This window comes from Mastigoproctus giganteus, chromosome 10 (genome assembly GCF_048544385.1).
Source record: "Mastigoproctus giganteus isolate SK-2022 chromosome 10, ASM4854438v1, whole genome shotgun sequence".
In the NCBI taxonomy this organism is placed as follows: Eukaryota; Metazoa; Arthropoda; class Arachnida; order Uropygi; family Thelyphonidae; genus Mastigoproctus; species Mastigoproctus giganteus.
Window position 1 is genome coordinate 72,997,931 of NC_143584.1, and position 467,090 is coordinate 73,465,020.

The window sequence follows — 467,090 nt, forward strand, 5'->3', positions numbered from 1 at the left end:
AGGGTCCAATCTGATTTGTCCTTCAGTTCTTTGCATTTATATATGTGAAGAATTCCTTAACTGCACTCTTTGCTCTCTTCTTTATTCTTTAACCCCACTCTTTACTCTCTCCCAGACTCACTCAAGATACTATAGTGAAAATTGTGCTTCGCTTAATAAAACGTCTTTCTCCTTCAGAAAATGATGAACATAATTCAACCATGGAAGACCAACGTGGAACAGAACATCAGTGTTCCGCAAATTCTTTCCAAAATAAGAAATTGCCTGACTCCAATGAGATTTTAAAAGATGAACTTGAGTCAGAAATTAATGAAATACTTTTAACTATTTTTGCTAAAAAAAGTTCAAAGCCAAGAAAATATGGACTGAGATCGTCTACAATTATCTCAGTACAATAGTACCAGAATAGAATCCAAAAGGGCATTTTCTGCTACTAATCAAATACTGTATGTACCAAGATTAGATCCATTTTAAACGATCATACTATTGATTGCTTATGTTTCTTAAGAGCTCACTTTATTCGGACAAGTAGTGTGGAGCCGACCGGGCTAGCCGAGTGGGTAAAGTACCTGCCCGGCAACCCAAAGGTCGCGGGTTCGATCCCCGCCTCGGGCTTGGATCAAAGTACTGCAAAAACCTTGAGAGGTGCAATATGGCCACAGAAGCCGATGCGCCAACAACTACCAAATCAAAATCAAAAAAAAAAAAAGTAGTGTGGATGCTTAAAATAACTAAACTTTGCAGTAACAATATGTATTTCGTTGTTTTTATTATAACTGTATTTTAATGATTTTTTCCAGAATATTATTGCAATAAAAGTTTATTTAAAACATGAATTCAAGTAATTACAGTACTTCTTTTTTCCTTACTTTATTGCATCTAATTGTCATCAAAATTTATTGCGAAAAACGTTTGTTTTTGGAATACCGGTATTAATACCAGTATCCCGGTTTCATAAATTAAAAATAAACAAACACCGGTATTGTAAGTCCTACCTGAGTGTAACACCACCCATTTGGTATTTCTCTGGGGTTACTGCTGCCCATATGCAGTACTTTTCATATGTCACTGTTAATCTTCAGTTGCCACTTCTCAGCCCATTAGCCCAACTTTTCCAGATCTTGTTGCAGCAGCATACTGTCATTGCTGTTATTAACAACCCTGCCAACCTTTGTATCATTTGCAAACTTTGACATTAAGCTTGATAGACCATCAATAACATTGATAAATATACAAAACAACAATGACCCAACACCGAACCCTGAGGGACACTGCTAATAATGTTAGTCCACATTGAGCAGTATCCATTGATTACCACACTGTCTTCTCGCACTCAACCACCCTTTTATCCATTGTAGCAACTTACCCTTAATACCATACTGCTCCAATTTGTTAGTAGTTTTCCATGGGCAACAGTATCAAAAGCTTTTCTGAAATTGAAGTATATGATATCAAAATTATTTTTTGCATCCAGTTCCTTTGTGACCATATCATAGTATCCATTGAAATTGGTCAGACAAGACTTTCCCTTAACAAACCCATGCTGTGTCATAATTATTACTGCAGTCTTGTCTAGATTATCCTGCAATGCTTCTTTAACCAGTGACTCCATTATTTCCCCCAGAACAGAAGTTAAGCTAACAGATCTGTAATTACTCATGTCACCCTTTGATCCCCCTTTGTGAATTGGAGATACATTTTTGCATATCTCCAGTCCGTGGGGACTTCCCCTGAGTCCAAGGAAGCTCTCATAATTATGGCTGTTTGCTTACTTCCTTTGCTGCCTCCTTTAATATAATTGGATAGATCCCGTCCACCGCAGGTGCCTTTCTTATGTTTAACTTGAACAATTTCTCCTCCACTTTAGTTTGATAAACATCTGGCCCTCTCCTCCTTGAATAACTCCTCATTTGTGAATGTAGATGCCAAATACTCATTTAGTTTGGCAACTGTTATTTGTTTGTTATTTGGTTTTTAGGAGCGTTAGCAACTAAGGCCATATTGCTTCGGGGATATGCGGTGGTTATTCTCTGACCTTGCCGCATCCTCCATATTTGGTGGGTACGAGCTTGAACCCCGGTCTAATCAAGAAGTGTGTGCTACGCACTGCTGCTCCTGCCCACCTCGCTACAGAGGCGAGTTTGGCAACTATCTGAGAAAGATCATTTACAGTCAAACCATTGATGGACCAATCTGATTCATCCTCTTCCATTTAGAGTTTATATAAGTAAAGAAATCTTTGCATCCTTTGCCAAAGATTTCTCATAATCTGCATTTTCTTGCCTAACCTCCTTTGCAACTTGATTACAGACTAGGGCCTAAACCTAGAACAGTATTTATTAGTTGGAATAAAAAGCCTAGTAGCTTCCAAAATTACTTACTTGAATACTTCTCATTTAGAATTTGCTGTTGGTAATATAGCTGGTCCCACTGTATAGAACTTAAAAATTTTCTGAGACCACTGTAGTCACCTTTACGAAAGCAAAAACCCTTCCCTTTACCACTGTTGGATAGTTACATCTTTAAGTGATCACTGCCACCTAGTGGTTCCTTTATCTGTAAATTCTTAATGCATGAATAATCACAGCTGATAATCAGATCAAGTGTTACTCCCTCTTGTTGCCTCTCTAACATGCTGCTGTAGAAAACAATCATTCAATAAACCACAAAAGCCTTGCTAGTGAGCGTGTGACCAATCCACAAGTTCCAGTCTATATCTGGGAAGTTAAAATACCCCATTATAATACACTCTGATTTACTCGCCCACTCTATTTCTCTGTATAATTGTTCATTGTACTCATCAGAGTCATTAAGCCTATAACAACTCCTATTCTTATTTTTGCTTTCCCAGTGCTTATGTCATACCAAACTGACTCAACATTGCTCTGTCCTTGATTTTACGTGTTTCTTAACTAACAGCGTAACCCCTCCTCCCTTCCTATCCTTTCTGTACACATTGTACTCCTCAAATTCTAATTCTGCATCCCTTATATCTGAGTGACACCATGGTGTCACTCAGTTTAGATGACAATGCACATCCTCAAAAATTTCTTCACTATCATTGGACTGTTCTTCATGATGAAGCATGCAGAGCTTCATTTGTTGCATCATTCAAGGCAACAAATCCAACACATTTGAAGCAGTTGGCTATCACTATTATCAATCTGATTCCATCCTAAAACACATAAATACATTGCCTGCAGCACGTATATTTTATATTGTGTTTTACTCTCGAGGCACGGCATAATTTTGTTTAATAGCATTCTTTGATAGTTTACTTCAAAGCACTGGATTACACCTTGATCAAGTGGCTGAGCAACTGATATCATATTAGATGGCAGGTGGGCCATTCACTTGGCAACGAGAGGTTATCCACAAACAGCAAAATTTTTCTATTCTCCGTGCTCCTCTTGTAATCTAAGTCTCTGTTCCATTCTTCATAGAATTTTGAAGGCATCCAAGAGCTATTTGGCATCATACGTAGTCAGCAATGTCATCAAACCTTTAAAGAATCAGGGCTTCCTGATTTTCCCAATGATTAGAGAGGAAGTTTCTGCTAGGAGAATGGTCATCAGTTATTTTGCTTTTTTGCTTTCCACTGTTACGTTTCTCACTTTAAGTGTTAGCATTTTATCTGGTGGAAATTTTAAAAAAGAAGCGGGAGAGGTGTCACCGTTGAAGATTTCGTTTTGTTATAACGAATGAAGTAAAACATTTTTGATATGATTCTCCTTCCATTCCCTCACAGCTCGTGACAAGTCTCAGATTTCTGGAGCCATTTATTGGAAGACTTAATTTTTAATATTCATCTGATGTGCAAATGATTCAGCATTAATTTTTAAAAGATTTCAGTGTACTGGGATGCCTTTTGCATGGATCATCAAGATCTTGTTGCTTCACCTTTTGTGCTCTGATCCTACCCGGTGCAACAAATTTCTCTAAGCTTTTAATCATTTAGAAATGCTGAACTGTTTAACTATGCTGGTCTTAGAACACACACCCACCATGATCTACAGCTTATAAAACCTTAATTTTATTAGCAATTAGGATATAGATAAACACACAGTCTATACATACTATATAATGAAATGAACTTCTAATGGAAGTTAATTTCATTATGCCAATAAGCACAGGAAATAGATAGCTGACTCAGTGATTTCTCAGTCAGTTTGCAAGCATGTCATTAGCTTCAGTATATTAGTGTTATTTCATTTTAAAATGTGATTACTGTAATAAAACGTAAAAAATAAGATAGAGTGGTGGAAATTTTAGGTCTTTATAAAGAATTTTTTTGTCTTTAAAGGTTGTTATAATGAATGTAAAATAGCATTAGGTTTATGGGAAATTGACTGGGAACTACCAAGTAGGCATTATAATGTGCTGGGAGGTTTATATAAAGAGCTTCGATTGTATATACAAACAAAACATATACAACATGAATTTTCATGAATTTTGAAACTTGCCGATCCAGTAGGTGCAAAATTTGGATAAATTAGATACTTATGTAAATGAATATACGTTACATTATAATTATTTATTATTGGTAATAGTTATTATATAAAAATTTACTTTAGTTTTGTGCATCTACACACAATACACAACACTCACAAAGTATACAATATGATAATAAAAAATGATGAATATTTATTTATTAATTATACAAATAATATATTTGGATATAAAAATACAAATAAATCAAGGTTATTGCATATTTCATTTTCTATAGATATTATTACTAAATTTGATAACCTATTTTGGGACATTGTGAGATAAAAATATAATTAAATATAATAAAAGGAAGGTAAAAATTAAATATAACATTTAATTTTTACCTTCCTTTCACCATTATCCTATGATAATAGTGAAAGGAAGACTAAACAATTCATTAATAAGCAATTGTGATATTTGGAAAAATATTTAGCAAATGATTTTGAAATAAATAATTTATATTGTTATATACTGTCATTTCTACATTTATATGTGTATTTCTAATTTGTCTTTGCAGTCGAATGCTGCAGTGACAAATGCTATACCTGAAATTATTAGATGTATTTTTTTGTATTACGATAAAATTTAATATTGTACATAAAATATGTAAATATATTTGATATTGTATTTAAAAACGAAATTTTGTGTTTTTCTAAAAGGTAAATCTGTTATTCGCTGAATTTATCATTATATCTGAAATGGCCCTTTGGGATCACTTCAGAATTCATAATTTCTTTTTTACTTTGTGAGTTTGCATGGCAAAAACAGATGGGAATTCTGTTTTTTTTTTTTTTTTTTTTTTTTTCCCACTACAGTTTCCACATTTCTTTTGCATCCATTAAGACAGAACTGAGTCTTGCATCTTAACAAAACTTAGTTAAATATTCATGTATTTTTTTAAATTCACCTAAGTAGTTTTGATTATTCAAATCAGATTTTTGTAAAATTTTGCTTATAAATGTTATACCAAATTATAATTGAGCATATAAATTTAAATGAAGTTACTTTTGATGTTAATATTCTTGATGTTTAGTGTTTGTTTTGATTCATATCTGATACCATATTGTTGTATAAGGAATTGTAAATACAGTATTTCCTCAGAAAAAGTGCAAAGGTTTAATAGCTTCAACACAACTGCCCATTGTTCATCTGACAGTGGCTTTAATGCAAGTTGAGGTATGCATTTTCATAAAACTTGTCAATGTTGTGAAGAAGAAAAAAAAAAGTTGAGAGACCTTGAATGATCACAAGAGACATCGATGGTTGCATGTGAAGCCTCAAGGCACCATTTATTACTAAATTAAGGTTGTGGGCTGTACAAGGTGTAAAATGCTCATTACAAAACAAATTATTATAATAAAAAAATTACAAAAATGTTTATTTTGGTTCTTAACTTTTTCAGTTGTATAAACATCAATGGTACAGTGATTGTTAGCAAATCTTTGTTGAAAATTACAATTCTACAGATTGCATATATAATTGGCCCTCATTTAACAGCAGCATACTGAAATCAAATAAATCGTCACTATTGTGTACCATTGATGTGGTGCCCTCTGAATCTGGCACCTGTGGGCAGTGCACACATTGTGCATTCCTTGGCACAGCCCTGCTAATGATACATTGGACCGTCTTTACAAGTTCCAACTGTGAATTACAAGCTCCAAAAAAGCATAAATGTTTTTCTGTTTTATTTACTTAATTGTCATATTATATTGTAATTTATAAGAAGTTTTATAGTTCTAGTTATGCTCGTTATTTTTATTTTTAATTTAGATAAGAATTTTTATAGGTTACTTAAATTATACGTAAAACCGTTGTTTCGATCGAATCTTGCAGCCATTATTTTCGTATAGAGTAAATGGTAGGGAATTCAAATTTTTAATTGTGGAAAAACTAGATAGCGTAATACTATCACTGGGTTTAGGAATCTATTAGATAGTGTAGTATTGTTAATTCATTAATTAAATTTATTAATCTTATTCATTTTCATTGTTAATTTCAATATCATGCCCCAGACTACAGTAGCAGAACAACAGGCACAAAGTAGCAAAGTTCTGTGATTCGGGGGAGAACCGAAGGGGGGGGGGCAATTCCCCAACCCATCACAGCCTAAAAAAATGTGCAACTTGTGAAATGTTTGCAGACCTTCTGGAACAGAACATGATCTAGCCAAAGAGGATGTCTGTGTATGCTGTGCAGAGAGTGCAAGAAATTAAGTGCCAACTCAGCATTCTAATGAAGTTTGAGGTTTGAAGAGTCGGGTAGATGCCCTTGAAGGTATTAAAATGGGGGACCCATCAAGCTCTCAGCTGCCCAACTCAATGCCAGAGCTCACCCTTGTGCATCAGGCAACACAGCAGCAATCTCCAGGGCAGAATGCGCTGGTTCCACAGGAGTTAGTTATTGTCAGTGACTCTATTGTCAGGGAGACGGGTAATATATCGTGTACAAAGGATATGTGGAATAGGACCAGGGTCAAACCCTGGTCCTATTCCATTTTTAAGGGCACAAAGAGTGATATTGTTATACGTTGGTACTAATGACATTAAGAGTAGGAGATCTGCAGATTTACCTTACAAGTATAGATCAGTGCTGAAAAAAAGTCACAAGTTAGGGTTAAATTTAAAAGTGTGTGCAATTCTGCCCAGACCCGATAGGAGGGAGTATTTAATGAGAGCCTTGTCAATCAATTCGACCCTGGAGGGATTGTGCAAGGCTCGTGGGGTAGAATTTTTCTCAGCGTGGTCTGTTCTTGTTAACAGGAGAGACTGCTTCTCTAGGGATGGGATACACTTAAATAGAAGGGGTGCAAGAGTTTTGCTGATGCTATCAAGGCAGTGTTAGGTGGGTCAGAAAACTGCTAGCTTGGGAGGGGGATTCACAGACTAAAAGGTTAAAAGTAGCATCAGGCAGAGGTGAAAGTGAGTCTTGCACTGCTTCTATTAGAATGAGCAGCGTCCTGGAGGGTTGGGTGTTGGCAGTTTCAGGGACTGGTGGAGTCATCATGAAACAAATAAATACATGGGCTGTGTTAGGGTAACTAAGAATAACAATAGGTGCATGTATACTTGCATGTACACCAATGCTAGAAGTATAGTAAATAAATTTGATGAATTTGAAGTGCTGGTCAATATAATTATAAAAATTGTTTGCAAGCATAAGCAGCAATTGATTACCAAGATATTGTTATTCATAATCAGCTTCGCTCTTTCACCTGTCCCAATGATACTCTACAGCAGGGGTGGGAAACCCATGGCCACGTGTGCCGTAAGTGGCACACGGAATTCAGAGCATTCCAAATAAATTTTGTAAGCTAAAAGTTACATCTTTTTTTATGATGGATTTTATTTTAATACCTTTATTAAAGGATCTTTGAAATAATATCTTTTATTTCATTCTCTTTTTTATTATTATTTTTTTTTTTTTTTCTGTTACGCTTTTGTCAAGCAAAATGTGTATGAGAAAAATTATGATATAATGTACAAAATTCTGAGGGGCACAAGAGGGTTGTTTTTTAAAAGATTTAGCCAATTTTGGCACGAACCCTTAAAAAGGTTCACCACCCCTGCTCTACACCTTGAAACCATCTTATATAATGAATCACTTCTTTGGTTATTTTTAGTGAAATCCTTTGAGTTGGATATATATCCACCATTTGTGAATTGTTAGAATTTCAATCCATCAGATGGGTGTTGTATCCAACAACACAGGATTGTAATAATCCCTCACACGGGATTGTATTGTAATGATCACTTAGGCTCCTAACGTGAATTCATGTTAGGAGCCTAGATCCTCAAGGCCATATGCTTTTATCTGGTCAAGTTTTTTATCAAATTTTGCAGCAAGGTGGGCTGGTTAAAATATTTTTTAAGCCTATATGAGTAGCTTACATGAAGTGGAAGGATGCACTGATTCAACATACAGGTATTTGTATGCTGTTTCGGTTGCTGTTTAAGTATATGATCATACACATTTCTATATCAGACATTTACATATTTACATTATATACAGAAAAATATTAGAATAATCTGTATTTGGTAGCGCATCAATCCCACTTTGTGGAGGTACTTCACCATGAGTTGCCTCAATACTACATTTTGCTAGATAAAAAGTACTGCTGTAATGGAGAATTATACTGTTGTTTATTTAAAGTGTACACCACTACCCAGACCTTGGTTTCAACCCTGAAACCATGATACCTTAACCATGTCTACTTCATTTATTGTATACTATGGAAACCCCTGTCTGGATACCTACTGTCCGAAGTTTCAAAAACCTGCTATCGAGACCAAGGGTAATATACCTTATTTCTCCGAAAATAAGACCGGGTCATATATTAATTTTTGCTCCAAAAGACGCATTAGGGTTTATTTTCAGGGGATGTCTTATTTTTTCATGCACAACAATCTACATTTATTCATGTACGAGAATCTACATTTATTCATATATTCATGTACAAAAATTTGCATTTATTCAAGTACAATCATGTCATCTTCTTCTGGAACATCGTCATAAAGCTCCAAACCCCGGATTGCAGCCTGAATTTCTTGCGACTCCATTTCCTGTAGAACCATTGGCCGTATTCTCTCATGTCTAGCAATAGAGCTCTCCTTAGATGGGCACTTCTTGTCCATGTAGCCTACTCGTAGTGCATTGGCAACACAGCTGTCAGTGATTTTATCCCATGAATTCTTCACCCAAGTCACGACCTCTTGCAGGCTAGGCTTCACAGTTTCCACGCTGATTTCTCTCCATTCTGTTTTCAATGTAGTCACATGTGCAAATGGTCCTTGAATGACTTGTTTATTAGGCACCTCCGTGGACAGGAGCAGCAGTGCGTAGCACACGCTTCTTGATCAGACCGGGGTTCGAGTCCGTGACCACTAAATACGGAGGATGCGGAAAGGTCAGGAAATGACCACCGCATATTCCCGGAGCAATATGGCCTTAGTTGCTAATGCTCCTAAAAACCAAATAACAACAACAACTTGTTTATTGTAATATCAAGAGTCTGGAGATAAGCAGTCATTCCTGCAGGAATCATTATTTGATCTATTCTTCTTTCTGCAAGGAAGTTCTTCATGTCTTTAGTGCGGTGAGTGCTGGCTGAATCTCAGACTAGCAGACCTCTTTGGCCACCTCGCAAAACAAGTGGTAGCATTAAATCGACCCACTTCCTTATAGCTGCTTATGTGCACCAGGCTTTTTCAGTTTCAAGAACATAAATCCCTGAAACACGTTCAATCTTATCTTTCTTGCCCTTAGTGATGATTAGAGGCGGGGCTTTCTTTCCATCCAGACGAATTGCCAAAATACAGATAACATGTACACTTTCGTAACCAGCGGAGTGAATGTAAATTGACGAGGCACCCCTCTGATCAATTGTCATTTGAGATCCTTGACCCATAAACACTGCAGTTTCATCCAAAGCAATCATGTTGAGAGTTGGTATTTAGAAAAGTCGATTCCATCAACAAAATACTTGAATGCAAGTGCACGTTTAATAACTTCAGTATCTTCCAGCTTGAACAGTGTTGTTGATCTTCTTAGAGACAGTTCATATCACTGAAGGAAGCTATCCATCCAGTGTTGTGATGCTTTGAATTCTTCTGGGGTTATGTCTAACTGTGGTGCCATTGCAAGGGCAAATGCTTGAATATCAGCCCTGCAAACAACCAAAACCTTTGCTCTTCTGTCAGCAATCCATTCACAGATGATGTCTTCCAACTCAGGAAATAATGGTTGCCGACCTGATCCACACTTGCACTTCTTAGCATTTCCCTCGTCCACCTGTTGACTGAGGTTATCGTACTCTGATTGCCATTTTCGGACCATTCAGAGATCCAACTTCTCTTCGTAGAAAGCTGTAAGATTCTTGCCCCAGGAGTCCTCCACGATTCCTTTCTTGTATTCAACAGAATAGCTTTCTTTTTGCACTCATCTTGTTTGGGGATCAAAATATTATTCCCTTTAAATCTATTATTAAATCAAGTGTTAATTGAAGATTTACGAGACAGGAGTGCCAACAAAAACTGTTAAGAATGATGGACCACACAAAAGCAACGAAAAATTGCAGGCACAAAATTCAAAAAACGTTTCTTTATTTCACATGAGTGCATTAAGTACGTCCGTTACAACACACGACATATTGAATTATGAAGATTCTAATTAGTCATAACCACATCCGTTCCTTATCAAGTGCCCATGTGTAATAAGTCTGGCATCCGTCTGGCTGACAATCTTAACTGGGGCTTATTTTTAGAGTAGGGCTTATATTACGAGCATCCTGAAAAATCATGCTAGGGCTTACTTTCCGATTAGATCTTATTTTTGGGGAAATTAGGGTATTTAACTTTCATACAAGCCAGTAAAATTCTAGAACATAGCACGAAATGAATTTTACTTGCCTACCAGTAAAACCATTATTTTTATTTATTTTTTTTGTTGTTGTTATGTATGAGAATATTCATAAACATATTACTAAAATGAAAGTCCTAATTTAAAAATATTTCAATATATCACCACAAAAAAATCACCATGTAATTATTTCATCCAGTTATGTATCATTTATTTTGTAAAAGTTTCTGTTTCTTTAATAAAAATGACATCGTGTTTTGTGAAATTTTCTAATTGGTCCATTTTGTTTATGATGGCAAATATTTAACACCATTTTTAGTGTCTTTTTCAGCAGTCCTGATCTTGCATATCCATAGTCATCATGTTAAAGAAATTTTCAGGACAACCTATTGGTAGCAAAACTGTCAGAAAGAAGCATATATATCTCTTGTTATTAAAGAGAAAGTAGAAATGCTAAAATGTCTAGACATAGGTGCATTGGTGAAGTTATTATGTGATGAGTATGGTGTGGGTACATCTACTATCTATGATTTGAAGAAACAAAAGGAAAAACTGCTAAAATATTATGGTGATAGTGATTTACCCAAGTAAATGGAACACAGGACAACATTACACCGGACGAAGAATACAGAAATACAGGATGTTAATGAAATGGATATGACAGCATCAAAGCAAAGGATACCCACTTACACGTTCTCTCATCATGGCCTAGGCAAAAATTTTTCATAATCAATTAGGCCTAATAACACCATGTGATATACCATCAGGCTGGTATGAACAATATAAAAAATTCAATGGTCTTTGTATCTTAGTAATTGCTGGTGAAAAAGCATCAGCTGATTATGAAATGGCTGAAGCATATTTGAGTGAATTTGGAAAATTAATTGATGAGGCCAAGTTGACTGCAGAGCAGGTGTATAATGCTGGTGAGAATTCTTTATATGGGAGGTATATACCTAGAAAAACTTGTTGCACCAAAAGAATCAGCACCCACTGTGTTTAAGGAACCCAACAGGTTAATAGTGCGAATGTTGCAAATCACTTAAAACCAAATTGCTTGTTATTGGAAAAAACAAAAATCTAAGAGCTGTCAAAGGAGTTAGTCTTCCCAGTTATTTACAGGGCAAACAAACAAGCATGGATAACCAAAGAAATCTTCCTTGACTGGTGTGAGAACTATTTTTTTCCAGAAGCTATGTACACTGTATGTCTGCCGGGCTTCCCAGTAACAGCAAAATGACATTACTGTTAATTCTTGATAATTGTTTACCACACCCTCCCTGCTGCTGAGCTCTTTATCAGAGTTAATGTATTTGCTACCTAACTGTTCATGTCTGATTCAGTCAGTGGATCAAGGAATAGTGAGGTCATTCAAGTGCATCTATAAGGATGAATTCATGCATAAAATTCTCACAGAATGTAATAAATGTTTTTTTATAATGAAATTTTAAAGAGATTTTAATAACAAAGATGCAATTTGGATTGCTAAAGACACTTGGAAACATGTTTGGCCTTATCTGTTGATAGCATCAGTGGTCTCTGATGAAGGTGTTGCTGACTTAATGAATTATGCTTCAGATTTGTCATTCCCTGAAGCTCAGCTGTTAGATGTAGTGGAAGAGTGCCTCTATATTGATGATCATGTTCCAGTTACCCTTCACCTAACAGACAGTGAAATTTATGATGTGGTAAAAAGCGAAAATATAGAAAATGAGAGTGATGATGATAACGAGAACGGTGCCTCTGTTGAAGAAAGAATCTCTATTGATAGAATGATAAGCCTTACAGAAGAACTGATTTAGAGAATGGAGCAGAGTAGTTTTTCTACAGAGCATCATATAATGTCTCTCTATAAAATTCAATAATTGCTTATGAAAGAAAGACCAAAACATCTAAAACTTAACTTACGAGAAATGTTTCAGAAACTGGCTTTGAAGCAAACCCCTATAGGTACATGTACAGCACTTATCCCTGAGCCCCCAGCCATCAACGTCTGGTGTGTCTATCCCATCAACTACATCTTTCTCAATCAGTCAAGATATTTCTGAAAATATTCCCTCTCATGATGATGCCATATAACTGAGTGGATCAACTAAGAATACATTCATTTTGGAAGCAGAGCAATGGTATAAAGATATGTTAGTTATAAATATTTATTTTTTATTTACCTGAATTTTTTTTCTTGTTTTTTGTGCATTTTAAGCTTGGCTATCCAAAAATCGGAAAAGCCCTATAATTAGCAGCCTTCAGATCCCAAGGATACTGTTTAAAAGGGTCTATAGTATGCTATCTTGCATCTCGCATATTGTAGATATATCTTGTCACTGGGTTGTTAGATGCTAACAGGACCCACATACCCACCCCACAGTGGAGATCTCAATCAAGGGGGAACCCTTGATCTGGGTAATGACATGCACTTCAAATAATAGCAGAATATTTCTCCATTGGAGGAGTGCTTTTTATTTATTAATAAAATACCAAGGTGAAGTGCCTTCACAATATGAGATTGATGCACTAAGTAGCAAACCGAGTTTGCTGAAAGCTCTGTACAGAAAGAGGCTTTTGCCGTGTCATAACAGAATAATTAACTCAGTTGTACTTTGATTATATATAAGCATGTAAATAACTATTCATAACAAATATGCTTTCTTTGTACTAGGTTTCAGAGCTTTCCTGGCACATACGATATGGTTTTGCTTCGGTTATTGAACCTTGCCTTGGAAGCTAGTTCTGTTGATATACGTTACTATTTCAAAGCACTTTCTATACCAGATGGTGGTGTGCATATTGTTGGTGGTAAGGAAGGTAGTGCTTTTATCACATTTAGTACAGATGAAGATGCTAGGCAAGCTATGGAAAGAAATGGTGGGAAAATAAAGGGTTTGAATATTAAATTATTTTTAAGTAGTAAAACAGAACTGGACAAATACCTACAAAAGATAAAAAACCAGGCAGTTGTACTTTATTCATCATGCACTGAAAACAAGAGATGCAGTCACAACCGAAGCCCACTCTCATATAACAAAGAAAATTATTTTTCAGTCAACAAAGGTACTATCCAAAATCATGCAAAATATGAAGGCAATGAGAGCCCAGAATCTAAACTAACTGCAGAAGATTACAAGCATCACTCAGGTCAACCTACAGTCCAGACAGTGTCATCTGAAAAAAATTCAGATGCTTCACATAAAATTGGCAACCTTATTGATTCCGCTTCTCTTAAAAGCCTACAAGAATCAAAAGTGTATGAGATGTCAAGAGAGTGTTTGACTGTTACTAAAGGTGAAGCAGTCTGGAAAGAAAGACAGCAAATACCAATGTGTCATTCTCATATTTCTTCAAACAATCAAAAGTTGACCTCACTACCCACAAGTGCACTTAGTTCAGTTCAGGACACCAATGCATTATTTCCATCATGGAATGGAATACCACAATGGCACTACTCGGTATCGGGAAGGAATGACAGCATGCACCAATATATGAACAGTAAACAGAATAACAGGCAATTTAGAAATCAGAGTATTTCAACACCAAGACAATTTAATCATAATAATGCACATCAAAGTGAAATTTCAGAAAATGTTCAAAGAGAATGTAATGGTATACCTGTACCACTGGTTGATGTGAGCTACCCATCACCATCTCTGCCACCACAATCCTTCTGTCCATCCATGAAAAGTTATTCACCACAACATTGTTGGCCACAAATAGCAAACTGTCCACCTTTTCTTTTACCTCAACTTTCTTGGCCACTTCTATCAAGCTGTCCACCACAACAACCCCTCCCAGCACCTCCTCCTTTTGATGAAAAATATCTTCCACCCAGCAGTCTTCCTAGATTATTACCATTATGTATTAAGCTGAAATGTCTTTCTGCAAATATTTCCTATACTGACATCAAAAGATTTTTACATGGTATCGAAATAGAGCCTTCTGCTATAAAAATAACGTATGATACTAATCACGGAACATGTACAGTGTATCTTAAGCTTGCAAATGAAAAAGATGTGAGCATAGCTTTGGGAAGAAATGGACTTTATATTGAAGGGAGATGTGTAGAAATTAGCTGTTGCTCATTATCAGTTTTTGAAGAAGCTGCAAAATCAAGTAGCACTCAGGCATTTACTTCCAGTAAACCAGTGAAACTTTCAACACAGGATTCAAATATTGGCAAAATAGATCCACTTTACTCTTTTAAATGTAATTTTACAGAATCGAATGCATCTCAGAACTTAGCTCTCTCAGGAAACATGGCTCCTAAAGAAACTGCTTACCATCCTAATGAATCTGATGTCAGTAAAAATGTAATGAAAAGAACTTTTCCTTTAACACAAAGCCATTTGTTAGTCAATAAACGTAGATATTCCTGTCCACAAGGGAATAGGCCATTTTGTATTCATATGAAAGGACTTCCCCCAAAAATTAATAAACAAGACATATCCCATTTTTTTAATTATGCTAGCATTAAACCAGAATCAGTTTATATCATAGAAACCCCAAGTAACAGGATGCCAGGTGAAGCATTTGTGACAATTTATAATTCTAAAGATTTGAACAAGTTCATTTGTTCTGCAAAAAATATACCAGATTTAGAAATGGTTGCATTACCTACAAATGTGATGATACAACCCTTTGGCAGAGCAATTATGGAAACTAATACACTTCAAAATACATTTAAAGATCCTACTTATGCATGCAAATCAAATTATTTTTCATCTTTAGGAGTAATGGATGAAACTTCAAATAAGCATCATACATATCCTGTTAATGAGCACTCATTAACTTATTCAGTGCAAAATATGGAACACAATCCATCATATTCTCAAGAGAAAGACCATCCTTGTAATTTGGGACATGTAAGTCAAACACATTCTTATGCTTATCCATTTAATAACTTGAATAAGAATATCTTCAAACCACAAAGTATTCATCATTTTCAACATAATAACAGACGAGGTAAAAGCTCACAACACAGGTTAAAAGTAAACAAAGCTGCTACTTCTGATAACATAAATTCACATTTAACTACTCTGAAAACTGAATCTCATATTGCCATATTTTCTCATCAGATTTCTCAGAAGAAAAAAGTAAAACCACTCCAGAGTCTTGGACAAACAGTTAGATCTGAAAATAAAAAAAGAGCCTGGGAGACAACTTCCCCAACTTTTCTCACTAAAGAAGAATCAAAAAAACAGAATAACATTCTTAAAATATCGAAACAGCTGGAGGACAAACACTTACTTCCAGAGACTTTTGAAGAGGGTCAGTTATATGCTGAATCATACTTTTCACTGACACCCCTCATTGCTAAAACAGGAACAGATTTATCCATATCTTCTAATAAGAAGCCATTGAAAGAGATTACTGTCAAGACATCAGTGGAAGCAGATTATTCTCTGAAACTTGCAACAAATTCCCAAGAAGAATTAAAGAAAGAAATTTGTGTTGAAGAAGCAAAAAATAAAATCAAAGATTGTTCTCATTCAGAAGAAGAAATTAATATTTCCGAAATGAATATAGAACCCCAATCTTTACCACTAAAGCAAACATCACACATTGAACGAAACAGTAGTAGTTCATTTGTGCAATCCTTACAGGAAGTACCATCACCACTAACACTAAATGAATTTGTGAACAGATGCCAGCAAAGAACAGGAGTTTTAAATTCGTGCATTGTTCAGGCATGTAATGTACCCTACAATGCTAAAATTGATGATATTCTAAATTTTTTCAGGAACTTTAGCTTGGTACCAGAAAATATTTTTTTTCATTTAAAATCAAATGGCTTACCTTCTGGAAGAGTTAACATAATTTTTAATTCTCCACATGATGCTATAAAAGCTATTTGTGAATTAAGTCAACTTCCACTGGGTGCCAGACTCATATCATTATCATTAATGTAAGTTTGCATTTCTATTTCCTAATACTATTTAAATATAAAGGAGACAAAATTATATAGTTATATAATTAAATAAAACCGGGAAAAAAAAAAATGCAGAATTATATAATATTGCTTAATTTTCAAATAGCAATATACTTAACTTTTTTCATAATTTGAATTGATGTTTTATAAAATGTAAAAAAAAAAAAATGAATTTCCATTTACTGTATACAGTGAAATGGCATAGGTTGAATAACACAAGTAATGATGATTTCTTATTGTTATGGGTAGTAGTTCTTGGTAATCTTTCATTATTAAATAAAATTGTGATATGGTATTTGGTTTGACAGATGAAAATGATAGCAAAACTGTAAAATAAAACTTGTTCTGTTCACTGTGCCATTTTTGTGATAGCATACAGATGCACTATCATAATGTGTTTACCAGTGTTCACATATGTTTTCTCAGGACTACAGCCAACTATTTCTATGAATAAACTTAAAGTAAATTACATTTAAAAAAACTCTAAAAGGGGGGTAAAAATTCAGGGGTTCAAAGGCTCAACATTTCCCCAATCGGGTAAATGGCTGAAATTTCCAAAAAAAAAAAAAAAAAAACAAGTCAGAGTAAAATACTGAAATAAATAAAAGTAATAATGAAATTATTATTATTATTAGCCATATGGTGCAAGGAAGCCTGAGGCTTTTGAGAGAGAAGGGAATCAGAGCAAGAAAAAGAAAAATGATCATATCCAGCTCAGGACCCTGGGTGGACAATAAGCAAGTTAAAAATAAAAATACAGACTATTCTTTCTATGGAAAAATAATAAAAATGTCAGATATAAACTGAACAGAAAAAAAAAAAAAAAGTGAAAACAAAATAGTTTTGAATTCAATTATAGAGCTAAAATATATTCAAGATGTGAAATGCATTCCTTCCACAAGCCAGGTCAATAAAAAGGTGGAGGAATGATTCCTCTTTGTCAGTGTCATTATATCATTTATCATAATGATTAGGTCTGCATGTAAATTGGGTGACCAGATAAATGCACGCATGAAAAACCCCACTGTCATAAATGCTCACATGAAAAATAGCCACACGGATAAATGCTCATATTATTTTTAGTTTACAAAAAAACAAATTATTTTAAAACGTAACAAAATGTTAAATTTATATATTTTATTTCAACTTCTATACGATATATTTTAATATAACTTTTGATATAAAACTTTTATTTTAACATAAAATAGAATATTTGGATATAAATGTTTGTAAGGGAAATTACAGAAAATGCTCTGGTTTTTTATTGCAACTAAAGCCTTTATTTTCATTTTTATAAATAAAATAAATTCCTCCTGTCTTACATCCTAAGCAGATTTCTTTCAGTGATTCTCATCAATCAGCTGAATCTATAGATCATGTCACGTCATTATCATTGCATTTGGTTGGTAAAGCTACTTCCAATCAAATTGCTTACCTGTCTTTGGATGCTGCCCAGTTGCCTAGTCCTCTGTCTGACAGTGTTAAGTTCTCCACTACGCCTTCAAATATATTTCTCAATTCTACTTGCTCTTCTTGAGTACTCATGCTGAATAATGTGAATGGCCCTATAAAAGCACCTCAGCCTGTCGCTTTGACAGGTCACCTATTCTTATTTTTAGTTACACTAACACATCCCATATATTTATTTGTTTCATGATGACTGCCATCAGTCTCTGAAACCCCCAGCACCCCTCACTCCAGGAAACTGCTTATGCTAATAGAAGTAGTGCAAGAATCACGTTCACCTCTGCCTATGGCTACTATTAACCTTTTAGTCTGTGAACCCCCCCTCCCCCCAAGCTAGCAGTTTTCTGACCTAGCTAACACTGCCTCGATAGCATCAGCAAATATTCCTGCAACCTTTCTATTTAAGTGTATTGCAGTACAAGTAAACACATGGGCTGTGTTAGGGTAGCGTCCTCAGCGCCTGTGACCAGTCTTCACCCGACCAATTATAATCAGCTTCTATCTAATAAACAGTTCACAATATCAGCTGACGTATCTTATTCTTCATCTAACGGAAGTAGAGTGCCCCTATTTGCCTTCAGAACTAATAAGAACTCAAGATTTTAAGCTGTTGATTGCCAAGCTCAGTAAGTCGGCTTGCTCCTTCCACAGATCATTATGATATTGAGGATTTTCTGAACATTGTGTTAGGTCTTCACACCTCTGTGAGGAAGTTATCCACCCATTATCCAGATTATGCATCGTTTCTAATCTTAAGTAATTCATCTCAGCAGGCACGTATATTAAATACTGATATTTGGCCAGTTGATGCTATTATTAAACTGTACAGGTCCTCTTCTGGCACTGCTGCCCATCTTGTCAGACCTACTCATACTAGCTAGCAGTTAGGTTCTTGATGGTTATCAAGGTCGTCGTCATTATCATTACTATTTCTAGTTGCCCTCTAGATTGCAGAGTATCTAAGTAACACTTTATCAGTTTCATCAGTTAGTAAATTAATATTAAAATCTCCTACTAGTATGGTCTTATCAGCCTGTATGTCATCCCATAGCAGAATTGTGTTATCTAATTCAATTAGGAAACTGTTTATAGAATCTGATGGTGGCCTATAAAAAGCACAAATCATTGTGTTTTCTGGATCCTCTCCTAATAATTTGACACAGCAGTTTTCACAAGATTGAGTTAAGTGGTAAACCTGTACTGCCTTAAAGCATATTCTATAGCAGGGGTGGGCAACAGCCGGCCCGCGACGATGTTGAATCCGGCCCCCCTCGGTAAATGCATAAATATAGAAAATCCATACCTGACTACACTCGCCGTAAACATTCGGTTCAATCGGGAATCGTGGCCAGTACAACAATAACCAGGTGATTCTATGCAGCGTCAAAGAGTTATTTCCTAGTTATTATTGTAGCATCGATCGAACAAAGTTCCTTTGGGTTTGACTTCTTATTGAAAAAAATAATATTGGTGCGAGATATTTTGTTTTATGCCTTTTCTAATTAGTACAATTTTTAATTTAATATAATTTATAGCCCATAAAATGAGCCAATTAAAAAAAAAAGAAAAATTGATGCCGAATGCCGCATTTTCAATGATAATTGGACATTCAGATATTTTTTTTAAAAATACATTAATAATTTGGTAATTCAAGTAATATAACATTTTTTAGGTTCTGATTTTTTTTATTAAATCGTTCAATCTATTCCGGCCCACATCATGATACGAAAATTTCATTTGGCCCGCTGACGAAAAAAGTTTCCCACCCCTGTTCTATAATATATTATTATTCCTCCACCCCTTCTCAAATCTCTCAACATACAGACCTTGTCATAACCTTGTATATTATAATTAGAAATTTCATCACTTTTTATGTTAACGTCTGTTAAAACTATACATGAAATAAATTCTTTCATTGCATTTATATGTTGCAATAAATTAAACCAATTTTTTCTTAATGACCTGATATTTAGTGCTACCAGAAAGAACTGATTTTTATAAATTATAAGAGCTTGAATATTCAGATTATTTAAAAAATGTAATGGTGAATTAAAAACCTGTGATTCCTCAAAAAGCATACCTGATGTCTTAATTTTACCTTAGCTCTAGATTTCAAGAAATTTCAATTATGCACAATAAAAGAGTATTTTATATACTGCAGATCTTTTGAGCTCAAAATTCTTATGGCTCTTGATGATTCATTCTTCTTCACATAAATCCTTCCATGTTTCAACCATAAAAATTTGTAACTGAGTTTTTACTAATCGTTTTGTTTCCCAAAACAACTGCTTGAGGTGAGTTGTTAAGTGGTCATTTATGTAGATTGGAATATTGCTATTGTTCTGATAGACATCATTTGCTGTCAGTCGGATCTCCTTTGCCTTTCTAATCCATTTATCCTTTACCACATGATTTGAAAATTTCACAATTAGTGTAGGCTTGTCATTTTTTTTTCTTATTGTTAGGTATATAATAGTGTACTACTTTTTTATTGTGCTGTAGCTTCAATGCAAGCCCTAGCTGCTGTATAACAAACTCTACATCTTGGCCTGCTAATCCAGTTAAACCTACATTATTTGCTAACAATTGTTCTATTGAGTCAATCCTTAAGTTAAGTAAGTTGGAATTTTCCTCATTTTGCATGAATGAATCTTCCAGTTCAACAATTCTTTTGCTGATTGCAGCATTGGAGTCCTGCAGTTTACTTATGATTTTTTGCATTTTGTCAAAATAATCTGAGACAAATGAAATTGATTTCTTGATATCTTCTGCTACTGTCTTTAGGTCTTCCATTTGTTTCTTTACTGGTACAATTTCTATTAGTAAATCCAGCAAATGGATTTTACTGGGTAGCTTCCTTAGTATGTCCTCTATATTTAGGGTGTTCGCCTACTTTTGTGTAACCTCTAAGTCTTCGTTTACTACAGTTGATGAATGCAGAAAATCTTGATATTCTTTTGCCGAGTAGAAAATTTCACTTTCTTCCTTCTCTTCTTTCCTGCACAATACACACCTCCACTGCTGTTTCTTTTGTTTCGCCATCCCTTTATAGGTTGCTTCTTTCAACGAGCATCGATAATGATACCCACTGTTGCAGCTATGACATACCACCTCTAGCACATGCAGCGATAGGTTACACTTTTTGCTTATATTGTGATTCATGTTTGCAAATCTTTGGAGTAGAGTTAGTTTTAACACAAGACGTTTCAGATAATTCACTTGCACGAAATAAACAAATAAACAAAAGAAAGAATTTAACAACTTGCAAATGGCAAAGATTTCCAATTTACTCTAGGAGCGCTAATACAGTATACATGCTTACTCTTAGCCCTCTAGTGGTGGAAAAAAAATAAAGTACCAAAGACTACATAGCAGCAATAGGTCTCTCAGAGAACACCTACAAGGAACTCCAGAAAGTAGCAATCCTGAACACCTGTAGGGCAGTCAGATTTTCTCGACCGACAGTAACACCAAACATTACAACCACCCTGTGTACTTGGTAGCAGTACCTATCACGGAGTGGAATGACCCAATCAGGGAGAAATAATATAAGAGCAACAATAATAAAGGGGGCGCAATGGCCCAGTCGTTAAGACACTGGACTACAAGCCTGATGGACCCAGACTCGAATCCCACATTGGTGGAAGCGAACGCGGCTCTGTTACACTGGGAGACCGATATAATATTAAATGATTAAAAAAAACCCCATGAAAGTTACCCCATTGGACTTGCCCAATGTCGGAGTGACAGCTGAAGCAGATAGTGGCGGCATCTGATGTCACTAGCGAGAACTAAATAAATAAACCACGACATAAGCCGAAGCTAAACAAGTCCACCTCCGTAGATGGATGATGTTGCAGATAAATATTCATACTGCATCGAGGGTGGTGCACGATAAAGTCACTCGCATTCAGTCCTTAGGCAGAGCGGTCGGTTCCAAAAAGTTAGTCTCCTGAGCAGGACAGTGGAGCAAGTGGTGTTGTCCCCCGTAAGGCTACCACAAAGAAGGGTAAGACCATCCAGCCTCACCAACTGGAAGTGTTTCCTGTGCTAGTGACCACCCAGGAAGGAAGGAAAAAAATGCCAATGCATGAAGTGGAGCATTGAAATGAATACATACATCATGCAGGAAATAACCAGGCTAGAAATCGAATGACAATTTACAGATCACGACTACATACCAAGTGGTTGGAACGATACCTGGATAGGACCATTATCACAAAGAACCTAAGCTCCTGCCATCTTGAAAAGAATCAAGTAGGATGTCAGTGATCTACAAAGCACAGAATATGGTCAATATGGAACCAGAGGAGGAACAGCAAGAGGAAATACAACCCAGAGTAGCTGAAGTGGAAAGAGAGGACGTCATGCTATCCAGAATATAAGATGAGCGGAAGAAGGCCCTAACAATTCAAAGGAATGGATCCTACAAGAACCCTCGTGAGACCTAAGCAGAGGCCAAATAAAATCCCGTGGAGAGTAACAGACCATCTCAATTGGCAAATAATGCCGCATTACGTTGACAACAATGGTGCAACACTGGAGGCTATCCACACAGCTGTATACTGTGCCATAGCAGCCACTAGGATTACTGGAAAAGAAACGAGAGACCAGCAGTGGAAGAACTGAAAACGGAACCGCCAGCTTGGGAAAGAAGACCAGCAGAAGATAGAAGAATTAAGAGCCAAGATAGGTCAGTTGACCCAGTACCAACAGGGTAATAGAAGTCAGAAATTGATTGGAAAGGTGAAGAGCATCCTTAAGAGAAACAGCAAACATGAGATCAGAATAGGAGAATACTTGGACACACTGAAGCAGAACTTCCTTGCACTCAGCAAGAGACCACTGATACAAAGAGCTCCCAGAGGAATATAAACAATCTAATCTTCGATGAGGACCAACGAGCCTTCTACTGGAAACTGGGTGAATATTGAGAAAGCAGGAAACGGACCACTCGAGAATAAGATGATCGAAGAGTTCTGGGGAAATATATGGAGCACTGAAGTAAGACATAAGAGCAGAGTACCCTGGATAGAAGTAGAACCGAAGAAAATGAAGGACATACAAGAGATGAGAAAGTGGGAGATTCGAGAAGAAATAAAACAGTTGATCGGGAACACCCACAACTGGTGAACCCCGGGAATTGATGACATCCACAATTACGGGGTACAAGAAGCTCACCTGCACACAAAAGCAACCTAGCAGAGCAGTTCACTCGAATGATAAGCAAGCCGGAGATAATCCCGAAGTTTCTCACTGAAAGAGACATCTGAAGCCTACAGATCAAGATACAAGAAACCCAGCAAAATACAGGCCAATCACATGCCTCCCAATAATGTACAAGATCCTGACCAGCTGCATAACTAAGAAGATATCAGACCACTTAGAGTCAGAACATAATGGCCGAACAGCAGAAAGGATGCAAGCGGAGGAGCAATTAACCATAGCTGCCACAGTTATGGAGCAAGCCTACAAGAAGCACCACAACCTATACACGGCCTACATCGATTACCACAAGGCCTTCGACTCCGTACCTCATAGCTGGCTAATAGAGACCCTGAAGTTCAAGGTCAATCCGATAGTGACAAACTTCCTAGGAGCAACAATGGTGAATTGGAGTACCACCATTAAGGTCGAGAACACAACCACCAGGCCAATCCCCATTAGAAGAATCTTTCAGGGAGTTGCTCTGAGCCCACTATGGTTCTGTCTAGCACTCAACCTGCTATCCACCATGCTCAACAGCAGCAGGTATGGATATAACCTCAAAGAAGGAAGAAAGAACCTGTACACCCTCACCCACCTGAGGTACATGGATGACATTAAGCTCTGTGCGGTAACCGAGAAGCAACTACTGTGGATCATCAAAGAATTCAGCAAGGACATCAGGATGGAATTTGGTGTAGAAAAATGCAAGACCACACACTGCACCAGAAAAAATTAGGTGGCCAAAACTACCAGCTGCTGACTGGTAAAGAGATCGAAACTATGACAGAAGGAGAGACCTACAAATACCTAGGGATGATTCAGGCTGAGCAGTTAGAGTACAAGGAAATCAAGAAGTGCCTGACTGAAAAATATCATGAGAGACTCAGAAGCCTGGTGAAAGCAAAATTAGAAAGAGGGAACACAAAGCCATAAACACCTATGCAGCTCCAGTACTAACATACACATTCGGGGTCCTAGGTTGGACTGACACTGTGCTAGAAGATATGAAAAAGAAAGGGACAATGAAGACCAAAGTCAGCAGTGGAGAGTAGCAATACCTCGGAAAGAGGGAGGAAGGAGTCTGATAGAATAGAAAACAGTGATAGTTAACTTGAAGGATTACTTCGAGAACAGCACAGCAGGCCATAAGGCAGATAGATAAGTTGTATACCTCAAACTAAGCGAGGAAACCCCTCCCGCCCAGAAGGTACAAGAAAGATGGGCGAAGAAGACACTCCATAGCAGACACTACAATAACCATCAAGGTCACATAGACACCATTGCTTCCAATGCATGGCTATGCGGGATGCTCTTCTCGAGACTGAAGGATTCATGCTGGCCATCCAAGTATAGAAAATACATCTCAAAGGAGCCTGGAATGTCAGATGACATGACCATGCCACCTGGCCTCAGAAGCGATCCAACACATCACCGCAGGTTGTAAGATGATCACCCAGACTGAGTACACTGTGATAACGGAATAAATCCTAAAAAGAAGTATCACTGACGATCGTTTTGAAGCAAGTTTCATATCGGACATACAGATTGAACAGCTGTATGTGATTCGTTATTGTGTCAGACAGGGCTTAAATACATCGGAAACAGTTAAAGCGATAAATGAAGCGTATGATAATGAGTGTCTTGGTAGGATGGCCATATTCTGGTGTGACCGAACTTTCTGGGGTGAAGTGCTTTCTCCATCAAGACAATGCCCCATACGGCTGGTATTGTGCAGTCAGTGATCACTGCCATAGGTGCCGAGGTTCTGCCACACCTCTCATTCACTGGAGTTAGCCCCGTGTGATTTATTATTATTATTATTAGCCATATGGTGCAAGGAAGCCTGAGGCTTATGCTGCACCAGCCAAAAAAAATTTTGAGTTACCCTCAGAGGGAGAGAGAGAGAGAAAGGGTAAAAAGTAAAAGGAAATCACCAAGAAGGAGAAAAATGATGACATCCAGTTCAGGACCCTAGGTGTGCCAAGCCCATACCAGATGTAAGCCTCTGGGGTTTTTCTTATTGTTTCCACGTCTGAAGAAAGCTCTGAAAGGTAAGCGTTTCGCGTTCTACACAACGATGTTCGCGCAGCCTTAACGGAAGTACTTCGCAGCCTTTCGAAAAATGGCTTGCAAGAAGCATTTAATGCGTGGATACGACGGCAAAAGTGTGTAAAGTTCAAAGGAGAGTATTTCGAGAAGAAATCCACAGAAGATTCAGATTATGACAATTAAGATAAGATCTTGCACCAGTCCGCCAATTAAATGATCACCCCTCGTATATACAGCGCAATATTGCCTAAGTCGCTGATGCGCTTAACCCTACAACAAACTCACATTTGTAGTAATTTTAGGTTAACTGCTGGTGTTGTCGGGACGAGCGGCACTACTGGACTTTCCCTTTACAAGTTTTCTACGTTCCCTTTACAAGTTTCTTTATTTGCAAATATTCAATAACTGGGTGAATATATTCTTCGAGATACGCTCTCCTGCCATCTACCGGAAGTTCTCCAAACTTGAGTAACACTGGCATTGGACTGTGTGGGTGTGAACTTAATTAGAATCAAAATTTCAATAATTCTTAATATTCCGATGAGATATTTATAATTTTTTTTGAACGCATGCACGACAATCAGTTGTTCAGCCGCATGTATCATTCTGTTCCACACAGTTGCCTACCTGTTTCGTATGCTATGGTGCAGTTTTGTGAAGAAGAAAGGTTCGTTTTCACTGAACGAAACAGTGGCGTGAAGCAATAAGCTAGTCGTTTTGCCCTGAGTGAAGTAACTTTTCTGAAGAAAGGTTAACTTTTTGAACTGGTGCAAATATGGATTAGGGCCTAGCCACTGAAATCTCAGGCAATTAGGTGGCAGGACCTGCCAGAGTAAATATCTAAATACTAGTGTACCTAGTCTGCCTCCAATAGGAGGCAGACTAGGTACACTAGTATCTAGTCTATCTAGTATCTAGTCTACCTAGTACACTAGTATCTAGTGTACCTAGTCTGCCTCCAATAGGAGGCAGACTAGGTACAACGTTGAGCCCCAGCAGAGGTCTAGCGGCTAAATGGCCAGAAGAACAACGATATACAACACTGCACTTACAAAATCCATACACTTTTAAATCTCTGGCCTTTACAGTGAACTGTCACACACACACACTGAAAGAAACGCGGAGATGGGGGAAATCCTGGTGCTGTTAAACACGAACACACTATACACTATACGTCAAGTGCGGTTAGGAAATCTGCTGATCTAAAATTGAGAAAAAACAGTTTTATAGTTTTTAATTTTATTCAATTTGTATTCTTATAATGAAGATAAAACAATTATATATTTTATGTTGCATTAACCCTATATCCCACTCACCTACTCGTTCCGCAACCAGTCAGCATCCTTTTACTGTCCAACTTCAAACTCACAGAACCAACGTTTCTTCTTCTTCCTCATTTATTCCTTCAACTTCCTTTTTCTGAATAAACCTCCCTTTACACGTATTTCCTAAAAACTACAATCTGCATAAATTAAACTATAATGTCAACAAGTATCTCCTTTCAGCTTTTCAACGTTCAACCCACGCACGGCACTAAATACCATAGGTTCTAATACCTTTCGTGTTTGGGGGTTTCATAAAAAAACCTGATACCAATTAAAATGGTAGGGGTGCTGAAGTAGACTTCACCCGGGGAGCAGTTTTACCTCGAGCCAGCTTCAAAAATAAATTTGTATTCAACACAATTCTGGGAAGTGTTCTAAGGGTTTAATATTTATAACTTTAATATTATCTATTACTCATCGATAGTGATCGTCTACTGGAGCACTTTTGATTTTGAAAACGACGATTCAGTGGTGTTAGCTTCTACTTCTCAAAGTTTACAATATTTTTGAACGGTATTGCAATGCGCACTTTATTTAGAAAATTTCATGAAACACGATTTACTCTTCCGTGTGCTACATTTTAAACAAAAACACAGTTCAATATACACGTAAGTTAGTTAGAAACCAGTTATACAAATAGATTAACAAAAATCAGTAGCTTTCGGGACGCGTGTCCCTTTGTCAACTGACAAATTAAATACAATACAACAGCTGAGTGAGGCACGTTAATCATGCGTCATTGTTGTTGCGCGGACGTGCTGCTTTCTACGCCACTGATCATCCATCAATAAAACGGTTGTCTCTAGGATGGGATGTAGACGTATGCCTTTCTGGCGATTTAATGCCTTTGGATTGTTTACTATGTTGAGTGATTCTAGCCATAGGCGGTGGCGAAAGTGTCGTGAGTGGTTTAGTATTTCAAAGTCGCGTTTGGGATCAAGATCGTGGTTGGTGGCCCAAAAATGTTCCGCGACCGCGGACTGGTCAGTTTCGGCCAGCCGGATTGCTCTGTCGTGTTCCGTGAGGCGATCCTGGAGACGCCTTGATGTTTCTCCTATGTAGCAACTGTTACAGTCTCTACAGGTGATGCGATATACCACATTGCTGCGTAAGACAGGTGTGACAGGGGTCTTCACGCTGGAGACAAATGAACGTAGGTTCCTGCAGGGTAATTGTACACATTTGATGTTGTAACTTCTAAGGACCTTCGAGATCCGTCCTGACACGCCTGGATAATAGGGAATGTAGGCGGACGATATACCGACTTGGTTCGGTGGTCTTGGGTTGGATGTGAGTTCTTCTGCCTGTAATAGGCATCTGCTTAGTACATGGGATGGATAACCACATTTGGTTAGGTCCGCCTTCACCCGGGAGATCTCGTTACGCCTAATTGTGTCGGTGCTGGAATGGCTCCAAGCCCTGGAGAATAGGGTGCGGGCAGTGCTATTGAGATGGCTTGGTGCGTGGCCGGACCTGTAGTTAGTGAACTGACCGCACCACATGGGTTTGCGGTATACTGAGGTCTCTAGATGTGGGCCTACGCGATGCACTAGGACGTCCAGAAACGGGAGCGTACCGTTCACCTCTGATTCTATGGTAAACTTGATGAAATTAGATAGGGAGTTGAGGTATTCCAGCAGTGCAGTTTCAGAACCACGTGGTATTACGGTAAAAATATCGTCAACGTATCTACACCATGTTGTAATAGGTGTAGGTGGGTTCTGGTGTATCTGCTCCTCCAGATCTTCCATGGCGATGTTAGCTACTACGGAACTGACAGGGGCACCCATAGCAGTGCCATGTACCTGTTGGTAGAGTGAATCCTCAAAAATGAAGATGCTGCTTGATAAGCATAGGTTGAGGGCGGTACAGATGTCATCAGTGGACAGTGATGTCCTGGATTGGAGGCTTAAGTCGTTCTCGAGGAGCCTTCTGGCGCAGTGCACGGCCTGTTGGACGGGAATTGAAGTGAATAAAGAAACCACATCAAATGATGCCATGACAGTGTTGTCAGGGATTGAAAGGTCCTTAATGAGGTGGTTGAATTCACTGCTATTTTTAACGGTGTGCGATGTATTAACCTATAAGAGGTGAGAGGAGGCGCGCGATATGTTTGGACAGTTCATACGTTGGGGCACTGCAGCACGACACTATAGGTCTGAGGGGAATACCCGGTTTGTGGATCTTTGGTAATCCTTAGAATTGCGGTAGTTGGCAGCCAGTAGCACGTAGAAGACGCTGAGTTGTGGTCGAGATCTTCTTATCTTTAAACCATGGGTGGACGAGTTTATTGACATGTGTCTCTAGACGTTTCAAGATCTTAATGGGTGGATCAGATAGAGATTCATATACGTTTGGGTCTAGTAGTAGGGTCAGGGCTTTCTCTCGGTAGGTTGATTGGTCCAACACAACGGTCCTGCGCCCTTTATCCGCAGGAAGTACGACTATGGAGTTGTCTTTTCTTATAGATGATAGGGCGGCACGCTGACGATGGTTAAGGTTTGAGTAAGTTTTTCGAGTGCTGCGGAGGATTGCGGCAGTCCTGAAACGGATCTCGTTGGCAGTTTCTTCGGGAAGGTTGGTAATACTGGCTTCTATACCCATAGCGAGCTGTGTGAATGGAGGTTTGGATGGTATAACGGCGAATTTCATGCCATTGGATAAAACATTCAGCTGCTCGCTGGATAGTTGTTTGCTGCTTAGATTCAAGATGAAGGAAGTTGTGTCATTTGTTCGCCTTTAAGGAGTTAGCTTCTATGCTTAAGTTTATGAATTTGCGCTGTTGGCGTAAACGGTAGGTATCAGAGATATGATTAGCCCGACGGCAGATGGTATGTATAAGGTTCGTAAATACGATAGGCGAGACCTTACCTTGTAGATGTTGTAACAGTTCAACTTTTCTTTGGGGCTCATACAAGTGGGCTGGCAATTCATTGAGAAAGGATATCTTTCATCTCTCCCCAGGTAAACATTACTATATAACGTGGGAAAGAAGTATTGCTATTGGTCATTTAGCTCAAGAGAAATTTCTTTTTCTTTTAATTATTTGCTACTGGGTAGAAAGAAACATAGTTTTATGATCTTTATAATTTTATTAGATTTTTATTCTTATAATAAAGAGTAAAACAATTATATATATATATATATATATATTTTTTTTTTTTTTATGTTGGATTTAAGAGCAGAAGACTTTAGTTTCAGTTAGCTCCTCTCTTGGGAGGTCCCAGGATAGGAGTTAGAGATAATGCGGAGTTTTACTACTGTATTATGATTAAAGTTTAATTCCCTGTAACGTTGCTTGCCCCCTTCCTTTTTCAGAAAGTCTTGGGACTGCCCTTCGCTCCTCTGTATGCAATCAGATTTATTATACTTGTGCTGTCATTGCATTTGATAACAGACCGGGCTAGCCGCGTGGGTAAAAGTGCCTGCCTGGCAACCCAAACCTCGCGGGTTCGAATCCCACCTCGGGCTTGGATATCACGATGGTACCGCACTATCCGGTTGGATCTCACGGCCGCGATACACGGATGAAGCAGGAAAAAACTGGTTCCTTTGTATTCGCTCATATCATACGATAAAAAAAAATTGCATCTGTTAGGTATTTGAAAACGTCATAGTGCCGTTTTCAAATACCTATAATGTGATAAAATGTTTCAAATACTATGACTTTTTTCAGTGTGCATTTTACTAGACAAAAATTTTAATCCCGCAATATTACAAAAAAAAAGGTTAGTCTAGTCATTCTACAGAGTAAGTTACATCTCAGGCGCATTACTAAATAAATAAATATATATATATATATACAGGGTGATTCACTACCAGTGCGACAAACTTTCAGGAGGTTTAGGGGGCACAAAGACGAATCGGAATCACATAGCCTTGCAGAGTCCGAGATGCCTTCGTCATGAGGTAGAGGATGTTAAACGGGAGGTCGTGTGAACAGCGATCCGGCTGGATGTCAGCATTTGCGAACCGGTTCCCGAGGCAGTAGGATGGAAGAGTATTCAAACGTTGAACTGGCCGACAGGTACCTCGCGTATGGAGCTGCGGACTGTAACGGGTGCGCTGCGCTGCACTTGTACCGGGAACGCTTCCCGCACAGGCGTGCTCCTCGTCATATGATTATCGCACGTGTGCACAGAAGGTTACGTGAGACTGGTTGTTTCACGAGAGGTTCCATGAATCGAGAGCGAACAACGAGGACGCCAGACAATGAGGAGAATGTCCCATGTCTTGCAGAAGGCAATCCGAGTAAGAATACTCGAGCGATAGGGCCAACGATTGGGTATTTCCCAATCCACTGTATGGAGGATACTGTCAACAAACCAAATGAGTTCATACCATCTGCAACGTGTCCAATCATTGGAGCCTGCGGATTATCCACTCTGGAGGACTTCTGCTACTTGGTTTCTTCAACAGAAACGGTTCGCAAATGCTGACTTCCAGCGGGATCGCTGGTCACGCGACCTCCCGTTCAACGTCCCGTACCGCATGACGAAGGCATTTCGGACCCTGCAATGCTATGTGATTCCGATTCGTCTTTGTGCCCCCTACACCTGCACGTTTGTCGCACTGGTAGTGAATCACCCTGTATATATATATATATATATATATATATATATATATATATATATATATATATATATATATATACACAGGGTGTCTCAAAAATATTGGTACAAACGTTTAGGAGAGGTACGTAACATCTAAAGGAATGTGAATCGCATAGAAACCCATAACCGGAAACGTCACCGTAAGTCAGTAGACGGTGCGGTAGTCGCCGCACGAAGAGCATGCATCGATGGCACGGTAGTCGCCGCACAAAGAGCATGTCCTTTGCTAATCCATACACTGTATGGATTAGCAAAGAACAATGGACGAGCGGCTCAACAAATTTATGCAGAAAGCTTCCCAGGCAGACATGTACCGTTTGCGCGTGCGCATCAAAATTTGTGCGATTATGGGTTATTTAGAGGTAACAAGAGTAGTGCGGGCAGACCGCGTTCGACGCGAACTCCCGCCGTGGAAGAAAGTGTGTTGAATGCCGTCCAGAATAATCCTAATACCAGCACACGTGCCGTTGCCTCTGCCTTAGAAGTGTCTCGTTGCAGTGTACAGCGTGTCTGGCACGACGATTCCTTACAACCCTTTCATCTCCAAAGGGTTCAGTTACTGCTCCCCCAAGATCATCCTGCACATGTGGCTTGTGTGCAGTGGTTTCTCCAGAAAAGTGTTCAAGACTTGAATTTTCCAGCCTATGTTTTGTTCGCGGATGAGGCTTATTTCACTTGGGAAGGCTTATTCAATCAGCACAATGCTCATGTGTGGGCTCACGACAACCCACACGGTATGCGCCCCCATGCGGCACAACATCGCTTCGCAATAAATGTGTGGGCAGGTATGATTAGTGAATGCTTAGTCGGCCCATACCTGTTACCATTCCGCATGAACTCCGCTAAATATCGGATCTTTCTTGAACAACTTCCACCAGGGTTACTTGACGATGTTCCAGCAACATTTAGTTTCAACATGACGGGGCGCCTGCCCATTATGGAAGGTGTGTTTGTGACCATTTGAACAGGCGTTTTGGGCGTTGATGGATTGGTCGGGGTGGACCCGTTGCCCGGTCCGCACGCTCACCTGATTTATCGAGCCTTGATTTCTTTCTGTGGGGGGGGGGGGCCTCAAATCTATCGTGTATGAATCGCCTGTGGAGACGGAAATGGATCTCGTGGCGAGACTCGTCAGCGCTGCTGCTACTGTCAAAGAAACTCCAGGTGTGTTCAACCGTGTCTGCCAATCCATGCTGCGTCGGTGTCACGCATGCATCGCGTCTCATGGTGGAACCTTCGAACATCTGTTGTAACATCATGAAATGCATCCATCTCGTACTCCATTGTTAATATTATGTCAAATAAATGTTTGCCACTAATTACTGTCTTGTGTCATTTCTGCTTCTTGTGCCTCTGCTACTATTTTCCCGTGACGTTTCCGGTTATGGGTTACTATGCGATTCACATTCCTTTAGATGTTACCTACCTCCCCTAAACGTTTGTACTAATATTTGAGACACCCTGTATACAGGGTTGTTAAAATTCAAGTATCTCTCTCTACGTAGACGAGTTTTAAGGCTCATACTGAAGAGAAATTTGAAAAACAGGTAAAAAAAGAATGCACTCGCCATTTATTGGAAAAAAAATTAGTTACAAAATTTGTCACTATATGGCGCTGTGCCAATAAAAATCACTTGAACAGCACTACTATTGTCCAATGTGTTCTCCATTTTGGTCAACAACAGTTTCCATTCGGAGAACAGCATTTTCTACAGCAGAATGTCAACTGGAATAGCCAGCAAATGACGTCTACTGCTGTCCTTCAGATGTGACAAAGTTTGATATCCTTCCCGATACACCTGGTTTTTCAAAAAACCCCACAATCAGAAGTCGCATGTGGTGAGGTCTTGTGATTGGGATGGCCAAGATGTCTGGAAACAACGGCTGATGACCCATTCGTCTTTAAAATGTTGCCTTAGCAATCTTTGGACACAGCGGTGGCGGTGGGATGGCACACCATCTTGCATGAATATGGTATAATAAAGGCACCCATGTTGCAACTCTGGTATTGCGAAATTTGCCAACATTTCATAATATCGCTGTCTAGTGACGGAACAGATGCGGGATCCAGTCGGTGTTACCTGTTCAAAAAAATATGACCCAATCACGAATGTGGCCGTAAATCCACACCACACTGTCACTTTTGGAGAATGCAACGGGACTTCTTGAATAACTCGAGGGTTTTCTATTGCCTAAATGCGACAGTTGTGCGTATTCACTTGTCCATTTAAGCAGAAGTGGGCTTCATCACTCCAAAGGATGTTCCATGGCCAAGTGATATCCACTGTCATTCGCGCCAGAAACTGAAGTGGTATGTGAAACGAATATCTGCATTACCATGCTTTAGCTGCTGTAGCACGTGCATCTTATAAGGATAGTACCGCAACACCTGACGCATTACTAGCCTTACAGCGGAATACGGCATGTCCACTTCACGAGAAACTGTTGGCACACAGGCGCTACCACATGAAGATTGACTTGATAAATCCACGACAGCCATAGCCACATTTCAACACGAGAGGAGTCCACTCGTTTTCGACCTCCACATGGTTGAACACTAAGATGCCCTGTCTCTTAAAATTTCGCAATCATTTTGCGGACAGCACAAACAGTCATAGGTTCACGCCTTATGCGCTTCTGACGCCGGAATTCTCTGATAGTCGCAGCTGCATTGTTGCTGTTCTGATAGTACAGCTTCACTAATAGCGCCTTTTCCTGCAAAGTTGTTGGTATTGCTGCTGTAGTGCAGGCAAACATCTACTGTATGATTTTGAAGGGACTGCTTTGCTTTTATACAGTACAGTAGAGCTGAGTAGTGGCGCTATGGCTGTAACTTACGATTATGCAAATAATTATTCCAGGGGCTCACATCTGGTATGCGCTTGGCATACCCAGGGTCCTGGGCTGGATATCATCATTTTTCTCTTTCTTGGTGATTCCCTTCTACTTCTAACTCTTGTTTGCTCACTCTCTCTCTGGGTAATTCAGAATTTTTTTTTTTTTTTTATAGCTGGTGCAGCATAAGCCTCAGGCTTTCTTGCACCATATGGCTAATAATCGTAACTAAGATAGTTACGCCACATACAGGGACACAGCGCCATACAGTGACAAATTTTGTAACTAATTTTTTTTTCCCAATAAATGGCAAGCACATTCTTCATTGTACCGTTCTTCAAATTTCTCTTCAGTACGAACCTTAGAACTCGCTCTAGAGCGCTTTATACAGGGATACTTTAATTTTAACAATCCTGTATATATATATATATATATATATATATATATATAGGGTTGCCTTTTTTCCTTTTTCTGCTTATTTTATATATATATATATATATAAAATAACAGAAGTTATCATATGTCTAATGCTCCAAAACGCGCAATGCAGCAGTAAAGGAAGCCACAAAAATAATTTTATACCAATAAATAAAAAATAATAAATAACAAATAAATAAATAACACCGTACAGTGTATTCAGATATGGGAGAGCAATTTTAGCAAGAGGTCGAATCAAGGGATGGCAAATATGCAAAATCTGAATACAGTAAAGGAAAAGATGATACATAGCCAGGAATACAGCGTTATTTATTTATTATTTTTATTTATTTGTATAAAATTATTTTTATACAAATAAATTTGTATATTGTTTGCTTCCTCAGTCCCAGTGCATTTTTTACTAGGTTTTTCAAATACTTTCACTTTTTCGCTACTACTTCACTTACAGTTTCTACTGTCCCTTAAACTTCTCTTAGTTCAGGCACTTTGTGTATTTTTCATTTCCATTTTCACAGACACTTTATTTATGTTACAAACCACACATTATATATATATATATATATATATATATATATATATAATGTGTGGCTATCCGGTCTGGCATTAATTCAACAAGCTGCCGGAGCGTTCGGGAGGTATGGCCAACGAAGCTGTGTGTAATGAGATCAGCAATGCAGGTATGGAGATGATTAGTGTATCAGACGCCTGATATGCCTTTCCATAGTGTCCCACAAGTGCTCTTTAGGATTGATATCCGGGGAATTTGGAGGCCAACGATATGCTGGAATTGAGAACTGTATTCCTCAAACCATTGCTGCACAAGTGCCTGATGGATCGATGCATTGTCATCTTCGATTACACCATCGCCATTCGGGAAAGAATGAAATATAGCGGGCTGTACACAGTCAGCAAACAGTTTATGATAGCGGAGACCACTGATACATTGTTCCACATGCATCAGGGGTTCAAGTTCCTGCCAGTGAAACATGCCCCACACCATACAACTGCCTCCTCCCGCCTGCACTTTTGATATCATGCATGATGGATGAAGAGCCTCATGTTGTTGATGCCAAATCCGTACACGACCATCCACTGTGTGGAGTAAATAACGTGGCTCATCCGACCAGCACACCTTCTTCCAGCCTTCTAACGTCCAACTTGCATGCTCTTTGCACCAGGCGAGTCTTTTGCACCGATGAATCTTCGTTAGGAAAGGATGCCATAGGAGTCGTCTGCTGGTATAGCCATTACGTGCGACACATGGTCATGCCAGATATTGTTCCGGGTCGGCCCGTTTCGTTTTATTGTATTGTTGTATTGTGTAATCAACTCTTCAACAGTGCTGCACCTGTTCTAGTCGTCGGACCCGGTGCTCATCTCTAACATCAACCTTTCGCTGACCTTTGCTGTTTTGCCGTCGGTTTGCTGATTGACCATTTTGACCCCAGTCCTGGTACAATTTAACAACGGCGGCTCTCGAACACCCCGCCAGTTCAGCCGTTTGAGAAATCGAAGCACCAGCTCGTCGAGCACCCATAATCTGTCCTTTATCAAAGTCCTATAAATCCATTCTTTTACCCATCACGCTCGGAATTTCACTACCTACTGAACCACTAATACCTTATCTATGCTACGTAGAGTCGACTAACTCCGCACTCTCATCCCTCAATCACGTGGCCAACGGGTCGCATTCAGTATTCATAGGGGTGGTCATAATTCAGTGATCACTCAGTATATATATATATATATATATATGTAATAAAAATAAGAGAGAGAGAGAGAGAGATGAAACATGAAAGGAAAGAATGATCCTTGAGGGTGTCGCAGACATTCTCTCAGATAGGTCAGACAAGCTATACTTGCTACTTGGGAGTCTAAAACCCCTGCTTGCACTTTCACGATGGTGGGACTGTTAGTAATCCTGAGTATAACCCCCATGCACAAGCACACTATGGGTGACCACCCAGATGCAAACCAACGTAAGCAGGGGTCGAGGTGTGGCGCGCACACCACAAGGAGGAATGCAGCCACCTTATGTTACTAGGCAATACTAGGCGGTAGATGACTCTCACCAACCAGTACAATAACACCACTTTGATTATTGGAGGCTCGAATTGGTAGAACCGATGTATAGTCTCCAGAGCTAAGTTCCGGTCAACCCTTCCCAACTCTTCCATTATGCAGTATGACGGTTGACTTTTCAGGTTATGATGGACATCATGGCAAGTTCCAATCTTCTTTACATTTCAAGGGTACAACTCTAAAATAGTGTTCGCAAGCCGGCCGCTAGTTAGTACACCGGACCGAACCTATTAGAACTCTCTAGGTGGTCTTCCGGATCAGCTAGTGTATAATCCTGCAAACTCTACTCTGCCAGATAATGATTGGAGGGAGTCCCAGTAGTGTGTATATGGGGGGGGTCATTGTCGAGGCCCCGTTATATCAAGGATCTGGGTATTTTTGTTACCATGTGTGCACCATATCCAAAAATTTCATTACTTCATATAGCATGTCCCCCCTCCCTTTTCCTTACTATTGAATACAGCATCAGTTGTCAAGCTAATAGAGTAACCTTATCTGCGAAAATATCTAAACCTCCCAATTACTTCCTAGTTCATTTAACAAATATATGTGGTCTCAGTTCTGATCTCAATGATGTCCATTTCCACTTGCAGTCTGCCAAACCACATGTACTTTTTCTGACAGAATCTCAGTTATCGGTTGATTCAACTACTGCTCATCTCAGTTGCCCAAATTATTCGCTGTATGATTCCTTTTGCCTCAAAGGTGGTACTTGTGCATATGTCCGTTCCGATATACCCTGTCAGAGACTTGGTAATTTGGAATCTTCTCTGGCTTAAAATCTCTCTACCTCATTGTGTCAAATTCATCTGTTGTCTCTACCGTTCTCCCAACTCCACTAATCACTTGGAACTCTTTGACTTCCTCTCTTTGCAACTTGACTTCCTTCAGTCCAACTTTCCTAACAGTGAGGTAATTTTTCTTGGTGATTGTAATGTTCAGAACTCCAGCTGGCTTCCGTTTTCTAGTCACACCGACCCAGCTAGTCGAGATGGTGAGGCTTTTGCAATTACTAATGACCTCGCACAGATTGTTCATTTACCTACAAAAATACCGGATAATCCTAATCATGCAGCAAACACGCTTGATCTTTTTCTCACAAACAACTATTCTAAGTACACGGTCGAAGTAAAAGATCCTTTAGGCACTTCACATCAGAACTTGGTAATTATCTCTTATCCAATGGAGCCTTTATCTCACGGCTATTCCCAACCTCGTGTTGTTTGGCATTACAAGAATGCAAAATGGGATAACCTGCGAGATTTTTTTTCTTTTCCTTGGTCAGATTACTGGTTCAAAACTTCTGATGTCAACGTTTGCTCAGATCGTGTCAGTGAAATTATTCTTGGAAGAATAATAAACTGAAGAATTGTTTCCAATTCTTCAGTTTCATTTCCTGCCTACACCAAAGCTCGCAACAATTGTAAAGCAGTTATTAATCAGTCCAAACTAGAGTTTGAACAGGCTAAGAGTAGAAAACGTGCTTCTTGCTCTAATGGTAGCCAAGCATTTTGGTCTCTTCCCAAAGCTAATGGCCGCAACTTTTGCCCATCTCTGCTCCCACCTCTGTCCAAACCACATGGTTCTGTTGTCACTTCAGCCAAGAATAAAGCTGACCTGCTAGCATCCCATTTTTCTTCCAACTCATCTATTAATGATCTTTGTAAAACACCTCCCACCATTCCCAACACACTCCATTCAATGCCTCCTGTGGTCTTCCGTCAAAAGGAGGGCTTCAAAATCCTTTTGTCAAAATCCTTCAAAAGGAGAAGGATTTTGACGAAACTTGATGCTAAGAAAGCTCCAGGTCCCGATGATAATTCTCCACTTGTTCTCAAAACCTGTGCTCCTGAACTTACTCCTATTCTTTGCCGCATTTTTTCCGTTTCTTATTCCAAAGGTGTTTTTCCTTCTGCTTGGAAATTTTCTCATGTCTAGCCAGTTCCTAAAAAGCGTGACAAATCCCTCCCATCCAATTATCATCCCATTGCAATTACTTTTACTCTTTCTAAAGTAATGGAGAAATCAATTAATCGCCAACTCTTAAACTACCTAGAAACCTTCCGTCTGATCAACGATTGCTAGTATGTATTCCGTCAGTGTCGATCCACTGGTGATATTCTGGCTTGTGTTATACATTTATGGACTAATTCAATGGAAAAAGTTCAGTGAAACACAAGTAGTTGCTCTTGACGTCTCAAAGGCTTTTGATCGTGTTTGGCATAAAGGTCTTCTGAACAAGCTTCCATCTTATGGTTTGCCAACTGTTTTTTGTAATTGATTATCCAGTTTGCTCACTGAGGGTAATGGTACATGGCTCTCTGTCTTCTAACTTCTCCACTAATGCTGGTATCCCCCAAGATTCAGTTCTTTCCTCCACTCTTTTCCTCTTGTATATTAATGACCTTCTTCCATTGACTGGAAATCCTATCCATAGTTTTGCCGATGATAGCACATTGCATACTACTTTCCATTTTGAGGAACCTTGCCCTGCTCAATCAGCTTCAACTTCTCGAAAATCTGCTACCAATTCCTTAAATGCCGATCTTCAGGTAATTCTCCCTTGGGGCAAAGATAACTTAGTTGATTTCAATCCTTCTAAAACTCAGTCTTGTCTTATATCTCGCAAAAAGCATTCTTCTGCTCCTATGCTTATCTGTAGTGACACTCCGATTTCCAAGCAAAATGATATAACTCTTTTGGGGATTACCCTGACTTCTGATCTCTCTTGGCACAAGCACATTACAAATATTGCTTCCTCTGCATCTAAAAAACTTGGTTTTCTCTTTCGCTCTCGGCGTTACTTTTCTTCCAAACAGCTGCTCACTCTGTATAAATCGCAAATCCGCCCTGCCATGGAATATTGTTCCCACATCTGGGGTGGTGCCCCCAAAACCTCTCTCGGACTTCTAGATTCCATTCAGACGAGGACGATTAGGTTAATTAATGACTCCTCTCTAATAGAGTCTCTCCCCTCTCTGTCTCATAGACGTACCCTTTCTGCTGCATGCCTTTTCTGTTGATACTTCCATGGGCACTGTTCTTCTGAATTGGCTTCTATAATTCCCGCCCTCTCTTTCAAAACAGTCCGAACACGTGCCGCCACCTGCCAACACCCATTTACTGTCCAACTTCAAACTCACAGAACCAACTTGTCATCTTCCTCGTTTATTCATTCAATTGCCGTTTTCTGGAACAACCTTCCTTCATATGTATTTCCTGAAAATTACAGTCTACAGAAATTCAAGTCCAATGTCAACAAATATCTTTTTTCGTCTTCTCAACTTCCAACCCAAGCACGGTCCTAAGTACTATAGGTGCTAACACCTCTCGTGTTTGGGGTTTACATAAAAAAAAAAAAATATATATATATATATATATATTCCTCTCGTATTATGGAACCTGAAGCAAAAGGCCTTTTTCTAAGTGACCTATGTAAACGCAGGTAAATAATTACATTGGCTGAAGTCCAGTTTAGTATACACTGCAGGATTTCGATGAAAGCGAGGAAGACGGCGATAATTGACAGATGAAAGTACCTCCCCTTTCTGATTGTTTTGTTTCGTTGAGAAGGAGGAGGAGGAGGAGGAGGGGCTTATCTTAGGTAGGATGTTTATCCCTCCATCCCGCTATTTTAAAATGGTAAAACGAGTTCCCGATTTAACAACAGCAGCAAATGTGGGGAAAATCACCCTAGGCATATCCACCTAGGAGGACAGTGGGCGGGGAAAGCACTGGCATCTGCCAATCACTGCTTTGTTCCTGTCTGTTTGTCGAAATTTGGGGGTCGCAACTTGTCAGTCACTAGTTTCCCACTGTTTTGCTTGCCGCCATGTTGGAGGATGTACACCGTTTTTTTACCGTGATATTTATTCGACCTTGAGAATGTCGCGCACTACAAATGCACAGGTAAATAATTTTATGGGTAATTTCCTTATTAGATATCGACTAGTGCGTTTCGACAGGTGTCTTTTATGTAGAAAAGTTTTATTTGCTTGGTATGCCTCTACATTTTACGTAGAAAAGCGTGCCCGGGGGTTGGCGAGCAAAGCGAGCAGGGGGCGAAGTCCCCCTAGTATATATTAAAAAATATATATATATAGTTTTAATGTGAAAGATATAAAGAGGAATCTTTATAAATTTCAGTGTAATCACTATATATTTAATCACTGATATGGGACGAAACGGAAAAGTTATTCTTGCTTTTTTTTTGTTGTCGTCGTTTTGATATACTTTATGTCTCACGACGTTCACAATTTTTAACAAATTAGTTAATGAACGTAATGTACGTTTCAGTCGCGTTAGTAAATAATAATAATTCATGATTTATAATAATAATAAAAAAAAAAAAAAAAATACACAATTGTTATGCGCAAAACGATGAAAATTTCTTGGTTCGCTCTTTATTTCAACAGCAACAAACGTAACATCCAGTGTAACATATATAGTATGTATTTTGTAGAAGAATAGGAGAAATTATCTCAATATGATACGCAGAATGCTTATATATGATACTCTCCAGAAATTAAAACAAATAAAAGATTAACGCAAAATGATTACAGTAGAAAATCAATAGAACACAATTCAAAGGAACGATTTTCCTTTCTTAAGGAAGGAAAATCGTTTTTCAAAATTTACGTTTAACTTTAATTAATTTTTTAAAACTGTTTTTCGAATTTTAATTAATTTTTTGAATTGTGTTCAATTGATTTTTTACTGTAATCATTTTGCTTGATCTTTTATTCGTTTTAATTTCTGGAGAGTATCATACGGAAGTGTTCTACGTATCATATTGAGGTAAATTTCTTTTATTCTTCTACAAAATCCCCAGGGGCTCACATCTGGTGAGTATGGGCTTGGAACACCCAGGGTCCTGAGCTGGATATCATCATTCTTCTTTCTTGGTGATTTCCTTCTACTTCTCTCTCGAGGCGCCTCCGTAGCCAGGCGGGAAGGAGCAGAAGTGCGTAGCATACGCTTTTTGATTAGATCGGCGTTCGAGTCCATCACCACCAAATACGGAGGATGCGGAAAGGTCAGGGAATGACTACCGCATATCCCGGAGCAATATTGCCTTAGTTGCTAATGCTCCTAAAAACCAAATAACAAAACTTCTCTCTCTTAGAAATTTATTTTAGCTGTTGCAGTACAAGCCTCGGGCTTCCCTGCACTACATGGCTAATAATAATACAATACAATACAATTTATTTTTATCAAGAGAATTTGTTTACAATAAATGATAATTAATAATAATAATAAAAAAGTACACGAACCGAGACATGAGATCAAGGAGATGTGGCATATGCAAGAAGTACACCTACAAGGAACTCCAGAAAGTCGCAATTCTGTACACCTGTAGGTTAGTCGGAGATTTCCTCGACCGACAGTAACACCAGACATTACAACCACCCTGTGTACTTGGTAGCAGTACCCGTCACGGAGTGGACTCCCCCAATCATGGAGAAATAAATAAGAGCAACAACAATAATAATATTGATATCAACTTAGAACGTATTGAGTAACATGGCTCTGATATATACTATAAATACATATATATAGTCTTATATATTTTTTATTACACCTGATAGGTCAACTCCCCTATCATATACACAAATATACTGATATTTACCTCTTTGTCTATATATATATATATATATAATTTCAGTAATAAATATATATATTACTGAAATTAAGCATTGAAAAATTAATACAAATGCCCATAGAATGGCAAAACAGTAGAACGAAAATTTAACAACAACTAACAACTAATCGTAATAGGGAGGGCAAAGAAGTGGTAACAAGACAGGAACTGTAGCCGAAAGCCTCAAAATATATATCTATATATATATATATATATATAATTATATCCAAATTATATAAGTTATAGTGTAATGTAAGTAAATCCATAATTTGAAAATCGATGTAACCACAGGCCAACCATACCTCCAGTATACATGAAAAATTACATGAAAAATTATTATATGAAAATTATAATATTAGGTTAATCATCATAATAAGCCTTACATGGGAACACATTTTGCAAGAGACTTTGTCGAGGGCTAAACCCCTACAAAATAAAAACCCATGTTAGACTGAGCCATCGGTTTCTGTTATCATCTGCCTGTATACCAAATCCAATATCCATAATAATGGATAATTCAACTAATTTAAAATTAGGTTATAGTGCTTACATAAATAAGTATAAATATTGCCGTACAGAAAGGGAAATGTCTAACCAAAATTTTGTAATAATACAGGCTGGATGATATTCCATAAGTAACACTTAATAAGTAACACTTAATAAGTTTATATTTGGTAACACAGTAAAAGGTTTTAGATATATATATTTTGCAATTTAACTCTGGAATATTTGGATGCTATATATATAATTATACATATATTTGAATAACGTTTAAAATAGTTGGAAACGGAATCTTTCATAATAAAAATAAAATAAAAAAAGGTACAGCATACATCACAGGCAGCAAAAAGCATATTCCTCTACATGATGCTTGTACATAACTATACAAATAAATTAGAATGAGAGTTAAAATAAAAAATAAAATAATGCCAGCAGTATGGCAAGACAAGAGCGAAAATAGTCGAAATTAATCCTAAATTAAATGAAACCCAACAGGAAGGGAATAAAGGGATAACAAGAGTAAAAATCTCTGCTGGTGATATTTCACATAAATTTGGACTTGGTGCCCGTCAGAGGGGACGCCGTTAAATTTCTATTTAATTGGCTTTCAAAATTCAAAGAATTATTATTCTTACATTTAGATTTTCTAAATTATTTTAGAGAGTTTCTGCTGCAATATTTTTACTCTTGTTACCCCTCTCTTCCCTCCCTGTTTGGTTTCATTTAATTATTATTATTATTATTATTATTATTATTATTATTATTATTATTATTATTAACAGCTACAAAAACAGCAAATAAACGTGCCTGAGGGTGCAGCTACAAGGCATTATTACACAGCTTCAAAGCAGAAGCTTGGAGTATACATTTCCCAAAGTAAAGAGAAAAGGAAATGTACATAAGAAGACTAGTGAATTGAAATGTACAGATAAAATAAAACTAAATAAATAAAAGTAGGACTCATCCGTCCTATTTAAGTGAACAGGTAGGAGTAAGGCAGAGCACTGGTATTTCTTCACACACATTACACAATCAGAGTCTTAGAACTTGCAAAAAGAGTCCATTTTAAGTCAGGTAACGGATGAGGTTAGCAATTTCAGTTGCCTCTTGAAGTGTCCGGGGGTGTCAAATATCTCCACATTTGCTTTGTTCATTGATCTTGCAGTCCTGTTGTAGAAGTTGTAATATCCATAATTTGTTCTCGCATAGGATGGTTTCAGCAGTGGATGGTTTCTTAACGCTCTTGTTGTAGCGTTGAAATTTATTTGTGAGACGAGATGAGGGCAATTCAGGGTACCATTTAACAGCTGGTTAAGAAGGAGTAAGTCTGCTTTATCTCTTCTTTTTTCCAGCGTTTCGAGTCCAAAGAATATACACTACTCTTGGTAGGATTTCTCATTGTATTCAAGGCCACTTTTAAAGCAAACGTCCTGGATTGCTCTTTTTTGAATATTTTCAATTTCTAATTTTTGGTAAGCAACATGTGGGGACCAGACCTGTGAGGCAAATTCTAGGGCAAACCTAACATAGATTTTGTAAAGAAAGATGAAAAGTGCCAACTGATTGAAGTCTCGGTTAATTCTTTTCAGGAAACTTAGTTTTTTGCTAGCTGCCTTCACAATGTTAGAGACATGGACATCAAAGGAAAATGATTCTTTAATAGAGATACCTAAATTTTTGGCTGTACTGACTTTTTTGATTGCCTTGTTGTTGATACAATAAGAAAAATTAAGATTATTTTTCTTGTGTGCATTAGCAAAGCTCATCAGCTCACACTTGTTTTCATTGACTGCCATTTTGTTCTCCTTCAGCCACTGAATTACTCGTTGAAGAGCTTCGTTTAGGATGATGCAGTCATTGGTACTGCGAATTGCTTTATAGATTTTTATGTCGTCTGCAAATACGTTGATTTTGATTTGATAGTCTCCAAGGGTGCTTGGCAGGTCGTTGATGTAGATAAGAAATAATAGCGGGCCTAAGGATGAACCCTGTGGGACACCAATTTCAGGACTGAAAGGATATGAGGTTTTACCTTTAAATGTCACAGACATTTCTCTACCTTCCAAGTAGTTTTGAATCCAGTTTAGTGCTTGTCCTCTGAGACCATAGTGATGCAGTTTGTTGATTAGTCTCTGATGGACTACCTTGTCGAAGGCTTTGCTTAAATCAAGGAAGATGGAGTCGACTTTTTTTCCTTAGTCAAGCTCCTGGGATATATTCGAAACAAACGAAATCATATCTGTGCAGGTGGAACGACCCTTGATAAATCCGTGAGAGTAATCTGACAAATTAAGTTTCATAAAGTTAAATAGCTGCTTCATTACAATGGATTCAATTATCTTTGAGAGTGTATTCAATTGACAAACTGATCTGTAATTTAGGTTTAATTTCGACTACTTTCGCTCTTGTCTTGCCATACTGCTGGCATTATTTTATTTTAACTATCATTCTAATTTATTTGTACGGTTATATATATAGTATGTGGATAGTCTATGTGATATGTAAGAAAAATAAATAAAATAATAATAATTGGAGGATTTCGATTGGTCTGATTTTAACGAAATTTGGAAAGGGTTCACAAATCGTTTTAAAAGGACCAAATGTAAAATTTCATGGAATTCCGTCTATTCGGAGTCGAGTTGTTACATGCGACCGACGGCCATGGCGAAGACAATAAGTACATCTGTATATGCTAACGCGCTTAAAAATGTTGCTTCAATCACGCAGTATGCGATCCATACTGCGTGTATCATATTTCTTGTGTCGTACTACTTGCTTACATTTATGCCAAATTTTTCTCCAGTTAATACGAGTTTGTGGAGCTGCGTGGTGTAATATAAATAGTAATTAGGTTAACTGAATAGCGATACTGTAATTCTGGACACCCGCGCGAGATTCACGAAGCGCCCCTCCCCCGTGCTCTTTAATAACCAATCCAAACCAACTGTCCAGTCTTCCAATTCTTCGGCCTCCTCTCTGGTGGCAGGCCAGGAGGTATGTAGGCCAGTGGCGAATTTAGGAGGGGGAAATCGCACTTCTCCTTTAAGTCTGAGTAAATTGGAACAAATACTTTGTGTTTTATGATATTAAGTTGTATTGTTTGTATGTTTATATAAAGACTGGTTAAAAATTCGAGATAAATGAAGCATATGCTCACCCATGGGAGCGCTTGGGGAAAGGAATAGATCTCCCCAGTGCTGTAGCCGTACAATTAGTAGAAGGTATACTCTATGCACATAGTAGTACTCTGTGCCTCTATGAATGTTACTAAAAACAGATTATGTATTGTGAATCGAATTCGCTTCGGTCACATGAATAAAACAAGCGATTTTTCAACATAATATTTTGGTAATCAGCAGGGTGAAAGTGCACAATTTTTACACATTATTCCTATTTCATTCCAATGAAGATATTTCGTGCTGTTTTCTTTCTCACGCTGCCCGAATGCGCACGCAGTCTGCGCAGTACTTTCTCCCACCGATCATGAAACGTTGGCGCGGTTGTACATGTGAATCAGACAAACTTTACTTAATTAGGCTATTGCATGTATTCAAAAATTTGGTGAACAAAAAATTTATTCCCACATGCACCACCTTGCAAAATATCCTGCAGGCATCCATGGTAATCAGCATATGAAAAACTTCTCATAGTCAATGAAATTACATTTTTATAATATTTTTTTCTTCAAGTCTTTCAAAAACCAGAAGGTATACACTATTTACCTAAAAAAAATGCAGAGGATATACAGCGTATGCCCTCCACTACAGCCCTGGATCTCCCTCAAGAATATCAATTTTTACCCCCCGGGGGGCTCACATCTGGTGAGTATGGGCTTGGCACACCCAGGGTTCTGAGCTGGATATCATCATTCTTCTCTTTCTTGGTGATTCCCTTCTTCTTTTGACTCTCTCTCTCTCTCTCTCTCTCTCAGGGTAACTCGGAAACTTTTTTTTTTTTCCTGGTGCAGCATAAGCCTCAGGCTTCCTTGCACCATATGGCTATTATTATTAATAATAATATACATCATCGTGTTACCACATACAAGTATATATCATCATTGTCATATAGCTTCATATAGCTAAAACTTGTGTCAATATAAAAGTTTATATGAATACCACAATAATTTGACTATAAAGTTTGACGTATAAATTATTATTATTATTATTATTATTATTATTAATGGCCATATGGTACAAGGAAGCCTGAGGCTTATGCTGCACCAGCCAAAAAAAAAAAAAAAAAAAAAAAAAATTCCCAAGTTACCCCCTGAGAGAGAGAGAGAGAATGTTTATACTTTAAATATATTCTTATCAATTAGAAATATTATGCTTTATTACATTCGTATTACTGTTTTTTTTTTTATATGTCATGTTTTTTAAATGTCTCCTTCCAAAATATAATAAAGGAAACAAAAAATGCCCTGCCAGAAGGGTCTGCCATTTCACGTAGCTCGAAATAATCGACATTTATCTATCAGTCAGTCCGAGACGTGATATTCGGTTCCAGGACCCACCGAACAGAAGACTGAGACACGCTGTCGTACACACGCATGACGATCAAACGCTGTACTGTAATGTGAACCGTTACGATTGTTCCCTGACATTTGGCAACTATTATAGGATTTAAAATCCGCTTCATCGATTTACAAGCAAATTAGTTGGAGAAGTTTAAGAAATATAATGAATGATAAGATTATAGGAATATAATTTCTCGATTAAAATTTAAATATATTGACCAAATGAATGGTTAAATTTCAGTGGCGAAACTACCATACCGCCAAGTTCGTCACCGCGGGGGACCGACAGTTGAGGGAACTCGGTCGTTGGTTTGGGCCGGTTCGTGAATCTCTAACTCATATATGTTGTGCGATTTTTCCCCACATTGTTTCCAAACCGTGTTATTAGAATACCTAATTGCTCCTGAAACTAGCCTGCTTCGCAACAACTGAAACCCGACGCTATGCAACAACGAAGACAAGAGATCTACGTGAAGAACATGCTTCTCCGGCGAAACTTTAAAGTGGTTTTAACTGGCGCCACCTGTTGGCATGGCAAATACGCATGCGTCTCTATACACTGCTGCTGGAAATCCAATGAGATGTTTTGAAGCTATCCGTGTATCGGGATTTTAGAAGTTTTATCCGAACCACTTTCGAGTTCGGGTGTATTGCTTATTTTCTTTGATTTATTATTATTGGTGTTTTTTTTTTTTTCCCCCCTGTACTTTCATTCGTATAATATTTTCATCGTTATAAAATTCGTGTTTTGAGTTTGGTTGCAATTGTGATTTATTTTCTTCAAGCTAACAGAATAGTTTAACGAAACAGCATCTTGTAGGAACAAGTTGTTCGACCTGCCAATGTGTTAACATAAGACATCATCCCTACTTTGAGTAAGACAGCATCCGGAACTGAACTTGAGAAGTTATGCAAGGTGGTGTTACAATTGATATGTAAGTACCGCAATTATATTTTTATAAAGTAGAACCACAGGCGTGTTATATGGTGATGGTATTATTTAGTTATTTCTAATTCTGTTACTTATAATTTTCGAATCAAATCGAAGAAGATATAACTAGTCTTTTTTTTATTTTTGTTTATTTGATAACTGTGTAAGAGGATGCCTGCTTTTATACACACTTCATTGATTTGTGAGTTATATTTATTAGTTTTATGGATAAATTTTTTAAAAAATGTTATTCGTGAAAATGCAGCCTAGTGTAGTGTACTGTGACATGGTATGCTCAAACAAAATTATATATCGATAGGAAATTAAAACACACTTCCCGAAGGGACCGGTGGCATATCAGCATGAGCTTGGGCTATGGTGCCACTTAATTTAGTTACTTTTTTCTATGTAATTTTCCCATTTCCTCTTTTCCCTTTGTGTCCTGAGCTCAGGATCCTGATGCAGTGACACCTCCAATACCATAGAATGATACATAAGTGCTGCAAACATGGAAGAAATAGCAAATGCCACTTTCATAGAACAGTGAGATGAATAATTTATTCAAAGACAAGTAATAACGGAGCAATATGGCCTTAGTTGCTAATGCTCCTAAAAACCAAATAACAAACAAACAAGTAATAAGTGGCCGTTTTTCTTTTGGCATAAATAGAAGTGTTCAGAGGAAAAGGAAAGCCTTGAGGCAGCCATAATACTCAATGTAAATGCTGACAGGTAGAATATTTCAAATAATGCAGAATGTATTGAATGCCACTGCAGTGATATGACTAGATATATTCAAGATGTTTCACATGTGGGCCATATTTCCTGGATTGATTCAGGAAGTGAACAATTGAAAAAAGTTTATATAAATGTGTATAATTCTGAATGGTTATAGCTATGGCAGCATGAAATTTAAAAAAATAGCTCTGGAGTTTTCAGTGGTAAAAAATAATAAATAAGAATAAGCAGCACATACCTAGTAAAATTTCTCTTCATATGAGTTGCATGTTTATTTTTTCATCATTGAAAATTTTATAATTTTTTAAAAATCAAACAGCTATAGCTCTGTAACTGTTCAGCCTCCAGAATCAGGGTTACCATTCTTATTTAAAAAAAAAATTTTTTAATATTTTACCATTGAAAATGCCATTGTCAGTTTTTGAAATTCATACAACTATAGCTCAATATCCATTTGGAATTGGACACATGTGAATGAATGTATTTTATCCTTGATTTCAGATCCTGAATCAAGCCTAAAAGTGCAGCTGCCCCCACGTATCAAACTCAAAGTGCTTGTTTGCTGCAAAAATGGTTCTGGGGTGCAAGCAAACTAGTGTGTGTGCACACAACAAACCAGTTGCGTTACTGAGAGATATATATGAAATATTTTTATTTATTTCTCCTTGTGCAAAAATATGTGATCTCATGACCATCAACAACATTTTTTAAGGTTCATATAAGTTATTAATTTTCTTCAAGTTTTATATAGTGATCTCCTTTATTCTCCTTATCACCATTTACCATTATTTTCATATAGATTTAACCCTATTAACCTGTGAAAATTGACAACATTTAGGGGGTTGCACAACAAATCACTGAGGCTTGCCACTTTGACATGGTTGTCAAAAATTGAGATGAGTGTAATGTATAGCTATGTGGAAAATTAAGGGTGGGATAGGTAGTGCTCTGTGAATTTTTGGATATAGGTGACTATTCTCAATTTAGCATGAATTCTAATTATAATTTACTCTGAATAACTTAGTGTTGTATGACTTTGTAACAGATTTTTTAAACTGCTTTAAACCTGAATTTTTAACTGTTTTACACCCTCCATCATAATATTATGTAAGGAACTGCTCCAGTTGCATCATTTTTTTAATGAGAAACTCCATATGTGACATTTTTACACCCACCCATAATGTGTTGTAAGATTTTATCTGACCACTTCCCCTCCTTGTATTGTACCCATTTGTTTAAAGGACCAATTAAGGGCCCTACCAATTGCAATCCCTTGTTTGTTTGGTTTTTTTTTTTTAGGAGCATTAGCAACTAAGGCCATATTGCTCCGGGATATGCGGTGGTCATTCCCTGACCTTTCCGCATTCTCCGTATTTGGTGGTGACGGGCTCGAACTCCGGTCTAATCAAGAAGCCTGTGCTACCCACTGCTGCTCCTTCCCACCTGGCTACGGAGGCGCTGCAATCCCTTGATTAACAGCTTAATTGTTTGGTATGCAGTGGAGTGTCAAGTTATTATATGCCCCTTTGATTCATATACTGAGTGGCCAGTTTATTAGGTACACCTACCTTTATATGAAATGGAGTATTCCTTCATTTCATGAAAAAGGTGTGTGCGCAATTCACTGTGAGAATGGACAAGATGAAAGATGTGATTTTGAATGTGGCATGGTAATTGGTGCCAGATATGCCTGCATGAAATCCCAGAAATGGAAGCCCTACTGGTATTTTCATGTATGGCTGTTTATCAAGATTGGTCCTTTTAACTGCATAACTTCCAGCCAACATCTGTGGTCAGAAACAGGGAGAGGCCAGTGGATGATGATGACATGTGGAAAACATTTAAGGGAGAGGCCAGTGGATGATGACATGTGGACGTGTTTGTATAGGTAGGGTGGCTCCCAGAGCATCTGTTTAAATCCACCTCGTTTCTTTGTAAGTTGAACAGACTCTGCAAAACAGGCCAGCGTGTAATAATGTAATGTTCGTGTAGTTAATGCATGTTGTGTTATGCTGACCTCTTGGCTATCTAGAAGCAGCTATCACCAGGAAGGCTGCTTCTAGATACTTGTCCAGATCACAGGGAGGTGGGCCAGTTCCAGTAGATGGGATGCATAAGGTCTCAGGTTATGAGACAACAACAAAAAAAAAAAAAAAAAAAAAAACCACCTCTGGGGGCCCAATCCAGAGTTAAAAAAAAAAAAAAAAATACAGTATATATATATATTAAAAATAAAATATAAATAAAATGAAATATAAAAAAATAAATTAAAAATAAAATGAAATATAAAAAAATAAATTAAAAATAAAATAAATAAAAAGTAAAATAAAAATAAATAAATAAAATAATAAAAATAAAAATTAAATAAAGAAATAATAATAATAAAAAAATCCTCCTCATCTCTACTATTAGTCTCTTGAGCATTATAGACAAAATCTTTTCAACACACTATTCTGGTTCTACTGTTTAACAGACGTTTCCTCAATTCAAAGGCTCCCTTTGCAAAATCCTGGAATAATTGAAATACACTCCTATTAGATAAGAACATCTCTTCCCGACCTAACTCATTCTCAGCAATGATTTCTCTGATTATTTCCTTAACACTATCATAAATTGTACACACATATAATATATGGGACCAACTTTCAACCTCGCCTCAAAACCAGAGATCTGTATCTGAAAGTCCCAACTGAAATAATTTCGCTTTCATCAAGCCGTGACCTGTTATTTAAAAATGATGTTTGTAAACTTGGTGTAAACCAGCTTCAAACTGTTTTGTCACTTAAAAAGGTAACATCTGGAATAAATTTCTTAGTCACTCGACCAGAAGATACATTGTCCCATCTTTTTTGCCATAAGTTAACAGTCTCATTTAAACATCTTCTCTTCTCCCTCTTAATGTCAAAATTTATATCAACTTCTATGCCAACAAATCTAGTAGGTATTTTCTTCTTAATGCCATAGCACAGCCCTCAAAAAGCCACGAACAAATCCAAAGGGACTGCCCTAGCCATCATTTGAAGTGCAGTTGTAGCTACAGTTCTACATACCCTTAATATACTGAGAAGCATAGTTCTTAGCAGTGAGTTTAATTTAGCCTAAAATCTAACAAGAGCCACTCTGTGAGACCAAACTCCCGCTGCATACGTAACCATAGGCAGAAACACCATCTTATAATAGAGAAACAAAGTTTTATTGGACACACCCCAATCTGTTCTTGATACTCTTATAATATAACTGACAAATTTCCTGATCTTGTTATGTAGATGGTTTATGTGCGCATAATAAGACAACTTGTGATCAATAATGAACCTCAAGTATTTAGTTTCAGAAACTATAGTCATCTGTTTCCCATTTAATTTTATTTGTGTGAACAAAACTTGATCCCAAATCAAGTTTTGTTTTAAAAAGCATCATTTTAGTCTTTTGGGGACTAATGGTAAGCTTAAATCCTTGTGCCCAGGTATTAGGCCGCATCTTGAGTACTGTATACAGGTCTGGAGGCCTCATTTCAAGAAGGATGTAGAGCTGCTGGAACGGGTACAGAGAAGGGCAACAAGATTAGTAAATGGAACAAAGGGTTGCTCTTACGAAGAAAGGCTTAAGTTTTGCAAATTACAGAGTCTGGAGACTAGGCACCGGCGAGGTGATCTGATAGAGGTGTATAAGGCTTTGAATGGTTTGAGCATGCTCAATGCCAATGGGATTCTTCATCTTTCTCAGAATAATCACCTCAGAGGGCATAAATTCAAATTGAGGAAGGACGGATGTCGGATAGATGTGCGGAAATTTGCCTTTGGCCAGCGGGTGGTTGGTTGGTGGAACCGACTTCCATCACTTGTTGTTGAAGTTGATAGCCTAAACAAATTTAAAGCTCAACTGGACAGGTATTTCGAACAAACGGAGGGGTGAAATGGGAGAGGGTTTTTTTTTTTTTTTTTTGGCTGATGCTGAATAAGCTTGCTTTCTTGCGTCATATGCCTCTACTAATGCTAATGCTAAATTATTATTATTTATTACACGGTTTGCATTTTGCTTAAATTTTGCCGTGATCGACCTGCCACAATTAATGTGACATCATCAGCAAAAGCTATCACATGACAATTTACTTGTGGTCGAACCAGCCAGTTCTGTAGCACCAGATTCCAAATGGAAGGACCTAATACAGAGCCCCGAGGGCAACCTCACGTAATATGTCTTTGAAGGTGAAAATGTTTAGACCTTACAGTCACATATCTCTCAGAAAAATAACTCCTAAACAGACTGTATAACTGCTTAGAACACTCAGCATGACATAGTTGGGAAAGAGCTGCCTCCCACTATACTGAGTCGAATGCACCTTCAAAGTCTATATACAGGGTGTCTCAAAAATATTGGTACAAACGTTTAGGGGAGGTAGGTAACATCTAAAGGAATGTGAATCGCATAGGATCCCATAACCGGAAATGTCACGGGAAAGTAGTAGCAGAGGCACAAGAAGCAGAAATGACACAAGACCATAATTAGTGGCAAACATTTATTTGACATAAAATTAACAATGTAGTACAACAGATGCTTGAAGGTTCCACCATGAGACGCAATGCATGCACGACACTGACGCAGCATGGATTGGCGGACACGGTCGAACACACCCGGAGTTTCTTTGACAGTAGCAGCAGCGCAGACGAGTCTCGCCACGAGATCCATTTCCGTCTCCACAGGCGATTCATACACGATAGATTTGAGGGCCCCCTCCCCACAGAAAGAAATCAAGGCTCGATAAATCAGGTGAGCGTGGGGGCCAGGCAATGGGTCCACCATGGCCAATCGATCAACTCCCAAAACGCCTGTTCAAATGGTCACGAACACACCTTCCATAATGGGCAGGCGTCCCGTCATGTTGAAACCAAATGTTGCATCTCGCATTTGCTGGAACATCGTCAAGTAACCCTAGTAGAAATTGTTCAAGAAAGATCCGATATTTAGCGGAGTTCATGTGGGATGGTTACAGGTATGGGCCGACTAAGCAGTCACCGACCATACCTGCCCACACATTTATTGCAAAGCGATGTTGTGCCACATGGGGGCGCACACCATTTGGGTTGTCGTGAGCCCACACATGAGCATTGTGCTGATTGAATAAGTCTTCCCGAGTGAAATAAGCATCATCCGTGAACAAAACATAGGCTGGAAAATTCAAGTCTTGAACACTTTCTTGGAGAAACCACTGCACAAAAGCCACACGTGCAGGATGATCTTGGGGGAGCAGTAACTGAACCCTTTGGAGATGAAAGGGGTGTAAGGAATTGTAGTGCCAGGCACGCTGCAACGAGACACTCCTAAGGCAGAGGCAACAGCATGTGTGCTGGTAGTAGGATTATTCTGGACGGCATTCAACACACTTTCTTTCATGGCGGGAGTTCGCGTCGAACATGGTCTGCTCGTACTAGTCTTGTTACCTCTAAATGACCCATAATCGCACAAATTTTAATGCACACATGAAAACAAACGATGGTCCGGTACATGTCTGTCTGGGAAGCGTTCTCCATAAATTCGTTGAGTGGCTCGTCCATTGCCCTCTGCTAATCTATATACTAGGTGCATGTCTACTAGCTCACAGTTTGTATATCGATGCATGCTCTTCATGCTCCGACTACTGCTTGAATGAGCCGACCGGGCTAGTCGGGTGGGTAAAGCGCCTGCCTGGCAACCCAAAGGTCGCGGGTTCGATTCCCGCCTCGGGCTTGGATCAAAGTACTACAAAAACTTTGGGAGGTGCATTATGGCCACAGAAGCCTATGTGCCAACAACTCCCAAAAAAAAAAAAAAAAAAACTGCTTGAATGAGTAAACCAGAAATTTTCCCTCTCGCGAACTGATGAACAGCGCCATGTACCAACTTACGGTGACGTTTCCAGTTATGGGTTCCTATGTGATTCACATTCCTTTAGATGTTACCTACCTCCCCTAAACGTTTGTACCAATATTTTTGAGACACCCTGTATATAGCAAGTTCATATTTTGGAGTTTGAAATGTATGTTTGAAAATCCAAAAGAGCATCGTCGCACGATTTTCCTGGTATAAAACCATACTGATTAGGTGAAATCATGTCATGGCATTCTAACAATTCGTGTAAACGTATTGCCATTAACCTCTCTAACACTTTCCCCAGATTAGCCAACAAAGCAATTGGACGGGACGACTTAGACTCAAATAAAGGTTTCCCCCGGCTTCCTAATTAGCCTCAATAAAGCAATCTTCCATTTCAGTGGGAACAGTCTTTCCTCTAAACACTTATTATATAACAGAAGCAACATGTTAGGTATCAACTTGAAAAACCTCACTATAAGTGCATTCTCAATCAAATCTATTCCTGGAATTTCGCAAAATTTAGGTTCTTTAATACCCCTGCCAGTTCATCTATTGTAAACGCCATGGTATTGTCTCTAGCTACATAAAACTGATTTTTTCTCCTCAGTTTGGATTGGCACTGTGAGTCCAAGATGGAATCGTCATCCGGGAACAGCCCGGTTAATATTGCCTCTACTGAATCCTCACAGCCAATAGTCTCAGTAGAATCTTCTTGAATTGTATTAAATACTTCCAAACTTCTCAGTTTATCTCTTGACAACTTGTACAACAAACCCCAGGGATCATTCCTCCCCAATTCTTTTACAAACAATCGCCAGGTTTCTCTCTTCTGAGTTGCCATGGTTCTCTTGTAATTATTTTTAAGAGATATGTAATTGTCATACAATATAGCTACCTCAGAAAGACCCCAATTCCGATGCCGCTGATACTGTCTCCTAGCCCGATATACAGCTCGTTGTAAGACAGTCAGTTCGTTTGTCCACCATAGGTAGGGTTTTAGTTTAATAGCCTTCTTTCTACCTGACTTATATGCCGCTCTTACTATTGAATCCTCTATAGTATTAGCTAAATATATTGCAGATTCGCAGACTGTCTGTTGTTGTTTATTCGAGGGAAAGTCCCGAAGAACAGAAGCTTGATACACGGACCAATCAAACGATTTCAAGGAAACCCCAACAATGTGCGGTATCCGATCTTGAGTACCAGTTAAATCCAGCACATTCTTCACGTAAAACAATATGGCTTGATGATCACTTGATGTCCGATCAGGCATTATCTGCCAGTTACAAATACAATGTCTAATACCAGAAGTTGTTATAATTAAATCAATATTAGATTCACCCATTGGACCACAGAATGTAGACAGTTGATTTGACTTGTTCATTACAAATAAGTTATTACTCAATATAAACTCTTTCAGCAATAAACCTCTCATATCAGATGTTGCACTATACCGCAATGGAGATTTTGCATTAGCGTCTGTCGAAATAATCACTTGTTTAGGTCTTAAAATGAGCAACACCTACTCTAAATAATCCACGCAATTGTTAAAGTCCATTTTGAAGGAGCATAATACAGAGATATAAGATAGAATTGAATCTCTGCCAAGGCTACCATAGCACACGTAACAAACTGGTTGCATAACCTATGAACAACCACTATGTCTAGATCTCTATTATTGACCACAATTCCAGTTTTAGGCTCTTCCTGCACCGGTTGTATTATTCGTGATGTTACAGGATAACCAAGTATTCTAGATGTTTGCTCACCTGGGACTCTAGCCCAATACAGTTCTTGTATTGCCACCAAATCAATTTGAAAATCCTCACTAATCTTCCTAATCTCGTCCGCTACCAATCTCGATCATTGTCCATTAATCTGCATTATTTTAATTCCTGTAGCATAAAAAACTTCATTTAACTCAGGATCCTCTTCCAACCCCCTCTCTCTTCGTTCATTACAACTATTCATTAGCAGTCCGAGTTTGTACCATTTCTAGTGCTCTTTGATATTCTGGACATCTAACATCCCTTACTGAATGGCAAAAATCCCGCTTACGGCACTTGCCGTTAGCACAGTTTGGGCATTCAGCGTATACATGCCCTCCCGTTGCACAATGACCACAAGTAGGGGAGCTGTGAGTACAATATTTCATAACGTGTCCATAACCAAGACATAAAATGCATCTGGAGACTATAGTAAAGGGTCGGTGCCTATGCAAACTTACTGCCAAGTATAAACGATCCAATGTGAATATAAGCTTATATAACCTTGGGGAGAGAGTAATAACTCAATGTACAAATGCTGTACAGCAGGCCCCCGTTATAACGCGGTTCGCTTTAAGCTGATTCACTATAATGCTGTTCTTATATTATAACCCGTATCTGACTATAACACTATCACAGATCACTATAACGCTCTTTTACAGATTGCATTTTTGGCATATTTAACGAAATCGTTTCATTTGATGGAGTCTATAGCTTAAAAATGAATAGCAAAACAGAATTAAAACGTTTTCCACGCAGACTTGAGAAATTTTCCCGCACTCAGTGAAATTTTCTTGCACGCTAATTTAATTGCAGTACAGTGACTTGTTACGTAGTTCCGTGATCAACATTTTAAAAAATGATCAAGTATATTGCTTGAAATATTTGCGTTATATGCATTTATCCAAAGTCTAGTCATCACTCGGTACCGTATTAGACATCGTGCAAATTGGACAGTTTACTTGAACATTGTATAATAACTAATGCAACCAACGCAGTTACATTTCGAAGAGTTAATAATGGCTGATAAGAATGAAAAAGCAACAACGTCTGAGCACAGTACGAAGACTATAAATGTAAGAAAAAGACTGAATTTGAAAATTAAATTAGTTGTTTTGAAGTGAGTCAATTCCGGTCAAAGACAAGCGGATGTGTGCCATAATTTAGGACTTGCAAGTTTAACTGTAAGAACAATTATAAAAAAATAATAAATAATTAATTTTAGCAATGGGAAAGATAGCTGTTCCACTGCAAGCAACTAGGACTAGGCCGGCTATTAGGATTGAAATGGAAAGACTTTAACTAATTTTATTGAAGATAATATCCAATGCAGAATTCAGTTAAGTTAAATATTATTAAAAAAAAAAAAAAAAAAACAGAGAGAGAGAGAGATTAGCCAATATGATGATCTGAAGAAAACTCATCTAAAAAAAAAAAAAAAATGTGGAACCATTTAAAACTAGTAAGGGCTGGTTGAATAAATTTAAAATCCAGGGAGAAGCTTCAAGTGCAGAAGGAGCCGAAACTTTCAAAAAAGAACTTGTTAAAATTATTGAAGAGGGATATTATGTGTTATACTTCTCAACAAGTTTTTAACATAGATGAAGCAGGACTTTTGTGGAAACAAATGCCTAAAAGAATTTCATATTGAAAGAAGAAAAAAACATGCCAGGTTTCAAAGCCGCGAAGGATCGGTTGACTTTATTGTAGGGTGGTAATGCTGCGGGGGATTTAAAATTAATACCCCTTTTAGTTTATTTGGAAGAGGGCCAAAGTTCAACCCAAAATTGACACATTTTTCCTGATTAAATTCATTAATTAAATTAAATCAATTTAAATCAATTAAATTCATGATTTTAATTGGAATTTTAAGTTTAATTTTGATACGTAAGTAGTTACCACATAATTATATACATATGTAATGCAGAATATTTTATATGTACAAATATTTGAATATTAAATATTTTGACCGACATTTGTGCATCTTTTCACTACCGTTTATTATTGATTGGGAAATATCCTATGGCACAGACCACAACTCACAAATACATATGTTACCTTATGGGAATGTGGCGCTCGCTTAGTGCAGATTCACTTAGCGCTCTGTTTTTACAGAACAAATTATCAGCATTAAGCGGGGGTCACCTGTACTTCTAGACTTGGTCGTAAACCTAAAACTTATGTCTTTCTTAACTTCCTCGAACGTCATCCCGTGCTCTTCCAAATTCTTACAGTATAATTCTTCAATGATATCTTCCTGACTTTACTCTTTAGGAATATCATATATAATCACAGATGGGTTTCCCTTTTTGGGAACACCGTTGTTATTCCAACAGACACCAAAGAATCCGATGCAGCTATATTCACCAAATCCATCTTTATAGCTGTTTCTAACAATACACCTTTATTTCGCACCAAACGTAGCGCTTCAACTTTCACCGATTTAAATTAATTTTTTAAAGAATTTGCCACAGCATTTTTCACTTCAGAACTCGATTTAAGCTCACTACTATTAGAAGCTCGAAGAATCATAAGATTTTCCCCAGACCTAGGTATTCCTTCCTTGGGATGAGTACCACTTGCTATCTCTGCCTAAGTACGCTTTACTTCCACCCCCTGCACATGATCTTGACTACCTATTATACCCTCCTCTTCACTCACTACTTCTTTGTGGGCCTCAGTCTTACTATAAGGCTCAGACGAAAATTTTGAATTAAATATTCTAGTAAATTCGCCCGTTTACTGATCTCAGCATTTAAAGCTCCAAGTTTTTCATTTTCTATTAATACAGCCTTAGTCGCTGTTTCTAACATAGCCCATTTGTCCATAATTATGTTTCCTGCCTTCTTTGTAACCTTATTAACTTCTGCCAGAAGGAAGCTCCTAATGTCTTTCCTCATTTTAGAGATCCCCTCACACATTGACGATACATCTTGTACATTGTATAGCTCATCAGTCATAGTTTCAACATCCTGATTAGATATATGTTCCACCTCAGTATTCGCAGCTACCTGTTCACTAACTTCCTCTTCATGCGCTAACTGAATAGCTGTGTTCCCATAAGCTCTATACTGATCCTGACTACGTCCTTAGAGTATACAAACTTCCCATATTTTATGAACTCTTCCTGTGACTGCGGCATTTTAGGTGGAAGTAGGGGGGAACCCTCCTCCCCTGTATCAGATCCCACTGTATGCTTCCTAACTGTTCCACTTAATCCTTCCATAATTCTTATTAATTTCAAATATCTGTCTACACCACAAACAAGTGTTACAATTACCATACACTAAAAATCAAATCGCTGAATCGATCAGTTCAGCTTGACTGAACTGCAACCTTCCTAACCACCAGTTAGTAATAATTAATCTGCAACTTCAACTACAATATTAATACCAACTAAACTCAAACTGATTATTTAGCAATGAAAACTAATCAACTGCTAGATTACCAAAAAACTACTGCAGAACAATAAACCAGTAGACTATTCCTTTCTATTGATCCCTATTGATAAAAATAAATATTAGTTCCAGAAATAAATAAATAAATAGTTTTCAGACAAAACAGTAATTCTGACTATGAATAATCAGACTACTCCTCCCACCTCATAACGGCTGCCATTTTGGCACCATTATTATCGTTAGAACTCCACAATCACTGATATCACCAGTTATTAAATATACTTTTAACTTATATTAATACCTGACAATTCAGGAAGTATCCGAATTCACTCCAAACTCTTAATACGCTTCTTCACTCACAAAAACTATCAATACACTTTGTACATCAACTTCAACAATCCATAAGTGTAACTGCACAGAAGTCACTTCGTACACTCTCCAGTGGATGATGACAAGAGAAATTGTTGAAACTTAACATAAAAAAGGTGCCAGGATATATGGGATTTATCCAATTATATTAAAGAGGTAAGCAAACCCTTAGCCATATTATGAGAGCATATCTTTCCTGAACCCATTCCTTGCATTCAGAAAAGATCCCTATTTGCTGGAGACGTGTAAATGTATCCCTGTTTCACAAAGGTGACATGAATAATTACAGACCTGTTAGCTTAACTTCTGTTCCAGGGAAAATAATGGAGTTGCTGGTTAAAGAAGTAATGAGAGATCATCTAAACAGGAATGCACTTATACTGCAGTCACAGCATGGATTTGCTAAGGGGCAGTCTTGTCTGACAAATCTGATTAGATATTATGATGCTATATAACAAATGAACTGGATGTAAAAAAATAATTTTGATATCATATACTTGGATTTCAGGAAAGCTTTTGATACTATTGCATACAAAAGACTGTTGTACAAGTTGGAGTGAGGCATTAAGGGCAAGTTAGCACTCTGGATAATAGATGAGTGGGAAGAAGACAAGAGTGATTATCAGTGGACACTGCTCTTCATGGACTAATGTTATTAGTGGTACAATGCTGGATCCATTGTTGCTTTCTGTATTTATTAATGATATTAATGAAGGTACATCAGGCTTAATGTCTAAGTTTGTGGATGGTACGAAGGGTGGTTAGTGACAGGTGGTTAATGCTACTGCAACAAGAAATTCAGATATATTAGGTTGCAATATGAGTGTTATGGTACATTTCTTGCACTCTCATCTCAACTATTCCCCAGAAAATTTAGGTAGTTTAAGTGAAGAGCAGGGGGAAGATTCCATCCAGATATAAAAGAAATAGAAAAAAAAGTACCAAGGGTGATGGAATGTCAGTGTGATGGCTGACTACTCTGGATGTTAAAAAGAGGAATAGCCACCGAAACTACCCGACTAAGAAAGTAAAAGAAGGGAAAGTTTAACCCAGTCTAGTATATAAGAAATGTAGTTTGTGGCCCTCATTGCTTGACAGGAGGATGAAGCCTTTGATATTTCTGTTCTCACACATTTTTATTTAAAAATAAGCTGTTTCTAAAATCTGTAAGAATAAAAAATAAACCAAAGCATCTCCACCAATAGATTCTTTTTTTTTTTTTTTTTATTTATAAAAATTTTGACATGATAGAGGCAAATTTCAAGTAACTTTTTTAAATTTCCAGTAAAAATCTAGTTCAGATTTCTTGTTAGAAGTAAAACATTAGAGAACTTTTCATAAAATGCAGATTAAATACCTACCTTTATTCAGTCCTAATTTAGCTTTGTAATAACTTTTACTTTTATAGTTTAGCTCTGATTTTCCTCCATTCATAAATACTTCTGTTTGTTCTAGCTTTGTTATCCAACAATAGGTCCAATGACTTACTCAGTTGTTTTAAAATGTTGATGTTAATTAGTATTGTGGTAGTTATTTAGTTTTTTTTTGTAACTGTTTCAGTAAACATACTTGACATTTTTCTGGCTTGTAATACCGTCTTTCTTCATATTAATATGCATTAATTAGTCACTATTAATTTGGAAGAAAAGTCTGGGAAATCTATTTAGATGGTACTGCAATGCAATTTCAGAGTATTATGACCAGAGCCTATTGAAAGTTTCCTGTTTTACAATTTCTGCAATTTGGAAGGTATATATATATCACCAAAAAAAAGTTAATGATATTGTATAATTATTATCTTTTAAGGAAACAAAATGGGATACTGTTGGTACTGAAGATATTGTGGACAATGAGGCTTTACTGAACAGATATATGTTTAGAAGAAAAGCTGTGAGTTAGGACTAAATTTGAAAAATTCCAAACATATGCATGTCTGGAATTTTTCCAAGGTATAATGACTGGTTCGGCCAGAACTGTGAGAAAATCCTGGAAGAATGAAACCAAGCCAGGCAGAAAATGTTACTGAGAGGAACTAGAAAGAACACTGGTTTAAAAGAGCTGAAGAAAAGTCAGTATGTAGACAAAAGAGAATGGGAAAAGGAAAAAATAGAAAAAATGCAAGAAGAATACGAAGAGGGTGAATCAGGAAATTAGGAAATTCTATAAAGAAGTAGGAAATGTAAAAAAAGGTTTCTAACCGGGTCTTCTTAACCTGTGCAGAAATAAGAAAGGAGAAATAGTGGGGGGGGGGGGGTTGCAGAGATCACAGAAGTTTGGATGGAGCATTTTAATTCCTTACTTAATAAAGAACAGGCACATCCAATGGAAATTATAGAAGAGAAAGAAGAAACAGATAATGTTGAAGGTATCTTGGGCCCAACAATAGAAGAGCAATGGGATGCAGTCCAAAGGGCTAAAAATAAAAGCACCTGAAGAAGATAACATACTAGCAGAACTCATAAAGGCAGGCAGTGAGAAACTGATCCAAAAATTACATCAGTTTATGGGAAAGAGAAGAATTGCCAAATTACTGGAAGACAGCGGTAATCATCAAGAAAGGAGATAAACTAATTTGTGGGAATTATAGAGGAGCTGCCCTATTTAGTGCAACATATAAGTTTTTATCCTTCATTCTGACTAGAAGAATATCGAGACTAGCAGAAGGAATAGTTGGTGAATATCAAAGTGGGTTCCATGCAGGGAGGGTGACCGTTGACCATATTTCCACCATCTAAAAGATCTTGGAGTAGTGCTACAAATATAATGTAGATTTGCACCATCTCTTTATTGATTTCATCACGGCATATGATATTGGAGCTATCGAAAATGATGAGAAGCCTGGGCATACCAAAGAAGCTTGTAAGGCTGACGAAGATCATGCTGGATGGAAGCAAGTGCAAGGTTAAGGGGCAGAGGAATCTCTCTGAGTCTTTCGAAGTGAGGAGAGGGCTGAGACAAGGGGACCCTTCATTGCCGGTCCTTTTTAACTTGGTATTGGAGAGGGTTATGAGAAAAGTATCGGCCACCACCACCACCTCCAATAGGATCGTATATAACAGACTCTACCAGCACTTATTAGCCTATGCAGTTGATGTAATGAAGACTGCAAGAAACCTACATATTCTGAGGACAGCTTTCTTTTGGGGAGTTGGAGAAAGAAGCAGAAAGGGTTGGGTTGAAGGTAAATGAAAATAAAACGAAGTTTATGATTACAGGTGGGAGGGAGAGACAAAGTACACAACAGATCTGGCAAACAGTGAAGCATAGATTCAATAGAACAGAATCCTTCAAATATCTGGGAGCTATGATTCAACATGATAGTAGTAACACCCCAGAAATTCAGGCTCGTCGTAATGCTGCTAATAGATGCTATTTTTCCCCTGCAGAAACACTTTTGATCAAAACTGCTCTCTAGAAGAATGAAATTAGTGTTATACAAAACAGTGGCATGAAAAAGGGCTTCTTTAGTTATATAAATTCTAGAAAGAAGGGGACGAATCAGATTGGTCCACTTGATATCAATGATTTAACTGTTTATGATCCTGCTCAGATAGCTGATAATCTGAATGAGTATTTTACATCTAAATTCACACATGATGAGTTATTAAGGGAGGAAAATACCAGAAGTTTATCAAACTGTAACAGGGTGCTTAATGATTTTGTAAATAACTGAGAGCAAAGTGGAGGAGGAATTGTTGAAGTTAAACATAAGAAAGGCACCTGGTGTGGGTGGGATCTATCCAGTTATATTAAAGGAGGAGGCCAAGGAAGTAAGCAAACCCTTAGCCATAATTATGAGAGCATCCTTGGACTTGGGAGTAGTCCCCATGGACTGGAGATGTTCAAATGTATTCACAACCCAGAAAGCAGGATCGAAGGGGGATCACGAGTAATTACAGACCAGTTAGGGTGCCTCCGTAGCCAGGTGGGCAAGAGCAGCAGTGCGTAGCACATGCTTCTTGATTAGACCGGGGTTCTAGCCTGTGACCACCAAATACGGAGGATGCGGAAAGGTCAGGGAATGACCACCACATATCCCCGGAGCAATATGGCCTTAGTTGCTAATGCTCCTAAAAACCAAATAACAATAACAGGATCATCTAGACAAGAATTCAGTTATAGCTCGGACACAGCATGGTTTTGTGAAGGGAAAGCCTTGCCTGACCAGTTTGATTACTATGATGAATACTATTTGAATACTATGATGTGGTTACAAAGGAACTGGATGCAAAAAATAATTTTGATATCATATACTTAGATTTCAGGAAAGGTTTTGACACTATTGCACATGGAAGACTACTGTACAAATTGGAGCAGTATGGTATTAAGGGTAAGTTTCTACAATGGATAAAAGGGTGTTTGAGTGGGAGAAGACAGAGAGTGGTAATTGTAGTGGTAATAGTGGAATCCCCCAGAGTTCAGTGTTGGGCCCACTGTTGTTTTGTATATTTATCAATGATATTGATGAAAGTATATCAGGCTGAATGTCGAAGTTTGCAGATGATACAAAGGTTGGCAGGGTGGTTAATGACAGTAACCGCAGTGTACTACTACAACAGGATCTAGAAAATTTTTTGCAGATGGGCTGACACATGGCAACTGAAGTTTAATATTGACAAATGCAAAGTACTGCATATGGGTAGAAGTAACCATAGAGAAACGTACCAACTGTGTGGTACTACACTTAGGGTTGTAGAAAATGAAAAAGACCTGGAAGTAATTGTGCAGACAGATATGAAATTTTCTGAGCAGTGCAGAGCTGCCAAAGCAGATCATGTGGTATTGTCAATGATATACAGGAATTTTGCTAGTAGTGAAAAGGAGCTGATTATTATTTTTATTTATTATTTTATTATTATTATTAGCTATATGGTGTAAGAAAGCCTGAGACTTATGCTGCAATAGCCAAAAAAAAAAAAAAAAAAAAATCCCTAGTTTACCCTGAGAGAGAGAAAATTAGAAGGTAATCACCAAAAAAGAGAAAAATGATGATATCCAGCTCAGACCCTGGGTGTGCCAAGCCCATACTCACCAGATGTGAGCCCCTGGGGTTGTTCCTTTGTATAAGGCAATGGTCGGGCCATGCCTTGAGTACTGTGTACAGGTCTGGAGGCCTCATTTTAGGAAGGATGTAGAGTTGCTTGAGTGGGTACAGAGAGGGGCAACAAGATTGGTAAGGGAAACAAAGGGTTGCTCTTACCTTGAAAGGCTTAAGTTCTGAAAATTGCAGCATATGGAGACTAGGCACCTGCAAGGTGATCTGATTGAAGTGTATAAGGCTTTGAATGGGTTGAACAGGCTCAATTCTAATTGGAATTCTTCCTCTTGCCCAGATTACAGACCTGACGGGGCATAAATTCAAATTGAGGAAGGGACAGTTGTAGAATAGATGTGTGGGAATTTTACTTTAGCTAGCGGGTAGTTGGTTGCATCTGTAGTTGTGAAAGTTGATAGCTTAAATAAATTCAAGGTGGAAATGGACAAATGTTTAGAGGGAATGGATGTGTGAAATTGTTTTTTTTTTTTTTTTTGCTGATGCTGCATCACATGCATCTACGACTATCTGTGGTGACTTGCACTAGTGAAACATGTGTGCTTAAGAAGGACGAAAAATCTTTAAATGTGTGGGAAAGGAAGATATTAAGGAAAATTTTTGGTCCTGTAAAAGTCGGGAAAGAGTGGAAAATAAGGACAAACCAAAAGCTGAATGAACTGTATGGAGAACTGGATATAGTAGGAGCAATAAAGTGCCCAAGACTTAGATAGGCAGGCCATGTGATATGAATGGAGAACAATATATGGCCAAGGAAAGCAATTGAAGGGCACCCAGGAGGAAGACCGAGAAGGAGGTGGGTGGATGACATAGGTCGTTCTCTATGACAGCTTAGATTGAGATGATGGAGAACAATGGCCTGGGAAAGAGACAGCTGGAGGAAAATCATTGAGGAGGCCAAGGTTCTACAAGGAGGTAGTGCCGTGGAGTAAGTAAGTATAATGGTGGAGTTTGTGAGGAGTGCCTTGTGAATCAGTTGCTGTAGAGATTGTGCAAGGATTGTTGGGTAGAATTGAAGCATACAAGAGGCATAAATTTAAATTGGAAATTGATAGCTGCAGAATACATGTGTGGAAATTTGCATCCAGCCAAGTGTAATAAATAGTTGAAATAAACTTCTACCCAGCATTTTTGGAGGTGGATAGTTTGAATAAGTTTAAGGAAGGTTTGGACAAATTATTATTTATTTTTTTTTGTTGGTGCTGTATAATCCTTGAATCATATTGTCATTACTTATACTAATTTTCTCAGCTTGGTCTGTCATTATTAACAGAAGGGAACTGTTTTTGTAGAGATGGGATACCATTGAATAGAAAGGGAGCAAAAATATTCATCAGTGCTATCAAGGCAGTGTTCGGTAGTAAACTGTTGGTTTTTTTAGGGGAGGGATACTTAGAATAATAATGTTATTAGCATTAGTAGAGGCACATTGATGCAAGAAAGCAAGCTTATATAGCATCAACCAAAAAAAAAAAAAACAAAAAACCCTTCCCATTTCACTGATCCATTTGTTCCAAATGTTTTTCTAGTTCTGTCTTGAATTTATTTAAGCTATCAACTTCCACAACAACAGATGGAAGTTTGTTCCTGCAATCAACTACCCACTGGTGACAGCTGTAAGTAGAGGTAGAGTTGATTCTTGAATTGCAGTAGCCTGGTAAGCTTTGGAAAGGGGGAGGGTAAAAGGGTTGATGGGTGGTGCACATGTGATTAGCAATTATATGAGCTGTGGAGAGTTACTTACTAAGGGTGCAAACAGCTACACATATATTTGTGTTATATACTAATTCTGTGAGTATAGTAAATTATAACATTGGGCTATCTGAAACATGGTGTCAATTTGAGTGGTTTCAGAGTTTGAATATGGTGAGTAAAATGTCTACAGAAGGACAGACATAATGGGGTGGGGTGGGGTGTATGGGCTTGGCACACCCAGGGTCCTGAGCTGGATATCATCATTCTTCTCTTTCTTGGTGATTCCTTTCTACTTTTGTTTCTCTCTCTCTCTCTCTCTCTCTGGGTAACTTGGAAATTTTTTTTTCGCTGCTGCAGTATAAGCCTCAGGCTTCCTTGCACCATATGGCTAATAATAATAATAATAATAATAATTGGGTTTACCAAATGTTTCTGCAAGATAGGCCCGCAGCTTCTGACATTTGATCAAAAATGTGATTGGTGCAAAACTTCGTCAGAATTGTTAATCATTATGAAGTAGATCTGGAAAATGCTTTGACAAGGTTTGTAATCATGGGCTAGACCTGTGTCCACCACTATCAGTCTTGAGTCACAGCAGTCCAAACAATGGACTCCTGTTTACTTTGATTTGGAAACATCCAAGTTTGCTGCCTCTGATTAAGACAAAAATAGTTCGAACAGGTAGAAGGTGATGCTGGCAATCTTAAGGGATTCCAAAGGAATAATTATGGTGGACTATGTTCCAACAGGGTCAGACTGTAACAGTTTGACCTATTGAATTCTGTTAAAGAATCACAAGATGCTGTCAGTTTACAAGAAAAGGAATACTGAAAAATGGTCTTATATAGTTGGAGAACTTACGTGGTGGTTTTCCATGGAATCTAGATTTCTGTAATGACCACTCTTATACCCTGTGAATATTAAGATAACTGGATGGGTTCTGGCAAAGTTCCTGAAATGTTACCTTAATGTATAGTGATTTAGTTAATAGCTAAATAAACTAACTTAATATTCTTGTGGTATAAGAGTGGTCAAATCTAGATTGCACGAAAACAGTCTTGTTTCACAAAATGTGACTGCTTACACATCAAACCATGCTTACATTACTCTTGGCCTTTTATATTCTAGTGTTAACCCCCTTTTTATTTTTTTATTTATTTATTATTATTATTTATTTTTTTTTTTAACTAGGCCCTTGCCACTGAAATTTTTGGAAACTAGGTGGTAGGCCCTGCCAGAGTACAGAAATCTACTGGGTACTTCACCTGCCTCCCCAGGGCCAAGTGCGGTAATGGTGGGTCCCAACAGGGGCCCAATGGCTAAATGGTCAGAAGAACTATGGTACACAACACTACACATCCGTCCACTCCCCACACACTTTTTAAATCTCTGTCCTTCACGGAGTTCTGTGCTACACAAACAGAGTACACAATGCAGAGATGGGGGAAACCCTTGGTGCCATCAGACAACTAACACACTTTGCTTACACATCATCAATCACAATGACTAAAGTGTATCAGCAGAGGCATAAATCGGAGTTTTATTGGAATCAAATATCAGAAGTGCATCTTTCATTTACTTTAATATTCATGTCATATATTTTTTAATAGTATAGTTTAATAGGTCTGGAGGCCTCATTTCAAGAAGGATGTAGAGCTGCTGGAACGAGTACAGAGAAGGGCAACAAGATTAGTGAATGGAACAAAGGGTTGCTCTTACGAAGAAAGGCTTAAGTTTTGAAAATTACAGTCTGGAGACTAGGCACAGGCGAGGTGATCTGATAGAGGTGTATAAAGCCTTGAATGGTTTGAGCATGCTCAATGCTGATGGGATTCTTCCTCTTGCTCAGAATAATCACCTGAGAGGGCATAAATTCAAATTGAGGAAAGACAGATGTAGGATTGATGTGTGGAAATTTGCCTTTAGCGGTATTTCGAACAAATGGGGGGGGGGAAGTTTTTTTTTTTTTTTTTATTTTGGCTGATGCTGCATAAGCTTGCTTTCTTGCATCATATTCTTCTACTAATGCTAATATGCATTTTTGCAAGGCCTCTGTAGCTGAGTGTTAAGTCTGAGAGTGCAGTAGCACATGCTCTTTGACTAGACCGGGGTTCAAGCCCCTGATTGCTAAATATGGTCGACCTGCCAACCCGCACTGGCCCAACATGGCTAATTATGGTCCATTTCCCTCAACTTGAATTGTTGAGGAGGCCTCTATCCTGCAGTGGATTGATAATGGTTGCAGATTTATTTTTTTAATTTTATGCATTTGTGTCTACTATGTTACAGTTGCTTTAAAGTTATTATTTGCCTATATTCTCCCTCCCACCAGTGCTATATCCAGAAATTTGAGTACTCTGTCCAATATTTTCTATTGGACTATCTAAAAATACATACAAAAAAAATAATTTATTAATAAAAAAATATTACTGTGCATATGTGTATTGCATAATGACCACATGTTAAAATACCAGAAAATGGTATTAGGTGTATTAATAGGTAATTGGCAATACAAGAAGTGTACATCATAAATTCCCTCCTCTTCATTGTGTATGTGCATTACTTACTGATCTGCCCTTGTACCTTTTTTTTAATAACACATTATGGCTTGTGTCTCTTGAAGCCTCAGCCATCAGAACTAATATTGCAACAACTCTCCAGCTTTATTTTCTGCTTACCATGACTGGCTATAGAGTTTGTGATGGTGCAAAATAACTGCATGCGACTAATGATTAGTATTTGAAAGATCTTTTATAAAATATAATAATAAAAATAATGGAATAAATTCATATGTTGTTATAATCATATATATCATGGCTGATGCTGCATAAGCTTGCTTTCTTGCATCATATGCCTCTACTAATGCTAATGCTAATATATATTCACAATTTGTGTTTTGTTGACAGTAATGCCAAATTAGACAGCCTTTGTTGAGTCAGTGTAGTTCTAGATAGTTTTTTATTAACTTCAATTTGGAGAAACTTCGCTCTGCTGAGGCAGTAGCAGCCGAAATTGTCAATAAAATTCTTAAAATAATACTTAGATTTGGAATTGAACCATGAATTTTTCATATTGTGTTCAAACATTGTAATGGGATCACATATGATAAATTAACGTTATTGCAGAAAATATTACAAAATATTTTAATTTCATCATATAAACCACTATCACTCATATCGTGATTTTCATCATCTCTTAAAGCAATATCTAGATCCAGAAATACCAGTCTGTTGCTCAATTTGTTGAAATATCTCTCTCCAATCAAGACAATACTTTGATCTATAATGCATTTAGCATTAGCATTAGTAGAGGCATTTGATGCAAGAAAGCAAGCTTATGCAGCATCAGCCAAAAAAAAATAAATAAATAAAATAAATAAATAAAAAATAACCACTTCCACTTCACCCCTCTGTTCGTTCGAAATACCTGCCCAGCTGAGCCTTAAACTTATTTAGGCTATCGATTTCCACGACAAGGGATGGAAGTCTGTTCCACCAACCAACCACCCGCTGGCTAAAGGCAAATTTCCGCACGTTTATCCTACATCTGTCTTTCCTCAATTTAAATTCCCTTATACAAGGGAATAATCACCTCCTTATCCCTGCTAGAAAAATTCCTATATATCATTGACAATACACCATGAGCTACTCTTGCAGCCTGCCTGCACTACTCAGAGAACTTCATATCTGCCTGCACAACCACCCCCAGGTCCCTTTCATTCTCTACTACTGTCAGTGTAGTACCTGTAGTGCTCTGGGGTTGCTGTTTCCCATATGTAGTACTTTACATTGGTCAATGTTAAACTTCATTTGCCACCTCTCAGCTCATCTGCTCAACCATTCCAGATCCTGTTGCAGCAGCATAGTGTCAGTAGTGTCCTTGACAACCCTGCCAACCTTCTTATCATCTGCAAACTTGGACATTAAGCCCGATATACCATCATCAATATCATTTATAAATACAGAAAACAATAATGGACCCAATACTTAACCCTGAGGGACTCCACTAATAACATTAGTCCACGATGAGCAGTGTCCATTGATTACCACTCTCTGTCTCCTCCCCCTCAACCACCCCTTTATCCATAGCAGCAGTTTGCCTCCAATGCCACACTGCTCCAATTTGTGCAGCAGTCTTCCATGTGCAACAGTATCAAAAGCCTTTCTAAGATCCAAGTATATAATATCAAAGTTATTCCCTGCATCCAGTTGTTTTGTGACTGCATCATAGTATCCAATCAAATTGGTTAGGCAAGACTTCCCCTTAACAAAACCATTCTGTGTCCGAGCTATAACTGAAGTCTCGTCTAGATGATCCTGCAGTGCTTCTTTAACCAGTGCCTCCATTAATTTTCCGGAAACAGAAGTTAAACTCACAGGTCTCTAATTACTTGTGTCACCCTTTGATCCTCCTTTGTGAATTGGGGTCACATTTGCACATCTCCAGTCCATGGGTACTTTATGAGAGCTTCCTGAGTCCAAGGAAGCTCTCATAATTATGGCTAAGGATTTGCTTACTTCCTTTGCTGCCTCCTTTAATATAACTGGATAGATTCCATCCACCCCAGGTGCCTTTCTTGTGTTTATCTCTAACAATTTCTCCTCCACTTTACTCTCAGTTATTACGAGATTCTCTAGCTTACTTATAGAGTTGAATACACCTCTGGCATTCCCCTCGCTGAATAACTCCTCATGTGTGAATGTCGATGCAAAATATTCATTTAGTTTGTTAGCTGCCTGATCAGGATCATCAACAGTTGACCCATCAATATCAAGTGGACCAATCTGATTCATCCCCTTCCTTCTAGAGTTTACATAAGTAAAGAACTCTTTGCTGTTTTTCTTTGCATTTCTTGCCAAAGATATCTCGTAATCTGCCTTCGCCTGCCTAACCTCCTTTGTAACTTGGTTACAGATCAACTTGTATCTATCATAGGCTTCTATGTCACGTGTTACTTTGTATGTATCCCATGCATTTTTCTTCCCTGCCATATGTCTCATTAGTTCATCTGACATCCACTTAGGCCTAAACTTTGAACAATATTTCTTAGTTGGTATGTAAAGCCTAGTAGCTTCCAAGATAAGTTCTTTGAATGCTTCCCATTTTGAATTTGCTGTTGGTAACATCATCAGTTGGTCCCACTGTATAGAATTTAAATACTGTCTCAGTCCATCGTAGTCGTCTTTACGAAAGCAGTAACCCTTCCCTTTATCCCTAATGGTAGTTACCTCTTTGAGTAAATCCCACTTCAGCACACTGTGATTATTATTATTATTATTATTATTATTAATGGCCATATGGTACAAGGAAGCCTGAGGCTTATGCTGCACCAGCCAAAAAAAAAAAAAAAAAAATTCCCAAGTTACCCCCCTGTGTGAGAGAGAGAGAGAGAGAGAGAGAGAGAGAGAGAGAGAGAGAGAGAGAGAGAGAGAGAGAGAGAGAGAGAGAGAGAGAGAGAGAGAGAGAGAGAGAGAAGTAGAAAGGAATCACCAAGAAAGAGAAGAATGATGATATCCAGCTCAGGACCCTGGGTTTGCCAAGCCCATACTCACCAGATGTGAGCCCCCGGGGTGAATCACTGCCATCTAGTGGTTCATTTATCTGCAGATTCTTAATGCATGAAGAATCACTACTGATAATCAAATCAAGAGTATTACTCCCTCTAGTTGCCTCCCAAACATGCTGATGTAGAAAACAATCATCCAATAAATCCACAAAAGCCTTGCTAGTGTGTGAGTGAACAGCCCCCAAATTCCAGTCAATATCTGGGAAATTAAAATCCCCCATTATAAGACTCTCTGATTTACTGGCCCACTCTATTTCCCTGTGCAGTTTCTTATTATACTCATCAGAGTCATTAGGCCTATAGCACACTCCTACTCTCAATTTTGATCTCCCAATGCTTATGTCACACCAAACTGACTCGACACTGCACTGTCCAGCGATGTCGACTGGCTTCACTTCTTTGGATTTTATGTATTTCTTAACTAATAGCATAACCCCTCCTCCCTTCCTATCCTGTCTATCCTTTCTGTAGACATTGTACTCCCCAAATTCCAGTTCTGCATTCCTTATATCTGTGCGACACCACGTCTCTGAAATCCCAACAATATCTGCCTTTGATGTTTTGAACAATACCTCAAATTCATCAAATTTATTTATTAAACTCCTAGCATTGGTGTACACGCAAGTATACATGCACCTGTTCTTTTTCTTAGCTACCCTAACACAACCCATGTGTTTACTTGTACCCCAATGATTCCCAGCAGTCTCTGAAATATCCTGCATCTTATTTTCCAGGCTGCTACTCATTCCAATAGAAGCAGTGCAAGAATCACTTTCACCTCTGCCAGTGGCTACTGTTAATCTATTAGTCCTTGTATCCCCCCAATCTAGCAGTTTTCCGACCCACCTAACACTGCCTCGATAGCATCAGCAAACATTCTTGCACCCTTTCTATTTAAGTGTATTCCATCCCTGTAGAAGCAGTCTCTCCTCTTAACAAGTACAGACCAGGCCGAAAAAAATTCTACCCCTTGAGCCTTGCACAATCTTTCCAGGGCCGAATTGATTGACAGGGCTCTCATCGTATACTCCCTCCTATCGTGTCTGGGCAGAATTGCAGACACTTTCAAATTCAACCCTAATTCACGGCTTTTTTTCAACAGTGACCTGTACTTGTTAAGTAATTCCGCCGGTCTCCTACTCTTAATATCATTAGTGCCAACATGTACAATTATATCACCTTTTGTGCCCTTAAAAGATGATATTCGCTCTACAACGTCATCAACCTTGCCCCTGGCAGACATACCCTATCCTTTCCTTTTTACAATCCTTTTTTTCACCTATCTTTTTTACAAAGCATGTTTCCCGTTTCCCTGACAATAGAGTCATCCACAACTACTAGTTCCTTTGGGACCAGTGCATTCTGCCTTGGGGGCTGCCTCTGTGTTGCGTGATGACCAAGTGCAAGCTCTGGCATTGGTGTGGGCAGCTGAGAGCTTGATAGGCCTCCTCACTTTTAATCCTTTGAGGGCATCCACCCTGTCCTTCAAGCTCTCATATAGGCCCATAACAACGCTGAGTTGTCGCCTGATTTCCTTACACTCCTTGCATCGCGCACACACAAAGACATCCCCCATGGCAGTATCATGTCCCCTACCCTACTGCTCCACAAACATCAAGCAAGTAGTGCATTTTAAAAGGCTGTGATTCAAAGGGCAACTGTCTCCCTCAGTTCTCCCCTGAGCCACAGCACTCCCATTAGCTTGAGCCTTTTGCTTTGCTGCTCTGGTCTGACTCATGATTTCGATTTAATTTCAATAAAATTTCAATTTCACTACAAAATTAAAACCTTAAACTTGTATCCCAACACAGTTATAATGCTATATTTATGTTTCAGTATCGAGTGTTAACTACAAAATCCCTTTATATAACTTATGTATCAAGTTAAGTATTAATTATTTGTTTTTACAATAGTGAAATTATAGTAACCTTATAATACCGTGATAAATCTGACTAAAAAATGAATAGCAAATGCTTAGAAAACGGTACTCACCTTGTATAAATCTGCAATAAAATTTTTTTGGTAGATGGTGGTTAAATTTTGGTTGGAAGAAGCATTAAAAAGAACTAAGGCGGGGATTGGGGTGAAAATATTTTAAACAGATTTTAAAATGAGCGCAAGGAAGTAGAAATGCAGATCTCCAATCCTTGGTTGTCATGAAGAGGTTAAAAAACGTAAATGAAAAAATGAGAGAAGACCGATGGTGCCAATAGTCGTTACGAGGGACTTTCGTGAGTAAACCGTCATCAGTTGGCAAATGGAAGAGAAGTGAGCGCGTGTTGTATTTAAAGTTTATCTAAACTCCCATGATGCTCTTTTTGACACGTGGGAACTTTAGCCGCGAGAGGTTCCAAGCCGGTGAAAGGTTGAAGGGAAGTTTAGTGTTAATAACGTTGAGATCAGAATGGTGTCGGTACCATTCGATGGTGAGGGCTTCATATTGAAGAATTCTGTAGCTCGATCTAAGTTTAATAATAGTGATGGCAGAGTCAACAAGGGGGGTGTGGTTGTGGGTTTGAGCATGGGTTGTTAACTCAGTGCAGGATTGACTTGTCTTGAAACTGTTGAAGTGGGTAGTATGCTCGGATATTGGAAGTTGTGGAGGAACCGAATTTGGTGGTAGTGCTGCCGATGTAACAGGTGTCGCAGTTCGGTTGGCATTTTATGAGATATATTAAGTTATTGAGATCATTGATGGGATATTTGTGTGTATCTTTGTAAGAATTAAAAACGGAACCTAGTTTATTGTAAGTGGAGAAGGTGAGGGAGATGTCGGTATCTTTGAATGTACGTTGGAATTGTGCTGCAAGTTCACTATGGTAAGGGAGAACTATGCGAGTATTTGTCTTGTGACTGTGTTTGGTGGGGTTATTAATACTGTTTTTAACGGTGGATATTGTGTGTTGGATGAGTTGAGGGGGATAGCTCCTGGCTATGAATTTATCAGTAAGGTATTGAAGTTCATTGTGTAGATCATTTTGTGAAGAGGTGAATTTGATAGCATTGTAGATTTGGTTGTCTAGGAAAGCTTTTTTGGTACTAAGGGGATGATGTGAAGTGAAATGTAGATATTTACCGGTGTGCGTATTTTTTCTGAAAATCTTGGTATTTAAATTTGTGTCTGTTGTATAAATAGTAAGATTAAGAAAATTAATCTGGTTGTCCGTTGCGATTTCGAGGGTAAGGTTTAGCCTGTCATGTATTGTATTGAATTTTAAAAAAAGATTGTCTATGGTTGTTCTGTTGCCTGTTATTAGGATATCATCGGCGTAGCGGATGTATAATTTAATTTCAGAGGGGAAAGGTTGTAAAATTTGGTTTTCAATAGTGGCGAGATAAATTTCAGAAAGTGGGGCAGAAATGCCTAAACCCATTGGTAAACCAAATGTTTGTCGATAAATTTTATTGTTGAATCTAAAATATCTAGCGTCTAGTAAAAGAGTGGCAAGTTCAAGGATGTGGTCAACTGAAAGAGAGGTACGTTTCGTTAAAGTGTCATCAGCTGTTAGAAGTACGCGTAATGCTTGTAGGGTGAAAGGGATATGCACATTAGTGTATAGGGATATGACGTCAAAAGAAGCTAATACGTCTTCGTCGGATATGGTGGTGTTGCTGATTTTTTGGAATGCTTGGTTGGTATTATTAATTTTGAATGTAGAGAATCGAGTGAGTGGGGATATAATTTTGACAAGGAAGGTGGATAAATTAGCAAAAGCTGATTTACTAAAAGAAACGATAGGTCTTAGTGGGTGGCCAGGTTTGTGTAACTTGGTTATTCCGAACATGTGGGGCAGAATGTTGTTGCGAATACCTATCTGTTGTAATGTAAAGAGGTTGATTTCTTTGTTCTGTCTGAGTTTTCTGAGAATTGTATCAAGCTTATTTTTAAGTTTTGTAATGTTGTGGTTGCTGTCATTTGTATATGTATCTTGGTCGGCTAAAATTAACTCCATTTTTTCTGTGTAGGTGTTCTTGTCCAGGATAACGATTGTGTCTCCTTTGTCAGCTTTTTGGATGATGATATTTGGGGTTTTGCTTAGTCTTTGTAAATCCGAGAGTTGTTGTTTTTTTATGTTAGGGAGAGATGTGAGTTTAGAATTTATTATCCTATTAGACTGGTGTATAAGTCGCCACTTATCGGGATGTTAATCAAGTTTAGACTGGAGTTCGATAATACAATCTTTTATTGGATAGTGTTGTTCTTTAATGGCAAAATTGAAGCCAAATTCTAGGCCAGAGAGTTTGGAAGGGGTGAAGGATTTTGAGGAGAGGTTAATAGTGGAGATTTTTGGGGGGGTTTTGGATGTGTGTGTGTTCCATTTTTTGGTGTGTTTTTGTGATATGTGTTGGATGGTGGCGTTGATATGTATATTGTTGTGGTTAATATATTCAATCCAGGCATCCGGCGGCATGTTTCTTTTGAGAAAGAATCGTAATTGGTGTATACAGTTTAAAAGTTGGTGTTTTTTGTTAAATCTTTTCTTAAGTTCTTCACGTATGATTGCGATAGACATGTGGTGTATGATATGTGGGTATTTTTTACAGTTATTTTTGGGAAAAATGAATGCGAATTTGGGGATGACGTTGTGATATAAGCATTTTTGTAGGAAAGCTATGTGTAATTTGTTGGAGAAATATTTGATAAGGACTTTGGAGAGTTGTATTTTCCTATCAGGCATGTCTAAGGAATATATTAACCACAACAATATACATATCAATGCCACCATCCAACACATAGCACAAAAACACATCAAAAAATGGAACACACTCACATCCAAAACCCCCCAAAAATCTCCACTGTTAACCTCTCCTCAAAATCCTTCACCCCTTCCGAACTCTCCGCCCTAGAATTTGGTTTCAATTTTGCCATTAAAGAACAACACTATCCAATAAAAGATTGTATAATCGAACTCTAGTCTAAACTCGATCAACATCCCTATAAGTGGCGACTTATACACCAGTCTAATAGGATAATAAATTCTAAACTCACATCTCTCCCTAACATAAAAAAAACAACAACTCTCGGATTTACAAAGACTAAGCAAAATCCCAAATATCATCATCCAAAAATCTGACAAAGGAGACAATCGTTATCCTGGACAAGAACACCTACACAGAAAAAATGGAGTTAATTTTAGCCGACCAAGATACATATACAAATGACAGCAACCACAACATTACAAAATTTAAAAATAAGCTTGATACAATTCTCAGAAAACTGAGACAGAACAAAGAAATCAACCTCTTTACATTACAACAGATAGGTATTCGCAACAACATTCTGCCCCACATGTTTGGAATAACCAAGTTACACAAACCTGGCCGCCCACTAAGACCTATCGTTTCTTTTAGTAAATCAGCTTTTGCTAATTTATCCACCTTCCTTGTCAAAATTATATCCCCACTCACTCAATTCTCTACATTCAAAATTAATAATACCAACCAAGCATTCCAAAAAATCAGCAACACCACCATATCCGACGAAGACGTATTAGCTTCTTTTGACGTCATATCCCTATACACTAATGTGCATATCCCTTTCACCCTACAAGCATTATGCGTACTTCTAACAGCTGATGACACTTTAACGAAACGTACCTCTCTTTCAGTTGACCACATCCTTGAACTTGCCACTCTTTTACTAGACGCTAGATATTTTAGATTCAACAATAAAATTTATCGACAAACATTTGGTTTACCAATGGGTTTAGGCATTTCTGTCCCCCTTTCTGAAATTTATCTCGCCACTATTGAAAACCAAATTTTACAACCTTTCCCCTCTGAAATTAAATTATACATCCGCTAATATGTATAATAATTATACATTATACATAGCACTACCACGCCGATGATATCCTAATAACAGGCAACAGAACAACCATAGACAATCTTTTTTTAAAATTCAGTACAATACATGACAGGCTAAACCTTACCCTCGAAATTGCAACGGACAACCAGATTAATTTTCTTAATCTTACTATTTATACAACAGACACAAATTTAAATACCAAGATTTTCAGAAAAAATACGCACACCAGTAAATATCTACATTTCACTTCACATCATCCCCTTAGTACCAAAAAAGCTGTCCTACACAACCAAATCTACAACGCTATCAAATTCACCTCTTCACAAAACGATCTACACAATGAACTTCAGTACCTTACTGATAAATTCATAGCCAGGAGCTATCCCCCTCAACTCATCCAACACACAATATCCACTGTTAAAAACAGTATTAATAACCCCACCAGACACAGTCACAAGACAAATACTCGCATAGTTCTCCCTTACCATAGTGAACTCGCAGTACAATTCCGACGTACATTCAAAGATACCGACATCTCCCTCACCTTCTCCACTTACAATAAACTAGGTTCCCTATTTAATTCTTACAAAGATACACACAAATATCCCATCAATGATCTCAATAACTTAATATATCTCATAAAATGCCAACCGAACTGCGACACCTGTTACATCGGCAGCACTACCACCAAATTCGGTTCCTCCACAACTTCCAATACCCGCGCATACTACCACTTCAACAGTTTCAAGACAAGTCAATCCTGCACTGAGTTAACAACCCATGCTCAAACCCACAACCACACTCCCCTTGTTGACTCTGCCATCACTATTATTAAACTTAGATCGAGGTACAGAATTCTTCAATATGAAGCCCTCACCATCGAATGGTACCGACACCATTCTGATCTCAACATTATTAACGCTAAACTTCCCTTCAACCTTTAACCAGCTTGGAACGTCTTGCGGCTAAAGTTCCCATGTGTCAAAAAGAACATCATGGGAGTTTAGATAAACTTTAAATACAACACGCGCTCAATTCTCTTCCATTTGCCAACTGATGACGGTTTACTCACGAAAGTCCCTCGTAACGACTATTGGCACCACCGGTCTTCTCTCATTTTTTCATTTACGTTTTTTAACCTCGTCATGACAACCAAGGATTGGAGATCTGCATTTCTACTTCCTTGCGCTCATTTTAAAATCTGTTTTAAATATTTTCACCCCATTCCCCGCCTTAGTTCTTTTTAATGCTTCTTCCAACCTAAATTTAACCACCATCTACCAAAAAAATTTTATTGCAGATTTATACAAGGTGAGTACCGTTTTCTAAGCATTTGCTATTCATTTTTTATTTGTTTTTACTAATTATTTATGTTACGTAACCTAAGTCGTTATATGTATAGTTAAAAGTACAATTTAATTGACAATGAAGTTCAACAAGATTAATAGATTTTACTGATTAATTGACAATATTATGTACTATACTATGAACAGAAAATAGTCTCAATAGAAATTAGTTTCGGGGTTATTTGTATATGAATCTTCTCCTTCATAAGTACTGCATATGGGTAGCAATAACCCAAGAGAAATGTACCAGTTGTTCCTATACAACATTCAGCGAAGTGCAAAGTGAAAAATACCTGGGGGTAATTGTGCAGTCAAATATGAAGTTCACTGAGGAGTGAACTTCATATTTGACTGCATATTTGACTGCATATTTGAGATAAAATGCCAACCGAACTGCGACACCTGTTACATCGGCAGCACTACCACCAAATTCGGTTCCTCCACAACTTCCAATACCCGCGCATACTACCACTTCAACAGTTTCAAGACAAGTCAATCCTGCACTGAGTTAACAACCCATGCTCAAACCCACAACCACACTCCCCTTGTTGACTCTGCCATCACTATTATTAAACTTAGATCGAGGTACAGAATTCTTCAATATGCAGATGGGCTGCCAGGGCAGGTTATGGAGTCTTGTCAATGATATATAGGAATTTTGCTAGCAGGGAGGTGATTATCCCGTTATACAAAAAAAGCAGTCGTCAGACCACACCTCAAGTACTGTGTACAGGCCTCGAGACCTCATTATAGAAAGGATGTAGCGTTGCTAGAACGAGTACAAAGAAGGGCAACGAGATTGGGAACAAAGGGGTGTTCTTACCAAGAAAGGCTAAAGTTCTGCAAATTGCAGTGCCTGGTGAGTAGACACCTGCGAGGTGATCTGATTGAGGTGTACAAGGCCTTGAACAGGATGAGCAAACTGAATGCTGATGGGATTCTTCCTCTTGCTCAGATTAAGAACTTGAGGGGGCATAGATTCAAATTGAGGAAAGACAGTTGTAGAACAGATGTGTGGAAATTTGCCTTTAGTCAGCGGGTAGTTGATTGGTGGAACAGACTTCCATCTTTTGTTGTGGAGGTTGATAGCCTAAATAAATTTAAGGCTGAGCTGGACAGGCATTTGGAATGAATGGAGGGGTGAAACGAGAGGGTTTTTTTTTTTTTTTTTTTGGCTGATGCTCCATAAGCTTGCATTCTTGCAACTTATGCCTCTACTAAAACTAATGCTAATAATCATGCAAATGTTTTCATTTCCTTATATTTTATTGGAGTGTCACTTTTGTTGTATGTTCCACATACAATTTCTTTTGATTTAGAAAAACCATTTACTCAAAAAAATTTTTAATCCTTTTAAAAGTGAAATAGCCACACTTAGATCTCTTTGCATTTTTTTAAGCTTTTGCTAACATTATTAAGAGCAAGCAATGGTTCATACCAAATTGTGGATAGCTCGAATTCAAAATTAATTTCATTTTCTGTGATAGACCATGATTTGCTCTTTGTTTGAGAATTTACTCCTGTATACTTTTGTCTTTACCAACCATGTTAGTGCTATTATCATAGGCTTGCACTCAACAATCTTTTAAATCAGTGCCTAAAATCGAAAGTTTTTTTCTGTTATTCACTTAAGTCAAAATCTGTACTTTTACAACAGGTGTAAAACCAATGAAATACTCATTAATTTCGACGACTTTGTTTTCTTGTTCTGGTAGTTCAGCAATATGTATAATAAATGTTAGTTGTTCAATATGACTTTTGTCCTTGGTACAATCTAGATGAACTGAGTAATATTTACTTTTCTTCTCTCACTTTGTTACCCATTAAATTAATAATCTCACCTTGATTTCTCCATCCTAGATAGTGATCATTTGTTTCATTATTTTTTTATCCATCTTTCATGTTCGGCCATTCTAGCATTAAATTTCAAAATCATTTCTACTAAACCTAGAAATTTTGCATTGTTTTCTGTAAATATTGTGCTATTAGTGCCATGAAAAGCATCATTATGCTTGGCTAAATATTGGAATCTTTACATGCAGATGGAATGGACAAGCAAGTGTGAATGTCTTATTATGGGTGATTTTAATCTGCTCCAGATTGATTGGTGTAAGTGGGTGGGAAACTGATGATGGGGAAAAACTTTTTTAAATAAACTAGATGATTATTATTTGTACCAGCATGTTACAGAAAGTACTAGGGATGAGAATATTCTTGACCTCATCATTAGTAATGATTCTGAGACATCACAGGACTTAAAGTATGGGAACCATTGTCAGGAAGTGATCATGTAATTGTCAGCTAGAAGATGAAGAAAGATGTTGCAGTAGTTAAAGGTAGAGGCATAAGCTTTAACTTCATTATAGGGGACTTTGACAGTTTAAGGCACTATATAGCATTTGTGAACTGGGTGGATTTCCAAGGAATAGCAAATACATTTGAATTATGGAATACTTTTAATGCAAAAATCACAAAAGCCATGAATGCATATATACCTGTAGGAAAATATGGATGACTGTGGGAGCTGGCTGGTCAAATAGAACAGAAAAAGATAGCATGGGACAGTTACAGAGCAATGAAAAGTACTGAAGCCTATAACAGGTACAAGTTGATCTGAAATAGTACCTCAAATAAGGTCATGGATGCCAAAGCTGCATATGAGAAAGCATTGGCTTTTTTTTTTTTTTTTTATGTGAACCCCAAACACGAGAGGTATTAGAACCTATAGTACTTAGTACTGTGCTTGGGTTGGAGGTTGAGAAGATGAAAGAAGATATTTGTTGACATTGGACTTGAACTTCTGTAGATTGTAATTTTCAGGAAATACGTATGAAGGAAGGTTGTTCAAGAAAACGGCAGTTGAATGAATAAATGAGGAAGATGAAAAGTTGGTTCTGTGTGTTTGAAGTTGGACAGTAAATAGATGTTGGCTGGTGGCGGCACGTGTTCGGACTGTTTTGAAAGAGAGAGCGGGAATTATAGAAGCCAATTCAGAAGAACAGTGCCCATGGAAGTATCTGCAGAAGAGGCATGCAGCAGAAACAGTACGTCTATGAGAAAGCGAGTGGAGAGACTCTGTTAGAGATGAATCATTAATTAACCTAACTGCCCTCTTCTGAATGAAATCAAGAAGCCTGAGAGAGGTTTTGGGGGTACCACCCCAGATGTGGGAACAATATTCCATGGCAGGGCGGATTTGCGATTTATACAGAGTGAGCAGCTGTTTGGAAGAAAAGTAACGGCGAGAGCGAAAGAGAAAACCAAATTTTTTAGATGCAGAGGAACCAATATTTGTTTTGTGCTTGTGCCAAGAGAGATTAGAAGTCAGGGTAATCCCCAAAAGAGATATATATCATTTTGCCTAGAAATTGGAGTGTCACTAAAGATAAGCATAGGAGCAGAAGAATGCTTTTTGCGAGATATAAGACAAGACTGAGTTTTAGAAGGGTTGAAATCAACTAAGTTGTCTTTGCCCCACTGGAGAATTACCTGGAGATCAGCATTTAAGGAATTGGTAGCAGATTTTCGAGAAGTTGAAGCTGAAGCTGATTGAGGACAAGGTTTCTCAATCAGCTTCAGCTTCAACTCTCTCAATTTTCTCAAGTTTTGCCGATGTGCTATCATCGGCAAAACTATGGATAGGATTTCCTGTCAATGGAAGAAGGTCATTAATATACAAGAGGAAAAGAGTGGGGGAAAGAACTGAACCTTGGGCGGACACCGGCATTAGTTGTTGTTGTTATTTGGTTTTTTAGGAGCATTAGCAACTAAAGCCATATTGCTCCGGGGATATGCGGTGGTCATTTCCTGACCTTTCCGCATCCTCCGTATTTGGTGGACATGGGCTCGAACCCCGGTCTAATCAACAAGCGTGTGCTACGCACTGCTGCTCCTGCCCACCTGGCTACGGAGACGCACCGGCATTAGTGGAGAAGTTAGAAGACCGAGCGCCATCTACCATCACCCTCAGTGAGCGATCAGAGAGAGAGAGAGAGAAAACTGGATAGATAGCCAATTACTAAAAACAGTTGGCAAACCATAAGATGGAAGCTTGTTTAGAAGACCTTTATGCCAAACACGATCAAAAGCCTTTGAGATGTCAAGAGCAACTACTTGTGTTTCACCGAACCTTTCCATTGAATTAGTCTATAAATGGGTAATATAAGCCAGAGTATCACCAGCGGATTGACACTGACGGAATCCATACTGGTGATCGTTGATCAGACGGAAGGTTTCTGGGTAGTTTAAGAGTTGGCAGTTAATTGATTTCTCCATTACTTTAGAAAGAATAGAAGTAATTGCAATGGGACTATAATTGGATGGGAGGGATTTGTCACCCTTTTTAGGAACTGGCTGGATATGAGCAAATTTCCAAGCAGAAGGAAAAACACCTTTGGAATAAGAAAGTGGAAAAAGGCGGCAAAGAATAGGAGTAAGTTCAGGAGCACAGGTTTTGAGAACAAGTGTAGAAATACCATCAGGACCTGGAGCTTTCTTAGCATCAAGATTCATCAAAATCCTTCTGATATCCTTTTGAGGGAAGACCACAGGAGGCATTGAATGGGAATGGTGGGAGGTGTTTTACCAATATCATTAATACATGAGCTGGAAGAAAAATGGGATGCTAGCAGGTCAGCTTTATCCTTGGCTGAAGTGACAACAGAACCATCTGGTTTGGACAGAGGTGGGAGCAGAGATGGGCAAAAGTTGTGGCCAGTAGCTTTGGCAAGAGACCAGAATGCTCGGCTACCATTAGGGCAAGAAGCAAGTTTTCTACTCTTAGCCTGTTCAAACTCTAGTTTGGACTGATTAATAACTGCTTTACAATTGTTGCAAGCTTTGGTGTACGCAGAAAATGAAACTGAAGAATTAGAAACAAGCCAATTACGATATGCAACATTCTTATCTTGAACAGCCTTAGCACATTTATTGGAAAACCAAGGTTTATATAAAGGATGAGATTTTAAAGTGGATTGTTGGATAAAGGATTCCATTCCTGCAAGAATAATTTCACTGACACGATCTGAGCAAACGTTGACATCAGAAGTTTTGAAACAGTAATCTGACCAAGGAAAAGGAGAAAAGAAGTCTCGCAGGTCATCCCATTTTGCATTCTTGTAATGCCAAACAACACGAGGTTGGGAATAGCCATGAGATAAAGGTTCCATTGGAGAAGAGACAATCGCCAAGTTGTGATCTGAAGTGCCTAAAGGACCTCTCACTTTGACTGTGTACTTAGAAGGGTTGTGCCGACCGGGCTAGCCAAGTGGGTAAAGTACCTGCCCGGCAACCCAAAGGTCGCGGGTTCGATTCCCGCCTCAGGCTTGGATCAAAGTACTGCAAAAACCTTGGGAGGTGCAATATGGCCACAGAAGCCGATGCGCCAACAACTACCAAATCAAAAAAAAAAAAAAAGAAGGGTTGTTTGTGAGAAAAAGAACAAGTGCATTGGCTGTATGATTAAGATTGTCCGATATTCTTGTAGGTAAATGAACAATCTGTGCTAGGTCATTAGTAATTGCAAAAGCCTCAGCATTTCGACCTGCTGGGTCGGTGTGACTAGAAAACGGAAGCCAGCTGGAGTTGCGAACATTAAAATCACCAAGGAAAATTACCTCACTGTTAGGAAAGTTGGACTGGAGAAAGTGAAGTTGCAAAGAGCTCCAAGTGATTAGTGGATTTGGGAGAACGTTAGAGACAACAGATAAATTTGACACAATGAGGTAGAGAGATTTTAAGCCAACGAAGATCAAAGAGAGGAGATTCCAAATTGCCAAGTCTCTGACAGGGAATATCAGAATGGACATATGCACAAGTACCACCTTTGAGGCGAAAGGAATCATACAGCGAATAATTTGGGCATCTGAGATGAGCAGTAGTGGAATTAACCGATAACTGAGATTCTGTCAGAAAAAGTACATGAGGTTTGGCAGACTGCAAGTGGAAATGGACATCGTTGAGATTAGAATTGAGACCACGTATATTTGCGAAATGAATTAGGAAGTGCTTGGGAGGTTTAGATCTTTTCTCAGATAAGCTTGCTCTATTAGTTTGACAATTCATAGTGTATTTAATAGTAAGAAAAAGTGGGTGGGATATGCTGTATGAAGTAATGAAATTTTTGGACATGGCATACACGTGGTAAGAATATACCCAGATCCTTGACATAATTGGCCTCGACAATGCTCCCCACATACACACTACTCGGACTCCCTCTAGTCACTATCTGGCAGAGTAGAGGTAGCAAGATTATACACTAGCTTATCCGGAATCCTCCTGGAGAGTTACCAATAGGTTCAGTCCGGTGTACTAACTAGCGGCCGGCCTGCGAACACTGTTTTAGAGCTGTACCCTCGAAATGTAAGGAATATTGGATCTCGCCACAATGTTCATCATAACCTCAAAAGTCATCAATCATACTGCATGATGGAAGAGATAGGGAAGGGTTGACCGGAACTTAGCTCTAGAGACTAAACATGGGTTCCACCACTTCAAGCCTCCAATAAGCAAAGTGGTGGTATTTCACCGGTTGATGAGAGTCATCTATCACCTAGTACTGCCTGGTAACATAGAGGGGTGGCGTTCCTCCATGTGGTGTGGGCGCCACTCCTTGACCCCTGCTTACGTTGATTCACACCTGGGTGGTCACCCACCATGTGCTTGTGCATGGAGGTTATACCCAGGATTACTAACAGTCCCACCATAGCAGAGGATTTGGCTGTCACAGACCGTCCAGACTTGGCCGAAATTGAGTCCACTTGACTTGAGTGTCACCTGAATATCAGTTCCATCAGCGTTTTAGACTCTCAGGTAGCAAGTACAGCTTGTTTGGCATATCTGAGAGAATGTCTGTGACAACGTCAAGGCTTGGAAAGCAAAGAATGGAGACAAGGAATTTTTATATAGTAATAGTAATAGAGGCATTTGATGTGAGAAAGCAAGCGTCTGAGCTTATGTAGCATCAACCAAAAAATTAAAAAAAAAAAACAAATTCACACAACCATTCCCCCTAAAAGTTTGTCCAGTTCCTCCTTGAATTTATTTAAGCTATCAACTTCCACAACAACAAATGGAAGTTTGTTCCAAGAATTAACCACTCACTGGCTAAAGGCACATTTCTGCACATTTATTCAACAACTGTCTTTCCTCAATTTGAATTTATGGCCCCTTAGGTTTGTAATCTGAGCAAGTGGAAGAATTGAATTAGAATTCAGTGTGCTGAACCCATTCAGGGCCTTATACACCTCAATCAGATCACCTCACAGGTGCCTAGTCTCTAGCTGCTGCAGTTTTCAGAACTTAAGCTTCTCTTGGTAAGAGGATCCCTTCATTCCCCTCACCAATCTTGTTGCCCTTCTCTGTACATGCTCAAGCAAATCTACATCCTTCCTAAAATGAGGGCTCCACACCTGTATGTACTCAAGGCATGGCCTGACCATTGCTTTATACAAAGGGTTAATCACTTCCTTTTCTCTGCTAGCAAAATTCCTATATATCATTGACAAAACCCCATGACCTGCTCTTGAAGCCTGTCTGCATTACTCAGAAAACTTTATATCTGGCTGCACAATTACTCCCAGGTCTTTTTCATTTTGTTCCCCCCTAAGTGTAGTACCACACAGTATTAGCATTAGCATTAGTAGAGGCATTTGATGCAAGAAAGCAAGCTTATGCAGCATCAGCCAAAAAAAAAAAAAAAATAAATAAATAAAAAATAAAATAAATAAAATAAATAAATAAAAAATAACCACACAGTTGGTACATTCCTTTCGAGTTCCATCTACCCAAATTTTCTAGATATTGTTGCAGTAGCACACTGCCATTACTGTCATTAACAACGGTGCCAACCTTCGTATCATCTGCAGACTTCAACGCTAAGCCTGATATACCGTCATCAATATCATTGATAAATATTCAAAACAACAGTGGGCCCAACACCAAACCCAGTGGCACTTCACTAATAACATCAGTCCACGAAGAGCAGCATCCATTGATTACCCCTCTCTGTCTTCTCCCACTCAACCACTCTTTTATCCATTGTAGCAACTTGCCCTTAATACCATTCTGTTCCAATTTGTGCAGTAGTCTGCCATGCGCAACAGTGTCAAAAGCTTTCCTTAAATCCAAGTATATTAGTTATTAGTATTAGTAATGGCCATATGGTGAAAGGAAGCCTAAGGCTTATGCTGCACCAGCCAAAAAAAAAAAAAATTCTGAGTCTCCCTCAGAGAGAGAGAGAGAGAGAGAGAGAGAGAGAGAGAGAGAGAAGTAAAAGGGAATCACCAAGAAGAAGAAGAAGAAGAATGATGATATCCAGCTCAGGACCCTGGGTGCGCCAAGCCCATACTCACCAGATGTGAGCCCCTATATGAACGATATCAAAATTATTTTTTGCATCCAGTTTCTTTGGAACCACACATTGTATCCAATCAGATTTGTCAGACAAGACTTTCCCTTAAATCCATGCAATGTCTGAATTATTGCTGCAGTCGTGTCTAGATGATCCTGCAAAACATCTTTAACCAGTGACTCCATTATTTTACCAAGAACAGAAGTTAAACCAACTGGTCTGTAATAACTTGTGTCACCTTCTGTAATTACTCATGTCACCCTTTTGTGAATTGGGGATACATTTGCACATCTCCAGTCTGTGGGGACTTCCTGTGAGTCCAAGGATGCTCTCATAATTATGGCTAAGGGTTTGCTTAGTTCCTTTGCTGCCTCCTTTAATATAACTGGATAGATCCCATCCACCCCAGGTGCCTTTCTTATGTTTAACTTCAACAATTTCTCCTCCGCTTTGCTCTCAGTTATTGCAAAATCATTAAGCACCCTGTTACAATTTTATAAACTTCTGGAATTTTCCTTCTTTAATTACTCCTCGTGTGAATGTTGATGCAAATACTCATTCAGTTTGTTTTCTATCTGAGCAGGATCATCAACAATCAAACCATTGATATCAAGTGGACCAATCTGATTCTTCCCCTTCCTTTTAGAGGTTTATATAAGAAATGATACCCTTGATGTTTTCTTAGCATCTTTTGCCAATGATTTCTCGTAATCTCCTTTGTGAGTTGATTATAGAGTAGCTTATAGCTGCCATAGGCTTCTGTGTCGCCTGATAATTTATATGCATCCCATGCATTTTTCTTCTCTACCACAAGTCTCATTAGTTCATTTGACAACCATTTAGGCCTAAACCTTGAACAATATTTCTTAATAGGTATGAAAAGTCTAATAGTTTTCACAATTAATTAGCATTAGCATTAGTAGAGGCATTTGATGCAAGAAAGCAAGCTTATGCAGCATCAGCCAAAAAAAAAAAAAAAAGTAACATAAATAAATAAAAATAACCACTTCCACTTCACCCCTCTGTTCGTTCGAAATACCTGTCCAGCTGAGCCTTAAACTTATTTAGGCTATCAACTTCCACGACAAGGGATGGAAGTCTGTTCCACCCACCAACCACCCGCTGGCTAAAGGCAAATTTCCGCACATCTATCCTACATCTGTCTTTCCTCAATTTGAATTTATGCCCTCTCAGGTGATTTTTCTGAGCTAGAGGAAGAATCCCATCAGCATTTAGCATGCTCAAACCATTCAAGGCTTTGTACACCTCTATCAGATCACCCCGCTGGTGCCTAGTTTCCAGACACTGTAATTTGCAAAACTTAAGCCTTTCTTCGTAAGAGAACCCCTTTATCCCATTCACCAATCTAGTTGCCCTTCTCTGTACTCGTTCCAGCAGCTCTACATCCTTCCTGAAATGAGGCCTCCAGGCCTGTATACAGTACTCTAGGTGTGGCCTGACCATTGCCTTATACAAGGGAATAATCACCTCCTTATCCCTGCTAGAAAAATTCCTATATATCATTGACAATACACCATGAGCTACTCTTGCAGCTCGTCTGCACTGCTCAGAGAACTTCATATCTGCCTGCACCACCACCCCCAGGTCCCTTTCATTCTCTACCACTGTCAGTGTAGTACCACAGAGTTGATACGTTGCTCTGGGGTTGCTGTTTCCCATATGTAGTACTTTACATTTGTCAATGTTAAACTTCATTTGCCACCTCGAAGCCCATCTGCTCAACCTTTCCAAATCCTGTTGCAGCAGCATAGTGTCAGTAGTGTCCTTGACAACCCTGCCAACCTTCGTATCGTCTGCAAACTTGGACATTAAGCCTGATATACCATCATCAATATCATTTATAAATACAGAAAACAATAAAGGCCCCAATACTGAACCCTGAGGGACTCCACTAATAACATTAGTCCACGATGAGCAGTGTCCATTGATTACCACTCTCTGTCTTCTCCCCCTCAACCACCCCTTTATCCATAGCAGCAACTTGCCTCCAATGCCACACTGCTCCAATTTGTGCAGCAGTCTTCCATGTGCAACAGTATCAAAAGCCTTTCTAAGATCCAAGTATATAATATCAAAGTTATTCCCTGCATCCAGTTCTTTTGTGACTGCATCATAGTATCCAATCAAATTGGTCAGGCAAGACTTCCCCTTAACAAAACCATGCTGTGTCCTAGCTATAACTGAAGTCTTGTCTAGATGATCCTGCAGTGCTTCTTTCACCAGTGCCTCCATTAATTTTCCGGGAACAGAAGTTAAACTCACAGGTCTATAATTACTTGTGTCAGCCTTTGATCCCCCTTTGTGAATTGGGGTCACATTTGCACATCTCCAGTCAATGGGTACCTCCCCTGAGTCCAAGGAAGCTCTCATAATTATGGCTAAGGGTTTGCTTACCTCCTTTGCTGCCTCCTTTAATATAACTGGATAGATCCCATCCACCCCAGGTGCCTTTCTTGTGTTTATCTTCAACAATTTCTCCTCCACTTTGCTCTCAGTTATTACAAGATTCTCTAGCTTACTGCTAGAGTTGAATACACCTCTGGCATTCCCCTCGCTGAATAACTCCTCATGTGTGAATGTCGATGCAAAATATTCATTTAGTTTGTTAGCTACCCGAGCAGGGTCATCAACAGTTGACCCATCGATCTCAAGTGGACCAATCTGATTCATCCCCTTCCTTCTAGAGTTTACATAAGTAAAGAACTCTTTGCTGTTTTTCTTCGCATCCCTTGCCAAGGATCTCTCGTAATCTGCCTTCGCCTGCCTAACCCCCTTTGTAACTTGGTTACAGATCAACTTGTATCTATCATAGGCGTCCGTGTCACGTGTTAATTTGTATGTATCCCATGCATTTTTCTTCTCTGTCATATGCCTCATTAGTTCATCTGACAACCATTTAGGCCTAAACCTTGAACAATATTTCTTAGTTGGTATGTAAAGCCTAGTAGCTTCCACGATAAGTTCTTTGAATGCTTCCCATTTTGAATTTGCTGTTGGCAATATCATCCTTGAATTCAAGGAACTCAATTCCTTGAATGCTTCCCACTTAGAATTTGCTGTTGGTAACATCATCAATTGGTCCCACTATACAGAATTTGAAAACTGTCTGAGACACTGTAGCCACCTTTACGGAAGCAAAAGCCCTTTCCTTTACCCTTGATGGTAATTATATCTTTAAGTAAATCCCACATCAGTACACTGTGATCACTGCCACCTAGTGGTTCCTTTATCTGCAAATTCTTGATACACGAATGATCACTGCTAATAACCAGATCAAGAGTATTACCCTCTCTGGTTGCCTCACTAACATGCTACTGCAGAAAACAATCATCCAATAAATCCACAAAATTCTTGTGTGTGAGTGACCAACCCACAAGTTCCAGTCAATATCTGGGAAGTTAAAATTGCCCATTCAATTATAAGACATTCTGATATGTCTTATAATGGGGGATTCATTGGGTGTGGGAAAGTCTTGGACAATCCAGCTGATGTTGTGGATGAATAGAACAGGTACTTGACATCTGTTTTTACTGATGAAAGATCCTTCATGCTGAGAAGAGGCTGTGCGAGTGAGGCTGTTATATGAAATTAGTGATGTTATAATTGCAGACGATGGTTTATTAGAGAAACTTTGAGCATAAAGGCACATTAAGTTTCTGGAGTTAGTATTAGTAATGGTCCATATGTGCAAGGAAGTTTAAGGCTTATGCTGCACCAGCCAAAAAAAAAAAAAAAAGAGGTAAAATAATAATAATAATCAACGTGGGGAACAAAATTTTTAAATCAACTAGATGATTGTTATTTGTATCAACATGTCAGGGAAAGTACTAGCGAAAAGAATATTTTAGACAATCATTTCCCAAAGACATAATAGGGTTGACAATACAGGAACCAGTAGCAGGAAGTGATCATGGAGTTCTATGGCAGACAATGAAGAGAGAGGTTGCAATAGTTATAAGGCAAAGGAATGGGTTATAATTCAGAAAAGGAAATTACGGCAGCTATGTGGCCTCTGTTAAGTGGATAGATATCTCACAGAAAGCAAATACAATTGAATTATGATATATCTTTAAAACATTAATCACAGAAGCCTTAAATGCATATATACCATAAAAACAATACTCCAAGAGGAAGATTCCAAGTTGGATGAATAAGGAAGTTGCCAGATTACTTGAGTAGAAAAAGACAGCATAAAAAAGTTACAGAGCAATAAAAAGTACCGAAGTCTATAACAGCTACAAAGTGATCTGTAATGGTGCCACAGAAAAGGTTATACTGGCAAAAGCAGATTAAGAGAAATTGCTGCAAAGAGAGCAAAGTGTGGGGATAAAGAATTCTTTGCATATATAAATGCAAAGAAGTGAAGTACAAACCAGATCGTTCCTTTATGTAAAGGACCTGGGATAGTATTAGGTAATATCACAGCTAATGGAGAAAGAAAATGAATATAAAACACCATTATGCCTGGCATTTGTGGACTATGAAAAGGCATTTGACTCCATACAGCATACTGCAATGTTTCGAGCACTGGAAAGACAAGGCATAGATACCCCATATATTATGATTTTGAAGAAAATATATGAGAGTGCTACCTCCTTTATTAGACTAGACAAAGACAGCAGGAAATTTAAAATTGAGAAAGGAGTTCGACAGGGAGACACAATATCTCCGAAGCCGTTTACTGCTGCCCTTGAGAAAGCTTTCAGAAGATTAGACTGGTCGCAGAAAGGAGTCAATGTGAACGGAGAGTACCTAAACATTTACGATTTGCAGATGACATTGTGGTCATAAGCCACGATCCCAAAGAATTAGAGGAAATTCTTAATCAGTTATGCACAGTTAGTAAGGATTTTGGACTAAAGATGAATATGGCTAAAACAAAAGTAATGATGAACAAGTATGCCACAGAAAGGGAAATAATGATTGAAGGAGAAGTAATTGAAAAGGTGGAGTCATATACTTATCTGGGACAAGTTATTAGCTGTAATAATGATAAATGGCTGGAAGTCAAGAGAAGAATAAATTTTGGATGGATAGCATTCAGGAAATATAGTCACATACTGAAGAGCAATATCCCAGTTTGTCTGAAACGTAAAATAATGAACTAATGTATACTCCCCACCATAACTTATGGAAGTGAAACTTGGGCACTCACCAAAAGAATGGAAGAGAAGCTGAGAACTACACAGCGAAGAATGGAACGAATTATATTGGGAATCAGACTGTTAGATAAGAAAAGAAACACATGGATTAGGCAGGAAACTCAAGTAAAGGACATTCTTATCAAAACTAAAGAACTAAAATGGTCTTGGGCAGGACACATAGCTCGAAGAGATGATGACAGATGGACTAAGAAAATAACAGAATGGTACCCAAGAGGAGCTAGAAGAAAACCTGGAAGACAAAGGCGGAGGTGGATAGATGAAATTCACGAGTTTGTGGGTAGTAAATGGATGGCCAGTGCTCAAAACAGAAAGAACTGGACAGTTGCTGGAGAGGCCTTCATCCTGCAGTGGATTGAAAATGGCTGATGATGATGACCCCAGCTGATGTTGAAGATGAACTCAACAGTTACTTTGCATTGATATTTACAGAAGAAAAACTCTTTACGTCAATGAGAAATTATGGGAGTGAAGTTTAAAAATATGTAATTAATGATATTGAAATTTCACGTGATTATTTACTGAAAAAGCTTTCAAGCCTACAGACGAGTAAGGCTTCTGCGATTGATGGCATATACCCTTTAATTTTTAGGGAGGTGGCAAGTGAGTGCATTGAACCATTGAAGCTAATTATGAGAGCATCACTCGACTCAGGAGATATTCCGTTGGATCGGAAAAGTGACAATGTATCTCCAATATGTAAGGACAGTTCTAAGAGTGTAGTGAGAAATTACCGACCAGTCAGTCTAACTTCAATAGTAGGGAAAATCGTGGAGGTAATGATCAAGGGTGAAATTCAGGGTCATTTGGATAGAAATGGAATTCTGAAGGATACACAGCATGGTTTTGTAAAAGGAAAATCGCATTTAACAAATTTGGTTAGCTGTTTTGACAGGGTCACTGGTGAGCTGTATTTAGGGAATAATTTTGACATTGTTAAATTGGATTTCAGCAAAGCATTTGACTCAGTCCCAAATGAGTGGTTACTTTATAAGCTGGAACAGCTTGGAATCACAGAGAAAATCCTTAGATGGATAGCAGGATGGCTTCAGGACAGGAGACAGGGTTGTGATAAATAGTTATACCTCAGATTGGGTTAATGTAAGAAGTGATGTTCCCCAAGGATCAGTATTGGGACCACTGTTGTTTTTGATTTTCTTAAATGACATTGATGAAGGGATAGAGGGCGTGATGTCGAAATTTGCAGATGATGTAAAAATTGGTAGAGTAGTTAATGATCATTGCCAAGCAGAGCTTCTTCAGAGTGACCTAGATATACTTCAGCTATGATCAGAAAAGTAGCAGCTATGCTTTAATCCAGCCAAGTGCAAGGTCTTACACCTGGGAATAGTAACCCCCAAAATAACTTATACACTTGGTGGAGTTTAACTAAAGTCATTAGTGGAAGAAAGGTACTTGGGAATTATGGGGGAGAGGAGATGTTGAGACTGGATTGTAGGAAGTTTTATTTTAGGAAGCGGGTTATGAATTACTAGATTAAGTTGCCTACGTGGGTGGTAGAGGCTGACAGTTTGGGGGAATTCAGAGGTGGGCTGGATAGTAATCTATGGGAGGAGAGAAATGCATAGGTTGTCTGTTTCCTTCCTCTTCTTATTATTTATTTAATTTTAGTATTATTTTTAAATTTTTATTTATTTATTTTTTTGGCTGGCGCAGCATAAGCCTGAGGCTTCCTTGCACCATAAGGCTAATACTATATGCATTTCCCTCCTCCCATAGGTAACTATCCAGCTGACCTTTGAATTTCCCCAAACTGTCTGCCTCTATCACCCATGTAGGTAACGTATTCCAGTAATCTATTACTCACTGGCTAAAATAAAACTTCCTGCGATCCGGTCTAAACATCTCTCCCCCATAACTTGAATTTATGGCTCACTAAAAAGGCCTCTGTGGTCAGGAAATCTATCCATAATTAATGCCGCCAACTCTGACCAATTATAACTTTAACCATAGATAAAATTAAATTGCAAATAAAATAAATAAAATACACAAAATCAACCGTAAAATATAATTTAACATACAATAAATCATATGAATATATTAAAATAATAAAAATATACATTAAAAGCGTTAAATCCGTACTACTCTAAAACTGAAGCTTTCAGCAGCATCTGCTGCCTTTCTCAACACTTGTTAATCTTCCTCTTGGATGTTGAGAAAGGCAGCAGATGCTGCCGAAAGCTTCAGTTTTAGAGTAGTACGGATTTAACACTTTTAATGTATAATATTTTTATTATTTTAATATATTCATATGATTTATTGTATTTTAAATTATATTTTACAGTCGATTTTATGTATTTTATTTATTTTATTTGTAATTTAATTTTATCTATGGTTAAAGTTATAATTGGTCAGAGTTGGCGGCATTAATTATGGATTGAATTTATGGCACCTATTTCTAGAATCATTTTTAACCATGAAAATTTCATCCTCATTCATTTTACTTTTACCTCTCAGAGCCTTAAACACCTCAATCAAGTCTTCTCTAAGGTGCCTAGTTTAGCTGTGAAACACACATATTCTAAGTCTTTCCTCATGTAGTGCCCTTTTGCCTATCTCACCAGTTTAGTTACCCATCTTTGAACCCTTTCATGAAGCTCAATGTCTTTTTTTTCGGTGGGATTTCCATACTAGAACACAGTATTCCAAGTGTGGGTTAACAATAGCTCTAACAAATGAATAATTGGATTATGATGTCCTTATCTCTACTAACAAATGTTCGGTAAATCATTGATAGGACACCATGGCCTTCCTTGCAACCTGTCTACAATTCCCAGAGAACTTCATGTCTTACTGTATCATAACTACAAGTCCCTTTCTTCCATTACTGATTTTAGTTCAACTCCACCAAATATATAAGTTGTTTTGTTGTTATTGTTCTCCAGGTGTAAGACCTTGCACTTCGCTGGATTGAAGCATAGCTGCCACTTTTCTGACCATCCGTAAAGTCTATCTGAGGCACTCTGAAGTAGCTCTGCTTGGCGGTGATCATTAACTACTCTACCGATCTTTACATTATCTGCAAATTTAGACATCACGCCCTCTATTCCTTCATCAGTGTCATTTAAGAAAATCAAAAACAAGTGATCCCAATAATGATCCTTTGGGAACCCCACTTTTTACATTAACCCAAACTGAGGAATAACTATTTATCACAACCCTCTGCCTCCTGCCCCGAAGCCATCCTACTGTCCATCTAAGGATGTTCCCTGTGATTCTAACATGTTTCAGCTTACAAAGTAACCAACCAATCATGTGGGACTGAGTCAAAATGCTTTGCTGAAATCTAAATAAACAAGGTCGAAATTATTTCCTAAATCCAGCTTGTGAGTGACCCTGTCAAAATAGCTAACCAGATTTGTTAGATATGATTTTCCCTTTACAAAACCATGCTGCATATCCTTGATTCCGTTAAGTATAATTTACTTAACAATGAACTTCTTGGATGGATCTCCTTGACACTGTATATACAAAATCCAACATTCCTCAAAATTCTGGAAGCAATTCTACTAGGTTTCTTTTGGAATTGCTGATATTTCCTGTTGAATTTCTAATAATTTAGCATTAGCATTAGTAGAGGCACATGATGGAAGAAAGGAAGCTCATACAATACAGCATCAGCCAAAAAAAAAACATTGCCATTTTACTGATCCATTCATTCCAAATGTTTGTCTAGTTTTGCCTTGAATTTATTTAAGCTATCAACTTCCACAACAACAGATGGAAGTTTGTTCCAGCAATCAACTAACCGCTGGCTAAAGGCAAACTTCCACACATCTATTCTACAATTAATTTTTCCTCAGTTTGAATCTATGCCCCCTCGGGTTTGTAATCTGAGCAAGAGGAAGAATCCCATCAGCATTGAGCCTGCTCAATCCATTCAAGGCCTTATTCACCTCAATCAGATCGCCTCACTGGTGCCTGGTCTCCAGAAGCTGCAATTTGCAGAACTTAAGCCTTTCTTCAAAAGGACCCATTTGTTCCCTTCACCAGTCTTGTTGCCCTTCTCTGTACTCGTTCTAGCAACTCTATATCCTTTCTAAAATGTGGTTTCCAGATCTGTAGTCAGTACTCAAGGTGTGGCCTGACCATTGCCTTATACAAGGGGATAATCACCTCTTTATCCCTGTTCACAAAATTCTAAATATCATTGACAAGGCTGCATGATCTCTGGCAGCCTGTCTGCATTGATCTGAAAACTTCATATCTGACTGCACAATTACCCCCAAGTCTCTTTCATTCTCTACTACTCTGAGTGTAACACCACATAGTTCATACATTTCTCTGGGGTTACTGCTACCCATATGCTGTATGCATTTTTCAATATTCTTCAAACTTCGGTTGCCACATCTCAGCCCATCTACCAAACTTTTCCAGATCCTGTTGCAGCAGTGAACTGTCACTGCTGTTATTAACAACCCTGCCAACCTTTGTATTGTATCATCTGCAAACTTTGACATTAAACTTGATATACCTTCATCAATATAATTGATAAATATACAAAACAACAATGGGCTGAACTCTGAGGGACACCACTAATAACATTAGTCCACGTAGAGCATTACCCGTTTATCACCACTCTCTCTCTCTTCTCCCGCTCAACCATCCTTTTATCCATTGTAGCAACTTGTCCTTAATGCCATACTGCTCCAATTTGTACAGTAGTCTTCCATGTCAACAGTATCAAAAGCTTTCCTGAAATCCAAGTATATGATATTAAAATTATTTTTTGCATCTAGTTCCTTTGTAACCATACCATAATATCCAATCAAATTTGTCAGACAAGACTTTCCTTTAACAAACCCATGCTGTGTCTGAATTATGGCTGCAGTCTTGTCTAGATGATCCTGCAATGCTTTGTTAACCAGTGACTCCATTATTTTACCTGGAACAGAAGTCAAACTAACTGGTCTGTAATTACTCGTGTCACCCTTTGATGCACCTTTGTGAATTGGAGATACATTTACACATCTCCAGTCTTTGGGGACTTCCCCCGAGTCCAACGATGCTCTCATAATTATGGCTTAGGGTTTGCTTACTTCCTTTGCTTCCTCCTTTAATATGTGTGGATAGATCCCATCCACCCCAGGTGCCTTTCTTATGTTTAACTTGAACTATTTCTCCTCCACTTTTATTACGGAATCTTTTAACTCAGTTATTACGGAATCTTTTAACTCTCTGTTAGAGTTTGATAAACATCTGGCCCTTTCCTCCTTGAGTAACTCCTCGTGTGAATGTAGATGACTCATTTAGTATGGCAGCTATCTGAGAATGATCATCTACAGTCAAGCCATTGACATCAAGTGGACCAATCTAATTCATCCCATTCCTTTTAGAGTTTATATAATTAAGAATTCTTTGCTGTTTTTCTTTGCACCATTTGCCAAAGATTTTTCCTAATCTGGCTTTGCTTGCCTAATCTCCTTTGTGACTTGATTACAGACTAGCTTGTATCTACCATAGGTTTCTGTGTCACCTGACAATTTATGTGCATCCCATGCATTTTTCTTCTCTGCCACGAGTCTGATTAATTCATCTGACATCCATTTAGACGTGAACCTAGAGCAATATTTCTTAGTTAGAACAAAAAGTCTAGTAGCTTCCGAAATTACTTCCTTGAATGCTTCCCATTTAGAATTTGCTGTTGGTAACATCATCAGTTGGTCCCATTGTACAGAACCTTAAAAAAATCACTGAGATTTTGTAAAGTCGCCTTTACAAAAGCAAAAACTGTTCCTTTTACACCTGATGGTAGTTACATCTTTAAGTAAATCCCACATCAGTACATTGTGATCACTGCCACCTTGTGGTTCCTTTATCTGTAAATTCTTAATCCATGAATAATCACTGCTGATTATCAGATCAGGAGTGCTATTCCTTCTTGTTCCCCCCTCTAACATGCTGCTGTAGAAAACAATCATTGAATAAATCCACAAAAGTGTTGCTAGTGTGCAAGTGACAGACCCACAAGTTCCAATCTATATCTGGGAAGTTAAAATCCCCCATTATAAGACACTCTGATTTACTGGTCCACTCTATTTCCCTGTATAATTGTTCATTGTACTCATCAGAGTCATTAGGCCTATAACGAACTCCTATCCTCATTTTTGCTTTCCCAGTGCTTATGTCACACCAAACTGACTCAACATTGTACTGTCCATCTGTGTCAACTGGATGCACTTCCTTAGATTTTGTGCATTTCTTAACTAACAGCATAACCCCTCCTCCCTTCTATACTGTTTATCCTTTCTGTACACATTGTACTCCCCAAATTCCAATTCTGAATCCCTTATATCTGAGTGGCACCACATCTCTGATATCCCAACAATATCTGCTTTGGATATCTTAAACAGCACTTCAAATTCATCAGTCATTGCAAATCTGTGACATTTCAAGGGGGCTTTAAGCTTAATGGGGGGAAGAAAGAAAAAATCATAGTGAGCTAAATCTGGTGAGTATTGTAGATGGCAGACCATAGTGATTAAGTGCTTTGCAAGAAATTCTTGAATGAAAAGTGCTAAGTGTGCACGGACATTGTCATGTATGAGCACCAATTTACTGAAGCCCACTTCTCCATACTATTTTCTCCAAATGGTATTGAGCAATTGCTGTAGAACTGTTTTGTAGTATTCTTGGTTCGTTGCTTGACCATGTTGGATGTGACAAACATAATCTTCATATTTGATCGATTTGTGTTGTGTGTTTTGCTGTGGAGAAGACAGAGTCCTTCATTGAGAGGAAGAAACAAAGGATGATGGAGGAAACAAAGAGTGGGGTCAACAGCAGCACATTTATTATTATTATTATTTATTATTATTTTTTTTATATTGCTCTCATATTATTTCTCCCTAATTGTGGGTTTCATCTCATGACGGGTATTGCTACCAAGTACACAGGGTGGTTGTTGTTATGTCTGGTGTTACTGTTGGTTGAGGAACTCTGACTATCCTACACGTGTTCAGGATTGCAACTTTCTGGAGTTCCTTGTAGGTGTTCACTTGGACCTATTGCTGCTAGGCCGTTATGTAGTGTCTTTGGCACCATACCGGTGGTTGACATGATGATTGGGATGGTCATTACTTGTTGCATATGCCACGTGTCTTTGATCTCTTGTCTTAGGTTCATGTACTTCCTGATTTTTTCCTCATGGGTTTTCTGGAGGTTGCCAGTGTTGGGTACCGCTATGTCAATCATTTAGGTAGCCTTTTCCGTCTTGTCCACAAGGGTTATATGTGGTCTGTTGTGCAGGATTGTCTTATCTGTTATTATGGCACGGTCCCTGTACAGGTCATGGGTTGGGGTTTCTAGTACTGCCTGGGGTTCGTACTTGTACATTTGGTATACTTTATTTGATCAACTGGTATTTCCTCACTAGCTTCTGATGGCTACCTGGCTATCTGGTCGTGTCCTGGCTACTTGGTCGTGTCTATGAGTGTACTCAGTCTGGGTGATCACCTTGCATACCGCGGTGATGTGTTGGATTATTTCTGAGGCCAGGTGGCATCGTCGACATGTATCATCAGACACTCTGGCCTCCTTGGTGATGTATTTTCTGTAGTTTCTGGTGTTGATTACCTGGTCTTGGATGGTGAGAACGAATCTTTCAATCTCGGGGAAGAGGGTCCCACTTGTGACTAGGCATTGGAAGCAATTTTATCTATGTGATCTTGAAGGAGGTTATTATAGTATCTTCTTTGTCCATCTTTCTAGTTTCATTTCTGCCTTCTGAATGGGAGGGGGCTCCTTGCTTAGGTTGAGGGAGTATACCGCTTGTTTATCTTCCTTATAGCCTGGTGAAGTGCTACTGTGTTTTTCTGGAAGTAATCCTTCAGGTTAGCAATCACTGTTTTCTATTGCTCAATGAGGTCTATCAGGTCCCTTCTTACTTCTTTCCAAGCAATTTTCAGTCTTTCCATGGCTGACTTCGGGTGGTGTTGGCAGCTCTTTGTCATCAATTTGGCCCTGGAGGAAATGTTCAAGGCTCAAGGGGTAAAATTTTTTTCAGCCTGGTCTGTGCTTGTTAACAGGAGAGACTGCTTCTACAGGGATGGGATACACTTAAATAGAAAGGGTGCAAAAATTTGGGGAGTACAATGTGTACAGAAAGGATAGACAAGATAGGAAGGGAGGAGGTGTTATGCTGTTAATTAAGAAAAACATAAAATCAAAAGAAGTGCATCCAGTTGATATAGATGAACAGTGCACTGTTGAGTCAGTTTGGTGTGACATAAGCACTGCAAAAGCAAAAATAAGAGTAGGAGTGTGTTATAGGCCTAATGACTCGAATGAGTACAGTGAACAATTGCACAGAGAAATAGAGTGGGCTAGTAAATTAGAATGTCTTATAATGGGGGATTTTAACTTCCCAGATATAGACTGGAACTTATTGGTAGGTCACTCGCACACTAGTAAGACTTTTGTGGATTTATTGGATGATTGTTTTCTGCAGCAGCATGTTCGAGAGGCATACTCTTGATCTTGTCAGCAGTGACCATTCGTGTATTAAGAATTTGCGGATAAAGGAACCATTAGGTGGCAGTGATCACAGTGTATTGATGTGGGATTTACTTCAAGATATAATTACCATCAGGGGTAAAGGAAGGGGTTTTTGCTTCCGTAAAGGTGACTATGGTGGTCTCAGACAGTTTTTAAATTCTGTACAGTGGAACCAACTGATGATGTTACCAACAGCAAATTCTAAGTGGGAAGCATTCAAGGAATTAATAGTGGAAGCTACTAGACGTTTCATACCTATTAAGAAATATTGTTCAAGGTTGAGACCTAAATGGTTCTCAAATGAACTAATGAAACTCGTAGTAGAGAAGAAAAATGCATGGGATGCATATAAATTATCAGAAGCCTATGATATATAGGCTTCTGTGTCGGATGGGCTGGATGGGTTCTATCCAGCCCATCCAAGGTGTATAAGGCCTTGAATGGGTTGAGCATGCTGAATTCTGATAGGATTCTTCCACTTGTTCATATTACGAACCTATTGAGGAAGGACAGATGTAGAATAGATGTGCGGAAATTTGCCTTTAGCCAACGGGTGGTTAATTCGTGGAACAAACTTCCATCTGTTGTTGTGGAAGTTGATAGGTTAAATAAATTTAAGGAGGAACTGGACAAATATTTAGAGGGGGTTGTTTTGTAATTTTTTTTTTTTTTTTGGTTGATGCTACATAAGCTCATACGCTTGCTTTCTTCCATCACATGCCACTATTACTACTATCATTGTCCTTTTTTTTCTCATAATAACCTCCAGCTCGCTGTTACTGCAATCTATGAACCCGAAGGAGTCTTTTAGCACTGGGACTGCATAGGTGTTTATGGTTTTAACTGTGTTCCCTCTATTCAGCTTTGCTTTCACCAGGCTTCTGAGTCTCTGATAGTATTTTTCGCTCAGGCAGGCCTTAATTTCCTTGTGATATAACTGCTGAGTCTGCATCATCCCCAAGTATTTGTAGGCCTCTCTCTCTCTGCCATGGCTTCGATCTCTTTATCAGTCTGCAGCTGGTAGTTTCGGTTTACTAATTTTCCCTGATGCAATCCGTGGGTCTTGCATTTGTCTAGACCAAATTCCATCCTACTATCATTGCTAAATTCTTCGGTGATCCGGAGTAGTTGCTGGAATTGCTTCTCGGTTGCCGCGTAGAGCTTGATTTCATCCATGTACATCAGGTGGGTGAGGGTGTACAGGTACTTCCTTCCTTATTTGAGGTTATCCGTACTTATTGCTGTTAAGCATGGTGGATTGCTGGTCAAGTGTTAGACAGAACCATAGTGGGCTCAGGGCATCTATCTGAAAGATTCCTCTCCTGATGGGGATTGGTCTGGTTGTGGTATTCTCGACCTTAATGGTGGTACTCCATTTCGCCATCGTTTCTCCTAGGAAGTTTGTCACTATGGGATTGACTTCGTAGATGTTCTGCACCTCTGTTAACTAGCTATGAGGTATAGAGTCGAGGCCTTGCGCTAATCGATGTAGGCTGTGTACTTGTTGCAGAACTTCTTGTAGGCTTCCTCTATAACTGCGGCATCTATGGTTAATTGCTCCTTGCATCCTTTGCACAGCCACTTGCATCCTTTCTGCTGTTCGGCGTTATGTTCTGGCATTATGTTAGATATCTTCCTGGTTATGCAGCTGGTCAGGATCTTGTACGTTGTTGGAAGGCAGGTGATTGGCCTGTATTTCACCTGGCATTTTGTTTCTTCAATAATTCATTTTTAATATCAGTAACCACTGACTCAAAACTGCATATGTAACTTTATTTACAGTAAAACATACTATAAAAATAAAATCTTCAAAACTGCATTATACTGTTTTTAAGACAAGACCGAGCTAAAATAAAATAAAATAAAAGCATATATTACAATAATATAAAATCACTGATTTAAAATTAAATTTAATGGTTGAAACACTTAAAACCACTATACAATAGCTTTTGGCAGCAACAGCTGCCTTTGTCAGCTGAGATGGTTACAAGTTATCCACAATATATATATATATATACCTACATATATCTCAGCAGGTCTGTGACGGCCACTATGACACATGAGCATTACTAACTTCCCGTACATTGGAAACGGCTCGGGTACACATCATTCTAAATTGCTTGTCCCTCCCTAAAATGAGGGGCTCAAAAAATGGATGAATGCAACAACACTTGTCCCTATTAATACTATAGCGTCTGAACGAACATATCTGTAAGCTCTCTAGCTACATCCGGTTCAAGAAACCACTAGCTCTGTCGACAGCCAAAGCTCCTTTGGCTGAAATATTATGCCCCGTTTCCCGAACGTAGTCGGCTATGGCTGAGCTTCCATAATCAGCCATCTTTTTGAAGGCTCTATCATGTTCACCCAGGAAATCGCGCAATCTATGCTTTGTTTCTCCCACATAACACTGTCCACATTCTGGGCATTCAATTTGGTATATGATCCCGCTAGCGTTACCAGTATCAATGGAATCTTTAACCATGGACATCACTGTGTGAAGTCTCTGACCAGGAAGCTGTACACAGTGCATCTGACACGAGCTTAGAATATGTGTAATGGGTTTCGAGATACTCGGATAGTAGGGAATGTATGCAGTAGCCCTAGGCATAAAAACACCCCCTATGCTCACTATTCATATCCTTAAGACAACCATCAATAACACTCTTGGAATAGCTACATAACTTGACGTCATCTGTAACCCATCTAATTTCGTCATCTTTCTCCTCAGAGGAGGAACAATGTGACCTCACCCTTCCCATCAAAGCCTTGACCACACTTTTCTTGTTGCCACCGGCCTGAGCTTTTTGTATCTTCATCTTTAGGCTTCAGATATGTGATTCATTGAGTGAGAAACTTTGCGATTGTGTCTGTGTGCCTTATCATTCAGGTGAACTGCTCTGCCAGATGCGTGTGTGCAAGTGAGCTTCTTGTACCAGTAGTTGTGGACGTTATCTATTTCTGGAGTTCGTAGTTGTGAGAGTTCTTGATCATCTGTTTTACTTCTTCCCGAATCTCTCACTCTCTCATCTCTTGTATGTCTTTGGTTTTCTTCCGTTCTACTTCTATCCAGGGTGCTCTACTGTTATGTCTTACTTCACTGCTCCAGATATTTCCCCAGAACTCCTCGATCGTCTTCTTTTCAGATGGTCCGTTTCCTGCTTTCTCATCTTCACCCAGTTTCCTGTAGAAGGCTCTTTGGTCCTCATCGAAGATTCAGTTGTTTATATTCTTCTGGGAGCTCTTTTTGTATCGGTGTAGTCTCTTGCTGAGACTACACCTATCTATTCCTGGAGTTCATAGTTGTGAGATTTCTTGATTGTTTGTTTTACTTCTTCCGGAATCTCCCACTCTCTCACCTCTTGTACGTCCTTGATTTTCTTGTGTTCTAGTTCTATCCAGGAGGTTCTGCTGTTATGTCTTACTTCCTTGCCCCATATGTTGCCCCAGAACTCCTCAATCGTCTTCTGCTCGGATCCCATCTTCTCCAAGACTCCTGTAGAAGCCTCTTTGGTCCTCATCAAAGATTCGGTTGTTTATTTTTCTTTGGGAGCTCTCTTTGTATCAGCGTAGTCTCTTGCAAGAAGGTTCTGCTTCAGTGTGTCCAATTTTTGTCTCGTTTGCTGTGGATGCTGCTCTCTTGAGAATGCTTTTCACTTTTCCAGTCAATTTCTTACTCCTATTACCCCATTGGTACTGGTTCAATTCACCTATTTTGAAGTGGTGGAATACATGTTTAGTCTCTAGAGCTAAGTTCCGGTCAACCCTTCCCCATCTCTTCCATCATGTTACCCCAATTTATGCAAAATGTCTTGCACCACAGAACGTTTCAGTTCCCCATCTCTTCCATCATGCAGTATAACTGATGACTTTTGAGGTTATGATGAACATCATGTTAAGATCCAATCTTCCTTACATTTTGAGAGTACAGCTCTAAAATGGTATTTGCAGGCCGGCCACTAGTTTGTACACCACACCGAACCTGTTGGCAACTCTTTGGGGGCTTCCAGATCGGCTAGTATATAATCTTGCTACTTCTACTCTGACAGATAGTGACTGGAAGGAGTCTGAGTAGTGTGTATGCACGAGGGCATTGTTGAGGCCACGTTATGTCAAGGATCTGGGTATATTTTATTTTATTTTTATTTTTATTTTATTTTATTAATAGCAAGATACACAACAGGTAACCATTAACAGAGTATCTGAGATCAGATCAATAAACATAATAACAATAATATGAAATCCAACAGGACGATAAACATTGATATAGATTCAAACTAAAAGCATATGTACAAAAGAGAATTGTATTAAGTTAAGTTACCGGTAAAACAAGTAATAATTAATCCGTTAGAGAATAGAAAAATAATATAACAAATAATAAGCTACAATAATTAGATGTGAGCTAGTCACTTTGCAGTTTAACAGAAGAGGCAAACTTGTGGATGGAGTTCATCAGTGATTGGGAGTTGTCAAAGAAGTCAATGAGAGAGTTATTTGCTGATTTGCTGATTCTGTTCAGTGGACTGAACTTCATAAAGTCCGTGTTGGCAGAGTCAAGGCGAAACGGTGTAAGGTTCCTGACTTGTCTACAGGGAGCATTGAAGTTTATTTTACTCAGGATATCAGATGCTTCATAAATTCCAGTGATTACTTTGGCTAGAAGGGCGATGTCAGCAGTAACTCTTCTAGTGCACAGAGGCCTCAGATGAAAGTAATCACACAGCGATTCATAATACACTGAGTGATAGAATAAGGATTGCGGTACGTAAGGTAACGGACAAATTTTTTTGGACTGCTTCAATTTTGTTAGTTAAAGTCTTTGTGTGAGGATTCCAGATGGGTGAACAGAATTCAAGGATTGGCAGAACAATAGTTTTATAAAGGATAACCATGTACCATCACTGAGGGTAATGGTACATGGCTCTCTGTCTTCTAACTTCTCCACTAATGCTGGTATCCCCCAAGATTCAGTTCTTTCCTCCACTCTTTTCCTCTTGTATATTAATGACCTTCTTCCATTGACTGGAAATCCTATCCATAGTTTTGCCGATGATAGCACATTGCATACTACTTTCCATTTTGAGGAACCTTGCCCTGCTCAATCAGCTTCAACTTCTCGAAAATCTGCTACCAATTCCTTAAATGCCGATCTTCAGGTAATTCTCCCTTGGGGCAAAGATAACTTAGTTGATTTCAATCCTTCTAAAACTCAGTCTTGTCTTATATCTCGCAAAAAGCATTCTTCTGCTCCTATGCTTATCTGTAGTGACACTCCGATTTCCAAGCAAAATGATATAACTCTTTTGGGGATTACCCTGACTTCTGATCTCTCTTGGCACAAGCACATTACAAATATTGCTTCCTCTGCATCTAAAAAACTTGGTTTTCTCTTTCACTCTCGGCGTTACTTTTCTTCCAAACAGCTACTCACTCTGTATAAATCGCAAATCCGCCCTGCCATGGAATATTGTTCCCACATCTGGGGTGGTGCCCCCAAAACCTCTCTCGGACTTCTAGATTCCATTCAGACGAGGGCGATTAGGTTAATTAATGACTGCTCTCTAACAGAGTCTCTCCCCTCTCTGTCTCATAGATGTGCTCTTTCTGCTGCATGCCTTTTGTATAGATACTTCCATGGGCACTGATCTTCTGAATTGGCTTCTATAATTCCCGCTCTCTCTTTCAAAACAATTCGAACACGTGCCGCCACCATCCAATGTCCGATTACTATCCAACTTCAAACTTACAGAACCAACTTTTCATCTTCTTCGTTTATTCATTTAACTGCCGTTTGCTGGAATAATCTTTCTTCTTACGTATTTCCTGAAAATTACAGTCTACAGAAGTTCAAGCCTAATGTCAACAAATATCTCCTTTTGTCTTCTCAACCTCCAACCCGAGCGCGGTACTAAGTGCTATAGGTTCTAATATCTCTCGTGTTTGGGGTTTTCATAAAAAAAAAAAAAAAAAAAAACAACTCCTGTCTTGACTCTTAATTCTTCTACCTTCTTCTGAAGTCTTCTTTCTCAAGCTGGCAGTTCCTTCAGTTTTTGGTTCTTCTGCTGCTGGTCTCTCGTTTCTCTTCTGTTAATCCTAGAGGCTGCTATGGCAGCACAATACATGGCAGTGTGGGTGGTCTCTGACTCCACACAAGTTTCTCTTGGACCTCTGCTTCGGTATCACATGGGTCTTTGTGGGATCCATTCTTTCAGAGTGTTAGGGCCTTCTTCCACTTGTCCTCTATTCTGGATATCAAGACCTCGTTTCTTTCCACTTCAACTGCTGTCGGATGTATTTCTTGTTGCTTTTCCTCCTCTGGTTCAGTGGTGGTATGTTTTTCCTCCGTATTAACCATATTCTTTATCCTTTGTAGTTGATTGCTCGTATCCTGCTTGATTTTTTCCAAGATTGCAGGAGCTATCAGGTTCTTTGTGACGATGGCCCTTCTCTGGTCTGCTATCCGCTGTTCAATGACCTAAATATCCGGGAATTATTCCAGCCACTTGGTATGTAGTCTTGCCCTGTACATTATCATATTGGTTTCCATCTTCGTTTTTTCGTACTTTGCTTGCATGATGTACGTATTCATTTCAATGCTCCATTTCATGCATTGCCATTTTCTTCCTTCCTGGGTGGTCACTAGCACAGTTGCACAGGAAGCACTTCCAGTTGGTGGGGCTGGATGGTCTTGCCCTTCTCTTGTAGTAGTTATATAGGGGACAGTGGCACTTTCTCCACTGTCATCCTTGCGAGACCATCTCTGATTTTTAAAACCGCCCCCCTCTGCCTAAGGCCTGAATGCAAGTGACTTTATCCTGCACCGCACTCAGTGCAGTAGGATTAATATTTCTCTGTGATGTCATCCATCTATGGAGGTGGACCTGTTTAGTTTTTGGCTAATGTTCAGTGGTATCACTCCAGTTCTCTGGAGTGATACCACTGAACATTAGCCAAAAAAGCCACTCCAGTTCTCTGGAGTGATACCAGATGGCATAAGAATCTGCCTTAGCTGCCACTCCAACCTTGTGGTAGGTAGGTCCATTGGAGCAACTTTCATGATGTTTATTTATTTATTAATTTTTTATTACTAATAATAAAAAAATTAATTAATAAATAATAAAATTATTATTATTATTATTAGCCATATGGTGCAAGGAATCCTGAGGCTTATGCTGCACCAGGCAAAAAACATTCTCAAGTTACCGTGAGAGAGAGTGAGAGAGAGAGAGAGAGAGAGAGAGAGAGAGAGAGAGAGAGAGAGAGAGAATAAAGGAGTCACCAAGAAAGAGAAGAATGATGATATTCAGCTCAGGACCTTGGATGTGCCAAGCCCCTACTCACCAGATGTGAGCCCCTGGTGTTTCATTATGACTCATGTCAGAAATTGCTGGATTATTATTGAGGTAGGGAGGCAGTGGCTGAAATGCATCGTATTTCCAAATCTGTTAAAATTGATTAATGTGCCCATAAAAAATACTAATTTCACCAACTTCATTGATAGTTAAATGTTGATGACCTCCTGATCAGATCACAAACAAGAGTGATTGGATCATTAGGCTTGTTGAAGAGTGGCCTAAGTAAGGATTATCTTTGCTGGGACAACAGATCTCTTTAAACTTTGTGAACCACTGAAAAGGCTTTGAATGACACATAGCAATCTCTCCAAAAGCTGTTTTTAACATTTTTGTTTATCTGTACCACTTTGATTAATTTTATGCAAATTCCTAAATTTAATGCAGAGTCATTTCTTCGTAAAATCACTCATTTTAAAATCTGACAAACCATATAAAACACAATTCAGTGTGTGCTAATTCTGACTACAATTAAACTGCGGATTCATTCATTCATTCATTCATTACTACATCTGCTGAGTCACTCAGTGAACAAAAAATTGCATTAGCAAAGGCACATGATGCAAGAAAGCAAGCTTATATAGCAGCCAAAAAAAAAAAATCCCTTATTTCACCCATCCATCACATGGTGCAAGAAAGCATCACTGAATAAGAGCTACTCCATTTATATGGCTGCGGCAGGTTTAGTAGATCGGCAGCTTAAATCCCAAGCCCGGATAAATGGCGAGGGTTGATGTCAGGAAGGGCATCCGGTCGTAAAAACTATGTCAAAACCAATAGATGTGTTCCGGTTAAGAAGTTAATCCAACTAGAGGAGAAGAAGAGGATGTAAAGTGTGAATTGGGAACATTGACTGCCGACCCCATATAACGTGGGAAAAGGCGAAGACAAAGAAGAATAAGAAGAAGAAAGGCACATGAAGCAAGAAATTAGTGCACTATTAAAATTAATTAATAAAGAAGGTTTTTGGGAGTGTTGCTCAAAAAGAAGTTATATTTTGGATAAAATAAGTGTGGGTGAGTGATAGGTTAAGATTTGGGACCTAAAGGTGGTTTTATTTTTCAGACTGTGAACTTTTTTAAAATGGCTATCATTATTATGTTCGGACTTAGGAAAACATAGGAAATTTCAAGGTCATTAAATTTTTAAGGAACTATAATCAGTCACTGGGAATTCTTAGTAGAATAGTTGTGTTACCTGATAGCTTTGATGTAGAAGTTTTCAGGATACCAAATTGAATTTAAAAATACTCACGTGTTGCTGAGTTACACATTATTGGTATTTTCAAGGTCACAGTAATTCTACCGAGTCAGCCATTTGGATGTTTCCAGGAGATAAAAGAACTACAGCAGTGCCACCTGCTTGTTCAGTGGTGACTAGAAATTCGGCATAAATTGCGTAAAATTATTAAATTGTGACATCACAAGGAAGCTTCATCACTGAATAAGAGCTACTCCATTTATATGGCTGTGGCAAGTTTAGTAGATCGGCAGCTTAAATCCCAAGCCCGGATAAATGGTAAGGGTTGACGTCAGGAAGGGCATCTGGTCGTAAAAACTATGGAAAAACCAATAGATGTGTTCCGGTTAAGAAATTAATCCAACTAGAGGAGAAGAAGAGGATGTAAAGTGTGAATTGGGAACATTGAATGCTGACCCCATATAATGTGGGAAAAGACAAAGAAGAATAAGAAGAAAGGCACATGATGCAAGAAAGCAAGCTTATATAGCAGCCAAAAAAAAAAAAAAAACCCCTTATTTCACCCATCCATTCGCTCCAAATGTTTGTCAAGTTCTGCTTTGAATCTATTTAAGCTATCGACTTCTACAACGATAGATGGAAGTTTGTTCCACCAGTCAACCACCCGCTGGCTAAAGGCAAACTTCTGCACATCTATCCTACACCCGTCTTTCCTCAATTTGAATTTATGCCCTCTCAGGCGATTATTCTGAGCAAGAGGAAGAATCCCATCCACATTGAGCATGCTCAAACCATTCAAGGCTTTATACACCTCAATCAGATCACCTCGCAGGTGCCTAGTCTCCAGACACTGTAATTTGCAAAACTTAAGCCTTTCTTCTTAAGAGCAACCCTTTGTTCTCTTCACTAATCTTGTTGCCCTTCTCTGTACTCGTTCCAACAGCTCTATGTCTTTCTTAAAATGAGGCCTCCAGTCCTGTATACAGTACTCAAGATGTGGCCTGACCATTGCTTTATACAAGCGGATAATCACCTCCTTATCCCTGCTAGAAAAATTCCTGTATATCATTGACCATGAGCTACTCTTACAGACCGTCTGCTGTGCTCAGAAAACTTCATATCTGCCTGCACAATGGTAGAGAATGAAAAGGACCCCAGGTCCTTTTCATTCTCTACCACTGTCTCTACCACATTACAAGTAACATCTTGATCCTGCAGTTTCAAGAATACAAGTCAAATCCCCAAACTTTTTCATCATAATTTTTATTTGATGCTTATATTGTGTACCCACAGTTGAATTTACCCCTGTAGAATAGCAGACATGTTTACAAGATGATTATTACCACTGATTTAGAATAAATAAATAAATAAATCTTTATTGTGATGTAGAGCTACAGCACAATATCCCATCACGGCGACGAGTGCCAGGGGTTCACATATAGCAGTTAGGGAAAAGATAAATACGGCATACAAATACAAAAGGCTACAAAAATACAGTGAACAAATACAAAAGGCTACAAAAATACAGTGAACAAATGCAAAAGGCTACAAAATACAAAAAAGAAATACAAATACAGCATAAAAACACAGAGCTAGACATAAATACAGAAGTAAATACAACTTGGCAATATATCAGGGTTCAAGGGCTTTGATAAAGTTGTGTCTGTCCTTCTTGTTACCTATTTTATGCTGTCGATGTCGGCGTCCACACGGTTGAGGGCGGGGAGCATCTGCTTGGGAAGAAATCTCTCAGTGGGTACAAGCCTGTTGTGGTGAGCCACGAGTGCTGGTACCGACCTTAGGCTTGGCTGTGGAATCTTCCAAGAGCAAGTGTTCCAAATATTTGGTGATGATATCTGGCCTGTGATGAGTTTGGCTGTGAAGATCAGCCTCTTTTCCATGATCAGGAACTTCAACCTCGGGATGTCGAGTGCTTGTGCCATCATGGTGGTTGTGGTAGCGGGAGGTAGCCGAAGCTTGTTATTGGCCCATTTCAGTAACCAGTATTCAGTGGTGTACACCCGCTTGAGGTTTGTAGGTGCAGCAGAGGCCCATATTTCTGCACCATAGAGAATGGCGGGGTAGACGGTGGAGGTGATGAACCTTTTAACAGTGACAGGATGTCGGATGTGTAGAAGCTTCTGCTGCTTTGAGATCCACCATAGACGAGAGAATTTGGTACTGATTTTGTTGATCTGGTTGACAAAGGATATCATTTGGTCAAACAGAATGCCAAGGTCTGTGTTCGAGGGTACGTTTGGTATTCGTACCCCTGCAATTGAAACGTTGTGTACTGTTGGCATGAATTTAAGGGAGAATATAACCTGAGCAGACTTCACTGGGTTGATTTTTAGATTGAAGTTTGCCAGGTACAATTCTAGATCCTTAAGTTGGGAATTGATCCTGTTGCTGAGCTGAACGGGGTTGTCGCCAGGGTTAATTTGAGTCAGCAGTTTGAGGTCATCGGCATAGCATAGGAGACCATTCGTTGAGGCAATAATGGGCACGATGATAGCTGCGAACAGGACACCAGATAGGACACCCTCCCCCCCCTACGGTACTCCAGCAGTAATGTCGCAGGATAGGGTGTGTTGTTGCCGATTGTTATTTTGTTATTTGGTTTTTAGGAGCATTAGCAACTAAGGCCATATTGCTCCAGGATATGCGGTGGTCATTCCCTTGACCTTTCCACATCCTCCGTATTTGGTGGTGACGGGCTCGAACCCCGGTCTAATCAAGAAGCGTGTGCTACGCACTGCTGCTCCTTCCCACCTGGCTACGGAGGCGCCCATTGTTGCCGATGGAGAATAAGTATTCTGTGACAGAGAAGAGATTCCAAAAAGCACAGCATATCACCTCGAATGTGAAATTTTTCCTTAAGTAGGAGGAGCAAGGCTGGGATCGACACGGCATCAAAGGCTGCGCTTATGTCGAGATATGTGGTTGCTAGCTCAGCTCTTTGTTCAAATGCTGAGAGGATGCGTTCTGTGGTGGCTGCCAAGTTAGTGATTGATGATTTTCCTGCGATGGCATAGTGGATTTCAGATGGTTTCGTCTGGAGGATTTGCTGAGTGATTGTGGGTAGCAAAGCCTTTTCAAGAGTTTTTAACAGAGAAGAGGCAACTGATATGGGTCTGAACTGGTTGACAATTGTGGCAAATTTGTTTTTAGGGAAGGGGTACGTACACTCTGTTATTCCGTGATCTGTATAGTCCCTAGGACATCTGAAGAGTTTTCATAGTCAGACTGGACAACTGTAGATGGGACTGTGGTTGTATTTGAAAACCTGGCGATGTATTTTAGCCATTCTTGAGGACCAAGCATATGATTGAATCCACCATGTGAGGCAGCATAGAATGGCTTTCCTTTCCTCAGAGTGCGGTTAAGATTTACTTTGATTGCAGCTGCTTTCTTTCGATTAAAATAGGCCCTGGCGCGGGAAAAGGCTATTCTGTCTTGACTGCCATTTGTAAGCTTCCATTTCTTATGTAGGACTTGTTTCATTTTGAAGCTGTTGTTGAGGTCAGCAGTCCACCACGATCTGGAACGGGGAATTACTGTTACTCGTTTGGTGGCAGCATAGTCGGTGACGGATTTAATCCAGTTAGACAAGAGTGTCACTGCGAGGCTGAGGTCGCAGTCAATGAGGACATCCCAAGGAATGCAGGATGCTGCTTCTACACAGAGTTGAGGATTAAGGTATTTAGGTGCTGAAACATATTTGACTATTTTGTTGTCGGGGATGTTGAAATTTGGCACCTGCAATGACCACGTCAAAACTATAGGCTGGTGATCGGACAGGAAGAATGCGATGGGATCATCCTCAGCTGTGCATGGTGTTGAAGCAAAAGCGAGATCCAGTAGGTTCAATCCCCTGGTGGGGTTCTCATTGACCCGTGTCATGTCAATGGATTTGAAGAACTCAGAGCCTGATAAAGAGGTGATGGCGGTTTGGAGGCAGGTTAAAATCACCACAAACGAGGCGTTGTGCAGATGGACGAAGATGGGTTAAGGGCCAGTTCCCACACACCTCTGCCGCCTCTAGAATGGGTATAATAAAAGATATATTAAGAGAAGTAGCAAAGGATGTAATCAAACCCTTAACCATGATTATGAGAAGATCTTTGGATTCAGGTTAGGTCCCTATGGACAGGAGGTGTGCAAATGTATCTCCAGTTCACAAAGGGGGATAAAAGGTGACATGATTAATTACAGACCTGTTAGCTGAACTTCTCTCCTCCGGGGAAAATAATGGAGTCACTGGTTAAAGAAGTAATGCAGGACCATCTAGACAGGAATGCAGTATAATTACATTCCTGGGCAGTCGTGTCTAAGCAAGCTGATTGGATTCTGTGATGCAGTAACAAAGGAACTGGATACAAAAAATAATTTTGATATCATATACTTTTGACTTCAGGAAAGGTTTTGATACTGTTGCGCATAAAAGACTGCTGTGCAAATTGAAGCATTGTGGCATTAAGGGCAAGTTACTGCTCTGGATAAAGAAATGGTTGAGTGGGAAAAGACAGAAAGTGGTTATTAATGGACTCTGCTCTTCATGGGGGACTCTACTAATAACTAATGTTATTAGTGGAGTCCCCCAGGGTTCAGTGCTGGATCCATTCTTATTTTCTATATTTATTAATAATATTGATGAAGATATATCAGGCTTGATGTCTAAGTTTGCAGATGATATAAAGGTTGGCAGGATGGTTAATGACAGTAATCAGCATAAGCTACCCAAACAAGATCTAAAAAAATTTGGCTGATGGGCTGAGAAATGGCAATTGAAGTTTAACTTTGACAAATGCAAGGTACTACACATGGATAGCAGAAATCCCAGGTTAACGTACCAATTGTGTGGTACTACACTTGGGGGTAGTGGAAAACAAAAAAGACCTGGGTGTAATTTTGCAGTCAGATATGAAGTTCTTTGATCAGTGCAGACAAGCTGCCAGGACATCTCATAGGGTTTTGTTAATGATATACAGGAACTTTTCTAACAGGCATAAGGATGTGATTATCCCATTGTTACAAGGACTTGGCTAGGCTGCACCTTGAGTACTGCATACAGGTCTAGAGGCCTCATTTTAGTAAGGATGTAGAACTGCTGTAATGGGTGCATAATTCCTGAGATTAGTGAAGGGAACAGAAGGGTGGCTTTACCAAGAAAGGCTTCGGTTCTGCAAAATGCAGCATCTAGAGACTAGGCACCAACAAGGTGTTACAATTGAGGTGTTTAAGGCTTTGAATGGATTGAGCAAGCTCAATCCATGAGTTGGCTGAAGTTTTCCTTCAGCCAGTGGGTGGTTGACTGTTGCAACAAACTTCCATCTGTTGTTGTAGAAATGGTTAGTTTGAATAAATTCAAGGAAGAACTAGACAAATTATTGAGGGGATGGACAGGTGATGTGGGAAAGTTTTTTTTTTTTTTTTTTGGCTGATGTTTTATAATCTTGCTTCGATTATTTTCTACTCTACTAATATTAATAATTGAACTAATAATAACAACCTGACAAGTGGATCTGAGGGTGAAAGAAATATATTAAACAACTCAACTTCTAGATACCTGAAATTTTAATTTCAAAGAAAAGGAACAGATGAGCCACCTCACATCCATTGATGTTACAATAGTTGTGACACCAGTTATAGAATTGGGTATGGAGATGATTTATGGTCAGAACTGCTCAGTGTGGCATCTTTCTTGTTTCCTGACAACTTTTAGTCAATTGACAGTGTGGCTCTCTGTACAGTGCAGTTTTTCTGCTTCATGCAATATTTCAATGTCCTTTACTTTTGCTAGGGGGCAAAGGATAGATATTATCTTTTAAGGTCACAAAAGGTGATACTGTTGTACTCATTGGCACTAATGATATTAAGAGTAGGAGAACTGAGGACTTACTTAACAAGTAATTCTCAGATTGTTGCGAGTTAGGATTAAATTTGAAAGTGTGTGCAATTTGTCCCACACACGATAGGAGGCAGTGCATGTTGAGAGCTTTGTCAATCAAAAGGGCCTTGGAGAGACTGTGCAAAGTCATGGTGTGCAGTTTTTCTCAGCATAGTCTGTGGCTGTTAACAAGAGAGACTATTTTTATAGGGATGATATACACTTAAATAGAAGAGGTGTAAGGATATGTGCTGATGCTATGAAGCCAGTGTTAAATGGGTTGGAAAACTGTTAGCTTGGGATGAGATGCTGATAATAGATTAACTAGAATTGCAGGCAGAGGTGAACATGATTCTTGCACTGATTCTATTGGAATATGCACCTGCCTGGAAAGAATGGTTGCAACTTTCTCCTCTCCATGTTTGGCCATGGAGATTAGTAGATGAGAATGCCCTTCACAGGCTTGTGCAGAGTTATTTCATTTAGGATATTGTGTTCTTTCAGATGTAGCTTAACAGTGTCTTGTAAGAGGTGCAATTACTATGTACCTTTTAACACACGTCTGTAACTCCAGAATTGTTTTCTTCAGAAAAAAGATAGATCAACAAAAAATGAAATTTTGAAGCTGCACCAGATTCTCACTTTTGGGCTACTGTGCAAGGGAAGATAAATCTTGGTCTGTGGATTTTTGTAAGTCCAGTTCTGGGAGTTCTCAGCATTGTCTAATGCAGAATGTCTGATCAGAACACACTGAAAACCAGTTTTATCAGAAATGTCTGGGAGCATCCATTTAATGTGGTCCCACAATTTCTGGAAATTCAGCAATATCAATGTCTGCAGGAAGTAGTCAGAGAGCTTTCCTCTCCATGACACTCATCTTCTCTTGTTTCAAATTAGCAGATGAGTTTTAGAAAGTTCAGCCAAAATGTGTTCACTTCTGAGTTCTTTTATAGAGGTACTATCTGAATACAACTGTTGCAGCTTCCCTGATTGATAGAACAATTTGATGAGGAGTACCTTGTCTTGTGATGTTAATGCTTGTCTGTGCAAGTCTCTACAATATCTTGTAAATGATTTTTGCTGCTTTGCATAATTTCATATCCATTGGACCTGGTTTAGAGTGCCATCTTGCATCCATTTCTTTTGTGTGCAAGTAAAACCTCAAGCATCTAGAAGTTGTTTGGTAATATTTCATTTTCCCTTAGGTTCACTGATTGTCCAGTTATATCTATTCCAGATTATGGGACTTTTAACCATCCTACATGTACACATGATGGTCTATTTGTCTTTCATGTAATTTGAGATTATTCAGTGGATAATTTTGAGGTGAAAATACTTGAGCCACTTTTTTATTTTATTGCTTATTGTCTTAGAGAAAATAGCACTTAAAGATTGTGATATCAATTCCTTTGTGTTAAAGATGACTGTATAAGTTGTAAAAAGTGTAGGTATTTTTTCAAATTCTGATAGAACATTTAACATAAATTAAAGTGATTATGTATATGAATAAAGATCACAATATGCTTAATGTTTTGGCACTTATCAAAAATTTAGTATTGAAAATAGGAAAATTGTACTGCATAATGAAACAACATAATTGAGAAAATAGCTTTCATACTCCAAAAAGGAAATATTTCAAGTGGCATCTTGACTTGCCATGTTATGACCTAAGTTGCTGACATGCTATAAAACATCAAATAACCAACAAACTTAAGTGACCACCATGAAATATGTGGGATGTAACAGATTTTAACCCAATAATAGTAATGATACACAAACATTAATGGTGTTGAGCATGTAAATTTGACATATATTCTAATACATATAGGATTTAGGGTTAAAATGCTTTAGACTGTGAGAAAAGTTTACTCTCTTGTAAGCTAGTGAAATAGCATCATTTTTATACATGGTAAACCAATCAAAGGCATGCAGTGGCATCATTCCATAACATCTCATATTGTGAATTCTTTCACGACAGGTTGCCTATCTCATAATACCTCAAATAAGTAATGCTTCTCCAGTTGAGAAGACTATTGTTACTTATTTTCAATGGATACCACCATTGAGAATGTGAGTGGGTAGGTATCCCAATGGTATAACAGCTGACAATCCAGTTGTGAGTTGGTTTCACAGTATGAGAGATGCCAAGTGGGATGTAGTTTTACACATATAGGATTTAGGGCTAAAAAGCCTCAGATTGAGAGAAGAATTTACTGTCATATAAGTTAGTGCAATAGTATCATTTTTATACACAGTAAACCAACTGAACTTGTGCAGTGCCATCATTACATAACATCTCATATTGTGAATTCCTTTATAATGAGTTTCCTATTTCATTATACCTCGAATAAGTAATACCTTCCCTGTAGAGAAGACTACAGGAACTTCCCGACTTACATAAGGGTTGCAATCTGCGGAACCCTACGTAAGTCGGAATTTCCCACATGCTTGTGCAGCACTCATAACTGTGCTCGCTGAATTGATTGAATCAAAAAATAAATGTTCAACGAACATGTAAATAGAATTATTTATTGTATTTATTCAATTTTTTATCTCATGTGCAGGAAAAATTACAAAAGCGTGCAATTTAAAAAATTTCAAAAATTATAAAATTACAAAAAAAGAGAGGAGACAGGCATTACATTAGTAAGTTTTACCTCTCGAGCATTATTGCCAGAATTGACGTCTTCAGCTGATAAGTACCTGGTCTTGGCGCATTATAGCCTTAGTTGCTAATGCGCCAATAAAATCCAAACCTTCAGCTGATAAGTACACTGGTGCGGAGATTGAGGACTGTGGAGATTTAGAAGGGGTCGGCCGCTCAACCTTACGAAAGAACATATTAATGGATGGCTGGACAGTGGCTTTTTTTCTTTTCATCATAGATTTCTTTGTAGCAAGCAAGCATATCATTCACCCCTCTGTTAACTTTTAAGAATCGTCGCTGTCAGGATCCAACTTCTCAAACCTCACCATTGCCAATGCAATTTCACGAAATGCCATTGCCATCTCTCCGCTTCATCACCAGAGAGATGCCATTGCCATCTCTCTGGTGATGAAGCATCTTGGCTCCTCATATGGTTCATCTTGAGCTTCATCAGTATTTTCTTCTTTCACTATCGCTGCCTGCAAGTCAATAAGTTCTTTGTTAGATAATTCCTTCTCTTCACCCTCCATTAACTCCAGGTCTTTGGCATTAACCTCCAACTGAAGTAGCCCTGCAATCTTTACAATCTTATCTGTAACCTCTTCATATTATTTCGTCTTTTTCAAATCCTTCAAAGCCTTTTACTTGCTATGGAAATATTTTCTTCCCCTTGCCATTTAAACAACTTTTAGTAATTTCCGCCCAGGCCTTATTAATCTCAAAGGCAATATCTCAAAGAGAGATATTGTTATCCATGTTGTCTGGTTTGATCGGAAATGCACGGGTAGGGTGGTTTTATTGATGTTCTTAAATGCACAAGGATTTCCAGAATGGTACACAAGCAATGGGTTTAATCTGTAATTGCCCGCTGAATTAGCCCCGAGCAAGAGCGTGGCCCTATCTTTTGATGCCTTGAAATCTGGCATTGTATTTTCTATTTTGGCAGTGTATGTTCGACCTGGCAGTCTTGTCAACGTTAAAAATTTGCTGTGTTGAATAGCCGCCTTCATCAATAATTTTTTCCAACACATCACAAAATTTCTGCAGCTGCAGAATCAGCACTGGTGACTTCACTGCATACTTTAACGTTGTGGAAACCAGCGCATTGCTTGAACCTATTAAACCACCGGTTGCTTGACATGAACTTGGCTTGGGGTTTGCCGTACTTATCCTTAATATCTTTATAAATACTTGTTGCCTTTGCTTGAATGGTCATTAGACTCAGGGGCACACGCTTTTAAATCTGATTTTCCATCCATATTATTAACAGCTGTTCCATCTTCGATATAACACCTGAACACTGTTTTGTGATCACTGTCGATCCTTTGACATGGTTTTTTATACCCGCACTGTCCTTTAAAATAGTATTCACTGTTGAAGCAGCGAGACCTAATTCTCTTGCAATAGATGACAAACTTTGTCCCTGCTTACTTCTTAATCATTTCCATCTTCATTTCTAAATCAATTTTGTTTCGTTTCCTGGCACTGCCAGCACTTGCACTTTCCCTTGGTCGCTTTCCATTCATCATTGTAATACGTAAATAGGAATTAGAAGACAAAATGCACAAGACATAATTTCTTATGGGTTTAGGTAATTAACTGTATAATATCAATGTAGATAACCATAATTTACCCATAAATTTGAACCATGTAAGTAGTGTAAAGGCATTGTTTTAATTTTATCTCATATTGTGGGTGCCTGTCTCGTTGTGAAGGCATCCACAATATGAGATACAATTAAAACAATGCCTTTACAACACATATGTAGTTCAAATTTATTGGTAAACTATGGTGTATCTACATCGATATTATATAGTAAATAGGAATGAAGAGACGTTTCTGAAAATTTGTTTTTTATATGATTGAAGATTTCAGTGAAGGGAAACTCATTTCACCATAATACCTTAACGTAAAAACCCAAAGAATTCCATTTATTATTATTAGCGCAAATGAATAACATCTTGTTTACTACCCGTTTATAATTGCTTGCAGTAACAGAAAAGCCCAATAAACCGGAAAGTGCAAATTGTTTTATGGTCTTGGTCTCCAGAAATATGCTTTATAAAAATATCACAAAGGCGTTCAAAATTGATTCTTATAATGAAACATATGATAACAATGAAAGTGTAGTGCAATTTCCATTATAAATATGACCTTTTAGAGAGATAAATAGCCTAGTTATATTGCGAAAATTTCATCTTCCCAGGTCTTGGAAAGAATTACCAAAAAAAAGCAATGTGTTATTGGGTTCACATTATGATATGATATTTTCATGATAAATCCATTTATTTCTGCTGGATGCAAAATATGTTTCCACGATTTTTTTTAAGGTCGCACTGACCGCCAAAAACTTACGTAAAGTCAAATTTCCGTAAGTCGGGGAGTGCCTGTATTTTTACCTATTCTCATCGATGAGGAGCCAAATAGCCCCAAAATGGCCATTTGAGTGGTGGTGGTGCCCACTAAGAATAAGTAATAATAGTCTTCTCTTCTATACTGGGAAATCATAACTTAGAAGTATAATGAGATAGGAAACTTGTTGTTAAGGAATTCACAATATGAGATATTATGTAATGATGCCACTGCACAACTTCGGTTGGTTTACTGTGTACAGAAATTATGCTATTGCACTAACCTATATATGACATTTATTCTAATATTAATGTTATTTAGTAAAACTTATCTCAAAATGATTCTTTATTTACAGAATTTGCAATGTGCTTGTTATTATTCTATTAATTGTTATTATTATTGGCATTAAAAATATTAGTACAAAAATCTAACACTCTAGGCAGAGTTTTTTCCACATTCCTTTGTAAATGGAGTTAAGGCAATTTCAAAAATTGGGGAATTGCCATGAACTCAACTCATTTGGTGAAAGCCAAAGTTCCACTTTTCATGTTGCCTAGAATAGGCAACACGAGAAGTGGAACTTTGTCTTTCTTTACATTTTTAATAGCTAACTTGGTCCTGTGGTTTTATAGCCTGTTTTTGCTGGCATAATTCATTGTGAAGCTGTAATGTGAATTTTAAAAATCCATTGCTGAAGCCTTTACATATCAACAATAATTAATTATTGATATGTAAAGGAAATATAGTACCTAACTGTAATTTGTATAAAGTGACCAGATTCTTAGCATTCCAAAAGCATCTGGGGAGGATTTTTCAATCCCCCCTCTAGAAACAATATAGACATTTTTAAAAATTTTTTTTATATATAAAAATATTCATACAAAATATAAATTAAATAGATATACTTCTTTGAACCAAACTTATAAAATAAAATCTCAAACGTCTTTAAAAAAAAAAAAAAAAAATTATATATATATATATATGAGACTATAAGAGTAAAAACAGATAAAACATCGAAAAGTTAAATAAACTGGATGTGGAAAATGCACTGAAGCACGCAAAGAAGCAGCAATGGATGCAAATGTAAATATATGCATATTATAATAAATATGACAAATAAAAATAAAGAAGATGGTAGTTCGAAACACCCGGAAAGCCAAAGGCCAAAAAAAACAAAACAAAAAGGAGATAGCCGAAAAATGTAGTAACCTTTAAAATAAAAAATAAAATTACACCAAAATGTCAAAAGAAAGTAACGCTAGCCTACATCAGATAAAGGTGGGAAAAATTTTAGCTAAACACTTCAAAATGGAGAAGAAAAGCAAATATGCAATTAATTAAAATCAAATCTGATGATAGCAAAGTGAATATTGATACATGATCGGGTATTTCATCGGGGGACTACAACTGACCATGCATCAAAGGATGGCGCACTATGGCCATAGTTGCCGATGCGCCCAATAAATTCCGAAACAAACAAACAAACAAACAAACAAACAAACAGCATCAAAGGATTGCATTTCCATGCTTGTCCGTAGCTATGCAAGAGAAAATTTATAAAAAATCCCAGGGGCTCACATCTGGTGAGTACGGGCTTGGTACACCCAGGTTCCTTAGCTGGATATCATCATTCTTCTCTTTTTTTTTGGTGATTTCCCTCCTACTTCTCTCTCTCTCTCTCTCTCTCTCTCTCTCTCTCTCTCTCTCAGGGTACTGAAATTTTTTTTTGGCTGGTGCAGCATAAGCCTCAGGCTACCTTGCACCATATAGCTAATAATAATAATGTAATCGAAACAGAAAGATATCTCTTACAAAGTATGGACAAGGTAGTCCCTATGCAGTTTTTATAATGAAGATAGAATTAAATTAAAATTAATATAAAACGAATATAAAAAGCTAGAAGATTAAAAAATTTATACATGAAAGTGGCGCATACCTTGTCCATGTTTTGTAAGAGATATCTTTCCGTTTCGATTCCATTTATTTACATTTATAAATTTTCTCTTGCATAGCTATGGGCAAGCATGGAAACTTAGTCCTTTGATGCATGGTCAGGTGTAGTCCCCTGATGAAATACCTTATCATGTATCAATATTCACTTTGCCGTCATCAGATTTTATTTTTATTAATTGCATATTTGCTTTTCTTCACTGTTTTGAAGTATTTAGCTGAAAGTTTTCCTGCCATTATCTGATATAGGCTGCCATTACTTTCTTTTGACATTTTGACGTAATTTAAATTTTTATTTTAAATGTTATTACATTTTTCGGCTATCTCCTTTTTATGGCCTTTGGCTTTCTAGGTGTTTCGAACTACCATCTTATATTTTTATTTGTCATATTTATTATAATATGCACATATATATATATTTATTTATTATTTATTTTTTTTTCACAGATAGGCTGAAATTTAGTATACGGTACCCCTCATATTATGCTGCGCAACGAACAGAGGGTTGCATGAGGGATGTGAATTGAGATAAATAATTGTAATTAGAAGAGGAAAAAAAACACTTATTAGAGGGGTCATGTTTTTAATCAATTTTCATTTTTGTTCAGTGAAAAAAGGTTAGGTTATATCTGTGAAATAATAATAATAATGGCAGCCATAATAACCTCAAAGAAGAAAGGAAGAACCTGTACACCCTCAACCACCTGACGTACGTGGATTACATCAAGCTTTATGTGGCAACCGAGAAGCAACTCCAGCAACTACAGTGGATCACCGAAGAATTCATCAATGATATTAGGATGGAATTTGGTCTAGACAAATGCAAGACCCACAGATCGCACCAGGGAAAATTATTCAGCCGAAACTACCAGCTGCAGACTGGTAAAGAGATCGAAGCCATGGCAGAGGGAGAGGCCTACAAATACTTGGGGATCATGAAGGCTCAACAGTTATAGCACAAGGAAATTAAGGTCTGCCTGACCAAAAAATACCATCAGAAATTCAGAAGCCTGCTGAAAGCAAATCTGAATAGAGGGAACGCAGTTAAAACCATAAACACCTATGCAGTCCCAGTGCTAACAGACTCCTTCGGGTTCATAGATTGGAGTAACACCGAGCTGGAGGTTATTATGAGAAAGAAAAGGACAATGATGACCAAGAGCCTCCAACACCACCCGAAGTCAGCCATGGAGAGACAATTGCTCAGAAAGAAGAAAGGGACCTGATAGACTTCATTGAACAACAGAAAACAGCAATTACTAACCTGAAGGATTACTTCCAGAAACACACAACAGCACTCCACAAGGCCATAAGGAAGATAGACAAGCGGTATACCCCCCCAACCTAAGCGAGGAGCCCCCTCCCATTCAGAAGGCAGAAACGAAGCTAGAAAGATGGGCTAAGAAGACACTACAATAATCTCCTTCAAGATCATATAGATAAAATTGCTTCCAATGCATAGCTCACGAGCATGACATTCTTCCCTGAGACTGAAGGATTTATGCTCGCTATCCAAGACTAAGTAATCAACATCAGAAAATACATCGCCAAGGAGCCCGGAGTGTCTGATGACACATGTCGATGATGCCACCTGGCCTCAGAACCATCCAACACATCACTGCGGGATGCAAGGTGATCACCCAGACTGAGTACACTCGTAGACACAACCAGGTAGCCAGAATAATACATCAGAAGCTAGCAAGAAAATACCAGTTGATCAAAGAAAGTGTACTGTACTACAAATACGAACACTAGCAGTACTAGAGACCCCAACCAACAAGCTGTACTGGGACTGCACCGTAATAACAGATAAGACAGTCTTGCACAACAGACCAGACATAACCTTTGTGGACAAGAAGGAAAAGGCTACCTATCTGATTGACATAGTGGTACCGACACTGGCAACCTGCAGAAAACCCACGAGGAAAAAATCAGGAAGTACACGAATGTAAGACAGTAGATCAAAGAGATGTGGCATGTGCAACAAGTAACAACCATTGAGTAAACCACTGATATGGTGCCAAAGACCCTACATAACAGCCTAGCAGCAATAGGTCTTTCAGCAAACACCTACAAGGAACTCCAGAAAGTCGCAATCCTGAACACCTGTAGGATATTCAGAGAGTTGCTCGACCAACAGTAACACCAGATATAACAACCATCCTGTGTACTTGGTAGCAATACCTGTGATCAGGTGGAACCCCCCAATCAGTGAGAAATAATATAAAAGAGGAATAATAATAATAATAAAGTGTACCGTACTACAAGTACAAACCCCAGGCAGTACTAGAGACCCGAACCAACAAGCTGTACTGGGACTGCGCCATGATAACGGATAAGACCATCCTGCACAACAGACCGGACATAACCCTTGTGGACAAGATGGAAAAGGCTACCTACGTGATTGACATAGCGGGGCCCAACATTAGCAATGTCCAGAAAACCCACGAGGAAAAAAATTAGGAAATACACAAACCTGAGACATGAAGTCAAGGAGATGTGGCATATGCAAGAAGTAATGACCATCCCGTCATCATGTCAACCACCGGTATAATGCCAAAGACTCTACATAGCAGCCTAGCAGCAATAGGTCTCCTAGAGAACACCTACAAGGAACTCCAGAAAGTCGCAATCCTGAACACCTGTAGGATAGTCAGAGAGTTCCTTGACCAACAGTAACACCAGACATTACAACCACCCTGTGTACTTGGTAGCAGTACCGTCAATCAGTAGGAAATAATATAAGAGCAACAAATAATAATACATACTTCTTTTAACAATAAAAGCAAGAGAAATTAAATATATTTTTTGCTGAGTGAATTTTTCTTAATAATTCTTCATTATTTGCTATTTCTTTGTAAAATTCTTCACAAGAATTAGCAAAATTGCACGTAACTTGTAGTATTGCTTTCAGCATTTCTACGGTCAGCTGTGTTTTTATTGATGTCTGCAGCTTTTTTACTACCGAAAAAAACTCTTTCCGTTGTACCACTGGTTCCTGGCAAACATAATGCAAATGATTTGCATTATGTTTGACATTAAGTATGGTGGCTACCTGTCCAATCCGGGACAGTTTGCAGTGTGGGGCAAATGAAATCCAGGACAGTCCCGCATAATCCGGGATGTCTGGTCACTTTAAATTTGTAATTAGTACTGCAGTTTGTAAATTGTGGATTATAATGACAAAATGACTATCAACTTTGTGGTGATGTTACTAATTGACGGAAGGCAGCACTACTAGGGGGGGGAAGCACTGTGATTTAGATTTTTATAAAGAAATGGTAGACATTATTTTGCAAACTGAATGTCAGATTTATGTACATCCATTGTATGGTTAATGTCAGCATTTTGAATACCCTATTAACTGGTCTTGTGTTGCAGTTTCTTCAGCATAAGTGTTGTACTTCGTGTAGCCCCCCCCCCAATATAAAAAGAGTGGGATTGATATCTGATGAGCTTGGCGGCCAGATTATTAGACCTACCTAACCAATTCATAATTCAGCCATACTCTAGCATCTTGGCTGTAACAAGCAGATATTGCATTATGTTTTAGCCACATAATTGTTTGCATACTCAATTCTTTTGAGTCTAAGAGAATGGGGAGTGTTTCTCCAGAAAAATTGCATACAATTGTGAAATTTTTGTGGAATGCGTGACTTAAGTAGTTTGGTTCTTTGAGGTTTGTCTTGGATATTCTTCTAGTAATGACAGCTGTGGCTGCTACTTGGCAGTCTAAAGTGCTGATGGAGCTGATATTCAGGTTCTGCTTGTGAGTTTAGGGAGTCAAATTTCAACAAAGTCAAGTGCTCAGTGACAAACAGTTCTTCTGCTTGTACTTCATGATGGTGGAGATGTTTGTAACCATAAATATATCCTCCATGCACAAGGTCTAAGAACTCTGTGTATTGTGCTGTATGTAATACCCAAGTGTGAAACAATGAAATGAAACAGGGTTTGAGGTGTGGCAGTCTCATTAAACAGAGGAATGGCTGTTCAGAAGAAAAGTAATGCTAAGCATTACTAGGTGGTAGATAATGCTTATCACGTGACATACATAATGTTGGTTTCTAGAAAAGAGCTCTAGTATCCCTGCTTTTTCTATAATGCAGTATGGGTTATATCTTTTGAGCTTATGATAACATTGTGGTGACATCCACTATTCCTTAAATTTGGAAAGCACAGCTTTAAAGCTGTACTTTCAAAATTTCTAGCCAGCTGCTGGATAGTTCACACTGGACTTTATTGATAATGCTCAAGGAAAGTGGTGCTGAGTCTTTTTTTTGTTTTAATGAAAATCCCAAGCACGAGAGGTATTAGAACCTATAGTACTGTGCATGGTTTAAGGTTGAGAAGATGGAAGAAGATACTTATTGATATTAGACTTAAATTTCTGTGTGAAGGAAGATTGTTCCAGAAAACAGAAATTGAAGGAATAATTGAGGAAGAAGAAAAATTGGTTCTGTGAGTTTGTGAAGTTGGACAGTAAAAGGATGCTGACAGGTTGCTACTGTTTCTTTGACAGGTTGCAGCACATATTTGGGCTGGTGTGGAAGAGAGAGAGAGAGAGAGAGAGAGAGAGAAAGGGAATTATAGAAGCCAATTCAGAAGAACAGTGCTCATGGAAGTATCTATTGAAAAGGCATGCAGCAGAAACAGAATGTCTCTGAGACAGACAGCGACGAGACTTTGTAAGAGATGGGTCATTAATTAACTTAACAGCCCTTTTTTTAAATGGAGAGAGAGAGAGAGCGAGCTGTGAGAGAGCTTATGGTGGCACATTCCCAGATGTGGGAACAATATTCCATAGTAGGGTGGATTTGAGAGTGCGTACAGAGTGAATAGCTGTTCAGAAGAAAAGTAATGCTGAGAGCGAAAGAGAAAACCCAATTTTAAAAAACAGATACAGAGGAAGCAATATTTATGATGTGCTTATGCCTAGAGAGATTAGAAGTCAGAGTAATCCATAATAAAGATATTGTACCTTCTCTGGAAAAATGATGGAAGTCAAAAAAGTGTAATTTTACAGGAATGCCAAAATAAGATTTTTTTAAAACTTTAATTCCTTATAATAGCAACAAAAGAAATTTTTTAAAATTTACCAATTTTTACAGTTTGATTTGTGACACATTTCTAGGTAAAAGAATACAACTTTCTGTTGCCTTTGAACCACTAAACTTAAAAACTCAAAATTTTGGCTTACTTCACTTTTCTTGATGAAGTGTAATATGTGATCTTGTTTAGCAATCTGAGTGACATTTAAGGTAAGCATAGGAGTAGAAAAATCCTTTTTGGGAGATATAAGATAGGACTGAGTTTTAGAAGGATCAAAATTAACTACGTTATCTTTGTCCCACTGGAGAATTTTTTAAGGAATTGGTAAAGGATATTCGAGAAGTTGAAGCTGTTTGTGCAGGGAAAGGTTTCTCAAATTGCAAGGTGGAATACAATGTGCTATTATCAGCAAAACTACGGATGGGATTTCCTGTCATGGAAGAAGGTTATTAATATACAAGAGACAAACAGTGGGAGAAAGAACTGAACTTTGAGGAATACCAACGTTAGTGGAGAAGTTAGTAGACTGAGCCATCTACCATCATGCAGAGTGAGTGGTAAGATAGAAAACTGGATACCCAATTACAAAAAACACAGTTGACAAACCATAAGACGGAAGCTTATTTATAAGACCTTTATGCCAGACACAATCAAAAGCCTTTGAAATGTCAAGGGCAACTGCTTGACTTTCACCAAACTTTTCCATTGAATTTGCCCGTAGATGGGTAACATGAGCCAGTATGTCACCAGTGGATCAACACCATTGGAATCCATACTGGCAGTCATTGATCAGATGGATCAGTAATTGCCAGTGTGATAGCCCTTTAAGTGAAGGGTTGGTTTGACATCATACTGTTTTGCTCCATAAGAACTAATTTAGATGCATGGCACCTTTTTTTAGATTATGCCCCTTTAACACACCAACTGTTTCTTTGAAAATCAAGCACAAACATTTTACTTTGCCAATCTGTAAAGAAATATTTATTCTTCCTCTGTGTAATATTAGCATTAGCATTAGTTGAGGCATATGGTGCAAGAAAAGCAAGCTTATACAGCATCAGCCAGGAAAAAAAAAAAACCTTCCCATTTCACCCATCCGGTAACTCCAAATGTTTGTCTAGTTCAGCCTTAAATTTATTTTATTTTATTATTTTATTTTTTTATGAAAACCCCAAACACGAAAGGTATCAAAACCTATAGTACTTAGTACCGTGCATGGGTTGAAGGAGAAGTATGGGGGGAGGGGGATGCCGGAAACTTTGCTCTAGAGACTAAACATGGGTTTCACCACTTCAAGCCTCCAATAAGCAAAGTGGTGGTATTTCACCGGTTGATGAAAGTTGATAGCTATCAACTTCCACAAAACAGATGGAGGTCTGTTCCAGCAATCAACTACCTGCTGGCTAAAGGCAAACTTCTGCGCATCTGTTCTACAATTGTCTTTCCTCAATTTGAATCTATGCCCCCTCAGGTTCTTAATCTGAGCAAGTGGAAGTATCCCGTCAGCATTGAACCTGCTCAAACCAGTCAAGCCCTTATATACTTCGATCAGGTCACCTCGCAGGTGCCTAGTTTCCAGATGCTGCAACTTGCAAAACTTAAGCCTTTCTTCGTAAGCATACCCCTTTGTTCCTCTCACCAATCTTGTTGCCCTTCTCTCTACTCGTTCTAGCAACTCTAAATCTTTTCTAAAATGAGGCCTCCACAACTGTATATAGTACTCAAGGTGTGGCTTGATCATTGCCTTATAAAAAGGGATTATCACCTCCTTGTCTCTGCTAGCAAAATTCCTATATATCATTGACAAAACTCCATGACCTGCTCTGGCAGCCTGTCTGCACTGATCAGAGAACTTCATATCTCACTGCACGATTACCCCCAGGTCTTTTTCATTTTCCACCTCCCTGAGTGTAGTACCACACAGTTGGTACGTTTCTCTTGGGTTACTGATACCCATATGGAGTACTTTACATTTGTCAATGTTAAACTTTAGTTTCCACTTCTGCCTATTTGCATAACCTTTCTAGATCCTGTTGAAGTAGTATACTGTCTTTACTGTCATTAACAACCCTGCCAACCTTTGTATCATCTGCAAACTTGGACATTAAGCCTGATATACCTTCATCGATATCACTGATAAATGCACAAAACAACAATGGGCCCATCGCCGAACCCTGGGAGACTTCGCTAATAACATTAGTCCACATAGAGCAGTGGCTCATTTATTACCACTGCCGTGGTAATAAATGGGCCACTGCCATCTCCCACTCAACCATCCCTTTATACATTGCTGTAATTTGCCCTTAATGCCATACCACTCTAATTTGTACAGCGGTCTTCCATGTGCAACAGTATTGAAAGCTTTACTGAAATCGAAGTATATGATATCAAAATTATTTTTTGCATGGAGTTCCTTTGTGGCAACATTGCAGTATCCAATCAAATTAGTCAGTCAAGACTTTGACTGACCAATTTGATTGGATACTGCAAGACCTTAACAAACCCATGCTGTGTCTGAACTATAACTGGTCTTGACTAGATGATCCTGCAGTGCTCCTTTAATTTCCCTGGAACAGAAGTTATACTAACAGGTCTGTAATTACTTGTGTCACACTTTGATCATCCTTTTTGAATTGGGATCACATTTGCACATCTCCAGTGCATGGGTACTTCCTCCGAGTCCAATATAGCTTTCATGATTATGGCTAAGGGTTTGCTTACTTCCTTTGCTGCCTCCTTTAATATAACTGGATAGATCCCATCCACTCCAGATGCCTTTCTTATGTTTATCTTCAACAATTTCTCCTCCACTTTGCTCGGAGTTATTACAAAATCGTTTAGCTCACTGCCAGAGTTTAATGCACCTCTGGCATTACCCTACCCCTGAATAACTCCTCATGTATAAATGTAGATGCAAAATACTCATTCAGTTTATTAGCTACCTGAGCAGGATCATCAACAGTTGAACCATCGATATCAATTGGACCAATCTGATTCATCCCTTTTCTTCTAGAGTTTACATAAGTAAAGAACTCTTTGCTATTTTTCTTTGCATCCTTTGCCAAAGATTTCTTGTTTTCTGCTTTTGCCTGCCTAACCTCATTAGCATTAGTAGAGCATATGATGCAAGAAAGCAAGCTAATATAGCATCAGCCAAAAAAAGAAAGAAAAAAATACCCTTCCAATTATACACCCATTTATTCACTCCAAATGTTTGTCTAGTTCAACCTTGAACTTATTTATGTTACTGACCTCCACTACAACAGATGGAAGTTTGTTCCAACTATCAACAATCTGCTGGCCAAAGGTGAATTTCCACACATCTATTCCACAATTGTCTTTCCTCAATTTGAATTTATGCTTACTGAGGCGAGTAATCCTAGCACTAAGAAGAATCCCATTAGCATTGGGCTTGCTCAGTCCATTCAAGGACTTCACCTCAATTAGAACACCTCGTAGGTGACTAATCTCCAGAAGCTGCAATTTGCAGAACTTAAGCCTTTTTTGGTAACACCAACCTTTTGTTCCACTCGCCACTCTCGTTGCACTTCTCTGTACTCGTTCCAGCAGCTCTACATCCATCCTAAAATTAGGTCTCCAGATCGGGATACAGTACCTAGAGTGTCGCCAACCATTGCCTTATACAAGGGGATAATCACTCCCTTATCCCTACTAGCAAAATTCCTGTATATCACTGACAAGACAACATGAGCTACTCGTGAAGCCTTTTTTTTTGCACTGTTCATAAAAGTTAATATCTGAGTGTAGCACCACCCATTTGATTTGGTACTCTGGGGTCCATATGCAATACTTTACATTTGTTATTGTTAAACTTCAGTTCCCACCTCTCAGCCAATCTGCTCAACTTTTCCAGATCCTGTTGAGTAGCGTACTATCATTACTGTCATTAACAACCCTTCCAACCTTCGTATCATCTGCAAACTTAGACATTAATCCTGATATACTTTCATCGATATCATTGATAAATACCGAAAACAACAATGGGCCCAACACCGAACCCTGGGTGACTCCACTAATAACATTAGTCCATGAAGAGCAGTGTCCATTGATAACCATTCTGTCTTCTTCCACTCAATCATCCTTTTATCCAGTGTAGCAACTTGCTCTTAATGCCATGCTGCTCCAATTTGTACAGTAGTCTTCCATATGCCACAGTATCAAAAGTTTTCATAAAATTCAAGTATACAATATCAAAGTTATTTTTTGCATCCAGTTCCTTTGTCACCACATCATAGTATCGAATCAAATTTGTCAGACAAGACTTCCCCTTAATAAACCCATGCTGTGTCTGAACTATAACTGCAGTGTTGTCTAGATGATCCTGCATCGCTTCCTTAACCTGCGACTCCATTATTTTCCCTGAAACAGAAGTCAAACTAACAGGCCTTTAAGTAAATCCCACATCAGTACACTCCAATCACTACTACCCATCGGTCTGTTTATCTGCAAATTCTTAATACATGAAGAATCGCTGCTACAAAGAGATCAAGAATACTGCTTCCACTTTTTGCTTCTCCAAGAAGCTGCTGTAAAAACGGTCATCCAATAAATCTACAAAAGTCTTCTAGTGTGCAATTGACCAACTCCCAAGTTCTAATCAGTATCTGGAAAGTTAAATTCTCCCATTATGGGATATTGTGATTTACTGTCCCACTCTGTTTCCCTGTACAGTTGCTCGCAGTACCCACACAGTCATTAGGCCTATAACACACTGCTACTCTCATCTTTATTTTCCCAGTGCTTTTGTCACACCACACTTACTCAGTATTGCACTGGCCACCCATGTCAACTGAATGCACTGCCTTAGATTTTATGTGCATATTAACTAAGAGCACAACCGCTTACTCCCTCCCCTCCTATCCAAAATTGGGAAATTATACAATACAAAATGAAAAGTGAGACATGCAAAACAAGAATGAAAGATGAGAATTACACTAGATTTCCTGGATTGAAGAAGACTGAAGAATCGTTTCACAATACTTTTTATCAGTGGCGTATCTCTTGGGATCGCAGTCTAGTCCCAGAATGATGAAGAGAAGTTGTTTAGGTTAGAACCACTCCGTTATACAGAGTCTGTTGCATATGTATGTATGTATTTATATGTATAGTATCTTATGTTGGACAGCACATGAACGTCAGTCCAACTTCATCTTTGTACACTGTGATGATTATAGAGCACTGCAGAAAGCTAGAAATGTGTGTAATATTATGTTCGTGCAGTGTGTGTTGTGTTGTCTAGTTGTTTCTGGTCGTTTTGTCACCAGGCAGGCGATCACCTGAAAAGCCTGCCCAATGTCCGTCTATACCACGGGGAAGTAGGCCACAACTACGCATGTATTGCAGCTGTCCTCCGAATCCTCTGGTTTACGAGCTCTTACTACCCTAATATCAGAGCAAAAAATAAAATAATAATAATAAACAAATAAATAAAAAAAAAAAAATATATATATATAAATAAAAAAATAAAAGAATAAATAAAAAATAATAATAAAGAACAAAATAATACCAAATGCCAGCAGGAGTCTCCACTAGGAAGGCTAGGAGGTATTCCGTAGTTGAGGGAGAAGGCATTTCTGGCAGTCAAAAGCATGACGAGCAAATTCTTGCAGGGATTGGAAATATTCTCTGGTGCTCAGGAAGTCCGGGGACAGTGATACTAGTGGAGGTAAGCAGGTTCTGTCGAAGATCTAGATATTGATGGCAGTGGTATAAAATATGTTCCCAGTCTTCTGCGGCGCCACAAGAACAGAGAGGTGATTCAGTAAGGTTCAAAGTTGCTAGTTTGGCATTAAGGGAGCCATGACCAGAGAGTAAGTAGAGTGTGTATAGACCAGGGTGAGACCATTTCTGAGTGGACTCTAACATGGCAAATTTGATGTTAGGGATGAACTTTAAAGAAACAAGACTCTTAGAGGTAGTGGACCATCTGTCTTGCCAACTCTGCATCAAAATGTTCCAACAGCTTCTTTTCTCTGCCTTAGGATCCATAGTGACATCGATAGTAATACCAAGGCAGGTACCGGGGACAGCGTGCGTAAGGTAGAAGCACAGGCCTCGGTACAGAGGAAAGAGTTCGAGGGGCAGAGAGCCGTTAAGGACCTGCAAAGAAGGAGTAGACACAGTCCTACAGGCCCTGCACATTGCTAAAAGCGTTTTACGTTGAATGCTATGAAGTTTAGTCTGGACTGAAACCGTCTTAACATGCCAGAACCAGGTGGCCACTCCATAGGAACAAATTGGTAGAAACACAGCTTTGTAATATAACCGTAGAGAGCGAGAATTAAGACCCCAAGGTTGTTTAGAGAGACGCAGAAATTAGAAGGTAAGTTTTTTTTACTTTCTCTGAGAGATCTTCCAAGTGTTTAGTAAACGTAAGTTTACTATCAATGATCAGACCAAGAAATTTTAGAGAAGAAACCATGGAAAGTGATTTGTTTAAGTTTTACAACAGGTGGCCGTGAAATATTAAGCGAACCCTTAACCAGCATCATTTTTAGTTTTCGTGGAGGATATGGATAATTTATTTATGGTGGACCATTGAGAGAGATCTGACATGACTAAATTGGCAGTACTTTCAAGAGAGGCACGGGAATTGCCCTGGATCAGCAGGGTGAGATCGTCTGCATAAGCCAATTTTCAAGCACAGTATAAGGAATAGTTTTAAGGAGCCATTCGCCAAGAACGATGCTCCAGACGAGTGATTCAAGAACCGAGCCCTAGGGGCAGCCCCTAGTCATAGAGAGGGAAATGGAGTTAATCCAGAAATAACAGAAACTGTCCGACTTTCAGAATAACTTTTTAGGAGGTTATAAAGAGGAAGAGGACAATCGGCAGCACGTAAGCGAGCAAACAAACTAGCCATAACAGATCAAACGACGCAGAGAAATCAACAAAAATAGCAAGAACGTATTTAGAGCTTGCAGAGTTAACTCGAGAAAGGAACTCAAAGACTGCTTCTTCAGTTCGGAAACCATATTCGGAAACCTCTTCCAGTTCGGAAACCATATTAATCACCTGATACAAGAGAGGTGTTAGTGGAAAGAGAAGTGAGTCTTATAGCAATCAGTCTTTCAAGTGTTTTGGCCAAATGCGATAACAGAGCAATAGAACGGAAGGACTTGCCACTCTGGGTGTTTGAAGTTTAGGAATTAGTTTAAGAAGAGGCTGTCTTCTAGATATCAGGTAAAGTGCTTTCATTCAGACGTTTGTTGATGAATAGAGTCGGAAGAACCGTTGGACGTAGCTTGTGGAATTGTTTGATAAAGATGCCCTCATGAAGGCCTAGGCTTGGACAACCAGATTTGTTAATTTTTAGGACAGCTGTGTCCACCTCCAGCTGCGTAAATGGCTGAGATTCAGAAGTAGTAGCTGCGTGAATGGCTGAGATTCAGAATTGAGCTGTCTTATTTGTCGATGAGTAGTCAAAGTCATCCTCTGGCGATCAGAAGGAAGCAGATTGTCCAAGATAAAAAAAAAAAAAAAAAAAAAAAACTAACTATTATATTTAGGCCACCCGAATAATTAAATTCATCTGCCGTACTGTGTCTTATGTCTGTTTGCTGGACGAAAAACCCCAGTTTTCTGGTGAAAGAAACCTTGCTATCTACGCCTGAGACCGACTAACTCAGCCACGGAGTGAAAAAAGCCCATTAAAGTTCCTCACGTCATCGACGGGATTTGAACCCGGGCCTTTTCCACCCGGTGTGGGGAGGACGGTGATGCTACCACTGTGCCACCCACGCAGACAATTGTCCAAGATAGTTTTGATGGTGACCTTCCAGGTGAGAGTTTCAGTGCTGTGCCAGATAAGTGCAGGTTTTGATTTGAGTCCAGGAGGTGGCACCCGCCATAAACACTACTCCCAGATTTTTTTTTTTTTTTGGCTTGGAGATAACGCCGACAAATTTTATTGTGAAGATGATTCTTCTCTGCCGAATAGTTGTAGGTAATCTATTCAAGTAAAGTTGCTGAGACATAAGCGTGGTGCGTTGTTGGAGATGGAGGGTAAGTTTCGTCGATGCCCATTTAAGCAGCCAGAATTCCAGGGAGTAGATTTTTGCATTCATAGAAGCCGCGGAGGCCCAGATTTCGCTGCCGTAGAGGATTGCTGCCAGCAATCCTCTACGGCAGCGAAAGGCGCTGGATAGACGATGGCACTGATTAAGTTCCGTACTGTGGAGATATCTTTATCATAAAACTGTTATTACATGTGTAAAAAAAAAAAAAAAAAAAAAAATTAATTAATTGCTTTGCTGGATTTCTGTTTGTCCAATTTTGATAAAATGTGATTTGTATCTGGCAATTCTTTTTAAAAGGCCAAAATATAAAATATCATGAAAATCCCTCTACAGGGAGTCGGGTGGTGCATGCAAACGGATATAGCGAAGACAATAAAATAATTTTTATAAATTTCAACAGTACCCTTTAACAAAAGTAATCTAAACGAAAAAAGAAAAAAAAAAAAATTTGATTTAAAAGAAAATTAGTGGTACTGTATTTCCTGTATTGTAAATGTTTTAGATGTGTCAAGAGTTGCATCCCCCAAAATTTTCAACAGCGGAAATCAGACATTATTGCATTTTCGAATTGGTGTCAGTTGATTTTGAGTTTCATGAAGCTTTTTCTTTAAAGTTTCGTGCATGGGATGGCATAAGATTTTTTTAAAATTATACCAATAGTTAAAAGTAATTTTGTTACCCTTCGTGAAATTACTTAAAGGTTGTTTTTAAAACTTTTGTATAGCTTAAAGAAAAATTTTCAATCTTTTGTTGCTATTTATTTAAAATTTTATTTAATTAAAATAATAATTATAATTGAAAGTAACATCAAAAGAGGAGGAATAAAAAACATCCATCTACATTAGAATATTTGTTTTATTTCTAGTTGGAAATTACATACAGATGGAAATCAGATGTTTCGTGGTATATTCTTACCCTATACAGTATCATCAAGCTTTATCCTTTTTGAATCATTTGTAAAAGCAATCATCTATAAACTTCATATGGTTATATTTTATTCCTTAGTGAATCATTTCGAAGTAGGAAACAGTGATCACTATTCGAAAAGAGGTAGGAAGTGTTATTCGGTTGTGCTTGAATGCGCACTGCTACTAGCTTGTAGAATTGTAAACTAGGAGTTAGCCAAAATAAAGGCAACCGGGAAAAAGAACTCTTTCCTCGTAACAGGAACGATAGGAACTTTCTAGGAAACGTTTACTAACCAGAACATGTCCACTAGATACGTTGATAAACACGAATTGCTTCATTGTTGTGAATTTGAAGCTAGACTGACGAGACTCAAAGATGCGCTATACCATGACCATTTTATACAATTTAACTGGGTGGAGTTGCGCTAATCCCTAGCATCTTCGTTTCTCATACATCCTCTCACGGACAGCGGCTGGTATGCCCTGTTTCCGATGTCGAGATGCGGACTTGCGGAAAGAATGTGTCTGGTGAAGAAAACGATGCTGTCATTCGATGGGATTTGTATAGTTTGGCGGGGTGGGGAAGGGTAGGGAGAAACAGAAAGCGAATGCAGCCTGTGAATGCCCAGTTCATTTCCGGCAGCACTGGAGGGCAGGTAATGTCATTGACTTTATTTGCTGCTTCGTTTTAAGCAGCAAATTAAGCAGCTTTCTTCTTTGTCTTTCTCTCCTAATTATTCCTAATTTTGAAGATTTCTGCTCTGTAACTCATCTTTGTTCCAAGTAGAATATTCCAGATTAATCCATCCCATCAAAGAAATTCTTTGCAGCATATTTAGTGATGCTTCATACCAATCACGATGTATGCCTTTGCGCTTCTGGTTTTCAGCTTTTTCCTCCCCATACTCAGTTAAATAAATTTCTGGCATTGCAATACTAGATCCTTGAACCCTTGGGGATAGCATATCCCCGATCTGGGTTATATTCACAGTTTTCCCCACATTGAATGCAGAGGCGCACTGGGTCAAGAATCCTTACCGGAAAAAACTTGTAGCGGCCTCATACTATTGTTTATGGTCAAAATCACACCGGCTTCCATCGGCCTCCGGCGCACTGGAGTTTCCCAGGGAAGTCTGTGTCTAGTCCGCTTCTGTCCGAATGGTAAAGGCTTGAGAAATTCCTTGCGCAATGAGTGAGAATTTCTTTATAGGCTTTATTCACAACGGGGCTGAATTTGGAAAACAAACAGAAAAAAAATAATAATTACAATAAAATATAAATTAATCACAAAATAAAATTGCATTGTTATTGGCACACCGTTGCACTTTCTCTTTGCCAAATCGGGTTACGAGATTTACCGTATTGGACGGGAGACACCCTTTGCAGAAGAAGCCAGCAACCTTTTCCAACCTAAAGCTACTTTAAAAAAAAAAAAAAAAAATCTCAAGATGGATCTGTTAACTTTTTTTTTTTTTTTACAAAAGTATCTTTATCTCGGCGGCTTTACTGGGCCGACGAAGTCGGTGCAGGACATCTGGGCTTGTCACGAAAGGGGGGGGGGGGAGAAAAAGCGTTTTTTATTAGAAGAATCAGCTGAATCAACTCATTGTTTGCACATGGCAATGAACTTTTGAAAAAAATGAAAAAGTTCAAAAAACTACTTCATTTTGTGTTTTTGCTTTCGCTTGACATCAGAATTATTACTCACTTGCTTTTGTAAGGATTGTGTATTAAAATAGGATATTCATCTTGATATCTGCTTCAGAGAAGGGTAAAAGTGACACGGAATATATACAGCTATTCACTTTGTTTAAAGAACTCCAGCGACTCAGCCGGATGGTCGTGGTTGTTGAGTGTAAGCCTGGACCTGCCAATGGCAGATCTAGGCTTACACTCAACAACCACTTCTCCATAATTTCTCGTTCCTCAGCCCTCACCTTCATCTTCTCATATCCACCATCTCCTCCCAATTCATCTATCATGGTTTTTCTCAATCTCCCTCCAGGCCTCTTTCCTTCAACTTCTACCTCCATCAACACTTCACCTCACAACACGTGTCCAATCCAATTTGGTTTCCGCCTCCTGATTATTTTAATCAAACATCTCATGCACTCTCCTCCAGATCTCATTTCTCAATTTATCGACCCATCTTATCTTTTCCATCTTCCTCCCTACCCATATCTCAAAAGGCGCCTCCGTAGCCAGGTGGGAAGGAGCAGCAGTGCGTAGCACACGCTTCGTGATTAGACCGGGGTTCGAGCCCGTCACCACCAAATACGGAGGATGCGGAAAGGTCAGGGAATGACCACCGCATATTCCCGGAGCAATATGGCCTTAGTTGCTAATGCTCCTAAAAACCAAACAACAACAATATCTCAAAACTTTTGAATCTTTTAATATCTTACATTCGCAGTGTCCATGTTCCTGCTCCATAAAATACACCCTCCAAACCAGACATCATTAACAGTCTATTCCTCAAACCAATTCCCAGTTTCATACATAATATTTTTCTTCGCTTCTCGGAACATTTTTTTTACCCATTGCTTATTCTTCTTTCTCTGCTACGCTTTGCTTTTTCCACCCTTAGGTTTCTCAAATACATATATTTCCCTCACCAGTTCTATTTTCTCTCCTCCGAGTTCAGTATTTAACTCACGCCTTTCTCTTCCCAATCTCATAACTTTTATTTTCTCGATATTTATTCTCATCGAAAACTTATCGCAACTTTAGTTTATTAATCAGTTTCTGCAATCCTTCTTCAGAATCTACTACCAAATCCTTCCTCAGAATCTACTGCATCCGATACAGTTTTCCTTAACCTAACGCTGCCAACCTTTCCTCACGTCTTCAACCTCCGTAATTCTTGTTTATACTCAGCAACCACAAGGTCACGGGAGTTTGCAATAAATAATGGATATAATCGTTAATCCTCTACCAAATGCCTCTTGAACCATTTCTTCTAGATATATATTAAAGTCAAGGGACAGATTGCACCCCTGCCGCGCACCTCTTACTGTCTGTACACTTTCATTGTCGCCTTGTCCTAACCTAACTATTACTTTAGTCACCAGTATAGTTTATCGATCATTCTTCTGTCCTTCCAATTCGCTCCTATTCTTTCCAGTATATGCAGTAATTTAATCTAGTCTACCGGATCAAAAGCTTTCTTCAAATAAATAAATAAATAAATAAATCTTTATTGTGAAGTAGAGTTACAGCACAATATCCCATCACGGCGACGAGCGCCAGGGGTTCACATCTAGATAAGATAAGTACGGCATACAAATACAAAAGGCTACAAAATACAGCGAACATACAAAAAGGCTACAAAATACCGATCACAAATGCAACAGAAATACAAATACAGCATATAAACACAGAGCTAGACACAAATACAGAAATAAATACATAAGAAATACAAATAAATAAATATCAAGGTTCAAGGGCTTTGATAAAGTTGTGTCTGTCCTTCTTGTTCCTTATTATGCTGTCGATGTCGGCGTCCACACGGTTCAGTACGGGGAGCATCTGCTTGGGAAGAAATCTGTCAGTGAGAACAAGCCTGTTGTGGTGAGCCACGAGTGCTGGTACCGACCTTAGGCTTAGCTGTGGAATCCTCCAAGAGCAAGCGTTCCAAATATTTGGAGATGATATCTGGCCTGTGATGAGTTTGGCTGTGAAGACCAGCCTCTTTTCCACGATCAGGAACTTCAACCTCGGGATGTCGAGTGCTTGTGCCATCATGGTGGTTGTGGTAGCGGGAGGTAGCCGAAGCTTGTTATTGGCCCATTTCAGTAGCCAGTATTCAGCGGTGTACACCCGCTTGAGGTTTGTAGGTGCAGCAGAGGCCCATATTTCTGCACCATACAGAATGGCGGGGTAGACGGTGGAGGTGATGAATCTTTTAACAGTGACAGGATGTCGGACATGTAGCAGCTGCTGCTTTGAGATCCACCGTAGACGAGAAAATCTAGTACTGATTTTGTCAATCTGGTTGACAAAGGACATCTTTTGGTCAAACAGAACGCCAAGGTCTGTGTGTGAGGGTACGTTTGGTATTCGTACCCCTGCGAGTGAAACGTTGACATGGATTTAAGGGAGGGACGTAAGGGACGTAAATCTACACGTGTGTGTGTGTGTGTAAAAACAAACGTACATCTTTATTTGCTTCTTCCAGATGTCTTTCTGTCAACATTCTCATGATAATACTTATTGTATCTCTTTTTCTCTTTCCCTCCTGAAACCAAACGGTCTCCCACGTTTTCCGCCATCTTTCTATTTAATATTCTTGCTATTCTTTGCTGCATGGGGTACCACTTACAATTCTAAAATATTTACATCATTACGGAAAGTAATTCTTAATCTTTATGGAAAGTATAACAATTTTCAAATTATTTCGACTTAATTCTGTATATAAGCTGGAACAATCAGTATAACTCGAATGAGTCGTATTTACTTAGAGGCGGTGAAAGTTTGCGGTACAATATAATTATTTACATTTTAATTGTGATCTTCAGGAAAATTCACAAGCATAAATGTGGTGCAATAAAACAAAGCAGTAGCAATACTTTTAACTGTCTCCAAAATAAATGAAAGTAAAGAGTAAGTACGTGGCATCTGCAACAAATGAGGTCCATTTTATGGAGACTCAACATATCTTGCTATTACTATTACCCATTTTCGTTACGTGTTGTGTAGGGAAGTTCCTTCAGTTGAATTCCGCTGTGGTATGCAGTGATTGTACATAACTCTGTAAAATGGGCAGAAATGAGTGTAGTGCTATGTTTTTTCAGTGCATGTCTTGTGTTGTTTAGTTATGTTTGGCCACTTTGTTATCAAGAAGCAGCAATCACCTGGAAGGTCGCTTTCCAGTATCCGCCTCCTCCACGAGGCGGACCACAACTATTCACATACTGTCCTTATTAGACTAAACCCGCACTAACAGGCAGTAGGGAAAATCTTATGAGTACCAGCAATCCATACCGTTGGGGACCCAGTCAGTGGTTCCAGCGAAACATCCCTCTCCCTTCGCAAATGAAGGGGTAAAATCAAAACTAATAATAATTTAAAAAATTGAATCTGACTGAGAAAAAAAAAAAAATTAAATCTCACACTAGCAAGCTAGTGCCAGCAGAGGAACATGGAAATAAAAAAAAGGAAGAAAAGAATTGCTAGAGTATAGAAGAGGCCAATCCCATATTGGCCTACCGCGAAGACTTGGCAAGAATAATCCTGGAAGAACTGGAAGTTTTCACTCGAGCTCGGGAGAGGTCTCAGTTCCGGGAACCAGATACAATCAAGCGTGTAACGAAGGTTCTGATATACATGACAGTGAATGAGGACATGCTCCCAGTCCTTGGAACAGCCAAAAATGCAGTAATTGCTGAACGATAGCCAGTTTTGCATTAAAGAAACTGTGAACAGTTAGAAGTAAAGATTATATAAACTTATTTGAAACCGTTTTAATATGGATTCACAGCTAGTGAAAGATATCTGTGAGGAATTTATTGTAGCTTAAACACAGAGCGTACAGATAAAGCAGAAATATATGAGCTTTCGGCTATATGGTAGCCTTCATCAGATTTAAAATACATGAATGGCAGTTGGAATGAAGATGTGCACTGCCAGGTGCGTGAGACGCGAGGTTTAATTGTTTGTTGACGTCTGTGGCTGTGACGCATGATGACGTGGCCAGCGCTTGTCCAATGACAGAACTACTGACTCTGTGATCGGGTTGACTTGGCAACCACTGTTCCTGTTTAAGGATTTATCCGAAGATTTTATATTTAATGATTCCAACCAGGTACGCTTTAGGTAATGGTGGGATCTGTCTACCACCACGACATCGCGGTGTGGGTCGATGTCGTGGTGGGTTGTCCAGACATGTTCGGCGATAGCTGAGTGTTCTATATCCGCTAAACGGATCGCTCTTTTGTGCTCCGAGAGACGTTTCTCGAGTCGACGTCCAGTCTCTCCGAAGTAGCAGCTAGTGCAGTCACGGCAAGAGCTACAATAAATTCAATAAATTAGCTACAATAAATTCCTCAATGAATCCAGAGCGCGTAGGCCTGTTTCGTTATGAAAGATATCTGTGGAATAAATTTTTAGGTGATCCATCCTTTAGTGAAACCTTCTGTCTTGCCAGTGTTGCAAACAGATGTTCCAGCAGTGTCTCCTTTTCAGCCTTTGGATCAGACGTAATATTAACAGAAATATCAGGAAAGTCAAGAGGGGGCCCATGAAGGATGCGATAAAAAGAAATTCCTCTACATAACAAAATAAGGTCAAGCATGTGACAACCATTTGGAACCTGCAGGACGGAAGTACGAGGTGCGTTCGAGTTATGAGGTCCCCAGGTTGAATTTAAAATAATAAAGTGTATGATTGCGACTTCTTTAAAAATGGTGGAAACTTCAAATGTTGTCGAAAGATGGTAGCACGGTACAACACTGCACATCAATTGCAGTACAGTACTCCAAACAGTATAGTATGTTTGTAGAAAGGGCAGTCTTCGGTCATCAAGAACAACATGTAATTATCCGCTATTTGCATCAAACTGGAAAAACTCCTATTGAAATTCATCAAGAGATGTTTTAAGCTTGTACTGACAGCACTATGAATATGAAAAATATGCATAGTTCGGTGCGAAAGGTCGGGTAATCATATATTTGACTTTTCCACTCATGCTTGCGAATAACATTATGCACAAGTTGTAATCATGTACACTGTTTCTTAATATAAACGTTTATTTAATGAATTTTACTTATTTGAAACGTCCCTGTTATGGTACACTTTAATTTTTTGCTACCACAAGGCTTTTTCATTGAAGACAAAATTAATCAGTTTTTCTGTCTGTTCGCGACTGTTTACAGAAACGTTTGATTGTTTGCACGATTTCGCAAGAACTTTGTCCGAAATCGCTTGTGGAGTGAATTCAGCATAAGACGCTCTTTTGTTTTTTTTTTAATGAAAGAATCGTAATTATCAGGCCATGAGAATGATTTCTATACGCTCTTCTTTAGACACACATTTTAGAAGGATACCTTAAAACAGAAACATGGAAACATTATTCCCAATGTATGGAGACTTTTGGATCACCCTATAGTTTATCACCTTTTTTAAGCATTTTTTTTTTTTTTTTATGTGAACCCCAAACACGAGAGGTATTAGAACCTTGCTTGGGTTGGAGGTTGAGAAGACGAAAAAAGATATTTGTTGATATTGGACTTGAACTTCTGTAGATTGTAATTTTCAGGAAATACATATGAAGGAAGGTTGTTCCAGAAAACGGCAGTTGAATGAATAAATGAGGAAGATGAAAAGTTGTTTTATGGTTCTGTGTGTTTGAAGTTGGACAGTAAATGGATGTTGGCTGGTGGCGGCACGTGTTCGGACTGTTTTGAAAGAGAGAGCGGGAATTATAGAAGCCAATGGAAGTATCTGTAGAAGAGCCATGCAGCAGAAACAGTACGTCTATGAGAAAGCGAGTGGAGAGACTCTGTTAGAGATGAATCATTAATTAACCTAACTGCCCTCTTCGGAATGGAATCAAGAAGCCTAAGAGAGGTTTTAGGGGCACCACCCCAGATGTGGGAACAATATTCCATGGTAAGGCGGATTTGAGATTTGTACAGAGTGAAAGCTGTTTGGAAGAAAAGTAACGCCAAGAGCAAAAGAGAAAACCAAGTTTTTTAGATGCAGAGGAAGCAATATTTGTAATGTGCTTGTGCCAAGAGAGATTAGAAGTCAGGGTAATCCCCAAAAGAGATATATCATTTTGCCTAGAAATCGGCCCCTCGACGTGGGCACCTGTACGTGGTGAGGGGACCTCCCAGTGACGCTGCTGGACTTCCAGACTAGCATCACTGGGATCCAACGCCCACAGCCTAGGTTCTGGGCTTACATCAATGGAATCCGGCGTGTTTGCTGTGCGCTGCGACCCGTGGAAATTCGGAAAGGGGGATCCTGGTGGTTGAGGGGCCCAGCTTCAATACACCACTTTGGCCCCTGCTTCGACAAGACGGGTGGTCCTGGAAGGCCCGGCTAGGATCAATCGGCTAGTAGGCTCGCCTGCAAGGGTCAACCGTGTCAATGCCACGCCCCTACCCTCATGGTCCGAGGGACAGGATTCAGGCTGGCGGCGGTGCGGGTATAGTGTCTGGGTAGCCCTGGTGTCCCACTCCCGAGCGCATTTATTGCATGCCGGGTAGTGGGCGTCCCTTTGGGCTCCGTGGTGGGTGGGGAGCCCGGGCACTGAACAATTTAAATAACTTCATGAATCCTGATAAACGTATTCCTTCAGGGGCCCCAACCCGGTCCCTATCTGAAAATAATGACGGAGAGGCAGATAGCATTATTGCTACAAAGAGGCAGCGAACCGAACTACCATCAGGGCCTGTCCCAAGGTTCTTAATAATGCATTCCACCAATGAAACACCGATTGGTAAAATGTCGCCCTTTTTTATACAAAAAGGGTTGGATGGGTTAGCAGGTACACCCAAGTCAGTTAAGAGGCTCCGTTCTGGGGACCTCTTGATTGAAACAAAAAATGACGGGCAGTCTGAACATCTACTCCGAGTAACATCAATCGGAGGTATACCCATAACAGTGTCACCACACAGAACACTAAATTCTTCGAGAGGTGTCATTTCGGAGTGGGACCTTCTCGACGTCACCGAGGAGGAAATCTGCTCCGAATTAAAACCACAGGGAGTTACTGCCGTCAAAAGAATCACTGCGCGAAGGGATGGGAAAATTGTTAAAACCAGGAGTGTTATCCTGACTTTTAACTCTCCCAAACCTCCTGATGAGATTAAAGCTGGATACATCAACTGTCCAGTACGTCCATACATTCCGAACCCTTTACGGTGTTTTAAGTGTCAGAAGTATGGACATTCTCAAATGGCCTGCCGTGGAGTCCTTGCATGCGCCCGGTGCGGTGCAAAGGACCACGAAACAACAGCATGTTCAGCCACTAAACCCATCTGCATTAACTGTGAGGGAGAACATCCGGCCTATTCAAGGGCATGCCAGAGGTGGAAAGAAGAAAAAGAAATTCAACGGCTGAAGGCAGAGCTCAACATATTGTACCAGGAGGCAAGAAAAGCAGTGAAACCTCTTAACATCAAAAAACCTACCTACGCCCAGAAGGTAGCAGGGAGATGTTCGATTGGGACTCAGACGGACATGTCCGTCCCTCCAAAAGAATCATTTACTCCCATTGCACGTTATCTTTTAAGCTCCGAAAAACCTGCACAAAAGGACCAATCAGCTGCCACTCCTATATCGATACCTCCTAATGCTCCACAAGTAACAAAAGCAAAAGAAAAGAATAAGAAAGGGGAAGTAACACCTAGTACCCAGGAAAACATGCATGTTGAGCAGAAGGAGGTACATGATAAGTCAGTTTTGGAACTCTTCGCTGAGGAAGAAATGGACACAGGACAGCGTCCATACTTCCCCAGGAAAGATAAATCCAAGACTGACAAAATTAAGCCCTCAGCACCTCGGACGCCGCCTGATGGACCCACCAAGTCCAAATAATGGGTATATTCCTACAGTGGAATTGTCGTGGATTCCGGCAAAATACTGACGACATCAAGGCACTCCTGCAAAAGCACAAACCAGTTTGCTTTTGCATACAGGAGACTTATTTAAAGGCAAATGATGACCCCACCATGCATAACATTACCATCATTCGTAAGGATAGAATTGTGGATGGTTCTGCCCACGGAGGAGTCGCAATCCTCGTCGGCAACCAAATCCCATTTCAGGCTTTGCAGCTTACAACTAGCATTGAAGCTGTAGCAATTCGCCTTACAGTGGGGTTCTTATTAACTGTCTGCTCTGTTTATTTGCCACCTGGGATTGACATCCCCCAGAAAGACCTTGATGATCTTATCATGCAATTGCCTTCCCCTTGTTTAATTCTTGGGGATTTCAATGGACATAACACTCTGTGGGGTAGTGCTGACATCAATGGAAGGGGACGAGTCATAGAGCATATGCTCACTGACAATGATCTCTCCCTCCTAAATGTGGGAACAAACACCTTCTTCCACATGCCTACCCGTACATTCTCTGCCATTGATCTTTCTATCTGCTCCCCTTCTCTCCTTCCTTCACTTACTGGGGAAGTGGAAGAAAATCCATATGGAAGTGATCACTTCCCCGTGATAACAACCCTAACTAGTGGTAGACCCTGCCTGCCATTTAGTTTACCGCGGTGGAAGATTGATCAGGCTGACTGGAATGCCTTTCAATATCTGGCAAACTTTGACATCACTACAGTCAGTCAGGAGCCAATCAATGAAGCAGTCATGTATGTCACAGAAACGATTGTCCATGCAGCTGCAATTGCAATCCCAAAATCATCCAGCCGGTTCCCACTATTTCCCAAACCTTGGTGGAATTCAGAATGCACGGCAGCAAAAAAAGCACAAAACAAAGCGTGGGGGATATTCCGCCGATATCCCACCACTGAAAATTTAATATCATTCAAACGTGCACGTGCAAAAGCACGTTATGTACGACGTCAGAGCCAAAGGAAATCTTGGATTCGTTTTACATCTTCCATAACTCAGGCTGCTAGCTGAAAAGTAGTCTGGGATAAGATCCGGAAAATGAAGGGAAAATATCCACCATGCCCTTCAGTGATCCTCGAGCACAACGGATGTCCAATTGCAGATCGAACTGCAGTTGCAAATATTTTAGGGGAAACATTTGCAAAAATCTCTGCAATAACATCTTTTCCCGCAGAGTTTTTGGCCCTGAAAGAGAAAAATGAGAAAAACCCCCTGAACTTCTATTCAAAAGGGCTTGAATCGTATAACAAGCCCTTTTCACAGGAGGAGTTAAATGCTGCACTCTTTCTCACGCACGCAAGTGCTGTGGGGCCCGATGACATCCACTATGAAATGGTAAAACACCTCACACCACAATGTAAGGATCACCTTTTAATTCTGTTTAACAGAATTTTTCTTAATAAATAATTTCCGGATTCCTGGCGGAAAGCAATCGTTCTTGCCTTCCCAAAACCAGGAAAGGATCCTAGCAATCCAAGTAATTATCGTCCTATTGCTCTGATAAGCTGTTTGTGCAAAGTCCTGGAAAGAATGGTTAATGCACGCCTCGTATGGTATTTAGAAACAAATGGTCTGCTTTCCAGGACACAGTGCGGCTTCCGAAGAAATAGATCCACTCTGGATCATTTAATCCGATTGGAAACGTCCATTCGTGATGCTTTTATTAAATCCGAGCATTTGGTAGCAGTTTTCTTTGATATTGAAAAAGCGTACGACACAGCCTGGCGATTTGGAATTTTAAAAGACCTCTATAACTTTGGTCTTAGAGGTAACCTTCCTGTTTTTATTAAAAACTTTCTTTCGAATCGCCAGTTTCAAGTCCGTTTAGGATCCACCCTCTCTCGAGTTTTCTCTCAGGAAGAGGGAGTCCCACAAGGATCCGTTCTAAGTGTTACGCTTTTCGCAATCAAAATAAACTCTATCACAGAACAACTTCCACCCACTGTAAACAATGCCCTCTATGTAGACGACTTTGCTATATTTTGCAATTCATGCAATATGAGAGTCATTGAAAGGCAACTGCAGAAAACCATTGATCGTCTCACAGCTTGGACTTTGGCTAATGGGTTTAGGTTTTCATCACAGAAGACCGTTTGTGTACACTACTGTCGCAAACGTAATCTTCATCCTGACCCAGAATTAAGGCTTGGGCAAAATAACATCCCAGTTGTAGCAGAATTCAAATTCCTTGGACTTATTTTCGACAAAAAGCTGACATTTTTACAACACATTCGTCAGCTGAGGACAAGATGTGTCAAAGGGCTTAACATCCTTCGTGCCCTTTCATCAACTTCATGGGGCGCAGATCGTTCTACCCTTCTTCGCCTTTACCGAGCACTTGTCCATTCCAAACTCGACTATGGGTCTCAGGTTTATGGTTCTGCTAGAGATAGTGCACTTCGGTGGTTAGATCCAATCCACCATCAAGCCATCCGGACAGCCACTGGAGCATTTCGCACATCTCCTGTCCAAAGCCTTTATGTTGAAGCAAATGAACCATTTCTGTCTCTTCGACGTAAGCAGTTGTCCTTACAGTACGCCTTCAAATTAAAATCCCTGCACGATCATCCCACGTGGCCATCCGTTTTTGAGCCGCGCTGGGAAAACCTTTACAACACCCGTCGGACTGCCAACAAACCTTTTGGTATTCGCATTCAAGGGCTGCTGAATGAGCTCAACTTGTCGGTAGACAACGTTGCCCAGTCACCAAGGCAATTCTTTCCACCCTGGCATGCTTATTTTCCAACCTGCGACTTCTCCCTTAAGATCTGGGAGAAGGCTATGACACCGCCATCTGTCTACCAGCAACTCTTTGCATCACATAGACAGCAGTATTCTGACTTTCTGCCAATCTATACAGATGGCTCAAAGTTAGAATGTCATGTGGGATCTGCTGTTGTGCTCCCTCACAAAACATTATCCTATAAGATCCCACAAGAAACTAGCATCTATACTGCTGAGTTGCATGCAATACAATCGGCCCTAGATCACATTAAAAATCGCGACTACCAGAGGTATATGATTCATTGTGATTCATCAAGCGCGTTACAGGCTCTGGTATCGGCGAGTTTTAACCCTCATCCGATCCTGTCCAGGATCCGGCAGATTCTTTTTTCTCTCATAGAATTGGATTATGATATTCGCTTTTGCTGGATCCCAAGCCACATTGGGATCCGGGGAAATGAATCGGCTGATGCTGCTGCTAAATCAGCCATTTCCCTGGATAATCATTGTCTGTCAGTCCCCTATACAGACTACAGGCAAATAATACGTTCTAAATTACTCTCCCAATGGCAAGATTCTTGGCACGGACAGGCCACAAATAAATTACATCGTATTAAGCCTGTAATTGCGCAATGGCAGTCCAGTCTACACAGGGACCGAAGAGAGGAAGTTGTTCTTGCTCGGCTCCGCATAGGTCATAGTCATCTAACGCATTCCTACTTGCTGAGGGCGGATGACCCACCTATGTGCGAGATATGTAACGTAATTTTAACCGTCAATCACATTTTTGTAGAATGTCCTGTTTTTATTGAAGCACGACGCTTGTATTTTACTGATTTTAATAATTTGACTGAGCCTTTTACACTCAGTCAGATAATATGTGACAGAGACAATATGTCTGACGTTTTTAACTTTTTACAATTTATTAATGTTTATACAAAGATCTAAGTTTTATGCTTTTACTTTTATACCTCTTTAAACATAATAATTAATTGTTTGACGTGGTAGCCTTTGCTACCAAAATGTTTAATAAGATTTTAAATTTGTCTTGGCGCATTATGGCCTTAGCTGCCAATGCGCCATTAAAAACCAAACCAAACCAAACCTAGAAATCGGAGTGTCACTAAAGATAAGCATAGGAGCAGAAGAATCCTTTTTGCGAGATATAAGACAAGACTGAGTTTTGAAGGGTTGAAATCAACTAAGTTGTCTTAGCCCCACTGGAGAATTACCTTAAGATCGGCATTTAAGGAATTGGTAGCCGATTTTCGAGAAGTTGAAGCTGATTAAGCAGGACAAGGTTTCTCAAAATGGAAAGTGGAATGCAATGTGCTATCATCGGCAAAACTATGGATAGGATTTCCAGTCAATGGAAGAAGGTCATTAATATACAAGAGGAAAAGAGTGGGGGAAAGAACTGAACCTTGGGGGACACCGGCATTAGTGGAGAAGTTAGAAGACAGTGAGCCATCTACCATCACCCTCAGTGAGCGATCAGAGAGAAAACTGGGTAACCAATTACTAAAAACAGTTGGCAAACCGTAAGATGGAAGCTTGTTTAGAAGACCTTTATGCCAAACACGATCGAAAGCCTTTGAGATGTCAAGAGCAACTACTTGTGTTTCACCGAACCTTTCCATTGAATTAGTCAAAAAATGGGTAACATAAGCCAGAATATCACCAGTGGATCGACACTGGCGGAATCCATACTGTCGATCGTTGATCAGACGGAAGGTTTCTAGGAAGTTTAAGAGTTGGCGGTTAATTGATTTCTCCATTACTTTAGAAAGAGTAGAAGTAATTGCAATAGGACGATAATTGAATGGGAGGGATTTGTCACCCTATTTAGGAACTGGCTGGATATGAGCAAATTTCCAAGCAGAAGGAAAAACACCTTTGGAATAATAAAATGAAAAAAGGCGACAAAGAATAGGAGTAAGTTCAGGAGCACAGGTTTTGAGAACAATTGGAGAAACACAATCGGGACCTGTAGCTTTCTTAGCGTCAAAAACCTTCTGACATCCTTTTGACGGAAGACCACAGGAGGCATTGAATGGAGCGTGTTGGGAATGGTGGGAGGTGTTTTACCAAGATCATTAATACATGAGTTGGAAGAAAAATGGGATGCTAGCAGGTCAGCTTTATCCTTGGCTGAAGTAATAACAGAACCATCTGGTTTGGACAGAGGTGGGAGCAGAGATGGGCAAAAGTTGCGGCCAATAGCTTTGGCAGGAGACCAGAATGCTTGGCTACCACTAGGACAAGAAGCAAGTTTTCTACTCTTAGCCTGTTCAAACTCTAGTTTGGACTGATTAATAACTGCTTTGGTGTAGGCAGAAAATGAAACTGAAGAATTAGAAACAAGCCAATTACGATATGCAACATTCTTCTCTTGAACAGTCTTAGCACATTTATTGGAAAACCAAGGTTTAGATAAAGGACGAGATTTTAAAGTGGAGTGTGGGATAAAGGATTCCATTCCTGCAAGAATACTTTCACTGACACGATCTGAGCAAATGTTGACATCAGAAGTTTTGAAACAGTAATCCGACCATGGAAAAGAAGAAAAGAAGTCTCGCAGGTCATCCCATTTTGCATTCTTGTAATGCCAAACAACACGAGGTTGGGAATAGCCATGAAATAAAGGTTCCATTGGAGAAGAGATAATCACCAATTTGTGATCTGAAGTGCCTAAAGGACCTCTCACTTCGACCGAGTATTAAGAAGGGTTGTTAGTGAGAAAAAGATCAAGCGTATTGGCTGTATGATTAGGATTGTCCGGTATTCTTGTAGGTAAATGAACAATCTGTGCTAGGTCATTAGTAATTGCAAAAGCCTCAGCATCTCGACCTGCTGGGTCGGTGTGGCTAGAAAACGGAAGCCAGATGGAGTTGTGAACATTAAAATCACCAAGAAAAATTACCTCACTGTTAGGAAAGTTGGACTGAAGAAAGTCAAGTTGCAAAGAGAGGAAGTCAAAGAGCTCCAAGTGGTTAGTGGAGTTGGGAGAACGGTAGAGACAACAGATGAATTTGACACAACGAGGTAGAGAGATTTTAAGCCAGAGAAGATCAAAGAGAGGAGATTCCAAATTGCCAAGTCTCTGACAGGGAATATCAGAACGGACATATGCACAAGTACCACCTTTGAGGCGAAAGGAATCATAGAGCGAATAATTTGGGCATCGGAGATGAGCAGTAGTTGAATCAACCGATAACTGAGAATCTGTCAGAAAAAGTACATGGGGTTTGGCAGACTGCAAGTGGAAATGGACATCGTTGAGATTAGAATTGAGACCACGTATATTTGTGAAATGAATTAGGAAGTGCTTGGGAGGTTTAGATCTTTTCGCAGATAAACTTGCTCTATATTAGTTTGACAATTCATGATGTATTCAATAGTAAGAAAAAGTGGGTGGGACATGCTGTATGAAGTAATGAAATTTTTGGATATGGCGTACACGTGGTAAGAATATACCCAGATCCTTGACATTACGTGGCCTCGACAATGCTCCCCGCATACACACTACTCGGACTCCCTCCAGTCACTATCTGGCAGAGTAGAGTAGAGGTAGCAAGATTATACACTAGCTGATCCGGAAGCTTCCTAGAGAGTTACCAATAGGTTCGGTCCGGTGTACTAACTAGCGGCCGGCCTGCGAACACCGTTTTAGAGCTGTACACTCGAAATGTAAGTAATATTGGATCTTGCCACGTCGTTCATCATAACCTCAAAAGTCATCAATCATACTGCATGATGGAAGAGATAGGGAAGGGCTGACCGGAACTTAGCTCTAGAGACTAAACATGGATTCCACCACTTCAAGCCTCCAATAAGCAAAGTGGTGGTATTTCACCGGTTGATGAGGGTCATCTACCACCTAGTACTGCCTAGTAACATAGAGGGGCGGCTTTCCTCCATGTGGTGTGGGCGCCACTCCTCGACCCCTGCTTACGTTGATTCACACCTGGGTGGTCACCATGTACCCACCATGTACTTGTGCATGGAGGTTATACCCAGGATTACTAACAGTCCCACCATCGGGAAGGTGCAAGCAGAGGATTTGGCTGTCACAGACCGTCCGGACTTCGCCGAAATTGCGTCCACTTGACTTGAGTGTCACCCGAATTCAGTTCCATCAGCGTTTTAGACTCCCAGGTCAAGTCAACTAATCAAGAAGCGCACACGCTTCTTGATTAGTCTGGGGTTCGAGCCCTTGACCACTAAATACGGAGGATGCGGAAAGGTCAGGGAACCACCGCATATCCCCGGAGCAATATGTTGCTAATGCTCCTAAAAACCAAACAACAAACAAACAAACAACAATAATTTTCTCGTTGCCTTTTGTGACTGGCTTTAATTATTATTACTAATTTGTAAGAAAAGTTACCGAGCACCGTTCTGGGCGGATTCCATCTGAAAGACGGATCAGCATTAAAAGTTTTCCGGATTCCCGTTATTTTTAAAAGTGGGCAGGTACAAAATAATAATAAAATAAGGTTTTAACAGTACAGTATTTTTTATTCGGAATACAGGAAACTCTCGGTTTACGAACGTTCAATTTACGAACATTCGCTATAACGAACGTCACAATCATTCAAAATTTCTTCAAGTCGCCAATAGAGAGAGTTCCTTATAAAACGAAATGGCAAACGTATAGTGAACATAATTGTAAGATTTAAATATATAAACTTTTAAAAAAATGTATTTATTACAATAGTTATTAGGAAATTGTTGAAATGGACCACGACCTTGATGTGACTGACGTGAGAGAGCTTTTGGACTCGCATTTTGAAGAATTAACAACTGATGAAATAATTCAAATAGAGACACATCTAAATTCTGAAGTAACAGAAGAACCTATATTCCACAGCCTCCCAGAACATTTACAAGGCAGTAAATGGCTGCAGCTTTTAAATCAATTTCTGAGGGGTTGGCAATCATTGAAGAAGAAGACGCAAATATGGAAAGAATTGCAAAAGTGAAAAGAGGCGTTTATGACTGTCTAGCATGCTACAGTGCGATTTTTGAAGAAAAAAAAAAAAAAAAAAAAAATCGAACTGTGCAATCTTCTATAAAATTATATTTTAAAAAAGTGGAAAACCCAGCTGTTTCTTCCTAGTGTCACTTTTGTGGAAAATATTGAACTCTGATGAAGATATTGACGAATAAAAGTTGAATACATATATATTATGTATGTACAGTACATATATTGTGTTACTACTCATTTTCTTTATTTCTATTTTGTAACTCTGTTTTTAATTAAAATTAACAAGTACGATATCTTGTTTTTTTATTCTTTTTTATTTTGTTTTACGTAACGTATCGAATACGATAAACCATAACGCATACATACATACATTATAATAAACCGTATTGTGTAAACCATTCGATGTTTATTACATGGTTTTAATGCTTTAAAATCGCTGCTGATTTATACGATACGTATCGTAAAAGCTCAGGAATGCAAGATACACATACCGAACAAAACATATAACGAACAACGTCTTGGAACGAACTCGTTCGTAAACCGAGAGTTGCCTGTATTATAAAAAATTCATAAATGCAAAATAAAAACAAATGAATATACATTTGTATATTCATAATCAGTATATTCATAAATGAATAATCAGTTTTATAATATATTTATAATAATCTTCAGAGTACTCTGCTACTCATACCATATAGCAGTGTACTCAAGTACACTCTTTTTGAGGAGGTTCCCTTATTTTTGACTCCCTATTTTAAGGAAAGACTTCAATAGCAACTGCTTGTTGTTCACACGGTTTCAGAAGTGAACATGCCTATAAGATCTGGCAGATGGCATTCACCGTCAGGTGAGTGCGAACGTCGTAGCTTCTCTTCTGGAACGACAACCCCTCCCCCCCCTTTTTCCCTCCAGCTGCCTCACTGATTGCTTTTAGAGGTAATGCTTCTAAGGAGCTGGCGGGGCCGAGAGAGGATGTTAACATCCGTAGTTTTGCTGGGCGGAGTACGTGTTTAATCTTGACCTTGCCCACAGGGAACAAGTGCAGATATCGAGCACTGATGCAGTTAGAATAAAGACTTCGGTTTGCAAGGATAGCATTGTCGTTACTAAGGATACATGAAGTGTGCTTATTGTGTTATTTTATCTCTTTCTGATTTGTGTGTAACCCTGAGCATTGCTTGGTTTTAATTAAATGTTGGTACGGAGCCCATTATATCTACAGAGAAGACATATTGGTAAATAAGTTTGGATTAAGTCGCGAATAATTTCTTAGTATTTTTTGTGAATGCTCTTTATTTTCGTCGAAATTTACTTCCAAGTGAAATTTCAGCTGGTACTAATATTGTGTCTGTGCAGGTGACAGCGAATTTTAACACAGTCACATGGATAGCACATAAATCGTCTGCGCGGGGTAGCGCAATGGTATCATCACCGTCCTCCCCACACCGGGTGGCAAAGGCCCGGGTTTGAATCCCGTCGATGACGCGAGGAAGTTTAATGGGCTTTTTTCACTCAGTGGCTGAGTTAGTCGGTCTCAGGCGAGACAGCAAGGTTTTCCTACCCAGAAACTGTGGTTTTTTTCGTCCAGCAAAATAGGCAAATCGACCAGAGAACACGCAATTTTCAGACACAAATACAGGTTTATGTATTAAATTACTGGTAACCCTAATACAATATTTTTTTGTTAACACAATCATTAGATCCAGATGACGACTGCTGAATTGGTCATATTATTATGAAACCTTGTATTCAGCTGCTTTACCAAGCTGTGCAGAAGTGTTACCATCCTGTGAGCTAATTCTACTTATAATAATAATAAAAAGGTAAACTGCAGCCATTATCAAAACCCACTGCAGGATGGAAGCCTCCTCAACAATTCATGCTGAGGGACATGGACCATAATCTACCACGCTGGTCCAGTGCGGGTTGGCAGATCGACCGTATTTAGCAGTCAGGGGCTTGAACTCCGGACTACTCAAAGAGCGTGTGCTACTGCACTCCCGCTCCTGACCACTAATCATGTGTAATTATGAGTGTAATCATGTATTGGATGACGGCTTGTTTTATTGGACTATTATTATTATTTTTTATATTTAACTTAACCTGAGACAACGTTTTACGTACCTTTCGCTGCTAGATTCCCCGCTTTTACTTTTTGTTGCGAGTAGCTGATTGATAGCGCGAGTATGTTGGAACATGTCTAGTTATGAAGGAGTTCACGTATACATGAGTAATGCACACACATCATTTCTACCACCAAGGTAGTTTTAATGCATCGTTTTAATTATAACTGATATTATGAATACCTTCAAAACGAGTTGCCATGGTATTACACTACCTCGAATAAGTAACGTTTCACCTATGGAGTTACTTATTCTCGGCGGAAACCCAGACGGCACCGTTTCAAGGCTTTTTGGCCGTTCTTCGCTGGGTGGGTCGGGGCCCTGTTGTTGCAATAGTGATAACCCAGTTATGAAGTATAACTCCACAACATGAGAGATGCCTGATGGTGTGCATGGTTTAATTTAAAAGGTACGTCTTGGCTAAATGCCTAAGAGTATGACGGAGTTCACTTATGCATGGGTAATGCACGCATATCAATTCTACTACCAAGGTAGTTTTAACTCATCGTTTTAATTATATCTCATATTGTGAATACCTTCACGTGCATAAGTGCTCCTTCATACTCTTAAGCATTTAGCCAATAAGTATCTTTTAGATTAAATCATGCACACCATCAGGCATCTCTCATATTGTGGAGTTATACTTCATAAGTGGGTTGTCACTATTGCAACAACAGGGTACCTACCTACCCACCCACCCACCGAAGAGGGGCCAAAAACCTCGAAACGGTGCCATCTGGGTGGTGGTGGTATCCGCCGAAAATAAGTAACTATAGTCTTCTCCATTTAATTAAAACGATGCATTAAAACTATCGTGGTAGTAGAAATGATGTGTGTGCATTACCCATGCATAAGTGAACTCCTTCATACTCTTAGGCATTTAGCCAAGAAGTATCTTTTAGATGTTTAGTTATATTCTTCATCTTATAGGACAGCAGCTGCGTCTTTTATTTATTAGTTGCTCTCCTTGACTTTCATTCTTTTCATACGATGTGGATATGATACGTCATCATTCTTGATATATATACAGGGTCATCGAAAAGGGTGGCCGTGATTTCCCTTTTAATTATCTTCGGAAATATTTGATCGATTGCTGCGATCATAGCAGCAAACATTGTGGTAACTCACTAAGTATTATTTGACACCTCAACAATGACCTTGGCTTCGTCTTGAGTAGAATGACTCAGTGTCAGTAAGATGGCGACCGCAACAGCAAGTGCAGTATGTGTTGTGGTACGCCGCGTTTAAATCTGTCATAACAGTGCAACGTCAATATTGACGTACTGTACTGTACTTACAGACAAGATGCGCCAACGGACAAGACCATAATACGTTGGTTTAATCAGTTTAAGGAAACTGGCAGTGGCCACCTTACTGATACTGACTAAGGCGGTGCGCGTAGAAGTCATTCTGTGCACACTCACGGCGCAGCCAAGGTCATTGTTGAGGTGTCAAATAAAACTTAGTGAGTTATCACACTGTTTGCTGCTACGAACATAGCAATTGATCAAATATTTCCTAAGATAATTAAAAGGGAAACCACGGACACCTTTTTCGATTACCATGTGTGTGTGTGTGTGTGTGTGTATATATATATATATATATACATACATACATACATACACACACGAGGGGATATCAAGAAGTTCGTAACATAATATTACTGTCTAGTGACGGAACAGGTGCGGGATCCTGGCCAAAAAAATATGGCCCAATCATGAATGTGGCTGTAAATCCACACCACACTGTCACTTTTGGAGAATGCAACGGGACCTCTTGGATAACTCGAGGGTTTTCTGTTGTCCAAATGCGACAGTTGTGCGTATTCGCTTGTCCATTTAAGCAGAAGTGGGCTTCATCACTCCAAACGACGTTCCATGGCCAAGTGATATCCACGGTCATTCGCGCCAGAAACTGAAGTGCGTATGTGAAACGAATATTATTATTATTATCTATATGGTGCAAGGAAGCCTGAGGCTTATGCTGCACCAGCCAAAAAAAAAAAATTCCCGAGTTACCTTAGAGAGAGAGAGTCAAAAGGGAATCACCAAGAAAGAGAAGAATGATGATATCCAGCTCAGGACCCTGGGTGTGCCAAGCTCATACTCACCAGATGTGAGCCCCTGAGGTTATATCTGCATCACCATGCTTTAGCTGCTGTAACATGTGCATCTTGTAAGGATAGTACCGTAACACCTGACGCATTACTAGCCTTACAGTGGAATACAGCATGTCCACTTCACGAGAAACCGCTGGCACACTTGCGCTACCACATGGAGATTGACTTGATAAATCCACGATAGCCATAGCCACATCTTCAACACGAGAGGAGTCCACTCGTTTTCGACCTCTACCTGGTTGAACACCAAGATGTCAGGTCGCTTCAAATTTCGCAATCATTTTGCGGGAGCGGAAACAGTCATAGGTCCACGCTTTATGCGCTTCTGACGCAGGAATTCTCTGGTAGTCGCAGCTGCACTGTTGCTGTTCTGATAGTAATGCTTCACTAATAGCGCTTTTCCTGCAAAGTTGTTGGCATTGCTGCTGTATGATTTTGAAGAGACTGCTTTGCTTTTATACAGTACAGTACAGTAGACCTGAGTAGTGGCGCTGTGGCAATAACTTACCATTATGCAAATAACTTACGTTATATGCGTAATAGTCATTAAAATTTGCATAATCGTCACTACGCGCCATACAGTGACAAATTTTGTAACAAAATTTTTTTCCATTAAATGGCGAGCGCATTCTTTATTGTACCTGTTGTCCAAATTTCTCTTCGGTACGAGTTTTAGAACTCGCTCCAGAGCCCTCTAGGGATGTGTCATCTGTCACTCTGTGGTCCTTGGCGATGTGTTTTCTTTAGTTCCTGGTGTTGATTACCTGTTCTAGAATGGCGAGCACGAATCCATCCTTTAGTCTCGGGGAGGGGCATCCCGCTCGTGAACCATATGTTGGAAGCCATTTTATCTCTGTGGTGTTGATGGAGGTCATAGTAGTGTCTGCATTGGAGTACCTTCTTTCCCCATCTTTTTGTCTTCGTTTCTTCCGTCTGGGCAGGAGGGGTCTCCACGAGTAGATTGCGTGGGGTAGGTCGATTGTCTATCTTCCTTATGTCCTGGCCTGGTGGAGTGACGCTGTGTTTTTCTGGAAGTAAATCTTCAGATTCTCAATCGCTTTCTTCTGTTGCTGGATAAGGTATTTCAAGCCCCTTCCTTCTTGGTTATGTTCAATCTCTGCACGGCCGACTTTGTTGGCGTCTCTTGGTCATGAAGTTGATCAAGTTATAGCACAAAGAAATTCAAGGCAGGCTGTGATCTTGCACTGTCCCCAGTCATTTGTAGATTTCTCCATGTCATGGGTTTGATCTCTTTACTAGCCTGCAGCTGGTAGTTTCAGCCGACTGGTTTTCCCTGATGCACTCCTTGGGTCTTGCATTTGTCTAGTCCAAATTCCATCCTGGCGCTTCCGTAGCCAGGTGGGAAGGAGCAGCAGTGCGCAGCACACGCTTCTTGATTAGACCGGGGTTCGAGCCCGTCACCACCAAATACGGAGAATGCGGAAAGGTCAAGGAATGACCACCGCATATCCCGGAGCAATATGGCCTTAGTTGCTAATGCTCCTAAAAACCAACCAAACAAACAAACAATCCAAATTCCATCCTGATGTCATTGCTGAATTTTTTGGTGATCCGGAGTAGCTGTTACAATTGCTTATTGGTTGCAACGTAGAACTTGATGTTATCCATATGCATCAGGTGGGAAAGGGTGTACAGGCTGTTCCTTGCTTCTTTGAGGTTATATCCTAATAGCTGCGGTAGCTGAGTGGGCAGGCGCGCGGGTGCATAAGTTTTTTTTTTGTAGTTATTGGCGCATCGGCTTCTGTGGCCATAGTGCACCTCCCAAGGTTTTTTTCAGTACTTTGATCCAAGCCCGAGGCGGGATTCGAACCCGCGACCTTTGGGTTGCCACGCAGGCGCTTTACCCGGTCGGCATGCATAAGTACACGTGCCTCGAGTGACCGGAGGGGGGGGGGTTCAAGCCCGTGACTGCTAAATAAATGGCGTTCACAAGATAGACAGAATATCTGTCTATCTTGTGAACTCCTCTGACCGTTTGGTCATCTCGGACTATAAACAGAAAATTATTTTATTTTTTCCTGCTGTTGTTGAGCATAGTGGATAGCGGGTTGAATTGCTAGATAGAACCACAGTGGAATTAGGATTCCTGGAAGATTCCTCTCCTGATAGAGATCGGTCTGGTTGTGATGTTTTCGACCTGAATGGTATTACTCCATTTCTCCGTGGTTTTTTCCAGGAAGTTAGCAACTGTCGGGTTCACTTTGTAGATTTTCAGCGTCTTTGTGGGACACGGATGCCAAGACATTACAGTGGTCGATGTAGGCCGTATACAGGTTGCGGTGCTTCTTGTAGGCGTACTACATAACTGCCGCGTCAACGATCAGTTGCTTTTTGCATCCTTGCTCACCTGCTTACATCCCTTCTGTTGCTCAGACATGATGTTCTGGCTCTCCAAGTCGTCTGGTATCTTGGTTGTGCAGATGGTCAGGATCTTGTAAATTTTTCACAAGGGTCCTGTTATTTCGACAGTGTACTGTCGAAATAACGGCGCCCCAAATAATGGCACATTGAGATCGGATCTATACGTACAGCGCAGAATGTCTTGCAGTGCCGAAAAAAAGAAAACGGCAGGTCACGTGATTGATGTATTTGTTTACGTTCGCCATTTTGAAAGTGAATATTCCGTACTGTTATCCCGGATTATACAGCTGTTTTATATTTATTTTAAATTAAAAACCCCTCACTATGGCTCCTAAAGTTAATAAACTTCATACAGAGAAGAAAAGAGCAACATTAAAGCTTAGTGACATACTTGATATAATCCAAACTATTACTTTAGGATCACCCGGAATGTTAATTCATATACACAGTATATTGGGTCTGTAGATTGTGTGTGTTTTCTGCTCGATTTGTCTGTTTTGCTGGACGAAAAACCCCAGTTTCTGGGGAAAAAACATTGCTGTCTACGCCTGAAAAACGCCTATAAAAGTTCCTCCGGATTTGAACCTGGGCCTTTTCCACCCGGTGTGGGGAGGACAGTGACGATACCAGTGTGCCTCCCGCGCAGACTAAACTTGATATAATAAAGAAAATAGAACGGGGTGTAAGCAGAAGTGTATTAATGCGCAGAATATAGCATTGGATCACCACATGTTTATGTTCTTAACAGTGTTCTGTTTCACATGACAATGTATACTACGCGGAGATGGGGAAACCCCTGGTGCCGTCTGACAACTAACACACTTTACATGTTTATGTTTTTATGTGCAGTTAATAAAATTGCATTCTTAATCTCTCTATTTCTTATTTGGCCTCATTATTTTTGCATTAAATACATTAAAAATAAATTTAATGTTCGGTTAGGTTTTAACTCACCATCGAAGCAGATTTTGACTGAAAACGGAACCTATAATTTGGGGCCTTTGAGAGAACAGATTCACTAGTTTATAAAGGTGCATTATGACCTTGCTGCCCTTGCACCGTAAAACCTATAAACAAACTAGCTTAAATTATTTTATCTTTTAATTCCAGAAAACTTGGCTATTGGTTATCAGAAAAATACTGCAACCACCATTGTTTCTGGAAAAACAATTTTAATTCAATTTTAAAAGCTGGACAACTAAAAGAATCTGGAAACGACAATGGCGTAAGCACAATGGTTGGCAAATAAAGACTACACGCGACTAGCCATAACCTCCATCTCTCCAATAGAATCGCATCAGGGAGTGATGTCACAGGATTCAGTCTAAAACATATACTGTACTTGAATCGAAATTTATTTCATTTTAAACGATAAAAAGTGTTTAATTTTAAAAAATACTTATTTATAAGCAGAAAAAAATTCTGTTATTTCCCTTTTCTAATTTTTAAATACGTTATGCATTTATTTTTTTAATTGATCTTATGCTGATTTGTCTGTGCACAGGAAAACCAATGCAAAAGTAAAATAAATAAATAAAAAGCGCATTTTCTCATAGCCAGTAATGACAGTTCGTCTGAATGCGAAATTCTGATACGGAGGTTGTCATTACATATAACTTTTGTGGTATTATTGAAGAAAGAATACATTTTCCTTTGATGTGTTCTACACTGCAAGGTGGAGTAATGTGACTATATCCAGTGCCGTACTTAGACTTCTGTCGACCCTGGGCGAAATATGCAACTTCGGCTCTCTCGCAAAAATTAAAGGTGGAATTCGTAAATTAAAAAAAAAAAAAAAAAAAAAAAAAAAAAATACACCCAAAAATATTCAAATCATAATTATTTATTTAAACGTAATGATTAGTACATTATTTATATAAACTTAAAATTTTTCACATCATTTCATTACCTTACGTTATTTACATGATATAAATTTGTTTATAACTTTTGATGTTTTTATATCCTTTAGCACATCTTTTGAACTTGACATAATGGCCAAACCATTAATTCTTTCTTGGCCAGTTGTTGCTCGTGAATATGTTTTAATCATTTTAAGACTTGGAAAACTCCTCTCTCCAGATGCAACCATAATTGGCAATGTTAATAATATCTGAAGAGAAATGGCGATGTTAGGATATAATTCAACTAACAATAGATGTCAATAATTTAAGCAACCAAAGTTTTTTTTTCCTTTTGAAACATTTTGCAAAGATTGGATTTCTTGACGTAGTGACTCTTTGGCATCGATGTCCCTGCTCCCGTCTTCGCCAGTGAGAATTCCTTCAAGGTACTGACGTTTCGTTTGTATTGCACTTTCAAATAAATTCATAAAGTTTTCTGATTTTAGAATAACATGAAAAGCCGAGGATATTTCATTCATCTGATCAAATCTTTCTTGTAAGCTAACGAAAGCTACATCGATCATTATATTAAAAAATTCCGTTTCAAACCTTTTGGTTGGATCAACAGAGCGTTCATATGATGAAATGTCATGGGTAAACTCGCGCTTTTTTTTCTAGAAACTCGGACTTCTGCTAACACTGACGATACTTCCAACTCAGTTGCGATGTCTATAGCTTTATATATTTTTTTACGTCGATATCTATGCACAATTTAAATGCTGATGTTCAAAATTCATTTAGTTCACTAAGAGCGCCTTCTGTCAATATAATTGCAGTGTTCATCTACTTTGCATGGTTTTACTTGCTTTATTGACATTAAAAACGTTTTACTGGCGTTATTCCACAAATTTTGTAACGAAAAACCGTCATGCGAAAAGCATTAAGAAAATTTATTCCAGTTTAATTTGTCTTCTGTTGTACCAAATTTAATGAAATTTACACGGAGCTTCATCTTAGCTCTATACTAGAGGAAAAACTTTCAAACCTCTGAAAATTGGAGTAGTTTTTCCGGGATAGTGGAAAATATGAGCATGTGATCAAGGAAATTTTCTCACGTAATAAACTGGATAATGTGGACGTATAGCATATCGTTGGAAAGCTAAGGAATTTAGAAACAGAAATATTAAGGTTTGAAGATACAAAAAAAAAAAAAAAAGTTTCGGAAAAGGGAAATGCGTTAATCCGAAAACGCATCTGGTTTCAAGTCACCTGGTGTTTTCAGATTGAATGTAATTTTTTTTTCTTTTTTTTTTCTTTACAATTAAACTCTGAAGCTGGAAAAGAGTTGTGCACATTTATGAAAACATTCTTCAACTTGGACATGTTATCAGATCTTTCGATAAATACTATACCTAATGGAACAACTATAGATGGTGTATTATTTAGTCGTGAACTAAAATATAAAATCTCTTCAGTGTAAAAATTGTATATCCTACTTTAGTCATCACAGATCAATACTTTCACTAACCGATATGTAATTATTATTAATAAAATTAATAATATTGTTATATTATCCATGAATTTTATTAATATCTGGAAAGTAAAACGTTTTTAACGCCTGCCGATGACTTAAATGTAGCGGCTGGACACATTATGTAACTGGTAGGTACCGAATTTTTTTTTATAAAGATTTCCTTCCTCTTCCACGCTATAAATTCTAAATTCCATTCTTCGTTATTCGCTTTTTTTTTTTTTAATAATACTCATTGTTTCATACCAAACAACTACGCTTATAATAAATTTTAAAGAAGTAATTTCTGTTAACAAACCTTGTATTTCAGACTGCAATTTTGCATGTTTTCCTTTGGCCGAACCTTGATTTCATTTAATGCATTTGGAATAACTCGTAACTGATATCATTATATTCAGAACAAAGTAAACAGTTTTAAATGTGAATCTGCATTATTGTGGTTTTCTGTTGCATTAAAACTAGGTTTAAGTAATAAAAATAGGCAAAAATTAATTTCTTTGAACATCTGATTAAAAAATAAATAAATTTACCGCAGTATAAATAAGGCAGTATTGAATTTTGTTTTGTATAATTAAAGTATTATATTAAGAAACGGCCATTTTTTTATATTTAAAAAAATTAAAATATCATCGGCATTCGAGCCCCCTTACCTATGTACGGCACTGACTATATCACAGTTAATGAGTGTTGTTTGCTATCTGAGGTTATTGCAGAAGCTAGATCAGTGGTTTTCAACCGGAGTGCCGCGGCACCGTAGGGTGCCTCAACAACATTCCAGGGGTAGCACGTAATTTGGGTTTAAGTTACTTAAACTTATTATTTTTTTTAAATTTATATATTTAATTCATTATAAAAAGGTGTACAGTATCTTTTTAATTTTGTGATGATCTATAATTGATGTTTATTTAGAGGCCGCCGTAGCCTAGTGGTCAGGCGCGCGGGTGCATAAGTACACGTGCCTTGAGTGACCGGGGTTCAAGCCCGTGACTGCTGAATGCGGTGCTGTTTCTTGTATTCTGTGTATCTTGTGAACGCCTCTGACTCGGGTCGTCCCGGAGTATAAACAGAAAATTTATTTATTTGTTTTATTTATTACCTCTATAAAAGAATAAAATTATATACTGTATATACAGTATATAATTTTATTCTTTAATTATATTTAATTTAATTTAATTTAATTATATAATTATAAAAAGTACATTTCATAATACAAATTATATACTGTATATACAGTATATAATTTGTATTATGAAATGTACTTTTTATAATTATATTATTATAATAAATGTCATATAACATATATATTTTTTAATATTATATATGTATACAGAGAGAGAATCGGATCTAACAGGCAAACAATTGAGTAGGAGTGCCACAAAATAAAATAAATTACTTAGGGGTGTCGTTATTAAAAAAAAGTTGAAAACCACTGAGCTAGATATTCGTCACTGATGTCCATTATTGGCGATATAATAGTAATCATGTGACCATTATTAATACCGTAAATTAATTCCGTATTAATAATTCGTGTTCCTTTGATTTGCATTACACATATAAGATAGAAGTAATGCGAGTACATCACAGTTAATGGTAATGCTTTGCTGTTGGAGTTGTACTGTCCGGTAGATAGGTATCCGTCACCCGCTATTGGCCCTATAACAGCAGCCATGTGGGCTGTGTGCTAATTTTAGACGCTAGGCGGAACGTGCTGCTTTTCCTTTCGCATTGTTCGATCAGCTTAGCTTTTTAGCCACCTGGCGGACCCAAGAAAACAACCGGTAGCAGGTGGTCATGGATATTGTGGATTTTTTCACTTCGGAGGTATCTGCTGTTGTTCATATTCTGTAATGGCAGAGAATGAGAATTAGAGATCTGAAGTCGTTGCAGAGCTGGATTTTTTTTTTTTTTGAACAGCAGAAATCGAAGTTTGGAACCAGCGATCTATGCTTATATTTTTTAAAATTATGATTTTAAAATCAACTCTAATATAATTTTAAAATTGCGATGGTTTATAACAGTCGATCGGTAATGAAAACGATGTACTGTAGTGTAGATATTGTAGAATATAAGTTCGCGCGGTAGTACAGTGGTATGATCACCGTCCTCCCCACACTTGCTGGAAAAGGCTTGGGTTCAAATCCCGTCGATGACGCAAGGAACTTTTGTGGGGTTTTTTTTTTTCTTTTAGTCCGTCTGGCTTAGATAGCAATCCCCCCCCCCCCGTGGAAAAACGGGTTTTTCATCCAGCAAAGCAGGCAAGTCAACCCGAGAATATATGCAATTTACAGACACAATTACACATGGGGAGTTGAAATTAAAGTTTACAGGTGACACTAATAAAAATAGTTTAGTTTTTTTTTTTTGTTTGTTTTATGTAGAATATAAGTAATAAATAAATAAAAAATTCACGAAATTTTTATTTTTAAATTCAGTTCTAAATACATTTTTATATACATGTATCAATATTGAATAATATTCAGTGATACATTTTTAATTATAATTTTTAGCAATGAAATTTAAGAATTTTTAATGGCTTCCTTGACGAATTTCTTTAGAAAGATTTTACGAAATCTGGTTGGTATTTGTTACTTTAAACTGCACACACGATTCTGATTGTCAATTATTTCTGTTTTGTATCATTCAAAAAGTCAGTAAATACAAAAATTAAGTCCTTTATCGTTCTTTAATACCTCTCATTATGGCTTTGTGCGCGCCAGTTTCAAACAGTTGTATCTCTCCGTATCTATTGAGAATTGGACTCATTTATATCAACATTTTTACTCAGAATAATCGATACTATAACCTCCGAAAATATTTACCATTCCTCCTGAATCAACCTGTATATATTTATGTTTATAAAATTTAAAATTTATAACTAAATTTATATATTTAGTTATAAATTTTTGATAACTGAACAGAATACTCTAAACATATACTATTATATTTAGTTATATTAAAAATACTGGTGTTCAAAGAAAGTGCATCACCTTGGAATTTCACATTTCTAACCCATTTTCGCCATGGTATGTTACATTAATGACTAGCATCCCAAATAGAAATATAAACAAAAGATATTTATTAATAATTAAGGCAAACCTGAGGAATATTTCATAGGTGCTCTCAAAATATTCCAAAATGAGCATTTGCAAACTTTATACAACAGTTTTGGTATACACGACAATTATGGCTGAAATGTTATCAGAAGCCCATAATTTGCTTCAGTTTATCATTTTAGATGGAAAACAAAATGAAAAGTTCACCAGGTGCAAACTAATATATTTAGTTGAACCGCCTCTGGCCCTCATGACAGCAGCACGCCGTCGAGGCATTGACAAGATCAATTTCTGAAGATAATCAACTGATAGTTCGTGGTTCCAAACACGAAATTATGGTTTCCTGAAGTTCACTAAGGGTCTTTGGTTTCTTTCTGGCAAATGCAGATTCCACACGATGCCAACAGTTCTCTATAGGATTCAGGTCTGGGCTGTATCGTGGCCAGCTAACAGTTGTAATGGACCGTTCTTCCAACCATTTTTTTTAGCTGTAACAAATTTAAACACATTACTGTCGAACCTCTAATGCAGAAATGAAGCTAAAGTAACTACAGAAGTGCCTACTTACACTTTTCGCCCGATGACAAGGAGCAGAGTCGTCCTGGAAGATGCAGTTATTTGGCAGGTTGAAATAGTTTCTAATAGTTGGCAGCAATTTGCCTTCCTAACGGGTATCCATTGGCATTTACAGAACCTTTTATAAACTGCAGGTGACCTACTCCGCGATACGAAATGCACCTCCATATCATTTGGCTGGTATGGAATTTCACTAGAATTTCTGTCTGGTATGCAGGTTGAATTTCTCATCCGAGAAAATAACTGACTTCCACTGCTCGGAGGTCCATTTGACATGCTCCTTACACCAAATTAATCCGGTCTTTTTCATTTTTTTTTTTTTTTTTTTTTTTCCCGTGAGGAGGGGCTTCTTAGGACGACGGGCAACAAGTCCAGTTTTGAAGAGGCGTCTTCTGACTGTTACTGCACTTTCTACCACTTCTGTATGTTCTTCCCATTCTGTTTTCAGCTCAGACGAAGAAGCTTTACGGTTTTTAAGGCATAAGCGCTTCAAAACGCGGTCCTGTTTTGGCGCAGAGACTCATTTGCGCACGGTTCCTTTTTTCCTATCAGCAGAACCAGTATTCTTGAGTTTGGAAAGAAACCTACTCACTGTCGACTGATTATAAGAGACTCTATAAGCAATATGACGGGAAGAACATCCTTCCTCACGTAGAGCAACAATAGCACTTTTTCTTCGTGGCTTCAACTGCATGTAACTCGCCATCCTGACACAAGCAAGGAATGACTGCAACTCTTGCAGAGCGTGCTTATATAGCTGCAAGTAATAACTGATGCAATATTACGTCATCGCCTATGCGTGTCAATCTCATCTGATGCAATCTGTAAGAAATATTGCCATATACTTACGTTATTCGGACGACAATTGCAATTTTAAGGGAAGATGCACTTTCTTTGAACACACACATACACGGCGACTCCGTAACCGGGTGGGCAGGGGCAGCAGTGCGTAGCACACGCTTCTTGATTAGACTGGGGTTCGAGCCCGTGATCACCAAATACGGAGGATGCGGACAGGTCAGGGAATGACCACCGCATATCCCCGGAGCAATATGGCCTTAGTTGCTAATGCTCCTAAAAACCAAATAATAACAACACACACACACACACACAAAATTTATAACTAAATGGAGTTTCTCTGTCCGGTTTCATCTGCTCCAATTGCGGAGCAGATGAGTTTAAATTATCAAGCTCCTTTTCTTTACACCGACTATTATTTACATAACGCGCATCGACAGTTTGAAAGGAAATTTATGAAAAATGATTTCTGTTTTGTAAGCTACATTTGCGATCGTCTATGGTTCGACAACGACACAAAGCGGCCAGCTGCTAAAGATGTACCATTGATACGCTCTGCATTTCCCGATGTTTACATCGACGGGATCCTTGTAATAACTAGAGAGGATCACTTAAGAACAACACCATTCCAGCGATATCTAATTCGAACGGCTTTGTCTACCAGAAATTCCATCGCATTTACCGAAGTTGGATTTAGTGACAGAGAGAGAGAGAGAGAGAGGCTTATTTCTCCCCTTTTACCGTTCATGCAAATAAGATGCCTGAGACACGCATATGGACAATATGGCAGTCTGGGCTAAGTGATCAATGTGCCTGTTTCGGTCGATCTCCCTTGGCAAGTGATGGACCATCCTGTTGACGGAAACAGGCACATTGATCACTTGACCCAGCATTCCGTATTGTCCGTATGTGTGTCGCAGGCGCCTTATTTGTGCATATAAAACGCAAGAAAACACAAGTCCAGCTGTTTGATCGCGTTAGTAAGAAAGCGAGTGGTTAAAGCGTGACTTCAACATTTGGTCAACATGCCTCTCTATCGATTGTATCAAATCACGATAGATCATTCATTCTTTGATGACAGTCACATGGAAATTAATTTGGCTAAAGAAGACATAAGCGAACCGTTTCCGATCGAGGAAAGTCTCATCACCCAACCTCAAACGTTGTTGTGAAGCTACGATAAATATCTTAGAATCGTCCCAGGAGAAACTAACGTACCACAGAGCTTACTGTGAGCATGCGGAGGAACTGTCCTTTCCCAGCATTTATCTTGGACAATGCAGAACGTTCAGAGAGAATTTACGTGTGACTCTGTTCATGATGGCAACGAGCGAGCTCAGACGATCTGACCGACGTGGTGTTACTCGATATCATCTCCTTTATGTAGCAATGAAGATAATGAGATTGAGAACGAGAGACTTTTTTATGGTGGCTTTCAAATTCATAGGTAAAGAGACAAAACTGACTCGCGAGTAAGTTCAATCCAAAGAATACATTAACAACTGTATCGAGAACAGTTTGGCCTTCCTAAGGACGATTCCAAACTTTACCTACTACTGGGCTCAACATAAGCGCGATTTATTCGCCATGATTAGACAGCTTGGTAAACCTACAATGTTCTTGATTCCGAGTGCCAATGAAATCGGTTGGTCACGCTTGCTTCAGCTATTGTACAAGTTATAGAATAAGAGGCGCGATATTAGTGAGGGCGATGCGAGCGATATTGACTTGTGCGATATACTACAAGAAGAGTGTGGATGTAATTATGAATATATTTCAGTCGAAACGTTATAGCCCGTTTCGCCTTACGTGGTCAACATTGCGGTAGTCTACACGCGCACATTTTGCTGTGGCTAAATAACGCTCCCAAAGATACTTTGGGCGAGAAAAAGAAGAGGCGATCGCAATGATCGACAAGTTGGTGTCTGTCTCCACTAGTGAGGCTTCGGAGAGCATCAAGCTTCAAACTCACAAACATACATTTACATGTTACAAGAAAAAGCGCCGGATAAACAACAAATGTGTCGATTTGTGAAACACGAGTCATGCCCTTTCGCATGAATGGTACTTCAAATCGAAAACATCGTGTCGACACGTGATTTTGCGACCCGGAAATGACCCGTCGTAAAATCGTCATTTCCATCATTGACACCTCTGATTGACACCTGTTTCGTCCCCTTGGAATTCAATATTCTGTTACGATTTTTCGGCACTTCATTTTCGTTTCGCAAAAGTATGACAAATTGGTCCCATTTTGTCATACTTTTGGAAAAAAGTCCCAAATTTAGTATGTGCCGCCAAAGATGTTTTGACATCAAAAACCCTCCTGGAAATGTTCCAGAAAATTTGAAGATTTTCCTATTCAGGATAGACCTATTAAACTGTCTGATAGAGATTATGATTGATAGAGAATGTGATATTTCTTAAAGACGGATACTGACACCTTCCACAGCATCTTCCAAAAAAAAAAAAAAAAAAAAAAAAACCCTTCCCATTTCACCGATCTATTTGCTCCAAAAGTTTGTGCAGTTCTTCATTGAATTTATTTAAGCTATGAAATTCCACAATGAGAGATAATGCTGTTAATACTCCCGTGACCGGTGAGTAAAAATGTACCATGCAAGCCAGGTGCAAACCACAAAGATTCTCTCTTCCTCTCTTCCTGAACTCCTTCACCGATGGTATAAACTGTCTGGTCACGGCGCCAAGTTCCGAAGCTGACCAGTCTCTTTGCCATTTATCTACATAAGTAGACCGAAGCCTTCTTTTCTCAGATGTTAAAGAAATATCTAGGTCAAGTTGCACATCATCCAAAGTAACAGGTATTGATTTCTTCAGGTGATCATCATATATCTGTATTTTATTTCATAGTGTAGAGGTAATTTTCCCAATAACACCTGAAAAGCCATTGTAGAGTGGTTCTACACGCCCGTGACATCATCTGGAGGGCAGCACGCTGGGCTTACAGAAGCTGTTTCATAATTGCAGACTTGTTGGCCCTATGTCCCCACGCTCCAGCGGCATAAGCAATGATAGTTTAAAAAAAAAAAAAAAAACAATTAGAGTATAACCTGAGTGAATAACCTCTCAGGCCCCATTCCTGCCCGGTTGCCTGTCTCAATCGGGATAAGAAAGACTTGCACTTCTCTTTCATATATCTTGATGGGGTAGAAAACTTAAGGCATCATCAAGTTGAATATCTAAATATTTTGTTATGGCGGTATATTTAATTGTCTCTCTTCTATACTTTACAAGTGGCGGACGTTCTTTATCTAATATTCCTTTTAAAAGCATTTGCGATGTTTTAGTTGTTGAAACTTGCAGTTTGTGAATTGCAGACCAAGTTGAAAGTTCTTAAGACAGATTAAGACACCTAATCTGTGTCTTCCAGATTCTTCCTTGAATTTCTGCGGACAAGGATGGTAAGATCGTTTGCATAGGCAATTTATCTTTGAGCCTTCAAATTTCTTGATGAGCCATGAATCAAACACAATATTTCAATATAAGGGGCCAAGAATTGATCCCTGTGCCCAACTCCTTGTAACATGTCTAGAGACCTGTTTAGTACCACTCTTAACTATGATAGAGTGCTGGTAAAAATTGCTTGTAAGTAATTTGAAGATTGGTCTAGAAACCCCGGCCGCCTGGAACCTCTCCAGAGCACTCTGCCACCAAAGGGTGTCAAAGGCCCCTTTCAAGTCCACAAAGAGGCCAAGAAGGTATTTTGTATCAGTTTCTTTTTGCAAAGTAAGGAGTCTGGCAATTGCATCCTCAGTCCCCTTGCCACGAGTAAAACCAAATTGATCCGGAGATGATAATGCTTTATTGGTGTGAATAAATAACAGCCGATTAGCGATCACTTTTTTCAGTGCCTTGTCCATAACTGGTAGCAAGGCAAATCGGCTTGTATGAAGCCTTGTTGTCCTCGGGTGAGTATCTTAAGATTTGCAATTTTCCAGGCTTTAGGAAAAATTCCATGTTGTAGACAAGAATTAAATAGCTTGAGAATAAAAGGAGAAACAACTTTCCAGGCTCTTTTGAGGATGTCCACTTCAAGACCATCAAAACCTGGACATTTCCCAGAGGGCATTGAATTTATTGCATTTTCTACCTCTTCAAATGTGAAAGGAGGCTCTGGCTCTTCAGACTGTCCAATATGTCAAATTTTTAGATTTAAGTTCCACCTGTTCCGGGAGCTCACACGTTCCATCGTGCCGGTGTATGATTAAGGAGATTACATCAAGAATTCTATTAATAGTAGATGTCCACGAAAGGGTGTCCTGATTCTCTCTAGTTTTAACTGAAGCAAACACCTCTCCAGGCAGGATTGTGTTACTCAGTAACAGCATTCCCCTGGGAACTCACCATACTTTCCCATGAAGCCTTTTTCTGTCTATATATTTCTTGGTGATATTGCCGTCGCGTTTGCTTATATCTATTTTGTAACACCAGTATTTCCAGGGATGAACGGGTTCTATCCCTTTTTGCTCTCCGAAATTCACGTTTAACTTTTATTCACTCCTAGGCAGCTACTTTGTTTATCGTCACGTTCCTGCAGGACAGACTTCTCCATATACATAAATAGACACCAGGTCACTATCTCCGAAATGCAAAAATATTTTTAAGAAGTTTGAGGAAATAAGAAAATTTCATTTTAACCTTGTTTCCCAATCAAATACCAGTAAAACACTACTCTTTATAACAGGAACTCTTTATAACATGTTCCTGTTATAAAGAGTAAATCACATTTCTGGCGACGAAGGAAACTGGTAAAGACAATGGCACCATGATTAACGTGGAAACAATACCAAGGAAGTGCTGTATAACCTTAGCCAGGCAAGGAGGAGGAGAGATATAATATCATAAATAGCACTCTAATTTTTAGAGTAGCAACTATTTTTACGAATCACTTGTTAAAGATGCAAAATTACAATTGTGAAAGCAATTATGGTCCTTGAGGTTGTCGCAGACATTCTCTCAGATATGCCAGACAAGCTGTGCTTGCTACCTGGGAGTCTAAAATGCTGATCGAACTGATATTCGGGTGACACTCAAGTCAAGTTTACCAAATTTCGGCAAAGTTGGTCGGTCGATGACAGCCAGATCCTCCGCTTGCACCTTCACGATGGTGGGACTGTTAGTAATCCTGGGTATAACCCCCATGCGCAAGCACACTGTGGGTGACCACCCACGTGTGAACCAACGTAAGCAGCTGTCGAGGTGTGGTGCCCGCACCACATGGAGGAATGCCGCCCCTCTGTGTTACCAGGCAATACTAGGTGGTAGATGACTCTCAACAACCGGTGCAATACTATCACTTTGCTTATTGGAGGCTTGAAGTGGTGGAACCCATGTTTAGTCTCCAGAACTAAGTTCTGGTCAACCCTTCTCCCTCTGTTCCATCATGTAGTATGACTGATGCCTTTTGAGGTTATGATGAACACCATGGCGAGATCCAAACTTCCTTTCATTTCGAGGGTACAGCTCTAAAACGGTGTTCCCAGGCTGGTCGCTAGTTAGTACCGGACCGACCCTATTAGTAACTCTCTGGGAGGGTTCCAGATAAACTAGTGTATAATTTTGCTACCTCTACTCTGCCAGATAATCACTGGAAGGAATGCGAGTAGTGTGTATGCGGCGGGCATTGTCGTGGCCACGTTATGTCAAAGATCTGGGTATATTCTTACCACGTGTACACCATATCCAAAAAATTTCACTACTTCATACATGGGTTCTTCATACATCGTTTTGAATATTTTCGTTAGATTCTTTTAATTGCGTTAATTTTAATTTTAATTGTTTTAAATTGATTTTTTAATTATTTATATTTTACATTAATGTACCGGTAAGTTGTCGATTTTTTCGTTTTTTCCGTTTTAATTTCCGGAGGGTATCATACGGAAGTGTTCTACGTACTATATTGAGGTAAACTCCTCTTATTAATTTACTAACTACTTCATACAGTTCATGGGGTATTCAATAGTAAGGAAAAGTGAGGGGGGGGGGACATGCTGTAAAGTGTAAACTTTACACTTTACAGCATGTCCCCCCCCTCACTTTTCCTTACTATTGAATACCCCATGAATTGTGAAACTAATAGAACAAGCTTATCTGCAAAAAGATCTAAACCTCCCAATTACTTCCTAGTTCATTTCACAAGTATACGTGGTCTCAGTTCTAATCTCAGTGATGTCCATTTCCACTTACAGTCTGCCAAACACCATGTACTTTTTCTGACAGAATCTCAGTTATCGGTTGATTGAACTACTGCTCATATCAGATTCCCAAATTATTCGCTGTATGATTCCTTTCGCCTCAAAGGTGGTGCTTGTGGATATATCCGTTCTGATATTCTCGTCAGAGATTTGGTAATTTAGAATCCCCTCTTTTCGATCTTCTGTGGCTTAAAATCTCTTTACCTCATTCTGTCAAATTCATCTGTTGTCTCTACCCTTCTCCCAACTCCATTAATCATTTGGAACTGTTTGACTTCCTCTCTTTGCAACTTGACTTTCTCCAGTCCAACTTTCCTAACAGTGAGGTAATTTTCCTTGGTGATTATAATGTTTACAACTCCACCCGGCTTCCATTTTCTAGTCACACCGACCCAGCTGGTGGAGATGGTGAGGTTTTTACAATTACTAATGACCTCAAACAGATTGTTCATTTATCTACCAGAATATCGGACAATCCTAACCATACAGCCAACACGCTTGAACTTTTTTCTCACAAACAGCCCTTCTGAGCACTCTGTCGAAGTGAGTAGTCCTTTAGGCACTACTCACTTCGTGAGTAGTGCCTATTGTCTCTTCTCCATTGGAGCCTTTATCTCGTGGCTATTCCCAACCTCTTGTTGTTTGGAATTATAAGAATGCAAAATGGGATAACCTGCGAGATTTTTTTTTCCTTGGTCTGATTACTGTTTCAAAACTTTTGATGTCAACGTTTGCTTAGATCGTGTCAATGAAAATATTGTGGTAGGAATGAAATTCTTTATTCCTCACTCCACTTTAAAATGTCGTGCTTTATATAAACCTTGGTTTTCCAATAAATGTGCTAAGGCTGCTCAAGAGAAGAATGTTGCATATCGTAATTAGCTTGGTTCCAATTCTTCAGTTTCATTTTCTGCCTACACCAAAGCCTCAAAACAATTGTACAGCAGTTATTGATCACTCCAAACTAGATTTTGAACAGGCGAAGAGTAGTAAACGTGCTTTTTGCCCTAATGGTAGCCAGGCTTCTGGTCTCTTGTCAGAGCTATTGTCCGCGACTTTTGCCCATCTCTGCTCCCGCCTCTGTCAAAACCAGATGGTTGTGTTGTCACTTCAGCCAAGGATAAACCTGACCTGCTAGCCTCCCATTTTTCTTCCTGCTCATGTATTAATGATCTTGGTAAAACACTTCCCACATTCCCAACACGCTCCATTCAATGCCTCCTGTGGTCTTCGGTCGAAGGATGTCAGAAGGATATTTGACGAAACTTGTTGCTCAGAGAGCTCCATGTCTTGATAGTATTTCTCCACTTGTTCTCAAAACCTGTGCTCCTGAAGTTACTACTGTTCTTTGTTGCCTTTTTCACTTTCTTATTCCAAAGGTTATTTTCCTTCTGCTTGAAAATTTGCTCATATCCAGTCAGTTCCTAAAAAGGGTGACAAATCCCTCCCATCCAATTATCGTCCCATTGCAATTACTTCTACTCTTTTGAAAGTAATGGAGAAATCAATTAACCGCCAACTCTTATTTAAACTACGTAGAAACCTTCCGTCTGATCAACGATCTCCAGTATGGATTCCGTCAGTGTCGATCCACTGGTGATATTCTGGCTTATGCTACCCATTTATGGACAGATTCAATTGAAAAGTTCGGTGAAACACAAGCAGTTGCTCTTGACATCTCAGAGCCATTCGATCGTGTTTGGCATAAAGGTCTTCTAAACAAGTCTCCATCTTATGGTTTGCCAACTGATTTTTGTAATTGATTATCCAGTTTTCTCACTTATCGCCCAATGAGTGTGATGGTAAATTGCTCTCTGTTTTCTAACTTCTGTACTAATGCTGGTGTTCCCCAAGGTTCAGTTCTTTCCCCTACTCTTTTCCTCTTATATATTAATGACCTTCTTTCATTGACTGAAAATTCTATCCATAGTTTTGCCGATGATTGCACATTGCATTCCACTTTAAAGTTCGGGAAACGTTGCTCTGCTCAATCAGCTTAAACTTCTCGAATATTCGGTACCAATTTCTTAAATGACGATCTCCAGGTAATTCTCCAGTGGGGTAAAGACAACTTAGTTGATTTCAATCCTTCTAAAAACAGTCTTGTCTTATATCTCGCAAAAAAGATTCTTCTGCTCCTATGCTTATCTTTGGTGAAACTCCGATTTCTAGGCAAGTTGATATATCTCTTTTGGGGATTACTTTGACTTCTAATCTCTCTTGGCACAAGTTCATTACAAATATTGCTTCCTCTGCATCTAAAAAACTTGGTTTTCTCTTTCGCTCTCGGCGTTACTTTTCTTCCAAACAGCTGCTCACTCTGTATAAATTGCAAATCCGCCCTTCCATGGACTATTGTTCCCACATCTGGGGTGGTGCCCCCAAAACCTCTCTCAGGCTTCTTGATTCCATTCAGAAGAGGGTAGTTAGGTTAATTAATGATTCATCTCTAACAGAGTCTCTCCACTCGCTTTCTCATAGACGTACTGTTTCTGCTGCATGCCTTTTCTACAGATACTTCCATGGACACTGTTCTTCTAAATTGGGTTCTCTAATTCCCGCTCTCTCTTTAAAAACAGTCCAAACTCTTGCTGCCATCAGCCAACATCCATTTAATGCCGAACTTCAAACTCACGGAACCAACTTTTCATCTTCCTCGTTTATTCATTCAACTGCTGTTTTCTGGAACAACCTTTCTTCATTCGTATTTCTTGAAAATTACAGTCTACAGAAGTTCAAGTCCAATGTCAACAAATAGCTTTTTTCGTTTTCTCAACCTGCAACCCATGCACGGTATAAGTACTATAGGTTCTAATCCCTCTTGTGTTTGTGGTTTTCATAAAAAAAATCTCCAAGACAATATGTACAACAATCATACAAGAAATTATAGAATTCTTGAAACAGATTCAATGGCTAACTCGCTAGGATGTAATAACTTCCTATATAAAATGTCTTCTTAGCATCACGAGATAGTTATCAGTGTTAGCACAGTCCAACGTTCCTCTTAAAAATTATGATTTTGTTTATTTAGTACTGTATGAAAAGATTTAAGGGACGGAAAAAAAAAAATATATATATATATACGTATATATCCAAGTATAACAAAGCAAATATTAAATGTTATAATAAATATAAATATTATAATAAATATTAAGTAGTCACATAACCAATTAATGCCATCTAGGGGCGCCTCCGTAGCCAGGTGGGAAGGAGCAGCAGTGCGTAGCACAAGCTTCTTGATTAGACCGGGGTTCGAGCCCGTCACCACCAAATACGGAGGATGCGGAAAGGTCATTCAGGGAATGACCACCGCATATCCCGGAGCAATATGGCCTTAGTTGCTAATGCTCCTAAAAACCAAATAACAACAACAACAACAAGCCATCTAGGACGATTAAACATTACATCGGTCTGTATGAATATGAGTTAAGTTAATAATGGTAAGAGTTTTTTAAAGGTAAAATATGATATACTAGCTTATCAGGTAAACCATAAACCATGGCGGGTACCCAACGTGACCTGGAAAAAATCAATCTATGCCATGACATAAGCTATAAATTATAAACATATATAAAAATACCATTAAAATGTTAGTTATGGCAATAAGATACATTGCAAGGGACTTTTTCGAGGGCTAACCCTTACAATGTATCAACCATAATTAACATATAACTATGTCCAGCATAACTATGTCCTAATATACGTAAAATAGTATTAAGTTAGAGCCAAATATATAAATTTTGTAGTAGTTAGAGCCAAATGGTAGTAATAAAATTTGTTAATTAATCCCAAATTTAGCAGTAAACTGGCAAGATGACTGTTAGCCCGACGGATAGCCAAAATTTTAAATTAAATTAAAATTATAGAAAGAGCTATAATTATTGTTAGGCATATGTGTGTATTTGATAGTAAATGCTGCCACGGTAGTCTAATCAAAAATAATAAAAATAATAACAGTGTGAGCTATAGCTAACAAAGGCGAACGGAAAAAGGTATAAGAATAGATATAGTACCTCAATCCCCCTCGAATACTCTAATAGTTCATAAGGTATGATAAGATAGGGATAAGAAAGTGAAAGTTAAACAGCAAAGAAAAAGCAAAATAATTAACATAGGATGTAACTTTATAGTAAGGTATCCTGGTTAGAATGATTTAAGATTAAAATTAGAATGCTTACCATCGTATGGCCAAGGTACTAGAAAACCACATGTATTGGCGCGTGTAGCATATATAACTACCGATCGCAGCCCCCCCTAGGAAATGTAATAGTTAAGTTAAGTGATAAAATAAGTATAATTACATACAGCGCCCTCTGCTGTTATATAATATACTGTATAGTATTACAGGCTGGTGTTTTTATTTTAATTATCATGTTTATTTTAATTATCAGATATATATATATATATATATATATATATATATATATATATATATATATATATATATATATATTTGTGTGTTTGAAACCGGAGTACCACTATACGTTCACGGTAAATTACTTTCTCCAAATTATGTACTATATATCAACCAGTAAAGTCAATGTAAATAAAACCATGTTTTTTTATTGTTTAACTTTATTTCTGTGTTTCTCATATAACTATTTAAATATATAACTATTCAAATTTTCAGTTATGTGAGGTAACAAATTGTTTCGAGAAATAATTTTCGATTTATCGGACATTCGGCAATAACGGCTCCCCATTCGTAAAATGGAAAGTTTACTGTAATTTAGAATTTTGATAAAGTTGTGTTCATACGAGCTGTCTGTACAATTAATCAATGGCGGTAGTTTGAAATTATTCGTCACCTTAGGAGATCAGACATTCGGAAACAATCTCTCAAGAAGCAGGTCTAAAAATCGAACGATTTCAGAGCAACCGCTATTCAGTCAGTCTGGAAAGAATAAATGCGCACAAATCACATTCGGAAAAAATATGAAAATAAACAATGACATCACTGTTATCATTAATGGTTACCAAATTAAGAAAGTTGTACAACGCAGGAGTTGGAGCAAAATATTGGATAAAAACCTAATTCCCTGCCTCCCTCCTAATATTAAGCATTTTTCCGAGGGTGAAATAATTCGCGTAAAAAAACAAACAAACAAAAAAAAAATAACCTACTGTGTTTTGTAACCTCGAGTTCGTCGTCCACTATGTCCAAAGGTGTATCGTGCCAGCTAATTCAGTAGTCTTAGACAGCATCCTCACTTCTCAAACCGCCACCATTAAAATATTGATACCGATCCCTTACAATCACCAGAAGGAACTAGACTCGAGTCTTAATGGCTTGCCACGGAAACACCTCATCACAACTCTGAGCTAGTTCATGTCGTAACTAGACAGCTCAGATATCAAAAACATAATCGCGTGTTTTGGGGAAGAGAAATAGTAATATTTTTCCTACTGCAAAGGACTTTTGTAAGACTCAGTGCCTAATATTAATGTATCACATCAAATCAGCTTAGTATGCAAATTGGCAATTGCCGATCATCATTACTGCCATTAAATATTTAACTTTTATAATCTGTATACTTTTACGAACAGAATGTGTTCGTTAAATTATGCAATAGGTCATTGTATTATACACTATACAGGGTGTTTCAGTTAAACGTTTCAGAACTTCTAAGAGGGGTAGGGTACATCCTGACAACTCGAAATCATATAGCAATGTGGGGTCGGAAATGCTTTCCTGAAGCGGTGTTGTACACAGAAGCACCATAAAGAAAAGAGACCGTAAGTGAGAAATCGTTTTAATAATACATGAAAAGAAGCAAAAGGTACATGGATTAAAGTAAGTGTTCGAAGTTTCTTCCACGGGCTACAATGCACGCCTCACATCTCCGACGCATGGACATCCGAACATTCTGGAATACTCCAGGCGAATTTCGAATTTCTTCGGCAGCTACTGCGATTCTTGCAACCAGCTCCTCAGCATTGTCAACAGGGGTGTCATAAACTAGCGATTTCATATGACCCCAGAAATAAAAATCAAGACATGATAGGTCGGGTGACCGAGCAGGCCAACGCACGGGACCACCACGTCCCTTGCGTTGGCCTGCGAGATCACCTCATCGGACCTTACCTGTTACCGTGTTGTCTAACCGGACCTATCTACTTGATCTTTCTGCAGCAAGTATTGCCACAACTTTTGAGAGATGAACAGATTTCTGCATCGACGCAACAGACAATGTGGTTCCAACACGATGGAGCCCCTGCCCATTATAGCGGAGATGTTCGTAACTACCTGGATGTCACATTTGGTCAACAGTGGATCGGACGTGGTGATCCCGTGCGTTGGCCTGCTCGGTCACCCGACCTATCATGTCTTGATTTTTATTTCTGGGGTCATATGAAATCGCTAGTTTATGACACCCCTGTTGACAATGCTGAGGAGCTGGTTGCAAGAATCGCAGTAGCTGCCGAGGAAATTCGAAATTCGCCTGGAGTATTCCAGAATGTTCGGATGTCCATGCGTCGGAGATGTGAGGCGTGCACTGTAGCCCGTGGAAGAAACTTCGAACACTTACTTTAATCCATGTACCTTTTGCTTCTTTTCATGTATTATTAAAACGATTTCTCACTTACGGTCTCTTTTCTTTATGGTGCTTCTGTGTACAACACTGCTTCAGGAAAGCATTTCCGACCCCACATTGCTATATGATTTCGAGTTGTCAGGATGTACCCTACCCCTCTTAGAAGTTCTGAAACGTTTAACTGAAACACCCTGTATACATAGTGGCATAGTATTTTGGGTCAGGCGCCACCGGTGGTTTCCCACATTGCGCCGTTTGTACTCTGTAATGTAATGCAGAACAACTGCAAAGGCCAGAAAAAGTGTAATGTCTGGTTTATGAAGTATTGTGTTTTGTTCTGTTGTTATCTCTCTGGCTGCTTGGCCGCAGGGCTCCTAGTGGGTCCTACGTTGCCCGCCACCACCACTGGGAGGTGAGCCAGGCTTCCCGTTATACTGTGGCTGTTCTCTGCCAGGGTCGCCTGAGCTTCTTGACAGAGACCAAGTAAAAAAAAAAAAAAAAAAACACTTTTTCTTGAAGAGAGCATACTAGGAATTAGAGTGAGAGTGGGTCAGAATGTAGGATAAAAAACAAAGGTGGACCAAGGTGAAGGGCCCACCCGGTAATTTAAGTCGAAGTGGGGAGAGGGTATAGGGAATTAAAGTTACAGGGGCAGGTGCCCCCATGTGAGCGCGATTGGCCTTGCGCTCTGAAGGGATATCCCGCACTCAGCAGAGTGCCAGCAGCAGCATAGATCCCGTACCCACAAGAGGGTACCAGCATAATCCTACCCCAGGGTGGGGTTTGCATGATAGCTTGGTTGCTATAATTTCCTGCACTTTGTGGGTAGTCCATTTATTCTACCCCTGTTGAGGTTTGCAATGGTGGTGGAACGTTCTGGTCAGGCCTGTCATGGGTGTGATAAACCCGTCTGGTGCTAACAACTGCCCGTGAAAATCGTGTGATGGATGTGCTCTTGTTGGCAGGGTTAGATTGTATCTACAATATATATATATATATATATATATATATATATATATATATATATATATATATATTTACTGTATACTACTATATCTAATATATACTACTACTATACTATACTATATCTAATATATACTACTACTATACTATATCTAATATACAGGGTGTTTCAGTTAAACGTTTCAGAACTTCTAAGAGGGGTAGGGTACATCCTGACAATTCGAAATCATATAGCAATTTGGGGTCGGAAATGCTTTCCTGAAGCGGTGTTGTACACAGAAGCACCATAAAGAAAAGAGACCGTAAGTGAGAAATCATTTTAATAATAGATGAAAAGAAGCAAAAGGTACATGGATTAAAGTAAGTGTTCGAAGTTTCTTCCACGGGCTACAATGCACGCCTCACATCTCCGACGCATGGACATCCGAACATTCTGGAATACTCCAGGCGAATTTCGAATTTCTTGAACAAGAACGCCAAGTTAGTAGGATGGATGATTACACGAATGCAGAGTTAGCCGATAGGCATTTGGCGTACGGGGCTGCAAATTGTAGTGGGCCAGCCGCACAGCGTTTGTACGCGGAACGATATCCGACGAGGCGTATTCCCAGTCATAATTTCTTTGCAAGACTGCACCAGAGGTTAGCCGAGAGAGGTTCATTTGAAAGAGCTAACAGGGACAGGGTAAGAACAGCACGGACTCCAGCCGTCGAACAGAATGTGCTGCAGCATGTACAGGGGAATTCAAGAACGAGTACACGAAGTCTAGCAAACGCAGTCGGGGTGTCCCATTGCAGCGTCTGGAGGATTCTCCGAGAACAAGACATGCATCCGTTTCACGTGCAGCGTGTCCAGGCACAGCAACCGGAGGATTAGGCATCTCGTATTGCTTTCGCACAGTGGTACCTTGGAAAATGTGCTACAAATCCCCTTTTTCCTGCTGAAGTGTTGTTTTCCGATGAGGCATCCTTCACAAGGGAAGGAATTTTCAACACGCATAACGTCCATATCTGGGCGGTCGAGAACCCGCATGCAATACGACGTCGTGCAGCACAGATTCGATTTTCGGTCAATGTATGGGCCGGAATTATGGGAGATCACCTCTTCGGACCTTACCTGTTATCGTGTCGTCTAACCGGACCTATCTACTTGATCTTTCTGCAGCAAGTATTGCCACAACTTTTGAGAGATGAACAGATTTCTGCATCGACGCAACAGACAATGTGGTTCCAACACGATGGAGCCCCTGCCCATTATAGCGGAGATGTTCGTAACTACCTGGATGTCACTTTTGGTCAACAGTGGATCGGACGTGGTGGTCCCGTGCGTTGGCCTGCTCGGTCACCCGACCTATCATGTCTTGATTTTTATTTCTGGGGTCATATGAAATCGCTAGTTTATGACACCCCTGTTGACAATGCTGAGGAGCTGGTTTCAAGAATCGCAGTAGCTGCCGAAGAAATTCGAAATTCGCCTGGAGTATTCCAGAATGTTCGGATGTCCATGCGTCGGAGATGTGAGGCGTGCATTGTAGCCCGTGGAAGAAACTTCGAACACTTACTTTAATCCATGTACCTTTTGCTTCTTTTCATGTATTATTAAAACGATTTCTCACTTACGGTCTCTTTTCTTTATGGTGCTTCTGTGTACAACACCGCTTCAGGAAAGCATTTCCGACCCCACATTGCTATATGATTTCGAGTTGTCAGTATGTACCCTACCCCTCTTAGAAGTTCTGAAACGTTTAACTGAAACACCCTGTATACTACTACTATACTATATCTAATATATACTACTACTATACTATATCTAATATATACTACTACTATACTATATCTAATATATACTACTACTATACTATATACAATATATACATTTACGAACTGCACATTTTCATTTCCCAAAGTAGTCTGTTTTCCCGAACTATCGATGTCAGAAGTATTTAAATCCACTAACGTGCGCGAATATATAGGTACCAAGTTGTACGCACATTAGAGAAACTACTCCCCATTTTTATTCCCTAAGTGCCCGCAGTGAATTAACAGGACGCCTCTTATTCTAGCTGTACCAAACGATGAAGAATGCAGTGACATAAATATCCATCTCCATGTCATTGCTGATAGCGCTATCGACGCCTGCCACGTGCATACCAGCTTTTCCTTGTAAGAACAGGAAATGATGCTATTTCCTATTTTCCCTTTTATATAAGTATGTGTAACTAAAATCAGAAAAAAACACACACACACACACACACACACGAACATGGAGTTAATTCTGTGTTTTATAAATTTTCTAAGGCTGCCTTATAAAATTTATCTTAAAACCTTTTTCGATACGTATGTTTTCCAGATTGGATAACCGATTAGTTGAACGAAAAAGGAAACTGTTTCCTTTTTCTGTCTCGTTTATTTTCTCGTTAAAGTGTATGTTCTGAAGATAGGTTTTGCAGCTGTTGACAAAAGAAAAAAAAAAAAAAAACTTTTTTTCTTTGGTGGTTGTTGACGTTGTAGGCTTTTAGGCGCATCAGCAACTTAGGCCATGTGCATGTGTTCTGTCGTCGATTTGCTGTTTGCCGCAATAAAAACCGAAGTTTTCGGGAAAAAATAAACCATGCTATCTTCATTTGAGACCGGTTTACTCAGCCACGTTGTGAAACCGCCAACTCTTAAACTACCTAGAAACCTTCCGTCTGATCAATGATCACCAGTATGGATTTCGTCAGTGTCGATCCACTGGTGATATTCTGGCTTATGTTACTCATTTATGGATTAATTCAATGGAAAGGTTCGGTGAAACACAAGTAGTTGCTCTTGACATCTCAAAGGCTTTCGATCGTGTTTGGCATAAAGGTCTTCTAAACAAGCTTCCATGTTATGGATTGCCAACTGTTTTTAGTAATTGGTTATCCAGTTTTCTCTCTCATCGCTCACTGAGGATGATGGTAGATGGCTCTCTGTCTTCTAACTTCTCCACTAATGCTGGTGTCCCCCAAGGTTCAGTTCTTTCCCCCACTCTTTTTCTCTTGATTATTAATGACCTTCTTCCATTGACTGAAAATCCTATCCATAGTTTTGCCGATGGTAGCACATTGCATTCCACTTTCCATTTTGAGAAACCTTGTCCTCCTCAATCAGCTTCAACTTCTCGAAAATCTGCTACACATTCCTTAAATGCCGATCTTCAGGTAATTCTCCAGTGGGGCAAAGACAACTTAGTTGATTTCAACTCTTCTAAAACTCAGTCTTGTCTTATATCTCGCAAAAAGGATTCTTCTGCTCCTATGCTTATCTTTAGTGACACTCCGATTTCTAGGCAAAATGATATATTCCTTTTGGGTATTACCCTGACTTCTAATCTCTCTTGGCACAAGCACATTACAAATATTGCTTCCTCTGCATCTAAAAAACTTGGTTTTCTCTATCGCTCTCGGCGTTACTTTTCTTTCAAACAGCTGCTCACTCTGTACAAATCACAAATCCGCCCTACCATGGAATATTGTTCCCACAACTGGGGTGGTGTGGTGCCCCCCAAAACCTCTCTCAGGCTTCTTGATTCCATTCAGAAGAGGGCAGTTAGTTTAATTAATGATTCATCTTTAACAAAGTCTCTCCACTCGCTGTCTCATAGACGTACTGTTTCTGCTGCATGCCTCTTCTACAGATACTTCCATGGGCACTGTTCTTCTGAATTGGCTTCTATAATTCCCGCTCTCTCTTTCAAAGCAGTCCGAACCCGTGCCGCCACCAGCCAACATCCATTTACTGTCCTACTTCAAACTCACAGAACCAACTTTTCATCTTCCTGGTTTATTCATTCAACTGCCGTTTTCTGGAATAATCTTCCTTCATACGTATTTCATGAAAATTACAGTCTACAGAAGTTCAAGTCCAATGTCAACAAATATCGTCTTTCATCTTCTCAACCTCCAACCGAAGCACGGTACTAAGTACTATAGGTTCTAATACCTCTCTCGTGTTTGGGGTTTACATAAAAAAAAAAAAAAAAGAAAAAACCTCTAAAAAAATAATTCGCGTCATTGAACTCAGTTATTTTCCATCCGGTGCAGGGTGGACTGTGATTATACAAACTGTGCTACCCACGAGGACTTTTATATACTGTATATATATATATATATATATATTTTTTTTTTTTATTATTATTATTTTTTTTTTCCTATATATATATAGGAAATATATATAAGAAAGTAATGGAAAGTAATAAATGAAAAACAAAAGAAATTCTAATTCATAAAAATACTGGGACTAAGAATAAAAATATTTCTGCAGGTTTTCGTTTATTATTATATGCATGAGCCTTACTAGTACGGTTTGATGATCTTTGAAATTAATACCAGCTTTAAAAATAATAATGGCAAATATTTTCAGTGATTAAAACAAAATTTCAAGAGGAATTCAAAGGACAAAAAAAATGAGAATTAGTATTATAATGAATAAATAATGCAATGAAGCTGGCTTTTTCTGCATATTCCAAAAGAGAGAGACTGACAAAAAAAAAATAATAAATAAAATAATAAAATTCTGCCATTCGTACTTTTCCTGTCACCAAAAATGTGCCTATCCACCTCCCCTCTGAGCTTTACTAAACTGTCAACCTCGATCACGGTGGCAGATAATTCATTCCAGTGATCGACAGCACGCTGCCCGAAAGTAAACTTCATGAGATCCAACCTTTTATTAGTTCACAAAATTTTGTATTTGTGCCTCCTTAGTTCTCTTATGCCAGTGAAAATACACTCCCTCTTTCATTTTACTGATTCCCTTCAGGGTCTTATAAACTTGGGTTAGGTCTTCCTACTAATGTCTAGTTGCCGAGCTTTGCAGGCCGCATTTTTAAATCATTCTTCGCATGGACATCGATTAGCACACTTTACCAATCTGGTTACCCTTCTCTGAATCTTTTCTAAAAGTTCTATGGCTTCTTTCAAGCATGGCATCCAGACCTGTACACAATATTCTAAATGTGGTCTCACCATTGCCTTATAAACACACCAGTAGTATTGCCAAAAAACACTAACATTGTCATCCATAGTATCGAATCGGGCCTCCTTTTTTTCGAATAACAGCAAGTGTGCGGCATGGTATAGATTCTATAAGGTATTTTTGTGCGTTTTGGCCTAATTGTCACCATTCTTCCAATAAAATAATATCGCATAGCTGCGATAAATTTGTGGGAAGAGGACTTCGTTGCCGAATGGCTCTCACCAGCATATCCCACACATTCTCGATACGATTGAGATCAGGTGAGCTGGAGGCTGAGGAAGATGGTGGAAATCCACCATGTCATGAACTATTCTTGCACAATTCCGGCACGATGCGCTGTTTCATTGTCATCCATAAAATGGCTGTCGCTTTTGAGATAAAAGTGTAATATTGCAGGGCGCAATAGACTTGATACAAAATTTAAGTACTCCCCTGGACGACATTCGACTTCCACCGGTATCAGTGTTCCTAGTCCGTCGCATCAAAACATTCTCCACATCATGATACCACCTCCAGATCCTTGTTTCCAAACTTCATAACAAGGTAAGCAGAGCCTAGCGGTTCGTCTAACTACATGATTTTCTTCCATAGTCCAATCACGATTCATTCTCTGTACCACTGCAAGCGGATTTTTTGTTTTGCTTTGAAAGAATTGGCTTCCGAATAGGCAGGCAGCTGCCAATACACAATTTCTTCAATTCCCTGTGCATGCCTGAAATATGGCAGTTCTGGGCTTGGTTTCATTCAGATGGAAGTGATTCACACTGGATGTCCTACATTGGTGTGCAAAACTTAAGGACCAACACTATTTCTAAAGGTTACAACCACAAAATATTTACTTAAGGTACTCTTTACTGATGTGAGTAGATTCAGTCTCAGCAGCGATTCTGGATGTCAGCTAATCTGGCGAGAAGTTGGTACATGGTTATCATCATAATCACCAGCCTTTTTCAATCCACTGCAGGATGAAGGCCTCTCCAGCAACTTTCCAGATCCTTCTGTTTTGTGCCAGGGCCATCCATTTACTACCCACAAACTCATGAATTTCATCCGTCCATCTCCGTCGTTGTCTTCCAGGTTTTCTTCTAGCTCCTCTTGGGTACCATTCTGGTATTCTCTTAGTCCATCTGTCATCAAGTCTTCGAGCTATGTGTCCTGCCCAAGACCATTTTAGTTTTGATAAGAATGTCCTTTACTTGAGTTTGCTGCCCAATCCATGTGTTTCTCTTCTTATCTAACAGTCTGATTCCCAGTATAATTCTTTCCATTCTTCTCTGTGTCTTTCTCAGCTTCTCTTCCATTCTTTTGGTGAGTGCCCAAGTTTCACTTCCATAAGTAATGGTGGGTAATATACATTGGTTCATTATTTTACGTTTCCGACAAATTGAGATATTGCCTCCTCAGTATGTGACTATATTTCCTCAATGATATCCATCCAAAAGTTATTATTCTCTTGACTTCCAGCCATTTATCATTATTACAGCTGATGACTTGTCCCAGATAAGTATATGATTCCACCTTTTCAATTACTGCTCCTTCAATCATTATATCCCTTTCGATGATGAACAAGTATCATCATTACTTTTGTTTTAGCCATATTCATCTTTAGTCCAACATCCTTACTAACTGTGCATAACTGATTAAGATTTTCCTCTGATTCTTTAGGATCGTGGCTTATGACCATAATGTCATCTGCAAAACGTAAATGGTTTACATACTCTCCATTCACATTGACTCCTTTCTGCGACCAGTTTAATCCTCTGAAAGCTTTCTCAAGGGCAGCAGTAAACAACTTCGGAGATATTGTGTCTCTTTGTCGAACTCTTTTCTCAATTTTAAATTTGCAACTGTCTTTGTCTAGTTTAGTCTAATAAAGGAGGTAGCGATCTTATATATTTTCTTCAAAATCATAATATATGGGATATCTATGCCTTGTCTTTCCAGTGCCCGAAACATTGCTTTATGCTGTACGGAGTCAAATTCCTTGCTATCTACGCCTAAGTCCTTTGTTTTCCCTTAATGCTTGTTCTACTTTTCTTGTATTAAATCTTATGTACTCTCCGAGTCTCTTTCTAATGGCTTTGCATAACTCAGTATGCTTAATTTTCTCCTTGTCAGTGTTTATATTGTTCTTCATTTATTGTCTTCGGTTCATCATGACAAGTGTTTCTTGACTAATTTTTTCTCCTTTGGATTTCTTTTTATCTATAGGTTTCTTGGGCTTTATCACTTTCAGAGAGTTGTAATATTCCTCGTCGATATCTTGGTCCTGAGCCGTCTGCAGAAGCTCAAACTTGTTCTTAAGTTCCAGTGCATACTGCTTTTTCTCCTCTTCAGTTATCTCAAAGACATTTGTATTATTTACTCGTGTCAGTTTGTTCCTTTCTTTTCTTACATCTTTATCAAGTGTGCATCTTACCAGTCTGTGATCACTTCCAACATTTACCTTGTTCAGGATGGTAACATCATTCACGATATATCTTCGGTTAGTGAGGATCAAGTCAATTTCATTAGTTGTAAATCCATTTGGGCTCTTCCATGTCCACTTTTTGTTCACCCTTTTCTTGAAAAAAGTGTTCATTACTGACAATCCTCGAGATTCTGCAAATTCCACAAGTCTTTCATTTCTTTCACCAATTCCAAAATTTCCTATAGTTCCCCTTTCTGTGCTGTTTTATCTCTTTCCAATCTTAGCATTGAAGTCCCCCATAATGATAGTGTAGTGGGGTTTCCTGCTCATCTAAAAGACTCTCAATTTCGGTGTACATTTCTTCAACCTCTTAATCATCGTGGCTCGATGTCGGTGCATAAATCATTATAACCTGTAGCTTGTACCCCTTAGAAGTCCTGAGTAGTAGTCTTGGCACCCTTCGTGATGGACTTTTGAAATCCAAAATGTTGTTTTTTATATCTTTATGGACTAGAAAGCCAACTCCACCTTCGCTCCTTTCACTGTTTCCATTGGTGTACAGCAGATTTCCACTTGATAAACTTATAAGTGATTCATTTCTTCATCTTGTTTCAGCCAAACCGATGATATTCCTTTTCCAGCTCTAATATCTTGTCTTCACCAATGAGCGATTTTACGTTTAAAAAAAAAAAAAAACCAAACTATTATATTTAGGCCACCCGAATCATTAAATTCATTTGCATGCTATGTCTTGTGTCTGTTAATTGCGTGTGTTCTATGTTAGTCGATTTGTCTCTTTGCCGGACGAAAAACCCCAGTTTCTGGGGGTAAAAAACCTTGCTATCTACGCCTGAAACCGACTAACTCAGCCACGGAGTGAAAAAGCCCATTAAGGTTCCTCGCGTCTTCGACGGCATTCGAACCCGGGCCTTTTCCACCCGGTGTGGGGAGGACAGTGACGATACCGCTGTGCTATCCGCGCAGACGATCTTACGTTGTAACAGGCCAAGTTCAGTTTCCGTGCATGGCAGCCTGGTCATACCCAGAGATTCTTAGCATCCTCTGCTTCCACTCCGATCCTCTCGCTGCCGTAAGAGGGGGGAGTGAAAACCACTGGGGACTCAGGCCATTTGTTTCGTTGTGCTGTCATGTTCTGGAGGGTTTGGTCTTTTCCTCCTCACGCTGACCAGGCGTCTTGAAGAGAACCACTCTACACGTTCTTTGCCACCTAAGTGATGTAACAGGGCTTACCATCGAGAAGGTGTGCATGAGTGGATATTAGAGAGGCAGGCCAACCGAACGTTTCCTAAATCTTCTGAAATAGAAAGATATTGGATCCCTCAGTGTTTGAGACTGAGCGTCTGATAACACACAGAATGCCTGTTCCCCTCTAAGCCCCTCACACCGCAAATCCCATCGAACACATATGGGACGCTCTGGGGAGACGCCTAGCGGCACGTCCACACCCACCAGAAAATGTTCACCAGCTGAAGATGGCGCTGGCAGAGGAAAGGACGATGTTACTGCAAGAACATATGAACAACATTGTTCTAAGTATGGACAGGCGGTGCAAAGCCTGCATCGGCTTTAGGAGTAGCCATATCTCCTACTGAGAACCACCTCTTCTCTTTGTTCCATCATTGGCAGTGATGCATCTGTATCATGGCAGCCAGGGCTATGTTAGCATTTTTGAATAAAGTCCCTCTGTACCGTTTTGTTTCCTTCATCATTTCTGTACCTCACGAGGTTCCTTTGGTATGACTTTCCCATATCGAGGCCTTGAGAAGCTACAGGTGAAAACCTGTAGCTTCTCATGAACTGGATATGGGAAAAAACCTGTAGCTTCTCATGTAACTTCTCATGTAACTTCTCCTATGAGAAGCTACAGGTGAAAACCTGACTGGTCCTTAAATTTTCACACCAGGATATTTTCCGTACAGTCGTCCTTAGACTACGAAGGCTTCGCTCTTAACATATTGGTTTTCTGCCACATTATGCTTTTGAGATGGGGAAAAACCGTTTGCTTTGCAGTCATTAAAAACCTTTGAGATGAATGCTTTTGAGAAATCAGTTACGTCTTTCGTTTCTTGAATCGTGGCCCTTGAAAAAACGTGTACCGACAATAAGACTTTTTTTTTCCCAAGTCGATACCTAGATTGCGGGTTTCCCTCACACTAGCTCAAGATTACTGCATTCGAACAGCTTGTGCAGTTTTTATTCTCAACGAGGCAACTCATTCCACTAGTCAGTTTTCTTTGTATCAATTTGCATTTCTCTGTCTGACTGTCTTAATACAAAGGCTCGTATTTTTTGACCAGTGTATGTACAAAGCAATGATGATATCCTTTTTCCATAATGAATTGGTATCCAGCAGCTTTTAGTTTTTTCTCCAGTTAATAGAGCTCAAGAATTGAATTCTATTAACTGGAGTCCATTATCGTCCCCTCTCTTGAAATTAAAGCCCTTCTCTTGGACACTGCCCATTTTATGACATTGTGGTCACTGTCTGCTGTTACCCCTGCACTGTCAATTTTTGGATGTAGTTTGGATTTTTTTTTTTTTTTTTTTTTTTTTTTTTATGTGAACCCCAAACACGAGAGGTATTAGAACCTATAGTGCTTAGTACCGTGCTTGGGTTGGAGGTAGAGAAGACGAAAGAAGATATTTGTTGACATTGGACTTGAACTTCTGTAGATTATAATTTTCAGGAAATACGTATGAAGGAAGGTTGTACCAGAAAACGGCAGTTGAATGAATAAATGAGGAAGATGAAAAGTTGGTTCTGTGGGTTTGGACAGTAAATGGATGTTGGAAGTAAATGGAAGTTGGACAGTAAATGGATGTTGGCTGGTGGCGGCACGTGTTCGGACTGTTTTGAAAGAGAGCGGGAATTATAGAAGCCAATTCAGAAGAACATTGCCCATGGAAGTATCTGTAGAAGAGGCATGCAGCAGAAACAGTACGTCTATGAGAAAGCGAGTGGAGAGACTCTGTTAGAGATGAATCATTAATTAACCTAACTACCCTCTTCTGAATGGAATCAAGAAGCCTGAGAGAGGTTTTGGGGGCACCACCCCAGTTGTGGGAACAATAGTCCATGGAAGGGCGGATTTGCAATTTATACAGAGTGAGCAGCTGTTTGGAAGAAAAGTAACGCCGAGAGCGAAAGAGAAAACCAAGTTTTTTAGATGCAGAGGAAGCAGTATTTGTAATGTGCTTGTGCCAAGAGAGATTAGAAGTCAGGGTAAATCCCCAAAATATATATATTATTTTGCCTAGAAATCGGAGTGTCACTAAAGATAAGCATAGGAACAGAAGAATCCTTTTTGCGAGATATAAGACAAGACTGAGTTTTAGAAGGGTTGAAATCAACTAAGTTGTCTTTACCCCACTGGAGAATTACCTGAAGATCGGCATTTAAGGAATTGGCAGCAGATTTTCGAGAAGTTGAAGCTGATTGAGCAGGAGAAGGTTTCTCAAAATGGAAAGTGGAATGCAATGTACTATCATCGGCAAAACTATGGATAGGATTTCCAGTCAATGGAAGAAGGTAATTAATATACAAGAGGAAAAGAGTGGGGGAAAGAACTGAACCTTGGGGGACACCGGCATTAGTGGAGAAGTTAGAAGACAGAGAGCCATCTACCATCACCCTCAGTGAGCGATCAGAGAGAAAACTGGATAACCAATTACTAAAAACAGTTGGCAAACCATAAGATGGAAGCTTGTTTAGAAGACCTTTATGCCAAACACGATCAAAAGCCTTTGAGATGTCAAGAGCAACTACTTGTGTTTCACCGAACCTTTCCATTGAGTAAGTCCATAACTGAGTAACATAAACCAGAATATCACCAGTGGATCGACACTGACGGAATCCATACTGGCGATCGTTGATCAGACGGAAGGTTTCTAGGTAGTTTAAGAGTTGGCGGTTAATTGATTTCTCCATTACTTTACAAAGAGTAGAAGTAATTGCAATTGGGCGATAATTGGATGGGAGGGATTTGTCACCCTTTTTAGGAACTGGCTGGATATGAGCAAATTTCCAAGCAGAAGGAAAAACACCTTTGGAATAAGAAAGTGAAAAAAGGCGGCAAAGAAAGGACTAAGTTCAGGAGCACAGGTTTTGAGAACAAGTGGAGAAATACCATCAGGACTTGGAGCTTTCTTAGCATCAAGATTCATCAAAATCTTTCTGATATCCTTCTGACGGAAGACCACAGGAGGCATTGAATGGAGCGTGTTGGGAATGGTGGGAGGTGTTTTACCAAGATCATTAATACATGAGCTGGAAGAAAAATGGGATGCTAGCAGGTCAGCTTTATAATTGGCTGAAGTGACAACAGAACCATCTGGTTTGGACAGAGGTGGAATAGCTTTGGCAAGAGACCAGAATGCTCGGCTACCATTAGGGCAAGAAGCAAGTTTTCTGCTCTTAGCCTGTTCAAACTCTAGTTTGGAGTGATTAATAACTGCTTTACAATTGTTGCAAGCTTTGGTGTAGGCAGAAAATGAAACTGAAGAATTAGAAACAAGCCAATTACGATATGCAACATTCTTCTCTTGAACAGCCTTAGCACATTTATTGGAAAACCAAGGTTTAGATAAAGGACGAAATTTTAAAGTGGAGTGTGGGATAAAGGATTCCATTCCCGCAAGAATAATTTCACTGACACGATCTGAGCAAATGTTGACATCAGAAGTTTTGAAACAGTAATCCGACCATGGAAAAGAAGAAAAGAAGTTTCGCAGGTCATCCCATTTTGCATTCTTGTAATGGCAAACAACACGAGGTTGGGAATAGCCATGAAATAAAGGTTCCATTGGAGAAGAGACAATCACCAAGTTGTGATCTGAAGTGCCTAAAGGACTTCTCACTTCAACCCTGTACTTAGAAGAGTTGTTTGTGAGAAAAAGATGAAGCGTATTGGCTATATGATTAGGATTGTCCGGTATTCTTGTGGGTAAATGAACCATCTGTGCTAGGTCATTAGTAATTGCAAAAGCCTCAGCATTTCGACCTGCTGGTTCGGTGTGACTAGAAAACGGAAGCCAGCTGGAGTTGTGAACATTAAAATCACCAAGGAAAATTACCTCACTGTCAGGAAAGTGGGAATGGAGAAAGTCAAGTTGTAAAGAGAGGAAGTCAAAGAGCTCCAAGTGATTAGTTGAGTTGGGAGAACGGTTGAGACAACAGATGAATTTGACACAATGAGGTAGAGAGATTTTAAGCCAGAGAAGATCAAAGAGAAGAGATTCCAAATTGCCAAGTCTCTGATAGGGAATATCAGAACGGACATATGCACATGTACCACCTTTGAGGCGAAAGGAATCATACAACGAATAATTTGTGCATCTGAGATGGGCAGTAGTTGAATCAACCGATAACTGAGATTCAGTCAGAAAAAGTACATGGGGTTTGGCAGACTGCAAGTGAAAATGGACATCGTTGAGATTAGAATTGAGACCGCGTATATTTGTGAAATGAATTAGGAAGTGCTTGGGAGGTTTAGATCTTTTCGCAGATAAGCTTGCTCTATTAGTTTGACAATTCATGGTGTATTCAATAGTAAGAAAAAGTGAGTGGGACATGCTGTATGAAGTAATACTTTTTGGATATGGCGTACACATGGTAAGAATATACCCAGATCCTTGACATAACTTGGCCTCGACAATGCTCCCCGCATACACACTACTCGGACTCCCTCCAGTCACTATCTGGCAGAGTAGAGGTAGCAAGATTATACACTAGCTGATCCAGAAGCCTCCTAGAGAGTTACCAATAGGTTCGGTCCGGTGTACTAAGTAGCGGCCGGCCTTCGAACACCGTTTTAGAGCTGTACCCTCGAAATGTAAGGAATATTGGATCTCGCCACGACGTTCATCGTAACCTCAAAAGTCATCAATCATACTGCATGATGGAAGAGATAGGGAAGGGTTGACTGGAACTTAGCTCTAGAGACTAAACATGGGTTCCACCACTTCAAGCCTCCAATAAGCAAAGTGGTGGTATTTCACCGGTTGATGAAAGTCATCTACCACCTAGTTACCAGACAGTACTAGGTGGTAGATGACTCTCATCAACCGGTGAAATACCACCACTTTGCTTATTGGAGGCTTGAAGTGGTGAAACCCATGTTTAGTCTCTAGAGCAAAGGTTCCGGCATCCCCCCCCCCATACTTCTCCTTCAACCCTTGCACGATACTAAGTACTATAGGTTTTGATACCTTTCGTGTTTGGAGTTTTCATAAAAAAAAAAAAAAAAAAACAGAGGGGCGGCGTTCCTCCATGTGGTGTGGGCGACACACCTCGACTCCTGCTTACGTTGGTTCACACCTGGGTGGTCACCCTCAATGTACTTGTGCATGGAGGTTATACCCAGGATTACTAACAGTCCCACCATCGTGAAGGTGCAAGCAGAGGATTTGGCTGTCACAGACCGTCCGGACTTGGCCGAAATTGGGTCCACTTGACTTGAGTATCACCCGAATATCAGTTCCATCAGCGTTTTAGACTCCCAGGTAGCAAGTACAGCTTGTGTGGCATATCTGAGAGAATGTCTGTGACAACCTCAAGGATCTTACCAAGGATCCTTGGTAAGATTCAGTTCGAGGATATGAGTCTCTTGTATTTTATCTGACATGTAATTTCTAATAAATTTTTATTTAAATTAAAAAAATGTTAACAGAACGGATGTTATTAAAATAAGTGATAATTCAAAAATCCGTATAATTTCACTAGGACCCATTTTCAAGTGAGGGAGATGAATTTAAAAAAAAATTCCCTGGACGTCTGCGATCGAAATTCAAGGAGGTTCGCACCTTTAATTAAAGGTTTTAAAACTATAAATACGTGTATATACAGTACTTTTAAGGGCTATACTACATGGGCGCTTAAAGCGCGGCGTCGGAAGCGCCTTCGATCGCCTGGTTTTACTGGAAGCAAATGGCATGCAAACCAGACGGGCACTTCCAACGCCGCGTTGGACTACGGTAGCTGGCGTTCATCGCCTGCTGAGGCCGTTGGAGGCGTTGAAAGCGCCAGTGACTTTGTGTTTATGTTGCCTGCGGAGATATTCTTCCCATACTTCGGGTGCTTGGCCTTCCTTCGTTCGTTCGTTCGTTTGTTTGTTTGTTATTATTTGGAGAAGACTATGTTTGACACCGATGAATTTATATGTGAGGTGGAAAGGAGGCCTGCCTTGTATAACGTATCATTAAAAGTTACCCAGGAGGACTAACAAAGGGTTTTAATGAAATTTATTTTATGTGAGTGAAAGTATTATAATTTAAAAAATCTTTTGATTGCCACATACATTTAATTCAAATTCGTTGTACATAGTTTCTTATTTTTCAGAATTTTAATTTTCCACTAAATTCTAATATTTATTGTAAAAAATAGGATAAATTTTATTGTAATTATATTCTAGTATTTTGCCATGAAAGGCCGCCGACACCGTTGAAATATGTAGAAAAAGAATCCGTTAGTGACACGCCTTAAGACTGCTGTCGTTTTCATTCCCTCTTCCATCTCACGAGTTACTGTGTTTTCAAAAACATATCCATCCCTTCTCACAAATTATGCAATTGCAACAATTTTTTATTATGTCGATACTGGAATGGGGATTCAGTAATATGCTAGAGTAAAAAATGTACAACTTACTGCTCAGTATTCCAAACGTGCATTCTACAAGTCGCCTTGTTCGAGTTAATCTGTAATTTAAAATTCTTCGCTCACTGCTCAAATTTTTTGATGGGTATGGTAGTATTAAATTTTCAGTCAGGCCAAATGCTTCGTCGCTTACAAAAACAAATGGCATTGCCGGCCTCATTTGTACCAGGAATAGCTCTATTTAACGGCAGATTAAGTTGTTTCCTTAGCAATCTTCCATAATTTGAATTTTTAAAAATGTCCGGATCACCATCGCGTCCATAAGGACCAACAGATGTTGGTGCTTATGGTCTGCCAAAGCTTCTCCGGATTCACGGTTGTTTTTTTTTCTTTCTTTTTGTATTTTCAATCTGTTTTGATTTCTTGTAATTTCAATCAACAGTGGCGCATTATACCTTCCTGGGGCCCAAGACAAAATGGAATTTGGGGGCCCCATCTAAAGAAAAAACTAATAAAGAACATTTTCAATTTCAGCTTATTGTGACAACAAAACAAACAAACTACGTGACCGGGGTTTAAGCCCGTGACTGCTAAATACGTTGCTGTTTCTTGTATTCTGCCTACATTGTGAACTCCTCTGACCGTTTGGTCGTCCCGGAGTATAAACAGAAAATTTATTTATTTATTTATGTATTTTTATTTTACATGGCATAAGAACTAAATGTAAATTTACATCAAAATCGGTAAAACCATTTTTGAAATAAAACTTAATTTTCAAATTAATCTTCAAGTAAAGCAGTTCGTGGTCTTTGATGACATCAAAAGCGTTCAAGAAATAAATCACAATACTGCTGCTCAAATTAATCAACTTGTTGACTTCTTACATATGGCAGGGCCCCAACTAAATCAAAAAAAGTCCTCCCAAATATTTATCACCTAGAAGTGGATAAAAATGATATACAAAGCTAAATGGCAATAAAGTCATCAAGGTACCACACGGATCTTGGTCTCACCTGGGATGAAACCTTACTTTCCAGTACCATTTCATATATACAATGAAGAAAACATTTGCAGCCTCCTGGGCGATCCACGAGGAGCTTGTTGGTTGTCAGAATACATCCTTCATTTGCAAATACATTGAAAGATCCCTCTCGCCCATCGCTTTATACGCATTTGAGCTATGGGCCTCGGCCCCATCAGGTATTGCAAAGAAATTCCTGGCATTTGAATATTGGGTTCTGAGGTGGTTGAACAGGTTCCATGGTAACCCATTCACCATCTCTAGATCTGTAATTAATATTTATTGTACGTAAAGATACCATACAATATTCTCATCACGGTATCCTGCCAGAGGCCTCACATGGATACAAATATACAAAATAGTGATATTTTGTATATTTGTATCCAGTTAAATAAATTCCTGGCAATTGAATATTGGGTTCTAAGGTGGTTGAACAGTAACCCATTTACCATCTGTAGATCTATAATTAATCTTTATTGTACATAAAGATACCATACAATATTCCCATCACGGTATGCTGCCAGAGGTCTCACATGGATACAAAATATACAAAATAGTGATATTGAGTAGCGCAAATGTAATGCTAATAATAGCAATCGATAAACTAAAATCGATGACCAGATACCATGTGAGCCAGTTCTCCATACATCTAGATAAGAGGATACGGGGTTCACAGATGGAGTGGCACCGACAGAGTTTTCCACTGTATACTACTGGCCAGGAAGCAGATCACGTGCTTGCAACATGATCCTTCTCCTGTACTGCTTGTCACAGGCTAACTTGTTCAGATCCACCTCAAGTGACTGTATCCTTGTTAGCATTTCTGTGGGCAGAAATCTCCCAGGCACGTGTAGTCACCCATGGGTCGAGCACAGCTGAGGCATTTCTCTCAGCGCAGAAGGGAGAATTCTCCATCGGATCACATCCCAGATGATGGGGAAGGGGGCGGAGATCTTTCTCGTGAGCATTTCAAACCAAAGTTATCTCCTTCATGTTAATATACTTAAACTATACCAACCGCAGCAAGTACATTGTCAAACACTGTTAATCGTCCTTTTAATGTATTTGTATTTCTAATTATGTTTTTATAAATGTAAATATGTTTTAAAATTATTATTATTATTATCCATATGATGCAGGGAAGCCTGAGGCTTATGCTGCACCAGGAAAAAAAAAAAAAAAAAGTTCCCGAGTAACCCTGAGAGAGAGAGAGAGAGAGAGTGTGTGTCAAAAGTAGAAGGGAATCACCAAGAAAGAGAAGAACGATGATATCCAGCTCAGGACCCTGGGTGTGCCAAGCCCATACTCACCAGATGCGAGCCTCCGGGGTTTTCTGTGTTACACCCTTCTAGCCAACCAGCTGTACAGTGGGTGAAAGTAAACTTAATAATAATAAAAGTTAATTGACCTTGGCAGGCAGAAAGTTCAATTTCCCATAAAAGTCACTTAAAAATATTAGTAAAAAACAGCAGTGTTTTTGAAACAGTGATTTTGGAGCCTCTTTCTGATTGGGGGCCCTAGGCAAATGTCTTTTTTGCCTATAGGATAACGCGCCACTGTAAATGCGCAATACATCCAACTTGAACAACATCCATCTCGAAACTGGGACTAGAAAAAAGTGAGTCGCTGGTGGTGTGCACCGCAACGTTAGAAACGCCCCTTGAAACGATCTGACGTATAGAAACGCTACGTGTAGTTTGCTGTTTTGGAGGCGTTTAAACATTTACAACGCTATCTGACGCTGGCGATTTAAGCGTCCGTCTAGTATAGCCATAAGAGAGGAAACTAAATTAGTTGTCGCTCGAAAACAAGATGACTGCTACTGGCGTTTATAAAATTCTTATGTGGGATATTAAGATGGGGAGTACCATGCGTAATAAAATGCTATTATAACGAACTTTTATATTCCAACAAGATTCTGTGGACTTGGTATATCCAACCTATAAATACTCGATGATCTCCAAGTATTTCGGAAATCTGTAATAAGATCACAGCTTTCTCTAGCCATCTACCATTTCGGTCTTAAACTGAACCCCCCAAAAATTCGTTATCATTGTTTTCTCTCTGAAGAAGTGTTCCACATTCATACAACCTTCACTGGGGGGTGCAATTATTCCAAGTGTAACTAAATCCAAAGATCTCGGTGTAACCTTCGACTCAAATCTTAGGTTCAACTGTCACATCGAATGTGTTCTATGCAAGATCAGCATGACGGACAATCCAGCGAATGCGCTGGATTGCCCGTCAACATTTTCTTCATAACACAGACGCAAGAACTACAATCAGTTATTTGAAAACCGTTGTGTATCCTACCTTTCTGTATGCCTCTGAAATATGGGCCTCCGCGGTACCTTCTCTCATGAAGCCCATCCTCGCCAGCGAATACTGGATACTGAAGTGAGCAACCCGCAAACATCGACTCCCCCCCCCCAACAGAGGATCACCAGCATGGCCGAAAAACTTCAAATCCCATGGCTGCCTCAAATAATCGGCATGAGAAGAATTGTGACCACAGTCAAAATGCTGGTTGGCAAGATCAACTCCCCTGACTTCTGGGATATATGTCAGTAGCATGTTCCACTTCCTTCCTTAAGAGCCACCCCTCTTCTTCAGCTACAGCGGAACAGGCTGGAGATCAGTGACAGATTTCTACCCGGCCAAGTATTTCCTACAATACAAGCCCTGCTAATGATCGGAGTAGACCTCCAGAAATTCGCTTCAGATCGCAATCACAGGCGCTCGTTAGCCGAACTTGCTCCGCTTTTGTTTGGCTCCTGATGTCGACTCATACTGATGTCCCCTACCTGTTACTGCTATGAGGCTCAGAACGGCTGGTCGCAGGTACACTGACGAACTGTTTCACAAAAAAATTCGAAACCGTATACCGAACAACTTAATGCACGCCTGTGAAATATTCTGACTTTTAAGCATATACTGTATGTGCTTTGTACATATGAACGTGTACTTCCCTTGGTGTACTGTCTGCCTCTGAACTCAGAACTCTGAGTATATACATTCTGCCTCAGAATGTATATATTCATATCTATAGAATGGTTAATGCCACGTTTTTAAGTTAATTTCATGTTATGTTATCTTTTTGTTATACTGTACATGTTTTTATATCACCCTATAAAATTGTCAAGCTCCTGGCTGTGGCGGGCAATTATTGTATCTTTACTGTACAATAAAGATTTCTTCTTCTTATTTTGTGATTCTAAATTGTTAATGGAAGTTTTAATAATATTAATTATTTTAATTCGATTTTGTCTTCTTTTTTCAACCTTCCGGATTGCAATTGATCACCGGCTATTAGTCTAAAAGGAAAGGGCAGAATATTCTGGATTTTATGCGCGGAAGAAACACGCAAGTTCGGAGAGCCATTTTTCAGGGTTCAGATGACAGAACTCGGATTTTATTTTTTCGTTTGGTGCCATGGTGCTCAGGGAAATTGAAATTATACTAAAAGAACAAATGAAATCCGAACTAGTGTGCGTGTGTGTGTGTGCGCGCCCGCGCAATTTACTGATGTCACAAAGCAATTAAGGCTATAGGTATCAGTATATTGTGTCTCCGTATTTGCGTGTGTTCTTTGGTCGGATTGCTGGAAGAAAAACCAGAGTTTATGGAGAAAAAGGCATACGACCCTCACGTGACAGGATTTCTTTCATTTTTTCCTCAAAAAAGAAAAAAAAAATTCCTCGAGTTATTGAATAATTGGGTAATTATAGTGCTGCTTGCGAGGACAAAGGAATATTTCCCTTTCTGCTTATTTTCAGATGTTTCTTGATACTTCTAGTTCATCAGAAACTAAATGGCAATAAATTACATTAACATCTATAATATTTCCTCCCCAATATTAGCAATGCTAAAGAAACTTATTATTAGCTACTGCTGATGACATTCTTCATTAAGTGCCCAACTTTCGGAATTTATTTCATTTAAATGAACTTTGAACATTTGTTAACAAAATGGATTATATTGCGTGAACCGTCTACGTTCCACAGGAAGATGTGAAGGCAGTTGGACGTTAGCACTACATCTCCCAAAAATATTAGAAGCATCTTTTATTGCAGTGATTTGCTTAAAATTTTCCTTTAAATCGAAAAAAAATTATGAAGACAACCATTTTTTGTTACACCTTTGCAAGCTTCATTTAATTTTATGCAAACAATAAGAATTATCTTAATTTATTTATTATAAAAATATTACTAGCTGAAGACATAAGAAAAAACAATGGACACTCAAATAAACATCATCGACAAAATAGAACAAAAAAGATTAGAATGGTATGGACATGTTATGAGTGGCGCACTACGGCGACAAATGCCTATGCGCCTAATAAGTCCCCAAACAAACAAACAAACAAACATGTTATGAGAATGGGGGAAGAGCAATGGAATGGACAACCCCTAGAAGGAAAAAGGAGAGGAAGACCTAGAATCATATGGATGGAGGGAGTGAGGGCGGCTATGGAAAGAGGAAATTGAAGAATGGAGACTGGGAGGACAGAAAAGAGTGGAGGAACAAAATAAAATTACATATATAAAAAAAAAGTTAGGCCGCGGATAACTTTTGATACAACGGAGAAATCTGGACCTCATGGTAAACGATAGTCACTGCTATTGAGTTTGGATAACATGTTGCTTACACCAATTTTGGTGCACTCTCCAGTAATGGGACATAGACATTGCTATGTTGGCCATGAGGTCCAAATGCAATCAAGGTGATGTTGTGAACTGTTCTTCGTACCAACAGTTGAAGTTATCTGTCTTTATTCGTGGCCTTCTTCCACCACAACATTAATTCCCATCTCTGATTTGGAACTTTCTCCAAAGTCTGGACAAACATTCACTCAATACCGGTGGACCCGTTGCGAGCATCGTGCGTCTCGTAACATAGCAGCGGCGCAGCACAGTGGCCTAGCTAACCACTCAGTACAACTTAGGAACAGCACGACAATATCCACATGCCTATAGCGTATTCGGTTTTCTGTCTTTGTGGCACCAGGGGTTCTACCCCAACTCCCAGGGCTGGCGCTAGCGTTCGTGGCGCCTGAAGCAAAACCTTGTAAAGGCACCTAATTCATATAATATTTTAACACGCATATATATGCAGTAGCGTGTGTGGCAAGTGCCTCACTTGCTCACACCTAGCGCCAGCCCTGCCAACTCTGCATCGTCTGTAGTTGTTGTTGTTTGGTTTTTAGGAGCATTAGCAACTAAGGCCATATTGCTCCGGGAATATGCAGTGGTCATTCCCTGACCTTTCCGCATCCTCCGTATTTGGTGGTGACAGGCTCGAACCCCGGTCTAATCAAGAAGCGTGTGCTACGCACTGCTGCTCCTTCCCACCTGGCTACGGAGGCGCCTTCGTCTGTAGTGAATACAAAGCTTTGCAGAGGCAGATAGTGGGTTAGTGTGTGATTATTGGACATAATGGACATAGTGTTGAGGCTAAGTGGTTTCTCACAAATGCATCATCTGTACTTTTGTAGAGAAAAACAGGACTGTAAATGCCAGAAGTGTGTGTGGTTTGTGTAGTACAGTACTCTGTTGTGCTTCTGGCTACTTGGCCGCATGATCCCTGGTGGGACCCGACGTTGCCCGTCTATCACCATGGGGAGGTGAGCTAGGCAGTAAAGACAAAGTTCTCTGGCTAGCCTCTGCCAGGGTCCTGATCTTCCTGGACAGAAGCAAAAAAATAAAAATAAAAAAGGTTATTTGAATCAAGCGGAGTGGTGTAGAGCAAGAAGGGAATAAAGTTGAGAAAAAGTTTATCGATTGTAGAGAAGGTCGCCTCCCCCCGAGTTCAGTGGAGCAACGTTGCTCCACCAGACGAAAGTGGGGGGGGACAAGCCGCAGGATAGGGAGGAAAGTCACACGGCTAGGAAGCCGGGTGGTGGTCGCCAGAGACGAAGCAATGGTCTGGGACCAAGGAATTCCTACCCAGCTCAAGGCTGGGTCAGCACATACCATCCCGAAAGGGTATACATGTGAGACAGTCTAGTGAGAGAGGCTATCTCAAGGCGTCCATCTTGAGATCGACGCTCTGGGTTTCTCAATCACTGGAGACTTCCAGAGGAGCCGCTGTTGGTGGAGGCATTGTCAGTTTAATTAGATTCCGGAAGGACAGCTGTATTTGTTGCTGTGAGAAAAGGCTTCTGGCTGCAAATAGATCCTGTGCAAACTTTGTGAACGCCAGTAGTAGTGTTTCTTACTAACAAAGAGGTGCTCCCTTCTACAAGGGAGATTATGGATTCTGGAGATTGACACTTCTTTGGCGTTCGTAATGACATGACATGTGGACATGGTGGACGTGTGTTTTTGTAAGGGGCGGCTCCTAGAACGTAAGTTCAACTCCGCCTCGTATCTCTGTGAAGAACAGCATCGCTACAAATGGGCTAGTTATGTGTGTGACGGAGGTTTGTGTGTTCTGTTGTCTGACTGCTTGGCTACCCAGAAGCATCAGTCACCTGGACAGATGGTTCTGGGTACTCGTCCACACCACGGGAAAGGCGCCTCCGTAGCCAGGTGGGAAGGAGCAGCAGTGCGTAGCACACGCTTCTTGATTAGACCGGGGTTCGAGCCCGTCACCACCAAATACGGAGGTTGCGGGACGGTCAAGGAATGACCACCGCATTTCCCGGAGCAATATGGCCTTAGTTGCTAATGCTCCTAAAAACCAAATAACAACAACAACAACAACAACAACAACACCACGGGAAGGTTGGCCAGTCCCAATGGAACACGTACTGTCTCAATACGAGACTCTGACACACCTGATGTTGCCAAAAGGTGGGCTAGATTCCTCTAGGGGCTCACTCCAGAGGAGAGAAAAAAAAGGAAAAAAAAAATTAATTTTCCCGTGGTGAAAAAAAAAAAAAAAAAAATTGATATCACTGTAGAACGCGAAACAACAACAAAAAAAAACAAATAATAATAAATAAAATAATAAAATAAAATAAAAATAAAATAATAAAATAAAATAAAAAAAATAATAATAAAATAAAATAAAAATAATAATAATTAAATAAAATAAACAAAATAATAAAATAAATAAATAAATAAAAATATATTAAAAATAAATAAATAAATAAAAATAATAAAATAAATAAATAAATAAAATAAATAAATAAATATATATATATTAAAAATAAATAAAATAAATAAATAAATATATATATTAAAAATAAATAAAATTAAAAACATAGAATAATAATAAAAAAAACAATGTGACAGCCACACTGGAGAATGCAAAGAGAAAAAAAGAGATGGTGTTTTCTGCCCTACACACTGGCTGCAGAAACAAGCTCTACAGCCCATGTAACATGGGGGAGGGGAAGAAAAAAATACATAGTCGGTTTCAATTTGCTGCTGGGTCATCGATGTTGGCCACTGGGAGTCTGTTAATCCTTTGTCTGCGTTTAAAGACCAGCTGTGAGTAGGTTTACAGTGCAGGGAGGTTGCTACGGTTCTGTAGGAAGAGCTCTAGATGCTCGCTAGAGATCTGTGTGCAGCTGACAGCGTTGTGTCTCAGATCTGTGTACGTAATGCACTCGAATAGTATGTGCCACCAGTTCTCTTTGGCTCCACAGTGGCAGAGATCTGTTGGGTGGAGACCCAGATGGTGTAATTTTTCATTCATGGATCCGTGTCTGGTAATTAGGTATGACGTTTCTAGTAAACGGATAAACCAAGACAGTACAGATTTAGTAGCAGCGTAGGTTACATCAGGTAGGAATATTCTTGTGACAACGCTCGGTGTTGAGTTATCCCATTGAATTTGCTAAATATTGAAGAGCTTGTTGTAGCAATGGGTCATCTCAGCCTTGGGGTCAGCATCCAGGTTAACCTCAATGTCGAGGATCTTTTTGGGATATTTCTCATAATTCGGAAGCACAACCCAGGGAAGATGACATAGATTGAGCGGAAGTGCTCTCGTGATGACCGGAATGGCAGGAGTGGAGACCGTTCTACACACTTGGCAGATTGCCATTAACATTGACCTCTGTATAGTTCCAACCTTGTCTCACATCTTTACAAGAGTTACCTGATGGAACCAGGCTCTGGCTGCATAGGTTACAATTGGTAAAAATACTGCTTTGTAATACAACCACAAGGACTTTTTTGGACAGTCCCCAATCATTTTGAGATGCGTATGATGGTTCCTGAGAATCTCTTAACTTTGTTTCTTAGATGAACAAGATGTGGAAGAAAGCTGAGTTTGTGGTCAGTAATCACCCCAAGTACTTTGGTTTCGGTGACGATTGGCAGTTGAGCATTAAATATCTTTACCTGCAGTGAGCGCCTGAGATCCAGTCTATTCTTGAATAGCATCATTTTAGTTTTTGTTGGATTGATATGCAACTTATTAAGTGCAGCCCAAATTGAGAGATCCTTGAGGACCTGGTTTGCGTTTTCTTTGATGGCCTTCCATGAATGCCCTGACACCACCACTGTGAGATCAACAGAGAAGGCCACAATTTTCGTATTCCTGAAGGTGCGAGAGAGCCAGTCTTTGGGGACTATATTCCAAATGAGGCATCCCAGGACTGACCCTTGGGGACAACCTCAATTTATTGATCTGGTGACTTGCTGGAATTTTGACTTAAGAATAACTGATCAACGGAGAAATAATTCTGGAAAGGGATGTATAATTTCCAAGAGCAAGCAGCAGTTCGAAGACGTGCCAAGGCACATCCCAACAGATGGTGCCGAAGGCTCCCTCGAAGTCTATGAAGATGGCCAATTCGAATTTTTCTTCAGAACTCTCAATTTGTAAGACCAGATTGAAAAGAGCTTCTTCACACAACCTTCCACAGGTGAAGCCATACTGGCATGGTGAGACCAAATCATGCATTTGTAGCAGGAAGACAACCCTGAGAGCCATGAGTTGCTCAAGGACCTTACCAAGGTGAGCCAGCAGGGCAATAGGCCGGAAGCTGCGGGGGTCTGTTGGTGGTTTGCCCTTCTTGATAAGGCAAAGGAGGGCCAACTTCCATTGTTTTGGGAAGCATCCTTCATCCAAGCATTTATTGAAGAGAAGGAGTAGATGGTGGGGCCGCAGTTTGTGAAAGCGGATGATGAAGATGTATTCTGTTAGGTCAATGCCCCGGACAGTTTTGGACCTTAATGTTTTTAAGGACTGCTCCCAGTTCTTCTAGGGTGAATGGGTTGGCTTGCTCTTTTGCTGTATAATTCTGTTGGCAGTTCTAATTGCTAAATGTTCTGGGTGATCCTCAGAGCCACCATGGGTAGATTTCTGGGAAACCTTCCTTGAGGACCTGTATGAGGCTCTGAGTATGGAGTGCTGGATAAAGATGGTCAAGTCCTCTGCATTTAGCGAGTCCATCTATAGTTAGAAAGTCCAGTTCTATGGAGCTGTCATATGCTTCCCAATTGACATTTCTCGAAGAGAATCTGATGAAGTCAGTTGCCCTTGCTCCATTGTTGTTTATCAGTGAAACCAAGTCAAGATGGAATAGTATGGCTCTATGGACACTAATAGTTAGATCCGGAGTTACCTCCCAGCAACTAACTGGCTGATGTAGGTCCTTTGTAGAGAGGGTGAAGTCGATATTAGATTCACCAGTGGAGCTAGAGTAAGTAGTGAACGGGTTAGGCTGGTTATGGCTAATAAGATTTTGGCTGACGACGCAGTCCTCAAGAAGCTGGCCACGGCCATCAGCTACTGCACTGTGCGAGAAGGGGGATTTTGCATTCAAGTCAGATGCAACCAGGAGTTTTGAGCCAATAAAATTCAGGCCGAATTCCAAAAAGTTCAGTGTTTCATTGATGTTCCCTGAGGGAGGGCTGTAGAGTGACATCAGATAGAATGATTGATCTGTATATGTAATCTGCATACAGGTGGAGAACTGGTTTTAGAGGCCCCAGATAACCAGGACATCAACTCTGTTTATGACTGCTATACATGTTTTTGGGTCAACTGGGACAGGTTGAATGACCTGAGTGTGTATGGAAAAGCCAGTAATTTTAGAGGTTGGATGGGGTATTCTTGTAGCATACTGCTCTTGAATCAGAACAACATCAATTGAATGCTCCTCAGTGGCCTGACGTATTTTATCCGCAACTGTGTGGGACATTTGCCCATTTATTTGCATCATTCGCGGGTATTTAGGTTGAGATACGGGGGCTCCTCTTTGGCTTCCAGAAAGAGTGGGCAAGACTGGAGCAGGGACACAACCGACATTTCTTGTTAGTTTAGGCATCAGCAGTCCTTAGTCTTATGAGCCAGAACCCCTTGGTATTCTGGGCATACAACATCCCGGAGAGAATGGTTATGTGTTCGCCGGTTTCTTTTACAATTCACACAAGAGGGCTCTTCATCATGGTGGGCACATTCTGCTTGGACATGCCCACTTCTGGCACAATGCCTGCAGGATGGGGATTTGTGGGAGCAGAGTTGGGAAGTATGCCCATAGCCCAGACATAGGAAACACCTTGTGACAATTGTAAATGGACAAAACCTGTGTGCGCTGCAACCAAGGAATAATCTTTTTGTAGAGAGGGCGGTTCTATAAATCCATGGGGAGAAGCTAATTACTTTGTGTTCCATAGAACTGGATTTTGATTTTGTTGCAAACCTAAAAGTGGTCTCAGCCTTAACTTCTTCCCAGGAGAATCCACAGTCCAGTAGGTTTCTGTGGAACAGATCCTCAAGTAATTCATCGTTGGAACTGTGCTTTGGAATATCGTACACTATGATTGACGGATTTGACTTTTTAGGAGGAGCTATGACCACCTCTGCATTTGTGAGAGTTCCACATGTGGCAATACTTGTTAGATCTTCTTTTGTTGTGGTCTCCAGTAGGACTCCTTTGTTCCTAATGGGCCTCAGGGATTTCACTTTTAGATTCTTATAATCAGCCCTTATAGCGCTTTGTACCAGATCTTTGATGTCATTGCTAGTCTTGAACTCCGAGGTATCACTTGCTCTCAACAGTAGTACGTGCTGTGGCTTCTTCTCTGGGTGGTGCACATGGAGAATTTGTATCATGCCATGGGCAACGGACTCCTGTCCAAACTTCACAGTGGCAGCATAGGAAGTGACACCCACAGCAGACTCGGGGGGGTGGCGGCACGGAGTCTCAATATAATTAGGGTCAGTGTTGGTACAGTTTTGGGGCCTGCCGAGAGCATCAGTGACCTTTTCCAGGACTACAGTTTTGGACTGAAGTTCTTCATTCACAGCTTTTAGCCTCTCATTGTCAATGAGGAGCTTAGTTGTAATTGACTCAAGGGTGGACCACAACTCCTGCACACGGTTACCTGCACTTCTGGTGAAGAAACTGGAGTCATGGTTTAGGAAGGCAATCAACTGCCTACGAAGTCGAGATTTGTTTGGTGAAGGGTAGCTGGGTCCACCTTCCCGGACACTAGGTGGAGGGAAGGTGGACCCAGTCTAGGGGAGGATTTTAACCCAGCTGCGAGAGCATTGGCAAGGGCTGTCGGTGTGATAGCTTCGGCGATGCTTTTAACCTCTGTATGGGTGGTGGCCATTGCTCCAGTAGTAGGAGCAGCATCAGTGTTTGCAGCAACAGAGTTTTGGTCAGGGGCCAATGCCAATGGTTGCCCCTCATCTTGGGTCACTGACTCCAAACAGCCCATGCCTCCATGACCTCCTTAGTTTTTTTGTTGGCCTTTTTCTTTTTCTTTTCTTTTTTCATCGAGAGATATCCGCTCTTGAGCTCGGTCTTTGGCGGGGTACTAGTTGGGGGAGGATTCCTCAGAACTGTTTCAGGCTCCTCCTCACTAGCAGAACTGGAACTGGAACTTTCCCTCCTGCTCATGTCAGATGGAGGGAGTGCAGGATGAAAAGCAAAGCACAAGTGTAACGATGAAATGCAGCAATGATGAAAACCAAGCAGCTTGTTGGGCTGAGGGTTGGACTGTCTGAGGAGATAATTTTTAATTTGCACTTGAGGAGCAAGTTCGCAGCACAGTTGCTAGGGGGTGCTGCGAATAGCGCACTGTTACGATCTGAAGGTTTTTATCAAGTTTCCAATGCACTAATTAACTATACTGATTGTGGAGACAATTAAATTAATTCCACTCATTATATAACACATTATATAATAAGAGGATTATAAATTTAAGTAAATAAGCAATAGCATAATTAAAATATAGGTTCGTGGCAGTTCTCAAATCTAGGAATTCCAGCAACCAATCACAGGAGATAGCACTGTTCACGTGACTTAGCATTAGCATTAGCATTAGTAGAGGCATATGATGCAAGAAAGCAAGCTTATTCAGCATCAGCCAAAAAAAAAAATAACACACACACACCACTCCCATTTCACCCCTCCGTTTGTTCGAAATACCTGTCCAGTTCAGCCTTAAATTTGTTTAGGCTATCAACTTCAACAACAAGTGATGGAAGTCGGTTCCACCAACCAACCACCCGGTGGCCAAAGGCAAATTTCCGCACATCTATCCGACATCCGTCCTTCCTCAATTTGAATTTATGCCCTCTGAGGTGATTATTCTGAGCAAGATGAAGAATCCCATTGGCATTGAGCATGCTCAAACCATTCAAAGCCTTATACACCTCTATCAGATCACCTCGCCGGTGCCTAGTCTCCAGACTCTGTAATTTGCAAAACTTAAGCCTTTCTTCGTAAGAGCAACCCTTTATTCCATTCACTAATCTTGTTGCCCTTCTCTGTACCCGTTCCAGCAGCTCTACATCCTTCTTGAAATTAGGCCTCCAGACCTGTATACAGTACTCAAGATGTGGCCTAACCATTGCCTTATACAAGGGAATAATCACCTCCTTATCCGTGCTAGAAAAATTCCTGTATATCATTGACAAGACACCATGAGCTACTCTTGCAGCTCGTCTGCACTGCTCAGAGAACTTCATATCTGCCTGCACAATTACCCCCAGGTCCTTTTCATTCTCCACCACTGTCAGTGTAGTACCGCAGAGTTGATACGTTGCTCTGTGGTTACTGTTTCCCATATGTAGTACTTTACATTTGTCAATGTTAAACTTCATTTGCCACCTCTCAGCCCATCTGTTCAACCTTTCCAGATCCTGTTGCAGCAGCATAGCGTCAGTAGTGTCCTTAACAACCCTGCCAACCTTTGTATCATCTGCAAACTTGGACATTAAACTTGATATACCATCATCAATATCATTCATAAACGCTGAAAACAACAACGGACCCAACGCTGAACCCTGAGGAACTCCACTAATAACATTAGTCCACGTTGAGCAGTGTCCATTGATTACCACTCTCTGTCTTCTGCCACTCAACCATCTCCTTATCCATAGCAGCAATTTGCCTCCAATGCCACACTGCTCCAATTTGTGCAGCAGTCTTCCATGTGCAACAGTATCAAAAGCCTTTCTAAGATCCAAATATATAATATCAAAGTTATTCCCTGCATCCAGTTCTTTTGTGACTACATCATAGTATCCAATCAAATTGGTCAGGCAAGACCTGCCCTTAACAAAACCATGCTGCGTCTGAGCTATAACTGAATTCTTGTCTAGATGATCCTGCAGTGCTTCTTTAACCAGTGCCTCCATTAATTTACCTGGAACAGAAGTTAAACTAACAGGTCTATAATTACTTGTGTCAGCCTTTGATCCTCCTTTGTGAATTGGGGTTACATTTGCACATCTCCAGTCTATGGGTACCTCCCCTGAGTCCAAAGAAGCTCTCATAATTATGGCTAGGGGTTTGCTTACTTCCTTTGCTGCCTCCTTTAATATAACTGGATAGATCCCATCCACCTCAGGTGCCTTTTTTATGTTTATCCTCAACAATCTCTCCTCCACTTTCCTCTCAGTTATTACAAAATCATCTAGCTCACTGCCAATGTTTACTTTACCTACGTCATTCTCCTTCCTGAAGGACTCCTCATGCGTGAATTTAGATGCAAAATACTCGTTTAGATTGTTAGCCACCTGAGCAGGATCCTCAACTGTTGAACCATCAATATCCAGTGGACTGTTTCCGGACTTGTTTCCGGAAGAAGCAATGGCTGACTATTTGCTACTTAATTTATTGCTAAGAGGCGGCAACAATACTAAGAACCCCATAGTCTTGGTAGTGAGTAGAAATTATAAAGAAATAATAACAATTTCCCCAGTGTTCCAAAAGTACAGTTAATCAAACTAACAAGCAGCAGGAACAGGATTAACTGACACTATAAAAATCAATACAAGACATACCATAGGCAGAACTACAGTGGGAGCGGCCATTACATACAAAAAACAACTAGGTAGCATATCTGTACAAAGCAAAATTAGAAAAACATTAATAACGTCTCACTGCCTTAAAATTTAGCCAAAAAAATACAGCCACCAATTAATAGGGAGTCGACGACACTACTTTAAATCGCTAATTCCAAAAGTAATCCAGAATTTGTACGAATTTTTGAGGAGCTTATACAAACACAATATAGCTATATAATTCGCCCGCAGGTTGGATAATGAGAACATGAGAAAACGATTCTGTTGGTACATTGTTTGTCTGGCCTCTTAGCCTATGGTCCTGTGAAAAATAGAATTCCCCTAGTTTCGTCCATCACTACGGGGAGGAGAGTCGGGTCAGTAGAGAAAAGCTCTGGTGGGGGGGGACTAACCCTGGCTTCGCCTAAGCTTATCAGAGTCACATGGACTGTGTAACAGACATTAACTCGCATAGGCTGTGGCAGTTGAGAGCGGTCACTGGTAACATACCCACTGGGAAAAGCAAGAAACTGTGCCTTGTGTGGGCACATCAACACCAGCACTGAACCGCGACATGTTTAAACCAGTTGCCTGGTCTGATAAATCCCTTTTCCAACTGTATCATGCTGATGGGCGTATCTGCATTTGGAGAAAGCAACATTAGGCCATGGCATCTGGATACACTGTTTGATAGGCTGGAGGTGGTTGTATTATGCTTTGGGGACTGTCTTCGTGACATTCCCTGGGTTTTCTGATTCTTGTTAATTAACGGCTCGGTGGAATGCCTACCTTTCTGTCGTTGCCGACTAGGTACACCCGTTCATGATGACAGTGTATCTTGACAACTCCAGTATCTATTAACAAGATAGCACGACATGTCATAAGGTCTGGCAGGTTGTTACTGGTTTCAAAAACATTGATAATAAATTCTTTGTCCTCCCATGGCTGCCCAGCTCATCCGATCTCAACCCAATTGAGCATGTTTGGGACCGCTACTGGAAAAGAATATTCGACAGAACATCCACCTGACAATGTGCAGGCATTAGTAGACACACACTTAGTAGATCCACCTGACAATGTGCAGGCATTAGTAGACACACACTTAGTAGATCCACCTGACAATGTGCAGGCATTAGTAGCACTACCACATGACACCCTACGACACCTTGTGGAGTCCATGCCAAGACGTGTATGGGCAAAAGGTAGCCACACAAGGTATTAGGTAGGCGCATGCATGTTCAATGCGCCACCTTAAACGTGCCACCAAGGCAATAAGCCCGTGTGCACTAAAATATTAAATAGGAATTTTGCATTGATTCAATACAAAATAACATTATATAATCTTTAATTTTTAAACTTTAATATATAAAATTTTGTGGTCTTATCTTGAACATGACTTCATAAAACCTTGTAAAATCAATAACTATAAAATATAAAATTTTGACAGGCACAGCCTTTCAGCACAGGAAATTGGGCCTCTGGTTGACATCCCTAGCCACTAGGAGGCATGCCTTTCAACTCTAACCTTTCACGAATTATGTTTCTCCTATGTTTAAAAACTTTATCTACATTATATTAGGTAGGTGTTGCTAATGCAAAGCCAATTCAGTGTATATTCTTAATTTTGGAAATTCTCTTTAGATAATTTTTAGCCACAGACATTTCATTTTAGCAGTTTGCATTTTAAAGTTTAAAATAATAACTATATTGATTCTCCAGAAGTGTTTTGGATTGAAATTCATTATTTAATGACAAATGCTTTGTTGGCATTGCTTTTAACTTTAATCGTTATTCAACGGTAGTACACTGAAAGGACAGAATTCATGGATACTTGGTTTCTGGGCACCGCGACGCTGTAACCCTCTCTCTAGTGGTTGTTGTTATTGTTATTTGATTTTTAGGAGCATTAGCAACTAAGGCCATATTGCTCTGGGATATGCGGTGGTCATTCTAATCAAGAAGCGTGTGCTACGCACTGCTGCTCCTTCCCACCTGGCTACGGAGGTGCCTCTCTAGTGGACGAACCCACTGCTTGGCAGGTATATAGGTACACGGCATCACTGCATTCACCTAGAAGGTAATTCGATGTCAGTATGGATAAACTTCGTGAGTGAACCAACTTTGAAAAAGGGATGATAGTGGGTGCCTGACGCATGGGTAACTCTGTCGTGGAGGTGGTACAGAAATTGCACTCTCCCCGTTTGACAGTATCAGGAATACGCCATTTCCAGAATAACATCTCATCGTGGACAGCGCTGTGGGCGGACAAAGATGGTGGATGAACGTGGTCGTTGATGTTTGTCTTGCATTGTTTCAGCCAACTTGGGAGCGGCAATGCCACAAATCACTGCTGACTTCAAGAGAGAGAGAGAGAGAGAGAGAGAGAGAGAGAGAGGTGCCAGAAACATCTCCACCAAGTCCGCGAAGCGATCATTAGTCTCAATAGGTTCTGGGAACCGCCGACCCACCAGAGTCTCATTGCTAACACCACGACACAGGACTCAACTGGGTGAAAGAACATCGGCTCTGGACCTTGGATGATTGGAAACGGTTTCCTGGTCCAATGAGTCCCGTTTCCAGTTATTTAGAGAGGACTGGACAGTGCGTATCTGGCGGAAACCGCACTAAGCTATGCATCCGTTATGTCAATAAGGAACTATTCAGGCAGGTGGCAATGGTCTGGAGCGTGTTCAACTGCCACACGTTGGGACCTCTGGTATGTCTAGACGCATCTCTGAACGGTCCAGGTTATGTGTCCATCCTTGCAGACTATCTATATCCCTTTATGGTCATTGTGCACCCACAGGGCAGTGGACTCTTCCAGCAGGATAGTGCGCCTCCCCATAGAGCTCTGGCGACTAGAATATGGTTCGAAGAGCATTTCACAGGTTTTACCACTATGGAATGGCCTTCCCGTTCATTGGGCATGAACGCTGTGAAGCATCTTTGGGATGCTGTGGAAAAGTCCATTTGAGCGTTGTATCTTCCACCCAGGAATGCGACGGAATTATGAACAGCGGTGCAGCAAACATGGATGGAAATACCTGTGGAACGCTTTCGTGAACTAGTGAACTCAATGCCTCATGTGACTGCCCTTAACTGGGCAAAAGGTGGGTCTACCCGTGATTTTTGTCCACCCAGTGTAATAGGTTATACTTCAAATAGACACATTACAATTAAATGTTTCATTCATTTCAAATATTTAATTTAATTTAATCTTAAGAAGTGGAACCTTGGAATAATGAGGAAAAGTAATTTCTTGCTAACATTATGAATAAATAATGTTTTGTTTAATGTTATATATTCCAGTTAGCAAACATTTTAATATATAAGGGAAGCACTTAAATAACTATCGGTGACAAAAATTTGCTTCATGCTGTGCTTATCACTGAATGCTTAGGAAGGAAAAAAATCTCGTCTGTGAATAGTTGCTATCCATTGTTCTTTGCAACTTTCGGTTATTAGGAAATTTTAAATCAGATGCAGCTTATTCCGTTTGTTGTAATTACCTCAACATCTAGAAACAAAACTTTCTAAATAGTACCGATAAAAGAAATCTACACTTGGACAATGTAACAATCTTACCGTGTGCAATCCGTAAGGATTTCGCAGACTAAAAGTTACTAACTGAAGGAAGGCAATGATCGCCTCTTTGTGATTACGTTAGAAATATAACTTTATCTACAGTGGCAGACAAAAAAACTGTATCACTTTAAAAAAGGTAACATTTGTAGTGAAATGTATAAGATATTGTTTTATTACAGTCATTTTGTTTGTCGAAAAGCAAAGATGTTGCATCAGATAATGCTTCTATGCATCAGACAGTAATTGCAAGGTGTTACATCAGCCGTTTCCATAAATACGGCGTTGGAAGGGTATACGCACTCATTAGTATCCTGTTTTGCGGAGGTGTAAGTATGGTCCCATATGTTCAGTTGACACCAAGAAAAAAAGTGTTAACTGTTGCTCTGTCCCAGGAAGGGCTTTCTACGTGTGCTTTCGCTGATAAAATAGGCTGCAACCAGTCAACAGTATCCTGGGTGCTGAAAGCTTGAAACCGGTGATGCAAAGAGAAGACCTGGATCAGGCCGTAAGAGGTGACTACGCCTTCCCAAGATCGATATTTGGAATGGCTATGCCTTTGTAATTGCCATGCTAGTGCTCCTGATCTAAAACTGGACTTTGAGATGGCTTCTGGTGTTGAAACAGTGCACAAACTATCCAAAGATGGCTTTTGGAATGTGGTTTGCATGCCTATCGGCCCAAGAAGAAGACTTTATTAATCTAACGAAAGAGGAAGTGACTTGCTTGGGCTAAAATGCATGTTTCATAGAAAAAAGACCAATGCGACACCATCATCTTTTCTGATGAATTGAAATTCAACCTGCATGGCTCGGATGGGAAGCGATATGTCAGAAGACGAAAATCGGAGGCATACCATCCTGACTGCATAACACCGACTGTAAAGTTCCCTGCCGGTTCTGGGGATGCATAACAAGCAAAGGGGTGGGTCGGATTAAGTTTATTAACGGAACGATGAATGCAGAAACATACACTGCTATCTTGGAGGAGTGCCTGAAACCGGTTATTAGGGATCACCACACAAACGTCCAAAACTGCATTTTTCAACAGGACTCAGTACCTTGCCACAGCAAAATTGGTAAGTTTTATTCTATTTAGATTTAATGATGAGTTTCTCATGTCTCACAAGGCTTAAAGTACACCAAAGCTTAACTGTATTTATGATGGAAATTACACCAATGTTTTCCCTAGTTTTTCTCCCTTAAGGTGCAACATACCTCAGAAATGCTGGCATTACAGTGTTGGACTGGCTTGGCAACAGTGCAGATTTGAACCCTATTGAAAAGTTCTGGTTCATAATGTCGTCTAAAATTGCTCAGAAGAAGCCAACAAATAAGATTCACCTGCAGGAGAGCATTGAAGGGTGTGGTACCACGAAATTGAGCAACCGTATATCCAGAAGTTTATTAACTCTATACAGGAACTCCCTGACTTATGGAAATTTGACTTTACGTAAGTTTCTGCCGGTCGGTGCAAACTTAAAAAAAAATCGTGGAAACTTATTTTGCATCCAGTAGGAATAAATAGATTTATCGTGAAAATATCGTAATGTGAACCCAATAACACATTGTTTTTTTTTTTTTTTTGGTAATTCTTTCCAAGACCTCGGAAGATGAAATTTTTGTTATATAACTAAGCTATTTATCTCTCTCTAAAAGGTCATATTTATAATGGAAATTGCACTACACTTTCATCGCTATCATATGTTTCATTATAAGAATCAATTTTGAATGCCTTTGTGATATTTTTATAAAGCATATTTCTGGAGGTTGTGACCATAAAACAATAAAAACAATTTGTGCTTTCCGGTTTATTGGGCTTTTCTGTTACTGCAAGCAATTATAAGCGGGTAGTAAACAAGATGTCATTCATTTACAAAAATACTAATAACTGGAATTCTTTGGGTTTTTATGTTACGATATTATGGTGAAATGAGTTTCTCTTCAATGAAATCTTAAATAATAAAAAAAACAAATTTTCAGAAACTTCTCTTCATTCCTATTTACTATATAATATCGATATAGATATACTATAGTTTACCCATGGATTTGAAATACTTATGTAGTGTAAAGGCATTGTTTTAATTGTGTCTCATATTGTGGGTGTTATCTCGTGAAGGCACCCTCAATATGAGATACAATTAAAAAAATGCCTTTACACTACATACGGAGTTCAAATTTATGGGTAAATTTGAACTGCGTATGTAGTGTAAAGGGAGGAGACAGGCATTAACGTTAGTAAGTTTTACCTCTCGAGCATCGTTGCTAGAATCGACATCTTCAGCTGATAAGTACGCTGTTGCGGAGATTGACGGCTGTGAAGGTTTAGAAGAGGTCGCCATTCAAATTTACGGTGTATCTACATCGATATTATACAGTTAATTACCTAAACACATAAGAAATTATGCCTTGTGCGTTTCGTCTTCTAATTCCTATTTATGTATTACAATGATGAATGGAAAGCGACCAAGGGAAAGTGCAAGTGCTGGCAGTGCCAGGAAACGAAACAAAATTGATTTAGAAATGAAGATGAAAATGATTAAGAAGTAAGAAGGGACAAGGTTTGTCATCTATTGCAAGGGAATTAGGTCTTGCTGCTTGAACAGTGAATACTATTTTAAAGGATAGTGCGTGTATAAAAGAACATGTCAAAGGATCAACGCACTTAAGATCAACGGTGATCACAAAACAGTGTCAGGTGTTATATCGAAGATGGAACAGCAGTTGATAATATAGATGGAAAATCAGATTTAGAAGCGAGTGCCCTGAGTCTAATGACCATTCAAGCAAAGGCAACAAGTATTTATAAAGATATTAAGGATAAGTACAGTGAACCCCAAGTCAAGTTCGTGTCAAGCAACCGGTGGTTTAATAGGTTGAAGCATTGCGCTGATTTCCACAACATTAAAGTATGCGGTGAAGTTGCCAGTGCCGATTCTGCAGCTGCAGAGAAATTTTGTGATGTGGTGGAAAAAATTATTGATAAAGGCGGCTATTCACCGCAGCAAATTTTTAATGTTGACGAGACTGCTTTGATTTGGAAAAAAACCGGATCGAACATACATTGCCAAAATGGAAAATACAATGCCAGATTTCAAGGCGTCGAAAGATAGGGCCACACTCTTGCTTGGGGCTAATTCACTGGGAGATTATAGATTAAAACCACTGCTTGTGTGCCATTCTGGAAATCCTCGTGCATTTAAGATCATCAATAAAACCACCCTACCCGTGCATTTCAGATCCAACCAGACAACACGGATAATAATATCACTCTTTGAGGATCGGTTTAAATACTGCTTCATTCCTGAGGTTTAAAAATATCTTAAAAATTAATAAGGCCTGGGCGGAAATTACTATAAGTTGTTTAAATGTCACAGGAAAGAAAATATGACCACAGCACGTAAAAGACTTCGAAGGATTTGAAAAAGACGAATCATATCAAGAGGTTACAGATAAAATGGTAAAGATTGCAGAGCTACTTCAGTTGGAGATTGATGCCAAGGTCGTGGAGGAGTTAATGGAGGATGAAGAGAAGGAATTATGTAACGAAGAACTTATTGACTTGCAGGCAGCAACAGTGAGAGAAAATAATGCTGACGAAGCTCAAGATGAACCATATGAGGAGCCGAGACGCTTCATCACCAGGGAGATGGCAATGGCATTCCGTGAAATTGCATCGGCAATGGCGAGGTTTGAGAAGTTGGATCCTGACAGTGACGATTCTTAAAAGTAAACAGAGTGGTGAATGATATGCTTGTTTGCTACAAAGAAATCTGCGATGAAAAGAAAAAAGCCATCGTCCAGTCGTCCATTAATATGTTCTTTCGTGAGGTTGAGTGGCGACCTCTTCTAAACCTTCACAGCCGTCAATCTCCGCAACAGCGTACTTATCAGCTGAAGATGTCGATTCTAGCAACGATGCTCGAGAGGTAAAACTTACTAACGTTAATGCCTGTCTCCTCCCTTTTGTAATACGAGTGCTGCACAAGCATATGGGAAATTCTGACTTATGTAGCGTTCCGCGGAATGCAATCCTTACGTAAGTCGGGGAGTGCCTGTACTAGATCGTTGCAAGGCTGTAATTGCAGCTCGAGGAGAAATAGCAAAATATTGAGGACTTATTTTCCTGATTTACAGTACATAATACTATTATGTTAATTTGTCATTTCAGTTTGTACACGTCAATGCAATAAAATGTATGTTTGGTTGTCATGATTTCCATTTGCATGATTTCTCATATTTCCATTAATTACGCATTTTACCCTTTGGGAAGATATTTTTGTCAATTAGTTATATCAGGTGGAGGTTTTTATTGGATTTCATTCACAGAGATATATCTCATCTAACAAATGTATTTCAAATAATTCGGCAACCTTGATGCAGCGCAAACACATTATTTGCAAATTGCGCAAGGGAAGCAGTTTTTTTGTCCACCTCTGTGCTTGTTAGGCTGTGTTATTTAGTCGGTGTTGACTAGACTTTATGAAGCCTATTTTTGGGGAGCTTGTTGTGGAATGTTGGAATAAATAGCCTATAAAGGTGACCGAGGCTGGCAATTTGGTAATATTCAGGAAAAATTGGATGGGCACTTTCTAATAATGGAAGTAATATGCAAGTTTTTATTTTTTATCCTTTTTTCAGTACGTGAAGAATAAGTTCCATTCGTTCAACAGACTAATAATAATTCACTCACCAGATTAATTAGCATTGCAGTGCGATTTGCATGTTTGTATCCTCCATATTAACATTAACATTAACATTAGTAGAGGCATTTGATGCACGAAAGCAAGCTTATGCAGCATCAGCCAAAAAAAATAAATAAATAAATAATAAATAAATAAAAAATAACCACTTCAACTTCACCTCTCTGTTCGTTCGAAATACCTGTCCAGCTGAGCCTTAAACTTATTTAGGCTATCAACTTCCACGACAAGGAATGGAAGTCCATTCCACCAACCAACCACCCGCTGGCTAAAGGCAAATTTCCACAAGTGTATCCTACGTCTGTCTTTCCTCAATTTGAATTTATGCCCTCTCAGGTGATTATTCTGAGCAAGAGGAAGAATCCCATCAGCATTGAGCATGTTCAAACCATTCAAGGCTTTATACACCTCTATCAGATCACCTCGCTGGTGTGTAGTCTCCACACACTGTAATTTGCAAATCTTAAGCCTTTCTTCGTAAGAGCACCCCTTTGTTCCATTCACTAATCTTGTTGCCCTTCTCTGTATTCATTCCAGCAGCTCTACATCCTTCTTGAAATGAGGCCTCCAGGCCTGTATACAGTACTCAACGTGTGGCCTGACCATTGCCTTATACAAGGGAATAATCACCTCCTTATCCCTGCTAGAAAAATTCCTATATATTATTGACAATACACCATGAGCTACTCTTCCAGCCCATCTGCACTGCTCAGAGAACTTCATATCTGCCTGCACAACCACCCCCAAGGTCCCTTTCATTCTCTACCACTGTCAATGTAGTACCACAGAGTTGATACGTTGCTCTGGGGTTGCTGTTTCCTATATGTAGTACTTTACATTTGTCAATGTTAAACTTCATTTGCCACCTCTCAGCCCATCTGCTCAACCTTTCCAGATCCTGCTGCAGCAGCATAGTGTCAGTAGTGTCCTTGACAACCGTGCCAACCTTCGTATCGTCTGCAAACTTGGACATTAAGCCCGATATACCATCATCAATATCATTTATAAATACAGAAAACAATAATGGACCCAATACTGAACCCTGAGGGACTCCACTAATAACATTAGTCCACGATGAGCAGTGTCCATTGATTACCACTCTCTGTCTTCTCCCCCTCAACCACCCCTTTATCCATAGCAGCAATTTGCCTCCAATGCCACACTGCTCCAATTTTTGCAGCAGTCTTCCATGTGCAACAGTATCAAAAGCCTTTCTAAGATCCAAGTATATAATATCAAAGTTATTACCTGCATCCAGTTCTTTTGTGACTGCATCATAGTATCCAATCAAATTGGTGAGGCAAGACTTCCCATTAACAAAACCATGCTGCGTCCGAGCTATAACTGAAGTCTTGTCTAGATGATCCTGCAGTGCTTCTTTAACCAGTGCCTCCATTAATTTTCCGGGAACAGAAGTTAAACTCACAGGTCTATAATTACTTGTGTCAGCCTTTGATCCTCCCTTGTGAATTGGGGTCACATTTGCACATCTCCAGTCGGTGGGTACCGCCCCTGAGTCCAAAGATGTTCTCATAATTATGGGCTTCCTTGGACTCAGGGGCGGTACCCACCGACTCAGGCAACGAGTTGTCCCCTGATTTCCTTACACTCTTTGCATCGCGCACAGAAAAAGACATCCCCCATGGCTGTATCATGTCCCCTACCTGACTGTTCCACAAACATCAAGCAAGTAGTGCATTTTAGAAGGCTGTGATTCAGAGGGCAACTGCCCCCCTCAGTTCTCCCCTGAGCCACAGCACTCCCATTAGCTTGAGCCTTTTGCTTTGCTGCTCTGGTCTGAGTCATAATTTCAATTTAATATCAATAAAATTTCAATTTCAGTACAAAATTAAAACCCTAAACTTGTATCCCAACACAGTTATAACGCTATATTTATGTTTCAGTATCGAGTGTTATCTATGAAATCCCTTTATATAACCTTCACTATCAAGTTAAGTATTAATTATTTATTTTTACTAATTATTTATGTTAAGTAACCTACGTCGTTATATGTATAGTTAAAAGTACAATTTAATTGAAAATGAAGTTTAACAAGATTAATAGATTTTACTGATTAATTGACAATATTATGTACTATACTATACTATATTAAGCTTATGCTATCTAGTTCAAGATATTTTGTATCGCGTAACAACGGCAAATTACGAACGGTAAACACGTGGATTTGATACCCTTACCGGTACTAAGTAATACCTACAAAATCTGTATCTAAGTTACTTTAAACTAAGTATCGTAAATAGGAATATAAAGCTACTCTAGAAAATAAGTTAATATGCCAATATAAGCTAATAAAACAGAAAATAAATCAGAAAAAAACTTCTCTGTTCCAGGAGCGGCAAAAAGTTACGTCCGCACAGGAAACCACTCTTGGGTTTTTCTTCCCTATTTGCAATACTTTGCATTTCATAACATTAAGCTTTAGCTGCCATTTTGGACTGTACTGAATTGTTATGAATGCAATAAAATATATGTTTGGTTGTCATGATTTCCAATTGCATGATTTCTCATATTTTCTTTTGAAGCAGGATAGCCTGGTTCTGATCGATTAAAGGTTGGAGGGTGGTTAATCACTCTTAACTTTTTAAATTACCAGCATACTCTGACGGCTCCCTCTGTATTCCCTCATTTTAGGAAGGAAAAAAACAAGAGAGGTCTGAGCAGTAATCCCTCAGGGCAGGACCGTATTATTTAATAAGGCACTCTAGGGACTGGGCCTAGAGCCAATGAAAGAAAAGTTTGATACAATAAAAACTGCATCAAAGACCTCTTCTTTATATTAAGGTTCAGTATGCTGAGATTATATGCTTTTACTGTAATTATATGCTTGAAATTGCTTTTGTTGAACTAAGAAATACTATTCTAGGTTTAGGCCCAAATGGATGTTAGATGAACAAATGAGACTCTTGGCAGAGAAGAAAAATGCATGGGATGCATATAAAGAAATCGACACAGAAGCCTATGGTAGATATAATCTAGTCTGTAATCAATTCACATAGGATGTTAGGCAAGCAAAGGCAGCTTATGAGAAATCTTTGACAAAGGATTCAAAGAAAAACAGCAACTCTAAAAGGAAGGGGATGAATCAGTTCACTTTATATCAGTGGGTTGACTGTAGATGATCATTCTCATATACCAAACTAAATGAGTACAGTAATACCCCGAAGTTACGCGATTGGTGGGTCCAACGAAAATCGCTTCAGTCGAATTTGCGTAAGTCGGGGTACAACTTTGCATATAAATTTTGTTTAATTGGGACCAAGGACTAACAAAAACACTAGTTTAGAAGAAAAATATTTAATAAAATTGCAGTTATTTATATTTATTAATACAAAATATGTATTAAAAAAATAAATTAGTTACGTAAAAAAGTTATTTCGATGTCGATGGCTTCATAAAATCTAACAAATTCGTCTGACGACACAGCGCCTTCTTTTTTTCACGCAGAATTTGTTCGTAGCAAGCTAATAATTTTTTTATTCCTTGCTTTGTAGCTATAATGCGTTCTTCGTTGGAGTCTATGTGTTCTAAAATTTCTAAGCCCTTTTCAATTGAGCTGAGACCTTCTGTCAAACTTGCAATTGTCATGTGCTTTTCTGGTGGAACTGGGTCTGAAGTGTCGGATACTTCAGTGACGTTTTGCTCACGCATCTCTATGAGCTCATTCATTGTCAGCTCCTGACTATGTGAATCCAACAACTCGTTGACATCACCACCACTGACTTCCAAATCTACTGTAATTGCCTGGCAAGATTACAACTTCTTCTATCACATGAGCAACATGATCAGTTTCTGGCGTTGTTTTAGTCTCGTTTTTGAAAAAAAATGGACAAAGTTTCTTCCAGACACCATTCAATGTTTTTTTATGAATTTCATTCCAAGATTCTTCAATGATTCTTATGGGATCTAAAACATTGAATTGTTTCCAAAAGTCTTTAACAGATATCTCACTATTTTGTCTCATAGCTTCATTCAGACGTGCAAACGAATGCCTCGTGTAGTAAGCCTTGAATGTTTTGATGACTCCCTGGTCCATCGGTTGAAGCAAGCTCGTTGTGTTTGGAGGCAAAAACACAACTTTCACACGTGGGTCGAAATTAATTAGAGTGGCAGGAGGATGACCGGGTGCATTGTCAATAAGAAGCATCACTTTAAATGGAATCTGTTTAGACTTGCAATAACGTTCGACTTCGGGTATGAAGTGGTGACCAAACCAGTCCTCAAAAACGGAAACTGTCACCCAAGCTTTATGATTTGACTTCCAAATCACTGGTAAGCTAATTTTAGATATACACCAAATGAAAAAATCAAGAACCGCGTAACTCCGAGTTTGTGTAAGTCGGGGTATTACTGTATTTAGTTTAGGCACCTGGGGCGGATGAAATCTAACCAGTTATATTAAAAAGGAAGTAAGCAAACCTTTAGCCATAATTATGAGAGTGTCTTGGGACTCAGGGGATGTCACTGCGGACTGGAGATGTACAAATGTGTCTCTTCACAAAGGGGAATACAAATAATTACAGACCTGTTAATTTGACTTTATGTTCCAGGGAAAATAATAAGGTCACTGATTAAAGAAGCATAGCAGGATCATCTAGACAAGACGGCAGTAATAATTCATACACAGCATGAGTTTGTTAAGGGAAACTCTTGTCTGATCAATTTGATTGGATATTATGATGTGGTCACAAAGGAACTGGATAAAAAAAATAATAGATTTATTTTCATTCCCAGATATTGACTGGAATTTGGGGGCTGGTTACTCACACACTAGCAGGGCTTTTGTGGATTTATTGGATGATTGTTTTCTACATCAGCATGTTCGGGAGGCAACTAGAGGGAGTAATACTCTTGATTTGATTATCAGCAGTGATTCTTCATGCATTAAGAATCTGCAGATAAATGAACCACTAGGTGGCAGTGATCACAGTGTGCTGAAGTGGGATTTACTCAAAGAGGTAACTACCATTAGGGGTAAAGGGAAGGGTTATTGCTTCCGTAAAGGCGACTACGATGGACCGAGACAGTATTTAAATTCTATACAGTGGGACCAACTGATGATGTTACCAACAGCAAATTCAAAATGGGAAGCATTCAAAGAACTTATCTTGGAAGCTACTAGGCTTTACATACCAACTAAGAAATATTGTTCAAGGTTTAGGCCAAAATGGATGTCAGATGAAATAATGAGGCATATGGCAGAAAAGAAAAATGCATGGGATACATACAAATTAACACATGACACAGAAGCCTATGATAGATACAAGTTGATATGCAACCAAGTTACAAAGGAGGTTAGGCAGGCGAAGGCAGATTACGAGAAATCCTTGGCAAGGGGTGCAAAGAAAAACAGCAAAGAGTTCTTTACTTATGTAAACTTTAGAAGGAAGGGGATGAATCAGATTGGTCCACTTGATATTGATGGGTCAACTGTTGATGATCCTGCTCAGTTAGCTAACAAACTAAATGAATATTTTGCATCGACATTCACACATGAGGAGTTATTCAGCGAGGGGAATGCCAGAGGTGTATTCAACTCTAGCAGTAAGCTACAGAATCTTGAAATAACTGGGAGTAAAGTGTAGGAGAAACTGTTGAAGATAAACACAAGAAAGGCACCCGGGGTGGATGGGATCTATCCAGTTATATTAAAGGAGGCAGCAAAGGAAGTAAGCAAACCCTTAGCCATAATTATGAGAGCTTCCTTGGATTCAGGGGAGGTACCCATAGACTGGAAATGTGCAAATGTGATCCCAATTCACAAAGGAGGATCAAAGGCTGACACAAGTAATTATAGACCTGTGAGTTTAACTTCTGTTCCAGGAAAATTAATGGAGGCACTGGTTAAAGAAGCACTGCAGGATCATTTAGACAAGACTTCAGTTATAGCTCAGACACAGCATGGTTTTGTTAAGGGGAAGTCTTGTCTGACCAACTTGATTGGATACTATGATGCAGTCACAAAAGAACTGGATGCAGGGAATAACTTTGATATTATATACTTGGATCTTAGAAAGGCTTTTGATACTGTTGCACATGGAAGACTGCTACACAAATTGGAGCCGTGTGGCATTGGAGGCAAATTGCTGCTATGGATAAAGGGGTGGTTGAGGGGGAGAAGACAGAGAGTGGTAATCAATGGACACTGCTCATCGTGGACTGATGTTATTAGTGGAGTCCCTCAGGGCTCAGTGTTGGGTCCATTATTGTTTTCTGTATTTATAAATGATATTGATGATGGTATATCGGGCTTAATGTCCAAGTTTGCAGACGATACAAAGGTTGGCAGGGTTGTCAAGGACACTACTCACACTATGCTGCTGCAACAGGATCTGGAAAGGTTGAGCAGATGGGCTGAGAGGTGGCAAATGAAGATTAACATTGACAAATGTAAAGTACTACACATGGGAAACAGCAACCCCAGAGCAACGTATCAACTCTGTGGTACTACACTGACAGTGGTAGAGAATGAAAGGGACTTGGAGGTGGTTGTGCAGGCAGATATGAAGTTCTCTGAGCAGTGCAGACAGGCTGCAAGAGTAGCTCATGGACTATTGTCAATGATATACAGGAATTTTTCCAGCAAGGATAAGGAGGTGATTATTCCCTTGTATAAGGCGATGGTCAGGCCACACCTAGAGTACTGTATACAGGTCTGGAGGCCTCATTTCAAGAAGGATGTAGAGCTGCTGGAACGAGTACAGAGAAGGGCAACAAGATTAGTGAATGGAACAAAGGGGTGCTCTTACGAAGAAAGGCTTAAGTTTTGCAAATTACAGTGTCTGGAGACTAGGCACCAGCGAGGTGATCTGATAGAGGTGTATAAAGCCTTGAATGGTTTAAGCATGCTCAATGCTGATGGGATTCTTCCTCTAGCTCAGAAAAATCACCTGAGAGGGCATAAATTCCAATTGAGGAAAGACAGATGTAGGATAGACGTGCGGAAATTTGCCTTTAGCCAGCGGGTGGTTGGTTGGTGGAACAGACTTCCATCCCTTGTGGTGGAGGTTGATAGCCTAAATAAGTTTAAGGCTCAGCTGGACAGGTATTTTGAACGAACAGAGGGGTGAAGTGGAAGTGGGTTTTTTTTTTTTTTTTGGCTGATGCTGCATAAGCTTGCTTTCTTGCATCAAATGCCTCTACTAATGCTAATGCTAATAATTTTGATATCTTATACTTGGATTTCAGGAAACCTTTTGATACTGTTGGAAACTATTGTACAAATTGAAGTAGATGGCATTAAGGACAAGTTGCGACAATGGATAAAAGGGTGGTTGAATGGGAGAAGACAGAGTGATAATCAGTGGATACTGCTCTTCGTGGACTAATGTTATTAGTGGTTTCTCCCTGGTTTCGGTGTTGGGCCCATTGTTGTTTTGTATATTTATCAAAGATATTAATGAAGGTATATCGATCTTAATGTCAAAATTTGCAGATGAGAGGTTGGCAGGGTTGTTAATAACAACCCTGCCAACCAACCCTGTCATACAGTAATGACAGTATGTTGCTGCAACAGGATCAGTTGTGCAGATGGGCTGAGAAGTGGCAACTGAAGTTTAACCTTCACAAATGCAAAGTACTGCAGTGGGCAGCAGAGAAATTTAATCCCAGAGAAATTTACAAACTGAGTGGTGTTACACTTAGGGTAGTAGTGGAGAATGAAAAATACCAGGGGGGGGTTAATTGTGCAGTCAGATATGAAGTTTTCTGATCAGTGCAGACAGGCTGCCAGAGTAGGTCATGGGTTCTGCTCAATAATATACAGGAATTTTGCTAGCAGAGATAAGGAGGTGATTATTCCCTTGTATAAGGCAATTGTCAGGCCACACGTTGAGTACTGCATAAAGGTCTGGAAGTCTCGTTTTAGGAAGGATGAGAGTTGCCAGAACGAGTACAGAGAAGGGCAACAAGACTGTGAGGGGAACAAAGGGGCGCTCTTACGAAGAAAGGCTTAAGTTCTGAAAATTGCAGCGTCTGAAGACTAGGCACTTGTGATGTGATCTGATTGAGGTGTATAAGACTGAATGGATTGAGCAGGCTCAATGCTGATGGGACTCTCCCTCTTGCTGAGCCGGGTGGGTAAAGTGCCTGCCTGGCAACCCAAAGGTAACAGGTTCAAATACTGCCTCGGGCTTGGATCAGAGTACTGCAAAAAAAAAATCTTGGGAGGTGCATTATGGCCATAGAAGCCAATGCACCAACAACTAACTAAAACAAACAAACAAACCCTCTTGCTGATTACAAACCTGAGGGGGCATAAACTGAAATTGAGGAAATACGGTTTTTGAGTAGGTGTGCGGAAATTTGGCTTTAGCCAGCGGGTAATTGATTGCTGGAACAAACTTCCATCTGTTGTCGTGGAAGTTGATAGCTTAAATAAATTGAAGGAAGAAGCGGACAAACTTTTGGAGCAAATGGATGGGTGAAATGGGAAGTTTTTTTTTTTTTTTTCTGCTGTTGCTGTATAAGCTTGCTTTCTTGTATCATATGCCTCTACTAATGCTAAATTCCTTCAGCATATAACAATGATTACCGTTAAAACGTGCACTTGTAAGGTATTAAATTGCCACGACCACTTTAAAATAGTAATTGTTTGTAAAAACAAAAGATAACTTTATAATCAGCATAGGGATCAAATCCTTTTATAAGTGCTGTTACATACTAGCACTCCCATATGATATTTTGTGGGATTAATTATTGTTTGATTACCTCCTTTTACTGCCAAGTGTACCACTTATATGAAAAAGCCTTTTCTTTTTTTTTTTTTAGATGTTACTGCACTTCGACCTCTGACTGCTCAGAAGTTCCATTTCGAGAGGTGACACATAAAGACCATAAGAGAGTGTCTCACTTCAAGTACAACTCGTAGGTAATAATTAAAATTTGTGTCATATCCCAAAATATATTATGTTGATATATACTTATTAATCTCATTTTTCATTAATCTTATTCCTGTCTAACATCGGTGCCGGCGAAAATCCTGACAGCCAAAAATCTCGACAACCAAAATCCTGATATACCGATTGTATTAAAAAAAAAAAAACAAAGTTAGAGTCTGTATCTGAGAAACTGTTTTTGCAATAAAAAATGTTTTTCATGTAACCACCAAAACGGCCACTAAAAACATAAAAAATTTTATTTGAATACATGGAACCTATACATTGCAATTATGAAAACAGCATATTATAACGTTAATATTTTATGTCATATTAATGAATAAACAACACACAGTTTTATATATATATACACACGCACACACACACACACAGTACTGCCATAAATACTGTCACATATGTGACTGCATGTAGCCACAAAATAAAAAGACACAGAAACTCAAAACTCTGCGAGTTTATTCTTGAACACCCAACAAATGAATCAACAGAACATTCATTCAAAATGCCCCCGCCTTGTTTTTTACACAAGCTCTCAAACGTTCGGCCATTCATCAATAGAAGGATGCATATTATCTTAGCATTTCAATCCTAAAGACCTGTTGCTCAAACACCCTATACAAATTCCAAAATTCAACTTGAAACATTACCAATTAAATGCAGTATAATAAAGTAAAATTAATTAAGTTGTTTTTATTTATTGATCATATTTTAAAACTGTTTGTTTTTGTAACAGAAAACATTATCTTCATATTGAGAGAGGTATTTGTCGTTAAAAGTTTTCTTATTTTTTATATTCTTTCTACAAAATTAATCTAATAAGGTAAATTTTTACTTACTAAAAAACTAATAAATATATAGAATTATATTCATATATTTTTACAATATAGTAGATACTGTCGGGATTTTGAGCCACACCCGTCTAACCTCTCCGTTACTGTGCTCAGCCGACACTGTAAAGATTCTTTCATCTGTCATACTATTAATTAAAAGGGCTACTTATTGGTACACATACAGAGCCGCCTTAGCTGAGTCATCATCTGAAAGGGTACATAAGAACACGTACTTTGAGTGACCGGTTTCAAGCCTGTGACTGCTATATACGGTGCTGTTTCTTGTGAACTCCTCTGACTGTGTGGTCGATCTGAAAAAATAAACAAAAAATTTATTTTTTACTACCTGCCTGTAGCTCTTATCACAAGTGTTGCTATTAAAATAATAGCAAAACCTCTGATAAGAGCTACAGGTATGCACTAATACGGTGTTTGCCACCCTTTGCTTTTAAAACAGCTTGTATTCTTCTTCGAATAGATCAGATAAATCTTGAATTGTCTTAAGAAGAATATTGAACCATTCTTCATGGAGGAACGTTTCAAGTTCCTTTGGCGATGAAGAAGGAGGAAGTATGCTTCTCATTCTCCTCTCGAGGGCGCCTCCTTAGCCAGGTGGGAAGGAGTAGCAGTGCGTAGCACACACGTTTTGATTAGATTGGGGTTCGAGCCCATCACCACCAAATACGGAGGATGCGGAAAGGTCAGGGAATGACCACCACATATACCCGGAGCAATATGGCGTTAGTTGCTAATGCTCCTAAAAACCAAAAATAACTAACTAACTAACTAACTAACTAATTCTCCTCTCAAAATATGCTCACAGTGGCGCAATAACGTTTAAGTCTGCTGATTGTCCGGCCATGTGAGATGCAGAGCCTCAGTTTCATGCTCCTCAAATCAAGATTGGGAACATCTGGCTGGGTGTATTGGAGCATTATCATCTTGAAACATGGCATCATTTGTGAGAAATAATGTTTGAACCTGTCCACTCAGAACATCAAGGTAATCAGTGGCAGTAATTCGCCCATTCAGGGTGATGATAAAGAGCTAAAAATATTACTGCCCAAACCGTTGTTGATCTTCTCCCTGTGTGACGGTTGGCACAAGACAGTCAGGATAATGTGCTTCCTTTGGCATTCGCCAAATGTAAACTCTCCCTGATGTTGAAAAAAAGAGTGAACGATATTTCGTCTGAAAATATGATGTTTTAAGTCATCAATTGGCCAGTTTTTATGCTCTTCACACCATTGGATCCTTTTTCTAGCATTAACATCGGCAATAGCGGCTCAGTCATATTTGTTTTCTGAAGTCCTCACCGAACTGTTTGGTTAAAAACTGGATTGCTGAGACTAACTTTTAAGTTCTGCCGTTGTTTTTGAGGCAGCAGTTTTATGTTTACAGTGTCCGGCGGTTTCTTTCAGTCAGCTTCGATTTTCTGCTATAACTCTTCCTCTAAGATTTTGTTTTTCTATACTTGTTGGTGATATCATTTTACAGTTGCTCTGGATACATTAAACAAATCAGCAGTTTTAGTCAGCAATGTCCCTGCTAAATGTGCACCAATAAATTGACCTCTTTGAAATTCAGACAGGTCAGTCATTTTCTTCATGCATCTTTTTATATCATGTCTAAATAAACATCAGCTTTTATCGTCTTTTCTTCTCTGCGCTACTTGTAAGAAACAAAAGGAAAAAAAAAAATCATCATTGTTGCATAAATACAGCCATTACAAAAACGACTCTTTTCATATCAGGTGTTTCCCTTATTTTGTCCATCCTTGTATATGTGACATATTGTAATTTCCTTTATTTTATATCTCTTCTGGCTACAGGCAAATTTTAGGATATGTCTGTATATCCTAACTAACTTATATATATACAGGGTGATTCACTACCAGTGCGACAAACTTGCAGGAGGTGTAGGGGGCACAAAGACGAATCAGAATCACATAGCATTGCAGGGTCCGAAATGCCTTCGTCATGTGGTAGAGGTCGTTGAACAGGAGGTCGCGTGAACAGCGATCCCGCTGGAAGTCAGCATTTGCGAACCGTTTCTGTTGAAAAAACCAGGTAGCAAAAGTCCTGCAGGCTCCAATGATTGGATGCGTTGCAGATGGTATGAACTCATTTGGTTTGTTGACAGTATCCTCCAACGATTGGGAAATACCCAATCGTTGGCCTATCGCTCAAGTACTCGTACTCGTACTCAGATTGCCTTCTGCAAGACGTAGGACATTCTCCTCATTGTCTGGCGTCTTCATCGTTCGCTCTCGATTCATGGTACCTCTCGTGAAACAACCAGTCTCACGTAACCTTCTGTGCACACGTGCGAAAAACGTATGATGAGGAGCACGCCTGTGCGGGAAATGTTCCTGGTACAAGTGCCGCTCTGCACTTGTTCCTGGTACAAGTGCAGAGCGGCGCACCCGTTACAGTCCGCAGCTCCATAAGCGAGGTGCATGTCGGCCAGTTCAACATTTGAATACTCGTCAATCCTACTGCCTCGGCAACTGGTTCGCAAATTCTGACTTCCAGCGGGATCGCTGTTCATGCGACCTCCTGTTCAACGTCCTCTACCGCATGACGAAGGCGTTTTGGACCCTGCAGTGCTATGTGATTCCGATTCGTCTCTGTGCCCCCCTACACCTCCTGCAAGTTTGTCGCACTGGTAGTGAATCACCCTGTATATATATATATATATATTATTATTATTAATATGTTTTTATTAATATGTTGAATAAAGTATGCATAAATGGATGTGAAAGTTACACAAAGTGCCAGTAACTAGAAGGCTGAGGAAAGTAGAAAAAGAAATGTGCATAGTGTTGGGGGAACGGCGCCTCCGGTGGTTTCCCACATCTGCGCCATATAAACTCTGTGGAGACAAACAGTATCACTGTGAAAGCCAGAAAAATTTTTTGTGTTGTAAATGGAGTATTGTACTGGGTTCTGTTGGGTGTCCTGGCTTTTGGCCGCAGGGCCTCTGGTTGGACCCCACGTTGCCCGTACACACCACTAGGATATAGCCAGGCTGCCCATAATTCTCTGGCTAGTCTCCTCCAGGTCGCCTGAGCTTCCTGGAAAGAGACCAAGTAAAAAAAAAGAAAAAATAGGGTACAGGGAGTACAGGATGTACCGGAGAGGGTAAAGGAAAGGAGGTATAGACAGAGCGACGGAGGATGTAAGGGAAGGCCTCCTCCGCAGTTTGAGTGGGAATTCTCCCACCTAAGTGGAAGTGGAAGAAGAGGGCCCTCGAGAGGGTGGGAAGACAATCATGTATCAAGAGAGACACGGATGAAACAATTAAAGCGACCTGAATGTCAAGTTCAGTAACTAGAAGTGGTCACCATCTAGGTGAAGATGTTCAGTATATGAGAAAAGGGTGTTGATCAATGTGCATCAGTTCCAGGACATTATACCATGATCTTCTTCTGGTGAAGAGATCATGGGTGAAGGCAGAGAAAGCATGGTACTGGTCTTCCTCATTGATCAGAAAATATTCATTTCCTCGAGGCAAGGCATGTATTTTTGATATGAGCAACGTTCGCAGGTCCTCGTAGAGCGGGCAAACATGGAATAGGTGATCCTAGTCTTCGTTTTCACCACAATGACAGCGAGGGTCATCCACGATGTTCATAGAGGCAAGTTTGTGATTTATGGATCCATGGCCTGTAATCAGGAAAGTGGTATATAACGCTGGGCTGTACCGTGCTGGAGCTTTAGGGTAGATCTGGGCTATTTCAGGTAAGAATTTTTAGTGATGGAACCTTTGGGGGTGGTATTCCATCTGTTTTGCCAGACGTTAAGAAGGTAGACTGCAAGGCGCTTTTTTCTTCTTTGATGGTGTTTGCTGGGTTTGTAGTGAAATCCAAGATGGTGGTAGGGAGTCCCTTTGTGAGCCGGTAGTGCACGCCTTTGCAAATTATCTGCAGGTCCAGAGGGAGAATTCCTGCCAAGACTTGGAGCGCTGGGTTACTTACTGTGCAGCAGGCATGGGTGATAGTGAGAAGGATATTACGCTGGATGGAGGTGAGCTTCCTTTGGTTACGAACAATGAGTGCACAGTGATACCAGACACCTGCACAGTAGGTTATAGTGGGAATAAATACAGCTTTGTATAGCATTTGCAGTGAGTGGCGATTTAGGCCCCAGTTAGACCTGCTGATCCTCACTACCATTGCCGTGTAGTTCCTGACTTTGCGATGAAGGTGGTCTATATGCGGGTAAAACGTGAGTTTGGGGTCGAGAATTACCCCAAGGTACTTCATCTCAGTTGTCAGTTTGATGGTTCTACCAGCAATTTTAATCTGCGGCGGCCTGTTTATTTGAAGGGTTCCTCTGAGTAGAATTGAAGTAGTTTTCTCAGGGGATATATGGAGTTTATGGAGGCTGGCCCATTCTTATAGCTTTGTAAGAGCTCCGTTGGCTGTTGTTTCCAGGGAAGCTCTGGAGTTTCCAGTGACTGTCAGTATCAAGTCGTCTGCGAAGGCTTGGGTGGAAACTTCTCCCAGGTCTAGGTTCAGGAACTTGTCCATGACCACATTCCATAGGAAAGGACCAAGGACAGAGCCCTGGGGGCATCCTCTGGAGACTTGTCGATAGGCATTTCTGACTGTAACACTTCTGTTGTGAAGATAGTCCTGTATGCAGCTGTAAAGATTTGCTGGTACACTAGCTTCTCTGAGTCTTCATAGTATACTTGGCCACCAGAGCAAGTCAAAGGCCCCTGGCGAAATCCACTGATATTACTAAAAAATATTTGGTTGCTGAATTTTTGACTGAATCTGTGAGCTGTCGAAGAGCATCTTCTGCTGATCACCTGCCTGAAAACCGAACTGGTTTGGAGACTGGAGATTTGCATTTTTATAGTGTTTTTCCAATCTGGATAAGAGAAGACATTCAAATATTTTGCTTAAAACGGGAAGGAGTGCTATGGGTCTGTATGACCTTGGCTGCTCTGGTGGTTTACTTGGGTTCTTCAAAATTAGGCGTATATTGGCCTCTTTCCAGTAATCTGGGAAGAGTCGAACTTCCAGACAATGGTTGTACAGGCTGAGAAGGAGATTTGATTGCATCTCTGCAAGCTTCTTAATTACTTCTGCTTCAATGAAGTCTAACCCTGGGCTTTTTTGTTTTGTCAATGGCAAGTTTTAATTCATCTAAGTTGAAAGGTAGAAGTGGTGCTGTAGGATGCATTTTCAGTACAGATTTCTTGTTGCTGGCTGGATTGAGGATCTGTGTTTAGCGGGAACAGAGTGTCCAAGATGTTGTTTACTGACTCTTCCCATGTGAAGGTTGTGGTGCCCTGCGGGGTGACTGTAGAGGAGATGACCTCACCCCTGGGGAGCTTATTTGTAACAATGCGATACACAACTCCCCAGGGGGTGCTGTTTCCAGTCGTGGAGACCAGGTGCTCCCAAGACTGTTTCTTCTTGGCTCTAATTAAACTAGTGTAGTCATTTCTTAGCCTACGATAGTTATTGCGTAGGGCATCAACTTCATGAGGGGGACAGGTACAGCGAGCACATTGAAATTATTTCCGTGCTGTATGAACCTGATGGCGGAGATGATCCAGTCGGTTGCACCACCATGGGAACAGTACTTGGGAAAGGGTGTTTTTTTTTCTTGATTGTTTTGTCACAGGCATTGGTTATGATTGATGTTATTTTCCTCTGATGCTGGTTGTGGTTGAGGTTGGTGAGATTGGTGTTTCCAGGAATTTGAAGGGAATCTTCGACCGTTAAATTAAAGAGGTTCCGGTCTGCTTTAAGAAGTGTAGTAGATTTGTGAAAGGTGAAAAAATGTTAATATCCTAAAGGTTATGATGATGAATTAAGAAAATTATCGGCTGAATTACCAAGCCAGTAGAAAGTGGAAAAACTGTAAAGTAAAATTAGTACATCAAAATACTAATAAAATAAAATATAAAAAATAAAATGCAAATAAAATTTAAAAAATGAAAGTGGTATCGCTGTCATCAGATATGGGGGGGAAAACATTTTTAGAAAATGGTCAAATATAGGTAAGGCAAATATGCTTGATCTGATGTCAGCTTAAATAAACATTGATACATGATCAGGTATTTCGTCAGGGGACTACAACCTGATCATGTATCAGGAACTGAGTTTCTATACTTGTCCATAATAGTAGAAGAACAAGTGAAAGGCCAAAAAGCAATGAAAATGAAATTAGCACATTCTAACACAGTATGGACAAGGTGGTCCCAATGCAGTGTAATTTATTGAGGTAAAAATAAGGATCAAGTTAGAATAAATATGGTTAATATAAATATGTAGGATTTAATTTTGTATAGATAGGAATTTGATGATTCAATAAATAAATTTAGAACGAGCACATGGTATAGGGTGAGGTATTAAATTGAGGATGGGGAAGAGAAAAAGGAGTATTTTAAATATTAAGGAGGATTAAATATAAAGGAGTATTTTAAATATTTATTTTAAAAGGAGTATTTTAAATATTAAGGAGGAATAAATATAGAGGAGTATTTTAAATATTTATTTAAGATACTTCTTTTTCCCTTCCCCATCCTCAATTTAATATCTCACCCATGTGCTTGTTCCAAATTTATTTACTGAATCATTGAATTCCTATCTATACAAAATTAAATCCTACTCGAAATTCTACATATTAATATTAAACATATTTATATTAACCATATTTATTCTAACTTGATCCTCATTTTTACTTAAATAAATTACACTAAATAATTATATTGGGACTACCTTGTCCATACTGTATTAGAATGTGCTAATTTCATTTTCGTTGCTTTTTGGCCTTTCACTTTTCATCTACTATTATGGAAGTGTAGAAACGCAGTTCCTGATACATGGTCAGGTGTGGCCACCCAATGAAATACCTGATCATGTACCAATATTTATTTCCAACTGACATCAGATCAAGCATATTTGCCTTACCTATATTCGACAATTTTCTAAATATGTTCCCCCCCATATCTGATGATACTTTCATTTTATTTGCATTTTATTTTTTATTTTTATTTTATTAGTATTTTGATGTACTAATTTTACTTTATAGTTCTTCCACTTTCTATTGGCTTGGTAATTCAGCTGATAATTTTCTTAACTCATGTTTACATATTAAGGATATTAACTTTCTTTCTTTAAGATATTAACTTTCTTTCACCTTTCACAAATCTACTATACTTCTTTTTCTACTTTCCTCACCCTTCTAGTTACTGGCACTTTTTGTAACTTTCATATCCGTTTATGCATACTTTATTCAATATATTAATACAAACTTATATATACTCTTGCATCCTTTAATGCTGCTTTGAGCTTTTAGGTGCATCTGTCATACCTGATTTATTAATCTTTCATTCACTGAAATCATTTTATCAACTGAATACTTCTTTATCCTATGTAACTTTTTAAACATTTCCTTTAAGGGGTTACATTTAATATTCATATATATATATATATATATATATATATATATATTGTTGTTTATGCAATTATTGGCACACACAAATGGATCATATCAAGCTGCGCCGCAACTTGATATGATTTTCATGAAGTCTTCTAAGTATTTGTTGAATGTGGGCCTCTGACATCAGAATACTCTTGTTTAGGGGTTGTAAAATTTGTGCGAGCAGTTGAGACAAAGAAAACCAAATAAAACCACTGGATAAAACAAATAATTCATATCTAAATATACATTATTTACAAGTTATTGGCAAAATTTGGCACAACTGCTGCCTATATCAGTATTATAGTTATACACCAATTAATACAAATTAAGGTATTTGCTTTTAGTTTCTTTACAATACTGAAGCAACTTTCGGTTCCTGACTCAGAGATTATAATTTCACTACTAGGAAGGCTATAAGTTTATCTTTTCTTACTAATATGCTGTGCCCCTTATGCAAGAAGGCTAAACATTAGCCTTCTTGCATAAGGGGCTCTATTTACTAAACAAGGAAAATACAGTTTTCCATGACACAAATTGTGCCCTCCTGCTGTTTCTTCATTGAGTAAAATTTCTCAAAATTAACATTGTACATAACTGTAAGTAAAAAATTTAATGCCTATTTTAAAACTAAAATTGGGGCATAGAACTGGTACTAGAGGTCGGATGGCAAAAGGCGCACGTGCTTAAAACAGATAAAAATTCTACTAAGGCAAATTACTGCTACGTCATGAATTCCCATATTTCTACTGTATGATTCTTTTCCCTGTACACTGCCATTTCTCGGATTTCTAGAACTGTCTCCCATTGGTTAGCCTCTACGTTGATTTTTCTATGGGAGCGAATGTAGCCTGCTATAATACACTGGTGATCAAAGGAAGTGCATACCCCTTAAAATTGTAATTGTCGTCCGAATAAAGTAAGTATATGGCAATATTTCTTACAGATTGCACCAGATAAGATTGACACACGTAGGTGATGACGTAATATTGCATCAGCTGTTACTTTCAGCTGCGTTCAACTGCACGTAACTCACCTGACAAGAGAAAGAAAGAGTGCTATTGTTGCTTTATGAGAGGAAGGATGTTCTTCCCATCATATTGCTTATAGGGTGTCTTGTAATCAGTTGACAATGAGTATATTTCCTTCCATATTCAAGAATACTGGTTCTGCTGATAGGAAAAGGAACCGGATGCAAACGAGTCTCCACGCCAAAACAGGACCGTGTTTTGTAGCACTTATGCCTTAAAAACTGTAAAGCTTCTTTGTCTGAGCTGAAAAGAGAATGGGAAGAACATACAGGAGTGGTAGCAAGTGCAGTCAGAAGATGCCTCTTCAAAATATGGACTTGTAGTCCGTTGTCCTAAGAAGAAACCTCTCTTCACTCAAAAAATGAAAAAGGCCCAATTAATTTGGTGTAAGGAGCATGGACCACCGAGCAGTGGAAGTCAGTTATTTTCTTGGATGAGAATAAATTCAACCTGCATGGCCCTGATGGGAGACAAACAATTCGGCACAGACGTGGTGAAGAATACCAACCAGACTGTATGGTGTGTACAGTGAAATTCCCTACCAGCCAAATGATATGGGGGTGCATTTCGTATCGCTTAGTAGGTCATCTGCAGTTTATAAAAGTTTCCGTAAATGCCAATGGATACATGGCTATATTGGAAGGCAAATTGCTGCCAACCATTAGAGACCATTTCAACCTGCCAAGTAACTGCATCTTTCAGGACTACTCTGTTCCTTTTCATTGGGCGAAAAGTGTAAGTAGGCGTTTCTGTAGTTACTTTAGCTTCATTTCCGCATTAGAGATTCGACAGTAATGTGTTTACATTTGTTACAGGTGAAAAAATGGTTGGAAGAACTGTCCATTTCAACTCTTAGCCGGCCAGGAAACAGTCCGGACCTGTATCCTATAGAGAACTTTTGGCGTCGTGTGGAATCTGATCTGCAGTTTCCAGAAAGAAACCAAAAACCTTTTATGAACTTCAGGAAGCCATATTTCGTGTTTTGAACCACGAACTATCAATTGATTATCTTCAGAAATTGATATTTTAAATTTTCTGTTTATACTCCGGCACGACAACCAAGTCAGTAGAGTTTACAATAAATCGTCAATAGAAATATTTATCGTATTTAGTAGTCACAAGCTTGAAACCCGGTCCACTCAAGGAACGCGTGCTGTGCACCTCGCTCCTGACCATTCGGCTACGGCAATCTTGTCAATGCCTCGATGGTGTGCTGTTGTCATCAGGGCCAGAGGCGGTTCAATTAAATATTAGTTTGCACCTGGTTCAACTAAATATTAGTTTGTTTTCATATAAAATAATAAACGGAAGCAAACTGAGGGCTTCTGATAACATTTCGGCCATTATTGTCGTGTTTTCCAAAACTGTTGTATAAAGGTTGCAAATGCTCATTTTGGAATACAGTAATACCCCGAAGTTACGCGATAGGTGGGTCCGACGAAAATCGCTTAAGTCGAATTCGCGTAAGTCTGGGTACAACTTTGCATATAAATACATATAAATTTTGTTTAATTGGGACCAAGGACTAACAAAAACACTAGTTTAGAAGAAAAATATTAATAAAATTGCAGTTCTTTATACATATTAATACAAAATATGTATTAAAAAATAAATGACTTGCGTAAAAAAGTTATTTCGATGTCGATGGCTTCATAAAATCTAACAAATTCGTCTGACGACACAGCGCCTTCTTTTTTTCACGCAGAATTTCTTCGTAGCAAGCTAATAATTTTTTATTCCTTGCTTTGTAGCTATAACGCGTTCTTCGTTGGAGTCTATGTTTTTTAAAATTTTTAAGCCCTTTACAATTGAGCCCTTTTCAATTTTAAGTTTGCAATTGTCATGTGCTTTTCGCCGTTGCTTCATTTAGGCTTGTAGCACGTGCAATATCACATGGTCTTTCATTTCGCTCAAAGCGTTTCACAATTTCATATTTTTTCTCTATCGACAGAGGCGGACTGGCCATAAGCCTTACCGGGGAAACCCCGGTGGGCCGGTGTGATTTTGGCCATAAACCATAGTATGAGGCCACTACATATTTTCCCGGGTAAGAATTTTTGACCTAGTCCGCCTCTGTTTATCGATATTGCTTTTCTTTTTCTCTCTGAATCTGCAGTGTCTTCACCAGGACGCTTCCTTTTCACACCTTTTAAGTATTTTACTCATTTTTAGGGAATAAAGCACAATTACAAAACGAGGAGGCACGCTTGATACGCATAAACAAAGCTGCGCGCATGTAGCAACTGAATAAACAACACCATAAAGGCAGAGATACACTATTAACACCTCACATTTCTAGGGGTTACTACCATAAAACAATAACAATCCAGTTGTGTTTCTGCTAGTGGAATCTGTTATAAACTGGTAGTAAACTCGATCTAATTGCATACCGATAGCTGGAATTGTGTTGGTTTTTACGTTATTATGGTGAAATGTGTTTCCCCTTCACTGATATAAAACACATAAATACGTTTTCGGAATCTTCTCTTCATTTCTATCGTGTTGCGTTCGGTTGGGGTGATTCTGCGTTCGACTGCCATTTCTTGTAAACACAAAGGCGAATCGTGCATAAGCCAATTCGGTTCGTGTTATATTATAAGATATCGTTACCGTATTTATAAATAGTGTATGATCTAATTCGTGTAGTGTAAACACGTGTTATACGAGGACTGACTGTATACGGCTCTACCGACGCGATCCATTTCTCTCGTGAAAACGACGTAATTTCCGACAAAAGTTGAGCACGAATTCGAACGCACACATATAAATACGACAGTTGGAATACAAATTCTTGTATATGTGTGCAGCTCATGCGCAGTAAAGTTGAATTTTGTTCATCTTTCGCTCTCATTCTCCGCCGTCGCACCGTATATCGATAACTTATGAAAAACGACCTTGAAGATAGTGGGCGACAGTGTTGCCAAACGAAAAAATCAAGAACCGCGTAACTCCGAGTTCGCGTAAGTCGGGGTATTACTGTATTTTGAGAATACCTGTGAAATTACTTAGGTTTGCCTTAACTATTAATTAATAAATATCTTTTGTTTATATTTCTATTTCTGATGCCAGTGATTAATGTAACATACCATCGCGAAAAAGGAAATTTAAAATTTCTAGGTGATGCACTTTCTTCGAACACCAGTGTAGTTACTACTGCGTCCATAACGGGAGAATTTAAGCCGTCTTGCCACTGTACAACAACGCAAAATTACTCCTAGAACAACTTGTTCGCGCATTAAAACAATCAAAAAATGCAAAACTTAGAACTCCCTCTCTTCGATACTGACCTGGGTCCTTTAAGGGCAGAATTACATCGTAATATAGGTATATATTGTAAATTGGTCACCCACTAATCCCCACTGACTGAGGTGCATCTGTCCATAAACATTAGCCATTTAGTAAATGCATATTCTTATTGACTTACTTTTTCTACTCCAGGAATCCGAATTAAATACCGGAGAAAAACTAGTTTCTTTTTCTTGAACTTAAATTCAGGCCTCGTTATATCAGAATATTTAACACACAAAACATTAAAACCAAACTATTATATTAGGATCATCCGGTAATTTCTTATATATACCCGTATTTGTGTCTGTAAATTGCGTGTGTTCTCTGGTCAATTTGCCTGTTTTGCTGGACGAAAAAACCGCAGTTTCTGGGGGAAAAAACCTTGCTATCTACGCCTGAGACCGACTAACTCAGCCACGGAGTGAAAGGAGCCCTTAAAAGTTCCCGGCGTCATCGACGGAATTCTAACCCGGGCCTTTTCCACTACGGTGTGGGGAGGACGGTGACGATACCGCTGTGCTACTGGCGCCGACATATTTAACACACAATTCACATTCTTATTAAGCTAATGCTTACACACTTTACCTAGTTATTTTCCACATTTATCTAGATATCACACAACCTTGTCATTACAGCACTTAACTGATACGTTATTATTAACTGAATACCCCCCCCTTCCCATTTTTCGTACCCTAACCCTTAGATATGCAAATACCACATACATGAAGTAGTATCACTCATTCTGTTCTAAACAGCCGTGTGGGTAATTCTACGTCATGTACCGCGTAGAAGGAGAGATTGTCTTAATTGGTGATATTTTTAAAATGTTTCACGTTAACAATTCATTCATTTTTCCGGTTTTTAAGCATAGGTATAGGAGTATATCCACTGAACGGCTGTTCAGTAACAATCTATAAAGGGGAGTAATTACATTTTATTTTGGATTTGTTTGCTAGAATCGACCCATATGCCACACTTTTGACAGTTACTTTAGCAATAGGAAAAAATATTCTGACAAACTTAGTATTCTAGGAAAAAATAATTTTTTTTACGAAAATTATACATATACATAAACACTCTAAACTAAATAGAACATTTACTCAAATTCTCAGCAGCGATCCGCTAATGAGAACAATTTGAACAAAAATCTATTTTATGTCAGTGGGATGCCAAAGAGAACGAGCCCTCCCCCATCCAAAGGTGAGTAAATATTGAAACAAAAACTGTTTTTTATGATATTAAATGTACTATTCGATTTATTCATTCATATTATGCCTAATTATTTTAGCTTATTTAAGCTCTAATTATTGTAGCTTATTATTTGTTATATTATTTTTCTATTCTCTAACGGATTAATTATTACTTGTTTTACCGGTAACTTAACTTAATACAATCCTCTTTTGTACATATGCTTTCATTGTTTGAATCTATATCAATGTTTATCGTCCTGTTGGATTTCATATTATTGTTATTATGTTTATTGATCTGATCTCAGATACACTGTTAATGGTTACCTGTTGTGTATCTTGCTATTAATAAAATAAAATAAAATAAAATAAAATATTATATTCATTCATATAATATATGAATTTAAACATTCATATATTATATGAATGTTTAAAAATATGCAAGATAAATCCAAACATTTTCAATTCCTGTCAGTCACATATATCATCGTAATATCATTTCCTCCTTCCACAAAGGTCTGGATCCGCCCGTGTTTTATGTTGTAGATGTCATTCGAAAATATATGTTATTATATTTTAAAAATGCATGATGCACAGAGGCGGATTTAACGGCGGGCGCGCGCCCTGGGCCCCGACTTCTGAAGGGCCCACGCAAAACCCCAACAAATTAGTTGAACATATTAGTTCAACATAATAGTTAAACTAATATGTTCAACTATTAGTTCAAAACTTTGTGATTATTATTATGCTATTATTAATTATATAATACATATATTATATTCAAATTTTATTGGAAATAAAACATTAATAGTAAATAATATTTTTTACTTATTTAAAAAAATGGTTAACATGTAATTTTATTTTCCCTGTCTCTCTCTTTTTTTTAAGGGGCCCAATAATTTCTTCTGCGCCCGGGGCCTCAACCGACCTTAATCCGCTCCTGATGATGCATTAACTATTCGAATCTCGGAAAAATCGGAGATTCGAATATAAATCTTTAAACATGTTTGGAAATATATAAATTAAAAATTTATCTAATTTTAATTAAAAAACTTATTTTACGCAAGGTTAAAAACTTATATACGCAAGGTTAAAAACTTATATACGCAAGATTTAATGAATGTTTATATTGGATTGAAACATTGCAACTTTGTTTATCTAAGTTATTGCTTTATTAAATATTTATTTTGAATAGAAGGATTGCAAACAATGTTTACTCAGTTAATTTAAAATACAATAAATGCCATTATTGTCAAAATTACATATACTTTTCTGACTGATTGGTCTTAATCTAATGTTGTGACTTATGGTCATTAAAAAATCTTGAAGATATCTTATTGCTTGCTGTTTAGTGATATAGGCTGTTCTTTTTCTTTTCCGGAATCTCTAAAATACCAAGTTCTTGTTAAAAAACTTGGTATTTTGTTGCATATCCGTATCAAATTTCTTGTCTTATTTCCTCTCCCCTTCCTTTATTTGTAGTAATGATTTCCATAATGCTATGTTATGAATTTGCACATGGTGTGAAATTTCACAACATATCGAGGGTTTAGTGTCAAACAAGGTTAACTACAAAATTGCATTTTTGTTTTGAGACAACTTTAGTTTTACTTTATACAAATAACAGTGCATATCATGTCATAGAACTGTGTTTCTTTAGTACTTTGCATGTTAGACTAGGCTGTAAGTATATTTCCGGTAAACCAAGAAAATATCAAATGACTTTTTTTTTTGGTTAATTACAACAAACTGCAAAATGAATTTGTAGTTAACGTTGTTTGACACTTAAGCCCTCGATATATTGGTGTGGTATTTCACAACATATACCCTGATTAATATGACTGGTCACTTACTGCATTACACCATTAGTCCTTCAGTCGTGGTGTGGATAACAATAGTCATCTATCGCATTTTATTGTAAATTGATGTAAAAAAATGGTACTTGCAGAAGCAGAGGTGTGGGTCTCTGTACATTCCCTATTTTTAACTAATCTGTAGTTTCGCTGGGCAGCTGGTGATCATTTGACGTAGTAATTAGTGCGCAAATTGGTCTGCAGGACAATAGCTATCCACCATGCCAATCACGTCACGATTCCAGTTTCAATTTCAGATTACTGCATTCTTATTCGTTGTGGAATAACGCAGTTATTTTCTTCTGATCTCATTACGATTTCAGTTTTATTTTATTTGCATGTAAATAGATTTTGCCATGCTGTGTTCTAAAAGAATTAGAATTGCAATTTTGGCTCTGAGAGTTGAGCATTATTATTAGAGTAGATAATTTAATGTATAGATGATGAACTAAATTCCGCAGAAGGAAGTGATGATGTTGAAGCCGACAATATCGGATGCAGTGACTGTGATTCTGCTACTGATCAGGAAATAGATGAGACAGACGACTCAGAGGAGAGTAATGAAAGGCGGGAAGTAGCACCTTTATTTTTTTTTTGTGCTTTTGGATGAAAGTCAACAAAATATATGTCAAGCATTCGTTGTACTTAAGACCCACATGGACACCAGGTCCATGTGGGAGAAAATTTCTTCACTAGGATGCCGCCGAATTCGGATATCAGTGTGGGGAAATCACCACATCTGTATGTGGTGATTTCCCCTTTTCTATAAGTAGGAATCTGCTCAGCATCGTCATTTAAGGTTACAGAAGAAACTAGTTAATAAAAAGTTCGAGGGACATAAATTTTCATGCATTGTGATAACGAGATCCGCCAAAAGTGTTAAAATCAGATTATCGTTTTTTGTACATATATCTAAGAATAATAAGAATTAATAATAACAAAAATTAATTTAATAATAATTAAATTAGATTAGATAAATAAAATAAAATAATAATAATAATAAAAGCTTTGTCTAAATATGGAGATTTTCTCCAAATTCGGAACTGGCACCTTACGACGGGGGCGCCGCTAAATTCTTATGTATTTGACTCTAAATTTTAAAATTGATTTGTTATTTTGAATTGGATTTTCTAAATTATTTGGAGATTTTCTGCTGCAATTTTTAGTCTCACCTTTTCTTCTCCCTCCCTGTTGATTAATCACATAATTTATTATTTTTCGCCCAACAGTTTTGCCATGCTACTGGCATTAATTTTGATTTAATATTTAATATCAGTTATACATTGGGCATCATGTGGAGGAATGTGCATTTTGCTGCCTCTAATGATAGCTTTATATTTATTTTCTTAATTTTCGTATTATGTTTTACGGATAATATAAAGAATTATTAGAAAAAGTAAATCAATCCAATAATAATACCATCAGGGACCTAAGAAAACGCAAAAAAAAAAAAAAAAAAAAAAAAATATATTATCGCTTTTTACCGACAATCTAGATGACTTCAATTGTGGCCAACCACCCAGAATGAAGGCAAAAAACGACAATAGGTTCTCTGTTTCTGTGATGATCAATATATGCTAAGTAATTTAAATCTAAGCCAAATATAAATCGAATATAAATAAATCGAATGATGATAAAAGTTAAGAAAATTTAGAAATATTAGAATCAAAGGTAAGAAATATAAGTAAAATATCATATATTAATCATCGTTGACCCGACAGAGAACGTAATTTAATGATTAAAATAAGATTAAATATATAATACATACTACATATTGACGTAATTTCATTAAATTACGTTCTCTGTCGGGTCAACGATGATTAATATATGCTTACCTTTGATTCTAATATTTCTAAATTTTCTTAACTTTTATCATCATTCGATTTATTTATATTCGATTTATATTTGGCCTATACTGGTTTATATTTGGTTTAGATTTAAATTACTTAGCATATATTGATCATCACAGAAACAGAGAACCTCTTGTCGTTTTTTGCCTTCATTCTGGGTGGTTGGCCCCAGTTGAAGTCATCTAGATTGTCGGTAAAAAGCGATAATAATTTTTTTTTTTTTTTTTTTTTTGCGTTTTCTTAGGTCCCTGATGGTATTATTATTGGATTGATTTACTTTTTCTAATAATTCTTTATATTATCCTTAATATTCTATAGACATTATGGGTGTATTGCATGATTGCTTGCAACTGCATTGACTCATAAATATTATTTACATATTAGTTACAGTTATTGTAGTTTTAACTTTCTTTCTTTACTTTTTTATCAATAAATAAATAAATATATATATAAGAATAACAGACATTTTGTTCACATTTTTTTATTGTGAGATAAACTGAGGTTTTTTTTTTTTTTTTTTTAAGCAACATAATTGACACGAAAGTGTACTATATATGTAATTAGTATTACAAACAAGTAAAATAAATATTATAATCTTAATATAAAAAGAGACATGCAAATCAACTTTTAAATAAATTAATGTGACTTAAGAAAGAATCCAATTTCCTTTGGATTCCTTTGGAACAAAGGCACACACACACACATTTGTCAAATGCAATAATTGTTTCGTTATTTGTTACTGTAGGCCAGCACGCTCTAGTTGTATTCAACGCATTTTAGGTACCTTTTTTAGAAGGCAGCGTGCGTGCTTCTTCACTTTCATCGCTGGTAACAAAAAAAAAAATGGGGTGGGTTGTGTACGGGGACACAACCGCAATCGTTTAAGGCGTGAATCCGTCTTTGTGTTATTAGAGGAAGGGTAAGATGTAAACGAATAAAGTCTTGGTGGTTATAAGTGAAGTATAATTTTATTTATCAAAAGCCGATGATAGGAGAAGTAAGATACATATGGAATAGTATTTACATCGATATTCCTTACAAAGTTTAAAGTTATACAAGTGTTGTCCGGAGTAGTGGGCGATGTAGAAATGTACTTCAAGTTGAACTCACGTTGAACTTTTGAATTTTTCTTTCCAATGAGATACGTTTCTTACATTTCTGTTCATATTTCCTTTGCAATTTTTTCGACATTATGAAAATTTTCATCAACTCAGCACGCTTATCGGCTTATAACTTGACAAATTTTATTTTATCAGTTATTATTGCTAAATAATAGATCCTGTTATTCTCTACAAATTGAAAATTTTAAATCATTAGATTATCATTTATAGTTGATGAGATATAAGTGCGACAAATCTTGCCATTTTTTTGGTCGCTAGAGTTGTAAGTTTTTGCAAGATTTTGCTTCATTACTTCTGCTCATTCTTAAAGTTGTGCAGCACAAATTTTGCATCGACCTTCCTTTTCTCTATATCTTCATGCAGAATTTGATGAACATTCCTCTTTTTTAAATCAAACTCACCAGCCATCATTCTGAGGGTTGTTTGTTGTTTTGTTTGGTTTTTTTTAGGAGCATTAGCAACTAAGGCCATATTGCTCCGAGAATATGCGGTGGTCAATCCCTGACCTTTCCGCATCCTCCGTATTTGGTGGTGACGGGCTCGAACCACGGTGTAATCAAGAAGCGTGTGCTACGCACTGCTGCTACTTCCCACCTGGCTACAGAGGCGCCTATTCTGAGGGTCAAACAACGATCTGTTACCATGATTTGCCGAACTTTTGCATCTCTGTCCTCATTTTGAGAGTTTAACGGACACCCAGTCCTTGATTCATCGTGAGCATCCTCACGTCATTCTTTGAACTCCTAATACCATTCAAACATATTGGCACGACTTAACGTTTCATCATCTTCAATAGTTTTTTACATTTCATATTTCTGTTGCAGATTTTTCCAGTTTGAAGCAAAATTTGATATTCGTTTGTTGCCGCATTGAAAAATCGCGACAAGGAACGTTAACTAACGCTACTAACGAAACTGGTTGTTATTGTTACCATACATTCTGGGATTAAAATGTATCACTGCGTACAGTCATTAATTTACCTGTTGACGGAAAATATCATTAACTCCCCTCCCGCAGAATACACGATGAAACTGTAGGTTTCCCCGCTCATCCCCTCTCTACTAAAATGATTAAATAAAAAACTATCTGACGAAACTACATGTGCTCCTGTGAACATTTTTCTTCACATTTGACCGAATTGTGGCTAACGACATGAAAAGCGATTTTGTTCAATGTATAAAATGAATCGCTAAACTTTTAATTACGTATATTACAAAAAAAAAAAAAGAAAGAAAGAAAAGAAAGCAAAGGCTGGACATCGATTAACAAAAACACATCACTTGTCCTCTCGACGTGGGCACCTGTACGTGGTGAGGGGACCTCCCAGTGATGCTGCTGGATTTCCAGACTAGCATCACTGGGATCTAATGCCCATAGCCCAGGTTCCAGGCTAACATCAATGGAATCCGGCGTGTTTGCCGTGCGCTGCGACCCGTGAAAATTCGGAAAGGGGGATCCTGGTGGTTGAGGGGCCCAGTTTCAATACACCACTTTGGCCCCTGCTTCGACAAGACGGGTGGTCCTGGAAGGCCCGTCTAGGATCAATCGGCTAGTAGGCTCATCTGCGAGGTTCAGCCGTGTCAATGCCATGGCCCTACCCTCATGGTCCGAGGGACAGGATTCAGGCTGGCGGCGGTGCGGGTATAGTGTCTGGGTAGCCCCGGCGTTCCACTCCCGAGCGCATTTATTGCATGCCGGGCAGTGGGCGTCCCTTTGGGCTCTATGGTGGATGTGGAGCCCGGGCACTAAACCATTTCAAAAACTCCATGAATCCTAATAAACTTACTTCTTCAGGGGCCCCAACCCGGTCCCTATCTGCAAACATAGACGAAGACACAGATAGCATTATTGCTACAAAGAGGCAGCGAACTGAAATATCATCAGGGCCTGTTCCAAGGTTTTTAATTATACACTCTACCAACGAAAAACTGATTGGCAAAATGTCACCCTTCTTTATACAGAAAGGTTTAGATCGGTTAGCAGGGTCACCCAAATCAGTTAAGAGGCTCCGTTCTGGAGACCTCTTAATTGAAACTAAAACTGACAGGGAGTCTGAGCAGCTACTCCGAACAACATCAATTGGAGGAGTATCCATAACAGTGACACCACATAGAACACTCAATTCATCGAGAGGTGTCATTTCAGAGTGGGATCTTCTCGACGTAACCGAGGAGGAAATTTGCTTGGAATTAAAACCAGAGGGAGTTATTGCCGTCAAGAGAATTAATGCATGTAGGGACGGGAAACTTGTTAAAACTAGAAACATTATCCTGACTTTTAAATCACCTAAGTCTCCTGATGAGATTAAAGTTGGCTACGTCAACTGTCCAGTGCATCCATATGTTCCAAACCCTTTACGGTGTTTTAAATGGCAGAAATATGGACATTCTCAAATGGCCTGCCGTGGAGTCCTTGCATGCGCTCGATGTGGTGCAAAGGACCACGAAACAACAGCATGTTCAGCCACAAAACCCACCTGCATTAACTGTGAGGGAGAACATCCGGCCTATTCACGAGCATGCCAGAGGTGGAACGAAGAAAAAGAAATTCAACGGCTGAAGGCAGAGCTAAATATATCATACCAGGAGGCAAGGAAAGCGGTGAAACCTCTGAATATCAACAAACCTACCTATGCCCAGAAGGTAGCAGGGAGATGTTCCATCGGAACTCAGACGGACATGACCATTCCTCCAAAAGAATCAATCACTCCCATTGCACGTTATCTTAAGTCCTCAAAAACCTGCACAGAAAGACCAATCAGCTGCCACTCCTATATCGGTACCTCCTAATGCTCCACAAGTAACAAAAGCAATTGCGAAAGAAAAGAATAAGAAAGGTGAAGTATCCCTTAGTACCCAAGAAAACATGGATGTCGAGGAGAAGGAGGTACGAGAAGATTCAGTTTTAGAGCTCTTTGCTGAGGAGGAAATGGACACTGCACAGCGTCCATTTTATACTTTATACTTCCCCAGGAAGGATAAAGCCAAGACTGAAAAAGGTAAGCCCTCAGCACCTCGGAAGCCGCCTGATGGACCCACCAAGCCAAAATAATGGCTAAATTCCTACAATGGAACTGTTGTGGATTCCGGCGAAACAATGATGACATCAAGGCCCTTCTGCAAAAGCATGAGCCAGTCTGCTTTTGTTTACAAGAAACATACCTGAAGGCAAATGAAAACCCTTCCCTTCGTAACACTACTATCGTTCGAAAGGACAGAACTGGAGATGGACCTGCTCATGGGGGTGTTGTTATACTTTTGGGCAACCATATCCCATTTCAAACTATTCTGCTCACCACCAACATAGAAGAGGTTGCGGTTCGCTTACGGTAAGGTTCTTATTAACAGTGTTCAGTTTATTTGCCACCTGGGGCTGATATCACCCAGAAAGACCTTGATGATCTCATTCTGCAGCTGCCTACTCCTGTCTTACTCCTGGGCGATTTCAATGGACATAACACCCTGTGGGGGTAGTGCAAACGTTAGTGGAAAGGGACGTGTCATAGAGCATATGTTCAATGACAATGACCTATCCCTTCTAAATGTGGCAACTTACACCTTTTTCCGCATGCCTACCTGTACGTTCTCTGCTATTGACCTCTCTATATGCTCCCCCTCTTTCCTTCCTTCAATCACTTGGGAGGTAGAGGAGAACCTTTATGGAAGTGATCACTTCCCCGTGATAACCAGCCTACTTAAAGGGATGGCATGCTCATCTTTTAGGTTACTGCGAGGGAAGATTGATCAGGCTGACTGGAATACCTTTCAACACCTGGTAGACTTTAACATCAGTACAGTCAGTCAGGAGCCTATCAATGATGCTGTGGCGTACATCACAGAAAGCATTTTCCATGCAGCTGCAGTTACAATTCCGAACACATCTGCCGGGTTTCCGCCTTTTTTCCACCGGTTTTCCGGTGGAATACTGAATGCACAGCAGCAAAAAAGGCACAAAATAAAGCTTGGGGGATATTCCGACGATATCCTACCACAGCCAATCTCGTAGCCTTCAAACGTGCACGCGCGAAAGCACGATATATTCGTCATCAAAGCCAAAAGGAATCGTGGATTCGTTTTACATCCACTATTACCCAGGCAACCAGCAGTAAAGCTATCTGGGACAAAATCCGGAAAAATGAAGGGTAAATATACATCGCACCCTTCATCGGTTCTGGAGTGTAATGGATGCGTTATTGCAGACCCAACTGCAATAGCCAATGTACTTGGGGAGACCTTTTCGGCCATCTCGTCAACATCTACTTACTCCCCAGAATTTTGGGTCTGGAAAGATAAACTTGAAAAGCAGCCAATTAATTTTAAATCTAAAAGGTCTCATCCCTATAACGGGCCCTTTACCACGGAAGAGTTAGAAACAGCTCTAACTCTTACCAAGGCAAATGCTGCTGGACCAGATCTTATCCATCTGTCTGCAAAATCCATGGACCAACTGCTCTTTCTATATAACAGAATATTTCAAGAAGAGCAGTTTCCGGATTCCTGGCATAAGGCAATCGTGCTTGCATTTCCTAAGCCAGGAAAGGATCCTAAAATCCTAACGAATTACCGTCCTATTGCTCTGACTAGTTTTCTGTGCAAAATTCTGGAGAGAATGGTCAATGCCCGCCTTATCTGGTATTTGGAGGCAAATGGGCTCCTCTCCAGATTGCAGTGCGGCTTCCGTAGGAATAGGTCAACTTTGGACCATTTAATCAGGCTCGAAACTTCCATTCGAGATGCCATTTTAAAACGAGAACACCTTGTGTCCGTGTTCCTCGATATGGAAAAAGCGTATGACACAACTTGGAGATTTGGAATTTTAAAAGACCTCTACAGCATCGGCCTTAGAGGTAATCTCCTCAATTTTATTAAAAACTTTTTATGTTATCGTTCTTTCCAAGTCCGTGTAGGATCTACTCTCTCTCGCTCTTTTAGCCAAGAGGAGGGAGAACCTCAAGGATCCGTTTTAACTGTTACGCTTTTTGCCATCAAAGTGAATTCCATCACAGAACAACTTCCTCCAACTGTAAACTGTGCCCTCTGTGTTGACGATTTTAGCATATTCTGTCATTCCTGCAACATGAGGGTAATTGAGAGGCAACTGCAATGTGCCATTGACCATCTGAACTCATGGGCAACGAATAACGGATTCAGGTTCTCTCCACAAAAGACTGTTTGCATGCATTTTTGCAGAAAGCGTAATCTTCACCCTGAACCTGACCTGAGGCTTGGACAAAATGCTATTCCAGTAGTACCTGAGACTAGATTTTTGGGGCTTATATTTGATAGAAAGTTGACCTTTCTACAACACATCCGTCAACTACGTGCGAAGTGCACGAGAGGCTTGAATAACCTACGTGCAATCTCCTCACATTCTTGGGGCGCTGACCGATGTATCCTCTTGCGCCTCTATCGTGCACTCGTACGATCAAAGTTAGATTACGTGTGCCAGGTATACGCATCCTCTAGGCTACTTACGGTTTTTTCCTCAGCGTACTCCGATGGTTGGATCCCATCCACCATCAGGCGATCCGTATTGCCACTGGAGCATATAGAACTTCTCCTGTCCATAGCCTATATGTCGAAGCGAATGAGCCCTCTTTATCGCTTCGCAGGAACTCTGTCTCTACAGTATGCTTTGAAACTGAAATCCCTGCCAGACCATCCGACGTGGACACCCGTTTTTGAGCCACGTTGGGAAAATCGGTACATCATCCCTATAATTGGCAGCCGCCAGACTGCCAATCAACCATTCGGTATTCGTATCCAAAGGCTACTCAGTGATTTGAATATCACATTAGACAATGTTGCCCCATCACCAGGGCAACCTTCTCCACCCTGGCATGCTCGTGTCCCAAACTGCAACTTCTCCCTTAACAATTGGAGAAAGGACAGTACTCCATCCACTGTCTACCTGCAGCTCTTTTTAGCACAGCGCTCGGAATACGCTGACTTCTCGCCCGTCTACACAGATGGCTCGAGGTCAGAAACGTCTGTCGGATCTGCAGCTGTTTTCCCAGACACCACGGTATCTGAGCAGATCTCCAACGAATGCAGTGTATTCACTGCAGAGCTGCACGCGGTTGAGCTAGCCTTAGATCGTATACAAACCACCAACCACAAAAAGTATATTATATATACCGATTCTCTGAGTTCATTGCAGGCTTTATCATCGATGAGGTTCAACCCTCATCCTGTCCTGATCCGGATACAGCAGAAGCTGCACTTCCTTGCACAATCTGAATTTGATGTTTGTTTCTGCTGGATCCGAGGCCACATTCCAGATCTCAGGAAATTATATGGCAGACTTTGCAGCCAAATCAGCGAACCCCTTTAACTTGCCTGTTAGTCCCCTATACAGACTACAGGCAAGTAATTCGAAAGAAACTGATATCCCGGTGGCAACACTCATGGCATGGACAGGCTGCAAACAAGTTATATGAGATTAAGCCTGTAATTGAACATTGGCAGTCTAGTCTGCGCAGGAACCTAAAAGAGGAAGTTGGTCTATCTCAGCTCCGCATAGGACATTGTCACTTGACACATTGCTATCTGCTGAGGGCAGACGATCGTCCTATGTGTACAAATTGTGACACCATTTTAACAGTCCGTCATATTTTAATTGAATGTCCGTCTTTTTATAATGACCGCCGTTTATGTTTTAGCCATCTGTCTCAACCTTATACACTCAGACAGATTTTATCGGACAATGACAACGTGTCAGCTATTTTTAAGTTTTTACAACTTATTAATCTAAATAATTCTATCTAGAATGTTTTATCGTTTTGTGCTTTATGAACGTTTTATATCGTATACTCTTTTACAATACTATACAAACAATTGTAATATTATAGTTTTATATTTTACATCTTTTTGACTTTGCGCATTATAGCCTTAGATGCTAATGCTCCATAAAATCCTTAAACAAACAAACAAACAAACAAACAAAAAACATCACTTGTACTAACATAAATAGCCAATACCACCAGAGTAAAGACTTATTATATTGAGAAAAATGCTGTTGATATTTTTTATGAGGTATTCTTGTGTGGTGTCTTTTCTGTTCAGTATTGCGCTTTTTATGTAAGTTATTCATTAAAAAAGAATTTCATGCGAATCAATTTTTCATCTGAAGACATGCATCTTTTTTTAAAGAAATGCTTTTCTGCTTTTCTAAAATTCAATTTCCCTAAATTCACGAAAATACTGGTATATTTTATGTCTTTTAGTAAAATCAGCTTCTCAAAAATCTGCTACCAGTTCCTTAAATACCGATCTCCAGGTAATTCTCCAATGGGGCAAAGACAACTTAGTTGATTTCAATCCTTCTAAAACTCAGCCTTGTCTTATATCTCTCAAAAAGGATTCTTCTGCTCCTATGCTTATCTTTAGTAACACTCCGATTTCTAGGCAAAATGATATATCTCTTTTGGGGATACCCCTGACTTCTAATCTCTCTTGGCACAAGGACATTACAAATATTGCTTCCTCTGCATCTAAAAAACTTGGTTTTCTCTTTCGCTCTCGGCGTTACTTTTCTTTCAAACAGCTGCTCACTCTGTACAAATCACAAATCCGCCCTACCATGGAATATTGTTCCCACAACTGGGGTGGTATGGTGCCCCCCAAAACCTCTCTCAGGCTTCTTGATTCCATTCAGAAGAGGGCAGTTAGGTTAAATAATGATTCATCTCTATCCAGCGAGTGGAGAGACTCTATAACAGAGTCTCTCCACTCGCTGTCTCATAGACGTACTGTTTCTGCTGCATGTCTCTTCTACAGATATTTCCATGGGCACTGTTCTTCTGAATTGGCTTCTATAATTCCCACTCTCTCAAAACAGTCCGAACACGTGCCGCCACTAGCCAACATCCATTTACTGTCCAGCTTCAAACTCACAGAACCAACTTTTCATCTTCCTCGTTTATTCATTCAACTGCCCTTTTCTGGAACAACCTTCCTGCATACGTATTTCCTGAAAATTACAGTCTACAGAAGCTCAAGTCCAATGTCAACAAATATCTTCTTTCGTGTTCCCAACTTCCAACCCAAGCACGGTACTAAGTACTATAGGTTCTAATACCTCCCGTGTTTGGGGTCTACATAAAAAAAAAAAAAAAAAAAAATTGGGTTCCTGGTATGGACAACAGGTGTTGGTCAATCTGCTTTTTTGCGTATTCGTACCCTTTGGATACTTAGAGTAGAAGTGGCCTACTATCGAAGCACCAGTACCATCATATAGCTTAATGAATCATATCAAGAGTGTGAGAGCATACCCAGTAACATCTTGTCAGAACTGCTGGTTGTATTATTGTGCCTGCTTACTGGAATGAAATTTATTTGATAAAGCACTTGTTAAGACGTGATAAGGACTTGTTCATTTGTTTCCATTACCTGCTTCGTAGGGCGGAGTCATTGGGATTGATACCTTGACTGTTTCTGATTTGTTGCCATAGCAACAGCTGTGTGCGCTGTGCGGCAATGGTGACAAAGTAGCTGTTTGTTTTTATTCTTTCTGTCGAATAAAAGTCATTGAATTCATTGAATGTGCATAGCAGATTCCATCATAAATTCTCATCTGTAGCCCTATTAAAGCTACTTCGCACATGAAGCTTCTGCTGTTGATTTACATTACATAGTGTGAAGATCTGAAATTCGTGATACATGTGTGTTTCCTTAGTTTAGAACAAAAAATAAATGAATTGGTAAAACAATGAGCACTTCATGCGTGGAATGTAATCCGCCTTTAACTTCTTAAAAAATTACAGACTATTCTTGCTATTTCCTGTACCATTTCTTCAGTGACTGTAAACACAGCAGAACTGGTAAATTATGCTGACTACATTTATGTAATATTTATTTGTTAATGTGACTAAACATTTCTTATTTGTTAATATTTAACTCTTAGTTCTTATATGCAGTACCACACGCTCTTTGAGTAGACCGGGGTTCAAGCCCCTGACTGCTAAATACGGTCGATCTGTCAACCCGCACTGGACCAGCGTGGCAGATTATGATCCATTTCCCTCAATATGAATTGTTGAAGAGGCTTCCATCCTGCAGTGAGTTGATAATGGCTGCAGTTTACTTTACTTACTTTAGTTTTCTTATATGCGCAATAGTCAACAGATATCTATTTTGTTGAATTAGTCAACAGATTAGATTAGCTATTAGTAAACATCTGGTAAAGATTAAACTTAGCAGTTTAAATAATTTTGAAATCAGTTAATAATTTAATTAATAAGATTAAATTTTAATAAAATATAATTAAATTAAATTAACTTAATAGATAGCCATGAATACTTATATTCCTGTAATGCTGTCTTTATGACACCGTCAGCCTCACATACTACGACAATGGTTAACAATTAATTATATGTTCATCTTTAAACTAAGAGATGTAAACTAATCTGTACTCTTAAACTAAGAACTTTTAAATCAGAACTCCGGTTAAGGTCTCCTGTGACTAATTATGGTTTGTTCCTCAGGGTGAGAATATTCAGAGAGAGAATAGGAATTTGGATGTTGCAGACATCTGTTTGTCGGCTAATCTTTGTGTGCCTCTTAATTGTGTGCGTGGGAAATCGCGTATTTAAATGCGCTCATAAACATTGCCCATATTTTATTTTTGTATAGGGTGTAGGAAATTTTGAGTAGCTTTCTCCAACTGAAAGATAAATTAAGTCAAGTATATCTTTTCTGTCCAAGAAGTTAACGAGGTTTTTTTACTGACGTATAAGTTGGTGCTATTTCATCATTTTAATACGCAGCAACCTACTAAAGTAGTACATAATTGGCATCATTTAAGTATATCTCATATTGTGAATACCTTGGCGACGAGTTGCCATGATATTGCACTACTTGAATAAGTAACGCTTCGCAAATCTGCCCTGTCTTGGGGAGCAGATCATATGACTTTTCTGCTCTTATATAGAGCACTGATTATATCCAGTTTATGATTCTGCCCGAAGGAGTGTACTAGGCTGGATGGATCCTATTCAACATAATGCACTACGGGTTGCAATTGGTGGGTGTAGGTGGTGCGCAAACTGTGGGACCCCCAGAGGGGTCGCGGAAATTTTTAAATGAATTTATTATTTTGTGTACATAAAAGCTAAAAACTTGTTATTAAAATTGCTTTTTCAGTACTGTAGGTATTAGGTATGTTCGGGGTCTGACGGCACCTGGGATTTCTCCCATCTCCGCGTATGTTCTCTGTATCGGACAAGCCAGAGATTTAAAAGTGTGTGGGATATGTACTGTGTAGTTTGTTGTGCCCATTGTTCATCCGGCCTGTTAGCTGCCGGGCCCCTAGTGAGACCCGACGTTGCCAATACCCGCCACAGGGAGGCCGGCCGGGTGTTACCAATATTTGTACTCTGGCTGGTCTTGCCACTTATTTTCCTGGGATTTCAGTGGCTAGGACCAAAAAAAATAAATAAATAAATCGAGGTTGATATTAGTGATACTTAACAAGTTAGTATTAATAGTATGCGACGTTGGGCTGTGCGGTGAAAGTGAGTTTTAAAAACCAAATAGGTTCGGGCAAGAATTTTGATGTTCTCTTTTGATTTTGAAATGTAGGGCTAAACGCTGTGCAAGACAAAAGTTTGGGGGGAGGATGAAGACTGGAGGGGAAGAAATTGGAAATAAGGGGCCGACAGAGTAGATAGCCCCTGCAGGCAGGGAGGCATGCCCGTGCCCCACCAGAGTGAGAAAATTTGGGAGGCAAGGAGAGGCAAGCCTCTCCTCCCCAGGAGTTTGAAAAGAAAGATCCGCTCAAGAGAGTGCGGATTTGGGTCACCAATAGGCTGTCCCGGCGGGAGAGTGCCACCGTATGTCGTCTCCATCAGTTTGCAGGCCCTAAAAAGCTGGCCGTTGAGTCTCATCTAGGTGGGACACTTATAGGGGGTTAAATCTGGGATGTCATCCTTCCAGACTGCATGTGGTCTGGGTCCTATTTTCTGGTCATTATCTTGGGGGTCATAATCAAGTCTACTGGCTGTCATTATGGGGTTTTATCCCTTCCGTGATGTTTGATAGTCCTCACACTACCTTTTGTCATTATGTAGTGGGTCTATGCTGCAAGGTCTGGGGGCAGTGTTCTGATGTCACAACTATTTAAAGGTGTTTTTTTTTTCGCTTCCATTGGCGGTAATCACGACTCTTGTGGTTAGACAATATATTGTCACTTGTCTTTTCCCAGTTCATTTTGTACTCAATCCAAGGTCTGTATAGTCGGCTCCTCTGTGTCATCTCGCTGCTATTTACAGGTTTGTTTTGTCTCATTCCTTTAAGGTCTTCTGTATATGGCGGTTAGTGTTTGGCGCCTGGTAAATAATCCCTGGGCAAAATCAGTTAAGGCTAAATATTCCTCTTGTGTATCTAGTAGATGTGACTCAAGATCCCTCGGTAGATAGTGAACTCTAGTTATTAGTCTGCATCTAAGGTCTTCAATACTGTAGGTATAGAGTCCTTGCTACTCGAACTAAGTCTGAGATACGAATGAACCCTACTGCCTACTAGTTGCCAACTCTTAATAATATTTCCCGCCAGCTCAAAATCCGCTATTTAACCCGCCTATTTGACACTTAACCCGCCAACTTTTAAAATTTTCATTTGGGTTAAATCCTATTAATTGGTGCCATAAAAAGTAATGGGTGCCTCAAATTTTTTAAGACCCCTACATTAAGTCCAAACAAAAACTTCCAAATTGCATATCAAATGCAGTTTATTCTGAGGAAGGAGTCAAAAATAACAACCACCGTTGGTTGGCAAAAAATCACATTTTGCAAAATACAGATTTTTGTGAAGTTTGCAAACTTAAAATGTGGCTTACAAAAAGTAAATGTAAAACTTATACGTTTAGATGGGGTTGTAAGAAACTTGCCGTAAAACGAAGGGTATTAGACATAAATCATTTTTTGATGATAGTAGATGAGCGTTATCTCAAAATTTATTTCTATACTTCTGGTCCGAAGATCACACTGCTCTTGATTTAAATATCAATAAAAACACTGTTATTGAAAAATGCAAAGATCTGAGGGAGATCTGAATGATATCAATAATTGATTCAGTTAGTTGACTTGGGGAATATCAGAAAATGGAATACCTATCGAAGTTGAAATTGATGAATCAGCATTTTTCAAAAGGGAATATAATAGAGGACGACTAATAAGGAACACGATGGGTTTTTGGTGCATTCGAAAGAATTACCAATGGATGTTTTTTTAGTTCCGGTAGAAAATAGAGATAAAACAACTCTATTATCAATTATAAGAAAGTGAATATTTCCAGGTACAAGAATCATCAGTGATGGATGGCCTGCATAAAAAGATCTCTACCGAGACATTAATTATATCCATGATGAGGTTATTTATCGCTATAATTTTGTTTCTCCAGATGATTCAAGTGCTCTTACTCAAAATATTGAAAAACACTTGGTTACATGCCAAAAGAAAATTAAAATACCAATTTGGAACACACGATGGTCTACTAGAAGGTTATCTATATGAGTTTCTATTTCGAAGAAAATTTTCTAAAGAAAAATTCTTTAATTATCTTATTTTTGAAATAAATAAATTAGAAAGGTAAATTTTTTTTTTTGTATTTTGAAAGTTTCAACTGATTTTCCCTAATTTTTTATTTATTAAATTTTTTCTAACTTTCTTAATCATATATTTTTTATGGCACCCATTAATAGGATTTAGCCTCCATTTTTTGTAAGGATTTAAAAAATATATATTATATATAAAAAGTTATTTATTTTCTGTTTTTAATATAAAATAAATATCTAAAAATCTAAATTAGAGTCGAAATTCAATACCTCCTCATCATATGCTTCTTGTATACCTATTTTGCGAAGCAATTCTTCAGGTAGAACATAATTTTTACAACACTTTTCAACTCTTTTGAGCACACATTTTTCGATTTGATTCAACAATTTAAACGTGACCCAACGGTCATGTCGTTTGTCCGCGAGTGTAACTACCTATTGAAATTGTTGGCTTCCCCTGTATATCAATAAAACATTTCAATTATGAAATGTATACTGTATTGTTAAATAATTTTTTTTTTATGTAAACACCAAACACGAGAGATACTGGAACCTATAGTACTTAATACCGTGGTTGGGTTGCAGGTTGAGAAGACGAAAGAAGATATTTGTTGACATTAGACTTGAACTTCTGTAGACTAATTTTCAGGAAATACGTACGAAGGAAGGTTGTTCCAGAAAACGGCAGTTGAATGAATAAACGAGGAAGATGAAAACTTGATTCTGTGAGTTTGAAGTTGGACAGTAAGTGGATGTTGGCTGTTCGGACTGTTTTGAAAGAGACAGCGGGAATTATAGAAGGCAATTTAGAAGAACAGTGTCCATGGAAGTATCTGTAGAAACGGCATGTAGCAGAAACAGTACGTCTATGAGACAACGAGTGGAGAGACTCTGTTATAGATGAATCATTAATTAACCTAACTGCCCTCTTCTGAACGGAATCAAGAAGCCTGAGAGAGGTTTTGGGGGGGCACCACCCCAGATCAGATGTGGGAACAATATTCCATGGTAGGGCGGATTTGCGATTTGTACAGAGTGAAAGCTGTTTGAAAGAAAAGTAACGCCGAGAGCGAAAGAGAAAACCAAGTTTTTTAGATGCAGAGGAAGCAATATTTGTAATGTGCTTGTGCATTACAAATATTCTAATGCACAAGCACATTACAAATGTGCCAAAAGAGCACACAAGCTCTTTTGGGGATTACAATATTTGTAATCCCCAAAAGAGATATATCATTTTGCCTAGAAATCGGAGTGTCACTAAAGATAAGCATAGGAGCAGAAGAATCCTTTTTGCGAGATATAAGACAAGGCTGAGTTTTAGAAGGATTGAAATCAACTAAGTTGTTTTTGCCCCACTGGAGAATTACCTGGAGATCGGCATTTAAGGAATTGGTACCGGATATTCGAGAAGTCGAAGCTGATTGAGCAGAGCAAGGTTTCTCGAACTGGAAAGTGGAATGCCATGTGCTGTCATCGGCAAAACTATGGATAGCATTTTCAGTCACTGGAAGAAGTTCATTAATATACAAGAGGAAAAGAGTGGGGGAAAGAACTGAACTTTGGGGGACACCGGCATTAGTGGAGATGTTAGAAGACAGAGAGCCATCTACCAATCACCTTCAGTGAGAAATCAGACAGAAAACTGGATAACCAATTACAAAATTCAGGAGGCAAACCATAAGATGGAAGCTTGTTTAGAAAACCTTTATGCCAAACACGATCGAAAGGCTTTGAGATGTCAAGAGCAACTGCTTGTGTTTCACCGAACTTTTCTATTGAATTAGTCCATAAATGGGTAACGTAAGCCAGAATATCACCAGTGGATCGACACTGACGGAATCCATACTGGCGATCGTTGATCAGACGGAAGGTTTCTAGGTAGTTCAAGAGTTGGTGGTTAATTGATTTCTCCGTTACTTTAGAAAGAGTAGAAGTGATATGAGCAAATTTTTAAGCAGAAGGAAAAACACCTTTGGAATAAGAAATTAAAAAAAGGCCGCAAAGAACAGGAGTAAGTTCAGGAGCACAGCTTTTGAGAACAAGTGGAGAAATACCATCAGGACTTGGAGATTACTTAGCATCGAGATTCGTCAAAATCTTTCTGATATACTTTTGACGGAAGACCACAGGAGGCATTGAATGGAGCGTGTTGGTGGAGCGTGTTGGGAATTGCTGGGAGATGTTTTACCAAGATCATTAATACGTGAGTTGGAAGAAAAATGAAACGCTAGCAGGTCAGCTTTATCCTTGACCGAAGTCACCACAGAATCATCTGGTTTGGACAGTGGTGGGCAAAAGTTGCGGCCAATAGCTTTGGCAAGAGACCAGAATGCTCGGCTACCATTAGGGCAAGAAGCAAGTTTTCTACTCTTAGCCTGTTCAAACTCTTGTTTGGACTGATTAATAACTGCTTTAAAATTGTTGCGAGCTTTGGTGTAGGCAGAAAATGAAACTGAAGAATTAGAAACAAGCCAATTACGGTATGCAACGTTCTTCTCTTGAACAGCCTTAGCACATTTATTGGAAAACCAAGGTTTAGATAAAGGACGAGATTTTAAAGTGGAGTGTGGGATAAAGGATTCCATTGCTGCAAGAATAATTTCACTGACACGATCTGAGCAAACGTTGACATCAGAGTTTTTGACACAGTAATCCACCAAGGAAAAGAAGAAAAGAAGTCACGCAGGTCATCCCATTTTGCCTTTTTGTAATGCCAAACAATACGAGGTTGGGAATAGCCATGAGATAAAGGTTCCATTGGAGAAAAGACAATCACCAAGTTGTGATCTGAGGTGCCTAAAGGACCTCTCACTTCGACTGTGTACATGTACTTAGAAGGGTTGTTTGTGAGAAAAAGATCAAGCGTGTTGGCTGTGTGGTTACGATTGTCCGGTATTCTTGTAGGTAAATGAACAATCTGTGCAAGGTCTTTAGTAATTGCAAAAGCCTCGGCATCTCGACCAGCTGGGTCAGTGTGACTAGAAAACGGAAGCCAGTTGGAGTTGTGAACATTAAAATCACCAAGGAAAATGACCTCACTGTTAGGAAAGTTGGACTGGAGAAAGACAAGTTGCAAAGAGAGGAAGTCAAAGAGCTTCAGATGATTAGTGGAATTGAGAGAACGGTACAGACAACAGATGAATTTGAGACAATGAGGTAGAGAGATTTTAAGCCAGAGAAGATCGAAAAGAGGAGATTCCAAATTACCAAGTCTCTGACATGGAATATCGGAACGGACATATGCACAAGTACCACCTTTGAGGCGAAAGAATCATAGAGCGAATAATTTGGGCAACTGAGATGAGCAGTAGTTAGCATTAGCATTAGTAGAGGCATTTGATGCAAGAAAGCAAGCTTATTCAGCATCAGCCAAAAAAAAAAAAAAAAATAATAATAATAATAATAAATAAATAAATAAAAAATAACCACTTCCACTTCACCCCTCTGTTCGTTCGAAATACCTGTCCAGCTGAGCCTTAAACTTATTTAGGCTATCAACTTCCACGACAAGGGATGGAAGTCTATTCCACCAACCAACCACCCGCTGGCTAAAGTCAAATTTCCTCACGTCTATCCTACATCTGTCTTTTCTCAATTTGAATTTATGCCCTCTCAGGTGATTATTCTGAGCAAAAGGAAGAATCCCATCAGCATTGAGCATGCTCAAACCATTCAAGGCTTTATACACCTCTATCAGATCACCTCGCTGGTGCCTAGTCCCCAGACACTGTAATTTGCAAAACTTAAGCCTTTCTTCGTAAGAGCACCCCTTTGTTCCATTCATTAATCTTGTTGCCCTTCTCTGTATTCGTTCCAGCATCTCTATATCCCTCTTGAAATGAGGCCTCCAGACCTGTAGTACTCTAGGTGTGGCCTGACCATTGCCTTATTTATACAAGGGAATAATCACCTCCTTATCCCTGCTAGAAAAATTCCTATATATCATCGACAATACACCATGAGCTACTCTTGCAGCCCGTCTGCACTGCTCAGAAAACTTCATATCTGCCTGCACAACCCCCCCCCCCAGGTCCCTTTCATTCTCTTCCACTGTCAGTGTAGTACCACAGAGTTGATACGTTGCTCTGGGGTTGCTGTTTCCCATATGCAGTACTTTACATTTGTCAATGTTAAACTTCATTTGCCACCTCTCAGCCCATCTGCTCAACCTTTCCAGATCCTGTTGCAGTAGCATAGTGTCAGTAGTGTCCTTGACAACCCTGCCAACCTTCGTATCGTCTGCAAACTTGGACATTAAGCTTGATATACCATCATCAATATCATTTATAAATACAGAAAACAATAATGGACCCAATACTGTACCCTGAGGGACTCCACTAATAATATTAGGGCCGACCGGGCTAGCCGAGTGGGTAAAGTACCTTCCCGGCAACCCAAAGGTCGCGGGTTCGATTCCCGCCTCGGGCTTGGATCAAAGTACTGCAAAAACCTTGGGATGTGCAATATGGCCACAGAAGCCGATGCGCCAACAACTACCAAATCAAAAAAAAAAAAAAAAACTAATAACATTAGTCCACAATGAGCAGTGTCATTGATTACCACTCTCTGACTTCTTCCCCTCAACCACCCCTTTATCCGTAGCAGCAATTTGCCTCCAATGCCACACTGCTCCTATTTGTGCAGCAGTCTTCCATGTGCAACAGTATCAAAAGCCTTTCTAAGATCCAAGTATATAATATCAAAGTTATTCCCTGCATCCAGTTCTTTTGTGACTGCATCATAGTATCCAATCAAATTGGTGAGGCAAGACTTCCCCTTAACAAAATCATGCTGTGTCCGAGCTATAACTGTTGTCTTGTCTAGATGATCCTGCAATGCTTCTTTAACCAGTGCCTCCATTAATTTTCCGGGAACAGAAGTTAAACTCACAGGTCTATAATTACTTGTGTCAGCCATTGATCCTCCTTTGTGAATTGGGGTCATATTTGCACATCTCCAGTCCATGGGTATCTCCCCTGAGTCCAAGGAAGCTCTCATAATTATGAATAAGGGGTTGCTTACTTCCTTTGCTGGCTCCTTTAATATAACTGGATAGATCCCATCCACCCCAGGTGCCTTTCTTGTGTTTATCTTCAACAATTTCTCCTCCATTTTACTCTCAGGTATTACAAGATTCTCTAGCTTACTGCCAGAGTTGAATACACCTCTGGCATTCCACTCGCTGAATAACTCCTCATGTGTGCATGTCGATGCAAAATATTCATTTAGTTTGTTAGCTGCCTGAACAGGATCCTCAACAGTTGACCCATCGATATCAAGTGGACCAATCTGATTCATCCCCTTCCTTCTAGAGTTTACATAATAAGTAAAGAACTCTTTGCTGTTTTTCTGTGCACCCCTTGCCAAAGATTTCTCGTAATCTGCCTTCGCCTGCCTAACCTCCTTTGTAACTTGGTTACAGATCAACTTGTATCTATCATAGTCTTCTGTGTCACGTGTTAATTTGTATGTATCCCATGCATTTTTCTTCTCTGCCATATGTCTCATTAGTTCATCTGACATCCACTTAGGCCTAAACCTTGAACAATATTTCTTATTTGGTATGTAAAGCCTAGTAGCTTCCAAGATAAATCCTTTGAATGCTTCCCATTTTGAATTTGCTGTTGGTAACATCATCAGTTGGTCCCACTGTATAGAATTTAAATACTGTCTCAGTCCATTGTAGTCGCCTTTACGAAAGCAATAACCCTTCCCTTTACCCCTAATGGTAGTTACCTCTTTGAGTAAATCCCACTTCAGCACACTGTGATCACTGCCACCTAGTGGTTCATTTACCTGCAGATTCTTAATGCATGAAGAATCACTACTGATAATCAAATCAAGAGTATTACTCCCTCTAGTTGTCTCCCGAACATGCTGATGTAGAAAACAATCATCCAATAAATCCACAAAAGCCTTGCTAGTTTGTGAGTGACCAGCCCCCAAATTCCAGTCAGTATCTGGGAAATTAAAATCCCCCATTATAAGACTCTCTGGTTTACTGGCCCACTCTATTTTCCTGTACAGTTTCTTATTATACTCATCAGAGTCATTAGGCCTATAGCACACTCCTTCTCTCAATTTTGATCTCCCAGTGCTTATGTCACACCACACTGACTCGACACTGCACTGTCCAGCAATGTCGACTGGCTTCACTCACTTCCTTGGATATTATGTATTTCTTAAATAATAGCATAACCCCCTCCTCCCTTCCTATCCTGTCTATCCTTTCTGTAGACATTGTACTCCCCAAATTCCAGTTCTGCATTGCTTATATCTGTGTGACACCACGTCTCTGAAATCCCAACAATATCTGCCTTTGATGTTTTGAGCAATACCTCAAATTCATCAAATTTATTTACTAAACTCCTAGAATTGGTGTACACGCAAGTATACATGCACCTGTTCTTTTTCTTAGATACCCTAACACAACCTATGTGTTTATTTGTACCCCAATGATTCCCAGCAGTCTCTGAAATATCCTGCATCTTATTTTCCAGGCTGCGGCTCATTTTAAGATGAATCAACAGATGAATTTGACACAATGAGGTAGAGAGATTTTAAGCCAGAGAAGATCGAAAAGAGGAGATTCCAAATTACCAAGTCTCTGACATTGAATATCGGAACGGACATATGCACAAGTACCACCTTTGAGGCGAAAGGAATCATAGAACGAATAATTTGGGCAACTGAGATGAGCAGTAGTTGAATCAACTGATAACTGAGATTCTGTCAGAAAAAGTACATGGGGTTTGGCAGCCTGCAAGTGAAAATGGACATCGTTGAGATTAGAATTGAGACCACGTATATATATATATTTTTTCTATATTTGTGAAATGAATTAGGAAGTATTTGGGAGGGTTAGATCTTTTCGCAGATAAGCTTACTCTATTAGTGTGACAATTCATGGTGTATTCAATAGTAAGAAAAAGTGGGTGGGACATGCTGTATGAAGTAATGAAATTTTAGGACATGGCGTACACATGGTAAGAATATAGCCAGATCCTTGACATAACGTGGCCTCGACAATGCCTCCCGCATACACACTACTCGGACTCCCTTCAGTCACTACCTGGCAGAGTAGAGGTAGCAAGATTATACACCAGCTCAGGGGTGGGCAACCTTTTTTGAATAAAAGGCATATTCATTTTCGGAAATAGTGGAAAGGCCGCACCGATCCTTCCAGCCACTACTTACGAAGTAAAACATATTTAATTATCAGTGTTAAATTTTATTACATATAACTGTAGAAAAGGCAAATAGATTTCAATAAACATACATATTTACAATATTCTCATGATAATACATCCACCTATATTTTATGTGAATACAAAATTTAAAAAAATATATAATTATAAAGGTAACAAATTATTTTCTAAATTGTTATTCAAATGAAAATTTATAGCAATTATTTAACATTCTCTCTGTGTATTATACAAGAATAATTAGAAAAACTGTACTGTTGTAAAAAATAATTTAATTTGAGTTAACTAATGAGTTGAAGATTTGATGCTTTGGTGGTTGAGTTGTTTATCAAAAAAGATGTCTCGGCTGAAACCATTTCGATTGCACATTTTTAATGAGCTAAACTCATCAGAATGCATTGATTTCAGCCGAAACATCTTTTTTTGATAATTAACTAATGAGATTTTTGGGTTTGTTTTTTTATTAGATAACAACTGGATATTATCCTCCATCTTAGTTGTACGCAACTTGAGTTGGTCTTCTAAATGAATATCAGATATCTGAGTCCTTAAATGACTTTTAATTTGTGTAAGGTATGAAAAAGTTGATTCTCAGTAATGCGTAGTTGCAAAGCAAGACAGCAGGTGACGAGCACTTTGACGTAAACGTGGGTATTCAACTGCATTTTTCCATATTTCAATAGGATCTTTTTTTGTATCAAAAAAAGTCTTTATCATATTATCTTCTCCCAATTCAATTAATTCCCTCTGTAGTTCCGTGGGTGCCGTCAGGATATCAGGTAAATGTGGCTCATACGCCAATTTCATTTCTAAAGTATGTTCTTCGAAATCAGAAAATCTATCATTGTATTCTTCAATTATCATGTCCAATACGGTTACGTAGTCTTTGAAAGTGTCACATACAACATATTTCTGCTCCTTTAACATATTTTTTAAATGAGGGAAATGTTCCCCAGATATTTCTGATTTAGAGAAAAGAGTTTTGTAAAAAATGAATTTTTTTCGAAATACCCGAATTTTTTTCCACATGTCATATAAATGTCTTGTTTTTCCCTGCAAATAAACATTTAATTCATTTTGCTTTTCCATAATATCACACAAAAACGCAGCATTTCTACAAAATTCTTCATCTAATAAATCAGTCTTGTTGTTGTTCCGCGTAAAATAATTTAATTTGACCTCGCAAAGCCAAAACTTTTACTAAAATTTGTCCTTTTGATAACCAGCGCACTTTACAATAATATGGCAAGTCGACATTATATGTCTCATCATCCAATATAAGCATGCTTCGAAATTGGCGATGTCTTAAAGCATTTACTCGAATAAAGTTAACAATTGCAATAATTTTGTCCAAAGTATTGCTCAATGTGGAGGATTTAGCGCAAAGGTTTTGTTGGTGTAATATACAGTGGAACGAAATTAACTTTTCTAAATTGGGCTTTTTTTTTTTTTTTTTTTTAACAATGAAACGAATCCTTCTCGCTTTCCTCTCATAGAAGGCACCGTCCGTGCATACACTCACCAGGTTACCAAGGTTTAGTCTCCTCAAGGCACATTTCCTTAAAGTTGTTAAAAATATCAATTCCACGAGTTCTTCCAGTGAACGTACCCAAAGCCAGTAGTTCCTCGTAACAATGAAAATCTTCAGTTATAGCACGAATAAAATATAATATTTGAGCAGAGTCATTTCTATCAGTCGTTTCATCTAACGCTATTGAAAAATATACATCTTTAGAGTGAATTATTACCTGAAGTTGTACTCCTACATTCTGAGCTAATCCATGTTGTCTATTAGTTATAGTTTTTCTTGAGAGGTAATTGTTTGTATTTGTCAATTTTTTCCGGATCTAAACATCCTACTGCTTCAACAATACAATAATACCCCGAAGTTACGCGATAGGTGGGTCCGACGAAAATCGCGTAAGTCGAATTCGCGTAAGTCGGGGTAAAACTTTGCATATAAACATATAAATTTTGCTTAATTGGGACCAAGGACTAACAAAAAACTAGTTTAGAAGAAAAATATTAATAAAATTGCAGTTCTTTATACATATTAATACAAAATATGTATTAAAAAAACAAATGACTTACGTAAAAAGTTATTTCGATGTCGATGGCTTCATAAAATCTAACAAATTCGTCTGACGACACAGCGCCTTCTTTTTTTCAAGCAGAATTTCGTCGTAGCAAGCTAACAATTTTTTTTATTCCTTGCTTTGTAGCTATAACGCGTTCTTCGTTGGAGTCTATGTTTTCTAAAATTTTTAAGCCCTTTACAATTGAGCCCTTTTCAATTTTCAACCTGTCAAGTTTGCAATTGTCATGCGCTTTTCGCCGTTGCTTCATTTAGGCCTGTAGCACGTGCAATATCACATGGTCTTTCATTTCGCTCAAAGCGTTTCACATTTTTTCTCTATCGACAGAGGCGGACTTACCGGGGAAACCCCGGTGGGCCAGTGTGATTTTGGCCATAAACCATAGTATGAGGTCACTATAAATTTTCCCGGGTAAGAATTTTTGATCCAGTCCGCCTCTGTTTATCGATAATTGCTTTTCTTTTTCTCTCTCTGAATCTGCAGTGTCTTCACCAGGACTCTTCCTTTTCACACCTTTTAATTAAGTATTTTACTCATTTTTAGGGAATAAAGCACAATTACAAAACGAGGAGGCACGCTTGATACGCATAAACAAAGCTGCGCGCATGTTGCAACTGAATAAACAACACTATAAAGGCAGAGATACACTATTAACACCTCACATTTCTAGGGGTTACTACCATAAAACAATAAAAATCCAGTTGCGTTTCTGCTAGTGAAATCTGTTATAAACTGGTAGTAAACTCGATCTAATTGCATTTGCGATTATATCGATAGCTGGAATTGTGTTGGTTTTTACGTTATTATGGTGAAATGTGTTTTCCCTTCACTGATATAAAACACATAAAAGCAGCAAAGTTGAATTTTGTTCATCTTTCGCTCTCATTCTCCGCCGTCGCACCGTATATCGATAACATATGAAAAACGACCTTGAAGATAGTGGGCGGCAGCGTTGCCAAACGAAAAAATCAAGAACCGCGTAACTCCGAGTTCGCGTAAGTCGGGGTATTACTGTACATTCTTTTATCATTTCGATGTCACTAAATGGTTTGCCTTTTTTTCCAAGTACATGCGCTATTTTGTATGTAACATCGGTTGCAGAAGTTCCTTGCTTAATAAAAGCACCAAAAGCCTTTTCCTGGTGCTGTTTTTCTTTCTTCATTTTTTGAAGTGCAGATTTACGAGCTTCTCCTTCTAATTTTACATATTTATGGTCCTTGTGAGATAGATAATGTTGATTTGCATTGTATTTTTTTAATGTTGTTAGTGCTGTATTACATATTAAACAAACCATTTTGTCTTTCACAGAAATAAGAAAATACTGCATCTCCCAATCTTCTTTAAAGGTTCTGTTTTCTTCATTCAACTTCCTTTTAACTTTTTTGGACATGATGGGCAATCTAAAAATTAAGCAATTGTGAAATCAAACATAAGAAATTACAGGATTACAAAATTCAAGACAAGAATACATATGGTTGTCAAAATATTCACAATTACAAATATGCACATAAAGCAACAGATAAAAAATCACCACGTCACAATTTAAATTTTAAAAGAAAAAACTATTTTCGCCAAATTATTAACTCTGTTAAAATATTTTTTTTTTATTTTAACAAACTTAACAGAGGATTAGAATTTTTCTTTTATTAAATAGCTTTCGTTTTTTATCATTTGTGGTACATAAAAACGATTTTTAAATAAATAGAAAAAGTTAAACATGATATATTTTACTTTTTAGATCGAAAAATTTGTATTTTCCTTTTTTAATTATCTGAATAATGTTTCTATATTGTGAAAAAAATATATAAAGCTTTTTATTATTAAAACGTTTTGAATATTTAATTTTAAAAAATATTAGTTTAAAAGTAGTAGGATTATTTAATGATTTTATTTCATTTTTGTGTGACAAAGGCCGCACATAAGATCTTAGAAGGCCGCGGGTTGCCCATCCCTGCACTAGCTGATCCGGAAGCCTCCTAGAGAGTTACCAATAGGTTCGGTCCGGTGTACTAACTAGCGGCCGGCCTGCGAACACCGTTTTAGAGCTGTACCCTCGAAATGTAAGGAAGATTGGATCTCGCCACGATGTTCATCATAACCTCAAAAGTCATCAATCATACTGCATGATGGAAGAGATGGGGAAGGGTTGACCGGAACTTAGCTCTGGAGACTAAACATGGGTTCCACCACTTCAAGCCTCCAATAAGTAAAGTGGTGGTATTGCACCGGTTGATGAGAGTCATATACCACCTAATACAGAGGTAATACAGAGGGGCGGCATTCTTCCATGTGATGTGGACGTCACACCTCTACCCCCTGCTTACGTTGGTTCACACCTGGGTGGTCACCCACCATGTGTTTGTACAGGGAGGTTATACCCAGTATTACTAACAGTCCCACCATCGTGAAGGTGCAAGCCGAGGATTTGGCTGCCACAGACCGTCCGGACCTCGCCGAAATTGGGTTCACTTAACTTGAATGTCACCCGAATATCAGTTCGATCAGCGTTTTAGACTCCCAGATAGCAAGTACAGCTTGTATGTCATATCTGAGAGAATGTCTGTGACAACCTTAAGGAAATATTTCTTAATTTAAATGTTACATTGCAAAAATATATAAAATGCTAAACATATTTTATATTCTTTTATACTTTTTATAACTCTTTCTAAAAAATCCGCTATCCGCTATTACATATTTTAATCCCCAAAACCTGAAGCAATTGCGCTCAAACTAGCGGGAAAACCGCTAAATTGGCAACACAGCTGCCTACCGCGTCGTGAATACGCCTTAATTTGCTCACTGGCTATGGACACACAAAAAGCAGATGACTAGTGCAACTTCTCAGTATGTATTAATACTTCTCAGTAGTACTGAGAAGAACTACTCAATTAATCCGTTACGGATTAATTAATCCGTTTAGTTCTTAATTTGTGCTTCCTACAGCACAAATTCTCAAATTCCTGTACTGTATTGCCTAAAGGCAAGAGGTGCGAATGTGAGGTAGCAGTAAATATACATAAGTCTGATGCACGCAAGCTTTATTCTGCTTCGTAATTCGGTGCATTCTCCTCGCTGCAATAAAAATAATTTCAATTATGCATGGAGAAAAGTAGAGCAACGATTTTAAAACATTCCTCTGTCCAGAGACAGTCTCGCGGCGTATTGCATTTATCGGACAACATAAAATTCAATTTATTAAATCGATTGAGAGAAAGTCCAATTTTTGCAGTACAGTTAGATGAATGCACAGATATTTCAAACCTTGCCCAACTTATTGTATATGTCGGATACAATAAGTACTACGAGGGAGATATTTTGGAGTGTTTTCTATTTTATAAAGCTTTGAAGGAAGCTCGACGGGTCAGAAGATTTTTGATGTTATAAATATTTTCTTTCAATCAAATAATCTAACGTGGAACAACTGTGTCGCTATTTGTATTGGTGGCTGCATTAAATAAAGGTTTAAAAGGCAAAGTAAAGGAAATTGCTCCAAATACAGTTTTTAATCGTTGCATTATACACAGGGAAGCATTAGTAGCGAAGTTTTGAAAGATGCAGTAAGTGTGATCAACTTTATTAGAAGTAGGAGCTTAAAATAGCAGACTTTTCACTATACAGTACTTTGTAATGAAATGAGGTCCGCTTACGAAAGTGAGGTGGTTGTCCAGTGGTAAAGTGTTGCGACGTCTTTTTCGCCTCATGAAGTTTTATTGTTTTTATCAGATACAGAGCAGAACCTTGACCAATTGTTTACAATAAAAAAAATGGCTTGGGAAAACTTGGCTACCTTGTTGATATATTAGAAAAACTTAATGATTTAAATTTAAGTCTTCAAGGACAGGGAATAAATATATTAAAACTCAGAAGCTTTCAAAAATAAACTTAAACTCTGGAAAACTGAATTTGAGCGTAATAATACTGAAATGTTCCCATGTTTTTCTGATTTTGTTAATAGCAATAATATTGACATTTTACAATTTAGAGATATCGTTGCCTCCCATCTAACAATTCTAATTAAGAATTTTTCCAAACGATTTAATGCATCTTCAGATAAAAAGTTGTAGCCGAGTGGGTAAAGTACCTGCCCGGCAACCCAAAGGTCGCGGGTTCGATTCCCGCCTCGGGCTTGGATCAGAGTACTGCAAAAACCTTGGGAGGTGCAATATGGCCACAGAAGCCGATGCGCCAACAACTACCAAATAAAAAAAAAAAAATAAAAAATAAAAAGTTGTATTGGATTTGTGGTCCCTTTGCTTTTGATATTTCTTCATGTCCCGAAATTACCATTCAGCAAAAGGAAGATCTTATCGTCTCGACGAAGCATTACGTGCTCGTTTCAAGACTACTTTTTAAAAATTTTGGCTTTCTCTTCGAGATGAGTATCCAGAATTATCGAAAATGGCGATACAAGCAATGCTACCTTTCGGGGTCTACATATTTATGTCATAAAATTAACAGCTATAAAAACAAAACAGCTTTCCAGACCTCATCCAGAAGATGACAAGAGATTAGCAGTTTCAAATATTGCGTCCAAATATGGACCAAATATTATCGGTTATCCAAGCTCATCCTTCTCTAACTTTTTTTTGTTAATGAGAAGTTAATTTTTTATTGTTTTGTAATCTTAATTGAAGAATAAGAATTTGATTTGTTGTTTTTTCTGTATTCAATTAAAATATTAAACAACTATTTTAATGTGTAAATTAAAAAGGAAAGAATTTTTTTATTCATTTCTCAGTACTCAAATAAAAATTTTTATTACATAATTTATAAAATGCTACTTTTATTCTCTAAAAATCTGGTCATCCTTCCTCGGGATTTACATTGAGGGGTTGCGTAAATTTTATATTTAATAAAGGGGGTCGCGAGCAAAAATAAGATTGCATCTCCAATTCAGAGTGTATACATTGAAGCTCATGAGCCCCCTCTGCATCTCCGCAGAAAAATGCTACAGTATTACTTAAATATGCAGCCGAAATACAGACTTACTCTTCGCATCCTATTCAGCCATACCTTTTTAATCAACCACTACTCAATCTCTATAGAAATAAACCAAGTAAAATCCGACCAGCTGGCCTACGGCTCCTTAAAATATCACAGAACTGGAATGTTCCTCTCCACAATAGGCAACAGATAAAGAATTACTCTCACTCACCATGGATCCCGTTTCCTCAACTGACCTGTAATACTTATTTTCTTCAATGGGGAAAGAATCGTTTACCGACAATGAATGTGCAACAGCTCCATGCTAGCCATATTCAAAGCTGTGCTGACTTCTTGCTGATATATACGGATGGTTTCAAATCTCTTTCAACTGTTGGAGCAGCATGTGACTTATTTAAATACCGCATGCTGTCTACCTTCAGCTCTACTTACTTGTTGCCTGTGTATACGGACGATTCGAAGTTAGAATCATATGTGGGATCTGCAGCTGTCTTTTCTAACTATAGTATATTTGAGCAGAATCCCCTGAATACATCATATACACTGCAGAGTTGTATAGCGTTAGCCTTGGATCACATAAGAACCGGACAACACCATCGATTTATTATATATACCGATTCCTTGAGCGCACTACAGGCCCTGTCAGTGATGAGTGGTTCAGCAGGTGATATTCTCTCTCTCTCTCTCTGAAGGTGGATTCGATATCAACTTCTGCAGTATCTCCAGTCACATCAGAATTATCGGAAACGATTTGGACGATAATGCAGTGAAATCGTCAGCTCCGACGAATAATCTTGGCCAATCAGTCCCCTATACAGATTACAGGCAAGTAATCCATAACAAGATATATTCGCAGTGGCAAGACTCGTGGCATGGGCAGGCAACAAACTATATTAGGTTGTAATCAAGCCTGTAATCAAACCAAGGCAGTTTAGTCTGCACAGGGTTCGTAAAGAGGAAGTGGTTCTTGCTCGGCTCCGCATAGGACATAGTCATTTGACACATTACTTTCTGCTGAGGTCCGATGACCCTTCTGTGTGTGAGCAATGTGACACCGTATTATCAATTAAGCATATTGTAACTGAATGTACCAGTTTTAGAAATGCACGCATTAACGCTTTTAATCATCTGACTGAGCCTTATACACTCAGATTTTAATCACAAATCACCACGTGTCAGCAGTTTTTAATTTTTTAAAAGCCATTTTTATATATTAATGTAGATTATATAACTTTCAGACGAGGTAACCTTTTTAAAGGATTCCAAAATCTCGACCTTTTTAAATTTTAATTGTTATGTGGCGCACTATAACCATAGTTGTTTTTGCGCAATAAAAAATCAAAAAAAAAAAAAAAAACTTTCGTGTTTGGAGTTTCGTAAAAGAAAAAAAAAAAAAGTTGGCCATTTTGTAGACTATGAGGGGAGCCTTTTACCTCTGTTGGAAGGCTGTCCTCCAACGTCTTTTTTTTTTTTTTTTTTTTTTTTTTTCTTCTCAATATGAAAACCCCAAACAGTATTTAGAATGTGTACCATGCATAGATTGGAGGTTGAGAAGATGAAAGAAGATATTTGTTGACATTAGACTTGAACTTCTGTGGATTGTTTTATGTTCTGCTGGGTGCACTTCCCAGCTGTTTAAATTATACCGAAGTTACTTTTCGAAGCGAAAAGCTGTTATAAAATCCAAGTTCTTACATGTCACTAGAAACGTTACTCTTGGGTGTCCCCAAGGCTCTGGGCTGGGACCACTTATATGGATCGTGGTGCTTCAGGAGTGGTTGGCTCAAGATTTTGACAACTGCAAACTCAGCGTTTGCTGATGATCTAATAATCACATTAGTGGGGGAAACTCTTGTGGCTCTAGAAAATTTTGCTAATCAGATTATGTTAGACGTAAGTGATCGGTAAAATCTGAATAAATGAAAAATTAGCCCGACAAAGACGATCTTCAAGTCGAAGTTGAACTTGCGGTGCCCGCCTTAGATTAAAATTAACGATGTACAACGTCTTCTGTGGTAACTGAAACCAGGTGTCTTGGCATGATAGTTGATCACAAATTATCTTTTAAGCTCCATTTTCTACATCTCTGTAAGAAAGTACGAAAATTCACTGGCTCTCTCCTCCGAATCTCTACGGCAGATAGAGCTCTCTTGTAATGCTGTCTTCCTCCCTATGGTAATCTTCGCTGCTGGAGCTTGATTTCATAGGGTAGGAATTGTCAGATTTCAAGATAAGCATTAATTCTGTACAGCGTACAATGCTTCTGTTTTTCTCAAGAACTGTTGTACTCTCTCCGCTGCAGCCCTTCAGATGCTTTCTGGAGCCCTTCCACTCGATTCGTTTTTGATTTACCGCATCAAGAAACAAATTCCAACAAGTGTCTTTGATATTGAGATAAACTTACAGGCTGACATTACGCATGAGAAACTTTGGTGCTGGATTGAACTTATCAACTTCTGGAAAACTAGGTGGGTACCACTTCATTAGGACATGTCACTAATTTTCACGGGGGCTTTCTTGCTTGACAAAAGGAATAGGAAGTGGTTTTCTATGGGTTCAGAGACTTCTCTTTCTTGCTACAGGGCACAGCTCCTTGAACGAAAAACGCTTTGCGTTTGCGCTTACAAATACTGATCTTTATTACTGTGAAGTAAAATAAAATTGGAGCCATTGGTGGACTCTGTACTTTACAGGGATTTTCGTGCCACACTTGTTTAGTTGGTTACAGCTAAACAAGTGTGGCACCTAAACAATATCAGCTATCTGACCTTACTTTGCTCAGCAGCTCTTCACCAGGCGAAGAACACTCATCGCCTTACACAGAGTGACATAAAAATGGTGATACAGAACAACGCAACAAAATGCCTACGTTCTCACCAACCCTCCCAAGGTGAAACCAGACAAGACAGCAACCAGAAAACTGGACTAGACAAAACGAGAAAACCGCAATGATTAAATGGAAACGACAAACGGTCTCTTTCCCCGTGCACTACTCAGTTCTCCGGCGGTGTGGTGACCCTGAAAGGACTACCTAAATACAAGGACTGGAACGGACGTCCTCTGAACCTTGGACGGTTGCCCTGAAAGCCGAGGAAGGCCATCTGACAAACGGAGCTGGACATCTGTTCCAGCCTGCTTTTTCCCCCTTTCCCAGGCGAAGGAAGGCGATGCTTTCGCTGTCTACTCCCCCCCCCCCTTCTGGTGCGGCATGGGCATGCCCACTGAAAAACGAAGGACTGCCTTCCCTATCAGTCCCTTTCTTCTACTTCTACCTCCCACCTCCCAGTCTTCCTTCCCAAAACTTTTCCTATACAGCGTATTACCCCACAGGTTCAAATCTAATACACCAAAATTACCGCCCGAACTATTAGACCTCTAGAGAAACTCATTCAGCGAAAACCCCACTCTATGTTTAAACAAATCGGATTATTAAGCGAACGGCGAATAATTTTTTTTTTTTTTTTTTTTAGGTCGTAGCCACTGAAATCTCAGGAAAGTAAGTGGCAGGACCTGCCAGAGTACAATTAGTCTTATTGGTACACCCGACGGCGTCCCCGTCTCTGGGTATGGTAGCGTCGGGCCCCACTACGGTCCCGGCGACTGACAGGCCAGATGAATAATGGGCACAACATACTACATTCTACATGACCCACACACTGTTAAACCTCTGGCATTGACAGGGCACTATCACTCGATACAGAGAATGTACGCGGAGATGGGAGAAATCCAAGGAGCCGTTAGACCCTCAACATACCCTATATCTGACCTTACTCCAGGAGATGAACATAAAATTTTGTGTACACTTAGCAAAATTTTTGTGCGCTTCAAGCGCTTGCTTCTGAGGTGTTTAAACCTAGGAAAACTGTCACTGTTTTCACTTAACGTGTTTTTTTTTTTTTTTTTTTTTTGGCCCCTCTTCCATGGTGATGGACGAGTACCCTGAAGTAGCTGTCCTAGTGATTGCTACTTTAGGGTAGCCAAGAGGCCAGATCCTTGTGGGTAGCACAGTTGGTGGGATCGCCATTTTCCTCACACCAGGTTGAAGAGACGTGAGTTCGAGTCCATCGATGATGGGAGGAATTTTTATGGGGATTTTTCACATCGTGGCTGAGTTATTTGGTCTCAGACGAGGGTAGCATGGTTTTTTCTCCCTGAAACTCTGTTTATGGCGACTCCAGGAACATTAGTTCAACTCTGCCATACTCTGTGGTGATATAAAACTCTGTAGAGCGGCCAGAAATGTGTGTATTGTTATATTTGTGTAGACTGTGTGTTGTTTCTGGCCTCTTTGCCACCGGGAAGGCGATCACCTGGAAAGCGTTCCCCGTGCCAGCTACACCACAAGGAGGTGGGCCACTACTAGATTTGCCAATGGTCAAGAGGAGATAGGCCATTACTATCTTTGTCTGCCCTGGAGAGGGCGAAGTCCCGCACCCACCGAAGGTAGTGCAATACCAGTGGGTGCCAGCAAAATCCCATACCCACAGCTACCCAAAACAAGTGTAGTATTATGTTTGCATAGAGTGTTGTTTAGTTATTTTGTCACCGGGAAGGCGTCACCTGATAAATACAGAATAGAATAAAAGGAAAAAGATGAATAAGATAGAACCATACCCACAGTTGCGCAGACTGGGGTAACGGCTAAAAAAAAGTGAGGAGGGAGGAATCCTGCACCCACTGGAGGCAGGGCAATGCCGGTGGGTGCCAGCAGTTTTCAGATTTCCCAGGCCTGAGGGGAAAAAACCTTGATCAATGTGGGATGGATCTTCAAAAGGATAAGACACCACTCACTGAGGTAAGATGACTATATTGAAGCTGACGAAAACAATATTGAAGGTGCTGGAGGTACCGTAGGAGGTGGAAGTGGAGCTGAAGTGGGATTGACCAACATAAGTTTTCTTCTAGCAAAGAAATCGGAAGCAAATTGTTGTATGATTCCGAGGTGTGAGCAGAAGCAGATTCTACTAGAAATTTTTCATTGGCAGGCGAGGTATTTATACTGTCGTGTAGCGATTTCCGTAGGTCAGTGTAAAAGGGCAGTGATAGAGCAGGTGATTCCTGTCCTCCAGTTGGAGACAAAGGTAAGAATCAGTATTACTTCTTCTGAACTGAAAGAGTTTGAAGTTAAGAGAGCCAGGTCTGGTTATGATAAATGTCGTGTAGAGGTTTGGAGAGAACCATAGAGAATTTTTCTTGTTGGGTAAAGGAGAGATCTCCCTTTAGAGGTTGTGTCCCAATGATCTTGCCAAATTTTTACTAATTCTGACCAAATCCGGGCTTTTTCAGCTTTGGTGTCTGCAAGAATGTCATTCTGCATTCCGTAGAATTTCATGGAGGTTTATGTTAATTCGTTAATTCGTTCCTAGCGCGCGCTCGTAAAGCGGGAATTTATATCCCATAAACGTAATGTTAGAAACAGGGGTTACACTCTGAAAAATGAAATTTGACCATAGTAATGTTAAATAAAGGTCAACTAAACGATAGTTTATGCTTAAACAATGATTTATTTATTCAAAGAAATGAAACGTAGCCTTTAAAATAGCAAATTATAATAATAAATTTATGTCATACAAACGTTAAAGAATGTTTATTCTTCATTATCATCTGCTAATGCACACTCGTTGATGGTTCGTCACTCATCGTTGGTTTGTTGGAAGCACAAGGAGTCGTCTTCTTCAGAAATGCTTCAAGAGTCGTTTGTTTCCAAGACAAATCTGTGGAAACTTTTCTAGTGTGCTCGAAATTTGAATCTTGTGACTCGAGTTTCAGCTGTTAAACCTTCTTCAGCTTCTTCACATTTTTCTATTCAATGAGGTCTTCATTTGTGAGCTCCCCATTGTGTGTTTTAAGCTGATCAGTGACGATCAGTGACATTAGTGGAGTCCCTCAGGGTTCAGTATTGGGGCCTTTATTGTTTTCTGTATTTATAAATGATATTGATGATGGTATATCAGGCTTAATGTCCAAGTTTGCAGACGATACGAAGGTTGGCAGGGTTGTCAAGGACACTACTGACACTATGCTGCTGCAACAGGATTTGGAAAGGTTGAGCAGATGGGCTTCGAGGTGGCAAATGAAGTTTAACATTGACAAATGTAAAGTACTACATATGGGAAACAGCAACCCCAGAGCAACGTATCAACTCTGTGGTACTACACTGACAGTGGTAGAGAATGAAAGGGACCTGGGGGTGGTGGTGCAGGCAGATATGAAGTTCTCTGAGCAGTGCAGACGAGCTGCAAGAGTAGCTCATGGTGTATTGTCAATGATATATAGGAATTTTTCTAGCAGGGATAAGGAGGTGATTATTCCCTTGTATAAGGCAATGGTCAGGCCACACCTAGAGTACTGTATACAGGCCTGGAGGCCTCATTTCAGGAAGGATGTAGAGCTGCTGGAACGAGTACAGAGAAGGGCAACTAGATTGGTGAATGGGACAAAGGGGTTCTCTTACGAAGAAAGGCTTAAGTTTTGCAAATTACAGTGTCTGGAAACTAGGCACCAGCGGGGTGATCTGATAGAGGTGTACAAAGCCTTGAATGGTTTGAGCATGCTCAATGCTGATGGGATTCTTCCTCTAGCTCAGAAAAATCACCTGAGAGGGCATAAATTCAAATTGAGGAAAGACAGATGTAGGATAGATGTGCGGAAATTTGCCTTTAGCCAGCGGGTGGTTGGTGGGTGGAACAGACTTCCATCCCTTGTCGTGGAAGTTGATAGCCTAAATAAGTTTAAGGCTCAGCTGGACAGGTATTTCGAACGAACAGAGGGGTGAAGTGGAAGTGGTTATTTTTATTTATTTATGTTACTTTTTTTTTTTTTTTTTTTTTTTTTTGGCTGATGCTGCATAAGCTTGCTTTCTTGCATCAAATGCCTCTACTAATGCTAATGCTAATGTCAGTTGTACAAACCTCAAGCTGCAATTTGTTAGCAACATTTACGACCGCTTCTGTTTCATTTTGTACGGGCTCTCCTGGTTCTTGAAATCCTTCAACATTATCAATAAACTGATGACAGAGTTTATTGATACTTGAAAAAAAGAACTCGTAAACCCGGGAATTCGTAAATGCATAGATTGTATGACTTCCAGTTCGTCTAGATGCTCTGCTGTGCCTAGAAATTCCGTTTTTGTGAACATTTTCTAACATTTTACAATTAATAAATTAATTGTTTTAAAATGTTTTAAAATAAATTAATATATTATAATTAATAAATTATAATAAATTAATTGTTTTAAAATTTTCTAACATTTTAAAACAATTAATAAATTAATTGTTTTAAAATGTTAGAAAATTTATTCATTCCCACTTATTTCTGATTTATTTCCCATCTTTTACTATATTTCTGAACTTGCAGTATTTTTCACTGTTGAAGAAGGTTATATTTTTTTATAACGAAATTTCTGTTTAACGATTTTTTTCAGGGGAATGATCGATTTCGCAGCAGCGCATCTAGCAGGCACCGAGCCTATTTTAGTCGGTTCGGTGCCTGTGGAAAGTGCCTCAGTTGCGCACCCCTAGCGCCAGCCCTGCCCTGGTGTTGGTGGAATATCGTGTAACAAAAGATTTTTTACAGTTCCCTAGCAGCACGCCTTGCGACATCTCAGTTACTTATTTCTTGGAGGTTGTTTCCTTTTTGAATGGTTCTGTTTCTCACTTTGGCCGTCGTTTAATCCTCGAGACCCTGGGATGATGGCTCTGTGTGATTCTTTACTATTTATTCGTCTACAGGCGGTATACATTTTTGCTACAAGAACTTAAAACTACTCACTATTGGTAAAGGACTACTGGATCTCGTGATGCTTAACATTCCCGAGATACCGGAATTACTTTATTCAGCAGCTGGATCCCTCCTCCTCGCCCATCAAATTACCCAAACAAAAAAAAAAAAAAAAAAAAAAAGAAGAAAAGAAAATACGGGACTGTACTCGTTCTGCCGTTAAGGGTTTAAACTACCAGTTTAGGCAGCTGTAGTGATTATTTCAGAAATACAGCCTTCACAACGTCACTTTCAATTTGAATACTGTATTCGCTTTCTGTTTTTTAGAATTGTCACCTGAAAAAAATTCTTCTCATTTAATCGAGTTCTGGCGTCCAATGAATACTAAAGGAGCAGTTATCTGCTCAGAAGTTGGTAAAATTAACTTGAGATTCAAGTTTAATGTATAAAGTAAATTACGTGCCCATTAACCTACTTTTTTTTTGGAAATTTTATGTTGGTTAGGAATAAATTTGCGTAATCTAAAATTTTATAAAAATTTTTAGATTTCGGTAAACTTCCATTTTATTGATAGAAATCAATAACATAGAAGGTTATCTTTATCAATTAGGTATTATTTATGACGGAATACTTTTGCAATGCGAATTTTTAGGATTGGTTTTTTGCATTTTAATTAATTATTAGGATTGGTGTTGAGGCTGTTTATAGCATTGTCTCTATGAACTTGTTTTAATATTTATTATTGTGTTCTTATTCTTCCAAGGAACTCAGTCAGGCTTGCTTACTGTGAGTAATTACAACTGATTTATTTGCATTGTGGATCAGCATACAATATAATAATAAAGGCCGTGGGCCGACAATAGAGAGCTTACAGGAAGTGTGTAAGACCACTGTAGAGGTAGCGCAAGACAACTCATCGCAGTTCGTTCGCCTTGAAGATGTTGAATGCTGCGTCCTGAGGAGGGGAGTCTTCCCTCCCCCCGCGCACATGTCTCTTTAACTTGAGGTGCCATTAACAAGTGTCAGGAAGCATTCTGAAAGATGATCTGTAAATGAGCGATGGAGAAAAACCTTCAAAGGTTCCCATTAAATAGCATACAACTTGGGATCCCCAGGCTTTCCCAGAAGTGGTGCAGAAAAAGACGATCTATAGACACAGTATCACACCAGTAGAGAAAAGATTACTGTATCGCCACTGTAATTCTCCGAGGCTACAAAGAACCATTTATCCTCGGAAGAGGGCGCATACTAGCCTATTTGTACCGGTGACTATATGCGCGCCTTCTTTAGTCCTTCCTCCCTTCATCATTGGAGACGATGTTCGTGGACACGTGATCTTTGATGCACTAATGGTGTGTGACTTCACCCTGAGGTGTATTTTAATATGTTTTGTAAACAGATATTACAGAGCCTAAATTAATTCCACAACCCCTTCGGTTATAAGAATGCCAAGTGTCCGTATATTTCTTTAATATATCTAAAACTATAGGCAGCTGCGATTTTGGAGTGAGACAAGTAATTATTGACCTGTGAGTTTACTGCTCTCTCTCTCTCTCTCCGTTTCTGTTGAAGAAACCAAGTAGCAAAAGTCCTCCGGAGTGGATAATCCGCAGGCTCCAACGATTGGACGCGTTGCAGATGGTATGAACTCATTTGGTTTGTTGACAGTATCCTCCATACAGTGGATTGGGAAATACCCAATCGTTGGCCTATCGCTCGAGTACTCGTACTCGGATTGCCTTCTGCAAGACGTAGGACATTCTCCTCATTGTCTAGCGTCCTCGTCGTTCGCTCTCGATTCATGGTACCTCTCGTGAAACAACCAGTCTCACGTAACCTTCTGTGCACACGTGCGAAAATCGTATGATGAGGAGCACGCCTGTGCAGGAAAAGTTCCTGGTACAAGCGCAGAGAGACGCGCCCGTTACAGTCCGCAGCTCCATACGCGAGGTTCATGACGGCCAGTTCAACGTTTGAATACTCGTCCATCCTACTGCCTCGGGAACCGGTTCGCAAATGCTGACTTCCAGCGGGATTGCTGTTCACGCGACCTCCCGTTCAACGTCCTCTTCCGCATGACGAAGCCATTTCGGACCCTGCAATGCTATGTGATTCCGATTCGTCTTTGTGTCCCCTACACCTCCTGCAAGTTTGTCGCACTGGTAGCGAATCACCCTGTATATATTTTTCAGTATCAAGTATTATCTACGAATTCCGTAAATATAACTTCCGTATCAAGTTATGTATTAATTAATTATGTTACGTTTGTAATCTAAGTCGTTATATGTATTTACTTAAAAGTACAATTTAATTGACAACGAAGTTTAACAATATTAATAGATTTTACTGATTAATTGACAATATTATATTATATACTATATTATACTATACTAGCGCTATCTAGTTCTGGATATAACGTTGTATCGTATAACAGTGGCGGCAAGTTACGAACGTAATTCTACGGACACTTAAGTATTAATTAACTTCCAAATCTCGCTGTCTCAATTCAGAATAAACTAACGATCTTGACTAGGTCTGTACTTATAGAAAATAATTTAATGTAACAATTGGTCAATAAAGCGTCTAATATGGCTAAACAACTTCTCGTTCAGCGGAGCTGCAACTTGTAACACGTGGATTTGATATCCTTACTGATACTTTTATGCAATTACAAAGCCGAGTAAAGAATAAATACAGCAGATTAATCAGAAAATCACAAAATAATGCTATACTACTAAATTTAAATCAAAAGTTTTAGAAAAACAATAATTTCAAATCAATAAATAAGAAAATCCACTTAGCGGCTTTGAACCCTTCTGGCTCCCACTAGCCTTGTCAGCAGACCCCATCTCCCTCCCTCTAACTTACAACTACTAGCGTTCAGATCATTGTTAAATTGTTTGAGCCCTACACCCAAAAACTTAATAACATCAAATCGAATAACTAGTACTCCTTTTGGCTGACCTATCTATAGCGTTGTTGTTTTTTTTTTTTTTTTTTAGGTCCTATCCACTGAAATCTCAGGAAATTAAGTGGCGGGACTTGCCAGAATAAATAACTATAATACTGGTGTACCTGGTCTACCTCCACGGGGTGGAGTGTGCGCAACGTTGGGTCCCATTAGGGGCCAGTTCAACTCTCTGGGAGGCCACACTGGATGCCACCATGGCAACTAGATCCCTAGCCGGTCACCTCAATGACTGGAAAGTGCAGGAGGATTGGACCTCCTCCGACCACAGGGCTATCACCTTTACTATGCATAGATCACTCCACCGTACTCAGACAAACTGTTACAAACAGAATAGATATGCTGTCAACAAAGCAGACTGGGGAAAATTCAAAGAAGCCATCACTAGAAATGCACAAAACTTGCCATCCAACCAGCTCCACAAACAAACTCCGGACCAACACCAACGCGCTGTCACCAATGCCATTGTAAATGCGGCTAATCAAGCAATCAGGAAAAGGACCCCTCGGCCAGGAGCCGTTCCGTGGTGGTCGCAAGAACTTGATATTTTAAGAAGAGAAATGAACCAGAAGAGACGCGCCTTCCAAAGATCCAGACGGACCTGGCCGGCCCCTGAGGTGGAACCACTCAGGCAACAGTACAGGGAGGCCAGGAACACCTATACTGCGACGATCAGGCAGCGGAAAAAGCTGTCCTGGGAGCATCTGGTCTCTACTGTCGGCAACTCTGACCCCTGGAGTATCATCTATCGGATAGTCACAAATAAGCTGCCAAGGGGGGAGGTAACCCCTTCCACCATCACTCCCCAGGGTGCTATGACCAACAACTGGCACGATACTGTAAACAATATACTAGACGCCACTTTTAAATCCATTGAAGGAGACAACACTCCTGAACAGCAACTGCTATGCCAAGCCAACGATGCATACAAATCCCCCAGGACGGAGGAGCCCTTCACCCAAGCAGAACTACAAATTGCTATTAACAAGATAAGAAACAGGAAAACCCCAGGATTAGATATGCTCGAGCCGGAAATAGTAAGGAAAGTGGCTGAGTACACCCCGAATCTGCTCCTGGACCTTTACAACCACTGTCTCCACTCAGGCTGGTTCCCTACGGACTGGAAGGTGGCAAACATTAAATTGATCCTTAAAAACCCTTCAAAACCACAGCACAAGCCGGACTCCTATCGGCCAATAGCACTCCTGACTGTGCTCAGCAAAGTGTTGGAGCAGCTGCTCAGACATAGGATTGAATCACACTACCTCACAGCTAGCTTAACAGCAAACAAACAGTTTGGCTTTAAACCGGGAAACTCAACCCTCGACGCACTGGAATGTATCCTTAACATGGCGGAGAGCTGCCGACAAAAATACTTTCTCCTCATCTCTATTGACTTTGCAGGGGCGTTCGACGCCCTCTGGTGGCCGAGCGTCCTCGCAAGACTCAGGGCAGCCCAACTGCCATCAAATCTATTCAGCTGCATAAGAAGCTACCTAACAAACAGACGGATCCTGGTACAGGCCCCTTACTGCAAGGTAGATCGACAGATACACCGAGGATGCCCCCAGGGCTCAGTATTAGGCCCCCTCCTGTGGAACTATGTATTGGACGAGTTCCTCTCCCTCGACTTAGGGGGTGTACAGGCATTGGCCTATGCAGACGACCTATCCCTAGCCCTTACTGCAGATTCAAGAGCCCAACTAGAAACTCTCGCGAATGCAGCAGTAACCACACTGCAAGAATGGACGGAAAGGCATCGGCTCACCATTTCGGCCACCAAGACTAAATCCATCTTACTTAAGGGCTACCTAACCCCAACTAGACCGCCGCAAATAAGAATCAACAATAGGACAATTAAGCTAGTCACAGAACTAAAGTACCTGGGAGTTATCCTGGACCGTAATCGGTCTTTCACCCCACACCTAAAATATATACAGGCTAAGATGAAAAAATACGCTGGCATGCTTGCCAGAGTCACACGTTGCGAATGGGGCCTGAAAAGGCGCACACTTGCGATCCTTTATAAAGCAGCCATTATCCCGGCAATCGCATACGCCTCCGGCGTCTGGTTCCACAAAGCCTCAACAGCGGTAAACCGCAGACGACTGGATATCATACATAGACCCATCCTATTGACCCTCACCCGAGCATGCAAGACAGTCTCTACTCATGCACTACAAGTGATCACGGGCGCTCTCCCTCTTGATCTTGAGGTGATTCGCAATGGCATGCTTCAGCAACTCAGACGTGGCAAAGTCACAACCTTCCAGGACCACACTACGGACCCGGCTAATAACTGTGAAGTTGAGAAATACAGGCTGCAAACGTACTTGACATCGATATGGCAACAACGCTGGACGATTTCTGACAAAGGAGACATCACGCGAAGGTTCTTTCCGAACTTGCAAAAGGTGTACCCAAAATATCCGACATGGCTCTGCCCTGGTCTCCACGTCACCTACCTTCTCACAGGACATGGAGCTATCCGCCACAAGCTACACCTCTTTGGACTGACAGATAACCCAGCCTGCGCATGTGGTTCCCTCGAGACCTGGGACCACCTGCTACACGAGTGTGAACTGTACGAAGATCTGCGTGGACACCTCATCACACGAGTCCAGTTCAACCCCAAATATCAGGAGCACTACCTACTGGAGGACGAGGGAACCTACAATGCCCTAACCAACTTTGCTCAGTGCCTCTTTGTAAGACGCCAGACTCTTCCTTTGCCGGAAAATCTAGGACAACTAGGATAAATACAACAACAATCACAACAAATGATGAACCAAGATAAAACTGGACTGTGCCTGAACTGCACTCTCCCAAATACTGACCGATGGAGGACACCGATTCCATTTGAGAACTGTTAACCAAATGCATTGACTACAATCGGACCTTCGGGAGTCCACCCTGACTGTGACTGAAGCCTATCCTACTGAATATCCACTAGTGGATGGACCTGGATCCCACGAGTAACTACTTAATAAAAGACCAAGCATGATCTGCACAAATGTCATACAGACCTGGACTGAAAACCTGGACAGAGATATCTTCACTCCACTCCTGGGAATACAAAATGGGGCAGCCCTGACGCCTTGGCGCCCGACTGAAGCCACCCCACATGTATGCCCTGTTGGCAAATAGGCCAGCTCCCTTGCCTGGCCTACTTTCTACCCGTCCCTGGCGGGGGATGAGGGTACAGCCCTGCTGTCACCTCCCCTTCTCGCCACCCCTTCTTTTCCTTCTGGTGGGGCATGGGCATGCCCCACTGTAAACTGGAGTTGTCTTCCCTATCGGCTCCATACTTCTATCTATCTCCCCCCCAGTCTTCAGTCTCCCTCCCCACTCTACCTGCACGCTAGTGAACGCCCCACACAATCTAAATTCCACAAGTGAAAATCAATTTCGCCCAACATTTCTTTTGACCTCCTAGCACTTCCTCCTCAACGTGATCACATTTTTATTTATTTATTTTTTATTTATTTTTATTTTATTTTATTTATTTATTTATTATTTTTTTTTTATTTTATTATTATTTTTTTTTTTATTTATTTATTTATTTATTTTTTTTTTATTATTTTTATTTTTTTTTTAGGTCCTAGCCACTGAAATCTCAGGAAATTAGGTGGCAGGACCTGCCAGAGTGAACTATATTCAAGTGGATACCTGGTCTGCCTCCACGGGGCGAAAGTGGGGCAACGTCGGGCCCCAGTAGAGGTCTGGCGGCTAAATGACCAGATGAACAACGGTACAAGGCATCACACATATACAAAGTCCATACACTTTTAAATCTCTGGCTTTTCCAGTAAACTGGTTCACATACAATGTAACCTACGCGGAGATGGGGGAAACCCCTGGTGCCGCTTGACCCTAAACACACTTTACACTTTACTTCACTTAGGGGCCCAGCGGCCAAATGACCAGGAAAAAACGGTACACGACACTACACATAAACAAGATCCATACACCTTTAAACTTCTGGAATTGACAATGTTCTGTTTCACACCTACAATATATACTACGTGGAGATGGGGAAACCCCTGGTGCCGTTAGACAATAGACACTATCCTTTATCCTGCAACAGGTCTTGGTTGATCTCCTACATGGAGAAGTTCATTTTTTTGTTGTTAACAGTTTGGATTTTCAGCAGATTTTTTTTATAATCAGTTATCTAAACTGAATAATAAAATAAATAAATAAATTTTCTGTTTATACTCCGGGATGACCAAACGGTCAGAGGAGTTCACAAGATAGACAGAATACAAGAAACAGCACCGTATTCAGCAGTCACTGTCTTGAACCCCGGTCACTCAAGGCATGTGTACTTATGCACCCACGTGCCTGACTACTAGGCTACGGCGGCCTACACTTCTCATTGAACCCTATTGCTTGAATGATTGCATATATATGTACCAGTTATATATATATATATAACTGGTACCATTTTTTTATTTTTTAACTACTTCATTATGTTAATATATACAAAAAAATTTGTGTATATATATATATATATATATATATATATATATATATATATGTATATATATATATTGAGTGATCATTGAATTATGACCATCCTATGAAAACTGAATGCGACCCGTTAACCATGTAAGGCACGACAATGCGGAGTTAGTAGACCTACGTAGCATAGATAAAGTGTCAGTGGTTTAGGTAGTAAAATTCCGAGCGTGATGGGTAAAAGGAAGAATTTATCGGACTTTGATAAAGGACAGCTTGTGGGAGCTCAACGTGCTGGTGCCTCGATTTCCCAAACGGCCGAACTGGTGGGGTGTTGGAGAGCCGCCGTTGTCAAAGTGTACCAGGACTGCCGTCAAAATGGTCAAACAATGACCCAATGTAAAACTGCAAAGATCAGGAAAAGGTTGATGTTAGAGGTGAGCACCGGTCCGACGACTTGTACAGGCAAACAGGCGCAGCACTGTTGAAGAGTTAAATACCCAATACAACATGGGCAAACCTGGAACAATATCTGGCATGATCATGCATCGTACGCTCGCACGTATGGGCTATACCAGCAGACGACCTCCACGGCATCCTCTCTTAACCAGGGTTCATCGGCGTAAAAGACTCGCCTGGTGCAAAGAGCATGCAAGTTGGACGTTAGAAGACTGGAAAAAGTGTGCTGGTCGGATGAGTCACGTTATTTACTCCACACCGTGGATGGTCATGTACGGATTTGGCATTAACAACATGAGGCTCTTGATCCATCATGCATGGAATCAAAAGTGCAGGCCGGTGAAGGCGATTGTATGGTGTGTGGCATGTTTCGCTGACAGGAACTTGGACCCCTGGTGCATGTGGAACAACGTATCAGTGGTCTCCGCTATCGGCAACTGCTTGCTGGCTGTGTACAACCTGGTGTGTTACACATTTTTCCGAATGGCGATGGTGTTTTCCAAGATGACAATGCGCCGAGCCATCGAGCACTTGTGCAGGAATGGTTTGAGGAACACAGTTCTGACTTCCCACATATTACAACAAATAAACTCCCCAGGGGGGAAATAACCACAGCAACTATAACGCCGCAACGCACCCTCACCACAACATGGGACGACTCGGTGGCCAACATATTGAACACCATTATAAAAGACCCACCGAATATACTCACGGAAGACCAACAAGCTATCATACAGGCAAACGAGACCTATAACACCCAACAAATGGAGCCGCCAATTACCATGGATGAGCTACAGGAAGCTGCAACACAAATGCGCAACAAGAAATGCCCTGGCCCTGACCTTTTGGACCCAGAACTCGTTAAGAGGGTGGTGGAGCACATACCGGAACCCCTGCTGCACCTCTTCAACTGCTGCCTCAGAGTGGGCCATTTCCCAACTAGCTGGAAAACAGCACATCTCAAGCTCATCCTGAAAAACCCAACTAAACCACCTGAACAACCAAACTCTTACCGTCCCATAGCGCTGCTATCAACACTAAGTAAACTCCTGGAGAGAATACTACATCGAAGAATACTCAGCCACTACAAATAAGCTAACCTAGAGTCACCCAGACAATATGGGTTCAAACCCGGACTCTCCACGATTGAAGCAATTCGGAACCTCCTCCTAGAAAGCACAGCACAATGTAATGAAAATTACATTGTGCTGTGCCTGGTAATTGCGGTCGACTTCGCCGTGGCGTTCGACACCCTCTGGTGGCCGAGCGCCCTGGGCAGACTCCGCAAGGCAAAAATCCCCATGAATTTATATAATTGCATTAGATCCTACTTCTCAGATAGAAAAATCAGGGTAATGGCACCGTTCTGGAGCCTGACAAGATCGGTCCGCAGGGGCTGCCCGCAGGGATCTGTCCTGGGGCCGCTCCTGTGGAACATTGTTTTTGATGAATTCCTGGCACTCGACTTGGGTGATGTCAACACACAAGCTTTCGCGGATGATCTCGTCCTAACGGTGGCAGCGAGCTCTAGATCACAGTTAGAAGCCCGTGCAAACCATGCACTGCAAGTACTCCAGGACTGGGCAAACCTGCATACACTGGAGATTTTCCCGACCAAAACGAACTCAATTCTACTGAGAGGAACACACATCAGACGGCCGCCCCAGATAAAAGTAAGGGGAAGCACAATCAAACTGGCAAAACAGATGAAATACCTAGACATTATCCTAGATTCCAACCTGTCCTTTAAACAACACCTCTTATATCTGAAGGAGAAGCTGAGAAAATACGCAGCACTAGTAGTCAGAGTAACACGCAGACTGGGGACTAAACAAAAGAACATTATCCCTCTACTATAAAGCAATTTTCGTCGCAGCAATTACTTATGGAGCCCCAATATGGTACGCCAAAGCAAGAACTGCAGTAAATAAAAGAATCCTCAATACAATACTGCGAAAAATACTCCTCACCATCACCAGGGCGTGTAACACGGTGAGTACCTGTGCGCTGCAAGTCCTGGCGGGAACTCTCCCTCTGGACCTGGAGGTGGCGAGATGTGGGCTGATGTACTACCTGGCAAAGGGAACACCGACCACATTTGACACTTTTACACTGGACCCTACAAACAACCACCGAACGGAAAAACAGAAAATCATGGAACACCTGAAAGAAACTTGGCAGAGGAGATGGCAAGAGACGACCAAGGGTGAAGTCACACAGAAATTTATACCCTACGTAGACAAGACCTATCCAAAAGCCCCCAAATGGTTCTACCCAGGACTGAACACCACCTTTCTCCTGACGGGCCATGGGCCCTTTAACGCAAAACTGAATGCATTCAGACTGACCAAGGACCCAACTTGCACCTGTGGCAATATGGAGACGTGGCAACATATCATGCACAAATGTGAATGCTCTGAGGAACAAAGATCAGTACTCATCACCAGTATAAAGTTTGTACCAAAAGACAATGAGCATCACCTCCTGGATTCAGAAGACGTGTACACTGCGTTCAGCCGCTACGCCCAGGACATCTTTAACAGAAGGAGAACGGAAATCGCTATCCGCAACAGTATGGAAACATCTGAATAGAAGAACTCCATTGAAACTAACCAAGGAGGAGACATTCAAGACTACATCATGAACATACCGCATGACTACAACCGATCAGAAGAAATTACCAACAAAGATAACTCTCCATTCATGACCTGGTGCAAATGGCCCGGACTGATGCTCTCAACGAATATGACTACCTGGATTGATATCAAAGCAGTACTACAAACTGACCAGAGCCATCACTCCTCTTCCTGATCCCATAAGATGAACACGACAAGTGAGACTGAACCAAGACTGTGACCTACCTGAAGTGACACTGAACTGAACATCCAAAAACCATGACTGTGACCGTAGCTACGCTGTTGCCTCGCCTTTTGGCGATCTGGGTTGGACGGGGAGAGGGGCCGGGACCGTCCCCTCCCCCCGTCCCCCCGTTTACTTCTCCTGGTGCGGCATGGGCATGCCACACTGATATCTGGGGTCGTCTACCCTATTGGCCTCATACTTCTGTCTTTCCCCTCCAGTCTTCAGTCTTTTCCCCCACTCTCTCTCTCTATACATCACAGTGTACGCCCCACACGACAAAAACTTAAACTTCCAAATTATAACAGCCAAATCGTGCATCAATTCCGAAACTTAACCTCATTAGCGAACCACCCCTTAAAATCGCGTTATTATTATTATTTTTATTTATTTTATTTTATTTATTTTATTTTATTTATTATTATTTATTTATTTATTTATTTTAATTTTTATATATATATATATATATATATATATTTTTTTTTTTTGTATATATATATATATATATATATATATATTTATTTTTTATTTTTATTTTTTTTTTTTTTAGGCCCTAGCCACTGAAATCTCAGGAAATTAGGTGGCAGGGCCTGCCAGAGTAAATAATTATGCTGGGTGTACCTGGTCTGCCTCCACGGGGCTGAGTGTGGGCAACGTTGGGCCCCAGCAGGGTCTAGCGGCTAAATGGCCAGAGGAACAACGATACACAGCATAATACTTTCAAATCCCATACACTTTAAATCTCTGGCCTTAACAGTGATCTGTTACACCCACAAAGAAAACCACGTGGAGATGGGGGGAAACCCCTGGTGCCGTTTGACAAGCACACACTTTACACTTTATATCGGTTGGCCTCCGAACTCCATCGATATCAATCCTATAGAGCACTTGTGGGACACTATGGTAAGCCATATCAGGCGTCTGGATACACCAATCACCTCCATACCTGCATTGCTGACCGCATTACCCACACAGCTTGGTTGGCCATACTTCCCGAACGCTTCCGACATCTTGTTGAATCAGTGCCACGTCGGATAGCTGCTGTACTAAGGGCAAAAGGAGAACCTACGAAGTATTAGTTAGGTGGTCATAATTCAGTGATCACTCTGTGTCTATATGGTTTTTTTTTCTTTTGTATATTTAATAATTTAGACAAAATCTTAGTGTTTTCTTCAGGGCACACAGACTTCCGCCCCTTGGCTGGTCTACGAACATTGATTGTATCAATAGTGTCTTGTTAGTATGCCTTCCTCCATTTTTCATGAATCCGGACCGCTGAGTTTTCTAGTGAATTGGAAAGGAATCGACCGTTGGTGGAAATGGATATCAGTTTGAGCGTGCATAACTTTCAGATCTGTATTAGACAGAAACTTTTAGGCTCGGTGCACACAAGTGGCAAGGCAATGGGGGCAGTGGTGACTCTGGCCAGTAGTGCACACAGAACAGCAAAACAACACCGAGCATTGTTTTGCCGCACACTGCCCTCAAGTTATTCCAAATGGAATGACTCGAACGAGGAATGTTTTCCTACATTCACAAAAGGGCTAAGGTAAAGAAAGCCTGCATGAGAAGCACGCAAAAGTTCGATCAAATTTACTGGTAAAAGTACTTTGCCGTAACGACATTCGTATTGTTGCTCGCTCGGTAAATAGACCGTGGGTGTTATCGGTCTGGAGTAGAAGTTGAATCCCACGGGAGCTTGAAACCCTCCCGAAGTGGGGGGGGGGGGGAACCTGACCCTTTTCCTTTAGTATCACTAATTGAATTAACTAATTGAATCTTGAACAGAATCATATTGGAAGTTCTGGCGTCGTAAAAAATGTTCGTAACCTAGTTTCACCGGTAAACGTTTTCGAAGTTTGCCGGTGCTCTCGTGTGGGCTTCCTTTGTCTTTTTTTTTTTTTTTTCTTAATAAACAATTTATCGAGTAGTCCACCAGTGCTAATAAATAAAAAAGGTCAGGTTACCCCCTCCACTTCGGGAGGGTTTCGATCTCCCATGGGATTCAATTTATACTCCTGACCGATAATACCCACTGTATGTTTACTGAGCGAGCAACAATACAAATGCCGTTACGGCAAAGTACTTTTACCGGTAAATTTAATTGAACTTTTGCGTGCTTCTCGTGCAGACTTTCTTTACCTTCGCTCACAGAAGTAATGTGGACTGAAATTTCTTGGTCTTTCGAAAAATATTCTAATTTCCCGAACTGAATTGGAGCCATTGATGGGAAGCATATGAGGAGTATCAGACCAAAAAGAGGAGCGGTTCCTTATATTTTAGGCGCCTCCGTAGCCAGGTGGGCAAGAGCAGCAGTGGGTAGCACACGCTTCTTGATTAGACCGGGGTTCGAGCCCGTGACCACCAAATACGGAGGATGTGGAAAGGTCAGGGAATGACCACCGCATATCCCCGAAGAAATATGGCCTTAGTTGCTAATGCTCCTAAAAACCAAATAACAAACAAACAAACAAACAACCTTATATTTTACTTACAAGCATTTCTATTCGGTGATATTGCTGGCTGTAGCTGACGGAAATTATAAATTAATTTATGTTGATATTGAATCATTTGACAAAGATTTTTTAGTACTATTTTTCAAAATTAAAATTTCTTTAAACACTTCGAAAACGTTCTCTTTATTCCAAGAGGCAGACCACTGCCTGTTATGCCTTTGTTGGTGATGAAGCATTTCGATTAACATACCTTATGATGGAAAATTTTTGACTCAGAAGAAGAGTGTAATGATTATTATTATTATTATTATTATTAATAGCCATATGGTGCAAGGAAGTCTGAGACTTATGCTGCACCGGCCAAAAAAAAAAAATTTCCCTATTACCCTGAGAGAGAGAGAGAAAAAAAGTAGAAAGGAATCACCAAGAAAGAGAAGAATGATGATATCCAGCTCAAGACCCTGGGTGTGCCAAGCCCATACTGACCAGATGTCAGCCCCTGGGGGATTAATTGTCTTCTAAATCGTGCTCGTAGATATGTTCGGTATACATTTGAAATTCTCACAAATAAATGGAGAATTTTTCACAGATTACTTAATGTAAATCTAGAGTTTGTTATAGAAATCATTAAGGCATGTTGTGCACTTCATAATTATGTTCGTACTCGGGATGGATATCAGTTTCGAAGACACTTTTAAGTGTAGAAGGATTAGAAGATATTGACAATACTGGTGATGTTGTATAGGAAGGAAATATTTCGAATCAGAATGAAAATAGATAGGCTGATTATTTTTGTGACATAGGTAAAGTACCATGGCAAGACCACCTTATTTATTAAATAAGGCGAGCAGCTCACTTTCTAAACTATTGTGGAAACTGGAAAGCTAGTTGCTGGTTCCGTATAAAGCTAAGATCTTTGTGGAATTTGTTAAAGGATATAATTTTTAAAATTATAAATCATAAGAATTTGTAAAAGTATATGATATATAATATAAAATTACTTACCGATAGCATTTATTTCTTCCTCAGAATTTTGATTGAAGTTTTCAGTTACAACTTCGCAAACTTTAATTCACACCGCTGTTTTTTTATGTTTGTATTTATATTCATCACTGGAAATGTTCCAAATTTCTGAATATTTCGTAATCTCATCAGTAAATAACTGTACGTCAAAATCTTCTGCTGCCATTTCTTAACTGTAGATGGATGCTCGTGTGCATTCACCACTGCTAACTAGTGTACTGGCCCACCGCTCAATCCCGGCGCTGCCTCAGCGGTTGGGCAGTTGCCGCTACTCAGATTATGGCCGCAGCTCACCTCCGGAGGCTCAACGGTAACGCTACGTTACCGTTGAGCTTCTTCACCGTTACCGTTTGAATGAAGAAGTAACGTTACCGTTACTTCTTCATTCAAACCTCAGTACTTTCAAATCGAGCGTAAAAGGACGCCGCATCCATTGCCGCTCGTGTGCACCGAGCTTTTAACATGTAGCATGTCTTAATATCTACACTCGCACTGAATTGTGATCACTCCATCCGTAATGGACTATGCCGCATAGCCCGCAGTCTGAAAAGACGAATAGCTATATACACTAGAACGGTGGTATTTTGCACCTGGTCGTATACAAGTAAGATCACAGCCTCTCACAACGGAGTGCAGATAAGGAAAGTGAAGTCTCACACCGACCTCGGCTTGACTTGGGACGAGGGCCTCACTTTTCAGAACCATTTTTCGACCATGAAAACTAAGACTTTCTCGGCGATGTGGGCAATTCGACATGAGCTGACGGGGTTACTCAACGTCAATGTAGTCGGAGGATACGTCCAGCGGTGCCTATAACCTATCGCACTATATGCATCACCAATCTGGTGTTCTGCCCCGACGTCGTACATAAACAGATTCCTGGCAGTCGAGTACTGGGTAATGCGATGGATGAACAGGGTCACGGGCAACGCATTCACTATCTCCAGGGCTGTTTTATATACCAACTTAAATATCACTCCGTGGAGAGTTCACATTGCATCCGGGAATATTCTTCTGTCTCAGATGCTTACCTGTGTGATTGATGCTCCACGTGCTGGGCGCAGTAATGACAACTCCTTCCTACCGTTGTATTCTACACTGTTCAGCCTGTACTGTCTGAAGCACCTCTTTCCGAACAACGCAGTCACCCTTTTCAATTCATTGGCAATAGACCCTGTGAATTACTGTGAAGGCAAGCAGTACAGAGTGAAGAGCCTCTCTGAAGCTTACAGCTTGCTTGAACTATAGAAGTATGAAGAAGAAGCTTGAACTAGAAAGAAGCTAGGAACTTGAACTTTATAAATAGGATGGCATGACCAAAATATAAAATAACTGTTGGACATCTACTTTTATATGATACTGTGAATAATTACCTCTTCTAATGTTGTCGATAATTATATTCTGTAAATAATACTGTAAATGATTCGCACTTTTGTAAATATGTTTTGTAAATATTGTATTGTAAAAATTGCCATTCTTACATTTTTGTACATCCTTCTAGCCAGTCGGCTGTGTAAAAGGGGTAAAAGCAATCACTTGCGATAATAATAAACGGATATAATAATAATAAGAGTAATAAAGTAGCAGTTATGGGACGTAGTAAATACCAGGGGCTCACATCTGGTGAGTATGGGCTTGGCACACCCAGGGTCCTTAGCCAGATATCATCATTCTTCTCTTTCTCTGTGATTCCCTTCTCTCTCTCTCTCTCTCTCTCTCTCTCAAGGGTAACTCAGAATTTTTTTTGGCTGGTGCAGCATAAGCCTCAGGCTTCCTTGCACCATATGGCTAATAATAATAATAATAATAATAATAATAATAATAATATTACAGAGTTTAAAAAGGGCATGATTGTGGGAACTCGTGTGCTTCCATATATGTATATATGTATAGTATCTTATGTAGGACGGCACCTGAACGTCAATTCATCTCCGCCTTTGTACACTGTGATGATTACAGAAAGCACTGTGAAAGGCCAGAAATGTGTGTAATATTATGTTCGTGCAGTGTGTGTGTGTTGTTGTGTTGTTTCTGGCCGTTTTGTCACCAGGCAGGCGATCACCTGGAAAGCCTGCCCAGTGTCCGTCTAGACCACGGAAGGTAGGCCACAACTACGCATGTATCGCGACCGCCCTCCGAACGCTCTGGTTTACCAGCTCTTACTGCCCTAATATCAGAGCAAAACAAAAAAATAAAAAAATAAATAAATTAATTAAAAAAAATAATAATCGAATATATATACCGTATATATATTATATATATATATATATATATATATATGTAAGAAAATAATAAAAACTAGATAATAAAATCCTGTCCATCGGGCAGCCCAAACCCAGGGAACCAGCAAAAATCTTCTTCTTCAAGAGGAGTGTTTCCATTTACAATGGGTTTCCTCAGCCTACAAGTTATTTCTTGTTAGGAATTTTTTTCTCGCCATAAAGTGCGGTTCAAGGTGTCTTGTTCGGTTAAGCCTCGGGCCACCATGCACTCCCGTACTCCATCCATCCATGTCCTCCTAGGTCTTCCTCTTCTCCTTCTTCCAGGAGGTATCCTTTCCAGGATAGCAAGAAAACAGATATCCAGGATGGATATCTGTTTTCTTGCATCCGTTTTACCTGTCCATACCATGTTAGACGCTTTTCTTTGATGGTGTCAATAATAGTCTTTTTCACTTCCATTTTTCCCCTTATGTCGTCATTCCGTTTTCTGTCTCTTCTAGAAGTTCCTGCTGAGCGTCTCCAAAAATCCATTTCTGTGGAGAGCGATTTGTTTTCCGTTCACCTATTCAATGTCCAGGTTTCCGCTCCATACAATGGAAGACTTTGTACAGTCGTTTGAAATATAAGTTTCTTTGTTTTATTTAGGATATTTTTGCTCCACAGAACAGAGTTTAACATGCCGATAGCCTTTCTGCCGTCTGTAATTCTCTTATTGATCTCTGCTTGGGATGATCCATCACTTTGTAAGATTGATCCCAAATATTTGAATTTATCGACTTGTTTGATTTTAAAACCTGCAATATTTAGAACGTGTCCTGGCCCTGAAGCCATTTCAGTCTTTCTAAAATTGATTTTTAGACCCCATTGTTTATATTCCTCAATTCCTGAATTCCACACTTCCTTTTGAAGTGTGGAATTCAGGTGACAAAGCTGATCCCACTTTAATTCTGCATCTATTATTCCTGTAAATTGCCTTAATAATGTTAATCAGTTGTCCATCAATATTTGCCTCTTTCAGTGCTTCCCATAAGAGTTTTCTTGGAACACTGTCATATGCCTTTTCAAGGTCAATGAAAATCATAAAGATTTTTTTCCCTTTTGATTGGCATTTTTCAAGGATCTGTCGTACTGTTGAGATATGATTTATACATGACCTCCCAGCTGAAAAACCACTTTGTTCTTCTGATGCATCGATTCGGCTTCTAAATGGTTCCTGATCCATTTTCCAAGAATCTTTAACAGCGGGTTCAGGACGCATATGCCTCTGTAATTTGAACAGCTTTTCCGATCGCCTTTCTTATAAATTGATGTAAAATATCCTGTTATTATTTCTTTCGGTATTTCTTCTCCTCTCAGTATACTATTTAACAATTTTTGTATCAGAACAGCCACTCCTCTTCCTCCATATTTCAGAAGTTCCATGTAAACTCCTCCAGGTCCAGGTGATTTGCCATTCCTTCCTTCCTTTAGCAGGAGTTCCACTTCCCTAACAGAAACTTTTAAGCCCGAGTCTTCTACACCAAAATCCTCCATCGTCTTGAACTCTTCCCGGTCTTCTTTTAAAAGTCCTTCATAGTACTCCATCCAGTCTTTCAAAGGTATTAATTGCAAACCAACATTGTGTTTATTCTGTTTTCTCAAGTCTTTAAGGCAAAAATAAATAAGTAAATAAATACAAATAAAAAGTGAAGAAGAAAAAATAAATAAATAATAATCATAATAAAATAAATAAAAATTAAAATAAAATAAAAATGTTCTTCCATATAGGAAACGGCATGTTTTGTAGGTTATCATGGCCCGCTGTAGTTAAGGTGTACGAAGAATGCTGTTGAATGGGCAAACAAGTTCCCGCCGACAGAACTGTAAAAGATTACACAAAGTAATTCGCGGTGAGCGAAGGGTGCAGCAGCAGGTCACTGTGCGACATTTACATCGTAGTACAGTATGGGGAATGCAAGAACAATATTACAAATTGTCAATGCGCTGCACACTAAGACGTACGGAGTTCCACTGCAGACAACCCACCAACTGTGGAGGTGACATTCTTGAAATGTACCACCTGGCTAAATCGCAGTTGACAAGATTATAGAAAATCGGGGGAGCGGAGTTGGAGAAAACCAGTAAATAATTATAATAACATGTATGGGGAAAAAAAAACCCGGAAGTGTATTTTCCGGAAATTCACTGATCATCGTCGACGGCGAATTCTGTGGTATCAACAACATGCTGATTGGACGTTGGAGGACTGAAAACAAAACGAGTGTGCTCATCGGATGAGTCCAAATACCTGGTGCAACACTCCAACGGGCGTCTTCATGTGTGGCGTGAGCCACATGAGTCCATGGACCCATTGTACATGGTGCCCACTATCCAGGCAGGTGGTGGTGGTTACTTAATATGGGGCATGTTTTTCCGGCAAAAAGGGGAATCCTGGACCAAAGTTTCACTGGTAGGGTCTTCTTCTTTTTTTTTTTTTTTTTGGTTTCTTGTTGGCTCCAGTGTTTCCCCCACCCATATGCCGCTGTATCATCTGTATTTGACAGATACCAAAGCCAGCCGTGTAATGTAGGTCTGTAAGTGTTATGTTTGTTGTGTTGAGCGTTGTGTGCTATCACCTGGCGACTTTGCAGTCAGGGGAGAAACAGACTTCTGGTCGGCTTCCCCCCTGCCTCACAATCCCAGTCACGTGGAGGCAAGTTAGGAACTACTATCCAGGACGGGCCTCGCAACAGACTTTCCAGAAAATTCTGGCCCCTCGACGTGGACACCTGTACGTGGTTTGGGGACCGCCCAGTGATGCTGCTAGACCTCCATTTAGCATCACTGGGATCCAACACCCACAGCCTAGGTTACAAGTTAACATCATAGGAATCTTGCCCGTTTGCTGTGCACTGCAACTTGCGTAAATTCAGAAAGATGATCTTGGTGGTTGAGGGCCCAGCTTCAACCACTTTGGCCCCTGCTTCGACAAGACGGGTGGTCCTGGATGGCTCGGCCAGGATCAGTCAGCTAGTAGGTTCACCTGCGAGGGTCAACCGTATGAATGCCATCGTCCGAGGAACATGATTCAGGCTGGCGGCAGTGCGGGTATAGTGCCTGGTAACCCTGGCGTCCTATTTAAGCTCCGTGGTGGGCGCGGAGCTTGGGCGCTGAACAAAAATTAAAACTTCATGAATCCTGATAAAAGTATTCTTCTGGGGCTCGAACCCGGTCCCTATCTGAAAATCACTCCATTAGTGAGAAGCCCTTAGGGAAAATGTCACCCCTCTTTATCCAGAAGGGTTTGGAAGGGTTGGCAGGCTTTCCTAAATCTGTCAAACGGCTTCGTTCAGGCGACATACTTGTACAAATCTGAAGTGACAAACATTCAGAAAAGCTCCTCTGAGCTACATCTATGGGAGGAATGACGATCTCTGTTGCCTCCCACAAGACATTGAACTCATCTCGTGGTGTCTTCGCTTAATGAGATCTTATGGGTGTGTCTGAAGAGGAAATGCGTTCTGAATTAAAACCCCATGGAGTGACAGCTGCGAAACGTATATTTATGCTTAGGGATGGGAAACTTGTTCCCACCATAAATATCATCTTGACATTTAATTCACAACGTCTCCTAATGAGAATAAAGCTGGCTATGTCCAGTGCGTGCGTTTGCAATCATTTACAGTGCTTTAAGTTCCGGAAATACGGACACTCGCAAATGGCTTGTAGTGGAGCCCTAGCATACACTTGCTGTGCTGCAGAGGAAACCACATCATGTTCAGCTTAAAAACTATCACGCATTAACTGCTAAGGAGAGCACCCTGCTTATGCACGAGTATGCCAGAGGTGGAAAGAAGAAAAAGAAATTCAGAGACTTAAGGCAGAGTTAAACATATATCAGGAGGCAAAAAAAGTGATGAAACCCTTGAACATAAACAAACCTACCTACCTATGCACGGAAGGTAGCAGGGAAGATGTTCCAATGGAACCCAAGCAGAAATGACTATCACCAAAACAGTCATTCACTCCTATCGCGCGCTACCTGTTAAGCTCACAAAAACCCGCACAGAAAGATCAATCAGCTGCCACCCCTATATCTGTACGTCATAATGCTCCACCAGTAAGAAAAGAAGTTGCTGGAGAAAAGAACAAGAAGCCTGAAATAACCCATAATTCCCAAGAAAAAAATGGATGTCGAGGAGAAGGAGGTACCAGATGATTCAGTCTTGGAAGTAAGCCCTGAGCACCTCGGAAGCCGCCTGATGGACCAACCAAGTCAAAATAATGGCTAAATTCCTGCAATGGAATTGTCGTCGATTCTGGCGAAATACTAATGACATCAAGGCCCTCCTGCAAAAGCACAAGCCAGTTTGCTTTTGCGTGCAGGAGACTTACCTAAAGGCAAATGATGACCCCACCATGCATAACATTACAATTTTTCAGAAGGACAGAATTACGGATGGAACTGCTCATGGAGGAGTGGTTATACTTGTGAGCAATCAGACCCCATTTCAGCCTTTGCTGGTTACAACCAGCATAGAGGCTGTTGCAGTTCGCCTTACAGTGGGATTTTTGTTAACTATCTGCTCGATTTATTTGCTACCTGGACTGACATCCCCCAGAAAGGCTTTGATGACCTTGTAATGTAGTTGCCTCCCCCCTTTCTAACTTTTTGGGGATTTTAATGGACATAACACCCTTTGAGGTAGTGCTAGCAGCAGTGGAAGGGGACGAGTCATAGAGCATATGCTCAGTGACAACGACCTCTCCCCACTAAATGTGGGAACAAACCTTCTTCAACATGCTGCCCATACGTTTTCTGCCATTTAACTTTGTCTGCTCCCCTTCTCTCCTCCCCTCACTTACTTGGGAGGTGGAGGAGAACCCGTACGGAAGTGATCACTTCCCCGTGAAAACTACCATAATTAATCCCATTAATTAGACCGTGTTTTCCTTTTAGGCTACCGCGGTGGAAGATCGATCAGGCTAACTGGAATGCCTTTCAACATCAGGCAAATTTTGACATCACTGCAGTCAGTCAGGAGCCTGTCAATGATGCATTTACGTACATTACAGAAAACACCGTCCATGAAGCTGTAATTGCAATTCCCAAAACATCGACTCGGTTTCCACCGTTTCCTAAACCATGGTGGAATGCAGATTGCACAGCAGCAAAAAAAAGGCTCAAAAGAAAACATGGGGGATATTCCGACGATATCCTACCATGGCCAACCTTATAGCCTTTAAACGCGCATGAGTCAAATCCTGCTGCATCCGCCGTCAGAGTCAAAAGGAATTATGGATCCGTTTCACATCAATTACCCAGTCCACTAGTTTTAAGGTAATCTGCGATAAAATCCGGAAAACGAAGGGAAAGTATACACCTTATGCTTAATCGATTCTAGAATGTAATGGATGCACTATTGCAGACCCAACTGCAATAGCCAGTTCTCTTGGGAAAACATTCTCTAACATCTCTGCAATATCTTCTTACTCCCTGGAGTTCCTGGTCCTGAAACAAAAAAAGTGGGGGGAAAAAAAAGAAAAAAAAAAGGCACTTAATTTCGCATCTAAAGGGATGAAACCCTGCAACGTGCCATTCACTATACAGGAACTTAAAAGAGCTCCACCCTTTCTAAGACAAGTTAGACCAGATGGCAATTATGAAATTTAAGCATCTTTCATCAAAATCTATGGATCATCTGTTTGTTCTATATAACAGAATATAACAGTTTCCGGATGCCTCGCATATGGCTATAGTTCTAGCCTTTGCGTAGCCAGGGAAGGATCTTGAAATCGCTCCGGCTAGCACTCTGTGCAAAATCATAGAGAGGATGGATAATTTTCGTTTAATATGGTATTTAGAATCAAATGACCTTTTCCCTAGCACCCAGTGCGGCTTCCGAAGGATCCGGTCATCTTATTAGACTGGAAACATCCATCCGGAATGCATTCCTAAAACGCGGACATCTTATGTCTGAATTTTTTGATATAGCGAAAGCGTATGACAAAACTTGGAGATTTAGCATCTTAAAAGATTTGTATATTGTTGGTCTTAGAGGGCATTTTCCCGTGTTCATTAAAAACTTTTTAGCTAATCGGTCTTTCCAATTTCGTGTGGGATCCTCACTCTCTCTCGTCTATTTAGCCGAGAGGAGGGAGTACCGCAAGGATTAGTATTAAGTGTCACACTTTTCACCATGAAAGTAAATACCATCACAGAACAACTTCCTCCAACTGTAAACAGCGCCCTCTACATTGATGACGTTAGCATATTCTCTCAGTCATGCAACCTGAACTGAGGGTTATTGTAAGACAACTGCAATAAGCCATTGATCGCTTTAATTCCTGGGCACTTGCAAATGGATTCAGGTTATTATTATTATTTATGCTTCACCTATGAAGCATAAGCAATATTTGTCACCCTTCCTCAAAAGGGTGGAAATATCTCCCATCCAAATTAGTGGAGAAATCTATCAACCGCCAGTGTGTGTGTGTGTGGTGTGAAAGCGATCAAGGCAACAGTATATGGTTGCAAATTTCAGGTATTCTGTAGTCGATTTGCTGGTTTGTTGGAGGAAAATGCGAGTTTCCGAGAGAAAATCCATGCCCTTGTTAATTGGTTAATCGGTTCTCAGCCGTGCCTGAGACCTATCAACTCAACCATGTTGTGAAAATCGTCTATTTTTATGGACTTTTTCACAACAAAAATCCTCGCGTCACTGACGGTATTTGAGCCCGGCATTTTCCACCCAGCGTGGGTAGGGTGGTGATTATAACCACTAAGCAACCGCGAGGGTTAGACAAAAACATGGTGACGACAATAGGTGTTTTTGCGTATATGGTGAATGTGTCCGTTGTCGGGAGTATACGCAAGATATACGTATACTCCTGTCTAAAAGTTTGGAATCAGCATATGAGAACAGTTTTCGTTATTTTATTTATTTATTATATATTATCATGGGCGCTTGCAGCATAGTGAAAGGTGGATTTCGAAGTAATACACAATTTTTAATATTTTCATTAATTTATTGAAACATAAGGTATTGCTTGTATTCGAAAATTTGGCAAACAAAAAATTTATTCTCATTTGCACCATTTGTTCTGCTGGCGCCCATGCACAGTGTATATATACACTGGTGTTCAAAGAAAGTGTATCACCTAGGAATTTCACATTTCTAACCCTTTCTCGCGATGCTATGTTACATTAATGACTAGCATCACAAATAGAAATATAAACAAAAGATATTTATTAATAGTTAAGGCAAACCTAAGTAATATTTGACAGATGCTCTCAAAATATTCTAAAATGAGCATTTGCAATATTTAAAATGGAAAACAAAATGAAAAATTCACCAGGTGCAAACTAATATTTAGTTGAACCGCCTCTGGCCCTCATGACAGCAGCACGCTCGAGGCATTCACAAGATCAATTTCTGAAGATAATCAACTGATAGTTCGTGGTTCCAAACACGAATTATGGTTTCCTGAAGTTCACTAAGGGTCTTTGGTTTCTTTCTGGCAAATGCAGATTCCACACGATGCCAATAGTTATCTATAGGGTTCAGGTCCGGGCCAACTAAGAGTTGTAATGGACCGTACTTCTAATCATTTTTTCACCTGTAACAAATGTAAACACATTACTGTCGAACCTCTAATGCAGAAATGAAACTAAAGTAACTACAGAAGTGCCTACTTACACTTTTCGCCCGATGACAAGGAGCAGAGTCGTCCTGAAAGATGCAGTTATTTGGCAGGTTGAAATGGTCTCTAAATGGTTGGCAGCAATTTGCCTTCCAGTATAGCCAGGTATCCATTGGCATTTACGGAACCTTTTATAAACTGCAGGTGACCTACTCCGCGATACGAAATGCACCTCCATATCATTTGGCTGGTAGGGAATTTCACTATAGACACTATACAATCTGGATGGTATTCTTTACCACGTCTACGGCGAATCGTTTGTCTCCCATCAGAGCCATGCAGGTTGAATTTCTTCTCATCCGAGAAAATAACTGACTTCCACTGCTCGGGAGTATATTTGCATGGTGTGGGCGAGTACCCAGAATCATCTGTCCATGTGACTGATGCTTCTGGGTAGCCAAGAAGCCAGAACAGAACACACATAATACACACAAACCTACGTCACACATCTGGCCCGTTTGTAGTGATACTGATCTTCACAGAGATACGAGGCGGAGATGTACTCACGTTCTAGAAGCCGCCCTTTACAAAAACACATGTCCACATTTGCATGTTCCTTACACCAAATTAATCGGGCCTTTTTCATTCTCTGTGTGAGGAGGGGCTTCTTCTTAGGACGACGGACTACAAGTCCATTTTTGAAGATGCGTCTTCTGACTGTTACTGCACTTGCTACCACTCCTGTGTGTTCTTTCCATTCTCTGTTCAGCTTAGACGAAGAAGCTTTATGGTTTTTAAGGCATAAGCGCTTGAAAACGCGGTCCTGTTTTGGTGGAGAGACTCGTTTGCGTCCGGTTCCTTTTTTCCTAACAGCAGAACCAGTATTCATGAGTTTGAAAAGAAATCTATTCGCTGTCGATTGATTACAATTGTTTGTTTTTTGGTTTTTAGGAGCATTAGCAACTAAGGCCATATTACTCCGAGAATATGCGGTGGTCATTCCCTGACCTTTCCGCATCCTCCGTATTTGGTGGTGACGGTCTCGAACCCCGGATCAAGAAGCGTGTGTTACACACTGCTGCTCCTTCCCACCTGGCTACGGAGGCGCCTATTGATTGATTACAAGACACTCTATAAACAATATGACGGGAAGAACATCCTTCCTCACGTAAAGCAACTATAGCACTCTTCCTTCGTGGCGTCAACTGCACGTAACTGGCCATCCTGACAGAAGCAAGAAATGACTGCAACTTTTGCGGAGCGTGCTTATATAGCTGAAAGTAACAGCTGATGCAATATTACGGCACCCATACGCGTGTAAATCTTATCTGACGTGATGCAATTTGTAAGAAATATTGCGATATACTTACGTTATTCGGACAATTGCAATTTCAAAGGGTGGTGCACTTTCTTTGAACATCTGTGTGTGTGTGTGTTTTAATTAGCTATGACAAGGTAAGGTTCAAAAAAAAAAAAAAAACAAAAAAAAAACAAACATTACAAGTATCTTTAGATTTTTATTACACACTGTAAACTTATCAGCAAAAAATATTGAAATGATTAATATCAACAACTATACTGATTTTAATCAAAATATTTTTCACGAGATTTTATCACTGCCTTACACAGACGTGGTATTCTTGCGATTAATTTTATAATAGTGTCTTGAATAACATTATTCCAAGCGATCTCTAAGGTTCCCATAATTTTTTTTGAAGATGAGCAGACTTCATAAACCAGTGGTTTCTAAAGTGGGTGATACTTCTCCTTCGGGGGGGGGATTATCCAGGGGGGAACTAAGAGGTGAGGGGGCGGAGGGATGTGCTAGATGAGGTGGCCCTTCCGAGCGTGTAGATCGCATATTTACGATTGATCCAGCTACAGCCTAGGACGAAAAATGTACATCGTTTCATATTTAAAGTGTTACTGCTCTAATTGTTTTCAAAGCTGTTTCCTTTGGTCACCTTTATATTTACGATGGAATGGAAGCTCCTTGTTGCATTTCCAACATCATATTTGGTGGAACGTGGTTTTATTGTGGTAATTCAACTTCTCTCCAAGAAAAGAAGAAAATCGACTCCAGATTACTAAACGTGGTGATTTAAGACTCCTGCTAAGTGACTTTAAACCAGAAATTGCAAAGTTTCATAGCACCCATCCATTGCATTAAAAATTTATTGAACTGTGAAGTTACTAAACATTACTAAAAGTTACTAAGCAGTTACTAAATGTGGTATCTAAAAGGCTGCTCTCGCGTAGAACGCAGGTGGCATGCTTACTTGGAACCAGCAGCTACAGGTAGCCTAAATAAACAATGTAAGTCAATGAAAGTGCATACAATAAGAGCATGTGGACAGCGGCATCGCTTCTTTTGCTAATCCCCCAGCTTACCTCAACAAATTAAGCTTGCTGATTCCCAGGGAAGTACAGATATCACTGCCGACCGGGCTAGCCGGGTGGGTAAAGTGCCTGCCTAGCAACCCAAAGGTTGCGGGTTCGATTCCCGCCTCAGGCTTGGATCAAAGTACTGCAAAAACCTTGGGAAGTGCATTATGGCCACAGAAGCCTATGCGCCAATAAATACCAAAAAAAAAAGATATCACTCAACTGGGTACGCGTTGCTCTCCCCTCTGGCCTTAGGCAATTATTAGCACCACTGTTGCTGTAAAAGCAAGACTTCGTTGTGACGTAAAGAAAATCTGTAATACAGAATTTTAATTACATAAATGAAATAAAACTTCTGGATTACGGTTTAGAAATAAAAATTGCACATTTATGTAAAATGGGCAATATGGAACAAAAGTGTCAATTAACTGGATACGCATTGTATATAAAAAGGAATACCACGGAGAAATGTTAGGAAGCAACGTTCCTTGATTCGTTCTGATATATTTAAAAATTGCCCTTTATAACCGCCCATTTGTTACATAATTTATGATATTCAAAATATAATGTACGGAGATTGGGTATACCCATCAGTTCCTTATTAAAATAAAAAAAAAGCAAAAATTTAATCAGTATGACAACGAAGAAATGGTTTTGGAATATGTAAAATTAACTTTTCATTACTTCAGTTTTTAGATTTATACTTATTCTCTTTCTAAAAAAAAAAAATCACATGGAATGCTATTATCAGTGATTTTTTTATAAATAAATATCTGTTTTTTTTTAAGTTTCTTACCGTTTTGCTTTGTACAACAAATTGCAGCCTGCACGGTGCGTAAAATATGCAGATGCATTATATTTTTAAATCATGGCCTAAAAAAAAGACTAACTTCTAACATCCATCGGTTTCATATATCCTCCTTCCTAATTAATCTAGGTTTTCCATCTGCAGTTAACATTAAATGAAACTTCATTATTTTGAAAAATACATATGGTATTTAGCAATAGAAATCATACATTATGATTTCTATTACTACGCTTTACCTAAAAATCACTGATAATCATCCAAAATTAATCCATTAAACGGAAAAAGTGATTCACCTCCCCCCTTCCCTCCACCAAGTCACGCGTAGACGGTGGTGTCCGCATAGTGCTGGTTGTGCTAATCCCCCTGCTTGCTTAAAGAAATTTTTATTTAAGCTCGCTGGTTGTCGCCCCGCACGTTTATTTCAACCTGGATAGAGAAGCTTTGATTTCAGAGGGTTATATTCGACAACCAATATGGAATAAAACAGAAAAACTACATTCGGACAGGAATGTTAAAAATTATAACAGAAACTCACAATTACAATTCAAAATAATAATAATAAAAAACATTACAATATATAATTCTATAACAATTTATTGATTTATGTACGCAGTGCGTTACATATATATATATATAATTAAATTCTATTATTTTATATTATATATATATACATGCGAGGTAGAATTAATAAGTCTGTTAAAAAGTGTGAAGATTGGTGCGTATAAATTACACAAAACGCCAAAACTAATAGGAGAAGGATAGCAGAAATTGGAGATGTTGAAGGCGTGATAAAGAATGTGAATATCCTAATGAAATAAGCAAAATTATAGGCTGAATTGAATAGCCAATTAGAGAGAAGGGAACTGTAAAGCAAAAATGATTAAATTAATATACGGAATAATAGCCAGCGTCAAATATGGGTGGACAATTTTGGTCCGAGAAAGGGGTAGAGAAATTATAAAATTAAAATCCGATGTTAGCTAACACCAGATTATTTTTAGCGTATATTAATTTAATCACTTCTCTCTAACTGGCTATTCAATTAACCCAGGTCAATAGGAAAAAAACCAGGACATTTTTACTTTTAAAAACGAGGACATTTTAAAAATTATATTTATTACTAAAAATTACGATACATTATTTATTGTTACTGCCAATCATTTTCAGTAAGTTTGGATTACAAAGTAAGTAATTATAAATGTTGGGTTTGATAGAGGTTTCTGATCTCGTCCGAGTGTCACTGAGTTCGAGAGAGACGTTGTAGCGAAGTCATAATTTAATTTGTGTAATTTTGAGATAATACAGTCCACATAATGCATCCAGCGCATTGATTTTATTTATTCTGTTGTATTCACCGAAGGTACAAAAGCACAGAATATTTAATGAAAATTAATTTTACAATGATATGATTTTTTATTTATAAAAAACTAGGACGCAATTATAAATCCGCGGGACATCCGAGGACGCCCTAAAAACTAGAACATGTCCTCGAAAACGAGGGTCTGGTAACCCTGTATATGGCGGAGATTAGTCTTTAATAAGAAAGATTGCACAAAAAAAAAAAAAAAAAAAAAAAAACCCGATAATATCTTTTTTTTGTGCAATTCTGGTGGTTGACGCTGGAAGAGACGCCAGGATTGTTCGACATGGGTCAATATACTTATGTATATAATTCTATTTTACGTTTAAAATGTATTATTTTTTGTCTTTTATTATTATGTTTTTTACTTTTCGATTTGTAGCTATGCTGCCTCCTCTCATCTTTCCAGTTTATTTTCTTTTCCATTCTTTAGGTATAATCATCCAAATTATCAATACATAACCCTTATTTATATATAGCTTCTGAACACTTCACAACTTCAACGGGGTATTTTTTCTTTGATAAATTTTAAATTCTTCGCCTGCAAAAATATTATTCCCTTCCTCTTTCAATTATTTCAGTGCTCATTCCAACGAATATTTTATCGAAATATCCTGTGATGGGCATTAGTAATTAACCCGCTCCCTCTCCTTTCCCCTAATTATTTATCTTTTGATAAGTTTTCACCTGAAAATTACGGGACACCCGCTGAATTGCAGGAGGGTTTAATCGGCAATTTAAGGTACCAGTTTAGCCGAGAGCTAAAGGGATTAACTTTCCGCAATACTGTGGTGCCCGTAAAACCTACCCCATCGCATAGTAAGAAGTTGCACTGGTCACTGCTTTCTATGTGTTCATACCCAGTGAGAAGCTTCAGCTGCATGTCGCTGCTGGTTCCAAGTAAGCGGTCACCACCTGCGTTCTACGTGAGAGCACCCTAAGCTCTGAACAGTGTGCCACCATTTTTCTTCAGCTGATCGTCGTGTCACATAAACTCTACGCTTTGATCTAAAAGTTTCAAATTTGAATTCATCTGCCCACAGTATGTTTCCATTATTAAGTTGTCCAATGTTGATGGCTCTTAGTTAGTCCAAGCCAATAGTTTCTTTCGATTTTCCATTTTTAATGAGTTTTCGGACCGCTACACGGCTATGAAGCCATGGTTGTTTAAGACAGAGACACGAGTGTTTCTCTGTTACTATTAAACTCAGCTGGGATTTCAGGTGTAGTAAGTCGTCGATTGCGTTTAGAAATAAGTGTTATGATCTTATCTTGCTTCCGTTGTCACGCACGGTTGTCTTGATCGTGGTATATCCTTTAAACTGCCGGTCTCCTCGAATCGTCGATTTGCACTCTTTTAAATGAAACACCTAGTTTTTTGACAGTACTTCTCCTCGAATAACTTTCTTTATATAGAGATAATAGCACTTCTTTTTTCAAGACTCCAAAACATTGAAACTCATTTAGTAAAGTAAAGTAAAGTGCAGGATGGAAGCCTCCTCAACAATTCATGCTGAGGGAAATGGACCATAATCTGCCACGCTAGTCCAGGGCGGGTTGGCAGATCGACCGTATTCAGCAATCAGGGGCTTGAACCTCGGTCTACTCAAAGAGCGTGTGCTACTTGCACTCCCGCTCCTGCCCACTCGGCTACGGAGGCCTTTGGAGTATTATAAATGAAACTCATTTATAATAATCCAAAACATTGAAACTCATTTGTAGTTCATTGGTAACTTATAAAATCGAACACACTACGGGCGTTCGATTTTATAATTTACAGCTCTTACTCCTCATTTTATATCATTGCAAAATAGTCTATAAACATCTACAATCTTCTAAAATATTGAAACACAATACTCCCACTTTTTAGAATGCTCTAAAATCATCTACAACATTCTGTCACCTTTCTGGAATATTCTATAAATTTTTTGTTTATTTAAGTTCTTTGATTTTTATACATAACATAAAAGATAATAAAAAAATTGGTAGACAGGCTGGTGCTATTTTAATAAAAACTTTGAAAATTAAGGAGGAAAAAATGAAAAACCATGGATGCTACGTGGACAAGTTGTCGACTGCCTTCCTTGGTTGCACTTTCATTTGTTACTGCAACATTTGATTGGGTTGGGTTGGCTAATCAATCTAAAAATGGTTGATTAGCTTATTTTATTTTTCAAATTCCTCTCAGCACCTCCCCCTTGAAGGGCAAAGGGATTTGGCCTCAACAATTCCAACCTTGCTCAAAGTTTTAAAAATGCTCTGTAACCGGCTCGATTACCATAAATTAGACAGATAGCGAAAGTCATAACTGTTTTTTCTACAAATATCATTATCGTTCGCATCGTTATGCGAACGATGATGATATTATTTTTTAGAAAATAATTTATTTCAATTTGAAGAAAATAGATTATACAAACTGTGTTATCCTCGTGGATAACACAGTTTGTATAATCAGTGCCCTCCCCGTACCGAGTGGAAATACCTGAGTTCGAATCCCGTCAGTTACGCATGGAATTTTTATGAGCCTTTTTCGCAACGAACAGAAAATGAAAGCGCCCAAGAATAACTATTCCGAAGAAATAATAAATAAAAAACGTTTTGAATTTCTATGTTTATGATTTTACCATGCTTCCGTTATAGTATTTTGCACTTTGTCATGTTCAAGTTTGAAGAGTTTATAAAATTATGCACAAACTTATTTCATGTGTGAAATAGTTGTACCCAAAGGACAGTGCTATTAATTTAACGAGAATATTTATCAACGATGTTATAAAAGTTAAACATTTATTAGAGAAATGTTGCAGTTGCGATGCTTAAAACTGTTACAATGGAAGGGAAAGAAATAATTTTTTTCTATCAAATTGTGTTGTGTGATTCATTTTTCATGACATCAAAGTTTTTTGATGTCATGAAAAATGAATAGTGATGTCATGACAACACTATTTTAATTGTTAATATATAATGAGTAATAATGCCTTAATGGTTATTGTATATCCGGCACGGAGTTTATAATTAATTATTTTTACCATGAATACAATTAGCCGTATTTAATATTACCAATGAACTATTTTATTATAATAAATTGCTGATTTATATTTGAATCACATTACAGTATTATGAATTACATGTATATAAATGATTATGTCAGTTACACAGCGGTTAGGCGGTTTTTGTTTTCTAGGGATAATTTTTCCGGTGGCATTTCTTCTTGGGAGGATCTTTTCCGTCGAATCCCGGAAAAAAATATTTGCAGAAAAAATATCCCTTTTATTATGTAATCAAACGAAACAGGCCACAGGTTTCAACTTCACTATTTTATAGTTAATAAAAAAAAATTAAATATACTATTATATGCGCAAGTACATTTGAAAGAAAGAAATCTTTCTTTCAAATGTACTAGGAAGAAAAGTGGTATTTTTTCGTTATGTAAGTTTCAACTAAATAATGGACCAATTTCATTGCGGCTTCACTTTTGGGTTGAGTTCCCCCCGAAATCAAAGACGAAACAGTTTTTATTAATTTCAAGTGGAGGTAAAAAACACACACCAAACAAACATCACCAACCGCCTTGGCTGTCTTTATTTCTATACTGATTTGCCAGTCCTAGATTTTATATTTTCTTAAACCGTGCTTGTCCCAGACGAAAGCTGCAACCAATTATTGATGAATTTGGCCAGATCGTTAATACGGCGTTGTTAATGGCTTCTCATGGTATGCAACAACCAATTTTAGAGAAATTTCTAAATGAAGTTTCGACACTTTTTTTGGTAAGTTTATAACGGAGTTTCCAATGAAAAATTTTCCTTTAGATTTTGTTATTAAGTCAAATATATATGAAAGGTCGATTTTTTAATACTGTAACTGAAATTTCAAAAAAAAAAACAATCCATTATGAGTAAGGTACGGTTTTTTCTTCCCTCCTCCTCTCTTCTTTTACACACAAAGTAAGATTAATGCGAAGTTTGGTGATCTCAGTTTTCGGAAGTTTATAACAGCTATCAGTAGAAATATTTTCTTTGAATTTCATTAAAAGAGCAAATATACATCCAGGACAGATGCTGTATACGCTTTATAAACAAAACAATTAAAATTTATCACCTTTGAAATCCTCTGATGAAAAGGACCATGGTCGTTTTTGACTGACCAGATGTTCTCGCCTTCATAAGATGTTTTGTTGTAGAAAATTTCTTGTGGTAAAATCAAATGCGGGAATGACCGTCTGTAACTATACATGTGCATCATCGCAAATCATTCGGTTGTTGATTTGTTATTCAAATGTTTTATATGCGAAAAATTTTGGTATTTCTGATGTTTCGTTTATCAAACATTTTGATATTAATGGGAAACATTTTTGAAAATATTGTTATTGAAATTCCTTTTCGAATCAATATTTCAAGGACAGGAGATATATTCAGCAACCCTTATGCTCTTGCTGAGTATTTCAGTCAATATTGTTTGCAACTTTTGGAAAGGACTCTTTGTTGACGGTTAAACCAATTTCGCGATTATTTAGCTGAAAACTACATTGCAGATAATTTTTTTAAGCGCATTCGCGTAATATATATACGAGGTTTGGCATTAAAGTTGTAGAACTGGTGCAATAAAAAACCGCAAAATGAAGGAACTAAAATGATTACTTGGAAGAGGGAGGTCTACTCAAATCTGCTTTTCTTTTTATTCAAAGTTATCATCACCTTGTCCAAGGGTGCTTAACCTTTTGGAAGTCGCGGGCCAATTTGAAAATTTGGTACACGTCGCGGACCGTACAATAGAAAAGTCTTATGTACCGCTTTTAGGCCCGAATTCAGAAGCAACACCTAAGGGAAAATTTGAGAGTAAAAACACTTGCAAATTGCAGTGTTGTTCCATGCATTTTGCTATAATGTGATTCTTATAATTTTTCGACTCCATGTAATAACTTTGTTTTGTAAACCTAGGGATCGTTTAAGTTTTAAACTTTAAAAGAACGAAACCAACTGCCTTTATATGCAAATTTCATTACAATACAATAGCAATGAAAGATTCAGTTAATGAGAAAACTGACTGTTTATTTTTTACTAATAATTCAATGTCAGGAACTATTTCTGTGGTAGTTAATCGGAGGCAATGGTCCAGATGACGATGAGTAATTTTTGTCCTCAATTTTGACTTGGATTGCTTCATTCTAGAAAACATCTGTTCACATAAGTACGTGTTTCTGAGGAGGGAAAAGATCCTTGCCGCATACATTCTTAAATTGACAAATTTTCCCTTTTCTGCATATTTTTGGTAAAATTCTAGGAGAGAGACACTTCATCAAATTTGATTTTCAGGTCTGAGTCACATTGAAGATCAATGATTTCCATTTGGAGGTCCCCTGGAGTGTCCATCACATTCACAGAGAAGGAGTTAGTGACACTCTTTGTTGCGTCTACTCATCTGTGAGGCTGTTCATTTACACAGACCTTCCTTTTCTCTAAATCTTCATGTACAATTTGACGAATCGTCTCCTTATTCATATCTAACATCAGTTAGAATTCTGATGGTCAAACGACGATATCTTGCCACAATTTGCCGAACTTTTGCTACTCTTCTCATTTCGAGAGGTTGTCAGAATCCCACTTTCTGGGTCATCGCGAACATCTTCCCCTTTGTCTTTGAACCGCTTATAGTCTAATACCATTCAAAACACACTTATTCCCCCTCTCTCATGTGTGTGTGTGTGTGTGTGTATATATATATATATATATATATATATATAATGTTGAAATAGTTGGAAAAACGGAATATTTCATAATAAAAAGGAGGGTACAGCATACATCAGGGTCAGCAAAAAGCATATTCCTCTACATGATGCTTGAAATATAATCAAAAATGAAATTTTTATTTTAAACCTTATTCTAATATATATATATATATATATATATATATATATATATATATATATATATATGCAAACCCTTTATTTCTTATTTTGTTTTCAATTACTACAAAGAATTAACCTTATTTTTTATGTTATTTGATATTTTAAGTTGGCGCTATTAATAGGTGACGTTAATGCTGCTATCGCTATAGTTAACATTCACTATATTCACAATATGAGATATACATAATGACGCCAATCTTGTAACTATTTAGTAGTTAGCTGCGAGCAGATCTGATGCATTTGCTCTAACTTGTAAGCATGTTAACTCACTACGCAACTTGAGGCTTTTGCCCTAAAATGCGACGTAATATGATTTATTCTTAAGATCATGCTTTAACGAAATGTGTTTACAGATTTATAAAATAAATTTTCTGTGTATACCCCGGGTCGAAAACCCAAACAGAGATCGTTCATAAGATACAGTACCATAAGTACAGCATACACAGTACCAGAAACAGCACCATATTTAGTAGTTATGCTGGCTGGAACCACGGTTACTCCAATCACGTGTATTTTTGAACTATTTTGCTTGACCAGTCAGCTGAATCTGGGAAAAATATCTGGGGAAGAAATATCCTTGTAAATTTTAATCTGCGATTTTGATATTATTAAACTGTGATTATTGTAAGTAATGTGGTTTTTTCGAACTGATTGTTTACTCTTAGTATTTAAAATTTAAATAATAAATATTTCCTTTTGTTTCCTATTTTGTTTATTCATATTCTCTTGTTATAATATTCATAAATGTACAAGTTGTTTCTAACATATACATATGTTGCAAATATTAAATAATAATAATAAAGATATATATTCTCCCCTCTCTACATGTACCCTCGAAGTTTACTTCCCCCCTTCCGACGTGGGCGTCTCCGTAGCCAGGTGGGAAGGAGCAGCAGTGCGTAGCACACGCTTCTTGATTAGACCGGGGTTCGAGCCCGTCACCACCAAATACGGAGGATGCGGAAAGGTCAAGGGAATGACCACCGCATATTCCCGGAGCAATATGGCCTTAGTTGCTAATGCTCCTAAAAAAAAAATCAAACCCCTCCCGACGTAAACACTCTAGATTCAAGGCGGAAAAATTCACGATCTGATTTCAAATGCTGCCGTGACTGTTTAGGAAGTCCACCTTTTAGGAAGTTGCATGAGAAGCGATTACCAGCGCCGTATTAACAATCTGGCCAAATTCATCAATAATTGTTTGCAGCTTTCGTCTGGGACAAGCATGGTTTAAGAAAATCAAAATCTAGGACTGGCAAATTAGAAAAGAAATAAAGACAGCTAAGGTCTAAAACGAATGCGTTTTGTTTGGTTTGTCTTTTTTACCTCCATATGAAATTAGTAAAAACTGTTTCGTCTTTTATTTCGGGGGGAATTGAACAAAAAAGTGAAATCGCAGCGAAATTGCTCGATTATTTAGTTGAAAATCATATAGCGAAAAAATAACACTTTTCTTAGTACATTTGCAGCATCTTGGGCAGAACCCACATGAAAAATGCATGTAGAAGTTTCCATTCACGATTTAATGTCAACATCTATAAAAGCATCCAAATTTATTTCAGTTTCCTGAAGTTTTGAGAAAGATTTGAATAACTGCACATGCCATGAGTATATTTATTTATTTTTTCTTAATTATAAAATACTGAAGTTAAAGCTTGCGGCCTGTTTCATTTGGTTACATAATAAAAAAGGGGATATTTTTAACAGGATACATTTTCCTGTTACCCACTCACTAGTTTATGCTTATTTTATGCATTTGCGAAATTTATTGTAGTTTTTTAATGTTTTCGGAAATGTACACTTTCCTACGAGTTTTTGTTTTCATTTCAATGTAGAATCCACTATATATTTTTAATACATTTATTTTAAATGCATTAAAATCTATAGTGAATTCTGCACTGGTTGAACTGTTTTGACTCAAGTTAGCATTTTTGATTAAGAGTGTAAATCCTCTGGTCAGACAGTTTTAGCTCAATTTCCCTACGTCCAGGTTTCCTGTATAAGCCATAGTCGAAAATACTTTAATAGTCCTAGAGGGAGAGCGCATTGCACATGGTAAACTCAAAAGGTGTCATGTAATGTGTTTTTATATGTGAGGAGACGAGAGAGAAATATAAGAAAAATTTAACATAGAGGAATGCCACAACTGTTGTTTTTGTATTTTCCTAGTATAATGTAATGTAAATAAGTCTGTATCCACATAATCGTTCCGTGTTTTTTTGTAATTTTTGCGTGCCATAATTCATAGTACTGCATCCTACTTTACTGCCTTGAATATTCATGCTTATTGAATGTTTCTTTCTCAGAAATTGTGGTCACTTACGTAAGCGAAGCGCATAATTCTTTTTATATACCCAGTAATCGGTTGCCGAGTGGGGGGGGGGGGAAGGGACAGGTCCACTGCCTCCAACCAAGGGAGGAATACGTACCAAGGAAGATGGAGGGTTTGGCACTGCCTGGCGGCTGTTCTAAATTTGGCTACAGCTCTCCGAGGGCGGCGATAGTGCCTGTTACTCTACGATTCGAGCAGGAAGTGAGGACTTGACCCTTTGGAATGCCGTCATTATTGGACGTCCGGAATCGAAGTTTCCCTGGTGGAAACATGAAATATATATCATAGTGCTTGTTTCGTTTTTATTGGATAATTGAATAGAAACGTTAATGTATGTAAACATACCAAACATATTTTACTTGTTTACTTTAATTATCATAGCTGTCACTTCATTTGATCATAGTATTTATGCCATAGTGTATTTTCGTTTTATTTTAAGTTTCTTATTTGGTTGCTGATCGTTTACATATCGTAAAATAGTAATCGTTAATTAAATTCAAAGGTTTCTGGGTAAGGGCCCCCCCTTAACTCTTGAATAGATATACGGAGTTAAAAAGTGCTTCTGGAATATAGAAAAGATCATTTCCCAGTATTAAATCTCGATTTTAAAGCCACGTTACATTTGTAGCTGATAAAAACTGCGCATTTGTGATGTATCACTTCTACCTGTACATACTGCAAGTGTCGATAAGTTGAAACGTTTGGTGTGAAATGAAAGCAGATGCTTCCTTGATCTGACTTGTCTTATCTGTTTTACAGAAAACGGGATGGGCAGAACTGCATACCAGTAGGCGGAAGTCTTGGTTCAGTGTTGGCGTGTTAGGAATTGGAATTCTTTCGTGTGGTTGTATGCTCAGCTGAGACGATGGCATTGCAACATAAGGGATGGATGTAACAGCAGCAACGCGTTCACCGAGACGGCTATCATGCATGCTTAGGGTGGATGCCGTAAGTCAACGAGCCAGGACTGACATCATCCGGTGCCTGACAACGACAGTTCCACCGCTGATAAACAGGTTGCAGCCACCCACCTCAGGGTCCAGAGTACGGCAGTCCAGTCGTTCCACGTCGACGGAGTTGTTCCGTCTTTGTTCGACAGCCGTTCACTGCTCCGAGAAGCTGGGGAAGTTTTGGTCGCTGCAGGTGAGCGCTTCTGATTCAAGGGGAGGGTGAGATGCGGGTCGCACGCATGACTCACCAGGCGTCTTTTTTCCTCTTGCTACCGCGACAACTTGTTGCTGTGCCAGGAACTGCGTGGGAGGGGTCTTCCTGCCTCTAAACATTGCTCCATGCGTCTGTTTCTTCATCCCCATCTTTTTTTATTTGTTTCTTTCTCGAAAAATTTATTTTTTTAAAGCTGTTTTTATTAGATTTTAGAAATTTTGGATAACGTTTAAACAAACAATAAGAAAAGAACAGAGAAAAGCAGCTGGCAAAAAGCGTTAAAGGAACACAAAATTTTCTTAATTTGACAGAAATCTTGCATGAGTGCAGTTACATACAAATTCGGTAAGTGTTTAATTAGAAAAATCCTGTTTATATTTTGTGCATGTTGTTGACCTTGTGTTTATATAATTTTAATCACTGATATGTTGCTGATAGTTGAAGCATAATATTCAACTATTTTTAACTTTTCGACTATTTCATTTGATTAATGCACCCCTGGAAATTACATGGTATAAAGTTGGGGTAAGAGTGAATTAATTAGGTGTATCTGGTATATGAGTGTTACACTTAATCAGTACAAATTTAAATAATAAAGGTAAAAATATTCAAGTAAATAGTGTAAAATGGAATTCGAAGAATGCTATTTTACCAATTCTTTTCTTACGAAGAGTGCTATTTACTTGCAAATTCATTGTTATAAATTCATAAAGCATATTTATTTAATTATTATGTGATATCTTGTATTATTTTAGTGCAAGAAGACTAGCATCCCCTAGCACAAAAAAAATGTGTGTATTGTGTAGTACATAGGTTCTTAACTTTTTTTTTTTTTTTTTTATCCGCGACCCCTTTTCATAAGAAGAAATTATTAGCAACCCCTGGAGCGGTCGTAACCACAGTTTAAGAATCATTGGTGTATAATAATTTCAATAGTTCTATAACAAATATTTAATTTACTCAAGTTTTTAACGTTTGCCCCAAAAATCTTTTTTGCGACCCCCGGAGGGTTCGCGACCCATAGTTTAAGAACCCCTGGTGTAGTAGACTTTGAAATGTTACTTTAACAAGTCGTGTTCAGAAGTGTCCCTAGCCCATCCTGCGCCCCAGTAACTTTAACCTTCAGCAAGGTAAAAATGGACTCTTCCTTCTATGAGGATGGAGCGACTTACCTTTCTATACCTTCATCTCTTGTGTGATCTATCAGCCACGACTGGTCCGAGGCGTCGGACTGGAGACAGGGTTGGTTGAGCCACGTCAGTAACTATTCTTCTCTTCTCCCCCCTCCGTCGACGACCTCCCCTTCGTGTTCCTTTACAGAAAGCGCTTTGTGATTGGGTCTCAGAGCCGGTCACCTGTCACGCGTACTTTTACCCTCCGGCAAAAAAAAAAAGGTTTGGGGATTGTCTCATTCGGTATCGGAGTCGTTTGGCGTCGTTGCCGCCAGAGAAAGTAAGGGATACCAAGAGACAACCAACCCCTATTTATTTTTATGGCTCCTTGCTTCAGTGTTAAATTTCTCCTCCCGCGATGCTTCCTTGGTTTAAGTTGCTAGTATTTTGAGTTGCCTTTTCTAGGATTGTTCAGGTAAGAAAAAATGTAAACAGTTCATAACGTTAATATATCGTATTCGAATCATATGGTAGGATTCTAGAATTTTAAAGTGTATATGTGTGTGTGTATTCTATTCCTTATAAAATGTGAGAAAAATAAAAGTATTTTTATCTTCCTCTAAACTTGTAGGTTCTCCACTAGTTTAACAGTTATTTATTACAAGTTTATTTTGAAGATCTATAAAGTTTTAAATAGGCGTTATTTTTATTTCATGCATATTTTCATGGCCATTCTTATATTTGATAATTCTACTTGACTTAGTTCAAATAGTTTGCCTTCAGTCAGTTGTTTAAAGTTTTCAAAGTTCAATACCCTCACGAATGTCAACTAGTAAGGAATTCCCTAAGTAGTAAAGCTTGAAGGGAAAAGAAGAGATAAGATTGACCCTGAAATATTGGCACGGCAACCATCAGTACAGAGGAACCTGAAAAACAGATGACAAACCAAAGATAAAGGCAATATGCTGCTGCTCTCCTTGTACAAGATGAACTTTAGGATATATTCACAAAAATGAAGAAGAAAATAATAATTTATATAAAAAAAAGAAGTATCATGATTAGCAGTCGTAAAAGTAACATTCCTTGAAACCTCTGATTACAAGGACATTTTACATTTTACTGACCATCTGAAAACGAAACAAGAAAGGAGAATAAGGTTAGGTATCTACTTTGAAACACTTATGTATGATATTCTGTTTGAATGCTTATTTACACTCAAAAATATTTAATTTTCCATTGTTTTTTTTTTTTTTTAAATATTTTTGAATAGTTCGAATTTTGCGATCATTTTGTCTATATTTAGATTTTGAGTATTTGTGAGAAATTCTGGATAACTGGGGATTTACCAGCAGTTTAAAGTTCATTGGTTCAAAAGAGAACTTTAAGCCACAGCTGTTTCTGATCGCAGAGTGCGCGATGCGGCTGTAGGGGTAGCTGCGGGCCTTCAAGGTCGCAGAAAGAAGCGTAACCACTTCAGTCATCTTATTTGCTATCCGCTCGAGGAATAAACATCCCCATGGGCCACCGCTTTCGGAGAGTGTTCATGGATCAAACTCCGTGCGGGGCAGCGGGGTGCCACATCCAAAGCCGTTTGGCGTGGCCCCGTTTTCCGCCCAGCAACTGGTGACGTGCTTAGAGAGGTTGGGGAAGTAGGAGACAGCATCCAGCATCATCGGTCACGTGATGACCACGCAGCGTGACGCATGCGCACTCAATCCTGTCCAGTCATGAGATACACGACCACTTTGCTCAACTCTTAGTGACAACGGATGTTCTTCAAAAGTTATTAATTTTGGATGTATATGAATAGTGTGATCCTCCTACTTGTATTATCATGAGATGTTAAACTAGCAGAAGCAAAGTTCCAGAAAAGTTCGTACGCTGTTGTAAGTAGAGCTTGCCTTTCTTTTGTTACAACTACTTCAAGATGCCAGAGCTTTACTTAACGGGATAACAGTCACCTTTCTTTAGGAACTCGCCCAGTGAATCACTTTATCGGATGTTGTAATGTCTTACTTTATGGGGTTTTTTTCCTTGTTTACCCATTCTGGTTTGTTCTTTGAGTGTTTTTTTACTAATGGATGGATATCGTGAAGACACTAGAAGAATTTTTACTTGTCTCTTTTATGATTGTTTAATACTAATTATTACGAAAAGCTTCTAATATAAATTAACGTGCACTATTGAACTAACTTTTGCTTTCTTAATTGGCATTTTGATGGTATATGAGAGCATGTTTTCTTTCAATTTTCTTATACTATATTTTCTTATCTTAATATCATATGACGTTAGTGTATAAGTAAAGTTAGCATACAAATAAATAAAGCAATAATAGGTCATCTTACTTCCCCCCCCCCCTCCAATATTATGGCTTAAAAGTCAGATTCTTTTAATTATATGTTATTCTAATATCGAATGTTAGCTAAAAGCTTGTCAGCTAACATGAATCCTAAAAAGTATTTTGGGTGAAAAAAAAAATGTTAATTTTTAAAGTAGTTTAAAACTTTATTCACATCCTAAAATTTCTTTAGGATATGAATAAGGCTATCCAAAGTTGATTTTATCTTCTTTTCACAATGGCAGCATGACTTAGAACCATAGTTATTATCAGCTAGGTTGATTAATATAGTTTTATCTTTCTTTTGTTTCCATATCTGTATTAGCAGTTATTTCAATTAACAAACAAACTGAACCAGTTTAATATGAACCAGCAGTTAAATTGGCTAATGAACAAATAGACAATTTGAAAATAGAAGTAGGAAAAAGTAGTATTTGATAATTTGTACATCCGGCTTACTTTTGTTCTAATTGATCTGCTTAAACTTTCTCAGCATGCTGTTATCTTTCATTAAAACTACCTAAGATGGGCGGATAGGTACAGGATTGGATTATTTTTTGTGTTATTCAGGGTGTCGAAAAAGTAACTTATGCAGTAAATTTTGTGATGCGCACAGTGTAGCTTAATAGCATTACTGTATTTTGGCAGTGTGGCCAAACTCCTATTTGAACTTCCGTTCGTTCTTTCCTCAATCAATTTGTGATGTGTATTTTGCAGTGAACGATCATTAAAAGTCAAACACATTAAACTGAATTTTGAAATTCATTGTATAATTACTTTTGATTTGGTGTTGATTAATTGTTCTCACCAGTTAACAGGATTTGTAAACTTCTGTTTAACAATGTTACATTCACATAGGCCACTTTAGTGTGAGCGAAGTCACGCTGGATTCTCAAGCACTGTGACAGTTTGTCCTCTGTTACTTACAAAACAGTATTCCCGTCCGTGATTTTGTTAATATAAAATTTAAAAAAAAAAAAAAAAAATTGTTTGTACTGTGGGACGACTACATAAGGTCAAAATTAATCGTTTCATCTTTGAGTGATATACATTTTTACACTGAACGAAGCCTCTAGCTTTTGGTTAAAGATGCCACTGCATTCAGGTGATGCAGCTGCACCATGTCCTGCTGTCTTTGGGGCCCAAAAGGAATGGTAACCAGGGCTCAAGGTCGTAGTAATATGCTATTGATCGTGAATGTAATATTGTTAGTTGAGTTAGGAAAATTTGCAGTTTCTTAGTTGTTGAAGAATTCATGCTGTAGAAGGGGCACTCTGAAGAACACTAACCAAACTACAGTTTTGTAGTTGTAGCAACTTCAAAATGCTGCGCTAGATATAATTGTAAACATGCTTATACGTATATGAATAAGTCCCACCTGTCCACACGCTGTTAGTCTCTCTAAAAGGCTTATTCTGCCATGCATTCACCGCACGTAAGGTTATTTGCAGCTTAGCCCTCATTGTTCAGTCCTTTTCTTCTCTCATGGCGTGGTAGTCGCAATTCGAGCTCCGAGCAGCGTGGTACGTTACCGCATCACGGAGCACGAGGAGACTGTTGCAGCCTGGTAACGGATGCAACTTGTTACCACTCGCCTTTACCAGGCTGATGGTTCATCAACTAGCCAAGCACGACGTGGCCCTTTGTGAAACGCCACCGTGGGGAAACAAAGGTCCGGACAGGTAGCGATGGCCTGCAGCGGTTCCCGGACCTCTCACGGCACGCTACTCAGATTCTTCCATCTTCCACCCAGCCTAACCTTTTTCCTTTACCAGCACCGTAGGCTTGGTATTTCCGCTTCCCCCCCTCCCCTCTCCGCATGGTCGGTCCTTCCCTCCGGCACCTCCCTTCGTGCTCTGCTTGTGCCACCTATCAGACGTAATAAAGCTCCTCTCGGGACCCGACGCCGTACGACTACCCAGAAGGAGATGGGTAGGACGCGCGTTAAAATGAATACAATTTGTGAAAGGGTGCATCTTTGTTTTTCCCTTGAAACTCGGTTGTTATACAGCTCGCCTTCTCCCGGTAGCGTGATTTGATTTGCAATCACACATTTATAAAAACAGTTTATAACCACATAACAGTCCCTATTTTTAAAACTTTTTATTTCTCCATCTTTATCAGTGTTCACTTGAACAGTAGATAAGTATGCTTTCGCTGGCTGTTTTTAACAGTTGGGACTACAGAAGAAGATATATATATATATATATATTTTTTTTTTTTTTGTCAAAAATCAAATCGTGAAAATTTTAATTAAAATTTCCAACTCAATCGCTATACTTTTCAACACAAGGCTTCCGATGATGTAGAAGCATTTTGATATCCTGTACGAACTCTTGACTTTGCATGCTTATCCACGTTTTCGCTGTTTCCATCACTTGGTTATCATCATGAAATTGGTACCATTTTTTTTTAAGTGATCAAAAACCGATGAGCTCTAAGTGTATTATTTGGGATGCGGTCTAGCATTGTCATCTCTATCATTTTATTCTGGTTAACATTTATTTGTACCTATTTATATAACTTTCCTACTGCTGCTTCACTCTTCTACAGATTTCTAAAAGTTTTTCTCCTTCGGCATTTTTAGAAAATCTAATCACGGAGATTAGATTCTCCCTTACAATGCTGCACCAAGATCGCTGCTCGATCTTAGTGCAGCATTGTAAGGGAGACGCCATCTTTAAAAATAAAATACTCGCGTCAGGTCTGAGGCAATTTTAAAGTTAACTTAAATGGCTGAAATACAATCAAATAAAAATACTTTTTTTTTTTTAAATTACCATAAATTTTAATTGTAAGTAAATTTTCCCCTACCTTTTGAATAATTAACTTTTTCGCATTTAATTAATAATTAAATGCGAAAAAGTTAATTATTAATTCACATACCTGTCTCTTCCTTCCTTTCTTTTTCCCCGGTGCGTTGATATTGTATGAGACAATTGCTACAGTGTGAAAAACAGCTTGTACAAGCCGTGTACTTATACACGCTGGTATTCATCATACTATTGAAATTACAATGTGCAAAAATGATAAATCAGTTCTTATATTGGAAACAAATATGCGCAATATTTTGTTTAATAAATTATAGTTAGGCACAGCTGACATAGAGTTTTGAAATATACCTGAAATTTTGTAATCATTTATTTCTCGACAAAATTTTAAGAAAAAGAATTGTTATCGGTCAACAACTGTCGTATTTGTCATTTCGAAACGTAATTGAAATGTCAGTGTACGATCTTTGTTTTAAAATTTTTAATTTATATGCTCAATGAATTTCGATAACTAAATTATTCGAACAGCGATAGTCTTTAAGTCAGGATTATCGCGATAATCCTGACTAATCCAACTCGCCACCTTCGATGAGATCAGCTAGTGGCACCGCTAACGAGAAATTGCCTTTTCTGAGAAGTTGTGTTTGGAGGAAATTCCAGAATGTAATCATCAGAAATTAATCGTTCCGAAATACAGTCAAACATTTTAAGTATCCAACGCGATAATCCTGACTTAAGTCAGGATAGGATTATCGCGGTAATCCTGACTAATCCAACTCGCCTCCCTCGATGAGATCAGCTAGTGGCACCGCCAACGGGAAATTACCTTTTCTGAGAAGTTGTGTTTGGAGGAAATTCCAGAGAATGTAACCATCAGAAATTAATCGTTCCGAAATACAGTCAAACATTTTAAGTATCCAACGCGATAATCCTGACTAATCTAACTCGCCACCCTCGATGAGATCAGCTAGAGGCACCGCCAACGGGAAATTGCCTTTTCTGAGAAGTTGTGTTTGGAGGAAATTCCAGAATGTAACCATCAGAAATTAATCGTTCCGAAATACAGTCAAACATTTTAAGTATTTTAAATCTGCACTCTTTCAGTTACCTGTACTACTGAAATAATGTTCTATTAATTGAAAATAATAAAACTCAAATTACTAAAAAAAATCTACCTATAAATTTGCACAATCAAATTAATTAAATGGAGTCGGTCGAAGTTCATTTAATGAATTTAATTACTCCAAAATTTAACATTTTTATTTGGAAAGCTGCACACATGTCATATGCTTATGTGACTAATTGTAGATGGTTATTTAAAACAATTATGTAAGATGTAGTGAAGTGTTTATATATGCTTATTTTTGATAATATTTAATTCTTTTTAAGTGGCGTCTTCCAACTTCTTAAAATATACGCAAGGCGTCCTTTTCAACCAAAAAAAAAAAAAAAGTGGTGGACCGCACTCGAATTTGGACAGTTAAAACGCTCTATATATTTTAACAGGTTAAATAGTGCTGTTTGTATTTGATTCACTTAACGAGTAGAACAAAGGTTACGATGGTGCCCATTCACGTATCATACGAAAAAGGTTTGGGGTCAAATTCCTTCAAGATGGCAGGAATTTTTATAGGCTTTTTTTTTCACGCCGTGGCCGAGTGAGTCAGTCTCGCGCTGCTTTATTTTGTTTGCTTGAGGAATGGAAAACAGGCGAACCGACCACAGTACGCACGAAATTTAGGGAATATAAATACACTTACGGCTCATCGACTAAATTGCATTGGCACCAAAAAAAAAAAAAAAAAAAAAAATATATATATATATATATATATATATATATAATAAAAATAAAACTCACGCGATTGTCTTGTTACGTAATCAGATGACACTGAGATTTGCGTTGGTCAGAGCTTTATATAATTTTTTATCTACTTCACCGTCTCGCCCTGCCCATACGCGCCTTTACTTGTGTGCAGAATAACAGCGCTCGGAGCTCCATTTAAAACTTTATTTTCTATTTTTCCTTCTTTTGATATTGATAGAACCTTATAGTTCGGCCACGTTAAACTTTTTTTGTTCAAAGTGTTGAGCACATTTTAGTTTGTCTTTTCGACTGGCGTGTCTTTATATGTAGGAAGATGGGGAACGCTGTGCCCACACGCTCAAGTAATGGTTTACTGCTTTCGAGGCTGTTGAACTCGCATCCATGTCGAACGTTCCGCACCACAGATAACAGAAGACCTGTAAAATGGATGCGCGCGCACTCACACACACCGATTTTAAATAGCCATTATTCCTATTACTTAATTGAAATACTTGAATTGCGTCGAGATGCTAACGATTTTAAATTAATTTTAATAATCATAAGTTTTTTTTTTTTTGCTTGTTTACTATAAATTCTGGCTTTTAAAGTTTCTTCGTTTTCAGACTTTCTTCACCCAGAATTTAAGGAATTAATGGTTTGTAGAGAGCCTCCTTGTTAGGCGACGTTAATTTTTTTTTCTTCTCTCCAATGTAGAGCACTTTACTTTACATTACATCTATTTGATTAGTTTATTTCATATATTCCTCACACAATAACGCAAGCTAAAGTTGTTTTTCTTTTTTTAAAGAAGTAATGGTTTTTAGTAATATATAAAGCTTTCTGTTTATAAGAAATGTTGGTAATCTGAAGTAATTTTGTGGAGCAGCCGCGAACACAGGTAACGTGTGGTATGTAGAAACACAGGTGGCCTAGCAGCTATCATTAGTTTCGGCAGATGCAAACTTGTTTCTGTGACGTGGAACCAAGATGGTTGTTTGCTATCCTCGGAGTCATATGGGTGGGGCCCGTCCTCCTCCTCCTCCGTATTATTGCGACGCGAGCGCCCGATATGATGCAATTGACACCTGCACGTGATCTCATGTGGCAGGTATCAGGAGCAGACTCACCCGCTGGCCATTTCCTCGTACTTTGCTCCTGGTACATGATTGGAAGAAGAAAGGGGACGGACGGAGTGTGACGCATCGGTGATTTTGGACTTTCCTACGCGTGAATAAACGACAAAAGGTTTTAAGTTCCTGTTTGCAGCGTGCTGGAGGAAGGTAAGCTGAGTCTCAGGTCGTCTTGCGTGTGGGTGAGCCGTACAATTTTCAGTGGTTGGCAACTCGAGCACTTTTGCCCCAAGGCCGTCCTTACTGGACATCTTATCTGTGCACGGTAACTGTTAGTCGGGCAAACTTTACACGTCCGTTGCGGAATTGCATTTTTACATCTAGACAAGCAGTATTTCAGTTAGAAGACCTGAATGTCACACGAACAATCAACAACATGACAATCACAATGCAGACGCCCTCTATGCACAATTCATGTTTCTCCGGAGAAGGTAAGTTCCGAGCTTTTATTTGTTGTTTGTCCTGACTTGTAAAATACTGTATTTGTGTGAAGTTTTTGAATTGCTGTCTTAAAACTTTCGTTTGTGTTGCGTAATATATTTTAATTTAAATCACAGTCATATTTATTCATTTAACCCAAGCACGGTACTAAGTACCATAGGTTCTAATACCTCTCGTGTTTGGGATTTACATAAAAAAAAAAAAAAAAAAAAAGATATATTTCTAAAAATGGTTTTTTGTTGTTAAAAACGCTTCCCAAGTATGAGGAAAGTGTATATTTCGTCATCAGTTTTATGAATCATATTTAACTCATAAAGAGATCTCTATATTGAAGTAGTGTATGATAATGTATTTTTAATAATTGATTTTAATTGGAGTGAGAACGATATTTAAGCTCTTTACAACGCCCGAAAGCTGGAGAATACAGAAGAAATAGAAATTATTTTTTAAAGAACACTACTGTTTAATGACGTTCTAGTGATATTTTTGTAACAAAATCGCCAGTGTTATCTCACAAGAGGATATGTCAAAGATCGGTGGGTGATGTTACTACGTATGTGTGTTCTTAATCAGGCGATTGCCTGTTTTTACCTCCCACCCTTGTATATGCTGTACCTCCTGGCGATAAGCACATCCTTTGTCACACAAGCTCGTGACTCAGATAACAGGACGTGAGTCAACATCAGCATCCAGCACCTGAACAAACGGAGCAAAGACAGAATTTTATCTGCTTCCCCTGGATGTCCGGATACTTCTTGGGGAGGTACAAGACTTTTTCTCTCCCCTTTTTCCAGCTTGTTTCAGAGAAGCGAGAAAAGATGCGCTATTGACATTGATGACGTGCAGTTTGCCATGCATCCGGTGCAAAGCTCTGCTATCTGGTAGACCGTTTCGCTGATGGCAGTAAGACACCATCAGATCGATAGGACGCGACTTTGACCTATTAGCAGCTGTACCTGTACTATTGGTTCATTTGCACAGAATGGAATGACTACTTTTGTTTCGTGATACAGCGTGAATATGATTGTGTATAAGAATCCTTACATTATACCGATATTTTGATGTAATTATATATCGCCTGCTTTGTGGTGTTCACCGGTGCAGACAGGTTTCATTTTCTTATCTAGCTGAGGGCCGAGTAACTGAAAACAGGAAGATGCAGTCAAACGGTGTTCTCCGTAAAACGTTTTTGCACTGGGAAAGGGGTACAAACCAAGATATAATTACAGTGTCAATAAATAATATATATACAAATTAATTTATTACTGAACATAATTAATCGCATAGTATTGTAAAAGTTCCTAGCATTCGCATTCTTGCCGTTTTTTTTTTTTTTTTTTTTTTTTAAGTTTGATTGTACAAATCATTGTGAGTAAGAAATTTCGAAATCTGCTTTGGTTCCCCCCCCTCCCCCAAAAAAAAACTCACTATCAGAACAAATATTTGTGAATGACTGAGTTCAAGTGAGTGCACAATTTAGAAGTCTAATAAAATGGATAATTACTTAATAAGGTGCAGGAGAAAAATTTCTGTACCGTTTTAACTTTGTCGTATTAGATGTAAACATTGGTGCACGGAGAATTTTTTTGGTGGGAGGGGGGATCTCGTACATTCCATATTGGTAGCTTTTACAAGCTTCAACACGTAAGAGCACAATCATGTAATATAAAACAATGTTCTTGGGGACTTTATACCCCTCAGCCTCCGGTGGCTTCACTGATGGGTCAAACGCTAGAATTTGAATCCCATAATCCCCCGTTCTCCCTCATCAACAGGGTTTTCAGGAGTGACCCATTGTTTTGTGTTTGGTTAAAGTGGTTTTATTCATTTGGAATGTGTTTAACGATCCATGGAATTGCAACGAGCGATAACAGATGGGGCTGCTGTCACGGATAACGACAGTATGTAGAAGATGGTGACAGACCGTTTCATGAACGGCACAAACAAATATTAAATTGGTAAGGAGCCAATTGCAAATTACGTAGTGCATTTTTTAAAACTTTCTAGTACCACTTCCTAACAACAGCTTTCATTCAGCCTCGCCATTAATTATATAACAAACTAAACCAATTCAAGTAATCCATTTTTTTTATGGAAAAACCTGTTACGTAACATTGTGCACACTACAGTTGCCATCTCTTCGCGTTAAAGCATGCCAACATAACCCGGAAACATAACCCATGGTTGCGGATCATGTTGTCATTTCACTTGGATCATAGAATGATAGAGGGGGGGGGGATAAATAAATAAAAATAAATAAAATTTCGTATCTGGAGGATGGATATCATACAATGTGAAGCGAATGTGTATTTAAAATGTATGTAAATTAAACATTATATTTTTCTCTCTAAATAATCACTCTTATAGCATGTTTTTTTATTTAAATGAATTTATTTAGCGTTATTGACTAAATGTAGTATATAATTAGATAACGTTTCGGGAACCTTACTGGAACCCATCATTACATCATACTTGGTTGCACATAAGGACAGAAAAACTTCATGGAAAATCACCTCATAACCATTTCCTAATAATCACTTGTATAAACTTTATTTAATATTTGTTACTACCAGTGTTTTGACCTAAATTGGAAATATCTCTACAAGCTAGATATCATCATTCTTCTCTTTCTTGGTGATTCCCTTCTACTTTTGACTCTTTCTCTCTCAGGGTAACTCGGGAAATTTTTGGCTGGTGCAGCATAAGCCTCAGGCTTCCTTGCATCATATAGCTAATAATAATAAAACGCACACGCACACACAAATAAAATTTTCAGTTATAAAATAATCTGAAAATGTGTTTTATAAAAAAATATTCCAGGATTCCTTTTGCTCCCGCTCCCCCGTCTAAATAATCTCCGGTTTAGAAATATTTAAAAGATTTCAAGTCATTTGTAGCATTTTACCTTCTTGCGTTATAATTTGTGAATGGCCCCCTAATGAAAGTTCGAAAACACATTTGAAAATGCTATATTTGGGACGTGAGTTTGGATGTTGCTCACCATCTTCCTAGTAATGTTGTTGGCGAATGTACAAAGGACAACACGGAAGATGTCTTTCGCGGATTGAAGAGAATTTTACAGAGTTGTTGACAAAATTTGGTCCAAACGACGATGAGCCAACTGGTCCGGGACTTTGTAAATCAGTTGTACACCTCTAGAAGCCATTCATCCTTTAATTCAGGTATTGAATGACGACTACGTAGCCCAGAGCGGCACTGACAATAGGATTGGTTCATATAAAGCAGATTCGAGTGTCTTAATTAGACACAGAAAACGGTGTGCTCGGAGCTATTGCTAACCCTCCCCATCACTTAGTGAAAAAAACTGTCTCATGTCAGTAGGGATCATCTCTTTTGGGCTTGCTATTTTTATTTGATCGCATAATAACAGCTGACATCTGAACCTCGTATGTGCCACCGAAATGTATGAAGGAAGATATTTCCACAGGTGTTCGTTACTATTGTGATGTAATCGGACCAGTTTAGCCACTGTAATTCATATATTGTTCTTGATGGATACGGTAATAGAGTATGTGCCTGAAACATGCAATAACTGAGAATGTTTGACATTTCTATACAGATGTGCGCTCCTGTCGTTCTGATGTGACACATAAATAATGGTGAAACTAGCATGGTTGTTAAGATCAGGTGGGGATCGGAAATGTGGCGGGAGAAGGAGGACCAGTATTCATGAGCGTCCTCAGAGAAACACGAGAGAGGGAGGCTTACTTGCTTCCCTGGATTTTACAGTATTGCGCCATACCTCTTGCTACAGTATAGACGGACTGACAGCTTCATACGTGCTCCTCTTCCTGACGTGACATAGGGCGTGAGTTCACGGGCCGATTTCCATTTTGCAGGGGTTGAAAAATCCAGAATAAATTGCGGGGAACCCTCTTTCCTCCTCCTGAGATAAGTTAATTATAGTCTCGATTGAAGACAACTTTTTTAGAAATTTCTACTCTCTTAGAGTGGAATCGAACCCAGTCCTCTCCAAATGAGTGACAAGTGGGAAATCCACTATACTGTCACGGAAGACCAGAAAAGGCCTGACGTAGCAAAGCCGAGTAGTTAATTCGCAGTGCAGTAGCACACTCGTTTGAGTTAACCTTAGGTTAACTTGTTCAGTTAATGGTTGTAAAAATTGAAGTCTCTTACACACAGATGTAGTCGTGCCGGAGTATAAAGCAACTTCATCGCCAATTGTTTTAAAGGGAACTTATGAAAGTATGGTAGGTGTTTTGTGGGATATCCTAGAATTAGAAGAGCAGTGCAATATTCTATTCCTTTTTTTGTGGGGGGGGGATAAAACGGGGAAGTATCTTCATTCCTGCAGAAACATAGATATATTAGGGCTTGTCTGATGCCTACTGATATGCGCATTTTGTATGTGTCCCAATTGAGAATTGGTATTATTGTCTTTTTTTTTTGAAATGTTAATAAAAAAAAATTGCATCCTCTCGCATCAGAAATCCTTTTAAGTTCGTTTAAGGATTATATAGCCAATAGAATTTTTTGCAAGTTCTGAGGTATTCTGTCTTGGAAAGAAGTGTTTTATAGGTTTCTTCGCTTGGTCCTCACATTTTTGTTGTCTGTCCGAACGATCTGACTTTACAGTTTTAAGAATCTTCTTATTATTGTCATACGCCGACGATATAACTTATCTCAACTATTATTGCATATAACGACTTTGTTAGATGAACGAAAAATTAAACGAATTATGTCGCTCAATTGCTGTTTGGTCGTCAACTAAAGTTTAGTGTTAAATATTACTAAAAGTAAAACTATGACGTTTTCTCACCGTAACAGGAAAAATATTTATTATTATTATTAGCCATATGGTGAAGGAAGCCTGAGACTTATGCTGCACCAGGCAAAAAAAAATTTTCCAAGTTACCCTGAGAGAGAGGAATGGTGATATCCACCTCAGGACCCTGAGTGTGCCAAGCCCATACTCACCAGATGGGTGAGTATGGGGTTATTACAAATATACTCTAAATAACTTCGCCACATCGGCTTTCTAAGAAAACAGATTTAGGGATTCTATTCACCCCTAATACTTCGTACAGTGCTCACATTGCAGAAATAATCGGATCGGTATACAGAACGTTAAGCTTTATTCGAAGAGTTTCAGTTCTGTTTAAGAATGTAACCATACTCCGTTAATTGTATGTTACTTTGGTTGTACCTATACTGGAATATGGGTACCTGTTTGGTCCCCAGATGGCACCATCAACATTTAAATTCTGAAGAGGACAACAAAAATTTATTCGATTCCTATTGAGGGCTTACCGGCTTTTCATAGATTTTATGTAATTTATTCACAGATATTTTATTTTATCACCGTTTGGGGCTTTACTTATGAACGGGCGCATGAAGCGTTAGCTGGAAGTCAGCGCCTACTGGGTACTCTAGCTAAATTTAAATCTAAAATACCCAGAACTACAAAGTGCCCAGAGTGATTTGCGTCTCAGGCCTCTAAAAGTGTAAGTACATCGGTGTCACCAAATAACAGACGTGTTTCAATAAAATGAAGATTTTTTTTTTTATATAAGCTGTTAAATCACAGCATAATAGACATCGAACATGCATCAGACTTAATTTTAACCATTCCCACAGGAAGAAGAAGAAAAAAACAACTTTCGTTATTTTGAATATGTTTGTAATAAAATATAAGACGGAATTCGGGGGGGGGGGGGACCCTGCTAAGCTCGTTTGCGAGCTTAGCAGACTGTTGTAAACAAATGAAATTTAGACATGTTTTTTAACATTGTAGGTTTCGCCAGAGAAGTAAATCTATGGCTTAATTTTAATATTATTTCATTTATTGAAATGACGTCCAAATTTTTAATCCATTTTTTTCATTTCATTGTCGGTTAGACATTGTTTGGAGTTATACTCCGTCATGCATATATTAAGTAAACAAAGCATCCTAGACTGCTCCCTTCGTGATGGCATTACGTGTCCACGATGACATCACTCCTGAATCCACGTCAACAGGTGCTACAACCATCGTCACGAAGCTAGTGGTCTCCTAAATAATTTTACCAGATATCCTGAACGGGTCATCTTTGACATGCCTGTTGGATTGCGACAAATGCAGTCACCTTTGAAGCACTCTGAAAAGGAAGCGTTCCTGAAAGTGTCGTAGCAGAAACTCTCAATGAGTGAACTGTTGGAGGAAAGAATCAAGTAGCGCTGATTCACTTGGAAACTACAAGATTAATCGTCCCAGAATGCACCACCTGGCACGCAGTAGCAGTAGACAAGGAAACGCCACGAGGCGCCAGTACAGTCACCAAGTGGCAGAGGAAGAGCGTGTAACACTGTACAGCATCACTTTTTTTTTTTTTTTTAAATGCCCTTGTGTCGAAATAGCGACTCGCTTCCTCTGCTGCCTTCAGTTAAATGTAAAGACAATTTGTAGCTATTCGGTGTTGAGTCGCTTAAAAGGCGCACTCTGTCAATGGCTTGAAAATAGGCCAAAATCATCCGTTTTAGTAATGTCATTTAGTTTTTTCTTATAGTTTAGTTGGCCAAGAAGGGAATCGTTTTACTTAGAGCTGAAAATCATTTTTTGAGATATTCTTACCTTTTGTCTGGGATTTAAGTTTGGAAATGAAAATTTTCTCATTTTAAGACACCACCTCCCAAATAACAATAATAAAGGAGGGGGGAAAAACACAGAAAAATCCCGATTGCTCTGTAAGCATGAGGCCAAAATATTGGCACTCCATTAAAACCAAGGAGTACCTTTTGTTAGAAGTCATACCCGGATCAAGATGTGAGAAATAACACTGTTCCCCACGTTACAAATACTATATTTTCATTTTCTCCTTTTTTGTTCTAATCACAATAGTTATTGAAATAAATGATCTCGGCATTATCCTGAGTTTTCGAGTTAAGTAAAGATGCTTGCTTACCTGTGGAAGTCTAGACTGTTTCCTGTGTTCTAAGGGCCAGTTAGCCGGAGATTAAAGTTTATAAGCTTTCGCCCTTTCTTTGCGTGCTTTGACATCGGCTGACAATGAACTGTGTACATTAAGATAAGGCGGTCCCTTCTATTCCATTTCCTTAAGTTTTAGTTAGAACGTTCTTGCAGAGTATGGATTATAAAGCGAATAAAATTCTTTAAAACAGGCTAGTTACAATCTGTTTATAACATAGTTTTATTAAGCATTTTTTTTTTTTTTAATCTTACACCTTATGATAATTTTTCAATAATCTCTCTTTCTGAGAATCGAATATTTCTCTAAAAGTGACCACTGAAAAGCGACAGTGAAACGGAATTTTCAGAAAGAAAAATAAACATGCCAAAACTAAAACTGCATAGAACCAAAATATACAAACATGTAAATCATTTCTAGCTTTTAGTATTGTATGCGTACTGGTGTCATCTTTAATGAGATGATGGGGGGGGGATAACGAAATTAAGCTTATGAATCAAATTCTTGCACATTACAGTTGCAGGAGGGGATAGCCGTTGGTGCCAGTCGGTACCTGTCTGCCAACCTCTTAACGTTCCGCCCGCACAGCACAGGTGTGGCCTCTCCTTTCACGCGGTCTCTAATATACTCAGGTGAAGTCATCTCATTGATCGCGTTGATCCGCTGCATCTGGCGACTTGACTGCAGTGGCAGGTCTGTGTACAGGATGGTTGCTATGGGAACGCTTAGACTTCGTTGTGTGTCACATTGGTTTTCTGTGATAACTGGACTGCGAGTTCCTAACGGCATCAAGTTTTCCTTACGTTTATACTGTCCATAGTCGTTTGTTATATGCTTTCAGCATTAACTGGTTACGATATCAGTCGCTGGAATTCTAGTGGGGTGGGTGGATGACGAAGATGACGTCCACGCCTTGCCCTGGTATGTATTATAGCTTATTTGTCCCTGCGAACGGGACAAATAAGATAAAACACTGACAGTGAATTTCTGTGGATGTGAAAACTGCAAATGAAGCTGACTAAAAACGCAATTTTTGTTGTTATATAAGTAGTTAATTTTTGTTGATAATTGGAAGTATTTCTTTAGTTGCAGCTTCATATGGAGTTGCAAACTTATTCTTGTTCGCACATTTAGGTAGTGAAAAGAATAAACTTATCATTGGTAATAATGTTAAACTGCGGGTTTTTCTTATTACGTTTATTTTAATAAAGGATTAAGCATTATTCCAAGGTTGCAACATATTGTATATGAGTAACCTAATGCAGTAATCTCAGATTTCACGAGCAGGGGCTACTTCAGGAGTTAAATCTCCATGGATGGCAAATATGGGGGGGGGGAAAGACGGGCATTTAATTATTATTTCTGAAGTAGGGAAGCTGTTTCACCATATTATAAAATATAGAGTATAACTAATTAGATATACGGTATATGTTTTCAGTGTCTTGTAAAATTCTTAATTCAGAGAAAAGTTTATATTTAATGTGACTTCCTGAAGATTTTGTTGTAGCTTGCAGTATATTCAGAAATTGCAACTGTAATACATTCATTTAAAAGTACTTATCAGAGCTACAATTTCTATTTTTATTTAAAATTTGTTTGTGAAAATGCCACCGCACAGAAATATGCTGAGCCAAAGAATAGCTTTAGGACACATTTGCCTAGCAATGAATTTTAAAACTCCTTTTGATGAATATGTAGTGGCGGCTTTCAGCCTTTTTTCAAACTCAAAACTGAGCTACGAAACTGAAATTATGCCGTGGTGACTGGCTGGACACCACTAAGTTTAACGTATTCAATGAACAGTAGTCGGCCTTGGTAGTTTAGTCGGCACGATACATCGCCGTTTGCCACTCGTGTGGGTTTGATTCCCGTCCACAACTGGAGTTATTTCTGAACTTCATTTTATTCTAGGCTGTAACTAGCAAACAGAAGGTGTAATGTTTTTCAGACCGCACAATTTGCAAATTGGCCCGCGAACGTACACTTCTAGATAATACAGTTACGGTCATGATTTGGGGTAATTAATAATATATATATATATATATATATATATATATATATATATACACGATGTTAACTGATAATTCTTATCAAATAAACTGAGAGTGTGTCCCCATTTTAATATTGACTGTTAGCATAATTCGATTTGCGCACTGATCAACCCTAAAGATAGTTATGGTATTCAGAATGTTTAGAAAATGCAGACAATCTGTGCATATTTTTTTCCACTTGCTTAATTAACTATTTAGCTTTTACAGGTGTTTTTCGATATTGTTCTGGACCCCCCCCCATAGTTTCTAACCTACGGTTTCAACTGAATGTCCCGCGTCAGAGTTCCTTTTAACTTTACAGCTTCTGCCTGACACAGGTGCAGTCTGTATTATGCTCCCCCCCCCCCATCCCTTGTGTTTGTATATGTGTCCACATGTAGATGTGAGGGTTGAAATACAACAAATCAATTCAAAATTTTAATAAAATAAATAGAGCATATTATTTTAGCTTTGTAGAATTATTTTACTATTATTAAAAATAAATTTAATTACTTAAAAACTTAATATTAAGATCCCTTGAAGAATTGTGGGCCTGGGTACTGTAGACTACCCTAATTCGCCCTCTTCTTGTCAGGCTCAGCCAGACCTACTTTGTTTGATTTTGATACTTTTGGCCTTAACCAACACACATTTTTGTGGCCCTGAATGCCAAGCATTATTGTGATTGAGCGATTCTTTGAGATATATATAGAGTGTTTTCTCACTGTGACAGTTCTTATTAATTTGGAATTTTTTCTTATGTTTAAAATAATTAATTGTTAACTTATTCTTATGAATTGTAAGTTACAGAAAGGAAACCACCTTTTTCTTTCTTTCTTTAAAACTAAAGACTAACTTTTACATTGCTTTGGTCACTCTAGTGGCCTGCTCCCACCTCCCTGTAGCTGGGACAGTAAAATGGGTGAAAAGGAGCTGAAACAGAAATGGATATAAACTCACCATTAGAGCCCATGGACTGCAGACTTGATAATGAGCATGACTCCAATTGTCCGAAGAGACTATGGAAGGTAAATCAGAATAAAGATGTGCATTTCTCATAGTCCACTCATCATCCACACAACTTGTTGGCACACTGTCAGCTTTTCTAATAAGGAAATGTTTAGAATCGGTTTGCGGATCTCCTAAAATGATTAAAGGTCTCCAATAATTTAACACTTTTAATCTGTTAAAATTAACGACAAACAGTATTCCAGTGTCAATTATGCCATATAACACTCTGAACAACTCAAAAGGCATTATCAGCAAATGGGGCTTACTGTCTCTGAAGAAAAAATAATATAAGAGCTTAGTGAACAAAAAGTGACTCATGCACAAAGAATAATGACGAAAAAAGATGGTAATCTACTAACAACCAGGTGTATCATTTTGACATTTAGTACTCCGATTCTTCCATCCTCTGTTAAAGTAGGTTACTTAACTGCAAGATTCGTCCTTACATCCCGAATCCCATTCACTGTTTTAAGCAAATGGGGATTTGGGATAACTGCCAGAAATATGGCCACTCTCTAATGGCATGCTGAGGTGATGCAGTGTGCCCTTTTTATGGCTCCAAGGAGATTGTACAGCTTCCACTCTGTAAAGGAAGCCATCCAGCATTTTCTAAGTGTGTGGTCTTTGGAAAACAGGGAAAAAAATACAGAAATATAAAGAGGAGCATAAAATCACATATCTTGAAGCAAGAAAGCAAGTGCTGCTAACCATTCCTGCCGATCATATGCATCGGTCACTAGAAGCAGCTGCTCAATTACAACACAAACAGATGTCTCCATAGAACCGAACAGTTCTTTTGACACCTGGGCCCAAACTGTGCTAACATCCAAAAAGAAACTTACAGGCAATGAGACCAGCAATATGCCGAACAGTATCCCAACTGATGCTATTTCAACCTTGCCCGAAACAGCAAAATCAGCTATTGTTGAAGACCAGGACAAAGTGCAACCGCCCGATAGCAATTGATGGAAACTGATGTTCAGAGGAGGATGACATAGTACTAGAATTATATGCTAATGATACTATAGAAACAGGATGTCCAACCTTTGCTAGAAATGAAATATCAAAACAAAGCAGACCGAAGCCTTCTCAGAAAAAATAGTCAGATCAATCTCTCTCAATCAAACCCAAACAATGAACAAATTCCTACAATGAAATTGTAGAGGATTACGCAGTAATTCCTATGACTTAAGTGATTTACTTATTCACACTAATGCAGTAGGTGTATGCTTACAGGAAACCTTTCTATAAAAGTCTCTCTCAAATTCAAAAATTATACTATGTTTAGGCAAGACAGAGATTCTAACACACTTGCTCGTGGAGGGGTAAATCTACTATACCATCAAGACATCTCCAAATACAAACCTCCTTAGAAGTTGTAGAATTTTGGATGGTAATGGGAATATCATTAACCCTTGCATCCATTTATATCTCACCAAATTATCCTTGCTCCCTGACTGAACTTGGAAATGTTATCACACAGCTGCCACCTCCTCTCTGTTTACTTTCAGTGGCCATCATCCATGGATAAAGAGGCCAATTAATCGAAATATTCCTGGATAACCATAACCTGATTCTGTTAAATTTTGGCTCTCCAACTCATGTTCAGCTACTTATAGGTACTACATCAGCCAGACTTATTCATCTGTTCAGCATCTCTTCTTCCAAGCATGGAATGGTTAGTGTTGAATGACCCCCTTCGACAGTGACCATTTTCCTATAATCAGTTCAGTTCAAGTGTAGGTCATGTCATGTCCTAAAGGCTGTATTCCTTGGAATTTTCACAAAGCAGACCACACTTTAAAATCTTAGCCAAAAGGTCAAGAAGTGATCACAAAGCATACTGGAAAAACTACTCCACTTGTGTCCTACTTGACACCCGATATGTATGGCAACAACATCTTGATGACGTAACTGATCACATTACCAGCCATATATTATCTGCAGCAGAAATTCCCATTACAAAATCTGACCAGCACAAACGTGTACACCAAAATCAGTGATGGAATGGAGATTGCTCCAAAGCGAAAGTAGAAAAAGCCGTGTTTGGAACCACTTTTGCATATTCCCATCAACCGCCAGCCTAACTGTTGACAAAAAAACTCAGAGCCTAAGCAAGACAAATTAGGAAAAAATCAAAACATGATTCTTGGATTAACTTTGCCTCAGCTATTAACAGAAATACTGACACTCAACTTATCTGGGGGGGATGAGTTCTCAATGGGAAATTTCTACTGCTGCAATCTCCAATAATACAATGGAATGGGCAGGACTTATCCTCCCGTAATGATATTGCAAATGCTTTAGCAGAGTCTTTTTATAATATTTCCACCTCTTCCTCTTATGTGACCTTTCAATGCATTAAAACTGACGAAGAATGTCATAAATTGAATTTTTTTAACCAATCTCTCACTTCCTTTTGACATCCGTATAGTCATCCCTTTGATGACTATATGGATTCTAGGACTCTAGCTGAGCTCAAAGAATCCTTAAGCAAATCTTCAAATAGTGCAGCAGGACTCAATGGCATTTACTGGAGTATGCTGAAACATCTGTGTGAAGCCGATCTGTGCATATTATTGCTCTTTTATAACTGGATCTTGCGTAGCACACGCTTCTTGATTAGACCGGGGTTCGAGCCCGTCCCCACCAAATACGGAGGATGCGGAAAGGTCAGGGAATGACCACCGCATATCCCGGAGCAATATGGCCTTAGTTGCTAATGCTCCTTAAACCCCCCCCCCCCAAAAATAATAAATAAATAAATAAATAACTGGATCTTTTCAGAAAATACAGTTGGGCCTCTCTTTAATGAACTTCCATATAGCAATTTTTTTGATTTCCCTCTGGTCATTACATTGAAAATAATTTCCGTATAATGAAGAAAATTTGCACATAACAAACTGATTTTGAGAGCCCTGGTACACATTTTTTGCACCTCTGGCTTTTAGGCAATAGAGCTGACACTGTAGAAAGCACAAATTATGAGCTAAAAGGATTAAGAATTAATCACGTTAACTTTTAAAAGCTAAAGGGTTTAATTGTTAAGAGCATTCCACAATTTAGTGGTGCCTGTAAAACATATACAACTGCTTTTACTGTACTGGGAAGTCATGCTGGTCAACTGCTATCTATGTGTCCACTGCCATTGACAAAGATTAAGGCATATCCCTGACATGGACATTGGTTCTGGTCAACTTGTTTTCTATTGTAAGCACCCTATTAGAGAATTAGGAGAGATTGATTTTCCTTTATCCCGGAATTCATCTGTTGTTTCCCAGAAATGAGTCATCCATACTTTCACTAAGTTTCGTCTGTCTCTGTATGGTAAGCACAAGTGGTCCTTAAATCAGTTTTGTTTTAGCTGCTGTGCAAGAGAATTACAATGTCTAAGAGTAAAAAATCCTTGAGTGTAGTGGAAGTGCTTAATAGTGTAGATCGGGGCATTAAAAAAAAAAAGGAAATCGCTTTAAAATTTGGTATCCCTGCCAGTAGTGTGCTAACCATTCTGAAAAACTGTGTTTCGATTCTCAAACTGTTTGATGAAATGGGACCCAGTTGGAAGCGTTCAAAATTATTCCTATATAGATAAAGTTGATTCAAGACCAAAATATGTTGATAGCAGGGCCATTAATAAAAGAAAAGGCTATGGACTATGCATCTTTTCTGGGGCATAAAACATTTCAAGCCAGTTTTGGTTGGCTGGACAAATTTTAAAAGTGCCATGAACTTACTTGAAAAAGTTATTTTTTGTGAAAGTGGGGTTGTAATTGAAGAACACTCTTGGTTGGTGGAAATATGGCTGGTAATGAAAAACTGAAGCTTTTGGTAATAGACAAAAGTAAACAACCCTGATGTTTCAAAGGATAAAGTCGTTAGAGTTGGACTTCAACTACAACAAAAAAGCTTGGATGAAAATGAAATTTTTGAACAGGGGATTTTAAATTTCGATAGAAAGATGAAAGAAAACAGAAAAATCATGTTGATTGTTGACAACTGCCCCGTGCACCTTCACTCAGTAATTTCAAAACTTACAGGTACGAAGCTTGTTTTCTATCCTCTGGATACCTCATCTAAACTGCAGCCACTGGACCATTGCATCATAAGAATTTGAAAATTGATATTGATAATGATGTCATAGTAGCTGAATATTCAAGTGATACTCCAATATTTTGGAGAGTATTCAAAGAACTAGTGACAACATTGATGATGAGTTCGATGAAAATGAAGGCAGTATTAAACCTTAAATTTTGGCACCATTTGAAACTTTGCGTCAAGGTCTTCAGTGTGAAGAAAATGAGCCAGAAAGTATATTTGAATGTTTAAACAAATTTTTATAAACAATGTACAGTAATAACCAAATTTTTTTACGAAATAATTCTTAAAAGTGTACTAATATATTGTGAGCATCATGTAAGTAGTCATTTCTTAATCATCATCATCATCATCATTAGCCTTGTTTAATCCACTGCAGGATGAAGGCCTCTCCAGCTCCTTCTGTTTTGTGCAATGGTAATCCATTGCACAAAACAGAATTTCATCTGTCCATCTCTGTCATTGTCTTCCAGGTTTTCTTCTAGCTCCTCTTGGGTACCATTCCGTTATTTTCTTTAGTCCTTCTGTCATCATGTCTTTGAGCTATGTGCCCTGCCCAAGACCATTTTAGTTCTTTAGTTTTGATAAGAATGTCCTTTACTTGAGTTTGTTGCCTAATCCATGTGTTTCTCTTCTTATCTGACAGTCTGATTCTCAATATAATTCTTTCCATTCTTCACTGTTTAGTTCTCAGCTTCTCTTCCATTCTTTAGGTGAGTGCCCAAGTTTCATTTCCATAAGTCATGGTGGGGAGTATATATTGATTCATTATTTTGTGTTTCAGACAAATTGGGATATTGCTTCTCAGTATGTGACTATATTTCCTGAATGCTATCCATCCAAAATTTATTCTTCTCTTGACTTCCAGCCATTTATCATTATTACAGCTAATGACTTGTCCCAGATAAGTATATGAATCCACCTTTTCAATTACTGCTGCTTCAATGATTATATCCCTTTCTATGGCATACTTGTTCATCATTACTTTTGTTTTAGCTATATTCATCATTGGTCCGAAATCCTTACTAACTCTGCATAACTGATTAAGATTTTCCTTTAATTCTTTGGGATCATGGCTTATGATCACAGTGTCATCTGCAAGTCATAAATGGTTTAGGTACTCTCCATTCATATTGACTACTTTCTGTGATCAGTCTAATCTTCTGAAAGCTTCAAGGGCAGAAGTAAACAACTTCGGAGATATTGTGTTACCTTGTTGAACTCCTTTCTCAATTTTAAATTTGCTACTGTCTTTATCTAGTCTAATAAAGGAGGTAGCATTCTCATATATTTTCTTCAAAATCATAATATATGGGGTATCTATGCCTTGTCTTTCCAGTGCCTGAAACATTGCCCTATGCTGTTTGGAGTCAAATGCCTTTTAATAAAACACATAATGGTGTTTTATATTCATTTGCTTTCTTCATCAGCTGTGATATTATGTGAAGGTGATCCATAGTTGAGAATTCTAAAGCCAGCTTGCTGTTTTGGTTGATTCTCTTCAAGTATTCTTTCTAATCTGTTAGTAATGATCTTTGTGAACAACTTGTAGATGTGGGATAACAAGCTAATTGGTCTATAATTTCCAATTTATCTCCTTTCTTATGCAGCAAAACTATGATTGCATTATTCCACTCCTTAGGCATCATGCCTTTTCCTTTTCTCATGCATTTTGTGAAGAGTCTTGCCAGTTTCTGTGTCATGTCTCTTCCTCCCAATTTTAACAACTCTACAGTAACTTTATCTTCTCCCGGGGATTTCTGATTCTTCATTTTCTTCAATGCATGCCCTACCTCATCAGGAAGGATATAGGGTATGTCATATGTGTTACTAATTTGCAATCCAGCTTCCCCACTGCTGTCATCATTCCTTTGCTCCTTGTATAATTCTATATAGTAGTCTTCTGCTATTTATAAGTACACCATCACTATTCTTCAGTTTCAGTATCATTTGTCTTTCTGTATTATAGTACTCATGGCTGTGATTTAAGTTCTTTGTTTTCCCTTAATGCTTGTTTTACTTTCCTTGTGTTAAATCTTCTTAATATGTATGTATAAATAAATAAATTGCTTTAAAATGTTAGAAAATTTATTCATTCATGCTTATTTCTGATTTATTTTCCCTTTTACTATTTTTCTGAATATTGAATTCAGTATTTTTCATTGTTGGAAAGGGCATATTTCTTTATAATGAAATTTCTGTTTAACGAATTTTTTCTAGTGAACGATCGAGTTGAGGATATGCACAGTAAGATACATAGAGATCTGACTGAGCATATCCTCTGTTACAGTGTCATTCCTATATTTGTTCTATACTTAAACCAGGCAATGATTCATCTCTAATTCAGAATTACAGACCGATATCATTGACAAGCTGTTTGGGCAAAATCTTTGAAAGGAATGGTGCATAAAAGGTTCACCTGCATTCTAGACTCCCAAAATCTTCTTTCTGATCACCAATATGGTTTCTGTAAAAACATGTCTACTCTAGATTTACTTGTCAAAATTGAATCCAACATATGCAATGCCTTCATCATTAGACAGCATCTAGTGATGGTCAACCTAAATATTCAAAAAGTATTTGATACCACTTGGTATCATGGTATCATTAAAGATATGCACAGTTAGAGCTTAGAGGCTACCTCGCTCAAATAATTCAGAACCTTTTTAAGGTTATGCATATTTCGATGTATGATATCGAAACATGCTCTCATCATCTCACATTCAAGAAGAGGATGTCCCACAGGGTTCCATACTGAGTACTACCCTATTTGTGATTTAGATCAACAACATATTGGAAGATTTTCTAAAAACTATCGAGGTTTTTAGGCGAGGTCATCTACATATACATGCATGTAGATGGCCTCGCCATATCCTGCCAATCACAAAGTGTAATTACTGTTGAAAGAAGTTACAAATTGCTCTTACCAGAATAGAATTCTGGACCTTATGCAATGGATACTGTCTTGCTGAACAGAAATCCACCACTACTCACTTCTGCAAAATACGGTCACTTTTCTGATCCTGAGTTAAAGATAAATAACGTGCCAATTCCTCCTGTTCACACTGTCCATTTTTGTGGCCTGATACTAGATAGGAAACTGAACTTTCAAGGACACATGACCTGTCTTTGAAACATCTGTTTGAAGAAATTGAATATCCTCTGGTGTGTCATCCATGTCATGGGGTGCTGATTGATATACTCTGATTCATCTTTATAGAGCTGTAATCAGGTTCCACTTGGACTATGGCTTTCCAGTGTATGGTTCTGCAAGGAAAAGTACTTATAGCGTGGTTAAACACCATCCAGCACAGTGCTCTGAGAATTTTTCTATGGGCTTTCAGAACCTCCCCAGTTCAGAACCTTTGCATCGAAGCCCACGAACCTCCCTTACATCTCTGCAGGAAAACATTACTTCTCCAGTATGCTGCAAAAATCCACAATCTTCCTCTCACCCTAGTTGGAAATGCCTGTAAAATACCTAATTGGAATCATTTTACAATAGTAAACCAAATGAAAACCGACCTGCTCAACTTAGACTTAAAGAACTAACTCAAACCTGGAATATAAAAATCAGCAATATAATTCAGGGCATGACATCTCCTGATCCATATTGGACAGATATCCTGCAATTTACGATGACTATTTTAAACAGTGGGGATAGAACACCTTGTCTCCCTCCAATATCACACAGTTACACGAAACTCACTCTGCTTCTAACTCACAGGCCTGTAAAATCTATACAGATGGATCAAAATTCTGAGAGTAAATTTATTAGCTGTGGATCAGATTACTGAACTTTTAATTATGGCTGCTTTAATGTACACTGACTCACTCAGTGCTGTCTCCGCCATAAGTAGTATTACCAACTCCTCTTACCCCGTAATAAAACATACATTCTAAGTGACTTGCTTGTAAGGAGTCAAACCAAACTGTGACATTCTGCTGGATCCCAGGACATTCTGGAATAGAAATTCAGGAAATGGAATTCAGGAAATGAAAGAACAGATCTTGCAGCCAAACAAACAGATACTACTGTTTCGCAGACTTTTCAAGTTCCATATACTGATTACAAACACATTATCCGTAAAGCATGTTTATAGCTGGTCACTAATCTGGAGAGGTTATCCATGAAACAAACTTTATTAAATAAAACCAGACTCAAAGCTGTAGCTCTCCAGCTTCTGGAAAAGCAGGCAAGAAGAAATAATTTTAGGAAGGCTAAGGATTGGGCATACTTACTGATCCCAATAAGAAAGAATTGTTTACTTTCCTAAATCATATAGGAAAATATCATAAAATATAACAGTTATTACAATAAAGTTAGTATTTCGTAACTATTAACTGTTAGAAAGACACAATATGGTCCTGGAAGCCAATGTGTTGTTAAATTCCACCATCACCACACTAACTACCCATCAAATACCACTACTGTTAGAAATGAACTGTCCGCTTCTACCTGTCTAAAGATCTTTATATCCCAGTGACATCTTAATATAGATAATTATTTAAATTATTCTGCATACTTGATATTTAACTTACTGAGATGTATGCATACTTGATATTTAACTTACTGAGATGTGTGCATACTTGATATTTAACTTACTGAGATGTAGGAAGGTGCTGTTATTAATATAAGTTTTCTACATATTCTGTAACTAACATGTGAAATTTCATTCCCATAGCATACTTCTTCATATTCTGGACTCCACCTCTGGTGGAGCCCGGAATATGAGGAAGGATGTTATGGTTGACAGAGTGGAGTATCGAACAGTGATCAATTCCTGCATTTGCAGGGCAAGAAAGCTCAGGAAATTGATTAAGAAATGAAAGCTGTATATGGGCAGAATTGTCCATCCACAGACAGTGAGATGGTTGCAAATGTTGAGCAGCTGATGCTGAGTAACAGATGTGTGACAATTCACTTCATCGCAAATACAGTGGGAATTAGTTATGCTAATGCACAGTCATCACTGAGCCAACAGTATTTTACATGACTATCTGCACATGTCTAAGGTCTCAGCACAGCGGGTTTCAAGGTTGTTGATGCCTTTGCAGAAGCCATTGCCACCACCAGCTTTGTTGCCCAGTGTGGCTTCGAACTACTGCAGCACCCACTCTATTCTCCTGACCTAGAACCGTCAGACTTCTTCTTGTTTTGAGAAATGAAGAAACCATTGCGTGGATGCTGCTTTGATTCGTCTTAGGAAGTCATCAATGAAGTGGAATCACGGTTTCAGGCAAAAAAGTGCGGACTTCTATGATCAAGGTATTAAACAACTGATCTATAGATGGGAGAAATGTGGAGAGTACATAGAAAAGGATTAAAGTTCCTGTGAAGTTTCACATTTCTAGGCTATTATTTCTAGTTAAGGGTATGAACTTTTTGATACTCCCTCCTATTAGGATAGTTTTTAAATTTTAAGTCACATTTGATTCTTTATGGAATGATAGCAGATAGATATAGATGTTGGGATGTGAGGCCAACATCTAAAATAACGTAGATGGAAATGCTCGTGTTGATATCCATGTGGGGGGATGGGGATCATTTTCATCCCCATGCTTTGAGCACTTTTAAAATCATTATGTTCACCCAGCTGTAATTTGCAATACATTGCAAGAAATGTTTTTTCCCCCATAGTTTTTCTACAAAATTTGAGAACCTGCCATTGGTATCCTTAAGTATTCCATTAACATGTTCACTGCCTGAATGTAAACTTGCATCCAAATGGAATGCAATTTTTGTACCTCAGTGCTTATTCATTGATCTGAAATTTAATGGATACATTTAATGCATCCATTAAATTGCAGATCAATAAATGAGCACTGTAAAAGGAAAGGCACACAAAATGAACAACTGAGTGATATTGGACCATTGATTGAACTTTGGTTTATTTTGTTTGTGGCTGGGATTTTGTTTAGCGTCAACTGCGCTGTCTAGAGCAGCGTTTCCCAAACTTTTTTAGTCACGGAACACTTTTCATCTCACAATATATTTGCAGAACTCTTATTAAACACAAGTTTAGTGGGAGCCAAAGAACTGTTTGCTAATATTTTATTACATACAACACACTGCATCAGGAGCATTTTTATTTCCAGCATAATGTAAAGCTAAAATTCAAATAACCTTGATCATACTTTTGTTTTGGTCTTTTATTAATTGGTACCTGTTTTTTCACTTTGGATTTTTTGGGGAACAAAAGGCTGAGTTTGTTCATCCTCACATTGAAGAGTGACAATATTGGGTTTGTTTTCATTGACCACAGTTGCAATACTAGAGGTACGTGCTTCTCATTTTAAAGTTCGTTTTTTCAACCACAAATCCATGGTCATTTATTTTAATAATAATATTTTGAAATATTGATAATTATCAAAAAAATTTATACAAGGAAATGAGTTTAGATACGATATCGATTTGCTTCCCCTTCTCCCATGTACTCCAGCTAAATCGGATACGAATGGCATATTAGATCACTATATTGCCACTTTTTTGTAGATGTCATTACCTCTGCACATACTTCGTTATGAAAAAGCTCACCAAAATAAAGTGTTCCATGGTCTGTTTGATTATTAGTCTATGCCAGTATATTAATAACAAAAAAATATATATATATGTGAAAAATTATAATGATATGAAAGTGGTGTACACTACAAATATGCAAAATTTATTTATTTTATTTTTTTAATTATTAATTACGATTTTTCACGGAACACTTGTTCCCATCTCATGGAATACTAGCGTTCCATGGAACACAGTTGGTTAAAAGCTGGTCTAGAGAGCACTATAAAAGCTGTATACTTGGTTCACATTTTCATATGTTCTTTGCTATGTTAAAGTTATTTTCTTCTTGTGGAAAATACTAACCTGTTATTTAGTTTAGTATTTTCCACAAGAAGAAAAGTATAATTTTTTGAAGATTATTGCTTGTTGCATTTTTATTCTTTAGTATTAATGCTGAAGCTTATATCAAAATTTTTATCAAGTTTACGAAGTTTATATCAACATTTTTATCAAGATTTTGTAATATTCCATTTTATCAAGATTTTGTAATATTCCATTTTATCAAGATTTTGTAATATTCCATTATATCAAAACTTGCCGAAGTTTTGATATAATGGAATCACGGCATGAGACAAGACTGAAAAGGAACAGTAGTGGACAATATGTTCAAACTGATGACTCTGAATGAGCTCTTTATATGTGTAAGCTAATACTGAAATTGATTTCTATTCAAGCGATGTGGATTACAAATCTTGTTCACATGCATCTGTTGATGTTAGAAGCTGGCATCTGTTGTTTTCTAACAACAGATGACAGCATTACTAGGAGTGAGATTTTTCACAAATGAAATCCATGTACTAAAAAGCACTGCCTACTTGTTCCAGTGCCTCAGAGAAGTGCCCCAAGGCACATAGGGAGGACCCTCACAAATATAAAGGACAGTAAACATGTTAAGACTCCAATTAAATATCCCTCAACTTACAAAAGTAGATTTTTAATATAGGAATATATCAAACTTCTCTGTGCTTCCATTTAAGTACAGTTCTTTCATTAAAAATTCTGTATGATGTAACTTATTTGCTGTTACACATGATTTTTCTGAATCAGTAAATATTACATTAATGTATTTTATTCTAATTATTAAATATGTGGCTGCATAAAGTGAAATTAACATTGCTTTATTTTTTTACAAAATGAAGCAGGGCAACAAAAGAGTAGCAGTACTAATTTAGCTTGTTTCTCTGTGCGCCCAAATTATTCTTATTGTTCAGTTACTTGGAACAGTGTGGCATTAAGGGAAAGTTACTGTTATGGATAAAGGCAGTGTTCTCCCCAGGACCTATCGAATGGGCGCACTGCCCGGTGAATTTAACTGACTGCCTGGCTAAAATTTAAGAGATTCTTGCAGTACCATATGGTCTGCTCACTGTTCTCGATCAAGTTCTCTGAGCAGTGTGGTCAAGCTGACAGAACAGCTCATGGGGTTTTGTCAATGATACACAAGAATTTTGATAGCTGGGATAAGGAGATAATTATTCCATTGTATAAAGCAATGGTCAGACCATATCTTGAGTGCAGGTCTGGAGGCCTCATTTCAGGAAGGATATAGAGCCGCTGGAACAGGTACTGATGAGGGAAACAAAGGTGTGCACTTACCAAGAAAGGCTTCAGTTCGGCAAATTGCAGCATTTAGAGACTAGGCACCTGTGAGGTGATCTGATTGAGTTGTTTAAGGCTTTGAATGGCTTGAGCAAGCTCATTGCTGATGGGATTCTCCCTTTTGCTCAGACTATGCACATGAGGGGGCATAAATTCCATTTGAGAAAGGATGGTTGCAGAATCTGATCGGTCCACTTGACATTGATGGTTCGACTGTTGATGATCCTGCTCAGATAGCAAACAAACTGAATGAGTATTTTGCATCTACATTCACACATGAGGAATTATTAAGATTTGAAAATGGCAGAAGGTTATCAAATTGTAGCAGGATACTTAATGATTTTGTAATAACTGAAAGCAAAGTGGAGGAGAAATTGTTGAAGTTAAACATAAGAAAAGCACCTGGGGTGGATGGGATCTATCCAGTTATATTAAAGGAGGCGACAAAGCAACTAAGCAAACCCTTAGCCATAATTATGAGAGCATCCTTGGACTCAGGGGAGGTTCCCACGGACTGGAGATGTGCAAATGTATCCCCAATTCACAAAGGGGGATCGAAGGGTGACTAGTAATTACAGACCAGTTAGTTTAACTTCTGTTCCGGGTAAAATAATGGAATCACTGGTTAAAGATGCATTGCAGGATCATCTAGACAAGATTGCAGCAATAATTCAGACACAGCATGGGTTTGTTAAGGGAAAGTCTTGTCTGACAAATTTGATTGGCTATTATTATGTGGTTACAAAGGAACTGGATGCAAAAAATAATTTTGATATCATATATTTGGATTTTAGGAAAGCTTTTGACACTGTTGCGCATGGAAGACTATTGTACAAATTGGAGCAGAATGGTATTAAGGGTAAGTTTCTACAATGGATAAAAGGATGGTTGAGTGGGAGAAGACAGAGGGTGGTAATCAATGGGGTCTGCTCTTCGTGGACTAATGTTATTAGTGGAGTCCCACAGGGTTCGGTGTTAGGTCCACTGTTGTTTTGTATATTTATCAATGATATTGATGAAGGTATATCAGGCTTAATGTCGAAGTTTGCAAATGAAACAAAGGTTGGCAGGACTGTTAATGACAGTAATGGCAGTGTGCTACTGCAACAGGATCTAGATAATTTGGGCAGATGGGCTAAGAAGTATCAACTGAAGTTTAACCTTGACAAATGCAAAGTACTGCATATGGGTAGAAGTAACCCCAGAGAAACGTACCAACTGTGTGGTACTACACTTAAGGTGGTAGAAAATGAAAAGACCTGGGAGTAATTGTGCAGTCAGATATAAAGTTTTCTGAGCAATGCAGACAGGCTGCCACGGCAGGTCATGGGGTTTTGTCAATGATATATAGGAATTTTGCTAGTAGGGAGAAGGAGGTGATTGTCCCTCTGTATAAGGCAGTGGTCAGGCCACGCCTTGAGTACTGCATACAGGTCTGGAGGCCTCATTTTAGGAAGAATGTAGATTTACTTGAGCGTGTACAGAGAAGGGCAACAAGATTGGTGAGGGGAATGAAGGGATCCTCTTACCAAGAGAGGCTTAAGTTCTGCAAATTGCAGTGGCTGGAGACTAGGCACCTGCGCGGTGATCTGATTGAGGTGTATAAGGCCTTGAATGGGTTGAGCACGCTGAATTCTGATGGGATCCTTCCACTTGTTCAGATTACGAAACTAAGGGGGCACAAATTCAAATTAAGAAAGGACAGATGTCGAATAGATGTGCGGAAATTTGTCTTTAGCCAGCAGGCGGTTAATTGCTGGAACAAACTTCCATCTGTTGTTGTGGAAGTTGAGAGGTTAAATAAATTTAAGGAGGAACTGGACAGGCATTTGGAGGGAATGGTGTGATTTTTTTTTTTTTTTTTTTGGCTGATGCTGCATAAGCTCATACACTTGCTTTCTTGCATCACATGCCACTACTACTACTAATTGATGTGTGGAAGTGTGATGGGTGGTTGATTGCTGGAACAAGCTACCATCTGTTGTTGTTGGAATAAATTCAAGGAAGAACTAGGCTAACTATTGGAAGGGATGGATAATAAATTTTTTTGGCTGATGTTCTATAAGGTTGCTTTCTTGCATCATTTTTCATTATTAATACTACTATTTGAAAACTGCAATGTATAAAGTTTTTCATATATAAAATTTAAAGTGTGATGAAACTAATCCTTGCACATAAACAGTTTATATCATAACATAAAAAAAAAAACAAAGTATAATTATTTGCATATAATTATGCACATTGTCTATTTTCAGAAATATAGAAGAAAGGGAAGTGTCATTATCTATTTTATATATATATTTTTTCTGGATTGTCATTTTTTGATGTTTTTTTTTTAAACTTCGTGCTTTGTGTACTAGAGATAATGGGGGGGGGGAGAGGGTACTAAAATACTTTGTATTAAAGACACTACTTTGGTTTCAGGGAATCTCCTTTGTCATACCTAAGAAGTTATAGGGATTCTGTGTAAACTACTAGATAAACATTTTGCTTCTTCAAGATCTTTAATACATCAGTTATGTTTTTCTGTAGGTCTTCATGGAAAATAGTTCAAATGTTTTAACAAAGAGACATTCAACCTTTTACAAATGTGGATCATGTAGAAATTATTTCATTCAACAGCATACCAATGGCATGTTCCAAATTTTAAAAATGCAAAAGTTTAATACATTGGTTGAACTCATTTGGTCCATATGCTATCTGTATATCAACGGGTGCACAGTCTGAATACAGTCATGATGTGTCTTGAGCAGTCCTGTTAAGATTGATTAATGAATATAAGAAAACTATTCTCTCTTTCTTTCTCCATAATTATTATAAATGTAAGGTAAATGATTAAAGAAAACACTAAATATAATTTAAATTTAGTTTTTTAATTTAAAAGTAAATATAGCATATTTATAAATAATAGATAGATAGGAATCTTTATTGCTTCTAAATACAGTACAGGTACTAAGAACAATAATACTCATCACGGTGATATGGCCAAGAGTTAAAACAGGGAATTATAAGTTACACAAAATTAAAAGCATATATAAAGAATGAAATTATATAAAAAAATTTAAAAATAAAATCTGAACATCGTAGCACAAGCTGAGAATATGTAAATCAATGGCAAGGAAGTTGATCAAATCGAACCATGGATTGTTGTTGCTGCTGACACACAGTGCAGTACGGATTGGAGATGTTGATGCTCAGACATCTGGCACAGTTTTAGCCATAAGGTTTGGAAGAGTTTATTCCAGTTGAACATTCAACTAGTTTATTGTAAGATGAGAATGTAAGGGTGATATCAGTACTTTTGAATAAACGGCGGAATTGGTTGTCAAAATTACTATGGTAAAGGAGGATAATATGTGGATTATTATTGGACATGCGTTTGGGTGGGTTGTTGATATTATTTTGGACTGTGATAATAGTTTGTTTGATTAATTGAATAGGATATTTCCTAGATGTGAATTTACTTGTAAGATATTGTAGTTCATTATTAAGGTCATAATGTGTGGAACTGTATTTTATAGCATTGTAAATTTGATTATAAAGGACTGCTTTTTTTTTTTTTTTTTGTTTTGAGGGGGTGATGTGATTCAAAGTGTAAGTATTTGCCCATGTGAGTATTTTTTCTGAAAATTCTTGTTCCTAGTTTTGTATCGCTTCTGTATATAGTGAGGTTTAGGAAATTAATTTGTCCCTTTTCTTCCAATTCCAGTGTATATTTTAATCTATTATGCATGGAATTAAATTTAATGAAAAGATCATTTATTGTGGATTTGTGCCCTATTAAGAGGATATTGTCAGCGTATCATATAAATAATTTAATGTCTGGGGGGGTATGGTTGTAATATATGATTTTCTATGGAGGTTAGGTAAATTTCAGATAGGAGGGACTGAGATCCCTAATCCCATAGGTAGGCCATAGGTTTGCTGGTAAGTCTGATTAAGAAATGGGAAGTATCTGGCATCTAATAGAAAGGTTGTGAGCTCTAATATGCTATTAATTGAAAGGGAAGTGCGATTGGATAAGGTTTTGTCGTCTGTTAAGAAATTACGCAAGTTTTGTAATGTTGACGGCAAATGTACATTAGAGTACAATGAGACTACATCAAAAGATGCTAGGATGTCATCATTGGTTATTGTGATAGAATTTATTTTTTCAAAGGTTTGGGAGGTATCGTTTACTTTAAATTTCGAAAATCTGGTGAGGGGGGGAGATAATTTTGACCAGGAAGGAAGACAAATTAGTGAAAGCTGATTTGCTGAAAGATATTATGGGTCTTAGTGGGTGAGTGGGTTTATGGAGTTTGGTAATACCAAACATATGCAGTAGAATATTGTTTCCGATACCAATCTGTTGAAGGGTGTATAAATTAATTTCATTGTTGGATTTTAATTTCCTTAAAATAATAGAATGGTTTAGCCGCCATTCCTCTCTTCAAGTATTAAATTCCAAACTACCCTATAACATAGCACCGGTCTGGAATCTCATGCACCTGAGATTCCCACATGTATCCAGAAGCATCACGGGAACTTAGTCTTCTTAAATACACGCGTTTACTCTCATTCTACCATTGCCAACTGAAGATGTGTAAAACGAAAGCCACTTGTTATGGCTATTGGCCTTCTGTTTCCAACCATATAACTTAAATCGCTTCAAATTTCAACTTGACAACCAAGGACGAAGACGTGCACTTCTACTTCCTTGCGCACATTTTAATTCTGTTTTTAAATCCTAACTCATTCATGCTAACTTAAATTTAAAATTATCATCCAATTTATTCCAACATCAATGCAGATAATAAAAAGGTGAGTATCATAATAAATTAAATTAAGCTACGCTATTATATTGTGTCAGTTATAAATGGTACTTTAAGAGATCTACAATTTTCGAATTGACGTATACTTCTTGTAATCCAACTTCTTCTAGTTGGATGTGGAAAAGACTTAAATCCCAGTTTGGTCACTGTTTCCTGTTAGTTCATATCTGTGAGGCATTGTTATCCAGCAACAGCATTCTTCCATACAGTATTCCTCTTTGCTGCTGCTTGATGTTTTCTCATAATTTGGTGAATAGATCCACATAGTACCTCGCTATCATAATTGTACCCTTTTCAAGGAAATCAATGAGCAGTACTCCCAAACAATTACAGAAGGCTGTCAACAGAATTTTATCAGCAGAGTCTTGCACTTTGAATATTTTTGGAGTGAATGACACAGCATTTTTCCACTGATTGGCAGCAAATTTAGATTCTGGATCAAAGTAGTAAATCCAACCTTAATCAGCAGTAACAATTTGAGCAAAAAACTCTTCTCCATTCTGAGTGGCATGCTTCAAAAGAGACCCGGCGATGTTCACTCTTGCCATTTTCTGACCATTACTCACAACTTCACAAATCAGAATTCTTGGAACCCACTGGCAAGACACCTTTGTCATGCCTATCTGCTCATATAGGATGGTATGTACATTTTGGGCTATTGCTGACCACCCATTCCTTGGGCCACTTTCAGTGCTTAACTTCAATAAATCATCTCTGGATTGTACTCTCTGATGGAGTATAATCACCATATACATCGTTCAAATGTTGAATGATTTCAGGTAATTCCATCTCTTTTGTTAGGAATTTATAACTGGTCACTGCTCATATCTGCTGGCAATCAAGCCAAAAATTTTCCATTTTTGGCTTGATTGTTAACAGAGTTCAGAATCACAGCTGCCAAAAAGAAACAAAATATGTTATATGGCTGAAACTTTGTACAGATTCTACTAAGACTATCTCCTATTACTTTGTACCTAAATTTAGAGTATGTGTTTGACAAAATTCTTTGAATATCCCTTGTAACATGTAGTACACTCAAACTAACACCTGAATTCTGATATAGTTATCATTTTATAGTTAGGTACTAGTAATATTAAAATATAATTTCAGAATTACAGGAGAATTCCTGTTACCAGATATTGGGACTGTTATCTAGTTAGTTAAGCAGAAATTAAAAAATACAAATTAATGTACCTAAAGAATTTTCACTTGAAACACATACATTTAATTTCATTAAATACGTAATTTTAATGTTTAGATGATAATATGTAATGATATTTTGCACCATAGTTCCTGTATATTATAAACATCACATCATTGACTTTTTGAATTAGGCTTTTGTTCATTATAATGTAATGCTATATCTAGGGTATTGTGGTGGCTGCATGAGGAATTTTTGCTCCTGGATTTGATTCAATCTTATTCTTCATATTTAGTTCCATCTGTTTCTGTCATGGTGTTGATGTGCATCATTTCATTTTCCAAGTTTTCACCGATTTGTTGGAAAATTATTGTTGAATCTATTGTTGAATCTATATGTCTTCTTGCTGTAAACCTTTGGATTTTTGTTAGTATTGTCAATCTTGGGCCAAAGTTTTCTCCAAGGTTTAGTAAAAATTTTATTCCATGCTAGTGCTATATTGTAAGCACATATTTGATGTTTATGACTTTGAATGATTCTATATTCATGTCTTCTATTTTTTTCAAAATTCAACTCAAAACCTTTTGCCAAGGTTATTTGGACATTCTAGAACCCCATAATCCATAGGCTGGATCATGGATGTTACTTTCCTTGTCAAAAACATGACTTTGTCTCATTCTTTGAGTTCTTCACAACTGGGATATGGGGGAGCATTATTTAGAAAGCGAATAGCCTTTCAGACAAGTTCCTTTACAGAGGGCACAAAAAGCCCCAGGGGCTCATATCTGGTGAGTATGGGTATGACACACCCAGGGTCCTGAGCCAGATATCATCATTCTTCTCTTTCTTGGCGATTAATTTCTACTTCTCTCTCTCTCACTCTCAGGGTAGCTTGGAAATTTTTTTTTTGCTGGTGCTGCATAAGCCTCAGGCTTCCTTGCACCATATGGCTAATAATAATAAAATTCATGGGGGGGGGGGCATTCTTTGAATAATGCAGAGTGCATCCATGCTGATTTTTGTGAGTAGTTGTAAGCTGGTAAAGTTGAACAATTTCTTTTTTAAAAACTTTAAGATTAGTTGATTTACCAACAACAAAAAGTTTAAAATTGTGAGTTAATCTGCATAATTCTTTCTTTGGATTTTTGTATAGGGATGTATTGAACTTCTTCATGCTTCCATTTCAACATAGTTCTTTCATTAAAAATTTTGTATGATGTAAGTTATTTGCTGTCACACATGGCTTGTTCAGTATAGGGCATCATTAGCCCTATATAGAAAACCGCAGTGTTTTAAGTTTTCCATCTGCTGTACTTAAAATTGTAATGAAACTGATCCCTGTACTGAAGCATTTTATATTGTCACATTACAAAAAAAAAATAAATAAATAATCATAATAAAAATAAAATATGTATAATTATTTGCATACATATTTTACATACATATATGCACCTGATCTATTTTGAGAAATATATAAGAAAGGGAAGCTTCATTATCTATTTTGTCTTTTTTCTCTGCAATGCCATTTTTTGATGATTTGTTACCTATTTTTACTAATTTTACAAAAAAAAATGTGAAACTTTTTTTTGCCATCTTTTTTTTTTTTTAGATAAAATATAATAATTTAGATCTGTTTTGTTTTGTCCATATTGCAAGTTGTTCTCCAGTCAGTTTCTCTCTTGATAAATGATAATTTCTTAAATGGTCTTTAAATTTTTGAGCAGCAAATAATCTCTCCCCATTAATGCTCAATACATGAATATTATGACATTTTTATCTAATGTCCAAACCACCATCACTTGCTACATCACCATCAATCTTTTGATGGAAGGCCAAGGTCTTTTTTTTTTTTCCATATATTGTTTACATAGGTCTGTTGACTGGAGCTCCTTGTTCTTGCATGAACCACAGCCATAATGCATTGTCTACTGTCTCTAAGTTTGGTTTCTTCAGAGTAGGGTGAGAACTTAACAACCCTTGAGAAGCAAACTTAGTGCAAAAAATAGATTGAGGTTTTTTATGATTTTTTTTTTTTACAGTTGAGTATTCAACAGTAGTTTTTTTTTTAAGACTTGCCTTTATCGTTTTTACAGCGCATCCAACTTAGTTGTCATAGAAACAACTCTTTCTTTTCTCACCCATATTTCATTAATTTACATATTGTAATTACAATAACAAATAATTTTACTGGTGCATTTTATTCAACTGACTTCTTGGGAACATTACAACTCAATAGACAAGTGTGGTTTGCTACACTAGCTGCAATCATACAGGACCAGTGCCAATAGCACATTGCAGTGTGCCTTGGACATCAGACAATATGTTTTAAAGAGGGAAGGGAGAACATCAGTTAATCTGGTGAGTTGGTTAAGTGGAGGTTGTTATATATAGTAAAGGCTCTCTCAACCAACATTCATGTTGGTTGAGAGAGCCTTTAATATATATATCAAAATTAAAAATGTTGAAAACAACCATTTACCCAGAACTAATGAGACCTCTGTGCTTAAATTGAAGAGCATGTTAAATTTATATTCAACAAGAGAGAGAGAGAGAGAGAGAGAGAGAGAGAGAGAGAGAGAGAGAGAGAGAGAGAGAGAAATCTGATTCTGTCTCAAGTTTTTGGTGTATTTTGGCTTTAACAATGCAGAACTCATGTTTTTTCATAGTGTTTCACTACAATGTATGTAGTTGAACAGGAGATGGAAAACTTGACTGCTCGTCTGCAAAGCAAAGGATAGTCTTGCTTTAAACCCAGCTAAAAGTCCATTAGACTTTTAGCTGGGTTCAAATCTGGCTGACCCATTATCAGACAATGGTCTGATGATGGGTATTGGTAAGATGCCTGAAACATCACCTTAAATGTATAGTGGTTTGGATGATTAGCTTAAGAAACTATATTATTAATTTCATGTGGTATATGTTAAAAAAAAAAGTAAACTGCAGGTGTTATCAATCGACTGCAGGATGGAAGCCTCCTCAACAGTTCATGTTGATGGCAATGGGCCACGCTAGTCCAGTGGTACTGGTTTGCTATTGCACACCCGCTCCTGACCACTCGGATGTGGAGGCCTCTGCTCGTGCTATATAAGTGGTTATTAATATAGTAATTAATGTTAATGGAAAACAACCACTTAAATGTCCTTCCTTAACTATATTATATCAGAATTAATTTTTGTGTCATAAGTCTACATTTATAAAATGATGATCAACTAGAATTTCATTAATGGTACACAGATGTTTATTTTAATTTGATATGTTTTAGATCCTCAAAAACATGACAAGTGTTTGATGGTGAAGACAAAATTCTGTGATACAAGAGAATCTTGGGACCAAATAAATAGGGATCAAACAATGGAGGAAAACTGCGATTTGAGGACACACATGATCCTTAGGTCAACTAACAATCTTATTCAAAAGGACCAAGAAGAAAGCTCAGGAAAAGAACCAGATACTGCTGAATCAGGTAAGATGAGATTTAATATAAGGAAGCATAAAACTTTGAAAATTTATAAATTAGTCTTGATATGTATAATGTCTATTTATTCATCTTCTCTTAAAACTGGTATTGATATTTGGAATATAAAAATAGAAGTACATTTGCTCATCTCCAATCCACAGGAACTTCCCCTGAATCTAAGGATGCCCTCCAAATTAGGATTAAGGATTTGACTACTACTTGTTTTGTTATTTTGTTCAGCATAATTAACAGTAGCAGTAGTACAGGCATGGTGCCTCCATAGCCAGGTGGGCAGGAACAGCAGTGCATAGCACACGCTCCTGATTAGACCGGGGTTCGAACCCGTGACCACCAAATACGGAGGATGCAGAAGATCAGGGAATGACCACCGCATATCCCCACCCTGAATAAAGGGTGAGGGTTGGCGTCAGGAAGGGAATCCAGCCGTAAAAATTGCATGCCAAAACAATAAAAATGCCGATCTCATATGTATAATGGGAAAAAGACGAGGACAAAAAAAAAAAAAAAAAGTAGTACAGGCATATGATGCAAGAAAGCAAGCTTATACAGCATCAGGCAAAAAAAAAAAAAAAAAAAACCTTCCCATTTCACCAATCCATTCTCTCCAGAAGTTTGTTCAGTTCTTCCTTGAATTTATTTAAGCTATTAACTTCCAAACGGCAGATGGAAGTTTGTTCAAGCAATCAACCACCCGCTGGCTAAAGGCAAATTCCCACACATCTATTCTACAACTGCCTTTCCTCAGTTTGAATTTATGACCCCTCAGGTGTGTAATCTGAGCAAGAGGAAGAATCCCATCAGCATTGAGATTGCTCAAACCATTCAAGGCTTTATACACCTTTCAGGTGCCTAGTTTCCAGATGCTGCAAAAATTTGCAGAACTTAAGCCTTTTTTGTAAGAGCAACCCTTTGTTCCCCTCACCAATCTTGTTGCCCTTCTCTGTATGCATTCTAGCAGCTCTACATCCTTCCTAAAATGAGGCCTGCAGACCTGTATGCAGTACTCAAGGTGTGGCCTGACCATTGCCTTATACAAAGGGATAATCACTTCCTTATTCCCGCTAGCAAAGTTCCTGTCTAATTGGATAATTTCACCATTCCTATTTGTAGTTAGTGTTAGTAGTGGCAAATGACGGAAGGGAGCAAGTTTATACAGCATCAGTTAGCAAAATAAAAACTGTCTAATCTTACCTTAAATTTATTCATACTACTTGCTTCATAACACCAGATCAGGCCGGCCCCAATATTAGTGGGGAACTGTTTAAGAATTACTTGCGGGCCCTGGGGGTCTTGTGCAAAACTTATATGGGGTGTTTTTGTAATAGTGATTTTTTATTTTTTCAAATTTTACATAACTAAGAAATAATTAAATAATTTTATATCATACTGAACAAAAATTTTAAATATGAATAATACTTAATACATTAATCAACAATATTGTTTAAAAATTGCAGTCATCTCATAAAAATAGGAACATGAATATTTTATTCATGTTCCTATTTTAATAATAACAGGAAATTTTCAATAATATTTCAGATATTATTGAAAGTGAGTATAACATAAAAATTACATTTTTAAATAATGTCCTATGTGCAATATCAAACAAAACATACACATAAATGAAACAAGACTTGAGGAAGTGCTCTTGGAGTGATGATAACGTGGGTAAGATGGCAGTAGGCTTGTTGATAGAAATGCGTAAAAGATGCTGATGATATTATTATTTAGACCATTTGAGCATGGGGCCCTTGTTCGACTGAACTGGTTGAACATGCTTGTGGCTGGCCCTGACCAGATGAAAGGAAGTTATTCCACAATCACTTTCTGGTTGAAAGGAAATTTCCACACATCTGTCTTGCACCAATCCTTTCTCAGTTTAAATCTGTGTTCCCTTATGAGTGTTAGCGAAGAAAGAATAAGAATAAGGAACGTGATCAGCATCGTTTTGATCTTGGACTTCTGTAAATAAAACCTTTTGGGCTTTGATGATTTTGAAGTGCACTACATGCTGTGATGCTTTGTCTCTGGGTCGAACTGAAACACAACATTCATCTACAGTGACAATACATTCGAGGAAATAAAGATTGTCTTGACAGGTCTGGATGAAATATTTGCATAATGACACTCTTCTTTGCTTCTGCTTATCTGTGACTCTGCATGGGACAAATTTTGCACAGACTTTATTTTCGCTAAATCTTTGTGTAGAATTTGACGAATTGTCTCCTTATTTATATCCAAGTCATCAGCTCACACTATGTTCTGAAATGGCAACAATTTTCACTGAACTTAGTTGCGGTGCTTGAGGAACAGTCACTCTTTTATTTCACAGTTACTTCTTCTAGTAGATGGCAGTGCCAGCATCCATCTCATAAAATCGGTTTTGTTTTCCAGTTGCTGCACTGTGTATTGTTCAGATATGATCTACCCCTAACAAATCTGTGCTGTGTTTTATAACTGCATTATAACTACATCAGTTGTTTTATAACTACATTCTTGTCAAGATGATTCTGTTTTACTGCTTTAACCATTGACTTTGTTACATTTTCTCTCTTTTTCCCTGGAACAGAGTGCAAGCTTACAGGTCTGTAATTACTCACTTCACCCTTTGATTCCCCTTTGTGAATAGGGAAGACATTTTCACATCTTCAATCCGTAGAGACTTCCTTTGAACTCAAAGATGTTCTTATAATGATGGCTAAAGGTTTGTTTATCTCTTTTGCCATTTCTTTTAATATAATTAGATAGGTTCTGTAAGCCCCAACTGTCTTATTCATTTTTGGCTTTATCATTTTCTCTTCCATTTCCCTACCCCAGTAGCCGAGTGGTCAGGAGCAGCAGTGCAGTAGCACACGCTCTTTGAGTAGACCGGGGTTCAAGCCCCTGACTGCTGAATATGGTCGATCTGCCAACCCGCACTGGACCAGCGTGGCAGATTATGGTCCATTTCCCTCAGCATGAATTGTTGAGGAGGCTTCCATCCTGCAGTGATAATGGCTGCACTTTACCTTTTTTTTTTTTTTACCTTCCATTTCCCTCTCAGTTATCCCAAAATCATTTAGTTCCTGGTATTCCATTGCTAAAAACTTCTTTGTATGTGAGTATAGATGTAAAATATTTATTTAATTTGTTAGCTTCCGAACAGGATCATCAGTAGTTATGTCATTCATATGATAGGTGGAACAGGACCAGGGTATGTCTGCCAGGGGCAAAGGTTGATGATGTTGTAGAGCAGATATCATCTTTTAAGAGCACAAAAGGTGATATTGTTGTACACATTGGCACTAATGATATTAAGAGTAGGAGACCGGAAGAATTACTTAACAAGTACAGGTCACTGTTGAATTAAAGCTGTGAATTAGGGTTGAATTTGAAAGTGTCTGCATTTCTGTCCAGACATGATAGGAGGGAGTATATGATGAGAGCCTTGTCAACCAATTCGGCCCTGGAGAGATTCTACCCATGTGCAAGGCTCAAGGGGTAGAATTTTTCTCAGCCTGGTCTGTGCTTGTTAACAGGAGAGACTGCTTCTACAAGAATGGGATACACTTAAATAGAAAGGGTGCGAGAATATTTGCTGATGATATCGAGGCAGTGTTAGGTGGGTCGGAAAACTGATAGTTTGGGGGGGATACACAGACATAGATTAACAGTAGTCGCTGGCCGAGGTGAAAGTGATTCTTGCAGTGCTTCTATTGGAATGAGCAGCAGCCTGAAAAACAAGATGCAGGGTATTTCAGAGATGTTAGAGAGCTGGGAGTCACTGCAGTACCAATAAACACACGGATTATGTTAGGGTAGCTAAGAATAGGAACAGGTGCATGTATATTGGTGCCGACTGGGCTAGCCAGGTGGGTAAAGTGCATGCCCAGCAACCCAAAGGTTGCGGGTTCGAATCCCGCCCTGGGCTTGGATCAGAGTAAAATGCAAAAACTTTGTGAGGTGCATTACGGCCACAGAAGCCTATGTGCCAACAACTAACAAAAAAAAAAAAAAAAAAATATATATATATATATATATATATATATATATATATATATATTGGTGTATACTTGCGCAAACACCAATGCTAGGAGTTTGGTAAATAAATTTGATGAATTTGAGGTGTTGGTCAAAACATCAAAGGAAGATATTGTTAGAATATCAGAGACGTGGTGTCACACACACATATAAGGAATGCAGAACTGGAATTTGGGCAGTACAATGTGTATAGACAGGACAGAAAGGGAGGAGGAATTCTGCTGTTAGTTAAGAAACACATAAAATCCAAGGAAGTGCAGCCAGTCGACATCGCTGGACAGTGCAGTGTCGAGTCAGTTTGGTGTGACATAAGCACTGGGAAATCAAAATTGAGAGTAGGGTGTGTTATAGACCTAATGACTCTGATGAGTATAATAAAAAAACTGTACAGGGAAATAGAGTGGACCAGTAAATCAGAGAGTCTTATAATGGGGGATTTTAATTTCCTGGATATTGACAGGAATTTGTGGGTTGGTCACTTACACACTAGCAAGGCTTTTGTGGATTTATTGGATGATTGTTTTCTACATCAGCATGTTCGGGAGGCAACTAGAGGGAGTAATACTCTTGATCTGATTATCAGTAGTGATTCTTCATGCATTAAGAATCTGCAGATAAAGGAATCACTAGGTGGCAGTGATCACAGTATGCTGAAGTGGGATTTACTCAAAGAGGTAAATACCATCAAGGGTAAAGGGAAGGGTTTTTGCTTTCGTAAAGGCAACTACGGAGGTCTGAACAGTATTTAAATTCTATACAGTGGGACCAACTGATGTGTTACCAACAGCAAATTCAAAATGGGAAGCATTCAAAGAGTTAATCTTGGAAGCTACTAGGCCTTACATACCAACTAAGAAATATTGTTCAAGGTTTAGGTCTAAATGGATGTCAGATGAACAAATGAGACATGTGACAGACAAGAAATATGGATGGGATACATATAAATTAATGGGTGACATGGAAGCCTACGATAGATAAAAGCTGGTCTGTAACCAATTCACCAAGAAGGTTAGGCAAGCAAAGGCAGATTATGAGAAATCTTTGGCAAAGGATGCAAAGAAAAACAGCAAAGAGTTATTTACTTATGTAAACTCTAGAAGGAAGGGGATGAATCAGATTGGTCCACTTGATATCGATGGGTCAACTGTTGATGATCCTGCTCCGGTAGCTAACAAACTAAATGAATATTTTGCATCGACATTCACACATGAGGAGTTATTCAGCGAGGGGAATGCCAGAGGTGTATTCAACTCTGGCAGTAAGCTAGAGAATCTTGTAATAACTGAGAGTAAAATGGAGGAGAAATTGTTGAAGATAAACACAAGAAAGGCACCTGGGGTGGATGGGATCTATCCAGTTATATTAAAGGAGACAGCAAAGGAAGTAAGCAAACCCTTAGCCATAATTATGAGAGCTTCCTTGGACTCAGGGGAGGTACCCATGGACTGGAGATGTGCAAATGTGACCACAATTCACAAAGGAGGATCAAAGGGCGACACAAGTAATTATAGACCTGTTAGTTTAACTACTGTTCCAGGGAAATTAATGGAGGCACTGGCTAAAGAAGCACTACAGGATCATCTATACAAGACTTCAGTTATAGCTCGGACATAGCATGGTTTTGTTAAGGGAAAGTCTTGGCTGACCAATTTGATTGGATACTATGATGCAGTCACAAAAGAACTGGATCCAGGGAATAACTTTGATATCATATATTTGGATCTTAGAAAGGCCTTTAATACTGTTGCACATGGAAGACTGCTGCATAAATTGGAGCAGTGTAGCATTGGAGGCAAATTGCTGCTATGGATAAAGGGATGGTTGAGTGGGAGAAGACAGAGAGTGGTAATCAATGGACACTGCTCTTCATGGACTAATGTTAGTGGAGTCCCTCAGGGTTCAGTGTTAGGTCTATTGTTGTTTTCTGTATTTATAAATGGTATTGATGATGGTATATCAGGCTTAATGTCCAAGTTTGCAGAAGATACGAATATTGGCAGAGTTGTTAATGACAGTATGCTGCAGCAACAGGATCTAGAAAAGTTGAGCAGATGGGCTGAGAGGTGGCAAATGAAGTTTAACATTGACAAATGTAAAGTATTACATATGGAAAGCAGTAACCCCAGAGTAACGTATCAACTCTGTGGTACTACACTCAGGGTGTTAGAGAATGAAAAGGACCTGGGGGTAATTGTGCAGGCAGATATGAAGTTTTCTGAGCAGTGCAGAGAGTCTGCAAGAGTAGCTCATGGTGTCTTGTCAATGATATACAGGAATTTTTCTAGCAGGGATAAGTAGATGATTATCCCCTTGTATAAGGCGATGGTCAGGCCACACCTTGAGTATTGTATACAGGTCTATTAGGCCTCATTTTAAGAAGGATGTAGAGCGGTTGGAACAAGTACAGAGAAGCGCAACAAGATTAGTGAATGGAACAAAGGGTTTCTCTTACAAAGAAAGGCTTAAGTTTTGCAGATTACAGTGTTTGGAGACTAGGCGAGCTGATCTGATTGAGGTGTATATAGATCTGATTTTGTGTATATGATTGTATGTATTGTGATCTGATTGAGGTGTATATGGAGACGAGGTGATCAGATTGAGGTGTATAAAGCGTTGAATGGTTTGAGCATGCTCAGTGTTGATGGGATTCTTCCTATTGCTCAGAATAATCACCTGAGAGGGCATAAATTCAAATTGAGGAAAGACAGTTGTACGATAGATGTGCGGAAGTTTGCCTTTAGCCAGCGTGTGGTTTATTGGTGAAAGAGACTTCCATCTTTTGTTGTGGAAATTGATAGCCTAAATAAATTTAAGGTTGAGCTGGAGAGGTGAATTCAGAGCTTTTTTTTTTTTTTTCTTTGGCTGATGCTGCATAAGCTTGCTTTCTTGCATCGTGTGCCTATGCTAATGCTAGTGTCTACAAATTCCCCCATTACAAGGCATTCTGATTTACTGGCCTATCTATTATCTGTATAGTTGTTCATTTTTGTTTTCTCTTATGTCACCCAAAATGACTCAGAATTATGCTTGCCACCCACTTCATCTGAGTGCACATCCCTCAGATTCTATGTGCTTCCTAACCAAGAGTGCCATCCTGTCTGCCCTTTCTGTACACATTATATTCAAATACTGCATCATGTATATCTGAGTGGTACCATGTTTCTGATATCTCTATAATGTCTGTATTTGATGACTTAACCAAAATTTCAAATACATAAAATTTATTTACTGTATTCCTACCACTGGTGTACAAGCAAGTATATGTGCACCAGTTTTTTTTTTTTTTTCTCTTTTTACTCCTTAGTAGCCCACAGCTCTTGTATTTTTTACTCATCTCATGAGGACTCCCATGTAAGGCCCTGTAATATTGCACAGCTTGTTTTTAAGGATGCTGTATGTTCTAATAGAAGCAGTGCAAAAATCAATTTCACCTGCTTGTGGCTTCTGTAAATTATTATAAAAACATTTTATCACCCAATCAACATTAAGCATTCTTCTGACGAGAACAAATCAATTTTTACATCAACTGTCTAGCAATTAACGAAGACCAGTTGCTTGCGACCAGAAAACTAGTGTTTTGCACACTGAACAACTGTTTTCTTTAATTTGTGTGTAAAATGTCTAGTAAGGAGGAAGATTAAAAATTTGCAGAAAACCTTATGTTGCAGCAGCAGCAGCATCAAGTCCAAAAAATTATATTACATTTAAGGCAATGGATTATATTATGTGAATGGACGTAAACACTGCTGTAAATTGTCAGAGTAGTGCTTGCTATGATCAGAACTTTTGGCATTGTTGTAATGCCAAATGATATCATGGGAGAAGGGGTCCATTTCAGAAAAAGCTGTCACCAAGTGATCTGAGATAGAAGGTAGCTAATATTAATATGTATACTTTAGGTTAGAAGGTTTGTTGCTGAGGAAAAGATTAAGAATATTAGGTGTGTGGCTAGGATTGTCTGATAGGCAGTTGAACAAGTTTTGTAAGATCAGAAACTGCATCTTTCTCTCAGCTGAGCTTGTGCAACAGAAAAATTGAAAGCAGCTAAAGTAATGAATATTAAAATCACTATTAGGAAAGTTAGACTAGAGATAGCCCAAAGTTCTGAATTGATTTTTCAAGTTGGAATAGCAGTAGAAAAATTGAGTCAAAAGTAGATTTAAAAAAAGGAGATTTTGGTTAGGAGGTTTCTGACAAGGAATATCAGAGCAGTTATATACACAAATAAGTGCATATGTGCTCTAAGTAATTGCTGATTATAGTGAATTTTTTTGATTTGAGGTTTTATTTATTCAAATCATCCAAGTTTTGAGATTTTGTAATATAACTTGCAAATTCTGAATATTTGATTTTATTAATTGAAATTAATATTGAGTATTATTAGCTGTACAGCAGTAGCTGGCACATTCTGTCTGTAGCTCCTAGTAACTTCCATTCATTCTGAAAATAAATAGTTTTTTAATGAATTGAGAGGCACATATAAAATTGAAATGAGGAGAAGAAAATAAAGAACACATGCCAAACGATTTACTACTGGAGGACTAATATGGTAGAAATTGTTTTTGTCATGTTTACTTATTAGTGTATCAGAAAATAAAGAACACACGCTAAATGATTTACTACTGGGGGACTAATATGGTAGAAATTATGTTTTTGTCATGTTTACTTACTAGTGTATCATCTTGTTTCCCAATATATATGCACTTCTTTTTTTCAAGACAACTGAGTGAGAATTTTGTTTGCTGTGCAAGCTGTTAAAATCTTCACATTTTGCTCAGAGAGAATAAGAACATTTCTTATCTTGATTTTGTTAGTATAAATTTTGGCATCAAAAACCTTTTTTGGTCTATAATATTGTAATTATAGTGGACCATTTATTGATTCATATATAGTTGAAACTCCCAAATCCAAGACCCTTCAATTTGATCCATGCCTTACCTTAAAAGTTTTGGATTTGTGGTGGAGTTGTAGTCACATAAAAAAAAAGTATTGTAAATATCTTGTGAAGGTTGTTATTCTATTTTTTCTTTCCTTTATCTTAACCAATACCCAAACAATAGTTATGCAGTCAAAATGTAATTTCATATTCAAGAACAAATACTCTGTATCACCTTTTATTTGAATGCACTAAGAAAAGATATTTGTTAGTCCCCTCTATGTGGTCTCTGGTTTTCTCTTTGATTTAAACAGCTATAGCCTGTTTTAACTTCCTATAAAACTTTGAGGCAACTTTTCCTATAAATGCAACTGAAATAAGTAAATGATTATCACTCATTTAAAAAAAAAAAAAATTAAATATCTCTATTGCGCTTGTGAGTAAAGAATTTTGTACGAGGGATAAAATCACAACACACACACACACACACACACACACACACACACACACACACACACACACACACACACACACACACACACACACACACACACACACACACACACACACACCTGTGATTGACTTTGATTCAAAGCAACAGTTCAAAAGAATTCTACTTAGAACACTAGAGTATCAGCTAATCTGAGAATAATTATTACTATGTGTTTAGAACTATACTAACATTTAGGATAATATCCTCCAGCAAGGAAAACATTTTAAACGACACTTTGTCTTTTCCAGATGAGATATATATTCTGTGCTTAATGCTTTTTCCTCTCTGTCTTAGCGTAATTTGTGTCCTGTGTTATTCTGATCCTGTGGCATAAAGGAAAAACAAAACGTTTATCCTCCCTCAAATTCCACTCTGATAGGAAATTTTCTTTTTCTCAAACGTGTTGAGAGAATCTTTATTAATTGAATGCCTTTGAAATGAACTTACGCTTTAGAATAAACATTTATCACTACTTCATGGATTAAATAGAAAATGGCACTTTAGGTTTTTCTTTAAGGCACACCATTAACAAAATCATAATTGTTTTTTTTTTATATCCGACACAATTGTTTTCTTCTCTATTTCATTTCTCCTTGTTATAAACTTCTTTACACCTTTTGTGGTCACTAATATGTATTCATTTAAAGTTTTATTACTGTTACTGGAATAGTATATTGTAGTAAGAGTTATCATTGAATAAGGAAGTTATTTCTAACAACAATGTATTTAACGTCCATTAGTTTGTGAATAAGTAATATATATTAAAATTGGCTTACATTTTTAGCATATAACAAAAATAGTGTGTGTACAATCTCAAAAACAGTTCATGAATCCTTGCTTTTTTGAAGCATTATTAACAGAAACGTTTTCTTTCTTCTGCGAAGAATGAGAGATCCTTTTACATTAAAATGAAGGTGAAAATGTCTTCCAATTCCATGGTATCCTACCACTGGAAGAAAAGTAAGTTATGATACACAGAAAAGCATTATTTTTACAGTTCAGGAAAAAGAAATTATTTTCCTTTGCAAAAATGGCTAACGTAATGGATAAAACTACTGTTCATCTACACCTTGTCAAAAAGGAATTGGTTCAAATAAACAGTTTTGGCTCATAATGTCATGTGTTTCCAACTAATCATTTTTAATATTCAGTTAAATAAATGTAAATGTATAAGGGTCATTTGAAAATAAGGTAGATGTTAATGGTCAGAAACCATGCCTCTCCGAATAGTGAAATTATCACATCACTAAAGGTACATATGTGATGTTTTTTCCTTCTTCTTGCTGTATGCCTTTGTTGACATTAAGTGACTAAATCAAAATGATTGTCCCGGTGGACAAATGAACAAGTGCATGCTGGTATCCATTGCTGCATGTCAAAGTGACTCAGTTTGCAGTTGATGGCAAATTTCAGGCATCTCCGTAGCCAGGTGGGAAGGAACAGCAGTGCGTAGCACACACTTCTTGATTAGACCAGGGTTCAAACCCGTCACCACCAAATACGGAGGATGCGGAAAGGTCAGGGAATGACCACCGCATATTCCCGGAGCAATATGGCCTCAGTTGCTAATGCTCCTAAAAACCAAATAACAACAGATGGCAAATTTCTCTGATCTTATTCACTTGTCCATGTTTCATGTCTAAGAAATGTTTTTGGCACAGTCATTCCAATGTTCTCACATCTCTGCAAACACGAGAGGAGTTTGCTCAGCTCATTCTCAACCTTGACTCTTCTGACTGTCATCTGTTTGAACCTTTGAAAAAGCATCTAGTAGAGAACTGACCCAATGGTGATAATGAAACGGAACATAATATGATCAGAGAATGAAATGCGACATATATGAGTTGTGGCAATAAAGTTCCCAGACTGGTGTATTAAAAGAAAAAAAATCACCCACAAACTGAAGCAGCTCAAAAATGATTTTATTTTTATTTAAAATAATTACCACCTGATTGAATGCACTTATTACACTCTTCTAAAAGTTTCAGAAAAGAACATCCGAAGAGGTGCTGTTTATTCCTATTTTACATTTTTCTTTATGTCCCCAACATCCTGAAATTTCTTTCCTTTAAGGGCAATTTTCACCTTGGGAAAGAGGAAGTCTGCTGGTGCTAGATCGGGAGAGTAGGTGGATAGTTGATCTGTACAGTACCATGTTTCATCAGAAATGTTTTCACAACAAGTGCAGAATAGGTGGGGCATTGTTGTGCAACAAGAACCAGCTGTCTTTCTCTCAAAATTACATACATTATATAAATCTCATTATATAAATAGAGGAAGAAGTCTGCTGGTGCTAGATCAGGAGAGTAGGTGGATAGTTGATCTGTACAGTACCATGTTTCATCAGAAATGTTTTCACAACAAGTGCAGAATAGGTGGGGCATTGTTGCAACAGGAACCAGCTGTCTTTCTCTCAAATTCCTCACCCAGGAAATGTGCATAATTTGTATATAGTTGCTAATGCAGCAATAAGACCTAATTGAACGAACCAACTTTAACGTGTTCATCAAGTGTAGATAGTAGTGAATGATAAGCTTTGTCTATATAGGTGCCCCCATAATTGCAGTTGAAGCAAGGGATCATTGTCTGACCCTCAGAATGATGGCTGACAAGTTCGATATGAATCAAATTCACAACCTTGCACTAAATGACTTGTGCAAGGCTTGCGTAACCATTTAGGGTTAAAAATAACTATAATGAAATCCCAGCTATTCAGCATTCATCTGTCCAGAAGGAGAATTATGCTATTCTTGGTGGTGGTTTCAGGTGCATCAACAACTTATGCCACTGTGCTGGAGCTACTTCCCTCAGATAACTTACAGCCCTGATTGAAGAGGACTTTAGAAATTCGTGATAGGACTTGATCCCGGACCTCTTCAAATGGGTAACAAGTGGAAGGAACATGATCTTGCTTTTCAACAAATTATGATATAAAAGCACAGTCAGTTTCAATACTCTCTTTTTGTTTGCTTCATACTTTTCATGCTTTTCATTTTGTTTCAGAAGATTTCAGTGAGAAGTATGAAAAGAAGTATTTTAAAATTAGGCCAAAGGAAGTAAAGTAAAGTGTATACATTGGTGTGAGTTTGACTTATTCACATTATGGCATTTCATTGTGTAGCGGTGGCACATATATGAGTATGCTCATCCATTAAGCAAATTCATGCAACTAGCACCTCCCAGTCCCTGTAGATTAGTATTAGCTATATAGTGCAGGAAGCCACGAGCTTTTGCTGCACTAGTCAAAGAGAAAGTAGACAAGAAAATATAAAACAAATTATGCATTTACTAACTCCTCAGAGCCTTACAAACCTCAATCAGGTCCACCTGAAGGTGCCTGGTTGCCAAGCTTTTATAGCCCATGTAATCGAAGTCTTTCCTCATAAGGTCACCCTTTTGCTGATCTCATCATGCGAGTTCCCTGTCTTTGAATCCTTTTAATCTGCTTAATGCCTTTTTTTCAGATGAGATTCCCATATTTGGATACTATTCCAAATGCGGTCTTACAAGTTGCCTTATACAGTGGGATTATGACCTCTTTATACCTATAGGGCATTGATAAATCATCAATAGGACACCATGAGCTTTCCTGGTCACCTCTTTATACTGCTCAGAAAAATTCATATCCGCCTGTATTGTAACTCCTAGATCCTTTCTTCCTCTTCTGTTTTTAGTTCAACCCCCACGAAGTATATAAGTTATTTTGGGGTTGCTATTCCCCACACCTTGCATTTTCCTGCATTAAAACATAGCTGTCACTCATCTTTTAGCCTGAAGAAGCACTGCTTGACACTGATAATCAAAGACTCTTCCATTGTCTGCAAATTTTGACATCATGCCCTTTATTCCTTTGTTGATGTTGTTTATGAAAATCAGAAATAACAGTGGCCCAAGAACTGATCCTTGGGATCCCCACTTCTGACGTTACACCAATCTGAAGAATATCCATTAATCACAACTCTTTGCCTTCTGCCACCCTGCAATCTGTCTTAGAACCTTTCCAGTAATCCCAACATGTTCCAGTTTATACAGTAAGCTCTTGCGAGGGACTGTGTCAAATGCTTTGCCAAAATCCAAATAACCTATGTTGAAATTGTTCCCTATATTCAGCTCATGAATAACTGTGTCAAAATATCTTACCAGGTTGGTAATCATGATTTCCTCTTAACATGTTGGGTGTCCTTCAGATTGCCACATCTATCTAAATGTTCCTGGATTGCACGCTTATTCTTTGAAGGAGGAATAAAAGATATTCACAATTATATCTGTCACTGTTTCACATTAGTACTAATCAGAAAAAAACAGCATCATTGGTGAGCTTACCAAATATGCAATAGTAGGCTTAAATGACATTAGATTTTTATAAATTTTACTGCTAGCTAGTGGAGGTGAGAAATTTTGAATAAAATTACTTTAGTTGCAAAATGACAATGTTTTTCCTTTTATATTACAAGTTGAAATAATTGAATAATTAATTTACATGTGTAATTAGAATATTTTTGCACAACTTTTATATTTTTGCTCATTTTCACTGTACATTTCTAAATAATAGATTGGGAGCAGGTGGATAATAAAGCTTCTTCTACAAGTAATGGAAATTTACTAATAGTAGAAGATGATGAACAAGAAATTAGCAAAAGAAGAAAGAAAAAGGAACAGAAGGGACAGAAACCTGTAACTTCTAAATCTAGTGACTTTCTGGATAGTGACCAGAAAAGCTTGTCTCACAGTGAGAGCGAAAATGAAAATTGCAATGATCAGTCATCTCCTTGCAAGAAGAAAACAGATTTAAAGGTATTATTATTATTATTATTATTCTGTGCTATTCAGAATAATTTAACTTGTAAGATATGTATGCTACTTTTATATATTTGTAGAAGAATAAGAGAAAATTACCTCAATATGATATGTAAACACTTCTGTATATTACTCAACATAAATTAAAACGAATGTAAATAATTACAGTAAAAAATAATAAATTGAAAACAATTAAAAAAATACTTGAATGCAAATTTTGAAAACGATTTAAAAATTTTTAAAATTAATTTTTTAATTGTTTTCAATTTATTATTTTTTACTGTAATTATTTTGCGTTAATGCTACATTCATTTTAATTTCTGGAGAATAGTATACAGAAGTGTTCTATATCATATTGAGGTAAATTTCTCTTATTCTTCTACAAATATTGAAATCAATGTAGAACATATTGAGGATCATAGCTCTGGTTTATACTATCAAAGCTACTTTTATATACAGTATATAATAAGAAAATGAAATAAAAAACAAAATCTATACTTAGTATTAGTAGTGGTAAATGATGCAGGGGAGCAAGCTTATAAAACATCTGAAAAAAAAAAAAAAAAAAAACCCAACAACATATGTGTGCTATCTGCCTCATCTGTACATCTCCTGTACCAATTTGTTTAATGTTTGCTAATCAAAAGTGGACAAGGGACACAAAATATGTTTCTCGCTGTCTTTATGGCTAGATATGTCCTGAAAGTGTAACAGGTATGCATATTGACATTTAAGTTCAGATGGTACTAAAACAAACATAGCTATCTTTAATTGAGTTCTGTCTGTTATATTGGTACAGTCGGGTCTCCATATTTGTGAGATCTGTATCCACGGATTTTTGTTTTCGTGTTGGCAGTCGCAAAATTTATCAAAATTTGACTGCTGCTTGCTGCATTCACCCTGAATGATGTTGGGGCACGTGCATCTTCAGTCTTGAGTGTCATCCAAGTAGGATGGCTTGTGACCTTTGTGTGTTGGGCTAGGCTACTTATGTTTAAAATATTACTGTGTTTATGTGAATACACATAAGCCTAAAAGGGCCAAGAAAGTGATGACTTTGAACGAGAAAGTGTGGATTCTAGATAAATGTTGAGAAGGGCTCACATATGCGGCTGTCGGCTGCATGTTTAGTTTCAATGAAAGTCCCAAAACATACATAAGGAAACAAGAAACTGAGATCAGAGAGGCAGTGCAAACTGGTGGAATTCTTGCTGCTAAATGCACAGGCTTATGTATGTGATAAAGTGATGTTAAAAATGGAGACTGCACTGTTCATTTGGATCGAAGACCAGAACAAGAAAAACTTACCTGTGAACTTTGGTATGATTTTTGCTAAGGCACTGGTTGTTTACAACAGATTTAAGCAGAAAAACCTCCCTGTACCAGCAAAGGCTGGTTCCAGAAATTTAAGAGGTGTTATTCACTCCATAATGTAAAGATTACAGGCGAGGCTGCTAAGGCCTACCCTGCACAACTCAAAAAGCTCATCGAGGAGAAGGGATATAAACCTAAACAGTTTTCAGTGCCGATGAGATGGCATTATTCTGGAAGATGCCTCAGCGCACCTATATAGCTGTCAAAGAGAAGAAGGCCCAGGATTCAAGGCCACACAAGATCAGGTTATGTTTCTAGTCTGCAGCAATGCAGCAGGCTATACGACAAAGCCTGGCCTAATTTTCTGTGTGCAGAACCTAAGAGCTCTTAGAGGACATCAATGATTTAATTGATGCACAGGCAACAACACTAATGGATGATGAACTTGAGGAGCTTGTTAGTACGAGGTTGAGGAAGAACCACGCCAAGAGAAGTTCGACATTTGAAACCTAGCACAGGCAATGCGTGGCACCAAATGGCTTGCGGACTAACACGAATATGACGACAATGTGGTTTGTGCAATGAAATTGAAGGATAGCCTCAACGATGTTTTAGCACCATACACAGCCATGTTCAAAGAGTTCAAACAAAAGAAGCAGCTTCCTATCACAATGTTCCTGAAAAGGACAACTACATTGCTGCCTAAAACTCCTCATACCCCAAACTGGACATCAGCCAAACCTGCTTCTTCTCCAGTCTCTGAGACCCCTACTACTGAGGAGTACTGAATCCTGTGATGAATACCCTGTTGCATGCCTTGTTCTTAACTATGTAATAAAATTTTGATACAGTATTTTCGAAACATGGGTCTAGAATGGTACTCATTATTGTAAAATAATTTTAAACCCTTTTGAACACATTTAAACATTTTATCTGGGGCTATTTGGGCGAGAGTACAAGTTTTCTAGGAATTTTCGCATTTTCGCCGGAAGTATTAGTATTAATAGTGGCAAATGATACAAAAAAGCAAGCTTATACAGTATCAGCGAAAAAATTTCCCCTTTACCTATCCATCTCATTCAATAGTTTATCTAGTTCTTCCTTGAATTTATTCAAACTATCCACTTTCACAACAATGGATAGAAGCCTGTTCCAGCAATCAACCACCCATTGGTTGAAGGCAAACTTCAACACATCTATTCTGCAACTGTCCTTCTTCAATCCCCCCCCCCCACATGCACAGTCTGAGAAAGAGGATGAATCCCATTAGCAGTGAGTTTGCTCAAGCCATTCAAAGGATTAAACACCTCAATGAGATCACCTCACAGATACCTAGTCTCCAGACCCTGAAATTTGCAGAAATTAACTGTTTCTTGGTAAGAGCACCCCCATTGTTCTCCCTCACCACTCTCATTGCATGTCTCTGTGCCCATTCCAGCAGCTCTACATCCTTCCCAAAAATGAGGCCTTCAGACCTGTATGCAATACTCAATATGTGGCCTGACCATTGCCTTTATACAATGGGATAATCACTTCCTTATCCCTGCTAGCAAAATTCTTGTATATCATTGACAGAAACCCCCATGACTGTCCTGGCTGCCTGTCTGCACTGCTCAGAGAACTTCATATCAGACTGCACAATTAACTTCAGGTCTTTTTCATTTTACACTGCTCTGAGTGTAGTACCACACAGTTGATGCATTACTCTGGGATTACTGATACCCAAGTGCAGTACTGTCATTTGTCAATTCTAAACTTCAGTTGCATTTCTCAGCCCATCTGCCTAATTTTTATAACTCTTGTTGCAGCAACAGCATATCTTCATTACTGTCATTAACCACCCTGCCAACCTTTGCATCATCTTCAAACTGATATACCCTCATCAGTGAGATTAATACAGAAAACATCAAATACAAGAGGACTGACAGACAAAGAAATAAGTGCTTTATTTGTATTGGTCTGATTTTAATGAAATTTGGAAGCCTTGACAAATCTTTCTAAACGAGCTATATGTAAAATTTTATGAAAATCCATCCAAAAGGAGTCAAATTACATACAGATGGATGGATGGACAGATGGTAAAGACAATTGGCAATTTACATGTATATATTGACATGCCTAAAATGGTATAGTATTCACAGTTACAATGTTACAAATTTTAATAAATTTTCCTGCAGCATGTTCACAGTCAAGTAATAATTTGACTGGCCCCTTTGAGAGTGCATTATGTGAGTAATAGAAAAAATTCCCTATAATGAGATTTTTGAGGTGATTTAGGCAGTACATTATAGAGGAGTATTTAATTCGATTGTATTTAAAAAATATAAGCAGTTTCTCATTTACATCATTTCAGTATGTTTTTAAATTTTAAAATTCTAAATTTAAAAACTTTCACTTCATGTGAAGAACAAAATTAACAACAGTTCTACAAATACAAGTTGTTTTCAACAAACAAGATTCTTTATTACAACCAATGGATGAAAGAAACATTCAAAGCCTATAATCTCTATCAGATAACTGATCAAGGCCACCAGTTCTGGAATAACATAAAATATTAAGAAGTTTAAACACTGAATGGTACATGGTGGAATACATGTTCAGAGTACATAAGGCTAAACTAGACAAGCATTTGGAGCAACCAGATGAGTGAAATGGGGAGGTTTTTTTTTTTTTTTTTTTTTTTTTGTGGGGATTACGTCTCAACACGTAATCCCCACAGACATGGAGACCAGACTGTAGTTGTAAACTCCATTTCCACAGAGCTTTACAAATAACTTTTGACACAACAAAATACAGTGCCCAATGATTATGTTAAACTAATTTAGGAGTGGTTTGGTGTAGCATTATTACAGTGGTTAATTTAAAAAAAATAAATAAATAAAGAAATATATCAATAGAAACTTTTTTCTCAAGAAAAAAAGATTTGCTGATAGTAAACTGTCTTTCAGCTACTGTTTGCTTTTTTTTTTTCTTATATAAATTTAAATATGCAAAACGAGTTATATATAATGAGTTAAATAAGCTGCTTTCATTAATCTGATTGATGTTATTAAATTGTATGTGAATAAAAACCAATCATGAAGAATAGTTTCAGAACAGATCAGTCTTTATGTGTCCTCGCCGATTAACATTGTGGCCAGCTGTTTACTTCATTAGTTTATGGAATGGAAAGTCACCACATTTTAAAATGCTCATGGTGAAGATAATTATAGATACAGGCAACCCGTGTATAACACGGTACTTCTACAACACGGTTTCGCCCTAACATGATTGATAAATTGCGGCAATCCTCACACAATACGGTGCTTATGTAACACGGTTAGAGAATTTCAGTAAATCTTGCACAATGCAGTATTTTTTGTGGGGGGAAACCCTGCTATTATGTTGGATGTAAGTTTTCAACATTTCCACTCTTTTTGAATGCCCGCTGTTGACTCGCTGGTCAAAAAAAAATTATTGGGAAATCCCCACATTATGTTGTGTGTTATTGAACTTGTGTAAAAATCTAGATTTCAAAGTTTTATTATTATTGGGTAGCACACCAGGCCATCCAAAAGATTTAACTCATCTAAACGTTGAAGTTATGTTCCTGCTGCCACAGTTGTACTGGGGTAATACTTCTTTCATTCAGCTGTTAGATAAAGACATTATATCCACCTTTAAAACTCATTACATCAGAAAATCGTTAAAATGGATTTTGCAAAAAAATTGATTCCAAATCTATTGAAGTAATGGAGGCATGGAAATATTTCTCAATTGTGGATTGTATCAGAACCATAGCTTTGTCACTGAAAGAAGTAAAACTGTCAATGTTAAATGCGTGTGGAAAAATGTATGGCCAGAGCCAGTTCATTCAGGGAATATGATCGAACCAGTAGAAAATGGAATCGGTGTGATAATAAAACTTGCTATGTCATTAGGAGAAGGTTTTGATGGTATGACTACTGGAGCCTTCCTGGGAACAGTTGATAGAATCGCCCTCCTCCCCACACTGAGTGGAAAAGACCTGAGTTCGAATCTTGTCAATGAAGGGAGGAATTTTTATGGGTCTTTTTCACAACGTGGCTGAGTTAGTCTCGGTAGCATGGTTTCATTCTCTGGGAAACTCGGGTTTTTCATCCATCAAAACAGAAAATCGACCTCAGGACTCATGCAATTTATAGACAATATATGTAGAGTAACATGGCTGTAATCACTGATTCTCCTAAAAAATATAAAAAAAAGATATGATTACCGAAGAAGTTCAAGAATTACTGGTAGAAAAAGAGGCTGGCATAGTGGATTTGGTGCAAATGGCATTGGAGGTAAAATCAAATCAATTCTGATGATGATAGCACAGATGAAAATTCTAAACTTCCAAATTTTACACTAAAAAGCATAGGGAAAGGCACAAAGTTAGCTGAGCAATTGGAATCTTATTTTTTGAATGCAGATTCTTGAATGAAAGGAGCCCAAAGTTCAAAAGGGAGCATCAAAAATGCTTAGTTCCAATCGATGAAATTCACAAAGATTTATCAAGCAAAAGCAAATAAACTTAGATTACTGATTTTTTTAAAGAGCAAAAGATACACGAAATCTAGAATGGTGTATTTTTGTTAACATTTTGTTAACGAAATAGTGTATTTTGTTAGCAACCCCCCTTTGTACTTTTTCTTTGTCCTGTATAACACAGTTTCACACAACATGACATTTTATAGGAACCTAATAACCATGTTATATGAGGGTTACCTGTATCTTCTGACATTCCAAGTAATGTGCTTGGCATAAGCACATTACTTATGCCATAGGAATGGATATGTGAAATTGATTTTTTTTTTTTGGGCTGATGCTACATACACTTGCTTTCTTCCATCACTACTACATTACAAATATTGCTTCTTCTGCATCAAAAAAACTGGGTTTTCTTTTTCACTCTTGCTGTTATTTTTCTTCCCAACAGCTGTTCCCTCTGTACAAATCACAAATCTGCCCTACCATGGAATATTGTTCCAATATCTGGGGCAGTGTCCTCAAAATTTCTCTCAGGCTTCTAGATTCTATTCAAAAGAGGGCAGTTAGGTTAATTAATTAATGACTCATCTCTAACAAAGTCTGTCCACTCTGTCTCCACAGACATTCTGTTTCCACTGCATGCATTTTCTGAAGGTACTTCCATGGGCACTGTTCTTCTGAAATTTCGCTCTCTTTATCAAACCAGTCTGGACACGTTTGTTTGTTATTTGGTTTTTAGGAGCATTAGCAACTAAGGCCATATTTGTCCGGGAATATGCGGTAGTCATTCCCTGACCTTTCCGCATCCTCCGTATTTGGTGGTGACGGGCTCGAACCCTGGTCTAATCAAGAAGTGTGTGCTACGCACTGCTGCTCCTTCCCACCTGGCTACGGAGGCGGCTCAGTCTGGACATGTGCATCAACCAAACAACATCCTTTTGCTGTCCAACTTCAAACTCACAGAACCAACTTTACTTCTTCCTCATCTATTCATTCAACTTCTGTTTTATGGAACAATCTTCCTTTATATGTATTTTCTGAAAATAACATTCTGCAGAAATTCAAGTCTAATATCTTCAACCCATGCATGGTATTAAGTACTATTAGGCTCTAATACCTCTTGTTTGGGGTTGTCATTGATTTTTTTTTTTCGTTTTCTGATTAGTGCAGTGTTTTTCTCCATAAATTTAAAATGGCAATAACTGTTCTTCTTCCCTGCTCTCTTCTTTAATTTTGTAATCTTAGTAGTCAAAATGTTGATTTTCAATTCCACCCTTTGGAAGCTGCTACCATATGTGAATACTTAAAATGTATTTTATGATATGTTTCCAGTTGTTAAATGTTATTACTGCTATGAATACCCTAGGCCTAACATGTGTTGGGACACTTTGCCCCTGGAAATAATTGTTAATTTCAGAGGTCATACATAACAGATGGATAGCAGTAAAATCCATTTAAAAGAATATAGAAGCCATGTGACCTCATTAAGTGCACATTCCTTTAGTGAGATACCCATAATCAACCATTGGCATCATATGTGTCAGCAGACAGCTGAAGTTAATACAACCCAAGCCAGGTAGACTCATTATTAATTACCCACAGATCATGTTGACAGTTGAAATGGATAGTAGAAAGAAATTGCAAAGGTGCTTTAAGAAGAGCTGGCTGAAGGGACAGTCTAAAACTGGAATGAGTATAGGATGAACAACCATCAGCAAAGCAAATCACAGGAATGTGTTACAATAGTTTCACAGGTGCTCATAAGCTAAAGCTGCCCTGAGCAGTGTTTTTGCCTATCCTGGTATAGAGTGATGAATCACGATATACCAGGGGTGGGCACGCATGAGGTCAGTGAGAGCCGCATTCTGGTTTTTCATATATTATAAAGAGCCACACCATAGTTACATAGTATTAAATACACAAATTCAAATTTAATATGATTACATATTCTACACAAGTCTTAAGTGCTATGTAAAGTATACATATATAACAAAATATAATTAAGAGAAAGAAAATACAAAATAATTATTTCAAAATTTTAATAATAAAAATAAAATATAATAAAAAGTATAACATTTAACGAAGACCTTTGGTCAAATCTTTGAAATTTGGTGTAAAATTTGTTAAAGCCGTTCCCAGCAATTCTGTGAGATGATGATTGGTCAACTGTGAACGATATTTTGACTTCACGAACTTCATTGAGGAGTACAAAGATTCACAGCAATATGTTGTACCAAAATTGAAATTAGATGGCAAGCAGCTTTCTTTAAATGTGGATATTTTGATTCTGGCACGAGTTTCCAAAATCCTCTTTCATCTCTAATAACTCCAATTCCCCAGCCGCTTTTTCAACAAGTATTATTTCAGAAATTGGAAATCCATCTTCAGTAATATCACAAATAAATGGGTTCACAAAATACGCAAATGTAGATTTCAAACTTTTCAAATCTATGTTTGAAATCTGCTTGCAATTCTTCCAATTTTTTTTTGTATTCGTCTAACTTTTCTTCTTTGATATTAATTATATTTGCTTTTACTCGTGGAAAATGATTAAATATTTTGTTCTTAAGATCGTACACAAAAAGCCGAAGTTTAACTTCAAAACTAAATACAGTTTGTGACAAATCAATAATAATTTTTTCCTTTCCTTGTAAAGCCAAATTAAGTGTTTGCAAATTTTCTATAATGTCTGTAAGGAACTAAGTCAGAAAGCCAAGTTTCATTTTCTAATTCTGGGTATTTTTTTCCTTTTTCTTTTGTAAATGTTATGATAGGATTTAGGAGTTCCACAAAACGGCTCAAAACATTTTAAGTTGACAGCCATCTTACAACACACCATAGGGATAAATCACTGGGCAATTCATCTGTTTCGTCATTCACTCGCAACTCTTCTAAAAAGTTCTTAAATTGACGATGTGTTTTGGCATTTGTTCTAATTAAATTCACAATCTGCAAAACAATCTTTCACACATTTTCGTATTTGAAGTACTTTGCTATGAGATGCTCGTAGTGAATTATGCAGTGAAGAGGTAAGAAACGTGGAATTTTAGGAGTGTTGTTTAAAAGACCAATGAGACCCTGGTTTTTTCCTATCATTGCAGGTGCTCCGTCAGTCGCAATACTTACAAGTTTATCACGTGGCAATTCAAACCTGTTCATTACTTCATCAAGCGCATTTCTAACATCGATACCGCGAGTTGTTTCGATAAGAGCTACTAGGTCCAATATTTCTTCCTTCACATTTACGTCTGCAGATACATAGCAGACAAAAACGGCCAATTGTGGAACATCCTGAATATCTGTAGACTCGTCGAGAGCCAGGTGCCTCCGTAGCCAGGTGGGCAGGAGCAGCAGTGCGTAGCACACGCTTCTTGATTAGACCGGGGTTGCTGTTCGCAATTTTGAATTGAGTTGAAAAGTGGGGATGACTTACTTTGTGGTCAACGTAAATTGCTTACTTTGTAGTTTGCAATTGTAACTTTACAAATAAGACACAATGACTTTCCATTATTGTCAATAAAAGCAAAATTTTCTACCCATTTTTCTTGAAAGATTCTATTTTCTTGTTTGTATTTTCGTTTTTTGATATTTTCTGAGGTCATGTTATCAAAAAAATTTAAATAAATTTAATTCCAAAGTCTGAAATTGAAACAAAATAATTAAATAAATTTACGGTGCGGAAAAATTACGCTCCATAAACAAGTTTAAATTGCTTAACAAAAAAGTCTACTTACCAGATTTTTTGAAAAAGCATGAAAAGCACTGCTGGCATCAGCAGTGTAAATGTGCGCGGATTTATTTATAATCAAAATAAAAATAGCAAAATATCTAGACATAAAAAAAAAAATAAACACAACGTAAAATCCATATAACAAAATATTAGTTACTTAGTTAATTTATTAACAAGATTCAGTGAAAAAAAGTTCTGAAATAATAATAATAAAAAAAAAAACGGATTTAAATTTTCAATGGGAGCTGCACTTAATTCAACGAAGAGCCACATGCGGCTCTGAGAGCCGCATTTGCCCACCGTTGCGATATACAATCCAACCATCAAATGGCTTCACCCCTGTGTGGTGTATACTCAAATAACAGTTTTACCCAGTTGTATTGAATGACCAGTGGTAACGGTTTGACGGCATGGGCTTGATAGTTGTCATCAATGAAACTATTAATGCAGATGTTTATTGTGACTACATTTCTACCTTATCTGTATTGCGGCAATTCTCTGAAAAGGAGAGGGGTGGGATTTGTACCAGCACAACAATACTCCATGTTACAAAGTGCAATTGTTTTTGAGAATGATATGGCAAATCTGCCATTTCCAGCTTAGCCCCGAATCTGGCTGAGCATTGTAGTGATGTTTTGTGACAACAAACATTCAAGTTCAAGCAAAGAACTAGCTGCAGCCTTATGTAATATCTATAACAAAAATGGTTATAGATATTACCCCCTCTCTTCGCTCTCCCATAGTTATGAACAGTATTAAAAATTTTTTTTTTTTTTAATGAAATGTTTTTTAATTTAGTGTCAAATACATGTTTACATGTTTATTTTTATTTTATACAAATTTTTATAAGCACTTAAATTGCATTTTAAACACTTCCATAAAAGAACAATTTCAAATAGGATAAGCAGGGAAAAACACACACACGCACTTCCCTAGTTTTATAAGAAACACGAAATCTCCATTTCATCCCCGCAAGTTCAGATGGTACATTTTGCCCATGACTCTGTCCACAGTTGCTGAAATTAAATGGAGTTTATTGCAACTCACTTGTTATTTTAAATTTACTTAAAAAAGGAATATACTAGAATAGTATTGTAAAATCGGATTTTCTTTAATATGAAATATACATTTAGAGGGAAATGGGATGGAAATTCCACCCCACATACCACCACTAATGGAGTAATAAAAATTTTGCAGAAAGGTTTTGATGTTTCACAAGGAAAGAATCTGTCTGGTAGTTACAAAATTCACACTTTGCAATGTGTGCTGTTTTATTTATTTATTTTTTTGTTAGCGCATCGGCTTCTGTGGCCATAATGCACTCCCAAAGTTTTTGCAGTTTACTCTGATCCAAGCCCGAGGCAGGATTCGAACCCGCAACTTTTGGGTTGCCAGGCAGGCACTTTACCCATCTGGCTAACCCAGTCGGCATATTACTCATAAATAACAATATTAATAAGCAAATAGCCATTGTCTTGATATTAGAAAAGTGTTTTTTCTGCTGGATATTTCCTAATTAACTTTCTGTTGCTAACATGGTTTTAATTTTTTTTTTTTCCTTCTTTTTAATTTGTCAGTGAAATCAAATCTTTCCTTGTAAATTTGCCCACTATTATTCTGTAACTGGTTATACGGGTTTTGTTTTCATTTTGATATACTATAAATTACAAGGCATTTGAATTTTTGTTTGACATTTAACAGATACTAAATGTCTAATCGTGCCATAGAGCTTTGATTTTGCTGGCTAAATGCAAACAACTACAAAAATACAGACATCCATGTTGTGTTGTGTTTCAGTACAGAGATTAGTGACCTTGAAAATTCTAAAAAAAAGAAAAAAAAAAAACATGATAAAAACATTATTGCATTATTATTTGGTTAAAAAAAACATAATTAATGGACTATCATTTTCAATGTAGTAAAAAAACTAAAAATAAATTTTTTATAATTATAACATAAAAGGGATCATACAGATATCATGTGATTGTTCATGTTGAACTTGAGTGAGGAAAGCTAAAGAAAAATGCCATAAAACTTGACTTAAATAATCAAATAAAATTAAGCGTTTAGAAATTGGAATCCAGAATATTTCTTCCAAATTAATAAGTAATTGTTTATAATATAACACAATGTGAAAATTATGCATGCCACAAGAGATGTGGAAAATTGTATTTCAAATTATTTTCCTTGTTTATGTTGTAGAGGTTCCCCTGTCCCGATTAAGTTCAATAGTATTAGCTACAGAAAATTTTTCCATTAGGGAGATGGGGGGGCAAAACAAAAAAAGCCTAGTAATCTAGATATTACCATGCCAGTTCTGCTCTTTGAGTAAGGCTGGAAAAGCTGATTACCTATCTTAGCAAGAAGAGCTAAGAACAGATACAGGGAGTTCTTTTATGTGAATACAAAAAAAAAAAAAAAAAAAAAAAGAGACAGTAAATATATTGATTTACTTTTTCTTTTATTGGTTACAGTGGAAGGACCAGAAAGCCTAGCAAAAATATGAGTTGAGGTGAACAGATACTTCTCAATTATATTCACACTTGAATCTCTGGAGAATATTAAAGGAGTGCAATTGCAAAAAAAAAAAAAAAAACTGATATAATGATTTCAGAGAAGCATTTATTAAAAGTTAGTTAGCACCTCTGTAGCCAGGTGGGAAGGAGCAGCAGTGCGTAGCACACGCTTCTTGATTAGACCGGGGTTCAAGCCCGTCACCACCAAATATTCCCTGAGCAATATGGCCTTAGTTGCTAATGCTCCTAAAAACCAAATAAAAAAATATTAAAAGTTAATGAGAGTAAAGGAAGCAAAGCTGCAGGGGAGGATGGTATCTATTCAGTTATCATTAAAGATACTGCATGTGAGTGTATCAAATTGTTGGGAATTTCAATGACAGTATTATTAGATTCCAGGAAGTTCCTCTTGAACTGGAGAAGTGCTAATGTCTCCCCAGTCCACAAAGGAACTGTAAGCCAGTGAGTTAGACTTCTGTGGTAGGAAAGATCATGGAATTTATGGATATTTAATATATCAGTATTTTAATGGCTAAATGATGCGAGAAAGCAATCTTTTTCTGCATATGCCACTTTGACCTTTACCAGACTATCAACCTCAACAACTGTGGCAGGCAATTCATTCCAGTGATCTACAACACAGTGCCTGAAAGTAAACTTCATAAGATCCAGCTTTCTATTACTCCCCAAAATTTTATATTTGTGCCCCCTGTTCTTCTCTTTCCTACTAGTGAAAATACACCTCCCTTTTTAATTTTACTTGTTAATTTTATTATGTACCTCTAGTTGCCAAATTTTGCATTCCATACTTTCTAAGCCATTCTTTATATGGGCATTCTTTTGCACCCCAGTAATTAACTACTTTGCAATAAATAAAATTTATATTAATGCTTTTCAACCTCAGTACACTTTTCTGAAAATTATATTCAAGTCTTGCTTTTTAAGTTTATATGACACAGTTTGAATGACAGTAGTTGTTAGGTTATGATTAGGTTGCATCATAATGAGAGGTACATCACTGAGCTAGTAGTAGCGGTATGTTGCAAGGAAGCCCGAGGCTTTTTCTGCACCAGCCAAAAAAAGAACATTATAATAATAAAATAAAATAATGACAATATTAAAGTAAACTATCCATTTGAATGTAGCAGGCCCTTGACTCTCCTAAAATAATGGCATAAACCATCTAGGAAGCAACTTATTCCAATTATCAAAAATTCACTGGCTCAAAAAAAAAAAATCCTTTCTGCAATCTAGTCTAAATCTCTTTCCCATAATCTACAAGTCTTTTTGAAAGTCCAAATTTGTATTTTAAAAATGAATCACCATTTTATACAAAGTTGTTCTATATCCATTCTTGAAAATTCTTGCTTTTGTTATCTGGCATTTTTTGTATTTGAAAGAATGCAACACCAACTTTTATTTATTTTTTCTACTACTAAAACAAACTACTAATAACAGTTTGCACGATATTCATTGTAGAAACAGGATTCAGAGCTTGAAGGGATCAGGGACTCCTTGAATCACAGTCATTAAGGACTCCTAGCAATGGCTTTTCAGCAACTATTTATGTCAATCTACTGCAATATAGCATGCCACTCAGACAGGTGACATCATATGCAGCAATTTGAGCATGGGAATGCTGGAGTTGCTGTATAACATGCTACCTGCCATTAGGTGTTTAAACCACATTTAAACACCTTTCTCCACCATATACAAGCAAAACATCTATTGGGGATGGAATTTCACCAGTTAAATTCTCATCTCCCCTCCTCAAATTAGTCCCGTACAAGCAAGCCGCACGTTGACAAAAGAGATGAGAGGGTCAGACATGTGTCCAGATGTATCCCAGTAGAGAAAAATGACCATACAATACAACATGTGGTATGTGTCAGACACCAGAATAGTTGGGCCAGCACAGTCAATGACTCACCCAAATACTCTTGCCTTATGCAAACAAATGTACCTACAATGGTGGGGGGGGGAAAGAGTAGAGTCACTGGACAAGTAAATGACTGGAAATAGATTACTTGTTCCTATGAATCACATTTCAAGTTGCACAATGCAGATGGATGGGTGCAGGTCCATTCATCATGAGATTTTCTAATTAACAGCATAAAGGCTGGCAAGGGAAAGCATAATGGTGTGGGACATGTTTGGATGAGAGACTTTAGCATCTATCAATCACTGCCTCACTTGGAGCTCCTTCAGGTCTATTTCAACTATGTGCACACCTGTTTATGGCGACTGTCTTCCTTGACCACCATGTCATCTTGCAACAAGAATGTGCTCTGTATTGGGCTGCAAATGCATCCAATCTCAGTCCAGTTGAAAATAGAAAATTTAATTTATTTATTTTTCTTGGTTGGTGCAGCATAAGCCTCCTCGCACCATTTGGCCATTGCTAATACTAATGTGTGGAATGGACTATTGGTACCTAGATCCAGTATGGTTGGCATGTGTTAGTACACCTGTGGACACCCTCCTATATCTCCTGGTGGCTTTGTCAAGACATATCCTGGCCTTGCTGCACAATAATACTAGATGAGTACTAGATAAGTATTTCCAGTGCCAAGCTATCCAAATCTGCACTACAGATCTTGTAGTGAAGATTTACTGGTTTTCTGTTGTAAGTGAAAGGAAGTGGGCCCACTGTTGAATTTTGTTTGGACTTGTAAGGGAATGAAACTTAAGATTGAATATGTTTGTTTATTTACTTTTTTCATTTCTATTTGAAATATACTAAGCTATGCCCTATGCTCTTAAAAACTAAGCCTTTTTTTTGTAGAAGAGTAGTATTTGTTTTTTTAATATAAGTGTATGTATATATTTAATTTATTTTTTCTTTTCTGTAGAATGACAATCAAGTTGCTGATGATTTGAAATGTCCTATCTGTTCAAAACAGCTTGATACTGCACATTCCTTTACTGTTCATATCAGGCACCATCATCCAAATAACCACTCTCATACTTGCCGCATCTGTGGAAAGACGCTTAGTTCTGCAAGCTCATTAGATCGTCATATGTTGGTTCATTCAGGGGAGCGCCCTTTCAAATGCAAAGTGTGTAAGATGGCTTTCACTACTAATGGTAACATGCATAGACATATGCGTACTCATGGTGATGCTGAAGATTCACTTCCTACAAAATGTAATAAGGAATCAAAATCAAAGAAAAGAAAAGCTGGAGATTTAGAATCTAGTCCTGTTTCACCACCAGAGAAATTAGAGAGAAAGGATACTGAGAGCCATACTTCCCAAGATGCAAGTTTGTCTGAATCTTGGAAACAAGGCGAGGAAGATGAGAAAATTTCCTGTCCTGTTTGTGGCAAAGTTCTATTAAATAATGATCTTAAAATTCATATGGAAACTCACCCCAACAATCCAATAAAATGCTATGAGTGTAAAATGATTTTTGATAATCATGACAGATATAAGGCCCATGTTTGTGCTTTTAAAGAAGAAAATGAGGCAAGTGAACATCCTGCCACTGGGTTTCAAGATTTGACATTTCTTGAGTTTACTTCTGTCAAATTTCCTTTAATTGCAAAATTTATTTGTGAGAAAAATGCTAGACGTCCAAGTAGTGCCTTTCACAGTTTTGAATGTGATAAATGTAAAAAAGCCTTTCCTTGTTCTAGTGCTCTTAATTTGCATACAATTAATCACACAGACAAAATAGGTACTTGCTGTCTGACCTGCAAATGTGAATTTTATACACCAGCATCACTCCAGATACATCAACTTAAGCACAGATCTCCTGAACACTGTTTTTATCTTTCAGAAATGAAAAGTATTGAAAAAGGGCCTCAGCACACAAGTATACAAAAAGAAGATTATTTTGCCTTACTTGGGTTACATAAGAAAGAACTACAAATTTTACCGATCAAGAGGCAAAACATAGAAGAAAATTTTGAAAGTTTCTCATATTTTGTTCATGGAAAGCCACAGATGGATAGGCTGCAAGAAACTACTTTAGAAAGTAGCACCGATTTTGCAGATATTCAGTCGATTATATCATTAACTTCAAAAACACCACTTTTGCCAAGTGGTCAATCATCACCTGTAGCTGCATCACCTGCTTCTCCACCAAAAGTATCAACTAGTATTATGCCAGATTCACCATGTGTTGCAGAATCTGCCAATGCTAGTCCAGAAACTCCATCCAGAGAAGATTATGATCAAGCTGCTTTAACAAAAGGTGCTGAAGAGACAGAAATTGATGCAGATGTTCAGAGTGAATTAAATAGTGACCTTACATGTACTGTCTGTAGTATGACATTTAAAAGCGAAACTGCTCTGAAAAGGCATACACGATCACATACACAGGGTAACATGGCTTATTCTTGTAGCCTTTGTTCCTATACTAGCTTAGACAGAAGTACTCTCATCCGTCACCTTCGTACTCACAATGGAGAACGGCCATTTCAGTGCACAATTTGTAATTATGCCTTCACAACAAAAGCAAATTGTGAACGACATGTACGTAAGCGCCATAATAAACTAGGAAAATCTGAAATTCGTAGTGCGATGAGGTATAATCCTAACATGTCAGAAACAAAAATGTCAGAATCTGTTTCTCCTGAAATCAGTAGTTTTGAAACTGTATGTAAATACTGTAATGTAGACTTCAAATTCAATCGGGTCCTGCGTCATCATTTACGTTCTCTTCATAACAGTTGTCATCGGAAGCCATTTTTTTGTTCTGTTTGTAAACTGGGATTTTCTACTAAAAATAACTGCATCAGACATGTTATGAGGCAGCATCCACATATGAAGGAGAAGGTTAAAGAACTTGTTATAGCAAATGCCACAAGTGACCTTTCTGATCAGGAGTATGTTCACTTCTCTGATGAAAACTCAATGAAAGATAGTAAAGAAGAAGAAGATACTGAAGGACACGAACAGCCCCTCAATCTTACCATTAAAGAAGATGGAGTGACTTGTACAAATGAATCAGAAGATAGTCAGTTTAGTAACATTGATGAAATTGTAAATGCTGCTAGAAGTCTTGTGAGCCTTTCACAGCTTCCGCCTCCTCAGGAAACTCCCCTGGATTTAGCAGTTCATGCACTGGATCTTACTGTAAGAGCAGATATTTTGCAAAGTATTTCATTACCGGAATCAAGACCTGTAAGTATATTTAGTGTATACAGAAGTACACCACCACAAAGTATTAGTCCAAATATTTTAAATTTTTCATCAGGGGATTCTTCCAGCCAGTTATCTCAAATGGAAACGGCACTTAATTTTTCATTATCATCTCCAAAAGCAGTTGCTGAAACTTCAACCTGCAATACACAGTTTCAACCATATTGCACAAATAGTAATCAATTACCACAACGCAATAACAGATGCTTTAATTGTAAATACTGTGCAGCTGGATTTACTCTCAAGTCTAATATGGAAAGGCACATCAAAAGAAAACATCCAGAGTTTGCCAGACCAACTCGAAGTCGTAATTTTATCCCAACACTCTCATTGAATAAAATACAGAAACAGAATATACAAACCCTTTCCACCAAAACTCGAGATGCATTACTTGTTGTATTGAACAGTAAAGCTAACCAAACTTCATCACCACAACGAAAGGAGATTAATTCAGAGGGGGAAGTTAGTGATAAAGATTTGAATGTATTAATATTTCCATCAGATAAAGCAGTTTCAGAGCAGAATTCTCAACTTCACCAGTCCCCCACAAACAGTGATCAAATTGATAATTATGAAATTAGTAATGAAAACACTAACAAAGATAAAAAATCAGATTCCGAAAATACAACAGATCTTGCAAGTGTGTCTTCTGTTATTAATACTGTGAATTCGCAAGGGTTTAAGCAATATCTGTATGATGCTCGAAGTAGTGATAAAACATCTGACAGAGAAGTTGAACAGAATGATGAAAAGTCAACAGATGAAAGCTCTGCATCACCTGTGCCTTCAGCAAGCAATAACATATTACGAAAAAGTTCTTATGCTAAGTCATCTAAAAGTGTTGTTTGTCCTTTTTGTCGCCGAAAATTTCCTTGGTCCAGCTCTTTACGGAGACACATTTTAACCCACACTGGACAAAAGCCATATAAATGCCCACAGTGCCCAATTTATTTTACTACAAAATCAAACTGTGAAAGACATCGATCACGTAAGCACATTTCAAGTGCTGACATTGCAACTACACGAAGTGTACCAGAACGTCCATATAAGTGCAATCTTTGTTCAAGCAGTTCATTCTCTACGCAAGGCAATTTAAAAAAACATTTTTATCTTAGGCATTGGACCAAAACTGGGTCAGGAAAAGTTTCCTACATTTCTGAATCTCTTTTAACGAAAGATAAATTGGAAAGCAATCTAGAAGAAACCATAGAAAAAGATATAATTTCTGAATCAGCAGAAGAATCAGATATATTAAACAACATTTCCCATAAAAATGTGGAAAACATATCAAGCCATTCTCCAGATACATTTTTGGGTGCTCAGAGTGGACAGCAAACTGAAATTCCTTATAAATGTCATCTTTGTGAGGAATCATATCCCAAACGGCAGGATTGCTTGGAGCATCTTGAAAATTTTCATTCATCAGAATATCAGATGTTAATAAACAAGGGAGCACTGGAACATATAGCCTCTGACCAAGAAGGGATAACTTCTCCTTTAAATATTAGTGCTGTCAATGACGACGACACAGATTCATCTAAAAGCAAATTTTTGGAATACATCCAGCGAAAAGTGGTGTGTGCATTTTGTTGTAGGCGATTTTGGTCAACTGAAGATTTGAGGCGTCATATGAGAACTCATTCAGGAGAAAGACCCTTTTCTTGTGATATTTGTCACAAAAAATTTACTCTGAAGCATAGTATGATTCGACATCAGCGGAAACATGTTGATGGACCTCAACAGGATAGCACAGACGAAGAATGCAACATAACTGAACTACTTCAGTCAAAAAAAAACAAATGTCGTAACTCACTCCTGTATTTGATGAAAGAAGGTACACTGCAAGGTAATTCATCATGGAACAAGAAGAAGAAGAAGGCCCAACAGAAATTTTCTTTAAATGTCAGCAAATGTACTGAACAGCTTCAGAGGGACCAAGACGATAACAGTGATTTGATTGAAAATTTATTGGGTATACATGATTCCAAACTGATTAACGAGATGCTTGATTCACCTGATTCTGCTGCTCGCCTATTAGGGGTAAAAGAAGTGTAATATAGATATACATATAAGTGCTTATTAGAAACATATTTCATTATTAATTTTTAGATGAACATACATTTCTTAGTTGATATGTTTTGATAAATTATTTCTCAGGGAATTCATGAAAACATTATATCTATGCACCAATTTCTGTACTATAAACACTTCCTAATAGAATATGCACTGCATATGTCCATTCCTATCCCTCCACGGATGTTAAATATTAAAGCAATTGGAAATGTAAAGTTTTTTAAATATGTGTGTCTTGCATTGAGAATTTAATCAAGCAATTTGTTATTTGCAGTAAAATGTAATCACAATATTAATCTGTCCAAACATGTAAACTGATTTTTATAGAATTTTTAATTATAAAGTGGACTAAAGCATATTGATTCTTTGCCATTTCAGTGCTCAAGTAATTATTTCAAGTTCAGTTCCTTGCACAAGTTTGAAAAATATAATTTCAGTTTAGTTAACAAGTTTTAAAACTTGTTAACTGTAGAAATTTTATGAATACTAATTCAAGCTTTCTGTCAGTACCATTGTTGGTGGACCTATTATTTCCTTTTAATGTATTCTGTTAAGCATAAAAACCTAGTATTGACAAGTTGCATTATGTGTTATTAATCCTTTTGTGTATAAATGGCACCTGAAGTGGCTTTGTAGTATACCGGAGGTCGAATAATCCTTTTATTGATAAGTTAATTTGGTATAATTGACATTTAAGTAACTAAGTTTTACAAAAAAAAAAAAAAGTGACTATATTTTGATGCTGTATTGCACTCACTTGATAACCCATGGTGTCTACTCTTATTAATACATGAAAACTATACCGATTGTTGTTTTTATGTTGCTAATGGAGTTATTACCACTAGAGCAGTTCACTGTATTTGAAAATTATGATGATATATTGCACTGATTTGTAAAGCACCAAGCAGTAATGTAAATACTTTACAAAGTATAAACGAACACCTTTTGTTAGTTTATGGATTGATCGGTTAAATGAAAGCTAATGTACATTAGAAAATACATAAGTTATCACTTCATCTCAACATATCATAATGTTATTTAATGAGCATTTTGTGACTTTTACAAAGTGTAAACCATTTGGTGCCTTACTGTGAAATGAAGTTAGGTTCTTATACATTACCTAAACAGTTATTTTTTATTAATAGTTGTAGCCTCTAGAGGGAAATAATTCTTTTAGAAGAAACATAGACTATAACAAAATCTAAAGATAATTTTTATGCACTGCTAAGCCGTCCAGTTTGCACTTGTAGATAAACTTGTCCTTGTTATATTAGAAAATATTGAATTGGAAAGAGCTGGATGTTTGCTGGTAGCAATAGTATGTTTAAGCAGTCTTTCCACTATTGTTAAGGTATGTAAATTTTTATGAAACTAGTCTATTCCAATTTTGGACTGTACATATGACCACGGAAATATATTTATATACACATGCTGCAGCTATGTGTGGTGCAAGCTAATAAACTAGGAGGATTCCTTAAATGGACAATAGTTCATGCTCTCCTTACTGTGATTAAATCTGTGGAAATACGATTTATGTATTATAATTTTTGAAGTGTACACATTTGTGTGATTTCATTCCATTTGTTAACTTTAAATTTTTATTTGTATATTTGTGACATGTATTAAAGAACATATTTCAAGGAATATTGTAAAATTTATTTGAATTCTTATACACTTACTTTTAATGATTACTATCATGCTGGCCTCTTTTTTATTATTATTTTGAAGAAAACATTGAAGTTGGGTATTAAATAAAAATGGTATTTTTATTTAATTAATATTTTTCTGAGTGATATCTAACCCCCCTTTTATGCACTCAAATGTACATTGTGTATATTTTTATTGCATGTACTCTGATATACTGATGCCTCATTGGTCCATCAGTATAACAATAAATTGAAATATGATCACTGAAAACTTTTTCCTTTCAATATTTGTCTTAACCAATGAAGAAACAAACTAGTTCTCTCTAGTGAGTTTTTTTTTTTTTTAGCAATTATAAATATTGGCAATATCTAAATAAGTTTAGTCTTTCATTTATTTAATTTTTATTGCAAATTTTTACTAAACATGTAACTAATCTTGTGTAATGAAGAAACATTTGGAGCAGCAATTTTGATTTGTCTTAACAGTGGCATTAATACTAAAGATATTCCTGGCCGCAGTGGCTTTGGTACTTAATTGAAAACATGAGTTGTGTTTAGGTTGTTTTCAGGAGTAACTTTCCTGAGGTAACACCAAAGCCATGAGACATTGGTATATTGTTTGTGTTTTGAAGTTGGTTTGTCTAGCTGTATGACTGCAACCCCTACATATTGGCTCAAGACTAACTGTACAGCATGGAAGGTTTTATTAAAGGTTCTTTTCATGGTAATTGAATCCATACTCTTACATACACTAATGAGCCAAAACATTATGACCACCTACCTAATATGTTGTTGTTCCTCCACGTGCAGCCAAAACAGCTCGTACGCCACAAGATTTCTAAATGTCTTGTGGTATCTTTAACCAACATGTAACCAGCTATAGTTATATTGTTATTATTTGGTTTTTAGGAGCATTAGCAACTAAGGCCATATTGCTCCGGGGATATGCAGCGGTCATTTCCTGACCTTTCTACATCCTCTGTATTTGGTGGGCACAGGCTTGAACCCCGGTCTAATTAAGAAGCGTGTGCTATGCACCTGTCCACCTGGCTATGGAAGTGCCACGTAACCAGCAGATCCTTTAACTCCTGAAGGTCCAACGTTGAGACGCCACAGATCGGCATTGCTGTTCCTACACAAACCACAGATGCTTGATGTCTGGAGAATTTGGAGGCAAGGGCAATACCTGGAAGTCTTCCTCGTGTTTCGCAAACCAGTCTTGAACAATCTGGGCTGTGTGGCACGGCGCATTATCCTGCTGAAAGACGGCACCGCCAGAGGGGAAGACCGTTGCCATGAAAGGGTGTGACGTTTAAAGCAATGACATTTAGGTAGGTGGTAGACATCAGAGTGCCTGGCAAATGGATGACTGGACCGGTATTCTAGCAGAACATTGCCCAAAGCATGACACCATTGCCACCACTGGCTTGTTTTCGTCCCATGGTGCATCCAGGTGCCATCACTTCCCCAGGTAAATGACACACACATACCCGGGCATCCACATGGTGCAACAGGAAATGTGATTCATCGGACCAGACGACCTTCCTCCAATCACTCAAGGTCCAGTTTTGATGCTCGTGTGGCCATTGTAGGTGCTGTCGCCGGTGAACGGTGGTTAGCATGAGCACTCGGAATGGCCCGCGGTTACGCAGCCCCATTTTCAGCAGGGTTCGATGTACTGTGCGCTGTAACACATTACTCCTATCATCAGCATTCCAATTACCAGCGAGTTGCGCCACAGTCGCCCTTCTGTTGCCACGTACCATCCAGGAGAGCTTTCACTCACCTTGAGCATCGATGAGTCGTGGTCATCCAACACCTCACCGGCGATTCGTGGGTTCCCCCTCCTCGGATCACTTTTGGTAGGTATTAACCACGGCTGACCATGAACATCCCACCAGCCATGCCATTTTGGATATGCTCTGACCAATTTCTCCATTACAATTTGGTCTTTGTCAAACTCGCTTAAGTCCGCTGCCTTTTCCATCTGAAGAACAAAAGTATCACTGATTAATGGAGCTCAGTATCAGGTGTTCTTTATACCATGTCCCGAACCATGCACACACCATTGTTCACCTGCAGTTGCTTTGATTTGCATAACAACTTGCTGGTTATAATGTTTTGGCTCATCGGTATATATGGGGTGTGTTTAAAAAATTTGGGTTGTGAATTAATATTGAAATGATGAAGCATACTGGCCATTCAGACAGATCTCCTTCAAAATTCTCCGTAAACTGTATACACTGATTGAAAACGCATCTGCACTTCTGGAAGCATTCCCGATAGGCTTCTTTTAGAATTGATGATAGTTTCTGTGCCATGTTTTGAATAATTTCCTTGGCCATTACAAATCTGTGACTGTTAAAAGAGCTTTAAGCTTGAGAAACAAAAAAAAATTACAGGGAGTGAAATCTGGTAAGTATGATAAATAGTAAATAGTCTCATAGTATGGATTATTTTTATTCAAGAAATTCTTGAATAAAAAGCACTGGGTGTACACAGTTGTTGTCATGATGCAAGCACTAATTCCTCTGAAATCCATTCTTCTGGCCAATTTCTCCAAACAGCATTGTACAATTGTCATAGGACTGCTTTGTAGCATTTCTGTTTCACTCTTTGACCATGCACAAATTCAGAGTGAACAATGCCTTGTTAGTCAAACTATGATAAGCATGGCCTTCACATTTGATTGAGATTGTCTTGCCTTGAAGAAGGATCATTGTGTGAGAACTAGTCACTTTCTATGATCATCAATGTGGATGCGAGGTAGGAATGAGCTTCACTGAAACGAGACACATTTCCACGTTTTAAAATTGATTGATATGTCCCATTAGAAACCTACTTCACTAACAGTAAAATGCTGATCATCTTTGCTAGACAAGTGGCTATCTTTAAACTTTAAGAGTGACCGAAGGATCTTCAAATGATACACTGCATCTATTAGAAAAGCTGTTTTTTTTTGACATTTTATAGGTTTCTGTTCCACTTTTTCCTAATTTGAAGCAAAATTGATGCAAATTTGCTGTTCAGTAAAATCATCCTTTTAGAATGTGGCTAAACAAATAAAACAACCTAAATTCAATACTTGTTAATTCAGTTGGACGGAAAATAATATAACATGCTGTTTTAGGGATGTTGATTTTCAAAGGATATTGTTTATAAAAATTTATAAATCAGGATACAGCAATTGGCAAATATAGTAACTGGTTCTTCTTTTGAAGATGTTTATTTACTTTTGTGTTTCCAATGTGCAAAAAAAAAACACACACACACACACATATATATATATATATATATATATATATATATATATATATATATATATATGTGTGTGTGTGTGTGTTTTTTTTTTTTCACTGATATTTTTCTTATTGCATCCTAGGTGAGATAGGAAAGAAACTGCAAATCTACACTAATATCTCATAAAAGGCCTGTTGTTTATGAAAATTTACTCTAACTGAACTGAATTTACAGCATGAATTTTTGTTCACATGCTGTTCCCTGGGGGCAAGGCAGCTTGCTCCACATTTTTAAAATTACTGCAGCATCTGGTTTCCCTGTGAGAGCAACAGTACATGTTTACTTTTTGACAGTTTTTAATTTTAAAACTGCATTTTATTTTTATATCTGTCTTGGGGAATATGTTACACCCAGCTTATAACAAAGTGCAGTATACTGAGATTGCACTGCATCATAAATTTAACTACCTTCTTTTTCATACCGTGATATACATAATATATTTATTTAAAAACTAATCCTGTCAAAATTTTCTTTCTAGTCAGATGCACACTTGCCATATAATAAACAAAAACCATGTTTATTGATAAAACCTTATCTACTGATAACTGTATTGACAGCGTGAACATATTAAGTAGGATAAATACACATATAATTATCTCATAGACACGAATCCATATTGTAATCATGATTGTAATACGGATTCATGCCTCCCCAAAGAAAAGTGCACAAATGTCTAATAAGCAGATTTATACTATAAAATTGGGAGTTGTGCTAAAGCAACAATACATATCTGCCAACAAAATATATAGAGAGAGATCTGAAGTTCAAACAGTTGCATTAGTTAGTCAGGTGTGAATGGAGATGGACTGCTATTGATGTAGTAAATATAGGATTCAAAGAATGTGGTATTTCTAATAATGTAGATGGCAGAGTAATCTATAATATGATCACTTGTATGTATTGCTTTATATATTATATATATATATATATACACCGATGAGCCAAAACATGACCAGCGAGTCATTATGCATATTGATGCAACTACAGGTGAACCAAGGTGTGTGTGCACGGGTTGGGATACAGTATGAAAAACACCCGATACTGAGCTCCATTAATCAGTGTTACTCTTGTTCTTCAGATGGGAAAGTGGACTTAAGCGAGTTTGACAAAGGCCAAATTATAATGGCCAGACGACTGAGTCAGAGCATCGAAACAGCACGGCTGGTGGAAAACAGCACAGCACAGTCAGCCATGGTCAGTACCTACCGAAAGTGGTCTGAGGAGGGGAACTCCACGAACCGCCAGCACGGTGTTGGACGACCACGGCCCATTGATGTGAGCAGTTTTCCTGGTGCACTATAACCTTGCTGTTTTTGCGCCACAAAAAATCAAAATCAAATTGAGGTGAGCGAAGGCTCTTCTGGATGGTACGTGGCAACAGAAGGGCGACTGTTGTACAACTCTCTGGTAATTGGAATGCTGGTGATGGGGGTAATGTGTCACAATACACAGTACATCGAACCTTGCTGAAAATGGGGTTGCGTAGATGCAGGCTGCCCCGAGTGCCCATGCTAATCATGGTTCACTGGCGACGGCACCTACAATGGGCACATGAGCATCAATACTGGACCTTGAGTGATTGGAAGAAGGTCATCTAGTCCAATGAACCACGTTTCCTGTTGCACTATGTGGATGGCCGGGTACGTATGCGTCGTTTACCTGGGGAAGCGATGCCGCCTGGATGCACCGTGGGATGAAAACAAGCAGGTGGCGGCAGTTGTGTGCTTTGGGCGGTGTTCTGCTGGGGTATCCCATGTGAGCAGTTTCCTGCTGCACTATGTGGATGGCCGGGTACGTATGCGTCGTTTACCTGGGGAAGCGATGCCGCCTGGATGCACCGTGGGATGAAAACAAGCAGGTGGCGGCAGTTGTGTGCTTTGGGCGGTGTTCTGCTGGGGTATCCCAGGTCCAGTGATCCATGTGCCGGGCACTCTGATGTCTATCACCTACCTAAACATCATTGCTGACCAGGTACACCCTTTCTTGGCAATGGTCTTTCCCTCTGGCAGTGCCGTTTTTCAGCAGGATAATGCACCATGCCACACTGCCCGGATTGTTCGAGACTGGTTCGTGGAACATGAGGACGACTTCCAGGTATTGCTCTGGCCTCCAAATTCCCCAGATATAGAGCATCTGTGGTTTGTGTTGGAACAGCAACTACTCCAATCTGTGGCATCTCAACCACGGACCTTACAGGAATTAAAGGATCTGCTGGTTAAGTGTTGGTAGCAGATACCACAAGACATTTAGAAATCTTGTAGCGTCCATGCCTCGTGGGTACGAGCTGTTTTGGCTGCACGTGAAAGACCAATATCACATTATGTAGGTGGTCATAATATTTTGGCTCATCAGTGGGTGTGTGTGTATGTATATACACACACACACATATATATATATATATATATATACACACACACACACAAAATCAATTTATTGCTAAATAAAAAAATATAAATATGACAAAAATAAAATAAAAATAAAATGATGGCATACCACTAGGTTAATGGCAACTCAATACAGTTAGTGACAAATACAGTCAGTTGCGATTACATTCTTGATAGCTCTCACAGAAATATATCCTTCTACCATATGTCAATATCCACTGAAATTCTAATTAACTAATTCTAATTAACATTATTCTAATTCTAATTAACATTATTAAAGAAGAAAGAATCAATTTCTTAAGTCTGCCCAGCAAAGAATAGATCAGTTGAGTGGAACTTAAATTCATGCAACAAATTCTACAGGACAAAAGTTGAAAGAGATTAAACTATTACCTTTTCCAGTTAGAATTCCAAAAGTTTATTTCAGCCCCATTATTTTCCTACTGCACTTAAAGACAGTGATCAGCTGCCAAAATCTTTAACACCCAGTTCCCTATAAACTTTTTGCTTTTCTCCATAACAAGTGGCAATGTGTTGAGTCATTTGGAATTATACTTAACAATATAAAAGTATTTATTTTTACATGTTTATTACAATAGAAAAAAATTATGTTAATTAAATTAATTTAAACTATGTACATCTGAAAGAAAGAAGAGATGTTATGAGTAAGCAAACCATAATAATGTATTACAGTGGTTCCCAACTGGAGGTTTGCGAACCCCCAGGGGTTCGTGAGAGTGTTGTAGAGGGTTCGCACTAAAAATTCTGTAATGGCCTCTGCTTAGATTTACATAGGTACATATATTTTTTTCAAAATGAAAAGAGCCATATTCAACAGGATAAGCCAACAAGCCCATTACAAAATAATCTATGAGAAACTCACAGAAGCAAAGAGAATCCCTAACTCAAAAAAAACACTTCCACACGACTTGGGAGGCTTTCAAATGGACAGATCACACCTTTAGAGATTATGGTAATATACCATCTTGCTCAAGCCAACCTCTTAACACAAAAGCCAATCGGAACCCCCTGGAGAAGCTATTCATCTCCAGCAAAGAAATAGTAGCAGTAATCAGGGGCCTACCAAACAAGTGCACCACAGGCCCAGACAACTTCCTTCTTTTTATTATTAAGATATATAACTCTTACCTGGTGGATACTTACTTTTAATAGAATCATTGAAACAGCCACTGTCCTTAAAGCCTGGAAATACTAAAGACCTATTTCCATAGGATGCAACCTTTTGAAAATTTTTGAGAAATCCATAATCAAACAAATAAATAATCAATGCTTTGGCCATCTTCCATCCTATCTTCACTCAGGCATCGAAAACAGGTCTACTATTACTAACCTCTTAGAGACAAAATGCAGAATCCAAACTGACCTGAACAGTAAAAGCCAAATGGATATCCTATTCCTGGACATCCAAAGCTGCTTATGACAGGATAGCAATCCAACCCCTCCTCCTGGAATCTCGCCATTGCGTTACAGGAAACTTACACTAACCCAAGAATTACTTACAGAGAGGATCATAATAGTAAAGCATGAAGATTTTAGCATCAATTACACACCAAATAGAGGAGTTCCCCAAGGAGGGGTGCTATTTGCGACACTTCACTGCAGCCCTTGATCCTTTCCTCTCAACCTGCAATAACATCCTAGTCTATGCGGATGACCTGAAAATGTTCTTCCCATCCATCAATAATGATGGAAGCATAACGTTGCTTTTCAAGCCACTCAGCAATTAACTAATCTGGCCAACTTCCTCGCCTCAATTGGGCTCGAAATTAACCCTCTTAAAACTGCCCAGATGCCCTTCTCTAGAAAGCATAAAAAACATAACATCACATTCTTTTAAATGACCAACCCATCCAAAAAGTCGATCACAAGAATCTGGGAATTACCTGGGAACAAGTTATCCTTCACTGAGCATTTTACTACCAGCAGGCATGCAAGACAAGAATTGGTTGGGGTTCAAAATGCTCAAAAGGTGAAGTAATACACCCTTGTTAGATGTGTTGCTCTGGTTGCCCTATATACTTCGGTCATCTGGACCTCATCTTCTGAAATGTACGTTAAAACCTTCCTAAACATAGATTATTGGATACGTAGATGACTAAACAAGATTTTCCCTTCATTGTCTCCAGAGGAATTTTGTATACAAATATGGAGTGGACACCTTGGATGTTTATTGTCGTTTAGACAAATATTCATATCCTGGTGGAGCTATTGGCAGGAAGATATGATGCACCATCTCACATTCACGAAGTCAGAGACAATCATGCAGCCTGCAAATTAGGCCACTTTGCCCCAATCTAATGTTTGAAAAGTTTAAACATGATGTTCCCACTAAATACCATAGACACCCTAAAACAGTTTTAGGTTAACTGTGAAAAACTATGCTCCAATAAGGCCTACAGAAAGACTATCTACCAACAAACAACTGAGTCACAACACTACTAGCTGGAACCCATCACATCTTGCTTATTCTGAGTTATGCTGTCATCATGCCGTTTCGATGCAAAGTTAATAAATTTTAGCGTTGCGAATGTTCCTCTACAAAGATCCAGCAATGAAGAACAAAATTTTTATATTCATATATCCAGTGCTTTTTTTGGGATGGTACGCAACGGTACGGTGTACTGGCACGTTTTGTGACGTGTGACATTTGGATGCTGCTTGTTGTTTGTTATTTGGTTTTTAAGGAGCATTAGGAACTAAGGCCATATTGCTCTGGGGATATGCAGTGGTCATTCTCTGACCTTTCTGCATCCTCCGTATTTGGTGGTCATGGGTTCGAACCCTGGTCTAATCAAGAAGTGTGTGCTATGCACTGCTGCTCCTGCCCACCTGGCTACGGAGACGCACATTTGGATGCAGTGCAGTGCACTCCGAAATTTGTAATATTCCGTAAATTTTTTTCACATGTTTACCTACTATTCAAATAAGCTTAAAATTAACTAAATTTCCATTTTTCACTGTATTAAGATATTTTCTATATAAAACTGTATAACCATTTTTATAATTCTAAATTACTCAGTTGGACCTCTGTTTAACGAAGTCCTTTTATAGTGAATCATTTTGAATTCCCCTTGGAAGTTACATTTAAAATAGTTTCCATTGAGCAAAGAAAATTTTCATATAGCAAACGGATTAGGAGAGAATTAACTCGGTATGCCCTGTTTGCTTTTCTGGCCTTCGGGCAATTTAGGAAATTAGTGCTGCTGTGTGAATTAAGAGAGCTAAAGGGATTACCATTCTGCAACTTAGTGGTACCTGGTAAAACCTATCCAACCACCTGTCCCACATACGGAGAGGTCGAGTTGGTCAGCAGATCAAGGGGTATTCCCAATGGGCTCTGATCCACCTTCTACTGTTGTGGTGTCCAAGCTTTTCCCGTACAGGAGCCATGTTAAAAAAAAAATTCTAAGTTAGTTTCTTTAGTGTGTTACATTTTCCATATCTTGTTGCATGTAAGAGTAAAATTGAAAATATTTGAAACTTTTATTAAGTACAATACACAATTACATTTACTGAACAAAACATTTAATGAAAAAATTTTTTTGATAATTAACAAAATTTAAAATGCTGTTTTAGTTCACATTTTGGGCAGGCTGTAGGTTGGACACTGCTGTGAATCAACTGTAAGCGCCCCGTTCGAGAATTAGGAGAGCGTGATTTACTTGTACCCTGACAAATAATCATCTATTGTTTTGCGGAAGTTCGTTATCCACATTTTTCCAGAAATTCTCCCTATCTCTGTTTACATGGTCACAGTACTTGAATATCAAAATGACACTGACATTTTGGACAGTTTCAACAAAAAATAAAAATTCAAATTTAAGAACTAGTGACAATACTGATGACGACAGAAGGAAAACGAGGACAACGAAGGTATTAAACCTTCTAAACATGAATTGTTGGCATTTGGTGAAAATGAAGTTAGAAAATTGCCAATTAGGTTACAGTTAAATGAAAGAGATACAATTCATAGATTTCGGGAATACCTAATTGAAAAGATGGTTTCGGAAGAATTGAAGCATTTGACGGACACTCTGAGTACAATACCAATTTCATCGAGTGAATGTGAATGAGGATTTTCACAAATGAATCTGATCGCCAGCTGAACCAGAGCTTCGTTGATGACAAAAAAAGTTTCTTCACTACTGTTTCTTAAAATTGTAGGCCCGCCGATGACACGCTTCGATCCAGAAAAATATGTTGATTCATGGCTGCTTCGGAAAGGTCATTCAGTAAGAGAGACACAAAGAGGAAGAAAAGAAGCCAGCACAGGGTGTTGGATGAGAACTTGATAAAAATTTGGAATATTCTACAAAAACTTTATTATGAAATTATTTTTACTTATTATTTTTAGGGTCCGTGGTCTAACGAAAGACCCTTATAATGTCACTCGATTGTCCGTCTGTCACAGCATTGTATCTCTGGAACCACTCAACCTATTCACTTGAAATTTTGCATGGGTTTGTACATGATGTGAGCCAACATAATGCCATATTGATCTTTGTTGACAAAAATTTGTTTGAGAAATGAGGGGTAAATGGTGGGTGGGGGGAATGTTTTCGACAACCTATAGCTTATTATACACCGTTGGAAAGAATTCAATGAGTAGGTTTAAAATATAATCTTAAAATGTTTTTAAAATTAAAAATGGTAGTGCCAGACAGGAAAATGTGAGTAATTTTCATGTCCCTTCTCTATTTCCGTCGCTAATGGAGCTAAAAATTTAAAAATCAGATTAGCTATGCATTATTCGATGCTTACAGAGGGAAAACTATTCCGATTGAAATCTATTATTTACTTTTTGTGTTAAAATTAAAAAACCAATTTTTTATTACACTTTGATAGTGCGCTTCTTTGTACTAAGTAACTCTCCTTTTGGTGACAAAAAGGTTGTTGCTAAATAGTTAGTTAATAATTCTATAAAGGTCATTTATAAATTTTGCGAAGAGAAGTATTTTTAACAATTTTCAAAGCTGGAGTTGTCCTGACACGGAGGTACTCAGAGAGCCAGTGTTGAGGAGGCAATGGTCGGGAGGCGCCTATGCGGAGTCTTGCACGGCCCTCACCTGCCAGTTGCTTTCCCCACCAAGATTTTAGTCGCTTCTCCAGGATGAAGTCAGAGTCGCTTCTCCCACACCCTTATCATTCACAACAATTGGAAAGACTCAAATAGACAACGTTTTCGTTAGTTCCTCAGTTTTAGGCCAAGCTGGGGTACTAGAAACTTTTTTCAGTTACCATAAAGCTCTCTATTTGATATACTACACTAACGACCATTCGTGACTATGGACCCTTCATCCTGAGTGCCCGGCACTCAGTAGTTGACTGATTTATTTACTTATTTTACTTATTTTTTTACATACTTGAATAATAAATTTATGCTTAATAAAGTGTGTTAATATACTAAATTTGTTGTTCTTATTCCAAAAACATTACTACTAAAGTAACAATATCAAGAAAAAAAAAAATTTTTAGAGTACTTTTCATAGCTTTTAATTTTCAATTTTTCCTGATAGCAAGGAATGAGTACCGGCACCTATTTTTTTACAAAAAAAGCACCTGCATATATCTATTTCCTTTATTCCTAAACTGTAAATATTCTTGTAAATTTATTCTCTGCATTGTAAATATACCCCTCTAGCTTGGACACCATACAAGTGGGGAGCAATTGTGACTTGCAATTAACTGAATAAATAAATAAATAAATAAATAAATAAAGAATTGCCAATGAAAGAAACCACAACTCCCACAATTCCTTACAATTGGTTTACCATCTTACAGTATATTGTGTTAAATAAATGTTTTCAAAACTAAATTTTTTTCATTCTCAAAGACCATTGTTATGTCCATTGTTAGGTACTTAATAATAATTTTATATTATTATGCAATATCACTTACAAAATCGTAGTACTGGAAATATTTTATAATAAAAATTAACTATTATACGATTTCAGAGAATATAGGGTAAGTGGTTTGTGATAAAAATATTATGTTGTAAGTCACAAAAGGTTGGGAACTGCTGTTGTATTATGAATATTGCATTTGAGCTATTTAGGTTATTAAAATAAAAAGTGTAATACAGGTAACCCTCATATAACACGGTAGTTCGATTCCTATAAAATGTCATGTTGTGTGAAACCGTATTATACGGGACTAAGAAAAAGTACAAAAAGGGGGGTTACGTTCCAAGAGCTAAAAATAATACACCATTCTAGATTTTGTGTATCTTCTGCTCTCTAAAAAATCAGTAATCTGGTTTTGTTTGCTTTTGCGTGGGCGCCTCCGTAGCCAGGTGGGCAGGAGCAGCAGTGCGTAGCACATGCTTCTTGATTAGACAGGGGTTCGAGCCCGTCACCACCAAATACGGAGGATGTGGAAAGGTCAGGGAATGACCACCGCATATTCCCTGAGCAATATGGCCTTAGTTGCTAATTGTCCTAAAAACCAAACAACAAACAAATAAACAGCTTTTGCGTGATAACTCTATGTGAATTTCATCGTATGGAACTAAACATTTTTGGTGCTCCCTTTTGAACTTTGGGCTCCTTTTATTCAAGAATCTGCATTAAAAAAATAAGATTCTAATTGCTCGGCTAACTTTGTGCCTTCCCGTATGCTTTTAGGAAATTTTAAACATCCAAATTTTAGTGTAAAATTTGGAAATTTAGAATTTTCATCTGTGCTATTATCTCTGAACTGATTTGGTTTTACCTCCAATGCCATTTCCACCAAGTCCGCTTCGCCAGCCTCTTTTTCTACTAGTAATTCTTGAACGTCTTCAGTAATCATTTCTTTTTAAAATTTTTTTAGGAGCATAGGCGACTAAGGCCATGTCGCTCTGCATATATTGTCTATAAATTGCTGAGGTCGATTTTCTGTTTTGCTGGATGAAAAACCCAAGTTTCCAGGAAAGAAAAACCATGCTACCCTTGCCTGAGCCCAACTAACTCAGCCATGTTGTGAAAAAGACACATAAAAATTCCTCCCATCATCGATGGGATTCGAACACGGGTCTTTTCCACCCAGTGTGGGGAGGAGGGCAATTCTATCAACTGTGCTACCCACGAGGGTTTCAGTAGTCATATCAAAACTTTCCCCTCCTACCGACGTAGCAAGTTCTATCACACCGATTCCGTTTTCTGCAGGTTTGACCATATTTCCTGAATGAACTGACTCTGGCCATACATTTTTCCACACGCATTTAACATTGACGGTTTACTTCTTTGAGCGATAAAGCTATGATTTTGATACGGTCCACAATTGAGAAATTTTTCTTGTTTCCATTACTTCAATTACTTGAAAATCCATTGTAACAATTTTCTGATGTAATGAGTTTTAAAGGTGGATATAATGCCTTGATCTAATGGCCGAATGAAACAAGTTGTATTAACCTGGCCTGTTGTGCTATCCAATAGTAATAAAACTTTGAAATCTAAAATTTTTCCACAATTTCAACAAGCATAAGTTCAATAACACAGAACGTAACATGGGGATTTCCCAACAACACAAAATACAGGGATTTCTCAATAATTCTTTGTTGACTAGTGAGTCAACAGCGGGATTCAAAAAGAGTGGAAATGTTGAAAAATTACAGCCAACATAATAGCAGGGTTTTAATTGCACAAAAGCTCAAAAATACCCTGTTATGCGAGGTTTGCTGAAATTCTCTAACAGTGTTCTATAAGTATTCTGTTGTGCAAGGATTGCTGCAATTTATCAATCGTGTTAGAGCGAAACCGTGTTGTAGAAGTACCGTGTTATACAGGGATTGCCTGTAATCATGCTGAAATATACAATTCAATAAACAATATTTTAAAGAATATTGACAACTCCTATTACTAAAATAATAAAGTAGACATTTGACACGTGTCAGGATGAATCTGAATGCACATCTCAGTCTGTGACAAATAAGAATCTCATGCACATAGTAACATAACCCTTGACCTATCTCTTATTAGCATAGGCACATGATGCAAGAAAGCAAGCTTATATAGCATCAGCCAAAAAAAAAAAAAAACCACTTATTTCACCCATCCACTTGCTCCAAATATGTTTGTCAGGATCTGCCTTGAATCTATTTAAGCTATCAACTTCTACAAAGACAGATGGAAGTTTTTCCACCAATCAACCACCCACTGGCTAAAGGCAAACTTCTGCACATCTATCCTACAAACGTCTTTCTTCGATTTGAATTTATACCCTCTCAGGCGATTATTCTGAGCAAGAGGAAGAATCCCATCTGCATTGAGCATGCTCAAACCATTCAAGGCTTTATACACCTCAATCAGATCACCTCGCAGGTGCCTAGTCTCCAGACACTGTAATTTGCAAAAATTTAAGCCTTTCTTTGTAAGAGCAACCCTTTCTTCCTATCATTAGTTCACTAATCTTGTTGCTATTCTCTGTACTCATTCCAACAGCTCTACATCTTTCTTAAAATGAGGCCTCCAGACCTGTATACAATACTCAAGGTGTGGCCTGACCATTGCCTTATATAAGGGGATAATCACCTCCTTATCCCTGCTAGAAAAATTCCTATATATCACTGACAAGACACTATGAGCTACTCTTGCAGACTGTCTGCACTGTTCAGAAAACTTCATATCTGTCTGCACAATTACCCTCAGGTCATTTTTGTTCTCTACCACTGTCAGTGTAGTACCACAGAGTTGATACATCACTCTGAGGTTGCTACTTCCCATATGTAGTACTTAACATTTGTCAATGTTAAACTTCATTTGCCACCTCTCATCCCATCTGCTCAACTTTTCTAGATCCTGTTGCAGCAGTGTACTGTCATTAGTGTCATTAACAACCCTGCCAACCTTCTTATCATCTGCAAACTTGGACATTAAGCCTGATACACCATCTTTAATATCATTTATAAATACAGAAAACAACAATGGACCCAACACTGAACCCTGAGGAACTCCACTAATAACATTAGTCCACCAAGAGCAGTGTCCATTGATTACCACTCTGTCTTCTCCCACTCAACCATCCCTTTATCCATAGCAGCAATTTGCCTCCAATGCCACACTGCTCCAATTTGTGCAGCAGTCTTCCATGTGCAACAGTATCAAAAGCCTTTCTAAGATCCAAATATATGATATCAAAGTTATTCTTTGCATCCATTTCCTTCGTGACCATCAAAGTATCCAATCAAATTAGACAAGACTTCCCCTTAACAAACCCATGCTGTGTCCGAGCTATAAGTGAAGTCTTGTCTAGATGATCCTGCAATGCTTCTGTAACCAGTGCCTCCATTAATTTCCCTGGAATAGAAATTAAACTAACAGGTCTGTAATTACCTGTGTCTCCCTTTGATCCTCCTTTGTGGATTGGGGTCACATTTGCACTTCTCCAGTCGATGGGTACCTCCCGAGTCCAGGGAAGCTCTCATAATTATGGCTAATGGTTTGCGTACTTCCTTTGCTGCCTCCTTTAATATAACTGGATAGATTCCATCCACCCAAGGTGCCTTTCTTGTGTTCATCTTCAACAATTTCTCCTCCACTTTACTCTCAGTTATTACAAAATTATCTAGCTTACTGCCAGAGTTGAATACACCTCTGGCATTCCCATCCCTGAATAACTAGGATGGGAATGCCTCATGTGTGAATGTTGATGCAAAATATTCATTTAGTTTGTTAGCTACATGAGCAGGATCATCAACGGTTAAACCATCGATATGAAGTGGACCAATCTGATTCATCCCCTTCCTTCTAGAGTTTACATAAGTAAAGAACTCTCTGCTGTTTTTCTTTGCATCCTTTGCCAAAGATTTCTCGTGATCTGCCTTCGCCTGCCTAACCTCCTTTGTAACTTGTTTACAGACCAGCTTATATCTATCATAGGCTTCTGTGTCACATGTTAATTTATATGTATCCCATGCATTTTTCTTGTCTGTCAAATGTCTAATTAGTTCATCTGACATCCGTTTAGGCCTAAATCTTGAACAATATTTCTTTGTTGGTATGAAAATAGTAGTTTCCAAGATTAATTCTATGAATGCTTCCCATTTTGAATTTGAATTTGAAACAGCAAATTCAAAATGGTAACATCATGAGTTGCTTCCAACTCATGGTAACATCATGAGTTGCTTCCATCGTACAGAATTTAAATACTGTCTCAGAACACCGTAGTCACCTTTACGAAAGCAAAAAACCATTCCCTTTACCCTTGATGGTAGTTACCTCTTTGAGTAAATCCTACTTCAGCACATTGTGATTACTACCACCTAGTGGTTCCTTTATTTGTAGATTCTTAATACATGAAGAATCACTACTGATAATCAATTCAAGAGTATTACTCCCTCTAGTTGCCTCTCGAACATCCTGCTGTAGAAAACAATCATCCAATAAATCGACAAAAGCTTTGCTGGTGTGTGAGTGACCAATCCGAAAATTCCAGTCAATATTCGGGAAATTAAAATCTCCCATTATAAGACACTCTAATTTACTGGCCCACTTTATTTCCCTGCACAATTGCTCATTATACTCATCAGATTCATTAGGCCTATAACACACACCTACTCTCATTTTTCCTTTCTCAGTGCTTATGTCACACCAAACAGACTGAACATTGTATTGTCCACCCACATCAATTGGATGCACTTCCTTAGATTTTATGATTCCTTAGATCTTATAGAAATGCTCATAAAATACTAGAAATTTGCATTCCTTTGCATTAGAAGTTTATTTTGTATACTGTATTATTTTCTACAGTGTTTTATAAGATTAAGATTATTTTGTTTTTAGACCATGTTATAACATTTGTTTATGTAAAAATTTTGGTTTGCATGAACTGGTGCAAACTGGCTCCAGCTCATCATTGCTTAAAGGTCTTCTAAGGTTAAAATGGAGTAATTCTGACCTTGAGTTGATGTAGAAAAATCTGGATTTTAGTGTCCATTAATTTAAGAACCAAAATTTGGCATCAGTTATTAGTTGAACGGTATAAGAAGGGGAACAAGCCCACACTGACAATGCATGTTTCAATGCACCCATGACAAAAATTATTTTCTGATAGTATCCAGTCTGAAAACATTAATTAGATCCATCTTGAGTAATCAACTTACTTTAAAAACAAATTTCTGTAAGTTCACAGAATGCTTTCTGACGTTAAGCTTCACATCAAGCAACACCAAGGAATTTTATAACTGGAACAGTCTTTATAGATTCATATTCAGAAAGAAAGAGAAAAACTGATATCCAAACAGAAAAATCATACAAGGGTTAGTCCATAAATAATGACTCTTGGGCAACAGTTTTTTGTAACCAAGTTAGTATCATAAAGTTATATATACATTGTCAGAATAATATAAAGTTATATATACATTGTCAGAATAATATAAAGTTATATATACATTGTCAGAATAATATAAAGTTATATATACATTGTCAGAATAATATAAAGTTATATATACATTGTCATAGGGTAACTAGGAGTAGAAACAGGTGTATGTATACTTGCATGTACACCAGTGCTAGGAGTATAGTTAATAAATTTGATGAGCTTGAAGTACTAGTCAAGACATCAAAGGCAGATATTGTTGGGATATCACAGACATAAGTAGTACAGAATTGGAATTTGGGGAGTACAATGTGTACAGAAAGGATAGACAGGACAGGAAGGGAGGAGGGGGTTATGCTTTTAGTTAAGAAACACATAAAATGTGTTTCTTCTAGGGAAGTGAATCTAATTGATGTTGGTGGACAATGCAATGTTGAGTCTGTTTGGTGTGACTTAAGCACTGGGAAAGGAAAAATGAGAGTAGGTGTGTGTTATAGGGCTAATGAATCTGATGAGTATAATGAGCAATTGTGCAGAGAAATAGAGTGGGCCAGTAAATCAGAGTGTCTTATAACAGGGGATTTTAATTTCCCAGAGATTGATTGGAATTTGTGGGTTGGTCACTCACACACTAGCAAGGCTTTTGTGGATTTATTGGATGATTGTTTTCTACAGCAGCATGTTTGGGATGCACCTAGAGGGATTAATACTTTTCATCTGATTATCAGTAATGATTCTTCATGTATTGAAAATCTGCAGATAAAGGAACCCCTAGGTGGCAGTGATCACAGTGTGCCAAAGTGGGATTTACTCAAAGAGGAAACTACCATCAGGGGTAAAGGAAAGGGTTTTTGTTTTCATAAAGGCAACTATGGAGGTCCGAGACAGTATTTAAATTCTATATGGTTGGACCAACTGATGATGTTACCAACAGCAAATTCAAAATGGGAGGCATTCAAAGAAATAATCTTGGAAGCTACTAGGTTTTTCATACCAACTAAGAAATATTGTTCAAGATTTAGGCCTAAATTAGGATGTCAGATGAACTAATGAGACATGTGACAGACAAGAAAAATGCATGGGATACATATACATTAACAGGTGACACAGAAGCCTATTATAGATATAAGCTGGTCTGTAACCAAGTCACAGGGGAGGTTAGGCAGGCAAAGTCAGATTACGAGAAATCTTTGGCAAAGGATGCAAAGAAAAACAGCAAAGAGTTCTTTACTTATGTAAACTCTAGAAGGAAGGGGATGAATCATTTTGGTCCACTTGATATCGATGGTTCAACTGTCGATGATCCTGCTGAGGTAGATAACAAACTAAATGAATATTTTGCATCTACATTCACACATGAGGAGTTATTCAGGGAGGGGAATGTCAGAGGTGTATTAAACTCTGGAAGTAACCTAGATAATCTTGTAATAACTGAAAGTAAAATGAAGGTGTAATTGTTGAAGATAAACATAAGAAAGGCACCTAAAATGGATGGAATCTATCCAGTTATATTAAAGGAGGCAGAAAAGGAAGTAAGCAAATCATTAGCCATAATTATGAGAGTTCCTTGGACTCAGGGGAGGTACCCATGGACTGGAGATGTGCAAATGTGACCCCAATCCACAAAGGAGGATCAAAGGGTGACACAAGTAATTACAGACCTGTCAGTTTAACTTCTGTTCCAGGTAAATTAATGGACTCAATGGTCAAAGAAACACTGCAGGATCATCTACACAAGACTTCTGTTATAGCTGGGACACAGCATGGTTTTGTTAAGGGAAAGTTTTGTCTGAGAAATTTGATTGGATACTATGATGTAGTCACAAAGGAACTGGATGCAAAGAATAATTTTGATATCATATATTTGGATCTTAGAAAGGCTTTTGATACTGTTGCACATGGGAGACTGCTGCACAAATTGGAGCAGTGTGGCATTGGAGGCAAATTGCTGCTATGGATAAAGGGATGGTTGAGTGGGAGAAGACAGAGAGTGGTAATCAATGGACACTGCTCTTGGTGGACTAATGTTATTAGTGGAGTCACCTAGGGTTCAGTGTTGGGCCCATTGTTGTTTTCTGTATTTATCAATGATATTGATGAAGGTATATCGGGCTTAACGTCCAAGTTTGCAGGCGATATGAAAGTCGGCAGGGTTGTTAATGACAGTACGGTGCTGCAACAGGATCTAGAAAAGTTGAGCAGATGGGTGAGAAGTGGCAACTGAAGTTTAACATTGATAAATGTAAATGCAGTAACCCCAGAGTAACAATAGGACTAGACAAGTCTAGTCTTGCTATACAAGCCTTCCAATAAAAAGACTCCACCTGATATAACTAATTGCCATAAATATCTTCCCAAAGGATAAAATGCATAATTAATGGAAATATGAGAAATCATGCAAAGGCAATCATGACAACCAAACATCCATTTTATTGCATTTACGTGGAATGACAAGTTAACGTATTATGTAAATCAGCAAAATAAGTCCTGAATATTTTGTTGTTCCTCCTCCAGCTGCAATTACTGCCTTGCAACGATCTAGTATAGAGTTAATCAACTTTTGGATATACGGTTGCCTAATTTCGTGGTACCACGCCCTCACAATGCTCTCCTGCAGCTGAATATTACTTGTTGGATTCTTCTGAGCAATTTTTAGATGACATCATGTACCAGCAAATTTCAATACGATTCAAATCTGCACTGTTTCTGGGCCAGTCCAACACTGTAATGTCAGCATTTCTGAGGTATGACTTCACCCTAAGGGAGAAAAAACAAGGGAAAAAATTGGTGTAATTATGTTTTAAACCTTGTGAGATAAGAAGACAAACTCATCATTAAATCTAAATAGCATAAAACTTACCAATTTTGCTCTGTTGTAGGGTGCTGAGTCCTGTTAAAAAATGCAGTTTTGAATGTCTGTGTGATGATCCCTAATAACGGGTTTTAGGCACCTCCAAGATAGCAGTGTAGGTTTCTGCATTCGCCATTCTGTTAATAAACTTAATTCGCCCCATCCTTTGCTTGTTATGCATCCCCACATCATCTGATAGGCAGGGAACTTTACAGTCGGCATTATGCAGTCAGAATGTTATTCCTCTGTTATTCTTCTGATATATGTTTCTCATCCAAGCCATGCAAGTTGAATTTCGATTCATTCCAAAAGCTGTCATTGGATAGTTCAAGCACTTGTTTCAACACCAGAGGCCATCTCAAAGTCCAGTTTTAGATCAGGAGCACTAGCATGGCGATTATGAAGGCATAGTCATTTCAAATATTGATCTTGGATCGTCACTCTCTTACAGCCTGATCCAGCCTGGTCTTCTCTTTACATCACCGGTTTCAAGCTTTAATTTCAGCAGCTGGGATACTGTTGACTGGTGGCAGCCTATTTTATCAGCGATAGCACATGTAGAAAGCACTTCCTGGGAGAGAGCAACAGCTACACTTTTTTCCTTGGTGTCAACTGGAAATATGGAGCCATGCTTACACCTCTGAAAAACAGGATACTAATGAGCGTGTATACCCTTCCAACGGCGTATTTATAGAAAAGCTGATGCAATACCTTGCAACTATTGTCTGATTCAATAGAAGCATTATTTGACACAATACCTTTGCTTTGCACAAACAAAATGACTGTAATCAAACAATATCTTATACGTTTAACTACAAATGTTACTTTTTTTCAGGTGATGCAGGTTTTTTTCTCTGCCACAAGTCTCAGTTCATCTGACATCCATTTAGACCTGAACCTTGAACAGTATTTCTTAGTTAGTACGAAAAGCCTAGTAGCTTTAAAGATTAATTTTTGAATACTTCTCACTTATAATTTGCTGTTGGTAACATCATCATTTGGTCCCACAGTATAGAATTTAAAAACTCTCTGAGACCACTGAAGTCACCTTTATGAAAAGCAAAAGCCCTTCCCTTTACTTCTGATGGTAGTTACATCTTTAGTAAATCCCACATCAGTACACTGTTATCACTGCCACCAAGTACTGTAGTTCCTTTATCTTCAGATTCTTAATGAATGAATAACCACTGCTGATAATCAGATCAAGGGTATTACTCCCTCTGGTTGCCTCTCGAACATGCTGCTTTATAAAACAATAGATAAAATTTATAAATACACAATATATAAATGTATATAAATATATAATATATAAATACAATATACGAACAATATATAAATTTAAACTTGGGTCTGTTGTGTTTATATTTTTATGGACAAAGATGAATTACTTATGGACCACTCCTTGTACATAAAGCTTCCAATTTCTGATAAATAAGTACCTGATTATCAACTTACAGATCAAAATTTCTTGTAGAAACACCAAATAAAAAATAAATATCACTGGTGTAAGCTGCAAACTCAGTTTAAACCAAAGAAAAATGGAATTAGGGTTGCAGAAAACAAAAAAAACGGACAGATAATGCCTCCCCCCAAAGGAATACCAGTTTTTAGACCATGAATATGTGAGAATCCTAAAACAATATTTAAATTGATTATATGAGGAATAGTACCAGTAATCTTTTCCTCACATAATATGGTCACAACAGTGCCTCCTGCAAATGCACTACAAGCATTTCTTCTTGTCATCAGCTGGCATTGTAAATGGCAGTATATCATATATGTTTTGTAATTATTCTATTCCATCATCCATCTCTTATCAATCTCTTAGAGGTTGTTATGTGGCATACCTGATTGCATTACTCTAGTAGCACTATAAACACATGCCATGAGCATGTGCCATGAGCCCAGTATTCTGTGCAATGGTTAAGTTTTCACAATTAACACCACATAGGAAAAGTGCTGCTGCTACAATATATTAATAGCTAAAAGGATTCACTATAATCAGTCAACAGTGGCACATTTATTACAAAAATTACCATGAATATCTTCTGCAGTGCAGGACAGATTTCTGGTCCATCTGTGTGTCTGAAACAGAAGGTTTTCATTGAAAGATCAGAACAGGATGGGAGGATGATTTATTATTATTATTATTAGCCATATGGTACAAGGAAGCCTGAAGCTTATGCTGCACCAGCCAAAAAAAATTTCCGAATTACCCAGAGAGAAAGAGAGAGAGAGAGAGAGAGAGAGAGAGAGAGAGAGAGAGAGAGAGAGGAATCACCAAGAAAAAGAAGAATGATGATATCCAGCTCAGGACCCTGGGTGTGCCAAGCCTATGCTCATCAGATGTGAGCCCCTGGGGTTAAGGAGTAAAGGCAAGACTAGTACTGCTACAATATATAAATGCCTTTTCTCATTGGGATTAGTAGCACATCACCCAAGAAAAAAATTCACTTTAGATTCAAAAAATGAAAGACCAGCATCTAAAGTGGGCAAAAGAGCATACTAGTTGGTCTGAGGATCAGTATAAATGTGTTATTTTCTCTGTTGAATCAAATTTCAACTTGCATGGTTCAGACAGCCAGCAGACTGTTAGATGAAGAAGAGAAGAATTTGATCCTGATTGTATTGTCTCCACAGTGAAACATTCTGTATGTCAAATGACTATATTTCATATAGAGGAGTTGGTGTCTTGAATTTGTGAAGGGTACAGTGAATGCTGAGGTATATAAGGACATTATTGAGACAAAATTATTTCCCACAATAAAGATGCTGCCAATTGCATTTTTCAAGATGACTCTGCTCCATGTCACTGAGCAAAAACTGTAAGTACTTCATAAAATTAGCAAAAGTTTTAAATTTATGAAACATCACACTCTTGCTTAAATAAATGTAATTTATTTGGTCTTTACTCTCCACACGTGGAAAAATGGTTGAAGGATAAGTCGATTGATACAATAACATGGTCTGGGAACAGTCTAGACTTCAATCCAATTGATATTCAGGCGACACTCAAGTCAAGTGGACCCAATTTCGAAGAAGTCCGGATAGTGTGCGAGAGCCAAATCCTCTGCTTTTACCTTCACGATGGCGGGACTGTTAGTAATCCTGAGTATAACCTCCATGCACAAGCACACGGTGAGTGACCACCCAGGTGTGAACCAAAGTAAGCAGGGGTCGAGGTGTGGACGCCACATGGAGGAATGCTGCCCCTCTGTGTTACCAGGCAGTACTAGGTAGTAGGTGACTCTCATCAACCGCTGAAATACCACCACTTTGCTTATTGGAGGCTTGAAGTGGTGGAATCCATGTTTAGTCTCCAGGGCCAAGTTCCGGCTAACCCCCCCCATCTCTTCCATCATGCAGTATGACTGATGAGGTTATGATGAACATCATGGGGAGATCCAATCTTCCTTATATTTCGAGGGTACAGCTCTAAAAAGGTGTTCGCAGGCCAGCCGCTAGTTAGAACACCGAACCGAACCTATTGGTAATTCTCCAGGAGGCTTTCGAATCAGCTAGTGTATATAATCTTGCTACCTCTACTCTACTCTGCCAGATAGTGACTGGAGGGAGTCCAAGTAGTGTGTATGCAGGGGGCATTGTCGAGGCCACGTTATGTCAAGGATCTGGGTATATTCTTACCATGTTTACGCCATATCCAAAAATTTCATTACTTCATACATGTCCCACCCAATTTTTCTTACTATTGAATACACCAACAATTGTCAAACTAATAGAGTAAGCTTATCTGCGAAAAGATCTAAACCTCCCAAACACTTCCTAGTTCATTTCACAAATATACGTGATCTCAATTCAAATCTCAACGATGTCCATTTCCACTTGCAGTCTGCCAAACCCCATGTACTTTTTCTGACAGAATCTCAGTTATTGGTTGATTCAACTCTGCTCATCTCAGTTGCCCAAGTTATTCACTGTGTAATTCCTTTTGCCTCAAAGGTGGTACTTGTGCATATGATCATTCCGATATTCCCTGTCAGAGACTTGGTAATTTGGAATCTCCTCTTTTCGATCTTCTCTAGCTTAAAATCTCTACCTCATTGTGTCAAATTCATCTGTTGTCTCTACCATTCTCCCAACTCCACTAATCACTTGGAGCTCTTTGACTTCCAACTTGACTTTCTCCAGTCCAACTTTCCTAACAGTGAGGTAATTTTCCTTGGTGATTTTAATGCTCAGAACTCCAGCTGGCTTCCGTTTTCTAGTCACAGTGACCCAGCTGGTTGAGAAGCTGAAGCTTTTGCAATTACTAATGACCTTGCACAGATTGTTCATTTACCTACAAGAATACCGGACAATACTAACGATACAGCCAACACGCTTGATCTTTTTCTCACAAACAACCCTTCTAAGTACGAGGTCGAAGTGAGTGGTCCTTTAGACATGTCGGATCACAACTTGGTGATTGTCTCTTCTCAAATGGAGCCTTTATCTCATGGCTATTCCCAACCTTGTATTGTTTGGCAAGAATGCAAAATTGGATGATATTTATGAGATTTATTTTCTTCTTTTCCTTGGTCGGATTACTGTTTCAAAACTTCTGATGTTAACGTTTGCTCAGATCGTGTCAGTGAAATTATTCTGGTAGGAATGGAATCCTTTATCCGACACTGCACTTTAAAATCTTGTCCTTTATCTAAACCTTGGTTTACCAATAAATGTGCTAAGGCTGTCCAAGAGAACATTGCATATCGTAATTAGTTTGTTTCTAATTCTTCAGTTTCATTTTCTGCCTACACCAAAGCTTGCAACAATTGTAAAGCAGTTATTAATCAGTCCAAACTGTATTAGAAATCTGTTAGATTACTATAGTAATATAGTATTATCAATTAATCAGTAAAATTTATTAATCTTATTAAAGTTCATTGTTAATTAAATTATACTTAATGGAATCATGACCCAGACTAGAGCAGCAAAGCAGCGTTTACAGAATAGCCAGTGCTGTGGCTCACAGGAGAACCGAGGGGGGCAATTCTCCGATGCATCACAGACTAAAACAATGTGCAAAATGCGAAATGTTTGCATACCAATCTAGAACAGGAAATGATCTAGCCAAGGAGGATGTCTTTGTATGTGCTAGATGCAGAGACTGTGAAGAAATTAAGTGCCAACGGAGCATTTTCATGGGTGTCTATGAGAGTGAGGTGTAGGGTAAATGCCCTTGAAGAAATTAATGAGGGCCCATCTAGCTCTCATCTGCCCAGCTTAATGCTAGAGCTCACTCCTGTGCATCACACAACGCAGAGGCAATCTCCAAAGCAGAATGCGCTGGTCCTACAGGAACTAGTTATTGTAAGCAGCAGTCCTTGCACTGCTTCTATTGTAATGAGAAGCAGCCTAGAGAGCAAGTTGCTGGGTACTTCAAGAGTTTCTGGGAGTTATCATGGAACAAGTAAATACATAGGCTGTGTTAGGGTAACTAAGAGTAAGAACAGGTGCATGTATACTTGCATGTACACTAATGCTAGAAGTATAGCAAATAAAATTGATGAATTTAAAGTGCTGATCAAGACATCAAAGGCAAATATTGTTGGATATCACAGACATGGAGTTACGAAGATATAAGCAGTGCAGAATTAGAATTTGGGGAGTACAATGTGTACAGAAAGGACAACAGGGTAGAAGGGAAGAGGGGTTATGCTGTTAGTTAAGAAACACAAAATCTAAGTAGGTGCATCCAGTTGACATGGGTGGACAGTGCAATGTTGAGTCTGTTTGGTGTGACATAAACACTGGGAAAGGGAAAATGAGAGTAGGAGTATGTTATAGTCCTGACAACTGATCAGTACAATGAACAGTTGTGCAGAGAAATAGAATGGGCTAGTAAATCAGAAAGTCTTGTAATGGGGATTTTAACTTTCCAGATATTGACTGGAACTTGTGGTTTGGTTACTCGCATGCTAGCAAGACTTTTGTGGATTTATTGGAGGTCTGTTTTCTACAGTAACATGTTCGAGAGGCAACCAGAGGGAGTAATACTCTTGAACTGATTAACAGCAGTGATTATTCATTCATTAAGAATATGCAGATAAAGGAACTACTTGGTGGTAGTGATAACAGTGTACTGATGTGGGATTTACTTAAAGATGTAACTATCATCAGAAGTAAAGAGAAAGGTTTTTGCTTTCATAAAGGTGACTTCAGTGGTCTCAGACAGTTTTTAAATTCTATACTGTGGGATCAACTGCTGATGTTACCAACAGCAAATTATAAATGGGAAGTATTCAAGAATTAATCTTTAAAGCTACTAGGTTTTTTGTACCAACTAAGAAATACTGTTCAAGGTTCAGGCCTAAATGGATGTTGGGTCAATTAATGAGGCTCTTAGCAGAAAAGAAAAATGCATTGGGTGCACACAAATTATCAGGTGACCAGAAGCCTATGGCAGATGTAAGCTAGTCTGTAATCAAGTCACAAGGAGGTTAGGCAGGTAAAGGCAGATTACAAGAAATCTTTGGCAAAGGATGCAAAGAAAAAACAAGAAAGAGTTCTTTATTTATGTAAACTCTAGAAGGAAGGGGGATGAATCAGATTGGTCCACTTAACATAGATGGTTCGACTATTGATGATCCTGCTCAAGTAGCAGATAAACTGAATGAGGTATTTTGCATGTACATTCACACATGAAGAGTTATTCAAGGAGGGGAATGCCAGAAGTTTATCAAACTCTAACAGGGAGATAAGTGATTTTGTAATAACCGAGAGCAAAGTGGAGAAGAAATTGTTGAAGTTAAACATAAAAAACGCACCTTGGGCAGATGGAATCTATCCAGTTATAATGAAGGGGGCAGAAAGGGAAGTAAGCAAACCCTTAGTCATAATTATAAGAGCATCCTTAGAGTCAGGGGAGGTGCCCATGGACTGGAGATGTGCAAATGTATCTCCAATTCACAAAGGGGGTTCAATGGGTCACACAAATAATTACAGACCTGTTAGTTTAACTTCTATTCTGGGGAAAATAATGGAGTCACTGGTTAAGGAGGTGATATAGGATCGCCTAGACAAGACAGCAGTAATAGTTCAGATACAGCATGGGTTTGTAAAGTGGAAGTCTTCTCTGACAATTTGATTGGATACTACGATGTGGTCACAAAGGATGCAAAAAATAATTTTGATATCATATACTTGGATTTTTGGAAAGCTTTTGCTACTGTTGCACATTTGCTACTGTTGGAAGACTGCTATACAAATTGGAACAGTATGGCATTAAGGACAATTTACTGCAATGGATAAAGGGATGGTTGATAGGAGATGGCAGAGAATGGTAATAAATGGACACTGCTCTATATGGACTAATGTTATTAGCGGAGTCCCCTAGGATTCAGGACTGGGCCCATTGTTGTTTTGTATATTTATCAATGATATCGATGAAGCTATATCAGCCTCAATGTCCAAGTTTCAGATAATACAAAAGTTGGTAGGGTTGTTAATGACAGTAAAGACAGTATGCTACTGCAACAGGACCTAGAAAAGTTAGACAGATAGGCTGAGAAGTGGTAACTGAAGTTCAAAATTGACAAATGCAAAGTACTCGATAAGGGTAGAAGTAATCTAAGAGAAATGTACCAACTGTGTGGTACATTTCTCTTACCTGGGGGTAATTGTGCAGTCAGATATGAAGTTCTCTGAGCAGTGCAGACAGGTGCTAGAGCAGGTCATGGAGTTTTGTCAATGATATATAGGAAGTTTGCTAGCAGAGAGAAAAGGAGGTGATTATCCTTTGTATAAGGCAATGGTCAGGCCATACCTTGGGTACTATATACAGGTCTGGTGGCCTCATTTTAGGAAGGATGTAGAGTTGCTAGAACAAGTACAGAGAAGGGCAACAAGATTGGAGAGGAACAAAGGGGTGCACTTACGAAGAAAGGCTTAAGTTCTGCAAGTTGCAGCATCTGGAGATTAGGCACTTGTGAGGTGATCTGATCGAGGTGTATAAAGCCTTGAACGGTTTGAGCATGCTCAGTGCTGATGGGATTCTTTCTCTTGCTCAGATTAAGAACCTGGGCAGGCATAGATTCAAATTGAGGAAAGACAGTTGGAGAATAGATGTGCGGATTTTTGCCTGTAGCCAGCGGGTAGTTGATTGCTGGAACAGACTTTCATCTGTTGTTGATAGCTTAAATAAATTTATTAGTGTCGATAAAAATAAATTAGTAAATAAATAAATAAAAAAATAAATTAGTGTCGATCCACTGGTGATATTCTGGCTTATGTTACCCATTTATGGACTAATTCAATGGAAATGTTCGGTGAAACACAAGTAGTTGCTCTTGACATCTCAAAGGCTTTTGATCGTGTTTGGCCTAAAGGTCTTCTAAACAAGCTTCCACCTTATGGTTTGCCAACTGTTTTTAGTAATTGGTTAGCCAGTTTTCTCTCTGATCGCTCACTGAAGGTGATGGTAGATGGCTCTCTGTCTTCTAACTTCTCCACTAATGCTGGTGTCCCCCAAGGCTCAGTTCTTTCCCCCACTCTTTTCCTCTTGTATATTAATGACCTTCTTCCATTGACTGGAAATCCTATCCATAGTTTTGCTGATGATAGCACATTGCATTCCACTTTCCATTTTGAGAAACCTTGTCCTGCTGAATCAGCTTCAACTTCTCGAAAATCTGCTACCAATTCCTTAAATACTGATCTTCAGGTAATTCTCCAGTGGGACAAAGACAACTTTGTTGATTTCAACCCTTCTAAACCTCAGTCTTGTCTTATATCTCGCAAAAAGGATTCTTCTGCTCCTATGCTTATCTTTAGTGACACTCTGATTTCTAGGCAAAATGATATATCTCTTTTGGGGATTACCCTGACTTCTAATCTCTCTTGGCACAAGCACATTACAAATATTGCTTCCTCTACATCTAAAAAACTTGGTTTTCTCTTTCGCTCTCGGCATTACTTTTCTTCCACACAGCTGTTCACTCTGTATAAATTGCAAATCCACCCTGCCATGGAATATTGTTCCCACATCTGGGGTGGTGCCCCCAAAACCTCTCTCAGGCTTCTTGATTCCATTCAGAAGAGGGCAGTTAGGTTAATTAATGATTCATCTCTAACAGAGTCTCTTCACTTGCTTTCTCATAGATGTACTGTTTCTGCTGCATGCCTCTTCTACAGATACTTCCATGGGCACTGTTCTTCTGAATTGGCTTCGATAATTCCTGCTCTCTCTTTCAAAACAGTCCGAACACGAGCCGCCACCAGCCAACATCCATTTACTGTCCAACTTCAAACCCAGAGATCCAACTTTTAATCTTCTTCATTTATTCATTCAACTGCCGTTTTCTGGAACAACCTTCCTTCATACGTATTTCCTGAAAATTACAATCTACAGAAGTTCAAGTCCAATGTCAACAAATATCTTCTTTCGTCTTCTCAACCTCCAACCCAAGCACGGTACTAAGTACTATAGGTTCTAATACCTCTCGTGTCTGGGGTTCACATAAAAAAAAAAAAAAGAAATAAAATAAATTTAAGGCTGAACTAGACACACATTTGGAGTGATCAGATGGGTGAAAAGGGAAGGTTTTTTTTTGGCTGATGCTGTATAAGCTTGCTTTCTTGCATCATATGCCTCAACTAATGCTAAGTAATGAAAAAAAATCACTACTTTCAATGAAGTTTTGTTATTATATGAACCATATGTAATATGTTGTTATTTTGGAGAAATGTATTTATTTCATTGTATATTTATCCATAAGGCATAAATGTAAATTTTTCTGCAATTAATAGTTTCATATGTATGAAGACTGGTACGAAAGTAATGCCCCCTCTTTTTTGCTTTCAAATGTGGCACCATAGTTCATTTCATGTGTCACTGAGGAGTGGGCACTAGACATCTCTAGTTTCACCACACCGAGTGGTGCTGTGATCAGTTTTGTGAGTGCAGCACACAGTTCAAATTGGTGGATGTTACATATATGCATATCACGCAAAGAGTGGTGATTGAATTTCTTACCAAGGAAGTGACACCTATCGAAATCCATACATGTCTTAAAAATGTTTATGGTGACAAGACTGTAGATGTGAGTACAGTTAATTTGGGTAAGACACTTTAAGAGTGGGGAAAGTGACAATGTTGACAAGCCTCGAAGTGGCTGGCCAGTAATTTCAGTGACAACAGACAACAAGAGCTGGATCGAAGCGCTGATCAAAGAGGACCACTGCGCATCACAACATGCGAATTGTATGATGCAATAGGTATAGGGAAACCTGATGTGATAACCGTCATAAAGGAACTAGGCTACAACAAGGTTTGCACCCAGTCGGTTCCGAAAATGCTGACACATGAGCACAAAGAAACCCGGAAAGTCATCTGTATGGAAATTCTCCAGCACTATGAGAGAGTGAAGGAGAGGTTTTTCTTTCACACATAGTCATAGGTGACGAAACCTGGTCCACCATCGTGACCCCGAAACGAAGAGACAGTTGATCGAGTGGCACCATTAAGATTCATTGTACAAGAAGTTCAAAAGACAGCCTTCTGTTGGTAAAGATTAAACAAAAAATTAGACTTAAGTATTGCAATTTGCTGGTCAAAGATCAAAAATGATTGTAATAAGTACAGTTTAAAATACTCAACTGGTTTTTTAAATGTTAAGGTTAAAGTCTGGGGTTTGTCAGACTACACAGTATCATTCGTGTTACAAGTCTGGGTGATACTATTCCCAGGTTAAATTTTTTAAAAAATGGAAAACAGTTACTGTTGTAAATGCTGTTTCATTTTTTATTCTTTGTGCAATACCAACATATAAAATGCAACAAGATTTATTTCAAGAGCTTTTATTTTTCTATTTGATAATAGAATAGAAACAATTTTTGGCTTTAATTCACAAAATATTTCTTCTTGTGAAACATTATTTTCAAACATATATTTATGTATATATATAAACTAAACCAATCTGCAATATTATAATTTGCACATTTTCAGTATTCTGAGGCTATACAACAAGATATATATGTACATATATACACATGCTCTTTCAAGGCAGTCATATACACTTTCTTATAAGATATACAGTTTCTGAAAGATTGATATATAAAAAGATATTCTATATTTTGTGTCAATATTTAGTGGCTGTTACCACTCAAAGTTTATTTGAAGAATTAGGATGTGATGCACTATAAATAAAGTAAAATTCATTGTCAAGTTTAGGAAACAGCATGATTGGAAGCAGTATGTTCATTTAACCTCTTGATTTTAATATAATCTGCTGATATTCTGAGCAAATGATATTGTTATGTCATTATGAGAAATCCCCTGTGAAAAACAATACTGTTTTTATTCACAGACAAGCAATTGCTTATGCTATACAACTTGTAAGCAATGTTTCATAATTTTAATATTTCAGTTCATGTGAAAATCGAGTTTATACTAATTTTAAGTGTATACAAAATTTTTAATGTAGACCCTTTTTTAAAGACCTCTACATATTTTCCAATGTGTAGGAATCAGCAGAGTTTTGCAACTGTATAGTCTCAAGCTACCTTAAAACATACTAAAAGATGCATGGACTTTTAAAATGTAATTTTTTGGACATTAGCCATTGGTGTTAATTATAAAAATTTCTTAGTCAGTTATTGAATATCTTTATTGGTTTCAGAGAAGCATCTAACAGTTAAATTTTCAAAACAGTTTTTATTGATTGGTGCATTAGTAAGGTACAGTTTAGCTGTTCAACAATATTTAGTATTATATTCAAAATAATGTACAGATGCCAAATTTCACAGTACAGCAGTGACCCTTAATTTCTAACCTACAAAAGTATTTACACAATCTACCAGACACATAAATTCAGGATCATCATACACATTACAATTACAGTTTACCTTTTTTTTTTTTTTTATGTGGTTACCATCAACACTGTTTTTAATTAATTTTTCTCTTCTATGTCTATATACAGTAAAATGTATACACCTCATATGTATGTGAAAATAAATGGCTAAATTCAGTGTGGGTTACACAGAATAGTGAACTTTCAAACTTGTTTCTTTCCAGAAAGAAAAGCACTGTGTAAGGAAACAAGGTATGAGTATCAATATTAATATTCAATTAATAAAAATATATTAATATCCCTAAAATATAACAAAAAATATATTTGTATGATTATTCATATTTACCGTGCTTCTGTAGTAGTTCTCAGAGATTACATTGATCAAATTGACAATGCATCTCAGCTTCTGAATTCATATTTGATAAATGAAACTTATTTAAAAGTGAACTGGTTTCATTTTTTGGCATTTCTCCTTCTGTATAATGGAAAACTTTACTACTTTCTGATACTGTAGACTGAAGAGTTCCTAACATTTTTTAGAAACTATCATAAAAAATGTATAATTTTTTGTATTACTATTTAAAAATACAAAATACAATTTTCTTACAATCTCAAGCTTTATTTTTATAAGAGGATTACTACTGCTTATTTTTTTTTTCACAGTATGCATATTCTCACAACAGTGCTTATCATTACCAATCGTACTCATACTTAGGGTGATCAGATGTTCCATTTTTCTAGGATTGTTTTGATTTTGGACATCATGTCCTGGTGTCCCCCAAAAATTTTTTAAAAGCTTTTGGAAGTTAAAATTAATAATATACATACACACATATATAAATATATATATATATATATATATATTTTTTTTTTTTTTTTAATTTAGCATGGAAATTAGCATTATTGTAATAAATAGTAACTTGCACATTTTACAACTAATTGTCAAAGTGTTTGGACACTATACTGAAGCATCAATACAAACTATATGTTTGCAAGCCCATTTATTACTTATTGACACTATGTACTGTTTTTGCACCTAAAATAATTTGCAAGCAAAAACTATTTACATATAATTACATAAAATAGAACATCAAATATTTTATATTTTATCCATTCAGTAAAATGCCTATGCGTAAATGCATTTATAAGGACATTTGTACAAAATGGGCATTAATCAAAAAATATTCACCTTCTGAAGCTGAATAAACAATATGCACGGCACTTTTAAGTATTGGACATGGTGGTTGTGCTGATATAAGCTCACTTAACATAAAGAAAACAAGTAAAACTGAAGAGGTGAAACTATAAATTCTGCCCCCCCCACAAGATACTTGAAACCCCACCACTTTTAACAACATTTAAGAACCATACTGAATTAACTATTGAGCAACTCCATAGTAATGGACCTGGTGGTATGTGCTTTCACCATTGCAGACAAGTCCATATCATGCTATCTCAGCACCTGGACCAAAACAGGCAAATGCTGTTACTCGTTACATGAAAAGGGCATGGCAATACTATTATTTCTCTGTCCCTGAGAGCTGGCACCTGAATACAGTGGCTTCCATAACAATAATGAATTAAAAATCTGACAGATGCTACTTTATAAAATTTTTCTGTTATTTTTTTAAATCTGGAAATAAAATAAAATTCTCCTGTTGTTTTTGTTGTTATTTGGTTTTTAGGAGCATTAGCAACTAAGGCCATATTGCTCCGGGTATATGTGGTGGTCATTCCCTGACCTTTCCGTATCCTCCGTATTTGGTGGCTCACGAGCTCGAACCCGGGGGTCTAATCCAGAAGCGTGTGCTACGCACTGCTGCTCCTGCCCACCTGGCTATGGAGGCGCCTCAAAATTCTCCTATATACCTTTCCCCACCAATATCCTCTAACTGGTTGGTTATACAGTATTTTCAATTTTCATTTCAATATACTGTGAATTACGAGTCAAATTATTGTTTGGCATTTAACAGTTGCCAGGTGACAAGTGTTTACCATTCTTCTAGACCAACAGCCATTCCCACGTGATTTCTGTGAGCTGCCAGTGACAGGTTTCTAACCTTGTTATAATGCTTTAATTCTGCCAGCTAAACACAAACAGCTGACAAAAATACAGATGCTCACATTGTGTCTGTCAAATGCCACAAGCACATCTGAGTTCCAATCTGGAGGATTAGCGACCTTGAAAATTCAAAAAAATATAAACCTTTTATTATTATTGGTTTCTCTCGTTTATTTTCAGTCAGTATTTTTAAATGGCTTTAGCAAATCATAATTAATAGATCACCACTTTCAATTCAGTAAAAAAAAATTAAAAATTAATTTTTATAATTAAAACAAAATGGGGGGGGGAGAAGATGCCACTCAAGAGTCTTTGTTACAATTGATGGTGCAAGTGAATGGAAGTTAAAACAGTGTTCTAACAGTGAAATATTCAGAATTCCTGAAGCTGTACCAATATTGTTTTCTTTGGCAGATGCTGTATAAACACTGATGCTATTTATACAGCGTCAGCTAAAAAAAAACAGCTCGTTTCTTACATTATTTGTCACTACCAATACTAAAACCATCAACAAGTACACCTGGTTAACCTGTGAATTAATAAGTAGATTTTCAGTAACACAGCTTTATAAAAGGAATATGTGTTTATTTACCTAATGAACACAAAGCTCAAAAATATCAAAACCTTTGAAACAATCAAGTTCATTAGATTTTTTAAATAAAATAAGTCAGAAAATGAGAAAATTCATTAAAACATGCAGTCTTTGTAAATCCTGAACCTCTCTGTCAACACCTGATCCAGTTTTCCTGCATGGTTCAGATATAGTGAATGCAAAGATAAGAAGACTCATATTTCCTTTACTCCTATGATGTAATATTTGCTAAATACAGATACTATATTATTTTTACAATACAAGTCTGTTCTAACCATCCTCATTTATTTTTTGAAATTCTTTTTTTTCACCCCTTTTTTTACTTCAGATTGGTGTACCAATTTTTTAGATACATTTTTGTAGTGAAAATAATATCTCACTATATCTTATTTTTACTATACTATAAAATACTATACTTTTATACCGTGAATGGCCACTTTACTGTGTATACTGCAATATAGAGCAAGTGGTCAGGTACGTAGGGATGTTTTATGTGTGTGCAATTCAGTATGAGAATGGGCAAGATGAAAGACTCAAGTGATTTTGAATGTGACACAGTGGTCAGTACCAGATGTCTTGGTATGAGTATCTCAGGTGTATCCATATTGGTCCAACAACTAAATAACATCTAGCCAATGGCAATCTTGTGGTTGAAATCAGCTCGCTGATGCGAGAGACCAATGGAGGCTAACGAGACTGTGAAGGGTAACAGAAAGGTTACAGTCAAATAACAATCCAGTACAATAATGGCAACCAAAGAAGTATTTCCGAATACACAACTCACCATACCTTTCCACTCATGTTAGCAAAACAAGAAGCATAGCTGCCAACTTTTGACTTTCAAAAAGCTGGAGATAAGGCATTTGTACACAGGAGGAAAAGAGGTTTTTGGGCTAAAATATTTTCCTCGACTAAAAAAATATTTGCTCAGATGTTCAAAATGAAATGGAGCCCCAGCATATAAAGTACCAGCACATTTTAAACTCAATAATTGATCAGTTGGGCAGAAGATTTAATTAATTCAGAAGTTTAGAACAGAAAATTAAAATAATTAAGTATCTGGATGTAGCAGTCTACACTACTATGGAATTAAATGATTTCCAATGGCTACAAATTGAAGGATTAGAGCTGCAGTTAGCTGAGTTCCAGGCCAACATTTTGGACTCAAGTGTTTGCCGACCTGAGGTCTCAACTTGAGGATCTGGAAAGAAATCGCCTGCAGAATGAAGAGTGCCACTATGAACAAGAAATTTTGAATGCTTGGAACAGAATACTGGAAACTTTTAGCACTCTTAAAAATCTAGCAATGGCTTTACTCACAATTTTTCCTTCTACATACCCTTGAGAGACCTTATTCTCGGCATTAAACAACATTAAAATGGACAAAAGAAACTGGCTGACAGATGAAGTTAGTGCTGCTTGCTTGGGCTTAAAGTGCACAAAGTACCTACCTTCAATTTAAGACTTATACATTAAGACTCAGCAACAAAAAAAGTCTTAATTGATGTTAATCAAATCAAATGCAATGTGTTCCATATATTTTTTTTTCAGTTCAATTCAAAATTACTATTAAGACAAAAAGTGCATCTTATAAGCTGACAAATATGGTACTTCAAAGATGAAAATCTATCACTACAGACATTAATTTATATTATATACTTTAGGTCAACGTGAACTTCTGTGAAATAAAGAAGTGTTTATTATCAGAATATGCAATATTTGTGTAAAATAGTACAAATATCATCTGAAATTACATGACAAATCAATTTGTTCAGCCAGCAAATGATGAAGAAAGGCAAAAATAAAGAAAGGTATCACCATAATATCAGATGAATGGATAGCCTAAACCTACACACAAACTGGAAAACTAAGCGGCAAGGGGCTCTTTAATGGGAGGGGCACAGCTCTCGCTCCTAAAAGTTACTTAGGCATAAAAAAAATAACAATAATAAAATAAATGTAAAATTAAAAAACAAAAGAAAAATAGCTAATAAATCAAGCTTCTATGAATGTTTTACTTATTTCTGTTTCTGTAATTTCTCATTGGTTTTATGTGATTTCACCATAACTCTTAAAGGAGCTAGGAATGCCTCTTGAAATGACATTCATGGATTACAATTACCAAATTTATCACAAAAACTGAGGAATCTTATGTCTCATTTCTGTTAACTCACTCATTCCACTTAATCCACATATGGTCCATGAAATAAGTTGATTTTAATCAAGTAAAAAAGATAGGAAAGCAAATATAGTTCATTTACTACAAAAAATATCTTTCAGGAGCATCCATAAGTGCTGACTGCATAAATTAATATTTTTAAATGTAATATTATTAAAAAATCTTAACCTTTTTATATTATTTGATTCATTGTACACATAATGAAATTATTCATCTGGTTATTTTAAAAAAAATTAAGAATCTACAAGATTTAGTACGTATAATAAATTTAAAAAAACGTGAAAATGTGACATTTATAATCCAAGATTAAATTTCTTGCTTATCTTAAAAATGTTTAAATTAAAATTTTAAAAATAGAGTAAACCTCAATTTAATGAACCTCATTTTGAAGGACTTCAGAAATAATGGGCACACTTCAATGAACCAGGCTTTTTGTCTCCATACAGGATCCACAGACAAACTGCTTCAGTCTGATGATATTTACCATCAGTTGAAATGTTTTAATTAACAATAAAGCAAATTTAACTCACCGAATAATTAATTTAACAAATTTAACTTGCCTTGCTTTCAATGTAAGAAGTGGAGTTCCCCCAAGGATCAGTATTGGGATCACTGTTGTTTTTGATTTTCTTAAATGCCATCCATGAAGGGGTGATGTCTAATTTTGCAGATGATGTAAAGATTGGTAGAGTAGTTAACTATCACTGCCAAGCAGAGTTTCTTCAAAGTGACCTAAGGTTTCAGGGATGGTCAGAAAGTGGCAGCTATGCTTTAATTCTGCAAAGTGCAGGGTCTTACATCTGGGGAACAGTAACTCCAAAATAACCTATGGTGGAGTTGAACTAAATTCAAGTAGCGGAAGAAAGGGTCTCGGGAGTTACGATATGGTCAGACATGAAGTTCTCTGAGCACTGTAGACAGGTTGCAAGGAAGGCCCACGGTGTCCTATCGATGATTTATCGAACATTTTCTAGTAGAGATAAGAACTTCATAATCCCATTATATAAGGCTATTGTTAAACCATACTTGGAATACTGTGCTTAAGTATGGAGACTTGCACCTAAAAAAAAGATATTGAGCTTGTTGAAAGGGTGTTCATATGAGGAAAGCGTTCGAATATGTGGATTTCACAGCTTGGAAACTAGGCACTTTAGAGAAGACTTGATCGAGGTGTTTAAGACTCTGAGAGGCAAAAGTAAAATGAATGAGGATGAAATTTTCAGTTATAAATTATTCTAAAACCATAAATATACGTTACGAGAAGAGATGTTTAGACTGGATTGCAGGAAGTTTTATTTTAGCCAGCGAGTTATAAATTACTAGAATGAGTTACCTACATGGGTGGTAGAGGTTGACAGTTTGGGGAAATTCAGGTCAGCTAGATATTCTTAATTGTACAGGAGGAGGGAAATGCATAGGTTGTCCATTTCCTCTTCTTTTATTATTTATTTTATTTTTTTATTAATTTATTTTATTATTATTATTATTTTATGGCTGGTACAGCATAAGCCTAAGGCTTCCTTGCACCATATGACCATTACCAATACTAAATACAATATAAGATAATTAGACAGCAAAACTGAAATACTGTTTGATGCATTTTTGTTTCCTTGAAGTGACTTCAAAAGAACTTATGAACATTGAAGTAGCTACTATCAAAACGCTGTACCCAAGTTGTTTTTACAGTTCCTACTTTAATTAAGAAACTGAACCACAACTAAATTTGTATTCCGTGCCCATTACAGCCCATACTAGAGCTGATGCTATATTGCATAAAGCCATTAATGAGATAAGTCTGACTAATTTGGAAACCTACCAGGACCAGTCCTAAACTTCTGGGGGATGCAGGTTCAACAATTAATTGGAGAAAACAGCAAGAGTAAGTTCTTACATGAATTGTTCCCCCCCCCCCCACCCACTTTTGTAGGAATTTAGGGCCCTTCCAGTGTGGGCCCTGGTGCATTGCATCTGTTGCTTACATCTGATATGGGATTACACTCCTATATTTTGCATGAAGGATGCCACAATCTAGACTTAGGAACAGACTGGACCTATCAGTGATCAGGGAGTAAACTGAATTTTGGCACAGGTTTCTCTGAGCACCAATGTTTGAAAATCTCCTCCAGTTTGAAGGTGACATAAAAAAATTTTGTGAATATGCAGTACAGGAAGTGCTAGAGCTGATGCTTAGATAATCCAATACTGTATTTGGGAATTGACATTGGGAATCCATAAATTTTACCTTATATTATTATAACTCCATTATAAGTATTTACAAATTCAATTATTTAGTCATGTTCTTACTCCTTTCACACTGTTAACCCATAGTCGAAATGCCATGCTGGATATCATTGTAGGTCATACCTGACATATCTCTTTTACAATAATAAAAACTTATATGTATTTCTTTTGAGTTTAATGGACAATCATATTTGGTGGACAAGCCCTATCCCCATGTAGTCTGTTAAACTGCATTTTTATTTTTAAAACTTATTAAATAGCACACAAAATGTGCTACAACCATTGTCAAATGCTTATATTAGAATTATTCCTGGCAATTTGAATGTTCCACCTAATCTAGATATGGTTCACGAAAGAGGCAAGTAGAAAAGAAGTCAATTTCGCTCAAGTACAAAAGACAGAAAAACAAATATGGTCTGTAAATTTTCTGCAAAAAATATCCTTGTCAGAAGCATCATGCAGGGATATAGAATATATGCTCACTGATGAAAAAAAGCCGTGAATTAGGGTTGAAATTGAAAGTGTCTGCAATTCTGCCCAGACACGATAGGAGGGAGTATATGATGAGAGCCCTGTCAATCAATTCGGCCCTGGAAAGATTGTGCAGGGCTCAAGGGGTAGAATTTTTTTCAGCCTGGTCTGTACTTGTTAACAGGAGAGACTGCTTCTACAGGGATGGGATACACTTAAATAGAAAGGGTGCAAGAATGTTTGCTGATGCTATCGAGGCAATGTTAGGTGGGTCGGAAAACTGCTAGATTGGGGGGATACAAGGACTAATAGATTAACAGTAGCCACTGGCAGAGGTGAAAGTGATTCTTGCACTGCTTCTATTGGAATGAGCCGCAGCCTGGAAAATAAGATGCAGGATATTTCAGAGACTGCTGGGAATCATTGGGGTACAAGTAAACACATGGGTTGTGTTAGGGTAGCTAAGAAAAAGAACAGGTGCATGTATACTTGTGTGTACACCAATGCTAGGAGTTTAGTAAATAAATTTGATGAATTTGAGGTATTGCTCAAAACATCAAAGGCAGATATTGTGGGGATTTCAGAGACGTGGTGTCACACAGATATAAGAAATGCAGAACTGGAATTTGGGGAGTACAATGTCTACAGAAAGGATAGACAGGATAGGAAGGGAGGAGGGGTTATGCTATTAGTTAAAAAACACATAAAATCCAAGGAAGTGAAGCCAGTGGACATCGCTGGACAGTGCAGTGTCGAGTCAGTTTGGTGTGACATAAGCATTGGGAGATCAAAATTGAGAGTAGGAGTGTGCTATAGGCCTAATGACTCTGATGAGTATAATAAGAAACTGTTCGGAGAAATAGAGTGGGCCAGTAAATCAGAGAGTCTTATAATGGGGGATTTTAATTTCCCAGATATTGACTGGAATTTGGGGGCTGGTCACTCACACAGTAGCAAGGCTTTTGTGGATTTATTGGATGATTGTTTTCTACATCAGCATGTTCGGGAGGCAACTAGAGGGAGTAATACTCTTGATTTGATTATCAGTAGTGATTCTTCATGCATTAAGAATCTGCAGATAAATGAACCACTTGGTGGCAGTGATCACAGTGTGCTGAAGTGGGAGTTACTCAAAGAGGTAACTACCATTAGGGGTAAAGGGAAGGGGTATTGCTTTCGTAAAGGCGACTACAATGGACTGAGACAGTATTTAAATTCTATACAGTGGGATCAACTGATGATATTGCCAACAGCAAATTCAAAATGGGAAGCATTCAAAGAACTTATCGTGGAAGCTACTAGGCTTTACATACCAACTAAGAAATATTGTTCAAGGTTTAGGCCTAAATGGTTGTCAGATGAACTAATGAGGCATATGGCAGAGAAGAAAAATGCATGGGATACATACAAATTAACACGTGACACGGACGCCTATGATAGATACAAGTTGATCTGTAACCAAGTTACAAAGGAGGTTAGGCAGGCGAAGGCAGATTACGAGAGATCCTTGGCAAGGGATGCGAAGAAAAACAGCAAAGAGTTCTTTACTTATGTAAACTCTAGAAGGAAGGGGATGAATCAGATTGGTCCACTTGAGATCGATGGGTCAACTGTTGATGACCCTGCTCGGGTAGCTAACAAACTAAATGAATATTTTGCATCGACATTCACACATGAGGAGTTATTCAGCGAGGGGAATGCCAGAGGTGTATTCAACTCTAGCAGTAAGCTAGAGAATCTTGTAATAACTGAGAGCAAAGTGGAGGAGAAATTGTTGAAGATAAACACAAGAAAGGCACCTGGGGTGGATGGGATCTATCCAGTTATATTAAAGGAGGCAGCAAAGGAGGTAAGCAAACCCTTAGCCATAATTATGAGAGCTTCCTTGGACCCAGGGGAGGTACCCATTGACTGGAGATGTGCAAATGTGACCCCACTTCACAAAGGGGGATCAAAGGCTGACACAAGTAATTATAGACCTGTGAGTTTAACTTCTGTTCCCGGAAAATTAATGGAGGCACTGGTGAAAGAAGCACTGCAGGATCATCTAGACAAGACTTCAGTTATAGCTAGGACACAGCATGGTTTTGTTAAGCAGAAGTCTTGCCTGACCAATTTGATTGGATACTATGATGCAGTCACAAAAGAACTGGATGCAGGGAATAACTTTGATATTATATACTTGGATCTTAGAAAGGCTTTTGATACTGTTGCACATGGAAGACTGCTGCACAAATTGGAGCAGTGTGGCATTGGAGGCAAGTTGCTGCTATGGATAAAGGGGTGGTTGAGGGGGAGAAGACAGAGAGTGGTAATCAATGGACACTGCTCATCGTGGACTAATGTTATTAGTGGAGTCCCTCAGGGTTCAGTATTGGGGCCTTTATTGTTTTCTGTATTTATAAATGATATTGATGATGGTATATCAGGCTTAATGTCCAAGTTTGCAGACGATACGAAGGTTGGCAGGGTTGTCAAGGACACTACTGACACTATGCTGCTGCAACAGGATTTGGAAAGGTTGAGCAGATGGGCTTCGAGGTGGCAAATGAAGTTTAACATTGACAAATGTAAAGTACTACATATGGGAAACAGCAACCCCAGAGCAACGTATCAACTCTGTGGTACTACACTGACAGTGGTAGAGAATGAAAGGGACCTGGGGGTGGTGGTGCAGGCAGATATGAAGTTCTCTGAGCAGTGCAGACGAGCTGCAAGAGTAGCTCATGGTGTATTGTCAATGATATATAGGAATTTTTCTAGCAGGGATAAGGAGGTGATTATTCCCTTGTATAAGGCAATGGTCAGGCCACACCTAGAGTACTGTATACAGGCCTGGAGGCCTCATTTCAGGAAGGATGTAGAGCTGCTGGAACGAGTACAGAGAAGGGCAACTAGATTGGTGAATGGGACAAAGGGGTTCTCTTACGAAGAAAGGCTTAAGTTTTGCAAATTACAGTGTCTGGAAACTAGGCACCAGCGGGGTGATCTGATAGAGGTGTACAAAGCCTTGAATGGTTTGAGCATGCTCAATGCTGATGGGATTTTTCCTCTAGCTCAGAAAAATCACCTGAGAGGGCATAAATTCAAATTGAGGAAAGACAGATGTAGGATAGATGTGCGGAAATTTGCCTTTAGCCAGCGGGTGGTTGGTGGGTGGAACAGACTTCCATCCCTTGTCGTGGAAGTTGATAGCCTAAATAAGTTTAAGGCTCAGCTGGACAGGTATTTCGAACGAACAGAGGGGTGAAGTGGAAGTGGTTATTTTTATTTATTTATGTTACTTTTTTTTTTTTTTTTTTTTTTTTTTTTTGGCTGATGCTGCATAAGCTTGCTTTCTTGCATCAAATGCCTCTACTAATGCTAATGCTAATGCTAAATCTATGCATAATAAAATCTAAAAAAATTTCAAAATTATGCATGAAATTATGGCTGGTACAGGTTTAAATAATAAACTGGATACTCCTTTGAAGTTCTATCTATAGACAACAATAATTTCATAATGACTTCTGAAACATGGCTGCAGCCACAATGTGACTTTTCTTCATTGGCAAACAATTTTGGTTATGAATCTTTTCTTCTTAAAACAAACATCAGTAATCAATGATTTAAATGCTATTTCAATTAAAACGAAGTTGCATCCATATACAGTCAGTTCTGCTATAACGTGCATTTTCGCAACGCGAATTTGCTCCAACACGACTGATATATTAGGGAACAATGTGAGTATAATGCGATTCTCATGTTGGCTCATACATGATTTCATATGCAAGTAACACTAGGTGAACGCAAAACTCAGCACCAAGCTGAATGTACTGAGCAGCAACACATGCAAGTCTATGAAGCTTAAAAAATGTCAAATGTGTGAGAGCTATATTTTCCATTTACTGTAGTTGTATTGGCTGCATTCACAATATAACACATGATATTGTAGGCTGACTCGTTTTCAGGAGCTCACATTTTTCTGTTCGAACAGAAATTTCGTGAGGCATGAGCAGAGGAGCACATTTCTAGAGGTCACTACCATAAAACAATTTGTAGTTTATTGGGTTTTTCCTGGTTTATTGGGCTTTTCAGTTAGTGCAATCTAATTATAAATGGGTAGTAAATTTGATCTTACTACATTTGCCATAATACCGATAGCTGGAATTTTGTGGACTTTTATTATTAATGCGAAATGTGTTTTCCTTTCCATGAAATCTTCAATCATATAAAAAAAACAAATAAATTTTCAGAATCTTCTCTTCATTCCTATTTTTTAAGCTTCATAAACTTGTCTCACTTCTGCAATTTGTGAGTCTGTTTTCGTCGTTATTGTTTCTTTTTTACTGTTTTAAATTTTACAATCCAAAAAAAAAAGAAAAAAAGAAACCGACAGTGAACAGATATCAATGAAACAAACTTCATATCTTGTCAAGGTAAAGTGCCATATTTACTGTAATATTTATTTATTTTTTAGAAATTTAAGATGTTAAAACCTGTTAGCAATTTTATTTGGTTTCTAACTGTTTTGACTATTTTACTTACCAGACTGAACATTTTTTTTTTTAGTGCTCTGCCCCTATCCCTATTTTTCCCATAAGCCCTGTTGTTTTTAATAAGCAGAATACCCTAACATGGAGATTTTTGGGAACACATGTACAACGTTATAGCAGAACTGACTGTACGTTATTTCCTGATACAATTATGATAAATCTGAAACTGTAACGAGTTCTTCATATGGGTTGTTAATGTTATACATCTTACTTTTAATAGCTAATTGATCAGGTCAATAAATTCTTACCCACAACATTTCACTCCAATGGATATTTTCTAATATAGAGATCAATATATGGCTAGTATGTGAGAATAATTTTTTCATCAGGTCATGCTGTCTTATATAATTAATTTTAACTGTCTATTACATTCCACATGCCATATAAAATTTGTGAAAACAGACAATTTAACAAAGAAATTAGCATAATATTATTTAAAACTTACCCTCCAGCATATTTTGAATGAACTTCAATTATGCAATGGTATATACAATGAGTTACATAAGTGGCTCCAATTTATTTTGCTCCATAATGGCTAAATTCTGTCCTATTTCACCAATTTTGAAACCTTGGCAGATCAGATACTTTCTATAATTTTTAAATCAAAGCAAAAGGCTTATAGACATCATATTAGATTACCATCACATACTTCTTATATAAATTTTTGTACTATAAGACTTCAACAATGTTAAAGCAGTTTCAACAGCAGATTTTATTAAGGTTAAATTAAATAATGACAAATGGGTTTCTGCTAATCAGAGGAATGTAGACTTAGAGCCAGTAAATATGAAGAAATAGGCAGACTTTGTTTTGAGATGTGACAAATGTAATGATATTTCTGCTGACTCACACCATTTATGTCCAACATAATTTTGATTATTAGTTGCCTCAATTTAAATCATACTGTTTATGAAAGCTATTAATCAGCTATCTAACAACGCAACAGCAGGCTTCAACCAAATTTCTAATTTTGTGGCTAAATTTGTTATTTTTAATACTTTACTATCAATCTATTTTAAAGTGGGGTTGGATCCCTAATGAATAGATTTGTTATTGAGCCAATCTGGTGCCAAAAGTGAAGAAACCAACAGTGGCTCCAATTACAGACCCATTGCCATTTTCTTACCTCTCATGCCCATCTTACAAAAAAATATTTTAAAATCATTAATGTTATAAATATTTTCACTCAAACCTAATTTAATTCATTTGTTCGCAATGAAAACAGATTTGTGAACTGGGACCCCTACTTAGATTTTTTAAAAAATCTTCTATAAAATTGTACTTTTGACTTTTTCCATTATGGTATTTTCCTTTAATTGCAATAGCATTAGCATTAGTAGAGGCATTTGATGCAAGAAAGCAAGCTTATGCAGCATCAGCCAAAAAAAAAAAAAAACCCACTTCCACTTCACCCCTCTGTTCGTTCAAAATACCTGTCCAGTTGAGCCTTAAACTTATTTAGGCTATCAACCTCCACCACAAGGGATGGGAGTCTGTTCCACCAACCAACCACCCGCTGGCTAAAGGCAAATTTCCACACGTCTATCCTACATCTGTCTTTCCTCAATTTGAATTTATGCCCTCTCAGGTGATTTTTCTGAGCTAGAGGAAGAATCCCATCAGCATTGAGCATGCTTAAACCATTCAAAGCTTTATACACCTCTATCAGATCACCTCACTAATCTTGTTGCCCTTCTCTGTACTCGTTCCAGCAGCTCTACATCCTTCTTGAAATGAGGCCTCCAGACCTGTATACAGTACTCTAGGTGTGGCCTGACCATTGCCTTATACAATGGAATAATCACCTCCTTATCCCTGCTGGAAAAATTCCTGTATATCATTGACAATACTCCATGAGCTACTCTTGCAGCCCATCTGCACTGCTCAGAGAACTTCATATCTGCCTGCACAACCACCCCCAAGTCCCTTTCATTCTCTACCACTGTCAGTGTAGTACCACAGAGTTGATACGTTGCTCTGGGGTTGCTGTTTCCCATGTGTAGTACTTTATATTTGTCAATGTTAAATGTCAGTGTCAATAGGGATATTCCAAGGAGTATCTTTATCTGGGCCACTTTTTTGCTCTTTTAATTATTATTTTTTTAATACTCATACCAACTTCATATCTTTTCTGCCAGCGACAGAATTTGTGTTGAGATATTTCAAATTTATTCATAATGGCGTTTATAAAATATAGCCTTCTGTTTGGTTTAAAATGAAACGTTTTAAAAACAAAGTATTTAGTTTTTTCTTTAACTTCTCTATCTACACTAAATGTATTAAGAACTGCATATTGCCACCACTGATATTAGTGGAAAAAATTACCTCCACGGGTAGTTTGAAGCTAACAGTTTGGAGAAATTCAAAGGTCAGCCACGGGGAACAAAAGAATTTTTTTTTTTGGCTGGTGCAGCCTAAGGCTTCCTTGAACCATATGGCTCATACTAATACTAATTTACCATCTGGCAAACACAAATTCAATGGTATATACTAGACAAAAGCCATGGTGGTAAATCCATACTCAGATTTAAACTTAAAACAAATTAGTGTTTTAAAAATGTAAGCTGGACTATAACTCATGTATTATGATGAAACTTGTGACTCTTATTATAAAATATTTCAAAAATCTTCATTCAAAAATCTGTATTCTTGAATGTGTCAACAAAAACATGGCACAGTATGACTTTATATAGAGATAACTCGCTAAATTTTATATTTCTTTGTTCTGTATTTATAGTTGTTCTGGGTAAATAAATGTGTATTACCTCATCAGCTCCAGGGAATGTGTGTGTGTTTTGCACCTTCAATATATCTATTATTATGTAATAAAGGAAATTATACAGATATATATAATACCAAATAAACAAAAGTTTAATGTAATTGCATTAGTCTGCTTCCCATTAAAAATTTATATGAAGACAATCCACTGTTAACTTCTCATGTAGTTATTGAATCCTAAGATGACCTATGAACAATTCATCATAATGAGCTTTGGACTCAAAAAACAGTTAAAAATTATAAAGCTCCTTGAAATTATCAGTTTGAAAGAAATAAAGTGTAGCGTTCGACATGTTTCTTTGCTTCAATGAGTAAATCACAACATGATCTTTAGAAGGTCAAGGCAATAACATTTTTATAAAATATTGAAAAATCATTGCAGTTGAGAGTCCATAATGTAGAAGCCAAATTGCAATGAACCTGTATAACTTCATTAGAATTCATTTAACTTCTCTACAAGAGAGTACTGAAAGATTTTAATGCCTATGCAAGCTCTAAGAAAATCCATTCATCTAGTAATAGAAATGTTCAGAATCTGCCATCTATCCACCCTCCTGCACAACTACCATTATCTCTAAAGAGAAGACACAAGAGAGAGAGAGAGAGAGATTTCAGATCACTCGGGAAAGAGAAGGAAATCTCACAAGCAGATAATGAAAACCCCACACTGGCTTTTAACAGATTGATTTGATTTGATTTTGATTTTATTGGCACAAAAATGACTAAAGTTAAGGCTTTTAACAGAACTACAACAAAAAATTATTTACTTTTCTTCAAGCAATTTAACATACAAAAGTCTATCAGAAAATGCAATAAAACCATGTTTCAGCAAAAATAAGTCAATGGAAAAATTATAACAAAGGTGGGAAAACCAAAGCATTGAATGAACTTTAATAAGGAGACAACCAAACTAATTCAGAAATACCTATTATTTTTGCCACAATCAAAGTACATAAAGGGAGTACCCTATTCTGTTCAAGCACAAGTTGAAGGTCAAGCACACAATGCATCTGCAGTTGAAGGTAAATTTCCACACATCTATCAAGCAACCATCATCACGCCTCAATTTAAATTTATGACCCCTAATGCATGTAGTCTGAGTAAGAGAAAAGATTCTATCAGCACTGAACTTACTCAATTCATTCAAAGCCTTAACTATCTCAATCAGATCTTGCAGGTGCATAGTCTCCAGAAACTGCAATTTGCAGAACTGAAGCCTTCTAGTCAGTGTTAGGTGGGTTGGAAAGCTGCTAGCTTGGGGGGGATACACAGACTAAAAGGTTAACAGTGGCCGCAGACAGAGGCAAATATTATTCTTGCTCTGCTTCTATTGGAATGAGCAGCAGCATGGAAAGCAAGGCAATGAAGATTTTCAGGAGTCATATTGGAACAAATAAATACATGGGCTGTGATAGGGTAACTAAGAGTAGAAACAGGTGCATGTATACTAATGCTAGGAGTATAGTTAACAAATAAATTTGATGAGCTTGAAGTGCTAGTCAAGACATCAAAGGCAGATATTGTTGGGATATCAGAGACTTGGTGTCACACAGATAGGCAGTGCAGAATTGGAATTTGGGGAATACAATGTGTACAGAAAGGATAGACAGGACAGGAAGGGAGGAGGGAGTTATGCTTTTAGTTAAGAAACACAAAATCTAAGAAGTGAATCCAATTGATGTTGGTGGACAATGCAATGCTAAGTCTGTTTGGTGTGACTGAAGCACTGGGAAAGGAAAAATGAGAGTAGGTGTGTGTTATAGGCCTAATGAATCTGGTGAGTATAATGAGCAATTGTGCAGAGGAATAGTGTGCCAGTATATCAGAGTGTCTTATAATGGGGGATTTCATATATTGACTGGAGCTTGTGGGTTGGTCACTCGCATGCTAGCAAGACTTTTTTGGATTTATTGGATGTTTGTTTATTGAGGGTTTGTTTTCTACAGCGGCATGTGTGAGAGGCAACCAGAGGGTTTGTTTGTTTGTTATTTGGATTTTAGGAGCATTAGCAACTAAGGCCATATTGCTCCGGGATATATGGTGATCATTCTGTGACCTATCCACATCCTCCGTATTTGGTGGTGACGGGCTCGAACTCCGGTCTAATCAAGAAGCATGTGCTACGCACTGCTGCTCCTTCCCACCTGTCTACGGAGGCGCCTCAACCAGAGGGAGTAATACTCTTGATATGATTATCAGCAGTGATCACAATGTATTTGATATGGGAATTACTTAAAGATGTAACTACCATCCATAAAGGGAAGGACTTTTGCTTTCTTAAAGGTGACTACAGGGGTCCCAGACAGATTTTTAAATTCTGTACAGTGGGATCAACTGATGATGTTACCAACGTTGAATTCTAAATGGAAAGCATTCAGGGACTTAATCTTGGAGGCTACTAAGCTTTTCATTCCAACTAAGAAACATTGTTCAACTAAGAATCAAGGTTCAGGCCTAAACGGATGTCAGATGAATTAATGAGGCTCGTGGCAGAGAAAAAAAATGTATGAGATGCATAAAAATTATCAGATGGCACAGAAGCCTATGGCAGATATAAGCTTGTCTGTAATCAAGTCACAAAGGTGGTTAGGCAGGGGAAAGAGATTACGAGAAATCTTTGGCAAAGGATTCAAAGAAAAACAGCAAAGAGTTCTTTACTTATGTAAACTCTAGAAGGAAAGGGATGAATCAGATTGGACCACTTAATATAGATGGGTCGACTATTGATGATCATGCTCAGGTAGCTGATAAACTGAATGAGTATTTTGCATCTACATTCACACATGAGGAGTTATTCAAATTGAGAAGTTTGATCAAACTCTAACAGGGAGCTTCAATGATTTTGTAATAACTGAGAGCAAAGTGGATGTGTTCAAGTTATACATAGGGAAGGCACCTGGGGTGGATGGGATCTATCCAGTTATATTAAAGGAAGTAAACAAACCCTTAGCCATAATTATGAGAGTTCCTTGGACTCAGGAGAGGTCTCCATGGACTGGAGATGTGCAAATGTATCCCCAATTCACAAAGGGGGTTCAAAAGGTGACACTACTATAGACCTGTTAGTTTAACTTCTGTTCTGGGGAAAATAATGGAGTCACTGGTTAAAGAAGCATTGCAGAATAATCTAGACAAGACTGCAGTAATAGTTAAGACACAGCATGGGTTTGTTAAAGGGAGGTCTTGTCTGACCAATTTGATTGGATACTATGATGTGGTCACAAAGGAACTGAATATCAAAAATAATTTTGATATCATATACTTGGATTTCAGGAAAGCTTTTGATACTGTTGCACATGGAAGATTGCTGTACAAATTGGAGAGGTATGGCACTAAGGGTAAGTTGCTACAATGGATAAAGGGATGGTTGAGAGGTAAACAATGGACACTGCTCTTCGTGGACAAATGTTATTAGTGGAGTTCCCCAGGGTTCAGTGCTGGGCCCACTGTTGTTTCATGTATTCATCAATGATATTGATGAAGTTATATCAGGATTAACGTCCAAGTTTTCAGATGATACAAAGGTTGGCAGGATTGTTAATGACAGTATGCTACTGCAACAGGATCTAGAAAAGTTAGACAGATGGGCTGAGAAGTGGCAACTGAAGTTTAACATTGACAAATGCAAAGTACTCCATATGGGCAGCAGTAACCCAATAGAAATGTACCAACTGTGTGGTACTACACTCACGGAAGTGGAGAATGAAACACACCTGGGGATAATTGTGCAATCGGATGTGAAGTTCTCTGACAGTGCAGACAGGCTGCCAGAGCATGTCATGGAGTTTTGTCAATGATATATAGGAATTTTGCTAGCAGGGACTGGAAGGTGATTATCCTGTTGAACAAGGCAATGGTCAGGCCACACCTAAAGTACTGTGTACAGGTCTGGAGGCCTCATTTTAGGAAGTAGAGTTGCTAGAACGAGTACAAAGATGGGCAATAAGATTGGTGAGGGGAACAAAGGGGTGTTCTTACCAAGAAAGGCTTAAGTTCTGCAAATTGCAGCACCTGGAGAGTTGGCACCTGCGAGGTGATCTGAGTGAGGTGTATAAGGCTTTGAATGGGCTGAGATCTGATGGGATTCTTCCTCTTGCTTAGATTAAGAACCTGAGGGAGCATAGAGTCAAATTGAGCAAAGACAGTTGTAGAATAGATGTGCAGAAATTTGCCGTTAGCCAGCAGTTGGTTGATTGGTGGAACAGACTTCCATATTTTGTTGTGGAAGTTGATAGCCTAAATAAGTTTAAGGCTGAGCTGGACAGGCATTTGGAACAAATGGAGTGGTGAAATGGGAGGGTTTTTTTTTTTTTTTTTTTTTTTTGCTGATGCTGCATAAGCTTGCTTTCTTGCATCATATGCCTCTACTAATGAAATGCAGAAGAGCATCCTTTTGCTCTTAAATCATTTTTCAAAATTTGTGTTATGAACTTTTTTAAATTAATTTTTTTAATTGTTTTCAATTTATTATTTTTTACTGTAATAATTTTGTGTTAATGTTATATTCGTTTTAATTTCTGGAGAGTAGCATAAGAAAGTGTTCTACATATCATATTGATGTTAATTTCTCTTAATCTTCTACATTACATTACAACACTCAGTGGTACTATCCTCAGGGTGGTGGAAAATAAAAAAGACCTGGCGGCATTGTGTTGTCACATATGAAGTTCTCTGAGTGCAGATAGGCTGCTCTTTCAGCTCATGGGGTTTTGTCAATGATATATGGGAATTATTATAGCAGGGGGAGAGAGGTAATTATCCCATTTCACGAAGCTAATTACTAATAGTAATACCAATATTAATTTGTCTTAAATTGGTTCAGTATGTGCTGCCATTTCTTATCAGTGTTTACAGCTAATTCTAGACAGTTCTAATAGATGGTAGGGTGAAAATAAGATTTGAAAATCAGAAGAAGACACTGCAACATTGTCTAATTTTGGCTTAGAAGAGCTAGAACTGAAGGGAATTCTAATCTGAAGCTGATGAAATCAGTGATACATAGATGTAGAGGTTATCACTGTCTCAAAAAAAATAAATAAATAAAAAAAGTAATGGAGAGAGTAGTTTTTTAATAATTTTTTTTCATTGTGATTTTGATTTTTCAGAATAATTTTACTCTAATGCTGAGCAATCAAAAGAAGAAATTAATATTTAAAAGGATTCATGTATAAAACTTTAATTTTAATAAAACTTCAAAATTTCAAAGAAATTTATTACACAGATTTGCCACTAAAGAAAATTCACTATGGGGACCCACCTTTGTGTGGCAAACTTACTTGTGAAAGGGTTAACCATAGAAAATAACAGTTTATTTTTCATAGGATAAAAAGGAACCTTGTATTAGTATTACTATTAGTATTAATAGTGGCAAATGATACAAGGAACAGGCTTATATAGCATCAGCCAAAAAAAAAAAAAAAACATTTCACCTGTTCATCCCATCCAATAGTTTGTCTAGTTCTGTGAATTTATCAAACTATCCACAACAACAGATTCCAGCAATCAACCACCTGTTGGCTGAAGGCAAACTGCCAAACATCTCTTCTGCAATCATCCTTCTCAATACCTACTCATATGCATAATCTGAACAAGAGGAAAAATCCCATCAGCATTCAGTTTTCTCACACCATTCAAAGCCTTAAACACCTCAATCAGACCACCTCATAGGTGCCTAGTCTTCAGGTGCTGCAATTTGCAGAACTGAAGCCTTTCTTGATAAGAGCACCCCTTTGTTCCCCTCACCAATCTTGTTGCCCCTCTCTGTTCCCATTCTAGAAGCTCTACATCCTTCTTAAAATGAGGCCTCCAGATCTGTATGCAGTACTTAAGATGTGATCTGACCAGTGCTTTACACAAAGGGATTAATCGTCTTCTTATCTCTGCTGGACGAAGTCCTGTATATCATTTACAAAACCCCATGGTTTTGAAAACAATGCAAAGGCAAAGGTTTTGCAAATGATACACAGGCAAAGATCCAGGAAGCATGTTTGCAATGCTCAGAGAACTTCATATCTAACTGCACAAATACCCCCCCCCCCCCCAATGTCCTTTTCATTTTCCACTAACCTGAGTTTAATACACATAGCTGATATATGTTACTCTGCAATTACTGCTACCCATATGCAGTACCTTGCATTTGTCAATGTTAAGCTTCAACTGCCATTTCTCGGCTAATCTACCTAATAACATTGTCCATGAAGAGCCGTGTCCATTGATAATCACTCTGTCTTTCCTTACTAAATCATCTTTTTTTCTACCTTTTAGCAGAGAAACCAATATGTGTTTTGTATAAATAATAATTTTGTGTACACTGAATTTGAATCATGATTCTACTAATAGTCAGTGTTCTTCATGGATTATTATTAGAAGTGGAGTCCCTCAGGGTTCACTACTTAGTTCCTTATTATTTTTAATTCATCAATATCATTAATGATGATATAAAAGTGGGGAGGGAGTAGTTAACATCATAATCAGAATATGCTACTTCAACAAAACAGAAAAATTATTTGGATGGGCTGAGAAATGGCAAGTGAAGTTTAACACTAAAAAACACTGGGAGTAATTATACAATCTGATATGAAGTTTTACAAATGGTGTAGTTAAAGGCTGCTAATGCCATTCATGAAATTCTGTCACTACAAAGAGGTGATTATTCTATTATTATTACTCTGAAATGGTTAAGTTACATTTTGAATATCATATACATAGATGAGCCAAAACATTATGACCAGCGAGTCGTTATGCAAATTGAAGCAACTGCAGGTGAACTATGGCATGTGCACAGCTCGGGACATGGTATAAAAAACCCCTGATACTGAACTCCGTTAATCAGTGTTACTCTTGTTCTTCAGATGAGAAAGGCAGTGAACTTAAGCAAGTTTGACAAAGGCAAATTGTAATGGCCAGATGACTGGGTCAAAGCATATCCGAAATGGCACGGCTGGCGGGATGCTCAGTCAGCTGTGGTTAGTACCTACTGAAAGTGGTCCAAGAAGGGGGAACCCACAAACCGCCGACAAGGTGTTGGATGACCACGACTCATCAATGCTCGAGGTGAGCTAAGGATCTCCCGGATGGTACGTGGCAACAGAGGGCGACTGTGGCGTAACTCGCTGGTAATTGGAATGCTGGTGAAGGGAATAATGTGTCACAACACACACAGTACATCGAACCCTGCTGAAAATGGGGTTCACCCACGACAGCATCTACAAGGAGCATGCGAGCATCGAAACTGGATCTCGAGTGATTGGAAGGAGGTCGTCTGGTCCGATGAATCATGTTTCCTGTTGTGGATGGCTGGGTACGTATGCGTCGTTTACCTGGGGAAGTGATGGCGCCTGGATGCACCGTGGGACGAAACAAGCTGGTGGCGGTGGTATCATGTTTTGGGCGATGTTCTGCTGGGATACCCTGGGTCCAGTCATCCATGTGCCGGGCACTCTGACGTCTACCACCTACCTAAACATCATTGCTGACCAGGTACACCCTTTCATGGCAACGGTCTTCTCCTCTGGTGGTGCCATCTTTCAGCAGGATAATGCACCATGCCACACCACCTGGATTGTTCGAGACTGGTTCGTGGAACATGAGGAAGACTTCCAGGTATTGCCCTGGCCTCCAAATTCCCCAGACATCAATCACATAGAGTATCTGATGTTTGTGTTGAAACAGTAACTCTGATCTGCGGCATCTCAACTTTGGACCTTACAGGAGTTAAAGGATCTGCTGGTTATGTGTTGGTACCAGATACCACAAGACATTTAGAAATCTTGTAGCCTCTATGCCTCGCTGGGTACGAGCTGTTTGGAGGACCAACATCATATTAAGTAGGTAGTCATAATGTTTTGGCTCATCGGTGTACATGTTTGGTGATTCTATATCAGGAAGGATACAGATCACTTGTGGATACAGGAAAGAGCAATAAGACTGTTTAAGGACACAGTGGGGGAGTTTCTTATCCAAAGAGGGCACTTTTGTTTGGAAATTGGCATTTGTGAGGTAACTGATTGTGCCATTTAAAGTTTTTAAAGGTTTCTGTAAGCAAAATGGCACTGATACCTTTTTTTGCTTCATCATCTGACACATACAAACAAGCATCAATTTAAATTGCGAGGAGATAATTGTAAAAAATATGTGTTCAGAAATTTCCCTTTAATCAAAGAGTGACTGCCTGTTAAAAAAAAATTCCTACCTACCCTTCTGGACAGTGGAAGTTTATTTAAATTTAAGGAGGAAATGGACAAATAGTTAAAAGAAACGGGTATATAAAGTGAGAGATGGTAACAATAGTTACTTTACATTATTTATTTTATTAATTTTTTTCTAGTTGATGCTACCATAAGCTTACTTTCTTGCATCATTATACTCTTACTTTCTATAAATATTAAATAGCTGATATATGCCATGGGACTGCTTATGTTTGCAAATGTAAAGATGCTATATCCAAAATATAACAAAAAAAAAAAATAAATAAATAAAAAAAAAAAAAAATATATATATATATATATATATATATATATATATATATATATACACACAGGGTGTTTCAAAAGTGATGGTCAATAATTTAAAGGTAAACTGTATAGACTACAATATGCAAAAAAAGCCTAGTAAACATGAGTCCTTAAGTGAATCGTTTTTGAGATATTGCAAATTTCTAGTTGGGATCCACCACTGACAAGGTGAACTGTACAGAGTTGGGATCCACTATTGACTTGTTTGTTTAGGTTAGGTTATGCTCATTCTCTCCCTTTCCCCTCTCTCAATACTCTGAGATGTAGCAGGCATTCAAAGGATGGTCAACATGGAAAGAGGTTGCAGCAACGAAGAGTATGTGGACATGCACTTCATGTATGGTAAAGCCAAAGGCTTTACCATACATACTTGGTACAAACGTGCACTTGAGGCTGCACATTTGTACCAAGAAGCACTTCCCCACCGAAGGCAGCCCAAAAGGCGCACATTCATCAGGGTACATCAACGCCTTAGAGAACATGGGTGCTTCACACATGGAGTACAAGCAGGTAGGCTCAGAAGCATAACACCTGATGTTGAGGAAAGGGTGTTAGAAAGAATAGAACAAAATCCAGGAATTTCGACAAGGAGGGTTGCTCTGAAAGAGCGTGTATTGAATCATAGCAGTGTGTGTGTGTGTGTGTGGCGAATTTTACATCGCCAATACCAGCATGTACAAGGTCTCAGCATATAGACTATCCTCCCAGAGTGAACTTCTGCTAGTAGATGCAACAACAGTGTGTTCTGAACCCCCAATTTTTAAACATTTTGTTTACTGACAAAGCTGTGTTTACTTGTGATGGTATTTTTAATTTTCATAACAGTCACATTTGGTCCAACGAAAATCCTAATGCAATTCATGAGTCATGACATCAGCAATGCTTCTTGTTGAATGTCTGGGCAGGACTACTAGAAGACCATCTAATTGGACCATACTTTCTGCCAAACAGGCTAATAGGAGAGCTGAACCTTCAGTTCCTGCAGAATGTTCTTCCAGACCTCCTTGATGATAATAATGTTCCACTTCAGCAATGCCAGAGCATGTGGTTTATGCATGGTGGTGCACCGGCACATTTTTCTGGAGTTGTAACTTGGTATCTGACTAAAAGGTATGGTCAACGGTGGATAGGTAGAAGTGGGCCTGTAATGTGGCCTCCCAGATCACCAGACTTAAATCCTATGGATTTTTGTATCTGGGGTCATGTAAAAAGCTTGGTGTACACTTCTGACATTAACACAGTCAAAGAATTGCAGTGTTGGGTTGACGGAGCCTTTCAGCAAATCAGAAATGACCCAGGAATGCCTGAGAGGATTCGCAACTCAATACAGAGAAGATTACAAAGCTGCGTATGGATGCAAGGACAGCATTTTGAACTTTTGTAACATCCTGTAAAATGTAACATCTGTAAAATCCTGTGGTGTTGAAACCAAAAATTAAAAATGTATTATCTTACGTTTAATAAAACCACCCTTAGCAAAAGGATTCACAGCTTTTTGCTAAACTAGAGCTCCCATAGTCAGTGGCGGATTTTAACAGAAAATGTGCATTATCTTGAAAACGGTTCATTTGCGGCCCGATGTTCACTGGGACTTTTTTGCTCATTTTAGTTTGAACTTTTCACCTTTAAATTATTGACCATCATTTTTGAAACCCCCCTGTATATATAGTGGTGGACAAAAAAACTGCATCACCTTAAAAAAAGTAAACATTTGTAGTGGAACATATAAGATATTGTTTGATTACAGTCATTTTGTTTGTCGCGAAGCAAAGGTGTTACATGTCAGATAACACTTCTAGTGCATCAGACAGTAATTGCAAGGTATTGCATTGCAATTGGAAGGGTATACACGCTCATTAGTATCCTGTTTTGCGGAGTGTAAGCATGGCTCTATATGTTCAGTTGACACAAAGAAAAAAGTGTAGCTGTTGCTCTGTCCCAGGAAGGGCTTTCCACACATGCTATCGCTGATAAAATAGGCTGCCACAAGTCAACAGTATCCTGGATGCTGAAATTAAAGCTTGAAACCGGTGATGTGAAGAGAAGACTTGGATCAGGCTGTAAGAGAGCAACTACGCATTCCCAAGATCGATATTTGAAACAGCTATGCCTTCGTAATTGCCTTGCTAGTGCTCCTGATCTAAAACTGGACTTTGAGATGGCCTCTGGTGTTGAAACAAGTGCACAAACTATCCAAAGACAGCTTTTGGAATGTGGTCTCCATACTTATCAGCCCAAGAAGAAGCCTTTGTTGACCCAACAAATGAGAAAGAAGTGACTTTCTTGGGTTAAAATGCATGTTTCATGGACAAAAGAGCAATGGGACAACATTATCTTTTCTGATGAATTGAAATTCAACCTGCATGGCTCGGATGGGAAGTGATATGTCAGAAGACGAAAATTGAAGGCATACCATCCTGATTGCATAACACCGACTGTAAAGTTCCCCTGCTGGTCAGATGGTCTGGGGATGCATAACAAGGAAAGCGGTGGGGCAAATTAAGTTTATTAATGGAAAGGTGAATGCAGAAACCTACACTGCTTTCTGGAAGGAGTGCCTGAAACCCGTTAATAGGGATCATCACATAGATGTCCAAAACTGCATTTTTCAACATGACTCAGCTTTAGTTTTAGTTTTATTGGCGCAAAAACGACTAAGATTATACTGCACCATATGACTCAGCACCTTGCCACATAGCAAAACTGGTAAGTGTAAGTTTTATGCTATTTAATGATGTCTTCTTGTCTCACAAGGCTTAAAACATACTTAACACCAATGTTTTCCCTCGTTTTTCTCCTTTAAGGTGCAGTCATACCTCAGAATGCTGACATTACAGTGTTGGACTGGCTTGGCAACAGTGCAGATTTGAACTCTGTTGAAAATTTGCTGGTACATAATGTTGTCTAAAATTGCTCAGAAGAAGCCAACAAGTAAGATTCGGCTGCAGGAGAGCACTGTAAGGGTGTGGTACTACGAAATGGGGCAATCATATATCCAGAAGTTGATTAACTCTATACCAGATTGTTGCAAGGCTGTAACTGTAGCTCAGGGAGGAACAACAAAATATTGAGGACTTATTTTGCTGATTTACAGTACATAATACTATTACGTCAATTTGTCATGATTGCCATTTGTATGATTTCTCATATTTCCATTAATTACGAATTTTACCCATTGGAAAGGTATTTATGGCTTTTTTGGTTTGCTTTTTTTTTTTTTAGGAGCATTAGCAACTAAGGCCATATTGCTCCAGGGATATGTGGTGGTCATTCCTTGACCTTTCGCATCCTCCGTATTTAGTGGTCACAGGCTCAAACCCCGGTTTAATCAAGATGCGTGTGCTATGCACTACTGCTCCTGCCCACCTGGCTACGGAGGTGCCGATATTTATGACAATTAGGCATATCAAGTGGAGTCTTTTTATTGGATTTCATTCACAGAGATATTTATCCCATCTAACAAATTCATTTTGAGCATTTCTGCAACCCAAAGCAGCGAAAACACATTATTTGCAAAATTCACAAGTGATGCAGTTTTTTTATCCACCACTGTATATATATATATATATATATATATATATATATATATATATAAAACACACACACAGATCAGCAAACATTACAAATCTATGTTTTCCTACATTCATATACAGGCTAAAAATAATAGCTCTTATATTAGCCTGTATATGTAAAGTATATGGTCCTTGAGGTTGTCACACACATTCTCTCAGATATGCCAGACAAGCTGTACTTGCTACCTGGGAGTCTAAAACGCTGATGGAACTGATATTCGGGTGACACTCAAGTCAAGTGGACCCAATTTCGGCAAAGTCCAGATGGTCTGTGACAGCCAAATCCTCTGCTTGCACCTTCACGATGGTGGGACTGTTAGTAATCCTGGGTATAACCCCCATGCACAAGTACATGGTGGGTGACCACCCAGGTGTGAACCAACGTAAGCAGGGGTCGAGGTGTGGCGCCCACACCACATGGAGGAACGCCGCCCCTCTATGTTACCAGGCAGTACTAGATGGAAGATGACTCTCATCAACCGGTGAAATACCACCACTTTGCTTATTGGAGGCTTGAAGTGGTGGAACCCATGTTTAGTCTCTAGAGCTAAGTTCCGGTCAACCCTTCCCTATCTCTTCCATCATGCAGTATGATTGATGACTTTTGAGGTTATGATGAACGTCGTGGCGAGATCCAATATTCCTTACATTTCGAGGGTACAGCTCTAAAACGGTTTTCGCAGGCCGCTAGTTAGTACACCGGACCGGACCTATTGGTAACTCTCTAGGAGGCTTCCGGATCAGGTAGTGTATAATCTTGCTACCTCTACTCTGCCAGATAGTGACTGGAGGGAGTCCGAGTAGTGTGTATGCGGGGAGCATTGTCGAGGCCATGTTATGTCAAGGATCTGGGTATATTCTTACCACATGTACGCCATATCCAAAAATTTCATTACTTCATACAGCATGTCCCACCCACTTTTTCTTACTATTGAATATACCATGAATTGTCAAACTAATTGAGCAAGCTTATCTGCAAAAAGATCTAAACCTCCCAAGGACTTCTTAATTCATTTCACAAATATACGTGGTCTCAATTCTAATCTCAACGATGTCCATTTGCACTTGCAGTCTGCCAAACCTCATATACTTTTTCTGACAGAATCTCAGTTATCGGTTGATTCAACTACTGCTCATCTCAGATGCCCAAATTATTCGCTGTATGATTCCTTTCGCCTCAAAGGTGGTACTTGAGCATATGTCCGTTCTGATATTCCCTGTCAGAGACTTGGCAATTTGGAATCTCCTCTCTTTGATCTTCTCTGGCTTAAAATCTCTCTACCTCATTGTGTCAAATTCATCTGTTGTCTCTACTGTTCTCCCAACTCGACTAATCACTTGGAGCTCTTTGACTTCCTCTCGTTGCAACTTGACTTTCCCCAGTCCAACTCTCCTAACAGTGAGGTAATTTTCTTTGGTGATTTTAATGTTCACAACCCCAGCTGGCTTCCGTTTTCTAGTCACATCGACCCAGCAGGTAGAGATGCTGAGGCTTTTGCAATTACTAATGACCTAGCACAGATTGTTCATTTACCTACAAGAATACCGGACAATCCTAATCATACAGCCAATACGCTCGATCTTTTTCTCACAAACAACCCTTCTAAGTACACGGTCGAAGTGAGAGCTCCTTTAGGCACTTCAGATCACAACTTGGTGATTGTCTCTTCTCCAACGGAACCTTTATCTCATGGCTATTCCCAACCTCATGTTGTTTGGCATTACAAGAATGCAAAATGGGATGACCTGCGAGACTTCTTTTCTTCTTTTCCTTGGTTGGATTACTGTTTCAAAAGTTCTGATGTCAACGTTTGCTCAGATCGTGTCAGTGAAATTATTCTTGCAGGAATGGAATCCTTTATCCCACACTCCACTTTAAAATCTCGTCCTTTATCTAAACCTTGGTTTTCCAATAAATGTGCTAAGGCTGTCCAAGAGAAGAATGTTGCATATCGTAATTGGCTTGTTTCTAATTCTTCAGTTTCATTTTCTGCCTACACCAAAGCTCGCAACAATTGTAAAGCAGTTATTAATCAGTCCAAACTAGAGTTTGAACAGGCTAAGAGTAGAAAACTTGCTTCTTGCCCTAATGGTAGCCGAGCATTCTGGTCTCTTGCCAAAGCTATTGGCCGCAACTTTTGCCCATCTCTGCTCCCACCTCTGTCCAAACCAGATGGTTCTGTTGTCACTTCAGCCAAGGATAAAGCTGACCTGCTAGCATCCCATTTTTCTTCCAGCTCATGTATTAATGATCTTGGTAAAACACCACCCACCATTCCCAACACACTCCATTCAATGCCTCCTGTGGTCTTCCGTCAAAAGGATATCAGAAGGATTTTGATGAATCTCGATGCTAAGAAAGCTCCAGGTCCTGATGGTATTTCTCCACTTGTTCTCAAAACCTGTGCTCCTGAACTCACTCCTATTCTTTGCCGCCTTTTTTCACTTTCTTATTCTAAAGGTGTTTTTCCTTCTGCTTGGAAATTTGCTCATATCCAGCCAGTTCCTAAAAAGGGTGACAAATCCCTCCCATCCAATTATCGTCCCATTGCAATTACTTCTACTCTTTCTAAAGTAATGGAGAAATCAATTAACCGCCAACTCTTAAACTAACTAGAAACCTTCCGTCTGATCAACGATCACTAGTATGGATTCCATCAGTGTCGATCCACTGGTGATATTCTGGCTTATGTTACACATTTATGGACTAATTCAATGGAAAGGTTCGGTGAAACACAAGTAGTTGCTCTTGACATCTCAAAGGCTTTTGATCGTGTTTGGCATAAAGGTCTTCTAAACAAGCTTCCATCTTATGGTTTGCCAACTGTTTTTAGCAATTGGTTATCCAGTTTTCTCTCTGATCGCTCACTGAGGGTGATGGTTGGTGGCTCTCTGTCTTCTAACTTCTCCACTAATGCCGGTGTCCCCCAAGGTTCAGTTCTTTCCCCCACTCTTTTCCTCTTGTATATCAATGACCTTCTTCCATTGACTGGAAATCCTATCCATAGTTTTGCCGATGATAGCACATTGCATTCAACTTTCCATTTTGAGAAACCTTGTCCTGCTCAATCAGCTTCAACTTCTCGAAAATCTGCTACCAATTCCTTAAATGCCGATCTTCATGTAATTCTCCAGTGGGGCAAAGACAACTTAGTTGATTTCAACCCTTCTAAAACTCAGTCTTGTCTTATATCTCGCAAAAAGGATTCTTCTGCTCCTATGCTTATCTTTAGTGACACTCCAATTTCTAGGCAAAAGGATATATCTCTTTTGGGGATTACCCTGACTTCTAATCTCTCTTGGCACAAGCACATTACAAATATTGCTTCCTCTGCATCTAAAAAACTTGGTTTTCTCTTTCGCTCTCAGCGTTACTTTTCTTCCAAACAGCTGCTCACTCTGTATAAATCGCAAATCCGCCCTGCCATGGAATATTGTTCCCACATCTGGGGTGGTGCCCCCAAAACCTCTCTTAGGCTTCTTGATTCCATTCAGAAGAGGGCAGTTAGGTTAATTAATGATTCACCTCTAACAGAGTCTCTCCACTCGCTGTCTCATAGACACACTGTTTCTGCTGCATGCCTCTTCTACAGATACTTCCATGGGCACTGTTCTTCCGAATTGGCTTCTATAATTCCCGCTCTCTCTTTCAAAACAGTCCGAACACGTACCGCCACCAGCCAACATCTGTTTACTGTCCAACTTCAAACCCACAGAACCAACTTTTCATCTTCCTCATTTATTCATTCAACTGCCGTTTTCTGGAACAACCTTCCTTCATACGTATTTCCTGAAAATTACAATCTACAGAAGTTCAAGTCCAGTGTCAACAAATATCTTCTTTGGTCTTCTCAATCTCCAACCCAAGCAAGGTACTAAGTACTATAGGTTCTAATACCTCTCGTGTTTGGGGTCCACATAAAAAAAAAAATAATAAAAAAAAATAATTCACCTACTTTACAAATGAAGGCTAATATAAGAGCAACAATATATATATATATACCCTGTGGAACGAAAAAAAAAAAAAAAAAAAAAACACCAACAACAAATGTCCAAATAAATTTTATCCCTATTATCATACTCTCTTATCACTGCCAGCAGTACGCTGATCCAGTTGCCCTTTAAACAATACCATACTGCCAACCTCAACCATCCAGGAAGGCAGTTTATTCCAGCTATTGACAATATACTGGCCAAACAAAGTTTATTCAAAAACTTAAAATCACTGCTGGTTGAAATCAGTGCAATCAATGCCATTGGAACATCAAATGCACAATTTTTGTGTGCTTTTGATGTTCCATGAGATTAGCAGACATCCCTCCCTCTTTACTGCTTCATCTTCCCATCCCTATCCCACCTTCCCAATAACATCTGCATGTCCAACCACTAACCATCAATGACCACTGTCCATCCTCCCCATTCCTTTTGTTATTTTTCACACATGTATATGCAGTCTTCATTTACCCCCCACATCCTCCTCCATGTCACAAGGCTTTGTCTGATGCCTTATGCCACATATCTGCATATATATGTAATTTACAGACTAGAAATTACACGTATAGCTCCAACTCTAGCCACACTTCATTCAGTTGAGAAGGTTCTTGGTCTATATTTGTTTTTATTATTCTACTATGATATATTTTTAACACTCTTAACCAATCTATCTTAACTAATTTTATGATTTAAATGATTTTAATTATAGTTATCATTTTAAGTTGCATATTTTATTATATAAATTTGCTTCTGTTTTTGTCAGTTTCTGCAAGAACTTACTCATGAATGATTTTTATTATGTGGAGAGTTCAAAATGAAAAATCAAAATATTCTTCTTTTAAAATGCCACAGCTTTATATGGGTGCAAAACTGGGAAGCAAAAAAAAAGGGGATCCTTGGTTAATATTGGCAAATGATACAAGAAAGCAAACTTATACAACATAAACTGTACTACTCATGCAGCTCTGAAAATGGTTGAGAAGCACCTATCTATCAACAATCTGTCATTGCATTACCTTCAAAAATTAAACAGTTCTGAATTAATTCTAGTTATAAAATTTTATTATTATATTATATTACATTATATTTATTTTCTTTTTCTTTCTTTCTTTTGGATTACTTTCTTTTCAGAAGATAATCTCGTGGAGTAAAGAAATTTGCAAAAGGATATACATTATTGACTGTAGCACTATGGAAGTATGGAAAAACAAGTTGCTATATGCAGTCAAAGTTATTTAACCCCTACCAGAATAACTTTTTCCAAAAGTGTGTGGGCTTCCTATAGTGAGTATTTTTATGAAATTTTGAAGTTTGTAAAAAATGAAAACTTTGTATATAAATATTAATTTACGAAAATATTAATAATTCTTTATATACATTAAAATAATTTTCCTCCTAGTGATATTTATTCAGCCAATGAAAGATGAGGGATGCAGGTTATGTGGTAATACGTAAAAAATACTAAAATACGTATTTTATTATTTTACCACAGTAAAATTTACTGTGGTAAAACAAGCTTCTGTTTTAGCGTGATCATGCTAGATAAAACTTGTGCACGCATTTTGTTTATCTAGCATGGACACGCAGTACCATTCTTGATTTCCATATGTAACGTATTTATGTATTTATAGCTAAAGAAGAGATATACACACAGTGTTGAAAGCTTCTGTAAGTATTTTATTTTATTTTATCAAAAGAAGTGAGCAGAGCGAGCAGGGGCGACGCCCCTACTAATTAATATTAAAATGCTTTTGAATATTACTTTATTTTTATTTTGACTCTACTGCTCATCATTACAGATAAATTGAAGTGCTGATCAAGGCATCAAAGGCAGATATTGTTGGGATATCAGAGACATGGTGTCACACAGATATAAGCAGTGCAGAATTGGAATTTGGGGGAGTACAATGTGTACAGAAAGGACAGACAGGGTAGGAAGAGAGGAGGGATTATGCTGTTAGTTAAGAAACAGAAAATATAACAAAGTGCATCCAGTTGACATGGGTGGACAGTGCAATGTTGAGTCAGTTTGGTGTGACATAAACACTGGGAAAATGAGAGTAGGAGTGTGTTATAAGCCTAATGGTTCTGATGAGTACAAAGAACAATTTCGCAGAGAAATAAAGTGGGCCAGTAAATCAGTATGTCTTGTAATGGGGGATTTCAATTTTCCAGATATTCATTGAAACTTGTGGGTTGGTCACTCGCATGCTAGCTAGACTTTGGTGGAGTGTGTTCTACAACAACATGTTCGAGGGGCAACCAGAGGTGATAATACTCTTGATCTGATTATCAGCAGTGATGATGCATGCATCAGGAATTTACAGATAAAGGAACCATTAGGTGACAGTGATCACAGTCTACTGATGTGGGATTTACTTAAAGAAGTAACTACCATCAAGGGTAAAGGGTAGGGTTTTTCTTTTCGTAAAGGTCATTACAGTGGTCTCAGGCAGTTTTTGAATTCTATACAGTGGGATTAACTGATGATGTTAAAAACAGTGAATTCTAAATGGGAATTAATTCAGGGAATTAATCTTGGAAGCTACTAGGCTTTTCATACTAACTAAGAACTACTGTTTGAGATTTAGGCCTAAATGGATGTCAGATGAAGTAATCAGGCTCGTGGCAGAGAAGAAAAATGCGTGGGATTCTCATAAATTAGCAGGTGACACAGAAGCCTATGGCAGATATAAGCTAGTCTGTAATCAAGTCACAATGGAGGTTAGGCAAGCGAAGGCTGATTACGAGAAATCCTTGTCAAAGGATGCAACGAAAAACAACAGACTACTTTACTTATGTAAACTCTAGAAGGAAGGGGATGAATCAGATTGGTCCATTTGATGTTGGTGGTTCAACTGTTGATGATTCCCGCTCAGATAGCTGACAAACTGAATGAGTATTTTGCATCTACATTCACACATCAGGAATTCTGTAAGGAAGGGGAGGACAGAAGAATAATAAACTCTAACAGGGAGCTAAATGATTTTGTAATAACGGAGAGCAAATTGTTAAAGAAAAAGAAAATTGGAGGAGAAATTGTTAAAGTAAAACAAAAAAAGTCACCTGGGGCAGATGGAATCTATCCAGTTATATTGAAGGAGGCAGCGAGGGAAGTAAGCAAACCCTTAGCCATAATTATGAGAGCATCCTTAGATTCAAGGGAATCCCCACGGACTGGAGATGTACAAATGTATCTGCAATTCACAAAGTGGGTTCAAAGGGTGACGCAAATAATTATAGATCTGTTAGTTTAACTTCTGTTCCAGAGAAAATAACGGTCACTGGTTAAAGAAGTGATGAAGGATCACCTAGACAAGACTGCAGTAATAGTTCAGACACAGCAAGGGTTTGTTAAGGGGAAGTCTTGTCTGACCAATATGATTGGATATTATGATGTGGTCACAAAGGAATTGGATGCAAAAAATAATTTTGATATCATATACTTGGATTTCAGGAAAGCTTTTGATACTGTTGCACATGGAAGACTGCTGTACAAATTGGAGCAGTATGGCATTAAGTGCAAGTTGCTGTAATGGATAAAGGGATGGTTGAGTGGGAGATGGCAAAGAGTGGTAATTAATGGACATTGCTCTACATGAACTAATGTTATTAGTGGAGTCTCTCAGGGTTTGGTGCTGGGCCGATTGTAGTTTTGTGTATTTATTAATATATAGATGAAGCTATATCAGGGTATGAGATTGGGTACAAGGTTATTACCATGTTGACAAAGATTTTTGCAGCTCTGGCGAACACTAAGTTTTCATTTATACTTAGTCGTTTTATTGACTTAATTTTACATTAAATTATTTTCTATAAGTATCTTTATAGTTCTAGCCAAGCTCCATGGTTTATTTTTGAAATTAGATAGCTATTTTGAAAGTTAATAGTTAGTGTCCATATATTTTACGCTTGTAACTTGCCACCATTGTTATACGATATGGAATAGCGCAAGGTTAATGTAAAACTAGATAGCGAAAAACATAGTACTGTATTAGAAATCTGTTAGATTACTATAGTATAATCAATTAATCAGTAAAATTTATTAATCGTATTAAAGTTCATTGTTAATTAAATTATACTTAACAGAATCATGACCCAGACTAGAGCAGCATTCAGAGAATAGCCAGATTGCTGTGGCTCATGAAAGAACCAAAGGGGGCGATTCTCCAATGCATCACAGTCTAAAACAATGTGTGAAATGTTTGCTGACCAGTCTAGAACAGGTCATGATCTAACCAAGGAGGATGCTTTGTGTGTGCTAGGAGCAGACACTGTGAAGAAATTAGGTCTAGGGTAAATGCCCTCGAAGAAATTAATAGAGGGGCCCATCTAGCTCTCAGCTGCCCAACTCAATGTCAGAGCTCACTCCTGTGGATCAGGCAACACAGAGGCAATCTCCAAGGCAGAATGCACTGGTTCCACAGGAACTAGTTATTGTTGGTGACTATTGTCAGGGAGATGGGGAATATATTATGCAAAAAGGTTAGGTGGAACAGGACCAGGGTATGTCTGCAGGGGCAAAAGTTGATGATGTTGGGCAGATATCTTTTACTAATAACCTTAAGAGACAGATCTGTAGAATTACTTAACAAGTACAGGTCAATGCTGGAAAAAAGTCATGATTTAGGGTTATATTTGAAAGTGTCTGCATTTCTGCCCAAACACGATAGGAGGGAGTATATGATGAGAGCCTTGTCAATCAATTCAGCTCTGGGGAGATTGTGCAAGGCTCATGAGGTAGAATTTTTTTCGGCATGGTCTGTGCTTGCTAACAGGAGAGACTGCTTCTACAGGGATGTGATACACTTAAATATAAAGGGTGCAAGAATATTTGCTGATGCTATCGAGGCAGAGTTACGTGGTCAAAAAACTGCTAAATTGGGGTGATACACAGACTAATGGTAGCCACAGGCAGAGGCAAAAGTGATTCTTGCACTGCTTCTATTGTAATGAGCAGCAGCCTAGAGAGCAAGTTGCTGGACACTTCAAGACCTGCTGGGAGTCATCACGGAACAAGTAAATACATGGGCTGTGTTAGGGTAACTAAGAGTAAGAACAGGTGCATGTACACTTGCATGTACACTAATGCTAGAATTATAGTAAATAAAACTGATGAATTTGAAGTGATGATCAAGACATCAAAGGCAGATATTGTTGGAATATCAGAGACATGGTGTCACACAGATATAAGCAGTGCAGAATTAGAATTTGGGGAGTACAATGTGTAAAGAAAGGATAGACAGGGTAGGAAGAAAGGAGGGTTATGCTGTTAGTTAAGAAACACACAAAATCTAAGGAAGTGTATCCAGTTGACACAGGTAGACAGTGCAATGTTGAGTCTGTCTGGTTTGACATAAACACTGGGAAAGGGAAAAGGAGAGTAGGAGTATGCTATAGGCCTAATGACTCTGATAAGTACAATGACCAGTTGCGCAGAGAAATAGTAAATCAGAATGCCTTATAATGGGGTATTTTAACTTTCCAGATATTGACTGGAACTTGTAGTTTGGTCACTCGCATGCTAGCAAGACTTTTGTGGATTTATTGGAGGATTGTTTTGAGGATTTGTTTTCGTAAAGGTGACAACAGTCTTCCCACACAGTTTTTAAATTCTATACAGTGGGATCAACTGATGATGTTACCAAGGGGTGAATTCTAAATTGGAAGCCTTCAGGGACTTAATCTTGGAGGCTACTAGGCTTTTCATACCAACTAAGAAATATTGTTCAAGGCTTAAATGGATGTCGGATGAATTAAGGAGATTCGTGGCAGAGAAGAAATATACATGGGATGCATATAAATTATCGGGGGTCACATAAGCCTATGGCAGATATAAGCTAGTCTGTAATCAAGTCACAAAGGAGGTAGGCAGGCAAAGGCAGATTACAAGAAATCTTTGGCAAAGGACGAAGAAAAAAACAGCAAAGAGTTCTTTACTTATGTAAACTCTAGAAGGAAGGGAATGAATCAGATCGGTCCGCTTAACATTGATGGTTTGACTGTTGATGATCCTGCTCAAGTAGCTGATAAACTGAATGAGTATTGTGCATCTATATTCACACATGAGTTATTCAAGGAGGGAATGCCAGAAGTTTATCAAACTAATAGGGAGCTAAATGATTTTGTAATAACTGCAAGCAAAGTGGAGGTGAAATTGTTGAATTTAAACATAAAAAGGCACCTTGTGCTGATGGAATCTATCCAGTTATAATGGAGGCAGCAAGGGAAGTAAGCAAACTCTTAGTCATAATTATGAGAGCATCCTTAGAGTCAGGGAAGGACCCATAGACTGGAGATGAGCAAATGTATCCCCAATTCACAAAGGGGTTTCAAAGGACGACACAAATAATTATAGACCTGTTAGTTTAACTTCTGTTCTGGGGAAAATAATGGAGTAAATGGTTAGGGAAGTGGTACAGGATCACCTAGACAAGACAGCAGTAATTGTTCAGACATGGCATGGGTTTGTAAAGGGAAAGTCTTCTCTGACCAATTTCATTATGTACTATAGCGTGGTCACAAAGGAACTGGATGCAAAAAATAATTTTGATATCATATACTTGGATTTCAGGAAAGCTTTTGATACTGTTGCACATGGAAGACTGCTGTACAAATTGAAGCGGTATGGCATTAAGGGCAAGTTACTGCAATGGATAAAGAAATGGTTGAGTGGGAGATGGCAGAGATTGGTAATAAATGGACACTGTTC

The 467,090-nt window shown here is 38.4% G+C and overlaps 1 protein-coding gene across 4 annotated transcripts; it reads left to right on the top strand.

Moving 5' to 3' along the window:
* The first annotated feature begins 48,306 nt into the window (after window positions 1–48,306).
* On the top strand, window positions 48,307–396,449 carry LOC150079083 (ras-responsive element-binding protein 1-like). 4 transcript variants are annotated; one of them, XM_090383978.1, is made up of 6 exons: window positions 48,307–48,378; window positions 214,532–214,663; window positions 230,156–230,255; window positions 362,484–362,684; window positions 376,638–376,879; window positions 391,786–396,449. In XM_090383978.1, the coding sequence occupies exons 4-6, from the start codon at window positions 362,510–362,512 to the stop codon at window positions 396,133–396,135; spliced, it is 4,767 nt and encodes a 1,588-aa protein (XP_090240104.1). In that variant the 5' UTR covers window positions 48,307–48,378; window positions 214,532–214,663; window positions 230,156–230,255; window positions 362,484–362,509; the 3' UTR covers window positions 396,136–396,449. The 4 variants fall into 4 exon arrangements, with proteins under 4 accessions (XP_090240104.1, XP_090240103.1, XP_090240105.1 ...); XM_090383977.1 differs by lacking the exons at window positions 48,307–48,378; window positions 214,532–214,663; window positions 230,156–230,255 and adding an exon at window positions 321,682–321,771; XM_090383979.1 differs by lacking the exons at window positions 48,307–48,378; window positions 214,532–214,663; window positions 230,156–230,255 and adding an exon at window positions 324,296–324,424.
* The last annotated feature ends 70,641 nt before the right edge of the window (window positions 396,450–467,090 follow it).

What these genes read in the sequence shown, in the direction of transcription:
- LOC150079083 (XM_090383976.1), top strand. Translation starts at nt 330,958, where the DNA reads ATGACAATCACAATGCAGACGCCCTCTATGCACAATTCATGTTTCTCC. An exon ending in ACCAGATACTGCTGAATCAG is followed by an intron (nt 362,685 to 376,637) that starts GTAAGATGAGAT and finishes TCTAAATAATAG; the next exon opens with ATTGGGAGCAGGTGGATAAT. An exon ending in AGAAGAAAACAGATTTAAAG is followed by an intron (nt 376,880 to 391,785) that starts GTATTATTATTA and finishes TCTTTTCTGTAG; the next exon opens with AATGACAATCAAGTTGCTGA.